Source organism: Leuresthes tenuis, unplaced genomic scaffold, assembly GCF_036924035.1.
Source record: "Leuresthes tenuis unplaced genomic scaffold, fLeuTen1.0.hap1 SCAF_12, whole genome shotgun sequence".
In the NCBI taxonomy this organism is placed as follows: Eukaryota; Metazoa; Chordata; class Actinopteri; order Atheriniformes; family Atherinopsidae; genus Leuresthes; species Leuresthes tenuis.
This window is the reverse complement of record NW_027325366.1, coordinates 8,532,397-9,109,112: the sequence shown is the minus strand read 5'-3', so window position 1 is coordinate 9,109,112 and position 576,716 is coordinate 8,532,397. Positions and strand designations below refer to the sequence as shown.

Genomic DNA, 576,716 nt, shown 5'->3' with positions numbered 1-576,716 from the left:
TTTTCCGCCATCTTGGATTTTGTTGAAAACCTTAAAAAATTTTCACAGGTCACAAATTTTGACCAATTCTCATGAAAATTGGCACAGATTATCTTTGGACCAATCCGCACAAAAGTTGCTCGTTTTTTACTTCAAATTCGACTTTGTTCACCCAGTACATCCAATCAAAGTTGATGGCGACTACGCCAAAAAGCACGTGAGACCATATCTCAGTAACCGGTTAATCTTTTGACATCAAACTCATAACACATATTCATAACTCGATCTTGAAGAGGCCCAAGAATTTTGGAGACCTTTGACCTATAGGTGGCGCTATATTTAGCAAAAATGCATTTTTGCTCATAACTTTACACCTGTTTGTCCAAATATCACAAATCAGGAACCGTTGGAGTCCCTGGATATAGCCGAGGTCAAACAATCTCATGACGTCATGCGCGCCATCTTGGATTGTCCGCCATTTTGAATTATATCAAAAACCTTCAAAACGCATTACAGGTCACCCAGATTGTCTGATTTGCACGGGACTTGACATATAGAATGTTCAGACCAAGCCTCACAAGAGCTATAATGTTGATTTTTTTATTTCGTTTCCGTTTGCCCGTAGCAGCTAATCAAATTCAGCGATGATGCGCCAAACAGGACGTGAGGCCGTATCTCAGCAACCATTTGCTCTTTTGACATCAAACTTCTAACACAGACTCATGATCAAGTCTGTAAGAGGCCCAAGAAGTCTGGTGAACGTCCACCCAGAGGGGGCGCTATAAGTAGCAAACATGCATTTTGCTCATAACTTTGGAGCCGTTGGTTCAAATTGGACAAATGAGGTACCGTTGGAATCCCTGGATGAAGACGAGTTCATCTCAAACGCCAAACTTGGTCTATGTACTCATAATGCCTTCCTGAGCAGCCGTATGCTTACCTGCTATTCTGCTAGACCCCGTATCGCTGCTTGCAGCTATATTTAGGGGTCTAGCAGCGAAGCTGCAGAACCCTATTGTTTTAGTAGTTTTTCTTATTATTATTAGGGGTCTAGCAGCGAAGCTGCAGAACCCTATTGTTTTAGTAGTTTTTCTTATTATTATTATTCTTCTACTTTCCGCTGCAATTGAAGTCTATGGCAGCCCCATTAACGCAATGGTAAAAAGTTGTGAAATTTGGCACATCTATTTAGCACATTCCCATTAGCAAATTCAACAAATTTCGTGCCCAAATTCTAAACTCTCTAGCGCCACCAACATGTCAAAGTTTGAAGCCCATTCAGCTAAATAACTTTTGAGTCGTTGATCCAAATTTAAAAAACAAGGCATCGTTGGAATCCTTGGATCATGACGAGTCCAACGCACCCTATGACGTCATTTTCCGTCTGACTAGATTTTCCGCCATCTTGGATTTTGTTGAAAACCTTAAAAAATTTTCACAGGTCACAAATTTTAACCAATTCTCATGAAAATTGGCACAGAGTATCTTTAGACCAATCCGCACAAAAGTTGCTCGTTTTTTACTTCAAATTTTACTTTGTTCAACCAGTACATCCAATCAAAGTTGATGGCGACTACGCCAAAAAGGACGTGAGGACATATCTCAGCAACAGTTTATTCTTTTGACATCAAACTCATAACACATATTCATAACTCGATTTTGAAGAGGCCCATGAATTTTGGAGACCTTTGACCTATAGGTGGCGCTATATTTAGAAAAAATGCATTTTTGCTCATATCTTTGGACCCGTTTGTCCAAATTTCACAAATGAGGTACCGTTGTAATACGTGGATATAGCCGAGGTCAACGAATCCTATGACGTCATTCGCGCCATCTTGGATTGTCCGCCATTTTGAATTATGTCAAAAACCTTCAAAACGCATTACAGGTCACCCAGATTGTCTGATCTCCACGGGACTTGACATATAGAATCTTCAGACCATGCCCCACAAGAGCTATCATGTGAAATTTTTATATTCACTTCCGTTTGCCCGTAGTAGCCAATCAAACTCAGCGATGACGCGCCAAACAGGACGTGAGGCCATATCTCAGCAACCAATTAATCTTTTGACATCAAACTTCTAACACAGACTCATGACCAAGTCTGTAAGAGGCCCAAGAAGTCTGGGGAACTTCCACCCACAGGGGGCGCTATAAGTAGCAAAACTGCATTTTGCTCATAGCTTTGGAGCCGTTGGTTCAAATTGGACAAATGAGGTACCGTTGGAATCCCTGGATGAAGACGAGTTCATTTCAAACACCAAACTTGGTCTATGGACTCATGACGCCTTCCTGAGCGGCCGCAGGCTTACCTGCTATTCTGCTAGACCCCGCCATCGCTGCTTGCAGCTATATTTATTATTATTATTCTTCTACTTTCCGCTGCAATTGAAGTCTATGGCAGCCCCATTAACGCAATGGTAAAAAGTTGTGAAATTTGGCACATCTATTTAGCACATTCCCATTAGCAAATTCAACAAATTTCGTGCCCAAATTCAAAACTCTCTAGCGCCACCAATGGGTCAAAATTTGAAGCCCATTCAGCTAAATAACTTTTGACTCGTTGATCCAAATTTAAAAAACAAGGCATCGTTGGAATCCTTGGATCATGACGAGTCCAATGAACCCCATGACGTCATTTTCCGTCTAACTAGATTTTCCGCCATCTTGGATTTTGTTGAAAACCTTCAAAAATTTTCACAGGTCACAAATTTTGACCAATTCTCATGAAAATTGGCACAGAGTATCTTTAGACCAATCCGCACAAAAGTTGCTCGTTTTTTACTTCAAATTTGACTTTGTTCAACCAGTACATCCAATCAAAGTTGATGGCGACTACGCCAAAAAGGACGTGAGGACATTTCTCAGCAACAGTTTAATCTTTTGACATCAAACTCATAACACATATTCATAACTCGATCTTGAAAAGGCCCAATAATTTTGGAGACCTTTGACCTATAGGTGGCGCTATATTTAGAAAAAATTCATTTTTGCTCATATTTTTGGACCCGTTTGTCCAACTTTCAGAAATTAGGTACCCTTAAAGTCCACGGATATAGCCGAGGTCAACCAACCCGATGACGTCATTCGCGCCATCTTGGATTGTCCGCCATTTTGAATTATATCAAAAACCTTCAAAACGCATTACAGGTCACCCATATTGTCTGATTTCCACGGGACTTGACACATAGAATGTTCCGACCAAGCCTCACAAGAGCTATTATGTGAAATTTTTAAATTCGCTTTCGTTTGCCCGTAGCAGCCAATCAAACTCAGCAATGACGCGCCAAACAGGACGTGAGGCCATATCTCAGCAACCATTTAATCTTTTGACATCAAACTTATAACACAGACTCATGACCAAGTCTTTAAGAGGCCCAAGAAGTCTGGTGAACGTCCACCCAGTGGGGGCGCTATAAGTAGAAAAACTGCATTTTGCTCATAGCTTTGGAGCCGTTGGTTCAAATTGGACAAATGAGGTACCGTTGGAATCCCTGGATGAAGACGAGTTCATCTCAAACACCAAACTTGGTCTATGAACTCATGATGCCTTCCTGAGCAGCCGCAGGCTTACATGCTGTTCTGCTAGACCCCGCCATCGCTGCTTGCAGCTATATTTAGGGGTCTAGCAGCGAAGCTGCAGAACCCTATTGTTTTAGTAGTTTTTCTTATTATTATTCTTCTACTTTCCGCCACCATTGAAGTCTATGGCAGCCCCATTAACGCAATGGTAAAAAGTTGTGAAATTTGGCACATTTATTTAGCACATTCCCATTAGCAAATTCAACAAATTTCGTGCCCAAATTCAAAACTCTCTAGCGCCACCAACATGTCAAATTTTCAAGCTCATTCAGCTAAATAACTTTTGACTCGTTGATCCAAATTTCAAAAACAAGGCATCGTTGGAATCCTTGGATCATGACGAGTCCAACGCACCCTATGAAGTCATTTTCCGTCTGACTAGATTTTCCGCCATCTTGGATTTTGTTGAAAACCTTAAAAAATTTTCACAGGTCACAAATTTTGACCAAATCTCATGAAAATTGGCACATAGTATCTTTAGACCAATCCGCACAAAAGTTAGGAGATGGATTTTTCAATTTCGACTTTGTTATTTAGCTACATCAATTCAAAGTTGGCGGCGACTACGCCAAAAAGGACGTGAGGCCATATCTCAGCAACAGTTTAATCTTTTAACATCAAACTTATAACACATATTCATAACTCGATCCCAAACAGTCCCAAGAATTATAGTGATCTTTGACCTATAGGGGGCGCTATATTTAGCAAAAATGCATTTTTGCTCATAACTTTGGACCTGTTTGTCCAAATATCACAAATCAGGTACCGTTGGAGTCCCTGGATATAGCCGAGGTCAATCAATCTCATGACGTCATGCGCGCCATCTTGGATTGTCCGCCATTTTGAATTATATCAAAAACCTTCAAAACGCATTACAGGTCACCCAGATTGTCTGATTTCCACGGGACTTGACATATAGAATCTTCAGACCAAGCCTCACAAGAGCTATCATGTGGATTTTTTTATTTCGTTTCCCTCTGCCCGTAGCAGCCAATCACACTCAGCGATGACGCGCCAAACTGGACGTGAGGCCATATCTCAGCAACCATTTGCTCTTTTGACATCAAACTTCTAACACAGACTCATGATCAAGTCTGTAAGAGGCCCAAGAAGTCTGGTGAACTTCCACCCAGAGGGGGCGCTATAAGTACAAAAACTGCATTTTGCTCATAGCTTTGGAGCCGTTGGTTCAAATTGGACAAATGAGATACCGTTGGAATCCCTGGATGAAGACGAGTTAATCTCAAACACCAAACTTGGTCTGTGGATTCATGATGCCCTCCTGAGCAGCCGCAGGCTTACCTGCTGTTCTGCTAGACCCCGTATCGCTGCTTGCAGCTATATTTATTATTATTCTTCTACTTTCCGCCACCATTGAAGTCTATGGCAGCCCCATTAACGCAATGGTAAAAAGTTGTGAAATTTGGCACATCTATTTAGCACATTCCCATTAGCAAATTCAACAAATTTGGAACCCAAATTCAAAACTCTCTAGCGCCACCAACATGTCAAAGTTTGAAGCCCATTCAGCTAAATAACTTTTGACTCGTTGGTCCAAATTTAAAAAACAAGGTATCGTTGGAATCCTTGGATCATGACGAGTCCAACGCATCCTATGACGTCATTTTCCGTCTGACTAGATTTTCCGCCATCTTGGATTTTGTTGAAAACCTTCAAAAGGATTCTTCGTTCACACATTTTGACCGATTCTCATGAAAATTAGCACAGAGTATCTTCGGACAAATCCGCACAAAAGCTAGGAAGCGGATTTTTCATTTTCGACTTTGTTCACCCATTATAACCAATCAAAGTTGGCGGCGACTACGCCAAAAAGGACGTGAGGCCATATCTCAGCAACCGGTTGGTCTATTGTCATCAAACTTATATCACAGACTCATAACTCGATCCCTAACAGGCCCAAGAATTGTGGCCATCTTTGACCTATAGGTGGCGCTATATTTAGCAAAAATGCATTTTTGCTCATATCTTTGGACCCGTTTGTCCAAATTTCACAAATGAGGTACCGTTGTAATCCCTGGATATATCCGAGGTCAACCAATACGATCACGTCATTCGCGCCATCTTGGATTTACCGCCATTTTGAATTATATCAAAAACCTTCAAAACGCATTACAGGTCACCCAGATTGTCTGATTTCCTCGGGACTTGACATATAGAATTTTCAGACTGAGCCTCACATGAGCTTTCAAGTGGTATTTTTTAATTCGCTACCGTTTGCCCGTAGCAGCCAATCAAACTCAGCGATGACGCGCCAAACAGGACGTGAGGCCATATCTCAGCAACCATTTGCTCTTTTGACATCAAACTTCTAACACAGACTCATGATCAAGTCTGTAAGAAGCCAAAGAAGTCTGGTGAACGTCCACCCAGTGGGGGCGCTATAAGTACAAAAACTGCATATTGCTCATAGCTTTGGAGCCGTTGTTTCAAATTGGACAAATGAGGTACCGTTGGAATCCCTGGATGAAGACGAGTTCATTTCAAACACCAAACTTGGTCTATGGACTCATGATGCCTTCCTGAGCAGCCGCAGGCTTACCTGCTGTTCTGCTAGACCCCGCCATCGCTGCTTGCAGCTATTTATTATTGATCTACTTTCCGCTGCAATTGAAGTCTATGGCAGCCCCATTAACGCAATGGTAAAAAGTTGTGAAATTTGGCACATCTAATTAGGACAGTCCCATTAGCAAATTCAACAAATTTCGTGCCCAAATTCTAAACTCTCTAGCGCCACCAACATGTCAAAGTTTGAAGCCCATTCAGCTAAATAACTTTTGACTCGTTGATCCAAATTTCAAAAACAAGGTATCGTTGGAATCCTTGGATCATGACGATTCCAACGCATCATATGACGTCATTTTCCGTCTAACTAGATTTTCCGCCATCTTGGATTTTGTTGAAAACCTTAAAAAATTTTCACAGGTCACAAATTTTGACCATTTCTCATGAAAATTGGCACAGAGTATCTTTGGACCAATCCGCACAAAAGTTGCTCGTTTTTTACTTCAAATTTGACTTTGTTCAACCAGTACATCCAATCAAAGTTGATGGCGACTACGCCAAAAAGGACGTGAGGCCATATCTCAGCAACAATTTAATCTTTTGACATCAAACTAATAACACATATTCATAACTCAATCTTAAAGAGGCCCAAGAATTTTGGAGACCTTTGACCTATAGGTGGCGCTATATTTAGAAAAAGTGCATTTTTGCTCATATCTTTGGACCCGTTTGTCCAAATTTCACAAATGAGGTACCGTTGTAATCCGTGGATATAGCCGAGGTCAACCAACCCTATGACGTCATTCGCGCCATCTTGGATTGTCCGCCATTTGGAATTATATCAAAAACCTTCAAAACACATTACAGGTCACCCAGATTGTCTGATCTCCACGGGACTTGACATATAGAATCTTCAGACCATGCCCCACAAGAGCTATCATGTGAAATTTTTATATTCACTTCCGTTTGCCCGTAGCAGCCAATCAAACTCAGCAATGACGCGCCAAACAGGACGTGAGGCCATATCTCAGCAACCATTTGATCTTTTGACATCAAACTTCTAACACAGACTCATGACCAAGTCTTTAAGAGGCCCAAGAAGTCTGTTGCACTTCCACCCAGTGGAGGCGCTATAAGTAGACAAACTGCATTTTGCTCATAGCTTTGGAGCCGTCTGTTCAAATTGGACAAATGAGGTACCGTTGGAATCCCTGGATGAAGACGAGTTCATTTCAAACACCAAACTTGGTCTATGGACTCATGATGCCTTCCTGAGCAGCCGCAGGCTTACCTGCTATTCTGCTAGACCCCGCCATCGCTGCTTGCAGCTATATTTATTATTCTTCTACTTTCCGCTGCAATTGAAGTCTATGGCAGCCCCATTAACGCAATGGTAAAAAGTTTTGAAATTTGGCACATCTAATTAGGACAGTTCCATTAGCAAATTCAACAAATTTCGTGCCCAAATTCAAAACTCTCTAGCGCCACCAACATGTCAAAGTTTGAAGCCCATTCAGCTAAATAACTTTTGACTCGTTGATCCAAATTTCAAAAACAAGGTATCGTTGGAATCCTTGGATCATGACGATTCCAACGCACCCTATGACGTCATTTTCCGTCTGACTAGATTTTCCGCCATCTTGGATTTTGTTGAAAACCTTAAAAAATTTTCACAGGTCACAAATTTTGACCAATTCTCATGAAAATTGGCACAGATTATCTTTGGACCAATCCGCACAAAAGTTGCTCGTTTTTTACTTCAAATTCGACTTTGTTCACCCAGTACATCCAATCAAATTTGACGGCGACTACGCCAAAAAGCACGTGAGACCATATCTCAGTAACCGGTTAATCTTTTGACATCAAACTGATAACACATATTCATAACTCGATTTTGAAGAGGCCCAAGAATTTTGGAGAACTTTGACCTATAGGTGGCGCTATATTTAGCAAAAATGCATTTTTCCTCATAACTTTTGACCCGTTTGTCCAAATTTCACAAATGAGGTACCGTTGTAATTCGTGGATATAGCCGAGGTCAAGCAATCCTATGACGTCATTCGCGCCATCTCGGATTGTCCGCCATTTTGAATTATGTCAAAAACCTCCAAAACGCATTACAGGTCACCCAGATTGTCTGATTTCCACGGGACTTGACACATAGAATCTTCAGACCAAGCCTCACAAGAGCTATTATGTGAAATTTTTAAATTCCCTTCCGTTTGCCCGTAGCAGCCAATCAAACTCAGCAATGACGCGCCAAACAGGACGTGAGGCCATATCTCAGCAACCATTTAATCTTTTGACATCAAACTTATAACACAGACTCATGACCAAGTCTTTAAGAGGCCCAAGACGTCTGGTGAACGTCCATCCAGTGGGGGCGCTATAAGTAGAAAAACTGCATTTTGCTCATAGCTTTGGAGCCGTCTGTTCAAATTGGACAAATGAGGTACCGTTGGAATCCCTGGATGAAGACGAGTTCATTTCAAACACCAAACTTGGTCTATGGACTCATGATGCCTTCCTGAGCAGCCGCAGGCTTACCTGCTATTCTGCTAGACCCCGCCATCGCTGCTTGCAGCTATATTTAGGGGTCTAGCAGCGAAGCTGCAGAACCCTATTGTTTTAGTAGTTTTTCCTATTATTAGGGGTCTAGCAGCGAAGCTGCAGAACCCTATTGTTTTAGTAGTTTTTCTTATTATTATTCTTCTACTTTCCGCCACCATTGAAGTCTATGGCAGCCCCATTAACGCAATGGTAAAAAGTTGTGAAATTTGGCACATCTATTTAGCACATTCCCATTAGCAAATTCAACAAATTTCGTGCCCAAATTCAAAACTCTCTAGCGCCACCAACATGTCAAAGTTTCAAGCTCATTCAGCTAAATAACTTTTGACTCGTTGATCCAAATTTCAAAAACAAGGCATCGTTGGAATCCTTGGATTATGACGAGTCCAACGCACCCTATGACGTCATTTTCCGTCTGACTAGATTTTCCGCCATCTTGGATTTTGTTGAAAACCTTAAAAAATTTTCACAGGTCACAAATTTTGACCAAATCTCATGAAAATTGGCACATAGTATCTTTAGACCAATCCGCACAAAAGTTAGGAGATGGATTTTTCAATTTCGACTTTGTTATTTAGCTACATCAATTCAAAGTTGGCGGCGACTACGCCAAAAAGGACGTGAGGCCATATCTCAGCAACAGTTTAATCTTTTGACATCAAACTTATAACACATATTCATAACTCGATCCCAAACAGTCCCAATAATTATAGTGATCTTTGACCTATAGGGGGCGCTATATTGAGCAAAAATGCATTTTTGCTCATAACTTTGGACCCGTTAGTCCAAATTTCACATATGAGGTACCGTTGTAATCCCTGAATATATCCGAGGTCAACCAATACTATGACATCATGTGCGCCATCTTTAATTGTCTGCCATTTTGAATTATATCAAAAACATTCAAAACGCATTACAGGTCACCCAGATTGTCTGATTTCCACGGGACTTGACATATAGAATGTTCAGACCAAGCCTCACAAGAGCTATCATGAAGAATTTTTTATTTTGTTTCCCTTTGCCCGTAGCAGCCAATCAAACTCAGCGATGACGCGCTAAACAGGACGTGAGGCCATATCTTAGCAACCATTTGATCTTTTGACATCAAACTTCTAACACAGACTCATGACCAAGTCTGTAAGAGGCCCAAGAAGTCTGGTGAACGTCCACCCAGAGGGGGCGCTATAAGTAGAAAAACTGCATTTTGCTCATAGCTTTGGAGCCGTTGGTTCAAATTGGACAAATGAGGTACCGTTGGAATCCCTGGATGAAGACGAGTTCATCTCAATCACCAAACTTGGTCTATGGACTCATGATGCCGTCCTGAGCAGCCGCAGGCTTACCTGCTATTCTGCTAGACCCCGTATCGCTGCTTGCAGCTATATTTAGGGGTCTAGCAGCGAAGCTGCAGAACCCTATTGTTTTAGTAGTTTTTCTTATTATTATTATTATTAGGGGTCTAGCAGCGAAGCTGCAGAACCCTATTGTTTTAGTAGCTTTTCTTATTATTCTTCTACTTTCCGCTGCAATTGAAGTCTATGGCAGCCCCATTAACGCAATGGTAAAAAGTTGTGAAATTTGGCCCATATCTTCAGGAACATCCCATTAGCAAATTCAACAAATTTCGTGCCCAAATTCAAAACTCTCTAGCGCCACCAACGGGTCAAATTTTGAAGCCCATTCAGCTAAATAACTTTTGACTCGTTAATCCAAATTTCAAAAACAACATATCGCTGGAATCCTTGGATCATGACGATTCCAACGCACCCTATGACGTCATTTTCCGTCTAACTAGATTTTCCGCCATCTTGGATTTTGTTGAAAGCCTTAAAAAATTTTCACAGGTCACAAATTTTGACCATTTCTCATGAAAATTGGCACAGAGTATCTTTGGACCAATCCGCACAAAAGTTGCTCGTTTTTTACTTCAAATTCGACTTTGTTCAACCAGTACATCCAATCAAAGTTGATGGCGACTACGCCAAAAAGCACGTGAGACCATATCTCAACAACAGTTTAATCTTTTGACATCAAACTCATAACACTTATTCATAACTCAATCTTAAAGAGGCCCAAGAATTTTGGAGACCTTTGACCTATAGGTGGCGCTATATTTAACAAAAATGCATTTTTGGTCATATCTTTGGACCCGTTTGTCCAAATTTCACAAATGAGGTATTGTATTAATCCCTGGACATAGCCGAGGTCAACCAAACCTACGACGTCATTCACGCCATCTTTGATTGTCCGCCATTTTGAATTATATCAAAAACCTTCAAAACACATTACAGGTCACCCAGATTGTCTGATTTCCACGGGACTTGAGACATAGAATCTTCAGACCAAGCCTCATAAGAGCTATCATGTGGAATTTTTTATTTCGTTTCCCTTTGCCCATAACAGCCAATCAAACTAAGTGATGACGCGCCAAACAGGACGTGAGGCCATATCTCAGCAACCAATTAATCTTTTGACATCAAACTTCTAACACAGACTCATGATCAAGTCTGTAAGAAGCCCAAGAAGTCTGGTGCACTTCCACCCAGAGGGGGCGCTATAAGTACAAAAACTGCATTTTGCTCATAGCTTTGGAGCCGTTGGTTCAAATTGGACAAATGAGGTACCGTTGGAATCCCTGGATGAAAACGAGTTAATCTCAAACACCAAACTTGGTCTGTGGACTCATGATGCCCTCCTGAGCAGCCGCAGGCTTGCCTGCTGTTCTGCTAGACCCCGTATCGCTGCTTGCAGCTATATTTATTATTATTCTTCTACTTTCCGCTGCAATTGAAGTCTATGGCAGCCCCATTAACGCAATGGTAAAAAGTTGTGAAATTTGGCACATCTAATTAGGACAGTCCCATTAGCAAATTCAACAAATTTCGTGCCCAAATTCTAAACTCTCTAGCGCCACCAACATGTCAAAGTTTGAAGCCCATTCAGCTAAATAACTTTTGACTCGTTGATCCAAATTTAAAAAACAAGGCATCGTTGGAATCCTTGGATCATGACGATTCCAACGCACCCTATGACGTCATTTTCCGTCTGACTAGATTTTCCGCCATCTTGGATTTTGTTGAAAACCTTAAAAAATTTTCACAGGTCACAAATTTTGACCAATTCTCATGAAAATTGGCACACAGTATCTTTAGACCAATCCGCACAAAAGTTGCTCGTTTTTTACTTCAAATTCGACATTTTTCAACCAGTATATCCAATCAAATTTGATGGCGACTACGCCAAAAAAAGACGTGAGGCCATATCTCAGCAACAGTTTAATCTTTTGACATCAAACTCATAACACATATTCATAAGTCGATTTTGAAGAGGCCCAAGAATTTTTGAGACCTTTGACCTATAGGTGGCGCTATATTTAGAAAAAATGCATTTTTGCTCATATCTTTTGACCCGTTTGTCCAAATTTCACAAATGAAGTACCGTTGTAATCCGTGGATATAGCCGAGGTCAACGAATCCTATGACGTCATTCGCACCATCTCGGATTGTCCGCCATTTTGAATTATGTCAAAAACCTCCAAAACGCATTACAGGTCACCCAGATTGTCTGATTTCCACGGGACTTGACACATAGAATCTTCAGATCAAGCCTCACAAGAGCTATTATGTGAAATTTTTAAATTCGCTTCCGTTTGCCCGTAGCAGCCGATCAAACTCAGCAATGACGCGCCAAACAGGACGTGAGGCCATATCTCAGCAACCATTTAATCTTTTGACATCAAACTTATAACACAGACTCATGACCAAGTCTGTAAGAGGCCCAAGAAGTCTGGTGAACGTCCACCCAGAGGGGGCGCTATAAGTAGCAAACATGCATTTTGCTCATAACTTTGGAGCCGTTGGTTCAAATTGGACAAATGAGGTACCGTTGGAATCCCTGGATGAAGACGAGTTCATCTCAAACACCAAACTTGGTCTGTGTACTCATAATGCCTTCCTGAGCAGCCGCAGGCTTACCTGCTGTTCTGCTAGACCCCGTATCGCTGCTTGCAGCTATATTTAGGGGTCTAGCAGCGAAGCTGCAGAACCCTATTGTTTTAGTAGTTTTTCTTATTATTATTATTAGGGGTCTAGCAGCGAAGCTGCAGAACCCTATTGTTTTACTAGCTTTTCTTATTATTAGGGGTCTAGCAGCGAAGCTGCAGAACCCTATTGTTTTAGTAGTTTTTCTTATTATTATTATTATTATTATTCTTCTACTTTCCGCTGCAATTGAAGTCTATGGCAGCCCCATTAACGCAATGGTAAAAAGTTGTGAAATTTGGCACATCTAATTAGGACAGTCCCATTAGCAAATTCAACAAATTTCGTGCCCAAATTCAAAACTCTCTAGCGCCACCAATGGGTCAAAGTTTGAAGCCCATTCAGCTAAATAACTTTTGACTCGTTGATCCAAATTTAAAAAACAAGGCATCGTTGGAATCCTTGGATCATGACGAGTCCAACGCACCCTATGACGTCATTTTCCGTCTTACTAGATTTTCCGCCATCTTGGATTTTGTTGAAAACCTTAAAAAATTTTCACAGGTCACAAATTTTGACCAATTCTCATGAAAATTGGCACAGAGTATCTTTAGACCAATCCGCACAAAAGTTGCTCGTTTTTTACTTCAAATTCGACTTTGTTCAACCAGTACATCCAATCAAAGTTGATGGCGACTACGCCAAAAAGGACGTGAGGACATATCTCAGCAACAGTTTAATCTTTTGACATCAAACTCATAACACATATTCATAACTTGATTTTGAAGAGGCCCAAGAATTTTGGAGACCTTTGACCTATAGGTGGCGCTATATTTAGAATAAATGCATTTTTGCTCATATCTTTGGACCCGTTTGTCCAAATTTCACAAATGAGGTACCGTTGTAATCCGTGGATATAGCCGAGGTCAACGAATCCTATGACGTCATTCGCGCCATCTTGGATTGTCCGCCATTTTGAATTATGTCAAAAACCTTCAAAACGCATTACAGGTCACCCAGATTGTCTGATCTCCACGGGACTTGACATATAGAATCTTCAGACCAAGCCTCATAAGAGCTATTATGTGGATTTTTTTATTTCGTTTCCCTTTGCCCGTAGCAGCCAATCAAACTTAGCGATGACGCGCCAAACAGGACGTGAGGCCATATCTCAGCAACCATTTGCTCTTTTGACATCAAACTTCTAACACAGACTCATGATCAGGTCTGTAAGAAGCCCAAGAAGTTCGGTGCACTTCCACCCAGTGGGGGCGCTATAAGTAGAAAAACTGCATTTTGCTCATAGCTTTGGAGCCGTTGGTTCAAATTGGACAAATGAGGTACCGTTGGAATCCCTGGATGAAGACGAGTTCATTTCAAACACCAAACTTGGTCTATGGACTCATGACGCCTTCCTGAGCAGCCGCAGGCTTACCTGCTGTTCTGCTAGACCCCGCCATCGCTGCTTGCAGCTATATTTATTATTGATCTACTTTCCGCTGCAATTGAAGTCTATGGCAGCCCCATTAACGCAATGGTAAAAAGTTGTGAAATTTGGCACATCTATTTAGCACATTCCCATTAGCAAATTCAACAAATTTCGTGCCCAAATTCAAAACTCTCTAGCGCCACCAACGGGTCAAAGTTTGAAGCCCATTCAGCTAAATAACTTTTGACTCGTTGATCCAAATTAAAAAAACAAGGCATCGTTGGAATCCGTGGATCATGACGAGTCCAACGCACCCTATGACGTCATTTTCCGTCTAACTAGATTTTCCGCCATCTTGGATTTTGTTGAAAACCTTAAAAAATTTTCACAGGTCACAAATTTTGACCAATTCTCATGAAAATTGGCACAGAGTATCTTTGGACCAATCCGCACAAAAGTTGCTCGTTTTTTACTTCAAATTCGACTTTGTTCACCCAGTACATCCAATCAAAGTTGACGGCGACTACGCCAAAAAGGACGTGAGGCCATATCTCAGCAACAATTTAATCTTTTGACATCAAACTCATAGCACATATTCATAACTCGATCTTGAAGAGGCCCAAGAATTTTGGAGACCTTTGACCTATAGGTGGCGCTATATTTAGCAAAAATGCATTTTTGCTCATATCTTTGGACACGTTTGTCCAAATTTCATAAATGACGTACCATTGTAATCCGTGGATATAGCCGAGGTCAACGAATCCTATGACGTCATTCGCGCCATCTTGGATTGTCCGCCATTTTGAATTATGTCAAAAACCTTCAAAACGCATTACAGGTCACCCAGATTGTCTGATTTCCACGGGACTTGACACATAGAATCTTCAGACCAAGCCTCACAAGAGCTATCATGTGGATTTTATTATTTCGTTTCCTTTTGCCCGTAGCAGCCAATCAAACTCAGCAATGACGCGCCAAACAGGATGTGAGGCCGTATTTCAGCAACCATTTAATCTTTTGACATCAATCTTCTAATACAGACTCATGACCAAGTCTGTATGAAGCCCAAGAAGTCTGGTGCACTTCCACCCAGTGGGGGCGCTATAAGTACAAAAACTGCATTTTATTCATAGCTTTGGAGCCGTTGGTTCAAATTGGACAAATGAGTTACCGTTGGAATCCCTGGATGAAGACGAGTTCATTTCAAACACCAAACTTGGTCTATGGTCTCATGATGCCTTTCTGAGCAGCCGCAGGCTTACCTGCTGTTCTGCTAGACCCCGCCATCGCTGCTTGCAGCTATATTTATTATTATTCTTCTACTTTCCGCTGCAATTGAAGTCTATGGCAGCCCCATTAACGCAATGGTAAAAAGTTGTGAAATTTGGCACATCTAATTAGGACAGTCCCATTAGCAAATTCAACAAATTTCGTGCCCAAATTCAAAACTCTCTAGCGCCACCAACATGTCAAAGTTTGAAGCCCATTCAGCTAAATAACTTTTGACTCGTTGATCCAAATTTCAAAAACAAGGTATCGTTGGAATCCTTGGATCATGATGATTCCAACGCACCCTATGACGTAATTTTCCGTCTAACTAGATTTTCCGCCATCTTGGATTTTGTTGAAAACCTTACAAAATTTTCACAGGTCACAAATTTTGACCAATTCTCATGAAAATTGGCACAGATTATCTTTGGACCAATCCGCACAAAAGTTGCTCGTTCTTTACTTCAATTTCGTTTTTGTTCACCCAGTACATCCAATCAAAGTTGATGGCGACTACGCCAAAAAGCACGTGAGACCATATCTCAGCAACCGGTTAATCTTTTGACATCAAACTCATAACACATATTCATAACTCGATCTTGAAGAGGCCCAACAATTTTGGAGAACTTTGACCTATAGGTGGCGCTATATTTAGCAAAAATGCATTTTTGGTCATAACTTTTGACCCGTTTGTCCAAATTTCACAAATGAGGTACTGTTGTAATCCGTGGATATAGCCGAGGTCAACCAATCCTATGACGTCATTCGCGCCATCTTGGATTGTCCGCCATTTTGAATTATGTCAAAAACCTTCAAAACGCATTACAGGTCACCCAGATTGTCTGATCTCCACGGGACTTGACATATAGAATCTTCAGACCATGCCCCACAAGAACTATCATGTGAAATTTTTATATTCACTACCGTTTGCCCGTAGTAGCCAATCAAACTCAGCAATGACGCGCCAAACAGGACGTGAGGCCATATCTCAGCAACCATTTAATCTTTTGACATCAAACTTCTAACACAGACTCATGACCAAGTCTTTAAGAGGCCCAAGAAGTCTGTTGCACTTCCACCCAGTGGAGGCGCTATAAGTAGACAAACTGCATTTTGCTCATAGCTTTGGAGCCGTCTGTTCAAATTGGACAAATGAGGTACCGTTGGAATCCCTGGATGAAGACGAGTTCATTTCAAACACCAAACTTGGTCTATGGACTCATGATGCCTTCCTGAGCAGCCGCAGGCTTACCTGCTATTCTGCTAGACCCCGCCATCGCTGCTTGCAGCTATATTTAGGGGTCTAGCAGCGAAGCTGCAGAACCCTATTGTTTTAGTAGTTTTTCCTATTATTATTATTGATCTACTTTCCGCTGCAATTGAAGTCTATGGCAGCCCCATTAACGCAATGGTAAAAAGTTGTGAAATTTGGCACATCTATTTAGCACATTCCCATTAGCAAATTCAACAAATTTCGTGCCCAAATTCAAAACTCTCTAGCGCCACCAACGGGTCAAAGTTTGAAGCCCATTCAGCTAAATAACTTTTGACTCGTTGATCCAAATTTAAAAAACAAGGCATCGTTGGAATCCTTGGATCATGACGATTCCAACGCACCCTATGACGTCATTTTCCGTCTGACTAGATTTTCCGCCATCTTGGATTTTGTTGAAAACCTTAAAAAAATTTCACAGGTCACAAATTTTGACCAATTCTCATGAAAATTGGCACAGAGTATCTTTAGACCAATCCGCACAAAAGTTGCTCGTTTTTTACTTCAAATTTGACTTTGTTCAACCAGTATATCCAATCAAAGTTGATGGCGACTACGCCAAAAAGGACGTGAGGCCATATCTCAGCAACAGTTTAATCTTTTGACATCAAACTCATAACACATATTCATAACTCGATTTTGAAGAGGCCCAAGAATTTTAGTGATCTTTGACCTATAGGTGGTGCTATATTTAGAAAAAATGCATTTTTGCTCATATCTTTGGACCCGTTTGTCCAAATTTTACAAATGACATACCGTTGTAATCCGTGGATATAGCCGAGGTCAACGAATCCTATGACGTCATTCGCGCCATCTTGGATTGTCCGCCATTTTGAATTATGTCAAAAACCTTCAAAACGCATTACAGGTCACCCAGATTGTCTGATCTCCACGGGACTTGACATATAGAATCTTCAGACCATGCCCCACAAGAGCTATCATGTGAAATTTTTATATTCACTTCCGTTTGCCCGTAGCAGCTAATCAAACTCAGCAATGACGCGCCAAACAGGACGTGAGGCCATATCTCAGCAACCATTTGATCTTTTGACATCAAACTTCTAACACAGACTCATGACCAAGTCTTTAAGAGGCCCAAGAAGTCTGTTGCACTTCCACCCAGTGGAGGCGCTATAAGTAGACAAACTGCATTTTGCTCATAGCTTTGGAGCCGTCTGTTCAAATTGGACAAATGAGGTACCGTTGGAATCCCTGGATGAAGACGAGTTCATTTCAAACACCAAACTTGGTCTATGGACTCATGATGCCTTCCTGAGCAGCCGCAGGCTTACCTGCTATTCTGCTAGACCCCGCCATCGCTGCTTGCAGCTATATTTATTATTGATCTACTTTCCGCTGCAATTGAAGTCTATGGCAGCCCCATTAACGCAATGGTAAAAAGTTGTGAAATTTGGCACATCTATTTAGCACATTCCCATTAGCAAATTCAACAAATTTCGTGCCCAAATTCAAAACTCTCTAGCGCCACCAACGGGTCAAAGTTTGAAGCCCATTCAGCTAAATAACTTTTGACTCGTTGATCCAAATTTCAAAAACAAGGCATCGTTGGAATCCTTGGATCATGACGAGTCCAACGCACCCTATGACGTCATTTTCCGTCTAACTAGATTTTCCGCCATCTTGGATTTTGTTGAAAACCTTAAAAAATTTTCACAGGTCACAAATTTTGACCAATTCTCATGAAAATTGGCACAGAGTATCTTTAGACCAATCCGCACAAAAGTTGCTCGTTTTTTACTTCAAATTTGACTTTGTTCAACCAGTATATCCAATCAAAGTTGATGGCGACTACGCCAAAAAGGACGTGAGGCCATATCTCAGCAACAGTTTAATCTTTTGACATCAAACTCATAACACATATTCATAACTCGATTTTGAAGAGGCCCAATAATTTTGGTGATCTTTGACCTATAGGTGGCGCTATATTTAGAAAAAATGCATTTTTGCTCATATCTTTGGACCCGTTTGTCCAAATTTCACAAATGACATACCGTTGTAATCCGTGGATATAGTCGAGGACAACGAATCCTATGACGTCATTCGCGCCATCTTGGATTGTCCGCCATTTTGAATTATGTCAAAAACCTTCAAAACGCATTACAGGTCACCCAGATTGTCTGATTTCCACGGGACTTGACATATAGAATCTTCAGACTGAGCCTCACAAGAGCTATCAGGTGGAATTATTTAATTCGCTACCGTTTGCCTGTAGCAGCCAATCAAACTCAGCGATGACGCGCCAAACAGGACGTGAGGCCATATCTCAGCAACCATTTGATCTTTTGACATCAAACTTATAACACAGACTCATGGCTAAGTCTTTAAGAGGCCCAAGAAGTCTGTTGCACTTCCACCCAGTGGGGGCGCTATAAGTAGACAAACTGCATTTTGCTCATAGCTTTGGAGCCGTCTGTTCAAATTGGACAAATGAGGTACCGTTGGAATCCCTGGATGAAGACGAGTTCATCTCAAACACCAAACTTGGTGTGTGGACTCATGATGCCTTCCTGAGCAGCCGCAGGCTTACCTGCTGTTCTGCTAGACCCCGCCATCGCTGCTTGCAGCTATATTTATTATTCTTCTACTTTCCGCTGCAATTGAAGTCTATGGCAGCCCCATTAACGCAATGGTAAAAAGTTGTGAAATTTGGCACATCTATTTAGCACATTCCCATTAGCAAATTCAACAAATTTCGTGCCCAAATTCTAAACTCTCTAGCGCCACCAACATGTCAAAGTTTGAAGCCCATTCAGCTAAATAACTTTTTAGTCGTTGATCCAAATTTAAAAAACAAGGCATCGTTGGAATCCTTGGATCATGACGATTCCAACGCACCCTATGACGTCATTTTCCGTCTAACTAGATTTTCCGCCATCTTGGATTTTGTTGAAAACCTTAAAAAATTTTCACAGGTCACAAATTTTGACCAATTCTCATGAAAATTGGCACAGATTATCTTTGGACCAATCCGCACAAAAGTTGCTCGTTTTTTTCTTCAATTTCGACTTTGTTCACTAACTACAACCAATCAAAGTTAGCGGCGACTACGCCAAAAAGAACGTGAGGCTATATCTCATCAACAATTTAATCTTTTTACATCAAACTCATAACACATATTTATAACTTGATTGTAAAAAGGCCCAAGAATTTTGGAAACCTTTGACCTATAGGTGGCGCTATATTTCGAAAAAATGCATTTTTGCTCATATCTTTGGACACGTTTGTCCAAATGTCATAAATGACGTACCATTGTAATCCGTGGATATAGCCGAGGTCAACGAATCCTATGACGTCATTCGCGCCAACTTGGATTGTCCGCCATTTTGAATTATGTCAAAAACCTTCAAAACGCATTACAGGTCACCCAGATTGTCTGATTTCCACGGGACTTGACACATAAAATGTTCAGACCAAGCCTCACAAGAGCTATCATGTGGATTTTTTCATTTCGTTTCTCTTTGCCCGTAGCAGCCAATCAAACTCAGCGATGACGCGCCAAACAGGACGTGAGGCCATATCTCAGCAACCAATTAATCTTTTGACATCAAACTTCTAACACAGACTTATGACCAAGTCTGTATGAAGCCCAAGAAGTCTGGTGCACTTCCACCCAGAGGGGGCGCTATAAGTACAAATACTGCATTTTGCTCATAGCTTTGGAGCCGTTGGTTCAAATTGGACAAATGAGATACCGTTGGAATCCCTGGATGAAGACGAGTTAATCTCAAACACCAAACTTGGTCTATGGACTCATGATGCCCTCCTGAGCAGCCGCAGGCTTACATGCTGTTCTGCTAGACCCCGTATCGCTGCTTGCAGCTATATTTAGGGGTCTAGCAGCGAAGCTGCAGAACCCTATTGTTTTAGTAGCTTTTCTTATTAGGGGTCTAGCAGCGAAGCTGCAGAACCCTATTGTTTTAGTAGTTTTTCTTATTATTATTATTCTTCTACTTTCCGCTGCAATTGAAGTCTATGGCAGCCCCATTAACGCAATGGTAAAAAGTTGTGAAATTTGGCACATCTAATTAGGACAGTCCCATTAGCAAATTCAACAAATTTCGTGCCCAAATTCAAAACTCTCTAGCGCCACCAACGGTACAAAGTTTGAAGCCCATTCAGCTAAATAACTTTTGACTCGTTGATCCAAATTTAAAAAACAAGGTATCGTTGGATTCCTTGGATCATGACGATTCCAACGCACCCTATGACGTCATTTTCCGTCTGACTAGATTTTCCGCCATCTTGGATTTTGTTGAAAACCTTAAAAAATTTTCACAGGTCACAAATTTTGACCAATTCTCATGAAAATTGGCACACAGTATCTTTCGACCAATCCGCACAAAAGTTGCTCGTTTTTTACTTCAAATTCGACTTTTTTCAAACAGTACATCCAATCAAAGTTGACGGCGACTACGCCAAAAAGGACGTGAGGCCATATCTCAGCAACAGTTTAATCTTTTGACATCAAACTCATAACACATATTCATAACTCGATTTTGAAGAGGCCCAAGAATTTTGGAGACCTTTGACCTATAGGTGGCGCTATATTTAGAAAAAATGCATTTTTGCTCATATCTTTAGACCCGTTTGTCCAAATTTCACAAATGAGGTACCGTTGTAATCCGTGGATATAGCCGAGGTCAACGAATCCTATGACGTCATTCGCGCCATCTTGGATTGTCCGCCATTTTGAATTATGTCAAAAACCTTCAAAACGCATTACAGGTCACCCAGATTGTCTGATCTCCACGGGACTTGACATATAGAATCTTCAGACCATGCCCCACAAGAGCTATCATGTGAAATTTTTATATTCTCTTCAGTTTGCCCGTAGCAGCCAATCAAACTCAGCGATGACGCGCCAAACAGGACGTGAGGCCATATCTCAGCAACCATTTGATCTTTTGACATCAAACTTATAACACAGACTCATGACCAAGTCTTTAAGAGGCCCAAGAAGTCTGGTGCACTTCCACCTAGAGGGGGCGCTATAAGTAGAAAAACTGCATTTTGCTCATAGCTTTGGAGCCGTTGGTTCAAATTGGACAAATGAGGTACCGTTGGAATCCCTGGATGAAGACGAGTTCATCTCAAACACCAAACTTGGTCTGTGGACTCCTGATGCCCTCCTGAGCAGCCGCAGGCTTGCCTGCTGTTCTGCTAGACCCCGCCATCGCTGCTTGCAGCTATATTTAGGGGTCTAGCAGCGAAGCTGCAGAACCCTATTGTTTTAGTAGCTTTTCTTCTTATTATTATTATTATTATTATTCTTCTACTTTCCGCTGCAATTGAAGTCTATGGCAGCCCCATTAACGCAATGGTAAAAAGTTGTGAAATTTAGCAGATCTATTTAGGACATTCCCATTAGCAAATTCAACAAATTTGGTGAGCAAATTCAAAATTCTCTAGCGCCACCAACATGTCAAAGTTTAAAGCCCATTCAGCTAAATAACTTTTGACTCGTTGATCCAAATTTCAAAAACTAGATATCGTTTGAATCCTTGGATCATGACGATTCCAACGCACCCTATGACGTCATTTTCCGTCTGACTAGATTTTCCGCCATCTTGGATTTTGTTGAAAACCTTCAAAAAGTTTCACAGGTCACACATTTTGACCAATTCTCATGAAAATTGGCACAGAGTATCTTTGTACAAATCCGCACAAAGGATACGAAGCGGATTTTTCAATTTCGACTTTGTTCACCAAATATAATCAATCAAAATTTGCGGCGACTACGCCAAAAAGGACGTGAGGCCATATCTCAGCAACCGGTTGGTCTTTTGACATCAAACTCCTACCACAGACTCAGGACTCGTTCTTTAAGAGGCCCAAGAATTGTAGTGATCTTTGACCTATAGGGGGCGCTATATTTAGCAAAAATGCATTTTTGCTTATATCTTTGGACCCATTTGTCCAAATTTCACAAATGAGGTACTGTTGTTATCCCTGGATATAGCCGAGGTCAACACACACTATGACTTCATGAGCGCCATCTTGGATTGTCCGCCATTTTGAATTATATCAAAAACCTTCAAAACACATTACAAGTCACCCAGATTGTCTGATTTCCACGGGACCTGACACATAGATTTTTCAGACCAAGCCTCATAAAAGGTATCATGTGTATTTTTTAATCTAGCTTCCGTTTGCCTGTAGCAGCCAATCAAACGCTAACACCGCTGAACATGAAGTCAGGCCATATCTCGACAACCATTTGATGTTTTGACTTCAAACTTCTAACAGACCCGTGACCACTTTTTTGAGAGACCCAAAAATTTGAGTGACGTTTGGAAGATATAGGTATTTTATGTGGGCATATACTGTATCTTAGTAATGATAATAACAATAAAAGAAAAAACATGATCAAGAGTATTTTAAACAATTTTTTTAATACCAAAATCATCAACTCAACAAAACAAAATTTGTAGTTGTACAACATTTGATATGAATGAGATCATCCCAGAGCATGAGTATAACCACAGAGGAAGTTCCCCCATTTTTTTAAGTGAAAAGGGAATTGAGACAAGGTTTTAGGAGGATTACCTAACTAAACGCAGAATAAGGTCTTACTAAGTCAGTGATACATTTAGAAGCCGATCCATTCAATGTTGTTGTTTTTTTTATTAAAAATTTTTTAAAATGTATCTTAAATTTCACTGCCAGCGAGTGCAGCTTAATGAAAACAAAGGTGAAGTATTTCGTGTTTTTGTACTTTTGTACAGTTGCATCCTGGACAAGATGTACTGTGGGTAAAGCTGGCTTTACACCGAAAGACATGAAAAAGATTTGTTTAAGATTTGTGAAAGACTACTGTGAGATAACAGCTCACTAGTTGGACATTGTCCAGTCATACTCGCTCAATATGTAACTAGTGGAAAGGCAGTGTGCTGTGCTTCTGTCATTACTTGAGATTTCGGCAGGACTTATCAAATCTATTCTCAGACTTAAGACTGAAAAAAAGTATAGTGTAAGGCCAGCTTAAGGTAATTTGAGTAAGGCTTGTATAAAGTAAGTTGCAATAATCTAGTTTTGATGTGGTGAAAGCATGAAGTACTGTGCGGAGTTCCCCAAGGACTGTGTCGTCAGAGCAAGGCCTCTGTGATGAACATAAATTTCAGCTGAGGTTACCTTATTACATAGAGACTTTGCAGTATGCACAAACAATTTGACTGCAGGAGCAGTCAGTACCTTCACTGTTTATAAGAGTCACAAAAGCAAGCATGGAGTTGATGTCTTGAAAATTTGTAGCTGCAGAAGTAGTAGAGGAGATAGGAGACTGCTCCAGACAGTCTCAGCAAGTGTCCGCAGCAAACGTTAAGAAGCCAAATCAACTTGTAGAACTGTGTTGATACGTCCACAGATTATATCCATCGGCTCTGAGCAGTCGAGTTGAGAAGATCTTCCATTATGGTGATCATAGCACAGTGTTTTCCTGTTGTTCCATGGATGTTGTTAAAGCGACATGACCCTCAGTGCACATACAATACCTGGCAATGAACAATGTGTTGTAAGAAAAAATCGCATAAAACATGCATACTAGATAGGTTGGTACATGTTCCTCAGCAGGCCAATCAAACAAAATAAAGCACTTCATTCCTAATATTGAACAACATAGAAAAATGACAATTAAAATGTAGTTTGGAACAGTCTGTATACTTACATGTTTTGTCACTGAGAAACATTTCTTGGAATCACATTTCTGCAGTTCAGAAGGTGTACAGTGAAACACAGCAGTCTTTAGGAATGACCATGGATAGTAAAGGTTGATGGCCATCAACAGGTTCTGTGGCTGGTACAAATCATTCAGTGGGCTGCAGATGTTGGACATACATCTAGTAATGAATAAATCAAAGAAATTTTCAGCATTGGCAAAATAAATAGGTTATACATTTATTTAAAGGAAAAGCATGAATTGATACTCACGTAATGAAATTAAATCAAGGACCATTAAGTCAGACTGCTGTCATTTTTTTTCTTCAAATGGGTCTTGGACGGCCAGGGTTCAGTTGGAAATACCCAAATACAGGCATGGACCACAGGTGGAAAACTACTGTGAGCAATAAACACAGAACAATGTTTGTTCATTAAATCTTGTGAAAGATACATGAATTTCTAATTGTGGAAGGGGAGATACTCACAAAATTTCCATAATTTCTCGTGTCTGTTTCCAATAATCATATTTTCAAGAGGTGTAGTTTCTTTTGAAGTTCCAGGGCACAGATGAAGACATTTCAGCTTTGCGAAGCACCAAGGATGCAAAAGTCAAATGAGTGACAGCTGCTTTTGCAGGTTGTATAGCTGATGTTCAAAAGTCTTTGCAGGTTTCATCATCTGTGTATGCCGTGGGAATTGAACCAGGTAGATAGGCAAGGTCCACACAGCTTTTTAAGTTTTGGGAAAACATGATTTGTACAGTTCTTTGACATCAGTAAGCTTACAAACATTTTGTTGTGCACCTTAAAGTGGGCAATATTCCTTAGTTGGCTTTTGCAAAATAACTGCCCATTTTTAAGTAATCCTTAAGTAATACTTAACTCTATTACAAATGCACAGTGATGAAATAAAAACAACAAGTAAACCAAAAAAGCCTATCAACAATTCATCTTCAATGGGACACACAACACAGAAATTGAAAACAAAAAATACTGAAAATGAAGGCAAATGCAATAGCCTTGTGTTACTCACTCACGCACACAATTAATGCAGTGAATGGTCCCATAACTGTCAAAACAGAATTTTTACATTAAATTAACATTATAAAATAGTGTACAATAGAAACATTATTAGAAAATAGTACACAGTGTTAAAAGACCCTGTTTACAAAACTGGATCACAAGTGAGCAGGACTTCAGGAGATGTAGACATTTGACAAAAGGTTATGTTCTTATTGTAAGTATGCCATTCTGTATCCCTAGAAATGAACCATGCAAACAACAAAATTGTCTCTTTTGTTTAGACACGGCAACCGATTCTATATATTACAGAAACTGTCTGTACCATGCATGATCGAGCTGATCTGGTTCTTAAACAACTTTATGTTTAAAATGTCTTTATCTTTGTTATTACAAAGATAACCAAGAAAAGATGCTGCATAGAAAGTGTAGCACAATTGAGTTTTTTTAGAAGGAAGGTGAACATAGTGCTGATTAGACAGTTGAATGACAAACAAAGTTAGAAATTACAGCATAGCCATCCCTGCCCACTTGTGATCAATTGTAAAAACAAAGAAACAAGAATGAAATGAAGTAACAAGTTTTCCAAAAGAAGTTTGGTTTAAGGTTGTGTCACAAACTTTTAATATGTATGGCTTTTTCCTTTAAAAAAAGAAAAAACTTATGTTTTTAAAAAGAGCACACAGCATATTGAACTAAATCTCAAATAAGCCTGGAACTGTAATGGATAAAACACATTTTTAAAACTCCTTACATTCACGTTATAATTAGATAGGCCTAATGATTCAATGGCTTCAAATGAGCTGACTGAGCATATCATTTATTTATCGAGACAATAAATTGTCTGAAATGTATGAAAATACATTTTCACCAAGCTTATGTTTAGATATTGTTCAATGTGCTTTTATTTGGAGACCAGGGCTAGTTTATGCAAGGGTAGTCAGTACAGGAGATAAAGTGCAAGTGCAGTGACTATGGGGCAGTGACTAAAAATAAACTAAGAGTAAAATGACTGTAGTCTTAAATGGACCCATCTGTTAAGATCTGTTAAGATCTTAACAAGTGATCTTAACAGATATGATCTTAACAGATCTTACTGTTAAGATCATATCTGTTAAGATCTTAACAGTAGCCCACTCCAAAAGCATGAACATAATTGTGTGCCAACTAATCTGTCAATGATGAACTGAAAGAGAGGGAGAAAGTTACTAAGTAGCTGTGATAGCTGGGGTTGCACTTGCGACAATCACAAAATATCAGACAGACACTCATATTATTTTTTTTCTTTTGTTTGGAAGTATGCTAACCAGCCCTGGTCTCCAAAACACAAAACTTCTTTTGGAAAATAGATTAAATACCCTCCCACTCCCTGCAAGGAGCCGTCCTGTATATCGCTCTCTCCTTGCGACCCACCCAAACCCCAAATAGCGGACGGAACATCTAATGGTGAATAATTCACATTGCAAACACAAATATTACAACAGTGAGATAAGAATTGCTTCATGGAAACTGTAGTATGTCTGTACAACATCGACATCAACATCTCTTACATCTTTACAGTACACATGATCTATTAACGTACCTCTTTCTGTTGTAGCTGCTTGGACGTGTTGAGTGTATCCATGTTGTTCCAGGAATTTTGCCACAGTAGACGAAACAAAGACATCCTCATTGAAGTCTCCCATGATCACCTTCCTCCCTGCATGCTTCTCAAGTTCAAAGACGACCTGTGATAACTGCTGTCGAAACATGTCAATCTTGTAGGAACTTGGCCTGTACAAAACAACAGCAGTCAAATTTACATGAGATATATGGAAATACAAACATTCCAAGTTGCATCTCGTTGGAATTGACACCTGCACATCAATGTTGTCTGAATAATACAAACCAACTCCTCCTCTTTGCTGATGTTTCAATGCTGTAAAAACTGTGTCAGAGTCATCGTAACAGTTCTCTCTTGGATTGTGATTAAAGACATATCCTGGTAGTTGTGGTTGGTCTTTGCTGTCTGCATTGAGCCATGTTTCTGTTAAGCAAATACAGTCAGCTTTCATGAGGGTTTTGTGGGATCGCATGTCGTCAAAGTGAGCATTCAAACTCTGTACATTGTGGAGTGCAATTGTGCAGACCGGATCAATGTCAGCTGAACCAATACTTTTAAAGTTGAACTTTGGCAAGCTCTTCATGGCCGTGTCTACTTTGTCATCACAAAATATAGCTGCCTCTTTAAAGTCCTCAATAATCAGTCCATCAAGAGTTCTCACCCGACTCAATGCAACATATGCTTGCCCTGCAGCAAAGATTTTGTTGAGTGATACAACAGCTCTGTCCACAGTAAGGCCTTGGCACTTATGTACTGTCATTGCCCAAGCCAGGGTGAGAGGAAATTGCCTTCGTATTCCACCAGCGTTTGATACTTGATCCTCTTGTACCTCCACAATTGTAGAGCGTTCAGAACTTCTTTTGGATTTCGACCTCTGCATCTTTCCAACATTAGGGTCTTCAAACTCAACATGGATAGCAATAGGAATGTCATCCTCATCTTCACCATTAATAATTTCCACAACCGTACCACACACACCATTGACAAGGCCGTCAGACACGTCTATATTTTTCTTCAACATCACCTTTGCACCAATGCCCAATGACACACACCTTGGCAAGCATGAGTTGAACACCTTTGTATGGAAGCCTAATTTTGGTTCCATTCTTCCAGTTTTGGGACTCCGTGTAAAATCTTGGGCATCTATGCTGATTGCATCTGGGCAATGCTCTTGCAATCTGGTAATATTGTATTTATCAACCTCTGCATTTGTAGCATATATGTGAATGTCTGTGGAGCCTTCACCAGTTTCACGTTGCTTTAATGCAAGGACATCACGGGCACTGAGACATTCATTCTTTTTACGAACTCTGAAGCGATTCAGCATATCCGCAAAATCTGCATTTTCTTGCCTCAAAACTTCAGTAAGCTCCGCAACTTCAAAGTTGTTGTCCCACATGTTGACTTCTGTGTTGTCAGAAAAAAGAGGTGTGCCTTTGACAGGTCTCAACTGAAAGAAGTCACCCACGCAAATTAGGGAAACATTTCCAAACAAAGAATAATCACCAGTCTGTTTGATTTGACGTAGTCTGCCATGAACGTAGGCCAAAAGACGGTGGTCAACCATGGACACTTCATCGATGATCAAAATGTGCAAGTTTCGCATTTTCATCCTTAAAGTATTGACCTTCTCATCACCAAGAGGTTGATAAGGCAGTTTAACATTTGCACCAATGGAGAATGTATTGTGAATAGTTGCAGCACCAATGTTATATGCAGCCACACCAGTGGGTGCTGTAAGAAGCACAGTCAGATCCTCTGGATTGTCAGCAATTTGTGACAGCAGTCGTGTAGATTCGTAGTGGATGGCTTTGATCAAATGGGATTTACCTGTTCCTGCTCCACCAGTAATGAACAATCGCAACGGTTCAGGATTCTGTCCAAAGAGTATCTGCAGACACCACTGACGAACAGCATAAAATATTGCTGCCTGTTCTTCATTCAATGTTCGCAATAAACCGAGTGCAGTCTCTTGGGGCATTGTCATGTGATTAGTTTCCAAAGTGCATGTAGTCTTTGGGTTTGCTGTCAGGTCGGGAATAAGATCACCAACATCATCACTGCCTTCTTCATCATCTACAGCTTTGTTTTTCATGATATCCAAACAACTGAGACGTACCCTTTCTGTTTCCGGACATATCTGAGCCCAAGCGTCTTCTAAATCAATGTCGTTATCCAACAGTTCTTTGGCTTTGTCAATCTCATCGCTTTCTTTTTCAAATAAAGCTTTATTGGAGTCCACAATTGATTGCACTTTTTCAATGTCAGTGCCACATTTCACCGCACCACTTGTGTAAAACTGTTCGTATGTATCAAACTGAGGTGGTCTGAGGTGCGAGTCTTCATAATAGGGCAAAAACAGCTGCAGCAATGAATGAAAGTACTTTTCCGGATTTTTTGTTGGTGAAAACCTGGGATATCTCACGACAGCAGGCTGTGTTCTGGTCCTTTTTCTGATGAAGCCACGGTTGTTGTTGAGTTGGATTATGTCATGTGATTCTCTTTGTTGTGAACCCTCAGACTTTGAAATAACTCTGTATTGAGAGCAAAAGCTGGCAAGGCATAACTCTTCCATTTCTGCTGATCGAGGTCTGCTCTTGTATCGTTCCACCACATTAGTCATCCAAATGCTACTCTCATCATCAGACTGTTGGAGCTGAGCTTTAGCTTGGAGCACATGCAAAGGCAAACTCATCCTAACAGGATTTTCACCGACAGGAATAAACTGTACTTCACGAGAACATTCCTTTAAGTGCATACGTGTCAATCTATACACTGCCTCTTGAGCTGAAACTTCTCTGTTGTGCAGGTAGACACTGCCGAGCTGTTTGAACGCAGCTTTTGCATCAAGATTGCCATTCCTCGCCTCATTCTGTGCACGCTGTAACAGCAAACCCATTTCTTGCTCTGCTTTTGTGATGTATGACAGTATGTAGACCACAACAGAAAAGGCATCGGTGACAAACTGAATGTCCATGTTTCCTTGCCAAGCACGCAGTAAGTCTTTATTGTACTGGTTCACCCAAATTTCAGAAGGATTTCGCTTAAGGACAATGCTTTTCTTTTTGGAACATATGTTGTATGCTCTCTCAAACAGGCCTTGATGTATCCCAAGAGACTCAAAAAAAGCATCAACTGTATCATAATTCAAGTCAGGATTGTCCAGCGCTGTTTTCACTTTCTTTATGATTGCATTGGCATTGGTATTGTCATCTTTTCCACTCAAGTCCTCTGAGTTCCCACTTCTTGTAAAGAAAGTACGGCTTGATGGAGGTCGTGGGAAATTGAATCGACACACTGTATTTTTCTTACGGCATGTTTTGGAGTGTTTGGTGCTATGTTTTTGAACACTGTTCACAACCTCATGAAGCTCTGCATCAGACTCTGGTGGAATCTCACATGAAATGTATCGGTCTATGAAAGTTACCACATCGGCATCACTGTCTTTATCAATCTTTGGTGCATTTTCCACCCAAAACAAACAGTGAACATGAGGAGAACCACGCTGTTGGAATTCAACTCGATAGAAGTAGTCCTTTATTTTCCCTATGGGTTCAGCTGGTGACATGATTACATCACGAAGAAAACAATGCCATCGATGATCAAACATTCTTGCTGCAGTAACTGGATTTCTTCCAATCAGCGCACATTTTTCAGACCAGTCAAGATCCTCCACAGGTGTTTCTTTTCCTTCCAACCTCAAAAGAGAACCAAGCATTTCGGGCCATCTCAGATCAGCACTTGACATGCTTATGAAAAATGTTGGAATTGACAGTTGTCGAATCATACTGAACAAATCTTTCTGTACTGACATCCAGTAAGGTGGGGTTCCACGAATTCCTCGCAAGAACTTGTACCCTTCATCATTTCGTAATATTTTACTTAGTGAATCTGAGTTCAACAACAGGTCTGATGCTTCTTTCAGAGATGACTTGCCACCACCTTTGCGCATTGCCACTGATACACCAGATATGACTTGATGCACTTCTGACATGTATTGTGCATAAAAAATGTAGTCTGTGTTGCGACCAAAACGTCCATCAGCATTGAGAATGCGACAGTTCAGGTAACGTGACAGAGTTATTTTTGATTCCCTTTCATCGTGGAATGTAGGTCCACCCAATGGAAACAGAACAGGAAAGCATTTGGCCTCGTTGGTTTTATCAGATAGCAACCGAACCGGACTGTTGCCTTCAGCTGGTGCTATGCTCAGTATATCCTGGAAATTCTGATCAATGATCTCTGAACCCAGATTGACAGGTTGCAATGATGTGTCTGACAAGAGGCCACCCTGGTCTTTAATGTAGGTCAGTTCCTCCTCTGCTTGCTCTTCAAGGTTATTTTCATCATCACTGTTAGCGGGTAGCTCTTCGGTGTCCTCATTTGCCTCGCATTGATCACTTCCATTCAGAGTGTTTACCCATTCATCATTAAAAATCACATCATCATACCACTTATTGTTTGCGATCAAATACCTCAGTGCATTTCTTACACGATCAGTGTGCACATACATGTATTCATAATGACCTTTGTATGTCAACTTCCGTTTGAGTTTGACTCTTATCATTTTGTCATCACACTCGTTCCTTGGAAGAACATTTGTCACGCTACTGTTATCAACAGGTACAGAGACACATGGACCATGGCAAGCTCTTTGACGGCCTCGGGGCAAACACAGCAGCTTCATAAAGGGAATGTGACGAGCAATGAGATGTTCCTCCAAAGAGTTCAGACATTTCAGCTCAGGTGGAATTTCATCCAAATGCATGTTGTTAGTGACACTCTCTTCTGGTAGTTTTCCTCTAAGCATTTTTTGATGGCAGCAATGGCAAACCCATAATTTGCTAAAAGGACTATCAGACAAATGACATTCCTGCCCACATTCAGTATCACAAACATGTAAATATTGTAATGTTATACACCGCTTAGCCAGTGCAGCAACCTCTGGTCTTTTGCTTTCATAATGACATCTTTTACACTCAATCACTTGTTTCCTGAAAAGTAAGCGATGACAAACAGAGCATACGTATTCAGGACCACGGCTGACGTCTTGACGAAACTGACCAATGACAAAGTCAATGTCTTGTTGCTTCTTTCTCATATTTGCATAAGTGTCATTGCTAGTCTTAATTTTGTTTTCGCGCATTTCATCATTTTCATGATATTTCATCTTGATATTCTCCTTGACTTTATTTTGAAACACAATATTGCTCCTGTATTTCGTATGACTATAATCACGAACTTTATATTGAAACACAATGTTGCTTTTGTATTTCGTATGACTATAATCACGAATTTTATTTTGAAACATGATGTTGCTCCTGTATTTCGTATGACTATAATCACGAACTTTATTTTGAAACATGATGTTGCTCCTGTATTTCGTATGACTATAATCACGAACTTTATTTTGAAACATGATGTTGCTCCTGTATTTCATATGACTATAATCACGAACTTTATTTTGAAACACGATGCTGCTTTTGTATTTCGTATGACTATAATCACGAACTTTATCTTGAAACACGATGTTGCTTTTGTATTTCCTAAGACTATAATCACGAACTTTATTTTGAAACAAGATGTTTGTCTTATAAGTGTTTTTTGATGATTCACACTTTGATTTTTTATAATTTGGATCAGTACCATATTTATTTTTACGCTGTGCAAGTATATGTGCCTTGAACTGCATTTGGGTTCCATAGTTTTTGTTGAAATAATCACATTTCTTTTTCCGAAACTCTGAATTTTTGCTGTTCTTCTGAAAATTTTTACGAGATGTCTCACGTTTGGAAGTCCTAATGCACTCATATTCATTATATTTTGTCTTTTCAGTCTCAATTTTTCGTTTCTTCACATTGATGTCACTGCATCGTAGACGTTCTTTTTCTGCTTTCTTGTCTGACTCAGTGAACTTTCTCTTCCGCTGGGGTCTTAACTGTTCATCACCGATAGACTGGCATGTTCCGGCACAAGGACTCTGTGTATTCCTGTTTTTGACACATGTTACAACCTCATAATGATTGGCAGTGTGACTTAAATATATACAGTTCTGAATGTGTGGTTGTACAGTAGGTCTGTGCATGTTCCATCTCCCATCATTTAAGGTGAAGATAGTAGTTTGGAATAAATCGGCGGCAGCAAATATGTCGATCTCTTTTGCCCAGGTCCCACAGTAGTAAATCCTTGATTTTGTGACATAGTCCTGCACAGATGTATATTCATTTCTTAAATACTGTGCAAATTTACCACTGTTGTTCTGAAGGTGTCGTACAACAGCCCGTCTTATTTTCAAATGTTTCTCCTCATCGTGACAGACACTGAAGGCAAGACAACGATAAAAACAGTTTCCATCTGGTTTTATGCTTTTAATGTTGCAAGGACACCCCATCTCATCCACGTCAGCTATCATTTGGTCTTTGTCAGTATTTTCATTTGACAATCCTAATTTATTGCACAAGTAATCGCGGTCCTGCCGGGTCAGTGGTTTGAAAGGCTGCTTGACAATCGTTACATTGCTCACGATGACATCATCAGGAGCGTCCAAACACCTGTTCACATCAGGATCGGCAGTCACGTTAACGGAAGTTACCGTTTTATTATCAACATCGTTTATATTCTGAGCAACCTCAGTCGGTCCACCAGAGGACTGCTGCTTGCAAACTTTGTGTTTACCTGTTAGCACTTTGCTGTACAGCGGGCGGATGTGTGAAGTAGTTGTGACGTGACTGGACGATGGCTCGGTCATCTGTGCTCGTGTGTCAGAACGGATGTTGCTTACCACTTTCACTCCCGTCACTTCAAAGCTCGGTGTCCGTACGTTAAACGATCGTGCATAATCATACACAAAGCTAACCAGAGACTGTACAGAGCTAATGTATACAACACAACTAGCATTCTCACCTTGCTGGTTAATCCTTGCACTTGCATGTGAATCCACAAAGGCAAATCTTCCACCTTCATTAACTATGGCACATGTACTAGCACAAACTGTCAACAGACATGCATCATTACCATACAGTGCTCGCTGTAGTGCTTCATCAAAAGGCATGGCCACATCCTGCAAAGCTTGGTCATAATCATCAATATTGACAAAGCCAGTGTAAGATTCAGCAAAGTTTATTGCAAAATTACAATTCCACATTCGCTGTTGTGTAGGCAGTTCAGACACAGAAATGTAACCACGGCGTGCCACACTATCATTTATTCTTCCCTGTGCACTCATCGACCTGTAAATAACAGTTCCTTTAATCAACACATCATCCAGATCTCTGGTGTTCCAGGTCCACACGCTCTTGGTCTTGCTCTTCAGAACTGCTGTCAGACTGATGGCACCACACTGCTTGTTGCGCACGGTTCCAAACCGGGAATGACCTTGATGAAACGACCCCATCAGCACAGATATCTCTGGAAAATCAACTGCACAGTCAGTAGATACAGTTTGAGAATTTGGATTTTGGTTTTTCAAGGGTTCATTGCACAGGTTTTTTGACAGGTTTTTGCACAGGTTTTTTGACAGTTCATTGCACAAGTTTGCCTCAGATGCCTTGATTGGGGATTTTGACATTTGGGGAAGGGGGAATGTTTTGGCTTTTTTTATACGAGGACGCCCAGCCTCGGCACCATCCACCAACCCCTCTTTGGCACAGGGAATCTGCAACACACAGAACAAACAATAAGTTGTAATGTAACACATTTCCTTTATCATCTGATACAGCACCACTAAAATCATTTTATCACTTGTAACATCCACACGTTTTTTGATATAAGAATGCACATATTTCATAACTGCCAACATTATGTTGTGAAAATAGAAACTTTAATACAAAATAAGGAGATTATTTCACAGCTCATTTGAATTGAGCCTTTACTAATATTTCCCACTACACCCTACCGTAAAGACAGTCTGACAACCTTTGCAAAACACATGGTATGTATTGGCCACAGCTTCTTGTTCTTGAGGAATGTCCCTGACTAAGTCAACATTTTACTCCTTCTTTAACGCCATGACGGAAAAATGTTAAAGATATATCAATATTCATCACAATGTTCTAAGAATTTGGAAATGTAGTCAAAGAAATGACCAACTGTGAGCACGAAGGGAAAGTTAAGGTGGGAAACTCCTGCAAAAGTCAAATGTTGGCAGGCATGAGATTTAGATCATTAGTATTCCACAGGATAACATATTTCCCAAACACACACAATTATAATACTTGTAAACAAAAATAGTGATGTTTCTAACCCCCTCAGAGGACTCCTTGGCTGCAGCAGCACCCAGACTCTTTTTGTAGGCCAAAGACCGTTTGCTGGGACGTGGCATCTGGAACACAAAGTTAAAACATATCAGAAATGGAAACTGATGGTTGAGACATGTGTCACTCATTTCCTTCTGTCTCTATATTAATAAACATTAAACAAATGTGAAAATGTCATAATAAAGTTGGAATAGTTTGAAGATCATATTGCCAAAATAAATGCAAAACGAAAAAAAAAAAAAGATGCAACTCATGTAAGCCTCAGTGATACATAATAATAATAATCTTAAATAAGTATAGTCTCATACAAAATAATAGACACACACCAGTTCTGTAAATTTCCATTTATTCATGTCTGGCAATTTTGATGCAGAAGATCATGTACCAGGATGTAATGTCAAAGACCCCAACTGCTACAAGTCAGTAAGTTTCTATAAAATTCACCCACATTATCATTCATGTGCTTACCTTTCCAACAATCGGTTGCGATTTCAAATCTGGAAAACAAAGAAATATCATGATACAAGTGAAAGCAAAACAACACATAATCTAGAACCCACACATTCAATTCTATTCAGTTTCATTTATATAGCACCAAATTACAAATGTCATCTCAAGGCACTTAAATGATGTGGTTCAATTCAAGCCAATTGAAGTTCAATTCATTGTAATCATAATCCAATAAAATCCTATTTAAAAATAATCCAATTCATTCATATAGAGCCAATTCAAAAATAATATCACTGCTAAGGAAACCAACAGATTGCACTGAAACTTGTCTTCAGTCCAATCTCCCGTCCTGAGCCTGAGGGACTGTGGAAAGGAACGACTCCCTTTAACAGGAAGAAACCTCTGGCAGAACCAGAACCAGCAGTTCTGTAAATGTCCATTTATTCATGTCTGGCAATTTTGATGCAGAAGATCATGCACCAGGATGTAATGTCAAAGACCCCAACTGCTATAAGTCAATAAGTTTCTATAAAATACTCCCACATTATCATTCATGTGCTTACCTCTCCAACAATTGCTTGCAAATTCAAATCTGGAAAACAAAGAAATATCATGATACAAGTGAAAGCAAAATAACACAATCTCGAATCCACACGTTCAATTCTATTCAGTTTCATTTATATAGCACCAAATTACAAATTTCATCTCAAGGCACTTAAATGATGTGGTTCAATTCAAGCCAATTGAAGTTCAATTCATTGTCATCATAATCCAATAAAATCCTATTTAAAAATAATCCAATTTATTCATATAGAGCCAATTCAAAAATAATATCCTAGCTAAGGAAACCAACAGATTGCACCGAAACTTGTCTTCAGTCCAATCTCCCGTCCTGAGCCTGTGGCGACTGTGGAAAGGAACGACTCCCTTTTAACAGGAAGAAACCTCTGGCAGAACCAGACTCAGGAAGGGTGGCCATCTGCCTCGACCAGCTGGGGTTTGAGAAGACAGAAAAGAGGGGAAAAAAAACACCATAACACCATTCAAAGGATAACTGTTGGAACAGGGAAACAAGTTAACAACCACAATAATGTCACATGGACATAAAATCATTTGAGAAATGAAACGGGGGGGGGGGGGGGGCATCAAAGTGAGGAAAGGTGTGACAGGTCAAAGTCAACTTAATCGTCAATCAAGCTTTTCAACAGTACATTGCAAGCAGACTGAAATTTCGTTTATCTAACTCCAAATGTGCACGAGTTAAAAGTTGACATACAACTAAGACATAACTGTATTGAGACAGCACACCAGAACAAAGTGCAATTGATATCAGATATCGCTAACAGTAAACGGTAACATATAACAACCAGCAGAACTGTGGGCATACATTCTACACTGTCAGTGTATCAAGAGTCCTTAAGGTATGTATGTTGCTGGAGTGCAATAGTATTGAGTTACAAAAAGGTGCAATGAGGCAAGCAGCAACATGGAGATGAAAGTTGTAAACTTGATGCAGGGCAGTGCGTATAGAGTGGTGGGTAGGGTCTTTGATGATGTTGATGGCTCTTCTTTGACAACGATGGCTCTTCTTTGATGAACTCCCCCAGCAGTCTAAGCCTATAGCAGCAGAACTATGGGATGTTTCAGGCTCACCTGAGCCATCCCCAACTATAAGCTTTATCAGAAAGGAAAGTTTCAGCCTGATCTTAAAGGTAGAGAGGGTGTCTGCTTCCTGAAGCCAAACTGGCAGCTGGTTCCACAGAGAGGGGCCTGATAACTGAAGGCTCTGCCTCCCATTCTACTTTTAGAAACTCTGAACCACATTATCACATTTATTACACATCTGCATGCACTATCAAAAGTCAGATATACTATTAATATAAATATGGTCAAAAGTGTTCCTCCAGATGTATTAATGCAAGTAAGAAAATACTACTTCAACCATTCAAAATATTTCAGAAATACAATTACAAATCTATAACAATTTTCAACATACATTTAAAATAATAAACATTCATTATCAATTATTTAGTATAATTGATTATCAATTAGCATTCATTATAAAATGGCTCACAACAGTACATTTATGCTACACATCACTTTTTATGATTTTTAAGTGTTTTGTATAATATAATTTTTCATAATAAATTTCACTTTCACTTCTTATGTTATTGTTTTATAATATTACTACATTAGAAGCCAAATCCTTATCAACATGAAAGCAATTAGTTTCTTAGGACACCCACAATACACTCAAATCAGCTGCCACTGACGTGAGATGCCAACCACTGCTACTTTTATCATCTGTTTTCATTTATACTTTAATACAATGAATAGTGATGACTGTTTTTTAAACTCAATGTAAGTCACATTTGCATCACATGATTATTCCATTAATTGACATGTATTTAATGAATCTCTCAAACGCTGACAATGTGGAGCAGAACCCACTGACATGACAATATACATGTACATGTGTGTGGGTCAAACAAGTGACCAACACATTGTTCATTTAAATACAAAATATTTGCATAGTTGCCTGCTTTCTGTACATTTTACAAATTAAAGCGTTCTCCATCTCCAACCATTGGACACAAATCACATTAAATTATCAGTGTCTGCTTTTACATTAATTACAGTGAGTACATTAAGCACATATAAACACGGCCAACATCACACCTCAAACAGACAGAGAGGGATAATGGTTTCATTAAGTCACATAGCATAATAATAAACCACCACCGGCCTCCACAACGCTTCAATTAATCTGAAAAATAAACAGTTATTCCCCGATTCTTTCAGAGCGGTTGTCTTAAATTAGCGCGATTGTTTCATTCTTGATAAACAACATTACAAGCTAGCATTCACCCAATGCATTCATCCCATTACGAAAAGCAGACTAAATCATTAACAATTAGGACTTTTTGACAATAAGTTCTTCAAACAACATTTTAAAATCGACTGGCCTTCTTTCAACATCCCGAATGCATGCACCACAGCTGTACATCACTTAATTTCATTTCACCTCACCACCTCCCTCCCCGCCGAATCTAACAGCTAACCAATTACTTAAATTAATAAATACTTCAACTGTCAGACAACATATCAGACGTGCTTTTTACCATTTAATTATGAACGCGTACTATCTGCCAGCAGATCCTCTTGACTAACGCGGTGAAACACCGCAAATACCATTTGCCAACATCATAATTGCACGGCCGCGTCGGCCATTTTACTTTTCACAAACCAACAGAGGCCACGTTTCGTCGGCCATTTTACTTTTCACGAAGCAACATAGGCCACGTTTCCCAGATTAGCTAATAAGCTCTTAGCGCTGTCAGACAACATATCAGACGTGCCTTTTACCAGTTAATTATGAACGCGTACTATCTGCCAACAGATCCTCTTGACTAACGCGGTGAAACGATGCAAACACCATTTGCCAACATCATAATTGCAAGGCCGCCTCGGCCATTTTACTTTTCACGAACCAACAGAGGCCACGTTTCCCAGATTAGCTAAGAAGCTCTTAGTGCTAAAAGCTTCTTTGGAGCACATTCCCAAGCATGTGTTGCAAAACTGCTATCGCACAAACTACAAAAGAAACGGACACTCTGCCTCGTTTTATATCATATTACTTTTGGCTTTCTCATGAACAGTATAACTAACAGTGATAAAATACACACATCATTTGCAATCACTCGCTTAGCAAAACACCGCAAACAACATTTGCCAACATCATAATTGCAAGGCCGCGTCGGCCATCTTACCTTTCACGAACCAACATACGCCACGTTAATTGCTATCGCACAGACTTCAAAAAGTAACGGTCAAACTCTGCCTTGTTTTATATCATCATATTACTTTTAGCTTTCTCAGGAACAGTATAACTAACACAATGAGATCAAATACACGAACATCATTTGCAATCACTAGCTTAGCAACAATCAAGCACACACGTCTTACCTGTATCGAAGCTCTCGAGACGAATGGCAGGCAGGCCCAGTTTCCCTGAGTGACGCAGTCTACCTCTTCAAAATAAAACTCTTGATTCTGTGATGGCCCTTCAAAATAATTACGTTTATCCCTGCGAACATACATGTGAACATAAAAACAGCACGTTAAACACATTTTTACATTTGTAATAATCCCTGGATGAAGACGAGTTCATTTCAAACACCAAACTTGGTCTATGGACTCATGATGCCTTCCTGAGCAGCCGCGGGCTTACCTGCTATTCTGCTAGACCCCGCCATCGCTGCTTGCAGCTATATTTATTATTATTATTAGGGGTCTAGCAGCGAAGCTGCAGAACCCTATTGTTTTAGTAGCTTTTCTTATTATTATTATTATTATTATTATTCTTCTACTTTCCGCTGCAATTGAAGTCTATGGCAGCCCCATTAACGCAATGGTAAAAAGTTGTGAAATTTGGCACATCTAATTAGGACAGTCCCATTAGCAAATTCAACAAATTTCGTGCTCAAATTCAAAACTCTCTAGCGCCACCAACATGTCAAAGTTTGAAGCCCATTCAGCTAAATAACTTTTGACTCGTTGATCCAAATTTCAAAAACAAGGTATCGTTGGAATCCTTGGATCATGACGATTCCAACGCACCCTATGACGTCATTTTCCGTCTAACTAGATTTTCCGCCATCTTGGATTTTGTTGAAAACCTTAAAAAATTTTCACAGGTCACAAATTTTGACCAATTCTCATGAAAATTGAAACAAAGTATCTTTGCACCAATCCGCACAAAAGTTGCTCGTTTTTTACTTCAAATTTGACTTTGTTCAACCAGTACATCCAATCAAAGTTTATGGCGACTACGCCAAAAAGGACGTGAGGCCATATCTCAGCAACAGTTTAATCTTTTGACATCAAACTCATAACACATATTTATAACTCGATTTTGAAGAGGCCCAAGAATTTTGGAGACCTTTGACCTATAGGTGGCGCTATATTTAGAAAAAATGCATTTTTGCTCATATCTTTGGACACGTTTGTCCAAATTTCACAAATGAGGTACCGTTGTAATCCGTGGAAATAGCCAAGGTCAACACACCCGATGACGTCATTCGCGCCATCTTGGATTGTCCGCCATTTTGAATTATGTCAAAAACCTTCAAAACGCATTACAGGTCACCCAGATTGTCTGATTTCCACGGGACTTGACACATAGAATGTTCAGATCAAGCCTCACAAGAGCTATCATGTGGATTTTTTTATTTCGTTTCCCTTTTCCCGTTGCAGCCAATCAAACTCAGCGATGACGCGCCAAACAGGACGTGAGGCCATATCTCAGCAACCAATTAATATTTTGACATCAAACTTCTAACACAGACTTATGACCAAGTCTTTACGAAGCCCAAGAAGTCTGGTGCACTTCCACCCAGAGGGGGCGCTATAAGTAGAAAAACTGCATTTTGCTCATAGCTTTGGAGCCGTTGGTTCAAATTGGACAAATGAGGTACCGTTGGAATCCCTGGATGAAGACGAGTTCATTTCAAACACCAAACTTGGTCTATGGACTCATGATGCCTTCCTGAGCGGCCGCAGGCTTACCTGCTATTCTGCTAGACCCCGCCATCGCTGCTTGCAGCTATATTTATTATTAGGGGTCTAGCAGCGAAGCTGCAGAACCCTATTGTTTTAGTAGTTTTTCCTATTATTATTATTGATCTACTTTCCGCTGCAATTGAAGTCTATGGCAGCCCCATTAACGCAATGGTAAAAAGTTGTGAAATTTGGCACATCTATTTAGCACATTCCCATTAGCAAATTCAACAAATTTCGTGCCCAAATTCAAAACTCTCTAGCGCCACCACCGGGTCAAAGTTTGAAGCCCATTCAGCTAAATAACTTTTGACTCGTTGATCCAAATTTCAAAAACAAGGCATCGTTGGAATCCTTGGATCATGACGAGTCCAACGCACCCTATGACGTCATTTTCCGTCTGACTAGATTTTCCGCCATCTTGGATTTTGTTGAAAACCTTAAAAAATTTTCACAGGTCACAAATTTTGACCAATTCTCATGAAAATTGGCACAGAGTATCTTTAGACCAATCCGCACAAAAGTTGCTCGTTTTTTACTTCAAATTTGACTTTGTTCAACCAGTATATCCAATCAAAGTTGATGGCGACTACGCCAAAAAGGACGTGAGGCCATATCTCAGCAACAGTTTAATCTTTTGACATCAAACTCATAACACATATTCATAACTCGATTTTGAAGAGGCCCAACAATTTTGGTGATCTTTGACCTATAGGTGGCGCTATATTTAGAAAAAATGCATTTTTGCTCATATCTTTGGACCCGTTTGTCCAAATTTCACAAATGACATACCGTTGTAATCCGTGGATATAGCCGAGGTCAACGAATCCTATGACGTCATTCGCGCCATCTTGGATTGTCCGCCATTTTGAATTATGTCAAAAACCTTCAAAACGCATTACAGGTCACCCAGATTGTCTGATCTCCACGGGACTTGACATATAGAATGTTCAGACCATGCCCCACAAGAGCTATCATGTGAAATTTTTATATTCACTTCCGTTTGCCCGTAGCAGCTAATCAAACTCAGCAATGACGCGCCAAACAGGACGTGAGGCCATATCTCAGCAACCATTTGATCTTTTGACATCAATCTTCTAATACAGACTCATGACCAAGTCTTTAAGAGGCCCAAGAAGTCTGGTGCACTTCCACCCAGTGGAGGCGCTATAAGTAGACAAACTGCATTTTGCTCATAGATTTGGAGCAGTCTGTTCAAATTGGACAAATGAGGTACCGTTGGAATCCCTGGATGAAGACGAGTTCATTTCAAACACCAAACTTGGTCTATGGACTCATGATGCCTTCCTGATCAGCCGCAGGCTTACCTGCTATTCTGCTAGACCCCGTATCGCTGCTTGCAGCTATATTTATTCTTCTACTTTCCGCTGCAATTGAAGTCTATGGCAGCCCCATTAACGCAATGGTAAAAAGTTGTGAAATTTGGCACATCTAATTAGGACAGTCCCATTAGTAAATTCAACAAATTTCGTGCCCAAATTCAAAACTCTCTAGCGCCACCAACGGGTCAAAGTTTGAAGCCCATTCAGCTAAATAACTTTTGACTCGTTGATCCAAATTTCAAAATCAAGGCATCGTTGGAATCCTTGGATCATGACGATTCCAACGCACCCTATGACGTCATTTTCCGTCTGACTAGATTTTCCGCCATCTTGGATTTTGTTGAAAACCTTAAAAAATTTTCACAGGTCACAAATTTTGACCAATTCTCATGAAAATTGGCACAGAGTATCTTTAGACCAATCCGCACAAAAGTTGCTCGTTTTTTACTTCAAATTTGACTTTGTTCAACCGGTATCTCCAGTCAAAATTGATGGCGACTACGCCAAAAAGGACGTGAGGCCATATCTCAGCAACAGTTTAATCTTTTAACATCAAACTCATAACACATATTCATAACTCGATTTTGAAGAGGCCCAAGAATTTTGGAGACCTTTGACCTATAGGTGGCGCTATATTTAGAAAAAATGCATTTTTGCTCATATCTTTGGACCCGTTTGTCCAAATTTCACAAATGAAGTACCGCTGTAATCCCTGGATATAGCCGAGGTCAACGAATTCTATGACGTCATTCGCGCCATCTTGGATTGTCCGCCATTTTGAATTATGTCAAAAACCTTCAAAACGCATTACAGGTCACCCAGATTGTCTGATCTCCACGGGACTTGACATATAGAATCTTCAGACCAAGCCTCACAAGAGCTATCACCTGGAATTTTTTATTTCGTTTCCCTTTGCCCGTAGCAGCCAATCTAACTCAGCGCTGACACGCCAAATAGGACGTGAGGCCATATCTCAGCAACGATTTGATCTTTTGACATCAAACTTATAACCCAGACTCATGACCAAGTCTGTAAGAGGCCCAAGAAGTCTGGGGAACTTCCAACCACAGGGGGCGCTATAAGTAGCAAAACTGCATTTTGCTCATAGCTTTGGAGTCGTTGGTTCAAATTGGACAAATGAGGTACCGTTGCAATCCCTGGATGAAGACGAGTTCATCTGAAACACTAAACTTGGTCTGTGGACTCATGATGCCCCTCCTGAGCAGCCGCAGGCTTGCCTGCTGTTCTGCTAGACCCCGCCATCGCTGCTTGCAGCTATATTTATTATTCTTCTACTTTCCGCTGCAATTGAAGTCTATGGCAGCCCCATTAACGCAATGGTAAAAAGTTGTGAAATTTGGCACATCTAATTAGGACAGTCCCATTAGCAAATTCAACAAATTTCGTGCCCAAATTCTAAACTCTCTAGCGCCACCAACATGTCAAAGTTTGAAGCCCATTCAGCTAAATAACTTTTGACTCGATGATCCAAATTTCAAAAACAAGGCATCGTTGGAATCCTTGGATCATGACAATTCCAACGCACCCTATGACGTCATTTTCCGTCTAACTAGATTTTCCGCCATCTTGGATTTTGTTGAAAACCTTCAAAAATTTTCACAGGTCACAAATTTTGACCAATTCTCATGAAAATTGGCACAGAGTATCCTTAGGCCAATCCGCACAAAAGTTGCTCGTTTTTTACTTCAAATTTGACTTTGTTCAACCAGTACATCCAATCAAAGTTGATGGCGACTACGCCAAAAAGCACGTGAGGCCATATCTCAGCAACAGTTTAATCTTTTGACATCAAACTCATAACACATATTCATAACTCGATTTTGAAGAGGCCCAAGAATTTTGGAGACCTTTGACCTATAGGTGGCGCTATATTTAGAAAAAATGCATTTTGGCTCATATCTTTGGACCCGTTTGTCCAAATTTCACAAATGATGTACCGTTGTAATCCGTGGATATAGCCGAGGTCAACGAATCGTATGACGTCATTCGCGCCATCTTGGATTGTCCGCCATTTTGAATTATGTCAAAAACCTTTAAAACGCATTACAGGTCACCCAGATTGTCTGATCTCCACGGGACTTGATATATAGAATCTTCAGACCATGCCCCACAAGAGCTATCATGTGAAAATTTTATATTCACTTCCGTTTGCCCGTAGTAGCCAATCAAACTCAGCAATGACGCGCCAAACAGGACGTGAGGCCATATCTCAGCAACCATTTAATCTTTTGACATCAAACTTCTAATACAGACTCATGACCAAGTCTGTATGAAGCCCAAGAAGTCAGGTGCACTTCCACCCAGTGGGGGCGCTGTAAGTACAAAAACTGCATTTTGCTCATAGCTTTGGAGCCGTTGGTTCAAATTGGACAAATGAGGTACCGTTGGAATCCCTGGATGAAGACGAGTTCATCTGAAATACCAAACTTGGTCTGTGGACTCATGATGCCCTCCTGAGCAGCCGCAGGCTTACCTGCTGTTCTGCTAGACCCCGCCATCGCTGCTTGCAGCTATATTTAGGGGTCTAGCAGCGAAGCTGCAGAACCCTATTGTTTTAGTAGCTTTTCTTATTATTATTATTATTATTATTATTCTTCTACTTTCCGCTGCAATTGAAGTCTATGGCAGCCCCATTAACGCAACGGTAAAAAGTTGTGAAATTTGGCACATCTAATTAGGACAGTCCCATTAGCAAATTCAACAAATTTGGAACCCAAATTCAAAACTCTCTAGCGCCACCAACGGGTCAAAGTTTGAAGCCCATTCAGCTAAATAACTTTTGACTCGTTGATCCAAATTTAAAAAACAAGGCATCGTTGGAATCCTTGGATCATGACGATTCCAACGCACCCTATGACGTCATTTTCCGTCTGACTAGATTTTCCGCCATCTTGGATTTTGTTGAAAACCTTAAAAAATTTTCACAGGTCACAAATTTTGACCAATTCTCATGAAAATTGGCACAGAGTATCTTTAGACCAATCCGCACAAAAGTTGCTCGTTTTTTACTTCAAATTTGACTTTGTTCAACCAGTATATCCAATCAAAGTTGGCGGCGACTACGCCAAAAAGGACGTGAGGCCATATCTCAGCAACAGTTTAATCTTTTGACATCAAACTCATAACACATATTCATAACTCGATTTTGAAGAGGCCCAAGAATTTTAGTGATCTTTGACCTATAGGTGGCGCTATATTTAGAAAAAATGCATTTTTGCTCATATCTTTGGACCCGTTTGTCCAAATTTCACAAATGACATACCGTTGTAATCCGTGGATATAGCCGAGGTCAACGAATCCTATGACGTCATTCGCGCCATCTTGGATTGTCCGCCATTTTGAATTATGTCAAAAACCTTCAAAACGCATTACAGGTCACCCAGATTGTCTGATTTCCACGGGACTTGACATATATAATGTTCAGACCAAGCCTCACAAGAGCTATCATGTGGAATTTTTTATTTCGTTTCCCTTTGCCCGTAACAGCCAATCAAACTCAGCGATGACGCGCCAAACAGGACGTGAGGCCATATCTCAGCAAACATTTGATCTTTTGACATCAAATTTCTAACACAGACTCATGACCAAGTCTTTAAGAGGCCCAAGAAGTCTGTTGCACTTCCACCCAGTGGAGGCGCTATAAGTAGACAAACTGCATTTTGCTCATAGCTTTGGAGCCGTCTGTTCAAATTGGACAAATGAGGTACCGTTGGAATCCCTGGATGAAGACGAGTTCATTTCAAACACCAAACTTGGTCTATGGACTCATGATGCCTTCCTGAGCAGCCGCAGGCTTACCTGCTATTCTGCTAGACCCCGCCATCGCTGCTTGCAGCTATATTTATTAGGGGTCTAGCAGCGAAGCTGCAGAACCCTATTGTTTTAGTAGCTTTTCTTATTATTCTTCTACTTTCCGCTGCAATTGAAGTCTATGGCAGCCCCATTAACGCAATGGTAAAAAGTTGTGAAATTTGGCACATCTATTTAGCACATTCCCATTAGCAAATTCAACAAATTTCGTGCCCAAATTCAAAACTCTCTAGCGCCACCAACATGTCAAAGTTTGAAGCCCATTCAGCTAAATAACTTTTGAGTCGTTCATCCAAATTTAAAAAACAAGGCATCGTTGGAATCCTTGGATCATGACGAGTCCAACGCACCCTATGACGTCATTTTCCGTCTGACTAGATTTTCCGCCATCTTGGATTTTGTTGAAAACCTTAAAAAATTTTCACAGGTCACAAATTTTGACCAATTCTCATGAAAATTAGCACAGAGTATCTTTGGATCAATCCGCACAAAAGTTGCTCGTTTTTTTCTTCAATTTCGACTTTCTTCACTAACTAAAACCAATCAAAGTTGGCGGCGACTACGCCAAAAAGGACGTGAGGCCATATCTCAGCAACAGTTTAATCTTTTGACATCAAACTTATAACACATATTCATAACTCGATCTCAAACAGTGCCAAGAATTAAAGTGATCTTTGACCAATAGGGGGCGCTATATTTAGCAAAAATGCATTTTTGCTCATAACTTTGGACCCGTTTTTCCAAATTTCACAAATGAAGTACTGTTGTAATTCGTGGATATATCCGAAGTCAACCAACCCTATGACGTCATTCGCACCATCGTGGATTGTCCGCCATTTTGAATTATGTCAAAAACCTTCAAAATGCATTACAGGTCACCCAGATTGTCTGAATTCCATGGGACTTGACACATAGAATCTTCAGACTAAGCCTCACAAGAGCTATCACCTGGAATGTTTAAATTCGATTCCGTTTGCCCGTAGCAGTCAATCAAACTCAGCGCTGACACGCCAAATAGGACGTGAGGCCATATCTCAGCAACCATTTAATCTTTTGACATCAAACTTATAACACAGAGTCATGACCAAGTCTGTAAGAAGCCCAAGAAGTCTGGTGCACTTCCACCCAGAGGGGGCGCTATAAGTAGAAAAACTGCCTTTTGCTCATAGCTTTGGAGCCGTTGGTTCAAATTGGACAAATGAGGTACCGTTGGAATCCCTGGATGAAGACGAGTTCATTTCAAACACCAAACTTGGTCTATGGACTCATGACGCCTTCCTGAGCAGCCGCAGGCTTACCTGCTGTTCTGCTAGACCCCGCCATCGCTGCTTGCAGCTATATTTAGGGGTCTAGCAGCGAAGCTGCAGAACCCTATTGTTTTACTAGCTTTTCTTATTATTATTAGGGGTCTAGCAGCGAAGCTGCAGAACCCTATTGTTTTAGTAGTTTTTCTTATTATTATTATTATTATTATTCTTCTACTTTCCGCTGCAATTGAAGTCTATGGCAGCCCCATTAACGCAATGGTAAAAAGTTGTGAAATTTGGCACATCTAATTAGGAGAGTCCCATTAGCAAATTCAACAAATTTCGTGCCCAAATTCAAAACTCTCTAGCGCCACCAACATGTCAAAGTTTGAAGCACATTCAGCTAAATAACTTTTGACTCGTTGATCCAAATTTCAAAAACAAGGTATCGTTGGAATCCTTGGATCATGACGATTCCAACGCACCCTATGACGTCATTTTCCGTCTAACTAGATTTTCCGCCATCTTGGATTTTGTTGAAAACCTTCAAAAAGTTTCACAGGTCACAAATTTTGACCAATTCTCATGAAAATTGGCACATAGTATCTTCTGGCCAATCCGCACAAAAGTTGCTCGTTTTTTACTTCAAATTTGACTTTGTTCAACCAGTACATCCAATCAAAGTTGATGGCGACTACGCCAAAAAGCACGTGAGGCCATATCTCAGCAACAGTTTAATCTTTTGACATCAAACTCATAACACATATTCATAACTCGATTTTGAAGAGGCCCAAGAATTTTGGAGCCCTTTGACCTATAGGTGGCGCTATATTTAGAAAAAATGCATTTTTGGTCATATCTTTGGACCCGTTTGTCCAAATTTCACAAATGAGGTACCGTTGTTATCCGTGGATATAGCCGAGGTCAACGAATCCTATGACGTCATCGCGCCATATTGGATTGTCCGCCATATTGAATTATGTCAAAAACCTTCAAAACGCATTACAGGTCACCCAGATTGTCTGATCTCCACGGGACTTGACATATAGAATCTTCAGACCATGCCCCATAAGAGCTATCATGTTAAATTTTTATATTCACTTCCGTTTGCCCGTAGCAGCTAATCAAACTCAGCAATGACGCGCCAAACAGGACGTGAGGCCATATCTTAGCAACCATTTGATCTTTTGACATCAAACTTCTAACACAGACTCATGACCAAGTCTGTAAGAAGCCCAAGAAGTCTGGTGAACGTCCACCCAGTGGGGGCGCTATAAGTACAAAAACTGCATTTTGCTCATAGCTTTGGAGCCGTTGGTTCAAATTGGACAAATGAGGTACCGTTGGAATCCCTGGATGAAGACGAGTTCATTTCAAACACCAAACTTGGTCTATGGACTCATGATGCCTTCCTGAGCAGCCGCAGGCTTACCTGCTATTCTGCTAGACCCCGCCATCGCTGCTTGCAGCTATATTTATTATTGATCTACTTTCCGCTGCAATTGAAGTCTATGGCAGCCCCATTAACGCAATGGTAAAAAGTTGTGAAATTTGGCACATCTATTTAGCACATTCCCATTAGCAAATTCAACAAATTTCGTGCCCAAATTCAAAACTCTCTAGCGCCACCAACGGGTCAAAGTTTGAAGCCCATTCAGCTAAATAACTTTTGACTCGTTGATCCAAATTTCAAAAACAAGGCATCGTTGGAATCCTTGGATCATGACGATTCCAACGCACCCTATGACGTCATTTTCCGTCTGACTAGATTTTCCGCCATCTTGGATTTTGTTGAAAACCTTCAAAAAGTTTCACAGGTCACAAATTTTGACCAATTCTCATGAAAATTGGCACAGAGTATCTTTAGACCAATCCGCACAAAAGTTGCTCGTTTTTTACTTCAAATTTGACTTTGTTCAACCAGTATATCCAATCAAAGTTGATGGCGACTACGCCAAAAAGGACGTGAGGCCATATCTCAGCAACCGGTTGGTCTTATGACATCAAACTTATACCACAGACTCATAACTCGATCCCGAACAGGCACAAGAATTATAGTGATCTTTGATCTATAGGGGGCGCTATATTTATCAAAAATGCATTTTTGCTCATAACAATGGACCCGTTTGTCCAAATTTCACAAATGAGGTACCGTTGTAATCCGTGGATATATCCGAGGTCAACACACCCTAGGATGTCATTCGCGCCATCTTGGATTGTCCGCCATTTTGAATTGTATCAAAAACCTTCAAAACGCATTACAGGTCACCCAGATTGTCTGATCTCCACGGGACTTGACATATAGAATCTTCAGACCATGCCCCACAAGAGCTATCATGTGAAATTTTTATATTCACTTCCGTTTGCCCGTAGCAGCTAATCAAACTCAGCAATGACGCGCCAAACAGGACGTGAGGCCATATCTCAGCAACCATTTGATCTTTTGACATCAATCTTCTAATACAGACTCATGACCAAGTCTTTAAGAGGCCCAAGAAGTCTGGTGCACTTCCACCCAGTGGAGGCGCTATAAGTAGACAAACTGCATTTTGCTCATAGATTTGGAGCAGTCTGTTCAAATTGGACAAATGAGGTACCGTTGGAATCCCTGGATGAAGACGAGTTCATTTCAAACACCAAACTTGGTCTATGGACTCATGATGCCTTCCTGATCAGCCGCAGGCTTACCTGCTATTCTGCTAGACCCTGTATCGCTGCTTGCAGCTATATTTAGGGGTCTAGCAGCGAAGCTGCAGAACCCTATTGTTTTAGTAGCTTTTCTTATTATTCTTCTACTTTCCGCTGCAATTGAAGTCTATGGCAGCCCCATTAACGCAATGGTAAAAAGTTGTGAAATTTGGCACATCTATTTAGCACATTCCCATTAGCAAATTCAACAAATTTCGTGCCCAAATTCAAAACTCTCTAGCGCCACCAACATGTCAAAGTTTGAAGCCCATTCAGCTAAATAACTTTTGAGTCGTTCATCCAAATTTCAAAAACAAGGCATCGTTGGAATCCTTGGATCATGACGAGTCCAACGCACCCTATGACGTCATTTTCCGTCTGACTAGATTTTCCGCCATCTTGGATTTTGTTGAAAACCTTAAAAAATTTTCACAGGTCACAAATTTTGACCAATTCTCATGAAAATTAGCACAGAGTATCTTTGGATCAATCCGCACAAAAGTTGCTCGTTTTTTTCTTCAATTTTGACTTTGTTCAACCAGTATATCCAATCAAAGTTGATGGCGACTACGCCAAAAAGGACGTGAGGCCATATCTCAGCAACAGTTTAATCTTTTGACATCAAACTCATAACACATATTCATAACTCGATTTTGAAGAGGCCCAAGAATTTTGGAGACCTTTGACCTATAGGTGGCGCTATATTTAGAAAAAATGCATTTTTGCTCATATCTTTGGAACCGTTTGTCCAAATTTCACAAATGAGGTACGGTTGTAATCCCTGGATATAGCCGAGGTCAACGAATCCTATGACGTCATTCGCGCCATCTTGGATTGTCTGCCATTTTGAATTATGTCAAAAACCTTAAAAACGCATTCCAGGTCACCCAGATTGTCTGATCTCCACGGGACTTGACATATAGAATCTTCAGACCAAGCCTCACAACAGCTATCATGTGGAATTTTTTATTTCGTTTCCCTTTTCCCGTAGCAGCCAATCTAACTCAGCGCTGACACGCCAAATAGGACGTGAGGCCATATCTCAGCAACGATTTAATCTTTTGACATCAAACTTATAACCCAGACTCATGACCAAGTCTGTAAGAGGCCCAAGAAGTCTGGGGAACTTCCACCTACAGGGGGCGCTATAAGTACAAAAACTGCATTTTGCTCATAGCTTTGGAGCCGTTGGTTCAAATTGGACAAATGAGGTACCGTTGGAATCCCTGGATGAAGACGAGTTCATCTGAAATACCAAACTTGGTCTGTGGACTCATGATGCCCTCCTGAGCAGCCGCAGGCTTACCTGCTGTTCTGCTAGACCCCGCCATCGCTGCTTGCAGCTATATTTATTATTATTATTATTATTCTTCTACTTTCCGCTGCAATTGAAGTCTATTGCAGCCCCATTAACGCAATGGTAAAAAGTTGTGAAATTTGGCACATCTAATTAGGACAGTCCCATTAGCAAATTCAACAAATTTCGTGCCCAAATTCAAAACTCTCTAGCGCCACCAACATGTCAAAGTTTGAAGCCCATTCAGCTAAATAACTTTTGACTCGTTGATCCAAATTTAAAAAACAAGGGATTGTTGGAATCCTTGGATCATGACGATTCCAACGCACCCTATGACGTCATTTTCCGTCTAACTAGATTTTCCGCCATCTTGGATTTTGTTGAAAACCTTAAAAAAGTTTCACAGGTCACAAATTTTGACCAATTCTCATGAAAATTGGCAAGGAGTATCTTTGGACCAATCCGCACAAAAGTTGCTCGTTTTTTTCTTCAAATTCAACTTTGTTCACCCAGTACATCCAATCAAATTCGATGGCGACTACGCCAAACAGGACGTGAGGCCATATCTCAGCAACAGTTTATTCTTTTGACATCAAACTCATAACACATATTCATAACTCGATCTTGAAGAGGCCCAAGAATTTTGGAGAACTTTGACCTATAGGTGGCGCTATATTTCGAAAAAATGCATTTTTGCTCATATCTTTGGACACGTTTGTCCAAATTTCATAAATGACGTACCATTGTGATCCGTGGATATAGCCGAGGTCAACGAATCCTATGACGTCATTCGCGCCATCTTGGATTGTCCGCCATTTTGAATTATGTCAAAAACCTTCAAAACGCATTACAGGTCACCCAGATTGTCTGATTTCTACGGGACTTGACACATAGAATCTTCAGACCAAGGTTCACAAGAGCTATCATGTGGATTATATTATTTCGTTTCCTTTTGCCCGTAGCAGCCAATCGAACTCAGCAATGACGCGCCAAACAGGACGTGAGGCCATATCTCAGCAACCATTTAATCTTTTGACATCAAACTTCTAACACAGACTCATGACCAAGTCTTTAAGAGGCCCAAGAAGTCTGTTGCACTTCCACCCAGTGGAGGCGCTATAAGTAGACAAACTGCATTTTGCTCATAGCTTTGGAGCCGTCTGTTCAAATTGGACAAATGAGGTACCGTTGGAATTCCTGGATGAAGACGAGTTCATTTCAAACACCAAACTTGGTCTATGGACTCATGATGCCTTCCTGAGCAGCCGCAGGCTTACCTGCTATTCTGCTAGACCCCGCCATCGCTGCTTGCAGCTATATTTATTATTCTTCTACTTTCCGCTGCAATTGAAGTCTATGGCAGCCCCATTAACGCAATGGTAAAAAGTTGTGAAATTTGGCACATCTATTTAGCACATTCCCATTAGCAAATTCAACAAATTTCGTGCCCAAATTCTAAACTCTCTAGCGCCACCAACGGGTCAAAGTTTGAAGCCCATTCAGCTAAATAACTTTTGACTCGTTGATCCAAATTTCAAAAACAAGGCATCGTTGGAATCCTTGGATCATGACGAGTCCAACGCACCCTATGACGTCATTTTCCGTCTAACTAGATTTTCCGCCATCTTGGATTTTGTTGAAAACCTTAAAAAATTTTCACAGGTCACAAATTTTGACCAATTCTCATGAAAATTGGCACAGAGTATCTTTAGGCCAATCCGCACAAAAGTTGCTCGTTTTTTACTTCAAATTTGACTTTGTTCAACCAGTACATCCAATCAAAGTTGATGGCGACTACGCCAAAAAGGACGTGAGGACATATCTCAGCAACAGTTTCATCTTTTGACATCAAACTCATAACACATATTCATAACTCGATCTCGAAGAGGCCCAAGAATTTTGGAGACCTTTGACCTATAGGTGGCGCTATATTTAGCAAAAATGCATGTTTGCTCATATCTTTGGACCCGTTTGTCCAAATTTCACAAATGAGGTACCGTTGTAATCCTTGGATATAGCCGAGGTCAACGAATCCTATGACGTCATTCGCGCCATCTTGGATTGTCCGCCATTTTGAATTATGTCAAAAACCTTCAAAACGCATTACAGGTCACCCAGATTGTCTGATCTCCACGGGACTTGACATATAGAATCTTCAGACCATGCCCCACAAGAGCTATCATGTGAAATTTTTATATTCACTTCCGTTTGCCCGTAGCAGCCAATCAAACTCAGCGATGACGCGCCAAACACGACGTGAGGCCATATCTCAGCAACCATTTAATCTTTTGACATCAAACTTCTAATACAGACTCATGACCAAGTCTGTATGAAGCCCAAGAAGTCAGGTGCACTTCCACCCAGTGGGGGCGCTGTAAGTACAAAAACTGCATTTTGCTCATAGCTTTGGAGCCGTTGGTTCAAATTGGACAAATGAGGTACCGTTGGAATCCCTGGATGAAGACGAGTTCATCTGAAATACCAAACTTGGTCTGTGGACTCATGATGCCCTCCTGAGCAGCCGCAGGCTTACCTGCTGTTCTGCTAGACCCCGCCATCGCTGCTTGCAGCTATATTTAGGGGTCTAGCAGCGAAGCTGCAGAACCCTATTGTTTTACTAGCTTTTCTTATTATTATTATTATTCTTCTACTTTCCGCTGCAATTGAAGTCTATGGCAGCCCCATTAACGCAATGGTAAAAAGTTGTGAAATTTGGCACATCTAATTAGGACAGTCCCATTAGCAAATTCAACAAATTTCGTGCCCAAATTCAAAACTCTCTAGCGCCACCAACATGTCAAAGTTTGAAGCCCATTCAGCTAAATAACTTTTGACTCGTTGATCCAAATTTCAAAAACAAGGTATCGTTTGAATCCTTGGATCATGACGATTCCAACGCACCCTATGACGTCATTTTCCGTCTAACTAGATTTTCCGCCATCTTGGATTTTGTTGAAAACCTTAAAAAATTTTCACAGGTCACAAATTTTGACCAATTCTCATGAAAATTGGCACAGATTATCTTTGGACCAATCCGCACAAAAGTTGCTCGTTTTTTACTTCAATTTCGACTTTGTTCACCCAGTACATCCAATCAAAGTTGACGGCGACTACGCCAAAAAGCACGTGAGACCATATCTCAGCAACCGGTTAATCTTTTGACATCAAACTAATAACACATATTCATAACTCGATCTTGAAGAGGCCCAAGAATTTTGTAGAACTTTGACCTATAGGTGGCGCTATATTTAGCAAAAATGCATTTTTGCACATATCTTTGGACCTGTTTGTCCAAATTTCACAAATGAGAAACCGTTGTAATCCCTGAATATATCCGAGGTCAACCAATACTATGACGTCATTAGCGCCATCTTGAATTTACCGACATTTTGAATTATGTCAAAAACCTTCAAAACGCATTACAGGTCACCCAGATTGTCTGATCTCCACGGGACTTGACATATAGAATCTTCAGACCATGCCCCACAAGAGCTATCATGTGAAATTTTTATATTCACTTCCGTTTGCCCGTAGCAGCTAATCAAACTCAGCAATGACGCGCCAAACAGGACGTGAGGCCATATCTCAGCAACCATTTGATCTTTTGACATCAAACTTCTAACACAGACTCATGACCAAGTCTTTAAGAGGCCCAAGAAGTCTGTTGCACTTCCACCCAGTGGAGGCGCTATAAGTAGACATACTGCATTTTGCTCATAGCTTTGGAGCCGTCTGTTCAAATTGGACAAATGAGGTACCGTTGGAATCCCTGGATGAAGACGAGTTCATTTCAAACACCAAACTTGGTCTATGGACTCATGATGCCTTCCTGAGCAGCCGCAGGCTTACCTGCTATTCTGCTAGACCCCGCCATCGCTGCTTGCAGCTATATTTATTATTCTTCTACTTTCCGCTGCAATTGAAGTCTATGGCAGCCCCATTAACGCAATGGTAAAAAGTTGTGAAATTTGGCACATCTATTTAGCACATTCCCATTAGCAAATTCAACAAATTTCGTGCCCAAATTCTAAACTCTCTAGCGCCACCAATGGGTCAAAGTTTGAAGCCCATTCAGCTAAATAACTTTTGACTCGTTGATCCAAATTTAAAAAACAAGGCATCGTTGGAATCCTTGGATCATGACGAGTCCAACGCACCCTATGACGTCATTTTCCGTCTAACTAGATTTTCCGCCATCTTGGATTTTGTTGAAAACCTTAAAAAATTTTCACAGGTCACAAATTTTGACCAATTCTCATGAAAATTGGCACAGAGTATCTTTAGACCAATCCGCACAAAAGTTGCTCGTTTTTTACTTCAAATTTGACTTTGTTCAACCAGTACATCCAATCAAAGTTGATGGCGACTACGCCAAAAAGGACGTGAGGACATATCTCAGCAACAGTTTAATCTTTTGACATCAAACTCATAACACATATTCATAACTCGATTTTGAAGAGGCCCAAGAATTTTGGAGACCTTTGACCTATAGGTGGCGCTATATTTAGAATAAATGCATTTTTGCTCATATCTTTGGACCTGTTTGTCCAAATTTCACAAATGAGGTACCGTTGTAATCCGTGGATATAGCCGAGGTCAACGAATCCTATGACGTCATTCGCGCCATCTTGGATTGTCCGCCATTTTGAATTATGTCAAAAACCTTCAAAACGCATTACAGGTCACCCAGATTGTCTGATCTCCACGGGACTTGACATATAGAATCTTCAGACCATGCCCCACAAGAGCTATCATGTGAAATTTTTATATTCACTTCCGTTTGCCCGTAGCAGCTAATCAAACTCAGCAATGACGCGCCAAACAGGACGTGAGGCCATATCTCAGCAACCATTTGATCTTTTGACATCAAACTTCTAACACAGACTCATGACCAAGTCTTTAAGAGGCCCAAGAAGTCTGTTGCACTTCCAACCAGTGGAGGCGCTATAAGTAGACAAACTGCATTTTGCTCATAGCTTTGGAGCCGTCTGTTCAAATTGGACAAATGAGGTACCGTTGGAATACCTGGATGAAGACGAGTTCATCTCAAACACAAAACTTGGTCTATGGACTCATGATGCCTTCCTGAGCAGCCGCAGGCTTACCTGCTGTTCTGCTAGACCCCGCCATCGCTGCTTGCAGCTATATTTAGGGGTCTAGCAGCGAAGCTGCAGAACCCTATTGTTTTAGCTGGTATTCCTATTATTATTGATCTACTTTCCGCTGCAATTGAAGTCTATGGCAGCCCCATTAACGCAATGGTAAAAAGTTGTGAAATTTGGCCCATATTTTTAGGACCATCCCATTAGCAAACTCAACAATTTTGGTGCCCAAAATCTAAACTCTCTAGCGCCCCCAACACGTCAAAGTTTGAAGCACATTCAGCTAAATAACTTTTGACTCATGTGTCCGAATTTCAAAAACAAGGTATCGTTGGAATCCTTGGATCATGACGAGTCCAACGCACCCTATGACGTCATTTTCCGTCTGACTAGATTTTCCGCCATCTTGGATTTTGTTGAAAACCTTAAAAAAATTTCACAGGTCACAAATTTTGACCAATTCTCATGAAAATTGGCACAGAGTATCTTTGGATCAATCTGCACAAAAGTTGCTCGTTTTCTTCTTCAATTTCGACTTTGTTCACCCAGTACATCCAATCAAAGTTGACGGCGACTACGCCAAAAAGAACGTGAGGCCATATCTCAGCAACAGTTTAATCTTTTGACATCAAACTCATAACACATATTCATATCTCGATCTTGAAGAGGCCCAAGAATTTTGGAGACCTTTGACCTATAGGTGGCGCTATATTTAGAAAAAATGCATTTTTGCTCATATCTTTGAACCCGTTTGTCCAAATTTCACAAATGAGATACCGTTGTAATCCGCGGATAAAGCCGAAGTCAACGAATCCTATGACGTCATTCGCACCATCTTGGATTGTCCGCCATTTTGAATTATGTCAAAAACCTTCAAAACGCATTACAGGTCACCCAGATTGTCTGATTTCCACGGGACTTGACATATAGAATCTTCAGACCATGCCTCACAAGAGCTATCATGTGAAATTTTAATATTCACTTCAGTTTGCCCGTAGCAGCCAATCAAACTCAGCAATGACGCGCCAAACAGGACGTGAGGCCATATCTCAGCAACCATTTGATCTTTTGACATCAAACTTATAACACAGACTCATGACCAAGTCTTTAAGAGGCCCAAGAAGTCTGTTGCACTTCCACCGAGTGGAGGCGTTATAAGTAGACAAACTGCATTTTGCTCATAGCTTTGGAGCCGTCTGTTCAAATTGGACAAATGAGGTACCGTTGGAATCCCTGGATGAAGACGAGTTCATTTCAAACACCAAATTTGGTCTATGGACTCATGATGCCTTCCTGAGCAGCCGCAGGCTTACCTGCTATTCTGCTAGACCCCGTATCGCTGCTTGCAGCTATATTTAGGGGTCTAGCAGCGAAGCTGCAGAACCCTATTGTTTTAGTAGTTTTTCTTATTATTATTCTTCTACTTTCCGCTGCAATTGAAGTCTATGGCAGCCCCATTAACGCAATGGTAAAAAGTTGTGAAATTTGGCACATCTATTTAGCACATTCCCATTAGCAAATTCAACAAATTTCGTGCCCAAATTCAAAACTCTCTAGCGCCACCAACGGGTCAAAGTTTGAAGCCCATTTAGCTAAATAACTTTTGACTCGTTGATCCAAATTTAAAAAACAAGGCATCGTTGGAATCCTTGGATCATGACGAGTCCAACGCACCCTATGACGTCATTTTCCGTCTAACTAGATTTTCCGCCATCTTGGATTTTGTTGAAAACCTTAAAAAATTTTCACAGGTCACAAATTTTGACCAATTCTCATGAAAATTGGCACAGAGTATCTTTAGACCAATCCGCACAAAAGTTGCTCGTTTTTTACTTCAAATTTGACTTTGTTCAACTAGTATATCCAATCAAAGTTGATGGTGACTACGCCAAAAAGGACGTGAGGCCATATCTCAGCAACAGTTTAATCTTTTGACATCAAACTCATAACACATATTCATAACTCGATTTTGAAGAGGCCCAAGAATTTTAGTGATCTTTGATCTATAGGTGGCGCTATATTTAGAAAAAATGCATTTTTGCTCATATCTTTGGACCCCTTGGTCCAAATTTCACAAATGAGGTACCGTTGTAATCCCTGGATATATTCGAGGTCAACCAATACGATGACGTCATTCGCGCCATCTTGAATTTACCGCCATTTTGAATTATGTCAAAAACCTTCAAAACGCATTACAGGTCACCCAGATTGTCTGATTTCCACGGGACTTGACATATAGAATCTTCAGACTGAGCCTCACATGAGCTTTTCAGTGATATTTTTAAATTCACTACCGTTTGCCCGTAGCAGCCAATCAAACTCAGCGATGACGCACCAAACAGGACGTGAGGCCATATCTCAGCAACCATTTGATCTTTTGACATCAAACTTCTAACACAGACTCATGATCAAGTCTGTAAGAGGCCCAAGAAGTCTGGTGAACGTCCACCCAGAGGGGGCGCTATAAGTAGCAAACATGCATTTTGCTCATAACTTTGGAGCCGTTGGTTCAAATTGGACAAATGAGGTACCGTTGGAATCCCTGGATGAAGACGAGTTCATCTCAAACACCAAACTTGGTCTATGTACTCATAATGACTTCCTGAGCAGCCGCAGGCTTACCTGCTATTCTGCTAGACCCCGCCATCGCTGCTTGCAGCTATATTTATTATTGATCTACTTTCCGCTGCAATTGAAGTCTATGGCAGCCCCATTAACGCAATGGTAAAAAGTTGTGAAATTTGGCACATCTAATTAGGACAGTCCCATTAGCAAATTCAACAAATTTCGTGCCCAAATTCAAAACTCTCTAGCGCCACCAACGGGTCAAAGTTTGAAGCCCATTCAGCTAAATAACTTTTGACTCGTTCATCCAAATTTCAAAAACAAGGTGTCGTTGGAATCCTTAGATCATGACAATTCCAACGCACCCTATGACGTCATTTTCCGTCTGACTAGATTTTCCGCCATCTTTGATTTTGTTGAAAACCTTAAAAAATTTTCACAGGTCACAAATTTTGACCAATTCTCATGAAAATTGGCACAGAGTATCTTTAGACCAATCCGCACAAAAGTTGCTCGTTTTTTACTTCAAATTTGACTTTGTTCAACCAGTACATCCAATCAAAGTTGATGGCGACTACGCCAAAAAGGACGTGAGGACATATCTCAGCAACAGTTTAATCTTTTCACATCAAACTCATAACACATATTCATAACTCGATTTTGAAGAGGCCCAAGAATCTTGGAGACCTTTGACCTATAGGTGGCGCTATATTTAGCAAAAATGCATTTTTGCTCATATCTTTGGACCTGTTTGTCCAAATTTCACAAATGAGGTACCGTTGTAATCCGTGGATATAGCCGAGGTCAACGAATCCTATGACGTCATTCGCGCCATCTTGGATTGTCCGCCATTTTGAATTATGTCAAAAACCTTCAAAACGCATTACAGGTCACCCAGATTGTCTGATTTCCACGGGACTTGACATATAGAATGTTCAGACTGAGCCTCACAATAGTTATTATCTGGATTTTTTTATTTCGTTTCCATTTGCCCGTAGCAGCCAATCAAACTCAGCGATGACGCACCAAACAGGACGTGAGGCCATATCTCAGCAACCATTTGCTCTTTTGACATCAAACTTCTAACACAGACTCAGAACCACGTCTGTAAGAAGCCCAAGAAGTCTGGTGCACTTCCACCCAGAGGGGGCGCTATAAGTAGAAAAACTGCATAATGCTCATAGCTTTGGAGCCGTTGGTTCAAATTGGACAAATGAGGTACCGTTGGAATCCCTGGATGAAGACGAGTTCATCTCAAACACCAAACATGGTCTATGGACTCATGATGCCTTCCTGAGCAGCCACGGGCTTACCTGCTATTCTGCTAGACCCCGTATCGCTGCTTGCAGCTATATTTAGGGGTCTAGCAGCGAAGCTGCAGAACCCTATTGTTTTAGTAGTTTTTCTTATTAGGGGTCTAGCAGCGAAGCTGCAGAACCCTATTGTTTTAGTAGCTTTTCTTATTATTCTTCTACTTTCCGCTGCAATTGAAGTCTATGGCAGCCCCATTAACGCAATGGTAAAAAGTTGTGAAATTTGGCCCATATCTTCAGGAACATCCCATTAGCAAATTCAACAAATTTCGTGCCCAAATTCAAAACTCTCTAGCGCCACCAACGGGTCAAATTTTGAAGCCCATTCAGCTAAATAACTTTTGACTCGTTAATCCAAATTTCAAAAACAACATATCGCTGGAATCCTTGGATCATGACGATTCCAACACACCATATGACGTCATTTTCCGTCTAACTAGATTTTCCGCCATCTTGGATTTTGTTGAAAGCCTTAAAAAATTTTCACAGGTCACAAATTTTGACCATTTCTCATGAAAATTGGCACAGAGTATCTTTGGACCAATCCGCACAAAAGTTGCTCGTTTTTTACTTCAAATTCGACTTTGTTCAACCAGTACATCCAATCAAAGTTGATGGCGACTACGCCAAAAAGGACGTGAGACCATATCTCAACAACAGTTTAATCTTTTGACATCAAACTCATAACACTTATTCATAACGCAATCTTAAAGAGGCCCAAGAATTTTGGAGACCTTTGACCTATAGGTGGCGCTATATTTAACAAAAATGCATTTTTGGTCATATCTTTGGACCCGTTTGTCCAAATTTCACAAATGAGGTATTGTATTAATCCCTGGACACAGCCGAGGTCAACCAAACCTACGACGTCATTCACGCCATCTTTGATTGTCCGCCATTTTGAATTATATCAAAAACCTTCAAAACACATTACAGGTCACCCAGATTGTCTGATTTCCACGGGACTTGAGACATAGAATCTTCAGACCAAGCCTCATAAGAGCTATCATGTGGAATTTTTTATTTCGTTTCCCTTTGCCCATAACAGCCAATCAAACTAAGTGATGACGCGCCAAACAGGACGTGAGGCCATATCTCAGCAACCAATTAATCTTTTGACATCAAACTTCTAACACAGACTCATGATCAAGTCTGTAAGAAGCCCAAAAAGTCTGGTGCACTTCCACCCAGAGGGGGTGCTATAAGTACAAAAACTGCATTTTGCTCATAGCTTTGGAGCCGTTGGTTCAAATTGGACAAATGAGGTACCGTTGGAATCCCTGGATGAAAACGAGTTAATCTCAAACACCAAACTTGGTCTGTGGACTCATGATGCCCTCCTGAGCAGCCGCAGGCTTGCCTGCTGTTCTGCTAGACCCCGTATCGCTGCTTGCAGCTATATTTAGGGGTCTAGCAGCGAAGCTGCAGAACCCTATTGTTTTAGTAGCTTTTCTTATTATTCTTCTACTTTCCGCTGCAATTGAAGTCTATGGCAGCCCCATTAACGCAATGGTAAAAAGTTGTGAAATTTGGCACATCTATTTAGCACATTCCCATTAGCAAATTCAACAAATTTCGTGCCCAAATTCAAAACTCTCTAGCGCCACCAATGGGTCAAAGTTTGAAGCCCATTCAGCTAATTAACTTTTGACTCGTTGATCCAAATTTCAAAAACAAGGCATCGTTGGAATCCTTGGATCATGACGAGTCCAACGCACCCTATGACGTCATTTTCCGTCTAACTAGATTTTCCGCCATCTTGGATTTTGTTGAAAACCTTAAAAAATTTTCACAGGTCACAAATTTTGACCAATTCTCATGAAAATTGGCACAGATTATCTTTGGACCAATCCGCACAAAAGTTGCTCGTTTTTTACTTCAAATTTGACTTTGTTCAACCAGTACATCCAATCAAATTTGATGGCGACTACGCCAAAAAGGACGTGAGGCCATATCTCAGCAACCGGTTAATCTTTTGACATCAAACTCATAACACATATTCATAACTCAATCTTAAAGAGGCCCAAGAATTTTGGAGACCTTTGACCTATAGGTGGCGCTATATTTAACAAAAATACATTTTTGCTCATAACGTTTGACCCGTTTGTTCAAATTTCACAAATGAGGTACCGTTGTAATCCCTGGATATAGCCGAGGGCAACACATCCTATGACGTCATTCGCGCCATCTTTGATTGTCCGCCATCTTGAATTATATCAAAAACCTTCAAAACGCATTACAGGTCACCCAGATTGTCTGAATTCCATGGGACTTGACATATAGAATCTTCAGACCAAGCCTCACAACAGCTATCACCTGGAATTTTTAAATTCGCTTCCCTTTGCCCGTAGCAGCCAATCAAACTCAGCGCTGACACGCCAAATAGGACGTGAGGCCATATCTCAGCAACGATTTAATCTTTTGACATCAAACTTATAACCCAGACTCATGACCAAGTTTTTAAGAGGCCCAAGAAGTCTGGTGAACGTCCACCCAGTGGGGGCGCTATAAGTAGAAAAACTGCATTTTGCTCATAGCTTTGGAGCCGTTGGTTCAAATTGGACAAATGAGGTACCGTTGGAATCCCTGGATGAAGACGAGTTCATTTCAAACACCAAACTTGGTCTATGGACTCATGATGCCTTTCTGAGCAGCCGCAGGCTTACCTGCTATTCTGCTAGACCCCGCCATCGCTGCTTGCAGCTATATTTAGGGGTCTAGCAGCGAAGCTGCAGAACCCTATTGTTTTACTAGCTTTTCTTATTATTATTATTATTCTTCTACTTTCCGCTGCAATTGAAGTCTATGGCAGCCCCATTAACGCAATGGTAAAAAGTTGTGAAATTTGGCACATCTATTTAGCACATTCCCATTAGCAAATTCAACAAATTTCGTGCCCAAATTCTAAACTCTCTAGCGCCACCAACGGGTCAAAGTTTGAAGCCCATTCAGCTAAATAACTTTTGACTCGTTGATCCAAATTTCAAAAACAAGGCATCGTTGGAATCCTTGGATCATGACGAGTCCAACGCACCCTATGACGTCATTTTCCGTCTAACTAGATTTTCCGCCATCTTGGATTTTGTTGAAAACCTTAAAAAATTTTCACAGGTCACAAATTTTGACCAATTCTCATGAAAATTGGCACAGAGTATCTTTAGGCCAATCCGCACAAAAGTTGCTCGTTTTTTACTTCAAATTTGACTTTGTTCAACCAGTACATCCAATCAAAGTTGATGGCGACTACGCCAAAAAGGACGTGAGGACATATCTCAGCAACAGTTTCATCTTTTGACATCAAACTCATAACACATATTCATAACTCGATCTCGAAGAGGCCCAAGAATTTTGGAGACCTTTGACCTATAGGTGGCGCTATATTTAGCAAAAATGCATGTTTGCTCATATCTTTGGACCCGTTTGTCCAAATTTCACAAATGAGGTACCGTTGTAATCCTTGGATATAGCCGAGGTCAACGAATCCTATGACGTCATTCGCGCCATCTTGGATTGTCCGCCATTTTGAATTATGTCAAAAACCTTCAAAACGCATTACAGGTCACCCAGATTGTCTGATCTCCACGGGACTTGACATATAGAATCTTCAGACCATGCCCCACAAGAGCTATCATGTGAAATTTTTATATTCACTTCCGTTTGCCCGTAGCAGCCAATCAAACTCAGCGATGACGCGCCAAACACGACGTGAGGCCATATCTCAGCAACCATTTAATCTTTTGACATCAAACTTCTAATACAGACTCATGACCAAGTCTGTATGAAGCCCAAGAAGTCAGGTGCACTTCCACCCAGTGGGGGCGCTGTAAGTACAAAAACTGCATTTTGCTCATAGCTTTGGAGCCGTTGGTTCAAATTGGACAAATGAGGTACCGTTGGAATCCCTGGATGAAGACGAGTTCATCTGAAATACCAAACTTGGTCTGTGGACTCATGATGCCCTCCTGAGCAGCCGCAGGCTTACCTGCTGTTCTGCTAGACCCCGCCATCGCTGCTTGCAGCTATATTTATTATTATTCTTCTACTTTCCGCTGCAATTGAAGTCTATGGCAGCCCCATTAACGCAATGGTAAAAAGTTGTGAAATTTGGCACATCTAATTAGGACAGTCCCATTAGCAAATTCAACAAATTTCGTGCCCAAATTCAAAACTCTCTAGCGCCACCAATATGTCAAAGTTTGAAGCCCATTCAGCTAAATAACTTTTGACTCGTTGATCCAAATTTCAAAAACAAGGCATCGTTGGAATCCGTGGATCATGACGAGTCCAACGCACCCTATGACGTCATTTTCCGTCTAACTAGATTTTCCGCCATCTTGGATTTTGTTGAAAACCTTAAAAAATTTTCACAGGTCACAAATTTTGACCAATTCTCATGAAAATTGGCACAGAGTATCTTTGGACCAATCCGCACAAAAGTTGCTTGTTTTTTACTTCAAATTCAACTTTGTTCACCCAGTACATCCAATCAAAATTGACGGCGACTACGCCAAAAAGGACGTGAGGCCATATCTCAGCAACAGTTTAATCTTTTGACATCAAACTCATAACAAATATTCATAACTCGATCTTGAAGAGGCCCAAGAATTTTGGAGACCTTTGACCTATAGGTGGCGCTATATTTCGAAAAAATGCATTTTTGCTCATATCTTTGGACACGTTTGTCCAAATTTCATAAATGACGTACCATTGTAATCCGTGGATATAGCCGAGGTCAACGAATCCTATGACGTCATTCGCGCCATCTTGGATTGTCCGCCATTTTGAATTATGTCAAAAACCTTCAAAACGCATTACAGGTCACCCAGATTGTCTGATTTCCACGGGACTTGACACATAGAATCTTCAGACCAAGCCTCACAAGAGCTATCATGTGGATTTTATTATTTCGTTTCCTTTTGCCCGTAGCAGCCAATCAAACTCAGCAATGACGCGCCAAACAGGACGTGAGGCCGTATTTCAGCAACCATTTAATCTTTTGACATCAATCTTCTAATACAGACTCATGACCAAGTCTGTATGAAGCCCAAGAAGTCTGGTGCACTTCCACCCAGTGGGGGCGCTATAAGTACAAAAACTGCATTTTATTCATAGCTTTGGAGCCGTTGGTTCAAATTGGACAAATGAGTTACCGTTGGAATCCCTGGATGAAGACGAGTTCATTTCAAACACCAAACTTGGTCTATGGTCTCATGATGCCTTTCTGAGCAGCCGCAGGCTTACCTGCTGTTCTGCTAGACCCCGCCATCGCTGCTTGCAGCTATATTTAGGGGTCTAGCAGCGAAGCTGCAGAACCCTATTGTTTTAGTAGTTTTTCTTATTATTATTCTTCTACTTTCCGCCACCATTGAAGTCTATGGCAGCCCCATTAACGCAATGGTAAAAAGTTGTGAAATTTGGCACATCTATTTAGCACATTCCCATTAGCAAATTAAACAAATTTCGTGCCCAAATTCAAAACTCTCTAGCGCCACCAACATGTCAAAGTTTCAAGCTCATTCAGCTAAATAACTTTTGACTCGTTGATCCAAATTTCAAAACCAAGGCATCGTTGGAATCCTTGGATTATGACGAGTCCAACGCACCCTATGACGTCATTTTCCGTCTGACTAGATTTTCCGCCATCTTGGATTTTGTTGAAAACCTTAAAAAATTTTCACAGGTCACAAATTTTGACCAAATCTCATGAAAATTGGCACATAGTATCTTTAGACCAATCCGCACAAAAGTTAGGAGATGGATTTTTCAATTTCGACTTTGTTATTTAGCTACATCAATTCAAAGTTGGCGGCGACTACGCCAAAAAGGACGTGAGGCCATATCTCAGCAACAGTTTAATCTTTTGACATCAAACTTATAACACATATTCATAACTCGATCCCAAACAGTCCCAAGAATTATAGTGATCTTTGACCTATAGGGGGCGCTATATTTAGCAAAAATGCATTTTTGCTCATAACTTTGGACCCGTTTGTCCAAATTTCACATATGAGGTACCGTTGTAATCCCTGAATATATCCGAGGTCAACCAATACTATGACGTCATGTGCGCCATCTTTAATTGTCTGCCATTTTGAATTATATCAAAAACATTCAAAACGCATTACAGGTCACCCAGATTGTCTGATTTCCACGGGACTTGACATATAGAATGTTCAGACCAAGCCTCACAAGAGCTATCATGAGGAATTTTTTATTTTGTTTCCCTTTGCCCGTAGCAGCCAATCAAACTCAGCGATGACGCGCTAAACAGGACGTGAGGCCATATCTTAGCAACCATTTGATCTTTTGACATCAAACTTCTAACACAGACTCATGACCAAGTCTGTAAGAGGCCCAAGAAGTCTGGTGAACGTCCACCCAGAGGGGGCGCTATAAGTAGAAAAACTGCATTTTGCTCATAGCTTTGGAGCCGTTGGTTCAAATTGGACAAATGAGGTACCGTTGGAATCCCTGGATGAAGACGAGTTCATTTCAAACACAAAACTTGGTCTATGGACTCATGATGCCTTCCTGAGCAGCCGCAGGCTTACATGCTGTTCTGCTAGACCCCGCCATCGCTGCTTGCAGCTATATTTAGGGGTCTAGCAGCGTAGCTGCAGAACCCTATTGTTTTAGCTGTTTTTCCTATTATTATTGATCTACTTTCCGCTGCAATTGAAGTCTATGGCAGCCCCATTAACGCAATGGTAAAAAGTTGTGAAATTTGGCACATCTAATTAGGACAGTCCCATTAGCAAATTCAACAAATTTCGTGCCCAAATTCAAAACTCTCTAGCGCCACCAACATGTCAAAGTTTGAAGCCCATTCAGCTAAATAACTTTTGACTCGTTGATCCAAATTTCAAAAACAAGGTATCGTTGGAATCCTTGGATCATGACGATTCCAACGCATCCTATGACGTCATTTTCCGTCTAACTAGATTTTCCGCCATCTTGGATTTTGTTGAAAACCTTAAAAAATTTTCACAGGTCACAAATTTTGACCAATTCTCGTGAACATTGGCACAGATTATGTTTGGACCAATCCGCACAAAAGTTGCTCGTTTTTTACTTCAAATTCGACTGTGTTCACCCAGTACATCCAATCAAAGTTGACGGCGACTACGCCAAAAAGCACGTGAGACCATATCTCAGCAACCAGTTAATCTTTTGACATCAAACTCATAACACATATTCATAACTCGATCTTGAAGAGGCCCAAGAATTTTGGAGAACTTTGACCTATAGGTGGCGCTATATTTAGCAAAAATGCATTTTTCCTCATAACTTTTGACCCGTTTGTCCAAATTTCACAAATTAGGTACCGTTGTAATCCATGGATATAGCCGAGGTCAACGAATCCTATGACGTCATTCGCGCCATCTCGGATTGTCCGCCATTTTGAATTATGTCAAAAACCTCCAAAACGCATTACAGGTCACCCAGATTGTCTGATTTCCACGGGACTTGACACATAGAATCTTCAGACCAAGCCTCACAAGAGCTATTATGTGAAATTTTTAAATTCGCTTCCGTTTGCCCGTAGCAGCCAATCAAACTCAGCAATGACGCGCCAAACAGGACGTGAGGCCATATCTCATCAACCATTTGATCTTTTGACATCAAACTTATAACACAGACTCATGACCAAGTCTTTAAGAGGCCCAAGAAGTCTGGTGAACGTCCACCCAGTGGGGGCGCTATAAGTAGAAAAACTGCATTTTGCTCATAGCTTTGGAGCCGTTGGTTCAAATTGGACAAATGAGGTACCGTTGGAATCCCTGGATGAAGACGAGTTCATTTCAAACACCAAACTTGGTCTATGGACTCATAATGCCTTCCTGAGCAGCCGCAGGCTTACCTGCTGTTCTGCTAGACCCCGCCATCGCTGCTTGCAGCTATATTTAGGGGTCTAGCAGCGAAGCTGCAGAACCCTATTGTTTTAGTAGTTTTTCTTATTAGGGGTCTAGCAGCGAAGCTGCAGAACCCTATTGTTTTAGTAGCTTTTCCTATTATTATTATTAGGGGTCTAGCAGCGAAGCTGCAGAACCCTATTGTTTTAGCTGTTTTTCTTATTATTAGGGGTCTAGCAGCGAAGCTGCAGAACCCTATTGTTTTACTAGCTTTTCCTATTATTATTATTATTAGGGGTCTAGCAGCGAAGCTGCAGAACCCTATTGTTTTACTAGCTTTTCCTATTATTATTAGGGGTCTAGCAGCGAAGCTGCAGAACCCTATTGTTTTAGTAGCTTTTCTTATTATTATTATTATTATTATTATTCTTCTACTTTCCGCTGCAATTGAAGTCTATGGCAGCCCCATTAACGCAATGGTAAAAAGTTGTGAAATTTAGCAGATCTATTTAGGACATTCCCATTAGCAAATTCAACAAATTTGGTGAGCAAATTCAAAATTCTCTAGCGCCACCAACATGTCAAAGTTTAAAGCCCATTCAGCTAAATAACTTTTGACTCGTTGATCCAAATTTCAAAAACTAGATATCGTTTGAATCCTTGGATCATGACGATTCCAACGCACCCTATGACGTCATTTTCCGTCTGACTAGATTTTCCGCCATCTTGGATTTTGTTGAAAACCTTCAAAAAGTTTCACAGGTCACACATTTTGACCAATTCTCATGAAAATTGGCACAGAGTATCTTTGTACAAATCCGCACAAAGGATACGAAGCGGATTTTTCAATTTCGACTTTGTTCACCAAATATAATCAATCAAAATTTGCGGCGACTACGCCAAAAAGGACGTGAGGCCATATCTCAGCAACCGGTTGGTCTTTTGACATCAAACTCCTACCACAGACTCAGGACTCGTTCTTTAAGAGGCCCAAGAATTGTAGTGATCTTTGACCTATAGGGGGCGCTATATTTAGCAAAAATGCATTTTTGCTTATATCTTTGGACCCATTTGTCCAAATTTCACAAATGAGGTACTGTTGTTATCCCTGGATATAGCCGAGGTCAACACACACTATGACTTCATGAGCGCCATCTTGGATTGTCCGCCATTTTGAATTATATCAAAAACCTTCAAAACACATTACAAGTCACCCAGATTGTCTGATTTCCACGGGACCTGACACATAGATTTTTCAGACCAAGCCTCATAAAAGGTATCATGTGTATTTTTTAATCTAGCTTCCGTTTGCCTGTAGCAGCCAATCAAACGCTAACACCGCTGAACATGAAGTCAGGCCATATCTCGACAACCATTTGATGTTTTGACTTCAAACTTCTAACAGACCCGTGACCACTTTTTTGAGAGACCCAAAAATTTGAGTGACGTTTGGAAGATATAGGTATTTTATGTGGGCATATACTGTATCTTAGTAATGATAATAACAATAAAAGAAAAAACATGATCAAGAGTATTTTAAACAATTTTTTTAATACCAAAATCATCAACTCAACAAAACAAAATTTGTAGTTGTACAACATTTGATATGAATGAGATCATCCCAGAGCATGAGTATAACCACAGAGGAAGTTCCCCCATTTTTTTAAGTGAAAAGGGAATTGAGACAAGGTTTTAGGAGGATTACCTAACTAAACGCAGAATAAGGTCTTACTAAGTCAGTGATACATTTAGAAGCCGATCCATTCAATGTTGTTGTTTTTTTTATTAAAAATTTTTTAAAATGTATCTTAAATTTCACTGCCAGCGAGTGCAGCTTAATGAAAACAAAGGTGAAGTATTTCGTGTTTTTGTACTTTTGTACAGTTGCATCCTGGACAAGATGTACTGTGGGTAAAGCTGGCTTTACACCGAAAGACATGAAAAAGATTTGTTTAAGATTTGTGAAAGACTACTGTGAGATAACAGCTCACTAGTTGGACATTGTCCAGTCATACTCGCTCAATATGTAACTAGTGGAAAGGCAGTGTGCTGTGCTTCTGTCATTACTTGAGATTTCGGCAGGACTTATCAAATCTATTCTCAGACTTAAGACTGAAAAAAAGTATAGTGTAAGGCCAGCTTAAGGTAATTTGAGTAAGGCTTGTATAAAGTAAGTTGCAATAATCTAGTTTTGATGTGGTGAAAGCATGAAGTACTGTGCGGAGTTCCCCAAGGACTGTGTCGTCAGAGCAAGGCCTCTGTGATGAACATAAATTTCAGCTGAGGTTACCTTATTACATAGAGACTTTGCAGTATGCACAAACAATTTGACTGCAGGAGCAGTCAGTACCTTCACTGTTTATAAGAGTCACAAAAGCAAGCATGGAGTTGATGTCTTGAAAATTTGTAGCTGCAGAAGTAGTAGAGGAGATAGGAGACTGCTCCAGACAGTCTCAGCAAGTGTCCGCAGCAAACGTTAAGAAGCCAAATCAACTTGTAGAACTGTGTTGATACGTCCACAGATTATATCCATCGGCTCTGAGCAGTCGAGTTGAGAAGATCTTCCATTATGGTGATCATAGCACAGTGTTTTCCTGTTGTTCCATGGATGTTGTTAAAGCGACATGACCCTCAGTGCACATACAATACCTGGCAATGAACAATGTGTTGTAAGAAAAAATCGCATAAAACATGCATACTAGATAGGTTGGTACATGTTCCTCAGCAGGCCAATCAAACAAAATAAAGCACTTCATTCCTAATATTGAACAACATAGAAAAATGACAATTAAAATGTAGTTTGGAACAGTCTGTATACTTACATGTTTTGTCACTGAGAAACATTTCTTGGAATCACATTTCTGCAGTTCAGAAGGTGTACAGTGAAACACAGCAGTCTTTAGGAATGACCATGGATAGTAAAGGTTGATGGCCATCAACAGGTTCTGTGGCTGGTACAAATCATTCAGTGGGCTGCAGATGTTGGACATACATCTAGTAATGAATAAATCAAAGAAATTTTCAGCATTGGCAAAATAAATAGGTTATACATTTATTTAAAGGAAAAGCATGAATTGATACTCACGTAATGAAATTAAATCAAGGACCATTAAGTCAGACTGCTGTCATTTTTTTTCTTCAAATGGGTCTTGGACGGCCAGGGTTCAGTTGGAAATACCCAAATACAGGCATGGACCACAGGTGGAAAACTACTGTGAGCAATAAACACAGAACAATGTTTGTTCATTAAATCTTGTGAAAGATACATGAATTTCTAATTGTGGAAGGGGAGATACTCACAAAATTTCCATAATTTCTCGTGTCTGTTTCCAATAATCATATTTTCAAGAGGTGTAGTTTCTTTTGAAGTTCCAGGGCACAGATGAAGACATTTCAGCTTTGCGAAGCACCAAGGATGCAAAAGTCAAATGAGTGACAGCTGCTTTTGCAGGTTGTATAGCTGATGTTCAAAAGTCTTTGCAGGTTTCATCATCTGTGTATGCCGTGGGAATTGAACCAGGTAGATAGGCAAGGTCCACACAGCTTTTTAAGTTTTGGGAAAACATGATTTGTACAGTTCTTTGACATCAGTAAGCTTACAAACATTTTGTTGTGCACCTTAAAGTGGGCAATATTCCTTAGTTGGCTTTTGCAAAATAACTGCCCATTTTTAAGTAATCCTTAAGTAATACTTAACTCTATTACAAATGCACAGTGATGAAATAAAAACAACAAGTAAACCAAAAAAGCCTATCAACAATTCATCTTCAATGGGACACACAACACAGAAATTGAAAACAAAAAATACTGAAAATGAAGGCAAATGCAATAGCCTTGTGTTACTCACTCACGCACACAATTAATGCAGTGAATGGTCCCATAACTGTCAAAACAGAATTTTTACATTAAATTAACATTATAAAATAGTGTACAATAGAAACATTATTAGAAAATAGTACACAGTGTTAAAAGACCCTGTTTACAAAACTGGATCACAAGTGAGCAGGACTTCAGGAGATGTAGACATTTGACAAAAGGTTATGTTCTTATTGTAAGTATGCCATTCTGTATCCCTAGAAATGAACCATGCAAACAACAAAATTGTCTCTTTTGTTTAGACACGGCAACCGATTCTATATATTACAGAAACTGTCTGTACCATGCATGATCGAGCTGATCTGGTTCTTAAACAACTTTATGTTTAAAATGTCTTTATCTTTGTTATTACAAAGATAACCAAGAAAAGATGCTGCATAGAAAGTGTAGCACAATTGAGTTTTTTTAGAAGGAAGGTGAACATAGTGCTGATTAGACAGTTGAATGACAAACAAAGTTAGAAATTACAGCATAGCCATCCCTGCCCACTTGTGATCAATTGTAAAAACAAAGAAACAAGAATGAAATGAAGTAACAAGTTTTCCAAAAGAAGTTTGGTTTAAGGTTGTGTCACAAACTTTTAATATGTATGGCTTTTTCCTTTAAAAAAAGAAAAAACTTATGTTTTTAAAAAGAGCACACAGCATATTGAACTAAATCTCAAATAAGCCTGGAACTGTAATGGATAAAACACATTTTTAAAACTCCTTACATTCACGTTATAATTAGATAGGCCTAATGATTCAATGGCTTCAAATGAGCTGACTGAGCATATCATTTATTTATCGAGACAATAAATTGTCTGAAATGTATGAAAATACATTTTCACCAAGCTTATGTTTAGATATTGTTCAATGTGCTTTTATTTGGAGACCAGGGCTAGTTTATGCAAGGGTAGTCAGTACAGGAGATAAAGTGCAAGTGCAGTGACTATGGGGCAGTGACTAAAAATAAACTAAGAGTAAAATGACTGTAGTCTTAAATGGACCCATCTGTTAAGATCTGTTAAGATCTTAACAAGTGATCTTAACAGATATGATCTTAACAGATCTTACTGTTAAGATCATATCTGTTAAGATCTTAACAGTAGCCCACTCCAAAAGCATGAACATAATTGTGTGCCAACTAATCTGTCAATGATGAACTGAAAGAGAGGGAGAAAGTTACTAAGTAGCTGTGATAGCTGGGGTTGCACTTGCGACAATCACAAAATATCAGACAGACACTCATATTATTTTTTTTCTTTTGTTTGGAAGTATGCTAACCAGCCCTGGTCTCCAAAACACAAAACTTCTTTTGGAAAATAGATTAAATACCCTCCCACTCCCTGCAAGGAGCCGTCCTGTATATCGCTCTCTCCTTGCGACCCACCCAAACCCCAAATAGCGGACGGAACATCTAATGGTGAATAATTCACATTGCAAACACAAATATTACAACAGTGAGATAAGAATTGCTTCATGGAAACTGTAGTATGTCTGTACAACATCGACATCAACATCTCTTACATCTTTACAGTACACATGATCTATTAACGTACCTCTTTCTGTTGTAGCTGCTTGGACGTGTTGAGTGTATCCATGTTGTTCCAGGAATTTTGCCACAGTAGACGAAACAAAGACATCCTCATTGAAGTCTCCCATGATCACCTTCCTCCCTGCATGCTTCTCAAGTTCAAAGACGACCTGTGATAACTGCTGTCGAAACATGTCAATCTTGTAGGAACTTGGCCTGTACAAAACAACAGCAGTCAAATTTACATGAGATATATGGAAATACAAACATTCCAAGTTGCATCTCGTTGGAATTGACACCTGCACATCAATGTTGTCTGAATAATACAAACCAACTCCTCCTCTTTGCTGATGTTTCAATGCTGTAAAAACTGTGTCAGAGTCATCGTAACAGTTCTCTCTTGGATTGTGATTAAAGACATATCCTGGTAGTTGTGGTTGGTCTTTGCTGTCTGCATTGAGCCATGTTTCTGTTAAGCAAATACAGTCAGCTTTCATGAGGGTTTTGTGGGATCGCATGTCGTCAAAGTGAGCATTCAAACTCTGTACATTGTGGAGTGCAATTGTGCAGACCGGATCAATGTCAGCTGAACCAATACTTTTAAAGTTGAACTTTGGCAAGCTCTTCATGGCCGTGTCTACTTTGTCATCACAAAATATAGCTGCCTCTTTAAAGTCCTCAATAATCAGTCCATCAAGAGTTCTCACCCGACTCAATGCAACATATGCTTGCCCTGCAGCAAAGATTTTGTTGAGTGATACAACAGCTCTGTCCACAGTAAGGCCTTGGCACTTATGTACTGTCATTGCCCAAGCCAGGGTGAGAGGAAATTGCCTTCGTATTCCACCAGCGTTTGATACTTGATCCTCTTGTACCTCCACAATTGTAGAGCGTTCAGAACTTCTTTTGGATTTCGACCTCTGCATCTTTCCAACATTAGGGTCTTCAAACTCAACATGGATAGCAATAGGAATGTCATCCTCATCTTCACCATTAATAATTTCCACAACCGTACCACACACACCATTGACAAGGCCGTCAGACACGTCTATATTTTTCTTCAACATCACCTTTGCACCAATGCCCAATGACACACACCTTGGCAAGCATGAGTTGAACACCTTTGTATGGAAGCCTAATTTTGGTTCCATTCTTCCAGTTTTGGGACTCCGTGTAAAATCTTGGGCATCTATGCTGATTGCATCTGGGCAATGCTCTTGCAATCTGGTAATATTGTATTTATCAACCTCTGCATTTGTAGCATATATGTGAATGTCTGTGGAGCCTTCACCAGTTTCACGTTGCTTTAATGCAAGGACATCACGGGCACTGAGACATTCATTCTTTTTACGAACTCTGAAGCGATTCAGCATATCCGCAAAATCTGCATTTTCTTGCCTCAAAACTTCAGTAAGCTCCGCAACTTCAAAGTTGTTGTCCCACATGTTGACTTCTGTGTTGTCAGAAAAAAGAGGTGTGCCTTTGACAGGTCTCAACTGAAAGAAGTCACCCACGCAAATTAGGGAAACATTTCCAAACAAAGAATAATCACCAGTCTGTTTGATTTGACGTAGTCTGCCATGAACGTAGGCCAAAAGACGGTGGTCAACCATGGACACTTCATCGATGATCAAAATGTGCAAGTTTCGCATTTTCATCCTTAAAGTATTGACCTTCTCATCACCAAGAGGTTGATAAGGCAGTTTAACATTTGCACCAATGGAGAATGTATTGTGAATAGTTGCAGCACCAATGTTATATGCAGCCACACCAGTGGGTGCTGTAAGAAGCACAGTCAGATCCTCTGGATTGTCAGCAATTTGTGACAGCAGTCGTGTAGATTCGTAGTGGATGGCTTTGATCAAATGGGATTTACCTGTTCCTGCTCCACCAGTAATGAACAATCGCAACGGTTCAGGATTCTGTCCAAAGAGTATCTGCAGACACCACTGACGAACAGCATAAAATATTGCTGCCTGTTCTTCATTCAATGTTCGCAATAAACCGAGTGCAGTCTCTTGGGGCATTGTCATGTGATTAGTTTCCAAAGTGCATGTAGTCTTTGGGTTTGCTGTCAGGTCGGGAATAAGATCACCAACATCATCACTGCCTTCTTCATCATCTACAGCTTTGTTTTTCATGATATCCAAACAACTGAGACGTACCCTTTCTGTTTCCGGACATATCTGAGCCCAAGCGTCTTCTAAATCAATGTCGTTATCCAACAGTTCTTTGGCTTTGTCAATCTCATCGCTTTCTTTTTCAAATAAAGCTTTATTGGAGTCCACAATTGATTGCACTTTTTCAATGTCAGTGCCACATTTCACCGCACCACTTGTGTAAAACTGTTCGTATGTATCAAACTGAGGTGGTCTGAGGTGCGAGTCTTCATAATAGGGCAAAAACAGCTGCAGCAATGAATGAAAGTACTTTTCCGGATTTTTTGTTGGTGAAAACCTGGGATATCTCACGACAGCAGGCTGTGTTCTGGTCCTTTTTCTGATGAAGCCACGGTTGTTGTTGAGTTGGATTATGTCATGTGATTCTCTTTGTTGTGAACCCTCAGACTTTGAAATAACTCTGTATTGAGAGCAAAAGCTGGCAAGGCATAACTCTTCCATTTCTGCTGATCGAGGTCTGCTCTTGTATCGTTCCACCACATTAGTCATCCAAATGCTACTCTCATCATCAGACTGTTGGAGCTGAGCTTTAGCTTGGAGCACATGCAAAGGCAAACTCATCCTAACAGGATTTTCACCGACAGGAATAAACTGTACTTCACGAGAACATTCCTTTAAGTGCATACGTGTCAATCTATACACTGCCTCTTGAGCTGAAACTTCTCTGTTGTGCAGGTAGACACTGCCGAGCTGTTTGAACGCAGCTTTTGCATCAAGATTGCCATTCCTCGCCTCATTCTGTGCACGCTGTAACAGCAAACCCATTTCTTGCTCTGCTTTTGTGATGTATGACAGTATGTAGACCACAACAGAAAAGGCATCGGTGACAAACTGAATGTCCATGTTTCCTTGCCAAGCACGCAGTAAGTCTTTATTGTACTGGTTCACCCAAATTTCAGAAGGATTTCGCTTAAGGACAATGCTTTTCTTTTTGGAACATATGTTGTATGCTCTCTCAAACAGGCCTTGATGTATCCCAAGAGACTCAAAAAAAGCATCAACTGTATCATAATTCAAGTCAGGATTGTCCAGCGCTGTTTTCACTTTCTTTATGATTGCATTGGCATTGGTATTGTCATCTTTTCCACTCAAGTCCTCTGAGTTCCCACTTCTTGTAAAGAAAGTACGGCTTGATGGAGGTCGTGGGAAATTGAATCGACACACTGTATTTTTCTTACGGCATGTTTTGGAGTGTTTGGTGCTATGTTTTTGAACACTGTTCACAACCTCATGAAGCTCTGCATCAGACTCTGGTGGAATCTCACATGAAATGTATCGGTCTATGAAAGTTACCACATCGGCATCACTGTCTTTATCAATCTTTGGTGCATTTTCCACCCAAAACAAACAGTGAACATGAGGAGAACCACGCTGTTGGAATTCAACTCGATAGAAGTAGTCCTTTATTTTCCCTATGGGTTCAGCTGGTGACATGATTACATCACGAAGAAAACAATGCCATCGATGATCAAACATTCTTGCTGCAGTAACTGGATTTCTTCCAATCAGCGCACATTTTTCAGACCAGTCAAGATCCTCCACAGGTGTTTCTTTTCCTTCCAACCTCAAAAGAGAACCAAGCATTTCGGGCCATCTCAGATCAGCACTTGACATGCTTATGAAAAATGTTGGAATTGACAGTTGTCGAATCATACTGAACAAATCTTTCTGTACTGACATCCAGTAAGGTGGGGTTCCACGAATTCCTCGCAAGAACTTGTACCCTTCATCATTTCGTAATATTTTACTTAGTGAATCTGAGTTCAACAACAGGTCTGATGCTTCTTTCAGAGATGACTTGCCACCACCTTTGCGCATTGCCACTGATACACCAGATATGACTTGATGCACTTCTGACATGTATTGTGCATAAAAAATGTAGTCTGTGTTGCGACCAAAACGTCCATCAGCATTGAGAATGCGACAGTTCAGGTAACGTGACAGAGTTATTTTTGATTCCCTTTCATCGTGGAATGTAGGTCCACCCAATGGAAACAGAACAGGAAAGCATTTGGCCTCGTTGGTTTTATCAGATAGCAACCGAACCGGACTGTTGCCTTCAGCTGGTGCTATGCTCAGTATATCCTGGAAATTCTGATCAATGATCTCTGAACCCAGATTGACAGGTTGCAATGATGTGTCTGACAAGAGGCCACCCTGGTCTTTAATGTAGGTCAGTTCCTCCTCTGCTTGCTCTTCAAGGTTATTTTCATCATCACTGTTAGCGGGTAGCTCTTCGGTGTCCTCATTTGCCTCGCATTGATCACTTCCATTCAGAGTGTTTACCCATTCATCATTAAAAATCACATCATCATACCACTTATTGTTTGCGATCAAATACCTCAGTGCATTTCTTACACGATCAGTGTGCACATACATGTATTCATAATGACCTTTGTATGTCAACTTCCGTTTGAGTTTGACTCTTATCATTTTGTCATCACACTCGTTCCTTGGAAGAACATTTGTCACGCTACTGTTATCAACAGGTACAGAGACACATGGACCATGGCAAGCTCTTTGACGGCCTCGGGGCAAACACAGCAGCTTCATAAAGGGAATGTGACGAGCAATGAGATGTTCCTCCAAAGAGTTCAGACATTTCAGCTCAGGTGGAATTTCATCCAAATGCATGTTGTTAGTGACACTCTCTTCTGGTAGTTTTCCTCTAAGCATTTTTTGATGGCAGCAATGGCAAACCCATAATTTGCTAAAAGGACTATCAGACAAATGACATTCCTGCCCACATTCAGTATCACAAACATGTAAATATTGTAATGTTATACACCGCTTAGCCAGTGCAGCAACCTCTGGTCTTTTGCTTTCATAATGACATCTTTTACACTCAATCACTTGTTTCCTGAAAAGTAAGCGATGACAAACAGAGCATACGTATTCAGGACCACGGCTGACGTCTTGACGAAACTGACCAATGACAAAGTCAATGTCTTGTTGCTTCTTTCTCATATTTGCATAAGTGTCATTGCTAGTCTTAATTTTGTTTTCGCGCATTTCATCATTTTCATGATATTTCATCTTGATATTCTCCTTGACTTTATTTTGAAACACAATATTGCTCCTGTATTTCGTATGACTATAATCACGAACTTTATATTGAAACACAATGTTGCTTTTGTATTTCGTATGACTATAATCACGAATTTTATTTTGAAACATGATGTTGCTCCTGTATTTCGTATGACTATAATCACGAACTTTATTTTGAAACATGATGTTGCTCCTGTATTTCGTATGACTATAATCACGAACTTTATTTTGAAACATGATGTTGCTCCTGTATTTCATATGACTATAATCACGAACTTTATTTTGAAACACGATGCTGCTTTTGTATTTCGTATGACTATAATCACGAACTTTATCTTGAAACACGATGTTGCTTTTGTATTTCCTAAGACTATAATCACGAACTTTATTTTGAAACAAGATGTTTGTCTTATAAGTGTTTTTTGATGATTCACACTTTGATTTTTTATAATTTGGATCAGTACCATATTTATTTTTACGCTGTGCAAGTATATGTGCCTTGAACTGCATTTGGGTTCCATAGTTTTTGTTGAAATAATCACATTTCTTTTTCCGAAACTCTGAATTTTTGCTGTTCTTCTGAAAATTTTTACGAGATGTCTCACGTTTGGAAGTCCTAATGCACTCATATTCATTATATTTTGTCTTTTCAGTCTCAATTTTTCGTTTCTTCACATTGATGTCACTGCATCGTAGACGTTCTTTTTCTGCTTTCTTGTCTGACTCAGTGAACTTTCTCTTCCGCTGGGGTCTTAACTGTTCATCACCGATAGACTGGCATGTTCCGGCACAAGGACTCTGTGTATTCCTGTTTTTGACACATGTTACAACCTCATAATGATTGGCAGTGTGACTTAAATATATACAGTTCTGAATGTGTGGTTGTACAGTAGGTCTGTGCATGTTCCATCTCCCATCATTTAAGGTGAAGATAGTAGTTTGGAATAAATCGGCGGCAGCAAATATGTCGATCTCTTTTGCCCAGGTCCCACAGTAGTAAATCCTTGATTTTGTGACATAGTCCTGCACAGATGTATATTCATTTCTTAAATACTGTGCAAATTTACCACTGTTGTTCTGAAGGTGTCGTACAACAGCCCGTCTTATTTTCAAATGTTTCTCCTCATCGTGACAGACACTGAAGGCAAGACAACGATAAAAACAGTTTCCATCTGGTTTTATGCTTTTAATGTTGCAAGGACACCCCATCTCATCCACGTCAGCTATCATTTGGTCTTTGTCAGTATTTTCATTTGACAATCCTAATTTATTGCACAAGTAATCGCGGTCCTGCCGGGTCAGTGGTTTGAAAGGCTGCTTGACAATCGTTACATTGCTCACGATGACATCATCAGGAGCGTCCAAACACCTGTTCACATCAGGATCGGCAGTCACGTTAACGGAAGTTACCGTTTTATTATCAACATCGTTTATATTCTGAGCAACCTCAGTCGGTCCACCAGAGGACTGCTGCTTGCAAACTTTGTGTTTACCTGTTAGCACTTTGCTGTACAGCGGGCGGATGTGTGAAGTAGTTGTGACGTGACTGGACGATGGCTCGGTCATCTGTGCTCGTGTGTCAGAACGGATGTTGCTTACCACTTTCACTCCCGTCACTTCAAAGCTCGGTGTCCGTACGTTAAACGATCGTGCATAATCATACACAAAGCTAACCAGAGACTGTACAGAGCTAATGTATACAACACAACTAGCATTCTCACCTTGCTGGTTAATCCTTGCACTTGCATGTGAATCCACAAAGGCAAATCTTCCACCTTCATTAACTATGGCACATGTACTAGCACAAACTGTCAACAGACATGCATCATTACCATACAGTGCTCGCTGTAGTGCTTCATCAAAAGGCATGGCCACATCCTGCAAAGCTTGGTCATAATCATCAATATTGACAAAGCCAGTGTAAGATTCAGCAAAGTTTATTGCAAAATTACAATTCCACATTCGCTGTTGTGTAGGCAGTTCAGACACAGAAATGTAACCACGGCGTGCCACACTATCATTTATTCTTCCCTGTGCACTCATCGACCTGTAAATAACAGTTCCTTTAATCAACACATCATCCAGATCTCTGGTGTTCCAGGTCCACACGCTCTTGGTCTTGCTCTTCAGAACTGCTGTCAGACTGATGGCACCACACTGCTTGTTGCGCACGGTTCCAAACCGGGAATGACCTTGATGAAACGACCCCATCAGCACAGATATCTCTGGAAAATCAACTGCACAGTCAGTAGATACAGTTTGAGAATTTGGATTTTGGTTTTTCAAGGGTTCATTGCACAGGTTTTTTGACAGGTTTTTGCACAGGTTTTTTGACAGTTCATTGCACAAGTTTGCCTCAGATGCCTTGATTGGGGATTTTGACATTTGGGGAAGGGGGAATGTTTTGGCTTTTTTTATACGAGGACGCCCAGCCTCGGCACCATCCACCAACCCCTCTTTGGCACAGGGAATCTGCAACACACAGAACAAACAATAAGTTGTAATGTAACACATTTCCTTTATCATCTGATACAGCACCACTAAAATCATTTTATCACTTGTAACATCCACACGTTTTTTGATATAAGAATGCACATATTTCATAACTGCCAACATTATGTTGTGAAAATAGAAACTTTAATACAAAATAAGGAGATTATTTCACAGCTCATTTGAATTGAGCCTTTACTAATATTTCCCACTACACCCTACCGTAAAGACAGTCTGACAACCTTTGCAAAACACATGGTATGTATTGGCCACAGCTTCTTGTTCTTGAGGAATGTCCCTGACTAAGTCAACATTTTACTCCTTCTTTAACGCCATGACGGAAAAATGTTAAAGATATATCAATATTCATCACAATGTTCTAAGAATTTGGAAATGTAGTCAAAGAAATGACCAACTGTGAGCACGAAGGGAAAGTTAAGGTGGGAAACTCCTGCAAAAGTCAAATGTTGGCAGGCATGAGATTTAGATCATTAGTATTCCACAGGATAACATATTTCCCAAACACACACAATTATAATACTTGTAAACAAAAATAGTGATGTTTCTAACCCCCTCAGAGGACTCCTTGGCTGCAGCAGCACCCAGACTCTTTTTGTAGGCCAAAGACCGTTTGCTGGGACGTGGCATCTGGAACACAAAGTTAAAACATATCAGAAATGGAAACTGATGGTTGAGACATGTGTCACTCATTTCCTTCTGTCTCTATATTAATAAACATTAAACAAATGTGAAAATGTCATAATAAAGTTGGAATAGTTTGAAGATCATATTGCCAAAATAAATGCAAAACGAAAAAAAAAAAAAGATGCAACTCATGTAAGCCTCAGTGATACATAATAATAATAATCTTAAATAAGTATAGTCTCATACAAAATAATAGACACACACCAGTTCTGTAAATTTCCATTTATTCATGTCTGGCAATTTTGATGCAGAAGATCATGTACCAGGATGTAATGTCAAAGACCCCAACTGCTACAAGTCAGTAAGTTTCTATAAAATTCACCCACATTATCATTCATGTGCTTACCTTTCCAACAATCGGTTGCGATTTCAAATCTGGAAAACAAAGAAATATCATGATACAAGTGAAAGCAAAACAACACATAATCTAGAACCCACACATTCAATTCTATTCAGTTTCATTTATATAGCACCAAATTACAAATGTCATCTCAAGGCACTTAAATGATGTGGTTCAATTCAAGCCAATTGAAGTTCAATTCATTGTAATCATAATCCAATAAAATCCTATTTAAAAATAATCCAATTCATTCATATAGAGCCAATTCAAAAATAATATCACTGCTAAGGAAACCAACAGATTGCACTGAAACTTGTCTTCAGTCCAATCTCCCGTCCTGAGCCTGAGGGACTGTGGAAAGGAACGACTCCCTTTAACAGGAAGAAACCTCTGGCAGAACCAGAACCAGCAGTTCTGTAAATGTCCATTTATTCATGTCTGGCAATTTTGATGCAGAAGATCATGCACCAGGATGTAATGTCAAAGACCCCAACTGCTATAAGTCAATAAGTTTCTATAAAATACTCCCACATTATCATTCATGTGCTTACCTCTCCAACAATTGCTTGCAAATTCAAATCTGGAAAACAAAGAAATATCATGATACAAGTGAAAGCAAAATAACACAATCTCGAATCCACACGTTCAATTCTATTCAGTTTCATTTATATAGCACCAAATTACAAATTTCATCTCAAGGCACTTAAATGATGTGGTTCAATTCAAGCCAATTGAAGTTCAATTCATTGTCATCATAATCCAATAAAATCCTATTTAAAAATAATCCAATTTATTCATATAGAGCCAATTCAAAAATAATATCCTAGCTAAGGAAACCAACAGATTGCACCGAAACTTGTCTTCAGTCCAATCTCCCGTCCTGAGCCTGTGGCGACTGTGGAAAGGAACGACTCCCTTTTAACAGGAAGAAACCTCTGGCAGAACCAGACTCAGGAAGGGTGGCCATCTGCCTCGACCAGCTGGGGTTTGAGAAGACAGAAAAGAGGGGAAAAAAAACACCATAACACCATTCAAAGGATAACTGTTGGAACAGGGAAACAAGTTAACAACCACAATAATGTCACATGGACATAAAATCATTTGAGAAATGAAACGGGGGGGGGGGGGGGGCATCAAAGTGAGGAAAGGTGTGACAGGTCAAAGTCAACTTAATCGTCAATCAAGCTTTTCAACAGTACATTGCAAGCAGACTGAAATTTCGTTTATCTAACTCCAAATGTGCACGAGTTAAAAGTTGACATACAACTAAGACATAACTGTATTGAGACAGCACACCAGAACAAAGTGCAATTGATATCAGATATCGCTAACAGTAAACGGTAACATATAACAACCAGCAGAACTGTGGGCATACATTCTACACTGTCAGTGTATCAAGAGTCCTTAAGGTATGTATGTTGCTGGAGTGCAATAGTATTGAGTTACAAAAAGGTGCAATGAGGCAAGCAGCAACATGGAGATGAAAGTTGTAAACTTGATGCAGGGCAGTGCGTATAGAGTGGTGGGTAGGGTCTTTGATGATGTTGATGGCTCTTCTTTGACAACGATGGCTCTTCTTTGATGAACTCCCCCAGCAGTCTAAGCCTATAGCAGCAGAACTATGGGATGTTTCAGGCTCACCTGAGCCATCCCCAACTATAAGCTTTATCAGAAAGGAAAGTTTCAGCCTGATCTTAAAGGTAGAGAGGGTGTCTGCTTCCTGAAGCCAAACTGGCAGCTGGTTCCACAGAGAGGGGCCTGATAACTGAAGGCTCTGCCTCCCATTCTACTTTTAGAAACTCTGAACCACATTATCACATTTATTACACATCTGCATGCACTATCAAAAGTCAGATATACTATTAATATAAATATGGTCAAAAGTGTTCCTCCAGATGTATTAATGCAAGTAAGAAAATACTACTTCAACCATTCAAAATATTTCAGAAATACAATTACAAATCTATAACAATTTTCAACATACATTTAAAATAATAAACATTCATTATCAATTATTTAGTATAATTGATTATCAATTAGCATTCATTATAAAATGGCTCACAACAGTACATTTATGCTACACATCACTTTTTATGATTTTTAAGTGTTTTGTATAATATAATTTTTCATAATAAATTTCACTTTCACTTCTTATGTTATTGTTTTATAATATTACTACATTAGAAGCCAAATCCTTATCAACATGAAAGCAATTAGTTTCTTAGGACACCCACAATACACTCAAATCAGCTGCCACTGACGTGAGATGCCAACCACTGCTACTTTTATCATCTGTTTTCATTTATACTTTAATACAATGAATAGTGATGACTGTTTTTTAAACTCAATGTAAGTCACATTTGCATCACATGATTATTCCATTAATTGACATGTATTTAATGAATCTCTCAAACGCTGACAATGTGGAGCAGAACCCACTGACATGACAATATACATGTACATGTGTGTGGGTCAAACAAGTGACCAACACATTGTTCATTTAAATACAAAATATTTGCATAGTTGCCTGCTTTCTGTACATTTTACAAATTAAAGCGTTCTCCATCTCCAACCATTGGACACAAATCACATTAAATTATCAGTGTCTGCTTTTACATTAATTACAGTGAGTACATTAAGCACATATAAACACGGCCAACATCACACCTCAAACAGACAGAGAGGGATAATGGTTTCATTAAGTCACATAGCATAATAATAAACCACCACCGGCCTCCACAACGCTTCAATTAATCTGAAAAATAAACAGTTATTCCCCGATTCTTTCAGAGCGGTTGTCTTAAATTAGCGCGATTGTTTCATTCTTGATAAACAACATTACAAGCTAGCATTCACCCAATGCATTCATCCCATTACGAAAAGCAGACTAAATCATTAACAATTAGGACTTTTTGACAATAAGTTCTTCAAACAACATTTTAAAATCGACTGGCCTTCTTTCAACATCCCGAATGCATGCACCACAGCTGTACATCACTTAATTTCATTTCACCTCACCACCTCCCTCCCCGCCGAATCTAACAGCTAACCAATTACTTAAATTAATAAATACTTCAACTGTCAGACAACATATCAGACGTGCTTTTTACCATTTAATTATGAACGCGTACTATCTGCCAGCAGATCCTCTTGACTAACGCGGTGAAACACCGCAAATACCATTTGCCAACATCATAATTGCACGGCCGCGTCGGCCATTTTACTTTTCACAAACCAACAGAGGCCACGTTTCGTCGGCCATTTTACTTTTCACGAAGCAACATAGGCCACGTTTCCCAGATTAGCTAATAAGCTCTTAGCGCTGTCAGACAACATATCAGACGTGCCTTTTACCAGTTAATTATGAACGCGTACTATCTGCCAACAGATCCTCTTGACTAACGCGGTGAAACGATGCAAACACCATTTGCCAACATCATAATTGCAAGGCCGCCTCGGCCATTTTACTTTTCACGAACCAACAGAGGCCACGTTTCCCAGATTAGCTAAGAAGCTCTTAGTGCTAAAAGCTTCTTTGGAGCACATTCCCAAGCATGTGTTGCAAAACTGCTATCGCACAAACTACAAAAGAAACGGACACTCTGCCTCGTTTTATATCATATTACTTTTGGCTTTCTCATGAACAGTATAACTAACAGTGATAAAATACACACATCATTTGCAATCACTCGCTTAGCAAAACACCGCAAACAACATTTGCCAACATCATAATTGCAAGGCCGCGTCGGCCATCTTACCTTTCACGAACCAACATACGCCACGTTAATTGCTATCGCACAGACTTCAAAAAGTAACGGTCAAACTCTGCCTTGTTTTATATCATCATATTACTTTTAGCTTTCTCAGGAACAGTATAACTAACACAATGAGATCAAATACACGAACATCATTTGCAATCACTAGCTTAGCAACAATCAAGCACACACGTCTTACCTGTATCGAAGCTCTCGAGACGAATGGCAGGCAGGCCCAGTTTCCCTGAGTGACGCAGTCTACCTCTTCAAAATAAAACTCTTGATTCTGTGATGGCCCTTCAAAATAATTACGTTTATCCCTGCGAACATACATGTGAACATAAAAACAGCACGTTAAACACATTTTTACATTTGTAATAATCCCTGGATGAAGACGAGTTCATTTCAAACACCAAACTTGGTCTATGGACTCATGATGCCTTCCTGAGCAGCCGCGGGCTTACCTGCTATTCTGCTAGACCCCGCCATCGCTGCTTGCAGCTATATTTATTATTATTATTAGGGGTCTAGCAGCGAAGCTGCAGAACCCTATTGTTTTAGTAGCTTTTCTTATTATTATTATTATTATTATTATTCTTCTACTTTCCGCTGCAATTGAAGTCTATGGCAGCCCCATTAACGCAATGGTAAAAAGTTGTGAAATTTGGCACATCTAATTAGGACAGTCCCATTAGCAAATTCAACAAATTTCGTGCTCAAATTCAAAACTCTCTAGCGCCACCAACATGTCAAAGTTTGAAGCCCATTCAGCTAAATAACTTTTGACTCGTTGATCCAAATTTCAAAAACAAGGTATCGTTGGAATCCTTGGATCATGACGATTCCAACGCACCCTATGACGTCATTTTCCGTCTAACTAGATTTTCCGCCATCTTGGATTTTGTTGAAAACCTTAAAAAATTTTCACAGGTCACAAATTTTGACCAATTCTCATGAAAATTGAAACAAAGTATCTTTGCACCAATCCGCACAAAAGTTGCTCGTTTTTTACTTCAAATTTGACTTTGTTCAACCAGTACATCCAATCAAAGTTTATGGCGACTACGCCAAAAAGGACGTGAGGCCATATCTCAGCAACAGTTTAATCTTTTGACATCAAACTCATAACACATATTTATAACTCGATTTTGAAGAGGCCCAAGAATTTTGGAGACCTTTGACCTATAGGTGGCGCTATATTTAGAAAAAATGCATTTTTGCTCATATCTTTGGACACGTTTGTCCAAATTTCACAAATGAGGTACCGTTGTAATCCGTGGAAATAGCCAAGGTCAACACACCCGATGACGTCATTCGCGCCATCTTGGATTGTCCGCCATTTTGAATTATGTCAAAAACCTTCAAAACGCATTACAGGTCACCCAGATTGTCTGATTTCCACGGGACTTGACACATAGAATGTTCAGATCAAGCCTCACAAGAGCTATCATGTGGATTTTTTTATTTCGTTTCCCTTTTCCCGTTGCAGCCAATCAAACTCAGCGATGACGCGCCAAACAGGACGTGAGGCCATATCTCAGCAACCAATTAATATTTTGACATCAAACTTCTAACACAGACTTATGACCAAGTCTTTACGAAGCCCAAGAAGTCTGGTGCACTTCCACCCAGAGGGGGCGCTATAAGTAGAAAAACTGCATTTTGCTCATAGCTTTGGAGCCGTTGGTTCAAATTGGACAAATGAGGTACCGTTGGAATCCCTGGATGAAGACGAGTTCATTTCAAACACCAAACTTGGTCTATGGACTCATGATGCCTTCCTGAGCGGCCGCAGGCTTACCTGCTATTCTGCTAGACCCCGCCATCGCTGCTTGCAGCTATATTTATTATTATTGATCTACTTTCCGCTGCAATTGAAGTCTATGGCAGCCCCATTAACGCAATGGTAAAAAGTTGTGAAATTTGGCACATCTAATTAGGACAGTCCCATTAGCAAATTCAACAAATTTCGTGCCCAAATTCAAAACTCTCTAGCGCCACCAACATGTCAAAGTTTGAAGCCCATTCAGCTAAATAACTTTTGACTCGTTGATCCAAATTTCAAAAACAACATATCGCTGGAATCCTTGGATCATGACAAGTCCAACGCACCCTATGACGTCATTTTCCGTCTAACTAGATTTTCCGCCATCTTGGATTTTGTTGAAAACCTTCAAAAAGTTTCACAGGTCACAAATTTTGACCAATTCTCATGAAAATTGGCACACAGTATCTTTGGACGAATCCGCACAAAGGATACGAAGCGGATTTTTCAATTTCGACTTTGTTCACCCATTACAACCAATCAAAGTTAACGGCGACAACGCCAAAAAGGACGTGAGGCCATATCTCAGCAACCGGTTGGTCTTTTGACATCAAACTTATGACACTGACTCATAACTCGATCCTTAACAGGCCTAAGAATTTTAGTGATCTTTGACCTATAGGTGGCGCTATATTTAGCAAAAATGCATTTTTGCTCATAACTTTACACCTGTTTGTCCAAATATCACAAATGAGGTACCTTTGGAGTCCCTGGATATAGCCGAGGTCAATCAATCTCATGACGTCATGCGCGCCATCTTGGATTGTCCGCCATTTTGAATTATGTCAAAAACCTCCAAAACGCATTACAGGTCACCCAAATTGTCTGATTTCCACGGGACTTGACATATAGAATGTTCAGATCAAGCCTCACAAGAGCTATAATGTGTATTTTTTTATTTTGTTTTCCTTTGCCCGTAGCAGCCAATCAAACTCAGCGATTACGCGCCAAACAGGACGTGAGGCCATATCTCAGCAACCATTTGCTCTTTTGACATCAAACTTCTAACACAGACTCATGATCAAGTCTCTAAGAAGCCCAAGAAGTCTGGTGCACTTCCACCTAGAGGGGGCGCTATAAGTAGAAAAACTGCATTTTGCTCATAGCTTTGGAGCTGTTGGTTCAAATTGGACAAATGAGGTACCGTTGGAATCCCTGGATGATGACGAGTTAATTTCAAACACCAAACTTGGTGTGTGGACTCATGATGCCTTCCTGAGCAGCCGCAGGCTTACCTGCTGTTCTGCTAGACCCCGCCATCGCTGCTTGCAGCTATATTTAGGGGTCTAGCAGCGAAGCTGCAGAACCCTATTGTTTTAGTAGTTTTTCTTATTATTATTCTTCTACTTTCCGCCACCATTGAAGTCTATGGCAGCCCCATTAACGCAATGGTAAAAAGTTGTGAGATTTGGCACATCTATTTAGCACATTCCCATTAGCAAATTCAACAAATTTCGTGCCCAAATTCAAAACTCTCTAGCGCCACCAACATGTCAAAGTTTCAAGCTCATTCAGCTAAATAACTTTTGACTCGTTGATCCAAATTTAAAAAACAAGGCATCGTTGGAATCCTTGGATTATGACGAGTCCAACGCACCCTATGACGTCATTTTCCGTCTGACTAGATTTTCCGCCATCTTGGATTTTGTTGAAAACCTTAAAAAATTTTCACAGGTCACAAATTTTGACCAAATCTCATGGAAATTGGCACATAGTATCTTTAGACCAATCCTCACAAAAGTTAGGAGATGGATTTTTCAATTTCGACTTTGTTATTTAGCTACATCAATTCAAAGTTGGCGGCGACTACGCCAAAAAGGACGTGAGGCCATATCTCAGCAACAGTTTAATCTTTTGACATCAAACTTATAACACATATTCATAACTCCATCCCAAACAGTCCCAAGAATTATAGTGATCTTTGACCTATAGGGGGCGCTATATTTACCAAAAATGCATTTTTGCTCATAACTTTGGACCCGTTTGTCCAAATTTCACATATGAGGTACCGTTGTAATCCCTGAATATATCCGAGGTCAACCAATACTATGACGTCATGTGCGCCATCTTTAATTGTCTGCCATTTTCAATTATATCAAAAACATTCAAAACGCATTACAGGTCACCCAGATTGTCTGATTTCCACGGGACTTGACATATAGAATGTTCAGACCAAGCCTCACAAGAGCTATCATGAGGAATTTTTTATTTTGTTTCCCTTTGCCCGTAGCAGCCAATCAAACTCAGCAATGATGCGCTAAACAGGACGTGAGGCCATATCTTAGCAACCATTTGATCTTTTGACATCAAACTTCTAACACAGACTCATGACCAAGTCTGTAAGAGGCCCAAGAAGTCTGGTGAACGTCCACCCAGAGGGGGCGCTATAAGTAGAAAAACTGCATTTTGCTCATAGCTTTGGAGCCGTTGGTTCAAATTGGACAAATGAGGTACCGTTGGAATCCCTGGATGAAGACGAGTTCATCTCAATCACTAAACTTGGTCTGTGGACTCATGATGCCCCTCCTGAGCAGCCGCAGGCTTACCTGCTGTTCTGCTAGACCCCGCAATCGCTGCTTGCAGCTATATTTATTATTGATCTACTTTCCGCTGCAATTGAAGTCTATGGCAGCCCCATTAACGCAATGGTAAAAAGTTGTGAAATTTGGCACATCTATTTAGCACATTCCCATTAGCAAATTCAACAAATTTCGTGCCCAAATTCTAAACTCTCTAGCGCCACCAACATGTCAAAGTTTGAAGCCCATTCAGCTAAATAACTTTTGACTCGTTGATCCAAATTTCAAAAACAAGGCATCGTTGGAATCCTTGGATGATGACGAGTCCAACGCACCCTATGACGTCATTTTCCGTCTAACTAGATTTTCCGCCATCTTGGATTTTGTTTAAAACCTTCAAAAAGTTTCACAGGTCACAGATTTTGACCAATTCTCATGAAAATTGGCACACAGTATCTTTGGACGAATCCGCACAAAGGATACGAAGCGGATTTTTCAATTTCGACTTTGTTCACCCATTACAACCAATCAAAGTTAACGGCGACAACGCCAAAAAAGACGTGAGACCATATCTCAGCAACCGGTTGGTCTTTTGACATCAAACTTATGACACTGACTCATAACTCGATCCTTAACAGCCCTAAGAGTTTTAGTGATCTTTGACCTATAGGTGGCGCTATATTTAGCAAAAATGCATTTTTGCTCATAACTTTACACCTGTTTGTCCAAATATCACAAATCAGGTACCGTTGGAGTCCCTGGATATAGCCGAGGTCAACCAATCCTATGACGTCATTCACGCCATTTTTGATTGTCCGCCATTTTGAATTATGTCAAAAACCTTCAAAATGCATTACAGGTCACCCAGATTGTCTGATTTCCACGGGACTTGACACATAGAATGTTCAGACCAAGCCTCACAAGAGCTATCATGTGGAATCTTTTATTTACTTTCCCTTTGCCCGTAGCAGCCAATCAAACTCAGCGATGACGCGCCAAACAGGACGTGAGGCCATATCTCAGCAACCATTTGCTCTTTTGACATCAAACTTCTAACACAGACTCATGAACAAGTCTTTAAGAGGCCCAAGAAGTCTGGTGAACGTCCACCCAGAGGGGGCGCAATAAGTAGAAAAACTGCATTTTGCTCATAGCTTTGGAGCCGTTGGTTCAAATTGGACAAATGAGGTACCGTTGGAATCCCTGGATGATGACGAGTTAATTTCAAATGCCAAACTTGGTCTATGGACTCATGATGCCTTCCTGAGCAGCCGTATGCTTACCTGCTATTCTGCTAGACCCCGTATCGCTGCTTGCAGCTATATTTAGGGGTCTAGCAGCGAAGCTGCAGAACCCTATTGTTTTAGTAGCTTTTCTTATTATTATTATTATTATTCTTCTACTTTCCGCTGCAATTGAAGTCTATGGCAGCCCCATTAACGCAATGGTAAAAAGTTTTGAAATTTGGCACATCTAATTAGGACAGTCCCATTAGCAAATTCAACAAATTTCGTGCCCAAATTCAAAACTCTCTAGCGCCACCAACATGTCAAAGTTTGAAGCCCATTCAGCTAAATAACTTTTGACTCGTTGATCCAAATTTCAAAAACAAGGTATCGTTGGAATCCTTGGATCATGACGATTCCAACGCACCCTATGACGTCATTTTCCGTCTAACTAGATTTTCCGCCATCTTGGATTTTGTTGAAAACCTTAAAAAAGTTTCACAGGTCACAAATTTTGACCAATTCTCATGAAAATTGGCACACAGTATCTTTGGACGAATCCGCACAAAGGATACGAAGCGGATTTTTCAATTTCGACTTTGTTCACCCATTACAACCAATCAAAGTTAACGGCGACAACGCCAAAAAGGACGTGAGGCCATATCTCAGCAACCGGTTGGTCTTTTGACATCAAACTTATGACACTGACTCATAACTCGATCCTTAACAGGCCTAAGAATTTTAGTGATCTTTGACCTATAGGTGGCGCTATATTTAGCAACAATGCATTTTTGCTCATAACTTTACACCTGTTTGTCCAAATTTCACAAATGAGGTACCGTTGTAATCCGTGGATATAGCCGAGGTCAACGAATCATATGACGTCATTCGCGCCATCTCGGATTGTCCGCCATTTTGAATTATGTCAAAAACCTCCAAAACGCATTACAGGTCACCCAGATTGTCTGATTTCCACGGGACTTGACACATAGAATCTTCAGACCAAGCCTCACAAGAGCTATTATGTGAAATTTTTAAATTCGCTTCCGTTTGCCCATAGCAGCCAATCAAACTCAGTGATGACGCGCCAAACACGACGTGAGGCCATATCTCAGCAACCATTTAATCTTTTGACATCAAACTTCTAATACAGACTCATGACCAAGTCTGTATGAAGGCCAAGAAGTCTGGTGCACTTCCACCCAGTGGGGGCGCTATAAGTAGAAAAACTGCATTTTGCTCATAGCTTTGGAGCCGTTGGTTCAAATTGGACAAATGAGGTACCGTTGGAATCCCTGGATGAAGACGAGTTCATCTGAAATACCAAACTTGGTCTATGGACTCATGATGCCCTCCTGAGCAGCCGCAGGCTTACCTGCTGTTCTGCTAGACCCCGCCATCGCTGCTTGCAGCTATATTTATTATTATTCTTCTACTTTCCGCTGCAATTGAAGTCTATGGCAGCCCCATTAACGCAATGGTAAAAAGTTGTGAAATTTGGCACATCTAATTAGGACAGTCCCATTAGCAAATTCAACAAATTTCGTGCCCAAATTCAAAACTCTCTAGCGCCACCAACATGTCAAAGTTTGAAGCGCATTCAGCTAAATAACTTTTGACTCGTTGATCCAAATTTCAAAAACAACATATCGCTGGAATCCTTGGATCATGACGAGTCCAACGCACCCTATGACGTCATTTTCCGTCTGACTAGATTTTCCGCCATCTTGGATTTTGTTGAAAACCTTCAAAAAGTTTCACAGGTCACAAATTTTGACCAATTCTCATGAAAATTGGCACACAGTATCTTTGGACGAATCCGCACAAAGGATACGAAGCGGATTTTTCAATTTCGACTTCGTTCACCCATTACAACCAATCAAAGTTAACGGCGACAACGCCAAAAAAGACGTGAGGCCATATCTCAGCAACCGGTTGGTCTTTTGACATCAAACTCATAACACATATTCATAACTCGATCTTGAAGAGGCCCAAGAATTTTGGAGACCTTTGACCTATAGGTGGCGCTATATTTAGAAAAAATGCATTTTTGCTCATATCTTTGGACCCGTTTGTCCAAATTTCACAAATGAGGTACCGTTGTAATCCGTGGATATAGCCGAGGTCAACGAATCCTATGACGTCATTCGCGCCATCTTGGATTGTCCGCCATTTTGAATTATGTCAAAAACCTTCAAAACGCATTACAGGTCACCCAGATTGTCTGATCTCCACGGGACTTGACATATAGAATCTTCAGACCATGCCCCACAAGAGCTATCATGTGAAATTTTTATATTCACTTCCGTTTGCCCGTAGAAGCTAATCAAACTCAGCAATGACGCGCCAAACAGGACGTGAGGCCATATCTCAGCAACGATTTAATCTTTTGACATCAAACTTATAACCCAGACTCATGACCAAGTGTGTAAGAGGCCCAAGTAGTCTGGGGAACTTCCACCCAGAGGGGGCGCTATAAGTAGAAAAACTGCATTTTGCTCATAGCTTTGGAGCCGTTGGTTCAAATTGGACAAATGAGGTACCGTTGGAATCCCTGGATGAAGACGAGTTCATCTCAATCACCAAACTTGGTCTATGGACTCATGATGCCGTCCTGAGCAGCCGCAGGCTTACCTGCTATTCTGCTAGACCCCGTATCGCTGCTTGCAGCTATATTTAGGGGTCTAGCAGCGAAGCTGCAGAACCCTATTGTTTTAGTAGTTTTTCTTATTATTATTCTTCTACTTTCCGCCACCATTGAAGTCTATGGCAGCCCCATTAACGCAATGGTAAAAAGTTGTGAAATTTGGCACATCTATTTAGCACATTCCCATTAGCAAATTCAACAAATTTCGTGCCCAAATTCAAAACTCTCTAGCGCCACCAACATGTCAAAGTTTCAAGCTCATTCAGCTAAATAACTTTTGACTCGTTGATCCAAATTTCAAAAACAAGGCATCGTTGGAATCCTTGGATCATGACGAGTCCAACGCACCCTATGACGTCATTTTCCGTCTGACTAGATTTTCCGCCATCTTGGATTTTGTTGAAAACCTTCAAAAGGATTCTTCGTTCACACATTTTAACCGATTCTCATGAAAATTGGCACACAGTATCTTTCGACGAATCCGCACAAAAGTTAGGAAGCGGATTTTTCAATTTCGACTTTGTTCACCTACAATAACCAATCAAATTTGGCGGCGACTACGCCAAAAAGGACGTGAGGCCATATCTCAGCAACCGGTTGGTCTTATGACATCAAACTTTTACCACAGACTCATAACTCGATCCCGAACTGGCCCAAGAATTATAGTGATCTTTGATCTATAGGGGGCGCTATATTTAGCAAAAATGCATTTTTGCTCATAACAATGGACCCGTTTGTCCAAATTTCACAAATGAGGTACCGTTGTAATCCGTGGATATATCCGAGGTCAACACACCCTAGGACGTCATTCGCGCCATCTTGGATTGTCCGCCATTTTGAATTATGTCAAAAACCTTCAAAACGCATTACAGGTCACCCAGATTGTCTGAATTCCATGGGACTTGACATATAGAATCTTCAGACCATGCCCCACAAGAGCTATTATGTGAAATTTTTATATTCACTTCCGTTTGCCCGTAGCAGCCAATCAAACTCAGCGATGACGCGCCAAACAGGACGTGAGGCCATATCTCAGCAACCATTTGATCTTTTGACATCAAACTTCTAACACAGACTCATGACCAAGTGTGTAAGAGGCCCAATAAGTCTGGGGCACTTCCACCCAGAGGGGGCGCTATAAGTAGAAAAACTGCATTTTGCTCATAGCTTTGGAACCGTTGGTTCAAATTGGACAAATGAGGTACCGTTGGAATCCCTGGATGAAGACGAGTTCATTTCAAACACCAAACATGGTCTATGGACTCATGATGCCTTCCTGAGCAGCCGCAGGCTTACCTGCTATTCTGCTAGACCCCGTATCGCTGCTTGCAGCTATATTTATTATTCTTCTACTTTCCGCCACCATTGAAGTCTATGGCAGCCCCATTAACGCAATGGTAAAAAGTTGTGAAATTTGGCACATCTATTTAGCACATTCCCATTAGCAAATTCAACAAATTTGGAACCCAAATTCAAAACTCTCTAGCGCCACCAACATGTCAAAGTTTGAAGCCCATTCAGCTAAATAACTTTTGACTCGTTGGTCCAAATTTCAAAAACAAGGTATCGTTGGAATCCTTGGGTCATGACGAGTCCAACGCATCCTATGACGTCATTTTCCGTCTGACTACATTTTCCGCCATCTTGGATTTTGTTGAAAACCTTCAAAAGGATTCTTCGTTCACACATTTTGACCGATTCTCATGAAAATTAGCACAGAGTATCTTTGGACGAATCTGCACAAAAGCTAGGAAGCGGATTTTTCATTTTCGACTTTGTTCACCCATTATAACCAATCAAAGTTGGCGGCGACTACGCCAAAAAGGACGTGAGGCCATATCTCAGCAACCGGTTGGTCTATTGTCATCAAACTTATATCACAGACTCAGAACTCGATCCCTAACAGGCCCAAGAGTTGTGGCTCTCTTTGACCTATAGGTGGCGCTATATTTAGCAAAAATGCATTTCTACTCATATCTTTGGACCCGTTTGTCCAAATTTCACAAATGAGGTACCGTTGTAATCCCTGGATAGATCCGAGGTCAACCAATAGAATGACGTCATTCGCGCCATCTTGGATTTACCGCCATTTTGAATTATGTCAAAAACCTTCAAAACGCATTACAGGTCACCCAGATTGTCTGATTTCCACGGGACTTGACATATAGAGTCTTCAGACTGAGCCTCACATGAGCTTTTCAGTGATATTTTTTAATTCACTACCGTTTGCCCGTAGCAGCCAATCAAACTCAGCGATGACGCACCAAACAGGACGTGAGGCCATATCTCAGCAACCATTTGATCTTTTGACATCAAACTTATAACACAGACTCATGACCAAGTCTTTAAGAGGCCCAAGAAGTCTGGTGAACGTCCACCCAGTGGGGGCGCTATAAGTAGAAAAACTGCATTTTGCTCATAGCTTTGGAGCCGTTGGTTCAAATTGGACAAATGAGGTACCGTTGGAATCCCTGGATGAAGACGAGTTCATCTCAAACACAAAACTTGGTCTATGGACTCATGATGCCTTCCTGAGCAGCCGAAGGCTTACCTGCTGTTCTGCTAGACCCCGCCATCGCTGCTTGCAGCTATATTTAGGGGTCTAGCAGCGAAGCTGCAGAACCCTATTGTTTTAGTAGTTTTTCTTATTATTATTATTATTATTATTCTTCTACTTTCCGCTGCAATTGAAGTCTATGGCAGCCCCATTAACGCAATGGTAAAAAGTTGTGAAATTTGGCACATCTAATTAGGACAGTCCCATTAGCAAATTCAACAAATTTCGTGCCCAAATTCAAAACTCTCTAGCGCCACCAACATGTCAAAGTTTGAAGCCCATTCAGCTAAATAACTTTTGACTCGTTGATCCAAATTTAAAAAACAAGGCATCGTTGGAATCCTTGGATCATGACGAGTCCAACGCACCCTATGACGTCATTTTCCGTCTGACTAGATTTTCCGCCATCTTGGATTTTGTTGAAAACCTTAAAAAATTTTCACAGGTCACAAATTTTGACCAATTCTCATGAAAATTGGCACAGAGTATCTTTAGACCAATCCGCACAAAAGTTGCTCGTTTTTTACTTCAAATTTGACTTTGTTCAACCAGTACATCCAATCAAAGTTGATGGCGACTACGCCAAAAAGGACGTGAGGACATATCTCAGCAACAGTTTAATCTTTTGACATCAAACTCATAACACATATTCATAACTCGATTTTGAAGAGGCCCAAGAATTTTGGAGACCTTTGACCTATAGGTGGCGCTATATTTAGAAAAAATGCATTTTTGGTCATATCTTTAGACCCGTTTGTCCAAATTTCACAAATGAGGTACCGTTGTAATCCGTGGATATAGCCGAGGTCAACGAATCCTATGACGTCATTCGCGCCATCTTGGATTGTCCGCCATTTTGAATTATGTCAAAAACCTTCAAAACGCATTACAGGTCACCCAGATTGTCTGATCTCCACGGGACTTGACATATAGAATCTTCAGACCATGCCCCACAAGAGCTATCATGTGAAATTTTTATATTCACTTCCATTTGCCCGTAGCAGCTAATCAAATTCAGCAATGACGCGCCAAACAGGACGTGAGGCCATATCTCAGCAACCATTTGATCTTTTGACATCAAACTTCTAACACAGACTCATGACCAGGTCTGTAAGAGGCCCAAGAAGTCTGGGGAACTTCCACCCAGAGGGGGCGCTATAACTAGAAAAACTGCATTTTGCTCATAGCTTTGGAGCCGTTGGTTCAAATTGGACAAATGAGGTACCGTTGGAATCCCTGGATGAAGACGAGTTCATCTCAAACACCAAACTTGGTGTGTGGACTCATGATGCCTTCCTGAGCAGCCGCAGGCTTACCTGCTGTTCTGCTAGACCCCGCAATCGCTGCTTGCAGCTATATTTATTATTGATCTACTTTCCGCTGCAATTGAAGTCTATGGCAGCCCCATTAACGCAATGGTAAAAAGTTGTGAAATTTGGCACATCTAATTAGGACAGTCCCATTAGCAAATTCAACAAATTTCGTGCCCAAATTCAAAACTCTCTAGCGCCACCAACATGTCAAAGTTTGAAGCCCATTCAGCTAAATAACTTTTGACTCGTTGATCCAAATTTCAAAAACAAGGTATCGTTGGAATCCTTGGATCGTGACGATTCCAACGCACCCTATGACGTTATTTTCCGTCTAACTAGATTTTCCGCCATCTTGGATTTTGTTGAAAACCTTAAAAAATTTTCACAGGTCACAAATTTTGACCAATTCTCATGAAAATTGGCACAGATTATCTTTGGACCAATCCGCACAAAAGTTGCTCGTTTTTTACTTCAAATTCGACTTTGTTCACCCAGTACATCCAATCAAAGTTGACGGCGACTACGCCAAAAAGCACGTGAGACCATATCTCAGTAACCGGTTAATCTTTTGACATCAAACTCATAACACATATTCATAACTCGATTTTGAAGAGGCCCAAGAATTTTGGAGACCTTTGACCTATAGGTGGCGCTATATTTAGAAAAAATGCATTTTTGCTCATTTCTTTGGACCCGTTTGTCCAAATTTCACAAATGATGTACCGTTGTAATCCGTGGATATAGCCGAGGTCAACGAATCCTATGACGTCATTCGCGCCATCTCGGATTGTCCGCCATTTTGAATTATGTCAAAAACCTCCAAAACACATTACAGGTCACCCAGATTGTCTGATTTCCACGGGACTTGACACATAAAATCTTCAGACCAAGCCTCACAAGAGCTATTATGTGAAATTTTTTATTTCGTTTACCTTTGCCCGTAGCAGCCAATCGAACTCAGCAATGACGCGCCAAACAGGACGTGAGGCCATATCTCAGCAACCATTTAATCTTTTGACATCAAACTTCTAACACAGACTCATGACCAAGTCTTTAAGAGGCCCAAGAAGTCTGTTGCACTTCCACCCAGTGGAGGCGCTATAAGTAGACAAACTGCATTTTGCTCATAGCTTTGGAGCCGTTGGTTCAAATTGGACAAATGAGGTACCGTTGGAATCCCTGGATGAAGACGAGTTCATTTCAAACACCAAACTTGGTCTATGGACTCATGATGCCTTCCTGAGCAGCCGCAGGCTTACCTGCTATTCTGCTAGACCCCGTATCGCTGCTTGCAGCTATATTTATTATTATTCTTCTACTTTCCGCTGCAATTGAAGTCTATGGCAGCCCCATTAACGCAATGGTAAAAAGTTGTGAAATTTGGCACATCTATTTAGCACATTCCCATTAGCAAATTCAACAAATTTCGTGCCCAAATTCTAAACTCTCTAGCGCCACCAACATGTCAAAGTTTGAAGCCCATTCAGCTAAATAACTTTTGACTCGTTGATCCAAATTTCAAAAACAAGGCATCGTTGGAATCCTTGGATCATGACGATTCCAACGCACCCTATGACGTCATTTTCCGTCTAACTAGATTTTCCGCCATCTTGGATTTTGTTGAAAACCTTAAAAAATTTTCACAGGTCACAAATTTTGACCAATTCTCATGAAAATTGGCACAGATTATCTTTGGACCAATCCGCACAAAAGTTGCTCGTTTTTTACTTCAAATTCGACTTTGTTCACCCAGTACATCCAATCAAAGTTGACGGCGACTACGCCAAAAAGCACGTGAGACCATATCTCAGCAACCGGTTAATCTTTTGACATCAAACTCATAACACATATTCATAACTCAATCTTAAAGAGGCCCAAGAATTTTGGAGACCTTTGACCTATAGGTGGCGCTATATTTAACAAAAATACATTTTTGCTCATAACGTTTGACCCGTTTGTTCAAATTTCACAAATGAGGTACCGTTGTAATCCGTGGATATAGCCGAGGGCAACACATCCTAAGACGTCATTCGCGCCATCTTTGATTGTCCGCCATCTTGAATTATATCAAAAACCTTCAAAACGCATTACAGGTCACCCAGATTGTCTGAATTCCATGGGACTTGACATATAGAATCTTCAGACCAAGCCGCACAACAGCTATCACCTGGAATTTTTAAATTCGCTTCCGTTTGCCCGTAGCAGCCAATCAAACTCAGCAATGACGCGCCAAACAGGACGTGAGGCCATATCTCATCAACCATTTGATCTTTTGACATCAAACTTATAACCCAGACTCATGACCAAGTTTTTAAGAGGCCCAAGAAGTCTGGTGAACGTCCACCCAGTGGGGGCGCTATAAGTAGAAAAACTGCATTTTGCTCATAGCTTTGGAGCCGTTGGTTCAAATTGGACAAATGAGGTACCGTTGGAATCCCTGGATGAAGACGAGTTCATTTCAAACACCAAACTTGGTCTATGGACTCATAATGCCTTCCTGAGCAGCCGCAGGCTTACCTGCTGTTCTGCTAGACCCCGCCATCGCTGCTTGCAGCTATATTTAGGGGTCTAGCAGCGAAGCTGCAGAACCCTATTGTTTTAGTAGTTTTTCTTATTAGGGGTCTAGCAGCGAAGCTGCAGAACCCTATTGTTTTAGTAGTTTTTCTTATTAGGGGTCTAGCAGCGAAGCTGCAGAACCCTATTGTTTTAGTAGTTTTTCCTATTATTATTATTGATCTACTTTCCGCTGCAATTGAAGTCTATGGCAGCCCCATTAACGCAATGGTAAAAAGTTGTGAAATTTGGCACATCTATTTAGCACATTCCCATTAGCAAATTCAACAAATTTCGTGCCCAAATTCTAAACTCTCTAGCGCCACCAACGGGTCAAAGTTTGAAGCCCATTCAGCTAAATAACTTTTGACTCGTTGATCCAAATTTAAAAAACAAGGCATCGTTGGAATCCTTGGATCATGACGATTCCAACGCACCCTATGACGTCATTTTCCGTCTGACTAGATTTTCCGCCATCTTGGATTTTGTTGAAAACCTTAAAAAAATTTCACAGGTCACAAATTTTGACCAATTCTCATGAAAATTGGCACAGAGTATCTTTAGACCAATCCGCACAAAAGTTGCTCGTTTTTTACTTCAAATTTGACTTTGTTCAACCAGTATATCCAATCAAAGTTGATGGCGACTACGCCAAAAAGGACGTGAGGCCATATCTCAGCAACAGTTTAATCTTTTGACATCAAACTCATAACACATATTCATAACTCGATTTTGAAGAGGCCCAAGAATTTTAGTGATCTTTGTTCTATAGGTGGCGCTATATTTAGAAAAAATGCATTTTTGCTCATATCTTTGGACCCGTTTGTCCAAATTTTACAAATGACATACCGTTGTAATCCGTGGATATAGCCGAGGTCAACGAATCCTATGACGTCATTCGCGCCATCTTGGATTGTCCGCCATTTTGAATTATGTCAAAAACCTTCAAAACGCATTACAGGTCACCCAGATTGTCTGATCTCCACGGGACTTGACATATAGAATCTTCAGACCATGCCCCACAAGAGCTATCATGTGAAATTTTTATATTCACTTCCGTTTGCCCGTAGCAGCTAATCAAACTCAGCAATGACGCGCCAAACAGGACGTGAGGCCATATCTCAGCAACCATTTGATCTTTTGACATCAAACTTCTAACACAGACTCATGACCAAGTCTTTAAGAGGCCCAAGAAGTCTGTTGCACTTCCACCCAGTGGAGGCGCTATAAGTAGACAAACTGCATTTTGCTCATAGCTTTGGAGCCGTCTGTTCAAATTGGACAAATGAGGTACCGTTGGAATCCCTGGATGAAGACGAGTTCATTTCAAACACCAAACTTGGTCTATGGACTCATGATGCCTTCCTGAGCAGCCGCAGGCTTACCTGCTATTCTGCTAGACCCCGCCATCGCTGCTTGCAGCTATATTTATTATTGATCTACTTTCCGCTGCAATTGAAGTCTATGGCAGCCCCATTAACGCAATGGTAAAAAGTTGTGAAATTTGGCATATCTAATTAGGACAGTCCCATTAGCAAATTCAACAAATTTCGTGCCCAAATTCAAAACTCTCTAGCGCCACCAACATGTCAAAGTTTGAAGCCCATACAGCTAAATAACTTTTGAATCGTTAATCCAAATTTCAAAAACAAGGCATCGTTGGAATCCTTGGATCATGACGATTCCAACGCACCCTATGACGTCATTTTCCGTCTGACTAGATTTTCCGCCATCTTTGATTTTGTTGAAAACCTTAAAAAATTTTCACAGGTCACAAATTTTGACCAATTCTCATGAAAATTGGCACAGAGTATCTTTAGACCAATCCGCACAAAAGTTGCTCGTTTTTTACTTCAAATTTGACTTTGTTCAACCAGTATCTCCAATCAAAATTGATGGCGACTACGCCAAAAAGGACGTGAGGCCATATCTCAGCAACAGTTTAATCTTTTGACATCAAACTCATAACACATATTCATAACTCGATTTTGAAGAGGCCCAAGAATTTTGGAGACCTTTGACCTATAGGTGGCGCTATATTTAGCAAAAATGCATTTTTGCTCAAAACTTTCGACCCCTTGGTCCAAATTTCACAAATGACGTACAGCTGGAATCCCTTGATATAGCCGAGGTCAACGAATCCTATGACGTCATTCGCGCCATCTTGGATTGTCCGCCATTTTGAATTATGTCAAAAACCTTCAAAACGCATTACAGGTCACCCAGATTGTCTGATCTCCACGGGACTTGACATATAGAATCTTCAGACCAAGCCTCACAACAGCTATCACCTGGAATTTTTTATTTCGTTTCCCTTTGCCCGTAGCAGCCAATCAAACTCAGCGCTGACAAGCCAAATAGGACGTGAGGCCATATCTCAGCAACGATTTAATCTTTTGACATCAAACTTATAACCCAGACTCATGACCAAGTCTGTAAGAGGCCCAAGAAGTCTGGGGAACTTCCACCCACAGGGGGCGCTATAAGTAGCAAAACTGCATTTTGCTCATAGCTTTGGAGCCGTTGGTTCAAATTGGACAAATGAGGTACCGTTGGAATCCCTGGATGAAGACGAGTTCATCTCAAACACTAAACTTGGTCTGTGGACACATGATGCCCCTCCTGAGCAGCCGCAGGCTTACCTGCTGTTCTGCTAGACCCCGCAATCGCTGCTTGCAGCTATATTTATTATTATTCTTCTACTTTCCGCTGCAATTGAAGTCTATGGCAGCCCCATTAACGCAATGGTAAAAAGTTGTGAAATTTGGCACATCTATTTAGCACATTCCCATTAGCAAATTCAACAAATTTCGTGCCCAAATTCTAAACTCTCTAGCGCCACCAACATGTCAAAGTTTGAAGCCCATTCAGCTAAATAACTTTTGACTCGTTCATCCAAATTTCAAAAACAAGGCATCGTTGGAATCCTTGGATCATGACGAGTCCAACGCACCCTATGACGTCATTTTCCGTCTAACTAGATTTTCCGCCATCTTGGATTTTGTTGAAAACCTTAAAAAATTTTCACAGGTCACAAATTTTGACCAATTCTCATGAAAATTGGCACAGAGTATCTTTAGACCAATCCGCACAAAAGTTGCTCGTTTTTTACTTCAAATTTGACTTTGTTCAACCAGTACATCCAATCAAAGTTGATGGCGACTACGCCAAAAAGGACGTGAGGACATATCTCAGCAACAGTTTCATCTTTTGACATCAAACTCATAACACATATTCATAACTCGATCTCGAAGAGGCCCAAGAATTTTGGAGACCTTTGACCTATAGGTGGCGCTATATTTAGAAAAAATGCATGTTTGCTCATATCTTTGGACCCGTTTGTCCAAATTTCACAAATGAGGTACCGTTGTAATCCGTGGATATAGCCGAGGTCAACGAATCCTATGACGTCATTCGCGCCATCTTGGATTGTCCGCCATTTTTAATTATGTCAAAAACCTTCAAAACGCATTACAGGTCACCCAGATTGTCTGATCTCCACGGGACTTGACATATAGAATCTTCAGACCATGCCCCACAAGAGCTATCATGTGAAATTTTTATATTCACTTCCGTTTGCCCGTAGCAGCCAATCAAACTCAGCGATGACGCGCCAAACACGACGTGAGGCCATATCTCAGCAACCATTTAATCTTTTGACATCAAACTTCTAATACAGACTCATGACCAAGTCTGTATGAAGCCCAAGAAGTCAGGTGCACTTCCACCCAGTGGGGGCGCTGTAAGTACAAAAACTGCATTTTGCTCATAGCTTTGGAGCCGTTGGTTCAAATTGGACAAATGAGGTACCGTTGGAATCCCTGGATGAAGACGAGTTCATCTGAAATACCAAACTTGGTCTGTGGACTCATGATGCCCTCCTGAGCAGCCGCAGGCTTACCTGCTGTTCTGCTAGACCCCGCCATCGCTGCTTGCAGCTATATTTATTATTATTCTTCTACTTTCCGCTGCAATTGAAGTCTATGGCAGCCCCATTAACGCAATGGTAAAAAGTTGTGAAATTTGGCACATCTATTTAGCACATTCCCATTAGCAAATTCAACAAATTTCGTGCCCAAATTCTAAACTCTCTAGCGCCACCAACATGTCAAAGTTTGAAGCCCATTCAGCTAAATAACTTTTGACTCGTTGATCCAAATTTCAAAAACAAGGCATCGTTGGAATCCTTGGATCATGACGATTCCAACGCACCCTATGACGTCATTTTCCGTCTAACTAGATTTTCCGCCATCTTGGATTTTGTTGAAAACCTTAAAAAATTTTCACAGGTCACAAATTTTGACCAATTCTCATGAACATTGGCACAGATTATCTTAGGACCAATCCGCACAAAAGTTGCTCGTTTTTTACTTCAAATTCGACTTTGTTCACCCAGTACATCCAATCAAAGTTGACGGCGACTACGCCAAAAAGCACGTGAGACCATATCTCAGCAACCGGTTAATCTTTTGACATCAAACTCATAACACATATTCATAACTCGATCTTGAAGAGGCCCAAGAATTTTGGAGAACTTTGACCTATAGGTGGCGCTATATTTAGCAAAAATGCATTTTTCCTCATAACTTTTGACCCGTTTGTCCAAATTTCACAAATGAGGTATTGTTGTAATCCGTGGATAGAGCCGAGGTCAACGAATCCTATGACGTCATTCGCGCCATCTCGGATTGTCCGCCATTTTTAATTATGTCAAAAACCTCCAAAACGCATTACAGGTCACCCAGATTGTCTGATTTCCACGGGACTTGATACATAGAATCTTCCGACCAAGCCTCACAAGAGCTATTATGTGAAATTTTTAAATTCGCTTTCGTTTGCCCGTAGCAGCCAATCAAACTCAGCAATGACGCGCCAAACAGGACGTGAGGCCATATCTCAGCAACCATTTAATCTTTTGACATCAAACTTATAACACAGACTCATGACCAAGTCTTTAAGAGGCCCAAGAAGTCTGGTGAACGTCCACCCAGTGGGGGCGCTATAAGTAGAAAAACTGCATTTTGCTCATAGCTTTGGAGCCGTTGGTTCAAATTGGACAAATGAGGTACCGTTGGAATCCCTGGATGAAGACGAGTTCATCTCAAACACCAAACTTGGTCTATGAACTCATGATGCCTTCCTGAGCAGCCGCAGGCTTACATGCTGTTCTGCTAGACCCCGCCATCGCTGCTTGCAGCTATATTTAGGGGTCTAGCAGCGAAGCTGCAGAACCCTATTGTTTTAGTAGTTTTTCCTATTATTATTATTATTATTGATCTACTTTCCGCTGCAATTGAAGTCTATGGCAGCCCCATTAACGCAATGGTAAAAAGTTGTGAAATTTGGCACATCTAATTAGGACAGTCCCATTAGCAAATTCAACAAATTTCGTGCCCAAATTCAAAACTCTCTAGCGCCACCAACATGTCAAAGTTTGAAGCCCATTCAGCTAAATAACTTTTGACTCGTTGATCCAAATTTAAAAAACAAGGCATCGTTGGAATCCTTGGATCATGACGAGTCCAACGCACCCTATGACGTAATTTTCCGTCTAACTAGATTTTCCGCCATCTTGGATTTTGTTGAAAACCTTAAAAAATTTTCACAGGTCACAAATTTTGACCAATTCTCATGAAAATTGGCACAGAGTATCTTTAGACCAATCCGCACAAAAGTTGCTCGTTTTTTACTTCAAATTTGACTTTGTTCAACCAGTACATCAGATCAAAGTTGATGGCGACTACGCCAAAAAGGACGTGAGGACATATCTCAGCAACAGTTTAATCTTTTGACATCAAACTCATAACACATATTCATAACTCGATTTTGAAGAGGCCCAAGAATTTTGGAGACCTTTGACCTATAGGTGGCGCTATATTTAGAAAAAATGCATTTTTGCTCATATCTTTGGACCCGTTTGTCCAAATTTCACAAATGAGGTACCTTTGTAATCCGTGGATATAGCCGAGGTCAACGAATCCTATGACGTCATTCGCGCCATCTTGGATTGTCCGCCATTTTGAATTATGTCAAAAACATTCAAAACGCATTACAGGTCACCCAGATTGTCTGATCTCCACGGGACTTGACATATAGAATCTTCAGACCATGCCCCACAAGAGCTATCATGTGAAATTTTTATATTCACTTCCGTTTGCCCATAGCAGCTAATCAAACTCAGCAATGACGCGCCAAACAGGACGTGAGGCCATATCTCAGCAACCATTTGCTCTTTTGACATCAAACTTCTAACACAGACTCATGATCAAGTCTGTAAGAAGCCCAAGAAGTCTGGTGAACGTCCACCCAGTGGGGGCGCTATAAGTACAAAAACTGCATTTTGCTCATAGCTTTGGAGCCGTTGGTTCAAATTGGACAAATGAGGTACCGTTGGAATCCCTGGATGAAGACGAGTTCATTTCAAACACCAAACTTGGTCTATGGACTCATGATGCCTTCCTGAGCAGCCGCAGGCTTACCTGCTGTTCTGCTAGACCCCGCCATCGCTGCTTGCAGCTATATTTATTATTGATCTACTTTCCGCTGCAATTGAAGTCTATGGCAGCCCCATTAACGCAATGGTAAAAAGTTGTGAAATTTGGCACATCTAATTAGGACAGTCCCATTAGCAAATTCAACAAATTTCGTGCCCAAATTCAAAACTCTCTAGCGCCACCAACGGGTCAAGGTTTGAAGCCCATTCAGCTAAATAACTTTTGACTCGTTGATCCAAATTTCAAAAACAAGGCATCGTTGGAATCCTTGGATCATGACGATTCCAACGCATCCTATGACGTCATTTTCCGTCTAACTAGATTTTCCGCCATCTTGGATTTTGTTGAAAACCTTAAAAAATTTTCACAGGTCACAAATTTTGACCAATTCTCATGAAAATTGGCACAGATTATCTTTGGACCAATCCGCACAAAAGTTGCTCGTTTTTTACTTCAAATTCGACTTTGTTCAACCAGTACATCCAATCAAATTTGACGGCGACTACGCCAAAAAGCATGTGAGACCATATCTCAGTAATCAGTTAATCTTTTGACATCAAACTCATAACACATATTCATAACTCGATTTTGAAGAGGCCCAAGAATTTTGGAGAACTTTGACCTATAGGTGGCGCTATATTTAGCAAAAATGCATTTTTCCTCATAACTTTTGACCCGTTTGTCCAAATTTCACAAATGATGTACCGTTGAAATCCGTGGATATAGCCGAGGTCAACGAATCCTATGACGTCATTCGCGCTATCTCTGATTGCCCGCCATTTTCAATTATGTCAAAAACCTTCAAAACGCATTACAGGTCACCCAGATTGTCTGATCTCCACGGGACTTGACATATAGAATCTTCAGACCAAGCCTCACAAGAGCTATCATGTGAAATTTTTATATTCTCTTCAGTTTGCCCGTAGCAGCCAATCAAACTCAGCGATGACGCGCCAAACAGGACGTGAGGCCATATCTCAGCAACCATTTGATCTTTTGACATCAAACTTATAACACAGACTCATGACCAAGTCTGTAAGAGGCCCAAGAAGTCTGGTGCACTTCCACCTAGAGGGGGCGCTATAAGTAGAAAAACTGCATTTTGCTCATAGCTTTGGAGCCGTTGGTTCAAATTGGACAAATGAGGTACCGTTGGAATCCCTGGATGAAGACGAGTTCATCTCAAACACCAAACTTGGTGTGTGGACTCGTGATGCCCTCCTGAGCAGCCGCAGGCTTGCCTGCTGTTCTGCTAGACCCCGCCATCGCTGCTTGCAGCTATATTTAGGGGTCTAGCAGCGAAGCTGCAGAACCCTATTGTTTTAGTAGTTTTTCTTATTATTATTATTCTTCTACTTTCCGCTGCAATTGAAGTCTATGGCAGCCCCATTAACGCAATGGTAAAAAGTTGTGAAATTTGGCACATCTATTTAGCACATTCCCATTAGCAAATTCAACAAATTTCGTGCCCAAATTCTAAACTCTCTAGCGCCACCAACATGTCAAAGTTTGAAGCCCATTCAGCTAAATAACTTTTGACTCGATGATCCAAATTTCAAAAACAAGGCATCGTTGGAATCCTTGGATCATGACGATTCCAACGCACCCTATGACGTCATTTTCCGTCTAACTAGATTTTCCGCCATCTTGGATTTTGTTGAAAACCTTAAAAAATTTTCACAGGTCACAAATTTTGACCAATTCTCATGAAAATTGGCACAGAGTATCTTTAGGCCAATCCGCACAAAAGTTGCTCGTTTTTTACTTCAAATTCAACTTTGTTCAACCAGTACATCCAATCAAAGTTGATGGCGACTACGCCAAAAAGCACGTGAGGCCATATCTCAGCAACAGTTTAATCTTTTGACATCAAACTCATAACACATATTCATAACTCGATTTTGAAGAGGCCCAAGAATTTTGGAGACCTTTGACCTATAGGTGGCGCTATATTTAGAAAAAATGCATTTTTGCTCATATCTTTGGACCCGTTTGTCCAAATTTCACAAATGAGGTACCGTTGTAATCCGTGGATATAGCCGAGGTCAACGAATCCTATGAAGTCATTTGCGCCATCTTGGATTGTCCGCCATTTTGAATTATGTCAAAAACCTTCAAAACGCATTACAGGTCACCCAGATTGTCTGATTTCCACGGGACTTGACACATAGAATCTTCAGACGAAGCCTCACAAGAGCTATTATGTTAAATTTTTATATTCACTTCCGTTTGCCCGTAGCAGCCAATCAAACTCAGCGATGACGCGCCAAACAGGACGTGAGGCCATATCTCAGCAACCATTTAATCTTTTGACATCAAACTTCTAACACAGAGTCATGACCAAGTCTGTAAGAGGCCCAAGAAGTCTGGTGCACTTCCACCCAGAGGGGGCGCTATAAGTAGAAAAACTGCATTTTGCTCATAGCTTTGGAGCCGTTGGTTCAAATTGGACAAATGAGGTACCGTTGGAATCCCTGGATGAAGACGAGTTCATTTCAAACACCAAACTTGGTCTATGGACTCATGATGCCTTCCTGAGCAGCCGCAGGCTTACCTGCTGTTCTGCTAGACCCCGCCATCGCTGCTTGCAGCTATATTTATTATTATTCTTCTACTTTCCGCCACCATTGAAGTCTATGGCAGCCCCATTAACGCAATGGTAAAAAGTTGTGAAATTTGGCACATCTATTTAGCACATTCCCATTAGCAAATTCAACAAATTTGGAACCCAAATTCAAAACTCTCTAGCGCCACCAACATGTCAAAGTTTGAAGCCCATTCAGCTAAATAACTTTTGACTCGTTGGTCCAAATTTCAAAAACAAGGTATCGTTGGAATCCTTGGATCATGACGAGTCCAAGGCATCCTATGACGTCATTTTCCGTCTGACTAGATTTTCCGCCATCTTGGATTTTGTTGAAAACCTTCAAAAGGATTCTTCGTTCACACATTTTGACCGATTCTCATGAAAATTAGCACAGAGTATCTTTGGACGAATCCGCACAAAAGCTAGGAAGCGGATTTTTCATTTTCGACTTTGTTCACCCATTATAACCAATCAAAGTTGGCGGCGACTACGCCAAAAAGGACGTGAGGCCATATCTCAGCAACCGGTTGGTCTATTGTCATCAAACTTATATCACAGACTCATAACTCGATCCCTAACAGGCCCAAGAATTGTGGCCATCTTTGACCTATAGGTGGCGCTATATTTAGCAAAAATGCATTTTTGCTCATATCTTTGGACCCGTTTGTCCAAATTTCACAAATGAGGTACCGTTGTAATCCCTGGATATATCCGAGGTCAACCAATACGATGACGTCATTCGCGCCATCTTGGATTTACCGCCATTTTGAATTATGTCAAAATCCTTCAAAACGCATTACAGGTCACCCAGATTGTCTGATTTCCACGGGACTTGACATATAGAATCTTCAGACTGAGCCTCACATGAGCTCTCAGTGATATTTTTTAATTCACTACCGTTTGCCCGTAGCAGCCAATCAAACTCAGCGATGACGCACCAAACAGGACGTGAGGCCATATCTCAGCAACCATTTGATCTTTTGACATCAAACTTATAACACAGACTCATGACCAAGTCTTTAAGAGGCCCAAGAAGTCTGTTGCACTTCCACCCAGTGGAGGCGCTATAAGTAGACAAACTGCATTTTGCTCATAGCTTTGGAGCCGTCTGTTCAAATTGGACAAATGAGGTACCGTTGGAATCCCTGGATGAAGACGAGTTCATTTCAAACACCAAACTTGGTCTATGGACTCATGATGCCTTCCTGAGCAGCCGCAGGCTTACCTGCTATTCTGCTAGACCCCGCCATCGCTGCTTGCAGCTATATTTATTCTTCTACTTTCCGCTGCAATTGAAGTCTATGGCAGCCCCATTAACGCAATGTTAAAAAGTTGTGAAATTTGGCACATCTAATTAGGACAGTCCCATTAGCAAATTCAACAAATTTCGTGCCCAAATTCAAAACTCTTTAGCGCCACCAACATGTCAAAGTTTGAAGCCCATTCAGCTAAATAACTTTTGACTCGTTGATCCAAATTTCAAAAACAAGGTATCGTTGGAATCCTTGGATCATGACGATTCCAACGCATTCTATGACGTCATTTTCCGTCTAACTAGATTTTCCGCCATCTTGGATTTTGTTGAAAACCTTAAAAAATTTTCACAGGTCACAAATTTTGACCAATTCTCATGAAAATTGGCACAGATTATCTTTGGACCAATCCGCACAAAAGTTGCTCGTTTTTTACTTCAAATTCGACTTTGTTCACCCAGTACATCCAATCAAAGTTGACGGCGACTACGCAAAAAAGCACGTGAGACCATATCTCAGCAACCGGTTAATCTTTTGACATCAAACTCATAACACATATTCATAACTCGATCTTGAAGAGGCCCAAGAATTTTGGAGAACTTTGACCTATAGGTGGCGCTATATTTAGCAAAAATGCATTTTTCCTCATAACTTTTGACCCGTTTGTCCAAATTTCACAAATGAGGTACCGTTGTAATCCGTGGATATAGCCGAGGTCAACGAATCCTATGACGTCATTCGCGCCATCTGGGATTGTCCGCCATTTTGAATTATGTCAAAAACCTCCAAAACGCATAACAGGTCACCCAGATTGTCTGATTTCCACGGGACTTGACACATAGAATCTTCAGACCAAGCCATACAAGAGCTATTATGTGAAATTTTTATATTCGCTTCCGTTTGCCCGTAGCAGCCAATCAAACTCAGCAATGACGCGCCAAACAGGACGTGAGGCCATATCTCAGCAACCATTTAATCTTTTGACATCAAACTTATAACACAGACTCATGACCAAGTCTTTAAGAGGCCCAAGAAGTCTGGTGAACGTCCACCCAGTGGGGGCGCTATAAGTAGAAAAACTGCATTTTGCTCATAGCTTTGGAGCCGTTGGTTCAAATTGGACAAATGAGGTACCGTTGGAATCCCTGGATGAAGACGAGTTCATCTCAAACACCAAACTTGGTCTATGTACTCATAATGCCTTCCTGAGAAGCCGCAGGCTTACCTGCTATTCTGCTAGACCCCGCCATCGCTGCTTGCAGCTATATTTAGGGGTCTAGCAGCGAAGCTGCAGAACCCTATTGTTTTACTAGCTTTTCTTATTATTAGGGGTCTAGCAGCGAAGCTGCAGAACCCTATTGTTTTAGTAGCTTTTCTTATTATTATTATTAGGGGTCTAGCAGCGAAGCTGCAGAACCCTATTGTTTTAGTAGTTTTTCCTATTATTAGGGGTCTAGCAGCGAAGCTGCAGAACCCTATTGTTTTAGTAGTTTTTCTTATTAGGGGTCTAGCAGCGAAGCTGCAGAACCCTATTGTTTTAGTAGCTTTTCTTATTATTATTATTATTATTATTATTCTTCTACTTTCCGCTGCAATTGAAGTCTATGGCAGCCCCATTAACGCAACGGTAAAAAGTTGTGAAATTTGGCACATCTAATTAGGACAGTCCCATTAGCAAATTCAACAAATTTGGAACCCAAATTCAAAACTCTCTAGCGCCACCAACGGGTCAAAGTTTGAAGCCCATTCAGCTAAATAACTTTTGACTCGTTGATCCAAATTTAAAAAACAAGGCATCGTTGGAATCCTTGGATCATGACGATTCCAACGCACCCTATGACGTCATTTTCCGTCTGACTAGATTTTCCGCCATCTTGGATTTTGTTGAAAACCTTAAAAAATTTTCACAGGTCACAAATTTTGACCAATTCTCATGAAAATTGGCACAGAGTATCTTTAGACCAATCCGCACAAAAGTTGCTCGTTTTTTACTTCAAATTTGACTTTGTTCAACCAGTATATCCAATCAAAGTTGGCGGCGACTACGCCAAAAAGGACGTGAGGCCATATCTCAGCAACAGTTTAATCTTTTGACATCAAACTCATAACACATATTCATAACTCGATTTTGAAGAGGCCCAAGAATTTTAGTGATCTTTGACCTATAGGTGGCGCTATATTTAGAAAAAATGCATTTTTGCTCATATCTTTGGACCCGTTTGTCCAAATTTCACAAATGACATACCGTTGTAATCCGTGGATATAGCCGAGGTCAACGAATCCTATGACGTCATTCGCGCCATCTTGGATTGTCCGCCATTTTGAATTATGTCAAAAACCTTCAAAACGCATTACAGGTCACCCAGATTGTCTGATTTCCACGGGACTTGACATATATAATGTTCAGACCAAGCCTCACAAGAGCTATCATGTGGAATTTTTTATTTCGTTTCCCTTTGCCCGTAACAGCCAATCAAACTCAGCGATGACGCGCCAAACAGGACGTGAGGCCATATCTCAGCAAACATTTGATCTTTTGACATCAAATTTCTAACACAGACTCATGACCAAGTCTTTAAGAGGCCCAAGAAGTCTGTTGCACTTCCACCCAGTGGAGGCGCTATAAGTAGACAAACTGCATTTTGCTCATAGCTTTGGAGCCGTCTGTTCAAATTGGACAAATGAGGTACCGTTGGAATCCCTGGATGAAGACGAGTTCATTTCAAACACCAAACTTGGTCTATGGACTCATGATGCCTTCCTGAGCAGCCGCAGGCTTACCTGCTATTCTGCTAGACCCCGCCATCGCTGCTTGCAGCTATATTTAGGGGTCTAGCAGCGAAGCTGCAGAACCCTATTGTTTTACTAGCTTTTCCTATTATTATTATTATTATTATTATTGATCTACTTTCCGCTGCAATTGAAGTCTATGGCAGCCCCATTAACGCAATGGTAAAAAGTTGTGAAATTTGGCACATCTAATTAGGACAGTCCCATTAGCAAATTCAACAAATTTCGTGCCCAAATTCAAAACTCTCTAGCGCCACCAACATGTCAAAGTTTGAAGCCCATTCAGCTAAATAACTTTTGAGTCGTTGATCCAAATTTCAAAAACAACATATCGCTGGAATCCTTGGATCATGACGAGTCCAACGCACCCTATGACGTCATTTTCCGTCTGACTAGATTTTCCGCCATCTTGGATTTTGTTGAAAACCTTCAAAAAGTTTCACAGGTCACAAATTTTGACCAATTCTCATGAAAACTGGCACACAGTATCTTTGGACGAATCCGCACAAAGGATACGAAGCGGATTTTTCAATTTCGACTTTGTTCACCCATTACAACCAATCAAAGTTAACGGCGACAACGCCAAAAAGGACGTGAGGCCATATCTCAGCAACCGGTTGGTCTTTTGACATCAAACTTATGACACTGACTCATAACTCGATCCTTAACAGGCCTAAGAATTTTAGTGATCTTTGACATATAGGTGGCGCTATATTTAGCAAAAATGCATTTTTGCTCATAACTTTACACCTGTTTTTCCAAATATCACAAATCAGGTACCGTTGGAGTCCCTGGATATAGCCGAGGTCAATAAATCTCATGACGTTATGCGCGCCATCTTGGATTGTCCGCCATTTTGAATTATATCAAAAACCTTCAAAACGCATTACAGGTCACCCACATTGTCTGCTTTCCACGGGACTTGACATATAGAATGTTCGGACCAAGCCTCACAAGAGCTATCATGTTGATTTTTTTATTTCGTTATCGTTTGCCCGTAGCAGCCAATCAAATTCAGCGATGATGCGCCAAACAGGACGTGAGGCCTTATCTCAGCAACCATTTGCTCTGTTGACATCAAACTTCTACCACAGACTCATGATCAAGTCTGTAAGAAGCCCAGGAAGTCTGGTGCACTTCCACCCAGAGGGGGCGCTATAAGTACAAAAACTGCATTTTGCTCATAACTTTGGAGCCGTTGCTTCAAATTGGACAAATGAGGTACCGTTGGAATCCCTGGATGAAGACGAGTTAATTTCAAACACCAAACTTGGTCTATGGACTCATGATGCCTTCCTGAGCAGCCGCAGGCTTACCTGCTGTTCTGCTAGACCCCGCCATCGCTGCTTGCAGCTATATTTATTATTCTTCTACTTTCCGCTGCAATTGAAGTCTATGGCAGCCCCATTAACGCAATGGTAAAAAGTTGTGAAATTTGGCACATCTATTTAGCACATTCCCATTAGCAAATTCAACAAATTTCGTGCCCAAATTCAAAACTCTCTAGCGCCACCAACGGGTCAAAATTTGAAGCCCATTCAGCTAAATAACTTTTGACTCGTTGATCCAAATTTCAAAAACAAGGCATCGTTGGAATCCTTGGATCATGACGATTCCAACGCACCCTATGACGTCATTTTCCGTCTGACTAGATTTTCCGCCATCTTGGATTTTGTTGAAAACCTTAAAAAATTTTCACAGGTCACAAATTTTGACCAATTCTCATGAAAATTGGCACAGAGTATCTTTGGACCAATCCGCACAAAAGTTGCTCGTTTTTTACTTCAATTTCTACTTTCTTCACTAACTACAACCAATCAAAGTTGACGGCGACTACGCCAAAAAGAACGTGAGGCCATATCTCAGCAACAGTTTAATCTTTTAACATCAAACTCATAACACATATTCATAACTCGATTTTGAAGAGGCCCAAGAATTTTAGTGATCTTTGACCTATAGGTGGCGCTATATTTAGAAAAAATGCATTTTTGCTCATATCTTTGGACCCGTTTGTCCAAATTTCACAAATGACATACCGTTGTAATCCGTGGATATAGCCGAGGTCAACGAATCCTATGACGTCATTCGCGCCATCTTGGATTGTCCGCCATTTTGAATTATGTCAAAAACCTTCAAAACGCATTACAGGTCACCCAGATTGTCTGATCTCCACGGGACTTGACATATAGAATCTTCAGACCATGCCCCACAAGAGCTATCATGTGAAATTTTTATATTCACTTCCGTTTGCCCGTAGCAGCTAATCAAACTCAGCAATGACGCGCCAAACAGGACGTGAGGCCATATCTCAGCAACCATTTGATCTTTTGACATCAAACTTCTAACACAGACTCATGACCAAGTCTTTAAGAGGCCCAAGAAGTCTGTTGCACTTCCACCCAGTGGAGGCGCTATAAGTAGACAAACTGCATTTTGCTCATAGCTTTGGAGCCGTCTGTTCAAATTGGACAAATGAGGTACCGTTGGAATCCCTGGATGAAGACGAGTTCATTTCAAACACCAAACTTGGTCTATGGACTCATGATGCCTTCCTGAGCAGCCGCAGGCTTACCTGCTATTCTGCTAGACCCCGCCATCGCTGCTTGCAGCTATATTTATTATTCTTCTACTTTCCGCTGCAATTGAAGTCTATGGCAGCCCCATTAACGCAATGGTAAAAAGTTTTGAAATTTGGCACATCTAATTAGGACAGTTCCATTAGCAAATTCAACAAATTTCGTGCCCAAATTCAAAACTCTCTAGCGCCACCAACATGTCAAAGTTTGAAGCCCATTCAGCTAAATAACTTTTGACTCGTTGATCCAAATTTCAAAAACAAGGTATCGTTGGAATCCTTGGATCATGACGATTCCAACGCACCCTATGACGTCATTTTCCGTCTGACTAGATTTTCCGCCATCTTGGATTTTGTTGAAAACCTTAAAAAATTTTCACAGGTCACAAATTTTGACCAATTCTCATGAAAATTGGCACAGATTATCTTTGGACCAATCCGCACAAAAGTTGCTCGTTTTTTACTTCAAATTCGACTTTGTTCACCCAGTACATCCAATCAAATTTGACGGCGACTACGCCAAAAAGCACGTGAGACCATATCTCAGTAACCGGTTAATCTTTTGACATCAAACTGATAACACATATTCATAACTCGATCTTGAAGAGGCCCAAGAATTTTGGAGAACTTTGACCTATAGGTGGCGCTATATTTAGCAAAAATGCATTTTTCCTCATAACTTTTGACCCGTTTGTCCAAATTTCACAAATGAGGTACCGTTGTAATTCGTGGATATAGCCGAGGTCAAGCAATCCTATGACGTCATTCGCGCCATCTCGGATTGTCCGCCATTTTGAATTATGTCAAAAACCTCCAAAACGCATTACAGGTCACCCAGATTGTCTGATTTCCACGGGACTTGACACATAGAATCTTCAGACCAAGCCTCACAAGAGCTATTATGTGAAATTTTTAAATTCCCTTCCGTTTGCCCGTAGCAGCCAATCAAACTCAGCAATGACGCGCCAAACAGGACGTGAGGCCATATCTCAGCAACCATTTAATCTTTTGACATCAAACTTATAACACAGACTCATGACCAAGTCTTTAAGAGGCCCAAGACGTCTGGTGAACGTCCATCCAGTGGGGGCGCTATAAGTAGAAAAACTGCATTTTGCTCATAGCTTTGGAGCCGTTGGTTCAAATTGGACAAATGAGGTACCGTTGGAATCCCTGGATGAAGACGAGTTCATTTCAAACACCAAACTTGGTCTATGGACTCATGATGCCTTCCTGAGCAGCCGCAGGCTTACCTGCTATTCTGCTAGACCCCGCCATCGCTGCTTGCAGCTATATTTATTAGGGGTCTAGCAGCGAAGCTGCAGAACCCTATTGTTTTAGTAGCTTTTCTTATTATTATTATTAGGGGTCTAGCAGCGAAGCTGCAGAACCCTATTGTTTTAGTAGTTTTTCTTATTATTATTATTCTTCTACTTTCCGCTGCAATTGAAGTCTATGGCAGCCCCATTAACGCAATGGTAAAAAGTTGTGAAATTTGGCACATCTAATTAGGACAGTCCCATTAGCAAATTCAACAAATTTCGTGCCCAAATTCAAAACTCTCTAGCGCCACCAACATGTCAAAGTTTGAAGCCCATTCAGCTAAATAACTTTTGACTCGTTGATCCAAATTTAAAAAACAAGGTATTGTTGGAATCCTTGGATCATGACGATTCCAACGCACCCTATGACGTCATTTTCCGTCTAACTAGATTTTCCGCCATCTTGGATTTTGTTGAAAACCTTAAAAAAGTTTCACAGGTCACAAATTTTGACCAATTCTCATGAAAATTGGCAAGGAGTATCTTTGGACCAATCCGCACAAAAGTTGCTCGTTTTTTTCTTCAAATTCAACTTTGTTCACCCAGTACATCCAATCAAATTCGATGGCGACTACGCCAAAAAGGACGTGAGGCCATATCTCAGCAACAGTTTATTCTTTTGACATCAAACTTATGACACTGACTCATAACTCGATCCTTAACAGGCCTAAGAATTTTAGTGATCTTTGACCTATAGGTGGCGCTATATTTAGCAAATATGCATTTTTGCTCATAACTTTACACCTGTTTGTCCAAATATCACAAATGAGGTACCATTGGAGTCCCTGGATATAGCCGAGGTCAATCAATCTCATGACGTCATGCGCACCATCTTGGATTGTCCGCCATTGTGAATTCCATCAAAATCCTTCAAAACGCATTACAGGTCACCCAGATTGTCTGATTTCCACGGGACTTGACATATAGAATCTTCAGACTGAGCCTCACATGAGCTTTCAAGTGGTATTTTTTAATTCGCTACCGTTTGCCCGTAGCAGCCAATCAAACTCAGCGATGACACGCCAAACAGGACGTGAGGCCATATCTCAGCAACCATTTAATCTTTTGACATCAAACTTATAACACAGACTCATGACCAAGACTTTAAGAGGCCCAAGAAGTCTGGTGAACGTCCACCCAGTGGGGGCGCTATAAGTAGAAAAACTGCATTTTGCTCATAGCTTTGGAGCCGTTGGTTCAAATTGGACAAATGAGGTACCGTTGGAATCCCTGGATGAAGACGAGTTCATTTCAAACACCAAACTTGGTCTATGGACTCATGATGCCTTCCTGAGCAGCCGCAGGCTTACCTGCTATTCTGCTAGACCCCGTATCGCTGCTTGCAGCTATATTTATTATTCTTCTACTTTCCGCTGCAATTGAAGTCTATGGCAGCCCCATTAACGCAATGGTAAAAAGTTTTGAAATTTGGCACATCTAATTAGGACAGTCCCATTAGCAAATTCAACAAATTTCGTGCCGAAATTCAAAACTCTCTAGCGCCACCAACATGTCAAAGTTTGAAGCCCATTTAGCTAAATAACTTTTGACTCGTTGATCCAAATTTCAAAAACAATGCATCGTTGGAATCCTTGGATCATGGCGATTCCAACGCACCCTATGACGTCATTTTCCGTCTAACTAGATTTTCCGCCATCTTGGATTTTGTTGAAAACCTTAAAAAATTTTCACAGGTCACAAATTTTGACCAATTCTCATGGAAATTGGCACAGAGTATCTTTAGGCCAATCTGCACAAAAGTTGCTCGTTTTTTACTTCAAATTTGACTTTGTTCAACCAGTATATCCAATCAAAGTTGGCGGCGACTACGCCAAAAAGGACGTGAGGCCATATCTCAGCAACAGTTTAATCTTTTGACATCAAACTCATAACACATATTCATAACTCGATTTTGAAGAGGCCCAAGAATTTTAGTGATCTTTGACCTATAGGTGGCGCTATATTTAGAAAAAATGCATTTTTGCTCATATCTTTGGACCCGTTTGTCCAAATTTCACAAATGACATACCGTTGTAATCCGTGGATATAGCCGAGGTCAACGAATCCTATGACGTCATTCGCGCCATCTTGGATTGTCCGCCATTTTGAATTATGTCAAAAACCTTCAAAACGCATTACAGGTCACCCAGATTGTCTGATTTCCACGGGACTTGACATATATAATGTTCAGACCAAGCCTCACAAGAGCTATCATGTGGAATTTTTTATTTCGTTTCCCTTTGCCCGTAACAGCCAATCAAACTCAGCGATGACGCGCCAAACAGGACGTGAGGCCATATCTCAGCAAACATTTGATCTTTTGACATCAAATTTCTAACACAGACTCATGACCAAGTCTTTAAGAGGCCCAAGAAGTCTGTTGCACTTCCACCCAGTGGAGGCGCTATAAGTAGACAAACTGCATTTTGCTCATAGCTTTGGAGCCGTCTGTTCAAATTGGACAAATGAGGTACCGTTGGAATCCCTGGATGAAGACGAGTTCATTTCAAACACCAAACTTGGTCTATGGACTCATGATGCCTTCCTGAGCAGCCGCAGGCTTACCTGCTATTCTGCTAGACCCCGCCATCGCTGCTTGCAGCTATATTTATTATTCTTCTACTTTCCGCTGCAATTGAAGTCTATGGCAGCCCCATTAACGCAATGGTAAAAAGTTGTGAAATTTGGCACATCTATTTAGCACATTCCCATTAGCAAATTCAACAAATTTCGTGCCCAAATTCAAAACTCTCTAGCGCCACCAACGGGTCAAAATTTGAAGCCCATTCAGCTAAATAACTTTTGACTCGTTGATCCAAATTTCAAAAACAAGGCATCGTTGGAATCCTTGGATCATGACGATTCCAACGCACCCTATGACGTCATTTTCCGTCTGACTAGATTTTCCGCCATCTTGGATTTTGTTGAAAACCTTAAAAAATTTTCACAGGTCACAAATTTTGACCAATTCTCATGAAAATTGGCACAGAGTATCTTTGGACCAATCCGCACAAAAGTTGCTCGTTTTTTACTTCAATTTCTACTTTCTTCACTAACTACAACCAATCAAAGTTGACGGCGACTACGCCAAAAAGAACGTGAGGCCATATCTCAGCAACAGTTTAATCTTTTAACATCAAACTCATAACACATATTCATAACTCGATTTTGAAGAGGCCCAAGAATTTTAGTGATCTTTGACCTATAGGTGGCGCTATATTTAGAAAAAATGCATTTTTGCTCATATCTTTGGACCCGTTTGTCCAAATTTCACAAATGACATACCGTTGTAATCCGTGGATATAGCCGAGGTCAACGAATCCTATGACGTCATTCGCGCCATCTTGGATTGTCCGCCATTTTGAATTATGTCAAAAACCTTCAAAACGCATTACAGGTCACCCAGATTGTCTGATCTCCACGGGACTTGACATATAGAATCTTCAGACCATGCCCCACAAGAGCTATCATGTGAAATTTTTATATTCACTTCCGTTTGCCCGTAGCAGCTAATCAAACTCAGCAATGACGCGCCAAACAGGACGTGAGGCCATATCTCAGCAACCATTTGATCTTTTGACATCAAACTTCTAACACAGACTCATGACCAAGTCTTTAAGAGGCCCAAGAAGTCTGTTGCACTTCCACCCAGTGGAGGCGCTATAAGTAGACAAACTGCATTTTGCTCATAGCTTTGGAGCCGTCTGTTCAAATTGGACAAATGAGGTACCGTTGGAATCCCTGGATGAAGACGAGTTCATTTCAAACACCAAACTTGGTCTATGGACTCATGATGCCTTCCTGAGCAGCCGCAGGCTTACCTGCTATTCTGCTAGACCCCGCCATCGCTGCTTGCAGCTATATTTATTATTCTTCTACTTTCCGCTGCAATTGAAGTCTATGGCAGCCCCATTAACGCAATGGTAAAAAGTTTTGAAATTTGGCACATCTAATTAGGACAGTTCCATTAGCAAATTCAACAAATTTCGTGCCCAAATTCAAAACTCTCTAGCGCCACCAACATGTCAAAGTTTGAAGCCCATTCAGCTAAATAACTTTTGACTCGTTGATCCAAATTTCAAAAACAAGGTATCGTTGGAATCCTTGGATCATGACGATTCCAACGCACCCTATGACGTCATTTTCCGTCTGACTAGATTTTCCGCCATCTTGGATTTTGTTGAAAACCTTAAAAAATTTTCACAGGTCACAAATTTTGACCAATTCTCATGAAAATTGGCACAGATTATCTTTGGACCAATCCGCACAAAAGTTGCTCGTTTTTTACTTCAAATTCGACTTTGTTCACCCAGTACATCCAATCAAATTTGACGGCGACTACGCCAAAAAGCACGTGAGACCATATCTCAGTAACCGGTTAATCTTTTGACATCAAACTGATAACACATATTCATAACTCGATCTTGAAGAGGCCCAAGAATTTTGGAGAACTTTGACCTATAGGTGGCGCTATATTTAGCAAAAATGCATTTTTCCTCATAACTTTTGACCCGTTTGTCCAAATTTCACAAATGAGGTACCGTTGTAATTCGTGGATATAGCCGAGGTCAAGCAATCCTATGACGTCATTCGCGCCATCTCGGATTGTCCGCCATTTTGAATTATGTCAAAAACCTCCAAAACGCATTACAGGTCACCCAGATTGTCTGATTTCCACGGGACTTGACACATAGAATCTTCAGACCAAGCCTCACAAGAGCTATTATGTGAAATTTTTAAATTCCCTTCCGTTTGCCCGTAGCAGCCAATCAAACTCAGCAATGACGCGCCAAACAGGACGTGAGGCCATATCTCAGCAACCATTTAATCTTTTGACATCAAACTTATAACACAGACTCATGACCAAGTCTTTAAGAGGCCCAAGACGTCTGGTGAACGTCCATCCAGTGGGGGCGCTATAAGTAGAAAAACTGCATTTTGCTCATAGCTTTGGAGCCGTTGGTTCAAATTGGACAAATGAGGTACCGTTGGAATCCCTGGATGAAGACGAGTTCATTTCAAACACCAAACTTGGTCTATGGACTCATGATGCCTTCCTGAGCAGCCGCAGGCTTACCTGCTATTCTGCTAGACCCCGCCATCGCTGCTTGCAGCTATATTTATTAGGGGTCTAGCAGCGAAGCTGCAGAACCCTATTGTTTTAGTAGCTTTTCTTATTATTATTATTAGGGGTCTAGCAGCGAAGCTGCAGAACCCTATTGTTTTAGTAGTTTTTCTTATTATTATTATTCTTCTACTTTCCGCTGCAATTGAAGTCTATGGCAGCCCCATTAACGCAATGGTAAAAAGTTGTGAAATTTGGCACATCTAATTAGGACAGTCCCATTAGCAAATTCAACAAATTTCGTGCCCAAATTCAAAACTCTCTAGCGCCACCAACATGTCAAAGTTTGAAGCCCATTCAGCTAAATAACTTTTGACTCGTTGATCCAAATTTAAAAAACAAGGTATTGTTGGAATCCTTGGATCATGACGATTCCAACGCACCCTATGACGTCATTTTCCGTCTAACTAGATTTTCCGCCATCTTGGATTTTGTTGAAAACCTTAAAAAAGTTTCACAGGTCACAAATTTTGACCAATTCTCATGAAAATTGGCAAGGAGTATCTTTGGACCAATCCGCACAAAAGTTGCTCGTTTTTTTCTTCAAATTCAACTTTGTTCACCCAGTACATCCAATCAAATTCGATGGCGACTACGCCAAAAAGGACGTGAGGCCATATCTCAGCAACAGTTTATTCTTTTGACATCAAACTTATGACACTGACTCATAACTCGATCCTTAACAGGCCTAAGAATTTTAGTGATCTTTGACCTATAGGTGGCGCTATATTTAGCAAATATGCATTTTTGCTCATAACTTTACACCTGTTTGTCCAAATATCACAAATGAGGTACCATTGGAGTCCCTGGATATAGCCGAGGTCAATCAATCTCATGACGTCATGCGCACCATCTTGGATTGTCCGCCATTGTGAATTCCATCAAAATCCTTCAAAACGCATTACAGGTCACCCAGATTGTCTGATTTCCACGGGACTTGACATATAGAATCTTCAGACTGAGCCTCACATGAGCTTTCAAGTGGTATTTTTTAATTCGCTACCGTTTGCCCGTAGCAGCCAATCAAACTCAGCGATGACACGCCAAACAGGACGTGAGGCCATATCTCAGCAACCATTTAATCTTTTGACATCAAACTTATAACACAGACTCATGACCAAGACTTTAAGAGGCCCAAGAAGTCTGGTGAACGTCCACCCAGTGGGGGCGCTATAAGTAGAAAAACTGCATTTTGCTCATAGCTTTGGAGCCGTTGGTTCAAATTGGACAAATGAGGTACCGTTGGAATCCCTGGATGAAGACGAGTTCATTTCAAACACCAAACTTGGTCTATGGACTCATGATGCCTTCCTGAGCAGCCGCAGGCTTACCTGCTATTCTGCTAGACCCCGTATCGCTGCTTGCAGCTATATTTATTATTCTTCTACTTTCCGCTGCAATTGAAGTCTATGGCAGCCCCATTAACGCAATGGTAAAAAGTTTTGAAATTTGGCACATCTAATTAGGACAGTCCCATTAGCAAATTCAACAAATTTCGTGCCGAAATTCAAAACTCTCTAGCGCCACCAACATGTCAAAGTTTGAAGCCCATTTAGCTAAATAACTTTTGACTCGTTGATCCAAATTTCAAAAACAATGCATCGTTGGAATCCTTGGATCATGGCGATTCCAACGCACCCTATGACGTCATTTTCCGTCTAACTAGATTTTCCGCCATCTTGGATTTTGTTGAAAACCTTAAAAAATTTTCACAGGTCACAAATTTTGACCAATTCTCATGGAAATTGGCACAGAGTATCTTTAGGCCAATCTGCACAAAAGTTGCTCGTTTTTTACTTCAAATTTGACTTTGTTCAACCAGTACATCCAATCAAAGTTGATGGCGACTACGCCAAAAAGCACGTGAGGCCATATCTCAGCAACAGTTTAATCTTTTGACATCAAACTCATAACACATATTCATAACTCGATTTTGAAGAGGCCCAAGAATTTTGGAGACCTTTGACTTATAGGTGGCGCTATATTTAGAAAAAATGCATTTTTGGTCATATCTGTGGACCCGTTTGTCCAAATTTCACAAATGAGGTACCGTTGTTATCCGTGGATATAGCCGAGGTCAACGAATCCTATGACGTCATCGCGCCATCTTGGATTGTCCGCCATTTTGAATTATGTCAAAAACTTTGAAAACGCATTACAGGTCACCCAGATTGTCTGATCTCCACGGGACTTGACATATAGAATCGTCAGACCAAGCCTCACAAGAGCTATGATGTTGATATTTTTATTTCGTTTCCGTTTGCCCGTAGCAGCCAATCTAATTCAGCGATGATGCGCCAAACAGGACGTGAGGCCGTATCTCAGCAACCATTTGCTCTTTTGACATCAAACTTCTAACACAGACTCATGATCAAGTCTGTAAGAGGCCCAAGAAGTCTGGTGAACGTCCACCCAGAGGGGGCGCTATAAGTACCAAACATGCATTTTGCTCATAACTTTGGAGCCGTTGGTTCAAATTGGACAAATGAGGTACCGTTGGAATCCCTGGATGAAGACGAGTTCATTTCAAACACCAAACTTGGTCTATGTACTCATGATGCCCTCCTGAGCAGCCGCAGGCTTACCTGCTGTTCTGCTAGACCCCGCCATCGCTGCTTGCAGCTATATTTAGGGGTCTAGCAGCGAAGCTGCAGAACCCTATTGTTTTAGTAGCTTTTCTTATTATTATTATTATTATTCTTCTACTTTCCGCCACCATTGAAGTCTATGGCAGCCCCATTAACGCAATGGTAAAAAGTTGTGAAATTTGGCACATCTAATTAGGACAGTCCCATTAGCAAATACAACAAATTTCGTGCCCAAATTCAAAACTCTCTAGCGCCACCAACATGTCAAAGTTTGAAGCCCATTCAGCTAAATAACTTTTGACTCGTTGATCCAAATTTCAAAAACAAGGCATCGTTGGAATCCTTGGATCATGACGATTCCAACGCACCCTATGACGTCATTTTCCGTCTGACTAGATTTTCCGCCATCTTGGATTTTGTTGAAAACCTTCAAAAGGATTCTTCGTTCACACATTTTGACCGATTCTCATGAAAATTAGCACAGAGTATCTGAAGACAAATCCGCACAAAAGTTAGGAAGCGGATTTTTCAATTTCGACTTTGTTCACCCATTATAACCAATCAAAGTTGGCGGCGACTACGCCAAAAAGGACGTGAGGCCATATCTCAGCAACAGTTTAATCTTTTGACATCAATCTCATAACACATATGTATAACTCAATCTTGAAGAGGCCCAAGAATTCTGGAGACCTTTTACCTATAGGTGGCGCTATATTTAGTAAAAATGCATTTTTACTCATATCTCTGGACCCGTTTGTCCAAATTTCACAAATAAGGTACCGTTGTAATCCGTGGATATATCCGAGGTCAACGAATCCCATGACGTCATTTGCGCCATCTTGGATTGTCCGCCATTTTGAATTATGTCAAAAACCTTCAAAACGCATTACAGGTCACCCAGATTGTCTGATTTCCACGGGACTTCACATATAGAATCTTCAGACTAAGCCTCACAAGAGCTATTATGTGGAATTTTTTATTTCGTTTCCCTTTGCCCGTAGCAGCCAATGAAACTCAGCAATGACGCGCCAAACAGGACGTGAGGCCATATCTCAGCAACCAAATAATCTTTTGACATCAAACTTCTAATACAGACTCATGACCAAGTCTGTATGAAGCCCAAGAAGTCAGGTGCACTTCCACCCAGTGGGGGCGCTGTAAGTACAAAAACTGCATTTTGCTCATAGCTTTGGAGCCGTTGGTTCAAATTGGACAAATGAGGTACCGTTGGAATCCCTGGATGAAGACGAGTTCATCTGAAATACCAAACTTGGTCTGTGGACTCATGATGCCCTCCTGAGCAGCCGCAGGCTTACCTGCTGTTCTGCTAGACCCCGCCATTGCTGCTTGCAGCTATATTTATTATTATTCTTCTACTTTCCGCCACCATTGAAGTCTATGGCAGCCCCATTAACGCAATGGTAAAAAGTTGTGAAATTTGGCCCATATCTTTAGGACAGTCCCATTAGCAAATTCAACAAATTTGGTGCCCAAATTCAAAACTCTCTAGCGCCACCAACATGTCAAAGTTTGAAGCCCATTCAGCTAAATAACTTTTGACTCGTTGATCCAAATTTCAAAAACAAGGCATCGTTGGAATCCTTGGATCATGACGATTCCAACGCACCCTATGACGTCATTTTCCGTCTGACTAGATTTTCCGCCATCTTGGATTTTGTTGAAAACCTTCAAAAGGATTCTTCGTTCACACATTTTGACCGATTCTCATGAAAATTAGCACAGAGTATCTTAGGTCAAATCCGCACAAAAGCTAGGAAGCGGATTTTTCAATTTCGACTTTGTTCACCCATTATAACCAATCAAAGTTGGCGGCGACTACGCCAAAAAGGACGTGAGGCCATATCTCAGCAACCAGTTGGTCTATTGACATCAAACTTATATCACAGACTCAGAACTCAATCCCTAACAGGCCCAAGAATTGTGGCTATCTTTGACCTATAGGTGGCGCTATATTTAGCAAAAATGCATTTTTGAGCATATCTTTGGACCCGTTTGTCCAAATTTCACATATGAGGTACCGCTGTAATCCCTGGATTTATCCGAGGTCAACCAATCCTATGCCGTCATGTGCGCCATCTTTAATTGTCCGCCATTTTGAATTATATCAAAAACCTTCAAAACGCATTACAGGTCACCCAGATTGTCTGATTTCCACGGGACTTGACATATAGAATTTTCAGACTGAGCCCCACATGAGCATTCAAGTGGTATTTTTTAATTCGCTACCGTTTGCCCGTAGCAGCCAATCAAACTCAGCGATGACGCGCCAAACAGGACGTGAGGCCATATCTCAGCAACCATTTGCTCTTTTGACATCAACCTTCTAACACAGACTCATGATCAAGTCTGTAAGAAGCCCAAGAAGTCTGGTGAACGTCCACCCAGTGGGGGCGCTATAAGTACAAAAACTGCATATTGCTCATAGCTTTGGAGCCGTTGGTTCAAATTGGACAAATGAGGTACCGTTGGAATCCCTGGATGAAGACGAGTTCATTTCAAACACCAAACTTGGTCTGTGTACTCATGATGCCCTCCTGAGCAGCCGCAGGCTTACCTGCTGTTCTGCTAGACCCCGCCATCGCTGCTTGCAGCTATATTTAGGGGTCTAGCAGCGAAGCTGCAGAACCCTATTGTTTTAGTAGCTTTTCTTATTATTATTATTATTCTTCTACTTTCCGCTGCAATTGAAGTCTATGGCAGCCCCATTAACGCAATGGTAAAAAGTTGTGAAATTTGGCACATCTAATTAGGACAGTCCCATTAGCAAATTCAACAAATTTCGTGCCCAAATTCAAAACTCTCTAGCGCCACCAACATGTCAAAGTTTGAAGCACATTCAGCTAAATAACTTTTGACTCGTTGATCCAAATTTCAAAAACAACATATTGCTGGAATCCTTGGATCATGTCGAGTCCAACGCACCCTATGACGTCATTTTCCGTCTGACTAGATTTTCCGCCATCTTTGATTTTGTTGAAAACCTTAAAAAATTTTCACAGGTCACAAATTTTGACCAATTCTCATGAAAATTGGCACAGAGTATCTTTAGACCAATCCGCACAAAAGTTGCTCGTTTTTTACTTCAAATTTGACTTTGTTCAACCAGTATCTCCAATCAAAATTGATGGCGACTACGCCAAAAAGGACGTGAGGCCATATCTCAGCAACAGTTTAATCTTTTGACATCAAACTCATAACACATATTCATAACTCGATTTTGAAGAGGCCCAAGAATTTTGGAGACCTTTGACCTATAGGTGGCGCTATATTTAGCAAAAATGCATTTTTGCTCAAAACTTTCGACCCCTTGGTCCAAATTTCACAAATGACGTACAGCTGGAATCCCTGGATATAGCCGAGGTCAACGAATCCTATGACGTCATTCGCGCCATCTTGGATTGTCCGCCATTTTGAATTATGTCAAAAACCTTCAAAACGCATTACAGGTCACCCAGATTGTCTGATCTCCACGGGACTTGACATATAGAATCTTCAGACCAAGCCTCACAACAGCTATCACCTGGAATTTTTTATTTCGTTTCCCTTTGCCCGTAGCAGCCAATCAAACTCAGCGCTGACACGCCAAATAGGACGTGAGGCCATATCTCAGCAACGATTTAATCTTTTGACATCAAACTTATAACCCAGACTCATGACCAAGTCTGTAAGAGGCCCAAGAAGTCTGGGGAACTTCCACCCACAGGGGGCGCTATAAGTAGCAAAACTGCATTTTGCTCATAGCTTTGGAGCCGTTGGTTCAAATTGGACAAATGAGGTACCGTTGGAATCCCTGGATGAAGACGAGTTCATCTCAAACACTAAACTTGGTCTGTGGACACATGATGCCCCTCCTGAGCAGCCGCAGGCTTACCTGCTGTTCTGCTAGACCCCGCAATCGCTGCTTGCAGCTATATTTATTATTAGGGGTCTAGCAGCGAAGCTGCAGAACCCTATTGTTTTAGTAGTTTTTCCTATTATTATTATTGATCTACTTTCCGCTGCAATTGAAGTCTATGGCAGCCCCATTAACGCAATGGTAAAAAGTTGTGAAATTTGGCACATCTAATTAGGACAGTCCCATTAGCAAATTCAACAAATTTCGTGCCCAAATTCAAAACTGTCTAGCGCCACCAACATGTCAAAGTTTGAAGCCCATTCAGCTAAATAACTTTTGACTCGTTGATCCAAATTTCAAAAACAAGGTATCGTTGGAATCCTTGGATCATGACGATTCCAACGCACCCTATGACGTCATTTTCCGTCTGACTAGATTTTCCGCCATCTTTGATTTTGTTGAAAACCTTAAAAAATTTTCACAGGTCACAAATTTTGACCAATTCTCATGAAAATTGGCACAGATTATATTTGGACCAATCCGCACAAAAGTTGCTCGTTTTTTACTTCAAATTTGACTTTGTTCAACCAGTATCTCCAATCAAAATTGATGGCGACTACGCCAAAAAGGACGTGAGGCCATATCTCAGCAACAGTTTAATATTTTGACATCAAACTCATAACACATATTCATAACTCGATTTTGAAGTGGCCCAAGAATTTTGGAGACCTTTGACCTATAGGTGGCGCTATATTTAGAAAAAATGCATTTTTGCTCATATCTTTGGACCCGTTTGTCCAAATTTCACAAATGACGTACGGTTGTAATCCCTGGATATAGCCGAGGTCAACGAATCCTATGACGTCATTCGCGCCATCTTGGATTGTCCGCCATTTTGAATTATGTCAAAAACCTTAAAAACGCATTACAGGTCACCCAGATTGTCTGAGATCCACGGGACTTGACATATAGAATCTTCAGACCAAGCCTCACAACAGCTATCATGTGGAATTTTTTATTTCGTTTCCCTTTTCCCGTAGCAGCCAATCTAACTCAGCGCTGACACGCCAAATAGGACGTGAGGCCATATCTCAGCAACGATTTAATCTTTTGACATCAAACTTATAACCCAGACTCATGACCAAGTCTGTAAGAGGCCCAAAAAGTCTGGGGAACTTCCACCCACAGGGGGCGCTATAAGTATCAAAACTGCATTTTACTCATAGCTTTGGAGCCGTTGGTTCAAATTGGACAAATGAGGTACCGTTGCAATCCCTGGATTAAGACGAGTTCATCTCAAACACTAAACTTGGTCTGTGGACTCATGATGCCCCTCCTGAGCAGCCGCAGGCTTACCTGCTATTCTGCTAGACCCTGTATCGCTGCTTGCAGCTATATTTATTATTGATCTACTTTCCGCTGCAATTGAAGTCTATGGCAGCCCCATTAACGCAATGGTAAAAAGTTGTGAAATTTGGCACATCTAATTAGGACAGTCCCATTAGCAAATTCAACAAATTTCGTGCCCAAATTCAAAACTCTCTAGCGCCACCAACATGTCAAAGTTTGAAGCCCATTCAGCTAAATAACTTTTGACTCGTTGATCCAAATTTCAAAAACAAGGTATCGTTGGAATCCTTGGATCATGACGATTCCAACGCACCCTATGACGTCATTTTCCGTCTAACAAGATTTTCCGCCATCTTGGATTTTGTTGAAAACCTTAAAAAATTTTCACAGGTCACAAATTTTGACCAATTCTCATGAAAATTGACACAAAGTATCTTTGGACCAATCCGCACAAAAGTTGCTCGTTTTTTATTTCAAATTTGACTTTGTTCAACCAGTACATCCAATCAAAGTTGATGGCGACTACGCCAAAAAGCACGTGAGGCCATATCTCAGCAACAGTTTAATCTTTTGACATCAAACTCATAACACATATTCATAACTCGATTTTGAAGAGGCCCAAGAATTTTGGAGAACTTTGACCTATAGGTGGCGCTATATTTAGCAAAAATGCATTTTTCCTCATAACTTTTGACCCGTTTGTCCAAATTTCACAAATGATGTACCGTTGTAATCCGTGGATATAGCCGAGGTCAACGAATCCTATGACGTCATTCGCGCCATCTCGGATTGTCCGCCATTTTGAATTATGTCAAAAACCTCCAAAACGCATTACAGGTCACCCAGATTGTCTGATTTCCACGGGACTTGACACATAGAATCTTCATACCAAGCCTCACAAGAGCTATTATGTGAAATTTTTAAATTCGCTTCGCTTTTCCCGTAGCAGCCAATCAAACTCAGCGATGACGCGCCAAACAGGACGTGAGGCCATATCTCAGCAACCAATTAATCTTTTGACATCAAACTTCTAACACAGACTCATGACCAAGTCTGTAAGAGGCCCAAGAAGTCTGGGGAACTTCCACCCTCAGGGGGCGCTATAAGTAGCAAAACTGCATTTTGCTCATAGCTTTGGAGCCGTTGGTTCAAATTGGACAAATGAGGTACCGTTGGAATCCCTGGATGAAGACGAGTTCATCTCAATCACCAAACTTGGTCTATGGACTCATGATGCCGTCCTGAGCAGCCGCAGGCTTACCTGCTATTCTGCTAGACCCCGTATCGCTGCTTGCAGCTATATTTAGGGGTCTAGCAGCGAAGCTGCAGAACCCTATTGTTTTAGTAGCTTTTCTTATTATTCTTCTACTTTCCGCTGCAATTGAAGTCTATGGCAGCCCCATTAACGCAATGGTAAAAAGTTGTGAAATTTGGCCCATATCTTCAGGAACATCCCATTAGCAAATTCAACAAATTTCGTGCCCAAATTCAAAACTCTCTAGCGCCACCAACGGGTCAAATTTTGAAGCCCATTCAGCTAAATAACTTTTGACTCGTTAATCCAAATTTCAAAAACAACATATCGCTGGAATCCTTGGATCATGACGATTCCAACGCACCATATGACGTCATTTTCCGTCTAACTAGATTTTCCGCCATCTTGGATTTTGTTGAAAGCCTTAAAAAATTTTCACAGGTCACAAATTTTGACCATTTCTCATGAAAATTGGCACAGAGTATCTTTGGACCAATCCGCACAAAAGTTGCTCGTTTTTTACTTCAAATTCGACTTTGTTCAACCAGTACATCCAATCAAAGTTGATGGCGACTACGCCAAAAAGGACGTGAGACCATATCTCAACAACAGTTTAATCTTTTGACATCAAACTCATAACACTTATTCATAACGCAATCTTAAAGAGGCCCAAGAATTTTGGAGACCTTTGACCTATAGGTGGCGCTATATTTAACAAAAATGCATTTTTGGTCATATCTTTGGACCCGTTTGTCCAAATTTCACAAATGAGGTATTGTATTAATCCCTGGACATAGCCGAGGTCAACCAAACCTACGACGTCATTCACGCCATCTTTGATTGTCCGCCATTTTGAATTATATCAAAAACCTTCAAAACACATTACAGGTCACCCAGATTGTCTGATTTCCACGGGACTTGAGACATAGAATCTTCAGACCAAGCCTCATAAGAGCTATCATGTGGAATTTTTTATTTCGTTTCCCTTTGCCCATAACAGCCAATCAAACTAAGTGATGACGCGCCAAACAGGACGTGAGGCCATATCTCAGCAACCAATTAATCTTTTGACATCAAACTTCTAACACAGACTCATGATCAAGTCTGTAAGAAGCCCAAAAAGTCTGGTGCACTTCCACCCAGAGGGGGTGCTATAAGTACAAAAACTGCATTTTGCTCATAGCTTTGGAGCCGTTGGTTCAAATTGGACAAATGAGGTACCGTTGGAATCCCTGGATGAAAACGAGTTAATCTCAAACACCAAACTTGGTCTGTGGACTCATGATGCCCTCCTGAGCAGCCGCAGGCTTGCCTGCTGTTCTGCTAGACCCCGTATCGCTGCTTGCAGCTATATTTAGGGGTCTAGCAGCGTAGCTGCAGAACCCTATTGTTTTAGCTGTTTTTCCTATTATTATTGATCTACTTTCCGCTGCAATTGAAGTCTATGGCAGCCCCATTAACGCAATGGTAAAAAGTTGTGAAATTTGGCACATCTAATTAGGACAGTCCCATTAGCAAATTCAACAAATTTCGTGCCCAAATTCAAAACTCTCTAGCGCCACCAACATGTCAAAGTTTGAAGCCCATTCAGCTAAATAACTTTTGACTCGTTAATCCAAATTTCAAAAACAACATATCGCTGGAATCCTTGGATCATGACGATTCCAACGCACCATATGACGTCATTTTCCGTCTAACTAGATTTTCCGCCATCTTGGATTTTGTTGAAAACCTTAAAAAATTTTCACAGGTCACAAATTTTGACCAATTCTCGTGAACATTGGCACAGATTATGTTTGGACCAATCCGCACAAAAGTTGCTCGTTTTTTACTTCAAATTCGACTGTGTTCACCCAGTACATCCAATCAAAGTTGACGGCGACTACGCCAAAAAGCACGTGAGACCATATCTCAGCAACCAGTTAATCTTTTGACATCAAACTCATAACACATATTCATAACTCGATCTTGAAGAGGCCCAAGAATTTTGGAGAACTTTGACCTATAGGTGGCGCTATATTTAGCAAAAATGCATTTTTCCTCATAACTTTTGACCCGTTTGTCCAAATTTCACAAATTAGGTACCGTTGTAATCCATGGATATAGCCGAGGTCAACGAATCCTATGACGTCATTCGCGCCATCTCGGATTGTCCGCCATTTTGAATTATGTCAAAAACCTCCAAAACGCATTACAGGTCACCCAGATTGTCTGATTTCCACGGGACTTGACACATAGAATCTTCAGACCAAGCCTCACAAGAGCTATTATGTGAAATTTTTAAATTCGCTTCCGTTTGCCCGTAGCAGCCAATCAAACTCAGCAATGACGCGCCAAACAGGACGTGAGGCCATATCTCATCAACCATTTGATCTTTTGACATCAAACTTATAACACAGACTCATGACCAAGTCTTTAAGAGGCCCAAGAAGTCTGGTGAACGTCCACCCAGTGGGGGCGCTATAAGTAGAAAAACTGCATTTTGCTCATAGCTTTGGAGCCGTTGGTTCAAATTGGACAAATGAGGTACCGTTGGAATCCCTGGATGAAGACGAGTTCATTTCAAACACCAAACTTGGTCTATGGACTCATAATGCCTTCCTGAGCAGCCGCAGGCTTACCTGCTGTTCTGCTAGACCCCGCCATCGCTGCTTGCAGCTATATTTAGGGGTCTAGCAGCGAAGCTGCAGAACCCTATTGTTTTAGTAGTTTTTCTTATTATTATTATTATTATTATTATTCTTCTACTTTCCGCTGCAATTGAAGTCTATGGCAGCCCCATTAACGCAATGGTAAAAAGTTGTGAAATTTGGCACATCTAATTAGGACAGTCCCATTAGCAAATTCAACAAATTTCGTGCCCAAATTCAAAACTCTCTAGCGCCACCAACATGTCAAAGTTTGAAGCCCATTCAGCTAAATAACTTTTGACTCGTTGATCCAAATTTAAAAAACAACGTATTGTTGGAATCCTTGGATCATGACGATTCCAACGCACCCTATGACGTCATTTTCCGTCTAACTAGATTTTCCGCCATCTTGGATTTTGTTGAAAACCTTAAAAAAGTTTCACAGGTCACAAATTTTGACCAATTCTCATGAAAATTGGCAAGGAGTATCTTTGGACCAATCCGCACAAAAGTTGCTCGTTTTTTTCTTCTAATTCAACTTTGTTCACCCAGTACATCCAATCAAATTCGATGGCGACTACGCCAAAAAGGACGTGAGGCCATATCTCAGCAACAATTTATTCTTTTGACATCAAACTTATGACACTGACTCATAACTCGATCCTTAACAGGCCTAAGAATTTTAGTGATCTTTGACCTATAGGTGGCGCTATATTTAGCAAATATGCATTTTTGCTCATAACTTTACACCTGTTTGTCCAAATATCACAAATGAGGTACCATTGGAGTCCCTGGATATAGCCGAGGTCAATCAATCTCATGACGTCATGCGCACCATCTTGGATTGTCCGCCATTGTGAATTCCATCAAAATCCTTCAAAACGCATTACAGGTCACCCAGATTGTCTGATTTCCACGGGACTTGACATATAGAATCTTCAGACTGAGCCTCACATGAGCTTTCAAGTGGTATTTTTTAATTCGCTACCGTTTGCCCGTAGCAGCCAATCAAACTCAGCGATGACGCGCCAAACAGGACGTGAGGCCATATCTCAGCAACCATTTAATCTTTTGACATCAAACTTATAACACAGACTCATGACCAAGACTTTAAGAGGCCCAAGAAGTCTGGTGAACGTCCACCCAGTGGGGGCGCTATAAGTAGAAAAACTGCATTTTGCTCATAGCTTTGGAGCCGTTGGTTCAAATTGGACAAATGAGGTACCGTTGGAATCCCTGGATGAAGACGAGTTCATTTCAAACACCAAACTTGGTCTATGGACTCATGATGCCTTCCTGAGCAGCCGCAGGCTTACCTGCTATTCTGCTAGACCCCGCCATCGCTGCTTGCAGCTATATTTATTATTGATCTACTTTCCGCTGCAATTGAAGTCTATGGCAGCCCCATTAACGCAATGGTAAAAAGTTGTGAAATTTGGCACATCTAATTAGGACAGTCCCATTAGCAAATTCAACAAATTTCGTGCCCAAATACAAAACTCTCTAGCGCCACCAACATGTCAAAGTTTGAAGCCCATTCAGCTAAATAACTTTTGACTCGTTGATCCAAATTTCAAAAACAAGGCATCGTTGGAATCCTTGGATCATGACGATTCCAACGCACCCTATGACGTTATTTTCCGTCTGAATAGATTTTCCGCCATCTTTGATTTTGTTGAAAACCTTAAAAAATTTTCACAGGTCACAAATTTTGACCAATTCTCATGAAAATTGGCACAGAGTATCTGTAGACCAATCCGCACAAAAGTTGCTCGTTTTTTACTTCAAATTCGACTTTGTTCAACCAGTACATCCAATCAAATTTGACGGCGACTACGCCAAAAAGCACGTGAGACCATATCTCAGTAACCGGTTAATCTTTTGACATCAAACTCATAGCACATATTCATAACTCAATCTTGAAAAGGCCCAAGAATTTTGGAGAACTTTGACCTATAGGTGGCGCTATATTTAGCAAAAATGCATTTTTCCTCATAACTTTTGACCCGTTTGTCCAAATTTCACAAATGAGGTACCGTTGTAATCCGTGGATATAGCCGAGGTCAACGAATCCTATGACGTCATTCGCGCCATCTCGGATTGTCCGCCATTTTGAATTATGTCAAAAACCTTCAAAACGCATTACAGGTCACCCAGATTGTCTGATTTCCACGGGACTTGACACATAAAATCTTCAGACCAAGCCTCACAAGAGCTATTATGTGAAAATTTTAAATTCGCTTCCGTTTGCCCGTAGCAGCCGATCAAACTCAGCAATGACGCGCCAAACAGGACGTGAGGCCATATCTCAGCAACCATTTAATCTTTTGACATCAAACTTATAACACAGACTCATGACCAAGTCTTTAAGAGGCCCAAGAAGTCTGGTGAACGTCCACCCAGTGGGGGCGCTATAAGTAGAAAAACTGCATTTTGCTCATAGCTTTGGAGCCGTTGGTTCAAATTGGACAAATGAGGTACCGTTGGAATCCCTGGATGAGGACGAGTTCATCTCAAACACCAAACTTGGTCTATGGACTCATGATGCCCTCCTGAGCAGCCGCAGGCTTGCCTGCTATTCTGCTAGACCCCGCCATCGCTGCTTGCAGCTATATTTATTCTTCTACTTTCCGCTGCAATTGAAGTCTATGGCAGCCCCATTAACGCAATGGTAAAAAGTTGTGAAATTTAGCACATCTATTTAGCATATTCCCATTAGCAAATTCAACAAATTTCGTGCCCAAATTCAAAACTCTCTAGCGCCACCAACGGGTCAAAGTTTGTAGCCCATTCAGCTAAATAACTTTTGACTCGTTGATCCAAATTTCAAAAACAACATATCGTTGGAATCCTTGGATCATGACGATTCCAACGCACCCTATGACGTCATTTTCCGTCTAACTAGATTTTCCGCCATCTTGGATTTTGTTGAAAACCTTAAAAAATTTTCACAGGTCACAAATTTTGACCAATTCTCATGAAAATTGACACAAAGTATCTTTGGACCAATCCGCACAAAATTTGCTCGTTTTTTACTTCAATTTCTACTTTCTTCACTAACTACAACCAATCAAAGTTGGCGGCGACTACGCCAAAAAGGACGTGAGGCCATATCTCAGCAACAGTTTATTCTTTTGACATCAAACTCATAACACATATTTATAACTCGATCTTAAAAAGGCCCAAGAATTTTGGAAACCTTTGACCTATAGGTGGCGCTATATTTAGCAGAAATGCATTTTTGATCATAACTTTAGACCCCTTGGTCCAAATTTCACAAATGAGGTACTGTTGTAATCCTTGGATATAGCCGAGGTCAACCAACCTCATGACGTTATTCGCGCCATCTTGGATTGTCCGCCATTTTGAATTATATCAAAAACCTTCAAAACGCATTACAGGTCACCCAGATTGTCTGATTTCCACGGGACTTGAGACATAGAATGGTCAGACCAAGCCTCACAAGAGCTATCATGTGGAATTTTTTATTTCGTTTCCCTTTGCCCGTAGCAGCCAATCAAACTCAGCGATGACGCGCCAAACACGACGTGAGGCCATATCTCAGCAACCATTTGCTCTTTTGACATCAAACTTCTAATACAGACTCATGACCAAGTCTGTATGAAGCCCAAGAAGTCTGGTGCACTTCCACCCAGTGGGGGCGCTATAAGTAGAAAAACTGCATTTTGCTCATAGCTTTGGAGCCGTTGGTTCAAATTGGACAAATGAGGTACCGTTGGAATCCCTGGATGAAGGGAGATTTAAATGGCCTGCGCAGCAGGCTGGACAGGCTAAATCAATAGGGTACATTACAGGTACATTCATGCAGGTTGGGAGCAGAGCATGTGAACGGAGCTGAGCAAGAAAAAATCCGCTCCTCTTCGCTCCCACCAAAACGCCCCGCTCAGTTCAGTTCTCCGCTCACCGAAAATAAAAACTATTCGCTCCGGTGAAGTCGCTCCACGGTCGCTCAAATTTTAAAGAAAGAGCAATTCATGCAGGGACATGCAATCACATTCCAGACTTCACAAGGTTGATGCTTTTTATCGATGCTACCTTTCACCTGATGGAAATGAAGCATTGCGCAAGCCGAAAACGCTCTTTACAGCTTCTCCTAAATATAAAAACTTAAATTTCTAACTGTGCTGGCTTTAAAAGCTGCACATAAAAAGTAAATAAAATGTACAAATTATGATCACCATAGCAACCGCCGCTGAGACTTATGGGAATTGTAGTGTAAATTGACGAAACAAACCAAGGAAATTACGATTTTTCTTGGAAAACAAGCAAAAATATTTCTTAGCAATGGCCACTACACGTCTCTACAGTACTGTTAATAATCAGGGGTATATTTGTAATTTATTTTGACCCGAAAGAAAACGATCTTATTTTCTGTCATATGTGCCGCAAACGCATGAAAACATTGCGCTTCCAGGAACTATTAATTATCTAATAATTACAGAAAGACAAGATTGACTTTTAAATGCCAATAAAATGCTATTGAAATGCATTCATTTTAAAGTAGTGCTGAGCAGCACGAACACCTATAGTTAAGTCGTGGCAGGGAGCACGAATTTGAAAGATTAATTTCGTGACAGTTTCACGAACAGCCGTGAAGACTGGGTTGGGATAGCTTGTGGACAGTGGACACTGATTGTACACTCTGTGAGGGAGTAGCCATTTGTTTACTTCATTGTTTTTACGTGATTTAGTTTTGGACATTAATAACATTTGAATAGTTTTGCACATATATTTGAAAAACACTTGTGGATTTGATATTGTTATGCACTTTATTTCATTTCAGTTTATTGCTAAATAACAAACTTTTATAGTTCCATTTTATTATTGAGCACATTTATTTATATTTATTGGATTTGTTTTTTTTTTTGTTTTTTTTTGCCAAATGCGCAATTGCGTCGTGCCCACTGCTTGTAGGCAGTTGTTTTGAGCCAGCTTAATTTTTCAGTAATGCACAGCTTTATTGCTTATTGCACTTGTCTAATAAAGATAGTCTTCCTCAAACTGCCTTTTGTGTTTTTATTTGCCTGCTTGTGCTGATATCAGTATATTTGCGGTAATCGTGGGCTATTATATTGCGCAGATGCACGTGATGCAACACGCTGTCAGAGTCGTCAGAGCCGTCAGTCGAGTTTGCCCCCCCAATTAGTCGATTTTTAGTCAAAATTTCAGGGTTTCAGTTGACCAAGAATTTCTTTGGTTGATTACAGCCCTAGAAATTTGACCTGGGCATGTCAGTCTCCTGTGTTGCAAACTGGCTCTAGGGATATGGAATGTCACCTTGCTGGCAGGGAAAAAGCCTAAGCTCGTGTATGAGTTGGAATGTTAGCAAATAGATATAGTTGGGCTCACCTCCAAACACAGCCTTGGATCTGGAACCAAACTCCCGGAGAAGATGTATGAATCTGTGCGCACGCATGAATCCAAGCACATTTCAATTAATGTCGAATTGAGCACACATGTTGGAGTACCCGACCCCTCCCTGTCCACGCCCCTGTTTAAATATGCAAATCATATTCAAATGACCCCTGCACCTGAGATTCTCCTCTCTGCACGATCAGAATTTAAAAAAAAAAGAATGAGTAAGACGAGAATAAAAAGAAAAAACATTTCACGGAAAGTGAATTGGAGTTGCTACTCTCTGAAGTGGAGGTGCACAAAAACTGTGCTCTTTGGCACGCTGTCCTTCGGCATAAGCACCAAACGCAAGAGGAGTGGGTGGGAGAGTGTGTGTGAGGCTGTCAATGTTTTGAACAGAGAGTCGGCGCAATTATGGGTGACACTGCTCTTTCAGGGGTGGTGGGAGCGCAAGTGGGTGACTCCGATTACCCCCAAGGTAAATGTCTATGTAATTGTGTAACTCACAACAAATGTGTTCATACAGTAGCCTGCTCACAGCCCTATGAGATAGAGGTTCATGTGTAAATGCTGTGTGTATGGTATGTGGTATGAAATCTGTTCAATTTAAATTTAAACATGCCAGCATATCAAAGATGATATCAAAGACTTTAACTCATGTTTGATTACTCAACTCATTTTCTTTAACACACGAGAGGACACAGAGTTGCAGCCACGTGATTCCTCCAGCATCACCAGCGTCTCCGGCAGCAGTACGCCGCAACCGTACACACCCTATGTACATGAGGCCCCAGATCTTTACCCTTGCAGGGTTACTGAGGGGATCATGGGAGTTTGCAGACTTGGAAAAGATCGCGTTCCCCCAAAAGGATGTGTGAGGGGTGCTGAGGGAGTATGGAGTACCAAAGCCACTTTACGAACTATCCAGTCCAATATAACCGAAGCAAGAGCTGTGTCTGTCCATTCTTGGTGCTAAGTTGAACTTGTTTACAGCGCATGTTGGACTGCACCAGGGCTGCCCTTTGTCACCGATCCTGTTTGCAATTTTCATGGACAGGATCTTAAGGCGGCTGGTTTGGGAACTTCAGGATTGAACCTCTGCTTTTTGCGAATGATGTGGTTCTGGTGGGTTCTTTAAGCCAGGACATTCAGTGGAAGGTCAGCTCTTCTAAATCCGAGGCTATGGTTGTCAACCGGTAAAAGGTAGAATTCTCTCTTTGGCTTGGGGATAAGTCCTTGCCTCAGGCGGAGGAGTCTAAGTATCTTGCGACTTTGCGACTTTCCGGCTTTGCTTTGCGGTAAGACGTATTGCATCACTTCCTGTTGCCTTGTGTGTGTACTGTGACATTTCTTGCTCCTCTTGAACTACTAATAATCACCTTATTTCTCCCTATAATTTACTTTGCATAGTTAACTCTATCGCATACTTGTTATATTCTAACGCTCACTCTTACAGATCTTTAGTCTTTATTTTCCACTTTTTAGCGGTGTGTCGGGTTCTCTAGCTTTGCATGGCTGCCAGTTCTTTTCCTCCATCTCCTGCTTTCACCTGCTCCGTGTGTCAGATGTTTAGTTACTCCTCTGCCTCCTTTAGGGATAATGGTCTTTTTGTAGTTTTGGAAGCAAGGTTATCTGAATTGGAAGCTCGGCTCTGCACTGTTAAAAACCACCCGATAGCGAGCCAGGCACCTTTAGCCAGTGCGGAGCCAAGGGTGGCAACACCCATTCCGAAATCCCGCCATTCCGACATCCCGCTATTCCGACATCCCACCATTCCGACATCCCACCATTCCGACATGCAAACGTCCCACCATTCCGACATCCCGCTATTCCGACATTCAAATGTCCCACCATTCCGACAAGGCTTTCCGTATAAGGAAATGTGCGTTACTCAACAGGTGAGTCTCTTCTTTCTGTTCATGCAATTTATATGTTTAACACATGTTTACAGATAAGCGTTATTAAAAACGTCTCGGCAACTGGAGGAGGAGAAGCAGACCGCGGTGGTTTTCAATCACACACTCCAGTGCCACTTGTTTCAACTTCCGAAAATTTAATCCAGGAAAAAAAGGCTTACAAACATGGACCGAAACGGCTCCATAACACGCACAAGAATCCAAAAGAAACGAAAGTTAACTAAAAGAAAGCAAATAAACAGCATGAAGTGGTCAAAATTGGTTTTACGCATGCCTCTGTGCGTCTGGCACATGCGTCTTCGGGCTCTCCCACGTTGGTTTGTGGATGAAAGCTATATGTTCAGCTGTAATGCCATGTAAAAACAATATCTACATGACATTTACTCCCAGGTTTGACCAGTTAGGTCCTTAAAATATCAACAGGCTGTATAAAGCCTTGCGCAACGGCTGTGTGTTTGTGCCAAATGCGCAAAGCCCATCCGCGCTTCCCATAATTGGAGCGAGTACTCATAAATCACGTGAATAACATGAATAAACGTTTTTACTGCATTTTGTTGTGTTTTATACGTTCTATGCTGTCATTTCTCTCCTCTCCTATTGGCAAGGCAAGGCAGAGTGCTCGCAACTGTGTCCTGTGCAGTAGCCGTGATCTGTAATTGCAATTATTACTTTTGCATATGATGACAGTGTGCAAAAGACGCATGGGCTCTGTGGAGAGCTCCGCTCCAGCTGGCTGCTGTGACAGGTCACTGACATTGTATTTCTGCTTAATCAGTTTCAGTCTCGCCAGAGTTACATTAATATCTGTATTTTTATATTTGAAATTTCAGGGGATTTTGATAATAGATTATTAAAGTTTGTTTGCGAGGCTGTGGGCCTAAAGTTTGTGTGCCAAACTTTAGGGCGTATTTGCGCCGGCATATCATTAGTGCAAAATGTTTTGGGTAAAACATAGGCTATTAAAAGGAACTGTCGGAATGGCGGTATGTTAAAAAAGAAAAAAACATACCGCCATTCCGACCATAGGAGGAAAAAAGTGTCGGAATGACGGGACGTTTGATAAAAAATTAAGTGTCGCCATTCCGACAATTGGAGGCCAATGTAAGAATCACGAGATGTCGGAATGGCAGCATGTAACCCGGAGCGAACTAGCCTAGCTAGCTCTATCAGTCGTCCCCAATAGCTAGTCGTCCACGAGCAGATCCCGAGCAGCCGGGACCTTGATGTGGCTGGGTGACTGTCAGAAAGAAGAGTCATAGTCCTAAAGTCAAGCCCGTGGTTCACCATCAACCTGTCCACGTTTCAAATAGATTTTCCCCACTCAGCGACACACCCGCTGAGGACAAAACCCTGGTAATTGGCAGCTCTATAGTCAGAGACGTGGCATTAGCGACAACAGTGACCATAGTCAAATGTATTCCAGGGGCCAGAGTGGGCGACGTAGAATCCTATTTAAAACTGCTGGCTAAGGATAAGCGTCAATACAGTAAAATAGTTACTCACATCAGCGGTAATGAAGTGAAAACACCAATCGGAGGTCACTAAAATTAATGTTGCATCGGTATGTAATTTTACCAAAGCAATGTTGGACTCCATAGTTTTCTCTGGACCCCTACCAAATCTGACCAGTGATGACATGTTTAGTTACATGTCATTAAAACGCTGGTTGTCTAGATGATGTCCAGCAAACAACGTGAGCTACATAGATAATTGGCAATCTTTCTGGAGAAAACCTGGTCTGATGAGGAGAGAAGGTATCCATCCCACTTTGGAAGGAGTGTCTCTTATTTCTAGAAATATGGACAAATGTATTAGTCATCCAAAAACATGACAACCCAGGGTTGAGACCAGGATGCAGAGTTGTAGTCTTACATACTTCTCTGTGGCTTCCGACCTGCTGCTACCCCCCCAATCAAAAAGCACAAAAGGAGCAAATCCTCTTGTGCAAAAAAAATTTTAAACAAAAACTTTAACTGAACAAAAATATCAAACTATTAAATGTGGTTTTGCTGAATATTAGATCTCTCCTTTCGAAGTCTCTGTTAGTGAATGATTTGATTTGTGATCATCATATTGATATATTTTGTCTTACAGAAACCTGGCTGCAGCAGGAGGATCATGTTAGCATTAATGAACCAACTCCCTCTGACTATTTAAATGTTCACATTCCTCGAACCACAGGCAGAGGAGGAGGAGTGGCAGCTATCTTCAGATCAGGGTTACTAATCAGTCCTAGACCCAAGATTAGTTTTAGCTCTTTTGAATCTCTGATTCTCAGTTTTTCCTACCCAAAGTGGAAATCACAAAAACCTTGTGTTTGTTGTTGTGCATCGTCCACCTGGCCCTTATTCTGAGTTTCTGTCTGATTTCTCAGAGTTTTTATCCCAGTTAGTGCTGAGTACAGATAAAATCATTGTAGTGGGTGACTTTAATATTCACGCAGATGTTGAAAATGACAGCCTAAATATAAACTTTAATTCTATATTAGACTCTATTGGATTTTCTCAAAGTGTTCACAGACCTACTCACTGCCTTAATAATACCCTTGACTTTGTGCTGACTTATGGCATTGGTAGTGAACAGTTAACAGTGTTCCCTCAAAATCCTGTCTTGTCTGACCATTTTTTGATAACTTTTGAATTTACATTACTTGACTACATGGCTTCTGAGAAGAATTTTACATATAGAAAGTGTCTGTCAGAGAATGCTGTAACCAGTTTTAAAGAGTTGATTTCATCATCCTTTTCTTCACTGCCATATGCAGATATGACAGAGGACGGCTGCCTAAATTTTACTCCAGTAGAACTTGACTCTCTTGTTGACAGCACGATAGTTTCAATGTGTACAACACTGGATAATGTTTCCCCTCTGAAAAGGAAGGTAATCAGTCAGAAGAGGTTGGCTCCTTGGTATAATTCACAGCTGCATGTTTTAAAGCAGACTGCAAGAAAGCTGGAGAGACAGTGGCGTTCCTCTAATTTAGAAGAGTCTCAATTAGTCTGGAAAGATAGTTTAATAACGTATAAGAAAGCCCTTCGTAAAGCTAGAACTACTTCTATCATTGATAGAAGAGAATAAGAATAATCCCAGGTTTCTTTTCAGCACTGTTGCCAGGCTGACAAAGAGTCCGAGCTCTGTTGAGCCATGTATTTCTTTAACTCTCAGCAGTGATGATTTCATGAGATTCTTTATCAATAAAATTGTTTCTATCAGATGGAATCAATCAAAAGTATCCTTAGAACCTGATTTGTATTTAGACGGCTTCTTCCCAGTTGATCTCTCTGAGCTAACAACAGCAATAGTCTCTTCTAAACAATCAACTTGTATTTTAGACCCAATCCCAACCAGACTGTTCAAGGAGGTATTCCCCTTAATTGACACTTCCATATTGGATTTGATCAATCTGTCTTTGTTGACAGGATATGTACCTCAGACTTTTAAGGTTGCTGTAATTAAACCTTTAGTTAAAAAACCTACTCTTGATTCAGAAGTGTTGGCTAATTATCGACCTATATCCAATATCCCTTTTTTGTCTAAAGTTCTTGAAAAATGGTTGCAGTTCAACTTTGTGATCATTTACATAGAAATTATTTGTTTGAAAAGTTTCAGTCAGGATTCAGAGTGCATCATAGCAAAGAAACAGCACTGGGGAAAGTTACTGATCATCTCCTCTTAGCCTCTGATAGCGGACTTGTGTCTGTGCGTGTCCTTTTGGATCTCAGTGCTGCATTTGATATGATCGATCACAACATTCTGTTACAGAGACTTGAACATGTTATTGGGATTAAAGGAACTGCATTTGGCTGGTTTAAGTCATATTTATCTGATAGATTCCAGTTTGTTCTTGTAAATGAAGAATCTTCCTCACACACCAGAGTAAGTCATGGAGTTCCTCAGGGTTCTGTGCTTGGACCGATTCTTTTTACTTTATACATGCTTCCATTAGGTAACATTATTAGACAGCATGGCATAAATTTCCATTGCTATGCTGATGATACTCAGCTGTACACATCTATGAAACCAGATGAAACCAATAGGTTGGTCAGACTACAAGCATTTCTTAAAGACATAAAGACCTGGATGACTAAGAACTGTCTGCTTCTAAATTCAGACAAAACTGAAGTTGTTCTCTTTGGACCTGAGCGCTTCAGGGAGAAATTGTCTATATAGTTATATAGTTACTCAAGATGGTATTTCCTTGGCTTCTACTTCTACAGTGAGGAACCTATTTTTGACCAGAATTCATAATTTGACGCACATATAAAACTGGTTTCTAGGACTGCCTCCCTTCATCTTCGTAATATTGTTAAAGTCAGGAACATGCAGAGAAACTAGTCCATGCATTTGTTACTTTAAGATTGGACTACTGTAATTCTTTATCATTGGGCTGTCCCACATATTCTCTGAAAAGCCTCCACCTGATCCAAAATGCTGCAGTCAGAGTTCTGATGAGATCTAACAGAAGAGATCATGTTTCTCCAGTTTTAGCTTGTCTTCATTGGCTCCCTGTTAAATTCAGAATAGAATTTAAGATTCTTCTTCTCACATATAAAGCTCTTAATGACCGAGCTCCATCATATCTTAAAGATCTCATTGTAAAATATTTTCCTAACAGAGCACTCCGTTCCCAAACTGCAGGTTTACTTGTTGTTCCTACAGTTTCTAAAAGTAGAATTGGAGGCAGAGCCTTCAGTTATCAGACCCCTCTCTTGTGGAATAAGCTGCCAGTAAATGTCCGGGAAGCAGACACCCTTTCCACTTTTAAGATTAGGCTTAAAACTTTCCTTTTTGATGAAGCTTATAGTGAGGCATGGCTCAGGTGATCCTGAAACATCCCATAGTTACGCTGCTATAGGCTTAGACTGCTGGGGGACCTCATCTGTCACACCTTTCCTCACTTCTCTCTCTTTTTCCCCTGTTTAATTTCTAAAATGATATTATGTACATGTGACATTTATTATGGTGTTTTTTCCCCTCTTTTCTGTCTTCTCAAACCTCAGCTGGTCGAGGCGGATGGCCACCCTTCCTGAGTCTGGTTCTTCCAGAGGTTTCTTCCTGTTGAAAGGGAGTCGTTCCTTTCCACAGTCACGCTTTGGACAGGAGATTGGACTGAAGACAAGTTTCAGCTGTTACTGTTGGTTTCCTTAGTTTCCTTTTTGAATTGGTTCTATATGAATTAATTGGATTATGCTTACAATTAATTGAATCGGGCTATATTATTTATGTTTATGCATTGAGCAGATGCTTTTATCTAAAGCAACTTACATTAGTAGGCAGTCAGGGTAAGGTGGTCTTGCCTGAGGACCCCTACTGGAGGTAGCACCTTTCAATGATGATAAATACCTCTCAAGCAGGGGATTTGAACCCTTGTCACCCACATGAAAGGTGGCAATCTTACCACTACACTATCCTGAAAAATACTGAAAAATTTAAGTATCTGTGTTTATTATATAGCTTTTGATTTACTCCATCTTTGTTCTAACCCTCATGAGATCATGAGATCTGGATAGTGACCAAAAGAACGAAAAAAGCGACTGATATGGGTTTCCGTTGGAGGGTGGCTGGGCTCAGCCTTAGAGGGTGAGGAGCTTGGCCATCTGGAGGGAACTCTGAGTAGAATAATAGGTGGTTCGGGCACATGGTTAGGATGCCTCCTGGTCACCTACTTTTGGAGGTTTTCCAGGCACGTGCAACTGGGAGGAGACCCTGGTGCTGACCCAGGACTCGCTGGAGGCATTATATGTCCCTTCTGGCCTGGGAACGCTTCAGAATTCCCTGGGGGAACTGGAGAGTGTCGCTGGTGAGAGGATTGTCTGGGTTTCTCTATTGAACCTGTTGCCTCCACAACCCGACCTTGGATAAGCAGATGAAAATGGATGGATGGATGATTTATCGACCAAGTTTGGCACGAAGGGATGTGTCACCACTCAATCTCTTTTCGAAAGACAAAGTCTTTTATACCCAATCCTAACACCCTCATCTATGGATGAGTGAAACTGCTGTAAACTGAATCTGAGTTTACATGATGATAAATACAAAAATTTATTAAAAAGTTATTTTCTACAAAAATAATAATAAAAGAATTTGAAAGACAACAGCTTTAATTTTTAACAACATTCATTTAAGCTTGTGTTAATGTTGCTATTTATTTTGCTGCTCGGTTTTCAATATAATTTGTTTTAATTGTAATATATTCAATTTCTTTTTTGGTTTATTTACTCCTATAATCATTTCATGATCTACATGGCCCAATAATCAACCAAAGCTGAACCCACGACACAAACTGAAAGACCACCCCCTTAAAATTGTTTTCTTTCACCTGCTATATGATTATTTTGCATGAATTAATTTTTTATTCAATTTTAGTAGAATTCATCATTGTATAAACTTATTCATGTAGCTTTTTATATAATTTTGTATTTATTTCAGATTATGGCAGTTTAAATTCTCCATACTAATTTGACACCAGTTAATCTGCTGGTTATAGAACATTCCAGAATGGTTTTCAGTATGTTCAGCATATTCTATAACCTTTTCTGTCTTTTCTCTTTTTTTCGAAGTGTTACTGGCATCAAATATGAAATTTGTTAAAATTTTCTAAATACAACAAAATTGGTCAATGAAGACACAACAAATCATTTATTTGGACTTGTGTTTGCTATATAAAGTTTCAGATGAATGAACATACTAAAGTTTTATTCAATTTTGGAACATTTTCCAACTTTTCTTAAAATTGTCACTATTTACAATTTGATTCCTGTCTGGACTCGTCATTTCCTGTTTTATTTTGAAATCACTAACTTCCTTCTCGTTTCAGGTACCTTGCCCTTCCTCCTGTTTCAAGTGTCTGATTGTCTTCCCAGATTCTGAAAGTGTTTCCACCTGTTCCCCATGGCTCCTCTTGTGCTCAAATAGTCTGCGTCTCCCTTGTCTTGTGCCAGTGTATTTCCTCCGGTCATGATCCTCACGCTTGCATCCTTGATTCACAGTAGCCATTGCCATAGAATCCTTCAGCCTGCAGTACAGCGATCCTCCTGCAGAGCATATCCTTTGGTTTGTAATTTATTCCTTAGTTCTAGGTTAATCAGGGTAAATTTCATTTGACATTTTGTCTGTTTTGTTCTTCCCTTTTGGAGTGGTTTTGCTTTGTAACCATGTTCATAGACCTCTCCGTTAGCGGAGCGTTCGTTAATTATTTAAGTTTCATTTTGTGTTTTGTTTTAGAGATCTTGTCTCGCCTCTGTTAAAGGAGAGCTTGGAGTTGATGTTTAAAGTTTCATAGCGCCTCTGTTTAAGAGTGAGCTTCTTTTGTTTACGTCCGCCTCATTAGGAGAGCGTGAAAGTTTATTTTGTTATCGTTCATAGCCTTTCTGTTTTCCTCCCAGAGTGGAGAGAGTTTTTGATTTGGATAAGTTTCAGAGCTGCACCCTCCTCAACCATAGTTACATGGAGAGTGCGTTAGGAGTTTCACGGCCTCTTTGTTTGCTCTGTGTGGAGATCCTCAACCTGCTGTTTATATAAATAAACATTATTGACTGTGAACTGACCCTGCAACTGTGTCCTGTGTACTCGAGGCCTTGACAAAAATAAGATTCAAAAATCAAACGAGAAAGAAGGTAAGACCGAAATGGAGACTTATGAAAACAAATAAAACTTTTTTTTTTTTAAATTGATTAAACTGTCTTTTAACCTCATGTATGTGGGTTTGATAGTTTTTTTTTTTTGTTGTTGACTTTAACTCCCTCACCTACATGTATGACATATGCAAGGTCCAAACAATTTATGTAAGTAGCTGTCTCTGAGCTCACTAGATGTGGGAATACATAAAAGGCATATAGATATGTGTGATATTCAAGACCATAATGGTGCAGTTATCATGTGCTATATTCTGTCACTGCCAGAGTTCTATGGGATTTTTAGGTTTAGAGAACGAACCAGACCAGATGGCCTGAGACCTCAAATATCTAAATGTTTCCCAGAGCAGAGCATTGCTCCTCTGGCTACATTTGTGCATTTTTATTTGAATCTGTTTTCTACCTTTTCATGCCAACATTAACCAATTTCAGTTATATGCATATAAAGTATTTTATATTTTCAAAAAAGTTGACCTGGAAATTTTTCTTTACTTTGCGAAAAACTTAATTGCATTGTAATTAGTATCAGCAATATAAATAATTGTATTTGAATTTAAGTTTATACATATCTTTTGAAGGGATAGTTGTTTTTTTTCTTAATATAATTTGTTGACTTCTTGTTGAGAGCAGATACACTGCTTGTAAAGGAAAAAAAGCCTGGAGAGATATGGAAAAAAAAAAAAAACAATTCTAATGTATCTACTAGTACAGTGATACTCTTATCAAAGTTCTTGATCATCATGGAACGTATTTTTCAAATTGAAACACTTACTACACATTGCTGTGTCTCTTTCTTCCTCGTAGGATGTTTTGATTACCAACGGCAAAATGGCTCAGTTTGTCAAACGAAATATCAGTTTAATGCAATATATTACAAAAGCAGAAAATATTTAGCTATTCCATCTGATAGTTGTATACTTGATCTCAGCTGAGAAGTAAACTCTGCAAATCCAACAATTAAGCTGATTTCAGGGGTTATCAGTTGGTTTTCTCCTTCACGTCCAATGCCAAGGTCGCCAAAACAATTTTTAACAAGAATAATGTCAGCATATGCACAGCTAAATAGAACTGTTTTCAGTCTGGATTTAAACATTGTCAGAGTTGAGGCCTGTCTCACACCTTCTGGAAGACTATTCCAGATTTTAGGAGCATAAAACTGAAACACAGCCTCACCTTGTTTAGTCCTGACTCTGGGCACCAGCAGGAGACTCCTCCCTGAGGTTCTCAGAGTCCGAGTTGGTTCATATGGCTCTAACATGTCAGAGATGTACTTTGGCGCTAGACAATGAAGAGACCTGTACACGAGCAGAGCTGTTTTAAAGTGTTACTGTTGTTAACTGTGACCGGAAGAAAAAGCAAGGATTCGACTATAACCCATGAAACCACACAAACATATAGCCATACCTCCCTACCGGCATGGTGAATTGCAGAGCAATGTGTTTGTTGTCGACATTACGGAAGACTATAACTTAAGCTTAAGTCTGGTTTCGACACTATTCCTTTGATTCTGGCAATGTTCTTTAGATGGTAAAAAGCTGCTGATGTTATTGATTTAATGTGGCTGTTAAAGTTCAGGTCTGAGTCCAATATTACCCCTAGATTTCTAACTTGAATTTTTAATGCCTTGAACTTTGTCATTGAATAATATTGCAAACTTATTACACTTAGATGTAGACATTAGTTCTAAAGGTAGTGAAACAGCAGGGTTTGTTAATCTGTTTACTGTAGCAAACGGGACTCCAGAGTTGTTACTGCAGTTTTTGATGATTTCAGAAAAATAACTCTCCCTTGTTCTACGCAGTCTGGTTGAACACACATACACACGTGGACAAAATTGTTGGTACCCCTCAGTTAAAGAAGGAAAAACCCACAATTCTCACTGAAAGCACTTGAAACCTACAAAAGTAACAATAAATAAAAATTCATTGAAAATTAAATAATCAAAATCAGCCAGTACTTTTGAAATGTTGATTAACATAATTATTTAAAAAAAAAAAATAATGAAATAGGGCTGGACAAAAATGATGGTACCTCTATAAAAGATTGAAAACCATTTGACCAGAGTGAAATTATTAACTCAGGTGTGTCCTTTAATTGACATCACAGATGTTTACAAACTCATAATCAGTCAGTCTGCCTATTTAAAGGGAGACAAGTAGTCACTCTGCTGTTTGGTGAAAAGGTGTGTACCACACTGAACATGGACAACAGAAAGCGGAGGAGAGAATTGTCCCAGGACATCCGAAAAAAAATTATAGACAAACATCTTAAAGGTGCAGGCTATAAGATCATCTCTAAACAGCTTGAAGTTCCTGTGACAACAGTGGCTCATATTATTCAGAAGTTCAAGACCCACGGGACAGTAGCCAACCTCCCTGGATGTGGCCGCAAGAGGAAAATTGATGACAGATTGAAGAGACAGATCGTTCGAATTGTATCCAAAGAGCCCAGGACAACCTCCAAAGAAATTAAAGGTGAACTCCAAGGCCAAGGTACATCAGTGTCAGATCGCACCATTCATCGTTGTTTGAGCCAAAGTGGACTTCATGGGAGACGACCAAGGAGGACACCACTGCTGAAAAAAAGTCATAAAAAAGCGAGACTGGAATTTGCAAAAATGCATGTTGAGAAGCCACAAAGCTTCTGGGAGAATGTCCTTTGGACAGATGAGACCAAACTGGAGCTTTTTTGTAAGGCACATCAACTCTGTTCATAGACTCAAAAACCAAGCATACGAAGAAAAGAACACTGTCCCTACGGTGAAACATGGAGGAGGCTCAGCAATGTTTTGGGGCTGCTTTGCTGCATCTGGCACAGGGTGTCTTGAATGTGTGCAAGGTAAAATTAAATCTGACGACTATCAAGGCATTCTGGAGAGAAATGTGCTGCCTAGTGTCAGAAAGCTTGGTCTCAGTCGCAGGTCATGGGTCTTCCAACAGGACAACGATCCAAAACACACAGCCAAAAACACCCAAGAATGGCTGAGAGAAAAGCGTTGGACTATTCTAAAGTGGCCTTCCATGAGCCCAGATCTGAATCCCATTGAACATCTGTGGAAGGAGCTGAAACATGCCATTTGGAGAAGACACCCATCAAACCTGAGACAACTGGAGCAGTTTGCTCATGAGGAGTGGGCCAAAATACCTGTTGACAGCTGCAGAATGCTCATTGACAAATACAGAAATCATTTAATTGCAGTGATTGCCTCAAAAGGTTGTGCAACAAAATATTAAGTTATGGGTACCATAATTTTTGTCCAGCCCTATTTCATTAGTTTGTTTTTAATAATTATGTTAATCAACAATTCAAAAGTAATGGCTGATTTTGATTATTTAATTTTCAATAAATTTTCATTTATTGTTACTTTTGTAAGTTTCAAGGGATTTCAGTGAGAATTGTGGGTTTTTCCTTCTTTAACTGAGGGGTACCAACAATTTTGTCCACGTGTGTAGCTTTTCTTTGTAAGTAGAGCTAGATATTAGTAGACCCACTGGCTCGGTCTCAGAATGGGCTCGGTCTCTAGTTGGAACTGCTTCACCAAACCATAAAAAAATCGGCATTTATGCCAGAGTTGCTGAAAACAGAAACGGGTACAAAGTAATTATCTGGCTGAGGAGTTCAGTCTTATACAGAACAGCAGCGGGGACTGAGCGTCTCATTGACCTGCCACAGTCTATTAGTGACAAAGTGACAATTAAGTGACAAAAAATTATTTATCAAGAATACCAATTTTCATATACAATATTTTTGCCAAACATCCTCTACCTTGTCAAAATCCAAGTTTCAGGTTAAAAAAATGCAAGATATAAAAATATTAATATTAATAATATATAACACAAGGTCTAAATTTTAAGTTATTTTTAAAAAAGAAAAAAAATCATAACAGTAGCACTTTTGTAGCTTATATATCACTAGACCTAATTTGTACAGTGCTTTTTAAAAATCTGAGTTTTCTGAAAAAAGAAAATAAAAGCACTGTTTGAGTGCATTTCCCATCCAAATGGAAACGTAAAAACACAACCAGAGCAGCGCAAGTTCAACAAAGACAGGTAACTGAATATACAGTCTACACAGGCCTTTTTATCAACCAAACCACTTGTTTTAATGTTTACTGCCATGCATAACTCTATTATTCTTTTATTTTATCAATAGTTCCTCTCTTTTATCTATAATTCTTACAAGTGTGTTTTTTGCCTTATTCTTTTAGTTATTTTTTATCATTATTACAAAGCATTTTACATTGTCTTATTATCGAACAAAAAGTAAGTTTCAAACATGAAATTAAATATGAAGACAGATATTGCTGTGAGGATAAGTGACCAATTAAAATTAATGCAATCCATAATGTTAAATTACATAAGTCTTTGCAGTAATTCAAATAAGGACTCCTCTCACCAGGCACAGAGAGAATAAAGCTACTGCAGTCGGCAAGACTGACCACCTGTATTGTTCTTTATTGCAATGGATCTGAAGAAACTTTTGATTGAAGATACTTTGTCGTTTGACCTGGATCCATTTTGTTGAACAGCACAAGCAACATTTGTTGCAACATCTGTGTATGATGTACATTGTATGATTTCAAATCTGTGTGAATATCAGTTTGAAAAGCTTCTCTCTACTTCAGCTTTCTCATCGTGTGGCTACTCAGCAGGAGTTTGATTCCAATTTCAGATGCACAGGTCCAGGGTAATATTTTGGCTGGTATTCAGCAAGCACAATGGCATGAAGTGAGCTCACAAACTATCCTGTCTCCACTGTTGGCAAGAAATCACTATGGCAGCTTTCTTACTCTTTCTACAATAAAAGAAGATCAGTCCAACACAACAGTCCAACACAACACACCACATTGTAGTATCAGTACTGAAATAGTTTATTTTTTTTTTCTTTGACATAAAACAAAGAATATCAGTAATAAACTATTCTGAGTTTGTACTACTAAGGTGACAGTTACATGAGCACATCACTGTAATTATTGGATTCTGAAAACAGAAAAACATTTACAAGGAGAAATCCTGTTATAGCGAGAGACAATATGTGCAATAAATGGTAAATTACACTCATCTGTGCCAAGTACAAATAGAGGACATTAGATTAAATATTAGAAAAATACAACACTCTTGTGAGAGTGGTGCTCTTCATTACATGAGCCTTTTTAAAAACACAGACTCCATGCTCCATCTACCCGTATCAGCTCAGCCAATCTGTTCCCTGATCCTCGCCTCACCTATGTATGCTACATTGTTAATTTATGACACATATGTGTTGCTATTTGTGTAAACACTGCAATTTTACAAATATCACCGTATACATATACATGTAGCAAATGAGTCAATGAAAAGAATAATGAATGAATGAATGTAATGAAGAGGTAAATACAGTAAGATGACAAGACTAATGAAATTGTGCAATATTAGAGTTTGTCATAGTGTTACATCTTGAGTAAATGTAAATTGTCTCTGGTGTATTTTAAAAGAATATAGTTATGATAAGTCTGTTATAGTTGCATTATTTTTTTGTATATTAAATTAGTTTAGAGCAGTGTTTGGCAATATGGCAAATACCTACATGAAAAGCAGGGAGCACACAAAGGTGTAAGGAGAAAACACTGCAAAGTAGCTGGAACTGTTTAATATGTTGGAGGCATTCATAACACCTTAAACAGTATATATATGAATAACACAGCATACAAAATTAAGTAACTGAGTGACTATGGTGAGATCTGTTACAGCTAATGATCAACAACTGACAGGAGGAACAAAATTAATTCAGGTAGGCTACTCTAAAGTGAAACCATTGGAGGGACATATAGGATATTCACTGCTTTTAATGAAGTGACGATGAATAAAGTGAGTTTTTCCCATTAAATCCACAGCATCTATCAAAGACAATAAATTATATTTTCCCTGAGCTTGTAAAACAATGTCCACTATGTGTCTTTTCAAAGAAGGTTACATGTAATACTCACCGCTTTGTCTTGATGTCATTACTGTGGAAGCATGTACAAAATGCAAGTTGCATTTCTCATAAGAAAAACATAATTTCAAAATTAGATATGTTTGAAAAATGAAGCACAGAAAGCAGTGACAGATTATGTGCAATAGATTTTAAACATTTAACAAAGATTTAACAGTAAGATTAATAGAACAGACTTTTTCACTTGTTGCAATAGAATCCCTATATGATGGACATCACATGATGCATTTCTGTGGTTATTATAAGCCCAAGGGTGTTTGCATGCAAGTAGATATTAACACACTGTGACAATATTTAAAAAGAATAGTTTTAAACTAGGTAGTGCACACATTAAAAAGTTACATTACTCAGTCTGGTAGATTTTATGAATGATATAAGTAAGTGCTGTACATAGTTTAATTTGGGATAAAATCCTGATTTGTTGTCTTAAGGTTCAATCTAATGTTTTGCTCAAATATATATCATCAACTTGCTTTGATCTTCACTGAATCTACATTAGAATCAAATCTAAGAAACAGGTACCAGTAAGAATTTATTTACATGTTCAAATGTAGCAGGAAAATGGAAATGGATGCAATTCAAACTCCTTGTCTCTGAATGATTTCAGTAAAGTTGATTGATTATTATAACGTGTATTCAGTAGTGACCACAGCTGGTGCCATTACTCTTGTGATCTGGTTGCACTTCATTATTTTAAGGTTTATTAGTTTCACACAGAACTGCAATTCACATCTAACCCTGTAACTAATACAATAATGTAAACTTTTGTTTTTCTACCTTTGTTTAATTTGACAGTCTGTATTGCCATTGGCTGTTTCATATAGTTGAACAACTTAAAGTGAAAGACACAGTTCCAAGGGAAATTCATATTCTACTTAACAAAGTAAGTTATCAAAAATAATGCCTGTCTGCTTTGTCTGGATTTGAAATTAGACAAAAATCAAAGATTGCAGCTTTGACCAAGCTATACGATTAGATATGTAGTTTGTCTGTGTGTGAAGGTTACATGGGAATGGAAGATCAAATCCTCAACAGTTTTGAAATATTAGTATAACCACATGTAACTTGTCTCTCAGACAGACATCAGCTGTCAAAAACAACGCTGTTTCCTGTAAGGGTAGCAACTTTTTGTTCCACTGCTGTAGATATGATCTATTTCTATACTGCAGCAAAGTGGTTTTATTAAAAACTTGCCCACTAAACTAAGACTGATCCACTGCTCTTTTTTTTTATTTAAATGTATTGACTGTGAAGCACCTTATCCATTTTTTGTTGTTTTTACGTGTGCTATATAAACTTGATCTTGATCTTGACCTTTTTAACCAAAACTATTTTTTCCCCCATATTCTTGATATCTTGTTGTGATTTACTTGTATATAAATCTACAAACACAGTCCAAGTTACCACAGGATCTTTTCAATGTAAGGAAATTTTATGGTGTACATATTTGTTCAGTGTAAATGTTTTGTCAATTGATTAATTAATAAAAGTTTAGATTAGATGATATGTGCAAACATAATTTGCAGGTGATATTACTGTCCATAAAACAGTACCTCATTTTAGATGAACAACATAAACTTAATTTTGTGAAAAGATCTGTGTTGCAGATCTGATCATAAGCTGAGTCTCATCATTTCATGTAGCATGAGTGTATGGGTACTATCTACTGGTTACCATCAGTACCATCACCCCAAAGCTTAAGCTTATGTGCAACTCTGTTATGTTTAGATTACAGGTAGCTCACATGGTGCTAGCATGATCAACAGAGAAAGCCAACACATTAAAACTCTGCAAAACAGTTGCTTGAGAAATTAACTGTGTGTGGATGTTTTGGGGCACAGGAGACGTGTACATTTAGAGATTCATTCTACCGCTACAAGGTGCAGACCTCCAAAATGGTGTCCAGAGGACATGTCACGAGATGTAAAAGGTGTTTCTGTATCTTAGCACTACACTGAGCACAGGTGGAGGCATACAATGCCAAGCTCACTTTTTGTCCAGTTCTGGATGTTTCATCTTGATACACAGACACTGTATTCAAAGTGTCGGGTTTTAGGGATCTTCCATGTGGTTGAGCGATAAGGCCAGACGATTCTTCATACTCTGCTGAAGGTGGACTCATTCAGCTTCAGGTTCTCTGAAATCGAAGATGCAGAGCAATATGAGACGCTGCAGCACTGCACCACACCAACAACATCCAAACTGAAACAATGTTTAAACAAAAGCGGCGCATATTGTCCTGTGATATCTAAAAGTAATAATGTAGGTCACTAAACATCTTAAAGACTGGTTTTCCTTTGTTTAAAGAGTATTTAAAGTAATTGTAGTTATGTCACAGCACCGTTTCTTAAAAAAAAAAACATCAGTCAGGTCTTCACGGGACACTGATTTAAATGGACATTTTCTAATTTGCTTGCATTCCTAGCTGATGTGGCAGGAAAGTACTTGTCTTTATGATGCTACGTTACGTCTCATCGGTCAGCAGTCTGACATAAACTGCTTGAATACTGTAAAAAGGCTACACAAAGTATTGACCATCTAAAGTATGTTGGTGTACAGAACAGTGCAGAAGTCTTGAGCTACCCTAATGTTTTTATATATTACTAAGAAGACAAGAAACAGGTGTAATGGTTTATTGGAACCTGTGCAAATGCAAATGGAAATATAGCATGTCAGGCAAAAGTATTTGTACATTTATAACAAGATTAACGGTCAATATTTGGTATAAGCACTTTTGTCTTAAACACAACCTGGACACTCATAGACAAGCAGCTTTCTTGTAATTTCTTTAAGTAGTCTTCGGGAATAGTTCCCAGACTTCTTGAAAGGCTTTCCAAAGCTCTTCTTTGGATGTTGACTGCCTCTTATTTATTTCCACTGTCAAGATGATCCCACACTGCTTCAGTACTGTTGAGGTTCAGGCTCTGGGATTACCACTGATTTTCTGTCCAGTCCTTGTGTTGTTCGGCATAAAGGCAGGAGGCCTTCCCTAAAGATTGTATTCTTTACAGCCACCCTTCCATAGAGACCATTACTGATGAGGCTGTCTGTTATGTGTAGACACAACACGGGTTCATCCCATGAGTTAGTTGCTTTGTTAAAGCTTGAATGAGCTAGGTCACTGTTAAGTGGTTTCACAGACAAAAAACACTTTCTTCTGAAAATGTCAAATGCAATGACTGGATGGAAATGAGTGAAAAAGCAGCTAATGCCCAAAGAATGCCCAAAACTTTGTGAGGGTTAATTAATTAATCAACACATTAATCTTATTCAGTTAATTAATTTTACCTTCAAAAAAGCCTGGAAAACTATTGCTAATGATAATTTAGAATATGAAGAAATGAGGACTGGCTCAAGATTTTTGGACAGTAAACAAAATAAAAAAAGTAGGAAAAAATAGTTTGTAAAATTTGAATGTGGATTTTGCTCAGATGTGTCCTGTGTCTAGTTTTTTAAACTCACCATCATATATTGGAAACTGCTTCACAAATCGAGCTACACACGTAGATATGTTCAAATAATGTTTGGGAAAGCTGTGTTAGACAAGTGTTTAGTTCATATCATTAGATTTGCTTTCTGCTCACTGGAAATGGAAATGTAATTGGAATGAATTTTGAAAAAAAGTGTAATGTTAAAGGAACATGTACTTTTTTCCTCCATAGTTTGAATACAACTGAAATAAAAATAAGTTTCTTAGACAAAGATTGTTTATCTTTGTTTATCAACACCTAAGACATTTTCCTCAAAAAATGTGAAAGAGCAAAAAACAAACTGTTGAGGAAAGTGCATACAACAAAACTTTCACAGTTGAGTAATTTAAATTTATGTGCTCCTTGGTGTCTTACAATTGGCAAGCTGAAGCCTCGTCTGTTCATTCTGTTGGCTTGGAGTGGCTCGTGTTTTTGATTTGATATGAGTCAACTTCTGTGGTTCCATTCCACCTACAAAAAATAAAGAATGAAACTAATTTCAGAGTTTTTATTCCTGGAGTTAGCTTCTATCTTCTGTCTAAAAGTGAACTGTGATGTGATGTGGAGTTTGAAAAAAAAATCTGACACTGACAACTTGACAACATTTGACACCTTCCAAGAGAGCAAAATAATGATTCTGAATTTAAAATAGTTATAGAATGGAAATCCAAGTCACTATAGGAGCTGCAGCTATAATCCCGGAAGATGCCATATTTGTAGTACGAAGCCACGTAATCAAAGAAGACAATGTAAATGAGGACAGGTTTTAATTTTTCATATGAGGAATTTAGGCTGCTTAAATAAAACACCCAAATAGAAAACAATCATATTGTGATTTTCCACTTTGCTTCAGTCCATCTTATAAGAGCATTACCCTAAAAAAGGCATTGGCATACATTTTTGGGGGGGTTGTTTTTAGATATTTTTTAAAATGGTAGAGTTATGACTTGCATCTGTAGATGTGGCAAAGAATAATGCAGTGAGACTATGCAGTTCTACACCCAAAAATGCCTTCTATAATGCAGTGCTGCTTGAGTGCTAAAATATCACAACCATGAAGTATTAGTTTACAGGGTTGTCACTAGTGCACACAGATATATCCCAATTTTTGGAATACTTTGATATAATTTATCCTAGATTATTAAATCCTCAATTTTTCAAAATTGTATACTGATAAAAGATGTCCTCTTCTTTAATAAAAGTCAGCCAGGAACACTGCCAAATCTCTGCAGATAATGAAAAACATGTGGTTTTATCACATTAGCTCACTCCAACTATAGTCATCTCAGCAGACAAAATCAGTAGTCAGCAGCTACAAATGTCTGCTTCTGCCTGAAATCAAGGACCTCAGTATGTCAGTGTTCATTAGAAGTGGCACATACTGTGTGATTAGCATACTGAGCAGGCCATGTCTACAATGTGTCTTCCTATAAGTACAGTGATAAAGGGTCTGTTAGTTGTAATGAGACCAATTTCCATTTGATTTTGAAATGGAAATTTCAAAATTTCCATTTTGAAATTTGGTAAAGATAGAGTGGGAGTAAAGATAGAGTGGGAGTAGAGCTGGAGAGCTTTTTTCATTGTTGTTTTAAAAGTAGAACATACATACGTTCCCTACCTTAAATAGAAAGATTAAACAAAACTAAGATTCAAACATTTGTACTGTATAAAGTAATTCATTTCTGCTCATTACTTGGATATCTTGATGGTGTAGATCTTTTCAAAGTGCAGGTATACAACCTAGACCTACCTACAGTCAAATCTAAATGTGGCTATACACATAAGGCCACTTGCAAAAACACCAAGTCATAGATGATTTTGATTTGACAGATTATTCCCATCATGTCATTTCTGTAATGGCTAGTAATGGCTACATTCTTAACTAATCTAACCAAAATGTCTTCTTCTTCTATACAATCTTGCAGTGTTGGCAGTTTTTAGTGCTAGAGCAACTAGCTTTCGACTTTCCAATGTGTAAAGAGACTGGCACTGGATTATTATTATTCATATGTTCTTATTTAGAGAGTGCATGGTACTTAATTTGATGGTGTGGATGAAAGGCATGCTTATTGAGATATATGGGTTGGTGTGGTTCACGGACCATGTTCATTACTGTATTTCATCTGTTAAAGGCAGGTTACTCGTTTTTTTTAAGCATCAAGGTTTTCTCTGTCTATGCATAGTAAACTAAACTGATGAGTGAAAGTGTTCCCTCTGCAAAAACCTGCGAATGCCTAAAATCTGTTGTTGTTGGCTAGATATTCAAAAACCTGAAAATAACGAGCCAGTTTTGGTAAACAAAACCAAAATGTTTGCTTTTGAGAGAGTAAACAGCTTTGCTACCAAACCTAACAAAAGCACACACACCCACACCCCCCCTCCCGCACACACACACACAAAAAGAATCAAAAAGTTTTTTAAAAATTAAAGAGCATAAAAATGTTCTTACACTTTCCTGATGATGAATTAACACTGCTAGCATTATCCACACTGTTGTATCCTAAGGTCATAGCCAGAACTGTCACTTTACTGTACCTTGAGGTGTTCTGGGTAGCCTGCTCTGGGTATCACACCTACTGGCAGAGGTCATAATGGGTTCAGATGGGGGTTGGATGGGCTGGAGGAAGGCCACAGTGTGAAAAGGCACTGATGGGATGTGGGTCATGGAGGAGTCAGACAGAGAGTTTGGCACCCTGGCATGGCTGCTGTCCTTAAAGCTGGAGGGTATCCTCCACCGGGGTAATGGGGAAGGAGACACATCCTCACTGGAGGAACTTGGGACACTGGGTGGACTGAGGGACTGATCTGGGGTTGAAGAGGATTTAGGTAGGAAGTGCAGAATAGAGGAGAAGAAGGAACAGGATTCTGGGAGAGGTATGGTTCCGATTCCACTGTCCAACGTTCGCATCTTGCAGCCAGAGCCTGCGGCACAAGGAGAACAGCTGAAGAGGTTCAGGATAACGGGAAAGACAGGGAGCACAACAGGAATAAAATAACAGGACAACCATTGGTGAAGTGGTGCTAAAGTAAATTTAGAATACTTAATATTGATTAACAGTAGTTACCAAGTGGTGTATTTTCCTTTACCTTAGCTAATTCTGTGTCTCTGAAGAAAATCTGTGAAGCTGTAATTACTTCTCATTACATAGGACAAATGATAACTGAGGATGTGAATCGGTAAAGAGCCATCATTGTGCAATGACTGTACCTTTGTCTGTAAATAACCATCTTTTCTGCCATACCAAATCATTATTTCCTTCATGCTTCCCTGTTATTCCTACTTCATTCATTATGCTCAATGTTTATTTAAGATCTGAGCAGCAGATCCAGGTATTTTGCTCCTTCAAAGCTGAGATAGAAAAGTTTATTAGTTTTTTTTTTTTCACTCTTTTGTTAACTTTGCTATGGCTTTTTTTTAAAGTTTGTTTGTTTTTGTTAAAGGCATATCAGAAAATAGAGGTTCAGTACAATCCAGTAATTTACTACCGTAATTACACCAAAGTGCCCAGACATACAACCTACATACTGATACAAATCAAGCCCACTTGAACCAATGTTTTGAACAGATGTTGTTGATGTTGTTGGTGAGAGTATGATTGCTTGCATGCACTGGCCAGAAAGTGAATATGAAATGCACATAATGGCATACTGTATGAGATGAAATCTAAATACACTCCTTTGTATATTTTATTTGTAATATTTTAAACATAGCTGTCAAAAACACACCGTTATACTGTAACATATAAAGCTGCAAAACTGAACAAGGCCTGAAACAGATCACAGTTGCTATACAAATAGACGCACACTGAAGCTTTGTGCTATCTAAATTTGTTTACTTTGCTTTACCTGTAATAATGTCAAATCAATGTGATATATCTTTTATCAATTAACCGTCTCTCTTTCAAAACAAATCTTTCATTACACTAAAGTAATCTGATAAAAAAAAAATAAACAATATAACTTCAGCTTTCAAAGTAGTGTTCAAAAAAGTAAAAGCATTTCCAGAGGCTGCAACTTGTGTTTTTTGAAGCAGCCTGTAGCAGAATCCTGTGGGATATCACTCAAGAGATGAGGCAACAGCTGCTCCACTGTATTAATTAAGACAAGAACATATGAGGTTTCGCAGACTTCTTATGGGTTCTTACAAGTACATTTTCAGATTTTTATTTCCAATTTTTTCCAAAAATTTCCACAGACTAAGGAGTTGGTGGTTGATTTCAGGATATCTAAAACACCATGCCAGTCAGTCTGCATTGAGGAAGAGGAGATCGAGACTATGCAGTTCGACAAATACCGTCTCTTCTGAGCCATCTCTTCTTCCTGAGACAGCTCAGGTCCTTCAATTTCTGCAGTGTCTGCATGTTTTATCACACTGTCCTTGAGAGTGTACTGTTCTATCCTGTTGTCTGCAGGGGGAGTGGCACTACAGACAAAAACTGTAGAAACCCGGACAAACTGGTGAAAATGGCTTGTTCTGTGATCGGCAAGGAGCTGGACCCTCTCAGAACTGTGGTAGAACAGTGGATGAAGAGGAAGTTATATTCTATGATTGTGAACAATAAACATCCCCTAAACAGCATCCTGGCAGGACAAAGGACCAGCTGCAGTTAGAGGCTCATCTCACTGCAGCTGCAGGATTGATAGGTTCAGGAGGTCCTTATGGCTGTGGGGACAGCCATAAGGCTTTTTAACAGTGACTGCTAACATGTTCTCACATTTAACTATTTCATTAAATAATTATTTAATTTGAGCTATATTTTATTTAATTGAGCTAAAGTTGGGATGAATTAAGTATTTTCTATTGTATTTTAATTTTGTGTAGTGAACTCAAGTGTTGAATTTAATACAAAACTTAAACCATTGGAAGTCTCAGCAATATTCCTGTGAGGTAATGTTTGTGTAAGGGCCAGATGGGGGATTTCTACACCAAGGAAGAGGCCGAGATCATCTAATTTACAACAACCTTTGCCCTATGGAAAGTATTTGGGGAGTTTCTCTTCCCCCAGACCTGCCCCATAAACGTACGTGTATGCATTAACGACTTAGTGCTAACTAAGCTGAACAAACAAAGGACACTTTTTGGGAGACATTGGAGAATCAACAGACTAACTGTGCTCCCTACCTTATCTGAACAAAAAGTAAATCAAAGAGGACACTTGCTTTGATCTAGCCAGACGAGAGACAGACATCTCATGGAACTCTCAAAATTACTTTGCTCAGATTCACTTTCAGTTGAAAGTGTATTAAATATGCCTTTGTATATTTTCTTTCAGGTTTTCAGTGAAATCACGAGCTACATTTTAAGACCTTTTCCACGTTCGTACTTGGCAAAATAACGAAGAAATCAATTTTTTGGAAAATTACTATCTTGTCTGTGGAGCCACATTACCCCCTATCGGTCTGTAGTGTTGAATAGTTAAATCTAAATGAAGTCAGTAACTAGACATTTATATGAAGAAATGCAACTGTTGACCGATGTTTCCTGCTGTTTCTTTTTGTATTCCATGGTTAACACAGGAAAATAACATTGTTTGATTTGTTATTCATATGTCATAACTTTACAGATATCCATCTGAATTTTGAGATTGAGAGTTACCTGTGTTGTTATGGTATGGTGTATGTTATGTTATGTTATGTTATTTGACATTTTATATATCATACGTTTATGTCATATCCCTAACCTTCATATCTTAACAAGTTGTGGTGTTTTCAGACTCCTAGACAAATGTGTTATAATATATATATTCCTCAGTGTCGTAGCCCTCCTCTTGGCCACTGTCCTCGTCGGGAGAAATTAAGCTTTCTTTGTTTTATCCAACTCTTAACACGAGAAATTAGATCATTCTACTGTCCACGTCCAGACAAACGCCATAACAGTTTCAGGCATATCACTGGCTGAAAGTGGAGCATAAGCATACGTCATGCCCTGCCTCCCATAGATACATACACGTAGATGCCGCATTCGGGCTTGTCAATCACATCAACACGGCCGCCATCTTAGGATGGGGTTTCTGACAGAAGTCAGACTGTCAGAGCGGGCCTGACAGCTGTGTTATCTCTTAAGATTACATCAATTAAAGTAGCTTATTACTAGCTTACGTCAGGACAAGAAAACAAAATGTGTTTTTGTTAGTAAGACATCAGACAAATTCTCAAATTATGATTTAAAGAATTACTTAACAAAACTATATATCGTGTTATATCAGAAGTCATGCTTAAAAACGGCAAAGCAAAATGTTGTTATGACTAACTTGGTCAACAGCATTTCTCCTGTAACTGATTTGAGGAAACATAGAACAGATTAATTTATTGGTGTGGTCTTGCAGACACAGTCTTCCCTTGAAAAGCAGAATCACAGAAACTGACAACTGATCCGTTTTAATAAGCATCTAACATGGATGGCAAGGTTATTTTCCTCTTCTATCTAAAATATGCCAAGCCCCATCAACAGCACCTTGATGTAACAACACAACACTGCAGTGATGGTCATAATGCTATAATGCAGTACTGCAAACAAATGAGAGTAATGGTACTGGCAGGATTTTGTTCACTTCATAGCTTGTTGTAGATAGATTTAAGCAATCAATGTGCACAACCTAACAGTTAACGGTACAGTAAAAGATACCAGTCAGGGCTGGCTGTGTCAACAGCCCTTTGATCGAAATTTGTTTTTATCAAATTAATGTGAGCAAAAGGAACCTTTTGTTTTGTTATAAAGTTGCATTTGAAAGCACAAGCTAAATCGTATGTAAATAATGACTAAGTCAGACATATTTTCTATACTAGGTTTAAAGGATGCAAAAAAAAAAAATATTTAGGTCAGTAGAGAGGGCTAAGAGAGCAACAAGAGGGGGGTAGATACTCATCAGCTTAAATACTTAACCATTTGAAACAGCAAATATCACCTTTCTCTAAATGATAACAAACAATATTTTATGCCAAGTACAGTTATGTGTAAAACAAAAACAAAACAAAACAGAAAACATTCTCTTTTTTGTTGTAAGGTTTTATGTATCAGGACAAAATGAAAATGGTTTGGTCAGTACCAGGTAAAGTAAGGTAAATATATATATGTCAATATATCACAAAAACTAAGTCAAAATGCAGCAACTGTGTGAGAAAAAATAAGACCACCCTTGCTGTTTCCATAGACTTTAAACGTGTAAGTAGTAGTCAAGTCCTGTTTATCCAGTGAACTTTAATAACTGATTATCAGAAAGTGTGAGCATCTCTACAAAACCAGTAGTTTTGGCAGTTTGCTGGTTTGGAACATTAAGGTGTGTGTTATCACAATGCCAAGGCGGACATTAGCCATGATCCAGAAGCAATTGTTGCTGCCTGTCAGTCTAGAAGGGTTATAAGGACATTTCTAAACAATTTGGATTCCATTGCTATACAGCTCAGCAGTGAGAAAGAACATTCACGGGTGGAAAACATTTGAGACAGTGCTCATTCAGATGGCTTTGACTGGCTTTGATAAGAACTAACAAAATAGAACTAAACATTGTTGACTTAAAATGCATAAAGAGATCTACAGTTTCACAGTTTTTTTTGCAATGTGCATTCTTTTGTCCATTTCACTTTATTTATGCATTGAGCTGAAGAGCACTTAGTCAACTTCATATCAGACCTGACCTCTTAGCCATCTCTGGATGGTATAATTCAGCCCACAGCTCAAGGCAAAGTTAATTCTCTCTGTAGTGGCTTGGATGATTGTGCTTGGGTGGTGCAGTGCTGAAATTTTAATAAGGTGATTAACCCCTGAGGGCAGGCGTCTGTACGTATCAAACATTCTTGATATTTGCAGCACCTTGCAGATGGTGTCAACCTAACCAATGAAATTTTCACTTTAGTAAGAGACCATAATGAAAACAGAACCAAATAAAGTTTTATTAGATGTTTATTTTTACACACTCACTCTGTCTTTGCCTATCTCTGGACAGCCTCCTCTGGTTTCAGCTGGCCATAGATATGACATAACTGTTACGTTTTAAGTTTTGTTTTGTTCACAATCATAAAGCGATGTTTAAAAGTGTTAAAAATTGTAGGATGGTATAAGTGAGAGAAAACATTTGTACTAAAATGCCATTAACCATAAAGCAAAACCAACTACAACTAATGGAACCTATCCTCTTTAACATATTCTGAATACTGACTGGTACAAATTTGGGGACCCAACCCAATAAGCACCAATTAACTTTCAAAAGGTTAATTATCACTAAGACAGGCAAGGAGAGCCAGTCTTGAGCTAAATACATCTGATGAAGTCAAAAGGTAGCAACACAAATACTTTTTTTTTTACTATGTGCAACATAAATTTCCACTCTTAATCTGACTAAGATTAAGACTAACTTTATGTAGTTCCATATATGTTCCACCAGGAGATGTCATTTTTGTGACAGAAAATAATATTATTTTTCTATACTCCTTTCTTTCTCCTAATATTTCCAATGTATGTAAACCTTCCAGTGACAAATAAAACAAAATAGACAAAAAACGTATTCAAAAAGAGTAACAAAACAAAACAGTATTTTGTTTCAAATTATAACAACAATAGCTGCTTGGCATTTAACAAGCACAAATGTTCGCATGTGGAGGTTGGAGGAATTTGATGGCGCTACACACCTGACTGCTGAGTGGGAGATTCCAGATTGAGTTCTGTTTTGACTACCAGTACTTCTAAGTACTTTAATATGTCATTTTTTACATTCACTTGATGTTTCCTTGTGCTCTCACTGGCTGTTTTGTCACTGTTTTATGCATTACAAACTACTTGTGTAAGGTTAGGTTTTAAAAACCAGATGATTAAGAGCCATAGCCCTAACAAACCAATGAATCCAAAATTGTTTGCTTATTGTTTCTGTCTTTAACAAAGCAATATACCATGCTTGGTTGAAGTATTGCAGAGAATGTTTCAGCTTTAACTTTACTGATTTTTGAATTCAGGGGTCTTATTACTGTTCATAACATTTATAATAACAAAGTTTGAGCGGAAATTTAGAAAATTTTGCATTCTGCTGAAAGAAACTGCAGTGGATAATGTATTGGGGTCTAAGTATAGGCAAAATGCACCTTCAGTGACAGTCTAACTACTCTTTGCCACTACCTGTAACACAAACAGTGTTAATCTACAGTAGTTGTGTTACTCATCAAAAAATTTAGGGTTTAGATTTCAGGGCCCAGCAGCTCTCACTCCTAAGAGTATCATAATATAGCAACAAAACTATGTAGGGAGAGATCTGGCTTGGGCTGCAGCAGTAGTACCAAAAGCAACCAAATTTATTATTATTATTATCCACTACTCCTACAAAGCTGCTTGGGTTTTTTCTGTGTTATTTTGTGACTTTGGGTTTCCATGCCTGAATTGGAATAAGTAGGTATAGAAAATGAATGGACAGATATTATTTTTCTATTTTTTATTTTAATTATTTCTTGTTTGTGCTCTTAGTATTATTTGTTTGGATTTGAATTATTCTTTGTTTGTATTAGCCTATTCTAGCTTCCCAGGTTCACCAGTGTTTGTCCTCAGTGCTGTGTTATTCTAGTTTGTTTTCTGTTCTGTTTAGTTATTTACTGTATGTGTTCTCTTCAGAGTTTTGTTTACTTTCCCATTCCCTTTTTCATTTTGAAAGTCAGTTTCCTATTACTCCTCTTTTAGTTTTCCCTGGCTGCACATGTGTTTCCAATTAGTTAATTATATCCTGTCACTCCTGAGTTGTTCTCATCAGTTGCCAATTTGTTGTTGATTTCATACTTGGTTTTCAGTCTGGCATTGGGCGGGAGGCGGGGTACACCCTGGACAGGTTGCCAGTCCATCACAGGGCCACACAGAGACAAACAACCACACACACACTCATTCACTCCTAGGGACAATTTTAGAGATACCAATTAACCTAAGATGCATGTTTTTGGACAGTGGGAGGAAGAATACACAGGGAGAACATGCAAACTCCACACAGAAAGGAACCTGGAACCCTCTTGCTGTTAGGCAACAGTGCTAACCACCACACCACCATGCAGCCCTAGATTGCGGAGCAGCGCTTTCATTCTGTGAGGTCAAAAAAGACTTTTGGTTCTCCTTAGTTCTTTCTCAGGCTGGTTCGCCTTTAGGTCGTAATTTCACACCTTTACCATGGATCACAACACTAAGCATGGCCAGGGGGGAGCTTGGAACCCCAGATGAGTGAATTGTTTTATTATAACTGAGTGAGCCTTTCCATGCAAGATTTTCAGTGCACTAATGTGTGAAGATGAGGGGTCAAGCCTACATTCAATATCCTCTATACAGCATTTCACACATGATATAGACTTCTCATGAAATGATTAATTTTTAACCTGATGCAAACTGCCACATACCACAGTAAAAAGATACAGAGGTTGAACAACTTAAATAAACAGAAATATGATGGAGAAAAAGCACACACTGACAAAACTTTGCATCTTGCATGTTTGTTGACTGCTTATTGCATGTTTATCATGTTCAAGACTTACACATATCTGTTATATTTGGTCTTCACTTCTGTCTGCAAACTGTAAAATGGTAAGCACAGATAAAACCTTAATGCTGTGATGCTTACAAAGGCACAGCTAACATTGATCCTGTGCCAACTGATTCTTAATTTTGTAGGTACTTTGATGTTCAAGAGGAATCCATACGTTTTTGTGGTAGCTGTAACACAGCAGAGAATAAAAAAAAATCTGACCTGTTACTGCATCCTGGGTGGGACTCTTCGCTGTGGATCCATTTTCACCATCAGCTCTTCGGTTCATCATTGGTACCTATGCATTTTTGTAAAAGAACATGAAAACAGGTTAACATCATAATCTTTCATTGTTGTGCATTGCAACGGTCCAGCTGACTGCTTCTTGCTTTTAACAATGTCAATACTAGTCCCTGTAGAGATCTTGCTGACAATGAACAGCCAACCTTCATAATGAAAATCACAAGGACCAAAACATGTTTTTTTTGCCCCCCAGCTCTTTTTCAGCCTATGTTCTCTTCATTAACATCATGCTGTTAACATCCTTTCTTGTGAAGGATTTATGACAGATGCTTGAACAAACTTGAGGCTTTGGAAAGGTCTTCGTCATGCAGTACTTCATGGGCACATAAAGGCACACAGTTTTAAAGGGTTTGAACTTAAATAATTATCTAAACTAATCTAGGATAAAGCATTGATCAGCCATAATGTTGCAAACACTGACAGGTAAAATGAGTAACATTGCTCATTTCGTTATACTTGTTCATTCTGCCTCCAAATCAGATCCCAGTCTGATGGAGTCTGTGGGAAGCAAGCCAATTCCACAATGACCTCACACCACAACCCATATGGTCCAGATAATATGATAATATATGTTACTAACATCATGGTACAAGGCACTCTAGGACACCCTCAGATCTTCTTTGTCAGTGCCCTGACTGGTCAAACCTTTATTGCAGCCAGGAGGACCTTTCTAATATTGGCCAAGTAATCATAATGTTGCAAGATCTCAATTTACAAGTTCTGTATCTCCATCCATTAATTTTTGTCCACTTATTCAAGGTCAGGTGGCGGAGGCAACAGGTCCAGGAGAGAAATCAAGACATCCCCCTCCCAAGCGAAACTCTCCAGCTTGTCCTGGGCGTTCCCAGGCCAGAAGGGATATATAATCCCTGTCTGTAAGTCCTGGGTCTACCCCGGGGCCTCCTCCCAGTAGGACATGCCCAGAAAACCTCCAAAGGTAGGCGACCAGGAGGCATCCTAGCCAGATGTTCGAACCACCTCAGCTGACACCTTTTGATTAATTTCTGTATCTGACTATTCAAATGATTTAATTTGAAGTGTCAGAAACACTTTTTGAACAACAGTTCAAACAATCTACTCATTTCCATCTTGACAGAGGTACATTGTAAACACAAATATATATTTCATGACCTAACATCAAAGTTGGTGATAAAAGAAGCAATGACTAAGGGATAGTATGATTTGGCTCAGAGTTCAATGGTAAGCCACCCAGTAACATTTTATAGTGGGCAGGGACAGCATTGCAGGCAGATATTTGCAGATTACTTCATAATGTGAATGTATGAAGGGATAACACCTGAAGCAACACAGTCCTACCATCACCAATTGCCATTGTCTTGATAATTAGTAAATTTATTGTCTATTCCTATTTGTAATTTGGGATTTAAAAACTGCCTTCCTTGTGCAGATTGTGTGATTTCATGATTTAAAATAAAACTGTCCTAATGCCAATAAAATAATTTACCTTTGGGTCCGCTATGATGTTAGTGTGTCCTTGTATCTCACTCAAGGACATTCCGGGGCAAGGCATTGAGATGCATGCCCGCACTGCATCGTGAGACTCTCTTCTTCCCACAGGGCTACAAGAAAACAGTTTGTCAACAAACTACATACTGCAATTTTGTGATATTGACTCAAGACACCCAGGGAGATTCAGTTGATAAATTACTCTTCTATCTATTGAAACTTGGCTGTGATCCTTTGTCTGAAATGTGTCTGAACACATCACAGCACTAAAGATAAATGAGCCTAAGACAATTTGATAAAAAAAAAAGCCACCTGAGAAAGGAAATCTATAAATAAATTAATTGTATCAAGCAGTAGTTGCTCCATCTCAAAAGAAGCGTTATTGTATTGAATGCACAAAACTTAAAAGACTGATTCATTTCTTACCAGTCTTTTCCATCACTTTTTCTTCTGTCTCTCTTTTTGTCAGACTTTGAATTTTTTCCTCCCAAAAGTGATGTCATCTTTTGCTCTCGCTTGTCTTCCTTGACTTTTGGTGGATCAGTCTTCTTGCTGCTTGGAGCGGGAAGTTTACTTTTACGAAAGCCAAACCAATTTGCTATGCTTGAGCCAGACTTTTGCTTCACTTCATTCGTTCGCTCCTGTTCCTGAGACTTGTGCAAGTTCTCCTCAATTCCAAGCATCACCTTCTCTTCAATTGTGGTTATAGTGCTTTGTCTCTCTGGTTCCTCAGAGACTGGCTCCCCAAAAGCACTAGAAAATTGTTGCTCAATTTGAAGCCGCCTAGCCTGTTCTCGCTGGAGTTTGAGACTTTGAAGTCTTTCACTGGAGGACCCTAAATTTGAGGGAACTGTCAGACCCTCTTCAATCAAGAAATTGTTTAAAAGGGATCGATTAACTGGACAATGGTAGCTACTAGAGCAACTCATAGTACCAGGGAGGACATCACCAAGAGAATTCAAGGAGCTCCCCGAGTGTGTTTTGATCTGGGTGCGGACCTTTCCAGATCTGTTGAAGCTTGGTCTGTCCATGTAGCGTGCGCCAAAGCTCTGGCTACGAGCTTTGGCTCCATTCATGCCCATTACTGGTTTTAGAAGTGGTCTTGTAGACACAGACACAGACCGTTTAAACAGCCAACCCTCCTCATCAAATCCCCAATCTAAAATCACACCACTATCTGATGCAACAGGTCGAACAGGTTCAGAATCCAAAGAATTACAGCGGGTCTCAATCTTTCTGCAGGCTTTGTCCTGTGCATCACATTCATGTGTCATTTGGGGATCACATATAAAAGTCTGAGCACTTTTTGCATCATCTTTGCTTTGCCTTCCAAAAATGAGGAATGTACTTGTGTCCTGTCCAGCAATTGCTTCATGAGATTTAGCACTTACAGGAAGAGTCCTTTTTACAGCTCTTGTGGTGGAAATCTGAGGACTATTGGCAATCCCACAGTAATAAACCGCTGTTGGCAAGACTTCTGAAAGTTTTGGTTCACTGATGCTCTGTTGGGATCTTTGCAGGATGCTCTGACTTGACAACAAAGAGCGAGCTCCATTTTCTTCAAAGCATGTGTCAGTTCTGTCCATAGATATCTGGACTGACTCAGAAGCTTGTGAAATTTTATTTGGAACAGGTGGTATCTTTGATGAATGGCTATGGTAGATTTTGTCAGGGACATCCTTGCCTTCAGCACCAACTTGTGAGGCTGCATGTGAATAGTCATTTATCATGTTGGATTGCTTAGACTGTAAAACAGAAGAGTAATCATTTGACAGGGTCTTGGCTGTAGTTGACATTGGCTTCCATGTTGTGGAGCTCTGAGCTTGACTGGCCGATTTTTGATCTTTGGGTAAGCTGCCAGAGTGTCTAAGGAGCAGAGATGTAGTTCGACCTGGTGGTGGTGGCGGGGATGGGGACCTACGGTTTGCTTGAGAAATATCATAGTGCTGGTCTTGGCGTCGCTGTTTTCGTGGCGAGCAGGGTAAGTTGTTATATATGCTATCCTCCCCAGAATCACTGCTTGAGAGAGTGATCTGCAAGGATGATTTATTGGGACTCTTTGAGCATTCGTTCATGCCTGGAAATTTAAGTATCTTTGAATGTTTCACAGGAGAAGCAAGAAGAGAACTCTGTTGAAAATTCTCAAGAGACTTGGAACTTGTTGAAACTATAATAGCCTCATCTTTCTCAGCTTTAGATGATGTGACTTTGCCTGAACCATGTGTTTTATTGAGATTTGTCCTTTTGCTAGGAGCACCGTGTCCTGAAGGGTTTGTGTTTGATTGTCCTTTGGACCTTTGACCTTTAATAAGCTTTTGATGTAGAGGAGAATGTGTATGCTTGAGCTGTTCTTGTCCTCCATCTGCACTCTTGCTTCGCAAAATAAAAGCTTTTCTTGCTGACTCACAGAGCTCAGGTTTGGGTTTCCTCTGAGGAGATTCCTTGCTATCACTTCTAGCTTGACTGGCCTGATCCCTACTGTGTTGAACCTCCATTGAGGAGCTGCGCTGTCTGGCTTCATTCATGCAGCTCAGGGCTTTTGTTGCAGTATGCTGAATAGATGAACTTGCATCATTTATCCCTGTTTCCACTGGCTTGATTGAAATTCTGCCCTCTTGTCTTTTGTTATGATCAAGTCTAGATTTGCGGTCAGTAGATCGTTCCTGGTTATTGTTTCTGTCACTGAACTTTAAGTCTGATGATTTGTGTTTTTCTAGGGAGTCCTTGTTAATTTCTTCTAGATGTGTAAAACTATCAGTTGGGCTCAAACAAGGTTTGACTGTGGGGCCCTCCAAAAATAAGAAGTTGTCAGAGTCAGTTGAAGGGAAAAAAACTGAATTTTCTCTGGGACAATTTTTGTCATCATCCCTAATAACATCTAGTTTGTCTAAACGATGACATTCCTTGGTTGGTTGTTCCCTGGATTTTCCATTACATAATTTCAGTGAATCCTCATCAGGATCATCAGAGTCTAGGATGGCAACCCCCTCCTCAACCTTTAATGGTTTACTTGTAAGGGTTATTGTCTTTGCTGCAGTCTCTTTCTGGCCACACTTGATACCAAGAGAATATATACCTTCATTTGAGGTCATACAGTCTTTGCAGTGTGGTACAGATGCAATTGAGGATGCCTCTTTTGAGCTGTGCATTTGAAGACGCTTTAAGCCTTTTAAGATATGGCCCTCCTTCCATCCCAGGTTTGTTTGCTCAATGGGTGATGAATGATTGGTGGATACAGAGCCTGTACTCATCCTTTTGTCCCGGCTTGTGGCAGACTGTGCATAACAAAATATTTTCAATCATTGAAATTGCATTTATACAATATGATTTTTTTTTTTTACAAAATGAATATGAATACAAGACAAATTAAATCCACCTGCTTTGAGAAGCCACGTCCCTCTGCCCAAGTATGGGAGCCACTGGAGTATTCACTACAAGCACTGGACAGGGACAGTTCACTGCCACTGCCGCTACCACTACTGCGTGGACACGTTAGACTCAGTAGGCTCGGCCATCTTCCTGCAGGAATACCTTTTCCATTTCTTTGGACATCCTGCAAAAGTTAATTATGAAATTATTCAAAGGGAATCACACATATGCTGTGAAGAGATGGATTTTGCAGCAAAAAACCTCTGATTATACAATTATACAAACAACAGTGCAATAAATCACAAAAGAATATCATGGAAGCCTATACGTGATGCAGCATAAGAGACACATGTATAGACCATACAATTTGACTTGCCTATATTGACAAGTACTGTAATCATGGCTTACATACACTTGAACAAAAATGAAGTTTTATTCATTTACCCTTGTCTTGACATTATAGTCATTTGATTTGTTTTGCCATCTGAAGCAAATACACAGCCAAAGATGCCCCATGGCTCTCTATTTATCTTTGTCAGAGATCCCAAAGAACCAATACAGTGTGTACAAAGTGATCTCTTTCCATCGAAAGACTAATTGAGAAATGGAATTACATTTTCCACACCACTTGTTAGATGTTTACTGTGTCCAAACGCAGTGTGTTTTCCAAGTGTACAATGATTGTTGTGGAAGTTGTTAAGAGAGATATTTTAAAATTATGTCTGGACTATTTACAGAATATGGATGTGTGTTGGTCAGAAACTACAAAATGAGCTGAAATCAACATTTACTGTGTTCCTCTGAACTATTTCATAATACCATCTTTAATGGTTTGTGCCAGTACCAGAGTAAACATGGGATGAATCAGATGACTTGGTAAAGACCTACATCACTTCACTGATTGTAGTTCAGTGGACTCATTGTAACAGAAAATCTATAGATAGTGTTTAATTTTACTCTTGTACATGTTATGAGTAGTTTGTAAGAGGCCAGAATGTGCTAAATTTTGTTTCATAAAACAAAATATCCAAAATAATGTATTAATATCCTTGCTTTAATAAGGTGAACACTCAAATATACCACATAATACAAAAAACTCTGAAGGTATACTGTAAAATAGGTACAAATTAAAAAGATCATTGTTTCTGTCCTTTTAGACATGAATTATGTATAAAATTGATTTTTAAAAAAAAGGTAAATGTTGAAAGTTCAAAACAAGCTGGAAGACAAAATGCTGGTTCCCTAGCTGACAGTTGGATGTATAATCCCACCGTCAAACCACTCCCCATGTCTCTGACCTGTTTTTGAAGTTTTCTAAGTAACAATATGAAGTAATTTTTGTGTCAAAGTACACAAATATAATTATGTTCATAATTACGTTTCATGTCAGTTTCAACAACTTTCTAAGACTGTGTCATTGATAAACAACTAAGGGTTCATGTTAGCGGTAAGATGATCTCATTTGTTCCCTCTCCATATGTTTGATAATTATCTAATTTTATAACTTACTGTTTCGATGCTGTTAAGAAGAATCAAACACAACTATATATTCTAAATCTTTTCAGCAAAACATATTCAGATATTCAGTTTAACTTGTCTGTACAAACTGCAGTAGGCAAACCAAAATAAAATTAATAACTTTTTTAGGTTTAATGTGTTGACCTGTAGTAAATAGAGACCAGAAATGGAAGGAGAAGAATGTAGTATAGCAGCTATTGTAGAACTTCTAGGTTGTTTGTTCATACATACTCCCTCAATACAGCTCATAAGGACTTCCACTAAAGTACTGCTCCCTACTAGCTGCAGAAGATAAATCCAAATAATATGAGCATTTTCCCATTTAATTTAATATTTTAAGACTTAAAGTCCTCAAAAGCAGAAAGGGGTGATGGAAGGGGTGGATGTAACAACTAAATACTGCACTTTCCCATGAGATTGAAGTTATACAATAACACTTTACAAGAACACTTGTTTAAGGTAGGACAAAAGGTATGGACTAAAATACATTCTTTTTACAAGTTGACCACCACCTTCAAAAGAAAACAACCATTACAAGGCAACCATACCAACATGTACACCATTTTTACCCTTCAGATGCAGTTGCTTTCACAACCAATAAATGTTGCATATTCTTTTAATGTCATTATTGGCTCAATCAGCCTGGATGAACAAATGTCACATGGGTGCATTTTGGGGAGGAGATTAGTCTCAGAACTTTGGACTGGGATGCAACCATTTCCTCTTATTAAATTTTTATAGATTTAAAAACTATTTTGCGCCATTTGTATACGGCATTTTTATGGTCTGTCTTCAATTCCATTCCAGAAAATTCCATAAAAATCTTACTTAGTTTTAATTGCTAAAGGCCTATGCCTTACAAAAGTGAAAATCTTATTCTTAACTGTGAGTATTACACAACAAAAAGATAAGTCAGACATGTGAGTCACAGTTGTTTGTTTGTTTTTTGACATTTATTTGATTTTAATGAATTGGAAAACATTAAATACATCTCCATATGTAGATAAAGAAAATAATAAAGATTTCCTTATCAAGACAGCTGTTTGATTCAAATGCCCACTTAGCTATAAAGGCTAAAATGTCTTACTCAGGCCTGCTGGCACTATTCCGATGCTAAATATGCTATTTACATCAGTACCATTTCTAATCAGAAGAGCCCCAAAGGTGTCAAGTGTTGTGACTCCATTTTAAAAAGCATAGATTGTTTGCAAAGCCTTCTCCAAAAGTCATTAGAGTAATCTGTTAGTTATAATTAATGTGAATAGGAAATAATTACATAGGGGAGGTGGGGACTACAGTGATTTAGTCCTTTCACTGATATTCACCTATTATTTGATTATCCATGCAAGCCTTTATTTTGCGAGTGCTATGGGACAAGGCCACATTTGAGCATGCTGCCGCAGATTAATCTTGGAACTAATTACAGTCAGCATTTTGAGAGCTATCTGAGATATGACAAAAGTGATAGTTTAACAAAACCCATGGCAATGTATTTGAAGTCAAGGGCAAACTTGAGGACTGTGACCAAGAGAAAATATACCTGTGTGCTGTATTTGAATGTTTTTCAGAATTTTTGCTGCATAAAATTCTGACATGACTATTTTTGATTGTAAAAGAGGATTCTGTCCTTTTGAATGCAACATCTTCTGTCCAATGATAGAGGAAAGATTTTGTCCAATATTGAAAGATATAGAAAGTCCTGTATTTATTGCTGAAAGTTACTTTAATTTCAATACAAATTAGTTGAGATACAGAATACAACTGAAAAAGAGCGCTTCATATCTCTGAATGTCAAATAGTTTTAAAATGAGCTCTTTGGCTACCCCTACAGTTGTGATATGTACACAGAAAGGATTCAGGATGTTAGTTAGTATGACTTAAAAGCATGAGCTTTTTCAGCATAAAAAAATGCTATTTGTTTCATGTCTATTCTTTTATTAAGTTGATAACTTATTTCAAGAAGTTGATCAAAATTCAAAATGAAGAAAGATGTCTTAACTTAGAAATAAATTGATTTTGGATAAGCATGTCTGCCTTCACTTAACAAGGAAAAGTATTAAGTTAATTAAACTTAATAATGTATTAGAATATTAAGTTAGTGCAGCTTCCCATCAAGTGTGCATGTATTAAAGCAGAGAATGTGACCAAGGCCATTTTATGCTGCCAGACTGCACCAGCAACAGTTGGTTACAATAAATACATTTTGACAGCAAAACTGGAATTGCCATGTCTAATTTATTCTGACTTAAGTGAAATAAGTTACTTATACTCAATGAAATGGAGGTAACAATTTGCATGGACTTTTCTGAGTAGAAGCAAAGTAAAATAAAGGAGTTATAGGAGCTTAAATAGAGTAATTTGACCACTTATTAACACTAAAACTTTGATATAAAATTTAGTCGGTTCAACATAATTAAGCTTGTAGAGGACAAAATAAATCATGTTGGTCTTACTAAACTAATTGAGTTAGTCTAGCTATAAAAGTCTCATGGGAAATACTCAATAATGGCTTAGTTGGAACTAGAAAATTTCTGAAGAAATTTTGATGGTGCTGCCCATCCACACAGAGACATATGAGTTAATGTGCTGAGAGTTGAAGGTCAAATTGAAGGTCCACCATTATATGATCATAATCCAGTCTGAAATATGAGATTCTGGCATGTTCTGGTGAAATCTGCCTGCTTTATACACATAAGGCCCGGTTGATCTGTTCAGAATAATGGAAAACATATGAGTGAATGCGCGCTATCGCGCGCATTTGTCTCATCAGTGGCTGGCATGAACCTGTTAATCTGTTCTGAAAAATGGAAATTTATGAGTTAGTGTGCGCTATTGCGCGCATTTGTCTCGTCACCAGCTGGCATGAACCTGTTAATCTGTTCAGATTAATGGAAATTTATGAGTGAGTGCGCGCTATCGCGCGCATTTGTCTCATGAGCAGCTGGCATGAAGCTGTTTAACCATGTTGGCTGCCCTGCTGCTGCCCTGCTGCTGCCCTGCTGCTGCCCTTCTGCTGCCCTGCTGCTGCCCTTCTGCTGCCCTGCTGCTGCCCTTCTGCTGCCCTGCTGCTGCCCTGCTGCTGCCCTGCTCCTGCCCTTCTGCTGCCCTGCTGCTGCCCTGCTGCTGCCCTTCTGCTGCCCTGCTCCTGCCCTTCTGCTGCCCTGCTCCTGCCCTGCTGCTGCCCTGTTCCTGCCCTTCTGCTGCCCTGCTGCTGCCCTTCTGCTGCTATGTTTACTCTGCCCTCATCAGCCATCTTGGCTCTGCCATCATCAGCTATCTTGGCTCTGCCCTCATCCGCCATCTTGGCTCTGGCTTCATCAGCTGTGATAGAACAGGGCAGCCATCTTGGGTGTGGTCAGCATTAGTTGCTATGGGCAACAACTGTGACTGCCAAATGTCAACTGTCAAATCTGCACCTCACTTTGTCCCCTTAAAATCATGGGGTTTTCATATTGAGGCACAAGTCTGGAACAAACGGTCGCTGTTCGAAAAGTAGAAATAGGATCCGAATAATTCTTTCACCGTGAGCGCCAGAAGGGACGGGGGAAGCCAGCGGTGTAATTTGTATTATTCTACCCCCCGTGGCTCCTTTATTATGGCAGTTTTCAAATGAGTTTTCCGACTGATTTCAGGGCTCGGCCGTTTTATAATGGGATGGAATGTTCCCTCTCTGCGCTCAGAGGGGATTTGTGAGAAATCTGTGAGGCCCAGCTCAATGACAGTCACATTGGGTGAAAGAGAACTAAAATACCTACGTTTTTTTTTTTTTTTTTTTTCATTTATTTATTTTTGTTTACAATATATGACATGTAATAGAACACATAAGGCCTACGTTTACCTACGTTTTGATATATAATTCATCCAGATCAGGTAGATATTTTGGACGTGAGAGGAATTTGTTCGAGAAATTATTTTTTTTAAGATTTTTAGAGTGAGAGTTACAGTGTAACCGACATGAGACGACCTCCTCTGGACACCTAAAACGTAAACTGCCGTTGTGTCAAAGCCGTATAAGCTATTAACAAGCCGTTTACCACAGTTAAAGCTGAGTCTTTCCTGTCACACACAAACTTTGAATGATGTGTGTGTGACCTTGTATGGCTGAGTTCAGAGGCCTCCAAGGGGAGGCAGTTTTGGGCTCGAAGAGCTCGAAGAGCCCAAAACTGCCTCGTTTAGCCCTTCTCCATTCATTTTCCCATTGACAATTTGCCCGCTTTTTCCCATTTATCCGCTTTTCCTTTCGAGTAATGAGAGAGATAAATACAAGCACACTTCTGCCCATCGGCGCGCACGCAGCGATGTGTTTTTTATTTTAGTCGGACCTTCGCTGCGGGAGGAGTAGCGCGCCGAAAAACATGACGGAAGCGGGAGAATAATAAGTATGCACAATAGTAATATGTGTGCCCTGCCTTTGGCATTGGCACCCATAATTACTTAAAAAGATAAATGCAAATTGTTACAACAATTTTTTTTTAAGTTGAGCCAGTGTAATTTTTTTAGAATGTAACATCACTGTCATAAAAACAAATCTCAAACAAATAAACAAACTTTATTAGATCTGACACCAAGAGCGTATTTAAATATTTAAACTGAGATAATCGGGTTCTTCCTTATATGTCCTTTGTTATAAGAATAAATAAGCTGCACCTGTGTCAGTGGCTATGCCTGCTGTTTTCACAATACTATACTGACATGAGCAGCTCCTATAGACTGCTGCAGTCATAAATGAAAATGGATATTTGTTTCTGTGTTTGCAGACGAGTACAGTTTTAGGATGTCATCTACAGATCTGGATACCTCAGTCAATGCTATTCCTGATTTGTGACTACACAACACAACCAAACCTAAGTACACCTGTAATTTTTCCCCAGCCTGATTACATTGACATGGTGATACAATGACCTATGATCACCAGTGGACAGAGGGATAAAACTGTTCATAATTAACACTCCAAGGCAAAAAATAATAATATATACTCAAAGCTACTAGTACATATAATTCCATTTTATAAATCACAGTGAAATTGTGCAGAAGCATCATTTCAATTCCAATTTTTAGTCATGAATGAATGCAGACATTTCCCCAATAAGCATGTAAAAGCATTGTTTGCACCACAACTAAATACTGGAGGGATGATAATGAAAGTAACAGCCAAGAAGAAATATGATCGAAATTGAGACACTCATAAGTGAAGAAAATGGAATGTGTTTTATTTGGTGGTCTCTGAGCCATTTTAAAGCAAGACCAAGTTTCTCACATGACACAAAAAGAAGAAGCCAAAAGTAGTGCATTTGCCAACTATCATCATGTGCCAGAAAATCCATACAATGTATCCCTACTTTTTCTCTTCTTAAGGTCACATTAGTAAGGTCTTCAGTTAATGTCATGGCAGGCACACACATGACCATTATGGCTTTGGTTATTTATACCACAGACACTAAATAAATCTACATTAAGTCATTTATTCGAAACTTTGACCAAAGTGGCTTACAAGTGAAGAAATAACAGTCAAGCTACAGTGCAGTAAAAAAACGGTGAGTACAAATACAAAGGTGCAAGTAAGAGGAGTTTGTATGTGTTAGGAGAGGAGGTGTTCTCTGAGGAAATGAGTCCCCAAGAGAGTTGTGAAATTAGGGAGGTGCTGCTCTGATAGCACTTGATAGCTTGTGGATCCGCAAATGTGTACAGCCTGGATTGAGACCAATTTATGTGTAGGGATGTCAGTACTGGACTATGTTCATGGCAGGAACAGGGTGGTTGAGAAGAAAGAACCCTGTATGACTTAGTTTAGATCGCTGGATGCAGACCCTGCAGTCACTATGTATGGCAAGTGTCAGTGACTTGAATTTGATCTGGACAGCTGTGGACACCACTTGAACACATTCATACAGTCTGAGGACTTTTTGAGATGTGCATACATACTGAATTAGTATTCATACTGTGAATACTAATTCATATCTATGTATCTTCACTTGCTATACTGCTGGTATGGGAATGCAAAACTATGTTTTTTATGTGCAGTGACAAGTGTCTGTCTATCTATCAATGAGTAATGAAAGAAATGAAGAAATAAAATCAGAAAAAAAAATGATTATATTACTAAGGAAGGTCAGTGATTTTTTTCCCCCCACTTTGACTTAACAATAAAATGTTTAAACTTTTGTATAGGAAGCAATGTGTACCTAGTTTTATTAGTGTACACAAAATTTATAAATCTAGATCTATAACTTTCCCAGCACTGGACCTATGAAGAGTGTTAACATGATCACTCCCAATGGAAAATAATCAAAGAAATTTTTAAAAATCTTATTACAGAGATGAAAAATGATACAAAAAGTGTGGTGACTATCTAAAAATCAATGGATGGATAGATGCTGTACAGAAAAATCCTATTCTTGTTCTAGATAAAACAGCAAGATAAGCTTTGCTAAAGAACATGAAAAGAGGCCTGTATTTAGCATTAATGTGGCTGGGATCACCAAGTGATGCAGATTTCTGACAGGGAAGCTCAGAGTGAGAGTGTGATGATACAACTTCATGAGTGCAGAGGTTTTGGGGGAGATGACAGATGGCAATATAAATGCCTATAAATATACCAAAATACTGGCTGACATGATTTTGTTCAGTCTTGTAGAAAAATTAATTTTACTGTTTTATATACCTTTCTACCTACATGGTAGATTTTCTTTATGCATGTTTACCTAGAGTGTGTTCGTGTGAGTATACTCTGTGATAGGGGAGATCTCTGGATTTGCTTGAAGAAACAGATTTGGTTTACAAACTCAAGCTTATGGAACTTGCTAATTCTACCCCATCAGTATGTCATAAGCTTCTTTATTCTGAACTTTCATATACACTGGATGAAAATAAAGGTTGACTCATGAAGAATTAAATTGATGACATTTCAATCTCTATAATTATAGGTGTACTGATTTCTGTTGTATTATTTTTGTATGTTAGAAACAAATTGGCTTTTAATACAATTCACATAACAATGTAAGCTGAACTGTATTAAACACGATGGAGAACATGATCCTCACATTGCTGCCTGTTTTGTCCAGATGAGAATGGAACTGCTGAAGCTGGTAGATGATGGCATCATCGACTCCAAACACTTTCTTACTTAGGTAAGGCAACACCAGTTTCATGATGTGTAATGCATGAGTGATGATGCATATAGATGCTAGCTTTAGAGCTTTGTGCTGTGTACTGAGGCCAACTATTCCTCTTCTTTTAAGCCCAGAGAACACAGGGCCCATAATTCCCAAAAAGAATATATAAGTTTTATTTAATAGACAACAATATACTTTTGTTGACCCAAAGACAGCAGTAGAAGACAGACCCAAAGACAGCAGTAGAATTTCCAGAAATGCTTTAATTGTTTTTTGTATTTATATTAATCATTTCCAGTGAACCTTAAAGAAAATTGTCACGTGTTGTTTTTCTTTTTCTTTTTTTTTTTTTTAAAAAAAGGTTGAAGGGACTATTTTAGAGCAGCTGGCCACTGTATTTCTGGGCAAAAGTCTCACCAAAATTCATCAATGTGAACTTATCAGAGCAAGGTTGTACTCAGACCAGTTTCTTTCCATTCTAATGTTTCAAACACTGTCCATCTTTACTGCTTTCACCATATTTCTTCCAACCATTGTCTTCAGACCCCTGGTCATTTATACTCCTTGCTAATGTTACTTTCTTTGTTTTAACATATCCCCTTTATTGTTGAAATAAAAAAAGAGATAATTTAGTAACATGCAGCCCAAATGCATTTACCAACACTTCAGAAAGAGTAAGTAAGCAAACAGGGTTTTGTTATATGACTTCACACAACAGCAAAATCAAATGCTGTTTAAAGCTATTCAGGTGGGCAAAAATTAGACTTAATAGTGTTCATCTAGTGGAGGAGTATACAACGGGAGCTTACAAATACACTACGTCAAGCTAAGGTGGAGAACAAGAAAAAGGTAGAGAAACAACTGGAGAACAATCACACCAAGGAGGTGTGGAGAGGCATGAGGCCCATCACTGGATACAGACTGGAGAACTCTCAGTCTGTGGGAGGTGACGTGGACAGAGCCAATACTTTCAACCAACATTTCAACAGGTTTGATAGTGTGGCTTTTTACACATCTGCTGCTGCTCCCTCCACCTCCACCACTTCAGCTGCTTCCTATACTGCTTCCACTGCCCAGCTATACTTCCACCTCAATAACAACTCGCATCACCAAGCCTCCTCCTCCACCAAGCTGCATCTCCAACTCTGCAGCAGCTCTCACCAACAGACTTCCTCCTTCCAGCTGTACCTCCATCTCTATGGCAGCTTCCACCAAAAGGAAGCGCTGGTGCTGCAGCATTTTGAGGTTTATGTAGGTACTGGGGAGAAACCAGTAGTTGTACATACTGATCATAACTCATGACCTTTTTGAGTTTGCTCCACTGTCCAAACCAGCGTCTGATACGGTGGACTTTGTTTTTGCAAAGCCATAATTAAGACTAAAGGCAAGGACAATATAATGGCAGATGTTTTTTTCTCGTGCCCCTGTGGGCTAAATAGTCTGAACAGGACTTAATATTGGGATTATGAATGTTGTAACTCCTGTCATCCTTCCCTATGTTTCCGTTTCCCTCTTAAAATGCTTCTTCTTTAGGTACCTGGTTGTAGAGGTGTGGCGTAGTTTCAATGTGGACGGTGGTAACATAGTAGTTATGTTTTGTTTTTTTGGTTTTGCGGTGATCCCTGTTGGGACCCCGTCTTAAGGGGGAGGGTGTGGCAACCCCTGCTATTGAGGCAGCAGTCTTCCGATGAGATTTGGGTTTGTGGGCTGGGTTTGGTGATTGGGGGCACCAGGGCCCAGTGCCCTCAGATTACAAAAACCCAAGGTTGATTCACTCTGGTCTCTTCTCTTCTTTGTCTCTCTTCTCTCTCCAGCAGGTGTCCCGTGGGGTGGTGTGGCAGCCACCATAACCAATCTTTTTCCCTTTCAGTTATCTGCACTTGACAACGCACATCCCCTACATTTTACACTCATGCACATGTTAGCCCGTTTTTTCATTGGAAGCCCAAGAATAAGCTGGAGAAATCGTTCATTAAAAAAGTATTTATTAGTGGTCACAAGTAAAGTATATTGCAGCGCTGGACTCGGAGTGCCAGAGCTCCCGCAGGAAATCCGTCAGGCCGAACCCCGTTATCCGGAAACATGTCATATTTATATTCAGCTTTATCTCACAGAAGTTGTTTTCACACTTGTCAGAGTATAATTGGCCAGTTTTGGGTGACATGCTCAGGCCAGCTGCTGTCCTTGTTGTGTTCTTTGGATGTGATAAACAATGTGTGTGTGTGTGAGTGCTGTTTTAGGCGTGGATCTAATGTACCAGACCTATCTGCCCTAATAGAGATGTTTTGTCTGACCCAGTTGTTTATGTCCTTCTAAGGTCTTGGACCATTTAAGGTCATCTGTTGTGCAGTATGAACAAAGTGGAAAAGTACCAGCTAGGAACATAGGTTATTTAGGAAAATACAGAAAATGAATTTATAATGTCAGTAGACTGTCAGTATTTTTAAAGTTAAATTCTCTATTCAGACGCAATTCTCTGGACAACTAACACAGCATGTGCCAGACACAACGTCATCTTTTCCAGGGACACATCCTACTACACTAGAAGATGAGACACATCTTCCCAACATCACGCATGCTCAATAACAGAAGCATGCCATTTAGCAAAAGAAAAAACTGACCAGTTATACGGACAGCTTAGGCTGTACATGTGGACATGTGTAATTGGAAAAGACAAGGTTAGATATCCTTAGCTTTGTCATAAATGCTCTCACCCTAAGATTATCTCATCCCAACCCTGCTTCCTTCTTTCCCCCATTCAGCCCTGAGAGTGAGGACAGATTCTGATTGATCATTGGCCTGTACTTAAAGAGTACCAGAGTTACATATAGTTATTTAGTCGAAAAATTTACAATGATAATGGAAGTTTTTACTAGAGCATTTATCATCAATTCAATAATTTATTTTTAAATAAATTTGAATGGGAGAAATACCACATTGAATGGACAATCTGAAAACCGCTTTTCAATGCAAGTATCACAGTGAAGAGATAAGAAGCAATAAAATGTCCAAAATAAATCCAGGAAGAACAGACTGTTTAAAACTAAACATTAGAACAAGTTTGTTGTTGAATTAAGATTTAACAGCTCTCTTAAAAAGTTAAAGTCAGACAAACAAACATAGCATTTAAATCTTTGATCCTTTAATTGAAAAACTGCCTGAACAAAAGATGTTCTACAAATTGAGACTTTATGATTTCCACCTGAAGCAGGTCTGAGACCGGACAGTCAGACCATATGACATATTAGAAAATATCAGGATTTAACAGCAAGGTCAGGCAGATAGGTGTCATACAGTTTCTTACCATCTTAAAGCATTAAAAGGTTAGCCTTTATTGTGTTAGAGATCACAGTAACAGGACTTTTAATTTAGCTTATCTAAATACTTCTCCTCTGCTTCTTTTAACCAATTCTGAGTTAATATTTATCATCAGTATTTATATTTAATCTCATTAAACCATTTAACTATTTAACTCCAGCAGATCTATGAATCAATGGATCTGTTATCTTAACAGAGCAGCAAAATGCTTTATATAAAGGTTTAAAGTGAGTTAGATAATTAGGAAATTAACAAAAACCCAGCAATAAAAGGCACAACGAGAGTCAGATATCACCAATGAGTTTCTTGAAGAAGAAAACTCTAAAAGAAATTTAAAGACAGCTGTAGTAAGTTTGAGTCATAACAAGTCAAGTCAAGGTTTGTTTTTCATGGCACATTTAAAAACAGCCACAGCAACCAGAGAGCTGTACAGCTGAACAATATATTAATACTATTAGCAAATTCTAACTCTGCAGATAAATATTAATTAATCCAACAATAAACATTGAATAAATTAGTGAAATAAAAACAGTGTTTACAGTTAAAGACATGCCTTTATACCAGACATGTGTCACTGGAAAAGGAAAGGCTTTGTGACCTCAGCAGGCACCCCGATTAAACACTTGAATCAATTACTCGAACTATATTATGCCATACTTGAACCAAAACAAGTTGCTATAGTCAAGTGCAGAGGACATCAAAAGGGAGATGGGAGGGTAGCGAGAGGCAACAATGTGGCAGATAAGGCAGCAAAAACAAAAGCAAGGTATACTGCATTTAACCAGATGTCTCAGAAAACATTAAAGAACTTCACTGCTAACCATCTGAAAAGCAAGCATGGAACGGAAAAAAAAATAAAAATTCCACAGGACTCTGGAGGAATCATGAAGGCAAAATAGTAGCTCCAACTGGACTACTAAATTTGCTATGTCAAGAAGCACACAGTAGAGCTCACTGTGCTAGCTCAAAAGTAACAGCGCTCATTTCACAACACTGGTGGTACCCCCACCTAAAAGACACAATAAAATATTTTGTGCAATCGTGTGAAATTTGCAAACTGTTCATTCCAAAAGTATCTCTCAAAGCAGGACTAGACAAGTTCCCCAGTACCTGATGCCCCTTGGAAGCAGATAGTAATTGATTGTTCTGACATGGGAGCAGCAAACAGGACTGAAGGTAAACGAAATCTTCTAGTATGTGTGGATCCCTTTTCTAGATGGGTAGAAGCCACACCTACTAAAACCGAAAAAGGAAAAGAAGTCATTAAATGACTTACAAGAGAAATTATTCCAAGATTTGGGGTACCAGAAGTGATAAGATCAGACAATGGTACTCACTCACTTTTCTAATGAAGAACTAAGAGAAGTAGAAAAGATGTTTGGAATTACACATAAGCTCGGTGCAGTCTCTCACCCAGCTTTACAAGGACTAGTGAAAAGAGCAAATAGAACCATCAAAAAGGCCGAACAGAAGTCTGTGCAGACACACAGTTAACCTGGGCTGAAGCTCTACGTATTGTGTTAGCCTAAGATTTACTCCAAATGCCACCATGAATGTTGTCATGTTGTCCCACATGAGGTCATGACAGGGAGGAAACACCCTGTCCATTTACAACTGCACCAACAGGCTCACCCCTTGTTGTACTACAGTATGGAAACTTGTGTGAATGTGAAACAACTGAATAACACGGTGATGAGGATATCTCAACAGGTTACATAAATACTCACCAAGGAACAGGACCAGGAAAGTGAACAAACTTAACTGGTCCTCTCCTATATGGACAGGACGCAGAAGCTACAACACATTCTGTAAAGGTATGGTTGACCGAGAATAGACTGAGTAACTGGATCCACAAGGATCACTGTACTCAGGCTCAAGATCCTGCCGAAAGAACATTAACTGAGGTCCGGACTGACATAGGAACCTCACCTACTGACAAAGACTAGACCACGGGGACTAAAACTCTATCAGAGACTGAACGGACCACTGACAATGAAACCAAAGGAAAACACTACTGTGGAGACTAGACTGTAGAACCGCAGTAGCAGAAACAATAATGGTTACAATAACTAATTTTCACACCTCTCCGGTGTGCAAGTCAGACATTAAAAGCTCAAGTGACAAAGAACTACAACAATAATCTGGACACACCCTCTCTTCCCACCACTCCACACCAGGTGACTAAAAGATCTCTGAAAAATGGCAACAATCCACTTCAATTGCAATTTATTGAGAAACAATATATACAATCCAATCTGTGCTCAGTCATGACATGTTGGTCGAAAGAAAAGGATATGAATGGGATGAATAAAATGTTCTGTGAGAACAGTTTTAATCATGTGCTCTGGTCCATTCGAGAAATTACACGGGAGATGACCCAAGTTGTTTAATCTGGTGCACTTAATCAATCAATCAATCAATCAATCAATCAAACTTTATTTTCATAACACTTTTCATACAAGAAAATGTAACACAAAGTGCTTCACAAGATAGAAGAAAATAAAACAAAACATTGAAACCCAAGGCCACATACAGACACACACACACGCACATCTATACGCACACACACACCCACATACATCCACACATACTGGAAGAAAGAAGTAAAGATTAAGTAAAACATAATAAACTGAGGCAGAGCTGCTCTAAGTAAGGTAAAGCACAGAGCTTTGAACTGCACGATTAAAGGTCTAATTCATGTCAAGAAAAAACAAGAAAGATCCTGAACAATTTAGCTAACATTCCAAAACTGCTACGAGCAAAGAAAAATATTACAAAATAATATCAAGAATCTGGGCCCTTAGGTCAAAGCATGCATGCAAGGTAACAGTGATCAATAACCAACCAAAGATCTGATGTCTGACAACACAAGCGCGATGCTGTGGCACTGCTAAGGAAAAAGTTAGCAGCACAAGGCCACATGGCTCATCTAAAAAATAAATAAATGAGGAATTAAGACAAATAGAAAAATAGAATAAACCTTTGTCTGTGATTCTAATTTGTATGGAAATATGTTATTGTATCATGTGATGTTATAAGAAACTCTGATGTCACACTGTTGGTACCACATGAAGTGTTTCTAATTCAAATGGAAAAAAGAAAATTTAAAATTAAAAATTAATGCTGATCCTGAACTGTCTGTGGATGGCTCAGCATCACGAAACACAGCCACTGGTAAGAATTAAATAGAATTTAGTATAAAGTAACAAGTGAGAATTAAGCAGATCATGCTGAAATTTTATCAAAAGCACTCTGAGTTGAATTAAGAGGACAGACAATATTTATCCCAAAAAGGTTAATCAGTTATTCATTGAGAAGAAATGGCTGCTTTCTTGATGCTGTGCTGCTCCCAAAATGAAATCTAACCACAAACATTTCTGTCCTGCAGCAGCAACACAGGAGCAGAAACTGCAGTGGAAGAGTTCAGCAGAACTAACATACGGAGGAGACTAAGTCTCATCGGGGGGGTGGAGACACAACAATTAATCATAGTTTACTAACACTTCTCAAGTTTTTCCCAAAATTCTGTGAGTCTTTGTCTTCCTTTTGTCTTTTGTTCTATGTTGTCTTGTGTTTTGTCTTTGTCTTGCTGTTTTCTCTAAATGGTTTCAAGTTTTTCCACAGAAAAAGTTGATGGTAGTGGATTTCTCATTAATGCTGTACAGCAGGTTGGTGAGTATTACGGTACTGTCCTAAAACATGGTTTCTATTAACTGGCCAGTTGTTTTGTTTTTCATTTAATTTATTTTTATTTTATTTTATTTTTTATTTTTTTTCGATTTATTTGTTTTTGTTTGGGGTTCATATGAAAACTTAATTGGTCGACCAATGAATACTGGGATTAAACCTGTTAAAAGGGAATTCCTGAATATAGAACATTGTGAAAATTAAATGTTGTGCTGCTCGGTTCTCTCTCCTGCTAACATTCATCCACAGCTTAAATTAACTGCATCAGCAGCAGAATCTCTACAGGACTCACAGCCAAGTGACTGACAAGACGTCAGTCTGAAATTCTGGGAGGCACGATCATCATGCCAAGATAATGGTTGAACAACCACACAACCTTCAACCACTGTCAACAAAATAATCTGAATTATCTCCTGAAGTGTCCCAAAGAAAAAGATTAGTTAGGGAAAATGGGTGATAAAGACCCCTTTGTGGAAGTGAAGTGCTGGTAACCTCTCCTTCCCAGTTAGCTCAGACTGCTGAATTGAGGTTCAGCCAGAAGGACAACCAAACACCAAGCAGTGACAGGATTGGACCACAAGAGACTGAGCTGCACTGCACCACTCTGCACAATGTTATCATGAAATTTTCACTCAAAAGAAATTGTCAGTTTTTACACTACGTCTAACATTACTCATCATTTCTCAACAGGGTCATATCTTCATATTCACGTCATGTTTAAATGTCTGTATTGTTTTGTGTTTTGTGATGTTCCTCTTTAGTTTAATGATTTTAAGTAGACCAATTACTAATCATAGGAATTCATACATACGTCCATTGCCATTGGTGTGAATCGGCTGTTCGGAGCAGGACCTTAGGCACTGAAAGGTAATTAAGTGGTCGGTCGCCAAGGGGGAATGGGGCCATAGGAGAATTTTCCCGGATATCAGCCATCGGGTTTTTCGCTCCTATTCGCTGCGAACAGTGGACGATCCTGATGGTAATGTTAATTGCCTTAAGCACTTTTTGGGTTTCAATATTTTATGAATTGTTGTAGCTTAGTTAATTATTGTTATGTGTTGTAATGGTACTTATGGGTGAGCAGGGTCTTGCCACTGCTTAAACCACATATAGTTTTGGGCCAAAATGAACTAAGATTCTACACAGAGATTGGGTTAGGGGCCACATACACACACTCATTTTAAGACATATTGAAACATTTATTGATTTATTCCTTGCATACACGTAAAGGCGTGATACTTATAGCTTTTAAGAAATGTGCTCATTGCAGAGTTATGATCAATTGAGTAATGAAGGTTGAACTATTCTGGGAAAGAGGTTCTGTTCCCAGCATCATGATAAACACTCCTGATACAGAAAGGTTTAGCTAACGCATTACAATTATTTTACACATGCATATGCAATGAAAACTTGCTTTCTGCTGATAATCGCAAAGAAGAACAGCTTACATAATGAAGTTATATCAAAAGGGGGATAACAAGAATCTCCTGTCTGGTTGTGCTGCACCTCAAGGTAGTTGACCACTTGCAGTTTGGGGACCTGCTAAGTTGGCTGCCGCTAATAGGTGTGACACAATACAGAATATAACAGTCCTACCTCATTTAGTTGACATGATTAAATCATGTCAAAAGGGGGAGTTGTTATAATTGGCTTTGATCTTAGACATTATAAATTCATATTCTGTATTTTCCTAAATAACCTATGTTCCTAGTTGGTACTTTTCCACTTTGCTCATACTGCACAACAGATGGCCTTAAATGGTCCAAGACCTTAGAAGGACATAAACAACTGGGTCAGACAAAACATCTCTATTAGGGCAGATAGGTCTGGTACATTAGATCCATGCCTAAAACAGCACTCACACATACACACACATTGTTTATCACATCCAAAGAACACAACAAGGACAGCAGCTGGCCTGAGCATGTCACCAAAAACTGGCCAATTATATTCTGACAAGTGTGAAAACAACTTCTGTGAGATAAAGCTGAATATAAATATAACATGTTTCCGGATAACGGGGCTCGGCCTGACGGATTTCCTGCGGGAGCTCTGGCACTCCGAGTCCAGCGCTGCAATATACTTTACATGTGACCACTAATAAATACTTTTTTAATAAACGATTTCTCCAGCTTGTTCTTGAGCTTCCAATGAAAAAACCGGGCTAACAATAGCAAAGTGAACCCCTTCCTACAAATAGAGTGAGTTTGTTTCAGAGAGGAATCATTCAGGGTTTGCTGACAATCCAAAGAGACCTTTAGTTTCAACTTGAAACTTACTTCCTGCCTACTGCGTGATTGTAACTCTCTGCATGAGAGATTAGGGTCCAAAATTGAATATGTAAAAATTTTACTTTTGTTCTGTTGCTTATGTAAAAATCCTACATAACTAACACACAGTATAATATTTCTTTTCATTTCAAAACAAAACCCATTTCCAAAATAATAAATGCAAAATAAAAACATAATTCAATTATTTACAAAGCTCATAACCAAGTATTTTACTCACAATAAAATATATATATAAAAACACTTTTAAAATATATAAAAAGATTTTTACAACTTCATGAAAATATTAGATGAGCTAATTTTTTTACTATTCTAAATTGCCAAAAAACTCCAAAAGATTAGCCTACATGGAGTACTTAGAAATACAAGGTGTCAAGGGCGCACGTGTGTGTGTGTGCATGAACATGCAAAATATATGGTACTGTGGGGTTTGTCTAACAATTGCAGACATCATGGATGGATAACCATTTGTTTCAACACAGGCAATTTTTTGTGCAAAGAAAAATATACATTTCTGAGCATTTCATTCCACCAATAAATAAAAAACATAAGTTTAGAAGAAAGAGAGCCTGCTAAAGAACAAACCAACAAAACAGAAGAGGCTACATTAACACTGGGTGTACAGTTGTGGACCACCTCCCTTCAATCTAATAGGTATAATCAGAGTGTGAGGACAAAGCACACGGTGCACAGCCCACAGTTTAAGAGTGGCATGGATTTGTAATTGGCTTCAATGAGCTTGTGTGTTCCTTCTGATACAATAACAACAACACATCCTCTCTGCAGTTTAATAATCGTAGTAACGTTTTTAGACCATACATTAGCCAACAAGCTGGGCTCAGCCGTACATTTTCTACCTTCAATGTTTAGGGCTGAATGCAAAACAACCATCTGTCCATCAAAGATATCCAACATCAATTATTCATGTCAGAAGTACCATTTAACCACACATTCATTTAGTTTTATTTCTGTACTTTTTGTTTCTGTCCATAGCAACATACTCCTCCATTAGATTCTATGGACTTACAGAACAGTGTATCACAGATTAAGCAAAAAAAGCATTTTTCATACAAGAAGAGAAAAGCAAACATACAGTTGTGGTACACTCATGGGTATGAATGTCCTATTAATTTTGGGCTTTTAATGATTTATTTGAACCGTTTTCTTTCCAGGATGTAATGTTGATGTAACATAAGAGATATAAAAGGATACCTTCGATCAAACTCTTTTTGACAGGTGACCCTTGACCTCTTATCGATCAATCAAATTAATATGACAGGTGACCTTTGTTTGACATCCGTTTGCTGACATCTGGGGATATGACTTTTGACCTCTTATCGATCGATCAAGCTATTTTGACGTGTGACCTTTGTTTGATATAGATTAGCCATCTGTTCAGGAGGTCTTTGACATCTAAGGAAGGGGGTGTTTATGGCTAGGGTTAAGAATGATTACAGCTAAAGTCAGGAGGTTGTGAGAAATATATTAGTTGAATGTTTAAATAAGAGAAAGGGTTAGGGTTAATAGAAAAGGTTAAGTTGTAGTTCAACATTTTAACAGCTTCAAAGACCGGTCCCTGTAAGGTAAAGATGAGAAAATAATTAGATGTGTGGGGGTTATTGTTCGGCCCCAGGTTTGAGGGCCAATTGGTGGACAGGGGAGGGGTTTCGAGTAAAGGATAAAAACCCTGAGACAGTCAGTGTGTAGAGAATGACTTTGGGGTGAAAGATAGCTGATTCAAGATGCCCAGGACAAGAAGCAGAGTGAGTGTAGAGGAGAAATCTACGCAGGCACCGGAGAGGACGTGTGCTCTGCGGTCTCTCATTTGTGAGACTCCGGTAACGATATTTGAAGATCAGCCCTTGATACCAAATGCTCCCAAGAAAAGGATGGTGTTTCTGTGCAGAACGCAGCAACCACCGCCCGTGTCTCTACAGGAAGAATGGTCACTGGAGCCTTATGGACTGCGGGGAAGATGGGGCTATGTGTTCATGTATGAAACAGGTGACCTCTGTCTGTATCAGCTTGACGAGGGTGGTGAGAAGCCGGGACCTCTGACCACTGTGGGTATGCTAACTTCCAATGACTGGGGAGTGTTGAAACTAGCGATACCGCGTCATATAGAAGGAGGTAAGGGCTCAGCTGAGGAGGTGTTAACAGTGAAAGAAGAACCCCAAGAAATCCCGGCAGCGTCTGCAGCCAAACGACCGAGACTGGAGAGTCCGAGACTGAAGAATCCTCTGGATGATGCTGAGCTGGCCAAAACAAGGATGATTTTCACTGCTGTGTGGCAATCGAAAACAGGTGTTACAGGCCGTTGGTTCTTCCGTGCAAGCCACCGGAAATCTAATGAGAATGAAGAGGGGGATCTTTTTGTTCTTGAGTGTTATAACTCTGACTGTGGTGTGTTTAGGACGCTGTTAGCAATACCTCATGCAGCCTGGGTGGAGAAGATGAATGATATAGCGGATCGAGTTTCCATGCTGTTCCGCAGTTGCCAGAACTGGGGTGAGATTCTAGCAGTCAAGAAAACCGTGGCTGTGTAGACCTCCCTCCACTGAGCACCCTCCTCCTCAACCTCAATAACCACACCCCCTTCAGATTTATAAGGACACACTCCAGCACAGATCATACACCGATCAACACGAGGAACAGGATGAGAACTAGCGTCCAGAAGACATTGTGCGAGGAGATCACTGACCGCGATCTGGAGAATGCTTCTCCATCGCTATTGATGCATACAGGGAGCCCTTCTGCAACATCCACATCACCACAGTTTGGATCACCAGACAGCGACAGATACTACCTGGAGCCGGAGCAGCTTGCACGATCTCCCCCTGTGTACAAACTCAAAGATTTTGATGGAGAAGCTATTGAAGGTTACTTTTACGCGGAGGAGCTTCAAAAAGTTAAACTGAATAAAGACAAGATGTATCAAGTGGAGAAGATATTAAAACAACGCAGTATCAGGGGTGTAAAACAGGATTTTGTCCGTTGGAAAAACTGGCCTGAGAAATTCAACAGCTGGGTCAGAGCCAGTGACCTTCACGAGGGATAAAGGGGGCCATCGCTACTCCTAGCCCGCTACATTACGCCATGAACCGAACGGTAGAGGATGAGGGGTTTTATATCACCCTGCCCTCCAACGCTAGTCTCAACGTCTTTAAGAATAATACCAGTTCCAGTTTCCGTGTGGATTTAGCCCAGCATATCGATTTGGAAGGTTCGTGGCAGGTTGCCTTGACGGAGATTTCTTATCCGAACACATGGCATAATGCCCCCAGGGACCAGGCTTTTTTTGGATGGAGGAAAGCGGGGCTGGAAAAGTTCTACCGCCAGAATATAGGATGCTGACATTTCAAGGATTTGAATCAGCTCAAAGCCGAGATTGAGGGTCACCTTAGAAAAATAGGTTCTGATATTTATTTAGTCGTGAACACGGTGGAAAATAGACTCATGTATCAGGCAGGTGCCCGGTACCACCTGCGTTTTTATCCACCACTGAGCTACATGCTAGGTGTGGAGCCTGGCAAATGGATCGTATTTGATAAAAGGAGTGCCCCTTACCCGATGGATTTAAAAGCAGGTTTCTACCAGCTTTACTGTTACAGCGATGTGGTTGCTCCTCAGATAGTCGGCGATGCTTATGCCCCGCTCTTGCGAACAGTTAGAGTAGAGGGTAAGTTTGGCGATATAATTACGCATACTTTTAACCTGGTCAACTATCTACCTGTAGCAAAGAGGCATATTGAAAACATCCACATAGAGATTAAAACGGATCAAAACACTCCGGTAAATTTTACTTATGGGAAAACCGTTGTGAGACTACACTTCCGACCCGTGATATCACAACGCGTAATGAAACCATTCACTCTGATATCACAGAGAGAGTAAATTGAGGGAATTGTGATTCTATCTCTCCCGATAAGCTCTGATCAGAAGTAAATATATATATAAATATATATATATATATAAATATATATATATATATATATATATATATATATATATATATATATATATATATATATATATATATATAAACGGGTCGATCACAGACTCATTAGTCACTATCAAGCAAACGTTCAGTCAGAGGTCACCTCAGTGTCTGTGTCTGTGTCAGGAGGAGGACAACAAAACAAAGCAACATGGTTCAGATAAGCATGAGGGATGATCCTCACCGCTTCGTAAACTATTACCAGAACCAGGTCGCAGGTACCCTGCCTGGTTTTTATGGAGCACCTGTAATATACGGTCGCGGAATAGGCTCTATATTTTCAAAATTATTTCGCTTCGTAGCCCCCCTTGTTAAAAAAGGTTTTGCTATAGCTAAGCCTCATCTGAAAACAGCAGCTACAAACATTGCCTCAGATGTCATAGGCAAAACCATGAGAAGGATCTCTGGACCTGCAGAGACAGGAGGACAAGAAGAATATCGATATGCTGGGCTAAATCCACAAGGAAACTGGAACTGGTATTATTCTTAAAGACGTTGAGACTAGCGTTGGAGGGCAGGGTGATATAAAACCCCTCATCCTCTACCGTTCGGTTCATGGCGTAATGTAGCGGGCTAGGAGTAGCGATGGCCCCTTTATACCTCGTGAAGGTCACTGGCTCTGACCCAGCTGTTGAATTTCTCAACCAGTTTTTCCAACGGACAAAAACCTGTTTTACACCCCTGATGCTGAGTCGTTTTAATATCTTCTCCACTTGATACATCTTGTCTTTATTCAGTTTAACTTTTTTAAGCTCCTCCGCGTAAAAGGAACCTTCAATAGCTTCTCCATCAAAATCTTTGAGTTTGTACACAGGGGGAGATCGTGCAAGCTGCTCGCAGTTTAGATATTCTTACAAGATCTCCTTTTTTAAACTTTATCCTTGAGTCCTTGCAGCGTCGATCGCGTGCAGAGCCGTACAGGTTCTGAAAAACTTTAAAGGTGTTTTCTAGAGTCACCTCTACAGGCTTCATTTTGATGCTCGTGTGGTAACTGTGGTTGTAACTTTCCACGAGATCCTGCAGGACGTCGAGGTATCGACGTGTGTTATTAGCAGTAAAATATCTCCACATCCCGGATTTTAACGTGCGGTTCAACCTCTCAATCACAGATGCCTTTACCTCGCTCGGCGTAGCAAAATGCACAACTCTGTGGTTCTCTAATAATGCCTTAAATTTTTTGTTAAAAAATATTTCCCCGCATCAGTTTGAAATTTTTTAGGGGTCTTGCTTTCTCTAAAAACGGATTCAAAAGCCTTTACCACCTCTGCGGCTGTTTTTCTCTTCATAGTGCCTTCATAAGCCTTTTTTGAAAACACGTCAATGACAGTTAATAGATAATTATACCCGTCATTGTACTCAGCCAAGGCTTGCATGCCGCAGAGATCTGCTTGGAATTGGTTTAAGGGGCTGGTGACAAAAAATCTGTTTCTCGGAAAATGTATTCTTGCAGGTTTATGTAGAGTATATGCATCTTGCTCTTTTCGTCTTGCACTTTTTCGCACGCAATTTTCTTACCCGTTTCGTCCTGTACAGCTTTACGCAACCTCTCTACTCCCCCAAAACTACCTGGGTGGATAGGATCGTAGAAAACCTTTTTCATTAATCTCGTTTCAGCCATCTCACCTTATACAAACTCTGGCTTGTAATGATAGAAAACACAAAACGCAAGTATATTTCAACCTTTTATTTTTTCTCTAATGTGTGACAATACACACACACACACACACACACATGATCACGAAAAGCAGGAATGCTAGTAATATAGGATTTAAGAAAAGTAAAATTTTATAACAACATCACATGATTACAATATTAGTCTAAACACATCCAGCTGATGGAAAGAAGAAATGTTACACCCTTCTTTTAACCCTCCCAGAACTTTGTCATGGTTTGAAGCTGCTGCAATTTCTTTACATCTTCTCCAATCAACTGCTCGTACATATGGTATATAGAAGTGTTGATTAGTTAGAAGTTAGCAGTTAGAAGATGTTGAATGGAAGCAATGAATCGTTGATTATAAAGTCTCCGCATCAGAGTGTAGTAATGGTCATGAAAAAAGTCGTCCTCGAGGACATCCTTGCACTGATGTTGGTGTAAACTAGGGTGATCGACACTACACCCGTAGCATGATTCAATCATACATTTTTTGATGGTCTCATTCAAGAGGTGTATCACTGCAGTTTTCACAACTTTGATAAAACCTGAGGGGACCCATCCATCAAATTCGTCCTCGCCCTCTCCTTCCCCATCCTGAGTGTCTGCAGGGGGCCCCTGGCCTGGTGGAAGCTGAGAGTCCTCCATTTCGTTAGATTTAGCTTCCTCCGTTGTTACGGCCACGGTGGATCCTATCGGGTAGAGCGTTAAGCAGCAGTCATCAGGCGCCGAATTTGAGAACTCGATCTCGAGAGAAGAGGAAGAGTTGGAGGAGAAGAAAGACTCAGACGAAGTCGCTGGTGAAGGAGGGTGATACGGCTTCAGGTAGTATCTGTCGCTGTCTGGTGATCCAAACTGCGGTGATGTGGATGTTGCAGAAGGGCTCCCTGTATGTATCAATAGCGATGGAGAAGCATTCTCCAGATCTCCTCGCACAATGTCTTCTGGACGCTAGTTCTCATCCTGTTCCTCGTGTTGATCGGTGTATGACCTGTGCTGGAGTGTGTCCTTATAAACCTGAAGGGGGTGTGGTTATTGAGGTTGAGGAGGAGGGTGCTCAGTGGAGGGAGGTCTATACAGCCAGGGTTTTCTTGACTGCTAGAATCTCACCCCAGTTCTGGCAACTGCGGAACAGCATGGAAACTCGATCCGCTATATCATTCATCTTCTCCACCCAGGCTGCATGAGGTATTGCTAACAGCGTCCTAAACACACCACAGTCAGAGTTATAACACTCAAGAACAAAAAGATCCCCCTCTTCATTCTCATTAGATTTCCGGTGGCTTGCACGGAAGAACCAACGGCCTGTAACACCTGTTTTCGATTGCCACACAGCAGTGAAAACCATCCTTGTTTTGGCCAGCTCAGCATCATCCAGAGGATTCTTCAGTCTCGGACTCTCCAGTCTCGGTCGTTTGGCTGCAGACGCTGCCGGGATTTCTTGGGGTTCTTCTTTCACTGTTAACACCTCCTCAGCTGAGCCCTTACCTCCTTCTATATGACGCGGTATCGCTAGTTTCAACACTCCCCAGTCATTGGAAGTTAGCATACCCACAGCGGTCAGAGGTCCCGGCTTCTCACCACCCTCGTCAAGCTGATACAGACAGAGGTCACCTGTTTCATACATGAACACATAGCCCCATCTTCCCCGCAGTCCATAAGGCTCCAGTGACCATTCTTCCTGTAGAGACACGGTTGCTGTGTTCTGCACAGAAACACCATCCTTTTCTTGGGAGCATTTGGTATCAAGGGCTGATCTTCAAATATCGTTACCGGAGTCTCACAAATGAGAGACCGCAGAGCTAACGTCCTCTCCGGTGCCTGCGTAGATTTCTCCTCTACACTCACTCTGCTTCTTGTCCTGGGCATCTTGAATCAGCTATCTTTCACCCCAAAGTCAATCTCTACACACTGACTGTCTCAGGGTTTTTATCCTTTACTCGAAACCCCTCCCCTGTCCACCCATTGGCCCTCAAACCTGGGGCCGAACAATACCCCCCACACATCTAATTATTTTCTCATCTTTACCTTACACGGACTGGTCTTTGAAGCTGTTAAAATGTTGAACTACAACTTAACCTTTTCTATTAACCCTAACCCTTTCTCTTATTTAAACATTCAACTAATATATTTCTCACAACCTCCTGACTTTAGCTGTAATCATTCTTAACCCTAGCCATAAACACCCCCTTCCTTAGATGTCAAAGACCTCCTGAACAGATGGCTAATCTATGTCAAACAAAGGTCACACGTCAAAATAGCTTGATAAGAGGTCAAAAGTCATATCCCCAGATGTCAGCAAACGGATGTCAAACAAAGGTCACCTGTCATATTAATTTGATTGATCGATAAGAGGTCATGGGTCACCTGTCAAAAAGAGTTTGATCGAAGGTATCCTTTTATATCTCTAACATACAGCTTCAATGATTTTCTTAAAACTAGAATTTGGTTTAGTTTGAATTTGTTTCTCTAATCCACACAGGGTCAAAATTATACATACAGACTCAAATATATACATACATATGCAAGTTTTACCTCCACCAGATGCTTTTTATGGCCATTAACAAGCTTTTGGCATAATGCTGGCTGTATATTTGACCACTCTTCTTGGCAGAATTGGTACAGTTAATTTAAATTGGTTGGTTTCCTGGCATGGACCTTGTGCTTAAGTATAGTCCACAAATTTTCAATAGGGTTGAGGTCAGGGCTTTGGGAAGGCCATTCCGGAAGCTTATTGTTAGCCTCTCTGGCTGTTGATTTAAGGTGCCACTGGCAACGAAACAGCCTCATAGCATAATGTTACCACCACCATGTTTGACAGCTGGTACAGTGTTCTTAGGTACAAAAGTCTCACCTTGAGTCCTCTTGTCGTTGTGGCCAAAAAGCTCAATCTTTGTCTCATCTTACCATAATATCTTTTTTCAGATGGCACGTGGCCTGTCTATTTGGGCAGCTGCAAATTTCAGTCGAGCTTGGAGGTGTTGATGATGGAGCGAGGGCTTCTTTCTTAGTTGGTATCCTCAGTTGGTATCCTCAGTGGTATCCTTACATCTTGAGGTATCCTCAAGATGTAAAACATGCTTCACTGTGGACAGTAACACTGACGTACCAGCAGATTTGAGTTCATGGCAGACTTTTTGAGGGTGACAGTTTGGGTCTTCTTCCAGGCCTTGGAAAAGTGCTAACACATCCGAATAACTTGTAGTTAAGTACAATTGTTTGAACTGATGATCTTGGAATCTGCAGTTGTTTTGAATTGGCTCCAAGAGACTTGCCCAACTCATGTAAATCTATAATTCTCCTTCTGAGATCTTTACTAAGTTCCTTGGACTTTCCCATGATTCTGAGTTGAATCCAATGAGTCCCAACACATCCTTTTTGTACTGACAAAGAGAAACTTCCAGCTGTAGTCATTCGTGAACACTAACAAGAAGTTAATAGACAGTCCAGAGTCAGCACCACTTAATGAAAGATTTAGGTGAATGTATTATATGTAATGTAATATATTTGAGCCTGTATAATTGTGACCACATGCAGATTAGAGAAACTCCTGTATGAATTCAAATCAAACCAAAGTCTTGTTCTAAGAAAATCCATCCATTTTCTATACCCACCTAAGCTGTCGGGGGGGGGGGGTACCCTGAGAGAACCCCCACATACACGACAAGAACATGCTAACTCCACACAGCCAGGAGTTAAACCTGGAGCCCTCTCGCTGTGAGGTGACAGTGCTAACCATCACACCACTGTGCAGTTGGTTCAAATAAATCACTAAAAAACCCAAAATGAATATGGCATTCATACTTATAATGAGTGTATGTAAACTGCAGACCACAACTGTAGGTAGTTTCCAATCATTTTTTGAATATTGTTTGACACTGATTAAAATACCTAAGTAGAGCCTGTCAAAAAGATCCTTTGGACAGCCTTTGGACCATAGATTGGTGGGGAAGATGACAGAAAATAATTAAAGATATAAACTACAGCCTACAGGGTGTTGTCATATGTCAAATATGTGAAGCAGTGGCATCAGTGAGATGCATATAAAAATGTTGATGTTTCTTTATTGCAAAAATTGGTGCATCCCAAAAAAGATACATTATCCTCCTGTTTGCGCAGAGTGCATAACTACCTATGAGCTCAAGTAATAAGATGCCTAGGCATTACAAAGATATTGCTGCTGTTATTCTAATCTCTCATTGCTTTTTATTCTCTGATTTAATGCTTTTCAACACACTTTATCTCTCTTTACATATAAAAAGAACTCTGGGTGCAGCCTCTTTTAGTATTATTACTGCAGCTTCCTTCTTGTTTACCAGAAAGTGCACCATGTTCCTTAGACTGAGATGGCCTATGACATGGATTCAAATGTGTCTACAATGCAAGGATATGTTTCCCTGTTTCAAGTAAGCTGGTCTTGGTATAGATACTAAAATGGTCCATATTTACAGTAATATGACATTTCTGAAGCTCATTTTCTTGTTCCAACTACTGTCTGTCATTGAAAAAGGTGGAACATGAGCTACCATTAAAAAAATAAAAATGAATGTCTGATACTTAATGTCTGGCTCCTTGCCTCAAATTTGAACAGTTGAACTTATTTATATATCTGGCACACTAACATTATGCAAGGATTTAGTTGTCATGACAGCTCTTAAATGTAAGCTTCAGGTTTATGACACTATGAAAACAATTGGCAGGTTTAAATGCTGTGTGAGTCCCACTGGGATGATGGGTGTTGCTGGAAAGATTTAAGATTGAATTAAGATTTAAAGTAAATTGAGAGAGTGAAATTAGGAAATCAATCAAGTAAGTGGTATTAGGAAATCACTCAGTGTTGCACTAAAGCTGCAGAAACTCAAACCAAAACAGACAAACAAAACTCACTCTAACTTGGTGCCTTCAGGCAGCTTGGGCTGTTTTTTGAGCAATAAAACATGATTTATTCAGTGCACAGCAGAGACTCACATGCAGTTACATGCATACACAGAAAAATTTGGATAAAGATACACAAAAAAGATGAAGGATTTTTGAAAGGACACCATTAGATTACACTAAATCTAAACAAATAAGCGCTTGTTGTAATGTTGTTTTTCACACAATTAAAAGAAAAAACTGGATAGGATAACGACATACTACCTATTTACACATTACGTAAGGATTTTGACTACCTGAGGAGAATCCAATATTCGTCCTCCTTTTTAGTCTTTTTTTTATCTTCATCCTCCATCATGTCTAGCTCAACATTCTTTTGCAAGCAGCCTGCTTAGTCTGACGACTGCTGTCTGCCTGGTGATGAGTGGATCAGCTATAGTGGGGGTTTTTGTGTGCAACACTGAAATAACTGCAGCGTTTATGCTCTACACTGCATTTAGTGCACACCAACTAAAAAAATCGGTTGTCATCATGGTTAACAATGCTACATGAAGGAGGATGTTTCATTCAATTATCCCCTTTACGGTTGAGAGCATTCCAATTAAAGAAATATGGTCAGCCTTGTCTAGGATCTCTGTACCACCCTTCTCCAGCTAAAGCCAGATGAAATGTCTGTCTCTGTACTTGGTTAAAGAAGAAATGGGGTAAGAGGTGATAATGCTTGTTTGATGAGTTACAGTGAGCAACTGTCACAATAACATTTCAAATAGGAAAAGAGAAAATAATTTTTATCCAACTTAAAGCTATGCCTCTCGAAAGTTTAAAGCAAACACATCTTAGGTATATTCATTTATCTATGTGATACTTTTGAAAGTTACTAACCTTTAAGTAACCTTAGAAGTGGAGCACTGCTCATGTAAAATTCAAAGAACCTTGAAACTGGTTTGGGCTGTCAGGGTGAGTTAGTATCCATTGCACCATGTGTTCCTACCTGAGAGAGAGAAACCGAGGATGTTTTGACACGTTGTTGAAACAGCACATTCAGTATTCGGTTTTGTTGCTCCAAGTCAAACACACGGGTCCGCAGCTTCACACATTCTTCTTTCAAGTCCTACAAACAAATAAAAAGTTAACAGAGAGCAGTGAATGACGGAATGTTTTAGGTGAATCAGATGCTAATTTAACAGCCACAAGACACAATGCTCTTGTTAGGTTAGACAGACCAAACTGTACTCTGAAACCATAAGGTAAACAAAAAAAAATGATCACAAGCATTCTGCTGATGGTGAAAAGTATCCCATATCTTCTGTTGCATACATAATTTTCTAGAAAAGTTTCTAAAACGCAGCAAAAATTTAAACCTGTGATTTGTTGATATCTATTCTACATACGTTGTATGTGCATTTATTAACTGATTGTTCATTCTATGATTGATTGCTCACCACTTTCTGTCAAGCTGTTTTGCTGAAAAAAACAAACCTTTTGGTGGATGCTCCTTTTTTACCCAACCCTGACACCCTCACCTGACACCAATCAATATGCTGATTGTAAAATCTGGACAGTGTTAAATGTATATTCTATAAAACTTTCTTTGGCCCTCTCCCAACTTTCCTTTAGTGTGTTGTTGGCATTGAATTTGCTTTCTCTGTACAATTAAGTTGGTCAGTGAAGAAAATAATTTCAGTGTCTTAACAATAATTTTGTTGCATTTTAGAAAACTTCCTAAATTTTGTGGCAGTGGGTTTTGCCCTTTCAAAGACCACAGTGCAAAACATTTGCCATCAATCATAAAATCACAAAATGTTTCTGTGACTGATTGGGATGTCTAACTGGATTAATGTTGCCTCACTGGTGCAGAGTCGAAGACAAACCTTTTGTGTGAGAAGGGCCTGGACTACTTGGTTAGCCACCTAAAGGAGAAACACAAGTAACGTTTTTTAAATGTGTTGATTATTTGAAAGTGAGTTTCAGAACTTTGTGTGGTGCTTCAAAATGCAGCAAGACTGTAATTGAAAATGACCCAATACAAACACCATCAGTGAAAAATTCTGGCCATGTAAGATATTGTGAGTACGAACTGACAGCATGTTGCATCATATAGTAGAACTTGAGTGAAGTCATACAGCTGTTGCCTGCAGTGACTGCAGTTCTTACTTTATTATGTATATAGGTAAACAAAATGGTTACAAATGCAGTTTTTAAAGGATTTTTTATTCTTTGGTCCTGGCATAATGTATTTTCATGCTGTAATGTAATTATGTTAAGACTGACCTTACTGTTTTGCTTTTGTATGACTTTTTACAGAAAGAAGAAAATGTTTATTTTGTGAGCATTTTTAATTTTTTTAAAAAGCACAATCTGAAACCTATTGACAGTGCTTGACAGTTGGTATGAGGCGTTTGTGCTGACGGCTTTGCTTTGCGGTAAAACGTATTGCATCACTTCCTGTTGCTTTGTGTGTGCACTGTGACAGTTCTCGCTCTTCTTGAACTACTAATAATCACCTTATTTCTCCCTATAATTTACACATCTTGCATAGTTAACTCTATCCCATACTTGTTATATTCTAACGCTCACTCTTACAGATCTTTAGTTTTTATTTTTCACTTTTTAGCGGTGTATCTGGTTCTCTAGCTTAGCATGGTTACCAGTTCTCTTCCTCTATCTCCTGCTTTAACCTGCTCCGTGTGTCAGATGTTTAGTTACTCCTCTGCCTCCTTTAGTGGTAATGGTACATGTAACAAATGTAGTCTTTTTGTAGTTTTGGAGGCAAGGTTATCTGAATTGGAAGCTCGGCTCTGCACTGTTGAAAACCACCCGATAGCGAGTCAGGCCCCTTTAGTCAGTGCGGAGCCACCTAGCGTAGCTAGCTCTGTTAGTCGTCCCCGAGCAGATCCCGAGCAGCCGGGACTTAAGAGTGGCTGGGTGACTGTCAGGAAGAGGAGTCATAGTCCTAAAGTCAAGCCCGTGGTTCACCATCAACCTGTCCACGTTTCTAATAGATTTTCCCCACTCAGCGACACACCCGCTGAGGACAAAACCCTGGTAATTGGCAGCTCTATAGTCAGAAACGTGGCATTAGAGACACCAGCGACCATAGTCAAATGCATTCCAGGGGCCAGAGCGGGCGACATAGAATCCTATTTAAAACTGCTGGCTAAGGATAAGCGTAAATACGGTAAAATAGTTATTCACGTCGGCGGTAATGACACCCGGTTACGCCAATCGGAGGTCACTAAAATTAATGTTGCATCGGTGTGTAATTTTGCCAAAACAATGTCGGACTCCGTAGTTTTCTCTGGACCCCTGCCAAATCTGACCAGTGATGACATGTTTAGCCGCATGTCCTCATTCAATCGCTGGTTGTCTAGATGGTGTCCGGCAAACAACGTGGGCTACATAGATAATTGGCCATCTTTCTGGAGAAAACCTGGTCTGATGAGGAGAGACTGCATCCATCCCACTTTGGAAGGAGCTCTTCTAATTTCTAGAAATATGGACGAATTTATTAGTCATCCAAAAACATGACATCCCAGGGTTGAGACCAGGATGCAGAGTTGTAGTCTTACACACTTCTCTGCGGCTTCCCACCTGATGCTGCCCCCCCCTCAATCAAAAAACACAAAAGGAGCAAATCCTCTTGTGCAAAAAAAATTTTAAACAAAAACTTTAACTGAACAAAAACATCAAACTATTAAATGTGGTTTGCTGAATATTAGATCTCTCCCTTTGAAGTCTCTGTTAGTGAATGATTTGATTTGTGATCATCATATTGATATATTTTGTTTTACAGAAACCTGGCTGCAGCAGGAGGATCATGTTAGCATTAATGAATCAACTCCCTCTGACTATTTAAATGTTCATGTTCCTAGAACCACAGGCAGAGGAGGAGGAGTGGCAGCTATCTTCAGATCAGGGTTACTAATCAGTCCTAGACCCAAGATAAGTTTTAGCTCTTTTGAATCTCTGATTCTCAGTTTTTCCCACCCAAAGTGGAAATCACAAAAACCTCTTGTGTTTGTTGTTGTGTATCGTCCACCTGGCCCTTATTCTGAGTTTCTGTCTGAATTCTCAGAGTTTTTATCCCAGTTAGTGCTGAGTACAGAAGTCATTGTAGTGGGTGACTTTAATATTCATGTAGATGTTGAAAATGACAGCCTAAATATTAACTTTAATTCTATATTAGACTCTATTGGATTTTCTCAAAGTGTTCACAGACCTACTCACTGCCTTAATCATACCCTTGACCTTGTGCTGACTTATGGCATTGAGAGTGAACAGTTAACAGTGTTCCCTCATAACCCTGTCTTGTCTGACCATTTTTTAATAACTTTTGAATTTATATTACTTGACTACACGGTTTCTGAGAAGAATTCTACATATAGAAGGTGTCTGTCAGAGAATGCTGTAACCAGATTTAAAGAGTTGATTTCATCATCCTTTTCTTCACTGCCATGTGCAAATATGACAGAGGACGGCTACCTAAATTTTACTCCAGTAGAACTTGACTCTCTTGTTGACAGCACTACAGCTTCAATGCGTACAACACTGGACAATGTTGCCCCTCTGAAAAGGAAGGTAATCAGTCAGAAGAGGTTGGCTCCTTGGTATAATTCACAGCTGCGTGCGTTAAAGCAGACGACAAGAAAGCTAGAGAGACAGTGGCGTTCCTCTAATTTAGAAGAGTCTCAATTAGTCTGGAAAGATAGTTTAATAACGTATAAGAAAGCACTTCGTAAAGCTAGAACTGCTTATTATTCATTATTGATAGAAGAGAATAAGAATAATCCCAGGTTTCTTTTCAACACTGTTGCCAGGCTGACAAAGAGTCCGAGCTCTGTTGAGCCATGTATTCCTTTAACTCTCAGCAGTGATGATTTCATGAGATTCTTCATCAATAAAATTGTTTCTATCAGAGAGAAGATTAATGGAATCCTTCCCATTATTATCACTGATGTATCATCAAGTAGAGCAGCTTTAGAAGTATCTTTCGAACCTGAATTGTATTTAGACAGCTTCTGTCCAGTTGATCTTTCTGAGCTAACAACAGCAATAGTCTCTTCTAAACCATCAACTTGTATGTTAGACCCAATCCCAACCAGACTGTTCAAGGAGGTTTTCCCCTTAATTGACACTTCCATTTTGGATTTGATCAATCTGTCTTTGTTGATAGGATATGTACCTCAGACTTTTAAGGTTGCTGTAATTAAACCTTTACTTAAAAAACCTACTCTTGATTCAGAAGTGTTGGCTAATTATCGACCTATATCCAATCTCCCTTTTTTGTCCAAAGTTCTTGAAAAAATAGTTGCAGTTCAACTTTGTGATCATTTACATAGAAATAATCTGTTTGAAGAGTTTCAGTCAGGATTCAGAGTGCATCATAGCACAGAAACGGTACTGGTGAAAGTTACCAATGATCTCCTGTTAGCTTCTGATAGCGGACTTGTTTCTGTGCTTGTCCTGTTGGATCTCAGTGCTGCATTTGATACGATCGATCACAGCATTCTGTTACAGAGACTTGAACATGTTATTGGGATTAAAGGAACTGCATTAGGCTGGTTTAAGTCATATTTATCTGATAGATTCCAGTTTGTTCTTGTAAATGAAGAATCTTCCTCACACGTTGGAGTAAGTCATGGAGTTCCTCAGGGTTCTGTGCTTGGACCGATTCTTTTTACTTTATACGTGCTTCCATTAGGTAACATTATCAGACAGCATGGCATAAATTTCCATTGTTATGCTGATGATACTCAGCTGTACTTATCTATGAAACCAGATGAAACCTACAGGTTGGTCAGACTACAAGCCTGTCTTAAAGACATAAAGACCTGGATGACTCAGAACTGTCTGCTTTTAAATTCAGACAAAACTGAAGTTGTTCTCTTTGGACCTGAGCGCTTCAGGGAGAAATTGTCTAGTTATATAGTTACTCTAGATGGTATTTCCTTGGCTTCTAGTTCTACAGTGAGGAACCTTGGAGTTATTTTTGACCAGAATTTATCATTTGACGCACATATAAAACTGGTTTCTAGGACTGCCTTCTTTCACCTTCGTAATATTGCTAAAATCAGGAACATCCTGTCTCAGGGTGATGCAGAGAAACTAGTCCATGCATTTGTTACTTCAAGATTGGACTACTGTAATTCCTTATTATTGGGCTGTCCCACATATTCTCTGAAAAGCCTCCAGCTGATCCAAAATGCTGCAGCCAGAGTTCTGATGAGAACTAACAGGAGAGATCATGTTTCTCCAGTTTTAGCTTCTCTTCATTGGCTCCCTGTTAAATTCAGAATATAATTTAAGATTCTTCTTCTCACATATAAAGTTCTTAATGACCGAGCTCCATCATATCTTAAAGATTTAATTGTAAGATATTTTCCTAACAGAGCACTTCGCTCCCAAACTGCAGGTTTACTTGTTGTTCCCAGAGTTTCTAAAAGTAGAATGGGAGGTAGAGCCTTCAGTTATCAGGCCCCTCTCTTGTGGAATAAGCTGCCAGTAAATGTCCGGGAAGCAGACACCCTTTCCACTTTTAAGATAAGGCTTAAAACTTTTCTTTTCGATAAAGCTTATAGTTAGGGATGGCTCAGGTAATCCTGAAACATCCCATAGTTAAGCTGCTATAGGCTTAGACTGCTGGGGGACCTCATCTGTCACACCTTTCCTCACTTTGCTCTCTTTTTCCCCCTGTTTAATTTCACAATTGATTTTATGTACATGTGACATTATTGTGATTATTAACCTATGTTTCCCTGTTCCAACAGATATCCTTTGAATGGCGTTATGGTGTTTTTCCCTCCTCTTTTCCCTCTTTTCTGTCTTCTCAAACCCCAGCTGGTCGAGGCGGATGGCCACCCTTCCTGAGTCTGGTTCTGCCAGAGGTTTCTTCCTGTTAAAAGGGAGTCGTTCCTTTCCACAGTCGCCACAGGCACGCTCAGGACGGGAGATTGGACTGAAGACACGTTTCGGTGCAATCTATTGGTTTCCTTAGCTAGGATATTAATTTTTTGAATTGGCTCTATATGAATTAATTGGATCATGATTACAATGAATTGAATTCCAATTGGCTTGAATTGGACTATATTACTTAAGTGCCTTGAGATGACAATTGTTGTAATCTGGCGCTATATAAATAAAATTGAATTGAAAAATTTAATTGAATTGAAATGCTTCCTTTCCTTCCTTTTTCTCTTTCTTTTTTCATTTCTGAAGTGGATGCTTATAATATACCCAGAGACTGGGGTAATAACCATGTTTGCACTTTTTGTGTGCCACAAAACGATTTGCTTCCTCCTCTTTTTGTTCCATCAAAACAACTTGCCTCGCCGCATTCAGACCATGATAGGGAACATCGTGAATGCTCTCCTTGCAAAAAAAGGGTCATGTGCATAATAAGACTAAGAAGCAGAAGAAGATAAATTAACCCTGCAGCAGAAACGCTGAAATTTCTGTTCTCAGCCAGAATTTGTTAAATTCTGATGGGTAGCATTCTCTATAGTAACAAGTCCATTAGTGAAGGCAACTAAGAAAATAAAGTGACAGAGTCTTGCCAGCAGGAAAGAGATGGAGAGACATTCAAAGTATTGTCAGGGGGCATATACGGAGGAAAGGGTGCAGTTAGACAGCTCCTATTTAAATGGCTGAGAATCTGTGCTACTCCTCATATCTCCTGCACTCATATATTACCAGGAGCGATGTTGTCTGTTCTCCTCTCTAGGCCTCCCTCTGTGGACTTAAACAACACTTCAGATAATAGTCTGCTTATCTCACAAACAAGTAGTATTGATATCAGTGCTACAAGTCTGTAGCTTTGTCCACCACCCTCAGTGTGCTGTCACACAGTGATTTCAACTGGGAAAGTGTTGCATTGGGCCCCATTTCTATTAAGATCAACCTGGGGGTTCCTCTGGGATATTTCCAGTTGCTAAAAGGTGTCTCGTTAGAGCACAGCCCAATGATTAAATGCGTAGTAGGGTATTGTGTCCACATCTCCAAAAGGTAAGAGTTTGACAATCCACATTTGAAGGCATTTGTGTTGGACAGTGTCTATGTGACTGCAACACATGAACAATGAAACGTATTACCACTCACTATGTATTCTGTAAAAAAAACAAAACATGGAGTGTGGGTGTTGACCCCAGTTCTCCCGCTTAATCCAATTTAGGAATGTAGTCATTGCACAACACCAAATTAGTTCAAGTTGAGTTGGTATAAAAAAAGGGCAAAAGGACCAAAAGTTTAAAAAAGGAAAAAAAAAAAGATCAAATTTTACAATTACTTAGGATTTAATTTTATTACAGACACGATGAATCCAAGATACTTTTTCTCATTAACATTTCATCTGTTAATCTACATCCTCTTTTTACTTTTCAGGCCTCCAACATATTACAAAAAAGGATAGAACAGTAAAGATTTTAACACTTTCTAATGTGGTAATTCCCTCTCACAGTGCTTAAAAGGTGTTCTGGCACTGAGTTTACCAAGTGATGAAATGTAATTTTGTCCCATTCTTTCTTCAAACACGTCTTCTGGTGTGAACCCGGCCAAGGTTGTTTTTGCATTTTTGTTCATGTTTATCCACATATTCTCCAGTGGGAATAGGTTAGGACTACAGGCAGGCCAGTCCAGTACCTGCACCTCCTTCTTCCTTAATCATGACTTTGTAATGTGTGCAGAATATAGTTTTTGCATTGTCTTGTTAAAGATACATGGGTGTCCCTGGAAAATATGTAATTTTGAAGGCAGCATGTTGCTTTAAATCTCAATGAACTTTTCTGCATTAAAGCTGTCATCACAGAATTGTAAATGAGATTTGCCAAGGAAAATGATACCATCACAGAGAGTGGCTTTTGGACTTGTTGCTGATAAGTCTGGATGGTACAACTGTTTCATTATTTCCTCTACTAATTGGTCTGACTACATGTTTCCACTTTAAGATTGTCCATCCCAGATACCTCAGAGTCATTAGCGTTACCTCTGACTATGGTCAGAGTTAATATAAGGCTTCTTTTTGGCACAGTAAAATTTCAAGAGGCATTTTCTAGTTTAACTGCATGTTGTAGCGTCCATCTGATCAGCAACTAATAAATTACCATTATTGATACAGTAAGGGATCTGAAGCTTAGGGTGGCGCCTTTGCCCTTTACGCACTGTAATTCCTCCAGATTGTTTGAATGATTTATTGATAGTATGAAATGTAGGGGCAAAAATATGCAAATCCTCTCCAACCTTTTTTTTTTAGAAACATTCCAGCAGTTAAATAATTATTTCATGTATTTGTTTGACAAACCATAAATCCTCTGCCCATCTGTGCGTCTCCAGGACTCATTATCACACTTCTTTTGTACCAAATCATGGCTATAATCACCTGTTGGCATCACCTGTTTGAAATTACATACTTAATAAATGCTTGTTTTTCTATGTATGTGGTATGACAGGTCATCCACATGTTGTAATGTGTGAAAATATTAAATGGTTTATTTATCTAGGGTGTTTACCTCTTGTTGTTTGGTTAATGTCACAGTTTGGTATGGTTTAGGCATAACTGAATCATAGTTGAACCTTTTCTCAATGGCAAAAATCTCAAAGCTATGACATAATAACAATGTTATTGGATAGTTGAAATGACCAGCACAGTCTGACACCCATGCGAGGTGTCATGAAAAATGTTGGGTTAAGGATGCTTCAGCACATGGACAGGGAACAAGGATAAAAGTGACTTGCAACTTTTAGACATCTCCTGCACCTGATACACAGCTTCCACTGTATGTTGACAATATGATGGTTGCATGGTATAATTAGGTTTACCTTTCAGACAAACATAAGTGTTTTTTTGTTCTACAGACATAAATTTCCAGTTCCTAAAAGTGCTGTGAAAGCATTCACCTCGTCCAAACAGCGTTCATACTGTTTTCTCTGGTTGTCATTTTCCATTGACAGAGCAGAGTTCTCCGCCTGTAGAGACAAATCACACACAAATAACTTGTATGAATGACAACAATTATGCATGTTTCTTTGTAGACAGTGAACATATGGTTATGAATGAATGTTGACTCAATTCCACATATCTAAACTCCTTCCTTTACTGCGTAAACTTTTATGGTGTCTGCAAAACTTTAAAAGTTCGCAGATCAGCCTCGAGGCTTGCTGAGAGCCTATATGTAAAGGCCAGAGAGGTCCAAGTTTTGAGTCTGAACTTAAAAGGTCTTAGGTTTATTTTTTTATGTAGAGTGAGTTTAAGTTTTTTATGGTTGTGGCACTACATCACTATTACTAATGAGCTTCATATCATGAAGTATACTCATTTCTGAATCCCCTCTTCTATGCATCACTTTTAGCAGTTTTCTGTAGGTCTTTTTTACCCAGGTAAGGCAAAGAAATGACATGCCCCTGCTCCCAGGTTGTTGCCTTCATTGACTGGGTTGCTTAGATTGTTGCACAAATTTCATACTCATCCTTACTCTCTGATTTCAAACAGAAGTGCAAATGTGCAAATACAACTGGTCCATTTTGGACCACAACACTACAGTACAGAAATGTTTTTAGATCTAAATATGTACTCAGACTTAAAACTCATGTAACATGTTTTTACATTGCACAATATGTAAAATACTGAAAAGTGATTTTGTATGTAACAAAAATTCAAATGCAAAGATGCATTCTCAGTCTTGTTTTTAAACAGTTAGAATGGTTTAATTACAGGAAGCATTGCATGAGTTAGCATTTCAGGCTGAACTGTAAAATTTCACCAAAGGTTTTTCTTAGGTGGATAAGTTTGGTAAGCTCAGTAATACCCCCCTTAATCAAAAAGCACAGTGAGTTCAGAGCAAATGGTTTTTTTTTCACCATAAATTGTATAGAAAGCATACAACTGTGCCAGAATGATTGGAAAGTACTTCTCAACTAAATGGAAAACCCTCCAAACTAAATGTTTTTCACTATTAAAGTTTAATTTACACTATGAATTAAATAAAGGCAGCCACCATGAAAACTAGTGACTTTTTTTTTTTAAAGTAGGCAAAAAAATTGAAGTAATTTAGGGCAGCACTTTATTCTAAATGATCATCATTAGTGTCACACTAGTTAATCAGGTTTTCTGAAGTAGCAGACCGCAATGCTACCACAGAAAATTAAATATTACTGAAATATGACCAGTCATTTCTATAAATCTAACAGGCATCTGTACAGGTAATTATTTGGACTCATGTAGGCTGCAGAATGCAACATTGGGTATTTGATGTTGATATACATACAGTCTGCTGCATGTAAGCTCTTATTAAAATTGAAAATCTCCTAATGTACTTGCTGTTTGGTCACCTTAATTAGAATGTTGTTTTTTCTCTCTCTTTATTTATACATTCTCTCCATTTACTTCTCCATTTTAAGGTCCTATGTAGTTCCTACATGTCTTAGCTAAGTACAACATATTGGGTCATTTTAAGAGGAAGCTGAGAAGTTTAATTTCTTTGTCGGTAGTGTACGATCCCAGGTTTTCAAATTCAGCAGTAAGTTAATAACTCCATTGCTTTTGACAGCTGATGGCTTTGTCTGCTGTGGTCTGTGAGTTTGGTTGTGCCTTGGTTTGGAAATTAGTTTTTGATTTTCAAGATTTATTATTATCATTTTTTTTCTTCATAATTTCTAATTTATTTAGATTGGTCTTAATCTTATTGTGCTCGTTGCGTTTGTTTGGTCCTGTTTCATGTTTAGATCTATTCCTAAAGGCAAAACAGCCTCATGTTCAGTCCTTGAGTTGCTGACTGAATCTCTATAGACAAAAGTCATATAAATGTAATCACAGTTTCCCCAATATACTGATCAATCTAACATTTAAAGCATGTGGGGGTTACAACATGTAGAACACAAGAAGTGATGAGGAAACAGTGAAACAGTTTGGAGAAGTGTAAGAAGTGGACCATACAATCCACCTTACCTCCAATGCTCTGAGGCGCTCAAGCAGGGGATTGCTGTCCTTTGAATTTTCCTCTGATCCAGTGCCAGCCTCAAGTGAAGCAGGCTTCTCAGCTGCTGGGGCTGTGGGACCCTCCAGACTGTCTTGCTGCTTCCACATTTCCTCCAGGAGTTTATCCTGAAATGCAAATCAAAGATGCCTTAAACTCACAAAGAAATGCAAACTAGATGCTCCATGTTCTTAACAGCTGCACTTATGACAGTAAATATTGATAACAAGCTGTATGATTCCACCAGACACTCCACAGTTTGTCACTAACAAGAGCAGTCTCAGCGTTGATGTAGTCAAACTTTTGTCATCAAAACAATGGTGGTATGGTGTGGGGACAACTGCCTTTTTCAAGTTTTAGCTGCTCTTCACTGGCTCCCTGTCAAATCCAATTATTTTTTTATATTCATATACCAGATCTTTCTGGTATGATACCAGAGCCCATACTCCATCAAAATTAACAAATCACTCCGTGTGTAATTAATAAATAAATATAAGGAAGATTGTTCAATAATGTTCTACATTTCATAGATCCTAAGCCTCAGCATCTCAAAGAGCAACTGTGTAGCTGGTCCTTTTTTTCTTATCAAACCTAATCTGCATGAAGTCTCACTTATTCCTCTCAAAATTAATCAGTATTTTATTCATCGTCACAACTTATCTTACACCCAGTTCTCCCTCCATACACGCTGCTTTCCTCTGTTTATTTGAATTGAAGCTAACCACACAGGTTCTCAGTATTCTCAGTTCACAGTCAGTAATATATCCATGTTTGTGATGGTATTATTTTAGTCCCTAGAGTTTAGGCTAGGAAAAGTTTAAGAAATTTAACTTTGAACCTCTTCAATTAAGACTTTTCAGTCTTACATTATTCATTTTACCTTTCTCTTAAAAGTTAGCCTTTCTCTGGAAGTTTGAAACAAAGATTTAATTTCATGAAAATAAAGACAACTGTGCAAAACTGTGTTATAAAAGCCCAAACATCGAATGAGTTAAACATGATATGTTGGTGACTGGTGGTACCTTGTATGCTTTCATTAAGTCTAAAGGGTCCACTTTGGGCCCTTCCAGTGAGTCCTGGTTCTGTAGTAGTGTTCGTACTGTCTCCTCCATGCTGTGGTTAGGGAGAAAACAGGCAAGCTGATTAGAGTGGATTCAAACAGCATATGTATATTGTATGTGTAAACATAGTTATATATAGAGAGATAAATCAGTTGATCTTGGGGCAATATGACAGCTCTGAAACAAAGACATCGCATGTTGCCTGTTGCCTTAACATGTTAAGACTTTGCCTGCATTAAAGTTGCTCTGTAAAAAGGTGTACCATTAAATTCCATGTATTAAAGCACCAGCTTGTTTCAGTATCCAACTTAAAAAACAAAAACTGAAGATCAAGGTTGAGAGCTTGAGAGTTGGCCATTACAAGTGAAAACTGTGCGTTTTTAATATTATTGGCATTAATATATATTTTGAAGAGAGGTAAATCAAATAAACAGTCCGAAAAATAATAGATACTTAGATCTGTATGCCCTTACTTAAGGCTGCTAAATTTGCTTCTCCAAACGTTGATTGCTTAACACAGGGACATCATGCTCCGCTATTATCGCGACATTTAAAGTGAAAATCCTTCAGGTTTATTCGTTATTCTGTCTACATAAATACAAGAGGAAAACTCTCTCACTGGATTATAGAGCGAAATTAACACAGTGGTAAATAAATCAATGAAATAAAGCAATATCTGCTAAACTGGAATTTTTATTATACAAGATTAACTACTGCAGATTAATTCCACCTAATGTATGGTCACTGTAAAAAAGTCACTTTGGGAACGTCATCATCTTTGTTTAGAATTCGGATGATGGAGCTCCTCCTCTGCTTACATTTGGGTCACTAAACAAATTTCCTCTTTATGTGATAGTTTACGACAAGTCAGAAACTGAGTGGAGAAGTGAACAATACCATGCAGTACCATGTAATTTTTCCCGACCACTGCATACAGTAATGCAGTTTGATAATTGAAAGCGAAGGTGTAGAACAGAGGAAATGTGAGGCTGATAGTCTTTAACATTAACATCTTCACTTTATAATTTTATGCACATCTCCATTAGATAAGCTGTCCCTGAGTTAACCTAACATACCTGCTTGTTTCATCTCGTACTTCTTGAAAAATCCAATTTCATTATATTTTCCTTTGCGTTTTCCTCTGTTTTTGCTTTTTTGGTCTTTTAATCTGTCTCTGCTTATTTATTCTAGTATTCTATTATGACTGTGCGTTATGTTGTTAACTGCACTTTGGTCAACTAGGTTGTTTTAAATGTTTTTTATAATTTAAGTTTGATTTGATACGATTGCACTAAAAATTGTATTTATCTTTCAGCATTGATGGTGCCTTTCCAGATTTGCAAGTTGCCAATTTCACTAATACACCCCCATAGCATCAGAAATGCAGGCTGATAACAATCCTGGTGGTTTCTCCTCTTTAGTTTGGATAATGTAGTGTCTATGGTTTCCAAAGAGAATTGTAAATTTTACTTTGACTGACATATTACCGTTTTTCACTCTTCCTCAGCCCTTTTAAAATTAGCTTTAGCCTAGAGAAGACAGCAGTGCTCCTGAATCATTTTCACATATAGATTCTTCTTTGCAGGAAAGAGTTTTAAGCTGCATCATGGACGGGATGGTTAACTATGTTCGTAGACAGTGATTTCTGGAAGTGTTCCTGAACCCATGCCATGATTTTCATGACAAAATTATGCCTGTTTTTAATGCAGTGCTAATTGAGGGCCAGAAGATAAGTGGCATTCAGTATTGGTTTTCAGCCATGTGCCTTGAGTACAGAGATGTCTCCCGACTCTCAGAATTTTTATGATATTACATACTGTAGATCACAAATATTTAAAGTCTTTGTAGTTTTTGTTGAGGTACATTATTCTGAAAAGACTCTAAGGTCTCTAAGGTGTGCTTTTTATACCAAATCATGTTATTAGTTTGTTTCCAGTTAACTTAATTAGTTGCATTGTGTTCCTCCAGTCGTTTCTTTTTAATACAACTTTTTAAAGCATTGTGTCGCCCTGTCCAAATTTTTTTGAGATGTGTTGCAGCCATCATATACATTATATCATATTCAGTATTTTTCATGAAATGCTCAAATTTCTCGTTTTCAATGTTCTTTTGTGAATAAAACATTGGTCTGTGACGTGTAAATCAGTTACTTCCAGAGAAGAAGAAGAAGAAGAAGCTTTTGCCCCTGCCTTATGTGGAACAGCAATAAGAACTAGCTGCTAATTGTGAACATGCACTCACCAGATGCAAACTTGGCCAAAATGGAGACAACAGGTGGGGTTGTGAGAGGAGATAACACTGAATTTGAATACGCACCTAAAAAAGCTAAAAATAGATATAAAATTAAGCATGTCTGTTAAACCCGATGATGAAAGAAAATAGCTTGCAAAACACGTCATGTCAAATGTCACATGTCAAAAACACCCCAAGACACTCTTTTTAAAACAAAAAATAACACTTAAATGTCTTTATTTTACATACATAGTCATAGTGATTTTTCAAAAACCAACATGTTTTGGTTTACTAGCCTTCTTCAGGCAGTCAAACAGGTTTAATGGAGTCCAAGGTTCTTCGAGTGGAGTTCCAGCAAGAGGAATTTTCCTCCTATAATAGAATTTTACGTCAGTCGTACCCTTCCTCCCACAGGAAACTTAAAAAACAAAAATGGATGCATGAATACAACTGTAGATGGTGTTGTTTGCCCAGAAGCAGAATATCATAACAAAAAATAATCACTGTAATTTCATGAAGATTTAGAAAGAAAGGAACTAATATGATAATTAACAAATATGTTAACTGTTTACTATAAAGCAGTGAAATCTAACTTCTTATTCCAGCCTGGACATTCTGTGGCCTGTAATTTCTGTTCACTGTTTACTGTTCCAGCTTTTGCTTTGACGTAGGCCACCTTCGCAACATACTGCCGGACGAAAGTGGCAATATTCTGGTGGCCTGCTCTCTGATCGACCTTAGCTGACACTAAAACTCTCCTATCCCAGCGCAGGTGCAAACTCATACGAACAAAATGTTCCTGTCTCACTTTTTCACTTTCTCCACTGTTGGAACAGCTGAGACTATATTAAGGAAATTTTATATTGACCACAAATACTGTACTGAGTGTACAGTGCAATGTTTAAGTTTTCATTTCTGTCTGAAAACTAGAAGGTCTATTGTATTGTGTCAACTTACAATAAAACAAGTTAACAAAAAGTTCTGTTTGTTATTTATGATGAATTATAAGTCATCCACAACTCAACATCTTTTTGTTTTTTTTATAATTCTTATGCTGTTTTTGTGCATGGCTGATCTCAGAAAGGTATTTTTTACTTGTCCTTAAACTAGACAAACATAATTAAGTATCTGATGCCTTCTGTCTTCACTGCCAGCAAATTAAACTGCAGGGGAAAAGTCAAATACAGAACCCTCACTCCATCAGAATTAACAAATCACCCCGTGTGTCATTGATAAATAAATATAAGGAAGAATGTTCGATAATGTTCTACATTTCATAGATCCTAAGCCTCAGCATCTCAAAGAGCAACTGTGTGGCTGGTCTTTTTTGTCTTATCAAACACAATCTGCATGAAGTCACTTATTCCTCTCAAAATTAATCAGTATTTTATTCATCGTCACAACTTATCTTACCCCCAGTTCTCCCTCCATACACGCTGCTTTACTCTGTTTATTTGAATTGAAGCTAACCACACAGGTTCTCAGTATTCTCAGTTCACAGTCAGTAATATATCCATGTTTGTGATGGAACTGAATGAAAATATGCTTTACTGGAATATTTGTGGGCAACAAAATTATGAAGTAATGTACAGCTGAATGCTCTATGAAAGCTCAAATTGAATGATCTCATGATGGTCTCTTAGATGGAAACTGCTTTCATAAGATAAGTATAACTCTATGTCAGCATAATATTGAAATACAACATTTTTGCAATTTGATAAAATAGCATTACACATTAGGCATTTTGGAATGTGTTTGAGTGCTACATGAAAACCAATGTTCTTGGTGTCTTGAATATTTTAAAGGAAGAAAAAAAAACTACAAAAAAGGAGATGTGCTGAATTGCGTTAGATATTAGAGGACAATAAAAAAAATTTCAGTACTATTTAATTGCATTTCACTCTGTAAAGTAGCAAGTACTTTATGATTTGTAGATTGCTGTTTGGACATGTACAGCAATGTAAACACAGATTATTTTTTTTATTATATATTGTACAGTGCACACACATTTTACGTATCATACAGTCATATCATACATTACATATCATAGACACACCCATGTGCACCCAAGCATGTTTTTGCAGTTTTTACATCGTACTGTTTCTGTCGCTGTGCAGATATTTGCCTTCCTTTCTATTGGAGGTATTTTGTTACATATTGCTACAGGCTACACATTTTAATGCATGAGTTTCACTCATCATGTATAACAGTGTATGAATGAATGGCCTAGTTTCCCATTTAAGTAATAATGTGACTGTTTTTACTGCTTTAGTATTCTTTATTTGTAGCACACTGAGGCATTGGGGTGCCTTTGTTTACTGTTTACGCACAGGCCACCTATTTTCTGTCAAAAACCTCTGAAAATTGGCATTCTAGATGTTTTGCTTAAATACTAAAATCTTTTCATTGTTTTTATTCCCTCAAGATTGTTCTACACATCATAATCTGTGATATGAAAAATGCTGCAAGAATGTTTGAAGTTTTTTTAAGTTTAAGTTGTTTTGTAAATGAAAAAAGAGACAGAAAGTATACTTTAGACTAACACCACTTAAATGTCATTCAACAGTAGATTTTGCTTTAAAAAGCTACCTTGGATGAGGCACAGCATGTAACCAGATTAAACAAGTCTGAACATTTATGATACTGGTTAAACTATTCAAATATTTTTTTTTTATTATCCAACTTTATGAGAGCAAAGCCTAACTGTATTTTCTCCTGACAGACTTCTGACACGCATTACTGACACATCTCCCTGTGCTAATAAAAAGACTAATATCTAAACTAATATCAACTGAATTTTTGTTAAATATTTGGCAACAGATGCATTTGCATCAGCCACAAATCACTGAAGCCTAATTTCACACTTCACTGAGCATATGCAGATATTATTGAACTATGATCATGAGGAGCTGTCAGTAGCCTAACAGTTGGGAAGATATTATGCTTGGTCATTATTTCTCTATCACTTGCTGGGAGGAGACCAATAAGCAGGGATACACTAGTGCACTTGCACTGCAGAAGGTTGACATTTCAACTCATTATTCAAATCATTATTGTTATCATTATTATTATTATTTTGTTTGTGTTTGTTTGAAAGACAGTCTTTACATGCTGTTTGCTGTTAAACTGCATGATTTGTATCATTTGTTACTCAGTCTGTTACATCCTTATATGTGTTTTGTCATTAGGTTGTGGCAGTTTTTCAAGTAACCAAAGGTTGCATGCATAACAGATTCTGAGTTACTTTTACTCTCGAGCTGTTCCTTTATTCTGCTGGGGAAATGACTCAACACAAAAATCTTCTATTTAAAGTTACACTTATCAGTCAAATCAGTAAAACAAAAGATGAATTCCACTGTAGTCAAAAGTAAATTATTTAAATTTTCATATATCAACCAAATTAACTTGTCTTAAATTAACCCTGTTAATATACCTTTCCTTGGCCGGTTACTAGTTAAACAGTCTGTCTAAAACTAGGCTATTATTCTTACAGGTAAAGTGAGCAAGGCTCTAAAAGATGAGTAAAAAGACCACCAAAAACAATCAAATTGATTAATCCCCCAAACAGGCAAACAAGCAACAGTGTGGCAAAATGTTTAACAGTCCAATATTGGAGGCCAGCTCTGGTCAAATATCAATTTAGCATCTTTAGCCAGTTCTGGTGTGATGAAATGAATATGTCACCCATAGATATATAGTCAAGAAGTTGCTGGCACCTGAAAAAAATGGATTCTTGTAGATCAGTCAACCATCTTATGGTTGTACATACGTGCATTGTACCTGCAGTTTACACACATACACAAACGTTTTGGCCTTGCTTGTCTCAGCATGAATGGCCAAAAACTAGCAAGAAACTGAGGCCCAAATTCGTGATGGCACGAACAAACTAATTGTACTATACTGTAAAAAAAAAGATCAAATAAAATATAAAGAAATTGAATTAAATTAAATTAAATTAGAAACTCTGCCTGACAATACCTATACATTTTTTTTAAGTGGGACTGCTGGCAAGTTTGTACTCCTGCAAAACTTTTGGATGAAAAATCAAGAAGGATGAAATGTCTACGCAGAATCTCAATGCCCAACAGTTGCAACAGTGGAAAATTGTGGTATACACTTACATATATTTTAATATATCCCACAAAACACACTATGGTGGCATAAGAACCCATCATAGTGTCTATTAAGCATAATGTATTTGCAGTTTTCTGACATGATACACTCTTGCCTTCTACCTATAAGCTTGTTAAAGTGCACTTAAGACCAGCTGTGTGGCCAAAGGCACAAACACATTATCTTTTTTAATCCATGTACTTTTCATCTTCATCAAAACCTCCTTTAAAACATTACCAACAATAAAACCAAGGTTACAGCTGCATGATATGTTTTAAAGAACTATTTTTTAAAATATCGGGTAGTACTTATTAGTACAAAGTAGTTTTTAAATATTGCTTTTGGAATATGCCCTTTAAAATACTAAATGAGCCCAGAACATACTATGTGTGCTGTTAGTGTGGTGGGAATGCTACCTGGAGAAGTGCTGCTGCAGTGTCACCATCTGACGTCCACCCTGCTGAGACTTTAGTCTCTCCCTTCCCTCCACAGTCTGATGTTGTTTGTTCTCCAGCTGGGTATTATTGTTATTAATCAGACTTGGTGGCGTAGCTGTAGGGCAGAGAAGTAAACAGTCAGTTTTTTTCTTTCTTTTTTTTGATCTTGCAAAACAACATCCGAAGGAGGTTTTCAAAGATACAATGCATCTGTTCACCAGATAAAGGCACAGTTTGACAGCTAGTTTACTTTTTGGAGAAGACCCAGACCAATACACTGCCTCCCCACTTCACAAACTGTAGTTTTGAACTAGTCCACAACCATGTTTGTCCCACACCTGGCAGTTTGTGTAATCAAAATAGAACTAGAACTAAAAATCAAAAGAGAAATTCAGCCACTGTAACCTGTGTATGTTATGTTTCTGATGGTAAATGTCAACTATATAACTGGTAATATTAGCTGCCTGCTGCACTCAGTGACCCTGATACACTGGTTTTCAATATACTAACAAAATCCCACTAATCTGCATATATATTAGCTCGATTTCAAGTATATGAGGGAGTGTTTTCTTCCCATTTCTACTTGACTAGCAGTCTCTAGCTGGGATTTCAGCTCACTGTGACTAATTTTACCCTTCACACATCGTCAGTACAAGTCTACCATGGAATGCGGCAGTACAGGAAATATAGGGACAGATGTAGTGTGTTATAATAGACATTTTTTCATCTAAACCACTATTTTTACTTTACCTGATGATAGTTTACATAGAGTCCTAAAATGATAAAGAAAAGGTTCTAAAATTATACATTGTTATTATACTAAAATACAGCAGCACATAAAACTGTGTCATTATTTATTGAACAAAGACTAAGACAAAATCAGAGGCAGTATGCAAAAAAACTTATATACCCCAAGATTCATTAGTATGTTGAACAACTTTTAGCTGCAATAATTTAAAGTAATCACTTACTTCAAACTTAATTCACTATGGCATGGTCTTTTGCATTATTGTGGAGGAATTTGACTAACTCTTCTTCACAACTTTGTTTACACTAAGCTGTGCATTCTGGTCAAATAGTTCCATTTTTGACACTTTTTTCAAAAGAACATTGTACCAGAAGTTTTGTGGTTTGTTCAGGTGCATCTTTGCAAACGCAGGCCATGTTCTTTTTAGAGAGGTCTGAAATTCAGCTTTTGTGTTTTTTGTAGCTTTTTGAGATTTGGGATCTGGGAAGATCGCTTACTGTATAGAATGTTTTCCACTTTTGTTTTCTTTCTGTTAAATGATGGACTCCAAACTGTTTATAAATGGCCTTATAACCCGTAGCAGATTGCAATGTTTTTCAGACCTTAAGGAACTGTGGATTTGAAGAAACATATCAAGTAGGTGAACAGTGAATCTACACTGCCCTCTTGTGGTGTTTGCAGATCAGATGGTGACTATTTGCACACAAACTTCAAAATAAACTTTTATTTTTTTTATCTTAAATTTCTTTCTTATCAAATAAATTAGCATTACAAGGTAACAAAAATTCTAGAATAGAAAGGACAAAACCAAAAAAGTAACATGTCTCTTATGTTTATGGACTAATGCACCTATATTGGGGATTACATTGCCATTAAAACATTTAAAACAAAAAGGCTAAAGCATTTTAATCATGAATTCAACATCCACTTTAAGAGTTCATCTTTTTGTCTTTTAACAAACTTCAATTTTTGTTTTTACACATAGTATGGCATGCCATTCAGGAAATTAATCTTTGAATGTATTGAATGAAACTTTGAATATATTGAATGAACCTTGAATACATGGAATGAAACCTTGAATACATGGAATGGAACTTTGAATATATTGAATGAAACTTTGAATATATCGAGTGAAACTTTGAATATACTGAATGAAACTTTGAATATATGGAATGAAACTTTGAATATATTGAATGAATACTGAATATATGGAATGAAACTTTGAATATACTGAATGAAACTTTGAATATATTGAATGAATCCTGAATATATGGAATGAAACTTTGAATACATGTTTTCATATAACAGCAAATAGTTAATTGTTGTTCCAAAAAAAAAGTTAAGCCTAGCTCTATAAAAGATGTACATCAAGTTTATGAAAATATGAATATATGGGAATTCACATCCCAATACACGGCCAGCAGATGGAGTTCTTCTTTCATTTTATTGAGTGGTCATGACTCAGTTTGTGATGAACCTCAACTCCTGGTATTAAGACATGTGGCATCATTAAAGGTCTCATATTAAAATAAATTACCCAAATCTTGTCATTGGCATAAATTATCAAGCAATTCTGATTAGAAGAAGCAAACTACAAGAAATTAGCTTGAAAGGTTTTTCCTGGAGATTATATTTTAGTTTTTGTTTTTCCGTTGGGGCTGCACAGTGGTCCAGACAGTTTTGTTTTCACATTGAAATTTCCTTTTTTCATGCAACTCAGTGGGAGTTGTTCTCACTATATTTATGCTATGCCACATTGAGTAATCAGACAACAGGACCATCATCTAAAGATATAGCTCAAATAACACCACTCTATAGCCTTTTGCCAGCTCTGTCTGTCTGGTCTTTGTTCATCTTAACAACTTTGTCTGATGTACTTGGAAACTTGGTGGGTGTATTGACGGGGACCTGAGTAAGTGTAGTGTCATGTTTAAAGATAATAAGGGATATTCTCATCTCTGGTTGTGAGGTTCAGGTTCAAGGTTAAGTTGCCCCTGTTAATCAGCAACATCACCAAAGACAATGTTACATCCTTTGTGACCTCACAGAGGATTTCAATAACTCAGGTAGTATATGCTTGTCACTGTGGGTTCATGCAAAAGTATTTTTTGATAGTTAAATAATTTATTTAAAATGTTAAATAAACCTGCGGCCTTTCTGTGTGGAGTTTGCATGTTCTCCCCGTGTATGCGTGGGTTCTCTCCGGGTACTCCGGCTTCCTCCCAGCCTCCAAAAACATGCATGCTAGGTTAATTGGTGACTCTAAATTGTCCTTAGGAGTGAGTGTGTGTGGTTGTTTGTCTCTATGTGACCCTGTGATGGACTGGCGACCTGTCCAGGGTGTACCCCGCCTTTCGCCCGATGACTGTTGGGATAGGCTCCAGTCCCCCTGCAACCTGACCGACGGATTGACGGTATAGAAAATGGATGGATGTAAAACTGTAGTAACTAATGATCGTGTTTTTCAAAAGTAGGTCCATCAACTTTCACACTCTTTTTTGTCTGTTTTTTATAGTTAAATACTTGTCTCTTAACTAGACAGGAAAAAGCTGAGTTTTTTAAATTTTGATATCATATTATATATTATAATATTCAGCCAAACACAGTTGAACTGAGAGTAAGCTGCCAGATGCCAGATGGTAAACTTCCTGTTCCTGTCAGCCCTGTCCCGTGAAATTGTCAAAGAAAACTTTCTTTTGGTGCTAATATAATATTATTATATAATTAATATTAATAATATTATTTTTGCCAACCAGGACAACTTTTAAAGGAATTTAAAGGTACCTCATCTTAACTGCCTAGTTTTTAAAACCCAACCTCAAGCAATTAGTTGCAATATGTCCACTCTTTGTGGAGGACCTACATTGAAAATTAGCATGTGCACCTTGGTATTGTGTTCTTGTCAATGCTATTTATTGGTGATAAATAGCCACAGCTAATGCAGAGTCATTTGATGCATGTCTGAGCACAGATTACACGCTTTCCCATCAGAGCTCAATGTTAGATGTTATTGGGTTTTTTGTCAAGTGTAAAAAAGCCAACATATCTTGTTGGCTACTATGATAATAATCCCAACACATGCTGTATGGGCCTCACGGTGGTGTAGTGGTTATTAACATAACTTCATTGCTACAAGGCTAGTTTGTATCTATCTGCTAGGGCCTTTCTATTATGAGTTTCCCCCTGCTGTCCAAAATCATACACGTTAAGGTTAATACGTGATTCTAAATTTACACTTGGAGTGAGTGTGAATGGTTGTTTTTCCTGTAAATTTCTGTGATGTATTGGTAATCTGTCTAGGGTGTACCCTGCCTCTCGCCCATTAGTAGCTGGGGTAGGCTCCAAATATTTTCTGAATTTCATTTTCAAGGTACACAGTCTTATTTGAATTTCTGTTTTCTTCCTGACTTTGCACAAAATCTCTCTCAACTAAAAATCCCTCTTGAAGATAGTCTGAATTATGACTGAGAAAGTGAGAGAGAGTATACCACTAATTACGGATTAAAAAATCACCTGCAATTATTACAGAAACAGCAACGTGTCTGTTTCACAGTAATGTGTCAAGCTTTGTCTTTGCTAAAGCTAAAGTTTTTGTCTTTGCTAAAGCTAAAGTCTTTGTAAGTCTTTGTAAAGATGTCTAGTCTGAACATTTGATATGAATCACTGGAATTTCACTGCAAACCAAACAACAGTTTTTATTTGAATGCATATCATAATGTACTTCTTAAGCTATCATTCCATCGCTTCAGTGTAAATGAGACAAGCAGATGACATTTAATTTCCTTTTCAGTTAAAATTACTTTGATGGGAAGAAAAAGAGAAAGTAAAAAAAAAAAAAGTAAGCATGTGTTAACTTGGGGGCCTCTCATGGAGGAAAGCTCTCCAATGTAAATAGTGTAATTACATGTCTTCCTTTTGGTTGGGTGGGAGGGTAATTTGATATAATCAAGGCAGCAGTTCAGCCTGTGGCATTGATGTTGGAATGAATTAGGACATAACCTCATTGAGACTTTGCCTCCTGGGTTTTAAACAAATGCATACCTCTCCTTCAAATCATTTCCTGCTGATTTAGTGGCTTGCCAGTCTTGTGACAGTACCACCTCATACTGGGAAATGAGTAAAGGACTTTCATCATACTTACTCAGAGATTTTACTCTGCGTAGACCATGAGAATAAACAACTTTGTGTCTTTTAAAACTGTTATTTTTATGCTGAAGTTTCATAGCTTTTCCACAAAAGGAAAAGGAGAGTCATTTTTTGAATTTCCATCATTATTACCTTTACATTCTTCTTGATTTACTTACTTTTTACTTTAAAAAAATACATACTCTTTATGTAAGCTGAACCATTTTGTTAACAAAACAAACAGATCTTCAACATGATCCTGAAGTTTTATAAAAACCATTAAAAAAAAGTATATGCAAAAATAGCAAGCACACATCCAGACAAATATGTTTTATATTTAAATTTCCAATGTGTACAATGGATTGAGATTTTGTGGCAAATTTGAAGATTATTACCTGAATACACTTACCCCATCATCTAAAACAAAACATTCTAAAAATATTCACTAGCTAGTGTTTGGTTAGTTTTTTCCGAACTACAGTAGAAATATGGCAGTGTTTTATGGGGAACTGCAAGGACGACAACTCACCCCATTTGTAGATTAAAAAATGGCTTATTCTACATTAATAAAAACACATAATTTACTCCAATTAAACATAATCATGGATATGATAATGCATTTTTACCAACAGATCCCTCTAAATGGGCACAGACAACATTTAAAACAGAATTTAAAAACAGAAAGACCGGGAAATGCTACACTGAGCAGCTCCCTGTTAATTCATATTGACATAAAGACACGTTCTTGTTCTCTATCAACCTGATTAAATAGAGTTGATCACTTTTTAACACAAGATATGACCACAATGTGTCATTAAATGATGAACAGAAAGCAACCTGGATGAAGAAAGTCCACCCTTGCAGTTGTGCAAATAACCCTCTATGAATTGCCATGTTGTTACCATGTCAACTGTTCAGTTTAACCAAAATCTTTCCTTACCCTGAATGATTTCCCCCCCTAAAAGTTCCTGAAGATATTGCCAAAATCCAACTAAAGGGTTACGAAATAAGAAATGTAAGCCTATAAAAGTATTAGTTTTAGTGCCTAAACCTAAACATCAACAGACAACCATCATAGACAAGCAATATGGCTGCTTAACATAAAACAATAGTATAATGTCAGATTTGAATTTAGATCTCATTCTGTATTTTTTTTAGCACTTCCTTTGCTTCCAAATGTGGATAACGACAATGTATGTATAGGTAATAATGGCTTATTGAAGGCACCTCCTAGCAATGCAAGCATGTACACCCTCACCCTCAGGCAGAGACTGGTCCCCCTAAACACAAACTGGGTGGCATCTTATATAATTTGCAGTGCAGCAAGAGGTGTGCAGACCTCTATAAAAGAGAGACTAAACAACAGCACCACAAGCACATGGCAAAACACAAGAGAGCCAGCTCTTCAGGTCAAGACTCAACAATTTATCTACATCTCAAGAAGAAGGGGCACTCTTTTGAGGACAGTAATGTATACATTCTGGGCAGAGAAGACAGATGGATTGAGAGCAGAGTCAAGGAAGCCATTTATGTTAAAATGGAAAAGCCATCTTTGAACAGAGGAGATGACCTCAGTTATCACAATGATCACAGTGATCACAACTTGCCCTTGCAGACAGGTAGCCAATTTATAGGTTTGAATTACTTAAATGACACGCATACTGGCTAGGGGGTTCAGTGACACGTGTGACTGTATCGACCCTCTGTTTTTATAAACTGATACTATTCAAGCTCTTAGCATTACCATGACCTGGATGACTGGATCTACATTAACATATTTTTACTGTATATATCCTACTTCACAGCAATTCATCTGATAACGTTAAGCCATTCTGGTGGCTGGAGAAATAAAAAATCTGACCAAAATCAGGAGTCATTGTCAGGAAAATAAACATTTGTGCGACATATGTTGCCGTTCAATCCATCTCAGCTTAAAATTGTACTGTAGGTGAAACTTATGTCATGGCAATAGATTTCAAGTCAATTAATTGATTTCACTTGATTTTACTATTAAAAAAACTGCAATACTAAAGTAATATAGAAAAAAGTTGGTAGACTTCATCCTCTGTATCACTTTCTTGATAATGTTTCTTTGAAATCCATTCAATGCTGTTTACGTCAAGAAATGATTGGACTGAAGAGAAGTTTCGGTGAGATCTGTTGGTCTGGTGGAAATTGTTTTTGAATTGGCTCTATATGAATGAATTGGATTATTTTGAAATTAATTAATTGGATTTCATTGGATTATGATTACATTGAATTGAACTTCAGTTGGCTTGAATTGGACTATATTATTTAAGTGCTTTGAGATGACATTTGTTGTAATTTGGCACTATATAAATAAAACTGAATTGAATTGAATTGAAATATTAGTCTGGACCAGACAAACACTAAACAGATCACCGCTGTTATCCCCTAGCATCACTTCACTTAGAGAACTCTGGGTTTGCTTGAAGCCAAAATAAAAATTAACAAGTGATACTTTATGACAGCAGTAATAAAGCAATTCCTTGAGTTATGAGCAGCAGCCAAAATGCCTATTCTATCTTTACAAATGTCACAAGTTTTTAACTGTAAGATACTGAAATGTCCAGAAGACAAAACATATCCAAGCAATGAAGTAATAAACCACCTTTGTCAGTATTTGAGTGGATTTTAATTCAGCTGCTAATTGTATGGAAATTATATGCATCCCTATCTCTTTTCATTCTATTAATAGTTCTTAGCTGAGATATTTGTGGCACAAAGCTGTTTTTTTATGCATCCTTAAAACCGCAAAGGCTCTAACTCAGTGTAGTGTTGATACCAATCTGTCGTTCCCTTTCTCTTATCTGATGTTGCAGAAAAGAATCAACGTGATCTTTGAAGAGCTATTTATTACAGACTATCTTTTTATGCAGCTTTTATTTTTTCAGGGCATGATTCAGCTTAGAAATTATGCTCTTTCTACAGCATAACTTTACTGAGTAGATTAATCAAGCTAAAATATATATATATATAACTATAACTATATATATATAACAATAGAGAGCCCCGTCGCCTCACAGCGAGAGGGTTCCAGGTTCAACTCCAGGCTGGGGCCTTTCTGTGTGGAGTTTGCATGTTCTCCCCGTGTATGCATGGGTTCTCTCCGGGTACTCCGGCTTCCTCCAACCCTCCAAAAACATGCATGTTAGTTTAATTGGTGTCTCTAAAACTGTCTTAAGGAGTAAGTGTGAGTGTATGTGTGGAAATTACCAACAGTTGTGGTTAGAAGTTTACATATACTCATTATAAGTATGAATGTCATATTCATTTTAGGTTGTTTGTCTCTTTATGGCCCTGTGATGGACTGGCGACCTGTACAGGGTGTACCCTGCCTCTCGCCCTATGACCGCTGGGATAGGCTCCAGCCCCCCCGCAACCTTACCGACAGATTAAGCAGGTATAGAAAATGGACGGATGGATGGATAACAGTACAGTTAGTTTAATCAGTAAATTTAATTCATCAAAAAATGTATCTGTAACTGATCTCTTATGCTGATCTAGTTCTATTGGGAAATGCCTGAAATTGTGACCATTTTCTGACCAATAGAAATGTTGAATAATAACTTTTTAAAATTGAATACTTCAGATATCAAAAGATCATTTGAATATGTAATTAAGATTAATCTGTATTAATAAAAAATTAGAGCATACACCAAAGAAGACAACATGTTTAACAATGATCTCATTGAAAAACACCTTGAAACAGTGAGGTTCTCTAGCACCCGGAGGTGCTTGTTTTATGTTTCTTGGCCAAAATGACAACCAAAAAACGTCACTTGTCATAGCGCAAAAAGCATAGATGTTGCCAACAATTTACTTGACTGTTATAGTATAGCACTATAATATTAAAGTGCTATACGGCAGCTGGAACCTTAATTTCCCAGAGGGAGCCTCCCAGAGGGATTAATAAAGTTCTATCCATATATCTCTATATATCTGATGACAATAACATAGATTCAAGTGTCAAAAGGCCAGCAGGAGGAAAACCAAGGTCCTGAAACTGAAGCAGCAAAATGTAATCAAGCTGTCATGAATTTCATTATTCACACTTGTGCTTTTCAAACTGTCACAAAATAAAAGGACCCTCTGAAAGAAGGGTAATGATGATACTGAAGCGGTACGGGAATGTTTACACTATACACTGTTACAATGAAGATTAACTGAACTGTTCCTCCTCATTATTAGCTTTGACATCTGAACAGCTGGGAACTGACAGAAACAGTCCAGAACATTCTGACAATATCACAACTCTTGAGGACTATTTTAGTGTTTCATCACATGTTGCCATGTGAATGCTGTTCTTCCCATGTGAAGGCATCAAAATGTTAAAGCAAGTTGACAGACAGACAACACAAAAAATCTCCTAATGACATTGAAATATTTACCATCAAGCAAACATGAAGAAAAAATGAGAAAAACAACTATTTTGATGTCTTGTTTAGTCTTCACTATAAGACAGCTATATTGGTGTTTATCTTGATTAATTTCAACCTTGTTCATCAGCTTTTTACTTATTTTGTCCACCACATGGTTTTTGGGGAAGATAGTGCACAGTAACTGAACTTTTACCACAAATCCGTTTCTTCAGGCAATGTGCAAAATAATCGTCTAAATATCAAACAAATCTTAACTGACCTCTTAGGTTATATATAGAGTAATGTTATTTAGAGTTTTCAACAATCATAACTATTGCAGGTCTAAGGACTCTATGGTGCCTTCCAGAAGAGAACCAATGTGATCCTCCAGTGATAGTGTTTCCCATAAAAATCTCTGAACCTTGAGGCTACAGCTGACCCCTTTTATGTGGATGCACAATGCCTTTTTCTAGTGTCTCAATTGAATGCATTAGACTACCTAATTCATTGCATCAAATATGGAATGGATGCACACAATGGTTATTCATTTGCCCTGAGCTACTGTACGCCTATGCTGTCCTCGGGCTTTCTATACATCGAGTCAGGTCAGCCAAGTTGCTACAATAATACTTTTCAGATGTCTTTTCCTACTGAGTGTGGAAATTTACTCTATTGTAGTATTGTAGTATAAGTGTTGTATAAGTGTTGTACTATAATTAAATGAGAGGTTAAGGTGAATTGCTCATTATCAAACTTCTGCTATACAGAAGTGACAATAAATTACAATAAACTAATCCTTATTTTTCAAACTGACTGTCACGTAGTAGTCACATCATTGTAATTTATACAATGAAGGATGGGACCTAATTTTAAAAATTTTCTTTAGTCATGGTATTTCACAGCTGTCACATTAGCTTTGATACTTCTTTACATCCACTTCCCAGCTCAACTCCTTAAGCTGCAATTTTACATTGACCTAAGAGGCAAACCACAAATTGTCTGATGAACTAAACTTTTACAATTTTAGACACTATTGTTTCTACAACTCTCATCCTCTCCTTACCCACACTGCCAATCAGTAGCAAGGCATTTAGCTTGGAACAAGTGAGCCAGAGGTAATGGTGACAGAGAATCAAACACCAACAAAAATATTAACTGCAGCTGGAGAGTTTGCGTAACTATATTTAACTTGATTGTGTGCAGGAGCATTATGGAAATGGTGTGTCAAACTGTACACTCGCAGTGTGCGAATTTGAAAAGTTGGTTGTGTTTGACGTGACAGGACATGGCAACGGAAGGAAAATTTAGACCCACAAAGAAATAAACAGAAAAAGAAAAAATGATGTCCAAATGTCAAAAGAAAGAGTCTATTTGGAAGGCTGCAGTAATTTTGAAAATTTTTGCCATCATCATGATAACATCAAATAACTGATTATACAATTAAACCATAATACAAGTTTATACATTTGCATATCAATATTCAGTTGACCTAAAGATTAGCATAAGTCACTTTTTAATAGATGTGACAGCCCAGATTTTGGGGGCACTTTCGAGAACTAGAAACAAAAGAAAAATTACCTAACATTGTTAGGAAACTATTGCTAAATCAGACTTGGTCTTTTACACTACAGGGAAAGGGAAAAGTCAGTCTTCTTCATGACAGGATGATGTTTAGTTTGTAAATCACAGTCACACATTAAACACATTAGAATAAATCTTGGGTGTGTTTGACATTATAACTAACAAGTTGTTAACATTTATGCATAGTGTAATTTGGTTTTAGGTCAGATCCACCACTTATTCGAAGGAATCAGTAAAAAATTTTAAAAAAGCAACTACCTACCCTGGCCAAACATGACAAGAAAAAAACTAAAGTTGAAACTACTTAAGAATGACCTTTCTGATTTATCTTCCTTCCATATTTTTCCATTCATTAATTGCTGTCCGTCAAAATATTGGCCTGAAGGGATTATTTTGCATGTCATATCTTTCTTTTTCATTTTACCCATTTGTCACTCCTCACCGAAAGTAAAAAAAAAAAGTTTTTTTAATTTTTCTTTTTACTTTTAGAAAATTTCAAATTAGTTGCATGTAATTAACTGTGTGAAATCTTCCATAATGACTTGTCATAGATTAAATTGTAGAAACGTTTTGAAATGTTTTAAATCTTTGTTTTAAAACCATAATAAATATGCATAACCACTTTTACAACTTATCACACGATGACAACAATTTGCCCCCATCAAGAAAACAGTACAAATGGAAAGTCAGTTAACAATAAACAGTAAGGTTTGACTTGTAGTACATACATATTTTCTCAATTTGAAATGGATGCATGATTTCAGACGTCTTTCTGGTCAAACAGATTAACTCATTCAACTGAGAAAAGTATGCTAGACTTTCTGCCAGGAGACCTTAGATCAGTTCTTCAGTAAAAACATAATTTCATAATTATTTAGTTTCAGTTAAAGTTTTTTTTACGATATTGGTTTGGTTCAGGAAAATAAAAACTACTTAGTTAGGTTAAGGCAACAAAAATACTTAATTTGGGTTATGAAGACATATACAGTTTTGGAAGCCTAACATGTGATAAAAAACAATACAATTTTATCTTTTTTCTACATGATTGAATGTGTGACATTTTCACTATAATAATGATTACTTTCACCTGAGGTGGGACTCATTGCATTGGTAACCAAGCACACCTATTTATAAACACAATATGTGTCCAACTATATAATGCTGTGTGAAGAAATCAGTTGCCAGGCATCAAGACAAAAGATTACAACTGCTTAGCAAAAACACCCTTCACACCGGAGTGGAGCGTCCCTCCAAATGATCCCAATGTAGAACCAACTAGCAGCTCAGTAGTACATAACACTAGTAGGTTTCCCAAATGAAGATTCAGTTTGACATTATTATTGTGTGTGGCTGGTGGTGTTATGTTACAATGTTATGCTTTTTTGTTTGTATATTCAGTATGAGACAAAAAGTCAAAATAAGACAAAAGCTGTCAAATTTATTAAACCACAATTCCAGCCCTCAAATGCAGAATTTCTCTTGATCTATAAGACGGGCTTCTACAAGTTGCTGAAGCTTTTTCCATAAAAAGTATTAGTCTCTCATTCTGATACATTTATAGAAATATTGATGTATACTGATCAGTCATGACATAATTTACTTGGTAGACGGTACAGATACCTTTGAAATTCTACAATTCTTGATAGCAAATACAATTCGAGAAAGGAAATATTAATACAATATTTCAGCAAATAACAAAAAAGAAAACAAGACAACCTGACTTATACACAATAATTTTTACTTTAAGCAGCTTTCCAATCCACCGTAACACTTAAATAAAAAAAACATTAGAATTGAAAATGTCTTTCTCAGATGTTAATTAAGGCTAATTAAACAGAATCCAATTGGGAAAAAACACACACACCTCATTTGATAACAAAAAATGACACCCTCTCCACCCCACTGGAGATTTTACAGATCTCTGAAGTGTGCTCAGCTCACCAGTGAAGGTGCTGAAATAGATCAAATTACAGCGTATGATCTGAAACAAACTGACCAGACAGGGGAAAGCTCCTTGCTTTTAATTTGATATTATCAAAGATATGATCATCATTCTATCTTTTCTAAATACCTTTGCCTTGCAGAAACAAAAACAGAATTAAATTAATTATCCAGGTCTCCTCCACCTCTGCCATCCAGGCTCATATCCCTATACTTTGAGAGAAGCATACTTACTTGTTGCATACCATGATATATCCCAAGTCATGCATCATATATGTAGCGGTTCTACATAATGATTACAACCAATATGGCATCCAGTTTAACATCACAGTCCTATGGATCTGTTTAAAACCTCCGGGAGGAAAATCCAAGACATTTCTTGAAGGAGCAGGCAAATGTGACAAAAAACATATATATATAAAACCCATCAGAGTGACATCTGAGCATGCAGGTCTTAGCATTGCATCCTTACCCTGCAGGTTGCTGTGCATATCCACAGAGGCAGATGTCAGCAGAGTCAGCAGGTTGAGAGGTCTCCGCAGTGTATAGCATGCCTTGTCCGCATCACATTGGTAGACCACCCGAGGAGCAGTACACAGCAAGGAGCAGAGATGCCAGAGCTATCCTTACTTGGAAGACGGTAGCAACTGAGGGTAGTGTAAACATCACAGGCCCGCACAGATCCTAGCATACAACTGCTATTGCATCCTCCGTCTGCAGGTGTTTGGGATCCAGATGTAATGAATTCCATCAAGCCTCAGATGAGAGAAAATCCATAAGGTTCTCACGTCCAAATACAACAAGAGCTTTCTCCCTCAGTGAAATGTAACCTTGCCTGCACGAAGCATCACCGCCTCAGTGAAACACTGTCTCCATTTCTCCTCCCCCTTTCCCTGCCTCTGCCTAATTTACTGCTTTATCGCTCTATTTCTGTCTTTTTCTGATGCTCACCCATATTTCCACTTCACTGATCTCCCTCTTCAATTCTCAGCTGTGTCTCAGTGCTCTGCTCAGCCTGTGCCCAGAGGATGTTAAACATGTGTTCAGGGTGGGGGTTGGGGAACTGCTGACTTCATAGGTGGCACGCTTACTTCTCACACTGATAGGTTAAAGAGGATGGCGCTGGCCTTATCTGACTGGCAGTTTTTTAAAGATAAAATCTGCATAGCATTTTTGTGTCATGAATGTTAACCTATATTCAAGTCATTTACAAAATGTATTGGTTATGAATAATCATTGCTCTTAATCTGGTAATCTATGTAAAGTTAAAAGTGAGGGGAGCACAAGGGAAAATCTAAATGTAGTGAGACTAAAATCACTGTCATCTTACTGAGTAGCCCTGCAGGAATGACAGCAGGGAAAAACAAACCCTAAAGGCTCAGAAATAATGAGCAGCAGAAGAAGAATTTTGTTTGTGCTTAACGCCACTGCCTCATCATAAACAAGAGGAACATTTCTTTACATTGTACAATAGGGGCAGTGGGGAAAAGGGAAGAGGTGGGAGGCAGAGAGTGTGGAGGGAAAAAACTGGAGAAACAGTAAATGGTGGTGGTGTTGGGGAGTGGTAATGAGAGGAAGGAAGACAGAGATATAGATAATAGAAAGCTTTTGCAAGCCAAAAAAAAAAAGAAAGAAAAAGATTCAGTTTAGGCTTTTAGTGGCAGATAGTGTCTTAAATGGATGCTGATTCAGTGATGTGCAGTGGGAGGTTCACTTAATTAAGAAAATGATGGCCTTGAGACAATCAGAAGAGCCTTTAGGCTGAGTCACATGAACAGAGAGGTTACATGGAAGACAGGAGGGGAGGATGGGGGGAGGGGTTATATAGCAATGTTTAACTACGAAATTTGCACATTTTATTTTTAGCCTTTAATTTCCTCGATCCATCCATTTTCTATAGCCGCTTAATCCGTTGGTCGGGTCGCGGGGGGGCTGAAGCCTATCAGCGGGTGAGAGGCGGGGTACACACTGGACAGGTCGCCAGTTCATCACAGGGCCACACAGAGACAAACGAGACAAACAACCACACACACACTCACTCCTAAAGACAATTTTAGAGACACCAATTACCCTAACATGCATGTTTTTGGATGGTGGGAGGAAGCCGGAGTACCCGGAGAGATCCCACACATAAACAGGTAGAACATAAAAACTCCACACAGAAAGGCCCCAGCTGGGAGCCGAACCTGGAACCTTTTCGCTGTGAGGTACTAACCACCACACCACCGTACAGCCCCATCATTTAATTTCCTTAGAAGTAAAATGTGATTGCTGTCAAAATCAAGCAACACTAAAAAGTGTATTTTTTACTGTTAGCTCAAGAACAATTAGGTGAATCAAATGGGATTCTATTTGCTAAACATGTGACTTTGCTTGTGAATTTATAAAATGTGCGTGAATGTGTGTGTGTAAAGCAGAAAACCTCTGGGCTAATGCTGTGACCTAGATTAGGCCTTGATGCTCCCAAGCCTGACAGGCTGAGTATGTGTATGTGTGCCAACTATAGAGTAAATGCGTATGTATGTGCGTCAGGATGCAGAAGAGAGAAGATCGTAGAGAGCGAGGAAAAAGAATGCACTTAGAAGGGAGAGAGTTGTGTATATACCCACGAAATGAAACTAAATGGGTGCTAAGAGCCCCAGCTGAATGACATACAAAGAGGTGAACGTACACGCAGTAAAAAGGTGCACACACACTGATGAATATTGCAACTCTTCTACCTCAAAGAGCTACATAATATATCATCAAATGCACAACAGAATGACTGGGAAGTAAATTCAGCAACTGATGCCAAAGCATCAATCTCACAGAAAGATTTCATACTAGCTCAGCTTGTGCGTAAAGCTTAACAGATTAGCGCCCACTATGTAGGTAGATTAGAATGTTGGTGGCTTTAAAAATTTCTCTTCCATATTGCATAAAATTAGCATTATCTTATGATACGGTTTTGACTTCTAATCTGATCCTTTGTTAAGTAACATTTATATGTAGTTATTACCCAGTGACTCAAATCCATTTCTCATACTCTGTAAGTGTGCTGCTATTAAGTGCATTATATTTGTCTTATGTAAGAAATTAGTGGAATCATCTCACCCCAGTTATTTCTTGACTTGTGCTCTGGACAAATTTGACACCTACTTATTTAATGGTTAATCCTGTGCATCAGCAGCTTATCATATGTATAGAATTACCAAGAAAACTACATGACAGCAAATGGCTATTTAAAATAAAAAAGGTCTCATTTTAGAATGTTAATCAAAACACTGCCAAAGCACTGGATGTCTCTGTGAGGTTCAGTGAGTGAGTTGTGATAAAAAAATAGCTGCCACAGATGGTAACTCTCACACAGAGTCATGCAAGCTAAGACTGATAGAGGAAAATGATGGGAAAATTCTCATCAGCAGAAACTAATCAGTAAACACAAGAGTCCCATTTGCTCCGAAGCAGGAAATGACACACATAATGTACATAGGAAAAGCATTATATAATATTCACATCTTGAAGATGATACACTGGAATCAATAGTTCTGGTCTTGAAGAGGAAATGCTGCATTTAAAACTTCAAATGCATTTCACTGTAAGCATTACATTATAAAAACATTGTGCAGACATGTAATAATACTAGATGTGGAAATGCAAAGCAAACAAGAAAAGAAACAAGGAGAATATTTAGTTATTTATTTAACATACGTATATCTTCTGAAAAGGTTATCACACTGCTTTATACAAAATTAATAAATGTTAGAACTATGGTATTAGGGGTCAGATGACTGTGCATAACAATACTATTATAATAATTGACAATAAGTTAAGTATCAGTTACCTTATTGCATTCCCAGTTCTGTTAACAATGAGATCATTAAAATTAAAATTTTAATACATTTAGTAGTAGTGCTACCACTATAAAATCCACTGTTGTTAAATGCTTTTTGTGGAATAGAGTGAATGAAATAGAAAGCTTGACAGCAACTGCTGCACTTAACAGTAGCTGTGGCTGAGCTTAATAAACATTCAAGTCTTAAGACAGTTAAACAGACGTCAATCAAAGATTTTGCACTTCTATTTAGGGAATTGCTTATTTTGGCGATAATCTGTTCTCACATATGGATCCTACGGTGCTCTTTCCAGAACTCAGCAAGCCCTTGTGACAGCGCAAACTCTGCTAAGCCACGGCACTCACGGGGGGTAAACCCCACCAGAGCAGTATCCTTAATGCCTACCCCCTGCCTTCCTGCCAGCTCAGCAACCCTGGACGTGATGAGGGAAGCTGGAACATGACAGTATAGCTGACCATCAATGCTAAAAGATGGCCATGGTTCACCTGCCAGGTGATTGGGTGGGTCCCCCTTCACACTTTCTACATTACAAGCAATTTCAAGAGCACCCTCATGTGGCAAAGCCAACACCTGAACTCCAGGAAGGCCCCCAGAGGTGGACTCCCTAATAGCTTTGGCAATGCTGCGGCCTAAGGTGATGTCCCGGGTGTCTATAGTGACATTGCAGTTCATGACGTATGGACTGGCTCCAACACCTGTAAATAAGTCCTGTTAGATCCATAGTTTATGGAATGTTAAATCATGTTTAGTTGTTGACAGAAAACAAAAATAACAAAAAAAATCACCTGAAGCTAACATGAAGCTGGGAAAATTCTGGTATCTACCATAAATTCCGGACTATAGAGCACACCTGAATATAAACTGCACCTGAATATAAGCCGCACCCTCTAATTTTAAAAAGAAAATCCATTTTGTACTTGTATAGGCCGCAACGGATTATAAACTGCGGGTGTCCGCATTGTAATATGAGATATTTACACAGAAAGCTGTTACACGTGAGGATTTTTAAACTTTTAATTAAATGCGTATTGTAACATAAACAAATACATACAGGAAATGCTTTTTTTTCCGAACAGTGCCTGTAATACCGATGGTTTTAACTTAAATACCTATCGGTGACGCACAAATACATGGCATAAATGCTTTTTTCTCTAACAGAACCTTTAACACGGCTGGTAAAAAAAAAGACAGTAGCCTACCAGGAAATCAGGCATCATATGCATTTCTTCGTTTGTTTTCCATGTTGAGGGTGAGTACAAATGACCGATTTACAATAATTTAGTAGTGTAAGTGTGTTTGATTTATCGTATAATTTCATTAGACCACTGTGAACTATTCGTTAATTTTATTGGTCTAATGAAAAAAAAAGAAATACAACATAAATTAGCCGCACCGTATTATAAGCCGTGGAGCTCAAAGCCTGGGAAAAAAGTAGCGGCTTATAGTCCAGAAATTACTATAAATGTTTAAAAGTAGAATTTTGCAATCTGACTCCCTGGATATGAATCCATCCTACAAACAGAGGTTTTGACATTTTAGCTTCAACTGACATGATTGTAAAGCTGTTTTTACAAATGAACACTGGAGAATGTAGGGAGAGAAACTATGTTGCTGATATCGCTATTTCTTTACAACATGTTGAGAACAGCAGATTTGGCTCCTTATTGTGTTGTCATGAGAACTGCATGTATTTGTATGCAAATATTACGGATATTTGTGTTCTTACATGCTACTGCTCCAGAACATCTCAGAATTCCAGTGCATGTGTGAAAGAAGCTGACGTGGTCCCTATGATTTTGCCCTTTGAAAGGATTTTCTTAACTCGTTTTGATTATCATGTAATTATTCATCTCAAATTTAGAGTAGGACATACTAAACAAAAAGTGTTTGCATGTTTCATAAGTATTACATCTGGGGAGATACCTCGTAAAAAATATCATTCCAAAGAATCAAAACTGCTTATTTCGTCCATTTGTCATAGTAGTAAGGTAACAAAGGGATAGCTTCGCAGTCAGTATGAACAAGATACAATCATCTCATCTACTGATGGCTATAATCACTCATTTTTATAGATCAGGCATGAAACTTGTGTTATCGTGCATGCACAGGACAAGACATTGAATCAAAGAGATGTTCTGATGCAATTTGTTGGTTTCCTAACCTAGGCAACTCTCTCTTTTTTTAAATTTTCAATGTATGAGCTGGACTAATGTGGATTTTAATTACTTTAATATGATTGGATTCTGATTGAATTACAGTGAATTGGATTATAATTGGCTTGAACTGGACTGTATCTTTGACACGCATTGAGATGTAATTTGTTGTGATTTGGCATTATTTAAATAAAACTAAATTAAATTGAAATTAGCTTGTGGCATTTTGTCCAATACGTATGGGAATTCTACTTGGCTCTGCCTCTTCATGCTCCGTTTTCACTACAGACAGTAACCCCCTCACTGTGGGAAGGATTAGCTGTTTATCAGCACAGCGTGTGAGTGACGCTACTGCAACACAAAGATGAGACACAAAACTATGCTGTGTGCGTGTTCATTATATTACTCGATATTGACTTGGCTTGCTTGCAACCTCGGCTGATGTAGTACCAAAAACAGTATCAGTTACGTGGTACAGCATACAATGAAAGATTAAAACTTTAAATAGGGAGCCGAGCCATATCATACCGCCGGTACCATTAAATGGAAAAACACCATTGGTGACCTTAAAAAAAAGTATTCTTAGCAAAACACTTTTACATAACCAAAAAAAAAAAAACCAACAACAAACAATCTTACTATATCTGTCTACCAGCTCACCTGTAAGCCCATATCGTCTCTGTGGTTGTGGCCCCATGTCGGCCTTGATAGCCTGTAAGTCTGGCATCTTCTTGAACCAACCCATCTCCTTTCTCCTATGAGCCAGCCCACGCTGCAAAGGAGAGTCTGCCCAGCCAAACAGGAAGGCACTAGTGCCCTGGACCCTGTCTGTAAGTCCCTGAGCCACAGCTGAGCCAAAAAAGGTCACAGTAATGTAAATGTTGAGCAGCAAATGGAGCACATGTCGGCACATGCACACACTTTCAGATACACAAGAGTAATAAGAGCATGAGACTAAACACACCTGGGGCATGTCAGTCAGATGGAGGGAGAAATTTGGACACACAGACAGCTATTCACATCCCTGTATGCATACAGCGCTTGTTAGTGTGCTTGCCAATTACCAATCTGCAATCTCACCAAGCTGATTAGCATACAGAGTGCAGATTTCAGGCATGCAGAACACATGCTGTTTTACTGCTCATTATCAGCAAGGCATGTGGCTGCTAAGTCAACCCTCAAAGAGTGAGACTAATCCACACATAGCAAAAAGATGTTGCATTATCAGCCACGAGCCACCAGACATATTCCCAACAACACTATAGATGAGCTTCCCATCTGTGTTTGACCAAACATTTCCACTTTGGTCTTTCCACTTTTGGTCTCGAATATTAGGCCTCATGCCAGAACGTTTTCATATTTTTATTATAAATTTCTCTCACTTTTTTTGTATGAAGGACTCGTACGAACACGCCACGTCAGATTCAACAAACACTCTTAACTTCGGGAAAAGTGTGTAAACGACCTGCGTAAATGATGAATGCCACCCGTGCGTATTTAAGTGCACATGCACGACTATAGTAAATTTGTATACTCCACGCCCAAAATAATACCATATAACGCTACGCTTAAAACGCTCTTGTGCAAAACGCAGCATGCCAGAATAATGTATAACATCCACCTGGCCTTCAGCTCAGTGCGCTCCACAACAACACGGGTGCTTTGATGCGTATATGTGTGCAGTCTATTGCTGCGATTATGATGTACCATGGGTGATAAACTGATGAAAGTTTTGATGACCAAGGGGAGCCCATGACTCACAGAGGACTGGGACACACCCAATCTGTCTCCAATAGTGATGTGTCGTTTGCGAACGATTCGTTCGATATGAACTAATCTTTTATATGACTCGGGAGTAACGAGTAGTCTGTGATTCGTTCATTTTCATGCAGTACCCTTCCTCGCCACATGGCAGGCGGAAGCTGCATAATCTCAGACTCAACTCCTCGGGTGACGGGTCCTCGCACAGGAAACAGTATTGATTCCATCACGACTCAACTCCTTGGGTGACGGGTCCTCGCACAGGAAACAGTATTGATTCGTTCACGACTCAGCTCCTAGGATCTTCGTTCATTTGTCACGTAACAGGCTGAAGAGCAGTAGGCACAACAGTTCGTTCACAAACCGGATCATTCATACGGATCGTTGTTTCTTTCATTTGTCATGTGACTGCAGCTCAGCTACGGGGCTGTGGACTAAGAAACGAAGGAGGAAATGAATGATGTCTGATTTGTGATGTTCATTCATTTGTCATGAAATCATAATTAATTAGTGGTCTTCGGTTCTTCTAGATATGTATAGTGTCGTTGTGTATATAATGCGTGAAGTGTGTAAAAAGATAAATGATAATGTAATAATGTGAATAAATACTTTTGAAAATTATATCAGCATACTGATTTTGTGTAATACTCTACCATAAAATAATAGAATATAATAATGATAATAATAATATAATAATGATGATAATAATAATAACTAGAAAATTTCAGGAAATTTTGACATGGGCATGCCCTACTGACCATTCCTGCCCTCTTGCTGCTTTGCGCTTTGAGTGGTCAGTTAGACTAGAAAAGCGCTATACAAGTACAAGTCCATTTACCATTTACCATTTGCTTTGGGGTGGTAATGCTTGTGTTGTGTTCAGTTTAAAGTGGTTCTGGTTGAGTTGTTCTGGTTCATGTTGTTAATGAACCACACTCCCTGCTTCCAGAGCGCCCCGGGTCTTTCAACGTTTGCATGATGTCTCTACAATGAAATGTTGCCAAGCAACAAGCCTTCAAAGCATATCAGCATATCAATCAATTAGCTTCAAAATTAGCATAAAGATAAAGTAAAATTTCTCAGAAACTGTAAATCCCAGCATAATGAGGTTACAACCTCATACCTTAAGTATGTTGTAGTCCAAACTGTCAAGAGTCTTTAAATGTTTGAACAATGTCTGTATGATAAAGTTTGGCCGAGCAAAACCTCTCCAAAATCAGCATGTCAATCATTAGCATTAAAATTATGACCAATTTAAAGTGTCATACCTCAAACACCGTAGTAGCCAGCATAACGAGACGCTAATATGTTTTAGTCCAAAGCGTCCCGTGTGTTTGAACATTTGAAAGATGTCTCTACGTTATAGTGCAGCCGGGCAAAAGTCCTCCAAAAATCGGCATATTAACTTCATAGCATCAGCTAATATATAATTTTAGGCTTCCCTGCAAAATGCTAATGATGCTAGTATGTTAGCATTTTAGCATGATGTTAGCATCTGCTGGTTCTGTCTAAGTTGGTTCCGGTTATGTCTGAAGTGGCTCTGGTTATATTGCATTCACTCTTAGGCTCCCCCATTGGAATGCATAGGATTTGTGTTGCCATGGTAACAAGCCTCATGTTAATGGTTTTGCAAATTTAACGTTAAATTTCTAAAAAACCGTAATAGCCAGCATAATAAGACTGAAATATGTTGTAGTACAACGCGTCCCGGGTTGGGGAACATTTTAATAATTTTTCTACAATGACCTGTTGCCGAGCAACAAGCATCCAAAACCAAATTTAGACTTTTTTTTTATTTAAAGTTAGCTATAAACTGTAAACACCTAGCGTAATGAGGCTTAATAACCATTTAGTACGAAGTGACACAAGTGTTTGAACGCATGAATGATGTCTCTACGATAAAGTTCGGCCAGGCAATAAGCGTCCAAATTTCTTCGCTTCCTGGCATCTATCGTTACCATGGTAACACTTTTGATCGAGAAAAGTAAGGCCGATCGAGACATGATGGAGACGCACGTACTGATGTATGCATTGCGTGGGTTGCAAGTTGCGGTTCGGGCCGAATTAACAGATTAATTTTTTTCGTGGTAAAAAAATGTTCAGAATCCTCATAGAAATGCATTGGGATGACTCAACAAAAAAAAAAAAAAAACAACCTGTTGCCTGCAACAAGCGGCCAAATGTTGTTTTTTAAAAATTCAAAGTTCAAAATCTCAAAAAACGTAATAATTTGCATAATGAGGTTGTACGGGCGCTTAGTACCCATCAACCTGAGTCTTTGAAAGTTTGAATGATGTCTAAAGTATGATAAAAGGATGATAAAGTATAGCCGAGCGATAAGCGTGGAAATTTTTTACCTTTTTTCCGGTTTTCAGCACCTAGCGTTGCCACGGTAACACATTTGAACAATAAAAGTAATGCCCATCGAGGCATCGTGGAGACGCATGTATTGATGTATGCCATGCGTGGCTGCACATCGCGGTTCGGGCCGCATTAACGGACGAAAAAGCGTGCGGAATAATAATAAAAAGAAAAGGGAAACTTTTTTTAGATACTAATAAATCGCCTTCTTTTTTCGTGTTTTTCCACGTTTTTTCGGCCGTGTTTTTTTTTTTGAGGATTTTTTTATATATATATCAGAGTGGGGCCATAATATATTCCTGCTGCCATGACTTTAGCTTGTTAGCAAAATGCTAGCTAAAAGACCCGAATTTTTCATGTAAAATGTTTTTTTTCTAATTTTTTCGGACGTTTTTTTTTTCACGATTTTTTTTCAGGGAGGTTCTAGGCATGCACCTGTGTGTTTATTTTTTTAACCTAGTTATAGGCGCCCTTTCGGGCCATTTAGCACCATCACAATATGGGCCTTCCATATAGGTTTTTTCAAACGTTTCGAAACGTTTTTTTCAGGGAGGTTCTTGGCACGCACCCCCTGTGTGTTTATTTTTGTACCTAGTTATAGGGCCGTTTAGCACCATCGCAATATGTGCCTGCCAAAAGGGTTTTTCGTCATTTTTTCGTACGTTTTTTTTTTCCAATTTTTTTTCGGGGGGTATTTACTTTGTTTTTAGTTAGTGGGGAATTGCAATATGGTCATGCCATTTCTTGGCATGCCCATAATAATAATAATAATAACAGGACACAATAAATGCACCATGTAACATTTTAAGGAACTTATTGTTTATTTTTTTCTCACTTAATTGTGTTACTGATAGTCAAAATCAATGTGAGTTTTACATTCACTTGTCCTCTACCAGCTGTCACGTGACAGGGCTGAACGGATCATTCTCGTTCGTTAATTTGTCACTGACAGCTACCGAGTCACTGTTGTGCTTTAAACAACAATGGCAGGGAGGATACAGACACAAGTCACCTTATTGTGTATTTGCTTTCCCAGGTTTTCACATGGTTTGAATTGTTTGTCGCATTTTGTGTATTGTATTTTGTCAGCTCAGCTGAAGTAAACTATGTTGCCTTCAGTGTTAAGTGTTTAGAACCGTAGCCGTTTTGTGCAACGCCCACAGTAGGGCTACAGCGCCACCTGCTGGAAAAATGAATGAAATGACTCGTTCAAAGATTCGTTCAATTTGTTCCGAGAGTAAAAGATCCGATTCAGTCAAAAGAGTCGAACTTCCCAACACTAATCTCCAATCTCCCTCTGAAAGGTTCCCATGGCTAAAAATCCAAGGGTGGTGAGGACCTGGACGTGTGGTGGAATTGGGTTTGATCGGCGTGTTTCTCTCTGGAGTTGTGGCTCTAGCAAGCTGCATATTTGCAGCAATACAGTCCTTGGCAATCTAAACTGCAATGTCAGCCAGTCTCCGCAAGGATATCTACACTACTCAAGAGCCTGACGCGCTAAGGCATCCAGAAGTAGCAAGTCAGCCACTAGTTACACTTCCCATTGACCTTGTTATATACAGAGTCAAATTAACCTTCGATTAGTACATAACTTAAGTTAAAGTGAATATTGTCAGCATAATTATGGGTTATAATTTTATGATTGCGTCAAAGTAATTAAATATACAATCCATTAGTCAGTAAACTTGATTCAAATAACAGCGGACTATTTTACGTAACTCGTACAACGGGTCCGGATCACTTGTAAATTCTGTTTGTACCTGAAAGAAAACATTGGTGAATATGCAAATTCTCTTAAATCACTCGTACGCACGACTTAAGAACAAATCTGTTCGTATGAACGGTTCTTGCATGAGGCCCACTGTTCTAGTCTTGTGGATTGTTCAGAAGTAACTTTGCCAACCTAAAAGTGGTGCCATGTTAATTTTTGGAAGAAGAAATTTTGTATTGACAACCCTTCCAAACAAGCCATATCCATTCAGACTTTTTATAACTGTGCTGTCATGAACTTCAATAATTAACACACCAACTGTGGTCTGTAGTCTGAGATGTTGCTCTTGGATTTTATTACAGTGGTCTGACCTTGAGGTTAACTTGCTGGGATGGCCACAACTGGGCAGACCCGCAGCTGAATATTTTCCACTTGTGGAAATTTTATTTCTCACTGTAGAATGATGGACTCCAAATTGCTTCGAAATTACCTTACAATTCTTTGATTGATGGGCAAAAATACTGCTTCTATAGGATCATTGCTGATGTCTTTCCTCTTGGCATTGTTTAATACACACCTAAATGCTCTAGACCAGAAAACTAACAAAACTTCTGCTTTTATTGAGGTGTTCACATTTGCTGACGATCACTTAATTAAATACATTTGATTAGCAACGCCTGACAGCTATTTACCCTTTTGATTCCTAAGGAAGTAGTAGGTGCAGACTCAGTGCTTCTGTAGTTTGACTTTTCTTTTCTGTTAAATAAGCAGTGACACTGTGTAAGATGTCATTTATTTCACCCGATTTGTATTTACTTGTTTTTAAGACCTGGTAACAAGTAAATTATTTCTTATTTTTGTCTTTGTCTGGAAAACTTTAGAACTGGAATAGAGTGGTACTCTATAATCTTAAATTACTGTATATATAATCTACAGTATATCAAAGAATTAGAGGCAGCTATGCTTCATACGAAGAAAGAGGCTGAAAAATATAGAATTAATTCTAAAAGAATAATACAATTTCCTTCTGCAATGGAAAATGTATACCCCTTGAACTTTTCTACATTTTGTCCCATTACAACCATGAAGTTGATGTATTTATTGGGCTTTTATGTGATAGACCAACTCAAAGTGGCATATATTTTTGACGTATAAAAATCTGAAAAGAGGGGCGTGCATTTGTATTCAGCCCCCTTTACTCTGATGCCCCTAAATAATATCCAGTGCAATAAATTGTCTTCAGAAGTCACCTAATTTGTAAATAAAGTTCACCTGTGTTTACTTTAATCATACTATAAATACAGCTGTTCTGTGGAGGCCTCAGAGGTTTATTAGAGAACATTAGTAAACAAACAGAAGATCAAGGAACACACTGGACAGGTCAGGGATAGAATTGTGAAGAAGTTTAAAACAAGATTAGGTTATAAAAACATAACCCAAGCTTTGAAACATTTCACAGAGCACTGTTCAATCCATCACTCAAAAATAAGAAAGAGTCTGGCACAACTGCAAACCGACCAAGACATGGCCATCCACCTGAACTGACAGGCTGGACAAGGAGAGGATTAATCAGAGAAGCAGCCAAGAATCCCATCATAACTCTAGAGGAGCTGCAGAGATCCACAGCTAAGATGGGAGAATGTGACCTCAGGACAATATTAGTTGTGCACTCCACACATTTGCCTTTTACAGAAGAGTGGCAAGAAGAAAGTCATAAGAAGTCCTGTCTGTAGTTTGCCACAAGCCATGTAGGGGACATAGTATACATGTGGAAGAAGATGCTCTGTTTAGATGAGACAAAAACAAAACTTTCTGGTCTACATGCAAATCACCGTGTGTGGCAGAAACCTAATATGGACATCAACCTGAACACAATATTCACCACTGTGAAACATGGTGGTGGCAGCATTGTGCTGTGGGGATGCTTTTCTTCAGCAGAGACAGGAAAACTGGTCAGAGCTGATTGGAAGGTGGATGGAGCTAAATATAGGGCAATTTTGGAGAAAAAAAACTGTTAAAGGCTGGAAAAGACTGAGGCAGAAGTTCACCTTCCAGCAGGACAACGACCCTAAACATACAGCCAGAGCTACAATGGAATGGTTTAGATCAAAGCATATTCATGTGTTAGAATGGCCCAGTCACAGTCCAGACCTAAATCCTATTGAGAATCTGTGGTAAGACATGAAAATTGCTGTTCATGGACACTCTCCATCCAATCTGACTGAACGGGAAATAGTTTGCAAAGAAGAATAGGCAAAGATTACAGTCTCTACATGTGCAAAGCTGTAGAGACATACCTCAAAAGACTTGCAGCTGTAATGGCAGCGGAAGGTGGTTCTACAAAGTATCGACTCTGGGGGGCTGAATATAATTGCATGCCACACTTTTCATATTTTCATTTGCAAAAGATTTTGCATCATCTTTGTGTTGGTCTATCACATTAAATACATTAAAGTTTGTGGTTGTAATGTGACAAAATGTGGAAAAGTTTAGGGGGTATGAATACTTTTTCAAGTGTGTGTGCTTGCACTGGATTTTAGTTTTATTAATCAGCCACTAATTAAAGTCAATGCTCATCTCCGTCAGTAGGTACTCTTCAGAACACAAAGTGCACAAGAACATGCCTGTGCCCTGACAGCTAATGTGGAGACATATTGGGAACTTATTGGCAAGTGCAAACACACAAAACATCTCACCCCGAGCCTCTTGAGCACAGTCCTCCACTCCCACCTCCTCCCCAAGAGGGTAGATGGGTATGAGGTCAACGGCGCCCATACATGGGTGAACCCCTGTGTGAGTGCGCATGTCGATTAGCCCAAACGCCTTCTCACATGCAGACAGAACTGCCTCCCCTGGAATACATCAAATACAACATCAAGCATTCTGTGACAATAAAACCCTCATATGTTCAGTGGGAATGTGTATATAAATGATCAATACAGTATACTGGTAGAACAACTTAGTTTTCATTGTCAGAGGGTTGAGTTTCAGAAAAGCTTTCTAGAGGATAAACCTTTCACTGTGATCTTTATTTAAAAAATGTTCCTTCTCAATTTTTTTGTGTTTAAATCCATGACAAAGCTTATTAAAGGATTTTTTTTCCTCTCAGAGGATTAGAGAGCAGGGAATGTTTCCCTGCTGTAACATGAACACTGGAGCAAGCAGTTGAGTTTATCCCTCTCCTAAGAGAACAATGATTCTAAAAATATTACATCCCTCTGGGGTTTCAGAACAAAATGGAAAGATTACTTACTGATTGAGTCGATACTGGACACAATAGTGATGACAGAGCGGTTGTAGTCATGATCATTAAAGATGTTCAGCACTGTGGTCCTCTCTTGTTTAACCCCTGGTGAATATTTAAACATCTTTAAATAAGTGTCTAATTAGAAATTATATTTCATAAGTTTAGTTCACTGCTACAGAGGCTATAGTGTTTACACCTAGTGTCATTAAGGAGGACATACAGTAAATGCTCTTTTGGTTGTCTGCATACAGCATTCTAAATACTCTCCCAGTATGTAGTGTTCTTCAGTGCTCCTGTTCAACAGTCCAACATTTGTGGTTGATGTTTGAAGTTAGTGCTGTAAATTCCTCTTGCCTTCAATGTTGTACAAAGCTGCCTTGGCCACAGTCTCCACCAAGTCTTTTCTGTGAGCCTCAGAAACATTGAGGAGACATGCCACCAGGTGTCTGCCCAAGGTACTTGAGGACATATTTCTGAAACAGCGATAATATAATGATAAAAGTCTGAACTGTGAAGTGTACAGAAATTATTGAAGAAACATTGCCAACATAATGAGCAAAAGTAACTTCTGTGATGAAAAGTTGATTTTTTAAAAATAATAATTAAGTTTTAAAACAATGTAAAATTATAAAAAATCTTGACCCAGTCCTGAATTTTCATATTTTACTTCCAAGGAGACAGAAATACTTGTAATGTTGTCCACTATTCTTTCGCAGTAGTTCTTTTTTTGGATGCTTTATTTAATTCATTCTCAGATGAGTAGTTGTATCTGACTGCTTTCAAATTAATGTGTTTTGTCTGAAATGCCATTTAACACTGACCTATGAATCATTCAAGCATAAAAAGGCATATAACTCAACTCAACACATAATAGACAGCTAAACAAAGAACCAATTTTAAATTGTATCTTAAGGCTCTTTATTAGCAGACACAGTTTAATCCCATTCATTTAGTAACATTTACAAAAAATAACCTAAATAATACATAAAATAGTAGTTTTGCTCCAACAATATGATACTCAAAAAGCTAAGAAAACTTTACATATCTCAGCAGAGTGTGCAGTGTGTTGTTACACTGTTACCTTGCTGTAGATGAAGGATTCTCCTTGTGTCCTGACTGAATTCAACAGATCACTCATACGGGTGTTGAATAGCATTTAAAAACGTCCAGTGCAGTCTACTGGAGTTATTACACCGAACAGAGTTGCTCCATACCTGTCTTTACACAATAGTAACAGAACAGGTTCAAAGTTCAACCTTGAAAAAACTAACGGCTCCCTTTATCTGTTGCGTGCTAATCAAAACGTAAAAGTAGCTGTAGTTTACAAGCATTAAAGAGAGTGCTCCTAGCACTGACATGTGCATTGTACGTAACTCTGAAACCGTGTATGAAATGAACGGGGGTAAAAAAAAATTTAAAAAGTTATTATTTCCTGTACACCAGCGGTGCACTAACATTCACGCAAAGTCAGTCCAGGCACGTCCCGTGGATACAGTCTGTGGTTTAGGGCCGAGGAGACAAACACACGTGAATTTAAATATATTAAGTAAAAGTTTAGAGAGCTTAGAGCAAGATGATTCACTCCCATTATTTTCCCTCTGAGTACTTTCGTTTTCAAAACCCTTTTACCATGACTAATGTGTTATATCGATGTTTACATAACATTTAAAAGTATGCCATGTATGTAAACAAAGCAGCAAATGGTGCTAACTGCTAATTTACCTAAACGTGGCACACAAGCGAATAAAAGATAAACATTTTACAGGAACGTTCCTCGTGTAAACTGATATAAATTGACGGAAAAATATCAAACAAATATATTTTGCACTGATTACATAAGTCTTTCATAATAAACATGAACCTAGAGCATATGTTATGTGTTTCTATTGCATTATTATTTTTGGTCATCGGCTGTGTAGTTGACCCTCGAAAACGGAAGTACGTAGGATGACATTATTCCAATACCATCTATGCACGTTGACGTTCTTACACGACTGGTCGAATGTAGACATGCGCAGTAGAGCAATTTGCTTTGGGTTTACGACGGACCAGAGGTTTACCAAGCTGTTGTGTATTTTTGACAAACGGCGCCTCTTCGTGGCCAAAAAGGTTCCCGAACTGTCACAATAATACATTATTTTTGTTAATTTCGTAATTGTCACAATACAAGACGGTGCAGGGTTGCGAACAGCCTGCAATGATACGTATTTTATAACCTGTACACAATAAGCTCCTGACTTGTCGTAAGCTGTCTTTTTCGCAATGCTGTTTAGTCATTTCTAGAGTAAACAAGCTTTTGTAGTTGCGCTAGCTAGCTGACAGCAGCAGCATGGAGTGACAGCGTAGATGAGGAAAACGCCGTATCATTTTCTTATTTAAGAGTCCATGATACTCGCTCGAGCTGTTAAGGTGAGGTTTACTTTAATAACTGCGGTCAAAACGATGACTTCTTTGATGGCGACTACATCCCGCGAGCTTCAGAGGCTGCAAGGCGCAGCAAGCCCGCGGAAAAAGCTGCAAATTCTGCTCGGGGTTCCAGGCTACGTTCCCAACCGTGTTAACGACCTGCTGCTCTTGCGGCCTGACACAGACGTTGAGAACTACCCAGAACCAAAGGAAAAGAGTAACAACAAGCATGTTGTATTCTTCCACGGGGACATCCAGGTGAGTGTGATGGACAGGGTTGTTGTGATCTGGGAGGGGTCTCATTTAATCCCGTTGGGTCAAAGTATATGTGACTGAGTTTTGAGTATTCTAATCATTTAGTAATTAATAAGTGAATCAGCTTTGTTTTGGGATTATCCTCTATTTGCATGATTGCGCTTATGTTTTATATGGTAATAAAAGTCACTTCGTAAGACCTGAAAATATCTAATAAAGGTGAAGCCAGGGTATTTACTTTATTTGTACCCGTGCCTTAATTAGTTTTTCAGCAAGTTTAAAACCTGCCGAATACAAACCTGCAACCGTGACACAGCAGTTTAGCAAAGCACACGCCGCATTCCCGGTGTAAAGCAGGCCTAAAGACTCACTACATGACGCTCGAGTTTACAGAACTGTGATCAAAGCCAAAGTTGACTATTCTGAAGAGTCAAACATCTGATGTTTGTGAAAAAAAAATTGTGTTGACCTGTATTGTTTCCTTCTGAACAGGAATATTTAAAAATTCTGACAGCATTGAATGTCAGTGAATTTTTCCTCAAAACAAAGCTGTGGAGCAAAACTTGAACATTTCGGGGCATAATATACTTTTGAGGGTACTGTGCTAATTGCGATAGTAGATACTAACATGCCAACACATATTTCAACATGTAAGGACAGATATCTGATAGTGTCACTTTTGGTTACATTACACTACTTAAAACATCAAGTGAAGTTTATTTATAAGGCAGTTTGATCTCAGTAGTTGGTCACTATCTTTACAGCTTAGGCCATGTACAATGAAAACCTGTGTGCTCCCTCAGCAGAGTGGATCATGATTGGAGTTAGCATTACTGAAATCTAGTCTATCACTATCTATTTTTTTTTTTTTTTTTTGCTCTGAGATGCTTGAGCTTTGTGTAAGAAAATCAGAAAATGTAACATGGAAACTGACTGAGGTTAATGAAATTCTGGTGGTAACATTTTCTATAATTAATAATCCACCCAGTACATCGTTGTTAGCAGTCATGTGAAGATTGTTTAATGAACACATCGGTCCTGAATGTTCCAGTGTGTTACATTTATGAGGTCCTGCAAGAAATGCACTGCTAAAACCTACAGGCATTTTCCTCTGGCATTGGTGAGTACTTGTGTTGAGTGTAACAGATGTAAAAGCAACCTAATTTTACATCAGTGGATAGAGCTGCCCCCATTACAATGACCTAGCAGCACACAACTTTTACAGGTCCATGTGTGACGAATAAGATTAAATCTGATCGAAGTTGACCCTTGTGTAGATCACATTTCACACAGCAGTTGCACAAAAAGGCTTTTTAAAAATATATTGATCAGTAATATCCGTAACTGAGAAAATGTTTTACATTTTTATTGTATTTTGTGACACACTGCTTTTGTTACTGGCAAATTACCTGGTTGAAAAGAGCATTGATATGTTTAACCTTTGCCACCAACATCTCATTTTGATATTTCACATATTTTGATTAATTATGGATAGTTTCATCTGACAACCGTTTAATGTTAATCTCTCAGTTACTCTGTCTACATCTACAGAATATAAATATGTGCCACTAGATGTCCCTACATTTAAAGGGTAGCTTCACATTTTCTTTAGTTTTTACTTTCTGTATTAATAATGATAAAACTGATTGATATTTAGAAAGAGATTTCTGAAGAAGCGTGTGGTTAATGTTTATGTGTTTATGTTTATGTATTTAGCAGACGCTTTTATCCAAAGCGACTTACAAATGAAGATATAACAAGCTATATAAAAAGCTAACATTAAACTACATAGAAGAAACCCACTAGTCTGACTCTGTCAGAGGTGACAGAGTAGAGATAGGGTGCAGGCATAGAAGGAAGTGCAGAAAGATAAAGTGCAAAGATAGAGGGGGTAGATAAGTAAGTGCTAGGATAGGAGGTGCTCTCTGAAGAGCTGGGTTTTCAGGAATTTCTTGAAGATAGACAGGGTCGCCCCTGTTCTGGTAGCGCTCGGTAGGTCATTTCACCATCGTGGGACGACACATGAAAAGAGTTTGGATTGTCTTAGGCGTGGTGTCGGCACTGCTAGACGACAATCCTGGGACGATCAGAGGGACCGAATTGTGACATAAGCTTTTGTAAGAGCATTCAAGTAGATGGGAGCCGTTCCATTAAGCACTTTGTAGGCTAACATCAGTGACTTGAATTTGATGCGGGCGGCTAAGGGTAGCCAGTGGAGTTCAATGAACAGAGGGGTGACGTGTGTTCTTTTAGGCTGATCGAAGACCAGACGCGCCACCGCATTCTGGACCATCTGCAGAGGTTTCACAGCACAGGCTGGGAGACCAGTTAGGAGAGCATTGCAGTTGTCAAGGCAGGAGATGACCATGGCCTGCACCAGGAGTTGGGTGGTTAATATAAGCCTTGGGTAAAAATAAGCAGTTTACCTGGAAAATTATGAGCCTATTCTTTCAGCCAACACTGGCAATGTGCTAACAGATTTGAGGACGTTGACGTTTCAGGACGTTGACACCCCTGATTTAGGTTTTGAAAATTGAATAAATGCCTTTAAAAAAACAGACATTTTTGAGTTTTTCTAGCTTGTGCTAAAGATATTGCTGTAGCTGCTGGATTATAGAGTCACATATTAAATGTTCCCCTCAAACTTTGTGTATTCTATCTGTGGTAACTGGAAGCAACACTTAAATTTTCTGACACTTAGTTTTAACAACACACATTTATTTTTCTTGCCCAATTACTGCTAACAACCCAAGAGCTACCATTATTGTTAAACTACCGCTTTGTTTGTGCCCAACCCATGTAATCGTCCTCATCTGCAGTTCATTAGGCAACTTTTCAGGCAAGTGTTAACATTCCCATCATGTTTGGTTTGCCAGGAGACCTTTGAGTGCTCAGGATGCTATGACAGGGATGTTTTTATGTAAATAAAATTAATAAGGTACTTGTGTTACATCTGAAAGTGCTCTGAGAAAATAATGGATTAAAATTAATTAGGTGGGTCAAAGATCCACAGTTTTGTGTGCAAATTTTAGTCACTCACAGCATGGTTGGTGTAAGGCCAGGAAGTAGGAAACATGTTTGCTGCAGCTTTAAACAATGAGTATCTCTGTGCAGACCTTCCAGGAGGAGATGGCTCTGCAGCCCGAGGGAGCCCAGTGGCTGTCCTGGAGTCTGGAGCAGGTCGCCCTCATCCTGGGCCGACGTTTCCCTGACAGGCACATCTGGGTGGTGAAAGCCTCTCACATGTATCTGCACAAGTTCAGCTGCTACCACAACTTTGTGGAGAGCAACATGTTTGGGGCTCCAGACCACTCTCCTTACTCAGCTGACTTTGGAGCATTTCGCCACCTCAGGTTTGGTTTTTGAGCTGGTTTTCTTTAATAAATTGTACAACCTTAGTGAAAATCAGCAGGCGTGCACATGAGTAACTTTAAAGTTGGTATTTTACCTTGAATTGAATCCAGACTCCTGACAAGCTCTACTCATCTTGAGCCATACGACAACATTATTCACCATAGTTTGATGTATTGTAAGTCTGACAGATTGTGTGTTGTCCATATCTATCTGCATGGTATTTCTGACTACAGGGTGCTGTTGAGCAATGGCATGGAGCAAGCCGAGCTACCAACTCCCCTCCATCCTCAAGGAGGTGCTCTGAGCATCCCCTCAGGGTTTTCCCTATCTTTGGTGGGTTTCAGCAAAGGCTGCGTGGTTCTGAACCAGATGGTGTATGAGCTACCTGGAGCCTGCGCAGACCCACAGATGTCTGCCTTTGTTAAACACATCTCGGACATGTTCTGGCTAGACGGGGGACATCCTGGGGGCAGTGAGACCTGGGTGACAGACAAGCAAGTGCTGAAAGTGCTTGCTGCCAGCGGAGTGTCTGTCCATGCCCATGTGACTCCATATGAAGTGTGTGACCCCATGCGGGCCTGGGTGGGCCGAGAGCATGGACACTTCATCAAGACGCTGGAAGAGTTTGGGGCCTGTCCCAGTAAGAAGTTGCATTTTGAGGATGAGCCCCCCTCTATCGAGAACCACTTTAGGGTCATCCAGGAGTTTTGAGTTTGCATCAAAATGGTAAAAATGCACTATAAAACTGAGCTTACTGCTGAGCTTCACTGAGAGATAAACATTTTTCATTTTTCATTATTTTTTGCTGGCGTTGCCCAAGTTTTCCAGGGATTCAAGGGCTCAGAATCATAAAGAGCAAGAGATGCTGGTGTATTGTACTTTCTATTCTTAAATGCATGTAGAGTAACCTGAGTTGAGATGATCTTAACTGTTGTTCTGAGACAAAATATGCAAATAGGAACAATGGATGCCACCCAATGGGTGTCTTCCCTTAAATATCCTAAAGACAATGTAACATTTTACATTTGATTGTGAAACATAAACTCATTCATATTAATTATGTTTGTAAAGAATTTCTATGAATTAAGTTGATAGTAATACACCAGTGGTATAACACTGTAACTTGATGATTTTTTTAATTGAAGTTGATGTTTTTGGCAGAAGTAGATAAGCTCAGTACATTCTTTGAATACTTGCACTTAAGTTGAGCTACTCTTAGACATGTGGATGTTAAAATGTCTGGACTTGATTCAGTTCAGTTTATTAGTTGGTGTCTTAATCTTATTGTGGCCATTTAATGAAGCTCAGTTCCTGGTTGAAAGAAATTGGCTTCCTTTCATTCCATCAACTCAGTTTGATCCCAGTGTTGTATTTTTCATCAGAATTTTATCTGGCCTTTGTTGTGACACTGCAAAAACAAAATGGAGATGTTTTATATTGCTACCACTATGACACATGTATCGAGTCATTTTATTTTTTTATGACTGTGAACACTAACACAATCTTACCTCAACATTCTTTACTTTCATGAAAAACTATTCAATACCTCCCTCATGGGTGAATTAGGAAAAAAAACGTCTTGATCTGTCAACATTAATCACGTCTAAGTTAGGCTACTCCCCACTGCTCCACCCAGTTGCCCTGCTAACAGACTAACATAACCCCTAATATCTGATGCTCATTTGCTTTCTTTTTTTATTGGACCTCTGTCTCTCAACACCTTTTACATTCATGTTTAAAAAAAATGCCAGATAACACTTTTGGTGAGAAATAGCAAAAGCTTTTCAATAAGTTTTCTCATGGTGGCACACTGTTGCATGTTGTGTTATGACTGCTCAGTGTACATAGCAGTTGGTAAAAATGACACTAGTCAGTTTAGTCTCAGCAAATTTAGGGTCTTGTTCAGATTATACAGCTGTTGGTAGTGTGTATGTTAATTTGTATGAGCCCTGTTTAAGCTTAAAAAGCATCTTTGCACAATGCTGACTGCTGCTAATTATTGTGCTGAATGTAACTTCAAAAGCATTCCATTATGTTTAGTTTTGATGTGCACTCTAAATGATCTGCTTATGAGCTGGTATGTTTATGTTTATGTATTTAGCAGACACCATGATACATACTGATGCTGTGCCTTCATCCTGTCAACAGTTTGTCCCTGTTCAACTATGTTCCAGTTTGTCTCAGCCATCTAGAATCAGCAGGTGGCAGCAGTGAGGAAAAATTCAAACAAGAAACTTAAAGACTGATCCACTGCATTGATTTGAGTAAACATAGAAAACACAACTGACACTTTACATATTTCTACAATCTTTAATGAGCTTTTCCAGTTTGCTTTGCAATGCCTACTTATTAGCCTACAGTTGATCAGTATACAGGTTATGTCTCTTTTTTTTTTTAGCCATTTCAAACGCAATCAGAAGGCTCATACATTAAAAAATATATAAAATGCAAAATAAAGATACATCTCAAAATTTCTTTGCTTGTGCTTGTAGCTGGTATGACTCTAACATACAGTATCATTCAGTGTCACTGTGATCAAACATAACTAACAGGAATGTCGGGTAGTATCGGCAGTGTCTCCACATCTCAAGGACGATTGCCGGGTGAGCACCTCCTGTTCAGACAATGAGTGCTCACACACACAGGCCACAGAGTGACTAGCTGCTCCAAATGTCGGTACAAAACAACAAACTCAGCTCTACAGCATGTCATATGCAAGTGACAGAGAATTTTACCATTTCATCATGTAGCAAAGTAAGCTCCTTGACATCAATGCAATGCAAAGAAGTCCACCTTCTCAAGATTTATCCATCTTCATGTTCTAATCTTTTTATTATAATTTTTTAAACAGATTCTGTTGCCACAGCAAAGTTCTAAGTTCAGTCTGGATCAAAGAGGTATAGTCCAGATTTAAAAGAGGTATTACAAAAAGAAATCAACAGACTTATTTATGATTAAATTAAATTTAAACTTCTTTCTTTATAAAGTAGCAAAATAGATTCTGCTTCAACTTGAAGAGAAACTACTGCATATCTGGGTCCTATAATCACCTGACAGTAACAAGCAAATTTCCTGAACAAGTTTGAGTCTGATCTACTGACTCACTGGTTAAATCCCTCGAGATGAAAATCTTTTACAGCATGGTGTTCCTGTTTTCAAGGATTACAGCATTGAGATGAGAGCATGGCCGTGGCTGGAGACACCCATCTCCTGCACAAAGCCCATTGTGCCCACTGGTGACGACAACAACAACAAGCACACACAATGTGGTCCTGTTTAGCTTGGCACCTCGACAAAAGAAGAGGAATGTTGCCGGAGGTTAAGAGCAAGCGGAGTTGCCAGCGCGACACCTTCAGAAAGGCGAGGTTTTGTTTCAGTCATCTTACTTGAACAAAAGATGGCAAATCCTGTATGTAGCACCTCATATGTCAAACTAGACTGTTATTCTGTCACACTTCTTAAGGAAAAACATCTTGTTATCTACAACTTGACCAATTCTTTCTGACTTTTTCATCACCCACCTATTTTCAACATTCAACATCCAGACTTGAAGGAAGAGTTGGAGTACACCTAGTTGCCTCAAGTGTAAAACTACTCTTAAATGCTCCTCTCAGACTAACACATTGCTAGTTCCTTTCAGTTATTTAAATACATTCCTTCCACCTAAAACCTCCTGACTCATCTCTCAGTTTCCACATCTGCTTTACTTCCAAGTACCATCTAAAAACAAACCCTTCCTACAATCTTCCAGTAATTTAATTTATTGCTCTTTACAACCTAAATATCTTATTTTAAGTAATACCTTACTTATTCTGAATCACCTGTCTCCCTCCATAATCTTGACACTTCCTTTTAAGACATATGAGCACATTATTTACATAAAAATATTAAGTACAAGTCCAGCACATAAATAATAATAATATGCCTATAAGAATAACATTAAGAATACAAAACAAAGAGAGCAGAGAGTGAGCAGCATGCCCTGAGATGAAAACAACAGGAAAAGATGACTTCAGGCACTTCAGCTACTGCAGTAGCTTTAACTGAATGGCTTTGGTGAGTGACACCAAGGACAGGCAAAAAGCTTTCAGAAATAGCTCCCCATTTACCTCTTTAATATGCATGATTATTAAGTAAGTGCTAAAGTTATGTTTCTCCTCTGCAGCTCTAAAAAGAGGAACTCGATCTTGCTCAAGAAATCATTTGAGTAAATGCAGGCGTGGCACACTTCAGTTTGAGTCATTACTTTTTGTTCAGCTGGTACAGTTTGAAGGTCATCCTAGGATAAGGCCACGAATATCATGATTTGCTGCTTACTTTATGTCTTATTGTCCAAACAACCTAAACATTTGATTAACACTTAGTGTGGAAACCTTTTGGTGTGGTTGATGGGTGCTACACAATGGTTAGATTATTTAAAGGAGTTTTAATAACCCTGTTCCTCTGAGCTATATTTAAATCCTCTCTGTGTACCGCACATAAAGAAAATGACAGTTCGACATCAAGGTAAACTTATAAAGGAATGTATTGTGCACGTGTGTAATCCTGCTTTTCTGCTGGTGAAACAGCCACAACATGAACAGCAGCATGTTTTACAAACCTGAAGAGCACAAATTGTGCTTTTTCCATAGTGCTTCAAGCCTGCCGTCCTAACTTCTTTTAAACTTGCAAATAAGGACAAGATTTCACTTCATCACAGCAGAGGTGCTTATCTTGATATCACATTTCTGCTGAAGAGCAAGTGTGACCACCAAGGGACTGGGGGGTGGTGACTTAAAACACTACCTTCCTTAAGCCAAAGATTTCAAATGCTCTGAGTATTGCACAGATTTGCCTATAATCTACACACTTCACATCTACACTCATCAGTATAGGGAGAACTTTTTGTGGCCCTTTGAAAATAGATCTTAATAAAGAATTAAATACTTGAGGTTAAATTTACTGCACTAATTAAGACATATGCTGTCCACACAGCAAAAGCTGACAAAATGTAGCTGTTATCTTTGGTTGAGTGGTTGATCTTACAGTGGATCAATTAGCAGATTAGAAACACAGCTTAAGTACTCTTGAGTTGTGGTTGACATACAGGTTTTCTGGAAGCTTAAAACAATTTAAAAGCTCAGAGAAAGAAATAGTTGTCCCTGCCTTACTTCAATCCCTTCTCTTTTTTTAATCTTTATCAAAAGTCACCGTCTCCAGCAGCAGGTGCCTCTTCATCGAGACGAGACCTCTTTGCATGAGAGTGAGGTGACTCCAGGAAGTTCTCCTTGTCTTCGGGGTCTTCGAGCGGGGCTGCCCACTTGGTGCCGCAGCTTCTCTCACGGACGGTGCGGACAGCAATGAGCTCTGGGCTCAGGCAGAACTGCTGCTGCCACAGCCAAGGGTGGCTCATACACTCTGCTGCGCTTGGCCGGTCCCTGCACAAAGCACAAGGTCCAGCATTTAGAAAGTCATCACTGCAGCATTCAACATACTTAAATTAACATGTTGCGCGAGGCTAGTGGTCAGAATACAACATTTAAAAAGACCTTCACATTTCAGTGTCAGTAATGGCATGCTAATGATCAGGAGTACACAGAAAAAACATGAACCAGTTTTCTTTACACATGGATAAGAATTGCATTACTGTGCAAATTTTGAGCCACCCATTATTTCTTCACATTAGGGATGGGAATCGAGAACCGGCTCCCAGTAGTTCGATTCCGTGGAATCGTTAATCCACCTGCCTGACGATCCTGTTTATAGGTTCTGCTAACGTCTGACACATTTGCGCGATCACGTGGACATGTGTACGCTTCGTATTTTGGCTCAGAATGTTTCCAACATGGCGTCGAGGCAGAAGCGCTCCAAAGTTTGGTTATATTTCACCAAAAAGGACAATATTAGGGCCAGTTGCAACACGAGCTTTGATCACATCAAAGGGTGGAAATACCTCCAACATGCTGAAACATTTAACCACACAGCAAGCAATTACTTTGCAGGAATGTAAAGTCTTTGACACACTGCTAAGCGGCAACTCTCGCGGTGAAGCTTTTGGCACAGAGTCTTCCGTCTCAAAAGCCCAGGTAACTTAAAACTTCCTGGTCCTGTTGATTGTAACAGGGCTCTGAAGTCTCACGCACTGACTTTTGGGTCTTTTGTCACGCACACCCACCACACATTGTATTTCTCACACTGAAAAAAAATTCTAAATTTCTCTGGCACGCTGCTATCACTATGGAAATGTAAGGAAACAAGCACATCTCCCATTAGTCTGAGCAGAGCAGTTAATAATAACAAATGCTAATAAGATTATTAAGGGACTGCAAGAGTGAGGCAGAGTTAGATATATAGAGTGATATATTGTACTATATAACTGGATGAGAATCGATAAGGAACCGAATCAATATCGATAATGGAAACATAATTGCTAAATTCTTAACAATTCCCATCCCTACTCTAGCTCCAAGAAAGCAGACGTTCTTCTCAAGGCAGTCCTTGTACCTAACCATTTTCAGAGAAGCCCGTTTTTATTTTTGTTTTGATTTTAAAAAACAACTTTAAAATTATATCTTTAAGCATTTTGTTTGTAGCAGCCTGTCAGAAAGTCACATAATTTGTTCCCATTTCTTGAGTTGAATTTATGAAAAATGCCAAGATATCAAAGTTTGCCAGATATAAACAGGTACTTTGTAAAAACAAGGTGACTCCGAAAGAGCTATTAGCTGAAAACTTAGCATATCTAAACAAAGAAGAGCTTTGGAATTTCCTTCAAGAAGCCTGGAGAACTATTCCTGAAGAATGAGAGAACACAGACTTTCAAGAGTTTAAAGAATAAATCTGATCATATCAAAATTTTACTTTCAAGCTTGTTAGAATTGTGCAAACTCTGTTTTTACCTTATAAACAATATTTCCCCTTCTGTCTGCACATTTCAATAGATCACTGCACCTGTTTACTATTGTACAGGCAATATATAAATCGGTGGGGAGCTTCTCAATATTTTCAAACAACACTGTCCCAAGTATTGAAAAAATAAATTGTGAAAAGAGGAAATGAGAGGGGATTGGTTCAAGTGAATACTTCGGCTTAAAGACTGATCTGTGTGACCTTTTCACACAACTGATGAATTTCACTTCAATAAAACATTATTTGTCAGTTGGAAAACCATCAGATATACTTTTGTTATCGACTCTGTTCTAACTTTTCTTTTTCAATTCCCTCAAAGTAAATCATATGATCGTGTTTTTGTTTGGTGGAAGTTTTACTCACTCAGGTGCTTTGACCAGCAGCTTGCGGATGAAGTCAACAGCTAGCTCGGACACCCTGGCGAAGGCCTCCCTGCTGTAGTCTACATTAACCTGGGACACGTTCAGATATGTCTCCTGCTTATCGTCCCCAGCAAATGGGGACTCACCTGTCACTAACATGTAGGCTATAACCCCCACGCTCCTGAGGAACACATACATGTTGCACAGTCAAAAACAGTACCAGAGTGACCATGACAACTGTTACATAATCTGTACAGATCTTTGCAAGAACTACTTTGTTGATTTTTTATTGCAATGGATCACATTCATTTTTATTTATAGTGTATGTGTGTTGTAATGATTTGTAAGTTAAACTATGTCCAAAAAACCCCAAAAACAATTGTCTCTCAAACTTCCATTTCATATTTATGTTATGTTCTGCAGGGTGGAACAAGTTAAGGCAGACTCAATTTTGGAAGGATGGACTCACCACAGGTCAGTCGCTGTTGTGATTGGCTCATAATTAAGGACCTCTGGAGCTGAACATAAACAAAAAAGAAATAAAAGTCAGCAGTTTCTTAACAATCCAATGATGTCTTTGTGTAATTTCCTGCATTGTTTTATAACTTGTGAGGTTTTCATTCACCAATATTGATTCTTTAATCATATTTTTCAGTTGCAGATGTCTTGTTACCTTGTTCCCTTATTGATCTACTGATTCTTAACAGACATCCAAATAAACACCAAAGAGCTGGTGCATTAAAAAAATAAAAACAAGCAACCTTTCCCGAGGACTGAATGAGATATTTTTCAAGCTTTGCTACATATCTTTTTTTGATAGCAGCAATGTACTATATGTAAAAGGTTAATTCCTCGACTCATACCGCTGAAATGCCCCAACTGCGGATTTCAGACTGTGTATGTCTGTGTCTGTTTCTTGAAAGTGGCCTTACCCACATACTCAGGTGTGCCAAGAATTTCCCGAAGCTCTCCAGCCGCACCCAATCTGCGTGCAAGGCCAAAGTCTACAATCTTTATGTCTCCTGGAGGGGACAGGCTGGTCAGGAGAATATTCTGGGGCTGAGAGATACGTGAAGTGGAAACACGGTGTGAACACAGCAGGAAAGGAGAAGACATACATTTGAGTAGAAAATTCATAAGCTTGCTCTTAAACTTGTAGTAATGAATGGATTTGTTCACCACAGGAATGGTGTTCATCACCATGATCTAGTAAAGGAATGAAAGCGTATTGGCCATTTGACACAGTATAATATAACAGTATTCATTACTAACATGTTATTGCACCACTATCTACAAGAAAGGCAGAGAGCAAACTGTTTGTTTTGTGTGCACCAATCGTATCATTTTAAGGTCAAATGACAAGTGTTTCTAACAATGATTAAAATTTCCAATTAACATGCTTATCTAAAATTTCCAGTTCCTAGTGATGTTTACATTAGCGTTATAATCAGCTTTAACCAGTAACAAAACACAACATCCTGATGTCTGTGTTGCAGGGTTGCCATAAGAATTTAAAAATAAAGTTCTCATCTGTGTTATGGAAGAAAACTAGGGTTTAAAGGGAATATTAGGCAATCACTGCTGAAATGAGAGGACATTTAAAAGAATAAAGCTGCATTCAAGAATATGGTTGATTTTGTGTGTGTTAATATGAAACCTTCAGATCTAAGTGAACCAGGTTGTGCTGGTGGAGGTGGTGGACTCCCTCAAGTATTTGTCTGATCAGACGGGTGATTTGAGCCTCTGGCAGCAGCTCCTCAGACACACAGTGGTCAAATATCTCTCCACCCGCCGCACTGGATAAAGAAGAAGTATGTGGATAAATACACAAAAACACACTTAGGCAGTTCATGATTTTGCAGTTTACTAAAAATGGCCTATATCCTTATGAGATTCTGGTTAATTTCAGGACATCTGAGGCAGTTTGTATGTTGGTGACCTTACAGGAAAGAATCAGGCATGTATTTATGGATTTCAGGGTGGTCTGGTGGTTTCAGTGGCTGTCTCATAGCCAGACGACCCATAGTTTGATCTTACTCACAGTAGGTATAATACAAGTCTTTTTTTTTTTTTTAAACCACATGATCAAAGTAATTTGTTCATACCATTTTTGCTCCAACAAATATTAAAGGTGTGGTTAAAAAAAACAAAAAAAACAGTGCAGTTCTTTTTTAAGATTGCAAGACACATGATAAAAGATGAGGAAGACAAATATGATGCCCATTTCAAATGTTCATTTCAAATGAACAGTAACGCTGTTAGAATACGAGGATGTTCGTCCACATCGTCTAGATGCGGAGTTTCAGCTCAGGCTGTTCAGTTATTGTGCACGCATGGGCTTTTTAGTTCTCAGACAAATCCTGTTAAACCTGTTATAACGAACGGCCTGCTTAGCTTTACATGAAAAAAAAAAAAAAACACAGTAAATATGGCAGTTCCTTAAGACTGAACAAATAGGAATTTGCCTCTCTATGAGCATTTACAGAATCATACTGCTAGATCGCCATGTTTGGAGCACAGACATTTAGTCAGTGTTAATAGGGTTTAACAGGATAAGGAATCGATTAATTGCTACAAATAACAAATTAAATGATAAAAAGAACATTGGCAGAACACAGTACTCACTATTCCAGCATTAAGACGATGTCGTGATCTGTCTCATGAGCAGCATGCAAGTTGACCACTCGAGTGTTGTTACGCGCCATCTCCAGGACAGCCATCTCATGAACTACCTCTGCCCGACAGTCGCGACCTCTTCTCCTCTTTCGTAGGAACTTGGCAGCAAACACTTTCCCAGAGATCTTCTCCACACAACGCTTGACCACAGCAAACTTCCCCCTGGAATGATGAACAGAATGGTAAAGATGCAAAATAATCACAGAGAAATGCTGTATTAGCTCAACTGAATTGCTTGATTTTAGACAGTAAAATGCTGGAAAATTGCCCAATAAAACTTTCACAATAAATCACAGAATATAACACCGATTAGGGTGTTGCCTAGTCAACAGCCTAACCTAGCAACAACAGCTTTACAAAAACAAAAGATGTATAACTATTATGGTTACAGCGCAACAAGAACGAATACAATAACTGAGTTTCTTTTGTGGAAACATTCATTGCTTACTGTCAGTCATATTTTCATAAGAGTTTTTCTTTTTGATTACCAAAACAAGTAACAGACTGTGATAATTCTTGGGAAGTCCAAGCTACATTAAATATCCATCTCTTTCTTTAGTATCTATTCATCAATCATAAATGAAGCAGTGTACACACTGGCTGTTCGGCACAATAAGCTATCTTAATTGGCAACTGAAAAGGTCATTGTCATGTCTGAATTACCTCACTAGGTTCAACCTGATCATAAAAGCACTACAAACATATATGGATCCCTTTCCACATGGCTCAAGTCTGAACTGCTGCATTCACATTAAGCGACAGACATGCACAGCTGTATTGGCTTAATTTGGCATACAATCAGCAAAATGCAGTGTGTTTGTTGGGTTGTTATGAATCTATGTGCTAAAACAACGTGCTAAACCGATGTGCTAAAACAACGTGCATGACAGCTTCTCATTTCACATACAGTGGTGCCAATGAAGACAGTGTCTTCTGGAGAAGTAAAAGATCACATTTGCTCATGTTAATGAGAGCTATGCTCTTATAATAGTGCAAAAAGCCCCCTTGCTCCCTCACTTAGTATCGTAATTCAAGTTGGAGACTGAGAGAAAGTCATCCTCATTGGAAACATTAGTCTTTTAATGAGAGTCAAAATGACACCACCTTTTTTGTTCCATGTTGTTATATGCCAACAGTTTTTGCTGTGTAATCAGCGAGTCACAAATGTGTCTAATGTTCTATGTAAAACAGCCAGTTATTTCTTGCTGTAAAAAGTTGCCAAGCAGAAAGAGAGCATCTCAGTTGTTAAGTAGAGGTATGCACAAAAAAATTAGGATGGCATGCAAGAGATTTAGGTGGTATTTCTTTATAACTCTGGCCCTCTGTCACATTGCAATCAATGTTTATATGCACAACACTAATCAATACATCCTTAAAGTCTGCAAACTATCCAGCAGATGTAGTCATAATAAATATAATTGATGTTATTATAAACAAAGTGGTCATACCACCACTAAGGATTGCTTTAAATTTAAGTTCAAAAACAAAATTAGGGAAGTAAAGCCGAACAATACTGTCCTTATCACGTGTGAAAATGTTGCCCCTTACAGCTTCCTGTTTTGACATATGCAAACAAATAAGTGAGCAGAAGTTTTCTTTCAACATGAGCTGGTTCCCTTCCTCCTGCAGAACTGCACAGTGAATCCGTGTGACACATCCCTTCAAACACACCTTAGTCCTCTCAGGGTGTGATCATCAGCCATCACTGGTTGCCAAGGCTCACACATACTGCCAAACACATGACTCAATTCTACTGTAGCAGGAACTAATCAGCTCCCCGGTGCAGCGAAGCTCGATAGTTTACACTGGTTACAGATCAGAGTTCAAACTCAGTCAACAATAATGCGGTGAAATACTGATTTCAGACATCAGTCGAGCTAACACAAAAATAATAAACATTAAGGACTTAAGTATTCACAGAATATTAGATTATCAAAATACAGTCTAATTTTTGCTAGTAAGAAAGAAAACAATATTCTTTAAATGCTGCTGTTATTTAGTCATGTTATACGTGGTCAGTGGTCCACTGTTGTCTATATACAGTATGTCATGAAAAACTAAATTAAACTCACTGTTCAGATCGGAGCAGAGTCTGATCAGCAGCCTTTAAAGCAGTTTCACTCACCTTCCCAGCTCTCCGGTGACTTCATACACACTCTCCATCGGCTCGGTGCTGATGGGGGTCTGAATTTCACCGAGCAGCCCTACGGAGAGTCCACTGCGACTGTCCAGCCGCCTTCGAGACATATTTCTCTCCCCTCGTTATTAGTTCCACTGTCAGCTAGCCGGTCGAGTACGGAATGCTGCGTAAATGTGAGAACTAACCTGAGCGGCTAGCTAACGTTAGCACTACTCGTTCCACATTACTTAATAATACCATACTAATGTTTAGTCTAGACAGCTAGTTTACTGACTTCGGTTAGCCCAACTGTCGCCAAGTTAGCTCGACAATGTCGCGGGCACAATGTTTAACCAGTTCACCCCAACTCAATTTACGACGACGGCATAGACTGTAAAATCTACGCCAACTCCAGTGACTATGTTATTCAAAAAGTCACATTAACCAACTATAACTTAATTTTGTAAGTGTATCAAGAACCTTTCGATCATTTTTACGTTCCTCTGTTTGACACTATCCAGACACGTCATTCTCTAACGCAGGCGCACTATTCTGTTTTAAAACGGTGTGGTTTGCTTCTTCTTCGTCTTTTTCGTTTTATTGGCGAGTGGCAACCAGCTTTAGGATGCATTACCGCTGCCTTCTGCATTGGAGCATAAACCAGCGTTAACCCCTCCCCACACACACATACACACGCCCCCTTTCTCTATTGTTCTGACAGCTAAATTCTTTTTTTTTATACAGTTTCCTTTGAATACTGAAACAGCTTCCCTGCTCCGATGGTAAATATAACGTTAAGGCTCATTTCTTCCTCCCCATTCAGTCTGATTCCCCTAATCAACGTTTCTCTTTCTTGCAAGTATTTATGGCAGCAAAGTATTACATGTTCCACAGATTCCTCTACATTACAGAAATCACATAACGCTGGTGGATGTATATTGATTAAATGCAGTGTCTTATTCAGTCTTGTGTATCCAACCCTCAGCCGAGTTAAAATGTTTTTGTCTTTGGTACTATTAGCTGCCCTCACTATGCAGTGGGTGGAGAATTCTCGATTGGAAAAGGTTGTTGTAGTTTGTTCTGATTCATGTTCAACATTACAGACATCAAAGTAATTTACATCCAATAGTTAATTAATTGTATTAAACTTTGTTTAGATGTAAAAATAAGAACTTCATGATCAATTTTATATGGGTGCCAGCTCACAGGGGGGTAAAGGGAAATGAAAATGTAGATAAACTAGCTAAACGGGCACTGACTCAAGAAGCGATTATGGGAATCTCTTTTAGTAGATTGGAAGCAAAAGGATTAATCAAAATCAAACATTGGAATGCACCTTTATTCAATTCAGCTGGAAGTGGGCATAGTATTGATTGCCATCAACTATACTGTGTAAACAGACAAATCATCTTAAGTTTTTCTTCTATCAGAAACATGTAGATCTGGAATACTGAATGCAAAACCTGTTTTCCCTGTATTAGGCTCCTTAGAGCCATCTTTGAATACTGGAATATATGTGTGATATAGTATTTGTAACCTGTTTTCCACTAATACTGCAACAGGTCCAACTTCTTTATAGACCTTCATTATTTCCAAAAAATAAAAATTGACTTCCACTGATGGAAACTAGCATGGGGTATACTGGTAATGGTACTGTTAAACTGTATCTTTTCTGGGCTATTTTAATTTCCATCCATCCATCATCTGCCGCTTATCCGAGGGTCGGGTCGCTGGGGCAGCAGCTTGAGCAGAGAAACCCAGACGTCCCTGTCCCCGGCCACTTCCTCCAGCTCTTCCGGGGGGACCCCGAGGCGTTCCCAGGCCAGCCGAGAGACATAGTCTCTCCAACGTGTCCTGGGTCTTCCCCGGGGTCTCCTCCCAGTGGGACGTGCCCGGAACACCTCACCAGGGAGGCGTCCAGGGGGCATCCTAACCAGATGCCCGAGCCACCTCATCTGACTCCTCTCAATGCGGAGGAGCAGCGGTTCTACTCCGAGCCTCTCCCGGATGACTGAGCTTCTCACCCTATCTCTAACGGAGCCCAGACACCCTGCGGAGGAAACCCATTTCGGCCGCTTGTATTCGCGATCTCGTTCTTTCGGTCACTACCCACAACTCGTGACCATAGGTGAGGATGGGAACGTAGATTGACCAGTAAACAGAGAGCTTCGCCTTCTGGCTCAGCTCCTTCTTCACAACGACGGGTCGGTGCAGAGCCCGCAACACTGCAGACGCCTCACCGATCCGCCCGTCAATCTCACGTTCCATTAGTCCCTCACTCGTGAACAAGACCGGGTCTTGTTCACGAGTGAGGGACGAATACTTGAACTCCTCCACTTGGGGAAGGATCTCATTCCACCCTCTTCCGGCTGAGAACCATAGTCTCGGATTTGGAGGCGCTGATTATAATATTTATATTTATATTAAAATGACTATTTTAATTTCCTCTGCTAATCTCTCACTTTCCCATGCAAAAACTTTCCCTATTTCACCTTTTCTTTCTCCCAACATAGAAGAAGCGCTGGATAATGTTCAGAATGACCTTGAAGATTTGCCCAACAGTTCATTAATAACTGCTTTCGCCTGAGATACAGCGGCATTTCACTCACCTCTACCTGAAGAGATGATACAGGAGTGGTTTTATATTCACCACAGCAAAGTCTCATACTTGAGTTTGCTCCACTTCCAACTGTTTTAACAATGTTTTTGCTGCTTAACCATACACTATACACCCATAATCCAACACTGATCTAAATAGTGCTACATGTATATCTCTAATTGCCAACCTACTTGCTCCCCACTCTGGTCCTGTTAAACATCTCATTCCATTCAGTATCTTTTTACTTTAATTAATTTAATTTAGAATTAATCTCATGAATATGTTCGTTTCATGTTAACAAGCCACGTACCAAAAAAAACCCCACTTTTTCTCATTCAGTCCTTTGCCCATGCATTGTTATCTGGCCATCAATATTTTTTTCCTACTAAACATTAGGGTTTTGTTTTTTTCACTGAAAACTTGAACCCCCTTGAATATGACCATCTTTCCACAGCATTAGCTGCTTCCTGTTATTCATAATATGCCTAATATTCTTTCCTCTTTTCCACAAAGCTCCATCATCAGTAAATAATCCAATATTACCACTTACTTGAGAAAACACATCATAAATTATAACAGAAAATAATATTGGACTAATGACAGTTCCCAGCGGAGTATACCTTTTTTTTATAAAACTGTCCCAATTATAACTTGAATAACTCTATCAAATAAAAAGTCCTTAATCCAGTTATATGCTCTACTTTCTATTCCTATCACCTTTAATTTGATCATGTCTTTTTGACATAAAAAAAAAGACTGCCATAACATATTCTTTATTAACTTGTGCTTTCCTTACCTCAGTTTGCTAACAAATAACAGGAACCATTGTTCCTCTACCTTCTGTGATGTTAATGCAATCGGTCTGTGATTCATGGGACTTGATGGATCCTTCCCCGGTTTCCTGACAGGAATAATTACCAACCAGCTGGTAATTTTTCCACTTTGCATACTTTATCATACAAACCTAACAACTTCATAAATGCTACATTATCTAAATGTTTAAATGTTTCAGCATTATATAGCCTACTTCGTCTTTTCCTAGAGATGTTATTCCAGTTCTTGGAATTGCTCTTTTCATTCCCTAAGTAAATGGCGCAATCCATTGTGCTGTTAGTCTCTTCCCTCCAGAATTCCATGGTGATCTGCTCATGTTTTTGCTCTTCTTCTCTTGCTCTCTTCTCTCAAATGATCCAAACAATGGATTTGTATAGCTATTGCAAACATCTCTGCTTTCTCCATATCAGAAACAGCTGTTTCCTCCCTGAAAACAATTAACAAATCTCCATCTTTCTACACCTTAGCCATGTGAATATCCCCAATCTGATTCCTCAACATTGTCAGTTTCACTGGATTCATTGAAGGAACCCCACTTTCCTCACCAAATCTCAACATAATTTTGAATGTCGACCCTTTCTTAGGTCTTTCATCTGTTCCACTCTCAATCTCTCCATCAATCCTTGCTCTCTTAGAGTTGGTCCCGACAATCTCCTCCTTTTTTATCCTGCAATTTCCATTACCTGACCTGCTTACCTCCATACTATCATCACTTTCAACTAAGTCTGACTCTCTCCACTCCGGTTCATTCACAACACAGTAGAGCCATCCCTCATTTCCCTGGGTTTCCCCATTCTTTTAAACTCTCCTCTTATCTGACCTCCAGCTGACAAACTTGAATTTCTGCCAAGATCATTGGTCAACCGTTTCTAATTGTCTTGTTGAAAAGTTTTAATCATGAAATTCCAAACTTCCATCTGCTATAATTGCATGTCACCAATTGTTAAATTAGCTTGTGCTGATCTGCAAAAAACCCAAGTTTCATCTCCGACTCAACAGCCCTCAGTTATGTGTGCTAAATCTTACAGTTCATGACTGTACAATTAGAAGTAGACTGAAAAGGTAGGACTTGTTTGGAAAGTTTGCCAAGAGAAAGCCTCTTCTTTCTAAAAAGAAATAACATTGCTTAGGTTAGCTAAATTTAATCTGAAGAAACCACAAGACCTCTGGAACAATGTCCTTTGGATAAACGAGGAGGTATATGTGGCCACAATGCAAAGCACCACCTTATGTGAAAACCAAACACAGCATATGAGCTCAAACACCTCATACCAATACATGGTGGTAGAGGGTGATGATTTGGGCTCGTTTTGCTGCCACAGGACCTGGACACATGGGTCCAATGAGCATGGATTGACCATGACCATGACCTCCTCTGTCTACCAAAATATTCTTGAGTAAAATGTGAGGCCATCTGTCAGACAACTAAAGCTTGGCCGAAATTTGGTAATGAAACACAACAACGATCACAAGCACAACAGCAAACCTTCAACAGAACGACTGAATAAGAAAAAAAATCAATGCTTTGCAACGGTCGAGTCAAAACCCAGACCTCACTCTCATTGACAAGCTGAGGCTTGAGCTGATGAAATTCTAGTTTACAAAAAACAAAAAAAGTGGGACAAAATTCCTCCACAATTATGTGAAAAGCAGAACATCATACAGAAAACAATTACTTCCAAGTAATTGTAGCTAGATATCACTCTACAAGCTATTGAATCATAAGTAGTACTAAGTATTAAACACACTGCTTCTTCATTTTGGTTAGATTTTGTTCAGAAAGTAATGACACTATTGTTGTATTATTATTCATCTGAAGTACTGTATACCTATTTAAAGACCTGCTAAGGATCAGATGATTGTTGTTTTTTTTTTTTGTTTGTTTTTTTTGGGGGGGGGTTGTAATATGTTCTGATTACTAAAACAGATTAATTGTGTGCTATATATTATATATATATATAATATACACACACACATGCCTTTTAGGGCTTTGGAATATTCATATCAAGCAGAGGTCAATTTTATAATGTATTACACAGATAATGCCTTTTGTTATTTACTTGATCAGCTGGTTAAAAAAAGAAAAACTTAGTGGATAAAAACATAAAAAGGATCACATATCATTTATCAAAATGTTCCATTTGTTCTCTTTTATTACAATCGTTTGAGTGAAATGGAGACACAAACAGGAGCTTTGCATAGTGTGGAATTCTGAAAAGTGGAGCTGGGTCCTGTCAGAAATTTTCTAGAAGAGACGAGAGGTGCAGCTGTCTTCATCCGTACGTAAGGCAAAGTCTTACCATTCCTCTGCTCCAGAGAAGCTTCATCGTGGTGAATGAGAAACTGGCCAAGTGATGTACAGACTATCCTAACTTGAAGTGTTGCTGCCCATGCCACAAATTGCCCGTCAAGCAAACATGAGATGACATTCTGTAAGAATGTGGCAGAAGCCAGAAGTGGGATGTGTTTGTTAGACTGAAATAGAGAGCACGCCTAATGGTTGACTTTGCAAGCCCCAAACTTTGGTACATTCGGTGCAAAATATATATTTATACACACAACAGGACAGACATACACATACAGTTATATACAAAGAGACAATCAGGACTGCACACATGATACACATACATGTGCTCTCACGTTTCTCTAGAATCAAAACAGCCCTATTGATTCATTACTTGATCATGAGCAATGAACCATAACCATCAACCTATTACTAAGATAGGCAGACACGCACATGTGAAAGTAACAAGATTTTAGAAACATGCTGCCAAGATACTCACCCTTACACTGTCTTAGAGAAAACTTCAGTCACACATTGTTCATTCAGCACCTACTCCGTACACATTCTTCCACTGAGCATAACATTCAAGCTATGACAGTGCCAGGTAAGCATAAGGCCGCATGCTTCAAGTGAGTGCCACAACCAAAGTGACACAACTAAACCAGCTCCCTTTGTCTGATTGGATAGCAATATCCTCATGCAAAAAAGCTAGTAGGGACAGTGTGTTGCACTATTTCAGCATGCAATATCGAGCTATAACACAACGCCACCGAGGAGTTTCTGCCAGGCACAGCTCACAGAGCTGACCAGGCACATCCTGCATGCATTACTGGGCTGGGATGAGGGGGCTGAGAAACCAATGTCAGCCTCCACATCTCAAATCACATGTGAGGGCGCTCCACCACTATTCCAGCCCTGGTGGTCTAACTCAAACAGGTGTCTGTACAGAAGGTGTAATCTTGCATGCACCTCATAGAAAAATGAGCAAATGTGTGTTTTTCCTCTGTGTGTGCATGTATGAAAGTTTGTGAGTGACAGTATAATTAGGGTTTGGACTGTGCACTAGGAAGAGAAATGTTTTATCACATGGTTTTGAGACCCAACTGGGATGTAAATCACAGGTTTTAAAAGATCATATCCAACAACATCAGCATTACATCTGGTCAGGTTATGCAGTATCAATATAATCATTTGCTCTTTGATTTGGTTCCCACAATAATGGTAGAGCACATTGTTGCCCTCTTGTGTTTATGTGTGGCTTTTTAAAATGAAGCTCCTACAGTCTCACCATCTTTGGTGATACATGAATCTCATCAAGTTTTCCTTAATATCTAAGAGGCACTAAAATCAATTCATATCACTGCACCCTGACCTGAAAAATTTCTGTCATCCAGATAAACAGGTTCTTTTCACACCCCAATCAGACAAGTCACATTTGATTTCCTGTTCTTCTACATCAAGGTGGAAAACCTTGTGTTTCCTCTCAGGCATTTCCTTCAGGGGCCAAGCAGAGCTGTTCAAGGCTCATACATTCACTCAGTGTTTTGGTACATTCATCACTTTCACTGGGTTGGAAGCGATTACGTCAATGAGAATGAGCTTGTGTTTTATACTTAGGAGTGGGTGTCATCTGTTTGTGAGGACGTTTGTGTATTGTGCATCAGAAATGTGTGGAATCCTGAATTTCAATCTGACTAAAGTCTAACTGAATTGAGTGTGCCTGTTAGAAAGTATGACCAAAGTAATATCGTAATATCGAATGGTTGTGTTTTTGGTGTGATACTGATTGTTGAGTTTATGCAGAAAGGGCATTTCTTAGATGCGTCAAGAAGTTTGGAGATAATTTCAGAACTCTGCAATATTGAAGGTAACAGTCCTGACCAGAACTTGCCATAATTTTCACTATGGGTCTCTGATATGGCCCATACATTTTGTGACTGCTTATCTATCTTAATCAGGAATAAAACTGTGAAAACAAGTGTTTTTTAAGTCTTAGAACAACTGATATGTGTATTTGTGCACACAAGTGAATCCCCTTCCATTAAACAAGAAGGGAGGGACTGCCTAACTTTCACTTAAAGAGTTTAAAATGTCTCATCTTTCCATGCTGATCAAAAGTCTCTGGGGAAACACTGGCTTGCAAGATAAATACAAAGAAAATGTCACAATTTTGCAAAAGGTGATTGACGTGTGAGTGTATATTGTATTTCATAATGCTGTAGCCCCAGTGAGAGACAGACACAGTTTCAAGGTCCAGAGGAGGAAAAGAAGCTTTTTGGGCAGCTGTCTCTTGAAGTGCAGGTTGGAGGAGGAAGAGCAGAAGGGAAGGGGTAAGAAGTCCAGTGACCAAGGCCATTAACTAAAGAGATAAAGCACACAAGTGGCTCAGTGAACACAGGTTATCATGAAAACAGGAAGTTGTACTGTACAGCTTTTTCAAATGTTCTTCCGATTCTCTGTTTTTCTTCATGATGGTGTTCACTTGATCAAAGTCAAAATGAGAAAGAAAGGCAGAGAATCGGAGCAAGACCCACATGCTGAGTGATGTAAAGCCAGAGGGAAAAAACAGCAGCGTTATCAACGGGGGGTTAGTTGCCTTTTGAGGGTATTAGTTTTTTCTCCCATGTCTCTCCAAAGTTAGAAACATAGATTTCCAGATGGTTTTCTCTCCAAAGATAAGCCTGGCTGCCAGCTGATTTGATGTTACTCCAAGCCAAACGTGCTAGTTTCCTCTACAGCGGTTACCAGCTTCTCATAGAGCATGGAAAAGGAGGGGTAAGGTGGGAGATCCAGACGATTAAAGCAAGTGTGAGCCCTGTGGAGACATAGATTAGCAGAAAGTTACCAAATAAAAAGGATACACTCAATGAAAAAATTTATTAAATGCTGGTACATGCTTTTTGAGCTACTGATACACCTTCACAATGGCAAAATAAATATTTGTGTTTGAAATGTTGTAAATTCAAATTGAAAAATAATTAGCAATGACAGCCCTGGGTCTCCATGGAAATGATTGTACAAGCTCTGCACACCTTGCCTCTGGAGGTTTTTCCCATTTTTCAAGCTCAGTCGGGTTGAATGGTGGAGCAGCAGAGCACAGCCAAGTTAAGGTCTTTTCAGAGATGCCTTACAGAGTTTAGATTAGGCTTGAGGTATCTAGTGTGTATGGTTTAAGTATGCTAAAAGTTGTTGTCTTGCTTTGGTATAAACCTTTACCACGGCCTGATCCTTCAACTTTTAGTACTCTCTTTGGTTGGGCAGCCAAATCTAGGAGGTTTAGTTGTGATTCACACCAAAAATGTTTGACTGTACTGAGCAAGTATACATGGTTAACATAAGGGGCAACACAACAACACAACACTGTAGGTAATAATCCAAACCCAATTTAAACCATAAATGGTCTAAAAATCTGAAATTCTGCTAAAATACACTGGATAGTGTAGTGGCATTATTGCCACATTTCATGTGGGAGACCTGGGTTCAAGGTACTACCTCCAGTAAGTGTCTTTAGGCAAGACTCCCTTACCCTTCATGCCTACCTGTAAGTTGCTTTGGATAGAAGTGTCTGCTAAATGCATAAACATAAAATTCTACAGTTTGATTCTAAGAAATTGGACAGAGGGGACCCCCTAGACACACTATGATGACCTACTGTGCATAGTGAGCCAGTCAACCCCAACAGTTTTATCAGGGTTAAAAGATGTTGGAAATCACTGATACAATATACACCCGATCAGACAGCAATCATACCTGGGTAAGGAGGTGATTTTTCCCCACTTCTCCACACAGAACCTGCGGGGTCCATTACTACCTCGTAGAGATGCAAAACCTTCGTAGGGAATACTGGAGGTGCCCGTCACAAACTAGAGTGAAGAAGATCATAACAGTGACAAGAATGATGAAAACCATTGAAACATTGCAATCAGTTTAGATACTGAAGAAATGTAAATTAAGAAATTTCAGATTTTTTAAACTTAATCTCAGTGAAAATAGTCCAACTGAATTTTTCATGTTTTCCCTAAAACCCCAAATCAGAAAAAGTTCTGTGTGGGAAAAAAAAAACAAAACAAAAGAAACTACATGCTGTGACTCCTACATTTACTTTGACTTTTATTTCACTGCAGACAGCATGAACCCATAATACAGCATGTTTTGTCTTGTCAATAATCGTTTTTGATTGATTATTATACAAACATTTTTGCATTGAATACCTTCAACACAATGGGATAGGGACAATTTAGGACAAGAAAAGAGTTTAAAAATATACTGTTTTAAAGAGGTGACCATAATCACAATTTGGTTCAAAAGCAGTATAAAAAATAGCTGAGTCTTTGAGAAGCAAAGATGGGCAGAGGATAACCACTTGTCAAGAAATGGATCAGAAAACTGATATGTTTAAAAATAATGTTCCTTCAAAAGACAGAAATTTTCATATTTCTCCATATCATCTGACCAATCATGGCAAATGAAGGAATTTTCAGTGCATAAAGGACAAGGGCGCAAATCTAAGCTAGATAACCATGATCATAGATCCCTCAGATGGTACTGCATCAAGAACCAACAATAGGCGCAGTCCCACTGTAAGAACCTTTTGCAGTTCCTATAACCTTTTCAGGAACAAGGCCGTTTTTTCACGCATTTGGACATACAGGAACTCGGGACCACGGCCCTCAGTTCCTATAACCATTTTAGCTCCTTCTCCGAGGCAGGGTCTTTTCTGGGTTCCATAGGAACACATAAGACGTAGGTGTTTTGTGGTTGGTAGCTACTCCCCTTGTCTGAAATATTTACTCATACGACATGGACACAACCGGCGCATGTTTAATAAGTTAAACTTACACGCTGTCTCCTTTGTCTGCGGCGCTGTGCTCTCCTTCTGTCCTTCATGAAATGAAGAAGTATCGCCTGCTGCTCGATTCTTCGTCTCCTGACTCTCACTGTGTGCTCTTCCAGCCTCGATCTTAGATGCCTCATGTGATCGTCCATGATTAATACTGCCGTCATGCAGATCATAAACTCGGTGGCCTCCTCACTCTCCATGTTAGCTTCTTGGTGGTGTTGTTTTCTTCTCTGCTTACTTTTCGTGGGTTTTGTTGTTGAGTGTGGCACTAAAGTAAGACGTCACTGTCGCAGACGGTTGCGTCACATTAGTCCCGACCAAGGTCCCCAACTTATGTGTGAATGCAAAATTAAACAGTTCCCCTGGGGAAGGGCAGTTCTTATAACTAAATTCGAGGTGGACAGTTCTTAGAACTGCGTTCTTAGAACTCTCTGTCAAAATGCGCCTAATGACTGTTATCAACGGCTGTTATGACCACATGGGATTTCTGCGAAATGCATTTGTCAAACAGTATAATACAATGTTGAATTTGTAAATGCCACTTAAAAGTTCACTGTGAAAAAATGAAGCCTTATGTTAACCTTGTCCAGAGGCGGCGTCAACTTCTCTGGGCTCCGAGACTACTGGGATAGATCATGACGTAGTGGAACCACGTACTGTGGTCAGACCAATCTATTCTAGATCTTTAGTAGATGAAATTGCTGTTGTGAGTTCTGGACCAAAGACTATTATCAGCATCGAGTCCAAAAGCCAGGCTCTGTAATGGTATGGGCACCCGATTTGACTGTTATCAGTCTATTCGATAGATGTTATCAACACACATCAGTCACATTTATATGGGCTAGTAAGTGCCTACTAAATCTACTGGTAGGTTCAGGAGGCTGTTATCAACTATTTATATCAGTAGGCCATTATTTCAGTGAGCCAGTTGGGGGAGAAGGCCTGTTATCAGGCTTTTATTTTCGTTTTTCAACTTTATTGACCAAATGTGTATCTCTCATAATATATTCATCACAAATATATTATTTCATCATGTTGTAGGTTCTGAATCATACTGGAGTAAAAATGTGTTTACAGAATATATATATATATATGTATATATATAGTAGGGCCGGGACTCGATTAAAAAAATTCTAATCTAATTAATTAGAGGCTTTGTAATTAATTAACAAAATTAATCACGTTTTTATTCGCATATCATATTTGACCTGAAAACAGTGAGAAGCAATTTTTTCCCATGGATTTTAGTATACCATTGAATAATGACTGAATACATAAGTTTAAGCAACAAAACATTGTTTATTTTTTTTCAATGTGGTACTTAACCAACCGTGCTCTCATTGATGCTTCCATCCATCCGTCCGTTTAAAAAAATTTTTTTATGCCTTTTAATGAATAGGACAGATAAAAAGAAACAGAAAGCAGAGAGAGGGTAATGACACTGGGGCCGACTGCAGAGAGCACTGTAGCTTCTATACACGGGGCGCCTGCAAAACCCACTACTACGCGACCGACCATCACATCCGTCTGTTTTTTTAAACAAAATTTCCCATCCACGGGGCCAACCAAAGTGGTCTCATCAGCTTCTTCGTTCATGTTTGACTATTGTTCAGTGTGGTTTGTTGTTGTCTGAAGTCAGTGGCGGCGCCAGAGCATTTTTTCTGGTTCAACTACGGTGGGGCTAACCCATACAGCGGTGGGGCTCAAATCAATGCCATAATTTCAATGTGAATATTTGTTCAATAAAACAACACCCTCACACAGCTAGAAACACACACACACACACAGAGATGGTATAGTTAATAGTTAAGTTGTCCTAAAGCCATATATAGTCTACCACACAACAGCCAAGAGCCAGCTCATCCAGTGAGAAACGTTCCACGGTGCAAAAATAAGTGTGATTAAAATGCTTCTTTTTTTTAACGGATTAATTATTGTGTAAGTAATTAATCTTAGTTAACGTCCCGGCCCTAATATATATATAGTGTAATTATTATGTATATATAGTGTAATTATTAGTTCAGTTGCGCTACATATTGGATATATTCATGAGAAATGTTTTTGAAACCCTATAAACCAGCCATTCTCAACCTTGCGGTCCCGACCCCAATTGGGGTCGCGAGATGAAATTAATGTAGCTTCCGACTGGATGTTAGGAGGACAAGCGGTTGGTCTTAAACAGGCATTTTATTACTCAAAACCAGTTACTGTCGGTCGTAACTAGGCTACACCAAAACAACAGCGAACCTGTCCACTAGTCTCATGTATGCCGTTGTCATTCACACATCAGAGCAAAGACATTTTTTTCTCCTCGGTCTGCTGTCAGCAGGAGCGGCGGCTGCAGAAAGCGTTCATAGACGGTCTGAAATCGCAGAACGTAAACTTAAACATTAGGCTACTTAAACATTATAAAAGTAAGCGTTGTTACATTCATATTAAATTACATAATTTCAAACAGAGAGTTGTTTTCTGCTTAATTGTTTGTCCAAAATTCATTGTATCAACGCAGCGTTTGTATGCGATTCTGATCTGTGCGGGTCAGATTCTGGTTAGTGAAGCACTCTGTGGTGAAGTGGTGGGGGAGGGGGTTGGGGGAGAACGAAGAAAAATATATATTTTTTAAAAACAGGCGCGTTGTTGTTGTTTTAGCCTCATCTGCAGCAACTTTGCTAGCTGGAAAAAATGGAGCGATGGCTTAAAAGAAAAAGTGTTCCAGACTGTCAGCAGCAGCAGGGGTCCCAAGATCAGCCACCAGAACCACCACCAGAGAAAAGAAGGGCACTGACCGGTCCGACACCGGCGGCTGATAAAGGTTCGAGGCTCCGTAAATATCAGCCCGACTTTTTGAAATATGGCTTTTCCTGCACAACAAAAAAACAGCGTTGACTACCCACAATGTGTCATTTGCTCTGAGGTGCTGGCACACGAGAGCTTGAAGCCGGTAAAACTTAAGAGACATTAAGAGTCAAAACACAGCAGCTTAATTCATAAACCAATTGATTTTTTTCAGGGCAGAGAGCAAGAACTAAAAATACAAAAAACAGTGGTGAGTGAATGTACTACTGTCCCTGCAAAAGCCCTGGCAGCTTCATATGAGCTGGAGAGTCTCATCCGTCTCGCAGCTGTAGCGATCACGACTCCTCAGAGTTGAGAGTGATCTTCGCGTGTCTAACATAAAGCCATTCTCTCAGAAACATAGGTGTTTAAAATTGAGCATGGGCTGTTTTTCTAGTGTGTTTTGTTAGTTTAGCACGCGCGGTTATCGTTTTATTTAATTAAAAAGAAAATAAAGTTTTCGTTATTTGTTTAGGTACATTTTAACCACAAAATGATGGGATGTTGCGACCACTGTCAGTCCGTTACTCGGAAAGTTAGCCTCTTGATGCTACTTCATGTTTTTCCAAAAATCCCAATGTGTCTCAAAATACAATGATAAAGAAACTAATAGCTGAAGTGAGTTCATATCAGAAGTGCTTGTCTGATTATTGTAAATGCGACGTATAAGGCGTATTCATCGGGCATTGTTTAGTGTAGTGTGCATGTGTGTGTGTGTGTGTGTGGGGGGGGGGGGGGGGTGTCGCGTACAGCAATGCATGTTAAATTGGGGGTCGCGACTCAAAAAGGTTGAGAACCACTGTAGTACGGCGGTGTTGATTTTGTATGATGTTACATGGTGCGGCTCTAAAGGTATCTGAAATAAACTCTGTATTGATCATCTAGATGAAGTATGACGTATATACTAGTTCGACTGTACTGGATATTTGATATATCTAGTAGATGTATGTTTTCACAACCCTATTTGCAAAACTGAAGAAGCTGCTAACCCAAAACCACATTTTTTACAATAACAGTTATAATATCTAACATAAAACAACATCTTTACATTTTTTAAACATCAATCATATAGATGAAGTGTAATTGCTAATTTGGCTACACTAGATATTTGATATATTCAGTAGATATATGTTTTTAAAACCCTACTCACAACCATACTTTGCAAACTTGAAAGAACTACAAATACGGCACTAATTTGTATCAGATAAAATACACAGCACAAGGGAATTGTAGTTTATTTTAAAAATGGTCGTAGTTCTTATAATTTTGAGTGGTAAATACTAAATTGAGAGTACAGGGGGAGATTTAAAGGGGTGGAAAACACATTTATGTGATCAGATTTTAAATATGCAATTGTGAAATTGGTGAATATGATTTTCTTTCCATATTTGATAGCGCCCCCACTTGGTGGCCATACCCATATGAGTATAGTCACATAGCTGAAGTCAAGAACTCTCTATAACAGTTGGTCCCATATCTGTAGCCTCTTCTGTTAATGATTAACAAGCCTTCCAAATTGCAAAGAGGTCAAGGTTCAGAGGTCAATATTTCAAGGCAGGACTAATTCATAATCTTTACACTGATATATATTACTCACCAGGTCAAGGTCTTTCAAATGTCTTCCATTTTGTCCTACAACAAAGTTATATTTTCACCTGTTTGCTATCATCCTCTTTCAGGTGTAGTTTCTAAGACCATTTGATTGTCCAGCCTGGATGATATCAAGTCTTTGGATTTTTTTTCTTTTTTGGTCAGAAAAAACCTTCAGGGTATTGATGATTTTCCTAATCATGTCGATATTTTTGGATTTGGGCTAGTGTAGACTTTATTTTACCCATAGGTGGGTGACAATGGGCCCCTGGGCATGGGCATGTCAATATCCCATAACCCCACTTGCCCTATTTTGCCTTACACTAAAACACATGCAGCATACAGTCAAGTCATGCACCACAAAAATAATAAATGATAACAATAAAGATCATTCTTCAACAGGTAGCACTCTCAGCACCTCAAATATCCTGCCCTGTCCCTGCAATACATCTTCTGTAAAGTCAGACATATGTATGTGTATGTTATTTGTCCGCTATATTCATGAGTATAATACTACTACTTGTTCATACCTATATTAATCAGCCCAAATTCTTCCATTAAATCAGATAAGCATATAACCAGATAGACATATCTATGTTTAAATCGGCTTAGGTCAACAGCTAGTCAATGTGATATATATCACTATGAAAAGTGGTTTGCTAACACATTCAAGATGTAAAATCTAAATGATTCATACATACATATTTAGGAGTCATGTTTTTGGGTAAGTAGCTCTTTAACCAGCTAGGAGTGGTTGCCAGGTACGCTAGTACCCGCAGTTTTTACGTATTACGTGACCAGTTGACCTCTATTAGGTCAACAACCACACAGCTACAATATGCTACTAGGCAAGCTAAACGTAAAAAACGGGAGCGAGATCTGGCAACCTGATTAAAAAAAAAAATGCAGCTTGGTATAAGACATAGACACATATACATATGTAACAGGCTGCCTTCAAGACAGCATCTTTTGTAGGGATGTAGGGATGTCCATGCATTTTTTTAACAAGAAAAAAAACATTCTGCACACATTACAAAGGCATAGCTATGGAAGAAATATGTACTGATATTGGACTGCAATCCTGACTTGTCCCAAATAAAGAATGTGTGAAAGGTTTTAAAGAGAAAGTGCACAACCGATGGCCTCGTACTGTTGCAGGCCATTATATGAGATAGCAGGAAGAATGGGGCAACATAAGATCCGAATCACTTCACTGCTTGGTGAAGAGCCAGAAAACCTTTTAAGTGTTGTGAGATGGAATGACATGATTTTAATGCCGTAAAAGCTTTATTGTCCCAATGTTATTTGGAATGTGCTACAGGAATAGATGTGTATTGACAAATTAAATGCAATTGATGACACAAAACATGAAAAAGCTTGGATTCATACGGTCAGGAGTGAAAGGATGTAAATGTAAAAATCCCCCAGTCTTTTCTTTTTAACTTGCATTTTTCTGATTTTTTTTTCTGATTTGTGGTTGTATTTCTATTGAACCAAAAAATGGAAGCAAACCGTATAAAATATTTAAACAAAAGAGATTACAATAACATCTTCCTGCAGTCTTAAGCATATTAGTGAGCTTACTGCTGGATCGTGCTTACATAATGAAATAAACACAACTTAGCAGCCTGCATCCACATGGGGGTAGAATGCGCTCACGCACACGTCCTACCTGCAGCAGCCGCAGCCTCTGCTCATTGTTGAATCTCTCCACAGCTGCCCAGAACCAGCGAATCACTATGTGGTTGTCATGGTAACCTGCAAGGAGAGAGATGATGATGATGGCGATGGTGCATGAGTCAGATGAATCACAAATAAGGCCTCCTTCCCTTGTACCTCAATTCTCCCCTCCTCCTCTCGCTGTGCCGCTCTTCTTTAACGGATTTCACTGTTTAATGTTTAATGGTGGGAGCCGTTTTGACTGTCTCAGTCGATTCCTCTATGAAAAGAGCCTGACAGAGAGTCATGACTGATTGGCAGTTTGAGTTGCCCTGTCTCCCAAATGCTGGCGGCTTTTCAGCTATAATGGCCAGACCCTTAAAAAGTATTTTAATGTGATCTCCTACAAATGCTGTGCATAATATTTATCAAACAGCACTCCAAAAGGTTTGAGCTCAGTATGGAGTTAAGTCTTAAGTTAAGTCTGATAAAAAGGTCATTCTTCATTGAAGTCAAAATCCTTTATTTAACAAAAAATGTATTTTATTGCACTGATTATTTATCAAATAATTTGTGATCTTCAACAACAATGTTTTGACATGTTTGTCAATGATTTCTTCATCATAAGAAATATGTAGCAAAACCTGCTGGTAGAGAATCAAAATTAAGCTATGACACAGCTGCTTACAGCTTTTCTTTTCCCATTTGATTTGTATGCTCACTCCATTAAACATCACTTTATATTATTCTCTGAAGAATATATGTCAGCACAAGAAAAAACTGGTGGTTGCTGTAGCAACATTTATTTAGAATGATCAAGAACGAAAAGAGTGACAAAACAACTTCCTTTAATATAACAGATAAGTCTAAGAATGTAAAGAAAGTTAGTAGCATGAAATGCTTCAATGCCAGTAAATAAAGTAATTTATAGTATGCATAGCCTTTCAATGTTTTGAATACCTAGACTAATTGAGAGAAGCTCTAAAAAGTAATACTTCTTACACATTTGTCACATGGTCTAGACTAGAGCAAGGCATGTAATGTGTGCAGCAGAGAAAGACCCTGTGTATGCATTTAGCCTGTCATCTAGTGCTGCTATCATCTGCATCCCCCTTAATTGCTTCACTCCTGCCCTCCAGCTTCACATACCTCCTCTGTACTCTGTGTTGTTCCTCCAGTCTGCCAGGTCGATCTCTGCAGTACCAGCAATAACCAGCTCCAGCTCCCTGGCATCAAACACAGACACCAGCCGCACGTCCACTACCTAACAAATAAACCCACAAGCACACATCGATGGATGAAAGAAATAAACATATGGTGTGGCTTATTTATTTAACTTAGGCCTCCCACATCCTGCACAACAGACTGTATGACGGATTTCTGGGCTTAGCGACAACACGTTACAGTAAATCCTTCATGTGGAGATACACAGCCGCACATTACTGTGGGAAAACTTTCCATCAGGTTGTTGACTGTATATTGTGGATTTGACTTGTTGAGAGAAGTTGGGCACACACATGACACTCACAGCTCTTTAAAATGGGTTGTGTTTGTACTATGGAACAAGTATAACTAAGCAATTTGTACCATATATTTTAACTACTCACTTTCACCTATATGACTATCTGTAAGTTTGTTTGAGAAGGACAACATCACAGATGTCTCAGTTTACTGGGTTCACTGACATGCGCCGTTACTCTGCCAACAAGGCAATCTCGGGTTGATCACAAGCTGCTGAAATACATCACTTACTTGCACAAATTGTCATCATGCCCCCACCATAAATGTCAGATATCAGTCAAGGTTTGTATTGGTTAAAAAACAACAACAATAAAAAAAAAAAACATAACAGGAATTTTAGCAAGAATATATATGGTTGCATTGGTACTGATTAAACATCCTTCATGGAGCATATCATAGCCTGTATTATCTCTAAAGAAGAAAAGATATGGTCTCTTTATCAAAAGATTCCTTTCTGTCATTATTTTTGTGTATTGACTTTCTTTTCGCTTTCTCACTTACACTGGGAGCAGATGTGGATATGATCTTTTAATAGCTATTCCTAATCACGAGGAATGATTACACCAACTAAAGAAATATTCCTGTAGGCATTTGATGATAGATTTTACTGTGCTGTACCTCATAGAAGCCTCGGACCAGGCTCTCCGTCTGCTGTGCAACTCCTCTCTCTATGCGCCACTTGACCATTCGCTCAATGTATTCCTTCTTGTTCTTCTCTGACACGGGGATACCAGCCCCGCCTGGCTTCAGCTCTCTCTCTGTGATCTGCAGAACCATAGGCAGACATGTGAACTTTGTCACAAACAGAACAAACGCAACAAGACACACATACCTGTCCAAAGACCTCCTCATTGACAGTGAAGGTAAGGTCTAGCATGTCTTCAATGTCGTTGTCCTTCATCCACTGCAGGCTCTGATGGAACTCCTCATCGAGGAACTCCAGGTCACTCAAGTCACAGGGGCTGCAGGAATGGAAGGATTCACAGTCAGAGAGTGGTTGATATGGTATTCATGAGCAGCCCTGCTCCTTTACCATAACTAGCTGTAAGTCGTGAGGTTGAGGGTTTACTACCTGAGTTATGAATGCATAAGACATCAGTCAAGAAATATGTTTTAAAACTCTTTGAGATTTACTGTAATTTTTGAGTGTGTTGAGATGTTTACCTTGACACATGGATAATACACTAAAGCAGAGGTCGAAAAAAAAGGTGTAGCTTAACTTTTTAAAAACTAATATCAGGTTATTCCTTAGTCATGTGTGCTGTTGAGCGTAGATATACTTTTTTTATCAAGTAGTTTTCAAGAAACCCGTTCAAGCAGAGGAAATCTGATAAAAAGTAAGTCAGTATAAACTGTGTTTAGTTCAATGTTTTGTTTATCAATGAACTGCTTACTAATGGTATGTTTACTGAGGTGCCTTCTTCTTTTCCGTATTTTTTGTATTTGAAACATTCCTTTTTCAATTTGTGAAAAAAAAGTGCATTGTTTAACAGTACACATTTAAACTCTTAGCTTCACAGGTCAGACAGAGGTTACTCTTATCATCATCACTCAATGTGTCATCGGTACAGACAATTGGTTTCAGGTTGTTTGGACAAAGCTTTATTTTTTTAAATATATTTTTTATTGAGCACTCATATCACAGGAGTTGTACATAATACAACATTTACAAAAGAGCTTTAGACCAATGCTCACCTCATTTTGTATGAATTATTATTACTTGATTTTTGCAAGAGAGTTGTATTTTTAAAAGAGGATATACAGTTATTGATTCTTGAAATAAGTCCTTAAAAGCTGAAGGTAGTTTCTAACAGATCATCTAAACCAGAAGGTGATGGTAAATATGGAAAGTTGGAGTCATGATGTTGAAGGAAGTGGCAAACTTTGAAATAACGAAACAGGCTAGACCGAGGGAGGCCAAATTTATGTGATAAGTCATCAAAGCATACTGTTTATATACATATCTTTAAATTTGTGAATTCCTTGTCTTTGCCAGAGATTACATTCAGAGTCTAATCCAGCTGGAAGGAAAATATGGTTATTGTGTATGGGACTTATATGGAGAAAATTATTGAACCCAAAGTTATGTCTAAGTTGAAACCCTATTTTCCCCTGGGTTGTTGGTGTATCGAGAAGTAGAGATGGGAAGGTTTGGAGGTAACCAGGACTCTGAGAGAGGTTGAAGTGCAAGATGCAGCTTCAAGATGGCACCAGTCCATATCAGGAGTGTGGAGCCAGTGCATGATTTTTTTTGGGGCCCAATAATAATGGCAAAGATTTGGGAGAGCTAGGCCACCCTGCATTTTAGGTCTCTGCAACAGCCATATTCTAGGTTTCTTCCCCTCCCATGTAAAGAAAGTGAAGACCTTATCAATAGATTTGAAGAAAGATTTAGGAAGATAAAGTGGAATACACTGAAACAGATAAACACATTTGGGGTGTACATTAATTTTTATACAGTTCACTTTTCCTGCTAAAGATAAGTGAAGTGTTTTCCATCTGATTTGACTTTCTCAAATAACAGACAGAAGTTCTCCTGGTAAAGCTTCTGCATGCCCCTTGTGATGTTAATGCCCAGATATCTAAAGCCATTTGGAACGGCAGTGCATTGTCCTGTATTTGAAGAGCCAAGTCATTAACAGGATAACATTCACTTTTACTAAAGTTCAATTTGTACCCAGAAAAAGCACCATATCTCCTCAAAGCATGGATCACATGGGGGTGCTTGAAACATACATTAATAAATCATCTGTGTACAGAGATACTATATGCTCTTCCCCTCTCCAATGGATTCCGCTTGTCCATTGATTTGAGTGCAATGGACAAGGGCTCTATGTCCACGGCAAATAGCAGTGGGCTAATAGGGCAGCCCTGACGGGTGCCTCTTGACAGCTGAAAATACTGAGAGCGCTTACTATTTGTAATTACTGAGGCTTTGGGTGAGGAAAATAATAGTTTAATCCATGAAATGAAATTAGGACCATACCCAAATTTCTTTAAGCATATAAATAAATATCCCCATTCTACCCTGTCAAACGCTTTCTCTGCGTCGAGCGTGATAACCACCTCGGGGACTGTACTGGACGTAGGAGAGTGAATAATATTTAATAGCTGGCGAATATTTGTAAATGAATGACACCCCAAAATAAAACCAGTCTGGTCAGCAGAAATCACTTCATGTATTGTGGTTTCTAAACGTAAGGCAAGGGCCTTGCCAAGATCTTCACATCACAGTTTAAAAGGGAGATGGGTCGATATGAGCCACATTCCGTGCTATCTTTAGCTGGCTTAAGCAAGAGGGTAATCGATGCTTCAGTCAGTGTCTGCGGAAGGGATCCATGACACAAAGAGTCATTAAACATATCAAGTAAGATTGTAGACAGTTTACTAGAGAACTTTTTATAGAACTCTGCAGGGTACCCATCAGGGCCAGGTGTCTTGCCATTCTGCATTGCCTTAATTGCGTTAATGATTTCCATAGATTTTAGTGGGAGCTCAGTCTCAGTCCTGTGTCTTGTTTTTATAGAAGGAGCTTGGAGATAATTGAAAAAATGTTCCATGTCAAAGATATCATTTGTTATCTCTGACATATACAGATTTGAGTAAAACAAGGTGAATGTTTCGTTAATTTCTTCTGGGTCAATAGTTACTTCACTGTCATCTTTCCGTATTTGTGGAATCTGTTGGGACACAGTGCTAATAGCCGTCCAGCTTTGTCGCCATGCTCATAGACATACCCCCGTGATTTTAATAGGAGACATTCTGTCTTTTCAGTTGATGACAAATTATGTTGTGTTTGGAGGTCCAGCTTCTTTTTATATAATTCAGGGGAGGGAGAGGTGGAGTATTGAGAATCAACCATAGCTATTGCTTTAATGAGCTCCTCTTGTTTTGTTCTTTTAATTTTATTTGTTTTAGCAGAATATGATATAATTTCACTCCTGATTACAGCTTTTAATGTTTCCCATTAAAGAGAAGGGGAGGTGACATCTTTTTTGTTGGAATTTATAAAGCCATAAATTTTTTGGGAGATCATTTCGCAAAAAGTCTCATCAGCCAGAAGATTTCTCTCTACTTTCCAAGAGGGTCGTTCTAATTTGTAAGAAGGAAATGCAAGGTCTAATATTACAGGGGCATGATCTGACTCAGCTATAGTTCAGCGTTTGTGACAAAGGGGAGAAGAGTCTGGTCAATAAAAAAATAATCTATTCTACTAAACGAATGGTGAACAGAGGAAAAAAAAGAAAAGGACTTGCTTTGTGGAAACGAACGCTAGGGGTCGACACCTCCTATCTGGTTCATAAAGGCTGATAACAGCTTGGCCTTTTTAGACATGTTCGTAGACTTAAAGTTGGAACGGTCTAGTATCGGGTTCATTACACAGTTTAAATCGCCGCCAAATATCAACTGTTGTGAGTTCAAATTTGGAATTAATTAAATTATTTTCCACATAAATTTATCATCATCGCAATTTAGGGCATAGATATTAATCAAAACCACATGCTTATGGTAGAGAAGTCCAGAAACCATTACAAATCGCCCCTGTGGGTCCGGGATGACAGTGGTCGCACTAAACTGGAGTCTTTTATGAATCAATATGACTGTTCCACAGGTTTTAGAGTTAAGGTTGGAACGGAATACATTCCCCACCCACCCTTTTTTTAGTCTGACTTGATCTTTAACCCATTTAAACCTTTTACATTCCAGCTAATGAATCGTATAGCAGCCCTCTTTGCATCAATACCATCTCTCATATTCAACTATGAGAAATAAAAATGAAAAGAGTAGAAATTAAAGAGAAGTTAAAGCATTGGTTGTGAAGTACACAGTTATGTTCGTTTCTTAAGTGAACTAAGGTGAACATTTGTAGTAAAAATGTGGTGGTGTCCTTTCCCGTAACCCTATTACATGTCCAAAACAAAAACAGTACTAGAACTAGGCCTATACTTGTCCTTCTCCCGTTGGTTAAGGAGGCAAGCTGAAAGCTAAACACCATTTCCAAAAACTTCTGGCAATACATTATCTTGACACTTATGCCCAGGAAGGCTTCCAGTGATCATGATATGTTAAAATAAAAAAATTTGAAAAATAAGATGGTTGAGCAATACAAAAACTATAAAACAAATGAGCATATATGAGAACATGTATAACATACGTATTGAAAAGCAACATAAGTGGTCTGTACAGTATAAGAGTTCAAGATGTGTACTTGTGTACATTATAATACCGATTAGTCCAGCAGTAACGTCAGTGAGTGTTCATACCTCGGGTCCTCAGACCGCTGGCTGACGTGATGGGTTGAAGAGGTAAACTTACATGTCAAAAGCTCAGGTGGTTAACCATCTCCAGGCTGCACAGACCAAGCCGCGACATATATAGCCTTACTCCTTAAGAAACTTCTGATCTATAAACTTCTGAGCTTCATCAGGCGAGTCGAAGGTATACACGTCATCCTCGTATATTACACGCAGCCGGGCCGGGCAAAGCAGGTGAAACTTGACGTTCCTCTGGTACAAGGCTTGTTTAACTCTGTTAAACGCAGCTCTCTTTTTAGTGAGCATCGCGCCGACATCTTGATAAACTCTTATAATGGTGCCTTGGTACGTCAGCTCGTGATTCCTGGCCCAGCGCAACGCAGCTTCTTTCTGAAACAGACCAAGAACGTGCGGGGGGTGGAATCTCCGGCCGGATCTGGAGGTCGGGGTGCGGTGAGCTCTCTCCAATTCAGGCGGCGCAGCGAAAAAGTCGGGGCCCATCGCTTGCATCAATGCCTCGGATGTGAACTTGACGAGGTCCTTGCCATCCTCGCTGCCTTCAGGGATGTTTAATATACGGAGGTTACCTCTCCGCGAGCGATTCTCAAGGTTGTCGATCCAATCCAGAAGTGACTGGTTATGGTTTTGAAGCGTTTTAATGGTAGGCTCCGCTACCGTTAATCTTTCAAAGTTATCACCAGCAACAGATTGGACAAAAAAAAGATCTTACTAAGTAAATGAGGGAGAGATGCTTACATGCGGAGAAGTCCTTTGTAGAACGGACGGGTAAAGAAGGCATCCAGCAGGTACTGATGAACAAGAGCCAGCCCCAGGATGCGCCCACTGAAGCGAAACCTGGACACAAAAAAACATGAGAATGCAAGTGTTGACATCGCAACTGGATTGATTTCTCAAATTAGGCGTGGGATGTGCTGTTCTTTGAATGCCAGATTGTGTTTACTCAGTCTGAACAATAAAGCAAATTGATTTTAAATGTTATCTTACTGCAAAACATTGTGCCACTCAGTCCAGAATATTTGTTACTTACATTGTGCAGTCATGCTGTATCTAACAGGCTTATCTACAAAACAATTTGAAGTGTACTTCCTGGACTGAGGACTCGCTAGATGGTGACAAGAAATGAGAGCATCTAAAGTTCACAGTCAGAACAGAAGACTGAGTCAGAACAGAGCTTAAAAGTGTGACACAGAGCCCAACCAACAGCAAAAATTAGGTATGTTGAGTCATACCTGATCCAGCAGCCACCTCCCGCTGCAATAATGCTCTGACATCTCAAGCTGTTACTACAAGAATATGTTTTGCTCTTAATCAACCTAATAATTGCCTCCATATCTATCGGGCATGAGAAATAAGCCCCTGAAGATATGGATATTAACTCTGTTGTCCTCTTCAGGATATAATATTCTTCCTGTATTGTTGTTCACAGACGTATTTATCAATTTCGCCATCAATCCATCCTTCCATTCATCCATCCATCCTTCCATTTAATCAATGTCACTGAGGCAATATCGACGAGTGAACTAAAGATTGCTGATCCAAATTTCCACACAGCCCGCTGCAAATTGCTTTCATTTTGGGATCAGCACACAGCAATTAGGACATAAAAAGAACATCAGCACATAAAGACACATGACATCAACATTTGCAAACATATAGAAACTTTACCACTCATGGTGGTTATCCACAAAGGCTGACATGGGGCTGATCTGGACAGTATATGTGTCATTGGCTGAGTACTCAAACAATCCGTAGTACGGGTTGAACAGTTCTCTCGACACCAAGAAGAAAAATTCCCTGGAGGGTCCACTGTAGTCCAGCCTGTAACACACATACCATGAGTTTATTCCACCAGGATCCAGCATCCTAACTTTTAAGTCAGTAGCCTCTATAGCAGCTTTTCAAAGAAGGTGGAGGATTCTCAACATTGACATTAATTTGAATGCACATAGATAAGATCAATTCACCTTCAAATGTAGTTACATACAATAAAGCTATTTCGAATCAGTTCCCTTTAATTCTGCTCATTTTTTCTGGAACTTTCATATAAACTGTGTAGCTATACAAATGTTTGCCCTCAATTGGTGTGGGCATCATATCTTATCTAAAACCTGATACAGAGATGAAATGGGAATAAAAAGTGTCTTGCTCACCCATCCTCGCCAACAAAGCTCACATAGAGTTTACTCCTCTGTAGATCCTTACGAGAGTAGCACATGATCTGGTTGAAGGCGTCCTCCAGTAGGTGGTCTCTGCGTATGATGAGCCTGGGAGCAAGCACAGAAAAAAACATGCACACTGACCCAACAATGCTGAAAAAGATGATTCTAAATAAAGAATAATGAAAGCAATAATTAGCTTCAACTGGTATAATGTTTGCCAATATTTAGAATTTCCCAGTCAAGTACATTCTCCACTTTACAAGCTCTGTACTTTCTGACCACACCACTCTGTTTGTTTTCAAAAGCTACACACAAAAATGTACTTTCCATAAAAACATTAATCATTAGGGCAATCATTTGTTAAACAATTTGAAAATATTTTAGCAAATTAATACACATTTTGTGCTCTAGTGAAAATTCACAAAAGTTTGATGGAATTTAGTTTGAGTTAAAATCAGGCTTTCAATTGGCACAAAATACTGGTTTGTCAGTCCATTGTTGGCTTGGGCATAAATGAACAATAAATAAAAGGATAAGCTATTTGCTGACTCATTCTGTAACAGCAGAGTATTTATGCTGAAGAATTTTTTTTCTACAGAATAAATCATTTAAATTTCTGATGGAAATGTCTATTATTTCTCTTGCTGTGACAGTTATTGACATACAATCTTTTTTCCAGTTGATAAATGTTAAAAAAAAGAAAAAAAAATTGAAAAAATGATAGTCATGAAAAAGAAATGGACCTTCTCCAAGTTTTATAAATCTCAACATAAAGAATTGTCAATACCATATGGGGTCTTAAATTGAGGTAAATGCAACTTAGATGAACAACAACAGATGACATATTACACTGTGGTATTCTAATAACAAAAACTACTGTGAGCCAAAATGCAGAGGCAGTGTTTGAAATCATATTTGAAAGCCTAACCTAATGATTCAATACCTTGCAGTAGCTAAAAGTAATCATTTTCTGCATGGTGTTATCAGTCTCACATTATTATACAAGAATCGTGGCCCACTCTTCTTTACAACATTGCATCAATTGAGATTTGTGAGAATTTGTTTATGCACAGCTCTCTTAAGGTACAGCATTTTAATCAGGCCAAAGTCTTGACTTTGATTGGGTTATTGCAACAACAACACCTTGATTCTTTTCTTTTTTTAGCCACTAAAAAAATCACTGGATCACTATCTTGACGCATGACCCAATTTCATCCAAGCTTTAGCTGATGAATAGATGGCCTCAAATCTGAAATCAAATCATCCCTCTGCCACTTATTTTTTTAAACAGTGCATTTTGGCTAATAATGAAATTATGTAAAATATCATGTGGTGGTGTTTGTCTAAGGTATATATATACTTAAACCTAAGACCTGGTAAGGACCAGATTATTTTTTCATTATGTCCAGATATGTGAAACTTTTTTTTCACAGGACTGCATATAATATAACATGAGCTAAGATATATGCAAAGTTGAAACCTACTTGACTTTCCCCGGTCCCTGCCCATAACCTTTTGTCTCCAACTTTCGATAGAAGTTCCTCAGTTTGGCCTCAAAATCTCGCTTATATGGAGCTGGAGCTCGAGCGTTTGCTCGCTGGGTGCCTGAGACAAAAATATGAGCGAATCAGAGAAACAGAAAAGACAGAATAACACAGGAAAAAACAGAAAGGGGAGAAAGACATATAATAAATGTAAAGACACATCAAACGGATGGCAACACACAGACAAGCAGATGCCAGGAGACTGAAAATATATAAAATTTTAATAATAGGTTGAAACTTGAATGCGTATGTCATCAGAGAACCAGAAGTGCTGGATGCTGGTTAATCCTGGATTGTATCAGACTGTATCAGCTCTCATCAGGTTAAGAGGAAAAATGCATATCACTTAACAAGGCAATGTTTTGGTAATAAGTCAGCTCAAGGCCAAAAGTATGTTTCTGTGTGTCAGTTAAAGGACATGTAATGTACCCTAATCAGTAATACCGTACATCATAATACCGGATCAGATCAGCTTCAATTTGTAATCATTTGTCTTTAAAGATTTTACCAAAACTTAAATGTTAAGTACTACATTTAGTTGCAGAGTGAGGGGGGCTCAACAGCTGAATGTGCAACACCTGTATATGGGACCAGGTTTGTAAATGGGACTTTTGTCTACTGTACAAACTGCTCAACCAAGTTGAAATCCATTAATGTCTGCAAACCCCTTAAGAACCATAATCAGATTGTTTGAAAGTTACAAACTGAAACAACCACTGAGTATCTTTTTTTCTACAGGTCTATATAAGTAGACATTTTTAATTAATGCACTGATAGTGTTGAGGATCCTCCTGTCATGCTTTCTTTTTTAATTATACCATCTACCCTTAAATAATAAGTACAGTTCCGTAAATCAATTGAAAATGGAAATAAATAAATTAAAATTCAGCAAATCATCTTTGCATTTCTCTCTCCACGTGAAATTTTCCAGTGTACCTCAGACATATAGGCACAGTAAAGATTATTCTCATTGATTACATGAGTGGAGGCATCTGTAATAATCAATAGACAAATCAGACACTACCTTTCTTTGGACATTTCGAAAATCAGTTAGGTGAACTCTTTTGAATATTAGCTTAATGCGAGTAGTAAGTATGTTAGTTTTATGCATTTTCAACAAAATATAAGCTTGATAAGAAATGGAAAGTACAATCTCTATAGACAAAGGTTTGTGTAGCGTGCGTAATGCTGGTGCCTATGATCTTTGACTACACTGTACATGTTGTTTGGGAACTGTATGTGACCAAACAAATTCAACTGAGAGAAAAAATATTCTGATCTAAATAACTTGTCCCTCAAAATGCATGTAAAATAATCAACTATAAATTTTCAAAATAAGAATAAGAAAATTCTAAATAAATCTTAATAATTTGCTCTTGCACAGTTTAATACCAAAAAAACAATCTAATACATTTCTGATAAGATCAGTAATTTACAAGAATGCACGTTTGGTCAGCACAAATTTTTCTGTAGGTACTTAACGTGTGTGGAAAGTGGGATATAGAAGTTAACAGGGAAGTGTGTGAACGAGTGTAACAACACGTGTGTTCTATTCCCATCTCTTGTAATGTATGTATATATAATGAGTGTATTCATATTTTCTGTTATCCTCACAATCTATATCAGGAAATGTTTATTTGTTATGAGACACAAAAACCAAAACCTTTTTTATTAAATCTTCTTTTTCTAATAAAAGGTAAGAATTTAATGAAAATGTGTTTATGAGTGTGCCAGCAATGAGACTCCATGTGGGATGACACAGACAGAGAGTGAGACAGAAATTTACCAGGCGAGCTCTGAGGAGAAGCGATGCAATAACTTGGGTGGAGTAATGGTGGTACATACGACATCACTTCCTCCTCAAATAAGCTGAATACAGGAGAGAGAGAGGAACCCTCAGTTAGATATACAGCAGTGATGAAGTCTCACACCTGAGAACAGTTTAATATCAATACGGTTGATAAAATGGAAATTAGACTTTACGTCAGACATTCACAAACACACATGTGAAGCTTAATGTGACACACAAATAAAACCAGCAGAAAAGGCAGCCTTCAGAGTGACTCAGCAGGTAACCATGACTGTTTATACAACTTATGGCTTAAATTACTATATGTGCATATTAAATCAATTGAACTGAGGAGCAGTATTCCAAAAGGTGACATAAGGTACCAATCTGATATTACTGTATTACATAGTGGTTATAATTTTGAGCTGCTGATCCTGTGACTCAGCCACACATCTGCAGGACTCACCTCAGCAGCATGACAAGGTCAGCATCACTAGAGAGACGAGCCAGTCCACTGACTCCCTCACTGCGAATGAACTGTACCTTTTCCCTGCAAACACACATACACGCGCACACACACACACACACACACACACATACACACACACCTGTCAGAGGCTAAATAGACACAATCCATTAGGATTAAAGGTTAAGCATGTGTTCAAGTTGACTGATGATGATTAGAGTAAAGGCTATGGAGGTGAGCAAGGCTTGAATAGAAGAGAGAGGGAGGTTAAAAAGGGAAACAAAGAAAAACAATAGTAACAAGGTAGAGAGGCGTACTTGAGGGAGTGGTTCCTGGCAAGCTCAGGCTGCCTTTCCTGAAGGATCTCAAAGATGTTGGGTTGCCGTAGAAACGCAACTATCTTGTCATTGTAGGCTGGAAGGAAAAGAGGAAATCAGAAAAGTGCGCTCTGTGCCTTGTTTGTGCTTATGAACAGTAAAGAACAACTTACCAACAGGAACCACATCATATTGACTTCGACTGGAGCCGCTAAAGGTGCTTGAGGGACGAGGGATTATAGGTGGGTTGCTTTGGCGAGTGTCATCCACAACCTGTGATAAAAGTAAACACTACAGTTCAGGTCACATCCTAGTTCTGCGAATGATCCACCAATCAGTAATCACTTACTCTGACATCAACTCTGCCTCTGGGCTCTTATAGCTCTTATAGTCATATGAAAAACAGAGTATATTCTCTTTCATTTAGAAGGTCTTAGATATCAGGACATAATAAGAAGCAATATGCTCCTTAACAAGGCTTACAATTAGGTAAATACAACCTCAGATGGCCAACAACATTTGATGCCTTGATGCTATTTATCAAGCAAAAACCAAATCAACTCCAGAAGCAGTGCGTGGAAACTAAATGCACCCCATGATTGAATAGCTTGTAGAAACCGCCTTCAATAACATTACCTTGGATTAATCATTTTCTGTATGTTATCATTCTTTCACATCATTGTGAAGGAATTTTGGTCCACTCTTCTTTACAACATTACTTTAATCAATTGAGGTTAGCAGGTATTCATTGATGCACAGCTGTCCCACCACAGCATCTCAATTGGATCGACGTCTGGACTTTGACTAGAGAGATGATATCAAAGATAGTAGTAATAATGAAGGAGCGATGATTTAGCTCTCTTCATATAAAAAAAGAGTAATTCATTATCTGATACTGAGAACATCAAAGAAGACTTTAGATTTCTCTTGTGAACTATAATGACAGTGCAATGGTAAATTCAATGTTTGCACATAAATCGTGTTTAACCATTTACCTCTTAATTAACACCCAGACACAATAATTGTTTTTAATCATTTGCCTCTTAATTGCCTCTTCCGAGTGTGAGACATCCCCCCGGGTGGTGTGGTAAGGTGACGGTCAAAACAAAAGACCCCCACAGATTAAAGCCCCTTCCTCAGGTATATATGTTTTAGCTACCCTTTGTCCTGGGTCTTTTCTCCACCGTAATCGCTGAGGTGTTGGACTGACCTTTTCCTTGCAACGAAAATAAAAAGTTGGCCGGCCAGCAGAAAAAGAGAAGTCTCTATTTAATTTCTCATCAGAGGTAATAGGAAGGGGAAAAACTTCCACGACTTACCTTTACGATTCATTTGAAGTACAATACACTACTTGTTTTACACACAAGCGTGCTTCAAACTAGAAAGTCTGATTTTAAAAATAACTAAGCATTTTTCCAGTGTGAGGTTGTGAAATTCTTTAGTGCTATAATAACTGAAAACAGTAATAATGCATTTGAGGGTAAAAGATAACTCTTTTTGACATTTTCAGGCCTGATCTCATTTATGTCATGCTAACTACAGGACCTCTGGCCATTCTTTTTTAGGTGGGGCTTTTAGCTTTTATTCAATATTGACAGTTAAGTGTGAGTGAGACGAAGCAAATGGTCTTGGATCAAAATCAAACCCAGGCTAGCTGCAATGTGGCTTTAAGGCTTATGCAACACTATCAAACGAGCTATAGAGGCACCCTGGCTGTAGCTACAATTCGTAAACTTAGTAAGTATTTTTTCCTCCAAACTGGTGTCTAACATCCTGTATCTGTGTGAGCCTTTACGCTGAATCCAGGTGTGGTGGTTTGTCTCTCACCTCTCCAGCACTGTGGCTGCGCTGGCGGCTCAGATGCTGGCGATGGGCAAGCAGCCCAGTGGAGCGAGAGCTCTGGAGGGGTAGCCGGGGGTCAATGAAGGTTGTTGAGCGACAGTTGTGATCCACAAAGAAGGGCTGAGGTTTGAGATCCAAATACAGATCAGATATGAAAATACAGATCTGATAAAAGCAGTATTTAGAAAAAGAAAAATATTAAACTACTGGACAACTGACCAGAGATTATAATTACAGGATAGATCAGGGTAAGCGTTATCCCTTGTCAAGGCAGACCTTCCAATTGCACAGAAACCCACCTTCCCAGTATGGTCGTGCTTCATCTCCCAGCCCCGGGGTAGCTCCAGCTGCTTGTTGGCAAACATGTTTAGAAAGGTGACGAGGTCGCGGTTGTGCTGGTAGCGCTCAAAGTAATGAGCATCTCTGCGCACCTTACTGATCATGTGCTTCAGGCAGGTGTTGCTCGTAAACATGCGGTAGGCACTCTGGTGTAAAGAGAGCGGAGTCAGAACACAGATCAGAAAAATGTCAAAATGGATGAAAATGTCAATAATATGTGATAATAAAAGTGGGTTTTGTTCTGCCAGCAGCCTAAGAGCTCTGACTCTTGAGCTTAAAATATGTCTTGTATATAAATACGTCAGACTGACAGGGTTAGAATGCAGCACGGTGAAGAAGTCAGGGCTGCACAGGAACTTGGCGCTGGGTGATTGGAGTAGCAGGGAGAGGCGCGAGCGGCCGCTGGAATGAGCGACTGCGCTTTCTCGACGGTACTCTGTAACAAATTCAAGATAAAGTCAACGTGACAGGCAAGGAAGACACTCAAAGCAGCTTATGTCATCGAAAATGTTTTGTTTTTTTCTCCATGCTGTTTCTATGTTTGTCTACTGAAACTCACCAGAAATAGAGTGGGGCATCATTTCACCCTCTGCTTCAGGAAGCAGGTCAGTTGAGCTTTCCTCAGATCGATCACTGTTGGTTATTGTCCTCCTGATGCTTTGATATCTGTGATAAAGCGTAAATAGACAAAAACTCCTTGTCTATACCGAAAATAATAAAATAATATATTCAAATGGGGATTTTTCAATGGGGACAGAATCAGGGAAAAGTTCTTCTCCTCTTAAAGATTTTACCTTTGTTCATTCAAAAATATATTAGTTAAACAACTGAAAGATAAAAAGACATAAAGAGCCAACCATAGGCTACTTTCACTTGAAAAAGAACACATAAAAACGGAATCTAGAGTTTTTTTTCTTTTAGGTGCCAAATTTTGCTTTGCATCCTTGTCTATTTAAAGCAACTTCTAATAATGGTGACCATGAGTTCTGTGGGCTACTAAATATGTCCATATAGTGTTTCTCACTGCTCATTAATAAGATATCCCGATGATCATTCCCATCATCAGAGTAATTTTTCTTTTCAAAGCCCACCTGCGGTTAAGCTGCTCCATCTGCTGAATGGAGTTGGAGCGGGTCAGGCCCTGCGGGGCGGGAGGTCCAGTGGGACGCTGCCATGTGGTCGTCCTGTTCACATGGTCCACAAAGAAGATCCTTCCATGGCTGTCGATCCTAGCCTCCCAGTCTGAGAGGCAATTAATAATGGATACAAAGCAGGAGTTTAATACCTCAAGGGGACATAACTAAAAATATATGTTGAAACTAGCCAAGATTGAAGTAACACAATATAAGAATTTCATTCCTGTTGCAAAAAATGTAAGATATTTCAGACCAGTTTTAATTTTCTTCTGTTAATTAAATTCCTAACTGAATTAAATAGATTTGTAAATAGCTGATGTTCACTCTTTTGTTGCAATCGGCTCCAAAGGATTCACATGCTGTAGTGGGTGAAGGTGAGAAACATAAAATTATAACAGCGGAGGTGATCAAAATGCACGTGAATTTAAAAAATGCAGTAGAAAATGAAGTAAAAACAGAGTGATAATATATTTAGATTTATTTAAAACAGATTTAATTAAAACAGAGCCATTTCCACAAAGTTTAAATGATTATTCATCATTCATAATACAAAACCTGCCATTAAATATATATGGAAAGTGCCCTCAAGTGTGGACATAGCAAAAATAATTGAAAACAGGTGAAACAATGAAAGCCTTACATACTAGTTTTATCTTTTCAGTTTTATCACCTATAACTGCACTTTTCCTGAATTGAACAGGACAGACATCTTGACAACAAACTCATAAACTAATTCTAGAAGATAATTTCTTGTATCAAAATGTTGCCATTATCTGCATCAAACAGTACTTTAAAACAAACTGCATATGCAGTATAAATGCTGGTATCTTGTATACACTGCATTTGGTCACTCTGTACTGTTAAATTTAGAAACATCTTTCTTGAGCATGTTAGGATGCTAAAATGTACTTGTAAGTACAAATGGTTTCTATATAAAAAATATATACATTTATTTACAGTTTGGTACTAATATCGCATTACACCCATCTAGACAACACAGACACATCCCCCTGAGTGGCAAAAACATTCAATATATAACTACAAGTGAATCATTTTGGATAAAAGGTTGTTGGTCTCGCAAGCAAAATTCATGAGGCAAAGACTGGAGGTTTAGATGTCTTGTCATACTTCAGAGGCAGGATTTGTCAGGAAAATTAAGGTGACAAATACCCTAATCAGCACTGTAGTTGTCTACAGACAGGTTCTTTACAAATAGTTTTAATTTAATTCAAACCTTTGTGTGAAAACTGTTGACATGGATGAAATAATAATAATAATAAAATGTCAAATCCACTATGCAACCAATGTTATGTGAAATGTTAGTTATGACTCATGAAACAGTTAAAACATTTTGGCCTCACACTTTTTTCCTCTTTATCATGGTTTGTCATCAGACATTTCCTGTTTACTCAGAAAACATTTTACATAAACCTGGTGGTCAGTATCGCAAATGCAGTTTAGGAGTAGTGTTTATCCACCCATGAAAATGACAACAATAAACTTAATCTGAAATATTTGGAGCAAACATTTAATCACTTTATGAACAAATTTCATTTTCAGAATGCTCCCGTTAATATTAAAGTAAAGTAGTCATGTCAACCAGACATCTAACCTTCATTCCCAATGCAGACCAAAAGCAGCGTTGCTACACACATTTCCATCAAATACAAAAACACCCCGTTCACACAGATTATTACTGAGGAATTCAAAATTTCATATTAAGCTCTTTCAAAATATTGAAGCCTACAATAATGGCTTTCACTAAAGATCTAACATACAATGCACAAAATCTTCACTACAAATCCACATTTCAAAGCCTGGATTCCAGTTGTCTTGATGAATTACAACAATCCAATTGGCTCTTCACTCTTCAAGTTTTGTAAGATTCTAAAATGAAAACAATGAAAACAGCTATTCCCCATTTTAGAGGTGTTTTGAAGCCAAGCAAACTGTCTACAAGCATTAAGATGACTTCCTTTTTGCCTCTGAGTGGGAGATTACAGAGTACAGTTACATGTTTTTCACCTGTCTGATGACATCATGTCCATTCCCTCTAAACTGTATGTATTCACTTATTATTCAACCTTCGTACCTACTTGTAGCTCTACAGTACATTGATAGATTCCGAGGAAACAGAGTGATTTGCTTATCTAAATAAATATCAATCATGAATATTTTGCAGTGAAATAATTTTGTATGCATGAGTTGACTATCCAGATAAATCACTTTCAGAACTTCCAGGTATTAATTGAATTTTGAATTGAATTTTAATGATAATTTAGTATGATGACAATTTTGTTTTTGTTTTTGCAAATTGTAGCAAACTCAAGTGTGGATTTAATGTGGAACCTAATCTTTGGGAGGCCCCATCAACATCCCTGTGTGGTAATGTTGATCCAAAGACACAGATGGGGGATTTCCACAGCAGGAAGACACACACTACCCTCTATTTACAACAGCCTTTGTTCTTTGGAGATCTTTCCCACTAGTTCTGTGCCATAAGTTATCTGGAGGACATTAAAATAACATCTATCAAAAGCTAACAGTGAATAACCAAAACCTCTTCTTCTGAGTGAAGAGCCTCAGACAAATGTTCCTCCCCCTACCTAGACATGTTAACCAAAAGAATGCCTTGACACGTGCCTTGGCCTTTTATCTAGCAAGACAAGAAACAGACCTCTCACCTCTACCAACTATTTTCTTTAGATTCACTTTCAGTTGGATTTTTAAAACTGTTTAAAATGTGTTTTATACCCTTGTAAAGGTTCTTTCAGTGATATCCCAAGCTGCATTTTGATAGATTTTCACATTTGTATTTCATATAATAAGGAAGAAATCATTATCTAGGAAAAACATTTTCTATGGAGACATATTACCACCTACCACAGTAGAATAGAATAGAAAAGAATAGAATAGAATAGAATAGAATAGAATAGAAATAGAGTAGTTAAACCTAAATTAATTAAGTAACCAGACATTTATAAGAAGTCAACTGTTAATCAATGATCATTGTTTTTTTTTGTGGTCCACTGTTAAACACAGGAACATAACATTGTTTGGTTCTTTATGTATATGTCGTAACTTTACAGATATCCATCTGAATTTGAGATTTCAAGATCCCCACCCGTAATCCATGTTATTTTAGTTTAGAGTATGTGTCATGTCTTTTTATTTTATACGTTTATTTTGTGCCTTTATTCTTATATCTTAACAAGGTGTGGTGTTTTCAGAACCCTCTGAACGAATGTGTGTTAAGACAAAAGAATGGAGAAATTGAGTCTTCGTTTCATTAAACTATTAACACAAGAATTAAAACTTACGTTTTTAAACTCACACCATTATGTTTTCAAGCATATTATTGGTTGAAAGTTGAGCCTAAGCCAGCGTCATGTCCTGCCTCCACGAATCAAACTCCGTCAGAAGAAATCAGAGTAAGAGAGAGAAAAGAAAGAAGAATAAAATAATAGAAAGATGTGTTTTTTTGTTTTTCGTTTGTCCGTCGTTTTATCTCATCTCCATGTCAATTATTTTTCGCCATGCGTTTAAACCTTCGCTGCTGCCTAATACTACAAAGAGTAACATTTTTCCCTGCAAAGAAAGCCAGCATAATCTTATCAACTTTTTGTTAATAATTGTTCTGAATTGAAGTTCACCTCACCAGAGTTGGTTATTTGACCAAACAACCAAACCAACATTTTTGATGGTGAGGTCTTGATATCAAACCAGTCTCCGTGGCAACGAGAAGTCCCAGTGGAGAAACGAGACCTACCACAACTTCCCAGGCATGTTCATTTTCCAAGGAAATTGATCCACAACCAGCTGACTACTGAGAAAGGCCCAGAGACAGCGGACTGAGAGAGACCCACTTGGATATCGTTGGCCATCGACCTGGTGTGTTCACAGCTGACTAACTGGGCTAAGTGCCAACCAGTGTAAGGTCTACCATCTTCTTCTCTTTTTCAGACAGTACGGTGGTGTTGAGAGAATTCACTGATAAAATGAAAATGCCTTCAAAGTTGATAGTAAATAGTGACTAAAATTAAGACCCAATTTTAGCAATTCTGGCACATTTCTCCATTCATAAGGTGTTTCTTATACCACCACAGAGTTTGTACTTTAAGGTTCATGTTTTTGGTTATATTTCATAAGTTGCTATTGAATGTTTCTTTATGTGAGAACTCATGAAGTTGAACTGTGAGACTGAGATAAATTAATTTATTCCTTCTACCGAAGGATGGTGCTCCCGTTATTGAGGTTTATTTAATTCAATAGTGAGAACACTATAAAATACATAATGACTTGACAAATAAAGTCATCATGACTAGAAATGGAAAAATACACCTGGTCTGGTGAAACTCTGCCCCTCTTTGTCATTATTGTTGAAAAAGATACAAAGATACAAAATCCTTCTTTATGCCATTTAAAAAATGTTTCTCTGCTCTAATAAAATCTCAGTTTTATAATTGCACCATTATCTGACAAAATCACAAACCAAATTAAACCCATCTGTGCAATGATTAAGGCTACATTCAGAGGTGTGCTGATCTCCCTGAGAAAAAATCAGAAATCAGACAAATGTTTTTCCACATTCCACAGCCTTTTAATGCACCACAAGGACAACAGTGCACATGTGCAAGCATCTTATAGGCACTGCTGCCTTTGATGGAGCAGAGTAGAGGCAGGGAAGTTTGTTTCTGTTGTGGGGAAGAGACCTGATCACATGAGACAATCTTTGGCAAATAAATCGCAGAATTTTTCTACTTTGAGAAAAAGTCCCTGAAAGGTCTGAAAAGTAACTAAATGTGGCATGATAACCTTAACCATTCATTTTTAATCTGTTTCATTACTTAATAAGGAGTCACTGATTCCATGAGGAGATCATTCTGTGGGTGCTGCTTTCCGCATCTACAACTCTATTGTTAGGCACTCTCACGATCAACAACAATAACAATGGTTGTACAACAGACACAAAAAAAGACACTCTGCTACACGCACACACACACATACAGAGCACATCAGACAAACAATAGGGTGCATGCAGACACACACACTCACTGGGAGGAAGAGGCTCGTCCACACGCTGGTATCGATGAATGTCATGACGCACAGAGGGAAGTGAACGGACAGGATGGCCGTTGACGTGGGTTCCTGAGCACAGACAACACACAAAAATCAAGACAACAGAAAACAGAAAGTAATTTTTGTTTTCAAATGAGATGAAAATGATAAGTACTGTTTTGAAGTCAAACTAATTAACTAAATTAATTGAACAAGTTAGACATGTAATTCAGACCAAAATATCCAAATAACATAAAAAAAATAACTTATTTTTAGGGCCGGGACTCAATTAAAAAAATTTATCTAATTAATTAGAGGCATTGTAATTAATTAATCGAAATTAACCGCATTTTTAATTGCATATAAATATTTGTTCTGAGAACAGTGAGAAGCAATGTTTTCACATGGATTTTAGTATACTTTAGTATACATTGAATATTTTTTTATTTTTTTCAAGGTGGTACTTAACTAACCGTGCTCTTATCGACACTTCCATCCATCTGTCCGTTTTTTAAATTTTTAAATTTTTTTTATGCCTTTTAATGAACAGGGCAGATAAAAAGAGACGGAAAGCAGAGAGAGGGGGAATGACACGCAGTAAAAGGCCGTTCGATGCGGGATTCAAACCGGGATTCAAACCGGGATTCTAACCGGGGCCGACTGCAGTGAGGACTGTAGCCTCTATACACGTGGCACCTGCACAGCCCACTACTATTCTACCGACCACCCCATCCAGGGGGCCAACCACAGCGGTCTCATCAGCTTCTTCATTCATGTTGGACTATTGTTCACTATGGTTTGTTGTTGTCTGAAGTCATGAATGTTAGTTGGTGCTCCAGCATAATTGGTATGCCTGAAACTCATTCAGTGAGAAATGTTTGAGGGTGCAAAAATAAGTGCGATTAAAATGCATACATCTTTTTTAACACATTCAGTTTTATGTAATTAATTAATCTTAATTAACGTGTTAAAGTCCCAACCCTACTGATTTTACAGATGCACTCTGATTTGCTGAAAGCTGGATACCTTCCTCGCTTTCTGTTTCCGTGGCCACTTGCTCTGAATCCACAGATGCAACCTCCTTATGCATCTTTGTCTCCTTTCCTTCCTGCTCTTCAGCCACACCCCCTGCAGCCTGCAGGCTCAGCCTCCTCACGCTGATCTCCTCGACCTCCTCTTGCTCACTGGCAGGCGGTACCTCTCCTTCCGCGTCTGTGGCTGCAGCTTGCCCACCACCACCTTCATCATCTACAGTTTGACCGTTTGGGCTGGTGCCTGACTCTACATTTCCCCCAGGGTCTATAGCCGTCTCTGCTCCTTCCTCTGCTTCCTGCTAAACATAACAAACAAATAGAACAAATTATTATTCCACAAAGACACTGATCCAGGATCACATTGTCAGTGGTTCATATTAACTCAGATTTATGTAGATGAAAGAAAAACTTCAGGAACAATTTACAGCATGAAGCATGTATGCATATACAAGTCATCCACTCCTACTGCTGCAAAACATCTGTCAATTACGAGACGGTAGTTTGTCTAAATAGTAGCTCTATTAACTAGTAATGTTAGAAATAATAGAAAGTTTGACTTCATGTAAATATACAGTGGAGTATGGGTGTGACAGCTAGTGTTGCTTTCGTCAAACGAAAATTATGACTAAATATCATCGTCAACAAACCTTTATCACGTGACAAAAACGAGACGAGACGCAACATAAATGTTGGTCATGTGACGATAACCATAATTAAATATATAGTGCAATATTGTTGATTAATAAAAACGAGACTAAATGTGGTTAAAAAAATAAAAAAATGTCTCTTCATTTTCATTGACCAAAACAAGACGAGACGAAATGTTATAATGGTACTTCGTTTCATTTAGTCGCGTTGTAATTATTATTTTGCAGTATTTCTGTTTCTTGTGTCTCACTGCGCAGTAGCAAGCGACGTCACTTTCTCAACTCGCTCACGGCCTTATTTAGAAGACGCAGCTGCTGTGGGTTAACAGACAACCAACTGACACAGAGAAAGGGAGCAATGGCCGGCCAAACGGGGTTTGTCATTACTTCTAACATGTTTGGTTGGTAAAATAAATATGTTGTAAATTCAAATCAGATCATCTTCCGTGTCTGGAATGGATATATTCTTGAGTCTATAAGGTAACAATAATATAATAATAGGACAACCTTTGAATTGTGAAATGAGTTTGGCTAAAAGAAAATTTTGGTTTCATCTATATTGCTAGGCAGTTATACTATATTGACTGAGTTAAAGAGAATTGCATTACTAAAAAGAGACTAAAATACAATTTTCATTGACTAAAGGGAGACTAAAATGTCATCAGTTTTTGTCGACTAAAACTAGACGAAAATAGTTATGGATAATTCTGACTAAAATGCTCAGACTTTTAGTCGACTGAAACTTGATCAGACTAAATGAGTATGAACGTGACTAAAAATAATAAAAACTAAAATGACAGCTTGACACAAAGACTAGACTGAGACTAAAATTAAAACAGGTCGCCAAAAACAACACTAGTGACAGCTTAAAAATAAATGATCACAGGACATTTCTAGAAGAAAAAGAAAAATCAGTAAGAAGGGGAAATAGCACTGAGGCCAACGAGTTATCTGTTCCTTGAAAATCATTGCTAGAACAAAACAGCAAGACAAAATGATGTCCAAGTAAATGACTGCAAAAGACATGCATTTACCACCCAACAGGATAAGCAGAATGTTGACGCTTCGTTGACTAGTTAAAACAGTTTTTCCCAGAATAACAAGAAACACATAAACTGCTGAAGTTAGGGAGATGCTGCTGCTCAGTACAATCTGCACACTATGGAGACACCAATGCCACACCAAAATAACAAAGAATGTTTGTTCCTTACGCAGTCCACATTTTCAGTTTCCTGTGGCCGACAACAGGATTTATATGATGATGTCAAGTCAGGATGAGTGTGGCTTCCTAAACTCAGTCAAAGATACATGAGATATAGCCAAAAACTAACTCAAGTCAGGCACAACAACTGACTTTTGGGTCACATCTGCAATAACTGAGCCAAAGTGGACCAGGTGGCCCAGATTAAGCAAAATGAGTCTGCTGTCTGGGCCATTTTAACAATAAAATCTTAAAATAATTTACAACAATACAATACAATCTACAGTGCTTGTTTAAAGTTAAGCGCTACACTTCTCAAATGTAAGTTTTTGTTGGTTTCTTGCTTGTCATCACTGTGCATGTAAAGTCATATTATGATACCGTCTCAGCCAGTTTGCCAACTCTGCATTTAAACCTGGTTCCTCCCCGCCTCAACAAATGAAAGATAGTGAGCAGTAGTGGTGTTTTATTTGGAGAAAGGGAATGCAATAGCAGTAACAGCTTTTGTACGCCAGCTTCATATTTGTTGTGTGACATTCTAAGTGTGATATAACATTATGTCAGTCACATATTCTGAGGTTTTCATCACTCATTAAATATTTTGTAACGGTTTTAATTTTCTGCAATTTTCACATCAAATTCTTCTTGAAAGTTGCTTGATAACATAGATTCACCTTATATAAATGTCATTATTTCAAATGATATCTGACAATTACATTGTCTCCCAGCACCAAGCACTTCATATCAAACAATGTAAAGAATACAGCTTAATCTAACAGCAATGTATAGATCACCCTGTACAACAGCAGCTTGTGGTGCTTAATCATTTTTGTTAGATGATTGATTTAAAAAATGCATTTGAAAATGATGGAGTTGGTGTGCAAAGGCCTTGAGTCAGAGAAAGAAATCATCACTTACCATCTGTTTCACAGAAAAGGCATTCAGAAGCACAAATTAACATGTCCATATTTCTACACATTTCCACACAAAATCACAGGGAAGTAATCCATTGGCAGATTGTGTGTCAACTGATTCTGAATGTGTGTTTTGCTCAAGCTCAGCCAGCCAGAGAAGCGCAGGAGGACAAACATAAAAACTGATTTTTAAAGCATCTCTAGAGAATTTGGCTTTTTTTCTGACTTTTTACAAACTAAAGGTAAAATTATAAACACTGGGTAAAATCTGGGATAAATCCCAGTTTATGAACTTACCACAGCAGTGGTTAGTGTGATTGGACAGCTCTCTGATGATGAGAAGACAGTCTGTGGTGCTGTTGCCATAGAGCAGGTGTCAATATCTGATGAGGGGTCCTCACCAGGTTCCAATCCTTGCCCAGTTACCTCTTCACCCTCTGGAAAACTAGTATGGGTTCTGGCTTCTGTGTATGGAACCTCCTCAACCTCAAGAAAAACATCTGTCTCCAAAACGTCTTCCAAGTCCAGATCTGCCTCTACATCCAGGGCTGCTTCTACCTCAGGAGGCACATCCTCTGTCATAGTGCCCACACCCGCAGGCTCCTCTTCCTGCACTGAGTGCTCCAGTTGCTCAGGTTCCTGCTGAAGATCAGGAAATGGGTCATCTTCATCAGGCCCCCCAGCATCTGAAGGTTCTCCATTCATCAGCAGTGGTGACAATGGCACCGGAACAATGTCATTAATTCCAGACCTCTCCTCGTCCTCATCTGAATCGATGTGCAACATGGCACTTAGCCTTGTGTGTGTGGGAAAACTAGAGCATAATTTAGGTGATGCAGCACCAAGAGGTCTCTCACCAGGGCCTTTAGGGGCCTCAATAGCATCCAGACCCTCACTGAGTGACCTCTGGAGCATTTCATGGCCTGAAAGAATTTCAGGTTCCACTAGTCTACCCTCTGCTCCAACAAGAGACAGGTCTTTTTCCAGACAGGCTGTGGCTCCACCTTCCCACATGCCTTGAGACCCCTGGGACCCAGTAGGAGATGGGCCAGCCGAGATCACACCTGGAAGATGATGGGGCAAGTCCTCATCATCAGATGGAGTTCCTGGAGCGCCATTCAAGTTTGAAATGCCAATGATAGAATCAGGAGAGGCACCTAAAGAAGACAGGGAAAGTTACATTTTAACACATATAAAGTTGATTATAAATAAAATGCACTGTTGAGTCGTGTTCAAAATCAGAATTACCATCTGGGCCAGTTGAGGTTAGCTCAACTTTGAACTGCAGCTGCCCGCTCACATGTTCGGTAGGCAGGCGCCGACACAGGGGGAAACTCACAGGCTGGACCCTGCATGAAAAAAACAAAGAGAATTAAATATATCATAATACGTCATCATGGAGTGGCCATATGGAAGCAAATATGTACCATAATTCAAATTAAAATGCATTAACAGAAATGCTTTTTCATTTCAAGCTCATAGCTGCATTATTTGACTCATGAATATAATTAATAATAGATCATCCAAACTGCATTTTCATTTTCTTCTTCAAGACTGCTCACATTACTTTTTTGTTTTCATGCAAAAAATGCAACAAAAAAAAACGCTTTCCCACAAAAATGTTCCATAATCCAATTTGGATTTGCAATCCCAAAAGGTGCAGGAGACACCTGTCGCCCCCTCTCAGGGAACACGGCGTTGAGTCGCTGAAGGACTAAGAGCACGTTAGCTTGGGCAACTTCGTTGACATCGGCGTCTGTGACGGCAGAGTATGCAGCCAAGTTCTCTATAATCTGCTCAAGTCTGTCACAGGAATCCGATTCAGAAATTGTATCTAACTCCACATGGGAAGCTAATTCTAACAAGGATTGTACGATGGTGTCTGGGAGCGCAATGTTGTGTGCAGGTGAGCCCAACCAACCCAGACTAACTAACCCTAACCCACTGACGTCATTCTCCTGCACCGCTTGGGATTGCGAATCCAAATTGAATTATGGAACATTTTTTGCAGGGACGGGCATGAAAATGAATACAATGAGAGCAGTCTTGAAGAAGAAAATGAAAATGCAGTTTGGATGCAGCAGCTATAAAAAAACAATAAAAAATGCAGCTATATTCTGAAAATGAAAAAGCATTTCTGTTAATGCATTTTGAATTATAGTACAAATTTGCTTCCATATGGCCAGGTGTGCACCAAACAATAAGAATATTACAAAGAGTTATCCGTCCAACTGATATTAGGCTTTCAAGGACTGTCAGTGAGGTCATGTTTGCATGTCTCTGGACATCTGTTACTTACCCTGGTATTTTTTCAATGAGGCGTTGCACAGGGATAGTCAGCTGGCCAAGGAAGCGTTTTATGATCGGTCGGCTTTTTGCAAACTTGTCTTTCACCTCAATGTAGAGGATATCTGTCATCAGTGCCACAAATGTGTATTTCTGTTGAAAGGAAAACATGTTAACAAACTCTCCAAGTTGTGAAGATCACCATTGACTGATAAAGTCTTTGCAGGAAAAATAAGGATATCACCTCTCCGTGCCAGACAGGGTTGGTGGTGTTCGCGATGATGGCTGATCGTCGTTCCTGTCCGTGATGGCTGAAGATGGGGAAGACACTCCTCTTACCAGGGTGGATGGACATTTTTAGATATGGATCAGGATTAAAAAACATGCCCTTTTTCAAGCCGGCGGCACGAAGATCTGCAACAAAACAATGACAATAACTAGAGCCAAACATCAAAGCAAAGAAAGTGAGGGTCTCTAGCCATTTCCAGTTTATCCGACTAATGACTTGTAGAAACATAATGGCTGGCAGGGGAAAGTGGCTGAACAAACTTGATATTCTATCCTTGTAAACTCATGAGAAGAGTCCTAACATTGACCGACTTCAGTAGAAAACTGCTAACATTCTTCATCTATCTCTGGCAGGAAAACACCTCTTTCAGTTCCAAAGCAACTGTGTTTCTTGTTTTCAGTTTACTGTAAGGTTTCCTGATGGTACTGAAAGGCAAGGACGAAGATAACTCAGCTTAAATCCAAACATCTGGTCTGTGTGTTTGTAGAATTTGATAAAGTTACTGGTTCTCCCTTCTCTATTGCCCTAACTTTAAAAATATAAATGTAAGCTCACCTGTCAAAGTAAAGCTGATCAGTTTCCGAGGATGCTCAACGCCCACCTGCTCTGCCAGCCCCTCCACCTATGAAAAAAAGAGAGAACGTCACACTCCCAGCAACCCTTCACAAACATCTAAATGGCAATAGATGAGAGAATATGAGAGATTTAGTGAATCAAATGTACTAATAGCAGACTGTGGTCTTGTAGCAAGGATGCATTGCTCAAGTTTTCAAGAATTGATTGTGACAATGAGTTACATGTCTGCCTGAACAACATGGCTCAATTCTGTGCAGTTCATGTGTCCTACTACTAATTACTGGACAATTTTCAAAGAATATCTTTGACTTGTTGGTATGTTCAAATAGCATCCATCCAGTGATGGGTGCTGAGCAACAACCATCATTTTGGCGACTGTCATATCTAGGGTATCAACAAATTATCACAACTGATAATTATCACAACTGATTATAATACTTTGATGTCATCTTCACCTAGCAGTGCTTATTTTAACCATAATATTAAAGCTGAGCTTAAACCTGAGAGGGCATATTTAAATCTCAGAGTGATTCAGCACTCTCTCACACACACAGACACACATAATCAAACACACCAGGACTGCAGGATTCTTAACAGTGATGCAGGGGGTCGTGGCTCTCAGTGCTCCGCTCACTCCATGGTAGTACTTGAAACAGATCTTGGTTTCAGCTGTAGAGGAAGTACAGGGGAGTTATGTAATATTGAATATTTAATTATGAATTGATATTTGATTCATTACAAATATAAATAATTTTCTATATTGGTTTGGGTACACTTATGATACACAAAATCAGACGATCCCAACAGTGATTCACCACAAGCCAACAGCCCTTTTCACACAATGGTTGCATCTTATTGGTGCAAAAATATGTCCATTTTAAATCATTGCAATTCCTTTGGCAATTCACAAAGTTAAAACAGAGGGATCTTATCACCGCATCAGTGTGTTTCCACACGAAAAGTCAGCAGCATTGTTGGTAAGAATGGTGTGTCCTGCCGTACTGGCTTTCCCTTATACACACATGCCAATTTGGCTCTGTGACCACCTCCGCTGCTGGCTCATAGACGTATTGCCAGAGCGTCAACGTCAGGTCCCCTTTCTGCCTCTGCGTTTACACACAGAACACTTATACATAACAAAGGTCCATCAGTCCCACCTTGAAATTAACAGTTTGAAAAGAGCTTGCTACCAAAACGTCCCTGACGCGTGATTTTTGACACCACCAAACTTCTTAAAAATATGCTGTGGTATCTGGCACCAAGCCATCTGTAGCAAGTCCTATAAGATACAAGAAGGGGCCTCCATGGATCAGACTTTATAGTCCAGCATATCCTACAGAAGCTTGATTGGACTGTGATCTGCAGAATTTGGAGAAAAAGTATACATCTTGAACTCATTGTTGAGTTCCTAAAACCATTATGGTATGGCAGGGTGCACTGTACTGCTGAAAGAATCAACTGCCATCAAGGAATAGCATATCCATGAAGGGGTTGATTAACAGCAATGTGCAGGTTGGTAGTAAATGTCAAAGTAATATCCATATGAATGACAGGGCCAAAGGTTTCGCAGTTGAACATTGCCAAAATCCACATTCCCCACTGGCTTGCCCTCTTAAAGTACATCTCACAAGATACTATGAGCGATCTTGCCATAACAATTTGCCCCATGCAAATGCCAATCAAATCGATACTCTTGCCTATTTTTTTTTCTGGTTCCATAGTCTTCATGGACAGAATGCTTACTTTCTGCCTTACTTTCTGCCTAATAACCCACTGACTGCTCCAATGCAATGAGATGATGAATCTTTTTCTCTTCACCTGTTGTTGGTTGATCAGTGTACTTTCAAGTTAAACGTTGCACATAAAATCCCTTTTGCAATTTATACCCATAAAGCATTCACACTTTGGTTTGGTAAATATTTTACAATATATTCAAGAAACTCACACTGTGTAAAAATATGTGGAAACTTACGCTCCATAAAATAGGGCCCCGGCTCCAACCTCCAAACAATCTGACCCTTCTGGGTGCCATTCACTCCTCTGTTCTTACAGTCCCACACATTGGATGGACTGGTTTCATCTGAAGAAAAGGAAAACTGTTAGTTATAGTAAATATGGAGGTTTGCCAATGCAAGGGTTAGCCTATTACATTCTTGCTGTGTTGATTTCAGATGAAAGGCTGTTAAATCACTTCACAGATGTCACCTTTCAAATTCTAGATTGTGCTTTGTAGTGCAAATGTGCAGCCAAGCTTCATCTGATCTGACTTCCAGTGTGTTTAGTCTGCAGATTCTGTACTCCAAAACACAAATTTGCCTTTAATCAGTGAAATCAATTCTAAAAATAACCTCCCAATAACCTCCAAGCAGAAGGGCAAACTCTAAACTTCCTTTGAGTTTAAAACATGGAAGGGGAATTCCGCTGTTCCTAGCACTTTTGCACACAGATTAATGAAGGTCTAAACGCAGGAAGGAGTGTGTACATGTGTGTGCATTTGAAGGAGAGTTGAGGAGGGTAAGGTGGACTGCATATTACTGAATGTCTGCTTAGTCGAGGAAAGTGGTAGCTCGTCTGAGGTTCAAGATTCTGGAGCAGGTAATGAAGTCCTGGCAGCCTTATGATCAATACAGAGTGACCTGACGTCCAGCCCGGCACCAACAGTTCACACCACTCTTCCATCTGGTCGGAGGTATAGGCTACCAAGGGCAAAGTGCAATAGATACAAGCTTTCCTTTGTCCCTAGTGCAATGAACGCACTCAGCCAATAATTAAATCATTCATGACACTTTAAGCTGCACTGGAATATATTTACAACATTTATTTTCTATATTTATCATTCCATTGTTGTCACATTTTAATGGACTACACAGACAGATTTCTTAGTGCAAGTGTGGCTGAGGTTTGTTAGGTTGTCTGTAGAGTTGTCTTTTTAACCACTGATACAAACAAAATTTCCCTGTGGGACAATAAATATTTTAACTTGAACTTCATTTAATTTCAATATGCAGTTTTGTATGAGCGCTTTAGAAATGATTTCGTAAAATTGATTCTATATTTCCCATAATTTCAACATACAAAGTCTACTCCACTAGAGCAGAGACTGTATACAGTGGATGAACATAATCTTCCAGTATCACCTTGAAATTGACGTGGAAGTTCCTTAAAGTTCAGTATCCCTGATTCAGCAATTCAGTATGTTATTTCTCTCATGAAATTTTTGGTCAAGTAATATTTCCTTCAGCTGATTTAATTCAACACCATTTTCCACAAATCCCAAACGACTAAACCAAATGCAATAGCAGGGAGGGCATGTTGTTCAGACATTTCTGTTCAAATGGTGAAATGGCAGGGACTGAACAATATATATTGGGTTTTTGTTAGTACAGATAGACTGATATGAATTCAGGAATTTTTGAAAAAAAAAAGGCTAGCCTCCAGGTGACATCAAGACTCAGTTCTTTATTGCGTGAGAGAAACAACCTAGAATTCATAGATTCTTTATGATCGATTATGTGCTGGATGTACAGTCTTTCTCCTGTATTACCTTTCACCACCATGGACAGATATGCCTGTCAGTTTGAGTCTGATAGCCTTCTTCAGCACACAGGTCAATCTTTTTCCCCCCTGTCAAATTCCTGTCTCTAAGCAGGATTAGCATACATTATCGGAGACCACCCTACTTGCCTCTGAGACGTGCATAGTTTGTGATGGGGTGTGTGTTATCCTATACTGAGGCAGAGCCATTACATGTTGACTCAGCCTCCTGTCCTGTGTAAAGTCTCAGCAGCTAATGTTTCAGTATTGACTCAGAGTTGGAAGCCCTAGAAGAAGACTCTTCTTGGCTAGTCTCAAGGTTCCAATAATAAAACCCCAGGATCAGCTGAAAAGCTTTGAGGACAAGATGGGTCAAGTCAGTTCTGTAACTGAATGCCTTAAAGCTTCCAAAAAGAAAAAAAATTAAATAAAAAAGATTTTGGAAAAAAAGCACAAACAGTACAGATGGGGACTGAGAAAATAGTCAAATAATAAATTGAATAATTAATTAATAAATAATAATAAAAGTATATCCTTTGTTTCCTTTTGTCCTGCTGATCTATATAATATGTGCACCAACTGTGAGACATGGACTTGGGTCAGATAGAGTCAGAAATTTAATTAACTACAAACCAACCAATCAGATTTCAATTAGGTCAGTTGTTACAGCTATTATTATTCCTACTATGACACAACATTTCTGCAGGGAAAAATGAGATTGTAGATTCTAGATTGTACAAGGGAAATTGGTAAATACTGAATTTTATCCAATATTTTGTTATCATTCATAACAAAACATAATATCAATATTAATTCCGATACTGCAAGAAGATCTGGTACTTCAACACTCTTTTTGGGGGAAAAAACAAAAACAACTGTTTCAACAAGATTTTATCTTCTCATATGTACTCATTATGGGCCTTCCTTTTTGTCACTCATCACCATCAATCCAAAAAATTGAATGCAAGACTTTTTTGTGAATATCTTTTCTCTGCCATATAGATTTATTGAAGACAAGATTTTTAATGTGCCAACATTCAGTTGGAGAGAGACTGAAAATCATTTACTAAAACAAATCTACAAATTCTCCCTGTTTTAGCACTAAAAGTGTTCATATAAAGTGCCTGGCACCAGCTGGCTAATGGTTGCTTTTGATAAATAAATCGTGTTTGTAAAATTTTGCTAACTCTATATGAGGGATGTATGCTGTATACATAGATATATACATAGACAATAAGTAGAAAACTACAAGATGGACAGCTAAAACTTTACTGTCAGACATTTTCATTGGAGCTGTCCACTGATAACATTCAGAAGAGATTAAAGCATTGGCCTAAGATTTGGAAAATGATTTCTGTGCAACTGTTGAATTTTATTAACCTACTGCAAGCACAAATTAGAAAAAAAACACACTACCTTGGTAACATAACTAATATGAGGAACTATAATTGCCATTTTCATATTAACCTAATGTATGAAACCTCAAGGAATGTAGCAAACCATGTTCAACATGAATTAAAGAAATGCTGTAAACTTTGACCTTCAACTTAGAGAGCGAAGAGACTCATCAAATCTGGGGCCATTTTCAATGCTAAAGATCTAAATATTCTTTTTTATCATGGAGAACTATGGGTGCTCACCAGCTGTTGAAGATATTTGAGCTGCTGGATAAGCTTCCATCATAATATTCACTTTATAGAATAGTTACGCTAGCAAATTACAGCCACACTAAAGCCCAGGGAAGAGACTTTGATATTCTGTGAGAAAACATTGCACATGATTTGTGGACCTAAGTGGTAACTGCCTCATAAGTCACATGACGTACATATAGCAACATAAAGGGTCACTCAAACACTGGTACAGAAAAGACGCAGCTTTTTAAATTCAAGACAGTTGTTTTTTAAAAAGCACAAATTTAAAAGAAAACTCCAATCTATTTGATTGTAGTAATACATATTTTGTAATATGTGGTTATATTGTAGCTCAAGGATCACAAGCGCAAGATCAATCAAGATCAATCTTTGATCAATAAAGATGTATCTTTAGGCACATTGTGAATTATCATCCAATCAAATCATGAAGCAGGAAGAGCAGTTGCCCATCAATCGGAAGGTTGGTGGTTCAACTCTGGCTTCCCCAGGCTACATGTCAATGCATCCTTGGGCAAGACACTGAAACCCACAATGCCTACTGATGTATCCATTGGTGTATGAATGGTTAAGACGTGTGTATGAATGGGTGAATGTGGCAAGCGCTTTGAGTGGTCAGTTAGACTAGAAAAGCACTATACAAGTACAGTTAATATGAATCTCACCAATATGGTACAGCCCAATCCAGTCAGTAGCATCCACTTCCTCCTTGATGTCCCAGGATATGACAAGGTTCTGGCCTCGGTTCAATGTGTATTCCAGAGTGGATGCTGTTAGCGAGGACCTACTCTGGGAGGTTACCAGGTCTGTATCGCTGTTAGCTCGTGTAAGCCCGATAGGACTGCTGACAACAGAGGCGGTATCGACGGCTGCCCCACCCCTCTCTGCCAGCGTCCGCAGGTTTTCTGGACTGAGGGTGTGCCGCAGGTGAGGGCTGCGCCTACGAGGGGCTGACAGATGTTCACGGCCTCCAACTGCCAGGTTGGGTGGGTTGTGGGAACGAATTCTGGGTGGTAAGACTGCTGTGGCAAGGGAGGGACGCATCTTGTGGGACTGGTGATGAGCAAAGAAGATTTAGTAAAGAGGAGGCGGTTCTTATTATATGGACTAGTCATCAAACTAATGATGCATTTTGCTGATTTTAGTTGTGAGTTAGTGTGAAGAAAACACTGGAGTTTTGAAAAATATCTGCTGTTTTCCTCCCTTCAAAGGCTCCCATCATCTTCCCTTTTTTGTGCTCTGTCAAAGTTGAAGGTGTACAACAACCGTTGCAGACTTGATTATGTTATCCAGTGGCAACAACAACCTGAAGATGGGGACAGAAAAAAGAGATAGACAAAAATGAGTGACAAAAATAATTGTTCCCACACCCCAAAAGTAGTGATTGCATATTATGAGTTGAATTTAACTAATTATTTAACATTTATTACCAGATAAGTTGTTTCCTGTGAAAGAAACAGTCTACTAACAATCTGGCACTACCATGATCATTAATTTCTATCTGACATTCCTCTCATGAAAAAGAAATGTTGTAGCTAGAACTGTGCACAATTTTCTCGTTTCCTCGTTAAATTATTGCTCACCATAATTAAAATGGAATATAATACACCAACTGCTAATTTTAAATAATTACAAAAATAAGTTTATCTTATTGAAAGCTGTATCTATATAAAACCATTGGAGAAGAGACAACCCTTATACTTGCAGTCATACAATATCTCTCTACCTTCTGGTCCTATGGTTTTGACAATGTCGGCTGCCTAAGTAAAAACAAGAGAAAGAGAAGACAGGCGGCTGTATACCACCCAAGGAAGCTCTTTAATCCACATATATCAGTTTGGGAACTGTCTGGGGAGCACTCAGTGGGTTTACATGATGAGATTAACTCGATTATAGCTATAGTTGGGTTATGCTCCTTATCTGAGCAAGGGTAATTATCCTTTGTTACATGGCGGTGAATGAATCGAATCACTGGCACAAAGCATGCAATACCACAGTAGATAAGTGGCGCTGTACCCATTTCACCACCAACAACAACAATACTAAGGCATTCGAGAAAGATGGCGACCGAAGAGCAAGATGAAGTTACGTCCCTCTACATTTGTGATGAGTATAACAAACGCGATTCACAACGGCGCATTCTCCATCGCGTTGTTTGTTTCTTTCTGAAGGCGGCGACAACAACAGTAATATCGTCTCCTTCTACATCCGGGTGACGATCGCAGGCAAAAATCTCGAGCATGTGCAGAACGCTCGATCCTATCCACTGTCGCCTCCAGGCACGTTAAGTGGGCAATCAGATCGAGTTATTCCGGGGTCTCAATTTGATCGCAAGTAACCCAATCCGATTCGATTACTTGTCGGATTAAGCTTGTTACATGAGCTGAATAACTCAATCTTATTGTGATTTAGCCATTAATCCGATCCGATTGCCCGTATGTAACCGCACTGACTGTCTCAATCTAAGCCATTTTGTTTTAAAATAAAGATTTCTCCATCTAGCCTGAGGGAGTTGGTTTCACATAGTCTGAAAAGCAGAGTGATTTCTCACATTTTTTAAGGTAGTAAATTGCTTGGTAATATTAAGTTAGTTTAGGCCTGGTGCAGTTGCTGGAAAATTACGCAGGTTGTAGTCTATGGTAAGCCCTGATATATTTGGTATTTGGTATGACTCAAATGCTTAGTTGCAAGTAATGCAAAATACAGATAATCCATCAGGATCTTGGTTCAAACTCCTCCAGTGTCACTTCTGACCTTCACCCACCCGCTCACCCCTTTTCTTCCTTCGAGCTTCCCACCCTCTCAGAGATCTCTGACCTCATCCATAAGTCCAAGCCCACCACATGTCAGCTGGACCCCCACCCCACAGTTCTGATTAAATCCTGCCTCCCCTCTCTGGCCCCCTTCGTTTCTGCCATCATCCACTCCTCTTTCACCACTGGAACTGTTCCTACATCATTCAAAACCACTGCAATAACCCCAATCCTGAAAAAACCTGGTGCTGATCCTACCAACTTCAATAACTTACGTCGCATTTCTAATATGCCCTTCATTTCCAAAATAGTCGCTACTCAACTCCGCTCCCACTTATCACTTAACAATCTGTAACAGTTCCAGTCTGGTTCCAGTCTGGTTTCTGTCCACTCCACAGCACAGAAACCGCACTTGTAAAAATCACCAATGACCTCCTCATGGCAGCTGATTATGGTCTTCTCACTATCCTCATCCTCCTCTACCTTTTATACCATCAGTCACACCACCCTCCTCCATAGATTATTTTCCATCGGCATCACCCACACTCCACTCGATTGGTTCAGATCCTACCTCTCAGACTGCACTCAAATCCTTCTCATTCCAGCCTTCTCCTGTCACTTCAGGTGTGCTTGAGGGCTCTATCCTGGGGCCCCTCCTTTTCATCATTTACCTTCTTCCCCTCTGCAATATCTTCTGTAAGTACAACATCAGTTTTCACTGTTATGCGGTGACACCCAGCTCTACCTCTCCAGTAAACCCACCTCTTATCTCCCACCCTCATCCCTTGCTGATTGTCTAAGACATAAAATCCTGGTTCTCTTACAATTTTCTCAAACTAAACAGTGACAAAACTAAGGTTCAACTGACAGTTTCTCAGTAACCATTGACAACTCCACTGTCTTCCCCTCCCCACACGTTAAGAGTCTGGGTAGCATCCTCGACAGTACTCTATCTTTTCATTCCCAAATCAATAACATTACCCGGTCTGCGTATTTTCACCTACACAACATCAACTGCCTCCGCCCCTCCCTCACCCCCCCATACCACTTCTATTCTTGTTCATAGCCCCGTCACTTCTCGCCTGGACTACTGGAATTCTCTCCTCTCCAGTGTCACTCACAAATCCCTACATAAACTCCAGCTAGTCCAGAATTCAGCTGCCCGCATCATCACAAGGACCCTCTCCATCCACCACATAACCCCCATCCTACAACAGCTCCACTGGCTCCCAACAAAATTTCAAATTCAATTTAAAATCCTCCTCTTAACATTTAAGTCCATTTACAGTCTCGCCCCTCCCTACCTGTCTAACCTCCTCCATGTTGCCACGCCCTCCAGCACTCTCCGATCCTCCTCCTCTATCCACCTGACTGTCCCTCCTGCCTGTCTCACCACCATGGGGAGCAGAGCATTCAGCCGCACTGCTCCTCATCTTTGGAACTGTCTACCAGGAGCACTACTTCACTCCCACACTTCAAATACAAAGTCAAAACTTACCTGTTAAAAACTGCCTTTTCCCTATGATTTCATTGGCATTGTGCGATTTTAACCTGATTTTTTGTTTTTCTGATCACTTTGTTTACTCCCCATTGTTATTATTGTTTTTGTTGCATTGTTTTTAACCAATGTACGGTGACCTTGAGTGTCCAGAAAGGCGCCTATAAATAAAATGTATTATTATTATTATTATTATATATTTATATTCAATTAACAGTTTAAGTGTTAATTGTGACTCTTTCTGTCACTTTCATGGGCATGTCTGAATGAAGTTTGCAGAGCAGTAACCAATATGTGAATGAATGCCATTGCTGCTGACTCACTGAAGAAGCCAATGTTACATTAAAGTTATGTATCTAACACAAGAAAAGACCTTAGTCTGCCTTTCTTTTTACAAAGTTAGATGAGATGATCCTTATTCGGCACAAAACCTGATAACTGTCAAACTTACCAATTACTGTTTGTAAATTTGGATAAAGACTCAAGGTCAAAGTCAAAGTCAAATCAAATGTAGACAGAAACTTTCTTAGCCAGATTCTTTGTGGTCTTGTCATCACCACAAACAGAACAAGCATCGACTAACACCCTTCTCTGATGTATCTATTAGAGTAACAATATAAGTGAAATTCTTTATAATGCAAAGATTTTGAATAATTTGAGCTGATTCAAATCCTGCAAAAGGATTTGGCGTATATATGGTATTTAGATTGATCTCGACTTTGGGTCAGAATCAATTTACTTACTTTACTTTGTATTTTGAAAATAAATTATGAAATGACCTTTGCATTGCTGCACGTGGATTGGCTGTCTTTCCAAGGCATGATATTGAAATAAAAGCATTTAACGCAAGAAAGACTGGAAGTCCCTGACTCAACAAGATTACCAAAGCGTGGCCCAAAGACACACACACACACACACACACACACACACACACACACACACACACACACAAACCTCATAGAGGGATTTATGGGAGAATAAAACTTTCATCACAGATACAGGAGTACATAAATCCAGCTCACGTGTGCACATAGCCTTATATGCAATCATATAGCACTGGCAGGGAGGGGCCACATCCATTAGCAGGCAGAGGCTCAGTTGAAGGAAAAATAAATAAATAAATAAAAAATAGGTGTATATGTAACTGTTGAGTAGTTATGTAAGTGCTCCTGTGGCCCAAAATTTTCCCTCCTCCCATGTTTGCCAGGCATTGTCTAACACTAATTTGTAGTGGGAGATGGAGCCATTCCACTCATAAAAGAGAGGATGAGGAGTCTGTGCACCAGTTACAAAAAGCTAGGACATGATCTCATACAAAGGCATCAGGCAATCTGGAATAGATCCAGTCTTTTTCTTTAGAAAAGCTTCCACATTCTATTATAATCCAAACTACTCCACTCTGCAGTATGACCTGGATTAGTGATTGACTGTCAGGAAGCAAATATAGATAACATGTCATATGACAACCACAAAGTTTCCCAATTCTAAGCAGTCTCTCTTAGGATATTTATTGATGTTTTTTGATGTTGACACCTACTTTGCAAAAAACTTGCAAATTGTACTGTGCATCACTGGCAGTGTATACTAAAGAGGAAACAGATCTGCAGCACAGGATCTAATAATAAGATTAGACTGTGCTGGATTGCTGTTTTTCTTGTATTTTTTTCTGGAAGACAATCTTCAGAGAAAATTCCTTAAACAGGAGGACATTGAATTTTTTAAAATATATTTTAGGCGTTATTCTTCAATGTGATAGGCTGTCTTTTGTTGTTGTTGTTTTTTTTTTTAAATGAAAGCAGAGGCTGTGAAAATTTGTCGTGTCTAGTATCCCCTGTGACAGGCATGACTGACAGGCACAATGTTAGCATTATGGCTGTATCTATATCCCCTTACACACATCATGCCAAAAGTATGACAACATGTGGATTCCTCAAAATTCTAGGATGACTATGCCGCTCTACTGCTTTCCACATACAATATGTGTGCTGAAAATGTTTTGTCAGTGCCGTACAGTATCATACACATCTCCACAAAGATCTGCAGAGGCAAATTATGTTTCTAAATATTCCCCACTGAATATGCATGTGTGTGTGTTTTAAAGCACTAAAACAACTGCTTGGGTGATGTTTCTGTGATCAAGCCTAAATGTTTGTTGAGATTCAGAAGAAATCAAATCAGATTCAAATCTACTGTACCCAAGAGCCAAAATAATTGAAAACAGCAAAAATACTTATTTTGACTCTATGTTCTGTCTGTGTTCAGAACATATAAGTTTCAAGTTTATTTACTTACATAGCCCTTTACAATGCCCAAAAGGTACCCAAATTGCTTTACATGCAAGTCATAAAACAGTAACCGACATAAAATAAATAATTAAAACAAAGACATAAGAATAGTTAATAAAATAGTACATAAAATGGTACATAAAACCAACCCCAAACACAAAACCAGTATAAGCAAGTGTATTAAATGACCTAAGGAAAGGACTTCTCTAGTTGCCGATAAAAGCTAGACTAAAAAAGTGGGTCTTCAGCTTTGACTTAAAAAGGTTGAGGTCTGTAGCAGTGCGAATGTTGGGGGGCAGTTTATTCCACAATCTGGGGGCCGCAACGGTGAAAGAGCGGTCACCCCACTGTTTACATTTAGATCTAGGGATGTCTAGTAAAAGCTGGTCTGAGGAGCATAGGGCCCTGCCAGGGTCCCGGATGGTTAGGATCTTAAAAACAAACATCAAAAGTTTTAAATCAATTCTAAAACTGACTGGAAGCCAGTGGAGCGACGAAAGGACTCGCGTCTGGACGTGCTGGTTAAAAATCGAGCAGCAGCGTTTTGTACCAGTTGAAGACCTGTGTCAAAGGCAGCTGTGAGGTCCAGGACCACCAACACAGCGGGACTCCCTGCATCCACAGACAGGGCGATGTCATTGTACTCCTTCAAAAACGCTGACTCAGTGCTGTGTCGGGATCTAAAACTGGACTGGAATTTTTAGAGAATATCGTTTTTCTCTAAGAAAGACTGTAACTGGTTAAAAATAACTTTTTCCAGTACCTTTGACAGAAAGGGTAAATGAGAAACCGGTCTAAAATTAGATAAAACAGAGGGGTCAAGATGCAATTTTTTAAGAAGGGGTCTGACGACAGCATGTTTGAAAGCAGCTGGGACAGACCCTGACAAAAGACAAGTGTTGATAAAAACAAGTAAACTTGGTCCAACGCAATCAAAAACCAAAAACTTAGCTGGAATAAAATCCAGCGGACAGTTAGTGGATAACCAGTTTAGTGAAGGACGGCAGAGAAATTGTCTCAAACTGCTCGAGAATGGTTGGAAGTACAGGAGGAACACACACATCTTCAGGGGACCTGTCTATATTAGTGATGCTCTGTCTAACAGATGCCACTTCATCTGCGAAAAAGGAGAGAAACTCTTCACAGGTTGCTGTGGAAGGGGCGAGATGGACGGAGGGGCGTGGGTTAATGACAGAGTCAATGGTGTTAAAAAGCAGTCTTGGATGGTGAGAGCTGTTATTTATAATGGAGGAGAGATATTTGGATTTGGCCTCCTTCAAACTTCTCTGGTAGGCAGCCAAACTGTCCCTTAGCTCAGAGATACATGTAGTCTGTCCTTCTTCCATTGCCGTTCAGCCTGCCTGCATTGTTGTCTGAGCCGACGATTGTGGTCATTCAACCAGGGATTGGTCTTAGTTTTGGAACTTTTTGATTTAAGTGGGGCGGTGGAGTGGACTGGTTTCTTCCATATACACTGTTGGAAATGTGGCCAAATCTTCATCAGATCAGAGGATTTCTGCCTTTCCTAATCTGAGAATCATCAAAGTGGCTTTTGGCAATTTTTTTGCAGATGTGCCTTTTAGTGAGAAAAGGTTTCTTAACATTGCATTGTGTTTATATATACAGTTCACACAAGATTTTAACTACTTTGTGTACATCTTTGGTTTTCTGATGAGCTAAGATAAAGTAATTCATGGCAGAAGAGTAAATAATTATTTTTCTACTGAGATAGACTAATAATGGAACATATTCACCTATTACTACCCTTGTGTTTTTGCCATCTGGATCTGTGTTGTGAGCTGCAGATGCCTTGATATCAGTTCAGTGATTCCTGGTCCTCTGTGTGAGAGTCTGTTGGTGTCAGCAGAGGGACCCCTCTGTGCCCCCGTTGAGGTGACTGCAGTACTTTAATGCCTGACAGAACGGGCACCTTGAGAGCTGGCACACACACCCACTCAGTGCCATTCAGGTTTTATTGTGCCTCACAATAAGAAGAAGACTGTCTAACACAAATAAAGCACCAACTGACAAAACCATACACAGTCACAACTCACAGCAATGAGGCTTTGTCTGAGCTTTTTAGGTCTGGAATTAAAACTAGAGTGTTCTCACTTCCCAGATAGGGTGTAGCTCTGTCCCACTCAGGGCATTTCCCTAAACCCATTGCTGTGGAAGCACATGTGTGGAATGAGTTACACATGGGAAAGTATATGGAGGCATTTGAATACTTCTGTCCTTTCCAACCATACCACTGTTTATTTAGTCTAATTAGTTTGTTAAAATCTTTAGTTTGAATTCAAGACAATTCAATGTGTGGCTAACAGTGTATGTGAGACACATTACAATGTTAAGTGTAAGTATTACGTCTCTGAGGAATTTAAATCCCTGTATAAAAGTTGCCAAGGTGGCTAAAGCATTAGGCAAACATATGGAGACACATAGAGATCATTTGGAGGGATAGGGAAAAGCAAAAAGGAATATTACACTCAATGTAAACATGATACATATTCTGTGTTTTTAGCTAGACTGTCTGTCATCAGTTGAAGGATCATTGAGCACCTCAAGGGAAATAAAAGTCAGAAAATAAATGTTAAATTGTTACATTAATCATGCATTATTGTTGAGGAATGCATAAAGAAGTGAAGGGGTAAGTGACATTCCTGCACAGTGCACTTCCCATTTTAAAGCCTGACTCACCAGCTAATTCTATTTATACCCCACATTTTACAGCCTGTAAAGTGAGCGAGGCCTTGCCATACCAAGTGACTTAAAAAAAATTTGTATTAATGATATACATATGTGGTGATGGCTAACCAACTGGACATTATGGTGGTCCACAAACTGTGGATGAAGGCAGTGGTGAAAGATGTAGCAACCCCAAGTAACAGGAACATATGAAGCTAAAAGAATAAGAAGGGCTGAAAAAGGAAGTTAAAAAGATGTGGGAAGTGAAGGCAAAAGTGACGTCAGTGGTAATGTGAGAAAACTAGGAGAATGGCTCCAACAGATTCTGGGAAGGACATCTGAGAACTCGGATATGGAGAGGGGGATAGGGGGGGTGGAGAATATACTAAATTATATTTAAATACAAATATATAAAATGTCTCACTGCTGGGTCTGACGTGATGCTGAAGAATTCTGAGGTAGCAAACTCTCATTATTTTATCCTTTTTTGTCTACTGGTTCCATCTGCAGCAATACAGAGCATGATGACAACCCTTCATCATTTCATGTAACAGCTAGTACAGTGTTCTTGTGGTTGAATGTCTCACAATTACACTTCGATACACACCTTTCATCATTTTTAAACAAAACCCTTCCTTCAGTATTTCATTCTGACACAAAATTTAAGTTGCATTTATATACAATATTATAATAATATGTGTAATTACATATTCAATTTAGATTATAGACATTGATGCTGGTGTTCTAATTGCTTTCAGTTCATGACAGACCATTGTCTTATCTCATTCCTGGATTGCTACCGACCACTGGAGACCATTGCTATCTGTTTAAAATGGCTCCAGGAGACAATCCTGACATCAACCTAAAATTCAAAATGTCTGTTGGTACAGAAAAGCTAGTAACCACAGTAAACAATTATCACTAACCAAAAATTTAGAGAATTTGTCAAGCAAAAAGGTAATCAGGAACTTTCAGCCCTAGTTTACTACTACTAATAACTTGAGTTGAGTTGGATATTTTTTAACCTTTAGTTGGATTTTTACCTTTGGTTGATTTCAGAGTGCCCAACACAGCCCAAAAGAATTAGGCGTCTAAAAACCCAAAATTGGAAAGACTTAAGAATAACTGTAAATGGTCCTGTTCTGGCAGTAATACAATTAACTAGATTTCAAGAGATGTAGGTCGGGGGAGTATCAAACATATCCAAAGGAGGTCTTATAGACTACCAGTAAAAATATCAGAGTGGACTTGTCTGTTGAGATCCATTCCCTCCTCATCAAACACAGGCATCTTCTTATAAAAGACAACAAATAAACTAGAGGCAATCCTTCACACTCCCCAAATGTTCCATTTTTTATCAGTTTTGTTTAAGCATGAGCTACACTGACACTAGGGAAAGGACAGATCCTCTTCCCATTAAAGCTTCAAACTATATTTTCAGTTTGTCAGCACAGTGTTGTTTTGTATTTGCAAATCACTTTTAACCAGAGGGTTTGACTTGACTGTCTTTTATTTCATCTAATACTTAGGAATTTTAAGTGTAGATTTTCTTACCTGTCTCTGACACAGCTGTCAGGACCGAAATATTCACACACTTGTGAAATCTATCCAGTGAGGAAAAGTGATTTTTCGCGGGAGGATAGCAATTATTTATTACTGCTTGTTTATATCGATATCAGGTTTGACTAATGTATCATATTTTTTAAAAAGCCGAGCATGTTTGCAGATTTGCAGTTTCCGCCTTTCTGCCAAAAAATAATTAATCAAACATATCGCAATCCAATCTCGATTATGACAGCAAAATTACTTGATTGAGGATAAATACCGGTAGATTTGTTGACACTGGGCTCGGTGATAACCAATCTGTAAACATAGACCAACATAACAGAGCAGGAGAGACGTGAAGGTAACCCCCGCTTATGGCAGAATAGCGTCAGCAAAATTCCGTTACATAACAGTTTGTCTCCAAGTTGAATCATTTCTGGTCAATCTGTGCGCTGCCGAGGCCGCGCGCAGTCGCTTTGCTCACATGGCTAATAGCAGGCCATCATGGACTGCACTGGCGGAATGTGCTGGTGTCATCTCGCGCTATTCGATTACTGTGGGAATTCCCTACGTCATTTTCTTTACATGCATCTCTCTCACAAAGCGCTTGCATGAAACCAAAGTCCATCAGTCATCCCCTCAAGTACATAACAACAATACAAACTGAGCAGGGGGGAAATGACAAATGACAAATTCGGCTGCTTTAAACGTCATCATTACCACTATCACCGCTGGGAGTATGAACACCTACGGTGCCTACATTCCAGACAGCACACTGTTTAGCAAAGCCTACCTTCGACGCAGAGGTGCGGTATGGAGGAAAACGGTGACAGGGCGGCCAGCGAGACTCTGCTGGTGGTTTCTGCGCTGGTATTTCACGGGTTAGGTCGTTATCCCTGCAGTCCAAATGAGGCGAGACGGGCGGGGTGCCGCGTTAGGGCCCCCCTCCCTAACCGATCGAGGGCCGCTTTGGGCTTGTTGTCACGTAACGGAACGGTATCCCTCTGAAGAGCTGCGGCGCTGCAGAGGCACTTCGGTTGCAGCGTCCAGTTGAGTGCACATAAACTCCGCCACCTCCCTGTACTCTATCCGCACCGGATACTGCCGCCCCTGCTGCTGCGTTGAGCTTTAAATGTGCAGTTTATACATATATCATACCCTTTTCCCTATCTCCGCATCGCATGTACTGCAGTCAGTGCCGACGTCCTCCCAGCAGTCCCAGCAGATGCACAGAATTTGAATCGACAGAGCATGAAACTGCTGTCTGTCCAAAAGGAAGACGAAAGGAAGAAAAAACGTAGCCTACCCGAGAATGGCGTAGTGTTCGGTTGCTTGCAGATGAGTGTCTCTGCTAGTAGAAGACGGAAAAAGATTTATCTAGAGGATAATGCTGCCTGGGATGTGTATCTAGTAGCCTATACACGGGATATGATTGTGGAGAAAAAACAGTGGGCGGGGAATCAACACACCCAGAGAAGGAGAGAAAGAGGCTCAATGTCAACCTGTAGAACAATAACATCATCACACAGATCCGTGCAATGAGAACATTTACTCCTATACTTTGTTTCTATTTGTATTTTATGTGACGTTATTGATGCATCCAACATACGGGAGCTAGTGAGGGGGCGTCGCACGAAATTCTGGGCTCTGGTGGGCCTCCATGCTGACTTGATCAATAGTTCTCACGCATATTTTTCCCATGGTATGGTGTCAGACAAAGATAATAAATACGATCTCAGTTTAACATCTATATTAAGAAAAGCATAATAAATGGGTTATGATAATGGCAGGATAAAAGTAAAATGGCCAGACTTCACTCATTTAGTGTTTAGACACTGCCTTAATTCATCAGTCATTATGGCCTTAAAGTTGGAATATTCTCCTCCTCTGTTTCATTTGATTCATTTTAAAATTATTGTAGATCATTTGTTATTAACATTACAGTTTTGGCGGTCTAGTGCATTCAGTTTTTCATATAGCGTGATGACAGTGACAATCCTGAAATTACAAGGAATCCATTGATACTAAATATATGTAATGATTAGAGAATTGCTAAAATATCTACATAAATTTGAACGTTTTTAATGCAAGGTCTGTAACATTTTCATTGATTGGCGGCAATAACGTTGATGAATTTCTGATAGTAATTCATCTGTGTTGTCCCTAAACGAAGCCTACGTGCTGCCTTCATCTGACACAACTACTGCTGATATCCCCTCAAACTGTGTTAGTTCAGTTGTGCTGCTCACATCTCTTCTCAAAGAAAATAGCTGCTTCCCCTTGTTTAATTTTCTCTCCCTCTCATTTCTTCCTTTCCTTTTCTGGTATCCATCCATCCATTTTCTATACCCGCTTAATACGTCGGTCGGGCCACGGTGGGGCTGGAGCCTATCCCAGCGGTCATCGGGTGAGAGGCGGGGTACACCCTGGACAGGTCGCCAGTCCATCACAGTGCCACACAGAGACAAACGAGACAAACAACCACACACGCGCTCACACTTACTCCTAAGGACAATTTTATAGACACCAATTAACCTAACATGCATGTTTTTGGACAGTGGGAGGAAGCCGGAGTACCCGGAGAGAACCCACGCATACACGGGGAGAACATGCAAACTCCACACAGAAAGGTCCCAGAAGGGAGTTGAGTGGACTAAACCATTTTGCACAATTTTAGAGGGGTGATAGGCCCTTAAAGAACATCCATCATTATTGTTAATAAAAAATGCAGTCTCTCGACCACTTCACTCGGCCAAAAATGGGGCAAAAGGGACTGCCCGAAAGGGGGGAAAAGGAAAAAAAGAGGAAGGAGGGGGGGGGGAGAGAGAAAAAGAAAAGGAGAAAAAAAAAGGAGGAAAACGTACACTATATCCACTTTTCTCTATTCTCTTATCTTCTCAACATTGTTTACACACACCTCTACACTTATTGCAAGGTTTATCATCCGTTTAATTTTCATGTTTCTTGTGGGATTCGAACCTGTATTGTGGCAACACCCCAACATACCACAGTGCTTTGGACGTTACTAAAGCCTACTGTAGGGGGCAGCACACAAAATGTGTATAACTGTAAATGTAAATAAGTCTCCCATCATTTTTCCCCTCTTTTTTTGGTACACTCAATTATTTGAGAGACTAGTGTTATAATTGGCTTTGATCTTAGACATTATAAATTCATATTCTGTATTTTCCTAAATGTTCCTAGCTGGTACTTTTCCACTCTGCTCATACTGCACAATCGATGACCTTAAAAGGGTCCAAGACTTTAGAATGACATAAACAACTGGGACAGACAAAACATCTCTAGTAGAGTAGATAGGTCTGGTACATTAGATCCACGCCTAAAACAGCACTCACACATACACACACATTGTTTCTCACATCCAAAGAACACAACAAGGACAGCAACTGGCCTGATCATGCCACTAAAAACTGGCCAATTATACTCTGATAAGTGTGAAAACAACTTCTGTGAGATAAAGCTGAATATAAATATGACATGTTTCCGGATATCGGGGCTCGGCCTGACGGATTTCCTGCGGGAGCTCTGGCACTCCGAGTCCAGCGCTGCAATATACTTTACTTGTGACCACTGATAAATATGATACGATTTCTCCAGCTTGTTCTTGGGCTTCCAATGAAAAAATCGGGCTAACACTAGCTATCTATCTGTATCCCTATTTGTGCAACACAAGTGAATGAAACAAATTCCAAATTGAGCAAAGAAAGTATTTTTAAAAAATATTTGGTTGAGACAAAGAGTGTTGGGTTTTATTAATAAATGTAAAATAATTCTCCAAGTAATTCTGGCTTCACTTTTGACAATTGCATTAAATGGATGTCACTCACACTCACTGTCGTCCTGTTTTGCAAAGGGAAATTAAATAAAAATGTGAAGGCTGTTCTTGGTTCAAGTAAAATTATCAAACTTTATTAACATTGTAACAATAATCACACAGTAACAGACGAGCAATCATCTGCGAACAGGCAGACAGACACTTAACGTAAACTTAACGCCGCAGTTAAAACGCCGCATGAAATGGAAGCTGTCCAAGCGCACTGCAGACCTCCATGGGTGGAAGAGTTTGACCACTGAAGACACACCTGTGAAAAACAAAGTCAGCCGCTGCCCAATTGCCAGTACCCCTCCTCCCACAAGTGGAGTGGTAACAGTGTGTGTGTGTGTGTGTGGCACACAGTTTTTCAAACGTATATTTGATAAAGAATTTTATCATTTTTACCCACCTGACTGGCTGCAGCAGTCCCGGTCAACATAGATGACCTCAGGTTCAGCTTGGCCCGCATTCTTGTATCGAGTGACGATGCCATGGCACAACTCTTCCAACCCTGCACCTTCACCCGTCGTCAAAACAGAGTTCAGAACCTGGCCAAACTCGTTGCCGATGTTTGTCATCCATGCAGCACTGTCCCCAATAGCGCCAGCCAGCTTCTTGGTGATCTGTAAAACAAACACTACTTTCAAACTGTTTGTTGTAATTATACACATGTGCGTGTGTCAAACCGACATTCACGCACTTGCACCTGTTATCATATTCCTCTTTTTTTTTGTGGGGGGGGCAATAAATATAGCTTTCCCAGTGATAACTACTAATACAACCGATTCTCCGCAACAACCAAAAGATTCATCGCACACAAGGCCTTGAAATTGATTTTGGTCAAGACAGACACATTTGATGACAATGTGGGGGAGGAGGTTTCAGAATATGAAGATCAAATTCAGAGTCTGACAGTGACTTTTAGAAGAGGATGACATTAATCATCAGCTATCTCCTAAATGAGAATGAACCACAGCTAGACAGCAGCAGGCCCCAGGACCAAGTGGTCAGCAGCCAAGCTGAGATTGAGATCTTACTTATGTTTTGTAAATGTTCAAAGTTGTAAAAAAGTTGTAAATGAATAATACATGATAGTTATACCAAAAAACCTTGTTGTTTATATTGCTTGAAATTGGGATGAAGTAAACATCTGTAGAGTATTTTAACATAAAATTGTTTGATTGTGTTGAATTAAAAACCCCAAAAATGCAGCGGGTCCACCAGACCAACAAACATTGCTTGAGTAACAAAAATATGACCAGAAAACAAGGGTTAATACATCTGGACACATCTGTCTGCTCTGCTCAAACACATAACCAGGCTCCGTTACCAGAGTGGAGAAAACGCCACAGATAGCCGATTAATTACTATTGCACTGACGGACAATAAATGCAAAAAAAGATAGTTCAAATCTTAAGGCTTTCCCCGAGGAATCGGCAGAGTTTATAAGGCAAATAAACAAAAAAATAAGTTACTATTTGTCTTCTGATTCTGTCATATCACTAACATCCCCACCGTCGCCACACAATGCTGGTATGAACAGCGACGCTATTACAGGCAGAACTTCCATTGGCAAAATGGCTACGTTACAAGGAAGTTGAAATACAACTTGGATAAAGTGCCGAGAGGACGGAAGATTAAATTGCATATTGTTTGTCCCACGGTTTAACATTCGGCTTATACGTGGCGTTACTTTTATGAGTATTAATCAAGTTTACAAACCTTGTTACCGTGCTTGTCACAAGTGTCACAAGTGACTGGCAGTGACTTTTAGAAGAGGATGACATTAATCATCAGCTATCTCCTAAACGAGAATGAACCACAGCTAGACAGCAGCAGGCCCCAGGACCAAGTGGTCAGCAGCCGAGCTGAGATTGAGATCTTACTTATGTTTTGTAAATGTTCAAAGTTCTAAAAAAGTTCAAATGAATAATACATGATAGTTATACCAAAAAACCTTGCTTCATTTGCACATTTCTTGAATGTTTTCCATCCTTTTTATTTTTTTAATCACATTTTATTGAAAAAAACGAATTGCACTTTAATACATAAATGTGATCATATTACATGTTAATCATGTATGTTGTTTATATTGCTATAAAAGAACACACGTCACCCCTCTGTTCATTGAACTTAGCCTACAAAGTGCTTAATGGAATGGCTCCCATCTACTTGAATGCTCTTGCAAAGGCTTATGTCACAACTCGGTCCCTCCGTTCATCCCAGGATTGTCGTCTAGCAGTGCCTACACCACGCCTAAGACAATCCAAACTCTTTTCATGTGTCGTCTTGAACTGGACGAAGTTGTTAAAACTGTCCAATGAAACATGCTTGCTGCACATACACAGTCTTTAGATAACTCTTGCTGCCACTTGGCTCCTATATCCTCTGAGGCTTCAGGTAGATGTAAAATGCATGCTCCTCACTATGGCTGACAGCAGAACATTTGCAGCTGCACAGGTCTAGCAGTTTGGATGCTTGTGGGCAGGGCTCAGAGGTTGAGGCTTAGAAACAAGTGGCATACTTTGGAAATCAAAATGGGAATGGGGGAAAACGAGAAACACTTTTAAACACAGCTGAATGACAAAAAACTAACATGGTTGGATTTGGGGGGTGTTTCACACTTGCTGGTGGCTTCAGACACCCTAAAATATATTTTCCCAAGAACAGAAAAAAATAATTTTTCCATAATATGTCACCTTTAAATAATGATTGTTCAGTGTGTCTATGGTCACTGTTTTTTCTTCTTTGCCCCTTTGCTTTTAATGGTTTCAGGCATTTCATCCTTGTGTTTTGTGAAATCAGTAATTGTTCGCCCCTCCTGCCTCTAGCTAGCTTGAGATAACTTTCAACCAATCAGTATTCAATCAAAGTGTTATCATCAGAGCTTTTGTGTCATTAGTCTTTTGCAGAACTACACCACTGACTACACCAATATCTATCTGCAGAGACTGAGAGTGCAACAGATGGAAACTTCCATGAAACCGTGAAACGAGCCTGGGTTGGACACTTGCTCACAGCAGCTCTCGGTGGGCAAGCAGTGCTCTTCTGATACTTTTGAAAGCATTAATAGAAAATGTTTTAATCACTTTTCTGATGCTTCCGCTTTCATATAATCTGAATTTAGCGTTCTCTTCTTGAGAATGGCTATCTATTAGAAGTGCTAAACATAGCATTACAAACTTAGATTAAAAAGGGAAGGCCAGTGTCAGTTGCTAACAGGCAGGGATCAACATATTCATAGATTGATTCAACAAATGAGGAAAAGGGTGAAGAGTTAATATCAAGCCATTTTTAAATGTCTGCCCCCCTCCCCTTTTTTTCCCTGTGGCAAAAATACGAACTGTGGTATGATACTACATTTATAACCATTTGATGATCAATGGTTATAATTAGTAGAGCCGTGCTATAAATTTTATGGAGTAAAATGTATTTCCTTCATATTTACTGGGGCAAAAATATAAAGTATTGAGACAAGAAAAAAAAAAGTGCCTTGATATTGCTCTTGTAATATGTTCATTTGCATTCCACCATTGATGTTTAGTTTTGCTTGCACTGTAATTAATTGGAATTACAAAAAAAAACCCGTAATACCTTAAATGATCTACTCTCCCATGCTGCTCAGTATGTGCTTGCCTTACCTGTATTTTCTTGAAAAAGTGGTGCCCACATCTTTATTCTATCTAGACACATTTAGTGTGCTCGAATTGACAGCCCCTGAGAGGCAAAACATTCTATATGGCTGCTGCTGTAACTTTTGGGATGTATTGGGAGCATTACAAATAGATACAGTTGTCAATTAAAAGTTGTTGGCAGGGACGTGGCACGAAATTCTGTGTCCTATGAATAAACCATCTTGGTGGGCCTCCATGCTGGCTTGATCAATAGTTCTCACGAATATTTTTCCCATGCTATGGTGTAAGACAAAGATAATAGATACGATCTTAATTTAACCTCTATACTGAGAAAAGCATGATAAATAGGCAGAATAAAAGTAAAATGGCCAGACTTCCCTCATATAGTAATTAGACCCTGCCTTAATTAATCATTCATTATGGCATTAAGTTGGAATATTTTCCTTCATTTGATTAATTTTTAAATGATGGTAGATCATTTGTTATTAACATTACAGTTTTGGGGGTCTGGTGCATTCAGTTTTCAGATAGCATGATATCAGTGGCAATCCTGAACTTACAAGGAATCCATTGATACTATAATGATATATTATAATAATGATTGGGGAAGGGCTAAAATATCTATATAAATTTGAATGGTTTTTACTGTGAGGTCCGCGACATTTTCAATGATTGGCGGCAGTAACGTTGATGAATTTCTGATAGTAATTAATCTGTTTAAACATTGTTTTTTTTATATATACTCAGATTTTATTATTTTTTTATATAGAATATCAAAGAACACAGCACAGCATCAGTGGGGTACATGTTCTTAGAAATAATACTCAAATGTCTCTAACATCAATCAAAGGTTTTGAGTGGTGTCTCTACTTTGAGATTTGTATTCTGTCCATTTTTCGCATTTTTCTTATCGAATTTTGTTTGCTCGAGTCTCAGTTAGTGGGGTTACATGAGTGTCATCGGATCAGATTAATGGCTAAATTAGAATAAGATTGAGTTATTCAGATCATGTAGACACCTTAATCTGACAAAAAACCCAGATCGGATCGGGTTACTCGCGATTGGATTAAGACCCTGAGATAACTCGATCCAAATGTACACTGAACGTGCATGTAGACAGCAGGGGATCGGATTGAGCGTTCTGCGCACACTCGAGATTTTTTCCCAAGATCGTCACCTGGAAGTCGAAGAAGATTACATTACTGTTGTTGTAGCCGCCTTTGGAAAGAAATAAACAACGTGATGGAGAATGCGCCGCATTCGTGCAATAACCATGCTCATTACAAACGAAATGTAGAGAGTCGTAGCTTCATCTTGCTCTTCGTTTGCCATCTTTCTTGAATACCTGAGTTTGTTGTTGTTGTTGGTGGTGGTAAAGTGGTCAACCGGAAGTGGCTCTATTAGCGATAGTTGAAATGGATACAGCGCCACCTATCGTTCCGGGGTATGACACGCTTTGTGCCAGTGATTCGATTAAGTCACTGCCATATATTTCCATGTTGATTATCTCCTCAACTGTGTCCAGACAGTTCCTCCAAGTGGGTCCTCTCTATACCATCTCCTGGTCATTGCCTTCTTGACTGCAGCCTGCAGAATTTTTTTTACCAGATATTCATTTTCATATTGTACATTTTCCCTTGTCAGATTACACAGATAAAATAGTTCACATGACTTTGGTAGTTCATATCCCAGTATTGTTTTCAATTCTACCCACACATCATGCCAATAATTTCTCATTTTAGTACATTCCCAAAAAACATGACTGTGATCTGCGTTCCACTCTCCACACCGTCTCCAGCATGTTTGTTGTGTTGTTGAAAATTTGCTCTTCGTTTTAGTAGTAATAAGGAACCTAATTATATTTTTCCAGCAAAATTCTTTCCACATCCTGGAGCTGGTGGTGGTTCGCTGTACAACACATATATTAAAGCAGTCCCCTTCAGTTAATGATATTTTGCTTTCTTTAACCCATCTGTCTCTTATATACAGTGTATAAGTTCCTCTGTTCTTCTTTAGACCCTGGTACAGTGTTGAAACCATTCTTCCACTATTGTTTCGATATGCATTACACAGTGTTATAGTTAATGTATTCAGCTCATGGGGACGATCTGGTTTTATTTCTTTCTCAAAGAAGTTTCTAACTTGGTAATACCTAAACTAATTGCAATCCTCCAGTCCATATTCCCTCTTCAGTTTTTGAAAGCTTTTAATTTTTCCCTGATCAATTACTGTGCAGATTTCTGTAATTTCCTTTGCTCATAACTACTATCCATTGCCCCTGGTTTAAATTTAGAATCACAGGTCAGGCAGTTCAAAATTTTGATTTCCCTCTCCAATTTGTATTTCCTAATCACTATTAACCAGATTTCCAGGGTGAATCTAGTAATTGAATCAAGCATATTCTTATATTTCTGTAAAATGTTCCTGTTTGCAATCATACTTTGGATATGGTATCCCCCTCTTTTTAATTCAACATCTTTCCACTTTGCAGTGGACTCTGGATCACACCAATACACCAAAGGTTGAGTCTGTGCAGCATAATAATATTCTAAGAGGTTTGGTGGGGCTAACCCGCCTTTGTCTTTGGGAATCTGAAGAGTTGCATACTTTGTCTGTCTGTCTAGTAGATCTTTCAAGTTTGAACCAGTTAGTGAGATTGCCGTTTATTTTAATTCTAGCCTTGATAAAGTGTTTTCATAATGTTTACTGAGTCTTTATTTAAACCAAATCTTTCTAAACTAAGATATAAAAATTTCACAACTTTCACAATGCAGATTTCGTCCCACTTGCATTGGTGCCGTGACCCATTGGATCCCCGATCAGTGTCATCTGGTCCACCAGGGAACGACTGCGTGACTCTCTTTACCTCCTCCACGGTGTAGAGGAGGCTCTGTCAGCGAGCCGAGGCTCCGGTTACATGGCCCTATTCAGTGTCGGCGTTGGCGCGACGCTCGTTCGCCTGAGCGCCAGCCTTCTGGCTCTTCTTCCACGCGTTTCACCGGACAGCTAATGTCCATTGCCACCTCTTCCTCTGCACGGTTAACCGGACCGCCGTACTCCCTCGCCGGCCTTCTGGCGGCTCATTCTCCACTCGTCATCCACACGGCAACAAGTGTGTTGGTTAGTGGCATTAATGGGATGGCTCGGTATTTGTCATTGACTGTATGTATAATTGACTTGAAGCTAGAGATATTCTCATACTATTTTTTTTTCCCCATACCAATTCCGATACTTGTGCTTGTCACGAAACCCCAGCCAGGATGACTATGTGGGTGTTTGTTGTGTTTTGTGTTGTCTGGTGTTTTGTGTAATTCAATTCAATTCAATTCAGTTTTATTTACATATTTATTTATATATATATTACAACAACTGTCATCTCAAGGCACTAAAATAATATAGTTCAATTCAAGCCAATTGGAATTCAATTAATTGTAATCATAATCCAATGAAATCCAATTAATTAATTAAAAAATAATCCAATTCATTTATATAGAGCCAAATCAAAAAACAATATCCTAGCTAAGGAAACCAACAGATTGCACCGAAACTTGTCTTCAGTCCAATCTCCCATCCTGAGCATGCCTGTGGTGACAGTGGAAAGGAACGACTCCCTTTTAACAGGAAGAAACCTCTGGCAGAACCAGACGCAGGAAGGGTGGCCATCCGCCTTGACCAGCTGGGGTTTGAGAAGACAGAAAAGAGGGGGAAAAACACCATAACACCATTCAAAGGATACCTGTTGGAACAGGGAAATACAAGTTAATAACCACAATAATGTCACATGTACATAATATCATTTGAGAAATTAAACAGTGGGGGGAAAAGAGAGCAAAGTGAGGAAAGGTGTGACAGATGAGGTCCCCCAGCAGTCTAAGCCTATAGCAGCTTAACTATGGAATGTTTCAGGATTACCTGAGCCATCCCTAACTATAAGCTTTATCAAAAAGGAAAGTTTTAAGCCTAATCTTAAAAGTGTAAAGGGTGTCTGCTTCCCGGACATTCATTGGCAGCTTATTTCACAAGAGAGGTGCCTGATAACTGAAGGCTCTGCCTCCCATTCTACTTTTAAAAACTCTGTGAACAACAAGTAAACCTGCAGTTTGGGAGCGAAGTGCTCTGTTATAAAAATACCTTACAATGAGATCTTTAAGATATGATGGAGCTCGGTCATTAAGAGCTTTATATGTGAGGAGAAGAATCTTAAATTATATTCTGAATTTAACAGGGAGCCAATGAAGAGAAGCTAAAACTGGAGAAACATCATCTCTCCTGTTAGTTCTCATCATAACTCTGGCTGCAGCATTTTGGATCAGCTGGAGGCTTTTCAGAGAATATGTGGGACAGCCCAATAATAAAGAATTACAGTAGTCCAATCTTGAAGTAACAAATGCATGGACTAGTTTCTCTGCATCACCCTGAGATAGGATGTTCCTGATTTTAGCAATATTACGAAGGTGAAAGAAGGCAGTCCTAGAAACCAGTTTTATATGTGCGTCAAATGATGTATTCTGGTCAAAAATAACTCCAAGGTTCCTCACTGTAGAACTAGAAACCAAGGCAATATCATCTAGAGTAACTATATAACTAGACAATTTCTCCCTGAAGCACTCAAATAGAACAACTTCAGTTTTGTCTGAATTTAGAAGCAGACAGTTCTGAGTCATCCAGGTCTGTATGTCTTTAATACATGCTTGTAGTCAGACCAACCTATTGGTTTCATCTGGTTTCATAGATAAGTACAGCTGAGTATCATCAGCATAACAATGGAAATTCATGCCATGTTGTCTAATAATGTTACCTAATGGAAGCATGTATAAAGTAAAAAGAATTGGTTCAAGCACACAACCCTGAGGAACTCCATGACTTACTCCGATGTGTGAGGAAGATTCTTCATTTACAAGAACAAACTGGAATCTATCAGATAAATATGACTAAACCATCCTAATGCAGTTCCTTTAATCCCAATAACATGTTCAAGTCTCTGTAACAGAATGATGTGATCAATTGTATCAAATGCAGCACCAGTGCTGTTTCTGTGCCATGATGCATTTTGAATCATGACCGAAACTCTTCAAACAGATTATTTCTATGTAAATGATCACAAAGTTGAACTGCAACTCTTTTTTCAAGAACTTTAGACAAAAAAGGGAGATTGGATATAGGTCGTTAATTAGCCAACACTTCTGAATCAAGAGTAGGTTTTTTTAAGTAAAAGTTTAATTACAGCAACCTTAAAAGTCTGAGTTACATATCCTGTCAACAAAGACAGATTGATCAAATCCAATATGGAAGTGTCAATTAAGGGGAAAACCTTCTTGAACAGTCTGGTTGGGATTGGGTCTAAAATACAAGTACATGGTTTAGAAGAGACTATTGCTGTTGTTAGCGCAGAGAGATCAACTGGGCAGAAGCCATCTAAATACAAATCAGGTTCTAAAGATACTTCTAAAGCTGCTCTACTTGATGATACATCAGTGATAATTGTGGGAAGGATTCCTTCAATCTTCTCTCTGATAGAATCAATTTTATTGATAAAGAATCTCATGAAATCATCACTGCTGAGAGTTAAAGGAATACATGGCTCAACAGAGCTCTGACTCTTTGTCAGCCTGGCAACAGTGCTGAAAAGAAACCTGGGATTGTTCTTATTATCTTCTATCAATGATGAATAATAAGCAGTTCTAGATTTACAAAGGGCTTTCTTATATGTTATTAAACTATCTTTCCAGACAAATTGAGACTCTTCTAAATTGGAGGAATGCCACTGTCTCTCCAGCTTTCTTGCAGTCTGCTTTAAAGCACAGCTGTGAATTATACCAAGGAGCCAACCTCTTCTGACCGATTACCTTCCTTTTCAGGGGGCAACATTGTCCATTGTTGTACGCATTAAAACTATAGTGCTGTCAACAAGAGAGTCAAGTTCTACCAGAGTAAAATTTAGGTGGTCGCTCTCTGTCATATCTGCACATGGCAGTGAAGAAAAGGATGACGAAATCAACGCTTTAAATATAAGTAATTTATAGTCAAGTAATGTAAATTCAAAAGTTATTAAAAAATGATCAGACAAGACAGGGTCATGAGGGAATACTGTTAACTGTTCACTCTCAATGCCATTAGTCAGCACAAGATCAAGGGTATGATTAAGGCACTGAGTAAGTCCGTGAACATTCTCCTGGCAGTTCTCGCCTGCCTGCTTCTTTTTTTTTGTTTCACGAATTCACTCTTTGTTAAATAAACTGTTCCACTCATACTCTTGTTCTGATCTGTTTCTGGGTTCCCCTCAGAATGCTGACAGTGCTGTGGGTATCTGCCGATACCGAGTACCGATACCAGTGTGTTACAAAAAAATATATATTACGCCTGCATGACTGTAATACGATTATCATTGTGCTAAGGCCTGGCTCAGGTTAAACCCTTTGTAAAAATCAACAGTTCCAGTATTTTTCAACTGTTCACTAAGGTGACTGCTGTGGGGAAGAAGCTGCTCCAGTGTCTGTTAGTCCTGATCTTGAGGACTCTGAGGCGCCTGCCAGACAGAAGCAGTCTTCCATGATGTTCCCTGCCCTCTTATGAGTTCTGGAGCAGCACAGTACCTGGATAGAGGGTCTTCCATGATGTTCCCTGCCCTCTTACGAGTTCTGGAGCAGTATAGTACCTGGATAGAGGGCAGAGGGGCTCCGATAATGTGTATTGCAGTCCTTACAGTACACTGCAGTCTCGATCTGTCCTTCTTGGTTGCAGTTCCGAACCAAACAGTGATGGAGGTGCACAGGGTAGACTCGATGACTGCAGTGTAGAACTGTAGCAGCAGCTCCTGGGGCAGACCATGTTTCCTCAAAAGCTGAAAAAAGTACATCAGTTTCTGGGGCGTTTTGAGGATGGAGCAGATGTTCTGTTCCCACTGCAGGTCCTGAGAGATGAACGTGCCCAGGAATCTGAAGCTCTCTACGATGGCAACAGGGCTGCTGAGGACTGTGAGGGGGGGGGGGGGGGGGGGGGGGGGGACCCTGGAAAAAATCACGAGCACACGCAGAACACAAAATCCAATTCACCACGTGCTTCACCGTCGACAAGCACGTTTAGTGTGACTATCAACCGAGTTATCTCGGGGTCTTAATCCCACTGGAGCTTTCTTTGTCTTCAGTCTCTGGAACAGCCGGCGCACTTCCTCCTCATTGATTTGGAGTGTTTGAGTGTGGGGGGGGGGGCTAAAGGGGGGAAGGTGTGAAGTGGGTGCGGCAGTAGTGGACTGTGTAACGATGGGTGGTGGGGGAGGGAGGGCAGGAAGAGAAGCTTCGGAGAAGTGAGGAACAGGTGTGAGGTGGTCCCTCTGAAACCTGCAGTAAAAAATGTTATGGTCGTCAGCCAAGGCTTTGTAGGCTTCAGTAATGGGAGCAGGGCATTGTCTGTAGTTGGTGATATCCTGCAGGCCTCTCTGCACTGACGATGGGTTGTTGCCAGAGAAGTTGTTCCTCAGTTTTTCAGAGTACACTGTCTTGGCCACTCAGATCTCCCTCGTCGGCGTGTTCCTGGCTTGTTTGCACAGGACCCTGTCCCCACTCCTGTAGGCGTCCTCCTTGGCTTGACGAAGGTGTCCGAGTTTGGGGATGAACCAGGGTTTGTTGTTGCTGTATGTGTGAAATGTTTTGGTTGGTACACATACATCCTCTCAAAAGCTGATGTATGATGTCACAGTGTCTGTTAGTTTGTTGAGGTTGGTGGCCGCAGCTTTAAAAACACTCCAGTCAGTGGAGTCAAAACAGTCTTGTAGTACCTGTTTAGCCTCCCATGTCCACTTTTTCACTGTTTTCACTACAGGGTTAGCAGATTTTAGTTTCTGCCTGTAGGTTGGTACAAGGTGAACTAGATAGTGATCAGAGTGTCCCAAAGCTGCACAGGGAACAGAGCGATAAGCATGTTTTAGAATGGTGTAACAGTGATTCAGCGTGTTATGGTCTCAGGTAGGACAATTTAGATGTTGTCTGTATTTAGACAGTTCATGACTGAGTTTTGTTCTGTTAAAGTCCCCAAGAATAATAAGCAGAGAGAGTGTGTGTTCCTGTTCTAAATGCGTGATGTGATCAGCCAGCCGCTGTTCAGCCTCCCTCACGTTGGCCTGAGGAGGGGTGTAAACACGGGGTGCGTCTTTTCTGTTTCTGTACATTATTTTATGGGGTAGCAACATGCGCTATAAAAGAAATTGTCCCGCCTAAACTTTCCCTCTTTTTTGTGATGTTCGGTGAGGTAAGGTGAGCTCCAATTTTGTCCTTTTTATTCAGCATTTTATTGGTTTTAATTGAATATTCTATTTCATTAGGTATGTTCCATGTTTTACTTACAATGCAGAGATTTAGTCCCGTTTGCACCTAAATGAAGCCTAACGTGCTGCCTTCACTCTGACACAACTTCTGCTGATATCACCTCAAACTGTGTTAGTTCAGTTGTGCTGCTCACATCTCTTCTCAAATAAATTGGTAAGAAGTAGCTTTGTCTCATTTAATTTTCTCTCCCTCTCCTTTCTTTCTTTCCTTTTCTGGTATCCAGTTTTTACTTTCTTAGGGAAAGACATGACTTTTCCACCTGCCTGTCTGGCTGCACTCTATATGTATGTAATGTGCTCTGTTGTTCATTCCAGGATTGTAAAGGCCTCCACTCTGCAGGTGGCAGTCCGACGCCACCGGTTGTTGATTTGACTTATTTCTACGCCAGGAAAGATCTTTGCTTTCAAGTTTGTATTTTTTAAACTATGCGTTCCAGTGTATGTTTCCATTAAATATTTTCTGTTTTTTCTGTATCAGTCTGTGCATTCCCAGGTTTGTGTTTTTGTCTGGTTGTTACAGTTGCTGTTTCCATTCTTGATGTTCCATGTTTTTTCCCATTTTGTGTGTTCAAGACCTTGTGTTCCATTCTTTGTTTGTTCAACATTCAGTGTTCCATTGCGTTTTTTCAAATCTGTGTATTTCAGTCTTTGTGATAGTATGTTTTTCAGTCTAAATTCTGACTGTACCAGTGTTTAAATCTTTGTTTTACACTGTTCATGCGTGTGAATTCTAGTCTTTGTGTTTCAGTGGGTTTTTATTGTGTTTTACATTGGTCTGTGTTCAGATCTTAGTGTTGCACTCTTTGTTTTTAACCTTTTTGAGTGTGTGTTCCAGTCTTTGTCTGTGTATATTTTGGGGTATTTGATTTGGCATGTACTCCTTTCAGTGTTTCATTATCTATGTTCCTATCTGTTTTTCCAAGTTTCTTCTTCCAGTCTTGTTAATGTCCGCATTCAGTCTATGTCCTTCATTCTTTTTGTTTTCAACTGTTCCTTACCGTCATTGTGATTAAGTCTCTGTGTTATTAGGGGCATTTCCATCAGCATTTAGATGTGCATCGAGAAGTATCGCATCGGATTTCATTTATGATGGAAACGCCATAATCCAAATTAAAATCCCCTGATTCGCACAAATGAAAATACGTTCACTGGCGCCGGGTTTTGGTTAATTCAAAAAGGGATGGAAAAAGCTGTGTTTGCATCAAGTCTGACGTAGCGCACTTTCACCCCAACTGATTCCGGTGTTTGCGGATGATGGGGAGACGGAGACCGATCTCTGCTTGGGCAAGGGCATTAAATAACACCTCTTGCTGCCTTCTCCTCATGACAGCCCCTCTAATCGCCAGGGCTAACTGGGCTGACAGCTCCAATACCACTTGCCCGATTCTTAATAAAGGTTCAAGTACTCTCTCCATGGTGATAGGTCAGGAAGCCGGTAAAATGTTTACAGGCTGGTTGTCATGCAAACCGTCACCAAAGTCCGTACTTATGATTGAATCACACTTGATCCGAATTTTTTTTAATGCGCATTTCCCAATGATTCAAATCACTTTTGGATGGAAACATTACTTTACTCTGTGTTTCAGTCATTGTGTTCTGTGTTTTGTAGTTTGTGTGACCCACTATCTTTTCTCTAATCCTTTTGTTCTAGTTTTTGTGTCTCAGTCTGAGATTAAGGGAAGGAGCTTAGGAAAAGATGAGATTTATCTTTTTTTTTTTCTTTACTATTCAACCTGACCCATACAGTACTTGCATTGATAAGCCAGCCCCGGATACTGATAGGCCGGTAGTTGGAAATGAAAAGGCGACTCATATATAACCCAGCAACCCTCTTTGTCATTTCCTGCTTTAGCTGGACTTTGGTTTGACTGGCAAATGACATTACCCCTACTATCAAATGGTTCCCAAATTCTCCTCATATATTAGGTTTTCACCTTGTTTTGTTCAAATGTCCTTTTGAACACTGGCAAATTCTGTATGTCTTGTAGGTTTGACATCTTGCACCTTCTTTATGACCTGGGTGACCTTAAAAAAAACTTTGCCTGTTCAGTGGTCTCATTATTCTCAAAAGACTGAGAAAAAAAGGCATTCAAATGTTCTATTCCAAAGAAGAAGAAAAAAATGGTTTTATTGTATCAATTGTGCTGAAAAAGTACCATTTACAATAATATTGGATAAAAGTGAGAAATCTATTTAAAAAAAAAACACCAAAATAACCAATTTGACACAGCATAAACCTGAGGTTTAAATATCCTCCCACAACAGAGCTTTGAAAGAAAATCCTAGATGTGATTGATGTGTGTTGTCCAGCTTCTTAGGGATTTGTACAAGTACTGAAACCAAATTTATACTTCAATGTCAGACCAAAGCTTACATGACATTGCAGCAGTGTATCGTATGGGGTAGCTTGTCCAGAGCCTGATGTGAAGCTCCCATCAATTGTAATTATATGTTGAGGCAATGCAGAATGTAAAACATCTAAGGAGATTGCTGATACTTCTGAAATTAGGTTAAGAACTGTCCAACGCATTATAAAATACTGGAAGTATAGTGGGGAACCATCATGATCGCGATTTAGTTTAGTCTGGTGAAATCAAAATCGGAAAAAAAAAACAGAACTCATGGCTATGTTTAATAGTGAAAGTATGAGCATTTCCACTCACACAATGAGTAGGGAACTCAAGGGATTGGGACTCAACAGCTGTGTATCAGTGAGGCTAAAAAAAAAAAAAGGCCTCAAGATTCTACTCTAGAAAGGAAAGAGATCAATAAAAGAAGATCATGCAGTTTGATGAGTCCAGATTTACCTTGTTCCAGAGTGATAGGTGCATCAGGCTAAGAACAGAGGTGGATGAAATGATGCACCCATCATGCCTAGTGCCTACCGTACAAGCATGTGAGGGGAGTGCTATGATCTTGGGTTGCTGCAGCTGGTCAGGTCTAGGTTCAGCAACATTATGTGCTCAAAGACTGAGGTCATCGACTACCTGAGAAGACTGAATGACCAGGTTATTCTATTAGTGGATTTTTTTTCTTCCCCGATGGCACGGGCATATTCCAAGGTGACCATGCCAATTGAGCTCGAATTGTGAAAGAGTGGTTCAGGGAGCATAAGACATAATTTTCACACATGGATTGATCCAGACCATAATGCCATTGAGAATCTTTGGGATGTGCTGGAGAAGACTTTGCACAGTGGTCCGACTCTCCCGCCATCACTACAAGATCCTGGCAAAAAATTAATGCAACTCTGGATGGAAATAAATATTGCAGACATTGCAGAAGTGTATTAAAACAATGCTACAACAAAGGCATGCCATAAGATAAAGGCGGTCCAACGAAATATTAGTGTGCAACTTCTTTTTTGGACGGGCACTGTATAATGGCTCTCAAACTGAAATGAAAAAATAGGACAGACTGTAATTGAATCACATTTACTCATTTTGCCAACACTATGAACAATATTCAGCCTAGAGCCTTTTTTAGGTGTAAAACCTATGTAGGCTACAATGCTTGTACATGTCTATCTCAACATCTCTACTTTTATCCGTCCTGGAATAGCTTCAGTAAAAGTGACTCTTCATTAATTAGCTCCACTCAAAGTCATAGAACCAGAACTGCATCCAGTATCTTTTGTTATCAGTTACTATTGTTTAAAGGAGGGCTTTAACTAGGGCTTTGGAGCAATAACCTACAAAACCTACACTGGCATAGCACACTTATTTAGGCTTCACATTGATTTGATGAAGCATAAAATTAACAAGTTCTGCATAATAAAGACCAGTTGGCAGTAGTTAAGAGGCAGAAGCAAGAGAAGGGTAACAACCAAACTTTGAAACATTTGACAGTAGAAGTGTCACATTTAATAATTTCTAATTCCATAAGATCAGATACACAGTGAAACCAGATAAACAAATGCAACTTTTTGCTACTTGGTGTAGACAATCACAAATATTATGGGTGTTTACAGTAACCAATTGGAAGAGCACAAAAATAACTAATTATATGATTTTATTTAAATGTGAAATGGATGAGAAGAGAGAAAAGCAAGCTCATAAAAAAAGAGGATACTTCATTGACAATTTCAATTTGATAACACATTAAAAATCACCTAGAACAGACACTTTGGACATCCTAAGGAGATTTTAAAAAAAAAAAAAGTTTTTGTTTGTAATGGCAGTCACATGGGTTTAGATAGTCACTTACATTTACTAATAAAAGTTTACTTGAGTTCCAATTTAATCCATTCCCATACATGGTTCTTTTCTGTTACTCTTTCGTACACAGACGCATCTTAACAGGTATGAATTTGAATACAGCATGTATTCATGTGTCTCCTCCCTGTAAACACCTTCAATATACATCTGAAGGTGAGGGGAAAAAAATAGAAAAATGAAAACAACAGTTTGGCAATTTCTTTCTATCTTAAAAAGACCGTTTTTAAAAATTGTATTAAACTGAACCCATGGACTGATATTACCGTTCTGATAAGCCATGAAATTCATCAGTCTTTAAAATGTAATTTCAACAAAACATTCCAAAATAGCAAACTGAAAATTAAAGATTGCAACTACTAAATTGTGATTTTTTCAGATTTCTCCCCCAAGAGTAAATCTAAACATCTGGAAGGACATGATCACAGTGAACACCGATACAAACCACATATATTTTTATAAAACACTACTAATCCCTACTAATTTCTTCTAGAAAAGTAGTTTATATCACCAGTTTAGAACCAGGCAGACAATGTGCATTTCAAAACACTAAAACTGCACCAAATACACAACTGCACAAAAGAAAAACTGATCAATGACAGCGCAAATAAACAAAAAACATGTTGAGACATTCAGTGCAAATGCGTTCCCATTGAAAATAGCAGCTTTGTCTGCAGGGCATGTTCATCTCCGACTACAAAATTGCAGCACAAGCCTGACTGGTCCCTAATAAAGTTATCTTAAATATTTAGTTATTATACAGTCAAATATTTTAAACCACACAACGGTATAGAAAGGCTTTGTGAGTGAACACAGTCACATAGGACCAGCGATGTACACTTCCAGTCACTGTAGGCCTCTGACATTTAGCCAGCATGCTGCTGCTGAGCAATGAAATGTTCATAAACTGATAGGCAGGTGAGAAATAGCTAGATTGCTGCATACATGAGAAAGCAGAAAGGCACAGCAGCTGCTTTGCTAACAGTTAGCATCTTATTGTAAGATTTAAAAAAACAAAACAAAAAAAAAAAAAACAATTCAGTTGAGAAACACTAAAATCTTTCGTTTTAGTGAGGTCAAGACTTTTTTTTCAGCAATATTAAAAGGTGATGAAAAAAACCCACCTGTAAATGTTAAAAACACCAACATATTCATTACTAAGAAAACATCCTGAAAATATTAAATGTAAGTGACATAATAGTGTGATTCTGAGTGTAACTGGTTTAAAAAAAAAAAGAAAAAAAGTTCTTGGTAATCACATGCGTATGCCAGAACACACGCTGTAACTCACAAACCCATTTTTAATCACAACAATCATGACAACAGGTGAGACAGTTGTAGCAAGGTACTTGTCCGCGGTTTTTCCCCCCAATAAAAAACAAAAAGTTCCTGATATCAAATCCTATTCTGACAACATCTTATAACAGCTTGTAATAAAGACAAGTGTGATGATATTCCAAATCCCACATGGATCATAATGTCAAACAGTCCCTCAATAAGACCAAAATCCAGCAATGGCTACATTTACGTGTACCGCAATATTCCACTATCAACTCAATTACGACATCACTCTAACCAGGAAGCTACCTTTTAAAAGAGCATTTTCTGTTACCCCAACCCGAATGAGGTCAGATTTAGAGTTGTCAATAATAAGACATTTTATTAATGCACACAACTGATTTGTACTTGAGTTTTTGAAGTTGCATGAAACGCGTGGCTGCTCCACAACACATGCTCAGTTGTCAGGCTCGCTTACAATGGCGTACTTTGGGCTTTCTTTCTTTGCTTATTTTTGGGGGCTCGTTTTCATAGATTGGGTAACTAGTTTCCAATTTGAATTTGAATTTCCCCCACGGGGGATGAAGAAAGTATCTTTCTATTTCTATTCTAGTTGCTATCACAAGAACTGGTTGCACCAGCTCTGGCAGAGTTCAGTACAGAACAGGAACACTGTATGTAAAATGAAGTAGTCTTTGTGTGGAGGACAAACCCAAGTAATGCACCATGTTTTGAGGGATGTTGGTATACTAAGGACTTTTTGGGTGCAAAAATTGCAGTGGTGTAGGGAGGTGTACGGTGTGTTTGAGTCATTGCTATGCTCTGTAATGTGTAAAGAGGACTATGAATAAAGCAACTGATGTACACATCATAATCAAAGTATCTTATCTACACTAAGGTCAGTAGTTGCAATGTCGCTGTGCTTGTACACTGAGCCAATATATGTGACCAAAGTCTGAAATACCCTATTGCTCTGGACCACAGAGCAACATTTTTGTCCATTACTATCATAAGCACCAGTGAACCTCACTGTTTTCACAGGGTGATGTTCCTTCATTACACACAATTACTGAAAACAGGCACTAGAACACTAGTCATTAATCTAGTCGTTAATCCATGTTGTATTTACATCACGTCTGTAAATACATCATGTCTGTCTAAGTATAATGTGCTTAGTTTTAAAATATTCACAACCTCCGTATGAAGCAGTGGGTATGGGCCAAGTGTCACAGACATGACAGGGAAATCAGAAAGTAGCAAGATGAATAACACGCTGTCGATTTTGGTGCGCCACCCCCCCCCAAAAAAACAACAAAACAATACATTCAGCAGTCACAAGATGTAATTGTAACTTCAACATTTGCTATGCTGCTATAGTACACACATATCAATAGATGTGTCAATATTATATTGAAGACTAGAAGTTTAAACCAAAAAGGTGATTCAAATACAGTAAAAATACAACCTAGATTCACAATGAAATATAAAAGTCTCTCATTAGCCACAGTACTGCAGCAACAAAAGAGTCAATTCCATTTTAGTTACTGAAAAGTCCTCAAAAGTTTAAAATTTCGGTTTGAAGCTCAAAGTTGTTGCAAGCTTGAACAGATATTGTCCACTGAAGAAAAGCGGGGGGGTGGAGAAAATAAAGAGCCTAATGCTTCTCCAACAACACACCACATCTGCTGCATTCTACCAAAATACCAACAATTCACAAAGAACAGCTTACAAAGGTAAACAATGTGACCAGTTTATGAAAAAAGAGAAATCTAAAGAAACCTAAATTAATTTTGTCCATCTAGCCAGTTCATACCACATTCATCTCTTTCACGGTTGGTGCAACTGCATTTAACTTTTTAATACCTTTGTGTTTCAGTCAATATGGCACATTCTGACAAGCAGGAATAGGCCTATGACATGGTGATTTCTGGATCAAAAGTGATCATCTTCTCGTTGCATTATTTCATGTAGTTTTGTTTCACCACACGGACTCCTGTTAGACACTATTAGAGGGTTTTTTTGGACACCGACTTTAATGTTGAGAGAAAAAAATCTGGAACACAAGTGGGGGTGTTTTCAGCTGCACACACATTCTAGGTTAAATGTTTATATCAGCAACACTTACTCTACTGGTCTTTTGTCATCAGTTAAATCACTTATATTTTGCTGTTATTTAATCAAACTTGTGCATAAGTCAGTTAAATTAAACATTTGTTGCACTGATAAATTACATAAAGAGCCATCTTTGAATAAGGCACAGTTAAGCCCTATGGCACACCAGGAAGTTCTTAAATCAACACTAGAGAAGTTTGTGAACCTTAAAACTACGTGCTTCTGAAATAATCTGGAGTACACTGACCTTTGTTATTCTCATTCTGGGCCCCAAAACTGCCCTAGGGTGCCCATGGGCTGAGATAATGCCATTCACAACTTTTTACTTTGGTTTTACGATTGCGTGATGCTTTTGTGGGCTTTCAATTGTGCCTTTGTGGCCTCTTCAACAGTACAGCAAAGAAAAACTATTGAATCAATGAAGGAGAGTAATATTTTGTTCAAGCATGTAACTGTATCAGACTGGGAAGTATATGGCATGACTGTGCATCTGCAGTGTTGAACAGGTTAACTCCATACTGGGCTCAGCTGGAGTTCTCTACTTTGAGCTTTTTTTTTTTTTTTTTTTTTTTTTTTTTTTTTTTTTTTTTTTTTTTTTTTTTTAAATAATGGGGAATTTTACAGTCAGTTTTCTGCCTACAGTAAGTGAACAAAGCTGTGAGACACAAATTCATGTTGAACTGAAAATTTCAGACTTCACTCTGATCTCAGTTTAGCTACACCACCATATAGCAGAGATCATGGGCTGGACCCACCCTAAGCTTCCTCCTAAGCTACTGTCACTGTGGTGAATCAAGAATTTTTGTACTATTTGAATGTGTATCACCACCATTGATTTTGTGTATGCACTGGTTTTGGTGGACCAACAGGTAACAGTTCAAAGTTTAAGTCATTGCTAGGCAATAGGCAGTGTTGGAGTTTATAACATAGTGACAACATAAATAACAGTAACACCCTGTGGAAAATCTCCAATATCAGTAGGTCTTGCTCCCTGAAGACAGAGCTATAGTTATACAGAGTAAGGCAAACATGGTTTCAGGACATCCAACATATCTGCCCCAAATATTTTAAGGCCATTACATCCTCACATTTCAAAACCTAGAGTAATTGCCATGGAGCTTTTAGTGCCAACATTGTGCAGGTAGTTTATCATGCTATGTATGTCTATGGCTCTACTCCATGACAGCTTGATACAGCAAGTCCTCTCGGGAAAAATCAGTCTCAGCAAGCTTCACTGAGGCATGCTGGATCTTACAGAGAGGCATGTTATTGTGAAGATGGAGACTGAACACTGCCAAATACCGTCAAACAAGACAACACAAGGCCAGAGGGATAAGTGCTGCTGACAGGAAGTAGGTGACCCTGTAGAGGTGAAGTGAAGAGAAGGTTACCATGGTGATGGCCAAAGGGAGAGGGAGGCAAGAGGTCAGAGACAGGAGTTTACTGTGAAAAGGAAAAAAGTAGAAGGAGAAGTTACTTGTAACTGACTTACTTGTAATAAAAGCTAGTAGAATATTTGTTGGAGGTGATTATCTCCTACCTGTAACTGAGTTTAAAAGTGTTGCAGTTAGTAAGCAGCATGTAGACAGCAACTAGAGGCACCGTGTGTGGCCAACAATGATCAGGATCCAACTGGGTGGAATATCTGTAGAAGATCACAACACAGGTTAAATAAAAACACTTTAAATTTACTTCCCAACTACTAATTTAAATAGACTACAAATGTTTGCCACACGGTGATAACATTACTGAGAAAAGAGAGCTGGATGCAGAAAAACAAAAAAATTACAAACACAGCAACAAGCTAATAGAGATTCAACAGCTGTATTTTTAAAACCTTTAACAAAGCATTCATTGAGCTGCATGTATAAAATATGCCTCTATATACAAAAAGGATCAAAATACAGATTTGTCCACAGAGTGGGAACTGACACTCAACACAAAGCTGTTATCTTTTGTTAAAACCAATATAAAAATACATCACAGGAATAAAATTAAACTAGAAAAATTCTGGAAATTTTGATATGGGCATGCCCTACTGCCCATTTCTGCCCCCTTGGTGCTTTGCTTATGAGGTTACAATATGTTGTGGTCCAAATCGTCCCGAGTCTTTAAATGTTTGAACGATGTGTGTACGATAAACTATGGCCCGAGCAAAAGGCTTCCGAAATCAGCATGTGTATTCATTAGCATTCAAATTATGATAGAATTAACGTTGAAACAGATTAATTTAAATCTGTTAAACGTTAAATGTTAACAGATTAATTTTTTTCGTTTTTGTGGTAACAAAATGTTCAGAATCCTCATAGAAATGCATTGGGATGACTCGACAAAAAAAAAAAAAAAAAAATTTAATCACAGCTTCATGAGATTTGAATATGTTGTAGTCCACAGTGGGGCGAGTCGTGGAATATATTAATGATGTCTCTACGACAACCTGTTGCCTAGCAACAAGCGGCCAAAGTCAAAATGACGGTTTTTAAAAATTCAAAGTTCAAAATCTCAAAAAGCGTAATAATTTGCATAATGAGGTTGTACGGGCGCTTAGTACCCATCAGCCTGAGTCTTTGAAAGTTTGAACGATGTCTCTACGATAAAGTATAGCTGAGCGATAAGCACGCAAATTTTCAACCTTTTTTCCGGTTTTCGGCACCTAGCGTTGCCACGGTAACACTTTTGAACAATAAAAGTAATGCCCATAATGCTTGTTAGCAAAATGCTAGCTAAAGTAGCCGAATTTTACATGTAAAATGTTTTTTTTCTAATTTTTTCAGACGTTTTTTTTTTCTTTTCCGCCATTTTGTTTTTGGCACGCATCCACTGCTCCGCAGGGTTTGTTTATTTTTTTTACCTACTTATAGGCAATGGTGCCCCATCGCAATATGTGCCTTCCCAAAGGGTTTTTCGTCATTTTTTTTCCCGTTATTTTTTTGAGGGAGGTTTTAGGTAAATACCCCCTGCTCCACTAACTAACTACTTTTTTGTAGTTAGTTAGTGGGAAGTTAGTGGGGAGGTACTTTGCGGGACGTTTTGCACAATTGCAATATGGTCATGCCATTTCTTGGCATGCCCATAATAACCATATTATTAATTTATCTAAAACTTTCCCTGAATCCAAATGTAAAGTTGTACCATACAAACAACAACACATATCCCTAATCTTTAGCTGTTTGCCAAATAAGCACACAGCGAGTAGCCCCACCAAGTCTGCTTTAAGCAACAGCTGCAGTAGCGGGAGAATGGGAACACTTCTGGTGGTCTGAATAGAAACTGCAATTTACTTAATTTGTTCCAGCAATCTTTACAAATCAAGTACTTACATGGAGATTGTCGTTTTCCCTCAGCTATACATATAGCATTGAAATTTGAAAGAAATTAGCGCTGTTTATAAGTGTGACCTTATTTTGCTCACACACTGGCAGGTGTTTCTCTACCTCTCATATACTCCAATATTTCAAAGTTGTACCTCAGATTGCGGATCCAGTGGATGAGAGAGGGCATGCTGAGCATGACAGGTAGCATGAAGAGGGCTGAAAGGCTGAGGTGTAGCTGCAGGTCATCCCTCACTTCCTGCAGAGCACTTTCAGACAGCAGGGGGGCGCCACAACATTCTTTAGACGTGCTGAAGGATTCAGCATTAATTGTACCATTTTCAGATTGTTGATGTTTCAGTGGCACCTAGAAAGATTGATAAGGTAGTTAATTTCTTTAAAGTGTAATTTAGAGAGGTTTCTGAATCATGTCTTCACACCCATTAACTACAGTACCACCCTGAGATGATGTTAATGTGAATAAATTAAAGATGTTTAAGCTAAGAATCTTACCAGATTCAACATGTGACTCAAAGATCTTTCGGCCATCTGCAGCCTGAGTACCTGCGAGAGAAACACACAAATAGTCGATGGTTGGAGAGTAACAGCTTGCAGCATTTTGATCAATCATTAAAGCTAAAAAAAAAAACTAAATGTATTTTGAGAATGCCAAAGAGTCTGCATTATATTTATGCCATTTAGGTTTTGATGCTACTCTGCAAAATCATTCAATGTAAAAAAACATTCACCCTATACAGGTGGAACAGAGAGGAGGCGAAGATTGACAATGCTCCACATGAAGTCCCACCCAGAACAGTCAAACTGACACAGATGAGGAGCTGAGTCCTCAGTCTTAGGGTGCCACAGTCTCGAGACACAGATGGTCTGCAGATAAGAGAAATGTAAAAACCAAGTGTGATTGACCAGGAAGAACAGGAGTTGTTTTGTTTACAACTTTAGTCTCCAACTATCCAACCTCACCTATGCAGTGGAGCCAATATCAATGAGATGAGTCGTATAAAGAGATGGAGCAGTGTGCTGCCCCAGTATGCCACAGCTGCCCCCAAGATGTAAAGCAGAGGGGAAAGAAGGTGGGGCCACTCTTCAGCTGATGCCACCTTTTCATGAGATGCCCCATCAGGGAAGGTTTGGGAGAGTGTATCCATAGGTGGCAGGCAAAGAATGGACCAGACCTCTTGAAACCAATTACAGCTGTGAGAAGGTACGGAAACATAAGGGAGCAAAAAGAAAAAAAGAATAGAATAAAGAATGTCTTATACTCTTATCAAAAGTCACAAAGCTGTATAGTGTGACTAAAAGCTGGTGGCAACTTGTGTTAAAATTGTGTTTCCAAAGATCATCATTTGAACTTTACCCACACGGTCAATAACAGACTGCCAAAGCCCACCTGAGTAAGATGTGCACTAAATAAAGAGGCAGGTTAATCTTATGAGGCTGCAGCCCTGAGCCCACTGCCAGGGTCATATCTACAGCTCTCCCCGTCTTCAGAATGGAAGACAGCTGCCGCCCATAGGCAAGGAGGAGAGTTACAGCTGTGTACACCGGCACCATGGGACCACAAAACCTTAGGACCTGCCAGATAAAAGAAACAACTTCAGAGCAGGACTGCCTCTTACTGTATGTGAAACAGTATTAATATACAACAATAAATTTATTTACACAACAGTTTTCACTGTCATTCGAAGGGGATTTAAGAAGCGACTTAAGCTTCAATGATTTGAAATTTATCAAAGGTACTGAAAGGCATTTGTTGCATTACCCAAAAACACAAGAAAGTTGTCATACCTGTCCCAGCACCTTGGGTATTGAAGTTCTTATTGATATCTGGACCAGAGAGTAAACAGTATGTTTTACATATCTTTACTAATAGTAAAAATTTCACAACTTAATTATCATAAAGATATCTGAGCATTAAAGTTGTAGGGGAGTTGTACCTTATACTGGCAGTTGGGAGCAGTGTGAAGCTGTAAGAGAACACCAGAGATGTCGTCTGGATGACTTGTATGCAGCATTCCTGAGATTTCTGCTACCGATGGTACACTAGCAGATAGAAAACAAGTCATTGAAAAAGAAAAATCTTTTGTTTCTTATATATCTTAATGCTCACCTACTAATTAAGCAAACAACCAAAAGGGGATATGGAAGCGAATCGTAACCATAACTTAAATTAAAATGCATTTGCAGAAATGCTTTTTCATTTTAAGAATGTGGCTGCATTATTTGACTCATAAATTATATTAGTAATCAATCATCCTATTTGCATTTTAATTTTCTTCTTCAAGGGTGCTCAATCTTTCACTTAATTAAAATGAAAAAGAAATAGACATTTAAGATTTAATTTTCAAAATGTGCCCCGGCAAATAGATACCAAAATTCAATTTGAAATGTAAAATTTGAAAAATAAAATGCATTTGCAGAAATGCTTTTTCATTTTAAGAATGTGGCTGCATTATTGGACTCATAAATAAAATTAGTAATCAATCATTCCATTTGCATTTTCTTCTTCAAGACTGCACACTATTGCTTTTTCGTTTTCATGGTCTGCCCGCAAAGTACTGCCCATGATTCGAAAACGAAAAAGCAATCTGAGCAGCGCAGCAGAGTGACGTCAGCTCTTCTTCAGCTCCCTGCTGACCGAGCTACCCATCTTGTTTGGTAGGGGGCGGTGTGCACATCTGCATTGCAAATGTGCCGGGAAATTGATTGAATTACCGGGTCTTTAGAGGACGCGTCACAGATCATGGTGCTCCCTCAAATTTTGCAAACACTGTTAGAATTAGCTGAGCAGGTAGAATCTAATAATATATCTGGGTCTCATGCCCGTGGCCGAGTAGAACAAGTCAGACAGCTTGGCTGCATACTCTGCTGTCACAGATTTACACATTAATGAGGTTGCCATAGTAAACCTCTGTTCAGTCCTGGAACGGCTGGATGCTGTGGAGCCTCAAATGGGACGAGGACGACAAACCATCAACATCCTGTTCGAGTCCATTGAAAGCTATTTAATAAATGGTTTAAAAATAAAAGGAAATAGCTAAGGTGTTCGGCATAGGCCACCAGACAATCCGTCGGAGGATGCAAAGCATTGATGTAGTAGACTCCTTATTACTATTATTTGTAAAGGAACCATGTTCACAACAAAACTTAATTGTTGCCATTTGATGCTTTGTGCCAAAGTTATAACCTGATCATTGTTGATGTGACTGTCACTAAAAATAACTTTTATAACGTAGATCAGCGGCTCCCAAACTAAACGATAAGCGGCACTCCCTTCTATGTCCCAACCGAGTTGGCGCACCCTTAGATAGAATTTCATATATCTAAAGCTGTCCATTCAACAAAAATTCCTTTCCAAAACTACCCTGTGGAAAAGATAAATTGATGATTTTATTTGTTATATGAAGGGGTATCAAAGAAAAATTACTTTTGGAGTAACATAAATTCTACAAATAACCTCTTACAACAGAACTTTATGATGCATTGGTCCATTTTCTAAACCTTACATTTTACAAGCAGAACAACAACACTATTGAGACTATCTATTCTAGACCTTTGATCAGATTCAGTTTTTAGAGCTGAAAACAACCTTTCAAATAACTTCTTCAGGATATTCCTATTGGCCAGTTCTTGAGATTGCAAAGAAATTGCAGTAGTATTGCATATTTTCAGTTCAACATACACAGAGTTCTCCAACATTTTGAGACAGTTCATTCAGATTAAAAAGAAATAAAAAAATATTTATCTCCAACTAATCAGGCTTTTCTTTCTTGCAGTGACCATTGTGCTCAGTGTTCTAATTCCTCAGACACTAAAGCCCTTGTCTCATATCAGTTGAGGTTTATCAGTGCAAATCATGACAGAGAAAGTGATAATGACACATCCGTGATGCAAGCACACAGGAGTGCAGGCCCATTTTGCATTTGCTAAATCATAGGCGGATCAACTTCATTCATGTCAGACAAACAAAAAGAGCTTTGAAGACTTGCATATGTGAAGATAAGACTGCAACACATGCATGAATCATGGACTAAGCAAATGTCCGACATAATGCTCAGGTTCACCACAGCTCTGCAGTATCATTAAAGCTTTGGGGAATAGAAAACAATTAAACACTCCTCTAGAGGTAGGGACATCATTAACTTACTGCTTTGTGAAGAGACACATTGTCTTTTCATTGATATTTTGAATGCAATGCAATACCCTTTTAAATATCCTTCGGTCAAAATTAAGAATTTTTCATGTTTTCTTATGTCAGATGTTTATATATTTTTCTTTTACTCTTACAGCACCAAAAATAATCGCGAGCTACAGACTTCCTTTATTCTTTAGAAAACAAATTATGACAGGGAAAGTGACAGTCACAAGTACCTTTAGATGTGCCAAAAGCTTTGAAAAAGATAACTCACCTCACTGTAGTTAAAGAGTCCTCTCTAAACCATGCTACCTTCAGCCTGTAAACACTGGGCAATCTATCTGCAGACGGACAGATCATGATTAAATCCCATCATGTGCATATGCACTTACATCTGAGAAGAACGACTTACCTTTATGTACTTTACACTGGCTGGCAACATTGATTCTGAAAGCTTGATAGACCTAAAGACGGAGACATGTATGTTTATTGGAACCACAAGAACACAAATCCCGATGCCAGAAAGACTGTAGAGAAACAACGACAGTTACCTGCTGAAAATGCTGCAGCTGGATAGTGTGAAGAAGCCCGGAGGAGTTCACCGTAACCTCACTGACAGTAAAACCTAAAGAAACAACAGTTATTGAGGGGACAAACTTGTTTTTCACTAAGGAGTTATTTGTTGTTGTCAACAAAGACAAAACTCACCAAAGGACAGGACATGTGGCACTGAGACTGACAGAGTCAGAGATTCTTGTCTCTGCCACTCACACTCCACTTTGAACTATAGATAGACAGGCAAATGTCAATCATTGACATATATCAGCATTAGTAACAATCCAAAACTAAAGCCCTCTTTCATTATGCAAGTCCATCTCTGCTGATCACCCATGTTAAATGGCCCAAATCTTCTGACCCTCTGGCTTACTGGTGATGGTAGAGCATTAGGTTTGAAACATGATAGCATTATACAACATTTAGAGGCAAGTACAGGCACGGTGCTGAAGAGCAAGCTGCTGTAAAGCAGTGGTCTATCTTTTGGAAACTTTAAGATGCATGCATTGGATCTAGTCATCAGGGAGTAAAAACAAATATTCCTAATAAATGCTCTGCACTCCGGTCAAAAACATGACGCTGTGATGAAAATAGTTTAGAGAAAGATAAAAGCAAAGACGTCCTGTGCAGACTAACACTGAAATAGTGAGTCCTCAATTGTGCTTCACACAAACACGACATGCCATCAATCTAGTGGCAAATGTGTCAGTGTCATGTGTGAATCCGTCCACCTGGTGCTTTTCTGTACCATTTTGAGACAAATCTGATTTAGGTGACCCAATCATATTACTTTCATCACTGAACAAGTGTGAAGTGCTACATTAATGGACATGCACAACATTATGACATAATATAAGATGTTCAAAAGACTTCCACAACAATATTACATAATTGATTGATAGCACTTTTCAGACTTTCTTCTGCCACGATTTTCACCTAAAGTAAATAACTGTAGCACCTAATCATTTTTACTCAGTATCTGAGCTTAAGGAACTGTAGCTTAAGCTTCTGCTTTATGTATGACCATTTATCAACATTTAGACAACTCTAATACACCACCATCTTATATAACACAATTCTCCGTGTCTGTTCGTTTGATACAATTCTTTATGGCATATATAAAAGTTTAACTCTAAAGGACTTAGTTATTTGTGGCACAGTTATGCTTCTGACTAACAGTGGTGACGGTGTGGAGATGGCGTCTCCAAGTGAAATAAACAGATGGTTCTCAAGTAGATAATAACTATGCTGATACTGTAGTGCAACTAAGCCCTTGCAGTATAATATTAAACAGGCTTAAACATGTAAAAAAGGGATATTTCCAGCTGTTTCCACTGCCGCTATGATAATACGGACAATGCTGTTATGAATTGTTATGATTGACATGACATGTCAAAAAATTGTGACTCTATGAGGACTTTAATTGACAAGACACCTAATGCACTGTCCAATCTCAAGCAAATCACTTTTAATCGAGTGCAAACTGTGGCTCTTTCTGTAACTATTTTCGGAAGCGTGACAAACAATAAAAGAAAAATAACCAGTGTGACTGACTGAATGCCATCACTTTATTAGACAAATAAAGCCCTCAATGTTATGCATCTTATGGAGGGATGCACCGATCCGATATTTGGATCGGATATCGGTCACGATATTGACAAAATATATGGATCAGTTATCGGAAAGTGAGACCTACATTTATCTTGAATGAAGCTATCCAGCCTGCGTTTAATTTCCAAAAAGCTGCAGGTAAATTAATAGGCTCATGTTCTTCTACTGGTATGACGGTGAAGTTTTGACCGCAGAGTACCTCAGCAGACCTGGGCTGGGCTGCCCCGCCACTCTGTTACAGGTACGGCTGGTCTGGACTTCACCCACCACGTCGGAGCAAGTGTGCGAACCAGTGTTATTTGGATAAACTGGTGGCACAACGGGGAACTAAACGGCTACTTTCTCACATGAAAAATCTTTAAAAACTTGATATTACCGGCGCTATAGCGTAATTTAAAACAGAGTTACGGCGGTTTCAAGTTAGCTATAGCGAGGGAAGGTTCACTTCCTGTTTATAAAATAAAAGCGCAAATTCTATCCTTACTCCTTAATCTTCATAATAAAAAATAAAAAAAGTTTTTGTGAAAATGACCAGCAGTGCATTACTCACTAGGGCTGGCTTGGGTAGCTCAACTCTTTGCAAAACTCTCAAATCAAATTCTTTTTCAGAAAGCCAAGGAAAATCAAGTGCTCTGACCACAGCTGCACAATGTGCCATTGAGCCCAGTCCAGCCCAAGCAGGTCCTGCCCTTCCCAGCCCCTAACCTGTCCTGTCCTGTCCAGCTCAGCCCCACCCAGTCTTTGTTTTTTTATTGTTGTTCTGTGTTTTAATCAAATTAAATTGTCATATTCATTACCTTCATATTCATAACCTCAGTGTACAGAGTCATTGGATGTACATTTTCAATGTAAAAACTTTTCTGAAAAAAACCCCAAAAAAACCCTACTGATTCTGTTTCAGTGTTCTGTTTTATTTATTTAAATTTAACTTTGATTTCATTTTATTTTATTTTAACAAATAAACACTGGTTCATTCTTTATATTTAGATCTATTATTTAGTTTAATTTTAGGATAAGTTTAGTTAACAAATATTTAAGTCAAATCCGAAGCCTTCCACAAAGTGAGGTATACAGTTTGTAAATTCAGCCATGGTATGGGATCGGTATAGAGTATCAACTGATATGCAAGACCCTGATATTGGAATCGGTATCAAAAAAAGCTGGATTGGTGCATCCCTAATCTTATGTATGAAAAGGGCTTTAGTTTCAAGTACCTGTTTGCCATTGATGTTGGAGGCCGATACGACAAGATGAGTAACAAAAGACAAGTCACTTAGACTCAGAGTGAGAACCTGAGGGGAAAGAGATACAATTATGAAAACTGACCAGCAACAGATTGGACTGGGTGGATTATTTGCTAAATACATTTACCTTATATGGTGGCAGAAGCTCAGTTCCCATGGACAAATCCACTGCATGAACACTGAGAGAGACAGAACACATGTTGCTATGATACAATCATAAATTATATAATTGTTTATACTCTGTAGATAAATAAGGAGAGATTAACTTTTAAGAAACTGATAGAGGATAAAAGGTGGTGTAAATAGGTTCTACATTATAATCCTATTGTTACCATGAAGAACTGTTCTTGTGCATGCAGCCGTGCACCCAGCTAGTCATTTCCTGTTGGACAACAACAACAAATCTTCATTCATTAATTAATCAAGATAAATCAATATTGATGAAAAACAGAGCTATACGTAGTCAACCTGGAAATCTAACAACAAACTCTACCAAAAATGGAGTTTTGCAAGAGTTGCTGTTCACACTGAAAGGGATGAAAATGAGAGCAGGCTGAGAACTCACTAGGTTGTTGCTTCGGCAGTAGAAATGGCTGTAGGCTTTCCTGCGACTTGACAGGGCAAACATGAAGTATTTTACTTGTCCTTCCTGTCATGAAGAGCAGAGCACCACTGAATACAACACATCATTTTCTGTCTATCTGCTCTTTGTAATCTTTCATCATTATTCAGATAACAGGGAAAACTTAACTATAGAGCAATCTGCATAATGAAAATGATATATACCGAAGAAGAATTTTGACAAATTGCCTCAGCAAAATAATTTTAGCTGTGCATAAGAAGTTAATTTATCATATTCGAACAAAGTTTGTTACTTTTGGTGTGCTATAAGCCAGGCGAAGTGTGTTAACTTCACTCCATGCTTCAGGAAAATCTGGAAAATAAAAAGACATGATAAATGAGTGATTCTTTAACAGTGTCACTCAGTTAAAACTGTCTTTTTTCCGGACGACTTCAAATATTTTAAAACATACAAAAGACAAGAGAGGCGTGGCTCAGTGAAGTACATGCGCAGGCGAGTGCTTGTTAATAGAAAATTTACGAAGTCTACCTGTAGAATTTTTCTGTTTAGCTTCTCCATGTTTGTGTTTATCTCTAACCTAAGATCGAGATGGATGTGTCTTGACTTTCTCCCAACATCCTGACAGAGTGTCGGATGAAATGATGGTTTATGACAGCCATTTTCCTCTCTTGGTCCACTGTGAACTATTAAGAACACATAACGTTTCTATTTTATGACAATTCCTACATGTTTCTTCACAAAAATGTTAATGAAAAAAGAATAAAAAAAAAAAGATTATTAAGTTTGATGTTCAAACCTGTCTGGTTTCAGGTTCAATGAGGTCGAAGAATGCCCTTACAGTTGCAAGAACAAGTTCTTTGCACCTGAAACAAACACATGGGATGTCAATTTTTTTCTATTTCTTGAACATCGTCATACATGCATGAATTACTGTGGCCAAATCTTAAAAGGTCCATTACCAAACAATAGAGAGATGATCAGTGGACACCCATGTCTTGGGAACTGCAGTTACCTGGAGAAAAGACATTTGAAGAAGAGTAAATGGAATCAGACACCATTTTAAAAAGGACCCTTTTCCATCAAGTAGTCCCAGGAAAAAAATAAAAATACTACAATGAGTACAGGACTTTTAAGGGCTATTAATTACACAGCAGACAGGACATTTTGACAACAGTTCTTTGCAAATTGACAAATAACATGATCAATAAAAGTATAATTTTACAAAGAAATCATACCACCAGTGACAGTTTATTAGGATCTCCTGGGGAACAAGGAAGAGAAGTCAAGCCAGAGCGGACCAGGTAGTCACGATAACCACCCCCAACAGACAGAACAGTAACATTCCTGAGCTTGTTTGCCTGGTTCAACCACTTTTGTCTCACTGCAGTGTAGAAATCTATGTTAAGCAAGGACAGAGAGGGGAAGAACAATGACCCAATTTATTTATAATGCAGCCATCATCAACAGCACTTCTTAAATTTCAACATAGAAATGACCCACTGGACTTGGAGCACATCAGCTCTGCTTACCCAGCAAGAAGGGGTCCAGTGCCAGAACTGGAGCCTGGTGAGGGGAGGCCTGGGTGATGATCAGATTGACCAGATGAGTGTTAAAGCGGGGCAACGTGAACAGTGCACGGGCTACTACTCCTCCCATGGAGTGACCAACAAGCACAACGCTCTGAGGAGGGGTCTTAAGGTGCTACAAGACAAGAAACTGGTTATACATTTGAGGGTCTACTATCTTAACTTCTACTGTTGCTTTGGCAACTTCTTTAGAAGTGTGCCATGTTTAAAGCAAATGGACTATGTACACATAAAATGTGACTGAACAGGATGTTTATGTAATATGAATTCTACTTAAGTGGTCCTCTATGTAAAGTCATTAAAGCAGCTTTATGAGTGGATATATACTGACGTCTTACCTTGTAGAGCCGCAGGATGGCCTTTATGCTCTCATGCAGGAAATGTGTTTGTCTGCGCAAACTGCCACCATAGAGAGCGACCAGCTCTTCATTGAAGTCCACAGTAAACACATTGAGGTGCACACCTCCTTCCATGTTTTCAGCTTTCCTCAAAGCCACTGAGCCCAGGGAGCGGGCTATATGAAGAGAGGAGGGACATCTTATGGTTACACATTTAGCACCTATTGTACAAATACCATATATGAAAACATGTCTCTAATATTTTGATTTATAGACTGAAATTTTTGTGTCTTGGGAAACAGTTGGTTACCTAAAGAAATATCTCCCTTCTTTGAATATCAGAAACACTCTGGTCTGAGCTGACACTTGCACAACCTGTCTCATTGGTGGCCTAATGACTGCAAGATCTCCATGTCCTGTGGCTGCAAAATGAGCCAAAATCATCAACTTTCCACCATAGTGCTTAAAACTTGGTATGAGGTGTTTTTGCTAACATGCTGTTTGGTTCTGGTTTTCACGTAAGGTGGTACTTTTCATTATGGCTAAACATCTCCCATCGTTTATCCGAATGACAATCAGTGGGTCTACATGATGAGATTATAGCTGTAGCTGGGTTATGCTCCTCATCTGAGTAATGGTAATTATCCTTGGATATATGGCCGTGAATGAATTGAATCACTGGCACAGAGCATTTCATACCCCAGTACGATAGGTGGCGCTGTACCCATTTTAACTATCGCTAACAGAACCACTTCCAGTTGACGTCTTCACCACCACCAACAACAACAACAAAACTCATGCATTCGAGAAAGATGGTGAACGAAGAGCAAGATGAAGCTACGTCACTCTACATTTCCTTTGTGATGAGTATGGTTATGGCACAAACGTGATGCACAACGGCACATTCTCCATTGCGTTGTTTATTTCTTTCCGATGGCGGCGACAACAACTGTAATATCGTCTCCTTCGACTTCCAGGTGACGATCCCAGGAAAAATTCTCGAGCATGCGCAGAACGCTTAATCCGATCCACTGCCGACTACATGCATGTTCAGTGTACATTTGGATCAAGTTATCTCAGGGTCGCGAGTAACCCGATCCGATACGTTTCTTTGTCAGATTAAGGTGTCTACATGAACTGAATAACTTATCTTATCTTAGTCTTATTGTAATTTAGCCATTAATTTGATCCGATGGCACTCATGTAACCCCACTGATTGTTCCAGATATCTTGTGGTTTTAATCAGATGAAACTTGGCAAACTTAAGCCATGCTGCCATGTTCTGTTCAGCAAGAAGAGGCTTTTCCTGCAAACAAGTCATTCTGTAATTGTACTCTCATGTACTTTAACATGTTAACTAAGGCCTGTAGAGTCCAAAATTAAGCTGTTAAATTTTTTTTGTTTCCCTGAACACTGCACTGTCTGAACTTGAGGTGTACTTGGTGGGACATCCACACCTAAGAAGATTGGTAAACTGTCTTGAATGTTTCGCACTTAGAATGATGGACACCAAATAGTTTGGAAATGGTCACATACCACTTCCCAGATTGATGAACAGCAAAAATGGCATCTCTAAGATTATGATGCCCACACTTGATGATGAACAATTAATCAAGTGTATTTAAAAAATAATTTTCTTGTCTTTATTCTGCGAAAATGCAGAAAAAACTTGTACTTGTTTTCCCCTGCAACATGACAGTTGTTAAAAATACATTTAATTTCTCAGAATAATTTCGAATTTCAACATAAAATACACCTATTTTTATTTAGTCTTTATAAAACTTTACAAAAAAAAATAAAAATGTTGGCCTACCTTTCAATACAGTGCACATTTCATCTTGTGCTGCAGTACTCAGACCATAGCACTTTTGTTCACCAACCATCTCTTCTTCAATATCAATCCCAAATAACTTTAAATTTTGTAAAGGTTTTAAAAACAGCCATGCTGTTGCATAACAGAAATAAGTAGTGTATGTGGCAGAGACTAATTTCAGCTACAGAATAATATCTTAAGTCTCACTTGGTGCACATGTATTTCTGGCATCAAGAAGGTGCACATCGGACAGAATAAAAATAAAATAAACCATATGTCTTGTCAAGGTAATGAAGGGACATATGAATCAATGAAGAAGTGTGTTCTCTTACAGTTTTTGAAAAAACATTGTGCTCCAAGGCTTAGGGGCACAAGAAATCTTTATCAGCTTACATTTTACTGAGTACACTTACCTTGCTTGTAACTTCCTGCGTTGCCTGGCAGGAAAAGCACAGGTGCACCGGTGAGTTTAAGCGCACGGATCTCCTGAGCGTACAGACCCTCGCCATACAGGTAGAGCCCATACGCTGGGTACAATCTGGCAATGCGACAAGGCATCGCCACACGCTGTGAACGTATTGAGCACCCACAAAGACAAGGATAAGGAAAAGTTTCACAATTTTCACTAAATTTTCACAATTTTCACTAAAGCATTCTAAAGCAACTACGGAAGTGCTACTTTTCAAGTGGCAGACATCTCCAAGCCTCATTTCCATCTCCCTTGCATTTGTCTAAAGCTTTACAATTAATTTTGGATTCTTGTGAAAGATAATGGTTTGTTACATTGTACATCCAGACATATATGACCCTTAATTTTTAAATGTAAGGCCCAGAAATGTTCCCTTTACACAAGCCATGGCACTGACAAGCTCTGACTCATGTTCGTTAGCCAAGGCAGATTTTTACTTTTCGTTGGAAAGGGACTCTTTGTTCTCACACATTACAACATACAAACACCTCTGACCTGTCTGAATTAAGGCTCATGTCCATACAGCTCACTGACTCCAGCTGTGCCCAACTTCTGGTCAGATGAACTCATCACAGTAAGCCTAAGGAGCAAAGGAGGGCGACTACTGCTAGCAGCACACTTGAGCTGTCTTTACCTGGCTTACTGTGTGTGCATTTAACACACGTCCAAATCTTGTAAGACTGATCTGTGGATGACCTGCTGGGATCGTTCAAGTATTGATGGTTAAATCATGGTTTCATAATATGGCTAATTTTGGCTAATCTGGTGCAAAGGTGCGCTCTCACACTGGCTGCAGGTGCATCACATCCATTCACCGCATGTGTCTAGGCAATGTTAACAGTTTTCATCTACAGGCTTAAAACATATCTAAGTGTCATAATCTATGTCATCCATTCAGGCAGGTATATACTTGTTCTCAGTGTAGTAATGAGGTAAGCATTTAGTGAGTAGCAATGAGCCTCAGCCAGAAACCCCGCGAATAGCATGCAACCTTAAATGTCGTTAAATGTATTTTTATTCATTAGCTGTGGTACTCACCCGGTACTCTGGGTATTCAAACATATAGGTCATACTGCATCTGTTCTCTTCGAAGCCAGCCAACAACTCTCGGAGACCGACCACCAGAAGCCCCAGAGCAAGAACGTAAAAGGCCACTGTGGCGAGTTTCATGGTTTAATTGCGGTTCTGGCGTTTAAATTTTACGTGTGTCTGATCGTCATATTTAAATTTTCACCCAGTTGGCTCTGTGCTAGGCGAAATTGTCAGACACACCAGCTGAGCCTTTAGTGTACTAAAGAGGAAACACAAATTGTACGACGGGAGTGATTGGCAGCTTGACCGTCCAATGAGAGAAAAACACGAGAGAAAATGGACCAATAGGAGAGCAACACAGTCTGTATTAGAAATTGTAATTTTGATCAGATTTTTAAATTAATTGATTCATTTCAATGTTTCTAAGTGCTTGTTCTGTATGAATATATGGTTATTTGTTTAATAGTTACCGAGAAACACTGAGAAAAGTTTAAAGGACCTAATAGTTAAGATAAAAAAGTCAACGTTAAGTCATATAAAACGGAAGGGTTAAAAAAAAGAAAAGAAATGTATGGCACAATCTTTCTTGCAAAAGAAGGAGGTAGCTACACGCACATCAAAAACTTTTCAGTTCAATTTGGATCTTTGTCAGGTCAAAACATTGAGCAATACTTAACATGACCATGTCCACTTTTTACATAGTAATGTGTACTTCAACAGAATAGAGGATAAACTCCTATAGTAAATCAAATATAAATCCATGATAAATTCATCCATAAATTCATACACAGACTTGTGTTACCTCACATGACAATCATCTGTTATATTCTAAAAACAATTTTATGATAATGTCTGAAAAAAGGAAAAAAGATTTACCTAATTAAGAGTTTCCAGTATTCTCCATTCCCCTGGCTCTGGATTCTCCTTTTACCACTGGTTCTCAAGAAACAAAATAATTTTCCTTTTAAAACCTGAATCTCGCTATTGCGTCCTTTCCTGTTTTGGCTGACACCCCCGCCCCGTGACATCACGATCTGGTCAAACATGGACTCAGCGGATTCACTCCGTTCCGCCCTATCTAGCCAGGGGAACACGAAAAAGCACTCTGGTCACTCAACGAGCAGCAGGGTTATTGTAACCAACATGTGGAGAGAGTTTTTGAGATGATGGTAAAGATGGATGATCATTTGTCTGCTCTCTCCACAGTTTCCCCTGCTGACAGTAAATCCTCAGTTCGACCTCGGGTCTTCAGTTTTGGAACATTTCTTTTCCTACTCCTGATTCCTATGTGAGTGACGTTGGGGGGTGCAAAGGATTTTTACTCCAGTGTACTCTTGTGATAACCCAGTCACCTCAGTCGTTTTTCTGTGATTCGGCTAAAACAGCATTTTTTCTCGGGCTGCTCAAGGGCAAAGCTTTTTTTTGTATAGTCCCCGGTTGGGACTCTGGTGTTCTTAAGGGTATTCTGTTGAATTCATTGAATGAGCGAATTAAGGACCAATTGGCTTTCCGCGATGAACTATCATCATTTGAGGAACGAGCATCAGTAGCCATGCGCATTGATAATTGTATTCGAGAATGCAGGAAGGAAAGAGACTCCAATTCCCATAAATATTTGATCCATCACTCCTCTCGCGAGAATCACACTCCTCGTCCTTTTCAGTGCTCTGTCTATCCACCTGCCTCCGATCCACGTCTCTTGTTGCCGGTCAGTCTAATTCTCAACCTGATGACCTCATCGAGCTTTCGCTTATTCCCTCAGATTATCACGATTTAAGTTCAGTGTTCAGTAAAGATAAAGCTCCCTCTCTACCGCCACACAGACACTATAACTGCGCCATAGCCCTGTTACCTTCTAGTCATATCTATAATCTGTCTCACCCGGAACGATTGTCTATGGAGACCTAAATACAGGACTCCTTAGCCGCTGGTATCATCCGCCCCTCTTCGTCACCTGTGGGAGCAGGATTCTTTTTTGTTAGTAAAAAAGATAAATCCCGTCATCCCTACATAGATTACAGTGGGTTAAATGAAATCCCAATCAGGAACAAATACCCACGGCTGCTCATCTCTTCAGCTTTTGAGCCCATCAAAGGTTCCACAATCTTTACCAAGCTGGACCTCAGGAACGCTTATCATCTGATGCGCATAGGTGAGGGAGACGAGTGGAAAACTGCCTTTAACACTCCGTTGGGACACTTTGACTACCTTGTGATGCCTTTTGGCTAAACCAACGCCCTGGCAGTTTTCCAAGCATTGGTCAATGACGTATTGAGTGATTTTCTTCACAGATTTGTGTTCGTTTATCTTGACGATATCCTAATTTTTTCTTGCTCCCTGGAAGAACACAAACCGCCTATATGTAAAGGTTGAAAAATGTGAATTCCATGCTTCTTCTGTTTTGTTTTTGGATATGTTTTCGAGGGTGGGCAGGTGAAGATGGACCCCCAAAAAATCCAAGCTGTTATGGAGTGGCCTGTTCCTACCTCCAGCAAGGACTTGCAATGGTTTTTCACTTCAGCCCCCATCCTAATTTAACCTGATCCCGAGCGAAGGTTTGTGGTAGAGGTGGATGCATCTGATTCTGGTGTTGGGGCGGTTCTGTCCCAGCGAGCTGAATCAGAGGGGAAGATGCATCCGTGCGTCTATTTTTCTGGCTAGCTGTTCCCTGCCGAGAGAAATTATGACGTCAGTAACAGAGAACTCTTGGCTGTTAAACTGGCTTTGGAGGAGTGGAGGCACTGGCTGGAGGGAGCTAAACACTCTTTCGTGGTTTGGACAGACCATAAAAACCTAATTTATCTCCTAGATTCCAAAAGATTGAATTCTAAACAAGAACGCTGGGCTTTGTTTTTTGGGTACTTCAACTTTTCTATCACCTACCGTCCCGGCACCCGTAATGTAAAGCCAGATGCCCTCTCTCGACAGTTTTCTCAAGGCTCTCCAGATGTCCTTGATAACATCCTGCCTCCTTCATGTGTTTTAGGAGTTACTTGGGCCGTGGAAGACTAGATCCAGCAAGGTCTAGGCACGGATCCTGATCCAGGCACCGGCCCACCTAACCAACGCTATGTTCCCTCCTCTGTTATCCACTGGGCTCATACGGCCAAGTTGACCTGCCATCCCGGCAGCCAACGGACCATCTCCCTCCTAAAGAGGTATTTCTGGTGGCCTTCCATGAACTCTGATATTAAAGAGTACGTTTCTGCCTGTTCTGTGTGTGCACGCAATAAAAGGGGCCGACCCCCTGCTGGCTTCCTCCAACCTCCATTCCCGAGAGACCTTGGTCACACATTGCCCTAGACTTTGTAACTGGTTTACCATCATCTAAGGGTCACACAACCATCTTAACCATAATCGACCGTTTGTCAAAAGCAGCCCATTTCATTCCACTTAAGAAGCTTCCCTCCGCATTGGAGACTGCGGACTGTGGATTTGTTAGTTATCTACGTTTTCAGACTCCATGGCATCCCCACTGAAATTGTTTCCGATCGAGGCCCTCAATTTATTTCCCAGGTTTGGAAGGCATTTTGTTCCAGCCTCAGTGCCAAGGTCTCTCTGAGTTCAGGTTTCCACCCTCAAACTAACAGACAAACGGAACACCTAAACCAGGAGCTGGAAGCTGCCGTCAGATGTGTCACCGCTCAGGACCCTTCCACTTGGAGTCAGCAGTTACCTTGGATCGAGTATACCCATAATTCACTTACTTCCGCGGCTACTGGTCTTCCTCTGTTCGAGAGCTCTCTGGGGTACCAACCACCTCTTTTCCCCGAGCTGGAGGGGGATCTTGACGTTCCTTCAGTCCAGCATCACCTGGGTGAGTCATCCAGCTTGCCTGGGGGCAGCCGTTGGGGGAGGGGAGGGGGTAGTCATGATCTGACTTGGCTCGGAGGTGTGTTTCTGAGTTTCAGGCTGGGTGAGCAGGTTTCCTCGGTTACCAGGGCGGAGTCTGATTGCTGCCTGCTGTCACACCTGTTCTTCATCTACAGTCATCAAGATTCAGACTTTGCCAGATCGTTGTACCATTTCCATGATAATCAAGCCGTCTTAGTCTCACTGAGATTAAGCAATAGTTCTGCGTTACTTTCCTTGTTTCTGTCATTCCAATCACGTTCCTCCCGAGACTCTGTCGAATTTTGTGGTCGCCTTTCTCAGCTTACCTGGAACACACCCTCCAGCCAGTCCAACTCTGCCCCACCCTCCAGTCAAAACCCACCGGCTCACAGTAAGGCTGTCTTCATTCCTCTTTTTTGGATCCTTTCCATTTTTTTGGACCATCAAGTTAACTTGTCTCTCCCCATCCAGTTACGCCTGCCTCTTAGTCTACTGTGCCTCCCGATACTCCTCATTCCCCTGGCTCCGGATTCTATGTTTACCACTGGTTCTCAAGAAATAAAATAATTTTCTTTTAAAATCTGAATCTCGCTATTGAGTCCTTTCCTGTTTTGGCTGATGCCCACGTGACAAGCTTCAATGAAGTCTGCAATTTATGACAAGAGAAGCTGTCTCACTGGAGAGCATGCTGAACAACTCTGATTTTTTTGCACCAAAATCTGATGGGTTTCATGCCACCATTCCGACATCCCACCACTCCGACATGGGCCTCACATTGTGGAAATGGCAACACTTAATTTTCTATCAAACGTCCCGTCATTCCGACACTTTTTCCTCCTATGGTTGGAATTATGGTATGTTTTTTTTATTTTTTTAAACATCCCTCCTTTCTGACAATTTCTTTATTAAAGCCTATTATTTTTAGTCCACAGCCTCGCAAGCCAACCTTAATAATCTATCAAAATCTCAAATATCAAAATATAGGTATTAATGTAAATCGGGCGAGTCTGAAACGTGGTAGATTAAGCAGAAATGCAGTGTCAGTGACCTGTCACAGCAACCAGCTGGAGCGAGCTCTCCACACAGCCCATGCGTCTTTTGCATGCTGGCATCATATGCAACATTAATAATTGCAATTACGGACATCAATGACAGCTCATCTGTGTTGGATGTCCCGGTGCTGCAAATAAAACAAATTTCATATATCAGGCTAACCAAAACTTATTATTTTTATTAGTTTATTAGTTTTAAATCAATAAGTGATTTTTTTTGTCTATGTCCCTCCTTTTGATGTAATTAACTATTTGAATCTCATTAACTTGCTTTTGGAGTGCATTTTGAAAATTACGGACTCATGACATTGTCAGGATCTGACGGTATCCGACACACCTACATGAGAGTTGTTACACCACATACCAGATTTATAGTGAAATAGTAACAACGCAGCCCCATCATCTTTTATTTTTATTTTTAAAATCTGAAATAAGCCCACATCTACCTGATCCTTCCCTCTGACTGTAGATTTGACCCTAAAATTATCATTCAGTATCAATTTAAGTTTGTTGTAAATGGACTGTACTTGTATAGCGCTTCTAACTAAGCACTTCTAACACTACATGCCATTCACCCATTCACACACACTCATACAGCATGTCTTAAGTCTGTACATAACTACTTGCTTTTCTAACCATTCATACACACATTCATACACCGATGGATGCATCGGTAGATCACGTTGGGTTCAGTGTCTTGCCCAAAGACACTTTGGCATGTAGCCCAGGGAAGCCGGAGTCGAACCACTGACCTTCCAATAGGTGGGCGAACGCTTTTCCTCCTATTTACTTTATAAAACTTCAGGAAGCTTTTATTTATTTATTTCAATTTTCAGTTAACTTTATAAGAGATGCTGCTGAGCCTTGGATCTCCCTGCACTTTTTATTTTTGTTAGAAATGTAAACTTTATGAACAGTTGAGAACTTCAGGGAGCTATTTATTCGTTTAAGTTTATTTCACTTTATTAGACATGTTACTGATATTTTTTCTTTTACTGCAAATGAATATTCGCTCCAAATATCGGTTATCGGCCTCCTTGACTACTAATAATTGATATCGGTATCGGCCCTAAAAAACCATATTGGTCTATCTCTAATTTTAACAATATTTGTCTTTGTTTGTTTGTTGGTCATTTTTATACCGCTTTTGGTGGCTCCCTAAATTCATCATAAAGTAGTGAATCGGAACTCAAGATGTGCCAGTGTTTTCCTACTCTTTTTTTTCTGAATTCTTCCAAAGTGCAGAGTATTTAAGGACACAACTTAAGACTAGTTTTTGTTGGAGGCTTTTCTTTATATACGATATTAAACCTACTCAAGCAGCTTTTCTTTGGATCTATGTTGTAGTTCATCATCTTGTTTTTCACATTAACTTTGTTTAGTGGTAATTCCCCTGATGCAGCTAAACTGACAAATGGGCAGTTACCTATTTACCTACCACCAATAACCTACCTTCACATTTGATTAGGGTGTTCAGAAAACAGTTTTCTTGTGTGTCTTCCTTATTTAACCAGGAAGTCCCATTGAGACTAGAAATCTATTTTACAAGTGAGACCTAGCCAAAGTAGCAGCCATACAAAATAAAAACAATATAAAACATGTACATGATACACATATGAACAAGAAAACAGAAAGACCGCTATTCATGCATAGTGGCCTCTCAAGAAACACCTCAAGAGACATTCCTCCTTCCCAGCATGCTTTATGATACTCTTAAAATAATTAATGGCTATGAGTGTCTTTAGTTTTAAGAGTTTTTTGAAGATTAATCCATGACCATGGTGCATGGTAAGAAAACGCTGTTTGACCAGTATGTCAAAGCCTGGGGAACACTCAAGAGCAAACACTTGGAGGCATGCAGATGGTAATTACCAGAGCTGACAGAGAGAAGGGTGCTGACGCATTCTGGGAATTTACCCAGTAGAGCTTTATAAATGAACATATACCAGTGTTGTTGCATACGAATGGTTAATGTTGTCCAGCCAACTGAATCATACAGAATGCAGTAATGAGTGAGAGATACTGCATTTGAAATTAAATGTAGAGAAACATTGATCGAGGCTCCTTAAAGTGGAGGAGGCTGCATGGTTGTACAGTATATCACAGATAGAAAGCTGGTTTCTACAAGTTTTTTCTTTGCAGAGAATTGTGATACAAATTATTTGGAAACACACCTTGTAGTCAAATTGTCTTTGCTATTGGCTTATTAACGTAAAACCTTTCCAATTTTGTAATTTTCTTTTATCAGACTGAGTGGCCAAGTTCCTTTTTTAATACTTTCTTCTTTAATACAATTTCCCTTTGGGATAAAATAATTTCTAACTAAATTTCATATGTATCCTAATCAATGGACATGATTAGTGTTTTAAACTGATTGTGTAACTGTGTACTGATTTTGACAGTTAATACAGTTAAAAATAATAATACAGGAAAACTTGTTTTCCAATTTTGACTTCCAAGGTGGGACAAACTCACATCTAATACAAAAGATCACTCTCAGAATAAGGGCACTTACAGAGACTGCCTAAAAATATTTTGTTTGAGGATGCAAACAGCAAATAGACACTGATGGATAGTAAAATGTCTAGTTTTCAGTTTCCTGGATGTGGCTTGTCTAAAAGATTCTTTTCACACCTACATGGACATCATGTTAATGACATTTTCATGGATTACTGAAGGCTCAATTAAGCCTTAATTGCTGTCATGAACATTTGAAGTTTACAGTTAATCACAATGTACAGCAAAGAGTTTTCTGGACATCTTGGTAAAAAGTGAAGGTAGGATATTGATGACCATTATACAGGAAAGAAACTCATAAATATTATTTTTACACGGGCAATCATTCCATCACCAACTTGAAATGTCACCGAATTAGTCGAGTTGCATCAAGCAAATTCCCACTGAGGGACTGTGGAAAACAAAGATATAGAGTATAGTTTCAAGGAAAGGAGGTATAAACAAAAAAAAACAGCTTGAGACAGGTTTAATACCATAACATAACAATAATATCTTATCAGGAAAGAAAAAATCTTCAAAACAAAAGGTCATGTTACCCATCTCTCAAGAAGTATTTTGAAAAAACAATTAGTTCAGATTCAGATATACTTTATTCATCTCCAAAGGGAAAAGTTTTAAATTCATTCTATTGTTCAAACTTTTGATCTGATGATTATCCAAGACAGTCAATAAGTAATTTCTGCTGTTTATTTTTTCCAAGTGTTTAAAAAATTATCAAAGGTCTGCTGCAGCCACATGAAGCTGCCTTAACCTTTACCAAAACACAAGCATTTACAGTACCACATTACGTGCTTGCAACAGATTTAATAGTTCATGTTGCAGACCTTTTGTGTGTGCAAAAGGCGTCAAAACCTTAACGAAACAAAGTCATGCGCGACAAGCATGAATTCTCTGCTGAGGAATTTGGAATCGGACATTAAAAGTGGCACACAAGTCAGAAGTCTTTGCATGTTTTTAAATCTACCATGCATTTTTCACTCATGTATGAAAATGTGTGCAGCAGTACATCCAAGACTGTTAAAAAAAAAACCCATCTAATCTAAGAATGAAAATTTGCAATATAATTGCAAATTTGAAACATTTCAGTCACTTCTTCATTTGGGCTAGACAATACCAGCAAATAATCTTTACTGTTTGCTGGGAGAAATTGATTGCATCGGGACAATCATAACATACAATTTTTTTTCATTTAATCCTGCTGTTAAGTTTGGTAACAATTCACTCCTATTCAAAATCAGAGCACTTAAAATACATGGAATATTTTAAGTTATCTGGCCTTATTCAAGAGCAACAGTTCACAAACCTATAAAAGTTCTAATCACTTGTTTCAAGGCCATTAAAAATAGTAACAAGAAGAACACTGTAGCAACACTGCTTCTGCTTTAAATCAAACACTTTCAGTCCAAAAGCTTGGAATGCTCTATCCTCGTAATGATCCAGTCTGGAGGCACTCCTTTGGTGAACTCCCTTTGGAATCTGTTGAGAGAAGAAAAAAAAAAAAAAAAGACTGATTGCAGCAACCCTCACAAAGTTTCATGTCATTGCACCCAAGGCAAGAAAACATCATCTTTTTTTCTGCCACTTACATGGTCAATGGTCTAAGTAGAGATTCCTGACCTCCCTCTCTCTAGCCACCTCCTCTAGCTACCTCCTCTAGCTCTTCCAGAGGAACACAGACGCCAAGAGGTTTAATCTTTCAGGCGGATTTTGGGTGAGCTTTGAGGCCTCCTCTTAGTGGTACATATGAAAGACACCTCCCCTGCTAATTGTCTAGAAGGAATCCTTATTAGATACTCCAACAACCTCAACTGTTTTTTTTTTTTTTATGTAGATGAGCACCAATTCTAGTCCATGCCCCTCTTGGGATGACAGAGCTTCTCACTCTGTACTTAAGGGTGAGGCCAGACACCATTCTGATGAAGCTTGTTTTGGTCTTTTTAGTCTCATTCTTTCTGTCACTACCCAAAGCGCGTGATCATAGCTCTGTGAATATAGATTCAATAACAAATCGATAATTCCTCCTTTCAGCAAAGCTCTTTCTTCACTGTGGCAGACCAATACAGCATCTGTGCAACACATCCTGTTCCAACTGAGGACCATGGCCTCAGACTTGGAGGTGCTAATTCTTGTCCCAGCTGCTTTAGACTCATCTGCAAACTCATCTGCCTGGTGGAGGTCTCTCTGAGTTCCAGAGCAGACTCAACTGGAAACCTTCTGTCCCTTGGCTATGCCTAAAAACTTTGTCCACGAAGGTTATGAGCAAAATCTGTGACAAAAGCGCAGCCTTAGGTGCGTTCAACACTCTGGAAATGATTCTGACTTGCCATCAGCAACACAAAGGGGCAAATGATTAAGAGGGGAACAGAGAAGTTAAATAGCTAACTTATAATCACAAATATATTTTATTGACAATGTACTGGTAACAATAACTTTATTTGTTTTGGAAATATTAAGCCCCACCCCCCCTCTCTCTATTTCCATAAAATGATTCAGTCCAACTGGATCAGCGGTTTTTCAGTGACAGCGCCACAGCAGATAAGAAGGCAGAGAAGGCAATATGCCTCAAAGGTCAGGTTGCCAAAAAATGAAAAGCAAGGCGAGAAAGAGAGGAGAAGGAATCAAAGGGTCACAGTAGGTCACACAATACTTCAAAAAGCAAGGTGGGTTTGTTAGCGATTCATGCGGTGGAAAGTTATAGAATATTAACTTTGTCCATGGTCTATAAGGTAGCTCACTTTTCTCCACATGTTAGCTCATATTTCTGAAGAAAACTCTGGATTTTTACATTTCACTAGGGCTGGGTACCGAACTTCGGTTCTTTAAAGGCACCGACCGAAATGCTTCGGTAGTACCGAGTATCAAAACATGCCTCGTCTTTCGGTGCTAAGTTTCGGTACCCAGAGATTAATCACGTGATCAAGAACTGATCATGCTACCCTCGATTGGCTGTATTAACGTTACACTTTGCCGCATGCAGGAAAATGTCCACAGTCAGGGTTCACGTGTATCTGCGTTGGGAACTGTAGTTGTGTGTGTCGTCGAACCGGTTAATCAATGCCACCGAGGTCAAAAGCCTGGCTCCATTTCACCAAGATTAATGCCAATAGTGCGCGATGCAACATATGCCAAAAAGTCATCGCTGCTAAGGACAGCAACATGACTAATTTAATGAATTATTTGACCATACACAAAATCAATTTAAGAGCAGAAAGTTGTTCCGTGTTTTACTGCAAGAAGGTTTACCGCAACCATCCTCCTCTCAGCATTCAAGTCAGCCTGTGGACACTGCAGAGCCCGAGCGGCATAATTCAAATTCTCCACCACTGGACTCCGCTTCATCTAACCAGGGGCTCACACCAAAGGCGTCATGAGCGGCTCACAACCCGCCGCTTCTGCTTCTTCTGCCGCCGGAAGTGGCCAAAGGGGCGGGGCTCATATGTATAGCAAATGGCAGACATATATAATAATCCATCCATACATCGGTTCCCTCTTTCACCATGGATCGTACTCTGGGCAGCCTTCTTTGCGTTTGCGCTGTACCGTTTTCCGCTTTTTTCTGCCTTTGGAATCCAGATTGGCCCCAATTGGCTGTCGTCGCCGTCGCGTCACTACTCATTTTCAAAAGTTGAGCCTTTCTCAACTTTATTTTGTTAAAATTCAGCTATCACTGAAATAGAAGAAGTGCAGTAGGAACATAGGAGAAAATTTGTGGTGTGTGCAGCAGACTGTTCTCAGTCCAGTCAGAGAAGTTTACATGTTCTAGAAATCAGAAGATTAAAGATTAATGACAATATAGTCTCATACATGTATATTTTTCCAAATCCATGTACTATGCAAAGACCTGTTACGTTTTTATGTATGAGCCTACTTAGTTTAACATCTGCTGCGGATGTTATTCTTTTGCTTGTTGTATCATTCTATAGATGATGATGTTGAAATAAGAAATCATAATAGGTAATTGGCCATTTTGTTTTTTTTTCATGGGGCCCAAAATCACTAGTGGCGCCCCTGACACTGAACCGCAGTTCCTTCTAAGTTTGAGATTCAACTGTTGACACTGTTCAACTGGTGACAAAAAAGTTTAAAACATAAAAAAAAAAAATCAAACTAAAGCAATCAACAGAAATTTGGAAATTTGTGAGGTTAAATTTTTTTTAAAATAAATTAATCTTAAAAAGTAATGAAAAAATAAAAATTTTCTAGTAAAGCTGCCCTCTTGTGATGACAATTTATGAAGATCAAAATTACGAAGTCCATCTTAAGCACCCTGCCACCAATGTTCCCAGGAAGGCTGATGCATGTAATCCCCCTGTAGTTGGGACACACCTTCTTGTCCCAATCTTTCAAAAGGAGGGAGAGTCACAAGAAAATACTCACTCATATATTGCAGTTAGTAATCGCTTGGTTTCTGGTTCTCCCTCTCCTTCTCCAATAGCCACCTTGAACATACGAGTGCCTTGCATGCTGTCGTCAGAAAGCTGTGCACTTGTCAGATACCAGAACCGCATCAGAATACTCACAAACTTTCTCCCTGGAAAACATGATACAGGCACTGATAAATACTGTACAAGTCATCACGCCCAAAGGCAAAAGTCATAAAGATATTCAAGACACACAAAAACAAAAAAAGATCAAAGTTAATTGAGCCTCCTATCAGGTTTAAAACTAAATAGACAATTCTGTGGTTATGTTATTGTTAACAAATTCCACGGAAAGAAAAAAAAAAAAAAAAAAAATCAGAAAACGCTCTACAAAAACTCTACAAAGATGCAGATCTTATTTCCGTATTTATCTTATTTTTCTGTGTTTGGGATGTTCTTCACTGCAACGACAGTAAGCTTATTGTGCCTTTATTGAAAGAGCATGTTAGCAGTGTAAATATGAAGCGGTTTGATGCAGATTTAATGGAGCTTCTCTGTGGCACAGAGGAAGAAATATGCCATGCTTTCAATACTTACACAAACCCAGTATATTCATATGGGTGTGTTAGATCTTTCATGAGAGTTGCTGTCACAGTTAAACAAAAAAGTGACAATTACTAATTCAATCATAAAAAGCTTACCGTTGTCATCATAGAAGATTCCCACATCCCCAGGTGTTGTGTACATTATCTCATCAGGATTAGCAGACAGGGCTCTCTTGTAGTTGAATGGCAACAAGTTACACTTTTCCTCCAGCTTTCCAATCAGCTGCAAGGAGCAGAAAACAGAGAAATTTAAGATATAAGAACAGTTTATCTTTTAATACAAGAACATGTATCTTTATTATGTTGTCTTTCATTCATTTGTAATATAGTAACATAATTACTTAATTAGTACATTAAATTCTTAGAGACATTAGTTTTGGTAGATAGATAGTGGTTTCTATGTTGTGAAAAGTTGTTCTGTGGAGTCTCCTGTACCACTAGTCTCTGACTTGTTTGGCCCGTCACCCAGCATATTCAGTTCCTACTTGAGACCCACCCTAACAGCATTAATCTGTCAACGAACTGTCTCGCTATGGAAGTTTTTATGCAATAAAGAAAAAAAAAAAATCCAAACGTGTTTTGTGTTCAATTTGAAAACGCTGAGATAAAAAGAGCCAGTGTGCTGACTGTTGATGTTGTGATACAGCAGTCACTCCCAGTGGTGTTATTAAAAAACATTTTACACATGGTAAATGGACAGTATCTATATAGTCTAGTTGACTATTCAAAACACCTTTACTCTACAAACTAAACGCACACACACACACAAGCTCATATAGCACGTCTTAGTCTACACACTGTTGTAGTCTATGCAGTGCTTTTTCTCTGTCACACACATTCACACACCGATGAAAGCATTCAAGTGTCTTGCCCAAAAACACTTTGACATGTGGCCCCAGGAAGCCAAGAATTTAACCAGCGACCTTCTGACTGGCATCCCAACATAGTAGTTTACAATAGCTTTCTACTGTAAACTACTTTATATTTTCACTTCACTACATTTAAAAAAAAAAAAGAAGATCATTGTAGTTTTATTGGCAATACATTTATTTGACAGGTCTGGTCAAAAGTTGCACCAAGATGAAGAATTCTCACAATGGATTATGGATTATATATATATATATATATATATATATATATATATATATATATATATATATATATATATATATATATATATATATACACATTTCACATGTGTGAGAGTTGCTCTGCTACTGGTCTCAAAAGCTCAATCAAACATTGATTTCCTTCTAAAAAAAATCTTCGCTTTTTAATTAATTAATTTTTTTATCTCACTCTTCAAATAATTTCACAATGTCTCAGATATATCTGTGTCCCTTTCTGGAAACTGTATATGCTTAACCAGCTCATGAATCACTAGCACACTTATGTGCTGTGTAATGATAATGATAATAATAATATATTAGCGAGAGATCAAACCAGTACTTTTACATTAATCTACATTTTGCCAGTTATACTTCTTTACCTAAGCGAAAAGCAAAGAAAATTAATAAAAAATGCAATCTGTCAACCCCTGCACTTTCTAATATAAGTAACCTATGTCCTGAATTAATTAATGTAACTTAAGACAGGAAAGGAAACAACTTTTATTTGCCAGTAACCAAAATTTAATTTCTATTGATGTCAAACGCCAATGCCCTGATTAATCATTTCCGAGCCTATACCTCTCTAATGAATTCCTTTGAAGTGCATATTATCTATTTATGATGCATATCTAAAGAATAGACAATGGAGCCAGGACCCAGAGCTGCAAAACACAAATGGTCTAAACTAAGAAAGTTAAAAAATACAAAACTGAATATCTAAACAATGACTAAATTTACTGTGGTAGGAATAAAGTCTCTACTAATATGAGCTAGACTGCAGTACTGCAGCATTTAGATCAGCTTGAAATGTGCGAGCATTCGATTTATATTATAGGTTTAAACTTGCTGCGTTATTATACTTACATCTTTAGCGACGAGACCCTCCAAGGCTTCGAACTCACACTGTGACAGCAGTCTGGAGACATGAGAGAAGGCCTGCAAGAGTGAGCACAGAGTAATTACTAACAGAACAGATATAACGCGGTATAAATTGGTAGTATGAGTTGTGACGTCGACCAAACAAATCAGTTTAATAACTGCGAGAGTAGTGGGTAGACTATGCGGTTAACAACGCCCACTTGTCTCCATCTGTTTCAAGATTTTCACATGACCTGCTTCGCTCCCTCTGTGAACTCTTCAATGCTGAACTCTTTATCAAAGTAAGTCCTGATTAGAAAGTAGTAGATCCGGGTGCGGAACCAGATGAAAGGATTCGTGATGCCGACTACCACCACCTTTTGCTTCTGTGTTTGGTCTCCCCGCTGTGAGCTGAAGGGACGCACCGCTACTACCACAGTCTCAACTGAAGAGCGTCGTAGCCGGGTTTTGCAGTCTAGTCCGATATTACGACTTAAAAACAGACAAGTGGAACTAAATAGTGATGGCAGCCTATAACAACCTCTTATCATGGGCAGCGCCATCTTTTCTTTTTTTCATTTGAAGCTTTCTTGTCCGTCCCCATATACCTTCCGGTTAGAAACAACCAGCATATCTAGACGTGTATTTTCAAATATACTCAAAACACAGAGCTTGTGAAATATTTGTTCATATTATCACAGTTCATATTTCAACTTAAATGGCGCTAGTCGTTTTTGTCGACTTCCAAACGCATTTTTTTCTATGGGGAATATCAACAATGTAACACCAGATGGAGTTTTGGGCTGTTTACCTGCTTGAATAAATTATGTTGAATGGAGCTCCAGGAAAAAATACCGGTGCCGATATTTAATAAAGTGGACAGGGATGTGTTTCTGCGAGAAATTTATCCAGAGGTAAGATAAGCAGCTCGCTACAGCGAGTACTCATTTTCCTCATGGCCACAGAATCATGTGTTGATGCATTTAATCATACACCAACCTGCTTCAGTCGCTGCGTCTTGATGTTATTATTTCTATATGATTATTTCTGTTAAGTAGTAGCCTAGTAGAGTGTCAGTGTTACAAAAAAACTGCAACTAAAAATAAAAATATTTGAGGTTGTATTTCTTATCGATTTGTCCTGTGTATAGCAGTAAATGTAAAGTGTCTTGTCGAGTGTATTTTCATGCTGCAGTAGCACAAGAATTTCCGAACTTGGAATAGACAAAGTATCTATCCTCAGTAGGGTTGCCAACTGTCCCTTGAAAAATGGAATCGTCTAAATAAATATTTTGTCAATCTTCCGTTTTTCAATGGACGGTTGGCAACCCTAATCCTCAGTCACTTCGAAATCTACAAACTGGAGGGTTTTTTTTTGCTTCTTTTTGCCTTTGAAAAGTTCTGTAATTGTCAAAAAATGACAATGGTTTCCCTACTTTAAACCACATTTTAGGTCTGCTTTGCAATGCCTGCTGCTATGCTTCTGACCAACTCTGGGCCTCAGTTTTTGATGTTATGACAATGCTCTTCTAGACTTGATACCACTGTTTTCACAGTTTTGTTGAGTGATGCATTTAAATCCGTCATAATATGACTCATAGGCATATATATTTTCCATCAGGCAGTTCATACATGTTGCGACTGGCGTAAAGTTTCACCTTAGAAGTTACCTGCAACTAAATCTTATAAGGACTTTCATTTTCAAGCGCAGACCGGCCCTGCTGAGAGGAGTGAATCTGGGTCCGTGCCTGGAGAGGTGGACGGTTGAATATCTTGGACAAAAAGGAGGCGACAGGAAGGTGAAGATCCATGTATCCACAGTGCCACAGATGGATTTCCTTAACAAAAACTTTGTCTACAAGTGAGCTTGCACATACACAAACACTTGCCATCGTAAGGACCCAAACTGATAGAACGCATTACCTAGCATGTTAACCCTCTCAAGGAGATGACAAAACCCAACCTGAACCTTTTAACTGTACATTTCTCACCTACTGTATGTTTCATATTCACAGAACTCTGCCATTTAATGAGTTTATGAAAAGAGCATCTGAAACAAAACACAGTGACTTCTTCCTGTGTGAAGTAAGGTTAAAGTTTTTGAAAAACAGTTAAGATTAGATATGTTTTATTTATGTTCTGTTCTTTAATGAAAAAAAAAATACTCCTGGGTGTGATTTTAGGATGAGAGCTATTATCTTCGATCACTGGGAGAGGATGTTCGGAAGGTATGAGTATTTTCCTTATCCTTGCAGATTAAGTTGAATTTTTTTTGTAGATCTTTAAATTTGTAAAGCAACTGTAGTTATAAGTTGTACTGTGAATGTGGGTTTAAAGTGCAGACTCTAACCTTTAAGGTTACTCAAATCCAAATTAGGGAATGGTTTTAAAATATTTTTTGTGGGGATTTTTTGGTTCACATATAGATACCAGGGGCTCAAATGTAACTGGACAAGATAATATAAGCATGAGTAAAATGTAGCTGTTTGTTGTTGGTGGGTCTTTCAGTATTTGTTTTGGTTTTCAGCAAGAGAAAAGCAGGTTTATAGGTCTGATTGTCTTGGACATTGCAGAATATTCCATCTCTTTACCTTAAGAAACTCCTCAGTTGTTGTTATTGTCAGTCTGTGCTGTCATATCAACACTGGTGCATTTGGATAAAACTGAGACAGTATATTATTACACACCAAAGTCCAGCAGTTTATATCGCATCATTAATAAACACAAATGAGATATTTACATAATCTTTAACTTTACGATTAATGAGTTCCAAGTCCTCTCCACACATTTTTTTCCCATTTTAAAAAAATGGTTTATTTTAGTTTCATCTCTCAAAAATTGTGTTCCAGAACTGATCTGGATTTTAAAGATGTTATTTGAGAAACTCTTATATGATCTTTCTTTTCCTTAGCCTTGATTTGAATGGTTTGTACCTTCTGTATTTGGTCAGTTGAAGTGCAACTTCATCTTAACCGTCTCCAGTGATGAGCACCTCACTGCAGCCCTTGGTGTACATCACTTGCGTCTCATAAAGGTCTCTTTCTTTACTGCGGAAAAGATCCTGTGATCAGACCTCTTTGTTGCTGAACTCATTAGTGCATTCTTTATTTCTCTGATCTCCCAAACAATTTTTTTTTCATTTGCCTGATACATATGTGTTTCTGCGGCCTAAAGATGACCTCTTGATCTCTTGCATTGAAAGCTGCTTTGAACACATGCTGTGGGTTCACAGGAGCAGCTTCCACAGGCAGCAGTCACACTTGGATTAAACTCAGAACCAGGAATAATAGGAATATATCACAGCTGTCCATGAAAGTGCTTTTCGTGGAACTGTCTGTACTTTAAGCCCATATTCATTACATCACTAAGTTGACCATGTTTTGATAAATAACTAAAATTGACAGAAGTTTCATCAGATCAAAATCAAATTTAAATGGACTTAGCTGTGTGTCCTCAGTCTGACTACAGAGACTTTTGATTGATCATTTTGAAGTGAAACAAAGGTTTCTTCTCCTCAACAGGAACCTGCTGATCTGAGTAAACAGTTCCCAGACTTGGCGGATGACTTTCACATCCCCCAGTTCTTCGATCCAGACCAGTTCTTCTCCAGTGTCTTCCGCATCAGTTCACGTGGTCTGCAGCTGTGGACACACTATGATGTGAGTGCTGATATGTGTGGTTTAAGGCCAAGAGGCTACGAGACACTTAACTGTAAAATATCAACAGCAAGCATTTCCAGCTTTATGGAGGCCAGCAGCAAGTCAACACTTGCGTGTACACAACCCTCCAGCTGTAACTGTAATTTTAGTTTGTTTGATTTTTTAAAAAGTGTTTTTATAATGTTATTTTTATTAGAACATGCTCTTCTCCTCTAAGTTTTGTGCTAATTCCTATAGGTGATGGACAACATGTTGGCTCAAGTGACAGGAAAGAAAAGAGTGGTTCTCTACAGCCCCCAAGATGCCTTACACCTCTACCTGTCTGGTAAATTTATACAGAAAAAAAAAATTTGCTTAGTTTGCTTCACTTATATTAAGCTCTGTTGTTAATGTCAGTAACTTGGTGTATTATTATAGTGTGCTGTTTAATTGTTAATGTAACCCATCAGGTGATAAGTCAGAGGTCCTGGACATTGATGCCCCTGATTTGAAACAGTTTTCCGAGTTTGTGAAGGCAAGGAGATATGAGTGTGTGCTGGAGCCTGGAGATATGCTTTTTATACCTGGTAAGGAGAGCTATTCACAAGTGTTTCAGTAAATTCTTGCTAGGTAATCGACATTATAACACCATACCTCTTTAGAAACACAATTTAAGTACAAGTTTAATATTTTAAAATCCCTTTCATAATCCAATTCCCATGCTTTCCCCAGCTCTGTGGTTCCATAATACTCTTGCCCTGCAGTTTGGAGTGGGTGTTAATGTCTTCTGGCGCCATCTTCCTGCTGACAGTTACGACAAAAATGACCCATATGGTAACAAAGACCCAGTGGCTGCTGCTCGGGCTCTTCAGGCTCTGGAGAGGGCCCTAGTCGCACTTGATGAACTTCCAGCCGAATACAAGGACTTCTATGGCCGGCGGATGATTCAACGCATCCAGAAGCGGGCATACTGTGAGAGTCTGTCAGGGTGAAACATACACATTACCCAGCATTCTATTCACCAATCCTGGATTAGTGTGCAGAGGTGTGAAGTGATCAATAAAACAATACATGAGTTTTACTTTACCTTCTACTTTGAGCTTCAGAATGACTTCAGAATGACATTAATATTTAAACATCATACATTTTAAACATGAATACAGATAACAATGTCCAGTGCAAGTCTGTCGGGTTTTTTTGACTTGACAAGAGATGTTAAACACCATTTACACCACAGAATCTAAATACCTTTTATTTTCATTGTGTTTTAAGAAAAAAACAAAACATGACCAGACACTTATCAGTCATATAGGGACCACCTGCCTTATATTGAGTAGGTCCTTCTCATGCCACCCAAAAGAGAATCAGGATATAGAGTTGGTGGTCCTGGGGATTTAGTCATAGACCCTTTGTTTCTGTGGGTGTGGGGTTGTGAATTGGGCTTGCTTCCAACAGATGACATCAGACCCCATCTGAGTGGTATATGGGCAGTTTGGTAGTTGGGAGAACATTTAAAAACTCTTTGTCATGTTCTTTGATCCTTTCCCTTGCAGTTTTTGTGGGACCCACTGCTGTCCTGCTGGGGAAGGCTGGACTGCAATGGGCTTGTTGATGCTTTTAATAATTTGGCTGATTAGTTTACCTACAGTATTTCTACCCAAGTCCAACTCCAATCATTATATAGCAACTATTTAAACTGCTTTAGACTCAGTTTACGTCAGAATGCCTGTTTAGATGGAGGGGATCTGCAACATTTAGATAAATTCCCACTTAAACTTTGAACTTTCACTTGTTTATTCTGAATCCAAGAAAAACGTCTTAATCAACAAACCAACTGAAAGATTTGGCTCTTTATGTTGACATAAGAAACTGACCCTTTTGCAATAGTGTCAACAATATTGTGCTAGAAATACTATTTAGAGAAATTGAAGAGAACCTGACATAGAGACAACAAGCACTTGCCTGTAATATGACACTGAAACACAGCCAAAAACTTTTCAAGAGCACTGCGTGGTATCTGCTAAGACAACTAAAAAGGGAGTCATGTAATGCAAGAAGAAAGTAAAGTTTGACATTTTATTGCACAAAGATTACAATTCTTCATGTTTTTTTTGTTTTTTTTACAAACATTTTAAAGCTTTGTAAACAGTGAAGCAGCATCTTCCCAGTGTGTTAACCATCTCCTTCTAACATCAATTTGAGTCCCTTTCATCAAGCTTTTTCTCAGCACCTGTGAATGCGCACAAGAGCCGACCAGTGACAAACCATATGAAACTTGGAGATCTGAGTGTATCTAAGGAGAAGGACAGTTACACACTGGGTAGTTGAACATTCAGTAAACTGCTAGTTGACAGTGATGATATATCTTATATAGGGGTGCAGAGAAAGCCATGTATTCAAACATGGTCTTGTTTTCTTCATCCCAAATCAAAATGCTTAAAAATGGTTTAGCTTTGGATACAAAGGAGAAAAAAGGTCATATGGGGAAAATGTACAGCACTAAGTCTTGGGGCATTATATCAGTGCTGTTCACTACACTGCCATGTATCTTGAATTATTTTCCACCCACCACGTGAAAATATTTGGAAGAGAAGCAGCAGAAAAACATGGCAGTGCAGCTTTTAGTTTCTTGCGACACTGGATAATAAAGTCCAGGGAGTTTCCGTGTTGCCCCCTACAGCAGAGTTTTGACGGTGAAGGTATGCCAACATCCACTCCCTTGCTTCAGTTTCTTTCTGGATGGGTGCACGGTGGTATTAAGAATTCTCATCCCACATATAACACAGAAATGGCACATTACTCATTGGTTTTCTCTATTCTGTGAAAACTAGGCTGGATTAATTTAATATTAATATTTAATTTTTATCCTAAGGTTGCTATCAGTCAGGTGAAGGACAACTTCAAAAAGCAGGCTGGTTTTCTTCCAAGGGATCGATCAACCAGTTTTGGATACACTGAAGCTGATGTGTAATCAGTCACTGCTATGGAGTTTGTGCCATGCCCCGGCTAGACTTAATCTTTTCCAGTCTCTTAGTTAGGTGGCTGTTGTTTGATTCAAGTTCTTCGACCTTATCCAGCGCCGATCGCAACTGTTAGATCAAATGGGGAGAAAGACATCGCAATTAGCTAGAGTTCTTTTAAAAAAAGCTATCTTTTAATTTTAATATAATGTAAGAAAACAATGCTCTGCCTCTCTCTGCATTTTTCGTTTCTCTGCCTTCAGCCCATCCTCTATTTTTTCTGCGTTCTCTGCTGCCGACTTGTAACGTGTCACTTGCCCCTCCAGTCGGGTCACCTGGATATGATAGAGATGATCCAGTGAGAACACCGACATGATTTTAAATACAATATAATGAGCTGTGACAGGATTGTTCTTTGCTTACATACATTTTGCTCTAAAGCTGTCACTTCTTGCTCTGCCTTTACCAATTTGAACTTCAATTCGTTTATTTGCCTGTTGGAGTCTCCTGGAAAGCAAGGACAAAGATTTATCATTTGTCAGGACACTAAAGAAAGACTATACAAGTGTTTTCATATGCATATGAAATATTTCATATGTACACCTACTCTGCAAATCCATTATGTTAGGATCGTTGCCATTTTCAATAATTTCACCCTCCGGACTACAACTGCTGTCTGCGCCATTCTTCTGGGTATTCTGTTCCAGCTGAGCCTTTAGTTTCTTTACCTGTAAATGGACACATGACCTGGTCATCACTCTGTTACAAACATTTTGTTTGACAAACTGTTGACAAATATTTGCCAGAAGGTTATAGTTCTGTGTACAGCAGCTGCCACTAATTTTATTGAGGTTGCAAAGCTAGAACAACATGGAAAAGTATATCTCTGCCCAAAGACAAAGTAAACTAGCTATTGCTACCCACTGCTGCTACCTCACCACAATACATTTTATATATATTGTATAACTAAGAGTTACTCATGAAAATCTTTTTTTTTTCCATTTTCACATTGGCTTTGTCAATCCCAGCTTTGTTAATTCACAGGATCAGCAGAATACAAGATAAACACGACCCTAAATCTCTCAACAACATCAAGCTCACTCTTTGACCCTCCCACAGATTTTCCTCTCTGAGAAAATGACTACATTTGACAATTGAGTTTATTTGCTAGTTTTAAAAATGACTACATTTGACAATTGAGTTTATTTGCTAGTTTTAAGTCTTCACATGATGTTCACTTTGTGAAAGTATGCCTCCATTTAGAATAATAGACAATTAGGGTTGGTGTGGTAAAGCATGATTTATGGTGGGGCCAACCTGTGACCTGCGTCAAAAATATGGTACACGCTTGGCACCTTTTAAACATGAGGTTCAAAAAGCATCTTGCACCGTTTACTTTTTCTGTTAATTAATTTATTTATCAATTCATACAGCTGCCTTACAAAGTACTAGCCATGCAACTGCCATACTTCTGTGAGGATCTTGTGGTTCAGAACCTTGTATTGCCCTTTCATTTCAGCATGTGTGAGCTGTTGACAACACTGCAAACCTTGTGATTAATTTTATGTCATTTTACTACTTGAGTTACAGACTACCGGAGCTACAGCCACATATGGGTAGTGTTGGGGAAAAGCATTAATTTATTTTTTTTTTTTTTAAATGTTTGTTTGTGAGTGCACCTATAGACCCTAGAAGAAAGCAATGTAGGCTTCATAATCGGCCTATTGGATAGGCTGTCATTTTAAAAAGTAAAATAGATATCCTCTCTCCCCTTATCTCATCCATCCATCCATTATCCAAACCCACTTAATCCAACTCAGGGTTGTGGGGGGGCTGGAGCCTATCCCAGCCGTCATTAGGGGAGAGGTGGGGTATACCCTGGACAGGTCTCCAAGTCAATCACAGGGCAACATAGAAACAAACAACCATCCACACTCACACTGACTCTTAGGGTCAATTTAGAGTCACCTGACATGCATGTTTTGTATAACATGCAGAGTATGTTTCTGTATCCGGAGAGAACCCATGCATACAAGGGGAGAACATGCAAATTCCACAAAGTGAGGCCCCAGCCGGGATTTGAACACCTGTAAGGCGACGGTGCCAACCACCACGCTGCCCCCTGCCCTTATCAAACTGCCCATTTCCCAAATTGTACCCATTCTTTTCCTTCACTCAGCTCCCCTCGTGTCTTAAACCTAGTTTATGCTTCTGTGTCACGTCGACAGCGTAGGACGTGACGCCGTCATTGAGCATTCGAAGTTCTGCGTCGAGGGAACGTGTTGCTCTGCAATTCACCATGTCGCTAGCGGTGTGCGGCTGTGTGTTTGTGTGGCTTCAGGGGTTATAGCCGAATTCTTGCTTTTTCTTCCGGTCACAGTTAACAACAGTAAACAATGGCAACCGAGGTGGAGCAGCTGTATTTGCAGGTGGAGCTCATCAATATTGAAGAACAAATGCTTATATTGCAAATGTTGAAGCACAGGCGAAGCAGATGTTGAAGCAGAGAAGACGTCTGCGGAGGTGGTCTGTACGACCACTCCACTGGTCAGGGCTGGGAACGGGTAAATTTACAACACTGGTTCACCCACTGAGGGACCTGGATGAACAAATGCACTTTCGATACTTTCGAATGTCAACGGGCCGATTTAGTGAGCTTCTTCGTCGTATACAGCCATTAAGACTGGAAAAAGCAACTGCTGGAAATTACGTTCTGAGAGGAGCTATCACAGCCCTTGCGGTCCGCGTCAACTCGACGTGTAGTTTTTTAATTTTTTGGAAGTGCATGTCAGGCTACAGGGTAGAGGGTCGACTTGATGCAGAAGCATAAACTAGGCTTTAGTCCCTCCTACTAGAGATGCAAGCAGAGCAGTTGAGGACAGACTTGAGAAGAGAAAAGGTAAGGTGATAGGCCTTTAACAAAATGAGACGTTCTTGTATCCAAGCATCACTGTAAACAGATGTGAATCAAATATGGCTTGAGACACAGCTGCATCATCTAACCATTGGTGTAGAAGGCATTCATCTTAGATTATACCTGGGACAAAATCTATGTCTAGTTTCAATTCAGTTTACAATGTTGGATTAATATCCCACACCCTCTTTAAAAAAAATCCACAAAGAATACACTGGTATATCGTCATTAATAGCTCCCCTGGCAAGGTTCCTCTTTCGATGATCTTCTCTTCCACATTAATTCTCGGGGTCCAGTCAAATATGTTTTTTTTTCTTTTACTTAGGAGGGTTCCAAATTAAGTAAAATGACCCAGAGGTAACTGAGCCTTGACTTCTCTAAATTCAAAAAAAGGAGCTTTAGTGTGTCCTTTATTAACTCCTTTAGCATTGAAAACTCAGGGTTATCCTTCCCAAAAGAAAGAAGATGATGCCATCCCACAACTCCTTGCAGCTGCAACTTTCAAAATGAGGCCTGATTATTTTCATCCAGTCTTACCAACTGTGGATCATGTGGATAAGTATGAAGACACAAGTGTAAGTGTAAGCAGCCTACAGCATCTTTCCCTTTAGTGCATTTTCCTTTCTTTTTTAATTAACAAGCCTTGATAATAAAGTAATATTTCTTATTATATCTTATTTTACTAATATGATATAGTCTTGATGCAACAATGTGGTAAGACTGCATTAGATAAAGAATATTTATTAACCATTTCTAGTTTCAGTGCTACAGCTTACTATAAGTTTGGGTAGATTCTCATGCCAGCACGATAATGTTTTCTTAAGGTCTTTAGAATTTATCCTACTATCTTTCCTTGACCTCTTGACGTTCTAAAACGAGGTTAAGAGGAAGGTTTTGGAAAAGACAAGAGTTTTTAAAAATGTTTTCCTTATTATTCGACTGGGTTCTTGTGGTTAAGACAATTTCCGGTTCATGAGCAAGAGGACATGATGAGGAGACGAGGAGGATGAAATCAGACAAATGACACGAGCCTTCAGTGTACATTATAATACTGTTAATTTAATACTGAGTTAATTTTGTGAAAATACAACAGAATTGGGGCAATACTTTGGATACTATAATTTTTCCATACTCCTTTTTCTCCAGTCATGGAAAATAAAATAAACTTTTCCATACTTTATAGGCATATGTTGGAACTTCCACATTTAAAATAAAAAAAAAATCCTGACACAGCTGGGTAATACAATTAGCTCCAAATGCTTAATAGATGTAAGACGATATTTTCTCTAATTTTTTCTTAGACAATGGTTAGTTGACTCACCTGCTCTATCATTTTTTCACGCTCATCAACCAGTTTCCTCAGGCGAATCTCTGAAACATAAAGCACATGTCTGAGGATCTGAGGGTGAAAAGCCCACTTTATGTCTTGTCTAAATATGATCAATTCAACTAGAGCAGCACACATCACAGATCACTGTGAATCACTAGCCACAAATGACAATTTCAACAGCGAGAATCCATCTTTAAAAGAAAAAATAATTGAACATACCGGGGGTGGGAGGAGCCAAGGAGATGGTAGGAAGGAAGAGCTGGGGTTGATGCATGCAATAGAGCAGGCATCCGTGGGGGGGGGGGGGGGGTGGAGGTGGGGGTGGGGGGGTGTTAACATGCAGAAACTGTGGAGAGGAGGGTCACAGCAAGCACACAGTTTCTATGGCTACATTCACACAACAAAATGTGACCACAAAAAAATCAGGTCTAATGATGTTATGAAAAGACTAGTTCAACATATTTTGCAAGGAGCTTTATGTAATTAAAAAATGTCATTACAGTTGCTTTTTGAGAGCAGCATTTCAAAATAGGTAACAGCAGAAGTTTTACTTGCATTTTATTCTTTAAGTTTGTGGAAAAAAATACAAACTTGCATCAATTTACACATGAGCTTTGGAATCCACAGAATATGAAGATTAAAATGACTTTGATGACAACTTTTTTGAGCACTCCCCATATTTAACTTCAACATCGCAGCAAGAACATCTGAATGCTAGTTTACTGATGTCTTAATTAGAATAACCCTTAAAATTTTTTTTCTCCCCCAAATTGTACAGCTCTGAAAGGTATATATGAACAAATTCCTGGGATTACATAGAAAGTAAAACGGTGTTGCAGAATATTTGCAGAGAGATATGAGACATATGACACATTACAAGCAGTGTGATGAATATTTATCAGTAACAAAATGACTGTCATTACATCAAATACAGTTTAGCCAAACAGTGTAATTGACAGTGACCTAAAGGTTTAGATTCTCATTCTTCCAAAAATATAATAAATTTTTAAGCTACATTTGCACTTATAACTTTGATGTAAAGAGGTGGAGACTATACACATACTTATAAAATTGTTCGTTTGGGAAAAAAGAAAAAGTGCTTTCAGGGATGGCACTTTTTTTTTTTTTTTACTCTTTTGTTACTCTTTGATAGAAGTGAAGAACATATCAAATAATATGTATGTATACAGAGGACAATCTGTAGACTAAGACATCTTACAATCCTCTTTGGCCTTGCTTTTTCCTTTCTTGCTGCACCTCTTTGCATCTTTCGCCAACTGCAGTGCCTCTCTGTTGCCAACCACTTGGTCTGCAATATTTTGTAATTCCAAATTTTCACTCTGCTGCTTGGCAGCATCTAATCCTTCTTCGACTGGTGAGGACGCTGCCTGGTTAATGATTTCTGGAACAACGGCCAGCTCCTCAATATTCAAACTCCTTCCTTGCTCTGTAATATGCCTTGGCTTGTCACCTACTTCTTCCTTTGTTGTGATTTGTTTCTCTCCACACTCAGTTTCCACCTTGTCACAGGTATCTTCTTCAGGCAGTGACTTCTGACTAACTTGAGGCACAGTATCTGATTCTTTATCCAGTGCATCTACCCAACAACCTCCGTCAACTGTGCAGTTCTTGTTAATGCTGTCAGCTGCTTTCTCTTCAGTGTTTTGATTAGTCTCAATATTACTTTGGCACAGCTCTGAACTGCCAATGCTAATTTCATCTGAAGTGACCTCGACTCCCTCTTCAATTTCTTCCTGTTCTGGATTATTAGAAATATTGGATACTGTCGCCATTTCCATGTCCATGTCATCAAAATCAAAAGACTTCCCTTCCTCATCTTCTCCATTCTCTTCATCAGTATCCAGCTGGGGTTGTTGAGGTGAAGCATTACCCTCACATTTCTCATGGGTGGTTTCCTTTAGCTTAGTTTCCTCATTTTGATGACCTTTTTTAAGATCTGGATTTTCTGGAGAAGCAGATTCCTGCTCCACAGAAGAATCTACCACTGAAGCTTCTTTTGGACAGACAGTTGTTTTTAACAATCCAACAGCTTCTGTTTCTTTTATTTCTGCTTCAGCATCTGAGTTATCAGCTCTATCCATGCATTGCATCTTTTTTACTTCAAATGACTCATTGTTTGTTGCTACTGATGCACAACTGTCTTCCCTTTGTAAGGAGTTGTCTGACTCAGATAGATCTTCAGGTTCTCTAATGCTTCCATTCAGCTCCTCCGCTCCTGTGATGTTTTGTTTTAGCTCTGAATTATCACTGTCATGAGTTGGAGATACGGTGCTGTGAGGAAAGCCTTCATGTACTGTCTCTGCATTCAGCTCACAGTCATCTGTGACTGCCCCAGATGCCTCCTCAGGACCTTTATCAGGCCTTGCGATGGGAATGCTGCTGCTGCCCGAGTACACGGCTGCCAATGACTCTGAGTCAGACATGCTTTTACTCACATCAGTGAACACATCAGGAGAAAGCAGTGAGACAGACGTGTTATCTTTACTCTCAGAACGGTTTGTGGATCCAGAATCATCAGCGGGAATGTCACCATTGCTTGGAACATCAGTCTCAGCTTCAGTGATTTTGTCACTGCCCATTTCAAAGCTGCTTTCATGGTTATTAATTGTACAATCAGATTTAATCTCATTGAGAGACTCACCTTCATTTTCAACTATTTCTGACTCTGTGTGGATGACTTCACTACTTGAGGTGGATGAAGTCCACCCTTTGTCAGGGCCTTCAATAATCTCTGTTTTGGTGATGTCAGATAGGAGGAGGTTGGCCACTGGATCAGGACTGAGCTCAAATCCAATTTCATTTACTTTCTCTGTTTTGAATGTTAATTTGTCATATTCTTCGGTCAAAGTGGAATTTGTTGTGGACCCCTGGAGACTTTCAACAAGAGGATAACTTCCTATTTGTTCTTCTGCCTCTACAGATTCCACAATATCCATTTCCAAAGTTTCCTCCTTGTTCTCTACATCTTTAATTTGATCCACTATTATTTTATTGGGAGTTTTTATGAGACAAGGCATATCAGTGGATACCAGTTCTTCCAGTGTTTTGATGTCCACAGTCTTTCCTTCCCAGTTCTCATCAGAAACATGATCCATGCTTGGTTCTTGAAGAACTTCCTTGTCAGAAAAAAATTCAATAGACCCTACTGATTCTGCTGCATCAACTTCTTCAGGTTCTTGTTTGTCCTGCTCATTCTTGACCTGATCAGACTTTGATGCCTTCACCGTTTCAGTGATACTACCTTCATTGTCAGGTTCTGTTGTGAACCTATTAATCTTTGTTGATGATTCTTTTTCTGATTTGTTTTCCCTATCTGTTCCAGATTTTGGTTGATCCTTGTCATCATGAGTCCCTCCTTTCTTTTTACCTCTCCTCTTCTTTTTCTTCTTTTTCCCTGAAGTCATGGAAGCCTGAGACTGAGTTTTATTTTGTATTTCCTCTGCCTCATCATTCACTGCTTCTTCTGTCTTCTCAGGTTCCTGCTGAGGTTCAGTATTTGATGCAGCTGGGATTAACTCATCTCCTAAACTCTTTTTCACAATGACTTGTGCAACTCCTTGCTGTGAACATGATTCTGTATGTCTCAAACCACTTTTCTCAACATCTTCCTGATCTTCTTGTTGCTTTTCAAAATGGTTATTACATGCCTCTCTAACATGGTCACCATGTGTGTCAACACTTTGGGTTTCCATTACTTCTGAGTGGCCCGTAGAATCCCCCTCAGAACCTTCTATTTGTGGAACATTTTCTACATGACTTGCTAGAATCTCCTTAAAGTATGAGCCGACAACATTTACATCATTAGCTTTGGTAGTTGGATGGACAGTCAAATTCTTGCTATGGCTACTTTCTCCAGAAGAATCTTCAATTGGTAAGCATGTTTGTTTATCTTCTGGAGGCCATTTTTCAATACATGACCCAAGTGCAGACATATCAGCAACATGACAGAGTTTATCAGAGCTCAAGTGGTTATCTTTGTCTTCCTCAAGCATTTGTTGTTGCTGCTCTGGATCCACCTCTTCCTCTTTGCAACCCCTCAACTCTGTCTCCTCTGTGTTTCCTGAGAGATCATGAAGAGCATACGGTGATATAAGGCCAAAAAAGATTTTTAACTTAAAACATAGTAATCTTCACCAGGAGGTGCATTTGCAGAAGTCAAAGTAAGGAAGAACATCTGACTGATTTGTGGCCAGAAAGAGAAGGACAGAGCCAAGATATTCAAGAGAAGCATAAGAAGCACAAGAAAGAGAAAGCCAGGATGACCACCAAAAAGAAGTTCCTGACCTCCTGCACCTCAGCAGGACAAGTAAAGAAACACGAGGTTGGATCTACACAATACTCCAAAATAAATGGACAGCTGATGAAATAAAACAGCTGATGGCTTTTAAAATTAACTCTGAAAAGGAGTTAAGATCCTTCAATCTTATCATCATTTACAACCACAAACCACCTGAGAGTTAGCTGTGAATGTTGTGCCAAGTGATGATTAAGATGAAAGAGAAGCATATTAAAAGATAGGAAACTAAAAACTGAAGACATAGAAACTCAAGAAATGTGATGTTAGTTTTTTACACAGAAGTCAGATCTCAAATAGTTGCCCTCTTAAACCTTAAGACTGGTGATTCTTAATATAATTATTCTTTCTGAATCTCAACAATACATCAGTCCATCTCCTACAAGTTTTTGACTTTTCACAAACTAGTTGTTTTTCAGCATGTGTGAGCTGACATCATCGGTTGTAGATGAATGGAAATTTTTTTTGCTTGAATAATATACCCAATAAAATCAGGGGCATTGTTTAAAAAAACAATTAAGCTAAAACCTAAGCCTGTCAGCCTCTGAAGAAACTACAAATGTGAAATAAATTCCACCTGGGAGATGCGCGAATACACTACATTCAGTCTTAATGGGTTAAAAGGTGATAATGGATAAGCATGACACCTGTACAGCGGCTTGGCTTCAAATCATTTTTAGAAAATTCTAGAGCACAGACAAAGCAGTTTACGTAATTTACGTAATTTTATCAGCTGACATGGGGGGTACTAATTAGGGGTCTAGCAGTGAAGCTGCAGAACCCTATTGTTTTAGTAGCTTTTCTTATTAGGGGTCTAGCAGCGAAGCTGCAGAACCCTATTGTTTTAGTAGCTTTTCTTATTAGGGGTCTAGCAGCGAAGCTGCAGAACCCTATTGTTTTACTAGCTTTTCCTATTATTAGGGGTCTAGCAGCGAAGCTGCAGAACCCTATTGTTTTACTAGCTTTTCCTATTATTATTAGGGGTCTAACAGCGAAGCTGCAGAACCCTATTGTTTTAGTAGCTTTTCTTATTAGGGGTCTAGCAGCGAAGCTGCAGAACCCTATTGTTTTAGTAGCTTTTCTTATTAGGGGTCTAGCAGCGAAGCTGCAGAACCCTATTGTTTTAGCTGTTTTTCTTATTAGGGGTCTAGCAGCGAAGCTGCAGAACCCTATTGTTTTAGTAGCTTTTCTTATTATTAGGGGTCTAGCAGCGAAGCTGCAGAACCCTATTGTTTTAGTAGCTTTTCTTATTATTAGGGGTCTAGCAGCGAAGCTGCAGAACCCTATTGTTTTAGTAGTTTTTCTTATTATTATTATTAGGGGTCTAGCAGCCATTAGCAAATTCAACAAATTTGGTGTCCAAATTCAAAACTCTCTAGCGCCACCAACATGTCAAAGTTTCAAGCCCATTCAGCTAAATAACTTTTGACTCGTTCATCCAAATTTCAAAAACAAGGCATCGTTGGAATCCTTGGATCATGACGAGTCCAACGCACCCTATGTCATTTTCCGTCTGACTAGATTTTCCGCCATCTTGGATTTTGTTGAAAACCTTCAAAAATTTTCACAGGTCACAAATTTTGACCAATTCTCATGAAAATTGGCACAGAGTATCTTTGGATCAATCCGCACAAAAGTTGCTCGTTTTCTTCTTCAATTTCGACTTTGTTCACTAACTACAACCAATCAAAGTTGGCGGCGACTACGCCAAAAAGGACGTGAGGCCATATCTAGGCAACAGTTTAATCTTTTGACATCAAACTCATAACACATATTCATAACTTGATCTCGAAGAGGCCCAAGAATTTTAGAAACCTTTGACCTATAGGTGGCGCTATATTTAGCAAAAATGCATTTTTGCTCATAACGTTTGACCTGTTTGCCCAAATTTCACAAATGAGGTACCGTTGTAATCCGTGGATATAGCCGAGGTCAACACACCCCATGACGTCATTCGCGCCATCTTTGATTGTCCGCCATTTTGAATTATATCAAAAACCTTCAAAACGCATTACAGGTCACCCAGATTGTCTGATTTCCACGGGACTTGACATATATAATGTTCAGACCAAGCCTCACAAGAGCTATCATGTGGAATTTTTTATTTCGTTTCCCTTTTCCCGTAACAGCCAATCAAACTCAGCGATGACGCGCCAAACAGGACGTGAGGCCATATCTCAGCAACCAATTAATCTTTTGACATCAAACTTCTAACACAGACTCATGATCAAGTCTGTAAGAAGCCCAAGAAGTCTGGTGCACTTCCACCTAGAGGGGGCGCTATAAGTAGAAAAACTGCATTTTGCTCATAGCTTTGGAGCCATTGGTTCAAATTGGACAAATGAGGTACCGTTGGAATCCCTGGATGAAGACGAGTTCATCTCAAACACCAACCTTGGTCTATGGACTCATGATGCCTTCCTGAGCATCCGCAGGCTTATCTGCTGTTCTGCTAGACCCCGCCATCGCTGCTTGCAGCTATATTTATTAGGGGTCTAGCAGCGAAGCTGCAGAACCCTATTGTTTTAGTAGCTTTTCCTATTATTATTAGGGGTCTAGCAGCGAAGCTGCAGAACCCTATTGTTTTAGTAGCTTTTCTTATTAGGGGTCTAGCAGCGAAGCTGCAGAACCCTATTGTTTTAGTAGCTTTTCTTATTATTATTCTTCTACTTTCCGCTGCAATTGAAGTCTATGGCAGCCCCATTAACGCAATGGTAAAAAGTTGTGAAATTTAGCACATCTATTTAGCACATTCCCATTAGCAAATTCAACAAATTTGGTGCCCAAATTCAAAACTCTCTAGCGCCACCAACGGGTCAAAGTTTGAAGCCCATTCAGCTAAATAACTTTTGACTCGTTGATCCAAATTTCAAAAACAAGACGATGACGATTCCAACGCACCCTATGACGTCATTTTCCGTCTAACTAGATTTTCCGCCATCTTGGATTTTGTTGAAAACCTTAAAAAATTTTCACAGGTCACAAATTTTGACCAATTCTCATGAAAATTGACACAAAGTATCTTTGGACCAATCCGCACAAAAGTTGCTCGTTTTTTACTTAAATTTCGACTTTGTTCACCCACAATAACCAATCAAAGTTGGCAGCGACTACGCCAAAAAGGACGTGAGGCCATATCTCAGCAACCGGTTGGTTCAAATTGGACAAATGAGGTACCGTTGGAATCCCTGGATGAAGACGAGTTCATTTCAAACACCAAACTTGGTCTATGGACTCATGATGCCTTCCTTAGCAGCCGCAGGCTTACCTGCTGTTCTGCTAGACCCCGCCATCGCTGCTTGCAGCTATATTTTCATTTGAGATTTTAAGGGGTCTCTATTATGTTGACTCAAAATGGTACGCTCTAAAAAAACTGAAACTGAATGAGCCCTGTGGAGAGATTGCACCCCTCTAAAAGCCCAGAGTTGGACCTTCTGTTTCCAGAAAACATACAGGGGATCACCAAGCTTATCTTTTAAGAGTCAGTGCAAATCTGAGCTGAATTAACATTCAAGAGGCACAAAGCTGAGAAGAAACTGAAGAGTTCACTCCAAAAAATAAGGAAAATCACATATTATTATGATTGTTGTTGTTATCATTATCATCATGGTTAGCATTATTGATAGAATTATTATTATTATCTTATGTATGATACACTTTCTGTTTCATCAGCCCTATTCATTTTGGAATTAAACTCTTCAGTTATTCTTATACTAAGCCATGCAGTGAGAGGAAAAAAAGATTTCATTCCAATGCGTGTTTTACCGAGCATACTGTTCCCTTCGGTTGGGGTGGTCTGGGAATGATGAGCCAAGTGGGATGCAGGTTCTGCAACTTCTTCTTCACCAGGATCCCCATTGATGTTAAGATCGGGTCCCAATATTATTCCATGTTTCTACACAAAAATGTTCAAAAGTTAGCACACCAGATTTCTCATGAAAATAATATTTGAGTTTAGTGAAATGACATGTCTGTCATATTTTTTAACAGATTAAAAAGCTAACAACAAGACAATTATCCAACACACTGAATACCTTTAGAATATCTTTGAGTGTCACCACCTCTTCTCTGAGTTCATCTCGTTCAATTCGGATTGCATCTGTATATTCTTTCTGTCGTTCTAAAGCCTGACCAGAGCCGGTATGAGCCAGAGTGAGAAGGAAAGTGGATGATAAGTGAAAAGGTGGAAAGTGAAAAGGTCCAGTTTCATGCAAAGAAGATACTTTAATCACGCCAGTAAAAAGTAAAAGCCGAGAGTGATTCACAAATTATATCTCATAGATGCTGGATCAGGGCTCATATGCCATACCCCAATTTTTTTATCCTTCCACTCCACAGTCTCTTGTAGGTCAGATATTTCTCTAACAAAACCATTTTGTTTCAAACGCAGCTGACGTATCTCCTAAACAACAGAAAAATTTAAGCAAAAGTGAAAAGAGAGAAAGAGAGAAAAGAAAAGTAGTGCAAACATGTTCTGTGTAGGAAAAGTAGTGGAAACTGAGGAATGCAGCCCAACATGCAGCCTTCGTAAAACTGAGTACAAAAACTGAGAAAACACTTAAAAAAAATTTTTTTTCAACATTTATTTACCAAGTTATTCATTTTTATAAAACGTGTATTTTGAACCAAGATGAGGTTGTTCCTACATTGCATGGCACTCATACTGGCACTCACTGGAAGTGTGGAAAACTACTCACATTTAGGAGCTCTTCACTTTGTTTTAGAGTCTCTTTCATTTCATTGAACTGGAACTGAAGCACACCGTGGGCATACTTTTCTCTCTCGTATTCCTGCAAAGAACAAGAAACAGCTTGACAACCATCCATCCATCCATCCATTTTCTATACCCGCTTAAACCGTCGGTCGGGTTGCGGGGGGGGCTGGAGCCTATCCCAGCTGTCATCGGGCGAGAGGCGGGGTACACCCTGGACAGGTCGATAGTCCATCACAGGGCCACACAGAGACAAACGAGACAAACAACCACACACACGCTCACACTCACTCCTAAGGACAATTTTAGAGGCACCAATTAAAGGAGAACTCTGGTATTTTTAAACCTAGACCTTATTTCTGGCATGAAATATGTTTATATACTCACTGAGAACAGTTTGGCGAAAGTCGGTGTCCTTCGAAAGCTATTTAGAAAACTCGCGATCAGCGTATATCCATGTAACAGAGCAGGGACGATGCAGCCTCTAAATAAGGAATTATCTGTCTTTATTTCACCAATACTTTAAGAAGAATGAATGAATGAACGTGTACTATAGCTCTGTTGGCTCATAGGTGCTGTTATGCCCCCCTAGAGTTTATTTACTCCTTTCTCTGTGACAGTCGGCTAACTTCACACAGAATTTGCTACTGCTAGTTTTGTGCAACATGGCAGGATATTTGTCAAATTTTGACAATGTGAACGACGACTTTGAGTAAGATGGACTTTCTTACCGGAGTGAATGAGCTGTGCTGCAGCCATGCGTGTGGATGAAGTGGTCCCAGTAGAGGTGTGTGTAGAAATCCCTCCATTAGCTCTCCTATAGCTGCAAGTAGCCACATAACAGTAGCTATGTAGATAAACGTATTTCATGCCAGAAATAAGGTCTAGGTTTAAAAATACCGGAGTTCCCCTTTAACCTAACATGCATGTTTTTGGACAGTGGGAGGTAGCCGGAATACCCGGAGAGAACCCACGCATACACGGGGAGAACATGCAAACCCCACACAGAAAGGCCCCAGCAGGGAGTGGAACCTGGAACCCTCTCGACGGTAGCTTGACGACAACTAATAAACTCAATTGTTTTCATTTTCAACATCGATCAAATCATGATGTTGAAAATGATGTAAAACTGATGTCTTCATCTTGTTCAGTCAGAACAGTTGTGTATTAGAAATGCATTAACATTACATTACAGTCCCCTTTTGGCAATTATACTAATATGTAATTATACATATATATGTTGTGTATGTCTTTATGCATCATTTGTGAAGAGTCAGTCTCAGTTAAGTGGTGACTACATTCTGGCTTGGTATAATTACAGGATGCAGTGATAACTTGAAACGTGACTTCTTGTCGGCTCAATTTTACATAATCATCATCATCATCATCATTTTCTCATCTCTTCTTACAATGTGCCTTAAGAAAGTGATTCACAACTAGTCAGAATATTCTCAAGAGTAACTTTGCTGCAAGACAGCATTAATTAAATAACCGAAGGAAAAGTTTCTACACAGTATCATGAAAAAAGCCAGAACCTTTAGATTACTATGTCAATCTGAATGGAAATTTTCTGTCAATTGCAAAACTTGCATCAGATAACATGGAGAAATGTCTAATGCTAAATATGGATGCTTGAGAATGTGTTACTTTTACTTAGACAGTAGAAGTGGATTTGCTTTGTCTTTTGGTCCATTTCATGACGTTAGATATTTAAAAAATTACCTTTGATAGATAGATTTAGGCCATTCGAATTTAAATTTTGCTTTTTAGATGAAGTACATAGCATATTGTAATCCTTTTCTCTTTGTCTCCCGGCTGTACCTTGACTTTCTCCTCATATTCTCGGCGAGACTCAGACAGCAACTCCTCCAGTTCCATGAGTGAGTCTTTGAGTGTGTCCACCTGATACATCAGGTTGTTTTTGTCGTTATCCAGTTGTGCGTTGGACACCATGGCCTTACGATACTTCTCCTCCACTTCAGCTAAAGCATCCTGATGTATAGACAGAGAGTATAGGAATATTACAGATGCAGATGCAAATGCAAACATGACCTGTTCTCAAACCAAACTATGAATTAATGAAGATAAGTGTTTATAGTAATGGATGAGAGCAGCTGGCAGAGGTAAAGCCTGTGTACTAAGCTGTAGAGCAGCTTTAATGGAAAATTAGGTAAAGTAGTACATGCCAACACACAAATGCCAAATGTAAAATTGCAGATGCAACTTTTACAGTTTGATTAGTGTTTTTGTACTTTTACACACAAATTTGAAAAAAGATAAATTATGCCTTAAACATTTGAGCCTCACAAAAGAAGTGATACTACTCTCGATGTGTGTCTGTCTTTTTCTTTGCTCCCAAAGCACCAGTACTGCTCCTAAAATACTGCAGACACAATTAAATGTTTTCCAGTCATGACAACAGAACAGTCATCGTTCGCTAAACTATGAGAGTTGAAAATGTGCTCTATAGTGAGTAAATCAAAAGAATAAAAAGACAAGCAGTCACGGCTTGGGACAGCAAACCAGTTAGTAGAGTGTGAGCTTGTGAGCTGTTGCAGGGTCTCAGGCTTATACCTTGACTTCTTTTAGGCTCTGCATGTACTTGGTTTCCACATCCTGAATTTGATCCTTGAGTTCATGAATCTCCTAGCGAAGAGTGCAGCAGTGGTGAGCAGCAAAGCACAGTGACAGTAAAGGTGAAGCAGAAAGATTGGTGATCAGATGATAACAGTGTGAGTGTTTTGAATAAAGAATGACAAGTACACGGACAAGACAAAGATACTGGTTGTGAGAATGGTTGTGTGGTGTAAATAAGGAGGTATTAGCCTGAGATTACTCATTGTCTCAGGACTGAGATGCTATCTCACTGCTAAGAAAAATTATTAATTTCAAAAGGAGCCAAATTATTTTACTGTACTTGTATGGATAAAACTGAAATTACGCTTAATTGCCTGCCAGGAACTACAGCAAAGATTTACAGTATCACATGTGTTTGGGAAACCATGAAAGATTACATGAAAAAAACAAGATCTCAGTTACAAAAATCAGCAATTCTTAATGTTTAAGTAAAAGTAATAGCTTTATCGTTTCAGTGGCAGTCCAAATGAAATTTTTATTTTATTATTATTTTTTTTTTTAATGTTTCAATAGCTGTGTGGTTTTAAAACTAGCATCACAATAGTAAAGAGAATGATCTCCAACCTCAGGACATTACCTTGATTTCTCGTAGGGAGCTCTCAGCATCCACAGTTAAAGCTGTCTCTCCACTTCCTCGCCGGGAAGATGTCCCACCTAAAGAGGTGAGGGTTGCTGCTGTTAAGGCGGAAGCTGCTCGAGATCCCTGATGAGAGAAACATATAGATTAGTCTTTACTCATAATGGACTGATGTTGCCAAAAATAATGGCATTTGGTGATGAGATTTACTCACCTTCTCAAGAAATTCTCTGTCCTCCACCTACAGAAACACAAAAAAACAAGACATCAGAACAAATAGACACTGAAAACCTGGCCAAAGTGCCAAGGGGATGAGCTGAGGCACAGGGGAGGTCCTAAAATCCTCACCATCTCAGCAATTGTGAGACGATCTACCATCACATAACCTGACAAAAAAAGCAACAGAACAAACCTCCTCCAAGCATTTCAGTCTACTTTTCAAAATATTCAGCAAAGAGATCGTGCAAATATTAGTATATGACATCAGTACTGACACTGAACTTGGCTCAGTAATAGATCATATGTTAAAAATCACTTCAAACAAATCTTAATCTTCAGTTGTTAAGTACAACTGCACTACAAAAGCAAGACAAGACTGTAGCATTCACTTCTGGATCAAAGACAAATTGCCTCAACAGTCACAAACCCAGTGTACAGTCAAGTCTTCCTTGCAGAATGATGTGCACAAAATGGGAAAGGACTATGGCAACAAAAAGCAACAACACAGAAATTCAGCTCACATCACGGCTTTGGCCTCCTGCAGGTACAAAGCGACTCACATGAGAAAAGTCTGGAATAGTAAGATCATCCAGGTCCCTGGGGAGGCTGCTGCTACTGGCTGCACTCCTCAAAAAACTGGCAACAGAACTGCAGTTGTCCTATAACAGCCACCGGGGGGCAAAGCAGAACAACAAAAAAGCCAAACACTCAGGATATCAAAACAGAAACTTGAAAAATCTTAATTGAAAAGGAGGAAAGAGGACAAACTAGTTACGACTAACTTTAACGAGCTACTTGCAGAAAATAAAAAACACTACAGCACACAAAAGAATGCACTGTGCTATGGATATGTAAAAAGAGGTGTAAAAGCAGATCATTCTGCTCAAAGCAGACAAAGATAAAAGCAGTGATCTTCAATCTTGCAATCTTGTATTTTTGGATCAGGGTCCCCATTGAGCTTGTAAAGGCAAGGGCAGGGCTCCTCTTGTACATGCAGTATAAATCAGGAGAGATAGGCAGCTAGCCTCTTCTTTTCTCTCTTACAAAATTAAAGGAAAGCTGGACTGTGACAAGCACATGTGATAGCTTTTGTGACCCTAAAACAGACCGTTTGTATTTCCCTGTGGAGCAGAATTACTGCTAGATATTTTTGGGACTGTTGTAAAGATTATTGCTGAAATTATTTCAAGAACATTGTTGATTATTTCAGAAACTACCACACCCATTTGGGAACATTACTGAGACATTAAGATAAGTGTCAGTTTTGGTTTTGTTTTATGATCTGTGACTTGCAGTGAGTTCATATCAGCTTTATGATTCAGTCATAAGATGGCAAACCGTAACCTCAGTGCCATAAAGGTTCACCAGGAAATGCCTGTGTATTCTTTCAACACAAAACAAAAATGTTCGACATAGGGGAATTCAGAAAAAATATGCCAACTCATAGTGTTACACCATGAGTGAACAAGACCTGTTTATACATTTAACAGATACTTTTTTGTCAATCATAAATAAATAAATAATTATAATAATAAAAAAAAAGAACAATCCGAAAATTTAATCCATTCATGTACTCATATGGCACCCAAATTGTTATATGGTGTTTCACTGACGTAATTAATTTCAAACCCCCGTGGCTGTGAGCTGTACGACTGGTGGGGAGACTCTCACCACTGGACTGGCGCGGGCTGAACTGGCCCTGCTGGAGGCTCTGGAGCTGGGGCTGCGATAACTAGTGTACTCTACAGGCTGCAGAGAGAAGACACCATTATGTTTCTTAAAACAAGCACGCACACATTGATAGAATGGTGTAAAAAAATTTTTTTTTTAAAGTTTTTAAATTTCCTAATCACCAGTAGCTTAGTGGATATTTAGTGTCCAACACAGCAAGAAATTAGTCTCCAACCTCGAACTAGCAAGTCTTTATTCATTTTTCATTAAAAACAGCTTCCATGCACAAGCAAGACACAAACCATCCATTACACTATTTCACCACATTCAGACTGAGCAGATGAGCACTATTCTTAAAAAAAACATCATCAGTCTGACACTTTTTACACCCAACAAAGAGATATGTACATCACACCACTATTCCAACATCTTACATGGGAGGTGGAGCTGGTGACTCGACGGGACCCACTGCATAGACTGTCTTCATATAAGGAGTTCTGCACATATTATGAGACAAATACTGGTGAGCAGTGTGTGATACGACAGATTTCTATTATACTGATTTTATCAAGTAATTTTTCTGCTCAGTGGTGAAAAATCCTGCCCTCACTGCTTGACACAAATGTGCAGTGACATCAGTGCTGCGTGAACGGGGAAAAGTGAAGAGGCATTTAACTTGAGTAATAAATCATACTGAGACAAACTAGCATAAGTTTTGTTGCTAGTGTAGTTGTGAATGAATAACTGCAGCTGCAAGTTAACACCAAGTGGTAAGCTGGAAGGGAGGAGAGCCAACCCTATGACAGAGATGCTGGGTGATCTGACTGAGTGACCTGTGGAACTACAAAAGAAATGTAGCGAACAATGTTTACATTAGAAATAGCAAGATATCTATGTAATATAATATGTAAGATATTTACTAAATTCTCTCTTCTTTTGGCAATTTCAAGTAAAATGGATGTTTGGACAGGCTATTGAAATAATAATAATAATTAAAAAAATCTCCCCACCCCTATTCTTAAGTATCTGTGTGTATCTGGCTGTTAGCAGTTGTCTGTACTGTATATAGACCTGATAACCATTAAAAGCTGAGCCAAGGTCTCTGGAAGAAGACAGACCATTGAGACTGTAGAAGTCTGAGGAAGCATAAGGGGCCTGGAAGGAGGAAGCAAGAGAGATGACCAAGGAGGAGGAGGGTCAGACCCAATATCACGTCAACAAGTCTTAGATGTCTTCACACTATGCAAGCGATGAGTTAGAACCAGTGAAGTATAACTCTGTTTTTCCAAATATGAACAAAAACAAGCACACACATGCTTAACTGATACTTGATGTGATTGTCATACATTTCTAGTTTTAGACTAAACAAAGCTTTGTGTGTGCATCTAAGAAGAAGTGAGTGAGCTTGTCATAAATACAAAGAGGGCCAACAAGACAACCAGCATGCTTTTCAAAATGTGTGAACAGAGAAACAACAACCGGGATTAATGTCACAGCAAGAAGTTGAGCACAGAAAAGATTAAATTCATTCATGAGATCAAAAGTTTTTTGCAAGAAACTACAGACCAAAATCACGACCCTGAGAGGTAAGAAACGTATGATAACGCATCTCAGAACATTAGACAATGCAAAAAATGTGTGCAATGGACCTTCACTTCAATAATAAACTGCTTTCAGTGCAGAGCCACCCACCGGCTGCAGGTCTAATCTGGAGGCCCGAGAGACCCGGCTGTCATCACTCAGTCTTGAGCTCTGAGAGGCAGGGAGCACAGGTGACCACATCAAACACCAGCAAACAAACTTTGATTTATCCCATTCCACTGACAGCACACAGATGCATTTCAACATTCATAGGTTCAGATTTATTTCCACTGCATTCTGTTGTGTTGATATGCAGCCATCACAAAAAGTCCCTTATAGGAGTTTGTCAATCATTGGAAGTCAATCATTTATGATTGGCTGACATACTAACCCAAAAAACGCAGAGAAATTATTTCAGGCCAGGTAAGACCAGTACAAAATTTAAAGAAAGGCTGCTATTATTTATTCATATGCCTTTGAACATTTTTCCAGTATTTCTTTCTTTGTCACGTAATGCTACCATTTTTTTAAAAACTTTTGTTAACTAAATCTCTCTCCTCTAAAATAAATCAAACTTGTGCAAAAACGTATTCAAAGACAACGCCAGCACTTTAGATTCAACTTACAGACTGTTAAGAGTAAGCAGCAGTTTTTACGGCCTGATTTATAGTTTCAATACAATGGCAACATCTGAAATCCTGTTTCAGCATGGAGACATGCAAACCATCATCAACCCAATTTTGTCCCCACACTCTGTAGTTTGCACCAAAATAATGGAGACGAACACATGGTAGGTGTATCCGGTTCAAACCAAACGCAAAACTACAAAAACAGAATCCTCCACAGCATATAAACAACTGACAAGTGTAGTAGTTAACACCTTCTCGTCAATAAGACAGGTGGTTTTAATGTTGTGGCTTATCGTTGTGAATATGGCCAACACGCACCGTTAGATCTATCCTGGAGGAGTGACACACTCTGCTTTCATCACTGAGTCTTGAGCACTGATAACATAACAGAGAGGAGAGTGATGGGATGCAGCTACTGCTTAAACTTTTCTACCACAGGCGGTATCGTACTGCTAACAAGCGTTGCCTCATATTACACCAAAATGTCTCTACAGTCAATTCAACACACATCTACTAACCCTGCCGGACATGACACTGTAATCATCATCATTGCCGTTTCTCTGTGAATAAAAAACAAGAATGAGACGCACTGATGTCACTTCTGTCCAGACCATCTGAAATTTTCTTCCCCACATTTACAGGGCTCTTACATACATCTCTGTCTTTGTACTTATGCTTCTTCTTTTTCTTAGACTTCTTATGCAGGGAGGAGCCCTTAGAGAAAGGGAAAGAGAACAGTGAAGTATAAAACCAAATCAAGACAAGATCAGAAGCCTGTAGCATCACACAATATATGCATGCACAGTGTATTCTTTACACAGGCTAGACAGCAGTTAGATGCCAACAAAGACAAGATTAAACTGATAAACTGACCCAGACAAATATCAATACCATTATCATTAGGCCCAGAACAGCCATTAGTATGAAGTATTTTTCCACAATAACAGAGCATAGCACATAATAGAGCTTAACACAGAGAGGCATAACAGAGCCTAAAATGGTGCAGACTCTGTTTTTTGGAGAAAAACAGAATGCAGTGTTTCTTTTTGTCAAAATCAAATTGAACTGATTCCAAGATACTGAATGTTCCTTTACAACAGCAAAAACAAGCCCTGAAGAATCACTTGAGAGAAGTTAGCACACATTCATGCATTGTTTCCTAAAACTCAGTACCCAACACAATCACTCAAGTTTTCCACAACGACACACAAATCATAAACAAGGTAAGGCCTAAGTTCCCTTTCATCATGCATATAATAATTAGATATTCAGAACAAAGTGTCAGTATAGTTACATCTACTCAGTTCAAATGCAGGGTCACAAACATACTTTGTTAGCCTTTGAACAATGTAGGCCCTTACCCCTCCACCATAAACCCCAACTGAGTCAAGATCAGACTGTACAAAACAGGCAACATCATTAATAAGGGGCAGCCACACTGACTGCACCTTGTTACTAACAGGCACATAGTCTGTCAAATGTTATGACAACCAAGTGGTGGAAAAGTTCAAGGAAAAGTTTGGGTATGTTTTTCATAATTTTATTTATCTATCCATTAATTTTTTTGCATGCACTGTTTAAGTGATACTGACCCTGATGCTGCCACGGCTTCCCACTGACATCCGCTCATCGTCGTCTGACAGCTGTGTAGAGAGTGAAATGGATGGTTAGTTTTTGAAATGGACACAATGTTTGATTAATGTCAACAATGACAACAAATTTGATTTGCATGCTGCTCTTGTTATTTTTACCTTTACCTATGGGCAAAGATATTTAGAGATCAACAGCAAACCATGGCTGAATTCTTCACTATTTTTCCCAGTTATCTTTCAAAATTAGAGGAAATGAAAAGCATGAGATGGAAACAGAGGAAGGACAACAAACCGTCTGTATCTGTGAGGAGCGAGAGTACTTCTCACTGTCCTCCTGGATGAGGGAGCGGTAGGGTGTAGATGGAGAAGAGGAGGGATGAGAGGCGTGATGGAGGAGATAGATGTCAAAGATCAACAACACCATACAAGAGGAAGAAAACTATGGCTTTTTGGTACAGACCGACTGTTGACCAGCAAGGCAAGGTATAAAGAGAAAAAAAGGAAAAAAAATGGGATTAAAACTAATTAAATTAATTGGAATGTGTCTGCTAAATTTTGATTTTACAGTAGAACATCAAGCTGTGATTGCCTTGTTAATGATTGGCTCTGATAGTTAGTTCCATTATTTATCTTGTAATTAATTGAAAAAAATCCTGCATTTGTTATGTTATGCCTTCAGAAATATTCATTATGCAGTAATTTCTTTGTACACTTTCTGACTCTTAAGGGTATCCTAGATCTCCAAGCCAGAAAGAGTTATATAGGGTATAGGAGTATAGGAAATAGAAGCATTAAAAAAATATATATATTTTTCATTAATAAAATCTATTCTCATCAAGAATTGCCATTCATCAACAAACAGATATAACTACATTGGGAACAGATCACTGTGGGAAGCCTTTCTACAATAAGAAGACAACACAAAGACATTGCTGAGGGAGAAGAGTGTATGTATACTTGAACTGTCCTGCCTGCATTCCTGACCTGTCCCCTGCAGAGAATATATGGACATTTTTTAAACAAAAAAATGCTTGTTTGCAGGAAGAGTGGGACAAAATAACTGCTTCACTGCTTGGTGTCTTTAGTGCCAATATGTCTTAAGTGTTGTGAGAAGGAATGGGATCATTGCAGTGTTAAAAGCTGTATCCTCCCAACATTTTTTGGCAAGTTTTGCAGGCCTGAAATGGAAGAATGCATGTATATTAACAAAATAGATAACACTGATGGTTCATACTGTCTGCACATTTTGTACTTTCAATATGGCCCCAACTTTATCTGATATGGAGTTGTAACTATTCTAGAAAACTCACTCACCAATTTAGCTGATATTTGCTAAGCGATGAAGTAGAATTATTATTGTTGTTGTTACTTTAGACTCAATAAATTTGTCTTGAGAGAAGATTGTTTATAGTTGCAGCAAAAAGAGAGACTATGTCAGGTAAGAATTAACCAACATCAGCAGTGACAAATTACGAGGTGGATGCTCTACATGCTTTCAGTAAAGAAGAATTTCTGTGGTTTATGAACAATGCAGGATAGGACCTTCCTTACGTCAGCTGCAATAGGATCAATCACTAGGTATCTGGTTTACCTGAATCTGTCTGCACAAAGCATTAATTTTACCAAGGTACTGACTCGTCTAGACAATTTCTATAAAAAGTTTCATGTAACATAATGATATGCATTCAGTCATTCATGCCTTCAAAATTATGAAAATCACGCAGCGATCAAGGCAACCCACCAGTGACACAGTAAGCTTCAAACACATGGCAATTTAAAATCAAACTACATGTAAATTCATGTTATTATTAATTGAAAAAAAACGTAACATAAAACTTTATCACCTTTGAGGTTGCAAGCACACTATTGTCATTGAAGTACATAATGATCAGTAAAACTATGTGTCCCACTAAGCCTTATTAGTAATTAAGTATCTACAGCAGTCAAATCAACAGATCAAATCTCATGCAATCTCACACCATTAGGGCAGATGATAATGCTTAAAACTGAACAGCCACCCTGCTTATTCGAATAAGTGGATTAACATTTATGGCCAAGCTTGGACTCATTATAATCCCATTCCAAAAAAGGTTTTACAGGAATTAGCTGAAATTCAAAACAAACCAGCCTCACACAAACGCAAGGTTAGGCTTCAAAATATGTAGAGATGTAGCAACACATACAAACAGTTGTTAATAGGATGTAGTAAAAGAGTCATAATTTAGTACAGAGAGTGTACCATCCATTGCTCAATATCTCCCCATTTGCTGTCCACTCGGTCATCTAATTTGGTGTTCAAGCCGTAGTATTTCTAAGAAGAGATAGGAAACGAGGGCAGGAGAGAGCAGTCATGGAGTTCCATCATTTACTGGGACACAATTTGAAGCAAACACCTTAATCAATAAATAAAAATGAAGTGATTATCTGAGGTGGAAATGAGGAGGATGAGCCTACCTTCTGCACCTGAAAGATCTACAGCACCAAAAAGCAGCAGAAGAGTATTGGAGGACAAAACGGAGAGGGAAAAAAAAAGATAAGTGAAAGAGACGGCAAACTGAAACTGTACAGTCAGGGAGGCAGCATGCAGAAAAAAATATTTGAGAAGCACTAGGGAATGTGAAATACCCTGCTGCTCTGCAGTACCAATAAGAACTGACCAAGGAACACAAGTTGGCTGGAGATTTTTTTTTTTTTTTGTCTTTGCTGTACTCAGAGGCACAGACATCAGCAAAGCCAAAGGTTGACTGGGGATATGAAGGCCTCTGAGATTGGGCTGTCAGGCGATTTCCTAAGATTCTTAATGGTTGATATGTCAGTGGCACATCAACCACTGTATGCTACTTTCGCAGAGGCCTGGATCTACATGGTACATGATATATAGGACTTTCAGAACCATAATCAGAGGGTGGACATGAGTTTTGCTCACCAAACAAGAAAATTAGACTGCTCAGCAACAAGATGAGTCAGAGAAAATTAAGACAAACTACGGTATGCCTTTAAAAAAAATAATTGAGAAAATTTAACTTTTTGGAGACAAGAACATTTTTTTGTTAAAATATTTACTTTTTTGGCTGAAAGGCAGATGAAAAAACATTAAAAAATAAAGCTACAGCCAGAGCCTGACTGAGTTTTTCTTCTTCTTTCTTTTTTTTTTTTTTTAAACTCATGGACTCTTTTTGAAAATAAAAAAATCTGTCCACCATCACATAGTGGACTCATTTCTAGATTGAACTTTTCATGGTTGATCAGGTGAGTGTTAGAGTTGTGGTTTTATGCAGGTTCATCTGATTGACTATTCTTATTTCCACTTTGCTTAATTATTAATCAGCTCCTTCATTACATCTGATTCCCTTTACCACTGAAGCAATCATTAGGTAAAGCAAATCAGTGTCTTTGTGTGTGATTTAAAAAAAATGCACATTGATAACAAGAGGAATGTCTTGGTACCATGGCACAACATTAAATGTTAAAACCAAGTGTTGGTATGGCCCAAAATAAATACCGTCAGGCATATTTGGGTCCGAACTAAGAAGCAGGTTCATTATATGCAGGTTGTTTTTTTGATTATTTGGCTAATCGAAACCCAACAATTGAGTCTGTGCAATTTGATATGAAGACATGGGGTTATTACCTTGTAGGACAATGTAAGTGTTCTGATCTTCATGTAAAAACAATGGTGTTGGCATTAGAGGACCAATCACAATGATGAAACTCAAATAGCATATTTCAACAGTGAGAAAAAAGTATGATCGAAGCACAGCTGCTATATACGTAGCAATTCAATTCAATTCAATTCAATTTTATTTATATAGCGCCAGATTACAACAATTGTCATCTCAAGGCACTTAAGTAATATAGTCCAATTCAAGCCAATTGGAATTCAATTCATTGTAATCATAATCCAATTAATTCATATAGAGCCAATTCAAAAAATTAATATCCTAGCTAAGGAAACCAACAGATTGCACCGAAACTTGTCTTCAGTCCAATCTCCCGTCCTGAGCGTGCCTGTGGCGACTGTGGAAAGGAACGACTCCCTTTTAACAGGAAGAAACCTCTGGCAGAACCAGACTCAGGAAGGGTGGCCATCCGCCTCGACCAGCTGGGGTTTGAGAAGACAGAAAAGAGGGAAAAAGAGAGCAAAGTGAGGAAAGGTGTGACAGATGAGGTCCCCCAGCAGTCTAAGCCTATAGCAGCTTAACTATGGGATGTTTCAGGATTACCTGAGCCATCCCTAACTATAAGCTTTATCAAAAAGGAAAGTTTTAAGCCTAATCTTAAAAGTGGAAAGGGTGTCTGCTTCCCGGACATTTACTGGCAGCTTATTCCACAAGAGAGGGGCCTGATAACTGAAGGCTCTACCTCCCATTCTACTTTTAGAAACTCTGGGAACAACAAGTAAACCTGCAGTTTGGGAGCGAAGTGCTCTGTTAGGAAAATACCTTACAATTAAATCTTTAAGATATGATGGAGCTCGGTCATTAAGAGCTTTATATGTGAGAAGAAGAATCTTAAATTCTATTCTGAATTTAACAGGGAGCCAATGAAGAGAAGCTAAAACTGGAGAAACATGATCTCTCCTGTTAGTTCTCATCAGAACTCTGGCTGCAGCATTTTGGATCAGCTGGAGGCTTTTCAGAGAATATGTGGGACAGCCCAATAATAAGGAATTACAGTAGTCCAATCTTGAAGTAACAAATGCATGAACTAGTTTCTCTGCATCACCCTGAGACAGGATGTTCCTGATTTTAGCAATATTACGAAGGTGAAAGAAGGCAGTCCTAGAAACCAGTTTTATATGTGCGTCAAATGATAAATTCTGGTCAAAAATAACTCCAAGGTTCCTCACTGTAGAACTAGAACCCAAGGAAATACCATCTAGAGTAACTATATAACTAGACAATTTCTCCCTGAAGCGCTCAGGTCCAAAGAGAACAACTTCAGTTTTGTCTGAATTTAAAAGCAGACAGTCCAGGTCTTTATGTCTTTAAGACAGGCTTGTAGTCTGACCAACCTGTTGGTTTCATCTGGTTTCATAGATAAGTACAGCTGAGTATCATCAGCATAACAATGGAAATTTATGCCATGCTGTCTGATAATGTTACCTAATGGAAGCATGTATAAAGTAAAAAGAATCGGTCCAAGCACAGAACCCTGAGGAACTCCATGACTTACTTCAACGTGTGAGGAAGATTCTTCATTTACAAGAACAAACTGGAATCTATCAGATAAATATGACTTAAACCAGCCTAATGCAGTTCCTTTAATCCCAATAACATGTTCAAGTCTCTGTAACAGAATGCTATGATCGATCGTATCAAATGCAGCACTGAGATCCAACAGGACAAGCACAGAAACAAGTCCGCTATCAGAAGCTAACAGGAGATCATTGGTAACTTTCACCAGTGCTGTTTCTGTGCTATGATGCACTCTGAAACTCTGACTGAAACTCTTCAAACAGATTATTTCTATGTAAATGATCACAAAGTTGAACTGCAACTATTTTTTCAAGAACTTTAGACAAAAAAGGGAGATTGGATATAGGTCGATAATTAGCCAACACTTCTGAATCAAGAGTAGGTTTTTTAAGTAAAGGTTTAATTACAGCAACCTTAAAAGTCTGAGGTACATATCCTGTCAACAAAGACCGATTGATCAAATCCAATATGGAAGTGTCAATTAAGGGGAAAACCTCCTTGAACAGTCTGGTTGGGATTGGGTCTAACATACAAGTTGATGGTTTAGAAGAGACTATTGCTGTTGTTAGCTCAGAAAGATCAACTGGACAGAAGCTGTCTAAATACAATTCAGGTTCGAAAGATACTTCTAAAGCTGCTCTACTTGATGATACATCAGTCATAATAATGGGAAGGATTCCATTAATCTTCTCTCTGATAGAAACAATTTTATTGATGAAGAATCTCATGAAATCATCACTGCTGAGAGTTAAAGGAATACATGGCTCAACAGAGCTCGGACTCTTTGTCAGCCTGGCAACAGTGCTGAAAAGAAACCTGGGATTATTCTTATTCTCTTCTATCAATAATGAATAATAAGCAGTTCTAGCTTTACAAAGTGCTTTCTTATACGTTATTAAACTATCTTTCCAGACTAATTGAGACTCTTCTAAATTAGAGGAACGCCACTGTCTCTCCAGGAGACCAGCAGGAGGGGATGTTGGCAAAATTGCTGAGCACTAGCAGATCTGACAATTTACAATTGCAAACTGTATTAATATGCAGCAAGTGTATTCTTGAGGTAGGTGAGAAAGCCTCAGTCTGCAAGATGGAGCCTTTGCTATCTTAAAATGTTTGCACACAATAGAGAACAAACATTACATTTTTTAAAACCAGTGAGTGGGCTTCTTTTAAATGTATAATGTCATCAAGGCACTAAAATGCTATACAAAAAGGGTTTATGTGTTCAAGGATCTTAATAAATCTTAATCTAATTAAAATTTTATCAACTAAATATGTATGTGAATATGCAGACAATCTGATTCATTTTGGTGGGTATCACACACTGTACTTCATAAGCTCATGCAACATAAGAAAATGGCATGGAAATATTTTACTACTTTGACTACTTTTAATGAAGAAAAATAATTAACAAGTACAAAGTCTAACCTGTTTCCAGCAGGAGTTGCCATGGTGGTAAACCCTAACAAGAGATTACCTTGCTGAGTCACAAACCCTGCTTCAAAGAGCAGGCCCCAGGTTATTAGAACTGTCATTATATAGTCCTTTAAAGATCAAAAAAGTTTGCAGTTTTGTTGGAAAATGTATTAATTTTGCCTGGTAAATGTGTAGATTTGAAAAGCATTGTTTTCTATGTAATCATCTACCTGTGGGCCATCATGATAAGAGCACACATAACATAATTCTGCTACAAGAATTGCAGTTGGTCTCTGCAAAGAAGTGAAAACACATACAAACAAAAATTGGAAGAAATTAGTCGGTAAAAGGTTGGAAAATCAAATATTAGAAAAAAATCCAAATTTGTGCAGCCCTAATTTTAAGTCTCTACTTGTATACTTGTATACTTCACGGATTAACACCGCTATTAACTATGATCACTCATTGCTTTCACAACAGTTCAAGGTATCAAAAGAGCCAGGAGCATCATTATTGCTATTTGTTGGTTTTATAATTCCTTTCTTACACTTTTCACATAAGGTTCTGTCACCATTGAGACCAAAGAGAGATTTGCTCTTAAATTCGAAATATGCCGATGCCTATGCTGCCTTTGTGAGCCTGGCCCCAAACCTTCACTGACCAAATCCAACACTCCCTAAAACCAAACCCCACACTCACTGTTGCATTTTCCATCCAAGCATTCCACTTTCCACAGCATTTTAATCCAGATTTACAGCAACCGTTTCTCTTGTACACTCACCCTATAAATGGATTTGCTGAATGGTTGTGCAGGCTCGCAGAAATGGTTTTGTAGAGGACCTTTTTGGTCGATAGCATCACTTCAGTGACAACAACACACCCAGGTATATAGTGGTATATGGCCCTCCCTTAAATTACAGTTCAGGTGACATAGATGGTCATGTCCCAGTTAAAAAAAAACTATGCAGTCACAAAAACAAAGTAACTTCAAAGAAGCTGGGATTGAGTTGCGTTACATTGAGTTGTAAAGGTCAGGTTCATAAAATAATACCATCAATGGTAGGAGGTGCCAGGAAACTCAAAGATGCAACACAGTCCACATCATAAGCAAAGGAACAATATACTATATAAGTAACTTTCAGTGTAAATGTGGCAGAAACTTCATCATGAACTCTGACCTCTCATCTCCCCGTTTCAGTCTTGAACCTTTTCTGTAAACTAATCATAGACAATACTACACTAAATTAATAACAAAATCTTTTTTCTTTTTTTTTCCACAAACTGCAACTGCAATAAAATGCATTGACACACATCTTGTCTGTTTACTTTTCTCCCGTTACATGTTTGGACAGCCTATTAGCTAGTAAGCTGGGCACTGTCGTAAGCCCATTCATCAAACAAGTTACACAATCAGCCTACAAGCTTGTGCTCATTCTTTTCAACTCACCAAGCTCACCTTCTGACATAGAGGGTCTCTTGGACACCCGGTGAGGGGAACCCTAAGCCCCCTCCCTGTCAGCTGATGCCCAGCCGTCCTGCTACCTTAAGAGAACCAGGAATGGTGGCATCCTTCAGAATTCAGCAAGCAACACCACGGACAGTCATGGAGGCAGGATCACAGCAAAGACGGAACCACTGAGATTTGAACTCAGAGCAACAGAGGTAACCACTTGGTTCTTATTTGCCGCTATAAAGGTTTTACCAGTAGTCCACTCCTGAATTCTGTCTTCAATGTGTGAGGAAACATCCAGAAATTCCTGAGCTGTGAGCACTCCAACCAGTGCCTCAGGTCAACACTACGGCACCAACAATAACTTCTCCACTGGAGGCTAAACCAAGGAGTGCAACCTACTAATCTGTTTTAGAACTCGGCTAAAAGGTTTAAGGGTCACACACACCCTGACCAGACTCAGCTCAACAATGACGATTAATCTAGTACATATGACTTGTGTTAGTATACATGTGTGTTAAGGTATGTGCACAAATTACTTTGTGCAAAGTTTTTGATGTTTTTTTGTAACTTGTATTTTGATTGCAGAATAACTGAGCAGAATGCCAAATAATAATGAAAAATAATTTTAAATAAAAAGGTTCAGATACAGCAGTAGGTTCCCCAGAAAACTATCAAGTTTTAAAAGGCTTCCATTACACAAAGATTTACGTCTGGATTTAAGAAAACTGTGATTAGGGAACACACTTACTTTTCACTTGGTCTCTGCTGAATAGTTTTTATGCGCTAGGTTCTTAATATTGTATCTTTTGTGAGCCACAAATGAAGCACCTTCTTGCTGGTAAACATTCTTTTAGACAAAAGGCCCAAGGTCCTTTACAATCTGGGGGTCATCTTGCATTAAACACACATTTCGAATCTTTTTATCTTTTTTATCCCAGCACACAGGCCTGTCAGTCTAGGTGCTGTTTTACATATTGTAAGCAGCTTGTTTATTGGCCTTTTTTTTTTTTATAACTACTCCATGAAACCCATTTTTGTTTAAGTGTCTTCACTGTGAATATTGAAACAGCTGCTATGTTTTGGCAAAAAAAACCCTGAAAGTTGCATGTAGATTTTTTACTTGCGTTTGCACAAAATTTTCCCAGCACTTATAGCAGATACCCACTTTGTACTGTAAATTCTGCAAAAAGACTTTTTAATATTTTCTAATATTGATTTATATATTTTTTCCTGATTCAATATGTGTAACTACTTTCTTGTCAATTTATAGTTTTTCAGCTTTCCCTGTGGCTTAGTTTTCAACCAAGTCTGGTTGACTATTTAAACACAATCACTTCACTATTACACCATCAGAGGTGTTGAAATATACCTTCAAATAGAAATTTTATCCTATGTGGGTTAACTTGTGTGTGTACTTTCAGGCCAACTATTCAAAGGAAAGGAGCCTCTTAATCAACATAATTTCAGGTAATATAGGTAAAATTAAATGATCTAAATTAGTATACAGTTATGCAGTGATAACATCTGACCTCTATCCCTAAATGACAAAATACCTTATCAGACATGTCTAAATGGCCAATTTTGTCAGTGCATGTTAACTCACTGAAAATCTGTATAGTATTTTACTGCAAGTATGAGACAATAGAGATTTCACAACAAACATCAGAATTTGCCTTACTGGCCGTGACAATAAATATTACGATAATTAAAAAACTACTATATAACAGAATTTAATTAATTCTAATATTTTTAAATACATAAAATAAGAAAAGTCTTAACTGCATATTCTGTTTAATACTTTTCATGACAAATTAAACTTGTATCAAACATAATGCTGCAAATCAGAATGGATGATAAGATAGAAATATGGAGATCTGGATTTTCACAATAGCAAGCACTTTTTTATTTATTTATTTTTTTTTATTTTTTTAATAGCAAGCATATTTTTAAACAATTGCTACAGCTCTGGAGAGATACTTTTATTTATTGCAAGTCATGAACAGATCACATATAATTTTATCCTAACCCTAACATCAAAGATTATTGTTGAGTGACAGAGGAGGGCTGACTTGAGAAGATTGAGAGAGATTGAGAGCGATTGCAGTCATCGTGAGTGACATGTAGGTACAGGCACAGATCATCAAAGTAAATTTCTTTCTGAACAAAGAAACAAGGCTAGTTAAAGGAGTTCAGTGTCAAAAGGTAAGAGGAAGACATCTGTGTGTTTGAGATTACTACAGGCTAAGAATAGTGAGCCCAGAAAAGCGTAGACTCCCATGGCAAAGATCAAAGGTGATAAACCAAAAAAAGAAAAATGCAGATAACACACCACTGACCTGCAATGCAAACACACAATTACACACAGACAGTTCAACTAAGAACCTGTTTCATCACGACGCACAATCTAGTGCTGGTGCCACACGTTCAGTCAGGGAAGTGCCAAGGGGCCAATGAGGATGTTTAAGTGTCTATTGGCGTTAATGTTTACCCATGATGTGCAATTTTGGCACTACAAATTAGTAAAGTGGAACATTTTTTAATCTATAAAGGTGTTCAAGTACTCTGTACTGTATCTATAATATATCTTTTACACCTAAGAAAAGCAGAAAGCACCTCTGATTAAGCACCTACATAATTCCTAGCAGTGAAGCTGCGAAGGCACCCATTGTTTTAGTATTTTTCCCTATTATTGGGGGCCTAGCAGCGCATTTACGTATTTATGCGTTACCGATAGGTATTTAAGTTAAAACCATCGGTGTTACAGGCACTGTTCAGGAAAAAATGCATTTGCAGTATGTATTTTTTTATGTTGCCATACGCATTTAATTAAAAGTTTGAAAATCCTCACGTGTAACCTCTTTCTCTGTAAATATCTCGTATTAAAATGTGGACACCTGTGGCTTATAATCCGGTGCGGTCTATATTCCTGAATTCACTGTAGTTGTTAGTCTGGCTTAAGACTAATTTGAACATATTGGAACCTTCTTTGAGAAACTAGTAAGTAGGTTTTACTGCTTTTTTTTCTTTTTTTGAGTCTTCATGTTTTCATGAACTAATACTGCCAAGATTTCCAGAGCTGGACTCCTCATTGATGTGGTTCCTGTTCAACACCACTAATTTACACCACTAACCTATGATATGGCATATTTAAGAGCATGAAGCTTTGTTGGCAGGGAATTCTAAAAATCAAAAGTAAAAGTTTGTGCCAGGAAGATTGCTGATTTCCTTCTGTTACTTGGGGCAATGCATTAGTAAGAGCTTTCTTTTTGATAACGTATACCACAACCTCTCTGTAGGAACAATTGCAATGTGGAAATAACTATGAGATGCCTCTGTGTTCTTTATCATGGTGTATTGTATACCTCTTTCTGTTGCCGCTCCAGCTCCTTCATGCGGATCTCTCTGGCCTCTGCCCTGGCTGCCCTCTTTGCTGCCAGCCTGGCCTCGGCCTGAAGGCAGAGTCAGAAAGAATTAGAAACAGAAGGGGAAAAAATAGAAAAAAAAGAGAAGTGAGACAAAAGAAGCCTTTGCAGGGTCAGCTGACACATTTATAAATGCCGTACATGTATGTGAACAAAGGTCGAGTTCCTCGAACGAGTTCTTAAGGGAATATGGGACACTTCTGATGGATTATTAAAAAGTAATATAGGTAAAATGCAAGTAAAGATTGATTCGCAGTTTGTCATTTTCATTTATTAAAGACCTTACACAGGAGTATGTCAAACTCTAACCAACAGTGTACAAACACAAAATATCAAGTATCATTTAACTCAGAATGAATATAATACACTGTTTAATTGTATACAATCTTGTCATAATCTTGAGACTCATACAGACAGGCAGTCACAACAGTGTGTTTCGTATTTCTGTATATGAGGGACTTGCCTTTGCTCCACTCAGCACTCAGGCAAGAGCTGGGCCTTTTCCTTAAAAGGACCTCTCTCAGAGTGTGCAGTGTGTGTGTGTGTGTATGTATGTTGCAGTGTGTGTGTAAGCATTTCCTTCCTCTAACTTTGTGGTAGGCACTGTTTGGTTGCAGCCCTTTAGGCTCTAGGCACAGTAACTGTAATAACTCCTACCATTGCACTAATGGGTTTTACCCAATGTCAGTCACCAAGACTGAATGAAAGGAATACACAAAGGAAAGAGCTGGCTTCAAAGGAAATAGTTTTTTTTATAACTGTACACATGCACAGAAACTTCACTGAATGATTCAGTTAATATTAATGTAAGGAAAAACAAAAAGAAATACAGAAATACATCACTGTGTGTGTACCCAAGCAATTAGAGTACTAATCAAAAGTTTGAACAAATCTGTTAATTCTCTGTTGATAAAGATACTCATGATGATATAATATAAAGTACCCTCATCCTAGACCATTGGTAGACTGCACTAGTAGACAAGAATTGTTGGTAGCAGGAAGCTCTGAACAGGATTGAATATCACTAAAACAGACACAATACTTACTTGCTCCCTCTACGGTTGAGCTCTTGTTTTATTACTGAAACTAGCTGTTAGTTTTAGTAACTAATGGCCATTGTCATATATTTTCTGTACATTTTCAGTGACCTGCAGGTCAATCAACTGCAAAGCCTTCAACACATCTAGAACAGTTATCAAACTTTTCTTTAATCTCTTTGGCACCAATTCAGCTGTTGGTGCCTTTTGTAGTAACCTTAATTTCCTATGTCAAAACTTTTTATATTAGTGTATATGTCAGCTCATCAGTTACAAAGCACTGCAGTTAGGGTCAATTTTCAACACTGAATCCCAAGCTCACAAAACATTAGTGAGATATTGAAAATGCTTATTTGATTTATGTCAGTTTGTATGTCAATGAGATATTTTAAATATATATATACAGTACATGGGATTGTACTGTTGAAGCCATGGCTTCAACCAGGACAAGTTATCAGTCACCTTCTAAACAGTCAGAAAATCCATTTGATAAATTGTTTGTATCATAGGACAGTGAATTTTACCAAATCAAGATCTATTACATCAAAACATGAAAAGGCGACTTGCTTCTGCTGTCACATGCTACATTGGGTTTTCTACCTTTTGTCTTAGCACTTTATAGTGAGTATTGTGTAATGTTGCATTACAATGTGGTTTTGGTACAACAGCCACACCTAAATGTAGGGATATGAGCAGACTAATCCCACTGACATCTCTGCAGCAATTCTTTTTTGTGACAAAGGAAGGTTGTATTGTGTATTTGTTAGTTTGTTTCCAGACTTAAGATGGCAGCTGTAAAGTCTAAAAGAGGATTTAGGCAAAGTCCATCTGCTTGGGTCTGCTAACATGTTTCAGTCTGTCCATTAGGAGGTCTACAATGTTGACGGAGCAGTAGAGCACCAGGCACTTCCTCCATAAGGATAGAAGTTAGTGTGTACCAGGATATTCAATAAAGAAATGTTTCCTGAGTGAGGCCTGTAAAAAGACTAAAAGGATTAACTGAAAAACTTCCACTGCAAAATTATATTCAAACTAAATAAAATAAATAAAAAAAAAAGGTTCTACCTTGTTGCTCACTGTATGATTGTGTACAATACAATTCCTCAAAGTAAATTCATGTAATTAATAGTAAATTAATATTTCTGCAAATTACTCTATGCGAAACAAATGCTAACGAGACTTTAGTACAGCATATATGTACAGAATCTCTCACTTGACATACATCCTTCATGACCTTAGAGGTGATAAAGCTACAATGTTAGAAGAGTAAGATAACATTAGTTTCTTGGCCTTTAAGTTGCATAAACACAGCTCTTGTAAGCCTCCATTTCCATGACTACTTTGCCCAAAGGACGACTAAAAATAGGTACTTAGTTGCACCCTCTAATAACAAGCGCCATGGTTAAGAGCTTTTATGCATGTGGTCATTAGTTTGAGATAAAGTTCAGCCAATGAATTCACTCAATTGACATTAGAGAGCAAAAATAGAGTCTTTGTAGACCGCCTAGGGTATAAATATATAAATGTGCAATCTTGTGGCATTGGACTGTTGTGTGAGGAACCGTTAAACCGTTAAGTCTCTAGTCAAGTCTAGTCTAGTCTCACACATTGTAATATTTTTGCAGTTCTACATTGTTTTAATAAATATAATACAAAAAGGTCAGGAAAATATAAAAAATACGACAACTTAAAACAGCATCATATGGGCACTGTATAGCTCAACTGGTTGAGCAGGCATCTCATGTACAGAGGCTGTAGTTCCTTGACGCAGTTGACCAAGGTTCGATTCCTATTATGGAGCCCTTTGTTGCATCCCGTCTTTCTGTTTTGCATAAAACAGTTTTGCTTTTGATTTTTTTTAAACTTAAAACAGCTACATAAACACAACTGGAGCCTCCATGTGCAGAAATGTGAACGTATACATGCACATACAGAGCAGGGACAATTAGTTCTTACAATAGTAATTTTGTTGTGCTATATCAAGTGTTTGAACCCTACACACCTCTAAAGGAAGTCCTTGCTGTTTGTTCTGTTGAGAAGGACAATAAGTTGTTTCCAGGCTCATGTTGTGGGAATTAGTAACATTAGTGAACATCTGCTAATTTCAGGACCAGAAACAGGAAAACAAACAGAAATCCAGACTAACTGATGCAAAGTGTGTTTCCAAGTTAGGAAAGTGTAAAAAAGTGATTATTTAAGCTACAGTCTGGGACTAACATAACATATAAATTACATTCAAGCTCATGACACTTGACCTCACACGATGCAGATTAAGTCTTCCAGGCAGGATTGGTGCTAGGTTGGATCAGCATAAGGCATACCCTACTCTGTTGGGATTGGAGGCTTTTTTACCATATTTGTCAATTTATCAATAGCCCAAACCTCTAAACTGTCAAGATTACTCAGTCAAAAGCTAGGACAATATAATCTAAATATTCTTAAACAGGTTTCAGCTCTACCCATTTACACAAAATAAATTTTGACAAAAAAACCCAACTTTCTTATATACAGAACTTCATAAGTCAAAATCTCATAATTTAATAATAATAATTTGACAAGCAATAAGTAGCAAAAAGACGATTTCCTCAAGTATCAAAAACTAGACAATACTCTTTAGACTCTTTACCAATTCTGCCTGTGGCACACCTGTTTTCTTTCAGATCATGCAACTTATCGTTGCATAACACCCTCCCTCTTATCTAATGTTTGTGGTGACGTTGCCATACTGATTCACAAGCAGTGATGAAGAGGTCGGCAACTGTACAAATAACGCTTGAGTATGCCACAGAAACTATGAATATGGAGTGGTCTTTGGTGGACAAGTATCAAATAAAAGTTTTTAATGCAACAATTATAAACTTAATGCTCAGATCAAGAACATATGGACAGAGTTTGTGTAACTACTCTCAAAGCCAAAAAGGAAAAAACAAAGTCCTGCACCTCTGTTTTAAATTGCAGTGAATTTAAGTCATGTGACTTTCTTGACTGTCATACATCCAAGGGTTGAATTTAGCTTGTTTTAAGGGTGCATGAGTGATAATCAGTCATTATATGTTTGAGAACAGCAGCCTCTTCACAGTGAGAAGTGTGAATTGTTGCATAATTTGCACATCATTACCGCCCTCTTTATAGGAAAGAGTGCTAAGCAAGTATGCAACACGCAAAAGTTCCACATGCGAGTGTTGTGCTCATCCCTTTCATGCTAACTGCCATTGAATTTTTTAACCATTACCACCTTTACTGACAGAAATGTCACTATTTTCACAACAGTTCATCAATTTTGGGCCTTCTCTTATTTTCAATCATGTGTTAAACTTGTTCACATCAGTATAATTTTTTTACAAAAAAATAGACTTGCCCTGTTTTTCTTTTTCATTGTGAAGTCCCTCTGTAATCTTCTTCTCAGTTTAATTTGTTTAATCTATCTTTCTGGTTAAAAGGTAGTCAGAAGCAAAGTTTTTTTTTTTTTACTGCCCTTCACTTATCAATCATACAATTATTTATTTTTTTCATGGGACTTTTTTCAGTTATCGAAATATACTACGATGTCAGATTGGATAACCTGCCTTGTCACATATGTCCCCTTGAGCATACACATTTCATCAGCCTTTACTGACAAAGATGCATGTAACTAGGCCAGAAGGCACACATCCTTTCTTTCTTCTACTTTACAGCTATTTATATTGACCTACATGGATTCTGGTTCAATCAAAACTGCTCTAATTCTGCATAATTTCAATGGGATGGCTGTCCTCCTGAGAGAAAATAAGCTAGTTTTTGTGAATCTGGATGCTCAAATAAGACTTATCACTTGGATACAAAAGTGATTAAAATATCAGTTCAAGGATAAAAACGTTAACTTTGAACAGTCTAGTTCAATTCAGACAATGCAACATATGCTATATATTCTGCCTTTTCTGTGCTCTGATACTTCTGCACTTTTAGTAACCCACTTTGCAATTGGTCCACATTATATTCTCAAACAGAAAATAGAATAGAATAGAAAATAGAATAGAATAGAAAAAAATCTAAATTTTTCAATGAACAACAGGTAATCATTACAGAGATATTCCAAATAAGACTATAATGACATTTCTAAACTGTTTTTATAAGCATTTTTCCAGTCTAGTTGACCACTCAAAGTGCTTTTCCACTAGAAGCCACATTTATCAATTCACAAACATATCCATACATTTTCTACTGGTATTATTCATTGGTCTGGTTTCTGTTAAGGGAGGCTGTGCGGCAAACACAGTTTCTTTAATTTGTATTAACCTGTTTTTTTTTTTTTTCAAATAGTAAGTAAGAAAACAGACAATACCACTGATAACATTATAACCCAACACCATCTGTTTCCCCCGTAAAGCTAAGCCAATGTGGATTTCTCCTGCTCCTCACTAGCAGCACTGCCAGCATAGTGATGCTGGACAAAACATAGCTAACTTCCATGGAATAGTGTCACCAAAGCAGTCCTGTGTGCATGCTCTTTTTCTCCATTGCATCTCTGTCCAGCAGAGCTGAAGCTCTCTGTGAGCAGTGGCTGTCAACAACGTTCTCAATCATTCTACATTAGAAAATTACATTATAGAAAAACAAACACTTAGTCAGAAGGTGATTTTATTGTATAACATCACATTTGTAAAATCCGTTGTTGCTAGCCAATGTCTGGTTTTAAGGAGAGTTAATATGTACTACACAACTGTTTATTTTGAAACAATTAAGGCCTCATTTACATAGCCCTGAAGAAATGGACACATGACTATCTAATAAAGGTTATCTATTTTATAGAGTCATTGAACTGTACATCTTTCTTTTTATTTATATGTTAATACATACAAAGCAACAATATATTTTCAAACAGAAGAGGCCTGTTATTCTTGTTTACTTATTTTTTTAGTTTTAAACCTAGAAGGGTTCTGATTGTGTTATAGTCTTTCCATAAAAGTGCTTATGAGATCAATTTGGCATTGAGTTCAAACTTTTGCACTTGAAATAGTAGTGTATACGTATCATATATTTTCATATATTCATACATCCTCAGGCTAGAAATACCAATAAATGTTCAAAGTTTAGTTCCTATTGCCCTGCCCTAATTTTAAGCCGCTGCCTTGTGTCTACAGACAGTTTATAGGATCACCAAGGCCTCAAGTGCCACCAGGACTAAATGCTAGCACAACTAAATTTCCACAAGTTCATGCCAGCCTTCAGCACCAAAACAAACGGGTATTTTAATGACCATGAGTGCTGACAGACTACACAAAGACTGCATACAGAAATAACTGATTCAAGACCCAGTGAATGTCTGACTGCATTCAGAATGAAAAATAATCAATAAGTGGACTCACACACTTAGCTTATTATACAGACAGAGCTGATGCTAACTAACTTGGGGGAAAAAATGAAAAGTTTCCACTTTACAAGATGTTGTCAATATGGGAGTGGCTGCAAAATGGTCAGCATATACTACAGGCACAGACATGAGTCAATTGAATCTTTTTCTCACATGGAGCAAAATGGCTAACCAAGCCCATTCAAGATATTTACAGAGGAAAACACAAACCATGACAAACTGCAGTGCAAAACCGGCAATATTCACAGTGGCAATTTAGGGGCATTAGTGGAACTGCTCTACAAACATTCAGAGCAGTAGCTGTGTAAATAGTTGTGGTGTACATGTAGCTGCAGCAGATAATAATTTGCAAAATAAAAGCATGCTTCAGACATTTCTAAAAATATAACAGTGAGTGGACGCGTGTTTGAACCAAGAAGACATTCGATGCAACCAGGAAAGCTACATTAATGTGTAAAGGGAAGCAGTCTTCTGAAAGCTTTACAATCTCTACTAGATGTTTCCGGGCCAAGAGCATTTACGCTATTCCAACTGTAAACAAGTCATGAAATTTCAGAAATGAGGAAGTCCTCAACTCAACTAATAAACATGACATTGGACTTCTGTTGGAGACAAGTGTGACGTAGATATTTTAGTTAACCACATACTTTAATAGAATAGGCAATCTGAATATAGGGCATTCCTTGTTTTTCTTTATGGCAGTTATGGGAAGCTACTTGTCGCCTGCACAGGGTCATGCAGGCAGTATCAGTTTATTTTGCAACTCTAAATGCTACTAAAGCATGATGGGAGTAAGCAATGCCTTTCAGGAAGTTGGGCAATGAAGCTCTATAAGCAAAGTGAATAACAGAAGATCAGTTGCAGAGAGGAAATTCTCAAATATATATGGCCCCAAAAGATGATTTACACATTAAGGTTAGTTATATGTAGTCACTCACCTAAGTATTTTACTACATGCCTCAGGACAGTGACACCTGAGACAGCAGGTATTACGTGGTTTGCAAAGGGGCCCATAAACAGGTCAGACATTTCTTCAACAATTTCCCTGTCCCTCAATTCCAGCACTGGAAAACTTGAGAGGCCAGTATACCAGTCATCCATTTTGCATTCCATTCCAGCTTTGTTCAGAGTCACAGAGAGTGGAAATACAACAAGCTCAAATCGTGGTAGTGGCAACTAACAATGGCACTTCCAATGGCAGCCTGAGCTGCCACAGCTTTGCAAAGGCAGCTACCACAGGGTGCCACAGGTTGCCACGGTGTGCCAGAAAAGCTGTGAAAGCCTGTAAGATTCTTTCAGATGATGATGTAGTTATTGGTCATTCTTTAATAAAAATGTCTTAGACCCAAAATACAAAGTCACTGCACTTACTTGAGATGGTATCTATGTCTACCATAGCATTTGCAGATGATCAGCATTGGCTTCCACAAACAGCGGCAGCAGTCATGGCAAGGCTGTGGCAGCGTCTTACAGGTGTTTACGGCTGCTCTGGCACCCCGTGGCAATCCGTGGTACTATGTGGGAGCTGCCTCTGCAAAGTGCCATTATTAGTTGCCACTACCATGATTTGAGCTCTTCTATTTTGTGATATTTTCTTATAGTTCTTTAGGATGTTGCGCCATTCTCTCAATGTGAATAAAAGGCTAAAATCCCAAACTAACTTTAGAACTCTTGCTTTTGGACTTTCTAAGTAAGAGGAAATAATATTTCGAGGTCTCATGACCTGTTTTAAACACATTAACTAAGTGAGAATAACAAAGTTTGGTGTAATTCTACTAAAACAGCTCCACGAGCATCATCAATGAAATTTGATCCTCACATTTCCAATTCAGTTCTATAAGCGCACTAATATCCTCAGTCTACCCAACTTGACAAATTGTACTATATGAATACTGTCTCAACTGAGCCCTACCCCCAATGTTCCCTAAACTTTGGAAGAAACTCAGCCATTCTGAATAAACAGGAAGGAGTTTGTGATAACAATCTGCATGGGCTGTGCCTGAGGTGATGTCATAAGGAGGAAACCAACACACTCAAAGACTCCACTTCCTTTTAAGGAGACATGAGTCAGGCAAGTCTAGAATTACCAAAGCCACTACTTTGTGCATGTACTCGTATCATGGAATACACAAGTAACTGTTTGGACCCTTAATGTGTGTAGAAGCAATTCACGGCACAATAAGTTGGAAAAACAAGTCAATATGCTTGAGCCAATCTTCTGATGGCTGTAATGCAAAACATGCTTTATGATTTGTTTCAAGGTAAAGCCCATTTAAGCAACTAAATGACATTGTGAATTTATACTGGACACGTTAAGAATGGCAAAGTGTTGTTTTTCCTGTTGGCTACCATTGGGTAAATGTGTGATGCTTTCCCTCAGTATTAAAGATTAACTTGGCTGTTGGTGCGGAACTGACTGTGGCATTCTGGCATGCTCCCTTAAGAACTTCAACCATGATGAGGGAATTGTTTCGTGGCCTTTCCCCTTATTTGCTGTCAAGTCTCAGACTAATCTGCACTAAATACTCAATTCTCTCAACGCCTCACTGAGCTTCTTACAACCATGTACCACCAACCAGGCAAGTTAATCCCCAGTTAGGATCATTTCCACTAACTTGTGCACACAAAACAGACCATCACCAAAGACCATCACATGTCTGATACTTTGGGTTAAATGTTAAAAAAATCCTATAGTTCAACTGATTTTGAGAATTTGGTCATTCTTCAAAAAATATCTTCAACATTTTTTTGAAGATGGTAGATTTCTTCAACTACCATGTTACAAAACATACATCGGTCCCATTTTTGTTAGTACTTGAAAATTTGCTTTCATCATCTGATGATGGTGTTATATAAAACTTTTACAAAAAATTAATCCTGAAGGGGCTATGAATGCGTTTAATACATTTTATATAATATAAAATAATAGACTACATTTCAGTGCAAACCCAAATATTAGACTGAGCAACAGGGAGGTTGACATTTTCCATCCCATTATAAGTCTACATTGTTGATTTTTGTAGTTGTCTGTCTAAGATTCCTTACTAATCAGCAAAAACGCTAAAAATGTCTATGAGCCCCAAAGCAATGACAAAATTGACTACTTTGCACATTGCTTTTCCTTTAGTGTTAGATAACAAAAAAAAACATCATTGCCACATTGATGGCTGAAATCCAATAACAACAAAACAATTCATGGAAATCACATAAAAGCCCATTCATTTTGAATTACTAAGTACAATATTGTTAATCTTAATCATGTACTTTATTAGTTCACCTTTATTCTCCACCACTGATGTCAAATAACCTGTAAAACTAGATTTAAAACTTATTTAAACACAAGATGTAAAAAATTCAGTTTTAGTGCACCATTTCATTACATACTGTACACAGTTCTACATTCTAAATATTCATACATTTATAAAATGGGTTTGTTATGAGCTCTGATACCAATCCGTCACGTTCACTGACCTGCACTAAAATCCATCCATCTATTTTCTATACCTGCTTAAACAAATTCAGGGTGGGGCTGGAGTTTATCCAAGCTGTCATCGGGTAGAGGCTGTGTACACCCTGGACGAGTCACCAGTCCATCACAAGGCAAAGCAGAGACAAACAACCCTGAACAATCACACTCACTCCTATGGTCAATTTAAAATCACCAATTAACCTAGCATGCATGTTTTTCGGTGTGTGGGAGGAAGTCGGAGTCCCCCTTTTTACGTATTAAGTATATTTCATGACTCCTGTTACAAAGACATTGAGATGTTAGAAGGTGTTCAGAAACTTAATCTGAGTTCAGTGGCCAGCTATCACAGCTGGAGGACTATGAGCAAACAAAGCACTAGTGACAGGTCAGGCTCTTTGAAATTAAAAATATGGATAATTTAAAGTACAGTTCATGTGACATGCATTTGGGTTTGTGAGCCACAGTCATGAAGTGGATTATTAAAGCAATATAAGGATATTGTGAGTGGTAAAGTGTCTGGAAGAGTCAGTCTTTGTCTTGACCTTAAGTTACAAGGCTGATCGTTTGGAGTACTTCTTCGAAACAACTAATCAATATATATAAAAATGTGCCCTCTAGTTTAACTGAACAACATTCACAAGCCATCTCATCAACAGACTCATCTATATTTATCACCAACATATAACTGGGTGTGATCTTTGAGTTTAATTTACACTAAAGGCTTAAACAAAGGTAGATATTGTATTTACCTTTGACATCACTAGGTTATGGTTGGAAAATGTTTTTAAATATCTATCTTTATTTTGTGTGTTGATCTTACTTGTGCAAGTTGTACCAGCACCCACAGAAGTGTCTCATCACGCAACACTGTTACTGTGGCTGAAAATGAATAAATAAATAAGCAGCCCATTGATCGGTATGACTTAAGTAAAAACAAAATCCATATAGACGACACAGATCATGGAATCTCTGTATATGTGTCAGTCCAATTCCATTGGTCAGCCTGATCTTCCCTATTGTCCTTTGTATCGTATTAGTTATTTATCAACTAAATTAACTAGGTATAGTTCAAATGCCCAGCTTAATTTTTAAATAAAAGAAAACAGAACTAGACTGTAGGTCTAAAGTACATAAACATATGTAAAGGAAATGAATTGTACAGCAGAAACTACTATTTAACTAACCACTAAATAGTAAATACAAATGTAACCACTGATGAACTGACAAACTGACAGCTGTATCTAAACTAAATCAAATCAAATCAAATTAGACTCACTGAAATCCTGAAATTCTAAATGCAGCATGTGGGTATTTGACAAATCCTTTTTACCCAGTTTGTCCTCTTGTCCCCAGAGCCTTATAATCAACTAGCTATAATACCACATTACCAAAAGCGGATGATTACGGGTGATTGGTCCGAAAACATGAAAAGATATTTAATTTAAAGAGTTCATCCTAATGCAACGCAATGTATCACAGTTTCCAGGATTAGAATGTGTCTCAGGTCTAAATGGTTAAATTATGTGTGAGTGTGAGCATGGATGGTTGTTTGTCTCAATGTGGCCCTGTGATAGACTGGCAACTTGTCCAGGGTGTACCCTGCCCCTCACCTAATGACAGCTGGGACATGCTCTAGCCAACAGGCTCCATGGTTTTTATCTAATCAGCTGTAGAATCAAATTGTTTCTTTCACAGCATTTGAGATAAATGAATGAGCGAAAAATGCTTAAAAGCATTTGAGCTGCAGCCTCTAGTCTGTCAGTTTAAATATCAATGTTCTTAATTGCTCCCACCTACTGCTTATTTGTTTAACAGCAAATCCTTGAAGGACTTATAAAGGTTTGTGTGGTGGTGCAGCTTCTTATCTGACAAACTGCAGTGATGGTGGACACAGTGTCATCAAGTTAAGTAAAAAAAAAATAAAAAATCTGAAGTTGACAACAACTCTGCTTCTGCTGTAGTGCAATAAAATCTTAACTAATCAGATGACAATATATTTTTGACTTACAGTTTAACAAGCTTAAAATTGTAGAAAAGGGATATTTTCAGCTGCTACAGTAATTATAGAGATATAAAATATATTTTAAACAACCACAGCACGATTCACACGCTGAAGTGAATTGTAAAGGCTATGTGACCCGATGCTGTGGGAAAATCAAACCTCTCATGACAACTTTTTTTTATCATAGCTCAATTGATGTACTTTCTCAGTCTCTGACAATCTCATACGAATGGGAAATATTCTATTTTCATTTGCTTAGTCAATTAATGAATGCTTTTATCCAACGGGACTTACAAGTGAGGAACAACATTCAATCTCTAGCACTGTGAGAAACCATTTCCTACTCATCAAAAGCTTAACCCATTTACATTCATTTAAATTCCACTTGGAATCTCAGTAATATTAGCACATTAGAGTATTGAATGTCAACTACAGTGCGAGATCCTCAAGCTAAATTAATATTTACAGTGGAACACAAATTGTTTCACAGATGCAGGGAAAAAGAATAAGTAAAATTCTGGTATTCATTGCTGGCATTCTTTCCTGCTGTGGGCGCCTCCCATTTGTTCAGCAATTAGTGAACTGATGGAGAGGATAAACGCACAGCAATATCATAATGACTTTAAATATGAGCCCATGCTGCTTGCACATTCAATACATTGATGCCAAACAGTTTCATGAACAAACTTGATGTTCCATGCTGGTGGGACGGCTGGCTGGTGAGCCACATCCATTCTCCTCCACACCCATCCCCCACCAACAGACCCTATCTAAAACAGGGTGCAGCAACAGCTGACCTTTTAAGAGCGTCTATTTTTAAAACTCTTTGCAGAATGGGCCAACTCATCAGGGCTAACATACCAACTTCTTAGTGCTCCGCCAGTGAGGTGGTCCGACAGTGAGTGCTCCGCCACTTAAAGACACAGACTTTCTCTTTACGGATTTATTGTTAGAGCTCTGACTTCCCACATCTTGAGACTGATGAGGATTTGCCAGTCAAAAACAATCTCCTGTTTGAATGCAGTTTATCTGCAGCTTTAGTGCACAAGTTTGGTCAAACTCAACTGACACCACAGACAGGTAACATTCCTGCAAATAGATTACAATCAGAAATGATTACCAGCTAAGGGAATGTGAAGCATCAGACACCCTACAGCATTGTAAATAGTCAGCTAAGCAGTGAGGAATAGATTACAGGAAAAACAACCAAACCTTGTAAGAATTTGGTATTAAACCACAATCATAAACATCTAAATAAGAATGACTGCACAGCATGAGTACGGCACTGACAAATGATATGCAAATTTGCTGAAACATCCGGGTTTAGGTTATCACAGATTAAACTTCCTCGTTGCTGATGAAAGCACCAAAAGCTGACCACAATTAATGCAATGGCTGAGTTCCGGTTTCAATGCTCATTATCTCGCTCCAGGAAAAAACTCAACTTCAGCTGTTAAACTGGAGGAAAGACAATAGCTCAGAATTCCATACATCAAAACAGAAGTGCAATGTGCTTCTATTGATGATGACATTGATAATCAATTTTTTATTTACACATCTGTGGCACTATTGTAGACAGAAGTGTGCCGTGTATCACACTTCAATATGGTGATTTCAGTGCTGATGACACAGAAGGCAGTCCAACTATAAAACATCAATTTACCCAAACCACAGTCACAATAATATATGGGATTGGAAACTTTCAAAAAGTTTAAACCTGTCACAACATGATTTCAGCACATGTTGGAAACAACTGCACGCAAAGGCTGCCAACTACACTTTTGCATCATTAAAAGGTAGCCTATCAAGGCATGCAGGTTAGCACTGGAAAGGTTTATTCCTTAGTACAATAAAACACATTTTTCTAAGCTGCGGGTGATGTTTATGAAATCTGCCACAGCAGTGAGCAGTCAATAGAAGACTTTTATACAATGATTAACATGCCACAGAGCAAAACAATTACAGTTTTGACAGCCCTGCCACATGGACTGGCTTAATGAGGGCTGGATCAACCAAATGGGCCTGTCCCCCAAACAGGATGTACTCCAGCTGGGACATCATGTCCAACAGATGAATGGCAAAAAAAATTCCTTAATGTTTTATCTTGTCATTTATAAGAAAGATAGATTTACATGGTCAAGTTCCTCTAACCTTAACTTGTGAAATAAACACACCTTACCCACACTGAACTCAAAAATCCCTAAACGTAAGACTGTGTTTTTAATGTTCAATATTTATTATGTGTGATATTTTATCAATAGATGGCGCACCATCATTTCGTTGTACATTCTTGTATAATTACAAGTATCATATATATCTCACTTGCATCTACATTCTGTAGCAGATTTTAAAGATCAATGTTTAAAATGTCAGCATGTTACTTTTCACAGTCTCCTGGCATACAAAAAAATCACAGTGTCATACAGTAGCAAAATGTTTGGTTGTAATTACAGTGAAAAGTTATAGTGTAATTTGTTACAATGGTAGCCTACTGGCTATTCTCGTGGTCTGCTTTCTACAATAAAATGTTTACTGTTAGATAATTACTCTGGACACAAATAAAACACGTATTTACTTAATATTATGGAATACCTTAAAGCAAGAATCTCTGTTTATGAAAGTTTTGGGGGTCTTAACGTGACAGAGCTGTGAGATGCGGTCTTTTTAAAAAAAACAAAAAAAAAACTGATTCAATCTTTTCAAACTTCTCAGGTAGGGGGTTATTTCGCATTTGAACCCCCGCCACTCACCTCTCTTGCTATGAGATTTAGGGCATCGTCCTCTACCGTCGACCTCTCCTTCTTGGTCGATCTTTTTCGTCCTGTTCCCTGAGTCCCCATGTTCTCTCAAAAGCCCCTTTCCGCTCCCTGTGCTGATTAATTCACACTTGTTGGTCCAGCAGCGCGTTCAATAATCCAAACAGAACGGCAGCTGTAGCTACAGTGTAGTGGGTCTCATATGTCGTTAAAATGTCAAGTTAAACACGATGAGACGACACAAGACGCGGTTGGTTGTGTTCGCAGCGTGGGTCATTGTCATACATCCGTTTTTGCACTTCTTCCTGTGTTTCTGTAATGACGCTCTAACTGGCTAGGAAGAGTACTTCAGATTGTGGCGGCGTCAGGCACCCCCGCGATTCTTATACGCTTTCTCGGATATTCCATCAAAAGCAGTTTCCGTAACTTTATACCGTGCTCTTAAACCATGTCCATAACAATCTCTGACTTTGTGAAAATAAAACAAATACTGCCTTTTAAAAAATAAGCATTATCAATAGTTAGACTACAATTCAAACTTCTTCTTTTTTTCACAATAGGGCTCATTCACATGCTCTGACAGCAGAGTGACTCCAACCCCAGGAATTGAATGCAGAAGCCTCCAACCTGTCACATTCACATACTGGCGATCTTCAAAGCTTGTGCTCAAATGAGTTGCCTTCATGGGATATCGGATATATTTTCTACTATATGCAAGGCATGCAAGTAATAGCCTACGGCTATTTTTAATGGACAATTCACAATGAGCAAAACTAATTCGTCATAAAACATGTTCTGGCGAACAAAGTCAGAGTTTGTGTGTTTGTTTAAATTTAATATGTCACCAGAAAGAGGCTCAAGGAATGTGTATGCTAAATTAAGAGCTAAGATCAGCTTTGTTTGAATTAAAGAATAATATGGCTTCATATCTTGTGATTCATACAAAATATCTGGCTTTTGCATGACACTTTTTCTTAATATTATCGCGAAAAACAGGAATGTCCTGTTGAAATAAAAACAAAACAAAACATGTATATGTGTTTGTTTGTGTTAGAGAGAGTCTTTGTGCGTACTGCACGAGTACGTTGTGGATCTTTATGAATCTTAGATTTCCACGTAGCTATTGAACTCGCCATCAACCACTGCACGAGGATCAAGTACTCCTTATACACTCAGGCGTTCTGTTTCAGTCAGAAACCACAGCTACAGCATGGGTAGTCGCACTCTCTCACACTCCCTATGCTATTTTTAATGATGACCAGTGAACTCTAAAAACAGACTAGAGTTTCTTAAAGAGATATACCTCGATTGGCTTTATACTGATAGTCAAATACCAATTTCATCAAACTTTATGACAAAGGCCAGTCTGATGAGGCACATGAACAGTTGCCATGCCTTTCTTTCTGAAGAAAGTGAGATGATGTATTGTTAGAATTCATGTGCAGCTTGTGCAATGGGAGCAGTTGAGGGCAAGCACTTTATCAAAGTGACATGTAAAATGTATGACACATCTTTCAGATTTATAACCATAACTAAAGCAAATCTGTGGCTTTGAGCTACTCATTGGATGCATATTCAACTAAATTAACTTACAGCCAAATTTGACCTGTTATAAACATATCTGTACCATTAGTATACAGCAGATCATAGCTGATCAAATAATATTGTGATAGTGTGACTGATGAGCTAAAGTGATTTGTAAGAAGGCTGTAGAACTATCCTCTTCAACAATGTCTGAGGAACCCCCATGAACTTCACACCTCACTACATGAAAACAATAAATGGTGACTATCATGGACATTTTTTATTATTATTATTTTGAGCTTTTAACACCTTTATTGGATAGGACAGTGGAGAAAGACAGGAAACAGGGCAGAGAGAAGGGGAATGACACGCATTAAGGGCCGTCTGGTTCGAGACTTGACTCAGGGCCAACTGCAGCAAGGATTATAGCCTCTGTATATGGGGCATCTGCTTAACCCACTACGCCACCGACCCATGGACATTTCTTCAAAAAAATCAACTGAACTCAACCCAACTAAACAGTTATGGGTATTTTCATATTTATAAAACTTTCTTGATGTAGCAATAGGTGCTTTGAAACATTGTCAGGTCATATTGTAATGACATGGATTTTTTGGTTTTACCAAACCATGCCATATCAAAGGAATGATCAACAGATAGAACCCTAAAAGATTGTGAAGTGGATGTGCTAAAATACGTTATAAACACAACATATACAATGCTGCCCTCCTGTGTTGAAACAACATCATGTAAGAGGATGTAAAAAAAACAAACAGCTGCAGTTTGCACAGAACCTGTCATATACTGTGTGTACACAACAAGGGAGAACTCACCACTTCTCTTTATCTATTTTTAGATTAGTAAGAACATGCATATGCATCATAATCAGAGAGGTAACACCAAACTTTGAAAAAAAAAAGAATTCCCCCATAACCTTTTCTGTTTTTATTTGCAGATGTGAGGGCTGGCATCTAAATTTAAAGCAGGTGGGGCCAAAGACAGCTCCCTGCCTTTATAAGGACAGATTAGGGCAATTAGTGCTTCTTTGGTTGAGGCCTGGTTGTGTGACAGGATTGTAGTGTCCATGCAGGTAAGGGAGATTGAAGGAGAAAGATGTGTTATATTGCCTCATGGGAAAACTGATGAGGCATCTTGTATATTTGATTATGGTGTGACTGTCCTGGGTGATCCAGATTGAGTATGCTCTGTAGCCCTGTGCTGAAAAGGTATGTGTTAGTGATTTTTTTTAGTTTTCATTAAACTGTAGACATCACTGACATGATATATAATCATCTCATTTTGGAAAAGACTCAGCTCTTCCTTCTTCGCTGTTTAAATCAGAAGAGAGCCCATCAACTATTGTGTCGCTTTTTCAGCAGAGCCCCATATTGAACCAGATTTAAGGCCAGACTGCTGCTTTGCCTCAGCCAGTTCGCCAATGCTATTGGCTAATGTGTTTACTGACTATAGAGCTGAGGTAATATGCAATAGTTGAAAATTGTGTCTCTGTGGTGATACTAAACCAACTGAATCTCAGCGTATTTTGTCTCTTGTTTTTCAGGCAGAGGGACAATCTGCAGGCAGTAGCCTTGTTGTGGGATATGCACCCCTCCTTGCATGCAGTGTGGTATGTGTGAAGGGTATTGGTCACTTCACTGGATTGTAGGTTAGATTGTCCTTGCAGTGTAAGTTGGGGTTATAGTGACCGGTGTGCACACGTTGTGATTTCTATTGGGGTCTGCGATAGAATCTCCCTGCAGTAAGTACCCTGTCCTGCCAAATTGTTGTAGCTATGTCAGCTTTTATTGTATTTCATGTTGTGAAGTCATTTACTACTTGTATATTTGTAGTTTTAACTATTTCAGCATTGTGGAATAAAATAATTTGGACTTGTCTTTTGACAGTATGACAGTCCTCTTTTTCTTTTTTCAGGTTTTGCCAGTATAGTTCTTTTTTTAAAAATAAATATTATTCGAGAACTGAACGCACGCCTCCTGTTCTTCTTGAACCCTTTGTGTCAACACTCAGATGGTTGGTGTCTGGAGCTGATATAGTAATTTTCTGTATATCTGTCCCTTTGTAACCTGTGTGGGGTCATGCATACACAAAGAGTGTGTGAGGAAGTGAGATCTTTTTTTTTTCATAGCCCTACAAGTTCTGCCTTAGCTATTACTTTTATTTTCAAGATAAGGCTGGCACAGCCACAGACTCTAACACCAAAGGAAAGTTTTTAGTAGCTGTAACTTCTTTAATGAACGAGGACTTGGAGATCCCCTTGCACTTTTTGTAATTTGTCCACCTTGTTTTTTTTTCTGCTTATTTTGGAGTGAACAACTTTTTTTTCCATGGGGGAAAGTCTCCCAAGGGTATCAGGAGGAGCTCAGCACTGTAGTGACTCTTTGAGCAGACCAGTGTGGACCCTTAGGGTTAAGATGGTTCTTCTGGGAAACTCTGGTGTGGGAAAATCCAGTCTGGGTTTGAGATTTAGCAAGGATCAGTTCAAGAGTACATGTGAGTACTGTGAGTTAACGACGCACTGAGCTGTTGATTGCAGTAATTGTGTCACATAGAACACTTTGTAATGCTGAACATATCTTATCATTTAAAGATTTATCAGGGTGAATTAGTTTGCCATTTTATGAAGAACACCAAAAATAATGATTCAGCTTTGTCTTTATGCTAAATATAACTATGATCCAGACACTGTGATTTTAGCTTAGCATGCAGACAGGAATCAGGAAATAGCACTTGGCAGACTTTTTTCAAAAATGTAAAAGTAAACCTTCCTCTACTTTTTTAATGTTTGTAAAATGTATGCAGTTTTTAAAATTCTGAATTTGTAAAACAACATTCAGCAGGTTTTAGTACACTCAATCTGCAGTAAACGAGCACAAGTGCAAACTGGCCTGCCTCATTCAGATAATTTTGTCAGGATTAAATTAAATGTATGACAAAAGAGGCACTGAGCTGTTAAGCAGTGGAAATTGTGTATTAAGCAGTTCTGGGAAGACATCTCACTTTCAAAAGTAGATGTTGCATCCAGAAACGCTCATGTTCCTGTATTCATTATTCAATACTTATCCTCTTATCCTCTTATTACTTATCTTTCGTTTCAGAGTCCAGTCAAGTTTTCCTCCTGTGCAATTAACTTCCCAGCCCTAATTTATTTAAACTGTGCTTCCTTATCCTTCATCTGTGTATATTATCTGTGTACTCTTTTTCATTGATCTGTTGCCATTTTGTCTTGTCTGATTTCCAGTGAAGGTTCTAGCAATTTCCTCTGTACTACCCAGCCTCATTATTTGGATTTGTTTTCCCTGTGATTTTGTACTTATCTATTAAGGACCAGTGAAGATATTTTTGTCAAAAAGTACAGTTGTGCATTTGAGTTTACAATAAATTTGGTTTCAGTCTGATACTAGAATGATTGACCTTGTCTCTTCCTAATAGCTTGCATAGTGTTAAGAAAATGCTAATGCAACACAGTGTGCCTGTAACAACTTTAAAATAAATAAATAAATGTTGCTGTCATCAAATTTAAAACTGGTATGCATTAACAAAACCAAATATATAGTAATCGAGCAGTGAAATGTAACAGGACATTGTGTACATGTTCTGATCTGAAGGTACATAAAAACTATTCCAGCCAGTTGTCCCTCTCTGGACCCAACAAATTCCGTGCCTCTGGTGTGCTCCCCCAGGTGCTTACCTGACACGAATGGTGCATCTGAGTGACGTCACACTTCGTTTTGAGATATGGGACATGGCAGGGCAGGAAACATACCACAGTGTCACTCCATTGTACTACAGGGGGGCCCACGCAGCACTTTTGGTCTACAGTATAAGCAATAGGGTAATGCAACACACACCTGACAGTGGATATGACCTTACTTATGTTATTTTGACTTGTGTAGTCTATGTGTCACTGCTGGTTATTGTGAATGCTTGTGCCACGATAGGAAACATTTATCAGAGCTCAAGTGTGGCTCAAAGAGCTGAAGAAACAATACATTCCAGGATCTAAAGTCATATGACTCATTGGCAACAAGGGAGATCTGGCTCAGGATTGGCAAGTGTCAGTGCAGGTAAGTTTGTTAACATACAGAAAAATAAATATTTTTTTCTATCACTATGAATTTCTATTTTAGACACAGACTCACAGTTACAGCAATGTTAAATTATTTACAAATGGCTTGACTCTTTTTATTCCTTACTACTTACTTACTACAGGAAGGACAGAGTCTGGCCTATGACAGGGATTTGTTCTTCATAGAGACATCAGCCCTGACAGCAGAGCAAGTCAATGAGCTGCTGCTAGCTGTGGGTAAGTTTAATAAAACTGATCAGAGGTGTATAGTGGCTGTGTTTTCCAGATTTATACCAGAGAAGACTGTCTGCTTGATATTCTGCTAAAGTCAGGCAACTTGTGTGCCACTAGAGGACAGTAGTTACCAAAATTGCCAACGTTACCAACATGTTACCAACATGCTCTTGCAAAGGCTTATGTCACAACTCGGTCCCTCCGTTCGTCCCAGGATTGTCGTCTAGCAGTGCCTACACGACGCCTAAGACAATCCAAACTCTTTTCATGTGTCGTCCCATGATGGTGGAATGACCTACCGAGCACTACCAGAACAGGGGCGTCCCTGTCTATCTTCAAGAAGCTCTTGAAAACCCAGCTCTTCAGAGAGCATCTCCTATCCTAGCACTTACCTTGTACTTCCCTACCCCCTCTATCTCTGCACTTTATCTTTCTGCACTTCTTTCTATGCCTACACCCTATCTCTACTCTGTCACCTCTGACATAGTCAGACTAGTGGGTTCCTTCTATGTAGTTTATTGTTAGCTTTATATAGCTTGTTAAATCTTCATTTGTAAGTCGCTTTGGATAAAAGCGTCTGCTAAATACATAAACATAAACATAAACATAAATGGCTATTGCGTTTAGTTTAAATACAGTTTCAGTTTTCTTTCACAGTTTAAATTCCTGGCATCTGAAACATCTGCATGCTCATGTTTAATAGAGCTGTGAATGTGAGATATTTTGTAACTGTTCTAAGTTTCAGTCCACAGAGTGTATGAGTGCATTGGGGAACAACAAGGAGGCCTTTCAGAGTGGCAGGAGACACAACTTGTGGATCAGCAACATAAAGATTTGTTCAATCCTTTTGCATCCTGCTGCAAAGTTGGGCCCTGATCTGTGTTATTGCTTGTATTGTTGGATGTCTTTTTACATTTCTATGATTGTCTTAGTTGTCTTTAAAGCTGAACTACAAAACTAATGGGATGTCAATGCGTCAAAAATAAAATAGTTTTAAAAAATCCAATTGAATTATGTATTTATTTTTTTTTTTTTTTGCTGCTTATAAAAACCAATACACAACAATGCATAATCTTCTGATTTGTTTTAGATTAGCAAAGTAATGGATTCTCGGGTTGCTCTATCTCACTGCCAAATTCAGTTTGAAAGTTATTAATTTTAAATTTTTTTCATTTTTCTTATCATAATCGGTTCAGCAGAGCACTATCCATTCCCACCACTTTCTGATCTCAAATTGGTTTTCTGATCCACTAATTTTCCTGTTTGTGTAAATGAGCCTCAAACACCTCTAGTTTTCATCCATTTTAGATGCTGAACCAATACCAGCTATCTTCATTCTGTTTGTCTTACCTTGCTTCTATTTCCATTAGATCAAACTCAAGCGAACAGTTGACTTGTGTGTAGTTCCCCACAATCCTACTAAAAATGCTCTTTTGATTAAAATGACAGTTGCAGCATTAAAAACTTACAGAGCTTATACTATGTTTAAAAAAAGATAAATTTACTGTACTTATATAATGTTCTTTTGTATAGTTAACCACTCAGAGCACTTTTACCTTAAAAGCCCCATTCACTCATACAGAACGGCTTATTCTATACAGTCTTACAGGCTATACAGTGCTTTTTATTCTTTATCACACACTTTTACACACAGATGGACACATCATAGGCAACATTGGATTATGTGTCTTTCCCAAGGATACTTTTAACATGTAGTCCAGGGCAACCTGGAATTAAATAGCTACCTTCTGATTTGCAGATGACTGCTCTTACTCCTGAACTACGGTTACCACTGACTGAATAGCTATACAATCTACAGCAATGTAGATATAATATTGCATGACATAGCAGCACATAGATAGCCTTTTTACAATTACATCAGCCCAGTCTCTCGTATAGTATCACTGTACTTTCATGATGAAGTTGCAGAAAGTATGAGATGGTAAATTTTTAATTTGCCAGTTCATACAGGGCAGTGTGTTTAACTTTTAAGACAAACCATGGAGCTTTTTTTTCTTCTGTAATTCTTATTACCATCCATGTATATATTAATGTCTAATCCTAAAAATGCATTGCCTTATTTACACATTCATGCATTGATGGATATATCAGAGGCACACTCAGAGGACTAGGGATGTGGTCTAGGGAAGGGAATTAAACTGTTGACCTTCTGTTTGGCAGATGACTGCCCCATCTCCTAAGTAAAAGCTGCCCCAAAATATGTTGTTAAACTGCTATGTTTTGTACAGTGGATCAAAAAAAGCTGTTGCACATTTTGGAGTTAGACTATGCTGATCAGTTCTATGGGCTCCAACGCAGTCTGTAACAAAGTCTTTTTTATTTCCAATTTCTTTCAATTCCTGGCTCTGATGCAGCATAAAAGAAGAAGAAGAAAACAATTGATAAAAGAAAATTGCACTCTTGACCACAAATATCCAACATTTGCAGTAAACTTTGTTACTTTGACATTGGAGTCTGTTCTGTCCCATCTTGTAACTAGCCAGAGAGTTGCATTTCCAGGTCAGTCTGTTGTCCAGGTAAACTCCCAAGTAACTGCTGTCTTCCTACACATCCACCTTTTCTTCAGTGACTAAAACAGTGTTTATTCTCACTCCTTCTAAATCCACAAATCATGTAATTTGTCTTGATGTTCAAGAAGAGGCAACTGATCCCAACCCATCAGTCTACCAAGTTCCTGTTCACTACCTCAAGTAAAATAAAATGGGAAGTTACATTATTGGGCTACTGTGTGCCTTTGCTCAACAAAACATCTTGAAACACGGGGAAAATAGCTTGCATTTATCTGTTCTATATCCACATTTTAAGATTGGTTAAAATGTCAACATGTGTGTATGTGTACATATATGTTTTAAGATACAATATGTTCCTATGTAAACTTTGGAATAGTTTCTTTTATGTGTGTACAATCTATCTGCATATATAAAACCTTTGGCTCGTTTCAGATAAATTGATTAATTTCACATTCATCATCAGTCTGAACACAATTCTGGAATAGTTCAGTTATGAACTCTGGTACATTCCAAACCTTGCTTCTGTCGGTGGTGCAAGATGTTCATACACGATGAGATATAAACTCAATATAAGCACTTTGTCTCACATACACACACATTGTCTTTAATCTGGCATGTTAAATAGCTGCTGAAATCTTGAACTTATCTTACTTGCCTAATGATTTGTACTGCTGTGCTTTGGATTAAACTTTGCCTGACCTGACAACAACAATCATAAATAACTCAAACTTTTAAAACACTCCTCTGGCATGAACTTTTTAAAGTTTTTTGTGTGCAGCTGAACAGCTGGAGCCTCCATATAGAGCAACCTTTCTTCCCTGCAGTCACTTGCTCTTTGTACAACATTTCTCATTTTTTCTTCATACACACAGCTGTTTTGTCTGTTGGATGGCTCTAAATGGGGATTTTTATGACTTTATGATATAAAACATGGCCAGTCTCTTCCATGAGTAGTCACCACTGGAAAAGAGGCATAAGTATGCTGACTGAAACCAAGCTTCTGTGGGGCTCTAGAGGGACTACTGGTGCCTCCTTGGATTGTGTGCCTCACAGAAACAAACAAACAAAAAAGATCATGCTTAATAAATGAAATGCCTTAAAAATGAAAATGTAATGATTTATTTGTTATTACAAGTTTGTAAATCTTACTCAGTCAACTAAATATTTCTTCATTTGAAACTACAGAGCTGTAAAAATATTGTGTATGAATTATCTTAAAGACTGAAGCAAAGTTCTTTGTTGCAAGGAACTGAAGTCTTCCTTGTGTGCAGAAATTAGTGGATGCTACTTTGAGGTAATGACATGTTTTTGTTGTCCAAAGAGATCATGTAAATCACTGTGTATTTGCCTAAAGAGTAAGTGCACCCATGTTGTGGGATCCCACCCATTGTTTGCTACATGCTCAACTTGAGCCGAACCAGTAGAGCTGAGGCTCATTCCAGAAAGTAGGTTTAACAATATCAGTAAACTCTGAGTTGAGGAATCTTCAGATAAAAACTCACTGTTTTTGGTTGGAGAATAGCTGATCTTAGATAAAACAGTCCACTGTTTGTGTGCTCCTTCTCAGTTGAGCAAATTCAAAAGCACTATACTAATGGAGTTCGAAATCTCCAGTTAACCAGTACATTTATAGGCTTGAGACAGGGATGGACTGCCACCAAAAAACGGCCCTGGACCCCCCCCCCCCCCCCCCCCCCCCCCCCAAATAGGCCCATTTTGCCATCTTTCTGTTGACAGACACTGACGTTAGTGTTCTTTGTTGGCTTTTAGACCTACAGAATAACGATTGTCCTATAAGCGCCACCTAGCGCCACCTGTTGGTAGTTGATTGACTGAAAATTTTGGTTATTGAACAGGGTCGACGGCCGTAGACCTGACGGCCATTCTGGACTTTTCCAGGAAAAAGTTCTGGACTTTTCCAGAACGCACAGATTACCAGTCCGCGCCTGGCTTGAGATAGAGAGAAATGAGAGAGAAATTGCTGTCTGGCAGCAAGAAATTATGCAATCATTGTTTATGGATGATTATTCAGATTTGCCCCCATAAAACAGATTTACTTTTTTCTCTGAAGCATAATAAACTTTTTCTGGATACACCTTATGTTTTTTCTGGTATATCTCAGACAGGTAAACTATATTCTACTCAGGTCTATAGGTTCATGATTGTAACTCATTTTACAATAGAACACCTATTTCCTGCAGCAGAATTTCTGTTTTCACTTATAGCTATATGTTCCTGTGCAAGCTGTACAAAGAAAATATTGAGCTGGGTCGATGAAGAGAAAGCAAATACTGCCTCAGACATCTTGTGTATTTTTGTCAAATGTTGTTTTCCTCGTATTTAGTGATTTGAGTTAGGTTTCCACTCATCAATAAAGCGAGTGAAGACCAGAAACAATTAGTTAGTTACATAATTTTAAACTTTGCCGAGTTATCCCAGCTGTCATTGGGAAAGAGGCAAGGCACACCATGAAAATGAAATGAATTACTCATTAAGTTTAGTTATTCATTAGTGTCTATTTTTTTCAAAGTTATGCAGTGTGCATCTTTCTTTGCAGCATATTTGCTGCCATCCTGAAAAAAACAACAAATAAACCCCAACAACAAAGAAAACAGAACACTTGCAATAGTTCTTCACTGGTGTATGTAGCCACAAGAGCAACAGAACATTAAAAAACAGAGATTAAATGGCACCCTTCTATTATGATTTTATACATGTGGATGAATCTTGGTGGAGTTTACCATGACAGCTTGACAGATATCTTTAGAATTCCAATACTGATATTTTTTTATTTTTCCATCCATCAATCTATTTTCTATACCCGCTTAATCCATAGGTCAGGTCATGATGGAGCCTATCCCAGCGGTTATCGGGCGAAAGGCGGGATACACCCTGGACAGGTCGCCAGTCCATCACAGGGCCACACAGAGACAAACAAGACAAACAACCACACACACGATCACACTCACTCCTAAGGACAATTTTAGGGACACCAATTAACCTAACATGCATGCTTTTGGACGGTGGGAGGAAGCCGGTGTACCCAGAGAGAACCCACGCGTACATGAGGAGAACATACAAACTCCACACAGAAAGGCCCCAGGGAGTTGAACCTGGAACGCTCTTGCTGTGAGGCGACGGTGCTAACCTTTTTTTATTGTTTGTTTGTTTTTTAAGATGTTTTTATTCCCAGTACGTGGTATCGGCGATTCCAGGAAGAGAATGGTACTCTGGAGGACTTGAGAGCGGTGAGTGGGGCAGCCAAGGTGTTGTACCCCCAGATGAACCTTTGGTAGAAGTTGGCAAACCCCAGGAACCGTTGCAGCTATTTCCGGGAATCGGGGATGGGCCAGGAGGTGACAGCAGAGACTTTGAACTCAAAGTTCTTGGCCTTCACAAACAGAGAGTTCTCCATCAGGCATTAGAGCAAAGTTTGAACATGATGAACATGTTCCTCCTTGCACCGGGAGAAGATCAAGCATGTTTCTCAGAACGTCATTGATGAGAGCCTGGAAAACAGCCGGGGTATTGGTGAGGCCGAAGGGCATGACCAGGTACTCATAGTGTCCAGTGGGCGTGTTGAAGGCCATCTTCCACTTGGCTCCCTTCCGGATCCGGACCAGATGATAGGCGTTGCGGAGATCCAGATTGGTTAAAATTGTAGCCCCCTGAAGCAGTTCAAAGGCTGAAGCAATGAGGGGGTTAACGATTCTTGACAGTGATGTCATTTAGGCCCCTTTAATTGATGCAGGGCCTCAGGGACCCCGTTCTTCTGTCCAGTGCAGAAAAACTCTTCCCCAGCGGGTGACAAGGAGGGACAGATAATCCCGGCAGCCAAGGCGTCGTTAATGTATGTATCCATGTATCCATGGCCTTTCTTTCAGGTGCAGACAGGGAGTTGGGAGACTTGGGAGGTGTGGTGCCGGGCAGGAGGGCTATGGATCCGATGAGGAGGCAGGGAGGTAGGCTTCGCCTTGCTGAACACCACCTGTAAGTCGTGATATTCGGCAGGCACCTCAGACAGGTCGGGGACTGAACTGGAGCTGGCAGAAGTGCAGTAGCTTGTCTGAGGTAGACCTGGTGACAGGAGGAACTTCACCCCAGGATGGACCAATCACCCAGTCAATGTGAGGGAAATAGTGATGGAGCTAGGGGTAGCCAAGGATGAGCGAGAGGTGAGGTGATTTTAGGATGTGGAACTGTATGGTCTCATGATGGTTGCTGTACAGGAGCATGTAGATGGGCGTGGTCTGATGAGTGATGGTCCCCAGGAGATGACCGTCTGGTGCTAGTCCACTGAGGAAGGCGTTGCACTGGGTTGCAGAGTTCCAGTCGCTAAGACGGGCCTGAGTACGGAGGTCGGCCTCAGGCTCATGAGTCCTTCGGTGGCATTGGGGCCCAGGTAAACATGTCCGAAAATTTTATGAAGCTCCACTAACAAAAGCCTGGAAGGAGGAGCAGGCTGGTGTGTCCCTCTCCCATTCGGCTGTTCCCCACAGACGTGCCAGTAAGATGATTGATGGCGAAGGCAACCCTCGCCACCTCTGAGGTGAAGATGTGGGGCTGTAGGGCAAACCGGATGGAAAAGTTAGTCAGGAATGGGTTGCAGCTCTCGGTATCCGTGGAATAATGCTCTGGGACTCCCACCCGGGGCTCTGCAGCAGAGCTTGGTGAAAAAACCCGGAGCTGGAGCATGGGGAGTTGGAGCCAAGGTAGGAGCGGTGGCCACCAGCTGTTGGAATTGGGTGACTAGCAAGGTAACTCCCTGCTCGAGGGTCAACGGCGACTGCCGAGCCTCTGCTGTGTTGGATAGGTCTAGAACACAGCTGCTCATCTGGTTTTCGACCCCCCTAAAAGGGCAGATGTCACTCTTCTGTTCACTCAGCTACCCTGGCTACCTTTAGCTGCTTGCATCAAATCAAATCACTAATGCTAGGCCACAAAGAGATTTCCACATCTTCTCCCACCTACCTCAGTGCTCTTATACAGACCGTGTTACCCCTTGGCTGGCTAAATCAGGCTCCAATCCAAAGAACTGCACAACTGACCCTCCTAGTCAGTCCTCATCGTGTCAGCTGGTTTCTGTTGGAAGAAGTCCAAAAGGTCATTTGTTACCTCCAGTTTCTGCAGAGCGCTGGTTTCTCGCCCTTAACAGACCCAGAGGGCACGACCAACTTCCAAAAAGCCTCAATATTTGCCGTGTCCACTTTTTGGCCATATGTGGTGAAGGTGGAGGTAGGACCCGGACGCAGATATTTCAAAGAAAAACTCTTGATTTATTTAAAAACAGAACAACACAAAGCACGACTGAGCCGGAATACAAAAAACCTAAAATGTCACTATGAAAAACTTACAAAAAAACCCCAAAACATGACAAAACAAAACGTGGCTATGACTGTAAAAACTTGATAAACTTGACATGGACAAAACCTGACAAAGATAGACCTGAAACACAAATGACGGTGAGGATCTGGCAGTGGGCATGAGAAAACCTGGAAACTAAATACTGAGGAGGGGGATTAGTGATTCAGGGCAGCTGACGGGAGAAACACAGATGACGTAAGTGAAGCTGATGGCAGGGCAAGAGAAACTAAGGAAAACATAGCAAAACTAAAGACTAAACCAGGAACTTAAAACCTAAAAAAACAAACAAACATGACAGTGATATGTTCAAATAGCTTTTAATGGAATATTTAATTGTACTTTCAGAAGTTGAAACAGAAAATTATTGATTACATGGCATGATTCACAAATCTAATATAAATATAATTAGAACTTGAACCTCAATACAGTGTACATAGAAATAAAAAAAAATCTATATGCCTTTAAGGATTTCAATCAAATATTAGACCTGCTTTTCTCACTCAACATCATTCTAATTATACTAGGTCAATTTAAACATCTCACATTGTAAGACTAGTTGTAAATAAAGATATGAAAAAAAAAATGTTATTGCACTGGTTGAAACAAATGTTTTAATTTATATCATAACATGTTTAAATAACCTGTTAGGTAAATACTTTTACTTACATGTTAATGTCTGCAAATCACAAGTTCACCACTAGCTCTATCAGAATGAGTGCATATCATGTATAGTGTATACTATGGATCTTGCACAGTAAATTGTAACGAAAGCACACTTTTTTCAATTCTTTATATAAACTGAAACAGTTCCAGCGTTTTTGATTCTTTGACAATAATCTATGAGTAGACATTGTCTTGAGTCTTCCAGTGTGTTTCAAATTGTTTACTCCATATATGTGGTGATGAAAAAAAGTCCTCATCACACAATACTTAGCCTCCTCCTTATGAGCCCTGTGTCATTACTGGTTTCTGCAAGAAGAGAGAGAGAGAAACAGACAGGAAAAATAATTCAATTCCATTTGATGCTCTGACTGGGTCAATAAAATCACTGTTCCATATAATGCGCATGCTAACAATTACAAATCTGTGAGTCATCATGTCGCTTTTGTAGATTACTTTGGCAGAAGAAAAGTAGCAAGAAATTAACAATATTATCATGGGACATTATGGAACAAATTACAATTTCAGTGTTTATTTTTTCCTATCTTGTGTCATATGTCCTACCTTACTTTTAAAAGGTTGCAAATATGAGGATAATTCTGTCAAGGTGAGCAGATGGAGATGTGACAGGATGCATCAAATATGCGTACCTGTGCTCATGTCTAGAGTACAGGTACGCACATTTGAAGCATCCTGTCACTGTACTAGATCTTAATGAGTTATATGGTACAAAATGGAGGAGTAGTGCTGTGTAAAAGCATACATTACATGAAAATAACAATATGCAGGTTTAGATTTTGCTTTTAGATTTAGTTTTTACCTTTCTTAAACACGATTTAACAAATAGTTAAGATTACTAGTATTGGGTAATTTCCCGAATTCAACACAACATCTATATTGACATTATGCCACAGCAAAAGCTTTATTGGAAACCAATCATTAGGAGATCCATCGCAAAAAGAAGTCAAAGCCTTGTTTGAGCAATGAATGAAGAGTTCATTTATAATTTTGACAACGGACATTTTGGGAAATGATGCCTACACCCACTGCTTCCCATTTCTATGCTAAAGCAGATGCAATTTGCCTGGTATTATTCACAAAACATAAACCCATCTTTAGCCTCTTTAATCTGGAATAAATCTTCTCATACATTGCTATAAATATGTTTGCCAAAATACAATTTGTTTTTCATTTTGATTAATTATTTTCCCAAGTGATAGTTCTGTAATTTTGGAAGTGAACTACCAGCACCGCAGAGTGGGTTCATACCGCACAGGTAGCCCCCGTCTTGGGCTTTGCCACTGGGTTCATTTGTGTCAGGGAGCCCCTGTAGAGGGAGTTTCTTACAAACCCGTCCACCTGGTCTGGAAATATACAGCAACTGCCTCATTAATGCATGTTCTATATTTTCTATATTCTATATTTTCAAAGCATAGTTAGGAAATCAAATTGCAGTTCCCTTCGTAAAAAAAAATTAAGAAAGTGGCAATAAACTTAACAGGAGACTATCTTTGGGAAACTGAATTGACACATTATGTCCTCAATAACTGCTGTTTAAGAGATAATGAACAAGTCCACAAGTGTGACTTAAAATTGCCTTTTCACTGGCTGACATGAGCAATTGTTTACACTGTGCACACATTTATCATGCAAGTCCATAGTCTAATTTAATAATTGGTTCTTACACATTTCATTGTAATTTATACCAAGGTACATATAATTATTGTGCAGTTTTATTAACTCAGGAGAAATGGGACAAAATATAGATTTAAAAGGCACGATTTTTAAAAAATGGCAAAGAAACTGAGAAATGAGAACTGATGTATCAAGATCTGCTGCTGAAATATAGATTAGGTTTAAGGTTTAAGACACAGATGAAATGAGAATGACTTTTGAAAGACCAGATGAATAGGCCAGTGGCCAGATCACTGTTGGAGTAAAGAAATCATCAATCGTCAATCGTCTTTTCTCAAGTCACGGTACATGAAGAAGTCTGGAGCATTTTAGAGGTTTATTATTTGCAGGACAGTGCCCAATCATATATCTCAAAGGCCACAGAGATAACTGAATAATCATCTTGCCACCTGTGTCACCAGATTTTAATCTTGGCTAGAACTAGTAGGTTCTTCTCAAACATGAGATTTATGAGGGATGAGATTGCATCTTTTTGAACAGCATTTGGGAGGTTGTAACTGTTGCTTTAATGAAAGTTTATCATAAACAAATCAAAAAATTCACAGGCTCCACTGATAGATGAATTATGACTGTTGTTGAAAAGAACAGTGAATAATAGTGAAAAATAACGGTGAATATTTCTGTAAGGCCAAATGTTGGTCTATTTCTGTTGGGGAATATTCTTTCTATAATTTAGTTGCCCAAGAACTTGAAACACTAATAACTGCTCAATAACTGTACTCACTTATAAATTCCCCATAGGAAAGAAAACCTCACTTCTCCTCTGTTAAATTTTCAAGTTTGAGATTTAATAACAATTAGCATTAACTGAGGGGATTGTATTTCTTCAACAATAAAATTGATTTTGAAGAATACAGTTTGCCCAATAATCATGGACTCAGTATTAAGTTTAAGTTGCCTGTGGTATCGCTCCCTGAAGAAAATCTGAGTCTGTTCTCTCCAGCAGGGAAAATTAAAGCCATAGCATAATAGGACACAGTGTTCACCAGTTCATAAAGTAGATCATCATGTTCCCTAAGTTTAACAAGGTTAAGATGTTGAGTCACTTGGGAGGCTCTAGGGAGCAAGCTCAAGGGAAGCAGTGTTGGTTCTTACTTGTGGGAAAGTTGTGGGAGAGTCTTCTTTCTTGGATTGGAATAGCTGACTGTTGATTGCCAAAGCAGCAAACAAATAGAAAGACAAAAAAGTTTAAATGTCAGAATAAGGGAAAACATATGATCAGTTAGCTTCTTTTGGCACTTTGTTACAAACATTTATGAAAGGCAGACCAGCTCAGAAAAGATGAATGATCTTAATTATGGTTGTTAATAAGAGAGGGTAGGGCCATAAAATGAGTGCCATGTTTAAGACTATGTTCCAATCCTTTTGAATGAATGTGCCAACAGAATCCCTTTGGCTCCGTGTATATCCCCAGTAAAAATATTGTTTGCCTTTTACACACAATACATATCTAACTACCAAGCAAATATTTGATATAATCATTTCAGTCAGTGCCATTCAGACAGAACTGACTGAAATTTAAGCATAAATTGAATGATTTTACCCTTCTTCTTTTATCCCCGGGTGTGCCAGCAGCGTTCAGAGCAGCAATCCTGTTCTCTATGTAAAACACCTTGAAAGAAAACAGAAGAAAGGACAGGATATATATATATATATATATATATATATATACATATATACACATTTATCTATTAATTTATTCTTACCTCACTTTGAGCATTTTGAACATTGGCAGCTGCTTCAGCTACCTTGTCTTCCAGTTCAACAAGTAAGGCTGTTGAACCTTTGAAGCTTGCCGTTGACGTTTCCTGTGGAGGGTGCTCCTTCCTACCCAAAATTTCTAATGGATAATCCCTCTGCAAAAAAAGTAAGTTAGAGTTCAAAGCCAGATAAATACATCCATGCGAGTGCTTAATGTATGTAATTGCTAATGTGTAAAAAAAGGAGGCCAATTCCTTTCAATGCTTTTGCCACAATGAAGAAGACCGATGTAAGCATGAAAACTATTTAGGACAGGTGAGATAAATCTATTTTTATCTGTTTATTTTACTAAAGTCAGGCAGAAATAAGCTTATGACATATCTATGTTTATTATTTGGTTTCTTTTATTCTTGCCCATTACAGTTTCCACACTGCAAAGAGAAATCACTTCTAGTAGTCATTTGGTGAAAATTCATAAAATACAGGTAATTTGATATGAGGGGCTTCCAGTGAAGATATCAGCAACACAGAATTGATATATAATCCAATAGTTTTTAAGAAGAGTGGACTGATAAGTTTAGTTTAAAATAATGAAATGTCTTAGTCCTTCATATTATTGCCACTGTTAGCTTTGTTTTGATATGTATTTTAGATAAGGAAAAGACACAGATGCAGAACTCAAACACTGAGACAAGACATAAAACACAAATGCTTTCAGAGGCAGTCCTGACCTGGCAACATTCAACAAAAGTTAATTTACAAACCCTAAAAGTTTGGGATGCCATGAAATGTAGGAAAAAAAGTTTTAATGATTATATACATCAAAACACAAAAAATTGTATTTCAAATGTTGAAAGTGACATTTTAGTAGTTTATGAAAAACAGTAGCTCATCTTGCATTTGATGGCAGCAACTGAATTATTAAAAATGGTGCAGCATCCCCTCTTCTTTTAACAATAGTCCACAAATGTCTGGGAACCGAGGATACCAGTTGCTGGACCTCTGGCATGGGAAGATTTTCCCCATTCTTATCTGATATAAGATTCTACCAGCCTAACAGTATTTTGTGATAGACCCAGTGTTTTCAATTGGTGAAAGATCTGGAATGCAGAATGGTCAGTTCAGTTCAGCACTTCAGAATTTCACTATGAAGTCATGCTGTTGCAAAATGTTGTATATTACTTTTACTTTTTTACTGTTATTTTTGTATTGCTCCATTCAATTTGATCTCTGTTCTGTGTTTTACTCAGAATTGAATTGTATTGACAAAACCACCATGTTCTCTCTTTGCATATGACAATAAATCTCTTGAATCTTGAACCTACTGTTCCTGTTGTGACATGTGGTTAAGCATTACCTTGAAATAGTCAAGGACTTTCCTGAAAATACATCTGGATAGTACCTTGTGTTGTTCTAAAACTTGTGTGTATATATATATATATATATATATATATATATATACATATATATATATCTTTCAGCCTTGATAGTGTATTTCCAAGTGTACAAGTTGCCAGTTTTATTGACAATAATGCTTCCATGATTCCAAAAAATTATCTTATTTGTTGATTTGTCTGAATCACAGAACAGTTTTCCAGACGGATGGTGGTGTTTGTGCATTATGTTTACATATGGTTAGAACTTTTACCTGCCTTTAAAGCTTTAATCTGCTTTGTGGACAGTACAGTAAAGTGTTTTCACAAGCAATAATTTATGGAAGTATTTTTGTAAAGAACAATTCGTTGATTGGGTATTTGACAAAGCTGCATTACACTTACCTTAAAGCTGTACAAAAAAGTTGCTATGGTGTATATCTGATCAACAGAAAATTACTTTTTTGAAGGATCAAATTAAAATTCAGAATTTGTCAGAAGTTGATGACAGGCAAACTCTTACTGACTGTTTCATAAAAGATAGTCAAACTGCTTGTACAGGTGTTTCATACAGTTGAAATGGGTGCATGTGTGTGGTGCTCTCTCTTTTCCAGGTCCCAGCTGTTGCTCGTTTTCCCCAGTCTCCACCTGGGCATACTGAGTGATCAGGCCTAAAACATTATAAAGGTTAGGCAGGGTGCTTTTTCCTCGGGAGGAGGAGTAGAAAGGAGAGCAATGTGACATTTGGTGTTTGAGGCTGGCCCAGCCCAAGGTGTGGAGAAAGCCCTTTGGTGTCTTTGGTAACAGTTTGGTGAGTTTGGGGAACATTGTGAAGTTTGTTGCAATCTGTGTGTGTGTGTTGTGGCAGCAGAAGTTGTGAGGAGGTTAGTGAACTTCTGGGTTAGTTCTGGGTTGTGACTCTTCTTATTGGTTCTTGTGAAAATAGTGGTGTGGCCACCTCTTTATGTTAACTCCATTTATGATAAATGCTTATTACTTTTACCATACTTTTGTCTGATTTCCTTCATTCTTCCTGGCTATATACATTGTTGCTTCCCACCCTCTCCCCTAGACCTTAATGGTGGAGACGTAACAATTTGGGGTCTTGTCCGGGATGTTTGAAGGGAATTGAAGTGGCTGTTTATGGATTTTGGCTTGGGGGCTATGTATTGTTTGATTTCAATCTATGTTGGACGTTCTCCCCAGTTAGCACAGGTGAGTGTCTATCTGAGTTAATTCTCTTCCATCAGGCACTTTTTAAAATTATTTTGCCTTTGTTATTTTTGGAGTAACCATGGATGGGGATTAGGTCCTTGTTGGGGGTAGGCTTTTCAGGGCTTAGGCCACTGAAAGTTTGCCTTTAAAGTTGCCTTGAGCCTGGTATGCTCCAGAAGATAAGTAAATGATCTGGTCAGGTAGGCCTGTGGGGTGATGATTATATGTATGATTATACATTGTTGGCTTCAGTGCTATGAATTAATGCTAGAGTGACTAGCTTGTGTGTTTCCTGCTGTTTGTTTTTCTTATTCTGCTTGTAATGGCTACATTTGAAAAAGGTCAGTTTGTAGCAAATCCATCGCTATTCCAGCTGGATGCTTATAGAAAGAAGGATTTGAATGAGGTGGCATCATTTTTTGGGATTAGTGTTTCTACAGGCCGACGTAAAGCTGAGCTGAGATCTGCTGTAATGTCTGGCTTGGTGGAGAAGGGGATTATTAACTTGTCAGTGTCTTCCAGTTCACCTGGTATGGCTAAGGATGATGTGGCATCTCCAACTGTAGCACCAGTTGGGTCAACTCTATTGCTCAGAGACCGCATGGGGGCAGGCCAATGACACTACCACAATTTGATCCACTCTCGGTAGAGTCCTCAGAAGGTTCTAAGCAGGATGCTAGGCTAAAAGTCCGTTTGGCACGTCTCCAGTTGGAAAAAGGAGGAACATGACAGGTAGTTCCACCTGGAAAACGAGTTGGAACTAAGGCGTTTGGAGGCAGAGTTAGCCAGAGCAAGGGAAGTTGAGTTGAAAAAGGTGGAAGCAGGAACTACTATTAAGCTGCGACAGTTGGAAGTCCAATAGGGTTTCATTAATGTGGTGGCTTCTGTTCTTCAGCCGGCATCAAACGTTTGATGTAAGTAAGAATAGTCGGTTAGTCCTGGAGTTTTGTGACACTGAGGTGGACACATATTTTGAGTCATTTGAACGGATGGCTACAACATTACATTGGCCACAGATGCATTGGTCATTCTGCTGCAATGCAAACTTGTAGGTAAGGCTCAGGAAGTTTGTTCATCACTGTCAGCTGAGGACAATCTGGACTATGATAAGCTGAAAAGTGCTATTCTTCTGGCCTATGAACTGGTTCCGGAGGCTTATAGGCAGCATTTCTGGGGTTTGCAAAGAGCACAGGGTCAATCCTACTTTGATTTTGCGAGGGAGAAGGTACCCTTTCTGATCGGTGGTGTATGGCCTGTAAGGCTACCAATATGGCCTCAGTATGGGAATTGTTGGTTGTAGAAGAATTAAAGAACTGCGTTTCAGAGCGCATCACAATATATCTTAATGAGCAGAAGGTCTTCTCACTCCAGTACGCTGCAACACTGGCTGATGAGTTTGCCCTAATCCATAAAACCAGCATCATTAAGCATGACCAACGTGTTTTCCCAGAAAGGTCTAGCAATGTGCTAGCAGTGCAGAACCAAAAGGGTCGGACATTTGTGTCTAGTCCCAAGACAAAGATAAAGTGCTTCTTTTGCTTCAGGTCTGGTCATTGTGAGGCATATAAATAGTAACAGTCAGTTTCAGTGCCACATAAGTAAAAATGGGTTGGGCTGATTAAAACTGTACTTCATGATGACAGAACCTCCAGCCCCGAGACTGGATTAATGTTTATCTCCGGATTTAAGCCCTTCATTTTTAAGAGACAGTGTCTCTCACTGGTAGGCCTGAAAATTAGCATACAGTGACTATTCTACGTGATACCGGTGTCTCAGGGTCCCTCATTCTGGCTAATGTGTTAACCTTTGATGAAAGAACAGCTTGTGACACTAGCACTATGGTGATGGGAGTAGTGAGGAGCTTTGTGCCTGCTGCCCTCCATCGCATTTGGGTGTGGAGAGATTTGATAAATGGTGTTTTCCCTGTAGCTGTGAGACCGTGTTTCCCCATTAATGGTGTGGACTTTATTATGGGAAATGACATAGGAGATGGGAAGGGTTATCGTACTCCTGAGGTTACCAAAACCCCTGTTACAGGACCTGAGTTGGATGTCCTGGACCAGCAGCACCCCGATGTGTTTCCTGTAAGCGTTCTGACTCGATCACATGCCCATAAAAAGGGTAAGGCTGTTGACTTGTCAGAGTCAGAGATGGGTTCTATCTTGGGGGAGGATGTGATACCTTGTATTGATGAAGTGGATAATAGTGCCGTACATCAGGCTCCAAATGTGGTTGAGCCAGGTACTGAGTATGGAACTTCCCCTTTACTCACTCGGGAGGCACTCATTAGCACTAAGGAAAGGAATCCATCATTAGCCAAATGTTTTGTTGCCGCAACTGAGGTTGATGGTTCCACCGAGAATAAGAAGCAATAATTTTTTATTGAAAATAGTTTGTTGATACTCCGGTGGGCTCCAAGACTAGAAAAAGAGAGGAATACAGTTCATCAGATAGTGGTATGTCCTGCATACACCAGAAGGTAGGAGGAAACCCCACCTATGTCACATTTACATGTTTAAACCCTACCATATCAGATAGCTAAGTGTAGATTCCAAAGATGATGATGGTTTGTGTACCCCTTATCATGAACAGCAGTCTAAACGGTTATCAAATTCAGATTTTTTAGCTATGGCAGAGATGCACTTGTTTTATCTTCCTTCTCGTCAACGTGGAGAAGTACTTCACTTGTTACACTTCTACTCATCTCTATTAGATGATGTACCTTCCCGTACCAGTGTCTGTGAGCATAACATTGATGTTGGCAACGCAGCACCAAGCAAGCAAGATCATTCAGCATGCTTAACGTTGCCCTATCGCAAAACAAGATTTGATGAAAAAAGAGGTTAAGAACTTGGTAAATGGTTTAGCTCCACCCAGTTGTAGCCCCTGGAGCTCAACATGCTTACTCACTTCTAAGTCTGATGGTACTCCCCATTTCTGCACAGACTATCGGAAGGTTAATGCTGTAACTGTCTCTGACACTTTTCCGCTTCCTCGTCTGGAGGATTGCATTGACAGTATAGGGCCTGCAAAATTCATTACTATGTTGGACCTCCTTAAGGGTTACTGGCAGGTCCCTTTGACCCCAAGAGTGTGTGAGATTTCTGTATTTGTCACTCCTGACCACTTTATGCAATATACTGTGATGGCATTTGGCATGAACGATGCCCCTGCAACATTTTGGTTTTTGGGGATGTGTCTTTCTTGTGTCTTTCTCTCTCTCTCCAACTGCCTTCCCCCTTAAAATGCTTCTCCCGTCAGCTCTTTCAAGCATAAAGCGTAGTTTATACTTCTCCGTCATTTCGTTGACGTGGACCCCTATGCTGTAGCCTGACGTGCACCTCCAAAAAATTCTAATTATACGTCGCGTAGACTCTGGCCATAAGGGCTGTGATTGGTCCGCTCAGAACGTGATTTCCGGCTGTTGCTTTTTCCGGTCTTACTGGCTGTATATGGCAAAGAAGCTTGTCAAATCGGCCCATTGACATTCGAAAGTATCGAAAGTGCATTTGTTCATCCAGGTCCCTCAGTGAGTGAACCAGTGTTGCAAATTCCCTCATTCCCAGCCTCAACCGGTCGTAGAGACTACCTCCGCAAATGTCTTCTCTGTCGCCTGCGCTTCAACATTTGCAATATAAGCATTTGTTTTTCAATATTGATGAGCTACAACAGCAAATACAGCTGCTCCATCTCGGTTGCCATTGTTTACTGTTGTTAACTCTGACCGAAAGAAAAAGCAAGGATTGGCTATAACCCCTAAAACCACACAAACACACAGCCACACCTCCCTACCGGCATGGTGAATTGCAGAGCAACGTGTTCCCTTGACGAGGATTCGAAGTTCTGTCGAATGCACAATCACATCGTCACATCGACGCCGTCGACATTATGCATAAGAGCGTCCTTTTCCGGTTCCGCGAGCATCATTATCACGCCACAATTTTCGGGTTGTCACAGTATGTGTGTGTTGTTGCAGCAGAAGCAGTGAGGAGGTTGCTGCTTATCAGTGAGTAGTGTGGGCCTATAGGCCACAGAAGGGATTTTTTTTCTCTTGGTTTTTCGTATGTTTTTCTCCCCCCTTCATATAGGTCGGTTCTGCATTGACAGTGCATTCTGCATCGGTTCTGTGTTGTGACTCTTCTTGTTGGTTCTTGTGAAAATAGTGGCGTGGCCACCTCTTTATTTTCAATTTCCTATGAACAAGAAAGTGTCTTATTTTAAAAGGACTCCAACTAATTGTAAAATTTAGCAATTGGCAATGTTTAAAAAGTAAGAAAAAAAAGTAAGCAATCTAACAATGTAAACCGGATAACGGCATTTAAAGGTGAAAGGTTTCAGCATAGCATCAGTCAAAAGTGGCAACAAGATGATATATATATATATATAAAGAATTTGAAAGGTTCTTTTTGTATGTAAACTAAACTGTGATGCAATAAGCTAGTAGAAGTAACGTCATACGAAAATGTAATGTTGTCTTTTGTGTTTATTCTTTGTTTAGCTTGTTGGTAACGTTTATGTTGGTGTTGAGGAGCATTCAGATAAGATAAACCACTCTATAAATCAGTAAGGCCTTGTTATTCGACTGGATGCTACATGCCAGATTAAACATATACTCCATAATTTTGGTCCTTAGTTTATTTTCCTGCTATGACAAGCGACTCTCATATGCGAATTGGGAGAGAGTATGGAGATTGAACAGATCTGTGATACAGTGACATAAAAAAGCACTGTAACTTAATCAGAAAAAAAAATTCTCAAAAAAAATAATCAGGCACCTTAGCACAGCAACTAAAAAGACGTTATTTTTCTATTCCACTCTCTGTGTCAGAAAATGTGGGAGACATGGTGTTAAAGGTAAAATAAACACAAAGGCTGAGCGACTTCATTTATGAATCAGGAGGTGGTGTGGAATTTCATGAGCCTTGCTGTTTTAAGTGAGTTCAGATTAAGCTGAAGACCAGATGTTAACTATGTTTGCCTCCTTTTTGTCAGCAAACAAACTGACGCATGTATGTTTGATTACATGGTTTAGCTTTATATACATGTATGTCTACAAGAGACATCTTTACCTTCTGAGAATCACTTTGCAGAGGCATCTCATCCTCAAGTCTGGAGTTCGTAATGCTTGCTCTGGATGTGGGTCTGGTAGGTATTCTGGAGGGCTTGGGGTCCCCCTGTGAGCTGCTTTTCCATGCGGTGACCTCTGCGGAAGAGTATGGCCTGTTGGACTCATCTTCATCAGAAGTTAGGCTATGATCACTGATGTTGTCGGTCATCTTGTGCAGCTTCTGTCTGAGCTGCTGTTCTTCTAGATCCACTTCCTCCCACTGAGAAGGAGATGTACTGGGTGCAGTTGGAACCTGCTTGTCATTAGGAAAAGAGCAGAAATAACGTGTCTGAAAAAAATCTGAAAAGCCAGCAGTGAAATTTTTATTTTGGTTGCTTAGTAATTCGACAAGTAACCTGATTGAAATCTGCTTGAGTAAAAGCAGGCAGCATGGTTTCTTAGGGCTCAACACTTACTCAGATTCCTCTGAATGTTCCATTTTCTACCACAGTGTAGACACATCACAATGTGTTTTTTGAAAGCCTTTGACATTAAGCATGTAATTACAATATTACAATACAATATCTTTGGTTGGATTCTATGGGGATGTTTGTTGCATTTTATTACTGTTTTATCCTGTCAACTCTCTATTGTTTATTTGATTAATTTAAGCCTAAAAAAGTGTTACTAAGGACTAGGACGAAGTATTTTTCCATCAAAAACATTTTTCAACACTTATTTGTCAAGTACTCAATAATAATATAATACACTTTGATTTCTCGTTTGGTTTTTCCCACTGCAAACTGAACAAAGCTAGTCTACTACCATAAACCTTACCAAGCATGTCATCCTAAACAAGAACTAGCAGGCCTGACCACAAAGTCCAAGACCAATCAGTGTAAAGCTGTATCAAAGCATCAGAAAGTCTCCTGTTCTTATCGCATGCAGGATGTTATTTTTTTTTCTCAGAAACTAATAAAACATCTGTTATATTTAAACTGATTTATGTTGTTCTTTAGGGCTGCATGGTGGAGTGGTTGTTAGCACCGCCGCCTCGCAGTGAGAGGGTTCCTGGTTAAACTCTCGGCTGGGGCCCTTCTGTGTGGAGTTTGCATGTTCTCCCCATGTATGCATAGGTTCTCTCTGGGTACTCCGGCATCCTCCCACCGTCCAAAAACATGCATGTTAGGTTAATTGGTGTCTCTAAAATTGTCCTTAGAAGTGAGTGTGAGCATGTGTGTGGTTGCTTGTCTTGTTTGTCTCTGTGTGGCCCTGTGATAGACTGGCGACCTGTCCAGTGTGTACCCCACCTTTCGCCCGATGACTGCTGGGATAGGCTCTAGCCCCCCCATGACCCAACCAACGGGTATAGAAAATGGATGGATGTTGTGCTTTACACAATAGAGTTACACAATTAATTAAAAATTAAGTTGTTACTAAAAGCTTTGGTTATGTGATCATTAAGTGTTTTTTGGTTCAGGCTCTGATGATCCTGGTGTAGATTTCAGAGTTTTATTTCATAGTTTCTAATTAAAAACAGACACAAAACCCAGCCACCAAAGAGACACCAAAAGCGTGGAAAGAAGAAGAAGAAAGTTTCTCTCTGTTGTGAAATTGCCTTATTTTCACTTGATTTATTAGCAAAATTAATATTCTCCAAATTAGTTAATGATCTCAAACGCTAGTATGACATATTTTTTAATAAAGCAAGATGCTGATTTCATAAATTGCGGAGAAAATTTGTAGATATAGATTACAAATCTTAGAATGCCTTTGGACAGGGCTACCTTATTATTGACAAGTTCCTACCATTTAACTGAATTGTCTTGGATTTTCAACCAGATCCACCGATTACTTGTCATGCCGAGTATCAAACAACCAAGATGACCCAAGTATGAACTGAAGCTTTAACAGCTTCAACTCCTCTGGACAAGGTTTAGGAGTTTGTTTATGGGAATTTTTTATCATTCATCCAGAAGCGCAATTGTGATTTCATCCACTGATGTTGGATGGCCTGGCTCACGCTCTAATTCATCCCAAAGGTGTTCTATCGGGTTGAGGTCGGGACTCTGTGCAGGCCAGTCAAGTTCTTCCACACCAAACTCACTCATCCATGTCTTTATGGACCTTGCTTAGTGCAAACTGTTTCCAAAAAGTTGCGAGCATGAAATTGTCCAAAATCTCTTGGTATGCGGAAGCATTCAGAGTTCGTTTCACTTGAACTAAGGGGCCAATCCAGCTCCTGAAAAACAACCCCCCACCATAAAACCCCCTCCACCAAACTTTACACTTGGCACTATGTAGTCAGACAAGTACCTTTCGCCAAACCCAGACTTGTCCATCAGATTGCCAGATGGAGAAGCGTGATTCATCATTCCAGAGAACGCGTCTCCACTGCTCTAGAGTCCAATGGTGGGATGCTTTACACCACTGTATCTGACGCTTTGCAATGCACTTGGTGATGTATGGCTTGGATGCAGCTGCTCACCCATGGACACCAATTCCATGAAGCTCTCTACGCACTGTTCTTGAGCTAATCTAAAGGCCAGATGAAGTTTGGAGGTCTGTAGCAATTGACTCTGCAGAAAGTTGTGGACCTCAGCGCACTATGCACTCAGCATCCACTCTGTCATTTTACGTGGCCTACCACATTGTGGCTGAGTTGCTGTAGTTTCCAATTGCTTCCACTTTGTTATATTACCACTGACAGTTGACTGTGGAATATTTAGTAACGAGGAAATTTCATGACTGGACTCGTTGCACAGGTGGCATCCTATCACCGTACCACGCTGGAATTCACTGAGCTCCTGAGAGCGACCCATTCTTTCGTAAATGTTTGTAAAAGGAGTCTGCATGTCTAGGTGTTTGAATTTGTACATCTGTGGTCATGGAAGTGATTGGAAAAACTGCATTGAATTATTTGGATAGGTGAATAAATACTTTTGGCAATAGTGTATATCATCATTATGGAGTAAAGTTTTATGTAAAAAAAAAATCTAATAATCTAATCTAAATTCAAGTTCATGAGTAGGCTAGAAGAAAGATCACATACTTACAAGTTTATTATCATCCACGTATGTGTATGAATTAAAGCTTCATTGTTTGGTACTTTAGCGCAGTGACAGAAACTATTAACATAACACTATTATATTAACAGACTTTTTTATTACCTTATAAACACATTGTTGCTGCATTTGGAGACCACACTATAAGCAGTGAGACTGAACCAAACAGCAACATTTTATGGGTTAGTCCAGGCATGGGCAAACTATGGCCTGTGGGCAATGCTTTTAATCCGGTCCACCTAATTTAAACCTCAAACTGTATTATTAAATTGCATTATCGTTAAATTACATTCATTTTGACTTCTCTGCAATTATCGCATTTCTCCAAAAGACGGTGCACTCCGGCCACATTGACACTTGTTGGAGTGTGGTATTATGCTGCATTCAGATGCTTCTTGGATGATTCCAAATTACTTAAACTTTAGGTTATTTTGGCAAACTTGCTCTTTAATTAGGGTTAAATCCCAAGGTGGTGTTGATAAATAACTTTTCTGACACGTCTAGGTGACTTATGTAGACATGTTTGAGCTAAAAGTTGACAAAGCAAAGTTTTTTCAAATCACAAAAGATCATTTACCTGACATTTACTGTAGATGACAAATATGATACCTTGTCCGATGATACCTTGGAACTTTTCCAAACACTCACTCTCAACGTCACTTTTCACATTGTACATTGAGCCCTTCTGTAAAATGACTGGACTAAAGAAAAGAAAAGTGGACAGTGAGTGCCAAAGAATTTAATAAAGAGTGGACAACAAAATATTTTTTCACTGATGTCCAATCAAAGTCTACATATCTGATATGCCAGGAAACTGTTGCAGTTTTTAAAGAATACAACATCAGCCGTCACTTTGAAACAAGGCCTGCTAACTATGCTAGCAACAAGTCAATGCAAGAACGGGTGGCTGCTGCTGAGCAGTTCATGGCTAATTTACAGACTCAGCAAAAAAATTTTAGCCGACAAACTGCGATTCAAGAGTCCAGTACCAAGGCAAGTTTTTTTCTGGCATTCAAATTAGCAAAGGCTAGCAATCCTTTCTCAGAAGGCGAGTTTCGGAAAGACTGCATGATAGAGACAGCAGGTCTCTTATGTCCGGAGAGCAAAGGCAAGTTCGAAAAGACCAGTTTATCACAAAGGACAGTGATTCGCTGTGTGGAACTGATTGATGAAGATATTGCCAGCGGGTTAAACAAAAAGGCAGAGTCCTTTACGTTATATTAATCATCACTGGATGAAAGTAATGACAAATTTTTATCCGAGGAATTAACAAAGGTTTTGAGAAAACCCTGAAAGGAAAAACGAGTCAAAAATCTCTGTCATCGAGAGAATGAAACTACCTTGCAGTAAACTTGCCAATGTCACCACAGATGGATCGCCAAATTTAACTGAAAAAAAAACGTTGGGCGTTTCACCAGGGTAAGGTGAAAGAGGAAAACCTTGACCAGGATTTTATTTTCCTTCACTGCATCATTCATCAGGAATCTCTGTGTAAATCTGTATTGCAGCTTAATCATGTGGTGAATCCAGTGGTAAAACTTGTGAACTTTATACGAACAAGCGGAGTCATTAAGTTCCTGCAGGAGACCGATGTGGATCACCAGGACTTACTTTACCACTTAAGTTTGGGCAAAGTGTTTCAAAGAGTAGTGGAGCTTAAAGAGAAGATTAGTGCATTTTTGAAGTTAGTGGGGAAATCTGACAAATTTCCTGAGTTGAGTGACAAGAACTGGCTTTGTGACTTTGCATTTACTGTGGACAAATTTTCCCACATGAATTAGCTGAATGTAAAGCTACACAGGAAAGATCAGTTTCTGCACGACATGTACACAAATCTGAGACCCTTCAAATCCAAGCTGACTTTATTCTCTAGACAAATTTTAAACAAATCTTTTGCTAATTTTCCCACACAAGCCACGCAGAAAGAGGCCACCCAAAATAATGGGAAACCAACAACACTGTTCCCACTGACATTGAACGTAAGTTTCTCTGCTGTTATGAAATTAATGCATTTGTAATAAAAAATAAGACCATTAAGACTACCACTCAGCTTGCGGTCTCTTTTTTAGCAATTCCAAACTTTTGTTACGCTATAATAAAATCCATATTTTATAACAGCAGCATCATCTGGTACGACAAAATCCCGAATCAAGTAACTTAAATACAATGTCTGTGAAGCAGTTTTGACTATACTTGCATGTACGATTATTTCCCACTGAGAAAGTTAGAAGCTGCATGTCGTGAAAATTTACACAGTCCACGGAATTCCTGTGTCATGCATACTTCTGAGGCAAGGACAGTGGTCACTCGAATGAGCAGGTCAAACTAAGCATTGCTCAACCCAGTTATACATAGGACCATGCTGTGTTAGTGCTTTTAGACCACAGGCAATATAGACAGATGAATCAAAATAAAATAAGTATTTTGCGTTGTAATCCAGCACAGGGTGATTCCTTTAAAATATTATGTGTTCCTCAAAATTGTATATTTCAAAGTTGTTTCCACAAATAAAAATGGTTTACTGTTAGGTTTACTCTGACTCTGTTCAGCACTAATAATACTGAAGTAATGCAGTGTAGAGAAGCTAGGGATCAACTAATGACCTTCCTATTGACAGACAACTGCTCTTCCACTTGAGCTACAGCTTCCCCCAAGTAGTCAGACTTTGTTCCTGAAATGAGTTTACATAGAACACCTGACCTGATATTTTTGAGGGTGTAGGGAATCTGGAGATTCAATCTAGAATTCTTTATTTAAAGCACTAATAGGTGATTTTGCTCATGATATGCTTTGTAACACATAAAAACACATTGTAGACATGTTATTAAGGTTAAAAACTTAATTATTAGTGGAGGTACACTTTAACATGAATTTAACTTCCCCCATGCAAGGCTTGTCGCTGTCACAACACTGTTCACATTGTTTATAACATTATTATTGTATTATGTTACATACGTGAAAACATGCTCTTGCTAACTCAAGAAATGTTTTTCGTTTTCTTTCCCTTGTGGTGCACTTTCCAGAACCTCTCACTGCCACAGCTGGCAGAGACATATGATGGTGATTATTGGACAGCTGATGTCATGGATTTACCTCATCATTTGTTGCAGTGACCTTCTGCTCTAAGCGGTTAAGAAGGGTCTCAATGGCTGACATTCTTATGTTCAGCTCCGTAATCTAGAGAGTGATGTAAAAAACACAAAGAAAACAGTTAGATGACAAAGATTATATCACACAAGACACCAAAAATGTATAATGCAAACTTTCTTCAGTACAAGTTGGACAGTACACTGAAGACAGAAATATGTCTTTCAACTATAGATGGCCAGGTTATACTGTCATATGGTCTGATCAGTCTCAGCTTTTCTTCAGATAACCTCAATCTCAAATCAGATTTCACAGTGAGTTAACTGTTAAACTGAGAGGTCCCTGAAAGTCACTGAGAAGTGACTTAGATACAACAGTCCAGAAAACACATTTGGGCTTGAACTAAGAATAAAACAAAAGGAAAATCAAAAAAATTTAGTGCCATTTTTTTCACTATTTGAGTGCACATGAAAAAAACCCAAAACAGAATAGATAATTTTTCTTTTTCTTTTTAAACCACTGGGGTTCCATGGTGCAGAAACAATCATTTTCACATCAGGAAGTTAAGTACTCAGTCATCTGATGTATTGCTTATCTGTTGCCTAGATGACAGTCCCCGTTAGACTATGTCCAAATTCATCTCATTAAATCCCCTAATTACTAAGACTTCCAGACCCATACCCTGTTACTAACCCAAACCTCAGACACATAAATATAAGCATTAAAAGGAACAAACTTCTGTTGCTGTACGTGCTTCTTTACCATTTATGGCTAAAGTAAAGCTTGTTTATAGAAAAGCTCCTAGAGAAAAATGGAAAAAATCCTTTGTTTATATTAGAGCATCAACTGATGTAATTGTGAGATTTGGGCTTTTTAAAATATCTTATAGCAACAGCTTCCATCCAAATCACACCTTCTCGGGAATCATCAAATCCCAACTACTCCACTACTCATGTGTCTGCTCTCATGAAACAGACGAGGAGGAGGCCACCAAAACACTCTTCAAAGCCCTCAAACGCAGAGGCTACACACGACACTGTCTCATCGGTTAGTTTTATGTTTTTAGTTCTTGGTTTAGTCATTTGTTTTGAAAACATGGCAAAACTAAACCAAGACCTGAAAACATAACAAAACTAACTGATGTGACAGACACACACTAAGGAAGCCCAACAAACCCGAACCAAACAAACCCAGATTAGCAACCAAAACCAAGACCAACAAATCCTACCAATAATTGGCTACTTTTCACAATACACACTCAAAATGCACCAAGAACTTCCAAAAGCTCAATCCACAACTCCAAAACTTGAAATAATATCAGCCTTCAAAACAAACCCGAGCCTCAAGGGCCTCCTGGTCAGATCTAAGTTCACCTCCAACTGGGAAAAAGAAAGAGGGAACCCCAACGGAACAGAACCAACCATCCAGTCCAAAATCACACACAGCACCAAAAACGTGGTCTACCTCATCTGGTGCAAAAAGTGTAATAAACAATACATAGGAGAAAAAGGAAACTCCCTAACCACCAGACTGTATGCACACACACACACACACACACACACACAATATCCGCAAAACAGGAACTCGGAAACACCAATAGTTCATCAGTTCCAACAGCACGAGTTGGAAAACCTACGAGCCAGACCAATTCAACACAAACCAAAATGGACTTAAACAGATATGAGAAAACAGGAACTCTGCTGGATCCACCGCATGCAGAGTAGATTCCCAAACAGATTAAACGTGAGAATGAATGCAGAGAGAAATAATAAAGTAACCAATCGAACAACCAAGTACTTACCACCTTATAGCTCAATAGGGATACGGAACAAAGTACCTCTTAACAACAGTCTCAGATACCTCAACACAAACACGGAGATAATCAGGATACTTACCAGCAATGGACTTACCTTACTCTGGAATCGAAACAACACTGGGAAACGACTTTGTGACGATTGTTAGACTTATTTATGGGAGAAGGACTCTAGCAATATATATAGAGATACATTTCTTACGACTTGATGTATATATGGTTTGACATTTTATTATTATATTAACAAAACAAAAATTTACTTACTATACATAGAGAACACTCACAAGAACCTAAACTTTGTAGACTACATTTTACTATATTATTTTACTTTTAATACTAGTTGATCATTGTACTTTTAATATTTTCATCATTATCTTTCCCTTTATTTTTACTAAGCTTCAATGTTCCGAGAATTTTCTCGAAAAAATAAATAAAATAAAATGTCAACCTTCCTTACTCTTTTAAGATATTTTTTATTCTTTCATTATTTTACTATTTTTTGTTCAATATTTTCCCACATTAAGTTTTGCTATTAAGCCCTGGTCCTTAAGACAAATACCCACCGCCAAATCCATTGATCCGTTGATTCAAATCCAATAGAAGAGAAAACTTTAGTTAACATTTCCATAACGCAAAATTAGTTTTCACAAACTTTTGGTTGATAAACATTTTGCACCACAAATTAAATCCTATATACACCCACCCCATTCCAACTGCCCTAACCCTAAGGCCATAGGACCAGAGGCCTCATTCTAAAACCACCATTATATTCCTGAAAAATTAGAAATTAAGTTTAATAAATTCACAAAATATTTTCCACCAAACTTTGAACTCTCATAGCCCCCCCTTGCAGCACATAACGTGCATAAACACGGACCCTGTGTCTACCACACCCATATGCAAACACACAGCACATTATGAAGTGCTATATAAGCTATATGAAGTGTTTCCACGGCCTCTTGATTCACTTCTAAAGTGTTAATACATGCAGCATGACCAACCAGATCACAAGTTCAGCGTGATCTCCAAACTCCACAACAGCTATCGAGTGGCGGAGGGAGACCACTGACTAAATACTCCAAACCAAACCTCCGACACATAAATACAACTTAGATGTAACCTTGAGCTTACCAAGAAAAAAGTAAGACTTGAAACTAAACCAACCAGACAAAGGGGGAAAAAACAGAGCAATGTAGATCTGGAAAACAGAGATTGAGGAATACTAGAAAACAACAGTAACAGAAAAGATCTTAACAAACAGTGAACTTCACAAAACAATAAATATACTGAGGGGAACTAATGAGGAGGTGGCTGCAGCTGTGGCTGATTAAATGGACACAGGTGTGAAAGTGGAACCGAGGACCAAACTGGGTGTCTGAGGATACAAAGGATAAGGACAAGATCTAAACACAGTTTAAACAAACTACCAATTAAGAACACAAAGCAGAGAGTAAATCAAATAACTAAGAAATAAGTAAACCATAGAAGAGACTAGAAAACAAAAAAAAAGGTCAATCAAAACACAAAAAAACATTGATCATGACAAGTAGAAGCATATTTACCCTCTGTGCTTTAGGGGCGGTCCGAGCACAAGTCTGTACTTACACCATTTTACTGTAAAAATGCTTTAATTTATTTATAAAGTACATCTGATTGTTGCTGCATTTGGAAGGAGGTGGAAAATGAATTATTCTCACATTTCATTGAACTAATTATCAACATGAAGGTGTTGCTATTGCATGAAGTCTCAATCCATGGAAGACGTGTGCAAAAAAGTTAAATGATGTGCAAATACAGTATTCATTAAAAAAATCTAGAAAGTCCTTAGTTCAGCGTCAACCACACATTTTGCATATTAGAGGTCAGCTTTAGGGGATTTAGACTGACTAGGGTTTAGTGAACAAATCTTAGATACCAAATTTAATTGGTTAATCCTATCCACAACATTGAGTGTTGAGCTCTGGTGGGTCTGGAGTCTACTGAATGACCCACATTATTTTCAAGAGTTCCTTAGTTCCTTAGGATTATCCATGTATGTTCCGTTTTTTATAAAGGATTTTCTCGTATGTTGTTGCTGATCTGTATATTAAATATGTAAACAAACTGCAACTTCTCTCCCCCTATGTGGCCTGGCCCTATACAGTCTGTACTTGTTGACTCATCTCAAAGTCTTATGAAACAAACATGATTAAAATTTAACATTACTTGGGTCTATTTCTTAGCCTGAATGGTTTCCAAATCAACATCTAACTAGCAGAAAGCAACAGCCATATGTGGAATGACTAACTGTCATCTGAGACCTGGCAATCAATGACAAATGTTATGGCTGTTTTTGATGTTGGACAGGCACATGTCTGGACCATATGTTTTCCCCCAGTATCCTGTTTGTGTCTCTATCCAGTGTGTTGGCCAGCTGCAAGACATATTTGCCAAAATACAAGAAATCAAAAGGTATAAATCAGCAAACTGATGGACAGATGGATATAACAACACCAGATTTTTCACTATCACGGCTGCTGTCCACAAAAGAGCTTAATATACTTTCTTTTCTACCACAAATAACTTTTTTGACAGAGGCTTCAGAGTTATATGTCAGTATACATTCCAGACGGTCTGAGTTACCTCAAAGATACAAACCCAAATTTGGAGAACACTAGCACAAGTGTTGATTTTCAGATAGCACTAAGATAAGAAGCCTACAAATTAATCATAAACCAAGTCTGTTTATCTTCTCATTTAGCGGAGGAGCAAAAGTTACTGTCAGCCTTCCTAGGGATAGAGCTGCCTGTTAACATAAATAGACACTGATGTAATGCATGTAACCTCCCTCTGAACTACCAGCTGTCTCCCCTACATCACTCAAAGAGTCAGCATGATGATCTTGTGTGTGTTACAGTTCTATACTGTATTTGAAAGGTCTGGAAGATCATATGGCAAAAAAGGGAATGCAAGTTATTGCTCCCTTTCAGAATTGTTGTTCAACTGCGAGACAATAATTATGTACTCTACTAAACATCTCATACATGTAATATGTGCTAATAGAAAATCACATTGATAGTATACATCATATTTATACAATATTCATATCTATTTACATATTCATATTCATAGTATATTATTTGTCCCATTCTGTGTTTTTATTTTTTCTACCTATTTTTTACCAATTTTACTTTATTCTATTTTATAGTATTCAAATATACTGGACTGCTATGACGACCTAATTTCTCTTTGGGGATGAACAAAGTTATCTATCTATCTAGTTAAAAATCCTCCCTCTTACTACAATTAATGCTGAAGATTAAGATTAAGTTTACTTGACATGTTGGATATCAAAAGGCTAGAATATAAAAAATCAACAGTAACCATGTAGAATTTTGTAACTGTCTAATCATATATTTTGTAACATGTACACCAGTAGAAAAGGAAGGAGTTGCATTTCAGAGGGAAGAAGTAAAGAAATGAGTGTTCAATACAGTGCAGGATGATTCTCAAAACTGCAATCTCTTGCAGGACCAATGGTTCACAAAGTTCGATTGATTGGCAGCTTCCACCAACCCATCTGACATTCTTAGTCAGTGTTTGTGACCAAATAAAATCTAGAAACCTGTCGAAATTGGACATCATCACAAAGTAACACTTGTGTAGACAGGGAGAGGGGGGATGAAAATTTAGTAATGGCTGATATTTGAGCTTTTATTGCAGCACTGCAACATTTTGTGCTGTGGACAGACATAAGTATTTCATGATCTTTGATGAGATCAGGGTGGTCATACAGACAAATTTATTTAACCCCTTAAAATCACCACAATTTTTGCCTAAAACATCTAAAAAAAAAAAAAAAGCATACCCAAAGTAAATTTAAAGTTGTACTTGAACTATTTGGAGTAGAAGCATGGTTGAGGTCTCTATTGAAAGAGAACACTGTGAATTTCTCCCCACAACAGTCAGAATATGTGTAAGTCCTACTTTCACAGAGTATTATGAGCTTGAATACACTAAAAAAGATGGATTTTTATGTTCGTTTAATTTTTTTCCCAAATATGTGCCTTAAAAATGACTTTAGCATGGATCTGCAGACTGGAAAACACAATGGGACTACAGCCTGAAGTCTTACCTAGTCCCATCAAATTTGACTGTAATACAACAAAAAACGTGTATTTTGCAGCGGTTTTTGTAAGGATAAGATTAGGTGTGCTAAAACTGTGTCAAAAGTGTACCATTTGGAGACCCTTGGAAACCATGGCCCCATACTTTGGAAAAAAAAGGCTAATATTCTTGAATGCTTCAACATACAGTCATGATCTTGGGCTCTAACGAAAGGTTACACTTGGGACTGTCAGTGTTACTGACAAAGAGTAACGGAAGCACAAACACATTTGTCTTCACATTTTCTTTGTGCATAGAATGAAAATAAGTCCAAATAGTATGGTCTAAAATGCAAGTATATCATATAAAAAAAAAAAATTACATAGCAAACATCACTGCACGTTATTTACAATTGCTATTTACATTATTTGCTGTTGGCAACATGCCAATCATAGTAGCAGTCTTGACCTGACACAAAGCACAGAAATGGCCTTGGTTCAGCTGTGGTGGTTGACCATGCACTGCACTTGAATGCAAAGTCTACATGTGTGGAAAGTAATTGGCATCCCCGCAGAACCGAACAAATTCCTGAAAAAGAACCTGAAAGAGAAACAGAACATGAAGAGGAAACCTTACCTGAAGGATAACCTGAAAAATAAACTTTACCTGGAAGAGGACTTGAAGGAGAAACAGAACCTGAAAGAGAAACCCTACCTGAAAGAGAAAACTTACCTGAAGAAGAAACTGGAACTGGAAGAGAAAGTGGTGCTGAAGCAGAAGACCCAGACGTAACTGGATTGGCAACAGACAAAGATGTGCAAGATGCTCCTCAGAGACATTCCAGTAGAGACAGAGCTCCTCCAGATAGATTGCACTACACTCAATTGGGAAATCCCCTTGTATCTATTGTACAGTCACTTTTTCAAGCCTTAAGTACAGCATTTACAGAGACATTACAAAGCAAGTATGTCCCTCAGTCAGTTGTGGTTAAGCAGGTGTAATGGAACGTACACACCTTTGAGAGGGGAGAGTGGAACCCCTGGTTACTGGACATATTAAATAAATAATAATTTTATTTACATTACTTGATTTATATTTAGGTTACATTATTTAAATGAATAAATAATAATTAAATTTTATAAGAATTAAATAAGAGAAAGAAAGAAGAAAACCTCCTGGAACAGTAATAATCCTGCTGTTTTAAATCAAAGTCCCTTGGTGAGTCAAAAAATACCCCGTCACAAAGTAGCCCTGTAACTGAAAAGAAAAAGTAGCTTAGTGGCTGTCAAGAAAAAGAAAAAAAATGTTGTAATTATAGATACAGTGGGGAGAACAAGTATTTGATACGCTGCCGATTTTGCTGGTTTTCACGCTTGCAATGCATGTAGAAGTCTGTAATTTTTATCATAGGTGCTCTTCAAGTGTGAGTGACGGAATCTAAAAACAAAAAGCCAGAAAATCACACTGAATAATTTTTAAATAATTAATTAGCATTTTATTGTAGGAAATAAGTATTTGATAAATGAGAAAAATTAAACTTAATACTTGGTACAGAAACCTTTGTTTGGCATTACAGAAGTCAGACGTTTCCTGTAGTTCTTTACAAGGCTTGCACACACTGCAGCAGGGATTTTGGCTGACTCCTCCATACAGATCTTCTCCTGGGGCCTCATGTACAAAGACTTGTATGGATTTCCTACTGAAACATGGCGTACGCTCAAACCAAAATGCCCTCCAACGTACAAAAATATCCAGATGTATCAATGTGTGCGCACGCATGAATCCAAGCACATTTCTTTTGTACATCCCAATCAACGTGGAACTGAGCACACATGTCGGAGTACCCGACTCCTCCCTGTCCACGCCCCTACTTAAATATGCAAATCATATTTAAATTAGCCCTCCACCTGCGATTCCTCTCTCTGCACGATCAGAAAATAAAGAAAAAAGAATGAGTAAGACGGAAAAAGAATAACTTAACGGAAATCGAGATGGCGGTGCTACTCTCTGAAGTGGAGGCCCGCAAAAATGTGCTCTTTGGCACGCTGTCCTACGATATAAGCAGCAAACATAAGAGGAGTGGGTGGGAGAGCGGGAGCGAGGCCTTTAATGCTGAGGTGTCTGAGAAGCGCACACAAGCAGAGGTGAAAAACTATGGGTGACACTGCTCTGTCAGGGGTTTGGGTGTGGGAGTGTGGGTGACTCTGACTAAAGGTGAATACCTACATTTGTGTAACTCACAACAAACATGTTCATACAGTAACCAGAGCAGAAGTGCGCCGGGGAAAAGGTGAAGCTAATTATGACACTTCACACTTTACGTACGGGGTTATTAACATTTGCACACAGAGATGATCAGGGGCTTGTTAGAAAGATCTTAAGATGTTGTTTAACCAGCAAAAAACAGCAAGTTACTAACTTTAATAACCAACTATGATGCTGTGAAGACGGGATAGAAATTGGGGGCGCACACGCTCAATGCACGTCACGGGGAATAATATTAGGACAATTACACGAATAAACCAAGAAGCCACCCATCACGCACAGTGCCAGCTTGTAGTCTGTTCCCAACAATTCTGTTACTGAATGTATGAATCGTGCGTTGAACCAGGCCACCCCCACAAAGCATTTGCGCATCACATACGATCTGTACATTGATGGAATGAAAATGTTTCCTGTTGATATACAAATTCATCATGTGATGGGCTTTTATAGCACTGTGTGTGTAGTCAATAGCTCCGATTACGTTAGGAAAACCGGTTCTCGCTTCAAATTGCGCTTCAATGTTGGCCTGTTCAACTGCATTGTGGGAATTTGATATACCTCCTGAGATGCAGATAATTCCTCCCACTCAGCTGGCATGGCTCGGCTCAGGGTCGACTGGCACAGTCCCAATCGGTTGGCCAGCTCCCTTTGGAATGCCCCGGTTGCTTAAATCCCAGTGTGCACATCACCTGTGGCACAAGGAGCGCATGGCTCCTCGCTGTGTTGCGCTCCAACGCTGTGTTGCGCTCCAACCGCAGCTCTGCGCACAGTTCCAGGAGGATTGCCCTCAAAACGGCTGATGAACCAGTTGTCATCATGTGCCAGCAAATCCTCTGTCTCTTAAAACACGCTATTTTCTAATTGCACTTCTTCTAATACCGCTAAAGCTGCCATTGTTTTTAAAGGTATGCACTGCAACACTTTGCGCATGCTTTTATATCCACTTGTGTAATTGCAGACACGTGTATTAATTGTTCATGTGTCTCAGATGTGCACATCACTCAGTCTGAGGACAAATTGTGTTCACATTTATTTATTATAACAGTTTCCCAACATCACCTCCCAACATCAGTGTCGCCAAAGAAACAACAGCGGTAGAAAAGTGCGTACGACAGCCCTGCAATTTGCATGAGGCACCGCACATTTCCACGGTCATTTCGCTCTTGATACATCTGATCGTAGACGTGAAATAGTGTGTACGCCACTTTTTTGTGCGTACGTACCCTTTGTACTTGAGGCCCCAGATCCTTGAGGTTTCTAGGCTGTCGCTGGGCAACACAGAGTTTCAGGTGTCTCCAGAGATTTTCAATCGGGTTCAGATCTGGAGACTGACTAGGCCACTCCAGGACCTGGAGATGCTTCTTACGGAGCCACTCCTTAGTTGCCCGGACAGTGTGCTTTGGGTCATTGTCATGTTGAAAGACCCAACCGCGACCCATCTTCAGTGCTCTTAGGATGGTTGTTGGCCAATATCTCGCGATACATGGCTCCATCCATCCTCCCCTCAATGCTGTGTAGTCGCCCTGTCCCCTTTGCAGAAAAGCATCCCCAAACCATGCTGCTTCCACCTCCATGTTTCTCCGTGATGGTGTTCTTGGGTTTGTACTCTTCCTTCTTTTTCCTGCAAACACGGTGAGTGGAGTTTAGACCAAATAGCTCTATTTTCGTCTCATCTGACCACATTACATTCTCCCACACCTCATCTGGATCATCTATATGGTCATAGGCAAACTTCAGACGGGCCTGGATATGTGCAGGCTTACGCAGGGGGACCTTGCGTGCACTGCAGGATTTTAAACCATGACGGCGCAATGTATTACTAATAGTTTTTTTTTGGAAACAGTGGTTCCAGCTTGCTACAGGTCATTGACCAGGTCCTACCGAGTAGTTTTGGGCTGTTCCCTTACCTTCCTCACGATCATTGTAACCCCACAAGGTAAGATCTTGCAGGGAGCTCCAAACCGAGGGAGGTTGACTGTTATTTTTCTTCTTCCATTTTCTGATTATTGCACCTACAGTTGTTGTCTTCACATTAACCTGTTTGCCTATCTTCCTGTAGCCCATTCCAGCCTTGTGCAGGGCTATACTTTTGTCCCCGATGTCCTTGCACAGCTCTCTGGTCTTGGCCATTGTGGTGACATTGGAGTTTGTTTGTGTGTGAGTGTGGACAGGTCTCTTTTTATTCTATTTAGTTCAAACAGGTGCAGGTAATACAGGTAACGAGTGGAGAACAGGAGAGCCTCTTAAAGAACAACCAAAAATGTCTGTGAGAGCCAGAATTCACATTGTTTGGTAAGGTATCAAATACTTATTTTGTGCAATAAAATGCAAATTAATTATTTAAAAATCATTCAGTGTGATTTTCTGGATTTTGTTTTTAGATTCCGTCACTCCGTCACTTGAAGAGCACCTGTGATAAAAATTAACGACATCTACATGCATTGCAAGTGTGAAAACCAGAGTATTTGATACGCTGCCGACAGCGTATCAAATACTTGTTCTCCCCACCGTAGGTGTGTTTTGTTTTGTTTTTTTACTCTATATTAATAATATAAATAATATTATAATTTAGTGATAACGTAGCATAATTTAGAAGGTGTGTTTTAGATTTATATTGATTATTTTCCTGGCTTGTGCTTTCAAGGCCAGGAGCTTGTGTGTGTGTGTGCTGATCGTGACCCTCCTCCTCATCAACCCCACCCCCTTTCATCATCATCCCCTCATTCTTTATGGACAACATTCTAATTCTTCAGTTCAGCTGGTCAGACATTACAGTCTGAACTGAAGTGGTGAGCCAAACCCCACTGAACCTGCTGTCAGAGAAGTTGATTTTGCTTATTTGTGGTATATTGTGATTGTATAGCCTACTGTTACTGTTGTAACTATTTTCATTTATCTTTGTTTATTGTTTTGATTGAGAGAGGCATAAGTTAAGGAAACCACCTGTCAGTAAGATACACACTAAAATAGGATTGAAAATACAGAATTAGAAATAAATTAGACAATTAAAATAACTAAATTAGCACTAAACTAAGAATTAGACATCAAATTTAGATACTTACCTGACAGGTGGATTTGTAAAGGAAAAGAGGGAATAGTTTGTGTATTTTTGTCTTATGTGTTATTATTGTATAGAAACCAATAAGAGGATAATCAATTCATATTGAAATAAATTACATGTTTTACTTTTTTTATAAAACACAACAGTGATTCCTACTCACACTCATCTCTCCAGAGTGAATCTAATCTTCAAATTCAAGTTTCAATTTAATTTATTTTACATTAATAACTGGTTCTATTATTTAACCAGGTGTTACATATAGGTACATGGAAAGAGGGGCTGAGGAAAACCCCAGATTTGTCCTGAAATATGCAAAGTCCCGCCAGTGGAATGTCGGAACATTAAGGGATTAACCACCCAGTCAAATTTTATTGATTGGGAAAATTGAAAAGTAATTAAAATTGAGGAAAGATTTGAAAGTTTCCCTGCAGTAAGCACATATACTAAAATTGAAACGATACAGAGAAGATTAGCATGGCCCCTGCACAAGGATGACAAGCAAATTCGTGAAGCATTCCTCATTGGGACAGCCGTGGCTCAGTGGGTAGAGTGAGTCGTCCAATAATGGCGGTTCGATTCTCAATCCCACAGCTCAAAAAAAAAGATTGGTGCACTGAAAGCTGGAGGGGCCACCTCCTTGCCACAGCCGAGATGCCCTTGAGCAAGGCACCGTACCCCCATGCACCCTGGGCACTGTGATTTGGCTGCCCACTGCTCCGGTGTATGGCATCTGTCTCCATGAGTATGTGACCCTGTGCATGCACATGTGTGTGTTCAACAGGTGCCAATCTGGAGGGGTCAAATGTGGAGGAGTAATTTTGTGTGACTATGTGTGACATGACAATCAAGTAACAAAGAACACACACAAGGCAACTGTTGGGGATCAAGCAGAAGCTGGACTGGTTATTAGCAATTATAAATAAGTGACACTAATATTTAGTCAAATTATTCATGAAAGCTATTACCTACTGCACCACCGACCAAAGTCAGAAACTAATAACTAAAACCCAGTTTCAAAATATATGGTATATATATGGTAATATATGGTAAATATAAGATATGACATGTACAGAAAAAGATACGAAGGCTAAGAATACGAGCACTGACCTTCACAGCCAGCAGTTGTCACAGTGAACATACACAATGACCACAAACCACTTCTCCTTTAAAACAGAATTCCAGTACAACATAATTTATTAAAGTTGATACAATGATCAAATAAGTGGTACTTTCATTTTTTTTAAAAACTATCGTCTACTGAGCCAACACTCGGTACAAAATAAACAAGCAATGGGAGACAGACCATTAGTGTGTGGACGTGTGTTTGTGTGGATGTGAGGACACTGAGACAATATGGCAGCAGTGATCATGAGGGCACAAAATGGTGACTGTGGCCATGTGCTTAGTAAGTTATGTCTTAGCCAAAGAAGCTACAACAATGGGCGATGTGTAGCCCAAAATGTTACCTAGAGATCTCTGGCCTCTTTTTCTGTGTAAAGCACGTTTGCCAAAATTTGAAAGCGAACGACAAACATGCTACACTACAACAAAAGACCATGTAGAGTGGGATGTACAAATCCCTGTCTTGGTGTCCATTTTCGGTTAAAAGACTTCAAAAGTTTGTGTGTGACTTGCTTTTAAGATGCCAGGTTAAACAAAAAGAGGATGGTAAATTTGCATGCAAGATGACAACTAACATCAACTCACATTAACCTTAATGTTTAAACATTAACACAACCTTAAGAGACAAGTTAATACAATGCACTTTCATTATGAAAAGTTACCTTAAGCTTAGCCATGTGGCACTGAAGCTCATCTTACTAATACTTATGCCCAATGTGTTCCGTTGTTTCCATCGTCCTTGGAAATATTCAGTTCTTGAAGAAAAGGGCTGAAAATGCTCCTGTGTCCTGTCAAGGTCCAGTCTTTGGTGCAAATCCCATGTTGGATTTAGATCTCCTGGTTGATTCTCAGCCGTACATTCGCCTTGGCTTGGTTAGTTGAGAAGGGGTCAATGCAGGCTTTGTGTGCTGGAAAGGAGAGATAGAGAGGGGCCACTGACTGGCCACACTGATACTGTAGGCTGAGAGTAAATTGAGCAGAGATTAGGAGATTTTTGCTGTTCCAGGCATGGAGGAGGGGAAGGGACTGTAGGAGAAGGAGCTGTGCCCCCTCTATCCTCAGCAGAGATCTGGATAGGAAGAGAGTGGGCAAGCAGTCTCAGGGAGTTACTGAGTCGATCACGGAGTGTAGCTACCTGGAAAGGAAGCCATAGACTTTCAGAGTAAAGTCCAGTTTACTCCACAGATGGATGACTTTAGATGGTGACTAACAGTCACTGCTAGGCATGGACTGCAAATGATGCTGTAAAAGAAGTCAGCAAGCTGTACAATAGAGCGTATAAGTTCTTCACGTTCACCGCAAACAGTGAGGTAGCTCTTAGTTGTAGTCATCTCCAATGTAAATTTGTACCTTCAGCAAAATGGTCATCACAAAAGGAGGTGTGGAAAAATCCTTCCACTTTGCATGACTACAACTATAAGACTACTATGATGGTGGCCAACAGAATCAGTCCAACTCTTCTTCATCTCATCATTTGTGCTGAATTTAAATGAAAGAGAGGGTCTGATTAATCATTCAACTCACCTGTTGATCTGAATACTTAAGCTCCACTCTTCTGCTCTATCATCGCCAGATCGTTGGTTATCCATACATGGTACAACTCTGGCCTAACTTCTGAGTTTTTGAGCTTTTGTCTTTTTAGAGTTTTTTTTAGTACTGAACTTTTCTCCTCTTTCTTGTCAACATAAGCTTTGCCTGTTATGGAGCGTTCGGTCGTGTTGGATCACTGAGCCACAACCACCTGTAGCCACTACTGCCTCTGCCACTGTCACTGCACAAAGCCCATTTTCTGGAAGAACTCAGCCTTAGTTTTCACACATCACAGGACCAGTCAGTACTTTTTTTTAGTTTTTTTCCCCTTGAACACATAATGCACCGTGAACATTTTTTATATTTCCTGGACTTATCTGTATCCTCCCACAGATCCTGAGTTCACTTCCTGAGTCACCTTTTGAAATTCAGCACTTTTTGTTCCTCCTTTGATAAATCTGTTACTTTTTATTTACTAGATCTGCTCATCACTGGGTCCGACCCTACAAAGTGTGACATAAAGAGCCTAAGTATGACTGTCCTAGAGACAACCTCTGAGGAGAAAAAAATATGACAAGGTAGAATTGCCAAATATGCAGTTCCCTGAATGACAACTTCACTACGCGTCTGCAGTGTTCAAATAATGAAATATGTCTAATGCACCCACTGTCTCTGCTTTTAAGTTCTTCATTCTTTTTATCCCCTCCTTATTGTGAAATAAATTGTTCTTTACAAAGGAGTGGAGTTTTTTCTAAACTATTTCAAGGCATGAAGGCATGGCAATGAAAACATTTCTACATTTAGAATTCTGATGAAAAGGGACTTAAGAAGAAGCTAGGAGGAGTTTTAACTATTAACTATTGTAACTATTGTCTGTGTACTCTGAAGTCAAATGTATAACAAAACTGTTAAATATTTTCCAACCTATAACGAGTCATTGCTTGATTTCTCAGCGCAAAACAATGATTTATACGTATTATAAGTATATAGCATTTGTCAAAACAATATCATGTGGTGTTTGAAAACAAATATTAATGCAAAGCATATTAAAGACCTGTGTCGGAGCAGTTGATGAATTCAGGCTCTCCTGAGATGTGATGCTGCAGGGGCCTGGATGAGACTGGTAGATTGGGTACTGCCGACAGAGGTCATCCTCTGCTTCTGAGTCATCAAGACCAGGCAGACAGCTGCTGCATCCTCGAGGGCCTCCAGCACTCCCACTGCCACATGAGGAGTAACTGAGTCGGGAGATGGAACGAGATGAGATGGTCCGATTCTCTGCATAGGCAAGGTCATCTAGAAAAACAGAATAAATGGCTGGAAGTTTAACTCGATCTTTAAAAAACTCTAACAAACCCAACATTTTAATATCCATGAGCTGCTACCCAATCAGACGTTCAAAACAGCAGTCAACCAAACGTATTCACATTTTTAATCAGCACCGTACATTTAATAGAAAAATGCAGCCATATGTGTTTTGACCAAATTGCAATGATAACACAAACCCCTTTTTTAGAAAATTTGAGCAAATTAAACTTATCAGTTGTTCAGAAGTCTGTGATTGATATAGTCTAATTCTCCATTACATGGTGCACCACACATTTTCGATAAGAGACAGATCTGGTATTGTGATAATGAAACAGATACAAAACTCCCTGGAAAAGACTTCATTTTGACAGGAACATATGTCACACTTAAATTCCAATATACACCTCTGCATCAGTAACCCTCTTAACCTAACCCTCACACATATTCCCTGCCATGGACACTTACTTATACCAATACTATCACAAAACCTGGCTTTTGTATCTTTTCTTTTTAACATTGAGAATGGTCAGTTTTAGTTCTTTTAAAATTTTAAGAAAGAAAAATGGCATAATGTTGGTTAACAGCTGAATTCTGAGTTCTGGCATTGTAAAAAAAAATACCCACAAAAAAATTAAGTTATTGAGTCAATCAGTTTGTTTTTTATTCAATTGAAGTCTAAATATGTAAGTGAGTGCAGAATTCAGAGTGTGTAATGAGGTGTTACAACTGGCTGCATTGGCAGGAAACATTGTGCCAACAAGAGAGTTGTCAGCTGAAACAATGGAAAAGATTAGAAACTTCTCCCAGAAGATAGTCAGAACAACGTAACTAGGGGTGTGGCAAAAGATATTGGTTGTTTCCAGTCAGTTGTGTCTAAAATTTGGAGAAATTACTAACAATGGGAAGGCTTTAAAAGGGAAACATACAGGTCAACCAAGGAAACAGCCAAATTATCAGGCCAAGTTCATCTACAGGCACAAGATTCTTAGATGAGATGAGACTCTACCGTGCTGTGGGGCTATTTCCAGGTCCAGACGTTTGCGCTGCTCTTGGTCAATCTGGTGAAAAACGTCATCCAGATCACTCTCAGCAAACATTGACTCCCTCACACCGATATCTATGTCCACGATGTCATGTGCATCTTGGGTCTGAATGTGAGGATGGAGAACAGTAAAATTAAAAATAATAATACCCCTTTAGGATAGAATTTTTTTCTAGCTCAAGTAGGAATTCAGAGGAATATGGTGAATGAAGACACTGAGATTGGAAAATTCCAACATTTAGATACCTTACTGTTACTCCAAGCAATGTAAATTCATATTAGATTATAAAATGATATCCAGAATTGTTTACTGTATTCTCTTGTAGTTTTGTAATTATCGGACCAGTCATTTCATGTCAATGATAATTCTGAAAAATACTCTTATGCATAATCTGCAAATTTACAAGCAAATCAAATAAGACTTATTTAGTGAACGATAACAAAATATGACAAGATTTAACTAAACACAGTCAAGAAAGTACATTGGGGTATAATTTAGTGTAAATTCTGTAAAGCTGGTTTAACTATTCTTGCTCAAATTTGAATGACTTACAGTCTGTACATTATTGCCAAGAGTTTGCCGTATTGGTATTTAGAATTGCATTTGTACCCAACACTGCAACATCTCCTCTGCTCATCAAACCATAATTATCTTTAACATAACAGCAACATCTTTAAGGTCTATTTCTAAAGGGGACATGAAAAACACCAAACACTTTTCAGTGCTTGAGATTTCGATGCCTGAGGTGAATAATTCAATACTCAGCCATAACTAAAAGTTGTCACTTGTTGCCAACTAGGGCTAAAAATCTCTCATTCAGGTATTAGTGAGATTTACATATTGTTATTTCACAGTATCATCTCAGACTAAAAGTTTCATTAGATCCAGAGTAGCACAACTGATGTTTTGTTGTCATGTGGGTTTTTTATTTTCAGAGATGCAATTTTTTTATTGAATGTAGCATGAATAAACGCACACAAACAATACTGAAAGCCATATAAATAACAGTTCTTAACGCCTTAACTTGAATAAAACACAGAGAAATGAAGTAACAGGAAAGCCCAGAGTTATTCAAGCCTATGTGTGATAGAGTAATTATAACAAGATTTTGAATCTTCTACAAACCACTGGCTAGTTAGGCATTCCTATATGTGATGGTTACTATTTGTGGAAAATAAAAAATAAACAATCAAACAACTACCAGGTGTTTTTCTGCCAGTTTAGTGTTTGCAAGTGTGAGCTCTCATGATAGGTACTGTATGTTCTGTCAGACAGAATGTGCTTTGAGCATTACTGAGTGTAATTGGGTTAGAAACTGAGTCTCTTACTATGGGGAAAGCCTCCTGTGTGATCTCATCAGATGCTCAATTACCATTCTGCCAGCCCTGAATGGCTGGCACCAGTGACGTCTATGTCAGGAAGGGACTCCAGCTTGTAAAACCAAGCAAATGCATGAGGTGAAGCCCAGAAAGCAGCTTCATTCAAACCTTGGATAGATATCCCCCCCAAAGAGAGCCCATGAGGTTTCTAAGCCCAGAGTGGAATACACACACAAACCAGTAGGAGGCTAAAGGCCCCTGTTAGTCAGGGCACATACTCAGATCTCACCAGCTGGCACTTGAGGATTGAGTTACCAATAAGGCCATCTTTAAAGAAAATCATTTCAGCTCCACCTGTTCTACAGGTTCAAAGAGGGAACAAGAGAGAGTCGTAAGAAGATCCCACGAAGGAGCCAGCACCCTCCAAGTGGGCAACTTATGACATAACCCCCCTTAAAACAACACAGTAACAGGTTTTGGCTGAGATAGCCACCAGATACACCTTAATGGTAGAGAAAATCTTTCAATGAGGTCCTGTAAAAATGACAGGATCAGCACATGATTTCTTGAGAAACCTCTCAAACATTTGGAACCATACATACCTGGTTGAAGGTGCCATAGCGTACTGAATAGTGTCAATATTACTCAGAGAGCCCAGCTTGATTCAAGTTGTGCCTCTTACAGGCCAGGCCCCATAGAGCCATCCTCTCTGGATGTGGGTGAAACATTTCCCCACGAGCCTGATACACCAGGTCCCAGTGAAGAGGTAACTACCATGGCAACCTGGACAGGAACTCAAAGATCTTTACCGACAAATGTTTCCCTGACATATCAGGATCACGGACAGGCCCTCTTCCCTCACTCTTGCGAGTGGTGGAGGGGTGAGAGCCACTGGTGGTAAGGCTTAGAGAAAGGTACTCGGCCACTAGTGTGTCAATGCATCCACTCCCAGAAGGGCTCCTTGATTGTACAGTTAGAAAAATATAGGGTAGTGAGAACACTCTACTGAAGCATACATTCCCATGGCTACCTGACTGAACCTCAACAAGATCAGTTTCACCACCTTGATGTGTAGCCCCCAATTTGTGTACAGTGGCTTGTGCCTGGATAACAGATTTTCCATAATTCTGAAATCCGATACATCAGTGTTCTTCAACCCTGGTCCTCGGGACCCACTGCCCTGCATGTTTTTGACCCTCCTCCAACACACCTGATTCAAATGAATGGCTCCTTATTAGGCCACTGCAGAGCTTGATGACAAGCTGATAATTTCAATCAGGTATGGTGGAGGAGGGAAACATCGAAAACATGCAGGGCAGTGGGTCCTGAGGACCAGGGTTGAAGAACCCTATGATACATGACTCGCTTTTAGAGACTGCAGGTGTACATTGTTTGTTGGTGTAGGCCACAACTGTGGAGTTGTCTGACCTCACCAACACATGATCACCTCAGTTAGGTTAGCCATTTTTTCTTCCTCCCAGTAGTGGTGTTAGTGGGAGGAGGCAGAGCCATTTGAGCTCTGGCCTGGGGAGATTGTTTCCTAGCCCATGGGTTCTAGGGACCTTCAGGGGCTTGTGAAGTTGACTGAGCTTTTGGAACAATGGGAATCCAGAAAGTTGGAGCCAGGTGAGACACAGGATGTGCAGATGACTGGTGTGGAACAATTGCAGTGACAGGTTGAAAACCTCTCAGCAGGCAGTTTCGGTGCCTTTTTTCCCCTCACAACTCTTCTGCATGGTGGTGACTACTGCATTGAAGAGACCATGGGGGACAACAGGAGTGTAGAGGAGCTTCTCCTTCACTGTGATGTTAGTGAGCCCAACCCAGTATGCCCACTTCTTGAAGAACTATGAGGCCCATCACTCTCTCTGTCGCTTGTATGGCCACTTAGTGGGGACGGAGAACGTAGTCTGGTTTAATGCAACAAGGTGGTATCTGGTGTGGCTGTTATATCCTCCTCTAATTTGGCTTTGTAAGCCATCAAGATAGAAGAGGCATAGAGGGCTTTTGCTGACAGGGCTGCTGGCTTGTTGCACTTGTCAGTGAGGCTTGACTGGGAGCAGTCTGTCTTAGATATGGGGGATGCAGCAAGGGCTTTGGATAATGGTGGCTCTTTATTAGCTTCTCTATAAATGAGATTTGGTGGATGCCATGAGATTCCATCCCCTCATGATTCAACAGTGAGCTTCCCACAATGTGGTATATCTTGTAATATGACTTGGTTTTCCATGTCACTGCCATCTTGTTGAGCAGCTCTGGGAAGGCAACACATGCTTCCCATCTCTTTTGCCTTTGGCAATTAATTGTCATCAAACCGGGATTTCACAACCTCTGTCACCGCTGCACTCTTGAACATATCCTGCATATCAAGGTTCAGAGGAGATAGTGGTACAGGCCCGTTATCTTCCTCCACTGCAGGGGGCTTTGCTGCCCTATGGGAATTAGAGATGGAGGATGGACTTGTCCTCTTCATTGGCCTAACTGTGCTCAAACATGTCCACCTCCAACCCCCCATTGTAGTCCTTTGCCACATTATCTACTTCAAGCAATGGGTGCAAGGGAGCCATGGACCAGAGGTCTGCATCCGCCCAGCTCAACCAAGTGTAGAGATTGAGCCCTCTAACATTTCCTCTTCTCCGAGTGGTGCAGGCACCTTGTACATTACTAGGTCCCAACCTGACAGGTTAGCCTGGTGGGCAAGCCTGTGGTGAAACAGCTTATGTGTGAAAACTGTGTAGTGGATTCAGTAATGCGTATGCAGGTTAGGGTAGCCTGAGCATAGGCTAATCCCAGGCACACGGTCCACACATGATGAGTATCCCAGCCAGAAATGTTATTTTTGCAAGGGCAAATTTTTGGACTTTTCTTGTCTACGCTTGAATGATAGTTGTAGCCATGGTTTAAGGAAGACAAGGAGAGAAGATTTTGTGTTTTGCTACCTGTCCAAAACGAAAGCGTTGCTACTTGTACTCGAGGAAATATTGCCATGATCAGAGTATTGCTCCTTTGCAATGCTAATAGTTGTAGAAACATTACTTCTTTTTGTGAGCTAGTGAGCATCTGTATTGCTGGGAACCAAGTTGTACACCCAGTCGGTCGACAGTTTAGCTTAGTACCCAACTGTAAAGTTGACACCAGGCTTCTGAGAAGCGGTTTTTGAATGACAACTGACACTATGTCATCCCTATGTTCAGGCTCCTTCTGACATAGACATCACTAGTGCCAGTCAGTGCTGGCGTAATAGTATTTGAGCTTCTGATGAGGTGACGCAGGAGGCGTTCCCCATATAGTGAAACACAAAGAGAGCAGAGACATAAATAAATAAAATGGCCTCTCGTATGTAATGAAGATACACAGATTAGTTTGGTTTAGGAAAATTTGGGTTGTTAGTTGACCAGCTTCTACCTCATCCTCATGTGGTCTTGAGTTGCGAGAGTAGTCACAGCCCAGTATGAAATCACAGGGATCAACAGTTAACCGTCTTTTGGTCTTTTTCATCTATGGAGGTGCAGGAAGGGAAACGCCATCACCAACAGGAATAAGAGAGTAATAAGAAAAACCTTTGTCACTTCAAAAGACTCACTAGTTTCTTCATAGAGAGACAGCAGATGACGATTAACTGTAACTGTTCGTGAAGAAAAAAATATTTTGAGAATTTCATTCATATTTTCTTTTAAGTAAAGCAAATCAGTGTACTTTTGTATATAATATTACAACAAATTTCACTAATTTTATTTATTTTATTAGAGGAATTCACATAAAATAATGCACAAAAAAAGTTTGGTGCTGGTAAAAGCAAGCAAACATGCCATGTCTCAAGTCTTTTGTTGGGTCCTAAAATGCATATGCACTGTGTTTATAACCCTCATATGGGGAATAATAAATATTATGACACTTGATAAAGTTACACGTAATACACAATAGTGTTTGGGTTTTTTTAACTAACAATCAATAATGAATGAAAAGAGACTGGCAGCTGCCATCTTGGTGGCAAGTTTAGCGAACTCTTACCATGATTATGACAGACCCCTCAAACTCTCCTCTCACCATCTTCATGCTTTTAGTAAAACACAAGCAAAACAATATCAATATACAGTATTATTGTATATGAAAAAATATGGCACTGGTATATGTGCCAATATCAATGATGATGCTAGTCAGTGGTTAGATAATGTGTTTTTACGCATTTTAAATCAAGAAACAAAATATTCCAAGTCAGATGGTTAGATGAGTGTTTGAGGATCAACATGTGGATAGTGTAGTGGTAAGATTGCCACCTTTCATGTAGGTGACCTGAGTTTAAATCCCCTGCATGGAAGGTACTACCTCCAGTCGGGGGACGTAAGGCAAGACCCCTTACCCTACCTGCCTACCTGTAAGTTGCTTTGGATAAAAGCGTCTGCCAAATGCATAAACATAAACTGTGAGTATTTTCTTCAATGATAACTGGTATATCTAAAAATAAAAAAAAAATAATATGCTTTGACTCGTGAAATGTTAATACATGAGAGCTTGGCATAAAATGGTGGTTGGAAAACATTGCCTATGCTACTTGGCTACATGGACAAGGAAGAAAGGGTCTGCTTTCATAACAAGCTGTGCAATGACACAGCACCCATGTAGATAAATATCAGTGAGGATGATCCTACAACTTCCAGAAACTATCCTAGTTGCATTGTAACTTATTTTTAATGGAAGAAATGTCAGAGATCATTCCTATCAGGAGTCAGTTTATTCTGAAATGGCTCACTATACTAAACTGTCTAGGTCAGAAGAGGGTACTCTGTCTAAAAGAAGGATATAATATAATTGGTATTGGTAATTGGTATAATTCACAGCTGCGTGCTTTAACGCAGACTGCAAGAAAGCTGGAGAGACAGTGGCATTCCTCTAATTTAGAAGAGTCTCAATTAGTCTGGAAAGATAGTTTAATAACGTATAAGAAAGCCCTTCGTAAAGCTAAACCTGCGTATTATTCATTATTGATAGAAGAGAATAAGAACAAACCCAGGTTTCTTTTCAGCACTGTTGCCAGGCTGACAAAGAGTCCGAGCTCTGTTGAGCCATGTATTCCTTTAACTCTCAGCAGTGAGGATTTCATGAGATTCTTTATCAATAAAGTTGTTTCTATCAGAGAGAAGATTAATGGATCCTCCCATCTATCATCACTGATGTATCATCAAGTAGAGCAGCTTTAGAATTGTCTTTAGAACCTGATTTGTATTTCGACAGCTTCTGCCCAGTTGATCTCTCTGAGCTAACAACAGCAATAGTTTCTTCTAAACCATCAACTTGTATTTTAGACCCAATCCCAACCAGACTGTTCAAGGAGGTTTTCCCCTTAATTGACACATCCATATTGGATTTGATCAATCAGTCTTTGTTGACAGGCTATGTACCTCAGACTTTTAAGGTTGCTGTACTTAAACCTTTACTTAAAAAACCTACTCTTGATTCAGAAGTGTTGGCTAATTATCAACCTATATCCAATCTCCCTTTTTTGTCTAAAGTTCTTGAAAAAATAGTTGCAGTTCAACTTTGTGATTATTTACATAGAAATAATATGTTTGAAGAGTTTCAGTGAGGATTCAGAGTGCATCATAGCACAGAAACAGCACTGGTGAAAGTTCCCAATGATCTCCTCTTAGCCTCTGATAGTGGACTTGTTTCTGTGCTTGTCCTGTTGGATCTCAGTGCTGCATTTGATACGATCGATCACAGCATTCTGTTACAGAGACTTGAACATGTTATTGGGATTAAAGGAACTGCATTAAGTCATATTTATCTGATAGATTCCAGTTTGTTCTTGTAAATGAAGAATCCCTCTCACACATTGAAGTCATGGAGTTCCTCAGGGTTCTGTGCTTGAACCAATTCTTTTTACTTTGTACATGCTTCCATTAGGTAACATTATTAGACAGCATAGCATAAATTTCCATAGTTATGCTGATGATACTCAGCTGTACTTATCTATGAAACCAGATGAAACCAATAGGTTGGTCAGACTACAGGCCTGTCTTAAAGACATAAAGACCTGGATGACTCAGAACTATCTGCTTCGAAATTCAGACAAAACTGAAGTTGTTCTCTTTGGACCTGAGCGCTTCAGGGATAAATTGTCTATAGTTATATAGTTACTCTAGATGGTATTTCCTTGGCTTCTAGTTCTACAGTGAGAAACCTTGGAGTTATTTTTGACCAGAATTTATCATTTGACGCACACATAAAACTGGTTTATAGGACTGCCTTCTTTCACTTTCGTAATAATGCTAAAATCAGGAACATCCTGTCTCAGGGTGATGCAGAGAAACTAGTTCATGCATTTGTTACTTCAAGATTGGACTACTGTAATTCCTTATTATTGGGCTGTCCCACATATTCTTTGAAAAGGCTCCAGCTGATCCAAAATGCTGCAGTTCTGATGAGAACTAACAGAAGAGATGATGTTTCTCCATTTTTAGCTTCTCTTCATTGGCTGCCTGTTAAATTCAGAATATAATTTAAGATTCTTCTCCTCACATATAAAGCTCTTAATGACCGAGCTCCATCATATCTTAAAGATCTTATTGTATGGTATTTTCCTAACAGAGCACTTCACTCCCAAACTGCAGGTTTACTTGTTGTTCCCAGAGTTTCTAAAAGTAGAATGGGAGGCAAAGCCTTCAGTTATCAGGTCCCTCTCTTGTGGAATAAGCTTCCAGTAAATGTCCGAGAAGCAGACACTCTTTCCATTTTTAAGATTAGGCTTAAAATTTTCCTTTTTGATAAAGCTTATAGTTAGGGATGGCCCAGGTAATCCTAAAACATCCCATAGTTAAGCTGCTATAGGCTGAGACTGCTGGGGGACCTCATCTGTCACACGTTTCCTCACTTTGCTCTCTTTTTACCCCTGTTTAATTTCTCAAATGATATTATGTACATGTGACATTATTGTGGTTATTAACTTGTGTTTCCCTGTTCTAACAGGTATCCTTTGAATGGTGTTATGGTGTTTTTCCCCCCTCTTTTCCCTCTATTCTGTCTTCTCAAACCCTTTCTGAGTCTGGTTCTGCCAGAGGTTTCTTCCTGTTAAAAGGGAGTCGTTCCTCTCCACAGTCGCCACATGCACACTCAGGACAGGAAATTGGACTGAAAACAAGTTTCGGTGCAATCTGTTGGTTTCCTTGGCTAGGATATTATTTTTTGAATTGGCTCTATATGAATGAATTGGATTATTTTGAAATTAATTAACTGGATTTCATTGGATTATGTTTACAATGAATGGAATTCCCATTGGCTTAAACTGGACTATATTATTTAAGTGCCTTGAGATGACAATTGTTGTAATTTGGCGCTATAGAAATAAAACTGAATTGAATTGAATTGAAAGACTGCAGCAAACAGTACTTGGCCATAAATGAAGTCTGAATCAGTAAACCAGCCAGCAGAGCCCAGGATCCCTGCCATTTCTGACACAACGCTGATTTAAATTAATAAAACTTAGCTTCTACATAACACAGAGACTGCGATATAAACATTAGTAGTCTTGTTTTGAATGAATTTCAAGTGGACCCCGTTTAAAAATACCTTCAAAATCCATGCAAAAAGCATCCAATGGGATGAACAAGCAAACAAATTCCACATATTGGGAATAATTGCATGTTCTACTTCACCTTCATCTGTTTGTAAAAAATCAGCTTGGTCTCAAAGAAATAAAGAAAATTAGCATAATTTATTAACACCACTTTTTGTAGTGGATCCACATATCATGGTAATGCAGAACACAGCAGGCCTCTTCTCTTTTTACAGTAAGTATGTTATCAGGATGACAAATAACAACTGATTCATTCAGAAGAGAGAATAAATTGTGTTACACTTTCATTTTCCTTGAGATGCCCAAGCCATGTTTTTCACGTGTCATTTATTTTTAGTGCCCTAATCAAGTAGCCTCTCTTGCCCAAAACAAACAGACTAAAAGCAAAAGTAAGAATATCTGTGAAAGCACTAAGAATAAGGAAATAGAACATGTTTTCAATTAAGGTAACTTTGTCAGCCCATACTCAAGACCAAAGTATCAAATACTGCCAGCTCTGTCAGTCATTGGTATCTCTCAGATATCTTTATTCACCAGAGCACCAAAATACTCATCCTAGCATTCTCAGACATTGTCAGCAAATACTTCTTAAAAATAACCCCGAAAAATGTAAGATGGTGGTATTTTTGAGATTTCACGGAACCTTTGAGGTGAACACGTAAAATCTAAGTAAAATCTGTTAACTTAAAGTTGTGCTTAAGAAATAATTATTCATGTTTGAAAACTAAGGCTGTCAATCGATTGACATATTTAATCGTGATGAATCCATAGATCGTCCATAGTTAATTTGTGATTAATCACAAAATATTTGTTTTGATTATATATTTTAATATGTTCTAAATGCACCTTAAATAAATATGTTTTCATACACTTGTCAAAATGGTAGCAGACAAATATGAGTTCTTTATGCAAATCCATTTTATATTTACATTAACAACCCAAAACAAATTGTCCTCATACATACTGTCCAGAGCATTCTTCATCCATCAAGCAACAACAGAACAGCATATTGACCTGAATCTGACATTCTTTCCTATGTGTCACATTCACACCTTAAAAAACGATTTCACACGTTGTAACTGTGTCTAACCTTGCCTTAGGTGGAGTTGTCCAGGTCGCAAACTTCTAAGCAAGGTCTGCCTTTGGTGAGAGGGAGTGGGGATATTTGCATCAGCCTTGTGTTTCAAGCAAGTGATATTTAAGTCTCGACATACACCGGTGATAACTCAGTTCACATTGACAGTAACGGCGGATAACTTTGGTTCTGTCGAGAGAACCATCTGGCAGAGTTTTGAAAACCAACTTGTTATTCAAAAGATTCTTTATCCAATTCAGCTCACCATCCGCAAGATTAGGCCAAAACCCTTCCTGATTTGTCAAACTACAAAGCAGACCAACGGTCAGATTTGTATAATGTGCCCACGTTAATCTTGTGTCAAATAAATTAGTGGCGTTAAGAGGAGTTTCCGTTAACTTGTTATTAACGCGTTTTGACAGCTCTATTGAAAACACAACATTAAACAATATTATCTATGCCTTTTTCTATAAGCTGGGAAGACACAGCGTGCATTGTGATCTGCAGTGTTGGAACGAGCAGCAGAATAAATAAGGAGACAAAGCTTTGGTTGGGACAAGAAAGGAGAGAAGCCTGAGCAATACAATGTTAATTTCTGTTTCACGGTGGTTACATTCTAATGCATACACCAAGTTAAGACAACTGAAGCGTACTTCTTGGTTTGAGTACTTTGTGGGATGCTGTGTGACCAATGCAACAGAGTGTTGAGACGTAACACAGCTCAGTGGCTCAGTAGTTGATCTAACTTGCTCTTTTATCTGTCCATATTTTTATTATTCATTCTTTTGTTTTCATTCATTGTTTCACTTGCTCTTAATTACGTAAAGGCACCCCAATTACTTTGTTAGATTTAAGCAACACAGTTCTCTGGTTTGCTCAGAATTGATCTTGGTTACTGCTATGAACCGAAATGACATGGTTAGGGCTAAAAAAGATCCCTTTTGTGTTTATTGAGCATGTTTTGGTAATAATGTGGTTTCTCACCCTGTTTGTTTTGCTATTTATTCAACTTTGTTTGCCTTTTGTATTGAAAAAGGGTTCATGCTTGTTTCAGGTATTTCTGCAAGATTAGATTAAAGAAGATTATTGAAAAATATATCATCGTACCCCTTTGTATTGTGAGTCCGTTCCATCTCTGCCGTGCTCATATCCATCCGCTGACACAAAGAGCAGAAAGAGTAGTGTTAGAATAATTGAATAATTCCCATTAAGTCTGTGATTTCAAACAAATGGATTGGAAAATTAGATGTGAGTATTTGCAAATATCAGTGAAGCTTGAGTCACTGTATAAAAATGTCACCATCTTATACAAAAGTTCATATAGGAGACAGATAACTGTGCTAGCCTAACCAAAACCCTTTTGCACAGTCCCTAATTCACTGTACTCATGTATGAAAACAGAATTAATAACTTCAGGGTCTTAATATATCATCATACAAGTTTGAAGACATTATTCAAAGCTTAAATTGAATCTCAAATCATGCAGCCTATTAACATAACGAACAGATTGAGAGAACTTTAACTTATTGCTTATTAAAATTTAACGGGAGTCCAGTGAAGATTGAGACACACATGGTCTGAATAACTCTCTAAAGAGAGGTTTCAGAGGGAAAAATGTGTTCAATTTCCTCTTTTGTTTTTGCGGTAATTCAAGAATCTGCTTTTTTATGCATACATTTTTACATATGGGCTCCACACTATTTAAGCAGAACAGGTAAAAACCCTGACTTAGACTTTTTGTTGCATTAATCAAAATAAGTACACAGTTCAACAAATTACCACCTGCCAATGAATGAAGGTATTGTCAACCCGACCACACAGTGAGTTGGCTGGAGTCAATAAACCTGAAAATCCCTTTACTAAGTGTTGTCTCAGCAACTTAAAAATATATATTTTTTTATAGACAATGGATTAATGATTTTAAAATATGCATTTTAGTTTTCCAATACTATTTGCTAATTTGTAAATGTACGAAACAAAGATATTGCATAGTGCAATTCACATTCAAATAAATCAGCACTTCAGATCTGCTATTAGCCATATATATGTTATATGAAAGAGAGTTATTCCAGTTGTTCCTGCCTGCCCATTCCTGATAGATGTTATCATGCAATTGTCAGGGTTGTAGCAATGGAGTCGAAGGAGGAGGACCCAGATGCAGACACGGGACAGGAGCCAGATGTAAACTGATTTATTGTAATAAATAATAATCACAGCAAAGCTGGAAAAACACGAAACTAAAGAACTAGAAAATACTTCAGAGAACTAACAAAAGTAAACTGCAAAACTCAGAAGGAAAAATACGGGATCACAGAAAAAACATGGGCCTAGAGACGGTGACACGGTGAAGACTGCAACATGGTGAGGATCTGAACAAGACTGAAAGGAACCTGGAGACTAAATACTGTAGGGAGAGTGATTAGTGATAGGCTACACCTGAAGGGAATTAACACGGGCGATGGGAGCGGTGCTCGTGACTGACAGGAGGAAACTGAGGGAAACAGGAAATGGCAAGATTAAACTCGTAGTAAACTAAACAGACAAAACTCAAGAGAAACTAGAAAACCAGAAAAAAATACAAAACTACACGGATTGTGACAGTGCAGATAAAAATCTCCAGTAATCTTATTTTCAAACTGTTTCACAGATGTCTCTTTTAGGTCTATGGAGAACATCTTTGCAAATGATTTTCTGTACAGTGGTGCATTTGGTCAAATGAAGATTAAAATTCCGATCCCACTCATGTCATATCCTGATAAAATTAAACAAAGTAATCATACTGCTCACACATAAACTCACAAAACAGTATCTGAGCCATCCCAGTGAATAAATATTAGCTTGTTCTGTCTACTTACTGTGTACCTCGGGCATACTCTGTGTGTCATATTCACACGCATCTGGAAAACAGAAAACATTAGCAAGGATATGGCTAATTTAGATGGGCTTAAATTAAGCTTAACATAAATTTTCTTCAAGCCTGAATTTATACATTTAATTACCTACTCACTTTCTTTGATGAAAATTAATAAGGTTACAGTTTGCACTTTTCACATCCTTAGCCCAACTTAAATAGGTCATTGAATTGGGATAATGCAAATTGTCTGTTCTTGCCACACTTAGTAATATTGAGAAGCAGAGTTAGCATAAGCAACATTAAACTGCACAGACAGAGTTAGAGGTAAGCCTCTCACTGAATTAAACTTTTAGATGTGAACAAAAGACACTGTTATAAGCATAAGCAAAGACAAATCACCTCGTAGGATGACACCCTCTGAGCTTTGAGGGCCCAACAGACCACAGCAGACACAGAGACAGCTAAAGAATGCATGAGTCTGTGTGTTTGGCTCTGTGTGTGTGCAGTCATGCATGTTGAATTCAATCCAGGTTGTCACATGAATCTCCGCATGTCACGACTTGTGGATTATTTCAAACATGATGTATCTGTTAACATGCATTTTCTTTATACACTGGATACCGAGGCATTTTTAATTGTGTGCTATTATTGTGCTAAGGTTTTTATTTTATTCATATTTAATTTTAATTCTTATTTTTTTGGTAGCAGGAACAAGAAAACATACACTGCACATTGTACTGTGTATGACTGTGTATGTGACAAATAAAACTATCTTAAATCTTGGTCTTGAATATTTATGACTATATTTCATAACTGCAAGTTACATTTGTGCAAATCCTGCATGTTACATTCTGCATACATGAATGACACAAGTTTTGTACTCCTTTCTTTCTACTTGCTTCTGGTCTGTGAAGCCCTTGTTGGACTGGATCATTTAATTCTGAGCGCAGAATGGGAGACATGTGAGTGAATGATCACAAGACCCGTAGGGCCAGCCATCTAACTTGCAACATCCCCAAGAGTGACTCAGAGTAAGCAGGATCAGGAGTCCTGGCTATCTCATCAGAATTAATCAAATTCACTGATCTCCTGATGCTATGATCTCACTTTGAAATCTGTTGTGCATAATAAAGCATAAAGCTATAATAAAATAGGCTTCAAGGGTACTTCTTTTGTAAGCTTGGAGTGTGGCCAGAATATGTTGGCAATGCCTTGTGAGTAACTTTGGTTTTGATGAAGCTTCATGCTGTCACTGCACAGACATTGAACACAAACAGCACACATAAACATGGCTATACACTACATTAATATATGACAGTAATGTTTCCATAGGTATTACTAAGTGTGTGTAGCCCACAAGTACACTGGTCAATTAAGGACATAAGGCCTGACACTGCCTTGTGGAGGCTCTTGGCACAGCTGTGAAAACCATTTGCAGTTGAGAGCAAAGAACAAAAGAAAGGTACTGCAAATGGCAATGAGGTGGGAAAGTGAAAGGATTGTGGAAAACATGCAGGACAAGTCTAAAGCTAACAATCTCTTGCTTGCGAGTCATTGGATAGTCATCAGCGTGAGATGCATACATAATTCAATATATTATAGCAAGATGTGGGTGGATGGCTTTTCCTGGAGTAACATATGGTAGTTAAATGTTATCACATAGGAAGAACATAGACATTGAGCATATATGACATCACATATGAATAAAGGAAAATAACAGTGGAAAATGTTGTCAAAGTACAATTTTGGAGGCTTTCTTGTAATGACATTTTATACCGTGGACCAACATAACTAATATTGTGTCATAAGACTAGCTTTTCAGTGTGCCTTTTGCTGTTCATCTGACTCTTAAAGTCTCCATATTCAAGAGAAAAAAAACTATTCTGTCAGATATATTCTCTAATATGGTGGTATTTTTACACAATTATTGAGAGGATACAGTGACTGCACAGTTAATGTAATATCATTCAGTACATAAAAGCTACTATGTGAACCTGTAGTTTGCTGTTCATTGAGATTCTTCACTTAGAAAAGAAAAGGAAAAAGAAAAAAAGAGAACTATGACAAAATTGTGAGTTCAGATTTGACACAATCTACACATTAGATAATGATTGTCATGGTTATGTTTTACCAGTAAGGCTGTCGTGTTATTCAAAAGACTGGTGCACATTTTCCATGCAGCTGCAGTTCAGTATACAGCTGCTGGAATATCACTGAAGCCATTAATTTAGTGGGGATTTCTCATGTAAGCTCAAGCAGACTTCCATGACTTTGAGTCCGTCCTTTCAAACTCTGATAGTCTGAACTTTTGGCCAACAGCTCCTCAGGGCCCGTGGAGAAATAAGTGGAACTGATGGCAATTTGTTTAGGTTCTCCCTTCAAATCAAAGGATAGAGTTTCTCGTGTACTTCTGAAGTTTGTTTTGGACATTTTGCACAATTATTGAAACATTTTTTATTCAGCCTCTTACTGTTAACTACATTGTTTGACCACTAAGTAGTTACGCACAAGTGGAACAAAGCATTCCACAGCTTCTGCTCCAATGGACAACCCCCCACCCAAAAAAACATTTGAGTGAACTACTCACCTCCAAGGCAACTCTGAGAACAGCTGTGTTCTCCACTCAACCTCTTAAAAAGCGATCGCATCACCTTGGCACTGCCAAAACGCTTGAAACGTGCACGAACATTCTCATGGTACCACTCCAAAGTACCAATTTTGAGGACCCTGTAGGAGAAGAATACACAGCTCATTATAGAAAAGCAATGTGGGAAGGCAAATATCCTGACAACTATGCCTGGATATGTAACAAATAGCTCGAGTGAACAAATAAATCTGTGGAGTGCATTTCAAGCATTAAAGTCATGGCTTGATATATTCCACGCAAAAACTGAATGGCTTTAAGGAAACTTTCAATTTGCAGCTTTTTTTTTAGCTAACAGTGGTATGATGATTAACATGGAACTGAAATGAAAATCCTTTAGTGACTGTAGTGTCTGATACTTCATTTGATTTGTCTGACTTTACCTAACAGAGGTCAGGGAGGGCATCAGGTTCAATGTGTCCAGATAGGAGGTGAACAATGGTCACACATAAAAATTTAGAGAATAACACACTCTTCAGTTAGTCCGTCCAGGGGAGGCTCACCAGATATGTATACATTATCTTCTGGCTATGTGCCTGTTGACAGGGGCGTGCAGCCTCTTCAAGATTACCAAATATGGGAAGGTTTTACCCTACTTCACAGGAGCAGCATCCACAGCGAGACAGAGATTGCACTGGACTTTTGGGCTTTGAAGATCTCTCCAAATTTGATGCATCATTCTATAATTTTGACCTTGTTGACAATAAAAGGTTTCTGTGTTCGACCAAGTCTGTGTCAGCAGAGTTCTTCCTGTACCATCTACACATAGGCTTTTTGAAGGCGACCATCCCTCATACACCACATTACCAAAAAAGCATAATCAGTAAAAGAAAAGGTGGTTGCAATAACATCCACCAGATACTGGGTATGCTGTCAAAACACATTCAGTGCTGCCTTAACAATACACTGAACAATATAGGTTTTAAGTTGACAAGACAATTAACAAAATAAAGAAAATGCAAACTTTATGTGCAAAAAAACCCCCAAAAAAGCAATTCTTTGTAGAAATCATTTAGTTATTTTTAAGATCTAAACCTGCTAAGAGCCAGGAAAATCAATTGACATTTCAATTGCGATTTTCTAATCGTCCTGGCTTTAAAGGGGAACTCCGGTATTTTTAAACCTTGACCTTATTTCTGGCATGAAATACGTTCATCTACTCACGGAGAGCAGTTTGGTGAAAGTTGGCGTCCTTCGGAAGATATTTAGATTCCCCGAGATCCATATAAGGAGTGAACGGGGCTTAGACGATGCAGCCTCTAAATAAGGCATTATCTGTCTTTATTTCACCAATACTTTACTCATAGCTGCATTGCTGTTGTTATTGGCGGCTTATAGATGGCTATCTACACACTCGTCTACTGGGGTGACGTCATCAATGCCCGCCGCTGCAGCACAGCTCATTCACGTCGTCCACGTCGTCAAAATCTGATAACTATCCTGCCATGTTGCACAAAACTATCAATAGCAAACTACATGTGAAGTTAGTAAGTGAGTAAATAACTTTCACTTTCACTTTCACCAAACTGTTCTCGGTGAGTAGATAAACGTATTTCATGCCAGAAATAAGGTCTAGGTTTAAAAATATCGGAGGTCCCCTTTAATAGGCATTGTTGACAGGAATGTCCCCTTCTGTGAGTTTGCCTGTCATTAAGTGCAGCAATGAAACTCGAAATGGGGGAATTTCATAAGTCTATATACATCAGACACCAATTCAAGACCATTTTATCTCTCAGTACCCTCATCTAATGAGAAGTCAAGATTAAAGACTTACTTCAGAGAAAGGTTGGTTTTTCAGCCTTTGGCAATTGTGCTAGACTAAATTACATGTTTCATTTTAAAAAACACATTAATTTCCTACCTTGCCATATGGCAGGGATCACACACCCAACCTTCCTCTTTCTTGTTGTAGCGACTGCAGGACTTGCAGACATAAAGCTGGCAGTCTAAACACTGTCGCTTGATGTTAACCAGGAACTTAAAAGCCTGGAGACAACGAATGCAGTGAGACTCAGTCAGGCTGCTCTGGTTCCCCAACATCTCTCTCTTGATGTCTTCTTTCTCAATCTTGGTCTTTAGCTCCCTGAAAACAGATAACGTGATAAAATGGAAATTTATCTTATATACTGTCCTGTAGTTAGTTGTGAGTTGAGAAAAACACTACCAAATTGTCTTGTGTTCTTGTGGAAAATTTATTTTCTTCACATCTGGTTTCAAATAACTGTCAAAACTATGGAAGACCCCTGCTATTTAGTTAATTCACTCTGGAGAGCATTGATTTTTATACTGTATAACTTGAAAAAAATCTGGGGTAAAACACAAGGTATTGTTTCCATCGGTTGTTAAAGAGGCAGACCATTTGGTAACAAGCATGTGAGGGCTTTATAATAAAAGAGACTTTGACGATTGTGTTTCATGAAAGAAACTGAATGGACATTTTCACTTAACATATCCATGGCTTAAACAGGTAAAAATATGGTAGACAGTGCTTCATGTTCACTTGCATTGCACCAAAACTGGTGGCACTTAATGCACATGGCCTAAATTTGTCACAGCACTTATCGGGTACTTAAAAGAGCTTAAACAAGCACTGATAACTTTTTGAAAATAAATCTTGACCAATATGTGTATTTGATAGTGTAATCAATATACATCAGTGCAGTGAACAATAGCCAGAGACTGTTGCATCCTGTCAAATATGAACCAGGTTAAAATCTTATTTGAGGCCTGTCATTGTAGAGTTTACACCTACTCTCTGTACCTGGATAAATTTTCATTTGCATCTTAGATTAATCTGTGATTCTAAAATGACTGTATAATTTGTGTGTTTGCATGGTTTTCTGTTTCTGAATATTTCTGTTAAAAACTGAATGTTCAGTATTTATTCATAGCTCCACCACCCAAATTCCACAGAAAATAGTTAATCTCCAAACAAAGCAAATGAGCACATTTTCCCCCGATTGTTCAGCTAATAATTGTTGAGCAGTTACGGGATACATCTGAAGATACATTTCAACCTTAATATTCACTCATGCTTCACAGCTAAATTAACAAACTCTACACAATGCTATTGAGTTTTTATTTTTTTTATTTTAATTGCTGGCTAAAAATTGTGCATTAACACTTCACAGCACATAAATGGCTGCATGTGGCTTCTTCAGCTGTGTATAAAGTTTACATCAGCCTCAAAACATGGAAACTGAATTCAGGACAGCAACTACTGGCATTATGCTGTAAAAACATCTGGTCTTATGGCAACAAATACAAAAAATTAAAAAATACAGTAATGAGTTGAAGTCTCATCAGCATCTTTGCTTGATTCAGATCTAAACTGATATAATGATTTTCTGATGTATGGGATGTGCAAGTGTGTGTGGTTATGACTGGGCTTGGGTCTGAGACTTGCTGTCCTCTGGCCTGCTTGTGCTGTTCCCGATGGGGGGGAGCATTGCCTCTCCCTGCTGCTCATGGTTTCACCCACGGGCACGTCTTGACTCCCGGGGCACTTGGCCAGGGGTGCTGGGGCAGGCGCTGGCCCACTGTGCTTGGCTGTCTTGGGCGCATGGCCCTCTCGGGTATTGGGTGGGGCCTCTGCCAGGGGGTTTGGGGGCGCTCGGGCTCCTGGGACCCGGTTTCGGTGCACGGCCCATGTCTGGGCAGCTGGGGCCCGGCGGGGTCGGTGGGCTGTTGCCCCTGGTTCCCGGGGGCCTCTGCCCTATGCTTATGGGGGCTCTTTCCGGGGGCTTCCTCTGCAGTCTTCTGGGTGGATGCGTGGTTGTCCATGCGGTGGGCTTCCCAGGTTCACTTTTTAGCGGTGTGCCTGGTACTGTAGCTTAGCATGGCTACCAGTTCTCTGCCTCCATCTCCTGCTTTCACTTGCTCTGTGTAAGATGTTTAGTTACTCCTCTGCCTCCTTTAGCGATAAGAGAACATATAACAAATGTAGTCTTTTTGTAGTTTTGGAGGCGAGGTTATCCGAATTTGAAGCTTGGCTCTGCACTGTTGAAAACCACCTGATAGAGAGCCACGTCCCTTTAACCTTGCGTAGCTCTAGCTCCATTAACCGCCCCTTAGCAGGACTCGAACAGCCGTGTTCAGACTGGCTGGGTGACTGTCAGGAAGAGGAATGGATTTTCCCCACTCAGCGACACACCCGCTGAGTTCAAAACCCTGGTAATTGGCAGCTCTATGGTCAGAAACGTGGCATTAGAGACACCGGCGACCATAGTCAAATGCATTGCAGGGCTCAGAGCGGGCGACGTAGAATCCTATTAAAAACTGCTGGCTAAGGATAAGCGGAAATACAGTAAAATAGTTATTTACATCGGCGGTTATGACTGTAGTTTTCTCTGGACCCCTGTTAAATCTGACCAGCGATGACATGTTTAGCTGCATATCATCCTTGAACTGTTAGTTATCTCGATGGTGTCGAGCAAACCACATGGGCTACATAGATAATTGGCAATCTTTCTGGAGAAAACCTGGACTGATTAGGAGAGATAGCATCCATCCCACTTTGGAAAGAGCGGCTCTCATTTCTATAAATATGGACAGATTAAAAAAACATGACACCCAGGGTTGAGACAAGGATGCGGAGTTGTAGTCCTACACACTTCTCTGCGTCTTTACGCGTGCTGCTACTCCCCCCCACCTCCCATCAATAAACACAAGAGAAGTAAATCCAAGAAAACCTAAAAATAAAAATAAAATTAAAACAAAAACATAAACTGAACAAAAACATCAAACTATTAAATGTGGTTTGCTGAATATTAGGTCTAGTCACTGTTAGTGAATGACTTGATTTGTGATTATCATATCTATATATTTTGTCTTACAGAAACCTGGCTGCAGCAGGAGGATCATGTTAGCATTATTGAAGGACTGGCAGCTATCTTCAGATCAGGGTTACTCATCAGTCCTAGACCCAAGATTAGCTTTAGCTCTTCTGAATCTCTGGTTCTCAGTTTTTCCCACCCAAAGTGGAAATCACAAAAACCTCTTGTGTTTGTTGTAGTGTATTGCCCACATGGCCCTTATTATAATTTTCTGTCAGAGTTTTTATCCCAGTTAGTGTAAAGTCATTGTAGTGGGTGACTTTAATATTCATGTAGATGTTGAAAATGACAGCCTAAAGATTAACTTTAATTCTATATTAGACATAAGTGTTCACAGACCTACTCACTGCCTTAATCATACCCTTGATCTTGTGCTGACTTATGGCATTGAGAGTGAGCAGTTAACAGTATTTCTTCATAACCCTGTCTTATCTGACCATTTTTTGATTACTTTCGAGTTTACATTACTTGACTATACAGCTTCTGTGAAAAAATTACATCTATCAGAAAATGCTGTAACCAGATTCAAAAAATTAATTCCATCATCCTTTAATTCGCTGCCATGTGCACATATTACAGAGGACAGCTACCTAACTTTTACTCCAGCAATAATTTACTCTCTTATTGACAGCACTATAGTTTCAATGGGTACAACACTGGACAATGTTGCCCTTTTGAAAAGGAAGGTAATCAGTCAGAAAAGGTTGGCTCCTCGGTATAATTCATAGCTGTGTGCTTTAAAGCAGACTGCAAGAAAGCTGGAGAGACAATGGTGTTCCTCTAATTTAGAAGCGTCTCAATGAGTCTGGAAAGATGGTTTAATGACGTATAAGGGAGTACTTTGTAAAGCTAGAACTGCTTATTATGCAAAATTGATAGAAGAGAATAAGAATAATCCCAGGTTTCTTTTCAGCACTGTTGCCAGGCTGACAAAGAGTCCGAGCTCTGTTGAACCATGTGTTCCTTTAACTCTCAGCAGTGATGATTTCATGAGATTCTTTATCAATAAAATTGTTTCTATCAGAGAAAAAAATAATGGAATCCTTCCCTCTATTATCACTGATATATAATCAAATACAGCAGCTTTATAAGCATATTTAGAACCTGATTTGTATTTCGACAGCTTCTGCCCAGTTGATCTCTCTGAACTAGCAACCGCAATAGTCTCTTCTAAACCATTAACTTGTATTTTAGACCCAATCCCAACCAGACTGTTCAAGGAGGTTTTCCCCTTAATTGACACATCCATATTGGATTTGATCAATCAGTCTTTGTTGACAGGCTATGTACCTCAGACTTTTAAGTTTGCTCTTGATTCAGAAGTGTTAGCTAATTATCAACCTATATCCAATCTCCCTTTTTTGTCTAAAGTTCTTGAAAAAAATAGCTGTGGCTCAACTTTGTGATCAAATATGGAGAAATAATCTGTTTGAAGAGTTTCAGTGAGGATTCAGAGTGCATCATTGCACAAAAACTCTCAGGACTGCATTTGATACGATCGATCACAGCATTCTGTTACAGAGACTTGAACATGTTATTGGGATTGGAACTGCATTAGACTGGTTTAAGTCATATTTATCCCATAGTATCCCATTGCTATACTAGTAATACTAAGTTGTATTTATCTATGAAACCAGATGAAACCAATAGGTTGGTCAAACTACAAGAATGGATGACTCAGAACTGTCTGCTTCTAAATTCAGAAAAAATCACTATCTTTGGACCTGAGAGTGTCAGGAAGAAATGGTTTAGCTATATAGTTAATCTAGATGGCATTTCTTTGGCTTCTCGTACTACAGAGAGGAACCTTGGAGTTATTTTTTATCAGAATTTATCATTTGAAGCACATATTAAAAAGGTTTCTAGGACTGCCTTCTTTCACCTTCGTAATATTGTTAAAACGAGGAACATCCTGTCTCAGAGTGATGCAGAGAAACTAGTCCATGCACTTGTTACTTCAAGACTGGACTACTGTAATTCTTTATAATTGGCCTGTCCCACAAATTCTCTGAAAAGCCTGCAGCTGATCCAACATGATGCAGCCAGAGGTCTGATGAGAACTAACAGGAGAGATCATATTTCTCCAGTTTTAGCTTCTCTTCATTGGCTCCCTGTTCAATTCAGAATAGAATTTAAGATTCTTCTCCTCACATATAAAGCTCTTAATGACCGAGCTCCATCATATCTTAAAGATCTCATTGTAAGGTATTTTTATAACAGAGCACTTCGCTCCCAAACTGCAGGTTTACTTGTTGTTCCCAGAGTTTCTAAAAGTAGAATGGGAGGCAGAGCCTTCAGTTATCAGGCACCTCTCTTGTCGAATAAGCTGCCAGTAAATGTCCGGGAAGCAAACGCCCTTTCCTCTTTTAAGATTAGGCTTAAAACTTTCCTTTTTGAGAAAGCTTATAGTCAGGGATGGCTCAGGTGATCCCGAAATATCCCATAGTTATGCTGCTATAGGCCTAGACTGCAGTGGGGCCTCATCTGTCACACCTTTCCTCACTTTGCTCTTTTTCCCCGTTTAATTTCTCAAATGATACTATGTACATTTGGCATTATTGTGGTCATTAACTTGTGTTTCCCTTTTTCAACAGGCATCCTTTGAATGGTGTTATGATGTTTGTTGTCCCCTCTTTTCTGTCTTCTCAAACCCCAGCTGGTCGAGGCGGAGGTCCACCCTTCTTGAGTCTGGTTCTGCCAGAGGTTTCTTCCTATTAAAAGGGAGTCGTTCCTCTCCACAGTTGCCTCAGGCATGCTCAGGACGGGAGATTGGACGGAAGAGAAGTTTTGGTGCAATCTGTATGGGTTTAAATTTGTCTGAAAAATAACTGCAAATGCACAGAGGGTGATCTACAAATATGTCTTGAGTTGCACATGTGTTTTGCTATCCAAAAATACAAATTTCCTATTTGTAACTTGTGTGCTGGTTTTGACAAATATACCGGTATGTGTATCTGTAAATATATAATTTTCCATTGGTAAACAAAAAGCCATTTGTGAAACTGAAAATTCTATTTGTGAATCGTGACTCAGCATTTGTGGATCACCAATCACACGTTCGTATTTTTGAGACATTCTTTCCGCAAATCCACACAAATCCACAAACAAAGCTGGCTTGTGATTCACAAATTACCATCCAGTAGATGCCACTGTTGTTCACTGATGGCAACGGATTGAACCATGAAAGCGCCGGCGTGGCTGCAGGTTTCATTCAATCAACTGAACTGTCTGCACTGAAGGTCTTAACCAGTTCAGTTGACTGAATGAAACAAGTCAGCTGTGCTGCTGCATGTTTGGAACAAAAACCTGCAGTCACACCAACCCTTTTGTGAATCAGTTTGACATCTGTGGTGTAAATGTGGGCCTAATCTTAACTGTCCTTATGCACACATCAGCAATGCTTTCTGATAGCAACATCAGCGCCTTAGTTGAACTGGTTACCATAATAACTGGAGGTCTTGGAAGCAACTTTTTTTCTCCCCCATTCAATATCAAATTTGGGGTCAGCTTAAACCGGGGACCGGTCACCGAAATCGGGGACATCTGGTTAACCTAGCTTAGGCTGTCATGGCTATCGAGATTATCATGGCCTACATGTTTGCGAGTCCGTTTTTAACGTCAGGCTGATTGACTGAAAACAACTCAAAGGTGATTGAAATAAAACAGACTAAACTTTAAAACTACAGACGAGCAACAAACACCGCCAATAAATGTTATCACATACATACCCATCCAACTGACGCATCCATGTCGTTACTATGGTTACTGCTCATCAGCAATCTTCTTTCTTGTCGTTCTTAAGCCGAGCCATCAGTGAACATCAGTGCCATCTACTGGATGGTAGAGCCCGATCAATATATCGGCGGGCTGATATTAGGCATCGTATCGGCATTCATATGACTGCACCTCCACCTCTGCAGCAATTCTTACCAACAGGCTTCTTCTGTCCAGTTGTACCTCCACCTCTTTGGCAGCTTCCACCACCAGGTCTCCTGAGTCAAGCTACACCTCCACCTCTGCAGCAGCGTCCACCACCAGGCATCCTGAACCCAGCCACAAATCCACCTCTGCGGCAGCTTCCACCACTAGACCTCCTGAGCCCAGCTGCACATCCACCTCTGCGGCAGCTTCCAGCTCCAGGCATCCTGAGCACAGCTGCTCCTCCACATCTGTGGCAGCTACCACATCCAGGCCTCCTGAGCCCAGTTGCACCTTCACATCTGTGGCTGCTCTCACCGCCTGGCCTCCTCAGTTCAGCTGCACCTTCACCTCTGCAGCAACTCCCACCACTTACCCTTCTCTGTCCAGCTGCATCCCCACCCCCATTTCTAAAATTGATAGCAACATCACTCCTGTCGTCATCCCTCCGCTACAACCTCTTTGTCTACCTATAGAGGAGGTTGGAGCTGAGCTCAGGAGACTTCAGTCAGGGAGGGCTGCAGGCCCAGATGGAGTATGTACAAGGCTTCTGAAGGACTGTACTGGTCAACTAGCAATCCCTCTTCATAGGCTCTTCAATAAAGTCCTAGTGCTGTGGAAAACTTCTTGTCTCATACTGGTGCCGAAATTAGGTCAACCGGTGGAGCTGAATGACTACAGACCGGTGGCTTTGACATCTCATATCATGAAGACCTTGGAGAGATTCCTTGTTTGTCGCATGTGAAAGCAGGTTGCTGAGGATCCAGTTTGCCTACCAGAAACACATAGGAGTGGAAGATGCGATTCTGTACATGCTGCATATGCTTATCTGGATTTGCCTCGTTCATATGTGAGAATCATGTTCTTTGACTTCTCCAGTGCCTCCAACATCATACAGCCTCCCATACTGAAAGACAAGCTTCTAGGTATGGGTGTGGCCCCCTCCCTGACATCATGGATAATAGACTATCTGACTGCCAGACCACAGTATGTCAGGATGGGGAGATGTGTTTCTGGAACACTAGAATGCAGTACTGGGGCTCCACAGGCTACCGTTTTGGCTCCTTTTCTTTTCACCCTGTACACATCAAACTTCAGGTACAACTCAGAGTCCTGCCACATACAGAAGTATTCTGATGATACAGCTGTTGTGGCATGTGTGCGCGGAGGACAGGAGAAGGAATACAGGGACCTTGTGGAGTCCTTCTATGGCTGGACCAAAAATAACTTTTTGCTCCTGAACACTACCAAAACCAAAGAGCTGGTGGTGGACTTCAGAAGATCTAAAACTCCATACCAGTCAGTCTGAATTGATGGAGGGGAGATAGAGACTGTTCAGACCTACAAATACCTGGGGGTGGTGCTGGATAATAAACTGGAGTGTTCTGCCAACATAGAAACAGTGTACAGGAGGGGCCAGAGCCGTCTTTTCTTCCTGAGACGGCTCAGGTCCTTCAATGTCTGTAGTGATATGATATGCATGTTTTATCACACTATCATTGAGAGTGCACTGGTCTATGCTGTTGTCTGCTGGGTAAGCTGCACTACAGACAAAAACTGTAGGTGCCTGGACAAACTGGTAAAAAAGGCCAGTTCTGTTGTAGGCAGAAGACTAGACCCTCTCAGTGCTGTAGTGGAGCAACGGATGAGGAGGAAATTATATTCTGTTTTGGATAATAATAGACATCCTCTCCACAGCATCCTGACAGGTCAGAGGAGCAGCTGCAGTGGGAAGCTCGTCTCACTATGCTGCAGGACTGAGAGGTTCAGGAGGTCCTTTGTCCCCACAGCCATAAGGCTTTTTAATAGTGACTGCTGACATGTTCTTCTCAAATTTATTTATTCATTTCGTCATTGATTATTATTATCAGTATTATTATTGTTGTTGTCTAGTATGAAATCATTGTAAATATTTATAATTTTTTGAGCTACTCTACGAATTTGAATTTCCCCGACTGGGGGATGAATAAAGTATTATTCTATTTCTTCTATTCTATTATATAGTGCCTGTGTACAATGTGTCCTTTAGTCACCTATTCATGCAAAACACATATACCAGACATCATTGAACTCAATGACATAAAACAGATTAGCCACTGCCACCTGCAGGCCTACTCATAGTCTTGACCTGATTCTAATAGAGAATGTAAGGAGAATTAAAAACCAGAACCTCTTTGTACATATACACGGTTTATACAAGGGGCCCCAAGAGAGTTCTTAAAATAAATTTGTGTATATATACACAAATTTATTTTGTGTATATATATATATATATATATATATATATACATATATATATATATATACACAAAATACATTTTTGTGTACATGCATGTGCATGTGTTAGCTGATGGACAGATCCTCATGAAAAGAAAAAAAGAAGTGACTTATTTGAAAAAAAAATTTTCACTTACCCAAGTCTTTCATCTTCCTTCTTCCTCAGGTCAAAATCTCTCTGGACAACATCCCACACATGCTTGGCTTCCTCATCTGTTAGTTTAGAAAGATCCAGCTTCTTGCCTGAAGTGGTGGCAGGCAGTGTGAAGTCCATACCTGGAAGCTGGCTGACTCCTTGCTGCTGAGCTACAGAGGGATAACAAACAATAAAACATAACTGGTCTTTTTCTAAATATCATTTAAAAGCCTAAAACCTCATTTTCAATAATTTCACATATTTTCCATGTTATATCCACATGTATTCTTCATAATAATCCAATAATTCCTTTATGATGTATAGTGGTTTAGATGTGACTACTTTTACCTCATTTAGAATTCTGGGATCCTTGAATAGCTAAATTAGCCTACTTTGTTACTTTCTCTATGTATTGCCTGGAGATAACTTTAACTTAAACATTTTTTTCCCTGTATGAATAAATTAACCAAATAAATTGCCCTGGGGGGGGCGGTTATTGAAAGACGCTGAGCTTCAGTGAAGTCAGGGTATGTTGTCCAGACATTGAACTGCTCTCAGTTGGTTTCTGTGCGTTCTATGCGCCCAGAGAGTTTCCATATACAGTCTTCATTGTTGTTTACATTCCACCGAGGGCAGCACCTACAACGGCGTGTCACGTCATCCATGATGCCTTTGCTAGGATACTACGTCTCTCTATCCTCCTGCCTGACTGGCTTTGTACAGTATGTGGACTGTCCAACACGTGGAGAAAGGACATTATATTTGTTCTATGCTAACGTGAAGGAGACTTACAGGGCAGTGTCTCTTCCACCACTGGGTAGATCTGATCACAACACGGTCTATCTACAACCCACATACAGACCTTGTGTACAAAGACTTCCAGTTACTACCAGATCTTTCAGGAAGTGGTCACCTGAGGCGAGTGATGCATTAAGAGACTGCTTTGATGTCACAGACTGGGTTGTATTGCTGGAGCAAGAAGAAATGGACATTGACATGGACAGGAGGGTCAGCACCATCACTGACTATATTAACTTCTGTAGGGACACTGTGATTCCAGTGAGGACTGTAGGATGCTATCCTAATAATGAACCATGGATCACCAGTGACATGAAAGACCTCCTGAACCAGAAAAAGATGCCGTTCCAGAAGGGGGATGGAGAAAGGCGGAGGAATGTACAACAGGAGCTTAAAAAGACACTACGTCGAGCTAAGGTGGAGTACAAGAAAAAGGTAGAGAGACAGCTGGAGAACAATAACACCAAGGAGGGGTGGAGGGGCATGAGGACCATCACTAGATACAGACTGAAAAACTCTCAGTCTGTGGAAGGTGATGTGGAAAGAGCCAATACTTTTAACCAATATTTCAACAGGTTTGATAGTTTGGCTTTTTCCACCTCTACTGCTGCTCCCTCCACCCCCACAGCTGCTTCCTCTATACTGCTTCCACTGCCCAGCTGTACTTCCACCTCAATGGCAACTCGCATTGCCAAGCTTCCTACTCCGCCTGACTGCACCTCCACCTCTGCAGCAACTCTCACCAACAGCTTTCTTCTGTTCAGCTGTACTTCCACCTGTTTGGCAGCTTCCACTGTCAGGCCTCCTGAGCCAAGCTACACCTCCACCACTGCGGCAGCTTCCACCACCAGGCATCCTGAGCCCAGTTGCACATCCACCTCTTTGGCAGCTTCCACCGCCAGACATCTTGAATCCAGCCACACTTCCACCTCTGCGGCAGCTACCACCACTAGGCCTCCTGAGCCAAGCTGCACATCCACCTCTACGGCAGTTTCCAGCACCAGGCATCCTGAGCCCAGCTGCACCTTCACATCTGTGGCTGCTCCCACCGCCTGGCCTCCTCAGTTCAGCTGCACCTCCACCTCTGCAGCAACTCCCACCACTGTCCAGCTGCAACCCTACCCCCATTTCTATAATTGATAGCAACATCACTTCTGTCACCATCATTCCGCTACAACTTCTGTGTCTCACTATTAGAGGAGGTTGGATCTAAGCTCAGGAGACTTCAGTCAGGGAGGGCTTCAGGCCCAGATGGAGTATGTACAAGGCTTCTGAGGGACTGTGCTAGTCAACTCGCGTCCCTCTTCATAGGCTCTTCAATATGAGCCTTCTAATGGAAAAAGTCCCAGTACTGTCGAAAACTTCTTCTCTCATACCGGTGCCGAAATTAGGGCAACCGGTGGAGCTGAATGACTACAGATCGGTTGCTTTGACATCTCATATCATGAAAACCTTGGAGAGACTCCTTGTTCGCCGCATGAGATTGCAGGTTGCTGAGGACCTTGACCCCTCCCAGTGCCAGATTAACACTTCGCTGTACCCTGGGAAACAATATTCAAGGGCCCCATGATCACGACCCCAGGATCACCATAATCTGGCAAAATACAGAATAAATTACAGTAATATAAATATACTCAATACTTCAATGACTAACTGTCATCAAGTGCATTTTGATGTGCAAATGTTCATAGAACTACAAATACACCACTATGTCCTCTTGTCAAGGCCATTCACTCACAGGTGATGTTATGAAAACAAAACACAACAGCATCAGTAGAATCTTGCGAAATTGACCCACTACATAGAGAGGGAAGGAAGTGTCCTCCATTTTCACAAAGAAATAGGTAAGCAACCACTTTCAGAGCATCCAATATTTATTTAACCTGTTCCCAACACAAATGTATTGAACTGATAGAGCCATCACAGAGGAAGTCCAGAGACAAGACTACAATCAAGTTATAGTGCAATATAAACATTTTGAAATCTGCCTGTTTTCTCTCAACAACAATAAACAATTTATAGTATTTTCATGGAGCCACCACAAGGAAAAGAATAAATAAAATGCAGCATCAACTGTATAATTTTAACTTTTTTTAAAATAGAAAACAACCTGTCACAACTCAACAAGACAGGCAAGGGTTAAACATTTCAGTGCAAGTTCAACATTTGGAAATATGTCAATTTCTCTCAATTAGACAAGACAAAAATAAACGCTACATAAACTGACAAAATACGCAACTTTCTAAATATCGGAGAAGTACATGTTAAAATTTGAAATACTTGATTTCATTTGGCAAAAACATCTTACACTAGCATTTTTCTGGACTTTGAATGTGCAAACTGGTGTACAATATCTTCGAAATCAAGGGCTCTAACAAGTTCATGTTTGATGGCCAAGAGAATAAGTGCAGAGAGCCGTGTCTGTGACATTGTGGTCCTCACTTCCTTACCAATACCGGATACTTGGCAGCCCGGTTCTGGAAAGCTGTAAGCCCCCGGTAGATCACCTCTTCCCAGAGCTGCTCCGTAACCGGCCCTCACATTACAGGATCCATAAGGAGTAGTAGAGGTGTTGAGGTACAGAGGCAACTCGCAGACTCAACAAGCGGCTCAGATGGGGGTGAGACTAAAGGCCCATCATCGCTTCCCTCAACGATCGCACTCGCAGCAGAATCCGGGCCTTCGGTTGAAGATGATGTACTCGTTGACAGAATCGGCCTTAGCAGAACAGTTGGTAACATTTACTAGAGTGAAGGAATTACCTATTTTTGATAATTAAAATTTTCCGTGTTTCTGATGTTCTTCTCCTTTTTTAAGTTCTTAAGTGCTCCCACTTAGCTTCTCCATGTTTGTTTTTTTTTTAAATTGTGTACAGGCATTTGACATCACGCAACCTGGCACGTTGATTGGCGTCACCTTTGACCCGCGTCATACGGGCTGACCAATGAGGAGAGGGTCACAGTTCCCGGTCACAGTCACAGGCAGCCAGGAGCAGAGATTCTGTGTTGTGCATAGACTACGGCTCTGACGGGCAGTTTGACATATAATAACCAGATATTTTGCTTGTGCCCTCACTGCCCAGGGCCCTTTAGAGGTCGAGGGCCCCTGGGCAATTGCCCAATTGACCACATGATTAATCCAGCCTTGCACCCTCCAGTTTGCCTACCAGAAACACATAGGAGTGGAAGACTGGATTCTGTACATGCTGCATCGGGCATATGCCTATCTGGATGTGCCTCGTTCATATGTGAGAATCATGTTCTTTGACTTCTCCAGTGCCTTCAACAGCATACGGCCTCCCATACTGAAACACAAGCTTCTAGGTATGGGTGTGGCCCCCTCCATGACATCATGCATTACAGACTATCTGACTGCCAGACCACAGTATGTCAGGATGGGGAGATGTGTTTCTGGAACACTAGAATGCAGTACTGGGGCTCCACAGGCTACCGTTTTGGCTCCTTTTCTTTTCACCCTGTACACATCAAACTTCAGGTACAACTCAGAGTCCTGCCACATACAGAAGTATTCTGATGATACGGCTGTTGTGGCATGTGTGCGCGGAGGACAGGAGAAGGAGTACAGGGACCTTGTGGAGTCCTTCTATGGCTGGACCAAAAATAACTTTTTGCTCCTGAACACTACCAAAACCAAAGAGCTGGTGGTGGACTTCAGGAGATCTAAAACTCCATACCAGTCAGTCTGCATTGATGAAGGGGAGATAGACTGTTCAGACCTGCAAATACCTGGGGGTGGTGCTGGATAATAAACTGGAGTGGTCTGCCAACATAGAAACAGTGTACAGGAGTCATCTCTTCTTCCTGAGACGGCTCAGGTCCTTCAATGTCTGTAGTGATATGATATGCATGTTTTATCACACTATCATTGAGAGTGCACTGTTCTATGCTGTTGTCTGCTGGGGGAGTTGCACTACAGACAAAAACTGTAGGTGCCTGGACAAACTGGTGAAATAGGCTAGACCAGTGTTTCTCAATTCCGGTCCTCATGACCCACTGCCCTGCATGTTTTCAAAGTTTTCCTCCTCCACCACACCTGATTCAAATGAATGGCTCCTTATCAGGCTACTACAGAGCTTGATGAAGAGCTGATCATTCGAATCAGGTGTGGTGGAGGAGGGTAACATCGAAAACATGCAGGGCAGTGGGTCATGAGGACCGGAATTGAGAAACAATGGGCTAGACCCTCTCAGTGCTGTGGTGGAGCAACAGATGAGGAGGAAATTATTTTCTGTTTTGGATAATAATAGACATCCTCTCCACAGCATCCTGGCAGGACAGATGAGCAGTTGAAGTAAGAGGCTCATCTCACTGTGCTGCAGGACTGAAAGGTTCAGGAGGTCCTTTGTCCCCACAGCCATAAGGATTTTTAACAGTGACTGCTGACATGTTCTTCTCAAATTTATTTATTTAGTTATTGATTATCATTATTATTATTGTTGTTGATGTCCAATATACAATCATTGTAAATATTTATAATTTTTTCATAATTTTTTTTTCAGCGATTTGACGAATTTGAATTTCCCCCACTGGGGAATGAATAAAGTATTTTTCTATTCTATTCTATTTGATTCTGTAAAACTGTCAGATTGAATCTGTGATGTAGAGACTGACATGACTGACTTGGTGCACTGCAGTTCTAAGGCAAGCAATGCTCAGCCATGGTTTTTACTGCTCTTTTTACCTGTGTTGTCTCTAAACACAAAGAAAGAATAAAATTAAAAAAAAACAATGATGAATTGGTGTCTCTTCTCAAGACCAATTCATGTGCACATGCCAGCTTTTTGAGGTATGTTACTTCAAACAACAATGATAACAGAGGAATTAATCATCAATGTTTAAGATCAGAACCATTTATAACATTGCCCCCAAAAGGAGTGTCTTAGAAAATGCATAAACACAAAACAGTACAAGAGCTTCAAAAAGACATAATGTCTCATATTAATATATATGTTGCAGGTCAAAACTGCTGCTTGTCTTTGCCAGAGCATGAAAGAGAAAGGGAGCATGAAAGAGATATATTATCCTCAAGAGTCTTACATCCTGGTTAAATAAAGGTGCAATGAATTGAGTGAAAATGTCTTCAAACTCAACACTGCACTTATTCAAGCCCTGGGCAACACACTTGCCAAATCTGAAAGAGTTTGGCTGAACACTTGTTGAAAACAATGAGGAAAAGCTAAACAGAGATACAAAGAGAGATTATTTGATCTATCATTAAGATACAGATATGAAAGATGCACGTTTATGATGTAATCAGACTTGAATAACTTGAATTCTTATAAGAAACCGCAGAATATTATTCAAATTAAGTTACTGAAGTTCAGAGTGAAGCTAAATTGAAAACTAACTGTGTTAATCAGTCTAGTCTTGTTATGTCCAGTGTGAAATTTTGTGTATCATTAGAGGATGCGGGGATGTTTTTGGTAATCAAATTCAAAGCAATTGGCTGCTTGACACTGAAATGTAAATTGGGGGTACAGTTTGAAGAACTTTAGTCAGAATGTTACAAAAAACAAAAACACAGCACATCCAGCCGCAACACTTGTGGAAATATCAATCAGACATGTTTCTATTCACTAGTTTGAAGCAAATAAACTAGACTGTGCAGTGTTGCTGGTGGGTGGCTGCATTGGCTATGTTTTTAGAGGTTGCAATTCAGTAGCGGCTGTTGAACTAACCAGAAACAAGCCTTGATTAGGAAGAAAAAAAAGAACACAACAGCATCCGCTTGGATGTTCATGAGAAGAAAATTGAGGAGCTTTTCTTCAGGAATTTTTAAATTTAGTGCATTCGTGAAAAATATTGCCCAGGTTTCCATTCACATTTTCTTATTTGCTTATTTCCTATATACAAATTCGAAAAATTTCAATGAAAACCTGGGTAATATCTCAAATGACCACACTTCACATCAGACAAGAAAACAGAAAACAGCTCAGACTCTACAACATTCCAATCTAAGAGCTGATGGATGACAACAGTAAAGCACTATCTTTGGTTTTGCCCTTATAATCCAGAAAGAAAAATCTGAGGCTGCAGTTGGCACAGGCTTATTAAAACCAGACAGTTAAAGGCTGAAAAAAACATTATAGTCAGATGAATCTACAGATAGTAAGCCTATAATATAGTGTAGCCAGCATGAATCTACAGAATTAACTTACTTTGTGTCCTTTAATACTGAACTAAAAATCAATTATGACTCGATTGCCCAAATTGTTCAAACATTTGTTGAACAAGTGCATTATTTCTAGTAATATCTTCCCATCATCTAATGGCTACTTCCGGCATGATAATCAATGTAATAAAGCAATAATTGCAGTTTCCTGTATTCTCATCAGATCGGAATTGAGTATAATACCCTGGAGATGTGGCTGAATTGAACATTGATGACATAAATGTGCAGGAATGATATCATACAATCAAGTCAACATGTAGAAGAATCTGTTCAACATTTGTTGAAGTTATGACTCGATGTACTGAGGATGAGAACAAAAGAGGACCAAATCAGTTATTAGATTGATTATAAAGTGCCTATTGAGTTTAGCTCATTTGAGAAGTATTAAAAACAGATTATAAAATCTAATTGATCTGTTTCTTGCGTATGGTAACAGGTCATTTAATATTATCACTGATAACAACCCTAGATAACGTTAGTAAAATTGTTCTTGATTCTTCATGTCAGCCAAACCTCTTTCTTATTGTAGTGGTTGGTTTACATAAAACAAACTAATTTATGTGAAGGAAAGACCTTGAAGGGGCATACTGATCATGTTGTGGTGTTGGCGTGTTTTTTTTCTTCTGTATAACCCAGACAGCAGATGTCAGCCACGTTTATAATGTTAGGCCAAAAGTGGGTGAATAAATGGGTGCCAAGGCCTATTGCATTCCCACTGTCACTTCGTGGCTGGAGAGTGATAAAACTTGCAGTTTTGGAATCTGTGAGATCGCTGCCTTCAGCAGTGACATTGCTTGTCCATGTACATGCTGTGGGGTGAACAGCTGAATCCATGCTTTGTGTTTACATATTTTTTTATGAATTTGTTTACCTGCTCTTTAATAGTTTATTATTCCAACTGTGTTTGATTGTTGTACAAATGTGAGCTTTTAGTTGAGATTGTGATATTTATGTGGGTACCACACATGTCTATGTTTAAGTAACAGACCTGGCGTCACATCACGTAAAACAGCATCTTTTCCACCTCCAATCATGGGGCCACCCCTCTTATGACCAAAAATTTGCATCCCTCACTCATATTCTTACTGTAATGGCTAGTGTATCATACCATACACCATCAGTTCTTGTTTTCTACTATCAGTAACCGTTCGAGGTAAGGCTGTAAGGCTTGTTTTGGGACAAATAAGTTAGTGGACCTCTTTCTTCTGTCATCATAGGGAAGCTCCCCTCTATTTGGAAATCTTTCTCAAGCTATTAGTGAAGAGAAAAACAAGACAGAACTGCACACTATGTACACATATCTTACTCATTTGACTACTATCACTGACCTGCATGAGAGGACAAACAGAGCAAAGGAATGTTCACATAATCATCTGTTCTCCACAAGCTAAGTAAAAAAAAAAAAGAAGGAAAAAAGAAAACACAAATTGGGCAGCCTAATATAATTACTGCTTCTGCAAGTGAGCAAAAAAAAAACACACCAGGAAATATGACCCATCTAAATGGTATACTGTGTGTAGATCATTGTACTCACCCAACTAAATAATACCTTGCTCACACTTTCCCACAGTTAGATTACTTCACTTATACTCTCAAGCAGTGTACATAGTCTCTACATATGTTTGTTTAATGGGTGCAAGCAACCTCATATCTTGGTTACTGTGTTGTATCAAGGGAAAACTAAGAAGGCAAACAAAAATATTTTTTTTCTATTTATAATTTTTGTTATTGAGATTTCTTTACCAAAAGATCAAATATTGTGTGTATTTGTTCTTTCGGCAAAGAAATCTTAATAACATAGATTGTAGTCTGGAAGATATACATTTTCAAATAAAATTCACTACTGATACACAAGTAGGACTCTATTGTTTACAAAGGGAAAAGGTTGTAGCTGAACAGGTGTGAACCTGAAATACCTGCAATACTTTAACAAATGCCAGATAAAGCACATATAAAGCATGACTTTCATTCTCATTTAAACCTGTCTACCTGAATACATGTATATTTATGTTCTACCTGTTTACCTTATCTTATACCGAAATGTAACGCAAAAACCTTGACTACTGTTCTGCATGTTAAAAGACATTGACAATAGCTAATTTGCATTTGGTTAAAAACCCTTTTATAGACATACAGTTATCCCATTGAAATGAGAAACATTTTCTCATCGATCAACACTCTAAAAGACAAAGAAAGTTAGGGATTCACCTCTGCGATACAAACTCATGTAAGCATTAAAATAGCAATAAGATTACACTGGCTTACCTCGGTGATGGCTGAGTAGCCTGCAGGCAGTATTTCCTCTAAAGGGAGACCAGACTGACTGCAGGGAAAACTAAGTAGCAGACAGCAATGGTAATCACATGTCGAGTTAACTGGGTGGAAAAAAAGGCAGGGAGACTTCCCCCTCTCCACCCTCCTTGACTTAACTTCAAAGGGTCAGTTTATTTGCCTTGGCCTCACCTGACCTCATCTACAATATTACTTCAATACATTTGAATTTCTATGTCAGGAAAGCACCTGATTTAGTAAATACGTAGTTTGGAGAGAGCCATTTTAGGCATTTGATTGGTTGGACTGTACAAATGTGCACAGTAATTCTGAGGTTATATCGAGGGTAAGTGGGCTTAAGTCCCTGGTCACATGTTATGAGATAGAGTGCTGACACAAGATTTAGGAGTTAGAAACTAGCATGTCTTGATTAATACAAGGGGATTCTGTATTCATGTCTACTAAGATAATAAAACATTTCAACATGTCCGATAATCAAAATCGACCGAACAGGTTATTTGTTCAAATATGTAAATATAACTCGTGGGAGTGCCCTGAAAAAGTATGGGATAAATCTATGAGTTATTCACATGGGCTCGGAAATGGACTCAAACGCAAGACTACAGGAAGAAGAGGTGAAGTCAGGAGGTGTAGATGAGAAAGCTCTACCGAGGCAGGAAAAAAAACACTGTGAACAGAAAATAACAAGGAAAAAAGTCAAATGAAACAAATGAAGAACTGGGAAATTGACTGACTGACCAACTGACTGACTGTGACAGAGAAATTACAAGAAAAAGAGAAAGAATTGACAAAGAGTAAAGGATTATATACTGAAGGATATGTAACAAAATGAATGACAGGTGAAGGCAAAAAAGCATTGCAAACCAGGTGCAACAAGGCAGCAGTAAAACTTTCAGAAGTGAAAAAAGATCCAGGTTGAAAAGAATAAAGAGGACCTTTTTTCTTTTTCTTTTTTCACAATATTGCAGTGTGTCATCATTACAGGACTGTTTGTGAAGACAGCAAAGGCAGATATCCTCATGAGTTCAGAGGACTGTGAAATCATATATGAGGTCACAAATAAAAGATTGGAATGTTTAAATTCTATTATTAACTATAACATAATTCAAGACCACTAAAATTATTAGCAATAGGAGCAGCTGGAACTCTTCTCAAGAGTTTCTGTTCTGAAAGCATCATGAACCACCCAAATTACTTAAAACTTCACAAAACACTTCCTTAGCAACTGACCTGCCAAAGAGTAAATAGATCAGATAAATTATCCTCAATAGCAGCAAAGAACAGACAAAAAGACAAAAATCTTATGGAAGAAAAGTCTTAAGGAGAGTTTTTTTCTTCCATTCTCCTTCTCCTCGCCTCCTTCATTGGCTTATGTTTTCCAAAAGGTTTGATTTGAACTATGTGACCCGTCTGGCAATCAAATTTTCTTGTTTACTCAACCAGAAGTTTTTCTGGACTATAACTCATGGCAGTGTCTGTCATGGACTGAGAACAGGAAGAGATTTTAAAGCAGAGATCTGCACAGATTGGAAGGAAAAGTGTTTCTTACAACGCTAGAGTCAAACATGAGCTATCAACCAGGGAGGGAAACATTAAAATCAAGGCACATGACACAAAAAAAACTTAATTCAAGAGCAGTCTAAAATATCAGACACTACCTGAAAATAAGGGGACCAGGAAGAGCAAAAACAAGGAATACATAATAAAAAAAACCAGTGCAGTTTACAGCAGGTAAGTGACTGATGATTGCTTGTAGTTATGTGAGGTAGGAGCAGAACAAAGGGGGAATGTAAAACACACAGAGGTGGGTACTAGATTCATATTTAAAATAAAACAGGAATATGTCCCAGTTTAAGTAAACCATCATAGTATCCTGCTTATTCCGGTCATCTCTGGCTTTTATTCTCTAATAAAAAAATTATATGGGAAAACCTTTCGTCAAATTTTGACAGGTGACCTTTAGATGAACTGAGTAGAGGGGGTGGTAGGGGAGGAGTTAGGGGAGGGGTTAGGGAGGGGTTAGGGGAGTGGTTTCAGTGACTTAATTTTGGGTGAGATATAATTGTTGAGTGGATAAATGAAATAATGTTTTATTACAGAATAAATTAAAGACTGGTCGATTAAAGAATAGGAAAGGTTGATTTTAGGAGAGAAGCTGCCAGCATTTAAGTATCGTATGAGTCTGGGCCAGGAATGACAAAAAATCCTCATTCTGGCAGCTTCGGAGATTCTATCCCTGTAAAGTAAAGATGAGAAAACAATTAGATGTGGGAGGTATTGTCTGTCTCGTGACTTTGAGAAACCAAAGAGAGGAATGGGGTGGGGTTTTAGTAGTGGATAAAACCCCAAGTGAAGCCATGTGCGGAGAACAATGTCAGTGTGAAAAATAGCTGTTTCAAGATGGCTAGGACAAGAAGCAGAGTGAGGCTAGAAGAAGAGAAATCTACGCAGACAATGAAGAAGATATGGAGTCCTCGATCTCTCCTTTGCGAAACTCCAGTAACGATACATCAAGATCCTCCTCTGATACCAAATGCTCCTAAGAAGAGTATGGTGTTTCTTTGCAGAACACAGCAACCACCGCCTGGATCTCTCCAGGAAGAATGGTCGTTGGAGCCCTATGGAATGCGTGGAAGATGGGGCTATGTGTTCAAGTATGAAACAGGCTACCTCTGTCTGTATCAGCTCGACGAGGAAGATGAGAAGCTGAGCCCTCTGACCACTGTGGGTTTGCTAACTTCCAATGACTGGGGAGTGCTGAAACTCGCGGTTCCCCGTCTTCCAGGAGGAGCAGGAGGAGGTTTGGACTCAGCGGTTGAAGTGGTATCAGTGAAAGAAGAACCTGAAAGAAGAATATCCCGACAACACCTGCAGCCAAACGTGCGAGATTGGAGGTTCCTCTGAATGACATCAAGCAAGCCAAGAGAAGGGTAGTTTTCACTGCTGTGTGGCAGTCGAGAACAGGTGTTACTGGCCACTGGTTCTTCCGTCTGGGTACCGGAAATCTAATGAAAAGACGCATGGGGATCTTTTTGTTCTTGAGTGTTTTAACTCTGACTGTAGTGTGTTTAGAACGTTGCTAGCGATACCTCAAGCAGCGTGGATGGAGAAGATTAATGAAATAGTGGATCGGGTTTCCTAACTCTTCCTCGGCTGCCAGAACTGGGTTGAAATTCTAGCAGTCAAAAAAACGGTGACTTTGTAAACCCGTTTCCTGCGAGGTTGCTCCTCCTCCCAGACATTAACCACACCCCCTGCAGGTTTATAAGGAGGCATTCCTACATAGATCCACACACACAGCAAACAACATGAAGAACGGGTTGAGAACCGACGTCCAAAAGATGCTATACGAGGAGGTCTCTGATTGGGATTCGGAGAGTGGTTCTTCATTGCTCTTGATCCCGCCAGGTAGTCCTTCTTCATCGTCCACAGAACCACAGTTTGGATCACCAGACAGCAATATATACAGCCAGGATCTGTATCACACACCTTCACCAGCAACTTCGCCCGCTTCTTCTTCTCCCGAGATTGAATTCTCACCTTCGGCACCAGACAGGGTCCTCCTAACGTTCTACTGGGTAGATTCCAAGACCACCACTGCCAGGACCGGGGTATTGGAGGAAGCAGAGTGATGAGATGAAGGACTCTCAGCTTCCATCAGATCGAGGGACCCCGACAGGTTCTCGGGATGATAGAAGAGAGGAGGGTGAGGATGAATTCGATGGGTGGATACCTTCAGGTTTTATCAAAGTTGTAAAAACTGCAGTATTACACCTCCTGAATGAGACCATTAAAAAGTTTATGGTAGAATGCTGCTATGGTTGTACGGTGGACCACCCGAGTTTATGCCAATATCAGTGCAAAGACGTGCTTGAGGACAAATTCTTTCATAAACAGTACTGCGGTCAGATGTGAAAACTTTATAATCAACGATTCATTGCTTCTATTCAACATCTTCTGACTGCACACAACATTCGTGAGGACGACAGCAGAGTCAGGGCTGTGGCGGAAGCTTACTTGTATGAACTGACGATGAAACGATGAAACAAATCAACATCCCTATTCACGACATGTATGAGCAGTTGATTGGAGAAGAAGTAAAGAAATTGCAGCAGCTTCAGACCATGACAAAGTTTTGGGAGGGATAAAGGAGGGATGTAACTTTTTTTATTTATTTATTTTTATATACATATATATATTTCCTTTTTAGATTAATATTTGTGTTTACACTTATATTGTAATCGTGTGTGATGTTGTTACAACGTTGTTTTATCTTTTATTAATCATATATTACTAACATTTTTACTTTTCATGAATATGTATGTATTCTGTCATTACAAGCCAAGATGGTAATTATAAGGTATTACAAGGTAAGATGGCTGAAAAGAGGTTATTGAAAAAGATTTACTATGAGCCTGCTCACCCGGGTAGTTTCGGAGGAGTAGAGAGGTTACATAAAGCTGTGCAGGAAAAAAGTGGTAAGAAGGTTATGAGAAAGTGCAAGAGTTTTTATCAGAGCAGGATACATACACGCTGCATAAACCTGCGAGAGTTTTTGTCACCAGACCTTTAAATCAATTCCAAGCAGATCTCTGCAAGCCCTGGTGGACCACAATGATGGGTATAATTATCTATTAACCGTCATTGACATATTTTCGAAAAAGGCTTACGTTCGCTTTACGTTAGGTAAAGACTTTTGAATCTGTTTTTAGAGAAAGGCAAAAGGGGGGGATGGATAGTGTAGTGGCAAGATTGTCACCCTTCATGTGGGTGACCTGGGCTCAAATCCCCTGCGTGAAAGATACCACCACCTCCAGCAGGGGTTCCCAGGCAAGGCCGCCCACCCCCAAGCCGCCCTGGACAAAAGCATCTGCCAAATATATAAACATAAAAAGCTTCAAACTGATGCCAGTAAAGAATTTAAAAAAATGTAAGGTTTTACTGGAGAACCACAGCATTGAACATTTTGCTATGCCGAGCGAAGTGAAGGCTTCTGTGATTGAGCAGTTTAACCACACGTTAAAAAACCAGGATGTGGAGATATTTTACTGCTAATAACACGCATCGATACCTCAACGTCCTGCAGCATCTAGTGAGAAGCTAAAACCACAGTTACCACTCGATCATCAAAATGATGCCGATGGAAGTGACTTCAGAAAATCCCCTTCAAGTGTTTCAAAACCTGTATGAGGTAGGATCCGGTCGACGCTGCAAGGGCTCGAGGATAAAGTTTAAAAATGAAAACCTTGTAAGAATATCTAAGCTGCAAGGTGTATTTGACAAAAAAGTTTTACAGATGAAGTGAAGGTTCCTTTTATTTGGAGTCGCTCCAAAAAGTTAAACTGAATAAAGACAAGATGTATCAAGTGCGGAGATGGAAGGTCAAGACGGATCAGGGATTATGGTTCTGTCACGGAGACAGAGGAAGTGTCCGCCTGGCGAACGTGTGAGGGGGGGTCACAAATACAGATGGTGTGTAAAAAGAAGAAGTCAGTTGCACAGAGCAAGCCTAAAGGTCTGCTCGGAGCAGGGATATATTTCAGTGAATCATAAAAAGAGAGAGAGAGAGAGAAGAAAACATGGCTCTTTTACATCACAAATCCCCTGAATGCACCCTAGTGGAGTTGGACTTATTTTCAGCCCCTATGACCCAGCTTTCTATCGAGGATAAGGTCTACACGGAAATTATGCCTCTATCCGCCATTACTGAGAATGGACCGATTGAGTTTTTCTACCGGAAGATGGTGAAAAATATCTGGATCTGAACAATACCTTGTTACATCTATGCGTGAAGATCACGAATGCAGATGGAACAGATTTGGTGAACGATGCACCTGTGGGTCTCATCAATTATCCTCTGAATACACTTTTCAGTCAATGCCACGTTACTCTGGGGGACAGATTAATTTCACAGTCTAGCGCCACCCATCTGTATAGAGCTGTGATTGAGACTCTGCTCAACTTTTCTGAAGATACTTTAAAGAGTCAGTTCAGCGCTGGTCTTTATTATAAAGATATAGTCGGAGCAATTGACTCTATAGTGACCAATAACGGTCCAAACAGAGGATTAAAACAGAGAGCTGCCATTACAGCTAATTCCAGAGAAGTACACCTAATGGGCTCCCTCCACAGGGATGTTTTTTTCTGCGAAAGACTCCTGCTGAACTCTGTTGATTAAACTAACCAGGGCCGGTGAAGCCATCTGTCTCATGGGTGCCAGAGACTCAACTTTCCGATTGATTATATTAGGCGCCTTTCTTTTTTATCAAAAAAGTTTCCGTCTTCCCCGCTGTTCGTTTAGGCCATACATCCACCTTAATGAGAGGAAACGCTCTCTACCCACTGTCACATGTGAATGTAAAAACATACTCCATCCCGGAAAATTCCAGGATATGTAATCAGGAGAATCTCTTTCTGGGTGCAATGCCTAAATATATTGTTTTAGGTATGGTGCATCATGAGGCATTCAACTTTAAGCATATGAATATAGAATATCTAGCCCTCTGTCAAGATGGTAAACAAGTTCCCTCCAAGGCATTCTAGCCTCAGCTCAACCAAGACATTTCAGTTAGAGAATTTTACAGCATGTTCACTGTTATGGGTCGCCATTTGAACGATCTTTCTCTGAGTATCACTCGTGAAGAATTTAACAACGGTTACTCACTGTTTGTCTTTAATCTTAACCCGGGTGAGGATACCGACGCCTTGTCAGCTGTTTCCAATGGCAATTTAAGATTGGAAATGAGGTTTAGAGTCCCGCTACCTCACACCACTACTCTCATCGTCTACGCATGTTACGACTCTGTTCTGGAGATCAACACAAGAAGACAAGTGTTGGAGGACTACTATAAAAACAGTAAGCATGAATAACCATGAACTGGAGAGCCTGTTGCATCATCTGCTGGGAAACCTGTTTGTGGCGTGTGGACTTGTGACCAGCTCCCCTTACTCACACAAACGTTTACTGAACTGGCCTATTTTATCGTGAACACACATCCTGGGTCGCCTGGGGAACACTGGTTAACTCTGACTTTGGAGGAGAATGGTCAAGCCACCTTTTTCGACTCTTACGGATTACCGCCAGATTTGTCACACTACCCCTCAGACATTGTGTCATTTCTGAAATATCGATCCCTGGAAATATTGTACCATAATTGCCAACTTCAGAACACTTTGTCTGTCATGTATGGTCAGCAGTGCGTTTATTATCTCTGTCAGCGAGCCTGTGTTCTATCCCTGCAGCAAGTATTATCTTCCTACGATGATGATGTTCATAAGAATGATGCGATGTTATCTAACTTTGTGAAAAAATACCAGAGATTCATCAAAAAGCATAATGGTACCTCTTTCCATCATGGAGCTTGCTCTTTACAGATGTTCAAAGACTGTCACAAATTGTGAATGCGTGAAAGTGATGACTTCCCCTTTTTTTAAATTATTATTATGATTTATTTTATTTTTAAGAAAAAAGACTGTCTACCCTGAAAAGTTGGGATCAATAAATGATTTATTGAGAACAGAAAATGGTGTCTTTTGATTAATTTCTTACAAACATTTATTATGAGGAAAAGGTGAACCATTGTGGAGGTTTTGTCCATCTTCGAGAGCTCTGTTTGAGGCTCTGTTTGTCTGTTTGTCTGCTCACCCTGCTCCGGTCTCAAAAAATGCGGGGAGAGAGTTATTTTCTTCTTTGATTTAACAGAAGCTGTTTTCTCCACACCAGTTGGTTCTATTTTAAGATGGCGGTATTGTTAACGGGCTTGCGGGTTATTCACAGAGGATATGGGTATGTTCAGTTCATTCAGGGTAAAACTTATCCAGCCTGTCACCCAAATAACCCTCTACTAACTCTCTGATGCTGTCAAAGTTGACCTTCTCGCAGCATTCGTGTGTCTGAGGGATGCCTTTAACGCACATCGATACCTTTTTCTGGTTTTCGGTCTGGTAGGCGTAACTCTTGGGTCCTGCTGCAACAAATTCCTGAATTATGTCACTCCCCCAGCTCGTCGGTCAAATCCCCCAGATAGTTTCCCAGTTTCAGAGGACTCTCACACTTTTTCACCACATAGATCAGACTGTCTGTGTCTATGTAGAGAATTTTATTTTGCATTACTTCCAGACAGCTGTAGAGCTTTAAACATGCATAAGCGGTGGTGAATGCTGCAATGAATACATTGTTTACCTTGTTGGGAGGAGCAATGCATCGTTTGTTGTAACTCCACTGCACCATGCATGCATCGTGGTTGAGGACGTGGAAGTACTTGATCGTGTATTTACCCGAGAACATGAGATTAAAAAATTAATTCGGGTCAGTAACGATGGTAGTCTGAGCCAGATCATTCCTCTGTGCGAATTTCCCCCAAAAACTGTTCAGACACAGTTTAGCCACCTGTCTTTTAGTAGGGTTCACCTCCTTTTTTCTGACATTGAGCTGGATACCTTGATGGAGTTTGTAGTCTCTGACATACCTTAACTTTCTCTCCTCATCACCAGCCTCAAGGGGGTAACCTGACGCCTCCTGCTTTCCCTTAACAAAAGTGTGTATGTACCCTTCAAAGATGGAGCTACTGCTTCTGTCAAAGTAACACACCTCTGTGATTTTAATAATACGATAACCAATGTTCAACGCCTTGCTAAACTCCACACTCACCCACACACCCGTTAGTGCTCTTTCCTCATCACTGTGGCTGCAAGGACCTGCCTGATTATTCATTTCCACACAGGTGCGACAGAGAGTGTATATTAGTTTACCTCTAGATGACTTGTAAGGTAGAACAGGGAAGAAGAGACCTCGTGGTGGATAAACGACGGCTCTAATGACACCAAAGTATTTGTCATGACCTGCACACGCAGACCGTGCACAGACAGTAGCACACGTTCTCTCTCTCTCTCTCTTTTCCAGAGATGATACCTTCCTCAACGGACATGTGTCCTTAGGCAGATAACAGATAGGACACTCGTGAAAGAAGCAGCCGTAAAATTCAAAAGCCTGCCTCACGCCATCAGTTTCTGCGTAACCGTCTACGTGATAGGGCCCGATTTTCTTTCTCCCCTTGTTCAATGCATGCTCGATGTTCATGTTTCTGCTAGAAGCTAACCACTCCAACCACTGTATGGATGCATTTGAGAAAGTTTTACACTGATATCTGTAGTCAACGGGTGATGGTATAGCCAAGGTTTTAGGCTGCAGAAAGTTGGTTACAAAAACCTTCATGCAGTGGTGATGCATGTGAGGGGATCCATGCGTGTCTCGTTAAAGAACTGGTCCCTGAATTTAAGGCACCCAAAGTATGTCAACATTATTTTTACAGTAAAGAAGACTCCTGAAAGTTAAAGGTGCCCTCGCACGCTTCACCGTACCATCTGTTGAACTCTTCCCGCTCGCGGGGGTTCATGATTTCTACAGAGTAGTAGCTCGGAGAAGGAAGGGGTCCCATGTATTTCAAATTCTGTTCTGATGAGAATCTGTGGGGGAAGAAACCCTTGGTGTGATTGGTAAAACATAATTTTAACTTTTGGCATCATACTCAGGAATAGCCAGGAATGACAAAATATTGATGAATTTCAAACCATAATCACAGTTTGTAAAACAGAGAGTTTTGCTTCCTTGCATGGTGAGTGAGGGTTTAATACCTAGCTGTAGCATAACGTTGAGGATCAGGTAGCTATCGTATCCTCGCCCGTTGTTCGCAATAAAGGTGTACCCTTTGTATTGAGTCCTCCTAAATTGTTGGCCACAATCCAAACCATAGGCAGACCACTCTGCACCTTGCAGCGTTTTTGCACAGACCAGAAAGGGGGACGTGTACGTCGTTCTCATTGACAAGGCATTCAAAATCATAGAAGATTATTTTTTTCACCGAGTTGGTCATTACCAACACCAGGTTGAATGTAGCAAAGGTGTTCACCAAGAGTTACAGCAGAATCGGCAGGTAATTTCTCACCACAGATTATGCATTTTAGCCCTTCACACATAAAAACCTGGAATTTTTTCTTTAGTCATCGCAACATGATAAAATCTCTTACACAATGGACACCGGCTCTGGGTCTCTCCCGAGGTTCTTTGTGTCTGGTGAAGCATGACGAGTTACGACAGCTCCTATTACAATCAGCACAAAACACAGGGTTGAACTGTTGGCTAGTACAAGAAGGGTCGTAACACACGGAGCAGTAACCTGGACAGTAATGTGTGTGGAGATGATTATAGCTAATGTAGCAGTATCCGCAGACGTATTTTGACCCGATAAAACCCCTAAAAAATTTTATTCCACAGTAGTGGTTTTGGAGTAATAGCAGAAAGAGACTCAATTTTTCTCTTTAGGATGTTTTCAAATTTTACAACATCACTGAAAGATACAGGCGTCTGCTCAGAAAGGCCAGCTAGACGCTGCCACTCTCTCCCTTGTACTAAGGCCTGGTTATCAGTGAGGTTAGGGTCAGAAACATGGAAAAGGCTGATGGCAAAGCAGAGCTGGTTGTTACAATTATCTGTAAAGTAAAAGTGACTCTTTTCCCTCTGAAGTAACTCACAGTCTAAGGTTTTTGCAGCCTTGCGAGATGTTAGTATCTGAAGGCATCTCAGCGTTAGATTGAACTAACTGATCTGAAAAGTCTAGAAATGCATCCAGAATTACATTTTCCTTGTCAGTGACGGGAACTGTGATGTGTCGAGAGAAACCCACTCACAAATTCTGTACGATATACTTCTAGCTAGTGATAAGTAAGATTTCTCGTGATTGCATTGTAGAATTCATAAATATCAGGCACAGTACCGGGACATGGACGCGGAACTGTGATAAAACGCCTTAATTCAAAATTGCCAAAGCGTTCACATTCAATCGGCAGAGGTGAAGCTCTCTGATTATGGGCAGGGTTGTCTACAATCTCCTGATTCAAATTCCCGCCATGCTGTTGAGTTTGTTCTGATACTGCTACTGAGGGCATAGAAGCACGATTTATTGAGACAGTTTCCGAAGACTTGTTTTGCAGACTGTGGGTGGGAGAGACAGGTTCATTTAAATTCAGGATGGCTTGATCTAATTTGTGTAAGAAATCGACTCGGCCATTTTCAGTTATTTCATCCTCTTCACTATCAGACGTACATAACGGATCATTTATATGTAGGAGTGCGTCCTAAAGCCCACCAAAGAAGTCTGAATCATACCCTGCTATAGGTAATCCTTCTGCTATCCCTCGCAGGTTTTCTAAAGCTGATTCTTCTTCATTTCGAACGGCCCCAGCTGCCTGTCCACCCGAGAAGTCTGAATGACGGTGTGCTATTTGCCGCAGTTTCTGTATAGTGGATTTTAATTAATTAATGAATTAATTTATTTATTTATTTTTTTCTCTTTTCCCCCTTGTCCTGTTCAGCATTATGGCAGCAGAATTGTAGTCTGAATACCTTTGATGCCAAACAGATTTGCTTTGCCAAGGGAAGTTTTATAAATGTAAAGCTCCCCTTGATGCCCATTTATTTATTTTTGTTTACAATATATAACATGTAATAGAACTGAACTGGACCGGGGGACAAGGAAAGAAGAAGAGGAAAGAAGAGGAAACAGAACAAAAATAGAAACAAAAACCAGACAACCAGCTGCTACACCTGTAAAAAACAAAACAGACAACAATCCATGGCCTCTGAGGGGAATCCAGCCTTAGCGCCACCAGGAGCACCTGAAAGCAGACAAGCAGAGAAAAAACAAACACACAAACAAACAAAAACAAGCACAAGAAGCGGTAATCGCATACAACACAGCTGTGAATATAGATGACCTGAGACAACATGATAATACATCAACTGCTTAGCGAGCATGCTACTGGGCTAATGAATGTGTGTGTGTGTGTGTGTGAGAACATGCAACACCCATGGCACAGGACCTACATGGTAACCGTGCTTAGTTATGAGTGTATAAGTGTACAGGGCCACAATCCACAGCCCCCCCAAGCAATCAGAAGCAGGCAGAGAGGGCCACAAGACCCAGGCCACCAGCAGCCCCCACGGAGCACAGAACCCAGGAAGCCCACCGCAGGGACAACCACGCATCCACCCAGAAGACTGCAGAGGAAGCCCCCGGACAGAGCCCCCATAAGCATAGGGCAGAGGCCCTCAGAGAGCCCGGGGCAACAGCCCACCGACCCCGCCAGGCCCCAGCCGCCCAGACATGGGCCGTGCACTGGACCCGGGCCCCGGGAGCCCGAGCGCCCCCAAACCCCCCGGCAGAGGCCCCACCCAATACCCAGGAGGGCCAAGTGCCCCAGACAGCCACACAGTGGGTCAGCGCCTGCCCCAGTGCCCCTGGCCAAGTGCCCTGGGAGTCAAGACGTGCCCACAGGTGGGTGAAGTCGCGAGTAGCGGGGAGAGGCAACGCCGCCCCCCCATCGGGAGAAGCACAGGCAGGCCAGGCCAGGCGACAGCAAGTCCCAGATCCAGGCCCAATCATTACCACACACACTTTCACGTCCCATACATCCACACGTCCTCCCTCCCTCAACTCCGCTGGGGTGTAGTGCAGCGGGCACACCAGGGGGCCAGCAGCCCCCCAGCCACCACAGCCCCCGAACCAGCAGAACAATTAATTAATCCTCTTGGCCCCTCCCGCCCCGAGCAGAACCAGGAAGCAGGGGTATGGGAAGAAGACCCCTCCCCTCACCCTTCTGGCTCTTCAATATTTTCTAATAGTGAGTGATTAAAATTGAGGGGCAGCCAAACTTGTAGGACTGGGAGCGCGGCCCTCTGGGCAGCCTACATACCCAAAGAGCCCCGCCCACCAGATGCCACTCAGTGTAACCACCCCCCAAAACCTAATGTGTGTGTGTGAGTGTGTGTTTGATAAGTAGTAATGTCTAAGGTGTAATTAAAACAGGGGCGGGGAACTGCAGAGTGCAACCAAAGGGGACCACCTACGTGGCCCCATCCACTACACCCCACCGAACACACACACACCCAAAACCCTTCATGTGTGAGTGTGTGCTGTGTACAGGAGCCAGAAGGGAGAGGGGTATGGGGATATACACCGGGGAAGCTACTCTCCCCCGGAGAGGGCAGCCAGGGACTGGCTGCAATAGGCATCCCCGCTACCTGGGAGCCAACCCAGGGCAGGAGGGGCTGATGTCCGCCAGGCTCGGGGCCTGCAGCGACCATATTGCGGGAGCTACTGTACCCCCAGAAGGTACCCGTCCCGCCCCACCCCACCCCGGAGGACCTCTACAAACAACAAACAAACAACAACAAAAAACAAACAAACCACCCGGTCACACCAGTCGCAGCAGCCCCCCCCCAACAGGGGAAAAGCACCGCCCCCCCCCCCCCCCCCCCCACCGCACGCCCCAACACCCTGAAAAAAATAACAACCATCTGCGGACACCTTGGGGGTCCCAGAGCAACAAGCCCGGCACCAGGACCTGCACCAACCCACCCATACTGTGGCGCGTCCAGGACAACCCAGCCCCCCCAGGCACAGGCAGGGCCCCCCCCCCGGGCGCAAGGCAGCGCCCAGCCACCAGGGCCCAGGCCCAGCACCACCACCCACGCCGGAGCGGCCCGGCCACCTGGCATAGAGCCAGCAGCCACCACCCCAAGGCCTCTGAGGGACCCCGCCCCACACCGCAAGACAGTCCCACCCGCAAGCCCCCAAAACTGCCCTCCAAGCCCGACACACAGTCCCCCCCAGCAATGACCAACCCGGTCCCCACGACCCGAGAGACCACCAGACGCCCGAAGCCACACAGCCCCCCCCAGCACACACCCAACCGCCCAGAGCGACGGGACAGCAACCCACCACCACCACTATGTGATAAAGCTAATCAGCGGGAACCAGAGAGAATTAAATTCAGCCAATTGATGTTTTGAGGAGGCAGACATTGTTTCCATGCTAATATAATCTAAAAGAAAATTTCTAAACTGGTTAATACACAGATTGTTCTTCGCTTTCCAGTTCATGAGAATAGTTTTCTTTGCGATACATAACACTGTGAGAACCATGTGTGCTGAGTTAATTTCCATGTTGATGTTGTCTGAGTCACCCAGTATGCACAGTGTGGGGCATGCAGGGATGCTACACTTTAGCCATGTTGATAGGTCCGCACAGACTTCAAGCCAGAACTTCTGGACAGGCGCACAGAACCACAAAGCGTGTGCATAATCATCAGGTGTGTTATCTGTGCAATGTGAGCAGATGTTTGAGTGTGTTAGACCCATCCTGAACATCCTTTGTCCTGTATAGTGTGTTCTATGGAGGATTTTGTATTGTATGAGCTGTAAATTAGAATTCTGAGTCATTCTGAAGGTGTTCAAACATATTTGTGGCCAGAAGCTATGACTAGAACTGATGGATAAATCTGCCTCCCATTTTGAGGATGGAAGAGACATTGTGTCATCTATTTTAGACAATAATTTATATATTTTTGATAGTAGTTTTGGGGTGCAGATGCTTAGAAATTCTGCTACCCTAATCGGGAGTTGTAAGTCTGGTTGGTGGAGGATATATTTCTTTGTTATTATAGACTTAAGTTGTTGATATTCTAGGAATTTATTGCTGCCTATCTCGTGTTGTGATATGAGCTCATCAAATGAAATGAAATTTCCATTTTGGATTATATGTTCCAGATGTTTGATTCCTTTGATCTTCCACAGAGTAAAGTTTAGCATTTTTTTGTTTTGCAGTATGTCAGGATTGTTCCAGATGGGTGTAAGCTTACATGGGACAATTGAAGACTTTGTTATTTTAAGAAATTCCCACCAGGCTGTCAGAGAGGTGCTGATGTTAATGCTTTTAAAACATTTGTGATTTTTTACATTCTGACTAATAAGTGGCAGGTCAGAGATTTCCAGATTATCACACAATGCTTGTTCTACATTTATCCATGGTTCATCTATTGGGCTAGGTTTAAATAATTTTGATATATACTGTAACCTATTGGCTAAGGAATAGTGCTGAAAATTAGGTAAATCTAATCCACCACAGTCCTTGGTCTTCTGTAGGGTTTTTAAACTAATACGTGGTGGTTTGTTTTTCCACAGAAATTTGGAGATGCAAGAATCTAGTGACTTAAACCAAGTAGCAGATGGTTTTATGGGGATCATTGAGAACAAATAATTAACTTTTGGTAGTATCATCATTTTAATGGTTGTAACTCTCCCCATAAGTGATATAGGTAAGGACTTCCAACGAGAGAGATCGTCCTCTACTGTCTTTAATAATTGCACATAATTTAGCTTTGTTAGCTCTGAGAGCCTGGAGGAAATGTTTATGCCTAAATATCTGATATTTCCTGACTGTAAAGTGATCGCAGGTATATTCTGGACTCTGCAGTTAATGGGCAGAACTGTGGTCTTAGACCAATTGATAGAGTAGTCAGAAAGTGCTGAGAATTTATTTATGAGTGTGATCGTGTGAGTGAGAGACGTTTGAGAGTTCTGAAGGAAAAGTAAAACATCATCAGCATAAAGACTTATTTTATGCTCAATATTTTGGGGTTGGATGCCTTTAATATTTCTTTCTTGTCTGATAGCAGCTGCTAAAGGTTCGATGAAAATAGCAAAAAGTGAGGGAGAAAGTGGGCAACCCTGTCTTGTACCTCTCTGCAGACTGAAGCTTGGAGAGGTTTGATCATTTGTCCTGACACACGCATTTGGGGAGCTATATAATATCCTTATCCAGTTGATGAAGTGTGACCCAAACCCAAATTTGTTTAATGCTGCGAATAAAAATTTCCAGTTCACTCGATCAAATGCTTTTTCTGCATCTAGAGAGACTATTGTGGTTTCCAGGTTGTTGATGTTAGAATAGTCTATGAGATTAATTAGCCTGCGAGTGTTAGTGGATGAGTGTCTACCCTTTATAAAACCTGTCTGGTCAGGATGTATTATAAGTGGAGTTATTTTTTCTATTCTTTTGGCAAGGGCTTTACAAATTATTTTGAGGTCTGCATTTATTAGAGATATTGGGCGGTAGCTGGATGGAAGTATGGGGTCTTTTCCTGGTTTCTGTAGCAAGATAATGTTAGCAGAGTTCATGTGTGGGTATAATCTGCCATTCTGCTTAACTTGTAATACCATTTTGTGAAATGCAGGTGCCAAAACAGTCCAAAATTCTTTGTAGAACTCTGCTGGAAAACCATCTGGTCCCGGGGCTTTGTTACTAGGCATATGTTGAAGGGCTTCATGGAGTTCTCCTATTGAAAGAGGTGAATCCAGAGCCATTGCCTGTTCGGTTTGTAATTTTGGAAGGTTGATATTACTAAGAAACTGATCTATGTTACTGTCTGATGGATCATTTTGTGATGAATATAAGGTTTTATAGAAGTCCCTAAAAGCATTGTTGATTACATCGGGGTCATGGGTGACATTTCCTTTTGAGTCTTTAACAGAAGTGATTGTTGTTTTCTCTTTGTTTCTCTTTAGTTGGTTAGCTAGGAACCTTCCAGATTTATTGCCGTGCTCAAAGTTCTCCAAGCGAAGTCTTTGTATGAGAAACTGTGTTTGTTTATCAATAATTTTGTTTAATTCAAGTTTAGCTTTTCTTAATTCATTCAGTGTTCCTCTTTGGAGGTACTGTAGACAATTTCTAATGATTTAATCCTGAGTTCTAAATCTGATATCCTTGAACTTTCCCTCTTTTTCTTATTTGATGAAAAAGAGATTATTTTGCCTCTCATAACTGCTTTTCCGGCTTCCCAAAGAGTACAAGCTGACATTCCTGGCAGGTCATTATTTTCTAAATATACAGACCATTCCCTTTTGAAATAATTAATAAAATCAGGGTCTTTTAGTAATGATGTATTAAATCTCCAATTCCTAGCTGGTGGTGTAACTCTGTTATTCTTCAGTGTGATAGAAACTGGAGCGTGATCACTGATAGTGATGGGGTGGATTTTGGTGTCTGAAATATCCCTCATCAAGGAACTGCTAACTAAGAAATAATCTATTCTTGAATATGAGTGGTGTACCGGTGAGAAGAAGGTGTATTCTCTAAGAGTGGGGTGGTGGGAGCGCCAAGCATCACAAAGACCAAAATCTTTCATATACTGTTTAACAATATTCGTGGACTGCCAGTTCCGCTGACTTCCTGAAGTACTGAGTCTGTCTACTCCTGAGTCTAATACCATGTTAAAGTCCCCTCCTATGATGAGTGTGTTATCTGAGTGATCAGAGAGTGAAGTGAAAAAGGAGTGAAAAAATGAGGGGTCATCCACATTTGGACCATATATATTTGCAATGCATAAATTCATATTTTTAACAGATAAATTAACTATTAGAAATCTACCTTCTGGATCTATAACTGTGTTGTTTACGGTGAAATTTACTCTTCTATTTATCAGAATGGCTACACCTCTTTGTCTGGAGTTGTAACAGGCTGAGTACACATGAGGAAACTGTGCTGTGGTGAGAACATCAGCTACAGTCTTTGATAAATGAATCTCCTGTAATAAAACAATGTCCGCCTGTAAATCCTTCAATTTATTGGAGATTTTTAATCTCTTCTCCCTGGACCCAGCTCCATGCACATTCCATGAGATAAACCTCAGTGTGGACATGCTCAGACTAACGCAGTGAGTGCTGGATGCTTGCTAAAAGCATCCCGTGCGTGTGTGTGCATATATGCTTCCATGAACATGCCATTGTTGGTGTTTCAGTTGTCAGTATGAGATTGCTACAATATGTACTTGCGCTGTCGATGCTGTGTGGAACTTGATTATGTGCTCTGCTCAAAACTCTATGTGCGCCGTGCTTGTTGACATTACTTATTAAGGTGGAAACGCAGCGGGTTGGGGAAGAAAGACAGAATAGAAAAACAGTGCAAAAGAGTGGAAGTGTGAGATAGAAAAAGGAAATACAAAAACAAAAAAACATACCCAAATAAACAAATATGAGCTGCATATATCCTAGATTTTAATTAATTTTGAACAATCCCAGCTGTCTGATTATCCATGTTTACACAGGTTCAAGAATGATTAAGAGGGGGGAAAATAAAAACAACAAAACAAACAAAATAAACAAATTAAAAAAGAAAAAAACTGACACATTTAGTTTACTTGAGAATTACCTTCAAGTCACGGGACATTTTCTGTTACAAAATCTGACTCGTATACATGAACATGACGGCTCTTGACTTTTCACGTTCGATGGTAACAGCTCTGTTTCTCCTCTGCTGTGGGTCTGCCAGGAATCTTTTGGTCTGCCAGGATCTATTGACAACGCAGCCTCTGTGGTGAAAGGAAAATAAATAAACTATTTTAAATATTCAAGTACGAGGTTGTGAACATTACAAAGTAAAAGTAAAAAAAATAAAACACACATTTGATTAATCCTTTAATGAGTAAATTTCTCGAGCGCACTCTGCAGCTCCGCTGATTCGTTTCCACAGACCTGATCAAGCTCACAGGATTTAAATTCTCAAATTCTATGAAATAGAGCAATACATAGTTTAATAACAAAACAAGTAAACAGACATTTAGAACAAGATGCTTAAGTGTACACTATGCTAAAGATGCATATAGGTTACCGGATAATGATCTTGAAAGCAGCACTGGATATGGTGCATTATCATTATTTTACAGATAGTCACACAGTTAAACTGAATGCGTGACATTTAGAACGCCGTTTCAGTCCTCTTTTTATCCCCACACGTCAGTTATGTAGTGACGTTGCATGTAGGAAATCCGGCTTCACATTCAAACGGGAATGTAAACTTTTCCCAGTAACAGAAAGAATAAGCAGGAATAACAAATAAAGAATGATACTTTTTCACTTGCCCCGAACATCTGACGGCTTCTCAAGAGGTTCTGTGATTTCCACGGTTCTTTCTCCTTTTCCCGTAGGAGAGTAGCGCTGTGGTTTCCCCGTCAATTCAGGTCGTGGTCTGAGTATAATGCGGGGCGGTGTATGCAGCACGTCCGATTCTATTTCTTTTCCCCTGGAAACGGAGCCATGGAGCGGGCTGGCTGCTGTTGGAGGAACCGCTGGAAACAGGTTATTTTGACCGGAGATTATGTGACTTCTGATTCTGTTTTTCTTCAATGAAAGACGTTTACCGTCTGGCACAATTGTTGTTAGAGTCCCTTCAAACACGGCCGGATTCCTCCTGGAAACCCCTTGCTCCGAGTTGTTTATTAAATCTGTAAATAGTTACAAGCGTTGTTGTTGTTATTTTATTGAATTATTTGAGTCGTTAGAGGTTATTGATATTTACCAAACAGTACCATAATCTGACTTCCAATTCACTTGGATCAGGTTCTGAAAATAACAGTTAGAAATGTGTCATGATGGTATATAAGTATACATAACAGAGAATTAAAAGACATCCTTCGATCAAACTAATTTGACAAGTGACCTTTGACCTCTTATCGATCAATCAAACTATTTTGACAGGTGACCTTTGACCTACATCCGGTTGTTGACATCTGGTCATGTAACCTTTGAAATCTAAGGAAGGGGTTGGTTATGGGTAGGGTTAAGATTAATTACAGCTAAGGTCAGGAGGTTGTGAGAAATATATTTGTTGAATGTTTAAATAAGAGAAAGGGTTAGGGTTAATCTGAAAGGTTAAGCTGTAGAAGCTGTCAAGATTTTAAGTCTCGTATGAGTATGGCTCAGGGTGCCGGAAAGTTCTCCTTTTTTTCACAGCTTCAAAGACCTGTAAGGTAAAGATGAGAAAATAATTAGATGTGGGAGGTATTGTTTGATCCGTGGGTTTGAGGGCAAATGAGTGGACAGGGGAGGGGTTTCAAGTAAAGAATAGTTAATAATGATCCTAGTGTCTGCACAAGCATATATTGTTACTGTTTCAGTAAGAGACAGGGCATTCTGTTAGGGTTTACATCTGGCTACATCTGAGTGAATATCTCATGCTGTGATGAGGAGCCTGGGGCCCCTGTGAATGCAGTGTAGTGTCAGAAACCGATTAATATAGGGTGATACTGTCTTGACAATCATGCATTGTTACCTGTTCAGTAATAGACCAGGCTGCCCATAAGGTTTTCATCTGGTTGTATCAGGTTGACATGCCTCGAGGGTCACAGGAATACACCATACAATGGCGATCTCTTTTCATGCTCAGGAGGAAACAGATTCAATAATCTGTAACTAATTGTAGGATGCAGCTAAGGTAAGTGTGGAGAACAAATTAATTGAAATTACCACTTCAAGAATTTTTTAAAACACTCCCTTATTTCTGTGGAGGGGATGTAAGACTATATAAAATGGTTCAGGCATTTACTTTGAGGACTCAACACGAGAGGGCTGGAATCATGGACTCTGGTACGCAAAAGTCTCCTTTAAATCTTTAAATCTCTTAGGTCAGTACTTGTAATAGTAAAAACAACTTCTTTAGGACGGAAAACAAGAGTTGACATCCATACACAACCACCCGGCGGTTCTTCGGGTCTCTTTGGACTATTCAACAGTGAGTAAAAAGATCTGATGATAAACATATGAATGCATGTATACTTATACTTATATCACCCATCTTGACAGGCTGTTATTTTCCAGAGCCGGATGCCGACGACCTGGATGATTTCATATTGACACAAGCCGATTATGGTACTGTTTCTTCAAACAACAATAACCTTCAACAAGTCAAATGTTTCAATGAAATAACATCAGATATAACTGTTTACAGATTTATTAAACAGCGCGGAGCAAGGGTTTCCCCGGTGTGTGTTTGAGGGAGGCGTGACTTCCATCGTGTCAAGCGGGGAAAACAGACGTTCCCTGAATAAATCTCGGCTACGACGAAGATTGCTCCCTGTTCGGAGCAATCAGTTTTCAGCGGGGTCTCCGGGTGCCACTACCACGCGTGAGGTTTACACTACGGAGGAGGGGGAGTTGGAATCATCGGTGTTACACACACCACCGAGCATACCTTTCTCCCCCCGAATACCGCGGCCCGAGTCGCCTGCGACCAGCTTCAATCCTGAGGCGGCAGCGGCTGAAGGCACACAAAACTCACACAGAACTCATGTGAAGTGCAGTGTGTAACCCTCTGTAAAATAAGCCAGCTGATATATTATTACTGCTCTGTTCACTGTTCCGTGCTCCTTTCAACGGGAGCAATACATGGTAACATCTATGCATATTTCACATAGTGTATAGTTAAGCAAGGTTTTTTATTTATTTATTTTTTTAATTTTTATTTATTTATTTATCTATTTTTATGGTATTAAACTGTGTTTCAATTTGACAGAATCTGATGTTGTAGTTCCTCTGAGGTCCGTGGTAAAGAATCAACAGAGCATTAGAGTGCGCTCAAGGCTGTTACTCGTCCAAGGATTAATCAGAGGTGCAATTTCTGTCTCTTCTCTCTTTTTTTTTTTTAAACATTCATGATCTCGGAACCAGGGATATTTTAATTACTTTTATGGTTATTTCTCCTTCATCCTCAGAGGCTGAGTTGTCAATAGAACGGATGCCAGATCCTCGCCTATGGAGAAAAAGAAATGCCACCATCCATCGTGAAAAATCAAGAGCTCAGACATTCATGAAAAGTAGTGAGATTCTTATACAGAAAATGTACCGTGACTTGAAGGTAATTTCAAAGTAAAGTAAATGTGTATATATATATACAGGTAAATATTCTTTCCCCTCTTAACCATTCTCAATTCTGTGTAAAGATGGATAATCAAGCAGACGGAGTTGTTCCAGATGAATTAGCAGCAGCTGTAGAAAGCTTGCAACACATACCCATACTGGTTCATGTGTGGAATTACTTTACACCGCTGGAGTATGCGCTCCTTAATGTAGATTATCAATCATCTCCTACGGATATTGAAGAAGATGAAAATGATGAAACCGGTGTGTTTCATGAATTAGAACCACCAATCCAAAATTTAAACGGGCCTCCGTCACCCATCCTCAGCTTGCAAAATGAGTCACTGAATATTGTCTCACCAAATCCGGCTCCTCGTGCCAAATCACTAGATACAGCCTCAGCAAATACTGCTTCTCAAGCTTTAGCATCAGATACTGTCTCACGAAATCTTATTTCTATACCTTCTCCAGCTGCAGCAGAACAAACTCGGCAACATGGTAGGGGTTTGAATCAGGAGAATGTAGCCATCCCTGATCAGAATCAGAGAGATACACCTCCACCAATTGAGCGTGAACGTTTCAACTGTCTTGAAATAAGACGTCCCATCACAATACCACGTCCGTGCCCTGATATAATGCCCGACATCGCTGAGTTCACTTCAGCGGTTATGAACAATCTTATTGAAGTGGCAGAAACAGCGCAATCACTCGCCAGATGTAATGATGTCATCCAGCTAGAATTAGTAGGTGAGAATGTTTCTCAACACATTACCATTTCTGTCACAAACGAGTCTGATGTAATACTGAAAGCCTTTCTGGACTATTTAGACGAGTTAACTCAATCAAACGCAGAGATTGCCTCTGATACTAACCTGGAGTTAGTCCTCCAGGTAGTGAGAAACCCCAAAGGGGGCGCAAAACGGATGGCTTCAAAAACCTTAGAATGCGGATTAATCCATAAGAAAAAGCGTCACTTGTAGGTTACAGATAATTGTGACAATCAGCTCTGCTTTGCTATCAGTCTCGCGCACAGTCTTTGACCCTAACCTTACCGATAATCAGGCCTTAGTACAAGGGAGAGAGTGGCAGCGTCTGGCGGGTCTGACTGATCAGATGCCTGTATCTTTCAGTGATGTTGGAAAATTTGAAAAAAATCCTAAACAGAAAAATTTCTACGGAATAAAAAACCTCAAATGTTTTATAGGGTCAAGATACATTTGTGAACACTGCTACACCAGTTACAACGAGTCCCACTCACATTACTGCTCTGTGTGTTACAACCCATCTTGTACTACTCAGAACTTCAGCCCTGTGTTCTGTGGTGATTTCAACAGGAGCTGTCGTAACTCGTTGTGCTTCAGCAGACACAAAGATTCTCGTGAGAGACCCCAAGCGAAAATGCGTGTGAGTGATTGTGATCTGATTAAAAGCTGTCCGACGTGTAAGAGATTTTATCGCGTTGCGATGACTAAGGTAAAAAAACAAACACTTGAAGGTTTAAAATGTACAATCTGTGGTGAGAGACTGACCCCCGGTTCTACAGCAACTCTCAGTGGACACCAGTGCTACATTCAACCAAGCAGAACTGACGACCGGCTTAATGAAAAACTGGTCTTTTATGATTTGGAATCCTTAGTCGGTCAGAATGATGGGCATGTCCCCTTTCTGGTCTGTGCAAAAACACTGAAAGGTGCCGAGTGGTCTGCCTATGGATTGGATTGTGTCAGGAAATTCCTCCTCCATTTCAGGAGACCATGCTACCGAGGATACACGTTAATTGCTCACAACGGACGAGGATATGATAGTTATCTTATTGTTAACGTTATGGTGCAACTAGGTATTAAGCCCTCTCTCATCACACAGGGGAGTAAAATTCTCTGTTTTACAGACTGTGATTATGGTTTGAAATTCATCAATAGTCTGTCATTCCTGGCTATGAAACTGAGTATGATGCCAAAAGCATTAGGTTTCAGTGATCATACCAAAGGTTTCTTTCCCCACAGATTCTCTTCAGAACAGAATTTGAAATATGTGGGGCCCTTTCCTTCACCGAGTTACTACTCTGTAGAACTCATGAGCCACAGTGAACAGGGAGAGTTCTACAGATGGTACGGCGGAGTGTGTAAAGGTACCTTTAACTTTCCTGAACAGAGCATGCTTTACTGTAAAAGTTATGTTGACATACTCTTCAGAGGCTGTGTCATATTCCGCGAGCAGTTCTTGAACGAGACGTGCGTGGGCTCCTGAAATGCATCACAATTGCATCACAATTGCATACCTTCACCCGTTGATTACAGTCAACAGAGTAAGACCTTCTCAAACGCATCCATCCAGTGGCTGGCATGGTTAGCATTTAGCAGAGGGATTGACATTAGCCACGCGTTAAACACAGGGGAAAAGAGAATCGGTCCCTATCACGTAGACGGCTATGCGGAAATTGATGGTGTGAGGGTAGCTTTTGAGTTTTATGGTTGTTTCTTTCACGGATGCCCCATCTGCTATCTGCCTCAGGACACATGTCCGTTGAGGAAGGTGTCATTTGAACAGTTCTATGCAGAGACCCGTGAGAGAGAGAGAGTGCTTCAGTCTGTGTATGGTCTTCGCTTGCAGGTCATGTGGGAGCACGAGTGGACTGAGATGAAAAAGTCCCATCCGGAGGTGATTGAATTTCTCAAGAGCTTTAACGCCCCCGAACCTCTCTCTTCCAGACAAGCACTGTATGGTGGTCAGACCTGCGCACTCAGGTTGAGGTACACTGCGGGGGTAGATGAAACTGTGCACTATGCTGACTTTACATCTCTTTACCCCTATGTACATTGCAGCTTTCCTTACCCCCTCGGCCATCCCAGAATTATCTGCAAAGATTTTGATGACCCTGACAGCTACTTTGGTTTCATAAGAGCTGGTGTTTACCCTCCACGCGGGCTGTTTTTCCCGGTTTTACCTTACAAGTCATCTCATGGAAAACTTGTATTCACACTCTGTCGCACCTGTGCTGAAATGAATAACCAGGCAGGTGCATGCAACCACAGTGATGAGGAGAGAGCACTAACAGGTGTGTGGGTGAGTGTGGAGTTTAGCAAGGCGTTAAAGCTTGATTATCGTCTTGCTAAAATCACAGAGGTGTGGCACTTTAACAGAAGCAGTAGCTCAATCTTTGTAGACTACATACACACATTTCTTCAGGGTAAACAAGAGGCTTCAGGATATCCCGCAGATGCACTTGATGAGGAGAGTAAGTTAAGGTACATCAGAGATTACAAACTCCATTCAGCTGGATACAAGCAAAATAGAGGTGAACCCTGCTAAAAGACAGGTGGCTAAACTGTATCTGAACAGTTTCTGGGGGAAATTTGCGCAAAGGAATGACCTCCATCAGACCACCATCATCACTGACCCAAATGAATTTTTTAATTTCATGTTCTCGGGTAAATACAAGATCGCCTACTTCCACTTTCTAAACCCTGACATGTGCATGTTGCAGTGGACTTACAACAAACGATGCATCGCTCCTTCCAACAAGGTAAACAATGTATTCATTGCAGCATTTATCACTGCATATGCACGTTTAAAACTGTATAGTTGTCTGGAACTAATGCAGGACAAAACTCTCTACATAGACACAGACAGTCTGATCTATGTGGTGAAAAAGTGTGAGACTCCCCTGAAACTGGGAAACTATCTGGGGGATTTGACTGATGAGCTGGGTGGTGACACAATTCAAGAATTTGTTGCAGCAGAACCCAAGAGTTATGCCTACCAGACTAGAAATCAGAAAAAAGTATCAACGCGCATTAAAGGCATCACAGACGCATAAATGCAGCGAGAAGGTCAACTTTGACAGCGTCAAAGAGTTAGTGGAGGGATACTCCAGAGAAATGGTGATCGAGACCCCTCAGCGTACCATCAGAAGAGATAAAAAAGGGGTTTCTGTTAAAAAATGCGACATTCCTGAAAGAGTTCCAGGTGGTGTATGACAAGAGACGCCTTTTTCCTGACGGTAAAACTCTGCCTTTTGGTTGTTAAGGTATTAAGGTGATTAAGAGGATAACATTTTTTTTCACAATTTTCTGATGTGAAGGAGATTGATTTTGACCTAAGACTAAAGACTCCTTTTTCATGTCTGATTGTGGGGCCCAGCGGATGTGGGAAATAGTTTTTAGTTAAAAGTGTTTTTAAAAAAGTGTAACCATGTGATGGATGTTGTACCGGATAATATTGTTTGGATTTATACCTCCTTCCAACCTTTATATGCTGAACTGCAGCGGATGAATAAAAACATCAAATTTGTGGAAGGATTGCCTCATTCTTTTGAAGATGAAAATCTGTTCCCTCCTGATCGTAACTACTTGGTTTTTCTGGACGATGTTATTTTTCAGGCTTCAGACCATCCTGAAGTGGTAAAAATTTTCACACAGTACAGACATCACAGAAATATGAGTGTCGTGATGTTGACTCAAAATTTATTTCCTCAAGGGAAATACAGTCGCACCATCAGCCTGAACAGTAACTACCTCGTGCTGTTTAAGAATCCCAGAGATAGATTGCAGCTGAATATACTAGCCCATCAAATCTTCCCCTCAGAGAAAGCTATCTTCCTGGGGAGCTTTGAGGATGCCACCAGAGAGCAGCATGGGTATTTAATCGTCGACCTGACCCACTCATGCCCAGAACAATACAGACTGAGAACGGGTTTACTTCCTTGCCAGTTGTCTATGTTCCAAAAGCATAGTAATTTATCATGTCTGCTCGTATAAAAAGGAATGCTCCTTTACTCAGAGCTCTGTACCACGCCACACCTCAGAAACGTAAGGACATTCTCAGCCATTGTTCACCCAACTTTCTTAAAGCTTTGTGTAAGATTGCTCTGAATATTTTAAAGGGTAACATTAAGCTATCCCCTTCCCAATATTGGAATTTGAAAAAGCAAAAGAAAGTTATCAGACTGCTGGCTGATAAGAGAAGCGGTTTAAAATGTAAGCAGTTGGCTCTCAAAAGTCAAGGAGGTGGGTTTATTCTACCCATCCTAACGGCTCTTGCACCCATAATTGGAGATCTAGTGGCTGGTATCCTTAGAAGATCAGAACCATGTCGCTCAGGACAGCGCAAAAGATGTTTCTCATCTCGCCTCATCAGTTCAAACACTTGACTCAGTCAGAGACTTCTATCAGACAAACGGTGGAAGATGATTTGGATAATAAAATGAGAGCGATACTCGACGAGTCAGGAATGACCTCTTATGAAAAAATTAAGAAATACGACGCCCTGTTGCAAAGATACCTCACCCTGATCAAGCAAGGTCAGATGGAGGAGCCCCGGGTGACTGTGACTCTACAGCAAAAACAGTCTTAATGATCCAATACCTGAATCAGATTCCCGTGAGACGGACCGTGTTCATGAACCCGATCAGTTAGAATTGGATGCAACAGCGAGTGAGGTATTAAAAATCCTTCGAAAGCGCAATCGCAGAAATGGTGAATACATCTTGAGGAAATTATCTGAGAGAAATGGCTGGACCACCAGAGGAGAATTTGTTTATCGGGGGCATGCTGTGAGAGGGTCACATTTGGTTGATTTACTTAAAAACCTTCTGCTCCCTTTTAAAAGAAAAGCCCAAACCACGCTACCAACATGTTGGACAAGTTTTCTCAATGTCCTGAATGAACTGAACATACCTTTATACCTCTGTGAATAACCCGCAAGCCCGTGAACAATATCGTCGTCTCAAAACAGAACCGAGCGGAATGGAGAAAATACAATCTGTAAAACCGAAGAAGAAGATAACCCTCTCCCCACATTTTTTAAGATCGGGACATGGTGAGCGAGATGAGGCAGCAGATGAACAAAGTTTGAACGAAAAGATAAAACCTCCACGCTGGGTCACCTTTTCACCATAAATTTCTGTAAAAAATTAATAAAATGATACCGTCATTTGCTCTCAATAAATTTTTTTATTGATCCCAATTTTCAGAGTCTACAAAGTCATCACTTTCATGCATTCACAATTTGTAACACTCTTTGAACATCTGTAAAGAACAGGCTCTGTGATGAAATGAGGTAGCACTCTGCTTTCTGATGCATCTCTGATATTTCTTTCACAAAGTTAGATACCATCACATCATTTTTAAGTACATCGTCACTGTAGGAGGATAATACTTGTTGCAGAGACATTCCGACCACACACGGTGGACAGGGTGTTCTGAAGTTGGCGACTATGATACGTTATCTTCAGGGATCGGTCTTTCAGAAATGACACAATGTCTGAGGTCGCCCGTAAGAGTCGAAAAAGGTGGCTTGACCATTCTCCTCCAGATTCAGAGCTAGCTAGTGCTCCCCAGGCATGTGAGAAAGATATGTGTTCACAATAAAGTAAGCTGGCTTTGTAAACGTTTGTGTAAGTAAGGGGAGTTGGTCACTAGCCTACACCCCACAAAATAGGTTTCCCAGTAGATGGTGCAACAGGCTCTCCAGTTGGTGGTTATTCATGCTTACTCTTTTAATAGTAGTCCACCAGCACCTGTCTTCTTGAGTTGATCTCCAAAATAGAATCGTAACATGCGTAGACAATGAGGGTAGTGGTATGAGGTAGCGGTACTCTAAACCTCATCTCCAATCTTAAATTCCCATTGGAAACAGGTGACAAGGCATCGGTATCCTCACCAGGATTGAGATTAAAGACAAACAGTGAGTAACCGTTGTTAAATTCTTCATGTGTGATAGTCAGAGGGAGATCTTTTAAATGACGACCGGTAGCTGTAAACAAATTGTAAAATTCTCTAACTGAAATGCCTTGGTTGAACTGAGGCTGGAATGCCTTGGCAGGAACTTGTTTACCATCTTGACAGAGGGCTAGATATTCTATATCCATATGTTTAAAGTTGAAGGGTGACAAGTCCCTTCTTCCTGTGAATGCCTCGTGGTGCACCATGCCTAAAACAATATATTTAGGCATCGCTCCCAAAAGAGATTCTCCTGATTACATATCCTCGAATTTTCAGGGATAGAGTATGTTTTTACATTCACACGTGACAGTGGGTAGAGAGCGTTTCCTCTCATTAAGGCCGATGTGTGGCCTAAACGAACAGAGGGGGAGACGGAAACTTTTTTGATAAAAAGAGAGGCACCTAATATCATTACTCGGAAAGTCGAGTCTCTGGTTCCCATGAGATAGAAAGCCTCACTGGCCCTGGTTAGTTTAATTCTCATATCCACAGAGTTCAGCAGGAGCCTTTCGCAGAAAAAACATCCCCATGGAGGGGGCCCATTAGGTGTACTTCTCTGGAATTAGCTGTACAGCGAGCCCTTTGGTTTAGCCCTCTGTTTGGCCCGTTATTGGTTACTATAGAGTCTATGGCGCCGGCTGTATCTTTATAATAAAGACCAGCGCTGAACAGACTCTTTATCACGTCTTCAGAAAAGTTGAGCAGAGTCTCGATCATAGCTCTATATGGGTGGGTGGCACTAGACTGTGAAATTAATCACCCAGAGTAACATGGCATTGACTGAATAGTGTATTGAGAGGATAATTGATGAGACCCACAGGTGCGTCGTCCGCCAAGTCTGTGCTATCTGCATTGGTGATCTTCACGTGTAGATGTAACAAGGTATTGTTGAGATCCAGATACTTTTCATCATCTCCCGGTATAAAAAACTCAATCGGACCATTCTCAGTAATAGCGGACAGAGGCATAAATTCCGTGTAGACCTTATCCTCGATAGACAGCTGGGACATAGGGACTGAAAATAAGTCCAGTTCTGCCAGGGTGCATTCAGGGGATTTGTGATGCAAAAGAGCCATGTTTTATTCTCTTTCTCTCTCTATTTATGATACAGTGAAATATGTCCCAATCACCATCTACCCCAACCAGAAGTCTTGGATGAACCGGGATGTCCGTCTCCTGCTGAAGGCCCGCAACATCGCCTTCAGGTCAGGGGATGCACAGGCCTACAGTACAGCCAGGCCAGAGCTGAAGAGGGGCATCAAAAAGGCCAAACATCACCACAAGGGGAAGGTAGAAGAACACTTTTTGAACTCTAACCCCCAGCGTATGTGGCAAAGACTCCAGATCATCACAGATTACAGGACCATCAACCCCTCCCCTGCCTCCTCTGATGTCTCCTTCCTCAATGAGCTCAACAACTTCTATGCTCGTTTTGAGAGAGGGAACACAACAACTGTAACCAAGGCAGATGTATCTCCAGACCACCAGCCACTGACTCTCTCCCCGACCGATGTAGGAGCGTCCCTGAGCAGGATTAAATTCCAAAAGGCCGCGGATCCTGATGGCATCCCTGGACATGTTCTCAGAGCGTGTCTGGGGAGCTGGCAGGAGTGCTGATGGACATATTCAACCTGTCCCTGGCCCGTGCTGTGGTATCGATCTGCTTCAAAACCACCTCCAATGTCCCGATACCCAAAAGCTCCAACCCATCAAGACTCAATGACTACTGGCCTGTAGCCCTCACCCCCATCATCAGAAAGTGCTTCGAGCGGCTGGTCCTAGCACAGCTCAAATCCTGTCTCCCCTCCACCCTGGACCCCCACCAATTTGCATAACGCCAGAATAGGAGCACAGAGAAAGCAGTCTCCATAGCGCTGCACTCTGTCCTCTCACAGACAATAAAAAGACCCCTGCCAAGATGCTGTTCATAGACTTCCCCTCAAAACTGATCACAAAACTCACAGACTAAGGCATCAGTTCCCTCATGTGCAAGTGGTTACTGGACTTTCTGACCAGCCGACCCCAACATGTCCGGCTGGATAACCACTGCTTATCTACCATCACCATAATCAATGGTGTACCACAAGGCAATGTGATGAGTCCCTTCCTCTACTTCCTCCTCACCCATGACTGAAAACCTGTCAATGGTTCCAATACCATCATTAAATTTGCAGACGACACCACGGTGAACTGCCTCATCGAAGACAGCGATGAGACCACCTACAGGGAGGAGGTGGCTCGTCTGGCTGAGTGGTGCAACACCAACAACCTGCTGCTCAACACTGTGAATACCAAGGAGCTCATTGTGGACTTCAGGAGGAACACTGACCCACACCCACCCATCCACATCAAGGGGACGACAGTGGAGCGTGTGAACAGCTTCAAGTTCCTGGGTATCCACATCTCCGAGGATCTCACCTGGACGACCGGCTGCTCCAAGCAGATCAAGAAGGCTCACCAGCGCCTCTTCTTTCTGAGGACTCTGAGGAAGAACCACCTGTCCCCAGACATCCTGGTGAACTTTTACCGCTGCACCATTGAGAGCATCCTGACCAACTGCATCACAGTCTGGTACGGGAGCTGCTCTGCCTCGGACCGGAAGGCACTGCTGAGGGTGGTGAAAGCCGCCCAGCACATCACCGGAGCACCACGCCATAGAGGACATCTACAGGAAGCGGTGTCTGAAATGGGCTGGGAAAATCATCAAAGACTCCAATCACCAAGCACACAGTCTCTTCACCCTCTTGCCCTCTGGGAGGCGCTACAGGAGTCTCCGGGCTAAGACCACCAGGTACCGCAGCAGCTTCTTCCACACAGCTGTCACACTCCTGAACTCTGCCTCCTGACATCTGAACAACAACGATGGACTGTATTATACCCCTTCATATTTATAACCAGTTCATAGTCCATGTACATTCATAGCCTGTACATAATTTTACTTACAGTTATAGCATATTCACAACAACGTTACTGTACATTTGTAATATATATTTGTATTTTTGCTAAAGCACTTCTGGATGGACGCAAACTGGATTTTGTTGCTTTGTACTTATAACGTGCAATGACAATAAAGTTGAATTCTATTCTATTCTATTATTCACATGTAATTCTTTCATCCTAACAAAACTAAGATACCTCTCATGTCTCATACCCACCCCATTTACTTACGAAGAAAAATACAGACAACAGAACATCTGCAAACAAGCTTATTTACAATCTCAGCAGCTTTGGTTTATTATCGACATATTTTGTCTTTTTGACCCTAACCCTCTTAAGAAATTTGAAAGAAGAAAATAGGAAGAAAAAGGAAGACAATAAGCTTGACCTCCTTTTTAAAATGTTTTTGTGTTGACTTTCTCGAACCTCCCATTTTTATTTTGAAGGTTTTATTATGAGGAAGAAGTCGGAAGTTGCTTTGAGGAGGGAATAATTTACTGTAAGCGAGTCATAAGGCTACACCACATTGCCAAACTCACCTCACTTGATCTACAGAAAGAGAACACAAGAAAGAAGCTCTGAAAAACAATCCTTTTTCAGGGCTTTTAGCTCATTTAAACTTTCATGAGCAACTTTACGTAAATATGTTTTGGGTGTCATGTTCTTGTGTTTAACTTGAAAATTTACATTTTCATAGGATTTCTCCATCATCTGTCTGTCTTAATTTTTTCTGATATATAGAAAGTTTCATTTATTTCAGAGAGATAGAGAGAGCGAGAGAGAGTAATTAAATAATAATAAATGTAAATGATTCAGTGTAATTGTATTATAATTTAATTGTATTTAGATATGTTTTTCTTTCGGCAACAATTCATGCCAATAAAGCCAATTTGAATCAATCTTGATGTAGATTTTAATTTTTTACTGAGACATATGTAGATATAGATATTAATTTTTTCTGATATATAACTTCTGTCTATTGTGTTTTATCTTATATATGTATCAATAATGATTGTTCATTTTTCAATTTATTGACTCAAACTGGTTGGTGATCAATAATTTATTTGATTAATTGTTGCAGCTCTAGGTTGGATATTTACTTTACTCAGTACTCAATTAGGATTTTTTTTTAAAGTAACTAAGTAGGTTGCTTTATGTAATGCATTAGTACAATTACAACTACAAGCTTTAAAATTTACTCTTAGAAGTACTATTATAGAGCCAGATTATTTGAAAAACAAAGTAACCCCAGTTAGGGCCAATTTAACACCTTGTGTAATCCTGCCTGAAACCCCCATGGGCAATAGGTTTGGGGCCAACATGGAACCCGCAGACAATCCCATATGGGGCCCATTATTCAGTCCACTTTGTACCCACATGGGCCCCACATAAAAATGTTGGCTGGGTAGCTGTTCATGGATTAGCTGTTAGATTCTTTAGCCAGTAGGTCTGTGTATCATGTAAGGCTTGATGCAGTCCAATTCCTCATACTTGAGACCCTTACTTGGATATCCTGATACCACAGCAGTCTCCAAGAATAAGAACCAGTGACCATGATGATGGTGTGGTCAGTTCTCACATGCATAAGTCCTAGAGCGGATTGGATTTCATTGGATTATGATTACAATTAATTGAATTCCAATTGGCTTGAATTGGACTATATTATTTAAGTGCCTTGAGATGACAATTGTTGTAATTTGGCGCAATAAAAATAAAACTGAATTGAATTGAATGCAGCTGAGACAAAACACAGGTGATGTGGGTGAAGCTGATGACCAGGGCAAGAGTGACTGAGGGAAAAAACATGGCAAAACTAAAGACTAACCAGACATTTAATCTAACAAAACTAACAAAACTTTCCGCATTCGCCTTATCCAAAGTTGTCATTATCCAAATTGAGCTGTTTCCTTGTGACCTGCGGTCCAAACACCAATGCTAAGTCGGTGTACTTTGTTACAGTTTAAAGACAAACCCAGCTTTGCGATATCGCACATTACCCTTTCCAAGTAGTGTTTGCTTTACTCTCATGCTGAAACATTTGTCATGCCTGTGCATGTTATTATACAATAACTGTTCTATGTGAACAGGAGAAAACTCAGTCTTAAACATTATTCCAATTAGTCAGATCTTTGACAGTATTCTCACTGCCCCACTGCTGCAAAGTTATGGCTTTTCATGATTACATAGTACAGGTTGTTAGCTACCTTTTGTGGTATGAAGGTGAGTTGTAGGGTCATTTAAAATTAGTCATGTTTGGCTCTGAAAAGTATCTAGTTGCAAACAACTGGTTATTGAGCCTTATTGCAACCTTTTCAGTTTAATTTGGAGACCAACATAAAAGACATACATACCTATAAACAAAAGCTCTCATGTCTTGTTATCTAATTTCCTGCCTCCATTCTGTGAAACATTGCTACTTTGCCTGGACTATGTCTGCTCTTTTTGGAAATGAGAGAACCAAACAGTATGCCTGATGAGCAAAAAATATTTGCAGATGTTAGGCAAGCAGACTCGTTTACCCAAATCATGGAAATTATAACTTCTCAAGGTAAATACCACCTAAAGGGTGGAAAAGGTGACATTACAATGAGTCAGTTCCTACACTTTTGCCACTCTGAAAGGCCTTTTCAGGACAACCAAGGACTATGAGATACAGCTCCACCATGTTTCATTCTTGATTTTGTCTTAAAACATAATTACAGTCCAAGAACATGTACATTTGTTCAATTGCCATGGCTGCTGGCTACTGCATTGATAGATTCCAGCTGTCAATAACAGACACCCTTTGATAGTTCAATGGTTGGCATTGTTCAGTCAGATTGGTGAGTCAGAAAAGCAACAGAGGAAAAGAGAGTGTGTGGCTGTACTTGGCACAGCAAGTGGGAAATGTGATACACCAAAGGCAGGCTAACCATTGGAAAGACATCGAGTCTCTGCCCCTTTTGTGGGAATGAGCAGGAGCCAGAAGAAATGCTTCTTTTCTTTTTTTTCAGAATAGACAGTTACTTCTCTGAACCATACTAGTTGTCAGGAGTTAAATGGTAAATGGAATGCACTTGTATAGCTTTTCTAGTCTAGTTGATCACTCAAAGCACTTTTACACTACATGCCACATTTACTCATACACCTATACAGCACGTCTTAATCCATATACAGACTACACAGTGCTTTCTTCTATGCATTCACACATATCCAATCACAGGTGGAAGTGGGGTTCAGGGTCTTTCAACATGTGGTCTGGGGGGAAGCCCGGAATCAAACCAATGACCTTCTGATTGGTAGGTATGGTGAAAATGAAGACTGTGAGCTTAGAATGGTCTTTAACAGATAATTGTTATAAATCATTGTAAATTGATCATACAGATTACAGAATTCCGTGAATCCTGCAAGAAATCTGCATGTTTCTGATAATGAAAAACAGAGTCAGTGAGTATTCAAGAACTTCAGAACAGAGAAGAATAGTTTTATGACGTGCCGCTGTTTAGGGGAGGATTAGCCACTTCCATTAGCTTGAAGTCTCCTAAAGCAAATCCAGATATCTCTTCTGTCACTTAGGAATGCACTCACACTACAGAAAATCTACCACGTAGGTAGAGAAGTATATAAAATTGTTAAATGACAATGAATAACTAATTTTCTACTACATAGATGACTGCTCTTACTCCTGATCTACAAACCCTCCCACGGGCCCAAATATTAGTTATCAGACCCAGTTGATGCATTTTCCTAAAGTATGCAGTCTCAAAGTGTATTCAGTTCAATTCAGTTTTATTCATACAATACCAGATTACATCAAATGTCATCTCAAGGTACCAATGTATGATGACATGAACTCTTTAAAAGATGCGCAGCCCACAATGTAATCTATTGACCTTTGAATACAGAACAATACTTCCGTCCCAAGTGAGACTGTGTGTGTCATAGGGAGAGGGTGTGGTCAGTTATTCCATCGTTGTCATGTAGACAGAGGTATAACAGTAGCCAGGGGTTGGCCATTATGAAAACTATGGAACGTTCCAGAATCCCTTTCCAAAACCAAAATGAGTATGGAAATATGTGTTCCCCGTATGATGGGGCATGTTGCTGTGGTCTGTTGCTCAAAATGACCTGTTAAAAAAAAACTGTTGAGACATATTTCTAAGAAAAAAAGAACTGAGCAATAACACTTTGACTGAGATGACTTGTTCCTTCGTACTGAGTTGTAGAAAAGCATAGACAATAGATATGATGCTTTATGTTCACTGCAAATGGTGATCTGTTTTGTATAAATGGTAACAGTGAAGAAGAGAAATTGATAAATTTTTACATGATATAGTTTACGTAAATCTGTTCGTGTAACATGAGTGCAAAATTCATTGGGCTGATTCATATTCATTATAAAATATATTTCCAAGTTATACCAGATTGCTTTCTAGCTGTGTTAAAACATTGGCACAATAATCTTCACAATATCATATTATAGCGCTCAGAGTTAGAAACAATACGATTCATGCATGTAAATGGCAGACTAGAGTTTTGTCTAATGCAGCTTTAATGCATGCCTACTTTGTGTTGCTCCAATTAAGTTCATGTTAATGATTCTGAGTACTGATTAGATGTTTGTGAGGCTGTGGAGCATGGCAACAACTATTTCAGCATTGTCAGTAAAGGATAACTAGTGTTCTGATGTTGGCCTTCTCTGTCCTTTGTCCTGGTTACTCTTTGCTGCTTATGTGATTGCAGACTCTAAATAATCTTTTGTTTTAAAATCTACCAAAGCATGTTATTGGAGCTTTCATCAAAATTCTCCTGATGATATATGAACTTTTGATAAAATATTGTTTGGTTTCACCTCTACACAACCACAAAGTAAAAAGCAACTTTCTGCCTTGGCTCTGATGTTATAATTTAAAGCACGACCGTATTTATAGGGCTCATATTTCTCTTGTATAATGCCTCGCATAATGCCTTCAGCTTAAGGCAACAAAGTCAGAGGTGGAAGAGTATTTAACAAATACATATTCAAATCTTGAAAAGTGTAGAGTAGTAGGCCTTCAATTCAATTTTATTTATATAGCGCCAAATTACAACAATTGTCATCTCAAGGCACTTAAATAATATAGTCTAATTCAAGCCAATGGGAAACAGTTTATGCCGAGAGCATGGCATAGGGCAGGAGGCATAAACTATTCCAAAGGAGAAAAAGTCCTCTGACCTGAGGCAGTTCTGAACGAGCTCTCTCATAAATGTAGAAATGAAGATTTTCTTTAGTGTAGTTGCACAGAGATTAGCCAGTTATTTAGCTTAATAGATTCTACTGTGCAGAAGGCAGGAATACCAGGTTTTCACAGGGTGTTTAGAGCACACTGGCATGATTTGGCATCAGATTCAGACAGCCAAGATTGAGAAAAAAGACTCAATGTTATATATGGCAAATGCATTTGGTTCAGTGCCACAAAGCCTTATTTGGAAAATGTTTGATTATTTGCCTGAAGTAGTTGTAAGAGCAAATTTCCTTAGTTATAAGACTGCCTAAGTACAGCAAGTTGGCAGAGGCTTAGACATAGGCATTATGGCAGGGTGTACGATTTCTCCATTAGCATTTACAATAGCAATAGAGATAATTATCAGAGCTTCCAAGTGGGTTGTAGGTGGAGAGAGACGTCAGGATGGCACCAGTTAGGGCCTACATGGATGATATGATGTTGGTGAGTACAACAGTGTCATGCATGAAGAGAATACTTGAGAGACTTAATAAAAATATAAAGTGGGCTGGGCTATTAAGTCTAGAAGTATCTCAATAAGTTGATGGAAATTAAGTGATAGAAAGTTTGTAATAGATGAAGAAAAAATTCCAGTAATTAGGGAAAAGGCAGTAAAGAATTTAGGTAGGTGGTACCAGGTAGACTTAAATGATGGAGAGCAGGCAGTGCAGTTGTGGAAAGATGTTGCTGAGGGACTGGATATAACAGATAAATGAGGGCTTCCAGCAATATTGAAGCTGTGCTGTCTGCAGTTTGGATTGTTTCCTAGGGTGATGTGGCCACTGTCTGTGCATGAGATTCCATTATCTGTTGCAGAAAAAATGGAAAGATTAGTTAGCTTTTACATTAGGAAGTGGCTAGGTGTTCCTAGATGCTTAGGTACTGTGGCACTGTATGGGAAAGGCATACTCCAGCTCCCAGTATCTAGTCTAGTAGAAGAGTTTAAATGTACTAAAGTTAGGACAGAGCTCCTGTTAGCTGGGAGTAAAGACGTGGTAGTTAGTAAGGTGGTTACAAACCCAACCAAGGGGAGGAAATGGAATCCAAGTATGGCAGCTCAGGAGGCAGAAGCAACTCTTAGACATGCAGAGATTGTGGGTAATGTTCAAATAGGTCGGGGAGACTTGGAGCTTGGCCCAGGCAAACCTGTGTGGTGTAGAGCAGGTCCCAAGGAGAATAAAAGCTAGTTGTTGAGCAGTTTCATAGAGGAAATGTTAAGGGGTATCAATGCAGTGGCTCAGGCTAAGCAGGGACATTGGTTGAACTGGGAAGGTGTAGAGAAGAAAACGTTTAGTTGTAAAGGGCTGTGCAGTATGACGGAAAGGAGTATTAGATTTTTGATAGGGGCGACATATGATGTATTGCCAACTCCCCAGAACCTAAAACTCTGGGTAAATGGAGACCCGTTATGTTTGCTATGTTCAGGTACTGCAACTCTAAGGCATATTTTGTCAGGCTGTAAGATCCGTCTGTCACAAGGCCAGTGTACGTGGCATCATAACCAAGTATCAAGAAGCTTACCTGCAGGTATTGAGGATGAACGAAGGCAGGTAAATTTAGGAGTAAATTAAGATGAAGACAGTGGCAATTCAGTTTGTTCAAGAGGGGGAGAAAGTTAATAACGCAATAAGGAGGCAAGGCGGCTTAGAGGATGCTTGTGATTGGGAGATGCAGGTAGATTTAGGAGGAAAGCTTGTTGTTCCCCAGGAAATAGCCTCTACAAATCTAAGGCCTGATACAGTCATGTGGTCTAGGAGTAGAATGAGAGTCTATTTCATAGAGCCTACTGTTCCTTGGGAGGACTTAGTAGTAGAAGCATATGAAAGGAAAAATCTTGGGTATGTGGAGTTAGGGGCAGAGACAGAGCAGCGAGGATAGAAAGTTAGGATATGTCCATTGGAAGTAGGATGTAGAGGATTTGTTTGTTGTCTAATTGTTGAGGGAGAGTGGTATAAGTGGACAGAGCATGAGGAAAATAGTGAAGGAAATGTCAGGTGAGGCAGTAAGGTCCAGTCAGTAGATTTGGATTAGAAGAAGCAATAGTAACTGGCGGCCAAACAGAGAGAGCACTTAAGGTAAACAGACTCTTGGAAGAAGCAAGGAAGAAATCCAGGTTATATCCAAGTGGAGGGTGTGGCCCATGTGAGCCTTTTGAAACCAGGTGGCCATTTCAGGTGAGTTGGCCTGTATGGCCTTGTTTTTGATCGCATTTTTAGTGACTGTAGGACTGTTTAGATGGGTATAGAGTGCACTGTTTAGAGTCTGTCTGCTGAATCTGCTAGTGTGTCTTGTACTGCCTCCACCTCTGGCACCCTCTTTACTTTCATTACCCCCTACCTGAACCAGGGTTTGAATCCCATTCCTCCTTATCTTTACCTCTTCTATTTGTGCCCCCTACCCAAGTTTCTTGTTTACTTTGAATTATCATCTTATTACTGACAGCATATCGATGTCAAATGTGAACATCTTGTTTGAATGAAAAAAACACAACACTATGGTGTTGGACATATGGTCCATTTTTTTATTCAAAATAAAAAAAGTTCTTGTATAACTTGACAGTTTTGCAATGTCAGCGCAAAATGTTAAGACCACATGAGGATCTAGGAATGAAAATAAAAGGCCACGTCAATGTGATGTCCACCAGTATGCATCGTCTGGACAGCTTGATGTCATTCCAGAGTGTCAGTGTTTAGTCCCAATAAGACTGAGGGAAATCAAAGGAAATTGGATCACTGAAGGATAGTACACAGCTGTGCTCCTCATGTGTGCAACACATTTTCATTTTATAACTCCTTCTGGGCCTAAAAAAATTCTTATATTTTTTTCTTCTTGGCCTGCTGTTGGGCTTGTCTGCTTCCTATTTGGGTTTTGTTTTTCAAAGTTCCTCAGTTTCTTATTGACGCTTCAGGTAGTGTCAAAACCAGTGGTTGAAATTATAGCATCACGTTGATATGCTCACATAACAGATATGCTTGTTAATCCTACAAGGGATGTTCTGTATGTAAATATTTTAGACAAAAAAAAATCACATTTAACATTTAGCTCTTTTCAAATCTGCTTTTCACATGGAAGTGACTCAATAAAAAGGGAACTTACACATACTCTTTCAGTTTTAGCTATGATTGTTTATTTTACAAACAAAACAAAAAGCCTAATAAAATACATCATAATGCTAAAGGAGAGGTAGGTGGAAGTTTATTCATAATGTTCTCAGAAGATTAATTGCTGAGCTTTGAAGCTCAAGATATTGAAATAGAAAAGGGCTTCAAGGCCACAAGGTTTTTTGCCTCTTCACTATCATCCCTGCCAATTAAAAAAAAATCTAGATAACAAAACTGAAGCATCTGTGGGATGAGGGGGTTAATGCACACCATGGTTAGTATCTCTACAACAGAAAGTATTTTGGTAGTTAATTTAAGGATCAGGGCTCATCCTTGCAGAGGAAGCAGCCTGTGTAAATAGTTGGACTTGTTTGGGGGTTTGTCCCTTAGCAACACACACAGAAACGCAGTGATACAAATACAACTAAATAAATATATAGAGAGGAAGTATGTAATTTCATGTGATTTGCTTTCTTGCTTACAGCAAGATGAGCTGGGACGATCTACAAGCTCTTTATTATATGTATATTAATATATATAAATATTTATTATCACTATGAAGTTATCACCACCATCTAGTTGGGATTATCCCAAGACAAATTGTATACAGCATAGTTTAGTGTGAAGATGACAAGATCAATAAGGTTGAATTTAAATCAGTTCACAGCTGAAATACCACCTTCCCTTGAAATTAACATGAACTGTGATTTTTCATGTGATAATTAAACCATATGAAGTAGGATATTTTGAAAAACCACAAACAAACTCACACAAAAGTGATCACAAAAGTGACTCAGCAGAAGTGTGTGTTTCTGTTCAAGATGTTTTTGGACAGAAGTTGAGTAGACTCCAGTAAATCACAATGTGTAGTTAAATCTATTTATGCATTTCTACTATATACTTTTAGCCTCTGTCTGCAGAGTAGAGATTTTTACATAAAATCTAATGACTAAACTAATGACTGAACAGGTTCCCACAATGCTGTTATTTTTGCTTTAAAATTTAACTGTGAAACAACTGGTATATCAAGTTTTATATGATTTACTGCTTTGTCCTTCAACTCACTGCAGTCAAGATTGCAGTTTTATCCTCTTTCTGAAAACTGCAGCTGCTCTAAAATAATTTTGTATAATAATCTGTATGTCTTTGTCTCTGTACATGGTCCAGTTTTCAACTATAGTGACAAATCCAGATCACTAAGCCTGATTTATTGCATTTACTTACTACACAAAACCAGTTAGGCAAAAGAAGACAAAAAAAAGATATGTTTTAGTATTGATCTGAACTTGAGACAACAGTGCTGTGTTGACTACTATTCTATTAAGCCTCCCATTATAATTTCCAACCATGAGGCCAAACTGAGACCTGGTATCAGGACAATGTGACTTCAACTGACAAAAATGCAGTTAACAGTCTAAATTCCAAATAGTTTACACCAGAATAGGAAACCCATTACATGCTCAAATTGTATCAGGCACAGTAAAACACAAACATTTACAGCCTCAAGCACATTTAAAGTTAAGGAGAAAACACAGTTAGTCTTCTAAAGTGCATCTAAAGTATCTCTATAGCTCATGACAATAAAAAAGGTTTTGAGAACCTCATTTCAATATATTTTAGTTTTTTTTTTTTTACTTCTGTGGCTAATCCGATGATTGTAGGGACTGCTGTTGCTCAGGAGGAAGAGCAGTCATCTGCCAATAAGAAGGTTAGCAGTTCCCTGACCACATGTCAAATTGTTTTCTTTACGCTGTACCCTATATTGCCTCTGATGTGTTTATCTGTGTGTGAATGTGTGTGATAGAGAAAAAAAACACTGTGTGGCCTATACTACTCTATAGACTAGGCATGAGTGTGAGTTAATGGGCGACTGTGGCCGGTAAAAGCGCTTTGAGTGGTAAACTAGACGAGAAAAGTGCTATAAAAGTACAGTCCATTTACTATTTATAGTATATAGATTATAAAATGCCACTGATTGTTTAATGAATTGACAGCAATCATTTTATTGTAACCTGGCACACTTTCATTTCCTAAGGGCAGCATGGTAGAACAGAAAGTCAAAATAACCTAAGGAAAATTTTCTTTTCATTGAAGATATACAATAAATAATCCAACGATGTTGACTCCGTCTCCCTCTCTTTTGCAGCTGCAGTGGTGTTGCACTTCTTTCTAAAAACGTGTTGAAACTGTGACAACCGGGGTGTTTGGGGTTGTACGTGACGTGGAAGAGGTAGGACCCAGATGCAGATTTTAAAGGATAACTTGATTTATTTAACAAAAGAACAGAAGGCGCGGCTGAGCCGGATAACAATAAATCTAAACTGTGGAATAAATTAAACAAGACTATGGCTGTGGAAAGCAAGAGGCAAAACCTGACCTGACAAACCTGAAAACCACGAAGCATGTTGCATGTTGCATAAAGAGAGGTGAATTGTCAGTGAAGGTGAGGATTTTGCACCGAACTGAGGGAACCTGGAAACTAAAATACTGTGGGGAGGGGATTGGGGATAAAGTGCAGCTGTGAAAACCAAGACAGGTGACTTGAATGAACCTAACATGGCATGGCAAGGGAAAACATGGCAAAAACCTATTGACTAAAAAAAAACTAAAACCTGAAGCAAAACCCAAGAAATTACATCAAAAAACCCCCACAAAAGCCAAAACATGACATGACAGAAACTCACCGTAAGAGCGCATTAAGATTTTCAATTCGAGTTTGGTGAAAAACGTAGCCCTCCTCTTCCCCGTTGCCAGGGTGACTCATCGAATCGGGGCTCCATTAATTCTGGCTTTTTATAGTTGTGGCGTACGCGCTTAACTCCAGGTGAAACTACTCAGAGTTAAACTAATTCAAATCAGCGTTTCTGGAACCAGAAACTCGTAGTTTACTATCTCAGAGTAGATAAACTCAGAGTTCAGGATTAGACTCACAGTTTGTTGAGCCTGCTTTGTGAAACGAACCCCAGGTATTGTGAAGTACTTTCTCCCTAATGTGTTGATGGCTAGGGACTTTTTTTTTCTCACTCCTGTCTCTTCAGGACCTGGCTTACTCTTTTTAGGTTCTAGGTTGTCACTTGCTTCCTTGTTGTTGTTGCATGATGAGACAAGTGACAGCAGCAGAGACCAATTAACAAGAGACAGGTGTGTAGGAGAGCTGAGGAAACCCAAACCAAGGGAACTGTGGACTACTACTGGTATGCTCTCTACTGGTGAAACAGAGAAACAAACTAGAAACTTAACTGAGGTCAGGACTGAAAGATAAACAAAAACTTTGTGGCAAAACAACACTAAGACTACATCAGATATAAAACAAAAGCAAGAATAACAACTAAGGCAAATCATAAAAAAATACTAGAAACAAAAGGCACATCAAGTATAGATTGATACAAACAAAGCATAAATCCTAATCCACACCCATAACTCAAAAATAGCATGAACACAAACAAGAAAACAGAATCAAACAAAACACAGAAAAAAAAAAGTAAATCCAACCAAAAGTATCAAATAAAACCCCCCACCTACTATGGTACCTTTTGATAATTCAACTCCATTCAGTTATGATAATTTTTGCCTTCCTTTGATACCATTTGGCCACATTTATCAAATCCAAATTACATTCTGATGTCCTTGCAGTATATCCTGTTTGAGGTGGATCTGTGAGTTGATGTCACGCTCAGTCCCTCCATACATTTTGATGTTGGGGGATGCCACGAGGAACAAATGGTAAATGGACTTGTACTTGTATAGCGCTTTTCTAGTCTAACTGACCACTCAAAGCGCTTCACTACATGCCGCATTCACCCCACCCCAAACTCATACAGCACGTCTTAAGATGCACATAACTACGTGCTTTTTCTAATCATTCACACCCCCAATGATACACTGGGGGGGCAACGTGGGGTTCAGGGTCTTGCCCAAGGACGCTTCGACATGTATCCTGGGGAAGCCAGAGTCGAACCACCGACCTTCCGATTGGTGGGCGACCAATTCCTCCTGAGCTACAGCCGCCCTTTTTTATGATCAGTAATGTCCAATGTTGGGTTGACCAGTCAGGGTAGGTCCCAACTATTACCAGCTGTTTAATTTGCGATGGTATGCATTCATGGAGCACAGTTAATTTAATTAGCTAGTAAGTGTGTGTCATGTCAGGTCCTGGTGCAGTCTGACTCTTCAAGCTTAAAACCCTCTCAAGGATATCTGCCACCATGATGGTCACTGGTTTTTGCCTCAGGAGACTGCTGTGGTCAGCTCCCAGTTGCACTAACCATAACACATTTGCGTTATGTGATGCTTATTTCTCCCACACGTTCCAGTAGTGTGCAGTCTCAACTCTGTATGGGTCTGTTCTCATCTAATTTGTCCATAATCTTCCATCTCAGACCAGCTGTCCTTGTGTTAAGGTCATCGGGACTTTTTAATGGGGCTTGATACTCATTCTTTAATGGTGCAGATAATGGATTATCCACCATGACCTCGCATCCTGGCTCACCCTTAAGTGGCAACTTTATTGAACATAATTGTTATCTCGATGTTATAGCATATTTTGTTTAAAAATGTTAGACCACCTAGTTTTAAATAGTTTGTTATTTTAGATGTTGGGTTTCAAAGTATCTATTGGTCCCACATCCTCTGCATACATCTCCTCTACCTGGGATTGCTCTTATAGTGGAATCTCAACAATGTTATAATTTATACTCCAATACACGAAAGTCACATTCCAATAGCCCACTTTGCATCTGTATATCCTTGTCCCCAAACATCTGATGTCTTGCAAATCAAGGTGATGTCCAGGCTGGCATATTTTTCCTTGATTGAACACCATCAACTCTTCCAGGTTGGGGTAGCTGTAGCCAGTCGGGACCTGGCTTTCTAGGGGGAGTTCCTTTCCTCCCAGTCCCATACATACTCCTCTCTCTTTCTGGTACCCACAGCACCCAGGGGCCCCCAGTTTTGCACGCACACACACTCACACACGCTCATTCACTCATTCACATGCTTAATATACATGTTCTGTGGTTTTAATCAGTATTAAAACCACAGAACAATTATGTTTCCTATACTTGCTGCTGGTGTTGCTGTTTGTGAATTTCTCCACTTGTCTTCCTGTAGGTGCTCTTGACGTCTCTCCACTGTGTATATATATATATATATATATATATATATAAATATAATATATAATATAAATATATATGTATAAAAACACCATCAAACAGAAAAACTCACATCAGTTGGCTTTAGGGGTGGGAGCTACAGAAATCTGCAGTCCAAGAAAAGAGAGGGGACTTTTCGCTACATTTCAGTTCTTCCAGCAGTAGGCCATATCAAAAACCAAGATATTCTTAATTTCCTGAAGTGGAATATAGTGATCACATCTGGACTTATAAGCTGAGGAATCAGTCAAAATATGGAACTTATCCAAGGACAATTCCCTAAAGCTGTAGATTGAATATGTGGCTAAAACAAAAGCTTTACTAAAAAATGCTGGATAATAAAACCATGCATGCTTGTATTTTGACCATAGAAGTGCGGTTTTATTAAATTTCACTTTAGTAAAGAGTATGTATGTTTCTTCTACAAATGTTTATATGAGAAGTAATTTTAACAACAAGTGATACAACTGTATAACTACAGTCCTTCGTAAACCTTGGTTTCTTCTTTGCCATGCATTATAGATTTTGCCTCCTTGATTCCATTCAATTTCTGTTTATTTTTGATCAATCATTATATATTCCTTCAGTCTTGTTGTCTCCAGCTTCTGATCTGAACCACCAGAAGAAACTCAACTGTCAGGGGATCACAAACATAATAGATTTCTTTTACAGTCTTTTACTTTCCAATGAAAAATTGGAAGTTGTTCATATTCCCACGAGTAAAAGGATTTTTTGTCAGACCACAAAATGCTCAGAGAAATAGCAAAAAACCCGTAAAAGCTAAATCTCAGACTCAAAGGATAATTACCACATACTCTATTTTGTATTTATTCATTTTTCATAACTATTTTAACTCACGGCCGTAGGCTATCCTGGACAGGTTTTTTTTTTTTTTTTTTTAACAAGGTCTTTTCATTTGAGATTTTCACTATATGCTAAATACAAACAATAACTAATCCCTGGTCACCACCCTGGTTAAAGATACTGAAGATCAAGAGCTAACCCATGATGAAGATCAAGAGCTAACCCACAACCACCCGCTCATTCAGGAAGTGGTCTCCTGAGGCAGAGGAGGCTCTGAGGGACTGTTTTGAGTCCACTGATTGGAGGGACTGCAGCCACACAGTGAGGACATTGAGGGGGTCAAACACTGCATCATGGACTACATGGACTTCTGCAGGGACACAGTGCTTCCTACTAATACTGTGCGCTGCTTCCCAAACAACAAGCCCTGGATCATGAGCAACATCAAGGATGTACTCAACAGAAAAAAGAGGGCGTTCAAAGATCAAGATCAAGAAAGGCTGAAGCAGGCACAGAATTAATTAAAGGTCCGTCTGCAGGAGGTCAAGGAGTCCTGTAGCAGAAAGGTGGAGCAGAAACTCCAACAAGACAACCTAAAATAGGTCTAAGAGGGGATGAAGACCATCACAGGCTGCAAGAAGAGCCGCAACACCGCATAGGGGGACACAGAGAGCGCAAACCAGTTTAACCACTTCTTCAACAGGTTTGACTGTATTGCTTATGCGTCTCCAAACCACCCTGCTCCCCTACCAGTCTCCTCAACACTCTTCCCCAGCAGTCAGGGGGAGGAAAGGAAAAACAACAGCAACCGCCTTCCCCCCACCATAACCAGACAGGAGGTCAGAAGGGAGGTGAGGAGGCTCCGCCCCACTAAAGCTGCAGATCCGGACAGCGTGTATCCCAGGATGCAAAAGGCCTGTGCTGCCAAGCTTGGGGGAGCCTCTGCACCAGATCTACAACATGAACCTGAATCAGGGGAAGGTGCCCTCCATGTGGAAGACATCCTGTCTGGTTCCAGTCTCCAAGAAGCCATACCCGAGCCAGCCAGCAGACTTCAGACTGGTGGCCCTGACGTCACACATAATGAAGACCCTGGAGCAGCTCCTGCTTCAACGCCTTTGGCCCCAGGACCAACATGTCCAGGATCCCCTCCAGTTTGCCTACCAGGAAAAGGTGGGGATGGAGGACACCATTCTGTACCTGCTTCACAAGGCTCATTCTCACCTGGACAGGGAGAGTGGCACTGTGAGGATCATGTTTTTTTTTTACTTCAGCAGCGCCTTCAACACTTTTTTGCAGATTTATTTAACCTGATATTTTGCCAAAAATGTTCAATGTGCCCAGCAGTTTAGGGAGACTTAACAAGGGATCTAAAATATATAGTAGCAATCTCCATAAATCCATACCTCTCCATAAAGCGATACCTTACACTCTAATCCCTCTCTATTGATTCCCTTAATATTAATTAATATCATCCGAGGGCGAGTGGCTATACCTCATATTAAGTTTAAGAATATCATCTGTCAGCTGTTTAAGGCACTTGGTGTTGGCTTTCTTCCGCATTACACAGAAAGAGATAACCTGTCCCCTTAAGTATGGTTTCAACACTGTGGAGAATGACATTCCTGGTGTCTGATTATGGGCGACAAAGAATTTAATTTCTGTGTTAATAAATTTACAAAAGTATCTTCTGAAACAAGTAACGGATTAAGTCTCCATGGACAATAGCTGGAATCTGCATTGGGAATGCGTTTTATGGAACGGGGAAAAAAGGAATAGCCCCTTGATGTAGGGTTGAGGAAACTCCAGACATCTGCTATACCATAAGTCTGAAGAAAGAGTTGGATCATTTTGCTGACTTTGATTCAGAAGAGGGGCTACGGTCTAAATTTGGGGAAAGGACACAATTTGTATCCCCACCTAGAGTGAGGTGACACGAATCCATGTTAGGGATCCAAGAGATGACGTTAATATAAAAGGTATGATCATCTCAGATAGGGGCATAGATGTTAGCTAAAATAACTGGGAATCCATACAGTCGAGCCACTACTATAATATAATGCCCCCTAGGGTCTGACAGAGAAATTACAGAAATTACAAAAGGAATATTCTTACTAATTAGGATTCTTTCTCCCCTTGCTTTAGAACCAAAGTTGGAGTGATATCCTTGTCTTATCCATTCACCTCTCAATCTATGACGGTCAGTAGTGCGGAGATGAGTCTCCTGAAGGAGTGCAATGTCATCTTTAAAATGACTAAGATGTGTTAATACCCTCCTGCATTTAACAGGATGGTTCAGAGACTTCACATTCCAGCTTAAAAAAAAATTAACTACGCACCCAAAACTCATTCCTGAATTACTTGTATTAGCCATTAGGAGTCAATATCCTATAGATACACCCCAAAACCTCAACAAGATGTTTAACACAAAGAAGACAGTCAAAAATATAACCAAACAAGATAGGTCTAGTAGGCTCCCAACCCCTGCCACCTAACTGAACACAGCGGCTGCAATACCCTTCGTAAACACAACCGCACATTAAGTGATGGAAATGGAGAACAACTTAGTGTCAAGAAGGCTGGCTCCCACCCAACCCTGCACTCTGAAGTAGAACCAAAAAAAAAAAAGCGCAACAAGTCTTTAAGCTACTATTAATGCCCCTGGAGAAATATCCCATGCAATCAAATAAAATAAAAAAATAAAATAAAATGTATAAAAAGAATATAAATCATAAATAAATAAACATATGACTCTGGTCATGTACCTGTTTACAAATATCTAAACAAAGATATCCATAGATACCACTCAACTGAGGGATCGTCTGTACCCTTGACCGTTAAGTCAATGAAAATAACCAAATAATAAAACAAATTCGGGTGTGAGGGTGTAGTGTACTGACAAATGATCTTGCCATCTCATTCATCTTTAAGTAATCGGTGTGGGATTACATGCATAAGCATGTATACAAATGAAAATAAACATTATTGACAAAAATGTGTACTCACCCTGTAGTATAAGAAAATCCAAGTAAAAAAAAGGTAAATATCTAAATATTCTTTGAGTGGGATTATCAAACCACCCACATTCTTGTGTCCATCCAAAAGAAAGGAGGTGAAAACAAAAACTTACTGTCCTCACTTCACAGCATCTGCTGCTGGAATAATAGTCTTAACGTAGGCCATCGCCTTCTCTGGGTTCTGGAAGTCTTTGTTATTTCCATTGTAGGAGATGCGGAGACGAGCTGGACAAATAATCCCATAGCGGATCTCTTGTCGACCTCGGAGAAGGTTCTCGACGTTGTTGAAAACGGTCCGGGCTCATGGTTTAGTCTGGAAATATAGCTACTGGGTCTCCCTTGTACCAGAGCGGGCCTCCCTCTCTGGCTCGGAGCAGTACATCGATGCAGTCCTGATAATAATGCAGCTTGGCGACAATCACCTGGGGTTTTCCATTGGGCTTTCTCGGTGCAAGTCCTCTGTGATAACGATCAATCAGAAACCCACAGCTGTCCTTGTCACCTCGAGCCACGGTGGCTTCAGGCCCACCACTTGTAGGGCCATATTCAATTCAATTCAGTTTTATTTATATAGTACCAAATTACAGCAAATATCATCTCAAGGCACTTAAATAAGACAGTCCAATTCAAGCCAATTGGAATTCAATTAATTATAATAATTATCCAATGAAATTCAATTAATTAATTTAAAAATAATCCAATTAATTAATATAGAGCCAATTAAAAAACAATATCCTAGCTAAGGAAACCAACAGATTGCACCGAAACTTGTCTTCAATCTCCCATCCTGAAGATGCCAGTGGAAAGGAACGACTCCCTTTTAACAAGAAGAAACCTCTTCTCAAACCCCTGGTTTGAGAAAACAGAAAAGAGAGGGAAAAAACACCATAATACAATTGAAAGGATACCATAAGGAAACACAACTTGATAACCACAATAATGTACATAATATAATTTGAGAAATTGTACAGGGGGAAAAGAGAGCAAAGTGAGGAAAAGTGTGACAGATGAGGTCCCCCAGCAGTCTAAGCATATAGCGGCTTAACTATGGGATGTTTCAGGATCACCTGAGCCATCCCTAACTATAAGCTTGATCAAAAAGGAGTTTTACGCCTAATCTTAAAAGTGGAAAGGGTATCTGCTTCCCGGACATTTACTGGCAGCTCATTCCACAAAAGAGGGGCCTGATAACTGAAGGCTCTGGGAGCAACAAGTAAACCTGCATTTTGGGAGCGAAGTGCTCTGTTAGGGAAATATCTTACAATGAGATCTTTAAGATATGATGGAGCTCGGTCAATAAGAGCTTTATATGTGAAGAGAAGAATCTTAAATTCTATTCTGAATTTAACAGGGAAGCAATGAAGAGAAGCTAAAACTGGAGAAACATGATCTCTCCTGTTAGTTCTCATCAGAACTCTGGCTGCAGCATTTTGGATCAGCTGGAGGCTTTTCAGAGAATATGTGGGACAGACCAATAATAAAGACTTACAGTAGTACAATCTTAAAGTAACAAATGCATGGACTAGTTTCTCTGCATCACCCTGAGACAGGATGTTCCTGATTTTGGCAATATTACAAAGGTGAAAGAAGGCAGTCCTACAAACCAGTTTTATATGTGCGTCAAATTATGAATTTTAGTGAAAAATGAGTCCAAGGTTCTTCACTGTAGAACTAGAAGCCAAAGAAATACCATCGAGAGTAACTATACAACTAAACAATTTCTCCCTCAAACGCTCAGGTCCAAAGAGAACAAATTCAGTTTTGTCTGAATTTAGAAGCAGCCAGTTCTGAGTCATCCTGGTCTTTGTCTTTAAGACATGCTTGCAGTCTGACCAACCTATTGGTTTCATCTGGTTTCATAGATAAGTACAGCTGAATATCATCAGCATAGCAATGGAAATTTATGCCATTCTGTCTAATAATGTCACCAAATGGAAGCATGTATAAAGTAAAAAGAATCGGTCCAAGCACAGAACCCTGAGGAACTCCTGAGGACAATCAATATAGGTTGATAATTAGCCAACACTTTTGAATCAAAAGCAGTTTTTTTTAAGGTCTAATTACAGCAACCTTAAAAGTCTGAGGTACATATCTTGTCATGTTGATGGTTTAGAAGAGACTATTGCTGCTGTTAGTTCAGAGAGATCAACTGGGCAGAAGTTGTCTCAATACAAATCAGGTTCTAAAGATACTTATGAAGCTGCTGCACTTGATGATACATCAGTGATGATAGTGGGAAGGATTCCATTAATCTTTTCTCTGATAGAAACAATTTTATTGATAAAGCATCTCATGAAATCATCACTGCTGAGAGTTAAAGGAAAACATGGCTCAACAGAGCGCGGACTCTTTGGCAGCCTAGTTACAGTGCTGAAAAGAAACTTGGGATTGTTCTTTTTCTCTTCTATCAATGATGAATAATAAGCAGTTCTAGCTTTACGAAGGGCTTCCTTATACATTATTATATTGTCTTTCCAGACAAATTGAGACTCTTCTGAATTAGAGGACCGCCACTGTCTCTCCAGCTTTCTTGCAGTCTGCTTCAAAGCACGCAGCTGTGAATTATACCAAGGAGCCAACCTCTTCTGACTGATTACCTTCCTTTTCAGAGGGGCAACATTGTCTAGTTTTGTATGCATTGAAACTATAGTGCTGTCAACAAGAGAGTCAAGTTCTACTGGAGTAAAATTTAGGTAGCTGTCCTCTGTCATATCTGCACATGGCAGTGAAGAAAAGGATGATAAAATTAACTCTTTAAAACTTGTTAAACACCGTCTATATGTAAAATTCTTCTCAGAAGCCATATAGTCAAGTAATGTAAATTCAAAAGTTATCAAAAAATAGTCACACAATACAGGATTTTGAGGGAACACTGTCAACTGTTCACTCTCAATGCCATAAGTCAGCTCAAGATCAAGAGTATGATTAAGGCAGTGAGTAGGTCTGTGAACACTTTGAGAAAATCCAATAGAGTCTAATATAGAATTAAAGTTAATCTTTAGGCTGTCATTTTCAACATCTACATGAATATCAAAGTCACCCACGACAATGACTTTATCTGTACTCAGCACTAACTGGGATTAAAAACTCTGAGAATTCAGACAGAAACTCAGAATAAGGGCCAGGTGGATGATACACAACAACAAACACAAGAGGTTTGTGTGATTTCCACTTTGGGTGGGAAAAACTGAGAATCAGAAATTCAAAAGAGCTAAAACAAATTTTGGGTCTAGGACTGATTGGTAACTGATTAGTAACTAAAAACACATAACCCTAACATGTACGTTTATGTCATGAGAAAAGCTATGTTATGAAAACATAAAAATATGCTAATTTAAACATGAATCCTGCCACTCATTTTCGCTGATGGAAAGGGGCGTGTTCATTAGCTGAAACGAATGGAAGCCATTTTCACTGCAGGGAACTGCGCATGTTCACAGGTAATTGGATATTCGTAGGATAATGCATGAAAATCTGTACATAACTTTTTGTACATTTCCATACAAACCCTTTCATGAGAATACATTGGATTATTAATATTTTCGACAGTGGACATAGTACAAGCGAGCTAAGACCAATACATCTCCCATTTATTTGCTTGTGCTCCATGGATTCAATCAACATTTTTCTCCTAAAACTCTCTCGTGAGCAGTTTTTTCCTAATGGTAATGTCTTTGCAGGAGGGGAAAGCAACCGGTCTAAATTCTGCAGTTATGTGGAAGGGAGTTTCATGCTTTTAGTTGTTAATATAGTAAACACTGAGTGTGTGTTCAGTGTTTTACAGGGTTTACAGGAAACATTTCCTTTGCTGTTCATAATTTCCACATACTGAGAGAACCACAGCCACACCCAAATCATCATGTGGATCCTGAGGAAAACGGTGGCATGTTTTAGTTTACATGTTTAATCTGACAAAATGTTTACTGATTCTTATCTTTACTTCTCAGTTATGACTGCTGGCGAGTATTAATGAGAGAAACAAGGGTCGAGCAGGTTTTCAAACATGAAAGGTAACATTATGCACTTTCATGCACCTACGTGAAGTCACTCAATGACAAGAATGAGAGCATCCTTTTGTCTTAGTTCAGCTCTGCCCTGCCTCAGTATATCAGGCAATAGTTAAAAGCTGAGTGTGATTGACATCATCTAACAGTGTCATTATGAGTTCTTGTTAGAACATGAAAGGTTTTGGGTTTCAAGGGTGTGTCTCCATGAGTGTTTGCTAAAAATATTTAATATCTTGTACATGTCAGGTTGACCTCATTTGACTCATTGATTCATTATTGTATATTTTGAGACACACTGGCTCCTTATCAATCTTAACTTTTTATCTAACGTCTCTAGCAGTGGTTGCCTAGCACCATCATAACAGTGCAAAGCTGAGCAAAAAATGTTGATGTATGAGTAATGACTTTCAGTCAAAAGGACATTGATGAACTCGGCCACTGTTCTAAATACTTCCATATGGTACATTCTGGAACCTTCTTCTGGAGGAGGGATGGAGAGGGTGAATTGGTAAGCAAATTGAAATGCCAATATAGTTATACTGCTTGATAATCAACTAATGTTAAGCTAACTTTTACAATTTTTATACACTCATATATAAAGAACTGAAGGCAATTTTATAGCATACTGACAGCTTTGTTTTAGCTTACAGACTGAAAAATGTTGCAGCAATCTTCCCTTTGTCTGGCCTGGACTGAGGCATTTTTAAGGGTTTGACAGTATAGGCTGCTGAGAGAGTGCTTTTCTGTTGTTTGATCACAACATTCTATTGAAATATATGTATATATATATACATATATATAAATTGACCTCATGTATATATATTTATAGATATTACTGTGTACATTAAGAAATGCAGTATGACACTAGGTGGAATGTGGCTTGTCGTGTATAAGCACTTGGAGTGGTCAACAAGACTTAAAAAGTGCTATATAAATGCAATCCATTTAGTGTTAGAATTTTTATTTTGTAGTTACTGGCTGCATAGGTCATGGTGCTCTGTCGCTGGTTTAATTTATCAGCATTAACATTTTAAAACTGCCAACACACTGTCTGGCATATTCCTTTTGGAAAGTTTTTGAGTTTGTTTGCTTAAAAGTCAGTTAGTGAAATTTCACTCCAAAATTATGAACACGCAGTGCATCTTTATCAGCTGTCCAAGCAGTGTAATCTTAAGAGAAACTGTTTTTAATCAGTCATTAATCATATAGATTGTCATTAATCTATAGATTGTAGTTCATCATTATATAGCTTATTAAATTCCCTTTTAT

The 576,716-nt window shown here is 39.6% G+C and overlaps 12 protein-coding genes, 1 non-coding gene and 1 pseudogene across 20 annotated transcripts; 4 read left to right on the top strand and 10 right to left on the bottom strand.

Moving 5' to 3' along the window:
* Nucleotides 1-26,477: 26,477 nt before the first annotated feature.
* On the bottom strand, nt 26,478-32,006 carry LOC140319900 (uncharacterized). The gene is made up of 3 exons (XM_072397673.1): nt 27,472-32,006; nt 26,885-27,075; nt 26,478-26,488 (listed from the first exon to the last, which is right to left on the bottom strand). The coding sequence occupies exons 1-3, from the start codon at nt 32,004-32,006 to the stop codon at nt 26,478-26,480; spliced, it is 4,737 nt and encodes a 1,578-aa protein (XP_072253774.1).
* Nucleotides 32,007-33,438: 1,432 nt separating this feature from the next.
* LOC140319899 (uncharacterized) lies at nt 33,439-78,946 on the bottom strand. The gene is made up of 5 exons (XM_072397672.1): nt 74,412-78,946; nt 73,825-74,015; nt 35,629-35,657; nt 35,148-35,225; nt 33,439-33,456 (listed from the first exon to the last, which is right to left on the bottom strand). Exons 1-5 carry the CDS (start codon nt 78,944-78,946, stop codon nt 33,439-33,441), a joined length of 4,851 nt encoding a protein of 1,616 aa, XP_072253773.1.
* A 75,614-nt stretch (nt 78,947-154,560) lies between these two features.
* LOC140319020 (nck-associated protein 5-like) lies at nt 154,561-239,387 on the bottom strand. The gene is made up of 14 exons (XM_072396534.1): nt 236,275-239,387; nt 223,005-223,140; nt 216,205-216,295; nt 215,155-215,310; nt 213,108-213,176; nt 205,091-205,129; nt 204,211-204,330; nt 174,779-174,955; nt 171,829-174,677; nt 171,401-171,515; nt 169,855-169,930; nt 161,687-162,073; nt 159,527-159,622; nt 154,561-157,818 (listed from the first exon to the last, which is right to left on the bottom strand). Coding segments are annotated over exons 1-14 (4,332 nt in total). The 5' UTR covers nt 236,294-239,387; the 3' UTR covers nt 154,561-157,816.
* An 81-nt stretch (nt 239,388-239,468) lies between these two features.
* On the bottom strand, nt 239,469-252,456 carry ftcdnl1 (formiminotransferase cyclodeaminase N-terminal like 1). Of its 2 annotated transcripts, XM_072396535.1 has the most exons (6): nt 251,953-252,456; nt 251,226-251,344; nt 250,878-250,973; nt 250,321-250,476; nt 242,452-242,640; nt 239,469-240,333 (listed from the first exon to the last, which is right to left on the bottom strand). In XM_072396535.1, exons 2-6 carry the CDS (start codon nt 251,338-251,340, stop codon nt 239,900-239,902), a joined length of 990 nt encoding a protein of 329 aa, XP_072252636.1. In that variant the 5' UTR covers nt 251,341-251,344; nt 251,953-252,456; the 3' UTR covers nt 239,469-239,899. The 2 variants fall into 2 exon arrangements, with proteins under 2 accessions (XP_072252636.1, XP_072252637.1); XM_072396536.1 differs by lacking the exons at nt 251,226-251,344; nt 251,953-252,456 and adding an exon at nt 251,092-251,207.
* A 462-nt stretch (nt 252,457-252,918) lies between these two features.
* On the top strand, nt 252,919-260,340 carry cunh2orf69 (chromosome unknown C2orf69 homolog). The gene is made up of 3 exons (XM_072396533.1): nt 252,919-253,535; nt 256,647-256,885; nt 257,120-260,340. Exons 1-3 carry the CDS (start codon nt 253,257-253,259, stop codon nt 257,595-257,597), a joined length of 996 nt encoding a protein of 331 aa, XP_072252634.1. The 5' UTR covers nt 252,919-253,256; the 3' UTR covers nt 257,598-260,340.
* On the bottom strand, nt 259,185-372,225 carry pgap1 (post-GPI attachment to proteins inositol deacylase 1). The gene is made up of 27 exons (XM_072396531.1): nt 370,011-372,225; nt 368,917-369,070; nt 366,691-366,866; nt 366,296-366,467; nt 366,002-366,162; nt 365,726-365,778; nt 365,563-365,629; nt 365,344-365,449; nt 365,059-365,117; nt 364,749-364,832; nt 364,516-364,565; nt 364,311-364,362; nt 364,154-364,231; nt 361,482-361,557; nt 361,325-361,398; nt 361,186-361,237; nt 361,048-361,114; nt 358,576-358,681; nt 358,427-358,465; nt 358,029-358,213; nt 357,602-357,832; nt 357,370-357,505; nt 357,134-357,184; nt 356,776-356,987; nt 354,850-354,954; nt 353,859-354,752; nt 259,185-259,270 (listed from the first exon to the last, which is right to left on the bottom strand). Exons 1-26 carry the CDS (start codon nt 370,140-370,142, stop codon nt 354,614-354,616), a joined length of 2,817 nt encoding a protein of 938 aa, XP_072252632.1. The 5' UTR covers nt 370,143-372,225; the 3' UTR covers nt 259,185-259,270; nt 353,859-354,613.
* On the bottom strand, nt 259,263-269,503 carry stk17b (serine/threonine kinase 17b (apoptosis-inducing)). Its single transcript, XM_072396532.1, has 7 exons — nt 268,938-269,503; nt 266,762-266,974; nt 265,794-265,932; nt 265,069-265,195; nt 264,606-264,654; nt 264,138-264,317; nt 259,263-262,303 (listed from the first exon to the last, which is right to left on the bottom strand). Exons 1-7 carry the CDS (start codon nt 269,057-269,059, stop codon nt 262,066-262,068), a joined length of 1,068 nt encoding a protein of 355 aa, XP_072252633.1. The 5' UTR covers nt 269,060-269,503; the 3' UTR covers nt 259,263-262,065.
* Nucleotides 274,485-331,337, bottom strand: hecw2a (HECT, C2 and WW domain containing E3 ubiquitin protein ligase 2a). Of its 4 annotated transcripts, none has more exons than XM_072396527.1 (30): nt 330,709-331,337; nt 319,815-320,455; nt 315,939-316,046; nt 314,541-314,635; nt 313,946-314,012; nt 313,346-313,515; nt 313,115-313,254; nt 312,064-312,164; nt 311,113-311,972; nt 308,046-308,352; nt 307,017-307,109; nt 301,917-302,067; nt 301,385-301,491; nt 301,137-301,261; nt 300,786-300,971; nt 300,472-300,606; nt 298,818-298,917; nt 298,645-298,741; nt 298,328-298,411; nt 297,859-297,941; nt 296,013-296,133; nt 294,520-294,633; nt 294,035-294,187; nt 293,105-293,203; nt 287,926-288,055; nt 287,712-287,858; nt 286,722-286,836; nt 285,586-285,671; nt 278,399-278,511; nt 274,485-277,463 (listed from the first exon to the last, which is right to left on the bottom strand). In XM_072396527.1, the coding sequence occupies exons 2-30, from the start codon at nt 320,191-320,193 to the stop codon at nt 277,352-277,354; spliced, it is 4,578 nt and encodes a 1,525-aa protein (XP_072252628.1). In that variant the 5' UTR covers nt 320,194-320,455; nt 330,709-331,337; the 3' UTR covers nt 274,485-277,351. The 4 variants fall into 4 exon arrangements, with proteins under 4 accessions (XP_072252628.1, XP_072252630.1, XP_072252629.1 ...); XM_072396529.1 differs by having other exon boundaries at nt 308,046-308,349; XM_072396528.1 differs by having other exon boundaries at nt 331,222-331,337.
* Nucleotides 372,226-377,978: 5,753 nt separating the features above from the next.
* On the bottom strand, nt 377,979-384,930 carry maip1 (matrix AAA peptidase interacting protein 1). Its single transcript, XM_072396526.1, has 5 exons — nt 384,595-384,930; nt 384,347-384,418; nt 382,470-382,596; nt 381,785-381,938; nt 377,979-378,883 (listed from the first exon to the last, which is right to left on the bottom strand). The coding sequence occupies exons 1-5, from the start codon at nt 384,901-384,903 to the stop codon at nt 378,805-378,807; spliced, it is 741 nt and encodes a 246-aa protein (XP_072252627.1). The 5' UTR covers nt 384,904-384,930; the 3' UTR covers nt 377,979-378,804.
* Nucleotides 384,920-390,050, top strand: tyw5 (tRNA-yW synthesizing protein 5). Of its 3 annotated transcripts, none has more exons than XM_072396525.1 (8): nt 384,920-385,254; nt 386,051-386,200; nt 386,355-386,424; nt 386,523-386,567; nt 387,861-387,998; nt 388,236-388,323; nt 388,448-388,564; nt 388,710-390,050. In XM_072396525.1, exons 1-8 carry the CDS (start codon nt 385,226-385,228, stop codon nt 388,967-388,969), a joined length of 897 nt encoding a protein of 298 aa, XP_072252626.1. In that variant the 5' UTR covers nt 384,920-385,225; the 3' UTR covers nt 388,970-390,050. The 3 variants fall into 3 exon arrangements, with proteins under 3 accessions (XP_072252626.1, XP_072252624.1, XP_072252625.1); XM_072396523.1 differs by having other exon boundaries at nt 384,922-385,254; nt 386,046-386,200; nt 388,710-390,049; XM_072396524.1 differs by lacking the exon at nt 386,523-386,567 and having other exon boundaries at nt 384,923-385,254; nt 386,046-386,200; nt 388,710-390,049.
* On the bottom strand, nt 390,040-439,593 carry lrrfip1a (leucine rich repeat (in FLII) interacting protein 1a). Of its 2 annotated transcripts, XM_072396522.1 has the most exons (28): nt 439,211-439,593; nt 424,543-424,629; nt 415,568-415,585; nt 415,353-415,424; nt 413,406-413,447; nt 413,114-413,164; nt 412,883-412,918; nt 412,176-412,235; nt 412,040-412,081; nt 411,840-411,896; nt 411,004-411,063; nt 410,383-410,466; nt 409,746-409,808; nt 409,312-409,389; nt 408,201-408,299; nt 407,636-407,662; nt 407,422-407,547; nt 406,782-406,853; nt 406,029-406,199; nt 404,194-404,286; nt 403,806-403,898; nt 403,531-403,623; nt 403,262-403,391; nt 395,173-395,222; nt 391,545-391,665; nt 391,365-391,444; nt 391,168-391,272; nt 390,040-391,066 (listed from the first exon to the last, which is right to left on the bottom strand). In XM_072396522.1, the coding sequence occupies exons 1-28, from the start codon at nt 439,298-439,300 to the stop codon at nt 390,959-390,961; spliced, it is 2,208 nt and encodes a 735-aa protein (XP_072252623.1). In that variant the 5' UTR covers nt 439,301-439,593; the 3' UTR covers nt 390,040-390,958. The 2 variants fall into 2 exon arrangements, with proteins under 2 accessions (XP_072252623.1, XP_072252622.1); XM_072396521.1 differs by lacking the exons at nt 390,040-391,066; nt 391,168-391,272; nt 391,365-391,444; ... (12 more) ...; nt 415,353-415,424; nt 415,568-415,585 and adding an exon at nt 395,641-399,262 and having other exon boundaries at nt 439,211-439,587.
* Nucleotides 439,594-443,004: 3,411 nt separating this feature from the next.
* LOC140319014 (ras-related protein Rab-5B-like) lies at nt 443,005-446,048 on the top strand (annotated as a pseudogene).
* Nucleotides 446,049-453,812: 7,764 nt separating this feature from the next.
* Nucleotides 453,813-522,964, bottom strand: mlphb (melanophilin b). Its single transcript, XM_072397620.1, has 16 exons — nt 522,914-522,964; nt 513,660-513,828; nt 504,354-504,575; nt 502,436-502,575; nt 499,850-499,891; nt 498,102-498,151; nt 491,752-491,844; nt 486,991-487,132; nt 485,731-485,972; nt 470,806-470,889; nt 464,670-464,960; nt 457,018-457,167; nt 456,855-456,923; nt 456,407-456,455; nt 454,886-454,980; nt 453,813-453,925 (listed from the first exon to the last, which is right to left on the bottom strand). The coding sequence occupies exons 2-16, from the start codon at nt 513,794-513,796 to the stop codon at nt 453,899-453,901; spliced, it is 1,833 nt and encodes a 610-aa protein (XP_072253721.1). The 5' UTR covers nt 513,797-513,828; nt 522,914-522,964; the 3' UTR covers nt 453,813-453,898.
* On the top strand, nt 482,444-482,550 carry LOC140266127 (U6 spliceosomal RNA). Its single transcript, XR_011906786.1, has one exon. It is a non-coding gene; the product is annotated as a U6 spliceosomal RNA (small nuclear RNA).
* Nucleotides 522,965-576,716: the final 53,752 nt, after the last annotated feature.

What these genes read in the sequence shown, in the direction of transcription:
- LOC140319900 (XM_072397673.1), bottom strand. Translation starts at nt 32,006, where the DNA reads ATGAGAAAGAAGCAACAAGACATTGACTTTGTCATTGGTCAGTTTCGT. An exon ending in GCCATGAAGAGCTTGCCAAA is followed by an intron (nt 27,076 to 27,471) that starts GTTCAACTTTAA and finishes TGTTTTGTACAG; the next exon opens with GCCAAGTTCCTACAAGATTG.
- LOC140319899 (XM_072397672.1), bottom strand. Translation starts at nt 78,946, where the DNA reads ATGAGAAAGAAGCAACAAGACATTGACTTTGTCATTGGTCAGTTTCGT. An exon ending in GCCATGAAGAGCTTGCCAAA is followed by an intron (nt 74,016 to 74,411) that starts GTTCAACTTTAA and finishes TGTTTTGTACAG; the next exon opens with GCCAAGTTCCTACAAGATTG. An exon ending in CGCAACCGATTGTTGGAAAG is followed by an intron (nt 35,226 to 35,628) that starts GTAAGCACATGA and finishes TTTGTGTTCCAG; the next exon opens with ATGCCACGTCCCAGCAAACG.
- LOC140319020 (XM_072396534.1), bottom strand. An exon ending in CCTCGGTTTCTCTCTCTCAG is followed by an intron (nt 174,956 to 204,210) that starts GTAGGAACACAT and finishes TAACTTTTGCAG; the next exon opens with GATGTCCAAAGAAATGGAAA. An exon ending in GCTACCCAGAACACCTCAAG is followed by an intron (nt 159,623 to 161,686) that starts GTACAGTAAAGT and finishes TATTTTTTGTAG; the next exon opens with GTGGAATGGAACCACAGAAG.
- ftcdnl1 (XM_072396535.1), bottom strand. Translation starts at nt 251,340, where the DNA reads ATGTCCTCAAGTACCTTGGGCAGACACCTGGTGGCATGTCTCCTCAAT. An exon ending in CTGTGCTCAAGAGGCTCGGG is followed by an intron (nt 242,641 to 250,320) that starts GTGAGATGTTTT and finishes TTTTTGGCTCAG; the next exon opens with CTGTGGCTCAGGGACTTACA. An exon ending in GAGACGATATGGGCTTACAG is followed by an intron (nt 240,334 to 242,451) that starts GTGAGCTGGTAG and finishes ACTTATTTACAG; the next exon opens with GTGTTGGAGCCAGTCCATAC.
- cunh2orf69 (XM_072396533.1), top strand. Translation starts at nt 253,257, where the DNA reads ATGATACTCGCTCGAGCTGTTAAGGTGAGGTTTACTTTAATAACTGCG. An exon ending in TCTTCCACGGGGACATCCAG is followed by an intron (nt 253,536 to 256,646) that starts GTGAGTGTGATG and finishes ATCTCTGTGCAG; the next exon opens with ACCTTCCAGGAGGAGATGGC. An exon ending in GGAGCATTTCGCCACCTCAG is followed by an intron (nt 256,886 to 257,119) that starts GTTTGGTTTTTG and finishes TTCTGACTACAG; the next exon opens with GGTGCTGTTGAGCAATGGCA.
- stk17b (XM_072396532.1), bottom strand. Translation starts at nt 269,059, where the DNA reads ATGTCTCGAAGGCGGCTGGACAGTCGCAGTGGACTCTCCGTAGGGCTG. An exon ending in ATCGTCTTAATGCTGGAATA is followed by an intron (nt 265,933 to 266,761) that starts GTGAGTACTGTG and finishes TTCTTTATCCAG; the next exon opens with TGCGGCGGGTGGAGAGATAT. An exon ending in ACAACAGCGACTGACCTGTG is followed by an intron (nt 264,318 to 264,605) that starts GTGAGTCCATCC and finishes TGTGTTCCTCAG; the next exon opens with GAGCGTGGGGGTTATAGCCT.
- hecw2a (XM_072396527.1), bottom strand. Translation starts at nt 320,193, where the DNA reads ATGCGTCCCTCCCTTGCCACAGCAGTCTTACCACCCAGAATTCGTTCC. An exon ending in AGCACGACCATACTGGGAAG is followed by an intron (nt 300,607 to 300,785) that starts GTGGGTTTCTGT and finishes CTCAAACCTCAG; the next exon opens with CCCTTCTTTGTGGATCACAA. An exon ending in GCCAGGAACCACTCCCTCAA is followed by an intron (nt 298,412 to 298,644) that starts GTACGCCTCTCT and finishes GTGTGTTTGCAG; the next exon opens with GGAAAAGGTACAGTTCATTC.
- pgap1 (XM_072396531.1), bottom strand. Translation starts at nt 370,142, where the DNA reads ATGAAACTCGCCACAGTGGCCTTTTACGTTCTTGCTCTGGGGCTTCTG. An exon ending in CACATCCATCTCGATCTTAG is followed by an intron (nt 365,118 to 365,343) that starts GTTAGAGATAAA and finishes TTTATTTTCCAG; the next exon opens with ATTTTCCTGAAGCATGGAGT. An exon ending in CTCCCAACTGCCAGTATAAG is followed by an intron (nt 358,466 to 358,575) that starts GTACAACTCCCC and finishes TCTCTGGTCCAG; the next exon opens with ATATCAATAAGAACTTCAAT.
- maip1 (XM_072396526.1), bottom strand. Translation starts at nt 384,903, where the DNA reads ATGGCGCTGCCCATGATAAGAGGTTGTTATAGGCTGCCATCACTATTT. An exon ending in AGGGTCTCGTCGCTAAAGAT is followed by an intron (nt 382,597 to 384,346) that starts GTAAGTATAATA and finishes TGCTCCTTGCAG; the next exon opens with CTGATTGGAAAGCTGGAGGA. An exon ending in TTACTAACTGCAATATATGA is followed by an intron (nt 378,884 to 381,784) that starts GTGAGTATTTTC and finishes TTCTCTCAACAG; the next exon opens with ATTCCAAAGGGAGTTCACCA.
- tyw5 (XM_072396523.1), top strand. Translation starts at nt 385,174, where the DNA reads ATGGAGCTCCAGGAAAAAATACCGGTGCCGATATTTAATAAAGTGGAC. An exon ending in TGCGAGAAATTTATCCAGAG is followed by an intron (nt 385,255 to 386,045) that starts GTAAGATAAGCA and finishes TTCATTTTCAAG; the next exon opens with CGCAGACCGGCCCTGCTGAG. An exon ending in AGCTGTGGACACACTATGAT is followed by an intron (nt 387,999 to 388,235) that starts GTGAGTGCTGAT and finishes TAATTCCTATAG; the next exon opens with GTGATGGACAACATGTTGGC.
- lrrfip1a (XM_072396521.1), bottom strand. Translation starts at nt 439,300, where the DNA reads ATGGGGACTCAGGGAACAGGACGAAAAAGATCGACCAAGAAGGAGAGG. An exon ending in TAAATCTCATAGCAAGAGAG is followed by an intron (nt 424,630 to 439,210) that starts GTGAGTGGCGGG and finishes CTCTGCCTTCAG; the next exon opens with GCCGAGGCCAGGCTGGCAGC. An exon ending in CACTCAAAGATATTCTAAAG is followed by an intron (nt 403,392 to 403,530) that starts GTATTCAGTGTG and finishes ATTTTTGTGTAG; the next exon opens with AAACATGGAATAATATTGGG.
- mlphb (XM_072397620.1), bottom strand. Translation starts at nt 513,796, where the DNA reads ATGGACTTCACACTGCCTGCCACCACTTCAGGCAAGAAGCTGGATCTT. An exon ending in CGGACTCACAATACAAAGGG is followed by an intron (nt 491,845 to 498,101) that starts GTACGATGATAT and finishes GCACCTCCATAG; the next exon opens with ATGAAAAAGACCAAAAGACG. An exon ending in CATCAACTGCTCCGACACAG is followed by an intron (nt 470,890 to 485,730) that starts GTCTTTAATATG and finishes ATCACTCTCTAG; the next exon opens with ATTACGGAGCTGAACATAAG.